The sequence below is a fragment of the Cygnus atratus genome, chromosome 3 (genome assembly GCF_013377495.2).
Source record: "Cygnus atratus isolate AKBS03 ecotype Queensland, Australia chromosome 3, CAtr_DNAZoo_HiC_assembly, whole genome shotgun sequence".
Classification (NCBI taxonomy): domain Eukaryota; kingdom Metazoa; phylum Chordata; class Aves; order Anseriformes; family Anatidae; genus Cygnus; species Cygnus atratus.
In genome coordinates, this window is record NC_066364.1 from 57852657 (window position 1) to 58408500 (window position 555844).

Here is a 555844-nt window from a genome sequence, read left to right on the forward strand (position 1 = left end):
GAACAAGACTGCACCCAGCACCGACTCCTGAGGAACATCACTAGTCACAGGGCTCCAGCCAGACTCTGCGCCGCCAATCACCACCCTCTGAGCTCGACCAGTCAGCCAGTTCTTAAGAGACCTTACTGTCCACTCGTATATCCCACGTTTTCTCAGCTTTGCTAGCAGGATGTCATGGGAGACAGTATCAAAAGCCTTGCTAAAGTCAAGGTAGGTGACATCCACTGCTCTCCCCCCATCTACCCAGCTGGTGATGCCATCGTAGAAGGCAACGAGGTTGGTCAAGCACAATTTCCCCTTGGTGAATCCATGCTGACTACTCCTCATAAACTTCTTCTCTTCCAATTGCTCGGAGATGGCATGCAGAACAAGCTGTTCCAACACCTTTCCAGGGACAGAGGTGACACTGACTGGCCCCTAGTTTCCCGGATCCTCCTTCTAGCCTTCTTGAAGAGAAGTCTTCTTGGAGTCCGTCAGCAGCCCACATACCCAGCTTCTCAAAGGCCTGTCCAAGATCAAAATACCCAAAGCCTTGGTCTAGACACCACCCCCTCAGCCGGTCATTTAGTCCTGTTCTCCTCCTTCATTCTGGGCCCCGGTCATCCATCGGGAGGATAGAGGACACTACCTGCACCCCCAATCCCTTCAACATCCTTCCCAGGGATGCGAAGTCCTTTTTAATATTACTCATTTTCCTTGTTGCAGCTTCCCGGGACCCAGCCTGAATGATGATAATAGGATAGTAGTCCTCTGGTTTGATGAGCTTTGGCAGAGCCTTCCTAACATCTCTGACATGTGCTCCAGGAAGACAACACACCTCTCTGGAGAGGTTATTGGGGCAGAAAATGGGAGCCCTGGTGCCCCCCAGCAAGGAGTCCCCGATCATTAAGACTCTGCCCTTTTTTTTTTGTGGCACTGGTTTGGATGCAGTGCCCCATCCGGCCCCAGAAGAGGGGGACTATGCTTGGTACTTCCCTCGACCTTGACATGCTTCTCAGGGCCTGGGTTCCAACTACTGACCAGACCCTCATCCTTTTCCTGCCCAAGAGCCTCGAATCTATTACCCAGGGACACCGTGGGGGTTGGTGGTACCATGGCTGTTGGAGGCAGATGCCTCCTTCTGCTTCGAAGAGACACGAGGGTCCAGCCCCTTTCCTCTTGTGGGTGGTCAAGCCCTCTGTCCTGCAGGTGAGCAGCTGGATCAGCTACTACCCCTTGCAGGGATTTACGAGGGGGCTGCTGGGCCTCAATAGGGGCAGGCTGACACCTCCTATCTGTCTCCCTCAGAGACTCCCAGGAGCACCTCAGGCTGCCAATTTCTCGCTGCAGCCCAGCCGTCTGCTCAAGTAGCTCCTTGAGCAGTGCACACCTGCACCCACGACAGCCCTCTCTTCCCTCAGGACCCAGGGGGGCCTCCAGATTCCAGAACTCCCCACAGTCTCCAGTCTGGACTGTGACTTCACCCCCCAGGGGATCCACCTGGGTGCCCACATGAGCCCAGAGAGGCCGTATCCCCTCAGTTTGGATTGCCACCTCGGCCAGGCTGCTGTGACAGGTGCCCATCATGGTGAATTGTAAGTTGTAATAGGCAGAGTTCCCAAAGGAGAGGAGAGGAAGAGAAAGGGAGGTGGGAAGGGGAAGAGAGCATCCTCCCTGCGCTCCTCCCTGCCCCGCCTGAACTGCCTGTGCAAACCACCAAGCAGGTCATGTCCTATTGTGCGTCCTGTTCGCGGCGCTCCCTAAGGACTGCCTTTATACCATCAGGGGTTGGTTGGCTGCTGTCACCCCTGGCTCCGCCCGCACCCCGTCAGCGCCTGCGGTGGCACAAGCACAGCTCCTGCCTGCTCGGGGGCGGGCTGGGGCTGCGACTCTGACTGAATGGCTCTGTGCCGCGTTATTGGGAGGCGGGGTGTAGGGGTTGGCTCTGTCCACCTCTCTGCCAGGAGCCCTTGCTGCCGTCGATCCGCACAAGGTCCTCACTAAAATGGCCAACATGAGTTGGCAGTGCACACTTGCAGCCCAGAGGCCAACTGCATCCTGGGCTGCATCAAAAGGAGTGTCCAGGAGGTTGAGGGAGGGGATTGTCCCCCTCTACTATGCTCTGGTGAGGCCCCACTTGTAGTACTGCATCCAGGTGTGGAGCCCCCAACACAAGAAGGATGTGGACCTGTTAGAACGGTTCCAGAGAAGGGGCATGAAAATGATCATGGGCTGGAGCACCTCTCCTACAAAGAAAGGCTGAGAGAGCTGGGGCTGTTCAGCCTAAAGAAGAGAAGGCTCTGGAGTGACCTCATTGCAACCTTTCAGTACTTGAAGGGGACTTATAAAAGAAGATGGAGAGCGACTCTTTGTTCAATCAGATAATGACAGGACAAGGGGGAATGATAAAATTAAGATTTTAAAGATTTTAAACTAAAATTAAGATTTTGATTAGAGGTTAGGAGGAAATTGTTCACTCAGATGGTGGTGAAGCACTGGAATAAGTTGCTCAGAAAGGTTGTGGATGTCCCATCTTTGGAGGTGTTCAAGACCAGGTTAGGTGAGGTCCTGAGCAACCTGATCTAGTGGGTGGAGTCCCTGCTTATGACAGGGGGGTTGGAACTAGATGGTCTTTAAGGTTCCTTTCAACCCAAGACATTCTGTGATTCTATGATAAGTATCCAGATTTCCATATTTTTTGCTCCAGATATAGGGATGAAAACTCAAGTCAGTCAAGAAACTTCTACTCTGAAATTACTTTTACAATCCCAGTTTAAAGACTGTGGATGAGATCTGGGGGGGGGTGGGGGGTGGTGTGCTTCTTTATTGAATGAAAAGTTATGCTACAACTTAAATAAAGTTCACTTTTAGCTACATATACAAACATGTAATTGGACAAAAATGTAACCTTCACTACTCCTTTACAATATTCTCCAGGTTTTCCTAGTGAAAAAAAAAAGTATACTAATTAACTTGACATCAAAATAGTTAAAAGCATACCTAATGCCGATCTCTGCAGTGAGGAACACTTTAAAGATCTCTTGCTTAGCCCTTTATGTTTGAGAGTAAATAAGCTGAGAAAAACTCAATAGCAGTCTAAGGGATTCAGGAGTTCCTTCCTTTTTTCCTTCCTTCCATGCTTCCTTCCTTTTCTTTTTGATATTTTGCTTTCTAGTTATTTACAAGCTTTTCTATTCCAAGCCAAAATTGTTATCAAGTTCATGACAGTATGTCAGAGTTCAAAAGTCTTGATCCAGAAAAATGCTGAAGATTTTTCCTTGCCATATCAAACTGCAATACCGCCTGCTCAGTAAGACATAATCATTTTGTAAGTTTAACAATGTAATTGCTCTCATTGGTTTTAATACTTCATAATCATTTCAGTTGTCCCCATGAATACTCAGGTGATGAAAGACATTTGTCTAAATGCTTTGCTAGATTAGCACCTGCTCTGATTCCTTGAAGTCACTGAGAGGAGCGTGTTGCCTCTTGGATAGTCTGTACAGTTATCCTTCCATGAACGTAGGGCTTAGTTCATGAACTTTGTTTTTGTAAAATGTAGCAATATTCATAACACATCTTTCCTTCATAAAGGAAGTCATTGAGATTCTGGGAGATGAAAAATAAGCTTTGTTTAGCAATGTATCAGGAAGTGAAGAACGCACAAAACTTAAGCAGAGCAGCTGCAAATTCAGATTTTTGCAGCAAAAGAAACATGGCCTTCAAATCTACAGGAGATCATCAGGAACTCTTCACATCTTACCTGACAATGATCTAATGCCACCAATGTACTTATAAATACATCAGTTTTGCTATCTATATGAAGAAATGTTTGGTGTACATTTTATTTTTTTTTAAATCTAATTGTACTAGTGTTATTATTTCTGGAAAACTATTTCAAAAGCAAATCAAAGTGTTTATCAAACAAATTCCTGTAGATAAAATCTTTCAATTAAAAAAGAGGGAAATTTAATGCCTATATTTCTGAGGATATAAATTGGTAATAGTCTAGTGAACCGATCCTTGCTCTTAGATTAGTACATCAGCTTGCTTTTGCTGGTCTTTGAGTGTGATGTCATTGAGAAGAGGAATATCACCTAAGCAACCCTATAACGCTAAAAAGCTTATAGTTGAAATGTGTAGAAGGAAACAGATGGGGCACTATCTGGAAATTTTATTTGTCAGATATCACCCATCTGTTTCTCTCTCTGTCTGCATGTTTTGCAGTAATTTTCATTTTTTAGGATGGCAAGTCAGTATAATTCTACAGAATTGGTTTAATCTTCTGTGTTATTATTATTATTTAATTTTTATTTTTTACAATTCATTAATGACTGGCAGGAAAACATAAAACCCACACTGATGATTCAGCCAAACAAACCTCTGTTTGATGAGAGGCAAAGTTATACTTCAGGGCAAAATTAGTAGATATTAACTCTTTTTATTAATCATTTCTAACAATTCTGGCAGTTTCTCACATGCAACAGACCTCCCAAATAAATGAATGATAGGGACTATCTTTAAATGCATTCTAAAACTGAAAAGATTATGTGTCATTATAGAGTAAGTTCTAGCGTTTCTTTTTGTAATGAGTAGCTATTAAAATCGGTCTTTTTTTTTTTTTTTGGTAGCTATCTGATTTTCTGAGAATAGAGCTGGAAAATGTTTTGCAACAGGTATCTTATTTATGGAGAGTATATAAAGGCTTAGGCAATAAAAGTTAATTATGGGCTGAGCAACCCTATTTGCTTTCTGCTTCACATTTCTAGCTAAACGTAAGCTAACATAAGATCACTGCCATTCTTCTCCAAATTGCTTCTTTCTCATAGGACAAAAATTAAAACAAATGCCACTTAAAATAGCGGCAGAGGCAGAAATGGCAATGGTTTAAAAGGAAGTTATTAGAAGTCAAGACAAGAAATGGGTGGCTCTTACAAATGGCACATGGAATCCAGTATCAGGTAAGACCATGACTCCTATCTGTTCCTTATGCCAATAACTGCAAAGTGTTAACAGATAAGCATTTAGCTTTGTAAAACTTCATCAAAAATAATGGCAGTAGGTGGGTTAGGTACATTATACTCATAGTCTGAGTAATTACAGGGATGGTGAGCAAGGCAAAATAGAGGGTTAGAAATACGACAGAACTGAAATATAAATGAGCTCCATTCTGATGCCATTGGTAGATCATCAAACTTAACAACTCTACTCTTGTCTCTTGTGGTCGTAGTCACTACAACTGTCATCCTTCTCTTCATATCCTTTCACGTCAAATTACCATATTTACCCTCCCTTTAATACTTAGGTCTAGGTCTACCTTATTCTCTCCCTGTTCTTTCAATTATTTTTGCTTTCTCCCTTTTGATTTTACAGGATTACATCCTGACCTGCAGCTATTTTGGATCTGTTAGCATATGTGGTGATTTTACCTTGCTGGGCAGCTGAACTCCACCACAACCACTTTGTCACTCCCTCTCCTCAGAAGAAGTGGGGGGAAGAAAGTATGCTGGAAAGAATAAAAAAAAGGCTCAAGGGTTGAGATAAGGATAATTTAATTAAAGGGAAAAGGAAGAAGGAAAGAAAACAATCTAAGGCTGCACTGAAGCATGGAGAGAGAGGAAAAAATATTCTCTACTTCCCGTCAATGAGCAATGTTTGGCCATGTCCCAGGAAGTAGGGCCTCAATATGCATAGCTGTTGTTTGGGAGGGCAGACATTTTCATAACGAGAGCCCTCCTCTCCTTCCCCTTTCCCCCGTTTTATTGCTGAGTGTGACACCACATGGCACAGAATATCCCCTTGGTTGGTTTAGGCCAGCTGCCCTGGTGATGCCCCCTCCCCACCTCTTGCCCACCTCCAGCCTGCTGGCTCCTGGGGGGTTTGGAGGGAGTCCTGATGCTGTGCCAGTATTGCTCAGCAGTAGACAAAACACTGGTGTAATACCAATGCTGTTCTAGCTACAAGTGCAGAGCACAGCACTGTATGGGCTGCTGCAGGGAAAGTTAACTCCATCCCAGCCAGACCCAGTACAGCATATTAGCCTGTAAACTGACAATACTCAATGACCCTAGCAACAAAGTCTCAGGAGAATGCTTCTCCATCAGTGCTGGATTCCTCCTTATTCCTCCTTATGTCACCTTTGATCTTGAATTTAATTCCCTATTTTGATCTTGATTCTTGGTCCCGTATCTCAGTTCTTCAGCCTTGACACTTGTCTTTTGCCAGCCCCTTCCCTAGTACCTGTTTTGGGTGAGCTGAGCCCTGGCATAGGGATATCTCTGGTTTCTCCTGACTTTGGGCTCAACCACTGACCATCTCTCACCTTGCCCTTAAAATTGGTTAAATATTTTATTGTTGTGAGTCACACATTTCAGCTCCTCCTAAGTGCTGTATTTGCTTCTTCTCTCTATCTTTACACTTCTTTTTCATATTCATTTGCTTTACCCTCTGATTACAGTCCTCTTAGGAACATAGGACAGGGTTGCACAGGTCGTCAAATCCATTCATCTGTCTTTTGCAGGCAAGTTTGTCATGGAACTACTTTCATAAATCTGCTGAGCTCTACCTTCAAATCAATTAAATTTTGTCCTCTTGCTCTCCTGGCAGAAGACTGTTTCCACACATATTAATTAGAAACTATCTTAGAATCATAGAATCATTAAAGCTGGAAAAGACCTCCAAGATCACCTGGTCCAACCATCACCCTACCAATGTCACCCACTAAACCTTGTCCCTAACCACCACATCCAACCTTTCCTTAAACACCCCCAGGGATGGTGATTCCACCACCTCCCTAGGCAACCTGTTTCAATGCCTGACTACTCTTTCTGAGAAGAAATTTCTCCTAATTTCCAGCCTAAACCTCCCCTGGCAAAACTTGAGGCCATTCCCTCCAGTCCTACCACTAGCTATCTGCGAGAAGAGGCTTACCCCCAGCTCCCCACACCTTCCTTTCAGGCAGTTGTAGAGAGCAATAAGGTCTCCCCTGAGCCTCCTCTTCTCCAGACTAAACAACTCCAGTTCCCTCAGCCGCTCCTCACAGGACTTGTGTTCCAGGCCCTTCACCAGCTTCGTAGCTCTTCTCTGGACATGTTCCAGGGCCTCGATGTCCTTCGTGTAGTGAGGGGCCCAAAACTGAACACAGTACTCGAGGTGCAGCCTCACCAGAGCAGAGTACATGGGGATGCTCAGCTCCCTGGTGATCTTCCAGTTTTCCAGCTTATACTCATCTATATCTTGCTTACACTCATTTCCTTTTGTGACAATTCCATCCATTAACATCTCTGATATACTTAAAACTGTCTCACTTCTTTCAGTCTTCATTTTACTAGGTTAAACAAATCAAGGCTTTCTAATATCTATATCTGAGTTAAGTTCTCCATTCCCCAGAGGCTTCTGTTCTGTTTAAGTCTGAATTCATTTTTCTTGAACATGGGTGTTCATAATTCCCTGTGATATCCTAGGTGGGATGTAACAGTACAACGGTATTAATTTTCATATCTTCACTGGAAATATTTTATCTTATCCTAGGTCTTATGTATCCTAGGCACTAGCTGATTTCATAGCTCTATCATTCTTGTCACTCAAAAATGTTTTGTGAGTAATCACCCAGGAGTTTCACCTGGCTAGATTCTCTATTGTTAATTCTCATAGGAAATGGTTATTGTTAGTCTTTAGGTGTATGACCCTGGATCTTGTATTATTTAGGATCGGTACCTTCTAATTTTCTGTTACTTCAGTAATCAAGAACAAAAATTGTATACATGTATGGTCATGCCCAATCTTAGTTTATCAGCAAAACTCATTTAAAAAAACTCTAAATTTTGTGCAAAGATCAAAAAGATACCAAGTGACATTTGTCCCCAGATAAACCATTACCTGATTTGACTGACATCCTTCTTGAAAGGATGTTCTCACCTCACCCAGCAGTTCTCACCTCAACAAGTGCTAGAGCTGACAGCTTCATATCAGTCTCCATTTTGCCCAGCTAGTCATGATGCTGGGCGTACCAGCAGGCCCTGCAGCCTCTTCTCCCCACTTCTACGGGTTTGGCTGCCTGTGTTCAGAGTGCAGGCATGTGACCTTGTGTCTGGCCATAGCGACAGAGCTGTGTGAGGAAGAGCTGGGAGAAACCTTGCTGGTGCCTCCCTGCTTTGCGTGGGTGCTGCATTTAAATTCAGACCCTTGCCCTTGGTCTCTGCCTGCACTCTGCCTTTCCACCTCAGTGACCCAGACCCTGATTTGCAGAGCTAGCTTTCTGGCTTGACCTCAGATCTGTCTCCTCACTTTGAACCAGTCCAGAGCTGTGGCCTCTTGGCTGATCCTATTTATCATCAACACACCTGCTCTGCTTTCATTCATGTGCTGTGGGACCAAGCCCCACTGAAGAGACCACTACCCTGCCTGCCTCAATGTTGTCTTCACCTTCTTACTCGTTTCCATTTTTGGAGCAGCCTCTTCTCACTGCTTCTTGACAGAGCTTGGCATTTCACAGTATGAAATTATTTCCTGTGGTTCAGATGTGAAAATTGTAGTTGATTTAATAAGCCAGGAGGTTATCCTGGCATATCTTGCCTCTCTGCGTCCCCAAACTATTAAAGTTTATGGCTCTGGTGTACAGTTACAGAGGTGTCAGTGCTGGCTCTGAGTGGTGATTAGGTACCAGGGTATGACAGCAGTGCAGCTGAACTGGCAGTGGGTCCTTACAACGCCAGCTCACATTAAAGACCACACAGGCTCAACAGCAGGAAAAGCCGATTTGAAGAAAAGGTCAGGTAAATAACATATGTTGGGTTTAATATTGGTGTAATATTGATATTTTGGGAAGTAGAGACCTCTACAACCAATCTGCTGTTGATCTTAATAGTTCATGAGTCATAGAGATATTTTGCAGAGACTTAAAAAGAGGAAAACATGCTGAGGCAGACACTGAAAAAGTGCTAGCTTTTGTTTTCAAGAGTAACAGCAACCTGAGAAGCTGCACTGACAACAATGAATTTGAGTCATCTCTGGATATGAATTAAAAGGGTGACAGGATCTGAGTGGCATTTGAACATATAGACAAAAGTATAACCCATTGCAACCCCTGTAAGTGATGAATCCATATCTGAGTCTACTACCTAAGATCTGAGGAGACCTTTACATAAAGCAGAAGACAATCTTGCCTTCAGGTCTCACTTGCAGTTTCCACAGTCTGCTTCTGGAGTGTTGTCTCAAACTCATCCCTCGTGTTTGCAGCCCTCGAAGCCCTGGGAGGGATTTCTCCAGCTAGGGATTTTGTGACTCATGCTAGTCTGGCTGGTACACAGCAGCTGCCACCATGTTTGGCCTAGTGCCATCATCAGTTCTATGCAACTGATAGATGTGCATCTAGAGTCAAACTGGTGTAGACTTGGTCAAATCCCTACCAATAAAACTGACACTGAATTCTCCAAGTTGCAGGCATATAGTTGGGGTGAAGTGGTTTTAATAAAGTAACTTATAACTTATTCCTCTCACATATGTACACAATCCTTCACAGTCAAAGTATTTGTATGAAGAGCATTACATAGGGAGAAGCAGCCACGGGAGATTAAGGACAGTTACCTCTGGTATGGAAACACTTGATGGACTAAACAGAGGCAGTGAGAAAACTGTGGATAGTGCCATAAAAAACATCTCTCTTTCTGTCCCTCACGTCTCACTGTATACTTCTACAACAAAGCAAATAGTTTTTGAGATGAAAACCATCAAGATGAATCTTGAACTTGGGTTTCTCTGTAAGAAGTGCAGAAGGTCACTACACCATCTCTTGGCAAGAAGAACAGAGTATTTTTCATTTGCTTGTGAGTGACAAATGGCTGAGCATATAACAGCATTATTGTTGCTGCATTTTCTTGGGAGAGGAGGCACAGCAGCTTCTAGACTGCCGCGGAAGTGATGGGTGTCCTTTAACAACAGTACAGGCACCAGAACCCAGGCTATTTGGGGTGAAACCTCAAAAGCGAGCCGTTGCAGTGAAGAGAAAGAACAAGTCTACTCAGTGCGGGATGACAGGGGAAGAAACAAACAGGCTGTGTTGCTGGATGCAACAGTCTATTGTACGCAAAATGCTGTGTTCCCTTGAATTTGGGTTTGGAGTAACAAGAGAAATTCACCAACAGAAAAGGCTGTGGTTTGGGAGCTGAAATAGACAATATAACAAATTCAGAAGTCTTTTTCTGCACACCAGACATATCTATAATGTTGCTTAATGTTGACTTCAGCAAGTAAAGATGCGTTTGTGTGCATACATATTGAAGTACTTATGTCGGGAAATACATACAATTGCGAAACACAAAGAATGTTCAGTTTGAAGTGCTGTGCTGGATGGTCTGTGAAGGCACAGGGGTGACTGTGCAAGCCAGAATCAGCCTTATTTTTGTGCCTTCTGCAGTTCAACCAAGTTCTATTTTTCTACCAATCACCACTATTATGCACTTCTTCAATATGCTTATATGCAGGTTCCAAGTCTTGCCGTACACTTCCTTCAATTTTTCAGAATCTAAAGCAGATTTTTTTTTAGCATTTTTTTTCTATTCAGAAAACTATGCAATAGATTTTAATCAGCATTTTAACGCAACATTAATTTTTCCTTTATGCATTACTATGGATTTAATTTTCTGTCACGCATGTAGCAATGACAGTATTACTTCAAGACACAAGTGCCATAATACTTCAAGACAGTTGGGGAAATGTATTTGGCTGAGTTGCAGTTCTAGTTTTCCAATTTTTTTTAAAAAAAATATTTTCACCGTACAGGCATTTTCCTATCTTTTAAGTAACTTGCTAAACGTTCTGTTTTTCAGAAAGTGGACTGGGGACACGGGACTGACGAGCGTCTTTTCACGCCCCCTCAGAGCCGTGACAGGAGGGTGGGCGCCGGGGCTGCGGGCGGCACCGGGAGCGGCCGTTAACAGCGGTTTAACGGCTCCGCGCGCGCTCAGCGCCTAAGCGTCCCCCGAGGCACGGCTCTGGGCGAAGGCCGTGGCGGGGCCGCGGAGCCTCCGGGGCGCGCAGAGCCGGGAGCTACGGCCGAGGGAGGGGGCAAGGGGCCGCCGCGGAGCCGCGTCCCGTCGCGGCGGGGCGGAGAGCGGAGGGGCGGGGTGAGGGGAGCAGGGGTGTGTCCTGCTCCCGGCCCGGGGCAGCGGGGGTCCCTGCCTCTGCCGGGCGGCGGCGGCTCACTCGGCTCGCTGTCCCGCGGCGGGACGAGGCGGCAGCATCTGGACTGTTCGGGAGCGATGGCACGGCAAAGTTTGCTGCTGCCGCCGCTGCTGCTGCTCCTCGCTGCGCTCGGCAGCCGAGGCCAGCCGCCGCCGCCGCCGCCGCAAAGAGGTACAGGGGAGCGGGGAGTGAGGCGAGAGAGAGCGGGAGCCCCGGCCGCGGGTCGTGAGGCGGGCGCGGCGTGTGGCGAGCAGCCCCCAGCCCGCAGGGCTCCTGAGGCGCGGGGCCCGAGGGCTGCTGGTGGCGGGGCAGGAGGGGGCAGCCCTCCGCGGGCTCGGCCCCGCCACCTCACGGCCGCGGCGGGGCAGCAGGTGCGTGAGGGGCGCCGAGCCGCCCTGGGCGCCCCCCAAGCGCCGCTCGGGCACGGCGGTGCCGCCCTGTGCCCAGCCCTCCTCGCCTCGTGCCCGCCTCAGGGAAGGTGCTGAGTGAAACACCTGCGGGCTGCTCGGGCTGCCTTTAGGTCCGGCGGCGATTTGGTGCGCTCACAGAGCGTGTCAAAAGGTGTTAAAAGCTAACCACGAGTGGAGTGGGAGCTGGGTCCGTTCTGTCCTGCGTTGGCAGTCAGTCTCTTACACATACAAACATCGCCCGTTGCACAGTGGTTAGGTGTGTTGACGCTAAGTTTTCTTTATTTATTTTTTTTTTGCTTGCTTTTTTAGTTATTGGTCTGTGAATGATCAAAAAAGGTGTAGAGGTACGGGAGAAGTGAATGTCATCGAATTTACCAGTTCTCGCAGGAAACTCTTAAAAACGCTCTTCAGCTTGCAGTATCCCTTCTACTGCCTGCATTTGCTGCCCTTTACATTTTTAGCCCTGCTAAATAGAATTCAGTAAGGAGATACCATGGGTGTGTTAAAATAAAACTGATTAAGGTCACTGGAATAGTGGCTACTTTCTAGTTGCCCTTGATGCCATGCTGTAAGCTGAACCCACTGGATTATGAATTTTTGGTCAGTTTAGGGTTTACTCTACTTCTCTACTTTGAAAATATGATGCAGTGTCAGTTAAGAGAAAAAAATGTCTCAAGCTGCTGACTTCTTAATTCTAATTTTACTTTGACAGGATAAATGACATTTAATCAAGTATCTCTGTAGAGCAACCCAGGGATAAAATCCCTCCCAGATTTAGGCTGTGGTTGGTTGGATGATGAATTATTGGCAAACACTGAAGACTGAAATTTTAAAAGTAAAGCATTTAAGATATAGTAACTCATGCATTTTTCATATTTTTTTTTTTCCCTTCTGGCTAATTCATTTTTTCAGACAGAAAAATACTGATTTGGCATTTCTTTTAATATTCTCTCTCTCTCTCTCCCTCTCACACACACACACACTTTTGGAGAAGATGCTTTTCTAATGCAACTCTTTTTGTTTGTTTGTTGGTTTTGTTTTTGTTGTTTTAACCCATGCAGTGAAGGGGTATGATCATTATTTTCCTTTTAAGTGAGAAGTGGGTGTCTTGGGCTTTCATCTGCTGTACCACTGGTGTTATAACTGAGTTCTGGTAATCCAGTGAGGAACTCTGGGACTTTTATTGGAATGTTACTGCGATGATGGGACTTTTTAAATCTCACAGTTGAATTCAAGTGCTGGCCTGTCAATTTTTTAAAACATTTACTGTCTTGTAAATTTCTTTCTAAGATCTGTTAGAGCTGCTAGGAGGTGCTAGCACTATGTAGATACCACTGTCCTGCCCAGACAAAGACATACTGAACTCCTTTGTAATGCAGAAAGTTCGAAAAATGTGTCCTCACTGAGTCCTGGGGGAGATGTTACATGTACAAGAGTGTTACTAGACCCTTGGTTTATGCCTTTAGGCTTACAGCTTTTGTTTTTCCAGTTTATAGTTATTTGGTAATATCCGTAACACTGGATGGTGTTACTCTACAATTATTAGCACCACTCAGATCTGTGGAGAAAATTACGTAACAGAGCTGCAATGCTTTGAAAAACAGTGTTTGAGACATCACAATGAATTCCCATGTTGTTTTTTAGAACAGAACAAGAACATTTTGCACCTCAAACATGAGAACAATCTGTAATTTTTTTTTTTTTTAAAGTTGGTAGGAGATTTATTGTGGTCAGAAACCTGGAGTTAATTTTAAGTTTTTTTTTTTGTTTCAGCTACAGATGTTAGTCATTCTTCTTTTGTATGAACACTAAGTAGTCATGTAGAATTTCTCATAAAATGGCAGTATCAGAACCAGGAGGGCATGTGCATTCCGTCACAGTGTTTCTTAAAGGTATGCGTAACTTAGAGTTACGGCAAACTTATTGAAGCACTATATAATGTTCCTTTTAAAACTTAAACCTTGGTTCATCCTCTTTCCCATGGAATGTGAGAGAAACAAAATAGTAAGTGTTTAAAAAGGAGTACCAAATCTGCTTTGGATCTTGAAGAATCCATCCTTTTATTAAAAGAGCTATCATGGGAGAGAACTGAAACTATGTATCTGTGAAAGGTGAGATTGGTAGGGAGGGGGCTAAATAACCCATACACTGCAGGGTAACTTGATCTGTGGTCTCAGCTGCTGAGAGCAATGGATATAGCACATGACGTGCAGGTGTTCCTTCACATCTCAAAAATCTGAATGTAAGATGTGAAATTTCTCCCTTGAAAGGGAAACGAGGGGTGAACATCAACATTATGTTAGCAGAATATCACTGGTGCCAAGCAATGAATCGTGGCTGATTGGCTTGTAGGTGTAGATTTTATAAATGATTTTTCAGGGTGTAGTTCAAAATAGCAATATAGTACATTATATGTATACCCAATATAGTACATCATATGTATATGCTACTAAATATTTTTCATGTAAACTTTTGGTGATCTGGAAATTAGATTTTATTTATTTATTTATTAATGCATGTATACCAGACAGATCTTGGTTGGTTCTAGAAACTCCACTAGGAGTACTGACTGCCACCTTGTCAATAAGACTTAACTGGCCCCAAATCTTGGTGCACTGCTGCCCTAAAAATACGTTGTGATTATTTGTAACTTTTTACTTTGAAATTGTTTTCCATACTGTTTCCTTACAATTTAATAACCAGTTGAGAAAGTGAAAGCAGAGTATATTAATATGGGGTTTAGATTTAGAATGTGAGAAAGGAAAACGCAGTAATAAAAATTCCAACTAAGATATTGGAAACAGGTAGAATTGTCCATTCTGACTAGAAACATAAATTTGTGTGTGTGTATTTTGTTAACATGCTTTAACCTGAAATAATCACAGGCAAACTGGCAGAGGTAGGTCTTCTACAAGAATCTGTGAATTTCTCCAGGCAACAAACAAAACCATAATATGTACTTTATGTTAAAAATCCTTATTATTCATTTTTGCTCTTACAACTTTTTTTTTGCAGGCATCTTTCTTACTAGGTTTGAAGTACAAAGGTCAGAATGGTGGTTCTTTAACCTGTTCCAAAAACCCCCTTTAAAATAATACAGCGAACAATCATTTTTAATTAATTCAAGCTGGAGGAAGAAATTCACCCACGTATGTTCTACTTTCTTATCCAGCTACTTGGACTGACAGTTTTTGGAGATTATTGTAATTTGGAGTAAGAGGCCGCAATGAAATCCCTGGTGTAGGGATTTTTTTTTTCTTTTGGTTTGTCTGTCTTTCCTGAAGTCTATACTCATTATATTTGTAGGTCAGGAACGGTAATAGGATGCAAATACATACAAACGTGAAACTGATTATCTCCTTTTCTTTCCCCACTTTCTTCTTAGACAGTAAGCCTCTGGTTATTGGATATTTTTTCTTTCTGAATGAGAGCTCTGTCTACAATATCTGAGAGTTCTTATGTCCCACACTAACAATAATATGGGAAACCATCTTGCTTACAGATGTAAACTACAGACTAAAATATTTGCTGAACTTTATACTGAATCCATCCATGTCTTTGAAATAGGAAAGGGATTTCCTTGATGCCTGCCAGTAAAACTAGTTCATGAGTGGGCTCCTGCTGATGACTACATGTTATTTTCTTGTACCAGCTACTGTGGTTGATGGCCAGTTCCTGGTTCCTCCTTCACTGCAGTTTTAATATTATCCTTAATCCAAAAGTATAGATAAGAGACAGAATGAAGAAAACGACAATGATGTTTGGACCATTGACTTGTGTACCATGGGTAAAGTAGAGATTAGACCTTTCTTCTTTTTTTATTTTTAGGATTTATTTTTATTAGAAAAATGACAGGATTTACAGAAAAAGTAGCTTGAATTATTGTGATTTTTGTCCTGAGGAATAACTAAAATCTCTGAGGATTGTTGAAAAAAGAAACAAAACGAAACAAATAGTTGTTACTGCCCCTAATTTTTTCGGCAGTTTGGTCTCTGTTAGTCTCTATTTGGTCTCTGTAGCATCACAAGGGTTTTCCTAAGGCCGTGCTCCCTGCCAGATTCCTCTAGCAGACATTATATTTGAATCAGACCTTGTAATAACATTAGACTCTAAAGCAGCTGTAGCAGTATTATGCCAAGGAACTCTTGTGAAACCTCAGGAAGAATGATGAACATTCCCGCAGAGTGGATTATCCAAATACCATTACAACGCCTTGTTCTGTCCCAGCCGACATGTACTTCTACTTCTTTCATAATTCTTGGATTTAAGGTGTAATAAAAAAGAAAATCACCAAATAGTGAACAAAGTATGATTTTTTAAAAATATTTTTATAGCTATATCAGTTTTTATGGCAAATGGGTATATCTTGTAATTCGTCGCTTATCTCAATGAGTGGGGGCAGTGTTTGAGGTCAGTTAGAAAGAAAAAGAAGAATTCTTCATCAGGAGAGTTAAGAGAATAGTTCTAACCATATTGTATTTTTCCCACTGCTATGGGAAAAGGAAGCAAAGCTGGGGGCTGGTAGTTGAACTGAGAGGTGCAAGAAAAAGAAATCAAAATCACTGCTTTTCTGCACATTTCTGGTGAGAGTGAGAGGTGATTTAGGATTTATTTGCTTATCTACAGATACACCAGGCCCTCAGATGAACCCTGAGTAAGAATTTTAGATGGCACTTTCACTTGGGCTGTCTTTAGGTTTTGCTGGAAGATGCTTAACACAGCACTGCATTCTTCTCTTCATGCCAGCTGCTCAATGGTCTGGCATCCTGTTGCACAGAAGTACCTGGACAATTTCTGTTATAGGGAAATGCATCATACTTTAACTTACCTGGAGTGTGTTCTTCACTACTATACAATTTGTTGAATAACTTCTAGGCTGGGAGAAGAAATGGATGAATAGCATTATTTATTCATATCACTGTGCTTCTAAATACATATAATAAAATACTGAGGTTGCAGTGATAACTGTTTTGTGCATTTTCTAAACCTGGCTACAGTATTAGGGAATACAAGTAATCTGGATTCCTCTGAAAGCCAGAGAGCTCTACAAAATAAGAAGAAATCCATGCTTGGTAAAGAATGTGAAGTAACACAAATAAAACATACACGACTTTTGAATTTGGTATTGGAAAACACCAGAATGTGCATTTGTGCAAATCTCAGAGCTGGTGATTTGAGTGTGATTCATTTGTGCATCTGATTTAGTTGTATGAATTATGCATACGTTTTTTGTAGTGGCAAAAAAAAGATGATTGCAGCGTGTCAAAAATACACCAATAGTGAATAAAATAATTCCCATATACAGTCCATGGCATAAAATGAAATATGTTGCTCATTGCCTCTTGACATTGGCATAATTGGACAAAGATTTCTAATAATTATTCCTTTTCAAAGAAGAATGAGTCCTCACACAAAAAGGTTTTCTTTACCATGTAAAGAAAAAAAACACAAACGTGTGCACACACATTCATTTAATTGAAAAAATACATTTGTAATATGCACACTGAATTCTGCTTTTAAGCATAGCATCTTTCTACAGCTGGGCACAGCCTTCTAAATGAATTGCATTTTACTAAGGCTGTGTGTTATGTGGTCTTAGGGGCTGTGTAAGTTGGATCAGCTTCTCCCTCCCTGTCAGTTTTGGTATGGTTATATAGTAAATATGGCAAATATTTTCTAAATTCAGAGTAGGTGGGAAGCTTTTATATGCATACCCTATAATCATTGATTATGCATGCAGCTGCAGTTTCCTCCCCCAGCTGCATCTTTGACGTGGAGAATAAGGTGGTCATTTGCCAGCAAAATTAAAAGTTAAACACTTGTACTGGCTTTGTAGCTTATAGTTAACTAGAGGAGAAAATGCACTGAGCCTGCTTGCTGCATTGGTAGGAGTTATTTAATAGTGACTTTGGAGCTCACAGTTTAATTGGTGAAAATTTTTGTTGCATAGAAAAGTGATGAAAGAGCAATAATAATAATAACAATCAAGAGCTTGAGTCACTTCCTGAGGAAATTGGATGCTATCTCGGAAGAAAAAGGTGGAACTGAAGTTGCTATAGAGTCATGTGTCTGTTCATAGAAGATAGCCTTATCCTTTGGTCAGTGTTGTTTCTTCCCTTGTTTCTCTTCCTGTTGTCCTTCTCAGATGATAATATCTAAAGGGATCAATGGATGCAGCTGTGTTCTAATATAGTGGTTCTTCATGTTACTAACACATCTGTGGCTATTTGTACAGTAATTTGCTTCTATTTAAAATACCTGTTTTTCCTAACATACCTGTTTAAAGCTTCAGGGGTTCAGAGGTGGTGACAGGTTCTTATGCAACTGTTTCACTGGCTTTATCTCCACCTGTTGTCCTTCATCTTGATTAAGTCTGGTAATATAACTCAAAACAGCAAAATTAGAGGTATGCCACTAAGAGAGAGATCAGTGTTTGATTTAGTATGTTATTTTTGATAGACGGTGAAACTGCATGTATAGTTCTTTTCACAGTGTTTCTATGCTTTTCATTACCTATACCAAATCTGTTTTAGGAGAGAGGGTGGCCTTTTCTTTCAAGAGTCATTTTTGGCTTTTAATTTGAACACATACCTTGCTGATATATATGCAGCTGATACGTAAGTGCTCATCTTAAAAACATTGCTTGAGAAACAGAATGAGGATCTTTTTGAGGGGAAAAGTTTGGAGAGAGAGGACTATTTATGTCTGTCTGTAAGAATGAAAATAAAAATAGCTAGGTATTCTGTGAGATGACTGCTAACAGACCAGGCTTTCTGCTTCAGAAATTAAACTTTGCTGGTATTAAGCCTTCTCATTGTATTCCAGGTTCTTTAGGATTAAAATAGAAGCACCATATATTCAGAAGTTGATATGGTGCTGGACCACATGTAGAAAGTGGTTCAGGAATAAAATAGTGGTGATGAGCAAGCTAATGAAAGATGTAATGTAACTTCTGATTGTGATTAGCTTTATAGAGGACACAGATTATTAATGCCAAAAGGTTTTTGATCTATGCAGATACGGGACAGGAATGCTGATTTATTGAGGTGTAAACTCCCAGTATAGGATTTGTTGTTCACATGAATGTGGTTGTGGAGTCAGCTTAGGTATAGAGTTAGCTTGGTTAAGGCTGATGAGTGATATCAGTTCAGTAGCTCTAGGGGAATTTGGCATTTATGAAAAGATGTAAAGAACTTGGTGTGAAAGTGCTGATAGAGTAATGACGTTATATTTCAACCTATTTTTGAAATCAGCCTCCTTAGTGGGAAAATGGAAGCTGGCAAATATGGTTCTAATACTTAAAAAGGTCTCAAATGGTGATCTTGTAGCTATAATTTTAGAACTGAACACATTCATAGACACAAGAAAGAATAGAATTAGTGAATACATGGATAAATATGTTGTGATGGAGAGAGTCAAACTGTTTTTTTAAGGAAGAAATTGTATATTACATGGGTAAGTGTTCAAAGGATTTGTGTTAGACATACTAATAAGCGCTATGCTGTCATTATAGTATGTATACTTGGGCTTTCAAAAAAGCATTTGAGAATATCCCTGAGAATATTTTAAGTTGTAGAGAAATCAAGTGAAATGGGGGAACAATGAATGGAATTGGGGGAAAATGAGTGTGTATTAAAGGATCAAAAATGGAAAAGGAATTAGAGATGGGTGTGTAGCAGAACACCTTGAAACTGCCCAGTGCTTTCTGGACATGTCCAGGAAGCTGAGGTAATGCTGTATGGTGGTGCTTGCTGAGAAAGGTGAGGGGACAGTGGAATGAAAACAGGCCCTGCATGGGCTGAGATGTTCCTGCTCCTTTCCTTTCATTCTGCTCCCAGATCCTGTTGAGTTTTTCTCTCCTTATGATCTGGAAGGTAAGAAGGCTATGAGGGAATAATACTGACACAAATATAATGTTGATTAGAATCAGTGAGACATTTATCAAGGCTAAGCAGTTCCAGCTTTCTCAGTCTCAACTTGTAGGACAAATGCTCCAAGCCAATAATCTTGTTTAGGACCCTTTGCTGGACTGGCTCCAAAATGTCCCTACCTTGTACTCAGCATTTGTGTACTTGAACACAGTACTCAAGAGGTGCTCTCACCAGTGCTGAGCAGAACCTGCGTCAGCCTGCTGGTACCGTTCCTCATAATGCTGGCAAGAATGATGCTGGTCTTCTTTGCTATGAGGGTGCATTGCTGACTCTTGCTCCGTTTGTTAGCCATCGGGACCTTATCTGCAAAGTTGTTTTCCAACCAGTTGGCTCAGCCTGTACTGTTTCCCAAAATATGAAAATTAAGATGCTTCTGATGAAGTGGCAACTTAAGCATACACTGACCCTGATTTCTTGAAGACAGCCTGCATAAATGGCAGGGAATTATTGCTGTGTATATCTGTTCCTGCTTTTCCTTGGGCAGTGAACGCTAGCAACAGAGAGGATACTAGGCTAGATGGACCTTGTTCAAACCTATTACGGTAACTTCTATGTTTTTTTTATTTGTAGTTTAGACTAAAGTTAGCATATTGCTGACATAGGTAGAAGACCTGTGGGAATGGTGTTAGGACCCGCGGGAATGGTGTCAAGATGCGACAGGGGAGGTTCAGGCTGGATATCTGGAAGAGGTTCTTCACTGAGAGGGTTGTCTCACACTGGAACAGGCTCCCCATGGACGTAGTCACGGCACCAAGCCTGTCGCAGTTTAAGAAGTGTTTGGACTGTGCACTTAGTCACATGGTGTGAATTTTTGGGTAGACCTGTGTGGAGCCAGGAGTTGGACTCAATGATCCTTATGGGTCCCTTCCAATTTGGGATATTCTCTGGTTCTAAGACTGAAGGACAGCTTTTTAAAGATTTTGACGAAGTATGTGCCTGGATGGGATGGAATTAATATTAAATTGAACTGATAGAGATGAACAATGGTGATAATGGAAGCTGTTCAGTAACTCGTTATAATACTAGTAGTGGTCTGCAGAACCTGTTCCCTTCAGTTAACATAAGAAGATGCAATATGCAGGTAAAGAGGATGCAGCCAGTTTCTTATGGCTCAGCTATTAAAGATCCAGTAATTAATAAATATTCTGCTTTATGTAACTGTTAGCTGCTATGAGTACTCAGGAATTCCAGTTCTACAGAAGATCATTTATATACCATCACTTTCCAGGAGAATCTCTTCATCTCTGTGTAAGATGGGATAACTTGTAGGCAGTCTTCTTCAAAGGTGATGAAGCTCCAATGTAGAGACTGCTTTTTATCTCCTACCTCAGTTCTGTGCATCTGTGAAACAAACCAGTGGCTCATTTTTTCATGCAAGAAATTCTCATTTGTCTCATTTTCCCTTCATTTTAGTTTTAAATATTTTCATAAGACTTTTGTCTGGAAATGTGAAAAATCATAGCACAGAAAATTCTACTGCACAAACACTTTCAGTAAGTTAGGAAAAGTAAGGCTGAAATGGCTTTGACATCAGTTGTTGCCTTAGCTTACTGGTAAATGCAAAGTAAAGACAACTGCTACTATGACACACATAATGTGGACATTACCTATTACCCCTCTCCATCAGTTATTACCAATCTGTATTTGTGTTTATATATTGCTGTTAAGAAAACAGGCAGTTTTCTTCCCAGTAACTGTTCCTCAGGTCATCAGCTGTGTGCAAAAGAAGCTGAATGGCCTGAGTAGCATATGCCTATGATTACTTGGCATACCCCCAACGTCGAATGTGACTTGAGCATTTATACTGCTCAGGTGCATGCCTTTGAATGTGGAGTGTGTAGGGCACTGTTCTAGACTCTTCTTGTCCCACAAAGTAGAGCTATTTCTAGGAATTAGAGTAGATTTTTGCAACACAGTATGAAAATATTTCCAATTAATTAAAAATACACTGATGAGTTAATCCATTAATTGACACAAGTACCTCTGTAAAAAAAAAAAAAGTTCCCAAATGAGTCACCATTAAGACATCTAGAATGAGTTGAAATTGCTCAATCTGCTTCACAAATTTGAGTAATTACTACATTTCATGTTAAGAAGTCATTATCTTCTACAGAACAGACCTTTAAATCATTTCTAGATTTAGTGTAAAAATGTAGTATCTGTCTACAGTATGATAAAGCCTGGGCAATTGTTTTCTAGAAGTGAAACAATTTATTTATTCTATGCTAAACCAAAACCACAGAGAGTCCAAGGAAATAATTTTCCCTCATTCACTAACTGGCTTTCATTTATGGCTGTTAGTTGAAATATCTGAGTAAAATACCTGATACCATGTGATGTGTACTCAGCTTAGTGAGAAAGTTAGGTTTGTTTGAAGTTACAGCAAAATTCTTACTGCCTTCCTCGAGGCAAGAATTTAATTCCTGGTCTTTATGAAAGGAGTATACAAGCCAGTACACAACATTTTGTTCTGTCTTAATGTTCTGCTGAACATATGTGTGTAAGCCATTTATTTCTATTATGACTGGAAGAACAAGAGGACCCAGAGGGTCCCAGAGCTGTCAGAATGAATAGCTAAGCTGAAGCATTAGCTGTAGTTGAAAACTAGTGACTGAGTCCCAAGGGAGAGTGATTAAGAAGTGTTCTTTCCTGTTTAAATGAGACTTTGTTTCTATCTTTGTGTCAGCTCCCTTGACTTCATAGTGTACCTAAACAGTGAACAAAGACAATTAGATTTTAGGATAAACTTATTGTCAAAATGGCATGAGAGGGGAGGCTCTTTAAAAGGACACACACAGATCCATAGTGATCTTTGTTAGGAATTAAATGTTTCCGTGTCCAAGCTGAAATCTTTTCACTGTATCTGCTGGGTAGAAGAAACAGCTCTTCTGAATCTGTGAGAATCAAAGCAATGAATAGCATGTCATCAGATGGTATTTCCAGAATCCCACTCTTGTGTTTCATGAACGTTCATCACTCCTACACATCTGCTTTTGAGTATATGTGTGTTTTATGAAGCACTTGACCAATGGTAGTTTCAAACAGGCATTTAATTCTTTATGTATATTTGTTGTAATTTTTACCAGTGCAATAAAACTTCAGTAATGGATTCAGCCTTTATTGAATAAAGTGTCTTAAGAAATAAGCTCAAAGCTCAAAAGTGGTTTTTTTTTTTTTTTTTTTGTTTTTTTTTCTAGGAGTATTTTGTTCCATTTTTATTAACAAAGCTTATTGTGTGGCAACTTATTTTTGATTTTAAGCTGGATTTAATGTGTAAGAGTAAACAGATTTTAAAATATGATGCTTCTCAGTGTTAGTTTCCACTAGGGAATATAATTAGCATGAAAGAAAATGAATGTATTTGTTTTGAAGAATCTACTCCTTTTTTAAGCAAACACACATTTTTTTTCTTCTTGAATATCTTTGCAGCTTTTATTCTAAAACAAACTGAAGTTTTTAACTGGTTGTTGTTAGTGGATGTTATATCTTACTCAATTTTTTTCTCTATCTTCTTATCTCAATTTTTGTCCCCAGTGTGCTGTACCATACAGTTGGAGGATTTTGGTTTCATCACAATATATGTTCCTCTGCCAACATACATAATACAACATAGATAATGTTTAGAATTACTGTATATGACTAAGCTGCATTACAATTCCAACTGAAGTAATTTTCTAGGACTTTGAGACTTTGGGAACAGTTTTGAGATAATCAGTAATTTAAATGTTAGACTATGGATATATCTGAGCTACAGACCAGGTAGTTTAAAGCAGACAGATTGGCTGCTAGACGTGGCCTAGTTGTGGCAAAATAGACTGATGGACTCTGAGCAGAAACAGGTAGGGAGATTTTAGTGATTCTGCCATACGTTGCTGTTTTAAGTAGTATTTTAAAGAACATTCTTGATTAGAGACGGGGAGGGTGTTTCCCACCCTTACAAGAAGCCTATTGTGTTCCAGTATTGTTGTTACTCTTGCATCCCCTTTCTCTGTGGAATGTATCTGCACAGCTTTTATTAACAGAAATATCTGTCTAGAGTAGATGTGTACTTGGAAGGTAAGCTTTCTTTCCAAATTCATAGCTGAAGCTTGTGCTCTAATATTTAGGTAAGTGCATCATGCTTCTGATATAATGGGTCTATAATGGAATACATAATTATTTTTGTAATTCTGTTAACGTTATTAAATCTAGTAGGTTCAATACTTATGCTCACATACCCAGTACCCTGAGCTGGTGGAAAGGGATGGGGAGCAGGATGTGGCCCTCACAATCCACGAGGAAATGGTTGGCGACCTGCTACAGCACTTAGATGTACGCAAGTCAATGGGGCCAGATGGGATCCACCCGAGGGTACTGCAAGAACTGGCGGAAGAGCTGGCCAAGCCGCTTTCCATCACTTATTGGGAGTCCTGGCTATCGGGGGAGGTCCCAGTCGACTGGCGGCTAGCAAACGTGACGCCCATCTACAAGAAGGGCCGCAAGGTTGACCCGGGAAACTATAGGCCTGTTAGTTTGACCTCAGTGCCAGGGAAGCTCATGGAGCAGATTATCTTGAGTGTCATCACGCAGCACTTGCAGGGCAAGCAGGCGATTAGGCCCAGTCAGCATGGGTTTATGAAAGGCAGGTCCTGCTTGACGAACCTGATCTCCTTCTATGACAAAATGACACGCTTGGTGGATGAAGGAAAGGCTGTGGATGTGGTCTACCTTGACTTCAGTAAGGCTTTTGACACCATTTCCCACAGCATTCTCCTCAAGAAACTGGCTGCTCGTGGCTTGGACTGGCATACACTTTGTTGGGTTAAAAACTGGCTGGGTAGCCGGGCCCAAAGAGTTGTGGTGAATGGAGTTAAATCCATCTGGAGGCCGGTCACTAGTGGAGTCCCCCAGGGCTCAGTACTGGGGCCAGTCCACTTTAATATCTTTATCGATGATCTGGATGAGGGGATCGAGTGCACCCTCAGTAAGTTTGCAGATGACACCAAGTTAGGCGTGTGTGTCGATCTGCTCGAGGGCAGGAAGGCTCTGCAGGAGGATCTGGATAGGCTGGAGAGATGGGCTGAGGCCAACTGTATGAAGTTCAACAAGGCCAAGTGCTGGGTCCTGCACATGGGGCGCAACAACCCCAAGCAGTGCTACAGGCTGGGAGAGGAGTGGTTGGAAAGCTGCCTGGCAGAGAAGGACCTGGGAGTATTGGTTGATAGGCAGCTGAATATGAGCCAGCAGTGTGCTCAGGTGGCCAAGAAGGCCAACAGCATCCTGGCTTGCATAAGAAACAGTGTGGCCAGCAGGGCTAGGGAAGTGATTGTCCCCCTGTACTCGGCTCTGGTGAGGCCGCACCTCGAGTATTGTGTTCAGTTTTGGGCCCCTCGCTACAAGAAGGACATGGACGTGCTCGAGAGAGTCCAGAGAAGGGCAACGAAGCTGGTGAGGGGTCTGGAGAACAAGTCTTACGAGGAGCGGCTGAGGGAGCTGGGGTTGTTCAGCCTGGAGAAGAGGAGGCTCAGGGGAGACCTCATCGCTCTCTATAGGTACCTTAAAGGAGGCTGTAGCGAGGTAGGGGTTGGTCTATTCTCTCACGTGCCTGGTGACAGGACGAGGGGGAATGGGCTCAAGTTGCGCCAGGGGAGGTTTAGGTTGGATCTTAGGAAGAACTTCTTTACTGAAAGGGTTGTTAGGCATTGGAATGGGCTGCTCAGGGAAGTGGTTGAGTCACCATCCCTGGAGGTCTTTAAGAGATGTTTAGATGTAGAGCTTAGTGATATGGTTTAGTGGAGGACTTGTTAGTGTTAGGTCAGAGGTTGGACTCGGTGATCTTGGAGGTCTCTTCCAACCCAGATGATTCTGTGATACTAACTTATTTGTGGGTCTGGCAGCTTACTGAAGGGAAAAGATGCGGTGCACACACCTTGGAATAGTTTGCTCATCATTCAGTCTTGAGCCTGAGAAAAAAGATTCAGGGGGATTTCAATAGGCCCAGCAACAGCAGTGCTGTGTCTTGGAGCTGTGTTGTTGGATTGTGAACCGACTTCCTTCTTCCTCAGAAAAAGGGATGGTCTTTACTTTTTTCCGAAGGAACGGGTGCTCTTCTCCACAATATGCTTTTAAAAAATAGCAATATTTCTGAAGATAAGTGCGCTCTGGATGGTCTATTGTTACATTGAATTATTTGAAATGTGTGATACAGTGTTGTTTGTTCTCTTTGAAATCTGTGATTGATCTGCTTGAATCATACTCACTTTGAAACTATACATTTTTTTACACAGGTATTTAGATCAATTAATGGATTAATTCGTCAGTGTATTTTCAGTTAATTGGAAATACTCTGTAGAGATATGTGTATTTCAAAGATATTGTTATTTCAATCTTTGTGAATGTGAGTGAGTAGCCCCCCCCGTATGTATCAGTTGATTTAGAAAACATAAACATGACAAGTATGTGTTTTTAAAATGTGTTATTTGTATTAAGGTGATCCTCAGTGGTGTGGAGAGGAGGGTGAAGCTGGATGTAGTAAATGCTTTGTAAATTGTTAGAGATACTGTCCTTTATTTAACCTGCTACACTTTCAGTGTTATTTTACAAATGCTTACGTGCTCAGTATGGGATTTTTGAAAAACATCCACTTATTGTTATTAGCTGAACGATTTGTTTTTGCAGAGTCAGACCCTAGAAGGACAAGTAATATATGAAGGATGTAGAAGCTTAGTGACCTCCTAAATCAGATCAAAATACATCTTTTTGTTTTTGCTAATAAACTACTGCAAACTTGGTATTTGAACAACATAAGCAGGAAGTTATACATTTAAATAAAGGTTAAAAAATAATGTCCTAGATTTGCATCTGGATTTTGTTACTAGTCTCAAGATGCTACCCAGAGCAACAGCATGCAGCATGGGAAATCTGATAATGTTGTGAATCTTTCAACATTATGCATTCTAATCTGAGCATGGTTTCCTGTAGTATTGCTGATATGCCAGATAAAACAAGCCTGGGTCCAAAATCAACCTCTGTTATAAATGGATGCTCTTTGTTATCCATATTTGTGCTGTAATATGTGATTAACTGTTTCCTATCAGAAAAGTAGGAACATTATTTCGATTTTGCTTCTAAATGATAAGCAACTGCAACCTCCATGACTGTTTAGTTCAAATGAAGTTAAATAATATCGTAAATAAATAATATCATTTTATGCTACATTTAAGTGTAGTAGTACTTTTATTCAAAGCATCATCTTCAGGGTAACAAACCTTTTTCATGTTTCTTCAATGGAAGTAAAACTTTCCACCATGGTGATGAAATTACTGTGATTTGACCTCCTCAAAATAAGCATTTTTTTTCTCATTTTGTTGAAATGATGTACAACAAATTACATTGTCTGTAAAATTAAACTCCAACAGCAAAATTTGGTATGCACAAATAAAATAATTTATTTTGCTGTCTCTTTTTCTGAGTGCTGAATAGAATTTGTGAATAAAAATGTCAAGGTCTGGTCCCTTCCCATCCATTTGTTTGTTTATTTATTTATTTATTTTGCCTGGGCAGTCTTCCATCAGAGGGCTACAGTGCGAGTTCCAAAACCAACATTTCAGTATTAAACTACGAGAGAGCTTTGGTGCCTTTCAGCTCTAAAATATAGAGAGTTACACAGTAGTCCCCTATCTTACAAGATGGTCAAATTTTTTAAAGGATCAAGAAAGTTTTAGAGGAATGATGCTCTCTCTTATGCTATCTTAACATTTTATGTCTTTGTTAGCTCAATAAGGTATTTCAGTAGCATAACCAGGAGAGGAAAAAAAAAAGGAAAAAAAAACCAAAACTATCACAGAAACTCAGGCCATTGAGACATAAAGTGTTGGGGAAGTATCTACGCCAGCTAACGCTATGATTGTAGTTTGATCAGGACAATACTCTTTCTATTAAATGTTAATATAGTTACTTTCTTTCATACAACATTTCAGAGTAGGAGTATGAGGTACTCTCTGATTTGTCTTCTGAAGGAGACTTGCTCTTGTCTAAAGAGAGAGATTAACTTCTACCAATTTAAGTATTCCACTTTCTCATTTGATGCCCTGGTACTGTTAGAAAAAAAAAAAAGGCAGGTGAAGTGGAAAAAATTAATACAAGTGAAAGAAGGATTATGTATTTAGTAATTGAGACCTGTACTGTGTAGATAGAAGGACAAGGAAATATAAGTGAGAATATTGTTGTTGAAGTTACAATATACCTCTTATGCTGAACATCTGGACTAGGTTACTCTTCATGGCTGAAAAGCCATGCTTCCTTTTGCTCTCTCTGGGCCAACTGAATATTCAAGAATTCACAGGAGAACAGGTTCAGTAGAAAAATAAAAATACCTACTCTCTCTCTCTGTCCTTCACCACTAGTTTGAAATGTGGGCCAGTGTCCTAATAGACGGAAACCATGCATTTAAATCTTTTTAGACAAATCTGGATAAAGTTTCTGTACTGAGGCCATTCAGTTTGTTTGAGCAATACATTTCTGAAGCCTTATTTGATGTGGAAGAGTGGAGAAATTTACAAATCACGTACCACATGGTAAAGGTGACAGTAAATGAAATCTTAGAAAATGAGCATTACTTGTAGTATTGCTAAGACTGAAGCTGAAATAACCAGAACTGAAACAACTCAGAAACTAAGATATATATATTTTTTTAAGTTCAATTTTTTTTAATTTTTTTTTTTTTAGCATTACCATATCGTAGTACAACTGGATGGAGATATTTTCCCCATATTTTCCTACTATTTATGTAGACAATGAAAGTTTATATGAAAAAGCGATATAAATAAAGTTTTCAGTGGCAAAACTTAGAATAGAAACCAACTAACAATGCCTTCTCTAGCCACTTTATTACACAACTATACTCACATAGAGATGTTTTTAATTTGCTGTATAGCTCAGTGTTTATGAAAAGAAATTACAGCTGTAAAATATTGCTTGCAGCTGTAGTTATTGTGCAGTGATATTAGTTAAAGATTGCTATTATGGAAGGAGGAGGAAGCATATTTCTAGTTCTCATTTTGAAATGTATGGAGGTTGAATTCAGGAAATAGGTATGATGTTGACTTTTATTTTTAATCCCAAGGGGAGATAAGAGCAGGAAAACCTTGTTCTCCTCATGGTGGAACAGTGTCAAATGATAGTTTTCATCCTCCAATAATTTAATTTCATTTAATCTAGATTATGCAGACAGTTCTGCATACACATACAAAAATTTCAGATTTGTAAAATATTCCAAATACTATCAGGGAAGAAAGGATGAGAACATGGCAGCTTTGAAACACTGACAGCCACGTGCCTGGGGACTCAGGAAGTCAGAAGCAGATGATTTTCAAACTTTGCTATGGGAAGACTGTTACTTTTTCCTGACTACTTTAATTTTTATATTTCTGAAAAATAAATTAGCCCCAGAAATCTGAATCATATTTGGAGTTTTGCTTTTTTATTTATAAGGCAAAGAGAGTACCTAGTGCCAAGGTAGAGATGTCTTAATTCATTGTGATTTTCTGTTATTATTACTAAACAAACCAGCCTGGATATAAACCGAGTCTACTAGAACATTAGACAACTTTTGGTGGCTATTCTATTATTTTTTTTTATTTTTTTTTTATTTTGAGGCAGGAGGAAATGAGGGAATTTTAGATCTCATAGATTCTTCTGAAAGACTTTGTGATTTATAGCAAGGAGTAAGTTATGGCATACGTCATGAAGTCTTCTGGGGAAAAGTGGGAAAAGGTACAATTCTTTTCTCAAATCTCCAAGGGCACAGGATATGATCAGAATTTTTGGAAGCATGATTTTATATTGTAAAATGGAAATGTTGCGTACAGAAAGACAAAAAAAAAGATTGCATCTGTGTAGCATGACAAAGCCTGATTCTTGTTCTGAAAGGAGCAGCTGTGGTCTCCATTACCTTCAGAGAATAGGTGTGGTTCATGCTCACTACCTCACCAGATCTGAGTAGATTTATTTGAAAGGAATTTGGCTACCTTGCCACTGAACTTCAATAAACAAAAGAAAATGCATGCGCTTTCCTTTGAGATTTCCTTGTACTTTCTTTCTAGAGCTGAGACAACAGAAGATTCTTTGCCTTAATAGCATAAGACTAGAAAAACAACTATTACTGGAAAGTCTGCTTGTCCTTTTGAAAACTGCAATTATGCAATTTTCAATTTTTTCTTGTAACTTAGACATCAATGCGTATGACCTCCATGCAATGGTCATGACTGCTGTGGAGGTTTTTTCAGAACATATGGCCAATGGACTAGCACAATTTAATGCCCTTTCAGCATGGTAAATTTTTTGGCGTGCAGTTTTAAGGAAAGGCCTTGAGAACTGCAGAAGGCAGGATTTGTAAAGCCTTTCCTTAAAATCTCTGTGGCATGTGGAACACACAAAAACATATCTGATGAACATAGGTTTCAATGAACATTTTTCAGTAATGTCATTAATATTGGATAAACTCCAGATACTTGTTTCTTTAAAACATTTTATTAGAATTTAATCATTTTTAATTGGGTGAAAGCCAAATTAAAGAGGTGATTTTTCTTTTAAATTTTATTATTATTTTAAAATCCAGATACTAGTGGGCACAATGAGCAATTCTGGACACTTGACTTACTATTTGTACTCCAAAGAGTTTAGATGTTATTTCAAGATTTGGGAAATCTTGAAACTGACTTTCTGGACCCAATTTCCTGATATGGAGTCTTTTCCTGAATGAGGGAATCCTTATAACATACACATAACATATGAATTTAGTTAGACTTAGAATTTTGAAGCAGGTATGGTTTTCTTTTGCAGCAAAGAAAGCATCAGACTTAGGTGCAACAGTAATGGTCTTGGAAACCTCTGGGCACGGCTCCACTAATGCTGTTTTGGTGCTTGGCACGTAAGAAAAAACAGGTGAAGATGGTCTATGTATCTGTGTGTGGTACTTGTACTGGGAATCACAAACTCAAGAGAATTTTATCTTTAGTCCTTTGGCTTGTGTTTTAATTTCTAAAGAGCTATGTAGATTTCGGCCCTGCAACTTGTTTTCTTAAATGAAAACGTGAAAATGAAATGCTGCTTAAATCTTTTTGTATTGCTGTAATTTTTATTTCCCCCCACCCCCCCACACCCACCCCATGGTGCAGTTTGATCTAAGTTAGTCTTTGATATTGTAGTACATCACCCTCATACTTAAGATGAGTAACATAAGGCCTATGAGAATAGATGAGATCATCTGTTAGACCAGCTAGTGTACTTAGGGAAAAATGAATGAGCTTTCTGAGTGCATGAGTCCTCCTTCAGATATAAAGAAGGTATCTAAATAATACCTCTATCTCATTTGAAAACACAGAAAAATGTTGCATCTGCACCTTGTAACAGTAGAACTTGTTTGGAACCTCAGCAATTACTTATGAGGTGACATTTTGTGATCTACTAATAGCCACCTTCCCTTGGTACAGAACTCTGTTCAGGAAAACATGAGAAATGACTTGCAAGTTGGGGAAGTGCAACTTATAGGGGTGGCAGGATCTTTAAACAGATAAATGGGTGTACTTCGGGGGAGAAGTAAAAATTGCACTAACATGAACTTCAGAAATCTTCTTAAAGGCTTTTGAATAATGATAACAGGTATATTACAGACAGAAGTTACCTTTAGTGCGTGCTATAGATCTGTCCAGGCATTTAAGTAGGAAGTATATATAATTATTTTCCCTCTGGGTGCTATTGCTATATGTACTATCCTGTATGTCCCATATATTTTGTCTCTGTCTAAGGTACTTTGAAAAGCTCTCTTTTAAATATAAGACACTCAACTCAATATTCCTGGTGGTATTAAAAAAGCAAGATAACTGCCTGTTTGTCTGTGGCCTCTGCAAAGACATATATTCATGAAGTCAAAAATACTCATGCTTTAAAACTCATATAGTAGTCTAGGCTAGACTTTGTCAGGGAGAATGTTCTGCTACCAGTACCGTTACTTAAACTGCCTTTCTGGGAATATGGAATGACTGCAATTACAGTCAATAATATATTGAACATTATAGCTGAAGTAAAATAAAGTTAAGCCACATTTGACAAAGTTAACAAGTAAATATAATACAGATAACTCTTTCCTTCCCTCCTATATTTGAGTAGTGATAAGTGCAGACATGCTGTGAAAGTGCTGGTAAAGTGTATTTCTCTGCAGGTCAGCTCAGTGGTACTCCTATATGAAAGATACCCAGGCTGTAGTTCTGATATATGGCAGCTCCGGCTTAAACTAAACATGTTCATTTGTAACATAATGCATACACAAGGAGTCTTCCTAGCAGTGGATTCAGTGTTCAATATATTGCGTTAAAAGCTGTAATGTTTTATGCAAACAGATTATTTTTACGTGTGTATATACATAGAAATAAATATTTATATAATTATGTAATAATCTCTATATACTCTGTATAGCTTGAGCATAATATATCTATTAATCACTGTATTCAAGGGACAGTAGGGATGTTTTATGTATTAAAGAAACTAAATTAAGATTGAAAATATATTAGTTGAAGCTTAATCTATTTCTTGAGCTATTCTTGTTAGTGTCAAGTAGTCAGAGAATTACCAGTGGTGTATATTAAGTAGTAGTGACATTAGAATATTCTAAATTTTAAATTCTAAATATTCTGTCAATTGCTTGCCAGTATTATATAGCATGTAGAGGTAGTGGGAAAAAAAAAAAAAAAAAAGAACTGGCAGTTAAAGGCTGAAATCCAAGAGCTTTGATTCTGTACCTGTCTGGCTACAAAGTGCATTGAGGCTATGTTGCTCAATCAATACCTAGCACCAAGGTAACTAGCCCAATCAGGTATGTTTCAAATGTCATACATTTTTCAGTTCTATTTACAGTGCAATTTGGAATGCTGGTTGCTTTGACAAGCAACTGGGAGCTTTCCTACCTCTGTCAAGGTGCCATTTCGCTGCTTTGCAGTATCAAAACAGTAATTCTTTGACTACCTAAATCCCATTCATGCTTCACACAATCATTTAATAAAATTAAGATGGAGGAGCTTTTTTATCAGGATGTGTATCTTTGGTGGTATCCTAGAATCTTTTTATCTACGTGAGAAAATAAATTCTGACCTATTTTGTGTTTGTTGGAAAGAAAATGGAGTCAGCAGAAGGTGTCCTACCCTTCAGTCATGAGAGAAACAGAAACACAAATGCTGTGTGGCCCTACTCGCTGTACTCTTTACTGAATAAATGAATATGTAATAGTGATTGTGTTTAAAATTTTGTGAACTCCTACAGAAACAGGAGTTGGCTTTATTTGAGTGCTGATTTGAGTGGCTTTATTTGAGTGGAAGAAGATGATGGGCACAGACAGAGCTGAAAAGTAGTTGTTTTCTGAGGAGTATGGTCAGGATGAATGGAAGGATTCAGACAACCTTTACACAGGCATGTTCACAGACATTTAACATTCTGTTTCTGCCATTTGGGCCTGTGGTTTGCTCTGTCATGCTCCTAGTGGATAGACCTGTGTGGTGCTAGGAGTTGGACTTGATGATCCTTATGAGTCCCTTCCAATTCGGGATATTCTATGTTTCTATAATTCTACTGGCATATACTCTTACTATGTAGAAGCAAAATCTCCACTTCTTGCTGGCACTGCACACTGTCCTCATGATGTCTCAATAAAACAATGTTCTATACCTGCAGAAGACAATTACTATTTGCTTTCAAGATATTTGAGCAGCGCACAGTTTTCACCGATAGATCAGTTCTTAGCTTTTCTGCTCTGGTCTAAAAATAAGTATATATTTTAGTCTTTATCTTGAATGGCTTTAACCAGATTTCTAATTTTGAGATTTGTGACTTGAGCCTGCTTTACTTCTTAAAGTCCCATTGCCTAGCAGTACATACTACTAACTTTGGAACAATATCTTTATTTTCTAATGTTGTTGTCTTGCTATGATATGTTTTACTTAATACATACATTATACTTCACATGTTCATGTATGAAGTTCAATACTGCTGACATTCTCAAAGCCGCAGCGTGCACATGTTCAGTGTTAGATTGTGCCTTTGGAGTAAGGGTACAGGAGGTACAGCTACTCGGAAACACAGTTCCATTCAAGTTACCAGGTTGCTCAAGGACATGATACTACCTTTGTTTTTCTCCCAAAGCTGGCTGTGCATTTGGCCACCTCTGCTCTCTTCTGAAACCTGTGAAGAAGTATATGCTTATTTTGAGGTCCTGGTCAATGTATCACAGCTGATACCCCATGTAACCATCTATCTACCATCTGATCTATAATTTCATACCTTTTAGATGAAAATATGATGTATGTAGTTTCTTAATTTTAACTGTTATGAGTAATACAACTTTTCCATATATTTCTACAAGAACTTCATGATGTCACTTCTTTTTAAGTACGGTAGTGTATTTGCTGTTGGAGGGAGAAGGTTTCTAACAGTTGTCTAGTGTTCTACAAGGTGGGTCGGACAGATCTTTTCTGTTACTGTAATTGCAGTTTGTCACATGTCTTGTAGATGATGTAACATGCTATTGTGCTTAAATTTGCAAGTGGAAGGATTAAAATTGCACCAAACAAATTGAATGTTTTACTAAAGGACCTCGTCTCTCCATTTTCCTCATCACCTGACTTCACCTTGACTCAACATTACTAGCATACATATGCAAGAAGCATGAAGTATTATTCATTTTAGGACGCGTTTTTTATTCTGTGTTCACCAACTCCACAGAAGCTGCTATGAATTATTGAATATATATGTAGGACTGTGCCATAGCTGTGTAAATGAGATATTACGAACTGTGGTTCTGCTTATCCAGTAAAATTTATAGGCACAAATGAAGCATTTCACATTCATTTCAAATGATTTGTTCATGGCATTTGCTTATCATAGTCAGCACCCTTGTTGTGAAAGAACCTTCTAGTTTTAAGTGTCCTAACATGTTAATTGCTTTGCTTTGTGCAATTACTGAATGGTCTGCTGGTGTTTAGAAAAGTTTTGTAAAAAAATCATTATTATTTAGGTGATGAAATATTTAAGGAAAGAGATGGAAGATTACAAAACAATATCATCATATTCTCATATCTTCTTGCTTCCCATACTGTATTTTTTTATACATTATATATTTCATATACATTAATTACCATTATATATTTCTTATACGTAATATATTTCATTTACTTATTCTTTAATGAAAGACATAGGGATGGTCACTTAACTGTCCTTAAGGCCTGCCACAGGATGTTAAGACTCTCTTTGGACTACTCTTTGGTTTGCATTCCACCATTGCATCCAATAGCACTTCATGTGCTTTTGCAGAGAGGCTACAGAATTTTCCCATCCTGTTCATCCTGTTATGCTTGATAAGCATAGCACTTTTCAGGAAAGAAAAAACCCTTGGGTTTCCATTCCATTGGAACTGCAGAATTGGACTGCAGAATATAAAAGGCGGCCACCAAAACCATACCAACATTTTTCAATGTGAGTTGCTGCTGTTGTGCTGGTCCTGTGCATTTGTCAAGAGCTCACAGCTCAACTGTCAAATGAAATCTCTTGTTAGAGCACATCCTATACAGACCATGAATCCTATACAGACCATGAAGGTATTCCGTATCTTCTGTATAACACAGCCTATATATATATAGTTATATATATGTAACTATATTGCAAAACAAACAGAGAATGTAAAATAAATCTTAGATCATCAAACATCTAATTCTTGTGAAAGTACTCAACAGTAGTGGCAATTACAAGAATGTTGACAAACTGTTGGCAAAGATGTCAGATATTTCTGCAACTGATGAAGCATAGAAAGCTAGTTGCTCAAGTACTGCAAGCAAGTTGGAAAGATTTGCCTACTACCATATGCCTTTAGTATTTACTAAATATTATTATAACTTATATTATTGTTGGTCTGCAACTGAAAAGCAGGAATCAATTTCCAAGCAGGAGAAAATGCATAAATGAAAATCTTATTATCAGAATCCATCCAGTTATTTGGGTAAGAGAAAAAAAAGTATTATTTAAGATCAGTGTATTGAAAAGAGAAAGTAGAACCAATATTGGCTGAATTCTGCCTAGATATATCAAGGAAGATTATACTGACAAAAATTATCTTGAATTTGTCCAAATTTAACAAATAATTTGTATTTCTTTCCAGCTTTGTTAAAACACTCTTTTTCACACAATTGCTTAGTGTGATCCAGACTAATGTAAACTTTACAGGTTTTAATGTGCATTTCAAAGATCCTGGTCACTTACTGTTAACATATGCATAGTTCCTATGATGGACATTTCATTTTGATCCTTGGATTTTTGACAGTGCATATGACATTTGCCTCTTATTTACTATATTTTATGTGTACTGAAAAGAATCAAATCTGTGTTTAAAGGCTCTTCATATCTAAATTCTAATTGCTTTTATATATTCATAAATGACTAGAAAGGATGTGGTTATTTTTAACTACCTAATAGGAATGTATAGAAACTTTAATGTTTGTTGTTAAAATATGTACTGTGATGTTCAGGTTCAGAGCTGACAAAGAGACTGAAGTACCAAAAGGAATGTATTCTCAGTATTTTTTGAGTCAACAAACTTATTTTTGGTTGGCTTCCAATTTGTAATGAAAACTTACATTTTGGAATAAGACACAAGTAATAGAAATGTTGCTGAACTTAATTCAAGCTTTCGAGTATACCAGTACAGTTTTCAGATTAAATGAATTGAGCATGACAAATATCTCTGTGTCAGTATTTTGATTAGCTTTTACCCTTACTTCATCCTAATGTATTAGCGTGAGTGAAATCTCTTCCATTGTCTGGTTCAGGAAGTTGAAAGTTCAGGAAGGTGAAAGACATCAAAAAAAAATAAATACATTGGGAGAAAGGGTACAAAGCACCTTATCACCATGCACTTACATGTGGGACAGTGGTTAATACCTTGCACAGACATTTAGGAAATAGGACTTTCTTCCTTGTCTTGTCTTTGACTTTGTGTTGCTCTTCAAATAAGTCATTTTGCTTTCATTTGTCAGCATTTGTAAAATGGAAATAATGTTCTACATGTGGTTTCCTTTAGGATAGTCAAAAGCTGAAGTGTTAAGTGAGTAATTTTCCTATAACCCATAAGAACTGAAAAGGAAAAAAGCAGTAAAATCCAGGTTCAGAAGCAGAATCTGAGTTATGTTCTGCAGTACTCTGTTACTGTTTGCCGTGAGGCCAAAATTCTTGTGTAGTGGGATGGCGGTAGGTACATCCAAGCTCCTATTTGTGAACTAAAAGCTTTAGGGTGGAGCTGAAAGGCCTTTTACACAACCCTGCTTCTATAATTGGGTATTATAGGCTTATACAGTAGGAACGAAGACTGAAGTATGTGCAGCCCTAATAGCCATCAAGTGTATTGTACAACTGAGAATTCTAACATACCCTAGATTTCTCTTTGTTAGCAGGCATAGTTGTAGGTGTTAAAAAAGGGCCTTCTTAAGTCTTAAATAACATCATATTTGTAAGAAGTTTTGAAAGCACAGGACTGATAATCACTAACTCAGATGGTATCTGTGCAAGTAGGCAGTTATTATGTGATGTAAATTTAACAAGCCAAAAAATGCTGTAGGGAAATAGGATAATCTCTGTGGACTTCTTCTATTGGTAGGACTATGATTTATTTTTTTGGAGATTCTAGATAGATTAATATTTTTCTAAAATGACTTGCAATACGGAAAAAAATCCTGGAATATAAAGAATCATGGAAAAAAAATTGAAACTCATAGATGCGCATATTGAAGCCATCCCAAAATTTGGAGATAATTTGAACAAGTATTTGGAGACAGAGAACAGTGATAAGAAAAGGAGTATTGAAAGGAGACAGAAACTTTAATAATGAAGGATTTCAATACATCTTTGACTACAAAACATTAATATTGAAATAGGAGTCGGGAGAACTATTCCTCATTGATTTAGTGTGGAGTTTTCCTGCGTCTTTCTGGAATACCTAGTGATCATTGTGTTAAACCTCCTGTATTACATGAAACATGAGTTTGATGCAATAAAGCAATTCCTGCATTCCTAAAATCATATTAAAAGGAGATCAGGTAGCAGAAAGAAGAAAACAACAAGAGCAAAGTGTTGAAGTAGCTCGAAGCTCATAAGCTTTTGCCCCATACACACCTGTTGTATAAAAGATGTTTCTTCTGTTAGAGTAGTCTAAAATCCCTCAATAGGCTTGAGGCATGATGGGAGACAGCAAATCCCTACCGCCATAATTTGCTTTGATCATATAATTTACTTAAAAAAATAACAACATTCATTTTGTTCTAAAAAGGTTTTTCTCTTCTGGTTTATGTGCTGTTTGTTGTCAATAAACCTTGGAGACAGGAAAGCCTATTTGATACCAAATGTCTTCAGTGAATATTTAATAATGACTTTTTTTTTTTTTTTTTTTCATTTCTCTAAGTGTTACTTTGCTTCTCTCAAAAAAACCAAACCCTTAAAATGCCCCTTATAAAAGGTTTTGGTCTGCTGAGATAGAAACCAAAAATCCCTCCAGTTATCTAAAGAAGATGAGCTCGAGAAACAGGTTCCCTTAAGTTCCCCTGTTGTCACGACCTAATCATCATCTGACTGCTAAGCTGAAGACATAAATTCTTATTGTTACTCAGTATTTAGCCTGTTTGACTGAATGTTACGAAATGTTAAATGAGCTTATGTTATCCTATGCCTTGTACAGCATCAGATGAGTTGAAACTGTCTTTTTTTGTTACACAACTCCACAGGCCAACTTTTACTGCCATACCTTACTGAATTTAATTTTGAATAATATTATTCAATCAAATTCAATCCATTCAGTTAATGACTCCTCAGAATCACTAAATGTGTGGTTACTTAGCCATTAAGTAGCATAAAATAAATTTTTACAATAGAGCAAGATAGTGAATTTTCACTTGCCTCTGTGTGTATATATCATGTGAGTTACTTATTTTCTATTTTTGTAATGAGTTTCAACAAATGGGTCAACATTAAAAAACGACAACAACAACAACAACAAAAACGTTCTGACAAATCTTCTAATCTTGTTAAGATATAAAGATCTTGGGGGATCTGGAGCGTATTTTCATTGCGAGTTTAAAAAAAAAAAAATTCCTGGTGGGGAGCTGCTGTAACGCAGGAGCGACTGAATGTGTTCGGAGAGGTGGAACAGATGCTGAGCAGCTGCTGTCTAGCCGCAGCGAGGATGATAGCAATGCAGACAAGTCTTGAGGATACATAAACATGTATATAAATAAATGTGCATGTGTGCACATACACATAGGCATACACATGCAACTTAACTCACAGTTCTAGGGTTCTTTCCCAATTGCTGTGTAGACATAGGAATTGTGATTCTACCTTTACACAGGGGACTTCAAAAGCCTAAATGAGAATGTTTTCAGTCACTTAGAAATCTTTCGAGGCAATGCTTAAGACTGGATGTACTGTGTTGTTTAGCACATTTATTCTTCCACTAGGCATGCCAAGGAGGGAAGGATTTTTTTCCTGTTTATAAAATGGAAACAGAGTTTTCCTTGTGGCATCACTACCTTGAAGTACAAAGTTAATATTGCTCTGAACCAATTCACATCTACCCACAAAAATCTGTAGTTTGAATTAAGAGGTGTGCTTTAAACTTGAGCAAGTCATCTGCTTGCAAGTTATCGGCTGAAGTTCAAGTTCTTCTTACCCTGTCTAATAATGCAGTGAAAATACATCTACAAGCCTGAATAAGCACACGAGCATTGATTGCTAATGAAATCAATTCACTTGATTTATAAATAGAATAATTTATTTATAAACTGGAAGCCTTTTGCTCAAGATTGGCCTAGCATGTGGTTGTGTACCTTAAGGCTTTAAATTATTAAATTAAACTAAATTATTTTTGCAACATAACTCATTTAAAAATAATTTTTGTAAAGCAGACTTCTTTTATTTACCCCACTTCAAATTCTTGATGGGCAGTCAGATTGTATGTACTTCTTATTGTTTATAGTTGGATAGAAGTGTGGAAGCCCTAAGAAGGCAACTCAGAAGTTGAAAAGCTTTCTTATTCATGCTAATTTTCCTTATGTTTTCTACCTTTTTTTATATTTACAAAGTTACTTTGAGTGGGCTGTTATGTGAACTATGGCATTCTTTCAGGCTTTCTTTCTTTGTAGGGAAATTTTATGCATAAAGCCTTACTTTTCATGCTCTCTCTGAGTTTAAAAACTTGTCGACTGACCAGTATAGTAATATATTCTAATTACTCAAAAATAAAGAAAATACAGTAAAGAAGAAACATATTTGAAGCAGTGGCATATTGTCAGTAATAAGCATAGAAGACATCAGAGGCTTAATTTGAAAATAAAACCTGTGCTTTGGAATGACACTTTTTCCTCATTGTCACTGTGAAGAATGGCTGTCATTTTCGCTGTTAGAAAATAAAGGCATCAGTGAATATTAAAGTAATATCAGCACTTAATGTAATACACAGTTAAGCGTAGACATGAAGACATGAAAATTAGTTTGTGATTGTGCATGCTTAAATTACACTTTGGGGTTCTTGTGTATTGCATATCATTTGAAAAAAAATTGTAAACTATGTGGTAATTCTTTCTGTCCAAGGGAAGAAAACAACTTAGGGGCTTTGAGGATAAATAATGCCTCTGGTAAGAGTCAGCAGTACTGACCTCGCTGCAAAGATGTTCTGCTCAATCCAGTTCCGCAAGAAAATAAAAAGAACAAAATCTTAAAAATGAACTTGATGTATGGAAAACTATCTCAACAAATACAATATTTACATTTCTTACCAGATTGCATAGCTACATTATGTTTTCTTGAAGATTTTCTATTTTGGCAATTAAGTTGGTGACGGTTTATTTAGATTTTTGTTTTGCACTGGGTTAATTGCATTAGATATGTTTAAGTTTTGCAAAAGCCAGACATGTCAGACACCAAACTCTGGCGATGACAGTGAATTTCTGTTAAATACAGAGGAAAATTTAATATTGGATCTTTGCTTTTTCTTCATGAGGGTAGTGTTGACTCTTTCCACCCTGATGGCCCATTAACTGGCCTTTAGCCAAGGGTCACGAATTCTCAGATAGGCAAAATAGCTTATAGCTATACAAGTATTGTATACAAGGTGTCAGTAGGATTTTACGCTGATAGTAATGCGTCATATGCATCCTAGTTGTGCTGTGGGATCCTAGGGTATTCTCTGACTCAGAGAATTCAGAAAGGTGCAGTATATTCTCCTCTGTTTATCTTTCTTGTGAACATATGTCTGTTACTGGTCCTGCCTTCAATATTTTCACACTGCTGCCTTATAAAAGGCAGTAGATTAGGAACAGTCATTGGAAGTACTGCTTCATTGCTTCCTTGCAGCTCTGCACAGTGTGTAGCTTTACACATAGAAGATCTGGATAGCTAGACATTTGATCAAAGTGTAAAGGGCAGTCTGGAACTTGTATCTGAAGATGCACTAGTTGACCCTACTGTCTTTTTTCTGTATGAATCAAACTGTTGTAATGTTAAATCTCTTTATAATAATACTACAGAACTATGAATGTAACTATAGAAATAGAAATCAACCTTCAAAACTTAAGACAAACAAGTGAGAACCACAATGTGCACAGGCTAATCCTGGCTAATAATGCTTAGGTAAAGTGTTGTGTCATGAAAACCAAGATGTAGACATCACAGATATGATTCTTGGAACCTTTCAAATAAGTACTGTTCTTTTTCGTCTGGGGTGGGTATGGGGTGGGTATTGTGTTTGGAAGCGATTCTGTTAAGATTGGCAGTTTTGATGTTTGACATTTTTTTTGGGGAGGGGAGAGGGATGTGTTTTTTTATTGATATATTTATAAATACATTTGCAAACTGCACATACTACCAGGTTTCTGCCCAAACAGCTGATTCTGTGCTTTCCTGTCACTGGGATGCTCCTGAGAACACCTGTAATAAAAACAATCCATTTTGGAGGACTGAATATCAGCCATATTTTTGCAACTTTTTAATCACATTGAAAACACTTCTGTGTTTTTTAGAGTGACTGTTGCTGTGAAGAATTTCAAGCATTGTGAAAAGAGATTGTATCATTGAGCCTATCATTATCAAGTTTTAATATGGTGGATTCAATCTGATTCTTAGAACAAGATGTAAGGGAAAATCTTAAGTTACAGAAGACCCTACATACTGAGCAGTAGTTGATTAAAAAAACAAAACAAACAAACAAACAAAACTAGTTTTTACTGGGGGTATCATTAATTCTAAAGAGTTAAAGAGAATGTGAGTTGTCTTCTCATGTTCAAATATTTTGATGTTGTCACTATGGTATATCTGACAATGTACATGCAATAGCTTTTTCTATTTCCTGTACTTTTTAGGATTTTTTTCTTGCCTTTATACTTCACAGAAACTCTCCTACCAGATACTGCCGTATTTAAAAACAACGATACACACACACAAAAACACCACCACCAAAAAAAAAATCTTGTTTACCTTAAATGTTTCAGGTAACTTTATACCTAAACAGTTAAAACAGTTTTCCCTCTCTGCAGTAGAAGTTGGGGGTAAATATGGAGAAGATTGGTTTCAGTTCAGGCAGATACTACTCTATTGGGTTCAGATAGCTGACAATACAGGTAAGGTCTTCAGAAATGCAGTGATGTTCAAAGTAGTAACTCTGTGGTAACTAGTTACAAAGTAGTTCATTCAACTGGATAAAGCCACACTGTGATTTTCAGTTGAGTAAAGCCACACTGTGATTTGAGAGGGAAGGATCAACATAATTCCAGACTGTTCTGCTAAAAAGTAGTAGTAACTACAATTTTGGACCTGTCTAAAATACATAATCTAAACATGGGGCAGGTCAATGCTTCTCTGGCTGGTCATTCTCAAATGTGACTTTTTTATTGGCTAATGAGAAATATCACATTGAAAATGGATGATAAATGAGTGGGCAGCATTTTAATATACTCTTTTTTTTTTTTACTGATTTCATTTTAAGGATAGAAATCTACTTATTCTTAATTTCCATTGTCACAGTTACACTCTTGCAGCTGCTACTCAGTGACCACATTTTGCTGGTAAACTTGGAAGTGGCAGCATAAGATATTCAGCATGAAGTGGTTAGGGATGCCTTTTATGGCTAATTGAGTCCAAGTATTAGCTTCATTCAGAAAGAGCTGTGTGCCTTTAGAGGTTAGAAGGAAATTTTTCACTCAGAGTTTGGTGAGGCACTGGAACAGGTTGCCCAGAGAGGTTGTGGATGCCCCATCCCTGGAGGTGTTCAAGACCAGGTTAGATGAGGCCCTGAGCAGCCTGATCTAGTGGGTGGCATCTCTGCCTATGGCAGGGGAGTTGGAACTAGATAATCTTTGAGGTCTCTTCCAACCCAGGCCATTCTATGATTCTATGATTCTATGATTCGATTCTATGATTCTATGATTTACAATACAGAAGTTGTATTATAGGACCACTTCAGAGTATTACATTGTTTTGGGGTTACTTTTGGTTTTGTTTAAGAATGTATAGTAATGCTTCCACCCAATATTTAAAGTAGGGGGAAAGATAAAGAGACTGAGATAAATGAGGGGCAAACATTCAACAGATGAGACTTTAAATATTTGTCTCTGCCCTAATGTTGTCCCTTCTCAGTTTCCCCCTTGTAAAATACCTTATTACCTCATGCTTACATTCTCCTATTATGTATTTATTTTTTCATAGATTCAGAATCCAATCTAAAAAAATCTTCCAAACCCATCGTGTCATGAAATCATCTCTCATTGCATTCAAACTACTGATGCCAGAATCATGTCCTCATTGTCTTAGAATCTGAAATAAGCTAGACTTTTGCTTATTCTGTGTAGCATTGCTTTACAAATGTGTATTACACAATAAATATTTCTAATAGAAAACAAACAAACAAACGCACACAAACAACACCACATTTCCCAATATCAGTGTCACAAGTGTGAAATAAATAATTTTCATGCATTCAGAATTTACCCTTGTGAATGGGTATGGGAAGAAAATGTTGAACAAATCAATGCAGTGTGAATGATTGGGTATTAAATGGAAAACAAACAAACAAGAAAACTTATTAGATACCTGAAAAAGATCCAAACAGAAAAGATACTGATAATGTTTTTTTAAAGTATAGTTAAGAGAAATGAAAATGGCAATATATATATATATTAAAAAAAATACAGTAAATAAAATGAAGAAGATATCTAGTACGAATTTATGAGTTAGATATCTGAAAGATAAATACTCTGCAGAGGAAAAACGATATGTTGGGATTGTGAATAAAGACAATAATAATTATTTCATATAGAAAAACTACAGAATCCTTGTAATGGTGGGGATTTTTTATTATTTAAGGATAGGAATCAATGAAGCCTTTTTAAGAACATCACTCTACTAGAAAAACTTTAAAGTCTGAAAAAGGACACCAGCATTTAAAAGTGGAAGTAAGAGGTTGCAGACAGTGGTAGGCTGATTAGAATTACCCTAATGCAAAGAAAAATCCTACAGAGGACTGATAACTGGAGGCAATCAAAGTGCATGATACTTTTGGAATTAGTTAACAAGAAATTAACTAACAAGAAATCTAATACTGAGAAATAGTCTCATGAAACAACTTTAATATACTTTGTTAGGTTATGCATTTCAGCAAAGTTGACATATTTTGTTCTCTAAATTATTAATTTACTTTGATCACTTTAACCTCATTAAAATTAGTATTCTGCAAAGACCAATGCACCCCAGATTTAATAACTGATATCCCAGAGAAATTGTAAACAGAAAAATCAGGTAATGGGGTTGTAACTATTTAGGGCCACAGGATCGTTTCTTGTCCTGAGGCTGTTTATGATTATTATAACATATCTGCAAGGAAACCTGAAATTGCTGCTAGTAAATATTATAGGTGTCATAAACATTGGTTAAGCAACTATCAAAATAAACAAAATTAGAGGGAGTTTTACAGCACAATATAGATTGCATGCTAGCCTAATTTCACTTGAGATTCATGAATAAATGGTATAAATCATACATACATAAACATCACACATACCCATTCAGAAAACTGAATTTTTGAGATGTTGTCCTTTGGCAAAGAATTTAAGTGTTGTGTGTAGCCTATTGTCCATAATGCAAATTGGTAGCAACAAGAGCAACAGTTATTTGGCAGTACTTGAAAGAAAAATCAAATAAGGAATAAGCAGCTGCTACTACACTGGTATTAGAACATTTTTAATGAAAACAATAGTCTTAACTCTATTGATCACATATTCAAAAGGTTTGTGACCAAAATTGTGTGAATAATTGATGACTTTCATTTTTTTTATTTTTTATTTTTTCCTCACAGAATTGTAGAATGGTTTGGTTTCTATCATCTAGTTCCAAACTCACTGCCGTGGGCAGGGACACCTTCCACTAGACCAAGTTGCTCAAAGCCCCATCCAGCCTGGCCTTGAACACTTCCAGGGATGGGGCATCCACAACTTCTCTGGGCTAGCTGTTCCAGTACCTCACCACCCTCTGAGTGAAGAATTTCCTCATAAAATCTAATCTAAATCTCCCCTCTTTCAGTTTAAAGCCATTACTCCTTATCCTGTCACTACACTTCCTGACAAAGAGTCCCTCCCCAGCTTTCCTGTAGGCCCCGTTTAGGTAGTGGAAGGCCTCTCTCTATAAGGTCTCCCCAGAACCTTCTCCTCTCCAAGCTGACCAACCCCAGCTCCCTCAGCTTGTCTTCATAGGAGAGTTGTTCCAGCCCTCTGGTCATCTTCGTGGTCTTCCTCTGGACTTGTTCTATTTCTTTCATGTCCTCCTTGTGCTGGGGGCCCCAGAGCTGAATGCAATACTCCAGGTGGGGTCTCACAAGAGAAGAGCAGAGGGAAGAATCACCTCCCTAAGCCTGCAGGCCTTGCTCTGTTAATGCGTTCCTGAATGCAGTTGGCCTGCTGGGTGCAAGCTAATATTGCTGGCTCATGTCAAGCTTTTCATCTACCAGAACGCTGGAGTCCTCAGAGTGGCTTTCAATCCATTCTCAACCCAGCCTGTGTTTGTGCTTGGGATTGCCCCGACCCAGGTGCAGGGCCTTGCACTTGGCCTTGCTGAACCTCATGAGGTTCGCACAGACCCACTTCTTAAGTCTGTCCAGGCCCCTCTAGATGGCATCCCTTCCCTCCAGCATGTCGACTGCACCACACAGCTTGGTGTCATCAGCAAACTAGCTGAGGGTGCACTTGATCCCACTGTCCATGTCACCAACAAAGATGTTAAACGGCACTGGTCCCAGAACGTACCCCTGAGGAATACAACTTGTTATTGATCTTTCTTGGAAACATCTTCCTAGCCTAGCTAATGTGATACAGGCATCTTCTTGTGAAGATCTGTAGAGTAGGTGCTGCATGTGACCACTCCAGATGAAAACAGCTTCTCTGTGCCTCAAAGTATAGGACTCTTTGCATTACTCTGTCAGTTTTAACGTTGACTACAGAAATTAAGGCAAAATAGATTAGTTCTGAGAAGAGAACCAAGACATAATTCTGAGCTTGTTTGCATTTTTTTTTGTAGTAAACAATTCTTTCTCATTCTTTCTTTATGAGACTCATCTTAAGTGTTTTTTTACTCTGTATTATATAGATTATATAGATTATCTTGATTTACTTATGAAAAATATCACAATGTCCATTCCTTTTTTTTTTTTTTGTGAAAACATTTTAAAGAAAATCTTGTAATAGTATTGTTGGAACAGAATTTGGAAGGAATGAACAATTCTACCTTTTTTTTTTTTTTTTCAAATTTCTTAAGAAAAAAACAGAATTGAATAAATTTCAAATCATAAAAATTTCAGCCAGTTTTGGTTCATGAAATTATTATATGAATTTAGGATTTGTTTTTTCTCAGTCAAGCATGTTAAGATTTGAAAGTGCTATCTTTAGAGAAACCTTAATGCTTTTGAAAGTCTCTGATGCTTTATTTTTTTCCCCAAATAAGCTGTCAAAATAATTTAAAATGAGTCGTATTTGCTTCCCATGAAATTTTTACAACATAAAATTCCAGTAAGAGTGATGATCATGATTGGTGAATAATAGGGGCCTAAGGAAGCTGAATTAAGCTGGTCTCTCTGCTGTAGAGATCTGTTATGAGTATGTTTCTATGGGATTTGACCTGCTGCTTGTCCTGTTGCAAAATAATCCTATTGTGACAAAAGAAGTTCTTGTAAGCAGGAGTCTAAGTTGAATTGACTCAAACTTAGAGTTTTTAAACAAATACTAGTTATTCGTATTGCCACTGAAAGATGGTGAATCTGTCATTCAGCTGTTTAGCATTTTAAAATGAATTATTTATTATTCTGACATCTCTGTTCTTTCTCTGATACACAGGAAAATTGCTGGTGAAAAGCAAGTGTATTTATGCAAATAGAAACTTGAGTTAGACTGACTCAGTGGGATACGTATTCTTTAACAATAGCATGTTGTGTGTTTTTATTTTTGCTGTAAGACAATTATATATATATATATTTTTTTTCCTGAATTCCTTTGTTTATGTTCAGCAAGGCAGATAGTTACAGGAGGGTTTTCTATAAAATGCTTGGTGCACTATACTAGACATAGAGATATTTCTATGGTTTTTCTATGTTCTTAAGTATTTTTTTAACCTCTAGAGAAACTGCAGTATTTTTCAGTGTGGCTTCTTCATTTATCCCCTTTGATTTTTTGGACTATTTGTCCAAGTTCAAGTGAGAGATATGCTACTTAATTAAAATACTTCCGAAACTATTTATGGCTTTGGAGTGTGAGTACGCATTTACTGTGAGAATGAACTGGCACTGCCTTTACTCCCAAATGTTCCCTGGAAAACTGTCCCTTCTTTTGGTTATGGCTCAGAGTACTTGTATCTTCCCAACTTCTTTTCCTCAGTTGTTTACTGTGGTTATACGGATATTGTTGAAACTATACATGGATTTTTCTCGCTCCTTTAATCTCACTCTTGCTAGCTAATTGATGCAGAAGTGGATTGTTTAATTAGTTTTTGATTGATTGCATAATTTGGCTGTTGGTTGTTTCACATGTAAAAGGTGGAAGTGTCATTCACATAATCACTATTTAAACTCACTTCCCTGTCTGGCTCAGACTTCTTAAGTTGTTTTTTGTAAGCCAAAATGTTAGCATATTTTGTAAGTCACAACTAAAGGAACAATAATCATATATGCATCAAGTAATGTTACAGAAATCATCTCTTTCTCAGTGATTGTTGAAATCCAAACACAATGCATAAATGCCATAAAGAACAAAATTACTATTTTATATATGCATGGAATTGCCTTGTTAGTTGCAATGTGAAATTTGGGAAACATTACAAAAGTGTAGAGCATCATATTGAGAGAATAGCTGCTGATCCTCTCAGACTAGACTTGGAACTGAAAAGCAGGAATTTTCCAAAAATCTATTATATGGAAAGAATGGGGAAGAAGAGTTCTGGTTTAAGCTTGATTGCACAGTACAAGGAATATAGGGCAGATAGGAAGTTGCCCCAAATGACGTGACACGCTTTGCACAAACAATGTTTCCCCATTCATGTAAGTCTGACTTCCGCTGAAGTGAAGCCAAGCTTTCACCCCTTACCAATATGTTGGTAATCTGCTAATTATATTTTAGGAGCCTGGAGAAATCCTGTGTTAAAAGAGACAAAACTTTCTCCTTGGCCTTTTATCTGAACTCGTAAAAAGTATTCTTATGTTAGAATGGTTACATTAAAATACCTTTTATTGAATATATTTTAGTGAAGGTTCAGATAGCGAGATGCCTAGAATATACAAATATATCCAGTTTCTCTATCCAAAGTCTCAAAATGTTAAGTATTGAATATTGCAGAATCCAAATGAATTATGAAATTATTGTCTTTAGATGAGATAGTTATAGTTTGCAAGGGAAGGTAAATTACTTATCAGTTTAGAAGATCATACTTTGTCATTTGTTCAAGGCTGTCCAAGGCTATGATTCACTGGATATTAAAGGCTAAAACTGCTTAATCTTGAGTATTTGATGTTCACTCTGTCAACTGGATAGGATTTTCAAGGAGATACCAATAGAAGTCTTTTAATCTGCTGGTAGAACATATCAAGTAAATCAAATGATGATGACAATGACAATATAATATCTGCTCAAAACATTAGTAAAACAGCCAATTCATGTCACTTCCACAGCTCAGTAGACTCATAATACTTCCCAGTTTAATCCATGTATGTTTTCAATGTAGCTAGTTGTCTGCAAATTATTAACAGACATTGGCTTATATTCAAGAATAAAAATAACGTTAAATGACTGTATTTTTAATTGATGAAACATTCACTGAAATTCACTGTGAGGCACTGGAAAATTCATCATTAGGATGCTGAATATAGTGAGTTATGGAACAAACAGACCATAATCCACTGGGGTGTTTTAAATTTAATATTTTTTGCTTAGTTCAGGGTTACTAGATAATTGCCAAGTGATAGATGAATTTTTGTATGCAGATGAATATTTCTTTTTATATAAATAATCCCCATTGAAAATATTGAAGTCCACCCCCCGTCTAACATGCCAAGTCCCAGTTTTTACCAGAGTCACTAAATTGTACGTGATGCCTTATTTCAGTAAATAAACAAAAGTAAGTATAAATCTGAATCTTCAGAACACCCGCGTAAACCTAATCTGGCAAAGTCTTGCTATAAATTCCTTTTAGGTGTTTTTGAAGTGTTGAAGTTGAGTTTTCATGTACAAGATGACACATGACAGGTTTAAAATCATTAAGCTGGTAGACTCTGTAGTATTTATTTTAGTTTCACCGTTATTGACAGTAGCCCTCTTCCATCGAAAACAAAACCAAGAATAGAATGCAACTCTGCAAACTGGAGCATTTAAAAGATTGAAACTTCAGAATTAATATCTTCAGAAAAAGGCTGTGCATTAACCTCTTTTATCTGTTTTGCAATACAATCTTTAGTTTCTTGGGGACATCCAAGATATATATTTTTTAAATTTTATTTTAACAGGGTGTTATAGAAGTGTAAGATTTTTCCAGGCTTCTTTTAATCTTTAAATGTTGTCTTTTGTCTTACTGCTTTCCATTTATATCCTGTCCTGAACACAAAATGACTAATTTCCTTCTTAATATTTTTGTGTTCTAAGTATTTATTATAATTATATTGAACATTTAAATAGTTCTAAAGCATTAAGAAATTAAAACAAATGAGAATTGCCTGTGAAGTCAGGTAGAGGGATTACCTCTGTTTAGTATACAGTAAATGGAGTTACAAAGACGTTGTAAGTGAGATTTGCCCATTAACTCCTAGTGCTCACATAAGACTTTTGGAGCACATTTCCCCCCATACCCCCCCACCCCAAATACAGGAAACCACAGCTGGAATCTTTGGGAAATTTTGCTGCTGAACTGTAACAGCTCTCATTTCTGCTTGTTAAAACATGCACAAATGAAAAAGGACACAAAGTGAACACTGGTTATCATTTCAGTAAGATATCAAAGGCATATTCTTATAGTGGGTCTACTCTAAAGTCTGAAGATGTTAGTGCTATAGTTTGTGAAAGTTACTGTTAACACTGACGAAAAAAAAAAAAAAGTATCATAACCAAACTTGTTTTCAGTATCCAGAGAACTGTTCTGCCTTGCAGAAATTTTGACTAAAAATTTTAATACTTAACATAAAAAAAACAACACTTAATCTCATTCTCTGAGTTTAAGATTTAAGGTTTAATTAAACATTTTCTTAATTGATGTAGTAAGAAGGTTCGTGTGCTTTTGTTCTTTTACATATTTTCTCAAATCATTGTCTTGGCAAAATGGATAATGTAAAAAAACAACAAAACCTATTGCAAAATCCCCTTTCCTTTGTAGTAACCTTGTAGGTGTCTGAAGATTCCTCTTGGTCTGAGCTAAGATCCTCAGTTCTTTCACTCAATGTTACCTGCAGTTCTAATCATTTCTCTTGCTCCCTGAAACTTAGACCTTTTAAACAGTGCCAAAACTAAACTAATGCTCAGGTCTCATTTTGGACAGTCTTTTCAATCTTTCAAGTTTATACTGCTGTTTCTAACCTCCAGCTACTGAAAAGTTCAAATATTAACTATTGAGGCCTGAAAGCTGGACAGACTGTACTTCTGATTAGATGCCATGGAACAATAATCACCTTTTTTGTAACTACATTGCACAGCAGACTCATAATCTGAGGTCCATTGTAGCTATATGATTTCTACAGAGCTGCTAGTCAGTAATAGCTCCCCTCCCTGTGTTTGTGGAGCTGATTATTCCTGTGAAAGTTCTGAAATTCACTGGATTTCAAGCTCTGCTAGACTTCCCTAGCTGCTAGAACACTTCTAATCCTGTTTTCCAGACTGTGCCAATGCAATAACCATTCTCTTTGTTCTACTTGTATAATTAATGAACATGTTAAATACTATTGAATGTGGAACAGAATTTGTGCAATATTGCTTTTTGTATCCTTCTGTTTCCACAGTGAATACTCATTATCGGTCTGCAAGTTTTGTACTTACAGTAATTTCAGCTGGTAATCCGACCTAGCTTTTGCTTTCTGTAGGGAAAAATGAGAAATATATGTAGTTTATCATTCAGTCTAAAAAATGACTGGTGTTTCACTTCATTTTACCTTTCTTTTGTGCTGGGGTAGTTGACAGGCTTGGTATAAATAGCATTTGATTTAATTTTTACAATAATACTTTTGCTATGGCTGTCTGTAGGATATACTACTGAGTCAGTGGTACAGATGCCACTCAGTTCTTTCTCTGCCATTTGAAAGACTTACCGATGGATGAGTTGCATTTCTGAATGAGCTCCACTATCTCTTTAAAAATAAGTAAGTTTTAGAGCTAGCTCTTCTTTCCTATTCAACTTCCCTAAATATACTGTATAGCAAGAACCATCTTCTGACTCTTGTGTTATCTGTTGAGATGAAAGCAAGACTGGAACAAGAGTACCATGACTCCACAATATTCATAGCCTCTGCTTTTAAGGATTTGCAGAAGCGAATATGACAAACTTTAATAATAATAGCAACAACAACGACAACAACAACAACAACAACAACAATAATAATAATAATAATAATAATAATAAAAATAACAATACAGATTTGCTCTAGCAGTCTGTAACTGTGAGCAGTTTCAGCAGTGGGATTCTTGCTATGTTAGAACAAAAGACTGTTAGAAAGATCTCAATTCCTTGACTGAATGTTGTGGATTTGAATCAGAATGCAGAATTTGATTGTGACCAGAGGTTTTGTGTGTTATATTAAGTTCAGATTACTGTAATAGTTTTACTGATGGTGTTTTGGTGATCTATGTTCTTTGCTATAAAAGCAGGGTAGTTAAATTGGCAAAATGAACAAGGTATGCATGAATGGAAAGCTGGGAAAAGGAAAGTAGGAAAATATACTTTTTTATTTTTTTTTTCTCAGAAATTATCTTCTCTTACCTTAAAAGATGTGGAAAGATGTCTTTATTTCTGTCTGGTTTAGCTTTTGGTGATAGTAATAGAGCTGTTGAAAACACCAAGTTACACTTAATTTAAAAATCAATAAAACCAGATAAGACATTTGCCACTACATCAACTGAATGTTTAGTGGAAACAATCAACATTTTCAAAAGAGTAATTGATACAGTCAGTCTTATAGAAGTTTGCCCCATATGCAGTAATTTGAGTCTTTTTTTTGTGTGTGTGTGTGTGTGCCGTCGTGATTTTTCTCCATGATTTAATCTTCTGCGTTTAGAAAGAAATACATACAAACAGCTTGTACATTCCACATATCCTCCTTTTCCCTCAATGGCTCTTAGAGGTGAATTCTTCATAGTGACCTTTATTTAGAAGACAGTCAATTACAGTCCTAAGAGGAAAAAGGATAAAAACATCTATGTCTGTCCAGTGTAAGAATGTAAGAGAACATATACAGACTTAGTAATGGACAAACACTTCCCAAAAAGCTTTAGGGGTATTTGACTGCTGAGATATTACAAAGATTATTTATAATCTTGGGTATGAGAAACCGAGAACCTTAGAGTGTGATGAAAGACAAGAAGATTCTTTTCCTGAGAAAAATGTGATGCTTGCAAAGATGAAGCATGACTAAAAAAAGAATGCTGTTCTAACCTCCTAATATTTTGATAGCCTGTACTGGGTTCAGCAGGGGTTCATCCAGTTGACAAGGACATTGTTTGAAAAAGTAAATATTTGCAAAGATTGTTTAATAATATTGATAATTTAGGATGTTCTTAACTACAAGGCATAAAAGCAAATCTTTCCAAATGAAATTTTTGATCTCTAATGTGTGATTCTTATGCCAGGTGATGTTGTCAGCATAGTTTCCTTGATCAGGTAATTAGCAGCTCTCCTCTTCTTGTTTTGCTGGAGGCAAACAACAGGTCTGTTGTCCCAGTAACAGTATTATAAAAGCATGTTGGGGCAAGAAGTTTCTATTAGAATTAATATAGCTATCTTAGAGTTCAAGTGATTCTCAAGTCAGATGAGAGTGCCAAAGAATTAGATACACCATAGTGGAAGTAAGTCTTAGCATTTTTCTAATTAGTCCTAAACAATAACAGCTGTCTCTTTGGACGAGAATTATTCAGACTTTTTTTAAATAGTATTTTTAGTAGCTAGTTTTAATTTATCCAAGTGAACAAAACACTAAATATACATGTTTAAAAGCAGATGTGAAAGGCCGGTGATTACAATCCAATCCCACCACCACACTGCTTACTTTGTACTTAAAAATGTCCCTCAAAACTGATGCTTTTATTCACAGATACAGTTTGAGGCCCAGCATGAAATTTTAAAGAAAAAACACTAGAACTCTGCTTTCTGGGTCATAACGGCTGCTGTATTTGGTGCAGCCTGTTCCTACTTTGCAACTGGAGGAGCTGAACTTTTTTTTTTTTCCATTTTGTAAGCATAATGAATGGGTCAGATGTTATAAAATGACTCCCTTAGCCTGCTGGTACTTAAATCTCATATACATGTTGCTTTTTAATCCTTAAACCTTTGCTTTTCTTCATGCTCTAAAAACCCTCAGTCTTGGTATTATAGAGCAAGCCATACGTATACCTAAGATCCAGAAGTCAGGCATTCTTTCATTACTTTATATGCATTTCAGATAAACAGGAATTTGCAAGTCACCTCAGTGTGCACTTTCAGGAACTTTCTCAAGCCAAAATGCAATGGTGAGTGCCCTTTTATTTTACAGAAAGCACCTTACACAAAGGTTTTTCCACAGTGAAAGCCTCCAGCTGTTTTTATCATGTGTATGAAGAAAAGACTCATTAGACTTTGAGGAAAGAAAAAATGTGATTGTAGCTCTGGAGGGTGTGATGATAAAGGCTGTCCAGTGGAAAAGGGAAGAGTAGTTCACTGGTATGTGCTTGAGAACTGCTTTAAGTGTTTTACATGATTCGTAGCATAAAATGCTGAAAAAATCCTTGCACCATGGAGTCATCTCCCAGATAAGTGTCAAAGTGGCTTTAGAAAGAGACGGGAATTCCCTGTTCCACTTGTGAAAGTGGAGTTGTGAGTAGATTTTTAGGAGACAGCTGGAGACTCTAGATTTGAAGTGGGCAAGGGCACTTTGTGTTGTGCTACTGAAAACCTGCTTCCTCCTTTTTTCTCTCCTGTAAATTCTTTGAAATGTGGATTGTGACTTATTTTGTTTCTGTTTTGCCTAGTAACACATTGGTTGAAGACTTTTCAGATATTGCTCCAATTTCTGCAGTAACGTGATTTAGGTCGAATTTCATGATTGTATCCATGTGCAAACTTCATTTAAACATAGGCCTAAACACGACTGCTTTCAGTGGAACTTAAGCAAGCATTAAGTGTTCTTTGGATTTCAAGCCTTGTAAGTGCTTCCTGTATACTGATGGTAAACAACAGAAATAAAAAGCTAGCTGTGTAAGTGTGATAGGCCAAATATATTTGTATTGATATCAGTTGGGCTGCATCAGGTATTCATATGCAGTCTCACTGTCAACCATGGCTAAGTTTTTTTTTTTTTTTTTTTTTCCCTTATAGAGTCTGTTTGTAGAAAATAGTTAAATGAGTGTAATGAAAGACAGTACTGAAATATCTACAAGTTGTACCTGAGCCAGCGTCTGGCCATGTTCCTTCCTGTGCGTGGGCTTCTTCCTCTCATTCAGCTCCAGAAACAAAAATAACACATACAAAAGAAATTCTGATTTTTTTGATTCCAGGTGAACTGATGAATGCTGGCAGATGCTGACACTGTGGATACTGTTACTCTCTGTCCTCTTTTTGTCTAGTAAATTTGATTTAGAATCCTGTCATGCAGTGGTGTTTGAGTTAGTAATTTTTAATTGCTCATCTAAAGACATTAAAGGGTAAAACTGACATATTGTAGTTGAATTTACTCCCCTTAAGTCCCATAAAGCAGTCAAACCAAATTTATTTTTTCCAGTTCTTATATCCACAATTGCTTTTTTCTCAAGATAAAGATCTATACAGTAACTAATTACATATAACTATGTTTCTTTAAGCAATAAAAAAAGTTTATGCTATCATATTGCGGTTTTATACTAGGATTACAAGTAGCCTATAAGAACTAAGCACATAAATTCATATATTTTTCTTTATTTCCTCCATAGTCTCAGTCCTAAACTTAGTTTAAAGCTGACAGTTGCCTGCTTTTTTTTTTTTTAATGACATCAGTTGCTTTATTTTATTTTATTTTATTTTTTCCAGATACAGTTTTTAATTCTCATAATACATTGTATTTCTAGAAATAAGACTATGTCTATACAGGAAACAACTGATGTAATTAAAGATCCATTTTTAGACATACTTAGTTAAGCCACTCTATGTTTATATGTAATGTCGCTATATAGTCATACATGCAGCTTTCAGTAGTTTATTTTGGTCTATTTCATTTCCAAAAGGATTTTTACGGCTCATTTAAGGTCACAGGAGTAGTAAAAGGTCTTTGGTGTGAATGAAATGTAGACCCATTACACTGAGGCCTGTACTGTAAGCAATAGCTATTGAATTCCTGCCATAAGACCTGAGTGCCTTAGAAAACTTGGGAAGTTAAAAACTAGCCTTGAGACTCAATCATAGACTTCTGCATGTTTCTTTCAGTTTCATGGCTGCATGAATAAATAAAAATGTGCCATTAATTATGTATTAATATTTCCTGATTTACACTTCTGAAAAAGGTAAGCCAGTACTGTTACTCAGATAAGTTTTCCTTTCATTTGTGACAGACACCTTATAGAGCAGAAATACCAGATATCCCTAATAACATCACTTCAGCCATTGTTGGATTAACCTCATCTTTCCCTCTTCCTGCACTTTCTGTTTTCTTAGATACTGATTGATTCTGCTACTTTTAAGAGTTATTTACAATGTGAGTCTATCATCTCTATCTATTTGCTGGCAAATGCCAGTGACAAGAACTTACTGGTTCCTTTATTTTTCAGCAGAGAGTTTCAGCCAAAGCCTACTGAGAAACATGAGAAAGTTTTTGTTAGCTGTTATGGTCTTGGTATCATTCTGTGTTGTTGTATGTAACAACTAAATGTTAGTTTAAAGTAGAAATAACCAACCAGCTTAGTTACTGGCAGCAACATTATGAGCCAAGTCAGGACAACTGCACTACTGCCAATAACTGTGGTAGTGTATGCAGGGCTAGCTAGCTCTGTCCTGTGTGGCCTTGTGTCATGCAGGCATGCTATAAATTATGTTACACTTTGTTTTTATTTTTCCTTGATTCAAATTCAGAAGAGATGCTCTTCCCTTACTGCATAGGAAATCATAAGTTAAGGCTGCAGGCCCTACTGATGTATGCAAAGTGTTTTGTGACTTTGAGAATGTAAATTATATGAAGGGCAAGCTATTCATCCTCACAATTTCTTTCGGCCTTGGAGTATTTATAGAGGCTCTCTGTGGAGCTGCACTGTCAAGCATCCCCCAGCTGTGGAACAGGTTATGAATGGTTCTCTGAGGAGTATGTATACACACTGAAAACTCATTAATAGTCATACACAGTCCTAGAAGCAAGAAGATTATTCCTACAGCCTCACTTTATCCATAAAATCTTTGGGTTTGTTTCTTTAACTGTGGCATCTGCTGCTTTGGAGTATTTTTTGTTACTGCTCAAGGTTGGCTTAAAAAAGGGAGTAAGTGTCATGGTGCTCGCTACTTTAATGGCTAACAGGCATTCAGGGTCTGTCCTGTACTGGATACTCAGCTGGTTGCAAGACCTGCAGTACAGAATCTAAAAACACTTGAACGTGTGGAGAACAGAGCTGTAAATAGGAAACATGGAAGACTGAAATTTTAGATTTTATGGCAGGGAAAATGTTTGGTGCACAGAGTAAGAAATAGAGTATAATAAAAATACAAAATTATTATGTAGAGTCATAAAAATTTTTCTATCTACCTACATGTATGGATTTCTTTAGTTACAGAGGAGAAACTGAAAGAAACAGGGACTGACAGCAGACAGGAAAGCTGATGTAGATTAAAGCTGAGGTGGTGAAGTGGAAGACCAGATAGAGGAATTGGGAACAAGCAGGCAGGCTGCACAGAGCAGAGGGAATTCAGAGGTCCCTGCCAGAAGTGGACCCGTACCACTTCTGTTGAAGGAGCCTCTTGCTGGTTCTCTGCACAATGGCGCTGGGAAGGTGAGAGCTTCGTGCTGGAACACGTGCTGTAGAACAGGACGGCTGTTCTACAGAGTCTGAGCTGCGTGTTCTTGTTGGTTGATCATTTTTATTCGATACACAGTATTTCACTTAGAGACCACTAATGATAAATCTTTACTATTCTTTGTTCCATATCCATTGTAAATGCTTTGAATTGCACCCATAGATTCATAGTTCAAGGTATAAATCTATGAAACTGTTCATTGGCATCTCATGAGCTATAGATTTTTCAACTGCCAGATGACCTGATGAAGATTTTCTGTTCCCAAATTCAGGGTGTGTCTATGTTTACATTTTAGATTGATCAGTAGTGTGTTTTGAGTGCATATGCTGATCTTTCCCAGTTGCAGAGGTTTTGTTTGTATTTTAGAGTGCACAAACTGGATTCCTTTCAGGCTATTCTAAACAAAAAGATGTGACCCAGCATTCACTTCATGGGACCTGACTAGAGATACTCCAAAGTCCTTCCCAAACATGTCTATAGCATGGATAGTGGGTCCTTTGTAACAACTGTTTTGCTATTTGGGTCCCTTCCTACTCCACTGTGCTACTTGTTACAGCTGACATTTAGACACTTGGGGAAAAAAAAAAAAAGTACCAATACAAATGGAAAAGAAGCGTTGGGCTACCATATTGATTCCAGCCTGTTGACTTAAGTGTGGCCGATTTTAAATTACAGTTTAGGAACGGCTGTTTGGAATGTGAAGGATTTTATGTGTGAAATTGTTAGCATGGTTTTCTGAGTTAGACTTCATCCAGTTGTATTCATATAAAAAGCTACAGGAATATGAGAAGACTGGAAGAGTCCAGCTTATTCTTCTTTCACAGACACTTGACTTAGTGATAGTCAAGAAAATGAACAGAAGCTAAATGATAAAAAAAATAATAATAATTAAAAAAAAATCATCATGCTGTTAGGCAGGAAGACTATTTTTTTTTTCCAGAAAGAACACTGTATTCATTAATATTAATGGCCCTAGAGCATGTGCTAATTCTTTGCTTAAGTTATCTTAAATGCCATCTGCTCCTGTCACTTTTTTGGATGTTTGTCACCATCTGAGGAAACCTCTCACAAGACAAATTTCTATCAAACAGGAACTTCATTTTTTTTTTGTGCTCTTCTTTTATGACTGTGGTTCTTGTTAAGTTATTTAAAATATGACAATCTTAAAATACATTGCTTCTTTCTCTTCTGTAGAAGACAAACTAGGGATGATTTTGAAGCTTTTACTTAAAGGATGAGATTCTACTCTTCAAATAAGTATTGCAAATGTAGGGTCCTGAATATGACTTTTCCAGTAAGCCATCCTTAAGTCTGACTCCAAAGGCCTGAGTTGTGAAGTTTGCGGGTTTAGGGGTTATCTTTGCCAAAAAAAAAAAAAAAAAAAAAAGGTGTTCTGGCTATCTGTCCCTGTGTCTATCCATGGTGCTGTGTTTGTGAAAGACAGGACTTGCTATAAATTTACAACATATCAGTTTACAGTATTCAAGTTCTCTCTCTCAAAAAAAAAAAAAAAAAAAAGAAGTTGGGAGTGTGTGAATTAGTGAAACTGATGAAAGTAATTCCTTGCAAGCTAGGTTAGGAAGGCCTTTCCATCTTTCCATGTAGCAATGTGGGGAAACAAGTTAGAGATTCATCTAGCATCTGTTCCTGGTGCTACCCTCCCATCTTTAGATTTTATCATCTTGAAAAACTCTACTGTCACATAGAGAAATGACATGACACATAGAGACATGACATGACACAGTAGACATGACATGTCTACTGCCATGTGTGTCTGAGATGAGTTCTATAATGCAGTAAGATAAAAAAGCCTTGCCATTTTCATAATACATTTACATTAAATTTGAAGCTGTTGCATTCTTCTGACTTTCCCAATTTAATTAATAAATATGAGAGTGGTCTCATCATTTCAACCCGCTGTGCATACTCACAAGCTCTTTTTCATGCACTGAGAAGCAAGTGAAATCAGTGTGCAGTGTCACAAGGAAGTGAGATCCTTTTGATTCTTGCAAATCTGTATCATAAAAATTAAGCTGTGGGGTGTCTGATCCTCCTGAAGAATCTTCATGTAAGATGAAATGAAATAAGATCTGCAGATTACCAGAGGGAATGAGAACAAACAAACAACCAAATAAAAAACACAAAAAACACTAATAGGATTTCGCTAAAAGCAGAGATCACATGGGAGGTAGACTTGTTCAAAGAACACATTAGCTCTTTTCTTGTATGAGGAAGTAGCATTAGAAGGGTATATTCCAGCAAGCCTGACAGACAGCCTCTGGGGTCTCTCAAGGGTGACTAAAGTCATAAGATGTATTAGTCTTTGCTCTGTTACCAGTCTTGAAAAGTCATGTATTCTGTTCTGCTGCAGCCTGTTCTGCTACAGCCCTGGGGGAAGTAGTGATGCAAGAGAAAACCATTTTTATTTTTCTTTAGTTGTTACTGTTAACCTCTTGTAATGATGTACAGGCCTGTGCAGTGTGCGAGAAACTGCTTTTATGCTGCCATAGTGTTTCACTGCAGAATAATCAATATTATATCTCCGGATTCAAAGCCTGCCTGTAGCAAATCTGGTTGGAGGCAAGGCGCCCTAACAAAGCTTCAACCCTAGGTTTTAAGCTACAAAACCATTTGTTTAGGAGGAATTCTCTCTGCCACTGGAGTAGGCAAATTATTCCTGCTCTGCATGCTTCAAAACAGGGCATGTTGATTTGAGTTTTTACGCTTTCTCTCCTGCTGCTTATGTGGTGGCGTTTCTTCTCAGGGCTCAACTTTTCTCTGAGCTGTAGATTTTAGCAAGAAGCTCTCTTTCTTCAACTTTTTAATTGCCTTCTGTGCATCTGGCTTTTGATTCTCTGTGTTGTTTCTTTGTTTAGAGATGGCTTTTCCATTTTTTGGTACAAACCTTAGAGTATTGACAAGAAACAAAAATGCAAAACAACCTAACTCTCCTTACAGGTAGTACTTTGTAATTTTCTTGGGAAAAAAAAAAGAAAAAGTGAGCCATACAAGAAATTATGAACTCTAGTAATTAGTACCAGTACATAGTATGATTCATAATGTACATATTATGATGCATAAATGTGAATCAGTTAATATGACTTGATTTTCCATGTCACTACTTTTTTTTAATAACCACATTCTGTCATGCTCCATTCTCCAGGAGGAGGTAGCAGAAAACAGAGTAATTTGTTTTACTACTATATATCATAATGAATTAGTTTGGAAAAAAAATGAGGAAAATAATTTCAAACATTTTAGCCACAGCAAATATTTGTCTGGAAATTCTGTTGCAGCTGATGTTGTCTTAATAAACCACATACTGTACTGAATGCTTCTGTGTTTTCTTTCTGAAGCCAGCAAACTGAAGGAGTGTTGTTACACCAGAACGCCTGTAGTTTGGATGAGATTCTGCAATTGCTTGTTTCTTGACTTTGCCTTCCTGATTGGACCTTATCTCATGGGACAGTGGGTTGCATTTGATGAAACATAGGAAGCATATGTTTGTTGAGCTCTTCAATGTATCTGCTAAAGGCATTACACATGAGAAAAAAAAATAAAAAGCTTCTTTATAAGCTGTGCCAAAATAAGAGAAATAATCAGATTTCATGTAAACAGTGTTACGGCCATCTGCGGTATCACTCTCTGGTTATTGCTCATATGCTTTGTTTTAGACAGTCACTTCACTCTTTTTCTGTTGTAGAAAAACATTTTGCATTGCATCACCAATCATCTCTAAGGACTTTAAACCAAGTTTCCATACATCTGCAAGACCACAAAATTTCTGCTTCAGGGGTTTTAAGGAATTGTTTTTTTTAAGGCTCCAAGGATGCAAACATGAAACAGGAATTCAATTGTAAAGTATTTGGGAGGATTTTTTTTTTTTTTTTAATTAACATGAATGTAATATTAGTGGAAGGTTTTAAACGGATTGCTCTGGTATTTGATTGCTACTAACTAGATCTGATCCAAAGGCTGTTGTTGATTTAAAGGAGCTTTGGGATTAGGTTTCATGACAGCCATCCAGGTCATCTGCTCCCCTGATCTTCTGATCTCACCTAATGCAATATTTGGTTGCAATAATTATTTAAAAATTATTCATTTTTGAAAAATGAATTTTACTCATGTTTTCCAAATAGATTTGGCAATAATAATAGCATTTTAATTATTTGGTAAAACGGGGAACTTTTTTTCAAAGTACTGCAAAATGGATGGAATAACCAAATTCTTGTGTCAACAAGAATGAATTCTTAAGTTGTCACTTAACTAACTGCCCGGCTGCTTGCCAGACTGCATACTGCAGGTACCTTCAAAAGATACTGGGTCCATGACTGGTTTTGTCCACTTGCTCAGAAGGGAACAAAGATCTGAAAGCTGTGGCTAGAATCACACATCAATTTTTTAAATTCAAAAGCCATGGTAAATCTCAGTTCTTACGTTACTGTTAGTAAGCAATGTGAATAAATCCAGGTGTTGATAAAATAGGTTAGCCTAAGGTCAAAGCAGAAATGATTAGGATAATGTGGCTTTGAACTTGAGAAGCTGTGTTTGTACCTATCATTTGTTCATTTTTTCCTGCTCACTTTTTCATTTATCAGTCTGCAAGGGCAGTACTAAGTTCCCATAAGTGAAAGATAAAGACTAAGGTCTGCTTCATCTTAGTTTAGGTTGCTTTTTGTTTGCACTTTCTTTCATGTTGTCTTGAACAGCTGGCATTTTATTTTCATCTCATTTAACAATGCCAAAGACTAAATGTGTGTATTATTGATAAACAGTGTTGGCTTTGCCTGTGAGAAGCCATGCCACTGTGACACTGGTAAGGAAATGCATGTTGTAGCTAGTTGTAGTCTGAATTCTGTGGAGAGCACATTTTGTCCTGAAAGTAGAAAGAAAGAGTGTGGGTGGGGCTGGCATAGCTGTCTTCTCATTTTGGGTTCCTAATTTGTACTTTTTTTTTTCCCCCTGGGTTTTTAATGTCCAACAAAAGCAGCATGAAATCCTACATTTGTTTTCATGTACTTTCTGTAAAGAAAAGAATTTAATCAGTTTTCTGTACTATTCACATTCTAATTTAGAATGTCTGGTACTGGTACACATCATGCATTTTTAGTTTGATTAGGAGAACAATAAACTATTGCAGGGGAGCTAGAAATTGTATGTTTCTAGAGAGTGATTTGTCCCTCAGTGTAAAATTCTTTGTCTTTGCCAAAGCTTTACCATGTAATTTCAGGTCTTCTGATATTTTCAAGAAAAATCTGTATTTCAGTGGTAAGATTTTCAGTAACAGTGTCCTCTAACAAGATATAGTGAAACCATTATTATAACTTCTTGATTCTAACTGAACACAATTTTTTTGTGTTAAATTCAAATAACTTGTTTTAATTGTCATTGGTAATGTAGAGTTTATATTACTGAACAATACAGAGAATTTTCTTTTATGATGCTTGTTTAGTTAAATATTAGATTAGTAGAGTTCTGTTCTTATGTATTAAAACTTCTCATCTCGTTTAAGTATTCAGTGCTAGGGCAATGCAAGGAACGTTTGAATATTGAAGGTCATTTTGAATTCAATAAAATAAAAGTAAATAATGCTGTGACCTAATTCTAGTTTCGTTAATTACTAGAGGCCAGAGTCACATTTAGATACTCATGGCTGCTCACTGAAGTTGAGCATGCTGGTTGAACTCACATTTGAGCTATGGCCCTATAGCAGACCTTACATTTAATGCAAAAAGAGGCTAAACCTTTTGAAGCAGTCTAGGAGATAAATGTAAATTACTGTCTTGACACAACTCTCACAGAGTACAGAATCCCCCAAAAGGGGAAAAGGGAACTTAGTTTAGTTGGCAATGTCCATCTAATGCTTCCAGCATCATAAAGTGCTCCTCTAGAAAGAAAATGAGCAGCTAGGGCTCCAAATTAATTATTCACATACTAAAATAAAACAAACAGAAACCTTTTCACCTCTGCCAGAAGATAACTGTAATTTAAAGGGGTAGGAAGACCCCTTTTAAAGTCTTATTATTTATATCCGTGGTATAGGGAAGTACACAAAATGGTACAAAATTTGCTTTCAGTAGAGAAAACTTGTCTTGGGTTTGACCCCAGTATTTCCATGATTTGTACAGGAGGAAAGGAAAGGGAATATTTGCTGCATAAATCATCTTCAGAGGGGAAGAATGCTAGATACTTCACTGTGCACTAGAAATCTGCAAACATACACATAAATCTCCAATTTCATCATCTAGTGATATCATTTTTTCATTTCCCTGTCGACCATGTTTTTCCTCTTTCTTATGTTCTATAGAACTACAGGGCTTAGGTCCAAATAATAGTGCTTTTAGGATCTCCTGTTAAATCAGTAAAGAATCATTTTCAGCAATGCTCTTTTCTTTTTTTCTTTGCTCAGCAGGAAGAATTGCTTCATGGACTGAACATGGTTTTATTTCTTGTAACTATTTTCATTTTATACTCTTTGTCCAAAGGGAACCCATTCTGACATGAGAACCTTCCACCAGCACTTGGGAAGTAAGTGTTATGTTGTTAAAGCAGCAACTATGTGAGGAAATAACTGAACAGTTTTTTTTATTATTATTATTTTTTATTTGATGTCAATTAGAATGAAACAGGCTGTGTGGTAGGGGCAAAATATTTTAACCTCAAGCTATTAAATTCCATTTCCAAATTACACTGTAGTTTAATGTCATGAACCAGCCACCCACTGCAGACAACCATGTTTCAGATGAGTTTTCTGTTGTGTTCTACTTTTTCTGCAGGGCTAGCCAGCAGTGCCTATGTTACTGTTACAGAACATAAATTGCTTTCCTGAACTTTGGGAGTCACTTTAGTACATTTTGAAGCACTACAAGATTTTAAATGTAAAAGTATTAATATTTCACTGTTGTTAAGAAACTGTCTCACTTGCTCTTCTGTGTAGCATATTCTGCAAATTAATTACTTGGCAGGTCTGAAATACCTGTTTTTATTAGGCATTCAAAGACAGAATATCACATTTTATTCTTTTGAAGTAAATCACTATCCAGTAAGTATCTTACTGCTCATTTCTCCCTCACCACCCCAATTTGCTCATAACCTGTTTCATACCTTTTTGATTTAGGTCTGTTACTTGTGTATGTCCATGAATACAAAATGTATCCCTATGAATGGAGATAGGTCAGTTGCGTGTTCAGATTTTGAAAAAAATATATATATCTTTTTGGATTCTTTTCTCATGAACTCAGATATAAAATATAGATCAATCCAAACTGAGAGTACTGCTGCCAGATGGAATGCGTATAATCTCTCTCCAGCTTATGTAGTTTCATGGTCAGAACAAAACCCTTTCTTTTGAAAGTTATCATTTAAAGACATCTGGGATAGTGAGCAGATAATGGTCATCCTCTTGAATTTAAGTACACTTACACGTACTCAATATCCTTATTTATAGGTCTTCTTAAGCCTATGTGGATATTACTTTCCTTATCCTTTTATAACATTTCATTTTTGATTACTGAAATAAAACTAGCTTCTCAATAATTTCATAGAATCATAGAATCACAGAATGGTTTGGGTTGGAAGGGATCTTAAAGATCATCCAGTTCCAACCCCCCTGCCATGGGCAGGGACACCTGCCACTAGACCAGGTTGCCCAAAGCCCCATCCAGCCTGGCCTTGAACACCTCCAGGGATGGGGCATCCACAACTTCCCTGGGCAACGTGTTCCAGTACCTCACCACCCTCTGAGTGAAGAATTTCCTCTTAAAATCTAATCTAACGCTCCCCTCTTGAAGTTTAAAATCATTCACCTTTGGGTATTGAAAAGCTGCAGTGAGGTCTCCCTGGAGCCTTCTCTTCTCCAGGCTGAACATCCCCATCTCTCTCAACCTTTCTTCACAGGAGAAGTGCTCCAGCCCTCTGATCATCTTTGTGGCCCTCCTCTGGACCCATTCTAACAGGTCCACACCCTTCTTGTGTTGGGGGCCCCACACCTGGAAGCAGCACTCCAAGTGGAGCCTACAAGGGCAAAGTAGAGGGGGACAACCCTCTCCCTTGACCTGCTGGCCACTTCTCTGTCAATGCAGCCCTGGATGCAGTTGGCCTTCTGGGCTACAGGCATTGGCACTGCTGGCTCATGCCAATCTTTTCATCCACCAGAACCCCCGTCTTTCTCTGCAGGGGTGCTCTCAATGAGTTCTCCACCTGGTCTGTACTCCTGTCTGGGATTGTCCCAACCCACGTGCAGCAACTTGCACTTAGTCTAGTTGTACCTCATTAGGTTCACATGGGTCCACTTCTCAAGCTTGTCCAGGTCCCTGGACAATAGCATAAGATTTTCTTTGTATGCTTAGTAAGTAAATTCCTAGTAGTAGCTATGTCACTTGCAAAGTAATATCCTAGTGTAACTCTAATATCAAGCGACAATAAAACCTAGAAGCTGCATGAAAACTGAAGTTAGAAATTGATATCCTAAGAGGCCAGCTGAGAAACATTGTACTCCCAGGCATAGAATTAAATTGTCTTGTATTCTTAAAAGTGCATTGGATATAAGCAGTGGCAGAATCCTTCTTTTAGGTATAATCAAACAGCTCAAATTAATTAACCTTTATGTTCAAGGCTTTGTGTGCTGTATCATTTACATGTAAAGAGACTGCAGTTCTTGAGCAACAGGGCTCAGAAATGTGTTGCTTTGATCTGTCACAGGTGACTATAATGATCAAGGTTTTGGATAATATTAATAACATTTTGAGAGACTGTTTTTGAAGATTCCTTCCTCTAAAGGCAACTGGAGTTAGGAAAAACAGCTTCATCTATAGCTCGGGACTCTGTCCAATGCTAGATATCTCTCCGATAGTGTTTGAAGGCATGACATTTGGACGTAATTCCCAAGATAGACAAATGACACTGTATCATCTATAACTGATTTTTACAGCAGTAAACTGGCAACGTGAAGTAAGCCATGTTCAGAGTGAATTTTTAAAATGCATTTTAGCTGCATATCTGGAAACACATAACGGTACTTTGAAAACAACCTCTTAAAGCATGAAAAGGAGTTCCACTTTTCCAAAACCCCTTGGATTGAAACAGTGAGGTACTGGAAAGGCATGATTTCTAATATTGTTCAGGCTTAAGCAACTGCATTTAGGTAATGTTTTACCACTAGGTTACAGTCTGCTTTACCTTCTGACATACTGATTGTCCTCAAAGGTCCCAGAGTAATTTGTAATCTGAGATGACTACAAAACTTATCCTCTATTTTTTGGAATTGTATTAATGCAGAAGGTGGACTTCACCTTGAGAACTGACACCTGAGGTGAGGTATGTTGTTGTCTGTGAATGCACTGTGTGAACTTGCTGTAACCACTGGGCCTTGAAAGAAGTCCTGATCACCTCAAGGGGGACACTGGCAAATGACTCTTTCTGGAGCTTGTTGACTAAGCTTCTGCTTTAATGATTCTACACTAGCTGTTTTGTTTGTAGAAGCTGTGCTGCTTTGAAGGTAGTTCCCTGATATCTCCACTTACTGTGTGTTTTGTTCTCAAAGCAGATTTCTTTCTAAACATGAAATTCTTCCCTAAATAGAGCCCCTATTCCAGTCCCATTAAGATCTGAATTGATGAGGGGACCACACAATTAAAAGGTTCTCTAGCACATACACCTAATGTGCATGTGCTAACAAAAATGTCTTAAAATTGTTGAGGATTTCTACAGTATACTGAAGCAGGTATATGTGACTAAGTGCAACTCATACTTTTCTGACTAGCAGCCCTTAAATTTTTGTAAATCTTTCTTATTCTTCATTCACCTACCCATTGGTTTTTTTTTTTTTTTTTTTTTTTTTGGGTGGGGGGGGAGGGGGAGAACCTACCATACCTTCTGTTGTCATGCTGAACTTTGATCCCATTATTTTCTCTTCTATGATTACTTTGATTTCAGCCTCTTAAAAAATCAAGCAAAGTGCAAAACAATGACTGGAGAAAGAGACAGTGCTGATAAAAGTCTGCCATTGGAGGGCCAGAAGTTGCCCTAGTTGCTGAATAATCAGAATATCAAAATGTTGCTAAACTTTTGAATGCCATTGTGTGAGAAATTACTAGCGAACAATACTGAATAAAATTCAATGTGATGAAGATGGTGTACCTGAATAACTGCATATGGAGTGTTGCACAGCAGACATATACCAAGTAAGAAGAATTTTAAGAGATCTTTGGACAGAAACACCCTGCTGAGCTTGTTGCTTACTTGAAAGAACACATAGTGGGTTGTGAGATGTGTCTATAATGTGAGAGAATCTGAGCTCCAGAGAACCTGGAGCTTTCTGGCACTGCTCAGTGGTGTCTAGCCTTAGATCTCACAACAAACCACTGTGAAGGCAAATTCCAAGACATTTTCTGGCCCACCATCCATCCTGGCTGCTGGTCCCCCCCCCCCCCCCCGCCTTTTATGCCTACACTCCTTGATTCCAACTAGGTAAGCATACAAAGAAGCAGTATGTCTTTCAACTAGGGAGGGTGCTGATGAAATTAGGGCATTCAGCTGCTTACTGTGGAGGGGTTCATTTAGAATCCTGGTCTAACTCGAGGATCTCTTTTCCTCTGGCACCATGATTTGTGGAACATATCTTCCTTATAGTCACTAGCTACATCAAAAGCTGCTTGCTGAGTAGGTTACCGAATGAGACATGCTTGAGGCATACATGACAATGCAGTGCTCTCTCAGGTTGCTGGATTTTGCATGACACCCCTAACAATTCTGCCTGTATTCTTCATAGAAATGTAGGACCCTGAGGAATGCCATTTGCTCATCTGTGAAAGTTTATTTCAGAGTAGCTGCTGTGTTTCTGGAATGAAGTTTTTTACTGCACTGCTATCTAACCTTTGAGTTGTCAAACCTCCAACTGAAGAGATGGGTTGGGCAGCAGACAGCTTGCCATGGCTCAAAAGTAGAATGAACAGGAGGAGCAAACTTTTTTTTTTTTTTTTTTTGTATAAGTTGCCTTACAAACATAATGGTGACAATGGTGCAGTTGAGGGTGCATCCTGCTGCTGCTTTGAATGTTAGAAAAGAAGCTCCCTTTCGGTACCCATGTGAGGAAGGGGCCTAATGGAAATGCTACGGAGTGGCTAGAGGCCTTTCAGAGATAAAGGGTTCATTATTTCCAGCTGCTTAGCTGAACTCTGAGGCCATGAGAACAAGGACACTTGTATTTTAAGTAATCCAACATTTCCTAAAATACACAGATATCTCTTCCTCTCAGCAGGCAAGCACTGGGCTCCTGATTTACTCCCAGAATTATTTCAGGAAATATTCTTTAACATACTATGTATGTTCAGAAAGGCAAACAACTGGGAAAAATCCTGGCATCTCTGAAGTCAGTGGGAATTTGTTTTCAAAGGAGTCAAAGTTCATCAGGTTTGCAATCCTAAGGTAAGCAGGGAGCTGAGTTTAGGTATGTGTCTGAGTTTCCAACAATTATTTTAAAGGGCTTCTCTGAATTTGTTGAGAAGTCATAGTGGTTGTAAAAGGTGCTGCCCATCATCAAGAATTGTATTTTTGTTAGCGTAAATAACTGCAAGTGGAATTGCTGCCATTCTCTCCCCATTGCTTTTGAAATATTTTTTCCCTTTACATTCTTCCCTTTCTGTAGTGGCTCAGATTCCTATGATGCCACCAGATCTGTTTGGGCATTGAGTCACAAACATCTCATGATTTCTTTATTTTTGGTTTAAAATGATAGATGTGAGTTCTTATTATTTACCTCTTTTTTTAATTTCTTTTTTTTTCCTGATTCTTTTGTGCATACTGTTCATTTTTGATTATATTCTTTATACACATAAGAAACATATTTAAACCTCTCCTTGAAACTGAGGTACTTAACCATCTTTAAAAAATATAGTTTAGACACATCTCCCAAAAGCTGCAAGCCTCTCAGTACAATCTTCAGGGTTTAAGGACTTTATCTGTGGATTTGACATGACAATTTTTCATGATACAATTTCTGGCATTTTTTCTTTATTTAAAAAATCTAGAAAAAGCATAGGCATTTAGTTCAAACATTAAACAGAATAACATGTAGTTAGGCTATTAGGCTTGCCCTGACTGACTTGGTGTTTGTCAGTAAAGAAGAACTTTCTTGTGGCCTTGCTGAAGATAGATGTACCTTGAGTCAGATCAAAACAAAGTGAATGATCACCTTCCTCCTCTCAACATTCCAACAATTCATAATTCTTTTGAGATCTTCAAATAAAGTTTGATCTATGGCTTGCTGTTGATCTTAGAAGGTGTATGTTTATCATATGTTGAAAAAATATCATTGCCCAGAAATCTAATACTGCTGAAGATTGAACGTCTACATAATAGATGCAAATTTTATCCTATTTTACATTTCAAACAATGATAACAGCTATCATTACCAAACAAGAATAACTAGAAAAATTGATTCCCTTTTCTGGAGATGAAATGTATTTCTTGACTAAGGACTGTCTGGCAGTAATTACCAAATGTATTTGCAATTTAGGAGGTACTAGATGAAACACTTAACACTAGAAAATAATATCAAGATGACTAGGTTAGGGTAGCCATGCTCTGGTATTGACTACTTTCCTTATTTTTTTGTATAGACTGTATTGTTTGTTTATGTGAATATATGTATACACACATATATGAAAGGTTTTTTTTATAATATAAATTAGTTGAAGCATTTGTACAATTACCTGTCCATTTTGAAGAAATTGACTGATATGTTGCTCTACCACTGGCAATATCTTCTAATAATCTTTCAGAGGTGCAGGCTATTTTTGCCATTTAATGTGTTTGTATAATTTTTTATGCAGATATCTACTTTTCTTTAGAACTGTTTAGTGTTTTCCTTATCAGACCAATTTTTTTTTTTTTTTGGCTAAAACTTGGAAGTTGTTCTGTGGTGTGTGTGAGAGTACTTTGCATAATCTCTTAAAGAATGCAGGAAACAGAGCCCAAGAGAAGGAATGCATCTAACTAGCAATCTTCACCTTGAATATTACTAAGGTTTTCAAGTTTTTTTTTTTTTTTTTTTTTTTTTTATCATTCGCCTGGCTCGAGACTCTGTAATTTTATTTCCCTTATGACAAAATTGAACAGACTGTGATTTGCTTATAGATATATGCATCACTATCAGGGGACTACTTCATTTTATTGCTGATTATGAAACCATTTGCATCCCAAAAATGAAACATTACTGCTTCTTATGCTACCAGAAGTGCTGTTGAAACTAAATTTAAGTGGATGAAAGCTAACAAACCTGGAAGAAAACAATATCTTTCTTGTTTTTCTCTTTTTGAAAAGTACAGAGTAGTGTAAGACTGTAGAATTCACAACTGTGTGTGAAACCTAAAATTTCCAATATTTCACAAGATTAATCTTCATAAAAAAAATTGTACTGTGGAAAACTATATTTTATCTAAGAGCTATTCATAGTTTGAATTTTTAAATCCAGGAGTTGAGATAAAATAAAATACTTCTGACATTCTGGATGTGTTTTAGTATTGCAAAATATATGACACATTTTCTTATTCTGTCTTTGCATTTTATAGAACAGCAATGCTGACAGTAAAATGAAGATTGTTGATTCATTTAATAACTTTATTAATTCATTTAATTACTCTTCTGAAACGTTACACTGTAATAATGAAAACATGCCATCAAACTTGTGGAATTTTGCCACTGAATTGAAAGACCTACATTCAAGAATTAGTTGCTGATAGAAATTTACTTTATAGTGTGGCCAAAATTGTGTGACCTATTGCAGTGTGCAAAAACCACTTCATCCAAATAAACGCACTCAAATATACACAAGAAAAAATAATAGAACGTAGATAAATCTAGGCTGTTATGAAATAAGCAAGTCAGTAATAACAGGATGGAGTTCTGCTTTGAAAAGTATATATGAAACTTTTTTTTTTTTTTTTTTGAAAAAGAGTATTTACCTCAGCATTACAAATTAGAATATTTTTTGTATAACTTCTTCAATTTCTTCATAAATAGTGTATAGTATGATGTTGATACTGGCAACTCTGAAAGCTTTCAAAAATTGATGACTCATTTCAGAGGATGAACTGTAGTCATTCTCAGGCATGTGTTCCTCTGAAATGGAAGAAAATGGTATTTGGAAAGAACAGTGTGCTATCCATTTTATTTTTTTTTCATGAGAATTCAACAGGGACAAAAACAGAGACTCCTTGGTACAGCTATTTTTTGGGGATATATTATTGGGGAAATAATTGTGGAATCTGAGAAAATAGTTCTGTTCACCATTGATATCCATTGTTTACTTTCCATCTGCTGCAACTAAAGTAAAGGACATTACATGGGATGTTTGCTTTTCCTCTAGAGTATGAAGTAGGAACCCTGTGTTGTGCTTTGAGCATTTAGCAAATGACTGCAAAATAGAAGTTCTAAACATTGTATAATGTGATCAGTTTATGTATACAAATCTGTGTAGTTTTATGCTTGAATATCAGTAATCTACAGAGCATCTACTTCAGTTCTATCCATAAAATTTCTTTCTTTTTCTTTAATATGATCGGGTAAGATTGGCAGTGAAATTGGCTGTGATAATTAGTTGATATATATATATATATATATATATATATATATGTCATCTAGAGGATAAAATGATGGCATTTAAGTTTAATGTATAACAGTATGTGGGTTTTATTCACCTCTGAGCAGACAGTGAAGACATTGTCAGGTCTCGTGGAAAATTCTGAAGCTACTTAAAAGAACTTTTTTGGAAACTTTTGTCAGTAACCTGAACTTTTTTATAAAAGAGAAGAAAAATGTATAAGCATCAAGAAAGAATATGCAAGATGGTTGAAATTAAATTTGAATATGATTGCCCACCTAGTTTTCTTATTTCTTGCATTGTGTAAGGAACATCTGTGTCACCTGAAATGTTCATGTTTGTCTTACTGGCAAGTCATCTGTTATGGAGAAGCAGTTACAGCCTGCCACTGCTGTGATCAGACAAAAAAAAGTGGAGACTGCCCACTTACATTATCAAGGTTATTTTGGTTACTTATGACATATGATTTTGAAGACAGAAGACAAACTGGTTGATTATCTTCAAAGTTTCTGTAGAAGCGATCCCATATACTGTCAGTTTATTATGATCTAACTATTGCTATGTGTTCCCTGTATTACTGTGTTAGAGCTACCTTACCTTTTTAAATTGCATGTCTAGTCTGTTTTATATCCTTCCATCAGGTACTATGTCTCCCCTCCCCTGAAAAATTAGAAATTCCACAGATTTGATTGTTTTCCTTTTGGACTGCAGGATGCTGGACATATCTCAGTATTTACCTTCCATACACTTCCATATATGAGTTGGTTCTGATTGCAGTCTCTTTCCTTAATGAACCTCTGAATGAGGGATTAAATGTAGAAACATATGTTTTGTTAGTCTTTTTTTTTTTTATCTTTTAAATTATGAGAACTGACACGGAGCAACTGTTTATAAGGTTTCAAGACAGTCCGTTATGCCTAACTGAATTCTTCTAAATGTATTTTGCATACATAAGGGCATAAAGATCCATAAGGTCAGACCAGTGGTCCATCTAGCCCAGGCTTCTGTCACTGAAATTGGAATTAGGATGTCTTTCCCCCTGTGTTTGGGGTTGGCTATTTTTGCATTCCTCCAGCAGTTAAAATAATCAGATTAGAGATGGCAGAGGATACATTCCTGATGGTTACAACTCAATGTTTAAGAACAAAACAAAATAACAAATAAATAACAACAACAACAAAAAAAAACCACAACCCCCAAACAGTCCCCTTTCCCTTCCTTCTGCCACCCCCCTCAAAAAAGAAATAAAAACAAAAACAAAAAAAACTAATATCCCCTTTTACAAGCTGCTGAAATACAGACTAGTTAAGTTGACAGTGAGATGGATTGAAAACAGTTTGAAATTCCAGGCTCAAAAGACAAAGTCAAGCTGGAAGCCAGTCACTAGTGAAGGGTCAGTATTGAGGCCAATACTGGTCAACCTATTTGTTAGGGACCTGGATGGTGGACAGCGGGCACAAGCAGGAAGTTTGCAGGCAATACAAAATTGGGCAGAGTGACTGATACACTAGATGATTGTATTGTTGTCCAGAGGGATCTGGACAGGCTGGAAAAATAGGGTAACAAGAACCTAGTAAAGTTCAATGAAAAATCCTGGTGGACAGCAAGTTGCATATGTACCAGCAGTGTCCCTGTGACACAGAAGGCCAAATGGCATCCCAGGGTATGTTAGTGAAAGCACGGCAAGTATGTCAAAGAAGTGATCCATCTCTACTCAGCACTGGTGAGAGCACACCTGGAGTACTGTGTCCAGTTCTGGGTTCCCCAGTACAATAGAGACATGGACTTACTGGGTTTTAGTGGGCTTACAGGAAATTTCATTTAAACATAAGAAAACACTTTTTTCATGGTGAGGGTGATCAAACACTAGAATGAGTTCAGATTGTGTGCAGATTCTCAGCTGGGCACAGCCCTATTCAACCTGTTCTAGTTGACTGCTCTGTCCAAGGGAAGGATGGACTAGGCAATTTTAAGAGATCCCTTACAAACTTAATGATTTAATCATTCTGTGATTGATTTGCCTTCAGTAAAAGATTTGCCTGTCCAAATCTTGAGCAAGTATGGCATCTGCTTAGCTGGCAGATCTTGGCATGCTTGCCAATGTCAGTTATGTTTTATTTATTTATTTTAAACTAGGTAGATTCTAGAGAATTGTTGTGAAACAACTAAATCTTGCTCAAAAAAATGACTTATTTTGTACTGTTCTCATCATTTTTTTATTTTATTTTATTTTATTATTTTTTTTCTACTACATCATCTTTCTTCCCAGCCATCAAACTAAATAATCCCTACAGTAAATATTACATTAATTCTGGATAACTGTGTGCATTTTGTTTATTATTTGAAATGGATGGATGTTGGCCATGATATATCCTTCAACCCAAATGACAAAATTGTTTTCTGTGTGTAGTTTTTCATTGAGAAGCAATTACATATGCTAGAGTACTAGAGTACTGTGTTCAGCTCCGGGGGCCCCAGAACAAGAAAGACATGAAGTATTAGAAAGAGGAGGACCACAAAGATGATCAGAGGGCTGAAGCAACTCTCCTATGAGGACGGGCTGAGGGAGTTGGGGTTGCTCAGCCTGGAGAAGAGAAGGCTCCAGGGAGACCTTATAGAGATCTTCCAGTGCCTAAAGGGGGCCTGCAGGAAAGACTGGGAGGGACTCTTTGTCAGGGAGTGTAGTGATAGAACAAGGAATAATGGCTTTAAACTGAAAGAGGGGAGATTTAGATTAGATGTTAGAAGGAAATTCTTCACTCAGAGGGTGGTGAGGCACTGGCACAGGTTGCCCAGAGAAGCTGTGGATGCCCCATCCCTGGAAGTGTTCAGGCCAGGTGGGATGGGGCTTTGGGCAATCTGGTCTGGTGGGAGGTGTCCCTGCCCATGGCAGGGGGTTGGACAAGATGAACTATAAGGTCCCTTCCAGTCCAAACCATTCTATAATTCTACATATTTAAACAAATGTGCATGGAAGAGGTTCCATTCCAGTATGATGTAAAGCCAATTTGTATGTAGAAGTGCTACTTTGCAGCTTCATGCATTCTGCCTACCTAGTCTCTCAGATTTTTTTTTTTTTTAGAGTGAATCACACTTAGCTAGTCTTCTGGAAAATCTTGGACCTCTGGAAATAATATTTAAAATAAATATTCAAGCAACATTGGATATGGACTGCTTTGTTGTGTTGCAGTTTCACTGACTGTGGCTTTATTAGCATTAGTCATACACTTGTACCTCAATACAGTGAGGTTAGTCACTGCAATTAGTGTTAAGTTCCAAAAGGAGGGTATTCTCATAGGTGTATTTCAGTAGTATTTTCTCATCTAACTGTGACAAGAATTAGGCATCTCTGTAGTATGATTCAGCCTGCCTCTATTAGTTTCTTATGAGGTATCTCTTGAGAAGCTTCATATAATTCTATTAATGAAGCTTAACCAAAAAATACTGAATATATGTACAGATAAAGCTATCTCTTTGTATTCTTCCTTGCAAATTTAATTTTTGAAAAATGATTTATGCATAAAACAAATAATGAAATTTTGAAGACTGTGTCCCCTTAGATCACTGTCCATCTGGAGACAGGATGTTTTAATTAGGTTTGCTATGACAGATGTCATTTCAAAAATGGTTATCCCTCAATGGTAATCATGGTAGAGCTGAGAAATGATAAAAATATTTATATATTTTGCTTTTAGAATATTTGGAGAGTTTGTGTCTGTTATTATTTCAGTTGCTCAACTGTTGTCTGATGGAGAACATCCATAACTCACACATTTTTCAGTAGGTCATGCAAAATTCTAATAATCAAAAAGCAGGATGTCGATCAACAAGGCTGTTGGAATATCGAAGCAGTTGTTAGATAAAACATATTTATGTGATTCTTAGTTCACGATTCTAAAAAGAATCTTCTGCACATGAGAAAAAAGAGCAGAATAACTCAAAAACATTTTTAATAGTTAAATGAAGAAAGCAAGACAGAATGTACCATTGACTTTGCCTTAGAAAAAGATGGGATTAGCAAGTGAAATTCAGAGATGGAGTTAATTTGGATATGGCAGAACATGTAGCTCTTTCAGCTGAGTGTCTTGTCTGCTGCATCTGCCAAGGAAATGGATAGCAAGGAAAGATAGATTCTCTCAGGTGGAAAAGTTGGTTTCTGGTACCCTTGGACTATGCCTTTCATCAAAGTTATGCTCAAGATTTAAGGGGGAAGGGAGGAAGTGAAAGTTTGCTTGTGTTATTAGTTTGTTTAGATTTGCATATTTATAGTGCTGTCTTGACTAGGTCCTTGCAGAGTGCAAGCCTGACAAACTGAGCAATAAAGTCAGATTTCTAATAAGGTTGAAAGCCTCTGAGAGAAGGTATAGTGGGGAAGAGGGAACATGTAGTAAGGCTCTGTAGCACCTGCTAATTACTGTGACTCCATAATGTGTTACAAACTAGCACTACAGATTTTGGCCATTCCATGAAAACCTTTAGGATTTTAGAAAAGGTCTTCTATTACTTGCAACTATTAAATTCCTGACAATAAAATATTACTATTCCAATGTGTTATATTTGCAGGATTAAACTATCAGTTTAAATAAATGATGAGTTACATACTTCTGATTTCAGTTTCAGAAAAATATTTAACTTTAATAAATCTCTTTTTTTTCTCTCTTCTCAGAGAGAATTAGAGTAAGTTCACTTCAGTGAAGTTCAGAGAAAATAAATTTAACTACATCAGTCTTGCTTTATTAGAAATTTAGTATTGTGAACAGTGGGTTTGTTACACACTGAAACATTACTTACATAGGCTTTCATTTCTCAGCATGTCAGTGCAGTTCAAGGAAAGCCTTGAAGCACAGAGAGTTACTTAGGAAAAACGAATTCCAGTGGTAAATTAAAACTCATTTGTAGCTGGCTTCCAATTGCAAGTGAACATGCACAAGAACCTAATGAAACTCAAGACACCTTTTTCAAGAATGTTTTGTATGTTCTAAATTCATCTTACTGCCTATCAGTTGCATTCAGCCTTCAGAGGAAGACCTTTGCTGCAGCTTCCCTACAAATCTCATAAAATGTGTAGCTCTCACAATTATAATTATCGCAGGATATGGTTTCTTGATTAAAGTAAGGCTTTGTCTTCCACCTAAGTTTCTTCAGGATATTAAAAGTAATATTAAAAATGCTGTGGTTGATCAGCCTGCCTGATTGTAACAGCAAAGGAGACAAAATTGATTCCACTTTATGGCACTCAGTTTCAATGTTATTCAGCAGCACCTGTTGGCTGACACCTGTTCAGCATTATTACAGGTTTCTCAGTCATGAACAGGACAGCAACAACAGTAAATAAGTTTTAAACTGGTTACTGAGGAGGTTTATCTTAAAGATTTAAGTCTTCTTTTGTGGCTGAATATTTTTTAATGTTAAAGTAGAAAAGGCATACAACCACGGACTAAGCTATCTTGGTAAACATGTACAGTCTTTATACAAATACCAAAATCTGTAAAATTCTTTTCCTAGGCTGTATCACATGGGGATGAGGAAAAATCAGAATTCACCAAGAACAAATAGAAGAAATATTTTTTTGACCTTTAAGTTCTCAGCCCAGATGAAATGGAAAAGTATTGCTCTGTGTAATTCTTTGCCATATGTATGCTTCGGACATGTAAGGATTTTATTTAATCGAATCATATCTGTTTCAGATTTATTCTGTGTAATGAATTTTCAGAGGTTTGCAGAAGCTTGGAAACTAAGGACCATACCTATCTTTTCTATCCTGAATATGATCATTATTTCTAGAAGTTTACAAACTAAGATGAAACTTTCATGGTTCTGTTTTTGCTTTTGTACATTTGCTAGAACTGAGAAAGTAATACAGTTGAGTAAGAGATTGTTATGCTACTTTGCATAAAAAACAAACCCCTTGGCTGGAGAAAACCTCTGAAGACCTATATCATCCTTTGCTTTATTGGAGAAGTTAACACTCATAAGTTCATAAAGTGTGGAAGAAAAACAAGTCTAATGACTCAAGATAAAATTGTACCAGGCTTTCATTTTTATAAACTTTGGTATGAAGATGATATTTTGTAGCAGTATAAGTTCAGAAATGCCTATTTTGTTTTCTGTTAAACCACATCTGTTCTTGCTCATTTTATTTCATTATTGAATAGCTATTGTTCTGCCACTTAATAGTTCTCTTACTGGCCAAACCTACAAATCCTAAGGCATAGTAAGTCTCTTCCTTAAGAATAACTTTAGCTAACTACATTCTTCATTTCAAAGACAAGCTACTCACTAAATCTGTTACTTATTTAAAGGGCTTCACCCTTGCCACTTGCCTGAGGGAATGTCTGAAAGGACCTCAGATGTGGAAAACAATCTTTGAATTTTTATATATTTCAGTTGCCTTCCACTCCCATGCCCCTGTTGTATGTCTTCAAATTAATTATATCTTTTTGCTCCCATGGCTTAACCAACTTTCATATGATTAGTCTTTATCTGGTAGCTATTCTATATGTAAATGAGCAAAAGTTCCTTTGTGTTATGTCCAGTTCACCATTCAGTCTCTCAAAGCATTTTGTTTTACCACCTTCAAACAAAAAAAAAGTCTCACTAGGAATCAGGATAATGTTCTCCAGCTTTGAAAGCTCCAGTTTTAGGTGAATTCCTTTTTATGTGGTTGGATAGTATCAATATTATCAGAGAACCAGGGAAGCTGGATATATGTAAGTATTCAGGTAGAGGGGTTACAGACAGTCTGCACAGAGCATACCCTTTCTATTGGGAATCAGCAACTCTGTGTCAAACTGAAATTGCATCTTAATTTTAAGGGTGGTCTTTTCTCTCTCAATGCTTTCTTAACTCCTTCATGGATTAAATTCTGAGGTGGTAGTGTCAGCCACCCACCTTGGATAAATGACATGTCATTCCTGCTAACAGAAGTGTTCATCTGTAAACTGTAAGGCTTGTGGCATGGATGAGTTTCTGAAAAAAGTGTGCTAAAGTATAGATGAGTATGTGCCAGTGCTGTACCTGTGGACAGGCAGTTGAACTACAGTTCTGGTGGAACTGTTCTGGAAGATACCCAAATGGAAAGTAGTTCCAAACCAGTAGTTTTCCAAGTTTGGGCACTTAAACCATCTAGAAATCTGGTAGTTACATTTTTTGACAGAAATTTGGTGAGTGACCAGCATTGGGTCTGTGACTTCATATACTCATAACTGTAATAATGTTCAATAAATAAATCGAGGGGTAAAACATAACCACCCTTAGTGTGTGGCTCCACAGGTGGCCTGACTGGGCCTGTAACAGTGTGCAGTTATGGAAAAAGGGGAACCTACCCCTTTCTCTGGCTTTCCCTCCAGAGTTTTCCCCAACTCTTGTGTGTGGTCATATAATGATTAGGTCACTCTCCTTATTGAATACTCCTTCCTCATGTGCATGTGTAACTAGCTTACTGTGCAGCCACATGGTTTCCATAGTTTACAAAAATATGGTGAAAATGTGTGGACACAGGCAGAAAAGGGAATCTGGTGTTTTCAGTGGCAGGACATGCTGAAGATACCCCTGATTTAAGGCATCTGGGAAACCGTGTGCAAACTTGAGCAGAAGCATGAAGCAAATAAAGTGCAAACTAAAAGATCATTAAGAAAGAAAGTTGCCTCTTTGCTTTTCCTTAGTTAGGTAAAACATAACAAATCTTGACATAAAGCTGCACATATTGTTCTTGGTGGATATAGCTTCATAAGGAGGGATAATCTTGGAAGCCAGGGAATAAAACAGTAATCCTAAAATGAAGTCACACCAAGCAAGGAAATATGTTATTTGAAACAAGACATTCTGAAGAATCACTTCAGCTTTGGTAAGTAATTACTTGAGCCGAATCTTGAACCATTCTGAGAAGAAACAGAAGAATTCACTGTCTTATTCTATATCCTTTCTGTTGAAAACAAAAAAGCATCTGATTAGGAGATTTGGATAAGAGGTATAAATTGACAGTTCCTCATGCAATCAAGCATTTATTTTAACAAATATTTATTAAAATATGCCATTAAAACAAGTTAATGCCAGGAGCTCTAAACTTTTATGTGAAGCTGGAAGGTTTTTGTTTGTTTTGTTTTTAAATTGAAGTGGTTTTGAATACTTCCTCTTTATGTCCTTTATCTTTCCATTTTCTCTCCTGGTTGTTGATCACAGAAATATTGGTGGGAAGGGACCTCTGGAATCTAACCTCCTGAGATTCAAAGTCATAAACAGACATGCAAACAATAAGTTTATTAGAATAGATTATTACTAGAAAATTACAATTTTAGTTGACTTTGCCTAGCCAAGTCTTAAAAAATGTCTAGGATGGAGATTACACAGCCTGTCTAGAAACCTGTTCCAGTGTTGTACTATGGCTTAGAAGAAGATTTTCCTGATCTCAAGTTTGAAGATCTTAAGTTAAAATTTGTGGCCATTGCCCTTTTCTATGTTCTTTGCAACTTAGTGTATTCATGATTCCTTGTTTACCTCATATTCTTGTCTTCCTGACATTTTCTGCTGAAGACTTCTTTCCTTTTTTTTTTTCTTATTTAAGGCAGGATCAAGCCCTTTAATTTTAATGCAAGCGTTGGTCTTTCACATCATTCAAACTGTAAGAAGTTCACATTTGATTCAGCCAAAGAAGTAAATGCTGGGATAGTTGCTGGTCTCAAACTGTTTTTCCTCAGTCCCTGCTTTGTTATTTGCTTGTATCTTTCTCTCGTCTGTTTACTGTAGCTGTTCTCTAACAAGTTCATCATTAGCATATATTAAATAATAATGCTCTTGTTCAGTAATGTTTTCTTGCTATTTTTGATGGGATGGGACTATTTCTCAGTGATTGCAGTGATCATTAGTGTATGGATAAATGAATTTATTAGTAACGTGTTAGTAATGTTAGGTATGTGTAACTCCAAAATCAGAATGAAAATTTATTTTCAGCGGCAGAGGCTAATAAAGTCTGGGCTGGGTTTGAATATGGTGTATTTACTAGCTATGCTAGTCTGTGCTGTTAGTAATAATCCTGTTTGTAAATTATGAGGTCATTTTTTCATGCTGAACTTTATCTGCATAATTTAATACATTTCATACTTGGTTTATTTCTGCCTTCATATTGAGTTACAGTTTAGGTTAAAAGTGGATGCTGCTGTGTTTTTTTTGTTGTTTTGTTTTTGTTGTTGTTGTTTTTGATGAAAAGGATCACCCTGTACTGAGAACTTCTGTCTCTCTTGCTCTTAACCTGCTACGTCATTAGGGGCTCTCCCTGTCTGATACGAGTCCTGTCTGTCATCCTTGGGTCATCCATCGTTGGACAAATGAAACCAGATACTCTTCAAATTCACTGTGTGACATTTCCACTCAAACAAAGTAACGCTGAAAGCACACTATGAAAGCATCTGTCATAAATAAAAGTGGAAATCTTTATTCTTAAATCAGATTCCTAACAGACTGAGAATGATTATGGGCTCAGATCTGCATGCTTTGTACAAATCTAACTTTAGTAGGATTGCTCATTAATAGGGAGAGTGTAATTTGATCAGGAATGAGTGAGTCACAGCAATATGATTGTTTCTGTGGCTGGTCTTAGGAAAATACAGCATAAAATAAGAAGATTAAATTTCTTTTGTGTTACCATGTCCACTGTGGATGCATTATCTAAATCCATTATCTAAAGTGGCATTAGAACAGTCCATTTTGTGGTACAAAGCCAGAACTGTGGCTTTGAAGAACTAATGAGGGAATTGCTTATTCTAGCAGGTAATGATGGGAAGTTTAGTAAATATTTTGCAGGTTGTAAATATTTTAGTAAATATTTTAGTAAATATTTTGCAGGTTGAAGAATGGGTTGGATAGGGAGGCTGGGGAAAAAAAAAAGTGTTTTGCTGATGACAGACTACTTTTATTCATGTTTATGTCCATCTGTGAGGTAATGGAATGACACTTCCATGGTACCCACCATCTTTGGCCATCACATTGCCATCAGCAGTCCTGTGGGCTCCCTGCGTGCCATCCTTCTCTGATGAACGTCAGTCTTAACTGAGTTGGTATTTAGCTATTCGTGTTCAATTCTCTGAGAGTGAGACTTTTACCTTTCTCCCAGTCACATGCTTTGCATCATATTCTCTCCTAACCATATTCTCTGGATGTTGGTATACAGCTACTCTGAATCTGGTTTCTTGGTAAATAGGCGGTAAATGTAACTTCTGGTGTTCTGATTGATATTCAAAGAGTATTCATCTGATTGATATTCTAAGAATATTCATTCTAAAGCAACACATGGCTATGTAGCTTCTGATCAATGTTTGAGTCAAACCAAGTAGAATTTCTGTCTTAGTTCCTGATTTGATGGTTTGTGTAAATAGGAACATCTTTGACTGAAACAGAGCTTGGGTCAAAAAGCAGATACTATGTTATAGAGGTAAATACGTGCTACCTTTCTCTGCTACTGAATTTTAATGATCAGAATTTTTGAAAAATGAACAGTAAGAAAAAACACCAAGGTATATTTGTCAGGTGTATATTTTATCTCTACATATTTTAGCTTATGACCTTGTCTCCTTTATTTATGTACATATATATATACAAACATACACACACACACACACACATATAACTAGGGCTAATGCTGATTTCAGCAAAGAGGAAAAAATATGGTGTTTGTGATAAATGTATGTGAATATATATCACAAATATACTATCATTTTTCCTTTTAAAATTTTGTGTAGCGTGCAAAACGCCAAATTTGAATCTAATTGCAGCTTGTTCCTAAAGATACTGGCAGGATAGTCGTAAGTTAAATAGCTTTTTTTAACAGGTTTGCAAGACAAGAAATGTAGTGGTATGCAAGAAATGTAGCCTTTTAAGTGTCCATGTAGAGGAGCCAGTTTCAGCCCTTAATCCTGCTTATTTTCCTGCTTGCTTGGGTTGCATCCACATATATTATTACTGGGAGGCTAGTTTTAAACTGCTCTTGTGAATGTCCTAGGATGTCTTTTCTGTGACAAGTATAACATAAATGGACACAACATAGTATTCTAATTACATATTGATGAAGCTTTTGAAATTCCCACTGTTTGTCTTAGTTCATTTTGAGTAGCTTCTGTACAGGTTCTGAAACTATTTACATCACAGTTGTTTTTCATGCCTCTCCATAATTTATGAACCAATATCCCTCCAATATATCTCAATTCCTTGGTCACCATTTTGAATTGTATTTCCATTCTTTACATTTCCATATACGTGAAATAAAGCTGCATCTAAGGAGAATGTCTTTAAGTAGAAGTTCATGGGATTTACCACTTAGCTGAAAAAAAAATCTCATTAGGAGGAAAAATATTACTTCTTTAGTTAGGTAAATTTGCAGGATTGTTTTACCCCAGCTGCAGAAATGCTTATGCCAGAGTAATATACAGAGCCATATACACAGTACGAGTAGTCAGAAGCAGCAAAAATTAAGACTGGAAAATAGGCAGAACAGTGATGACTTTAGCCGAGGCCATTACCAGATGGTTGACTAATTATGCCTTCAGTGTGCATTTCACAGAAGCAGAAAAAAACTTCTTTCAGAAGTAAACCAGCAAGAATGAAGATAGCAGTTAGACTAGGCAGTTCTGATCAAATGAAGAAATAAATGTATGTGTGTCTGACTTCTGAGTTCTGGTGGCTGGCACCAGAAGATTTTGATGCCAGAATGCAAAGCTTTCAGACCCAGACCTGGAACTTTACTAATTTAAAACAAGGCACCATTATGACATAACACCTAAATTCTTATCAATACCACCTAAATTTTGACCCATACTTACGTCTTAAATGTACCCTTCATGAGACTGTACCAAAATGAAAAATTGCCAAAAGCATTCTCTCCACCTTTCTATTTAAGTTGAATTCTGTTTCAATTGCATGGTCTTCAGGTTCCTGGTGCAACCATATGTCTTTTTGTACAGCAACTTTGAATTCCATGTAGTACTCATGATTAAAAGTCATTTACACATGTTAAGGTAGCTCCTCACAGAGAACATTGTTCCTCTGTTTAAGAGATGCTTAGGAATGGATGCTATCCCCTGCAAATTCTTGATGGATTTAAGTTAGAATGAAGAATTAAATAAGTTTCTGATACACAGTATTGCTACTTAACTATGGTAAATAGGCTTGGAGTCACTAGCGTTCTGTTCTGTTGATCTATCAGCACTTTGCTTCTAGTATCTGGTACATGGAGTCACAAAGTGTACTTGATCGACTGTTAAAAGTAGCTGATCCTTTCCCGATCATTTCACACAGCACGATAAGTTGTATGAAATATATATTATAAAACTGTGTATGTAGATTTAATTTGTCTCTTTTCACCCCCTAACACAGAGCCATTATGTCCCTGGCTCTTAGAGAAAGGTGGTGTGAACAATTGCTAAACTATGCAAGACGCTCGTATTGGGTTGATTGTTGTCTTAATTTAGCACAGTTTTTACTGAAATTTTCTAGTCATTTTTTTCTACATCCAGCACTGTGATATCCAAGTGTCTTCTAAACATGAACTGTTGGTGTGGGAATTTCCTTGCAAAGGGAATTCAAGTGAATTATAAAATACCCAATACATCTATTTGTGAATCTCAAAATCCTTTACAAAGGGAGTTGGAATCAGTATCATCTTTTTTGTGGTGATAATTCTGGGGACACAGAGAAAGGGTTTATTATGCTTAAAGAGAAAATTAAAGACCTTGGCAAATTTCAGTCATTAGGTTTAAAAGAATACTTAATGAGAAGTGTCTTAGGATGTTCTACTCTTACTCACTTAAATGTGTGCTTTCTCTCTCTCCTAATATATGTAGTGTTTGTAAAGTAAGAGGTTCTTTTTGACCTCCCTGTATTTCCTCTGTCAAAAAAAGAAAGGTGCTCTTTTGGTCTATTTATTAGAAGTACTAAGAGACCTCTTTACATACTGCCTCATCAGGAAAAAAGTATATATGTAAATATGTTTTTTGTTTTTTTCGCTTGAAGAGTTTTTTTGAACTTCATTTCCATATTGTTTATAAGGCAGGGCAGGTATTATCTCCATTTTACAGATGTGGAAAGAGATTTAATGTGGGGTCTTGCAATAAATGAGTGATGGAATTGGAAGCAGAACTTTGATATTTTGCTTTCCAGACATGAATGTGATTGATTCATCTGTGTGTAGTTTTTTGGCACAGGAATTTTTAAAAGCTATTTCCATTTCTTTTAACTTACACCCCACAAAAGAACCAGAAACTGAGGGAAGAAAATCCCATTCTTCATGGAACGCCACATGAAAGAAATTCTGGATTTGTTTTGTTTTTATTTACAAGAAAGAAACTCCAATAGAAAAAGAAAAAAAAAAGTCATGTGCTTAAAAGCAGGCTTATAGTAAAAAATAATAATAATAATTGTGGAAGAAATATGTATCGCTTTTGCAGTTTTGTTAGCACCTTGGATTATCTACATGATGTAAATTGATTTGTTCAAATTAAAATCAATAGAACACTTAACTTGCATGAACCATCCTCAAGCACTCAGATTCCATGCCCCCAAAGCCTCTTTCTCTAAGTACTGGCAATTCTGTAAGAAAATCCTTACTTTATATGTCTTCATATTTCCCTACTTCCATAAATTCCATTTACAAACACTTCCTCCCTTCTTCTTCTATGAATGAGGGCATTCCTTTTATTCAGTAAATGGATATTCTACTTCACACTGTTATGCCTGCATTATTTCAGTATCTTGTTCATGGGAAGGCTTTTTGGTCATGTGGATGTGTCAAGTTTTAGAATAAAGACAACTGAGAGCATAGTAGGTGGTAGCATTAAAGAACAAACAAACAACAACAACAAAAAAAAAAACACCACCAAAAAAAAGTAAATACTGACACTGGAAAAATTGAATAGTTGAGAATAATTCCCATACTGGTCTGTAGCCTGTTATGAACTGAACAGAAACTTACAGAAATTGCTCTTGAGAACTAGATGTCAGATGAAAATGTTCTTCAAAAAGTCCGTTCCCGGTTTACTCTCCATTATATCACAGAGTGAGTCTATCACTAGAAACTGTTCTGGTCATAGAAACTCAGTAGGAATGGCAGCTGAGGGAAGTGGGGAAGAGGGTTTCTGTGTGTAGGACCTGAGCCTCATGTGCGTGGAATTATGATGTAGGTACAGGCAGTAATAGATTATACACCTGGTGTTAAGATTTTAAAAACATACTGCAAGGATCTTGTACAGTTGATGACTTCTTCAGTAATGCCACTTAGATGCTATTGTATCTATAGCCTCATGGATTTAATTATCAAAAATCAGAACCTTTAAGACAAATTGTGAGGGCATGTCACGTACACTGTCAGTACTGCAAATGTGTGTGTTTAACAGTATAACATGAGGACTCTGAAGCTCTTAGAAGTAAATAATATGAGCAAATTTACTCAGCTTTTTTTTTTTTTTTTTTTTTTTTTTGAGCAAGGAATCTTTTATCTTTATAATTACCCTAAGTAACAAACATCTGTGTTTGGTTGGTTTGTTTTTGAACTAGTGCCTTTCAGTTGTCTTTGATTACAAAATTCGTCACCTGGAGTGACTACAAGTTTAGCTCAGGTGTCGTAAGCTCATGGGGCTGGTAGATAGTCCAGTCTGAGATGCAAACAGCATGTACATATAACCACTATGACAGCAGTTTTTGCTTGAGCCAGTCCATCTCAGTCATACCTGTTGCTTCCAGTATCCAGATCTCTGTAAAGATGATGATACTAGTGACAAAGTAATACTGCCTCCATTTAGGAGGGAGTGCGTCCAACAGGAGCACTCGTCTCTTCAGTCCTACCTTGCCAGACAAAGATGGAAAGTCACGAAACTGCTGACTGAGCAGATTCTGTGGGAGTACAGAGTATATGATCCAGGAAAAGGCAATGTGAAAATTACAGTCATTGCAAAGCAAGGACGAATGATGTTTCGTGGAATAATTACAATGTACATTACTTCTCTTGCAATTGAAAGCAACTGTTTTTATGAATATTTAGCACTCCCTCCTCCACTCCCCTGTAAAAAAAAAAAAAAAAAAAAGCAGAATCAATATAATGGCATAATGGCTTGGGATCACTTAGTGCTTGGACAACATCACAGGAAAGGGCAGACTGATGCTTGAATGTAAAACCAGCTAGAGGAAACTTGAAATGAGAGGTTCAAGTTCTTATTGTAGGACTGTCTTGGGAGTTTTGCCTCTCTGAAAAAGCTGTGATATTTATCCTGCGGTTTATTCTTTTTCCGTTTCCTTCAGATGAGACCATAAATACTCAAATCTAGGCTGTATATAGAGATTATAATCCTGTGTGCCACAGTAAAAGATTGCTTGTTCTCTCTGTCCCACTTGCTTGAGATCAACTGAGTGATATAAATAGTCAATAGAATCCAATTAAAACAGAGAAGGGTTAAAACACAGACTAAAAGAGCAGAAATTAAAACAATCAAACAAAACAAAAATAATAAAACAACAACAAACAACAGCAAAACAAAACCAACCAAAAGAAAAAAAAAGAAAAAAACTCTGGCGATGAAATATTAATATATTAGATGTTTTAGCCAAGCCTCGGAGCAAGATAGATCAAGTATGAACACCCCACAAAAATCAACAGAAAATGAAATTTTGCTACATGACTGCAGGGGTACTTTTCTTTGATCTCAACTGTATTGACAGCACAATTGAAGCATCATTTAAGAAAGGATAAAGCCTGGCAATATCATTTTACAGAGAGAAAATACTACCATGGAAAACCTGTCTGCCCACCTATATGCACTATGTCACTGAAATATTGAATATACGCAGGTGAGCAGAAGTCTGTGAGGAATGTTTGTAAGTAATTCTAATTTGAGTTGAGTAATTGGCTGAAGATGACCCTAGGTGTTCTTTTATAATATGAAAAATTAATTGAGATATGTATTTTTGTTATCTTTCCAATAACTGGATAACTTTGTTGATTCTCATGAAAGAAAATTTCCTCTGTAACAGACTATTAAACTGATCTCCACTGTCTTATGAATTTAATAATTGTCTGCCATTTTAGCTTTAATTGTTTTTTCAATAACTGGATAAACAATGTGCAAATAACGACACTTTCAAGAAGAGCTATAAGATTTATAGGATAGAAAATATGGCATTGCTCCTTACTCTGATACAGAATCTGTATGCTTCCTTCTGGTATGCTGACAGCTACCTAAGATCTGTAGTAAATTTCAAATGGCTTTGCTTTGAACCTAGTCTAGCAACAGCTGAATACATGACAAAAATGCCACATTAACTGTTCATATATATATGTAGAAGAAAAACATACTGTTCTATGCCAGCTACACTGACTGGAATTGTCTACAGCCCACAGGTAATTGGATTTTTGCTTATATGAAAAAGCCACACACTAGACAAATGTAAGGATGAGTGTTTCAAATTTACAAACAAAAAATTCAGACATAAACTACATTAAAAAGGTTATTTCATGCCCAATTTTTAACAGATTCCCTGCTTAATACAAACATGGAAAATTCACATTTAAGTGTAAAGTAAGTTTATATTTATAGTATTAATTCTTCCTTTTAACAACACCAAAATCATTGGTGAAAAATCATTGTGAAAAAGGTCCTGTATTGAAAAGGTATTCAAACATGAATCTTTCAGAGAGATTTAATTTGTATATTCTTTGTGGAATCATCCTTCAACTTCCTCCTTCAACTTCTTTGTGTAACACACCAAAGAAAGCAAGGACTAATGAATAGTTATGCTTAGCGTTATATTGCATGAAGTTTTAAATACCATTTTCTTATGTACTTGAAACCTTAAAATCTGTATTATTAGGATATTGTACAAGAAAGAAGAGGCTTGACACTGATTGCTAACTTTTTTGGGAATTTCAGTCTGGGAATTTATAGCATTGTCTCTGAAAATTCAGCACTATAATTTAAAAAGAGGATATACTGTATTTGTGCATAACAAAAGCTAAGATGTGCTTGTAGATGCAACTCCACACCTTACTTTCAAAATGATAAATTTTTTTCGAAAAAATTCGAAAAAACTAATTAAAGAAATAACTAATTATTTCTCTAGCAGAATGTACAAACAAAACTGTAAAATGAAAACTTTAAAGTGGGGAGAGATGTCTTTAGGCTGTTTGTTCATTGCTTTTTCCACAGTGGCCATTGCACAGCTGGAAGCATTTTCATCAGAAAATTACCGTGAAGAAAATTCTGTCTATTCCACTGTCCCTGTAGAAATTTTACTAGTCCTACCTTGAATAATAATAATAATAATAATTATTATTATTATTTTGACTTGGGAGTGATGGCTTCTGTTGCCCTTACAGAATGAAACCTTTTTTTTTTTTTTCCTGCCCCATCACCTGCCCATTTCACATATCAAAATCCCCCAAATTCTGCATTCATTGCCGCCTATCTGCAAATTCCATTTCCTGCCTATCTTAGGCCTCAGTACCTGTTCCTTTTCCTTCATTCGTTTCAATTTTTCACTGATCAAGGCATCATTCTCTTAAACTGTATGTCTCTTCATAACTGGGCTCCATGGTATGGATACTCAATGTATTGCTGTTACCTGGAAAGCATTAATAAGTGCCTTCAACAGACCTGTTGTTTGTAGATTTACAGATGTTTACAGGTAGTTAAGTCTGTCACTCTTCTAAGCCTTGTAGCTCTGCTTTTTTTTATGTGCCCCTCTTTCCCTTTCTCTTTGCCAAGCAATAAATGACTTAGAGAACACTAAAGTTTTAGATTTAGTTTTTAATGTATTTACAGATATGCCCATTTATTGCTTTTTTTTTTCTTTTTAATGGATGCTAATTGACTATGTTTTGTCAATTATACTGCTAGAAGTCTCGTTGAATAATGTGGATCTGTGTGCTTCAGTGGACAGTTTATGTAGAATTAAAAAGTGCAGAAAATAAGGTCTCCAAGAACTGAGCAGTCTGTCACCTAGAATGACTGAAAGCAACTCGTGTTTATCAGAAAAACCTGCAGAAAAAGCTGTTGCTATACACAAAGTGGGAGGGACCGCCCCCCCCCCCCCCTTTTTCTTTTTTTGGTCATTTTCCTAATTTTCAGAACAGTGAGACCAGACAAAGGAAACACCTAGAGATGTAGATTTGCTTGAAACTTCTGAAAAGCACACCATTAGTTCTGCATCTGAAAGTCTGTTGCTAAAACTTTTAGCAAGGTTATTAAAATAAAGATCATACTAGTGAGAGTAGTGTATCTGGGGCTAGTTAAAATCCTATGGGAAGACCTGAAAGATTTCTTTCCTTGATGTGTCATCCCATGCATTTTTAAAACATCATGCAAGGGTTTGTCTTTATGTGGTTCTGATTGATTTTAATGGGATGTAAAGATGTGACGTGACAACTCTGAGTTCACTTTTATAAAGAAAGAAAGGAGGCTTTCCACTAATGCAGATAGGTACAGCTTTACCAGAGAAGTATTAACAGATATTGATATAGCTTGATTTTCATGAATGATTAAATAAATATGTGTAGAGATGTGTAGACAAATGTCTTTGGAAGTCACAGGCAAGAAGTACATACCAGGTTGCACATTTTGTCACTAACTCTAAACCATGGTCTGTAGCCACTGGTTTGCTAACAACTGTCTGCTCAGACCTAATTTTGTCTTCCTATTCAGTCACAGTTTAAGTTAGGGGACAAAATATATGTAAGGGAGTGAATTTATTAGGCTTTTTTTTTTTTCTTCTGATGGAATGTTATGGCTTTGAAATATTCTTTCTCTCAAAATATATGTTAAAATATACTGAAATCATGCAGATACACTATTCTTTTCATGATACAGAGGAAGAATTTTAGACAGTGTGGTACTACTGTGACTACAGATACTCCGTCTAGTATGTTTGTATATGTGTACATCTTATATAAATTATAAATATATAAATACACTATTACAGTATTATCAATAAAAGCATTTTGAGCCCTTTTGTAACAAAGTCTATGGGAAATGAGTGTACTTAACGTGCAACAACTATTTCCATATACCAGAATAAAAGTACACAGTAAAATTGACGCAGAATGTTCGAAATATTCTTTTCATGGTCTTATATGTAACTGAAGAGTTTCTTGACTCAATGTGTAGGAAATACCAATCTGTATTACTGCACAATACAGGTTAAATACAACTTAATTTTGTAGTCTGTTACGAATTTTTTGCAATATTTCTCAGTTATTCTGCCAATTTGTGTCTCAGAATACTGACTGTACGGAATTGAAATTAAGACAAACTGTTCTATTCAATGGAAAATGGAGAGTCTGTGTAAAATCACAGAATTGTAGGGGTTGGAAGGGACCGTAATGAGATCATTGGGTCCAACCCCCCTGCCAAAACAGGTTCCCTAGAGCGGTTTCCCAGGTAGGTGTCCAGACAGGCCTTGAATATCTCCAGAGAAGGAGATTCCACAACCTCCCTGGGCAGTCTGTTCCAGTACTCCGTCACCCTCACCATGAAGAAGTTCTTTTGCATATTGCTGCAGAACTTCCTGTGATCCATTTTTTGGATCACAGGTAAAAATACATTTAACGTGCAGTCTTCAGTAGTGCAATCAGTGAATGCCTAGATCTTGCTAATTTTGTGCTTTACATGCATTGAAATTGAATGGATCAAAGGTTTAAGGACTTACAGTATTACGGGAGGAGACAAACTTAGCTATTTTGACCAGGTCTTTTGCCTGTGTTTAAATAACACGTACCTGTGAAATGGTATATGTAAATGGTACATGTAGTTGAAATGTTGGTTTTATGACCAGCATGGATTTACTGAGGAGAAATCATGTTTAGCCAACCTGATAGCCTTCTACAATGAGGTGACTGGCCTGGTGGATGAGGGGAGACCAGTGGCTGTTGTTTATCTTAACCTTATTAAGGCTTTTGATGCTGTCTCCATAACATCCTCATAGAAAAGTTAATGAAATACAGTTTAGAAAAGTGGACAGCAAGGTGGATTGAAAACTGAATGTCCAAACGCAGACGGTTGTGATCAATGTCACAAAGTCCCTCTTGAGGGCTAGTCACTGACAATGTACCCCAGGGGTCAACACTGAGTCCAGTGCTGTTTACTCTTCTTGTTAATGACCTGGATGATGGGTCAGAGTTTGCAGCAAGTTTGCAGGCAATAGAAAATTGGACGGAGTGGTTGACGCACCAGATGGTTTTGCTGCCATTCTGAGGAACCTGGACAGGCTGGAGGAATGGGCTAACAAGAACCTCATGAAGTTCAACAAAGGAAATTGCAAAGTCCTGTGCTTGGTGAGGAACAGCCCCGTGCGCCAGTAGAGGCTGGGGCTGAATGGCTGCAAAGAAGCTTTGCAAAGAAGGACCTTGGGGTCCTGGTGGTCAACCAGTTGACCATGAGCCAACAAGGTGCTCTGTTGGCAAAGAAACTAATTGTGTTCTGGGTTGTGTTAGGTGGAGCATCCCCAGCAGGTTGAGGGAGATGGTCCTTCCCCATCTGCTCATCAGCAGTGATAGTACATCTGAAGAGCTGTGTCCACACCTGGAGTGCTGTATCTAGTTCTGGGCTGTACATGGATATTTTGGAGCAAAACAACAGTTTTGCTAGGTTAATTGTTGGACGGTTGGAATTGATAATCTTTTAAATTTTTAGGTCTTTTTAAACATAAATGAATCTATGATTCTATGAAAAACAGTGAATGACCATGAAAATAAGGACTTGGACCATTTGTTCTATGAATAGAGGCTGAGAGTGCTGGGATAGCTTATCCTTGAAAAGGCTCAGGTTTTTAGCCATATCATGCAATTTTAGAAAGTTGTAAACTGATGTGCTTTCTAAGAACAGAAGACACATGACTGGAAATAATTCCTGTTTGTAGTAGATGAATGTTATATCTCAGAGGTCCTTTTATTTTTTCTTGTTAGTTGTGCTTGGCTGACCAGAACCCAACTGCTGCTTTACAGAAGTTCTAACAAAGGTCATATGGCTGATAAATACAAGTATTTAACTGTGAAGACTGTTTCTTGCTTCTTCATGCATAATGCACTCCTATTACAGATAAGGAATTTGTACAACTAGGATTTTGCATTTTTAAATTTGTGACAGAATACAGACATATATTTGAAAATCAGTGAGTGCTTGACTCAGAATGAGAATGTAAATACCTTTGAAAATGGGATGCCCATTAGATCTCTGTGCTTTTGATTCAGTGGGAGTTCTGCCTTGGATGTCAGGGAGACAGGATTTCATCTTCACCAGTATTTTTACAGTTCTGTTTTGCTACACAGCCTTCTGTGACAGCTGTAGGAAAAAAAAAAATCATTACAAAGCTAGAAAATTGCTTATATATCTTACACAATATAAGATAGGTGAAAGCCGATAGCATGTTTTTTTTACTCTGTTTTGAGTCTTTTTTGTTTTGCTATCAAAGCCAGCAATTGTGTAAGCTGTGGAAAGGCAACATAATATTGCTGTGTAATCAATGTACCCTTTTTCAGATGCCTCTGTTAGGACTATAGTTAATTTTGTTATCAAGCTTCGTTAGGTATTATACTGTCTTTTATGTTGAAGTTAAATATGCAGGAGGTTATGTGTAATGTTACTGAGTATGAAGAGAGAAAATTATCTGAAAGTAAAAGCAAGCCACTTCTACCACTGAACATCCAAACTACATTTCCACTTCCTTTTGAAGCAAAAACGGATGACTGTGTAATAATACTATAATGTACAATGGCTTAGGGCAACAGACATAAATGAGGACCAAAGTAGTTGTTTTCTGATTTTGTTTTCTTCTGGACAAATGGGCTTTAGTGTAATTTTTCTTCAGTCTGTGAGCTCTGTTGTGTCTGGAGAGCTATTTTGTCAAATTGGACTTATTTTCCAGTTGTATAAAACTCTTCATCTACATTGTGGATAGAGTGCATTAAGTTATTCCCCGTGGTGCACAGCTGGAAACTATTCTTTGCTGCAACGTTTTGTTTTGTTTTGTCCCAGTTTTTTCTCCCCACTGTGTTCCCACACAGTAGCATAGCTTCGTGCTGCAACAGACAAGTATCTCTTTTTCCAGTGACACTTCTTAGAACATCAGAAATTGACATATTCTCTTTTGTCTTTTTAGTACAAATTCAGTGCCAAACAGCTCTGCTTGATTGCATGAACATTTCAAAGTACAGACTAGGAAGATTGGCTTGAAAAGTTAGACATACTTAAGCAGGCTGTTTTATTTGCTTCTTTGAAGAGACTAGGGATATTTTGAGAAGACTGGAGGAAATACACACTGCCAAATATTGGTCTGTTTAGAAGAGAGGAGTATGCAGGTCTTAAAAGAGCTTTCTTTGAAGGCAAAAAATATTTCTTCAGTTCTAATGCTTTAATAAGACACAAAGAAATCCCAAAGCTGGTAAAACCATGTTTGTCTTCTATCTTGGATTTTTTTTTAATACTATTAAGAAACAATACTTTTTTTTTTTTTTTCCAAATTAGCATTTTGCTTATGTGTCCACACACTGCTATTATTTATATCAATTTTTATCTCAGTAAAGTGGAGCACCGATCCTATCACTGAGTAACCACAATCTAAATATTAAATAATACTGAATGCAAAAATTCACATCAACCATTATCTGTCAAGAAGAAACGTTATAGACCCTTCTTTCAGTGTCTAATTGCAATGGTCTTTCTTCTTCCAATTTTCTTCTCTTTCTCAGTCTCTCCCACTCAAGCAGTTCCTTCTGTCATCTCCATTCAGAGGTGTCTATAAATGTTATCTGCTATCTGCTGTTACTAATTGATGGTTCCTTGTTTCTAACTCAGTGTGGCTGTCACTTCCTCTATGCAGTAGCATAAGCCTAACAGAGGTTATAATCTTGGTCTTGATTCTTCCCTGGTGATTCTTGCTTTCATTCTATTGCCACAGTGTCCTTCTAGTAAGATGTATCCCACCAGATGTTCTGTAGACACAGGATGCTGATGAGATTGAAATGGGATTTTCAATTCTCCATGGGTTATGTGAAGGGAAGAAAATAAAATTATGTCAGAACTAGTAAATGGTAGGAAATGTAATGTACAAAGCAATTATTTTGTTTACATTTACATCTAGTTTCAGTACCTCTCCTTTGCTGTAGCTGCTTCTTGACTACTTTTAAAAGTAGGTTATTCCAGTGACTATCCCCACTTCATAATGAACCTGTAATCACTGTTCGGCAGCTGGAGATATAGTTAATATATTTGATTTCCCACTAGAATCCTTCCATCCCCTCTCAGCAAGGGAAATCAACTAGGTCTTGCAGTGTGCTCTGAAGGTCAATCAAATTGGGGTCAATCTATCTGGGAGGAGAGTGAGGGTGAGAGTGAGGTTGAATTCAAAAGCTGACAGGTTTTATGAAAATGTCTTGTACCTGCTACTTGTGTATCTTGTGTGCTTCTGCTGATCTCAACTACTGCAATAAAGCATGTGGAAAATCTGACAGTTTCTCAAAGAAGTAGGTAATAAGGCATGACAAAATAGGGCAGGGTGCCAGGCATCAGATTGGTGTTTTTTATTCCACTGATACTCATTGAACTTTTATGAGCCTGGACATTGGTGAGGAATGTGAAAAGTACATAAAAGAAAATGTGAAGCTGGGCTGTTGTTTTCCTGTATGTTGTGGGATCAGGAAAACATAAGACAATGAATCAGGTAATACTGTTCTGCAGAAAACGTCAAGGAAATCAACAGTCTCAGAGAATGTTCTGAGAATCGGTAGGATAAGTAGCTATTAATGAGACCTCTATGAATGCAAGGTAATAATGGGAAATAGTATAGAGGATTATGGTTGGTGTAAAAAATGAATATTGGCAAAAATATTATGGTTTCATTAGCAAAACCAAGGTTACAGTTTATATTCCAATTTGAGTGGACCTTGATGTGGGGCTATATGTGCCACAACCCTTAGTAAGAAACAGCTACAGGTACATATTGGAACAGCAATGTTGACTCTGTTCAGTCTTGGAAGCTGGAAAAGTTTAGGAAAAGTTGCTTAGGAAAAAACATGAAAGAAAAGACGAGTATAGTGATGCCTCCATGGGTAAAAGCCTACAACAGCCAGTGATTTAGGGATATTCAGATCTGACAGTTGCATACCAAGCCCTTCAGGTTTAGCAGTCCCACAGGAACCTTGTTTTATGTATAATTCCAATTGTTTTTTAACCCACTCCTACTTCTGGAGTAAAACATTTTATAGTAAAGTATTCTAGAATTTAATTTCTATTATACCGAAAAGAAGTTCCATAAATAAACAGATAAAAAATCCCAATCAATGAAGAAAACTTTTTTATGGTAAGATGAGTCATCAGCCCCAATGTGTGGTACAACTAACTAAACTTACCTTGTTCACTTCCATTCTAAACCCATTTATGATTTTATATACAGCTATATAATTTTATACATCTCCCATTAAGATCTTTTCCCAGCAGAAGGCTTGCAGACTATGTATTTCCACATTAAAAAGTCAATCTACAGGTGAGATCTCGTCACACCTTTCTTTACTTTTTAGTTCTGCCATGTCCTTTTGGAGATGACACTTGAGAAATTTTGTACAGTTACTAAGTTGTCATTATGGATGGATTCATGCAATAATGTAATGACTTTTTTTCTATTCCTTCAGCTAATATTTTCATTGAAATATGCATAATAACTCTTTCAGGGGTGGTAATAGCTGGTGCAGAGCCTATCATATTTTACCCCAGTGTATTAATTTCCATTCCTCACTTTCATCTGCCATTTTATTGCCTAGACAGACTATACTGTGAAATTTTTCTGCAACTCTTTGTAGTTTGTCCTTAGTTTGATTATTGTGAAAACTTCTATCATAAAATGTCACCTTTCTTATTATCTTCTTTTAAAAATTACTTTTTATTTTTAATTTTTAAAATCACTTTTTAATTAAAATTACTTTTTAATCTTCTTTTTAAAATTACTTGTTTGACTGTTGAACAGAATAGGATTCAGCAAAGATCACCGTGGTTTTCCAGTGTTATTTCCCATTTTCTTTTTCTTTGTTTACATAATTATGTCTTGAGTTATCCTCGTATGTCATGATAGCTTAGTTCCTTTAACGGCCTTTGCAGAATCTTGTCAAAGTGAATTTAATCTAAATATGTTGAATTTGGTGCATCACTCATATGTTTATGCTTGCCAATTTCTACAAAGAGCTCTGGTATTGATAAAGGATGAATTGTGTGGTTTCTGTTAAAAATAAATAAATTACCACTGGACTCAGTGTATCATACTGATCCAGGCATCCACTATTTTTGTCTTTAAAACAGATATTCAGATCTGCTTTGATCCAGGAAGCTTTTCAAAAACTAACATTATTAGTTAGTGCTTTGGTACCAAGCCCTACTTAAGTCGTACAGCGGCAAGGCAAAAGTTGATTTCATTGGAGTTTGTAGGTGAAAATCACCTACCTATTACCGCTGATTTACTGCTGTTCAGTTTACCTTTTTTAAAATTTATTTTTTCCTAAAAGTGTTTCTGTTGACATCATGTGCTAGACTTATCATCAGTAATTCTGTAAGAATTGAGCAGGTTTCTTTTTGGTTGCAAATTTTTTTGATTACCCTTGCATGGTACACCATTTTAAAGAACTTGTTTAGTTTTTGTGTTATTTGCCTTTTATAGATAATCATCTGTCAACACTAAACAAGCTGTCTATCAGGCTTCTATCCGTAGAAGCTCAATGGAATATGTTGCAGGCTTTAAGACCTAGGTGTAAAGCAGAAAGATAGAAAGATGGCTATACCTATTTCATAGGTTGGAATCTGAGACAGTGTGCTTCTCTTCATGAAACAGACATCTGTTGAAAACCAGAAATTGAGCCCAAGCTTTTAAAGCCAAAGCCTAATTACAAGCCAATCTTTTCTCTCTCTTTTCTTGCAATTGCTAGAATTTCAGTATTTAAAGGTAGAAAGGTAGATTCCCCCCCCCCCTTTTTTTTTTTTTTTTTTTTTTTTGCCAGTAACACAAAGGAGAGAAAAGATTGATGTAGCTAGCAGTTGAAAGGAGTGGAATTTCTCTGCTTACACTTGAGCTACACAAAATAGAGATAATGTGCTTCTGACTCAGATGTATTTTACCCAGTCTTTGCACTGGAGCAAGTGATTACTAAATGTTTTTGGCAATAAAGGAAGAAGATCTTTCTGTAATTATAGTAGATCATATTTTGCAAATATTTCATAGCAGGATGGCTGTAGAACTCAAGGTAATATTGACGACTAAATAAAATTTATAATTTAGTGAGCAATTGACTTTTAAGATGCACAAAACTAGTACACCACTTTTAAAATATTTCTTCTGTATGATTGTCATCACAAAAAATAAGGCAAAGCTGTCTAAAAATTAAAATGGGTTGTCATGAGCTCTCTTGACTACTTTCACTTACTATGGTTATGGTTGGATAGATGTGAATTTTAAAAAAGATAGTGTATATTAGCATCATGAACATTCACATTTTTTATTTCAAATTCAAATGGCCTAATTAAAGGATTCAGGACAACAAATGCTTTCATCTTCTGTGTTGCTAGAATCTCATGAATGTTTTGCAAAAAAGTGTTATATTAATTGCTGGAAAGCAATATGAAAAGCATTGCTTCCTCCATTCCATCAGGCTTGCCCATCAAATGGTATTTAAAAGCAGAGCCTTATTTTGGGCTATGCAAAGCACTGTCCCAGAATTAGTGCAGAGCTTAGCATCACTTCACTGACTGGCAGAAAGCATTTGCTTCAGCCACAGCTATAGTATGCATTCCTCTAAACATCTAAGAAAATTTACGGACTGGCACAGAAGGAAAATGATACAGGAAGCAACTGATAGGTCACACAGTCCTTCCCTAATTGTAGAATTGTAGAATAGAGTAGAATTTCTGTTGTCCCAGTTCTAGTTTTGCTTCTGCCTCTTCTGAGTAGGCTCATGTGACTGACAGTCATGACTTCATCCTGAGCTGCGTAGTAAGGGAGTCACAAGGGTCTTACATTCCTGTACCAAATAGGTCGCAGTAAAACTAGATCAGTCATTAAAGCAGATTGGGATTTTCTCTGAAGAATCAATAAATAAATCCTACTGTGTGTGATGTTCATTGGAAATTGCCAAATCTATAATTTGCAATTCAAAAAATAAACAGTGTGTCAGAGGAATGCCCCCTTTAGGTAAATGTGGCCATTTTACAATAGCTAATAATTACATAAATGTGATCTGAGATCTGATGTATGGCATCTCGTGGTAGGAAATGCAAGTTTAAAGGGAAGAGAATGTGAATTCCACCTACCACTCAAGGGAAAATGAATTATTTCTCCCATTCCAAAACGTCAACCTGATGCAGAAAATTTCCCTTCAGCTCCCTCAAGGAATGCTGTAGGCCTGAACATGAATGCTCTTAATGCTTCTTGGAAGCACAGACTATTTGAAAAAAGTTCAAATAGGTAGTTGTTAATTGTGACTTTTAACTTGTTAAAATTATGGTGCCAGGGAGTTCATCAATACCAAACCATAAGCGCTGGCTGAGGGGCGGGAGGACTTTGTGCATCTCCTGCTCCCTGCCTGCCAGATCCATTCCTGTGAGCCTGCAGGAAGTGGAACGCCGCACACTCAACACGGTCTCTTCGGTGAAACATCTAATGCTCGTTTAGGTGCCTGTGTTTGCACTGATTATGGACAAGGATGTATGGTATGGGATGTATGCCCTAAGTTACACTGCACATAAAAGAGGCTACCTGAGAATGAATTTTTATTCTAACCGATGAGCTTCTTAAGTACTCTATATTTTCTATGTCTCTTAAATTAGGATTGAGTTAAAATTTAGAATATTGATATCATTTGTGTATAGACACACAATGTGTATATTGTTATAACTCTGTGAATCTGGAGGCTTTTTGCATGTTCTTTTTCAGCTGTTACACTATTTTTGAAGGAATATTTTTCCTGATTTTATGTACTGCAATTCATTTCATGTAGTATTCTTGAGTCCTTTTAGCAGGCTCCCTTTTGAGGAAATAAGCTACTCGGCTCCAAACGAAATGCCAGATTCTGTGTTAAGACTAAATGATTACCGTCTTTTACACTATTAACTTTACACAGTCTAAAAAGAGAATAATGCGGCTGTAAGTCAACATAGGAGGTTCCACAGCTATTAACAATTCATGTACTGTGCTAATGCTTACACTGTTTTTTACCATGTGCCCCCATTGTAGAATACAGCAAATATCACTGATTGCATTGAATAAAAATGCAAGAACAACTGTATAGATTCTCAAATGTGATGAAAATGGGCTGTAATCTGTACAGAAGAAAGCTACAAAAATCAATAAAATCTCAACTATTGATTGACTATACAAATTACACAGGTTAGTAATTAATTGGTTGCCTTGAACAAGTGGTGTGTTTGATATGGTTCTAAAGCGAGCGTGAGAGTCACTAACTCATAGTGTCAGAGGACAGCTGTACCATGACCATGCAAGCTTGGTAATTAAATGCCACACAGGTTAATTGCAGACAGGAGACTGGAGTTAAAGGACTGAAAGGAATCACTTGAATAGTGTTCTCTATAGAGGAAAAAGAAAGTCTTTTTAAAGGGATCTTTATCAATGTACAATTGCAAATTCAGTTTTGATTAAAGTCTTATTTTAAAGCTATAATAATAATACAAAAGGTTTATAAACTGAATGGATTACAGAAGAGTGCATTTGGGGCCAGTGAAAATTGCCACCATATAATTCTGAAAACGATCCCAATCCATACCTTAGAATTTTGTTGTTGTTGTTTTGGTTTAACCTCCAGCCATGACAAATTATGCTTTTAAGGATACAAAACACTGATTTTCATGTGAACGTATACATTCAACCCATCAAATCAGTATGTCTCCATGGATCGATTTTATCATGGCTCAAAGATTTTGATCAGTATTTATTGGGAGGGAGAGTAAGCCACCTTAACGATGGTTCTTCATATGGGTTATAATTTTTATAGCTTACTGCTACATGAAAGTCAGTTCAGCAGAGCAGTCAGACGTGTTTAAGTGCCGTGGTGAATGAGAATTATAATATATCACACAGCAAGAGCACCTGAGAAAAATAACAACAGCACTGTCGTAGAAGATATAACGTTGTATACATTATCCACTTCTTGAGGAAAGGGGAAGAGGAAGCAAACCATGCATGGCAGATGTTGTTCATGTTGCTGCAAGAATTACTCAGTTCCTCTGATGGCAAGGGTGACTGAGAGGTCCTAAGCGGAACAGTAAGACAGTGTAACACAAATGATGCAGTCTGTGAAGGAGAAGCTTCTCCATGGGAATGTAAGCAGAAAGGAAGAGTAATAGGGAGTTTTCATGGGTATTTGCGTACAATGATTCAAAGCCCAATTGGGTAGGCAGTCAAAATAATGGTTTGATTATGAAAAGAACAATTTGATGATCCTTTTTATGTTTCCATACCGTATTTTCTCCTCTGACATTCTGCTGCTCAAGATATAACCAGAGGGTACCAATATGAATTTTAGAAGGGAATGAGGAGGAAATCACCAGTATAATGGCTTTATTGTAAATTCTGGATTCAAAGCCAAAGTTGGTGGTGCTTTTCTGTGCTTCATTACTTCCATAGTTGTTGAAAAGAAAGCCTTTTGCTTAGATGCCATAACAGATGTTATGTTCATTTGTGATTGTATTACTAAATTCACCTTGCTTTTGCCTCTGTTGCTTTTGTTTATGATTTTATTTTATTTTGTTTCCAGGATTGTTTCCTGCAGTGCTGAACCTGGCTACTAATGCTCTCATCACAACCAATGCTACCTGTGGAGAAAAGGGTCGGGAAATGTACTGCAAGCTTGTTGAACATGTTCCTGGACAGCCTGCAAGGAACCCTCAGTGCCGTATTTGCGATCAAAGGAGCAGGGTTCCACATCGTACGTGCACCATTTTCATTTTGTTCCTTTAAAATGATTTTTTTCCTAGTGGTTGTAGATACTCAGCAGACAAAGATGTATGTCAGTGGCCTGATTACTATGAAATGTCTACCTCTTTCTTTTTAAATTAGGTTACCCATCTCTTCCTTTAGTATTTCAAAATCTGTATCTGTTACATAGACTTAGCTAACTGAAGCTTTAATTGACAGAGTGTAAGTGGAGAACCGAAGTTCAGATTTAGGAAAACTAAGTGTCTACAGCTGTTGTTGGCTTCTCTTCGTATATGCTGACCATGAATGAAAAACAGATTACTCTTACCTGTATACTTACATATAGAATTTGAACATTTCAGCCAGCCTAAGCAACATCTGAAATTTCAGTTTAGGGCTAACTAACTGTTGTGGTTTAATCTGGCCGGCAGCTAAGCACCACACATTTGCTCCCCATCCCCCTCTCCAGTGGGACGGGGGAGAGAATTGGAAAAAAGTAAAAGCTTGTGGGTTGAGATAAAGACAGTTTATTAGGACAGAAAAGAAAGGAAAATAATAATGATAATAGTACTGCTAATAATAACGTGTATAAAACAAGTGATACACAGTACAATCGCTCACCACCTGCTGAGTGATGCCCAGCCTATCCCCAAGCAGCCAGTATCCCCCACCCTGGCCAGCCACCCCATATTAATTGCTCTGCGTGACTCCATATGATATGGAATACCCCTTTGGCCAGTTTGGGTCAGCCGTCCTGGTTCTAACCCCTCCCAGCTCCTTGTGCACCTCCAACCTGCCCACTGGCAGGACAGTGTAAGTCAAGGATTTTTCAGCTTCTCAGTGTAAGAACTGCTCTGCAACAATTAAAACATCAGCGTGTTACCAACATTATTCTCATCCTAAATCCAAAACACAGCACCATACCAGCTACTAGGAGGAAAATTAACTCTACCCTAGCCGAAACCAGGACACTAACCCATTTATTGTGTTTTGGGATTTATTTTTTTTTTAATTATGTTGTAGTTAATTCAGCTTGACTGAGCCAGCAAAAAGGAGATTAGACAATGAAACTGCTTGGTTTAATTGCTTAAGTTTTAATATTAAAATTGATCTGCACAAACATTGTTGTTTTTCTTAAGACTGCCAGCAAGCAAAATCAGTTTTCACATATAAACTTAATAACATCAGGTTCAGAGATGTGTGTTTCTTACCAGTTATGAATCATTTGGAAGATTAGAAATAAGAGAACTTCTGTCTTGATTGTACAAGTTTAATTTCATATGAGCTTGCAATGAAAGACATTCATAGAATTAGCCTGGTCAGATTTTTCTGGGTATATCAACACTGCAGATGATAGAGGATGTAGAGACTCTTGATACAGCTTTTAATGGAATAGATGCAATGTTAGAAGAAGCATACAGAAGCATGAAGTTTCCTGAAGACAATATATATTTTTTTCCAATTGTTTACCTCTAAAACTTAGATTAGACATATTTATATCTTATGACAAAGCATACTTAAGCATGTGGTTAAAGCCACGGGAAATAAATAAATAATAATAATAATTTATCTACTAACTTGCTAACTCTACACAGGATGAGCAACCTGTGGTATAGCTTTCCAGAAAGAAGCCTCTCCTTAGAAACTTCCTTCCTGGGCCACCCTTCCTAGAATTATTTTACCAATTACACAGTCTTTTCCTAATAGCTAATCTGCATCTTCCCTGCAGAAATTCAAGGATGTTATGTTTTTCCTAACCTCAGCCAACACAGGGAATGGATTACTTCCATTTTCTTTGCAAAAGTCTTTTTACTTACTTGAGGGTTGCTATTATTGCTCTGTCTAGTTTTTTACACTAATCTATTCCTTTTCTGTCTTTCTCCGTATAGGTTGTATGATCTAGAACTCTATGTAAACTGCAGTTCTCAGTTCTCTCTAGAGGTTTTCATCTATATTAAAATTCACCTGAGCTCTTACCAGTACTGCAGAGAGATTCAGGTTTCCTTCAGAATAAGCAGATTATATTGCTGTTTACACATCTAATTTAGATATATCCCCGTTTAAATTGTGTGATACCACTGAGAGATATTTAGCTAGTTGGCCATTGTAATCCCCAGATGCTTTCTCACTAAATGACTACCTATCCACTTGCTCCCTATCTTGTATTTACAAAGCTAATTATAATTGCCCCATTATAGATTACTTCAATTGTCTGAACACAGTTGCAACTTACTTTTTTCCCCCAAGGTCATTTTTCAAGTTTTGATGGCTTCTTTAATTGTAGTAAATGCTGTCTTCTCAGGAAAGATCATGCATTTGTATTGTAGCAATGTAAGCATTCAAATGATTTTACATTATAGTAGTGGGTCTCATTCAGAAGATTAAATTTTTTTTGGCTGCATTTAGACTGCCAGAAACACTGTGTGATATATTCTGTCCTTTCTTTACAGGAGAGCATTTAGACATGCATGTACATAATACAATTATTGTTTTTTTTTTTTATCAACTTTAACTCCAATAAATAAATAAATAAATAAAACAGAGCTGTATTGCGTTGTCTCCATGTTCCACCTATAATAGTAGATAGATGCATGTATGTTTATACAGCCCTCTTTATTGTTGCCATTTATATGTATAAACACCTCATCTGAATGATTTGTATCCATGTTTTCCCTTGCTCCTACCCTCTTCTAAATTTGAGAGACTGCTTGGCTTCAGAATGACTGGCCTATTGTTGCCAACCTCATCTCTTTTTAAGGTTTTTAAATGTTCATTTGGCAGAAGGAAGTGCTTTATTTAAACAAAGTTAGCTCATTAATGGGAGAACCATGTAATGTAACCAGACTTTAAATGATCCCCCTGGAATGTGTGAGTCTGGAGTGCCTCCCCTTAATTACTGCAGTAGGAAATGAACACAGATTCCCTGGTTAATCACATGTGAGCCCAAATTAAAGAAGAGAGTTTGATGGGTTCAGTCTGTAAGTTCCCCCCATCCTTGTCATCCATTAGAGAGACTGGTGCTTGAACTGCATTTGCAATCCAGTCCATTTTGCAAATACTGTATAATTTTCCCTTCCTTTTTAAAAAGGTAAAAAAAGCCAACAATTAATCAGTTTTCAAATTAATTATGATTAAACGTTCATAATGGTGATTACAGTTAACTGTTGATTCATCTCCCAACTGTCCTTCTCATGATTTATCTTTATATCAATTTCACCTGAAGAGACTTGCATCAAAATTCCCAATTAGACAGTTTCTGACACGATCACTGAGGAGCTCTGAGTTTGATTTACAAATGACTTTTTGCTAGCACTCATTTAAAGCCAAAGTTTGTGAAGATGATCAGAGATCTGAGAATTGACAACATGTAAGGCTTGTGTGTTATTTTATTTTTCTTTTTTTCTTCAATAGAAAGATAATGCTGCTAACAGTGTCACTTGTAGTGTGTATCCTAGCTGGCAGATGTTGATGCTCAGTAATGCCACTGAATAATTTGATTTTTAAATTAAATTTTTCACATTTTCAGTTTTGCAGGCTTATACCTTCTCTTACTCCCACAAAGCCCTTTAATTGTATCTTTAAATATGTTCAGACATTCTGGCTTTCCTTAATGAGCTAGTGCTCCTGTCCTCCACAGGTGGTTGATATAGCAAGAAAACAGAGACACAAAGACTGTCTATCTTACTGGTTTATTTAAATAATAATTAGAATAACAAGGAAATTAATCAATTCATGAATTAATTCTTTGGAATACTAGGATGAGCTAGTAATGAAACATATTCTAGTTTTATATCCAGAAAGCCTGCCAGTTTAGAAAGCTATCCATAATGAGAGGGGTAAGATTTCTCTGACCTCGTTATGTTCTTGCTGACAGAATGCACATAGAAAAAACCAACTGTATTTGAATTACCTTTGGGTTATTTTCACCATAATGTACAGACTTGCTCTAGGTAATTAAGGACTTCAAAATGCATCAGGTAGACCCTCATATCTTTTAAAACTGAGATTTTGGTATTCTCCAGTTCATACGGGAGACAGTCATGAATTGGCCATAAAAAGTAACCTAGAAAGTTGAGTGCTATTTTTCTCAGTCAAAGTAACATTAAAATACTGTGTAATTAAATTTCATTGGATTAGAAGATCTTGAAATCTAACAATAATTTCATTCTGTAAATATTCTTTTATCCCAATTATTTTGGATTTATTTGTGACACTACAACAGAGTAAACGTGGGCATGAAAAGTAATGCATCTTGGACTTAGACACGAATAGTTTATATGTTAAAAGTGAGCTATCTTCGTACATGTGTTTGTGAGTCAGACAATTTTCATGTTGAGAAATATATTCTGTAATAATTCGTGAATCATCTTCTCTGTAACAATTTCTGAATTATTTCCTGAATTATTGCCATGTGCTTAGGAATGCAAGTACCAGAATTACTGTGATCTCTGCTTTCCCTGCACACCAGACCTCAGGATTCTGATTTGTTGTTTCTATTGCAACATTTAATGACTTTGCAGTACTTAAAACTTTGAAAGATTGCAGGAAGTGTTCACACCATCTGACTTAGATGCCTACATTTTCTGTAGACTCAGGAGAGCCTCCAGTTGTATTTATTTAGGTACTCTGAGTAACCTCGTTGCAAGACTAACTTGGGGCTAATATTAGATGAATATTCTAGTAATGATAAGCCTAAGACTGCTCCAAGAGCAAAAGAAAGAAAAGATTTCCTGTTTTTTCTTTTAATGTTCTACCTTGTTAGTTCTATAGTTGTATTCAAATCTAGAATTTAGCTCTAAAACCATTTATATCTCTGAATTACTCTTAAATACATTTACATATTTCTGTTGCTCTAACAGAACGACATCCGATAACAAATGCAATTGATGGCAAGAACACTTGGTGGCAAAGCCCTAGTATCCAGAATGGAATTGAATATCATTATGTGACCATTACGTTGGACCTCCAACAGGTAGATGACTTCTGTTTGTTTTTATAAGGGCTTTCTTTCTTGCACAGTATCTCACCTGGATTATTTTCCTCTTTGCTTTATGTTGCTTTTATATTATGAAGACACTCTTGGCTTCTCTTGTAATTTTTTTGGTCATTTTTATGGGTAATGCTGACAGACCTGTTCATTTTAACGTAGCGTACTAAATTAAAAACAATTTTCATATGTTTTTATGAAGTCACATTTAAAATTATATTAAATATAGCCTTTTTTAAAAAAAACATAGCTTCTGGTTTGGCTCTGTGAAGTCAATTAAAAGAATGTTCCATGTACTCATAAATAAAAGTTTATGTTTAGACTAATATTGTTTATTGTATCAATAATACAGTTTTATTCACTGCAACAATATTTCAGCTGTGTTAGTGATACATGCTCAGGTAGTGGATTATTTTGAGGGACAGCCCGGAGAGTAAAAGGAGGAGTTTGGCTAAAGTGGTCTTTAAATAAATTGCCTTTTGTTACTGAAACTGTGCTTGACAGCTGTAGCCATACAGAATGAATTTATCTGATGCTTACAGAAATGCTACATAAATTCCAGGCATGTAAGAAAGCGGATATGAGGGCTGATGGTAAATTATTTTATTTTCATTATGCAATGATAAATAAAGAACAATTACCTGGTACCGAAGCTATTCATCATGTTATTAAACTTGACCATTTTGGCATTCAATTAACTAGATAACAAAGTAATCTTTTTGTTGTTGTTTGTTTGTTTGTTAACCCTTAGTCTTCTCTGGTCTCATTCGAGTTGTAAACAAATATAGGCCAGCCACAGACAAAGGAAACACACTCAGTTTCCAGCTGTTTAGAAAAAAGGGGAGGCCCTTTCTCTGATTCCAGTTCCCAGCTCTCCCTTCCTCTCTGATCTCTTCAATGAGATTGGTTTTCTGTTTTGGTCTACTGTTAGTATTTTATCAGCTTCACTTGGAACCTGCCTATCCTTATCTCCCTTCTTTTTCATTCACCTTTACGTAAAGAGAGTAATAGTAATCACTGGAAAGGCTTGCATAAAGCATAGCTTGATAGAAAGAGTGAAGCCAAAGGTATTGCATGGAGCCATCAGCAGGCATGCATACGTAAAAATTTTTTTTGAAGAGATCATAGTCTTAACTTAGTCCAGAACTCAGAACTTCAGTAAGGCTTAATGAAGAGTACAATACTTGATTTCTAGTTTTTGCCATTTATTACTTGAAAACAAACTATCACCCTGATATCTGATGGTGCAAATTCTTTTAAGTACTTTGTATTTGTGACAATGAAGTACTTGAAAGCCTCTTTACTGCTTCACACCTGGAAAAGCCTTTGAATCTTGGAAGAATTATTTGCATTTTGGCTTTGGAGTTATTATTTGTTTTGCCAAAAATAATAATAACAACAAAAAAAATCCTACATCTGTGTCCTTGGCCTTGTATCTGCAAAAGTATTTAATGTGCATTTCTGTTTCAATCAACAGAGCTGAACTCCTTTAGAGAAGTTTAAGTTCCTGTGCAAGGAACTTAATCAAGGAATTATCAAGTTATTTTTAAAATGTCTTTTAAAGTTTCAGAGTTTGGTTTGCCTGTACAAGGAGATTGTGCCTCTTGTTGGTTCTGATCTATTAATGTGATAGGACCCGAGGGAATGGCTTGAAGCTGCGACATGGGAGGTTCAGGCTGGATATCAGGAAAAGGTTCTTCACCGAGAAGTTAGTCAGGCACTGGAACAGGCTCCCCAGGGCAGTGGTCATGGCACCGAGCCTGATGGAGTTCAAGAAGTGTTTGGACAATGCTCTCAGACACATGATATTATTATTATTTTTTGGGTGGTCCTTCAGGGACCTAGGAGGTGGACTCGATGATCCTTGTGTGTCCCTTCCAACGCAGATATTCTATGATTATATATAAGCAGCTCTTGAGCATTAGGACTGAATTAGCACTCTAGTGATCTTTACTTGTATAGTTGCTTCGGCCAGGTTTGCTAAACTAGAACTTTACTTTTTTTTTTTTTTTTTTTCCCTGTTGTGTCAGTATTCAGCTTGTTATAATAAATTTATAAAACAAACAAAAAAAAAGTGTGCAGTTCCTAAAACTTTTTTTTAATTTTTATTGTATACTCAAAACTAGCTACTGCAGGGTCGGTGACTCCACTGAGAAAAAGTACAGATTGTTCTAATGTATTTAAAAGGCTTCTTTGTATGCGATTTCACCAGTGGTCTGAGAATACTGCACCATGTTGTGTGGGTTTGTTTTGATGGGTGGGTGTGGGGGTGGTGTTTTGGTTTTGCATGGTTTTTAAGTGAGACAAGGCTCATGCATGTTGTCCATTACTCCTTTCCCCTCTCCCCCTTATTCTCTTGCTTATTGTTCCAAGAAAGCTTGGTGGGGCCTTTCACAGGACTAATGGTGATCCCTTGTCTTAAACCCATTCAGTTGCACTGGCTGAAATGTGAGATAGCATGTCAGAGTATGGGTATGTCAGAGAGGTGGGATATGACCCTGTGCTACTGATACTATCTGACTAACTCTAAATGATGTGAGGAGCATACGCGGAGTTAGGAAGGCACGCTTGCTCACCATCTTACATGAACAGAGCAACAACTTTGTTCTGCAAAATGTAGTATGTTGTACTATGCTTGGCTTTTGGAATTTTCCTTAAGAAATGAGAGTTTTTTTGGGGTTTTGAGGAATATTAGGAGTTTTTATTTTCTTGTTTGGATCTTTTGTAAAACAACACTGTAGGCTTTATTAAAGTAGTCAGTAAAATATGAAATTTCCCTTCCAGCTAACGTCATGGATAGTAGCCATTGTGAATGGCTGAAGGTCACCAGGTATCTTTGAGACTTCACTTAAAAGAAATTCTGTTCTTTATTTTTGCCTTATGTGAGATTCAGTAATTGCTATGTTTGTGTTGATAAATTCTTGCTTTAAGTGCAAAAATGCTTGACTTCTTTTTGTAGGATAGAAATAACAAATGACAAACCTACAAGTAACGGACTGTAAATTGCAGGAATGCATTAGTGTGTATGTTATTACTAGTAATTATGATAGTACATGAAATGCTTTCAGCAAGTCTTAATTTCATGAAAAAATGAGGAAAATAATTACAATTTTTTCACTTATATAATGCTTGACCTTTGGGGGCAGCTGCATATGTATATTTTTACTTTATTGTGCAGTACAGACATGTAAAAAATGGTGTATACTAGTTAAGAATAATTAATAAGGATATTTTACTTCATACAGTTTAACTTTAGAAGGAGTCAAAATATTTTTAGTTAGCTTGGGAAAAATGCAGTTGTTCATTTATTTGCTTTCTCCCAACAGTTGAGGTGTAACAGAGTATTTATAAAAAAGCTTTCATATGTAATGGAGGCCAGGCTTCTAATTCACTAAGGTACCTTTGAAATTTGTACTCCATTTATATTATAAAAATACATGTTGAAAATTGAGACTGTTTTGTTCTCAGCATCTTTGCTAATTTGCTCTTAACCCTTCAGTTTTCCAGACTTCTTAGCCATTTTGACAATCTTATCTATTTCACAAGAATATTCTGGAACATAATTCATAGCTGTACATCTGAAATTATTTTTACAGTGCTATTTACCCAGAAAGTGGATAGCGATCAAAATATGAGTGTAGATTTATTTAGGAGTCATTCAGACAAATTTAAATGGAGGTTAAAATTGAGAAGTTGAGCTACTCAGGTTATTGCAACTGCAGAGCTGAGTTTTGGCAGGGTAGGTTCATCAGCACACTAGGTTTTTTCATCTGTGAAGCGCTCACATACACACAGAGAATGTGTTCTGCATCTTTGCTGGCTGTGTAGGGTCTGTGAATTTGGCCTTAAGAGTGATGGGTTCAAGTGCAACAAAATTAACTCAAGTCCAGTGAGTGCAATGTTTCACAGGACAGAAAATAATTCTTCTCTTATAAAGAAGCTCCTTCTGTTGACGAGCTGTGCTCTTTCAAGAAGTAGAGAAAAAGGGAGGTTGCAAAACAGAAATGGCTGGATTTCCAGGGCAAATATATTCCCTGTATTCATGCTATCTGAAATCCTCATTTGGTTCAATGATTTCAGTGATGTGGAAGAGTAGTAGAATATCTTTAAAGAAAATTGGCAAATACACAGGGAAACCAACTGGAAGTTTGAGGTGAGGTGGTCAGCCCATCTGTTTCCAATTTCTACATACATCAGGACACTTTCATTAACAAATACCCTGCTGTTGTGGGGAACTAGGACGTTGGCAATATCCTTGGTATTGCTAAGATGTTTATGCCAGGAGCATACTTATATGGGTTTTGATTTTCTGACTAGACACTTTACATGTTTATTTTAATGGTGCAGGAATATTTTATGTGACTTGTAGATGTCAATGAACTCTGGGTGAGTGGACACAGAGTTAATGCTCTGGTGGTAACTGTTGGATTTAATAAGTATATCTTAATTGTCTGAGATTGTAGGGGAATAGTTCAGTGTACAGGAAATCCTTTCTAGGCATATATTTCTAAATAAAAACAAAGTAGTTGACACTCCTCAGAGCCTCATAAGATCTGGTAGAGCAGCAAGAATCACTGAATAAGCTATATAGTTGCTTTCTCTATAAAGAGACCACAGTTCATCAGTTTTCGTTTCTTTAAGCACTGATAGTGTCCCACTCTTTCAACTCTGCTTTTCAGCTTCTCCTTCCATGGGAAGGGAGCAAGGATTCTAAGGAATTCTGTTCTGCCTCCATGTAGAAATCACTGCAGTCCTACTTGCCTTTTCTTCTGAAATGTATTCCACCAGTTTTTAGAATATAAGTTTGGACTTTACTGTTTGAGTGGCACATGTTATACTTTGGAAAGTGGCGTTCCTGGAACTAGATAGAGAACTGAATAACTGGAAGTAGAAGTGTGCTTGACCTTCTCAGAAGCACTTTGAGAAGCATTTATGAAAAGTGGACAGCAATATTCTGTAAGTGCTAAGCTCATTGTTTTGTAATTCTGTGTTGTCCAAATTATATTTGGACAGAGGGTTTAGATTTGTTTTTGAATGATTTCTTTGTTATTCGATTCACTTCAGTATCCATGAGTAGAAATATACATACATGTGCAGACAAGCATATATTGTCTATCCTGAAAAAGGATAATATTAGGAAGAGGAAAAGAATTGCAAAACTGAGGGGTTCCTTGTGCTTTCTCTACACAGGACTGTACAACTAAGTTCTGTAGCAAAAGACACAAATGAGAGAACTAGGAAACTATGACAAGATGAATAGAGAGATTCAGGCTTGGACAGGAAAGTAACAGGATAGTAAGTAAGTACATCTGCTGCTATGCTGAGGACTGCCATACATAGTGTGACCTATAATTTGAACATTTGGTTTATATTTGAAACCAACCGAGAGAAAAATATGAATATTGATACTTTAAGTGTTCCTGCATTAGTAAACAGTGTGTCACAGGGAAAAAGAGGGAAGTAGACCTGGGAGAGGACTTGTGTTTATTTGGGGCTGGTGGCACAGATAACTTGCCAAGAAATTTACTTTAGGCTATCTCTATTCTGTATCATGGTCTGAATGTCCATTAGAGCAGCTAAAATGAATTGGGTGTGTTTCTAAGCATATTCTACTGGTTTAGTTTTTTTTTTCCTGAAAAGGATACTGTTTGTGAGCTCTAAGATTCATTCATGATGGGAACCAAAGCATACTAACTGGGAGAAGTTGGGAGATTCACCTCAAAAGCACCTGCTTATCTGATCTAGAAAGCTAGTGTGAACGTACCATTCTAAGCTCTGTGTCTGAACAGAGTCCATAGTTTACACTCAGCCTATCAGATACTATGCACACCAAAATGGTGGTGTTCCCATATGTTTTAATGCAATATTGCTAACCTTTGCTAGGGTAGGGGAAAAATATGAGAGAGGAGAAAGCTTCTGTGAAGACACCTTACTTGTGGGACTTTGCTTGTCACTTGCTCCTTAGCTTTGCTAGTGTGACTGCTGTGTTGATAGCTGTTTGAAGGAAATGTTACCTTCATCTGTCAGTTCCCTTGATGCACAACATTAGCCAGATCTCTTGGGGGAGCACAGCTCTATTTCAGAGTTCATCACTGTCACACAGCAGCAGAGATCACGTGTTTGTTTGCCAGGGATGACTTGAGGCAAACATGACAAGCACTGTCTTGCAGAACTGTGTTGAAGATGTTGCCCAGATATATGACCAGAATGAGGCAGGTTATCTGTTTCTAGTATCTTTAATTTAAAGAATAGCTGTTTTTGAAAGCTTATATGAGTGAGTAAATTCTTATTTCCATCACCACTTCTGTACTTGCTTTTTGCCATCCTTTTAGTGTTTGGCTGAAGGTGTTACAAAATGATGGCTGTAGCAGGGATTGGCTTGGAGTTGTTGTGTAATGTCAAATATAATGCCACCTTCTCTGACTAGCTATTTCTTTGTCTTTCTAGTAAATGACATTGACACTTAATTTGCAAATGATACAGTTCCCAGAATTTGCTTTTTCAAAGCCTTGGACAGGCAAAGACTATGAATTTACTTAGTCTGCATCCCCATCCAATTAATTTATTTCTTGAGGAAGAAATAGAAGAAGTTTTGAGCCTTGACTATTTACAATTTGGGGCATGATTTTGGATTCTGGAACCATTTCCTGGCTGTCTGGCTTCAAAAGACTGTTGGAATTCTTTGCGTAGCACTCACTCTATACATCACTGCACAATTAGATCTAGTTAAACTCATCCTTTAGTGATTGTCTGAAGTCACTTTTTCAGCCACAGTGAAGTACAAGGCACACTAGATGATAAAGTATTTCACAACAGCATTGCTTCTTTTAATATTAGTTAAAAATAATAGTAATAATAAAAAAAAATCTATAATAGTCCACATGACAGTGGCTAAGGAATCAGAATGTGTAGTGCAATGCAGCAAGGGTAAAGTAGCCTTTACACACTATCTGCAAAGTGGTATATGAAATATGTATATCACTATGATATCTTTGTTTTTCTCTGCTCTGTAATATCAAATATATTTTTGGGAGGTGAGGGATTACAACTAGCTTTCTATGAAGAACTTCTGATATCAAATATCAGAATAGCTAAAGGAATAAACAGAAGGTTAATGACCTTTCAATATATAAAGGGGACTTAGAAGAAAGATGGAGAAAAGCTTTTTACAAGGGCAGTAGTGACAGGAAAGGGGACAATGGTTTTAAACTGGAAGAGAGTAGACTTTTATATTAGATATAATGAAGAAATGGTGAGACACTGGAACAAGTTGCCCTGAGAAGCTGTGATGTCTATCATTGGAAGTGTCCAAAGTCAGGTTGGATGGGGCTTTAAGCAACCTGTTCTAGTGGAAGGTGTCCCTGCCCTTGGCAGGGGAACTGGTCAAGATGATCTTTAAGAGTTCCTTCCTGACTAAACCATTCTGTGATTTTTACGACAATGCCTAGTCTTGGGATACAAGAAACAGATTAGTAAAACTACGTACCAGTTGGTCTTCCCATGCTAAACTCGTATACATGTCCAAAGATTTTGCTTAGGTTTTTGGTTACTATTCTCTCTTTCTCTTTCACTACAGTTATATGCTTTAAATGTCTGAAACACTTTCAAGAAAGCTTCTGTAAAGGTGAACCATATGGCTTCTCTTCATCTCCAAACCAAAGCCTAATATGGTTTCTCAGTTTAAACTGAGATGTCTCACCAGCAAATGCCAGTCTGTTTTGTCCATCTTCTCAAATCTTTGTCTAAAGAGAAAAGTGTGAATAGAAGCAAAGCCTGTTCAGTCAGTGATACTGCATTTTCATGTGGTTGCTGTTTCTCCCTCCCCAGCCTTCCCCAAACAGTCCCGTGGTCTGGCACTAGCAGTTGTGCTGCCACATACTGAACCAGATCAGTACCTTGATACTGAAAACTAGCATTGTCTTATTTTGGGGGGGAGTTAGGTTTCTGCCAGGTTCTGTTAGGGTTGGGGGGGGTTGGTGTGGAACAAGCTCGTGTCTCTGGAGGCGGTGGGAAAGCAGTCCCACCCCTTGCAAGAGCAAGAGCAGCTGGCAGTCTCTGGCTTCAGCTGATGGTAAAGATTTAAAGTATATAATACTGATCTATGAGCTTTGGGGCAATAAACTACAGTCCATATCTGCAAAATGGAGTTGTCAACCTGCATATCTGGCGTTGTTTTTGCTTGCATATTAATCATTCTATTTTAAAGTAATGTAAACACTTAAGAATACAAAGCATTTAATTACATGCTCCTCCTCCCCCCGCCCCCAAAAAAAAGTTGTTCCCTGGTTCAGTTATACCTAAGGGATAATGGATTGTTAAAGTGAAAGCCCTAAAAGGTGCAGCTAAAACCATGAAAACAAGAATGTAAAATGGCATTTTATATTCTGAATGAAAATGTAAATGGCAAATGAAAATAAATAATGGCATCTGTTCTATATTACTGAAGTCCCCAGCTAATTTTTGCACATGTACCTGGATGTTAGTTAAAAATGATTTTTTTTTTTTAAGTTTCTTTTCTCTTGTCTGAACGTAAATCTCAACGTTTCAGTAATTCTTTTCATTCTTTAGTTTCAGAGTTCACTGGTAATGCAAGAATCAGGTATCAATAGGATGAAAGAAAGCATACTTTGCCCTTCAGGTATTCTTTTTAATCAAAGCAAAACTAATGTATTTGAAGTTAGTTTATAATGAAATGTTTTGTAAAAAGCAAAAAGCCGGCCAACCAAAAACAACAGAAAACAAACAACACACAAATACACCAGTGATGAACATACTTAGAGAACATAATCATAAACAAACAGACCTGTAGTAAATATTTTGACATCACAGTGAACATTTTTTAGAATTATCTGGTTTAGACAGGTTAGCAAGTATACTTTCTGTTATGTAGTTTCCCACCTGGCTTTTTGGGAATCAGAGAATATGCTTGAAGAGAGTACACGCTCTGTATGACACTGGTGACAGATGTCATCGAGGCTTCAGTTATTGTCTCAGAATCAAGTTTTTACACATTCATATAACTCAACACAAAAGTCTAAAGAAAAATGAGGGACCTTTATCCATAGGTATCAAGAGTGCACACCTATGCCAACCATCACTGCAATACTACCAGCTGCATTAAGCTTTTAGATGTTCTGATAAACAAGTGTTTGTAAAGTTACTCAAGCTGACTTTTCTGCAGTGTTAAAAAAGAGGGGTTTTTTATTTTTTATTTTTTATTATTCCTGAGAAGTAAAGTAATACGTGCAGGGAGTATTCTTCAATGTTTTCTGAAATGCTAGGAAGCCATTTTAGTCCTGAAAGATCAGCTCTAATACCCACCATATATAGTGCTGCTAGCTAGGCTGAGTTGTTGTATTAACAATAAATCTCCGCAGGATTACTTTGCCCAATTTTTTTATGCTCCTCACTAAATCAGACTGTAACTTTATTGCTTTGTGGTTAGTCAGAAAGATTTCTAAGTAAGCAGTTCCTTTCAGCTTCACATCATAATACACTCTGACAAAGATTAAAAAAAGGTTCAAGAATTTATAGTTTTTCTTTTTGAAGTTACTTGCCTCACATTTTTCCTGGATGACTACAGTAAATATGCATACCATTTTTTCTTCTTTAACTCTGGTTGTTATCAGGAGAGCCATTCACCTTTCCATCCGTTGGGCAAATAGTTTCAGGATATAGGTCCTAATTACCTTTGAATCCTGAGTGGCACATGACATGAATGTGAGGTTTTGTACTACTGGCAATTCTGGTGCTAAAGAAGGTCACACAGTCTGGGAGACTGGTGGCAGGATAAATAATGGGTTCATAGGAGGCTCAGTCTCTAACAGATTTTGCTATATTTACTGAAGATATATGTCATCAGTGAATAGTTTATAATGAATTAAAAGCTGCATTATAAAAAAAAAGAGTTTTGCAGCTGATAGTGGTGGTCATGAAATAGTGCTGCTGTTTGTCATAGTTTCATAGCCTTTTATCATTAAATTATTAAAATGTAAGGTGTGTGCTACAAGATGGACAACAAGATTCTTTATTGCACCTGATGAGAACTGTGGTAATAAAAGAACTGCTCAATATGTATCAAGATAGATTGTTAATTGACTAATTGTTAATTGACTAATTTGTTTTTGACAATATTTTGTGTATGTGAGTTAAGATTTAGGGGGGTAGGAGCAGCTCCTAATAGCAAGACACTATTTTGTCATACAAATGCTGGGTAGCACTTTGCAGCTTTGTGCCAATATTGATGCAATGATTTGATGAAATCATTGCATCAAGCATCAATGATTTGATGCTTGTTTTCAATTTCCATTTGTTTTAGCTAGCGGGTTTTAAAAGTGTATTTGTTCAGATATCAGCATAGAGCAGAGGGTAAAATACTGCTACTTTTAATAATGTGAACAGTAGGTCAGGGCTTGGTCGAGAGCATTGAATTTGACTTGCCAACAGGTTTTCATCATACATGCGTGCAATAGTCTTGATTTGTTGGTTGGTCTAAAATTACTCTAGGAAAAATTCATAATGGTAATAAAGCAAACATTTAAACAGGTCTTGGGGCTGCATAATCATCCCTTGTTCACTGAATAATGAATAATAATATATGTATGTATATGTTCCTTTCACCATGTAAAATATATATATATATATTTATATTTTTATATATATATATATATATATATATATATGGCATAATTATTCTCTTTCTCCGCTATGTGAAGTCCATGCTGTGCATGCTCTGTGGAAGGCTCGCATATCAGTGATGTAGTTTAGACAGAGAAGGCAGTCATTTATGTATTTGTTTGATTTTGGACTAATGTGGACTAAATGACTGGACAAACTTAGAAGTGTATATATTGGATCTCTTCAATTACAAAGCATGGCAAAACAGAGACTTAGTCTGATCTTGCATATAACTTAACGCTTAATGGTGAAGACAAACTGTTCTCTTTGTTGTGAGTCCTAAAGTATTGTTTTCTAATTATTCATAAGGAAATTCTGATTGTAAAAGGGGGCTATGAGATGGAAACAAAATTGGTCATCTCAGAATTCACCCTGCACATTCCATATATTGCCCTGCTGTGCCACACAGCAACATGTCCATATTTAAAGCAGTCCTCAGGTTAATTAGAACAACAACAACAACAACAAAAATAGAATCACAGAATTGTAGGGGTTGGAAGGGACCTCGAAAGATCATCTGGTCCAACCCCCCTGCCAAAGCAGGTTCCTTAGAGCAGGCTGCCCAGGTAGGCGTCCAGATGGGCCTCGAATATTTCCAGAGAAGGAGACTCCACAACCTCCCTGGGCAGCCTGTTCCAGTGCTCCGTCACCCTCACCGTGAAGAAGTTCTTTCGCATGTTGGTGTGGAACTTCCTGTGCTCCATTTTGTGGCCATTACCCCTTGTCCTGTCCCCACAAACCACTGAAAAGAGGTTGGCCAAATCCCTCTGTCTCCCACACCTCAGGTATTTATACACATTGATGAGATCCCCTCTCAGTCTTCTTTTCTCCAGGCTGAACAGACGCAGGTCTCTCAGCCTTTCCTCATAGAGCAGATGCTCCAGGCCCTGTATCATCTTTGTGGACTTCTGCTGGACTCTTTCCAGGAGATCCCTGTCTTTTTTGTACCGGGGAGCCCAGAACTGGACACAGTACTCCAGGTGAGGCCTGACCAGGGCAGAGTAGAGGGGGAGGATCGCCTCCATTGACCTGCTGGCCACACTCCTTTTAATGCACGCCAGGATCTTGTTGGCATTCTTGGCCACCATGGCACACTGCTGGCTCATGGCCAACCTGTCATCCACAAGCACCCCCAGGTCCTTCTCCTCATAACTCCTCTCCAGCAAGTCATCCCCCAGCCTGTACTGATACATGCGGTTGTTCCTTCCCAGGTTCAGTACTCTACACTTGCTCTTGTTGAACCTCATTTGGTTTCTTCCTGCCCAGCTCTCCAGCCTGTCCAGGTCTTGCTGAATGGCAGCACAGCCTTCTGGCGTGTTGGCCACTCCTCCCAGCTTTGTGTCATCGGGGTACTTGCTGAGGGCAGACGCTATTCCCTCATCAAGGTTGTCGATGAAGATGTTGAACAAGACTGCACCCAGCACCAACCCCTGAGGAACATCACTAGTCACAGGTCTCCAGCCAGACTCTGTGCCGCCGATCACCACCCTCTGGGCTTGGCCAGTCAGCTAGTTCTTAACCCACCTAACTGTCCACTCCTCTATCCCACACATTCTCAGCTTTGCTAGCAGGATGTCGTGGGAGACAGTATCAAAATAGAAGTATGAAGAACTAAAAACAAAAATGAAAACTGAACATGCACAAACTTTGATCTGGGCATCAGAGCTAGCATCTCATTTCTTTTCAATTTACTTCTTTCCTTGTGTAAGTTTTTGAAATTTTTTGAGTTTACTGACATGAGGCAGGTTAAAAATACTGCCAGAATTTATTTTTAAACCTTTTTAACTGCTTCTGTGTTTAGTTAAAAAATGAACTACGGTATCTAAAAAGAAAATGAGGAATATAAAGAATCAAAAAGCTGAAAATATTTTCTGAAATGTCTCTATTTTTGGTTTCATAGTTTAAGTCACTACCTTATTTATGTTCTCTTTGTTCGTATTTTTAATATTTCAGGACTGAAATGGAGAAAAGATTGTGCGGTGTTCAGGGAGTGGATATAAATTAGTATATTCCTATTTCACACTTGGATTAATGATCTTACCTCAAAGAGCTCATAATCAAAATTCTAGGCCTAAAGATGATGCCTGTTACCATATAGTAGTAGCACGTTCTTTTCCAGAGTGATCTCAAATCACCATCTTGCTACAGTTTCAGCAAGGAAGTGTTAAAGGTTTAATTGTCAATAATGCAGAAGTTGTCCCCTGCTAATGGTACAGCAGTTTCAGATGTGTCTTTGCAGACCGCTCCTCGAGGTGGGTAACAGATAGACATCATCTCACTAAAAACTATTTACTAGTATACTTTTTAGCTCTGTGCAGAAAAGTACAGAAGCCATAACATTGAAAGATATCTTTTATTTCACATTAATAAAACTAGTTCTGCATGAGCTTGCTGCTGGTTGTACAAAAAGGAAATCTGAGAAATTTCATAAGATAATTAAGGCTTCTCTAGGAAAAGCATATTATTTTGTGCTATTCCTGTATCTAAGTAGTTTTATCTATACTGAAATTAATATTATCATTACGGAAATAAAATATAGAGATTTCATATGTCTGTAATAGGTGAGGAGATTGAGAATAAATTTTAGCTGTTTAGATTTCAAGGTTTCTTCATTGCTGCGCTTTGAAATGGAGACTAAAAATTGTCTGTAATAGATCTTTGTTTCTCAGGCTAGAGGAATACATAGGTTACTTTGAAATGCAGCTGGTAAGGGAACACTGCATGAAAATGAGAACACTATTTACCCTGGATACTCAGTATGGTGCTGAACCCAGACTAAGTAACAGCTCCTGGATCAATGAAAAAACTTTTTTTTTTTTTTTGAATTTTTGGTGTGTTAGCACCAAAACAGAAGAATTGTCTTTTCTATTCTGTTGTCTAGGTTTGAAGAAAAAAGTGTGAATACTGGCATTTCCATCAAGTTTTCTTTCTTCACCATGCTCTCTCTCCATTGAAATAGATTATTTCTTTATTTCATTAGCCCTATGAAATAAAGAGGAAAGGAAGTGCTTCTTGCTATTATTTGAAAGTGCTATGAAAAGAAATTACTGACTTTAGCCTTCAGTTCTGATGTATATTAGCCAATGATGAGAAGGAAATACGGTCAACAGGAAGAAGCTGTTTATCAGGCCTTCACAAACAGGTGAAGAGTGGTTAATGGAGAAAACCAACAGAGAAAATTACAAAGAAAAAAGCTGGCATTGCCAGAAACTTTACAGGCACTGACTCCTGTTTGGCTTAATGTATCTTAGATATTCAACAGCTGGACAACTTGAAAGCTTTACAGTTTGAAATTTTATACAGTGCACTGTTTTAATAGAAATTTTTATTTTTAAAAAAATAGACATGTTATAATCATCTTTTACTTATGAGCAAAAGTTGAGGTATTAATAACAGATTTATTTTTCTCAAGGAGAAGAACGCATTTTTTTAAAGGAGCCTGAGACTCTCTAGCAGTTACGTAAAGTGGAGGGAGAAAGCCAAGATTGGAGATAAGTGGAGATATTTTTAAACTGTTTTTTAAAATGCACATTGAAGGTTACAGTTTTGCAGGTACTAACTGAATGAAACTGAGTCTATTTTTGTCTAATTAGAAAAGATACGCATTTATAACTGAAGCTTGGTTTGCTTTGGAGACACACACCTTTAGGGCTTCTCAAGGTGTGCCATGGTGAAATCTTTCTCAGTTTTTCCCCACAAAGTGCTGTGGTCATTCTGGTTTTGCATGACATTCTTAGCTATATATATATATATATATTTTTTTTTTTTTTCTGGGGCAGATGATGCTCTGATAGCTAGAATCGTTTGCAACACCATGGAGGGGGGGAACACAAAAAAAAAACCACCACTCTATGTTGGAATCGTGTGTGCATCTTTCAACCCAAATTCCCCATCTGGTAGTAACATTTCTGTTGGAAGCAGATCAGATGAACAGGAGAGGCACTGTCATTAGAAGGCAAACTGCAGCATGGCAGGGAGCTGTTCAGCTCTCTAAATTGGTATTAGCTGAACCCTGCTAAGCATCTCCCCCCTCCTCCGCCTCCCCTCAACATTTTCAATTACAGAATTTCTAACTGTGAGCAGAATGTTTGAAACCTGTGTAACTGTCTCTCAGGACAGTGATAAAAAGAGACGCAGGCTAGATGGTTGTTTGATGAATCTGGAGAGCCACTCCATCTCTAAATTGGGGTTTCTCTTAGAGTTGGATGCTAGACTAAAATGAGAAGGTTAGTTAGTTATAAATAGCCAATCATTTGAATATTCTTGCATCAAAACTGTATACTCTTATTAAAAAAGAAATACAAAAATCCAAACAATAATCTGTAGCAACATATGTGAACTGAAATATGACTGAACACATAGAATCATAACATACTGATACTGGCCTTTTAAAACAAAAATGAAAAATAGTGCAGATGTGATATTTAATTTGAGATGCCTAATGTCCTGTCTGTGTAAATGTGATGCCTGATTCCTGGTCATGCTAAGTACTAGAACGTAATGGACTAGGTAGCCTGATGGATGCAAGGATGCTGTGGTTCTGTGTACCCACTCAAAAGAGAGAGGCCACCCAAATGGAAGATGCTTTGAAACAGGATTTAAAGAGAAAATAGGACTGGCTGCAGAGACTGTGGTCTGGACAAACATGCTGACTGGACAACTATTTATGTCAACTGTTGTTTTTTTGTTTTTGTTTTCATCTACTTTCTTCTTCTATCTTGCACTTATTCCTCCCTTTCTCTACAAACCATCCCATAATAAGTTATACACAGTCCAAAAATATTCTTTCCTGTTCATCTCCTAATGAGCTGTACCACCCTGTAGCCAATAACCCCTGCTAGTCTGCAAGGTGTTCTGAAATAGCAGTTCTAGTTGACTCATCTGGATGGATTTCACACTGGACTGATAGGTGTTTGCCACAGTTTATAACAAAACATGAGGAAACAAACCCTTTCCAAACTCCTCAATAAAGAATACCATGTTTACTTGGCCACTGAAATGGAATAATATACAACCACATAATTGTGGTAAAGAAGTAGGTATGCAACTTACACCAGATTTGCTGATTGGAAGCCTCCTTTAGAGCTATTACATTGCTCTGTTTGGAAAATGAAATGGAAATATTGAAAATCTCTTATAAAATTTTGTGGTACTCAATTTTTTTCTCTCTGATGTTCTGACTTACATGAAAGATAGATTTATTTTTTAAATAGTAGTGCATGTGGGAGTCAGGCACAATGAGATTTCCTGCTTTGCTAGCTAACCCTTTGCAGATTAATGATTCACTTCAGCTCTATCTGAATAATATTAGTGTAGCGAATTATCCTGTGTAGTAGGACGCACTTTTCTATGTCTTATGAGGCATACAGAAGATTCAGTGCTATAACTTAAACTGTACTTCACAACACGTGCTTTGCAGATCTCACTAGTGAGACAATTACTACTGAAAATGAGACCCAGGACTCATTTTGTTTCTCATCTCAAGGATTATGTTGTCTATAATTTGAGAATAGCTCAAAGGACTATTTAGACTATTTTCCTCCCAATCCCATAATTACACTATGGTCACATGAGCAGAGTAAGTACAAAAAAGGCACTAGCTGTACTTTGGCAGTTGTGTTAATGGACTATTACATGCCACCAGGCAGCTTGGTATTACTCCGTTATGACATTTGTATCAGCAAACTTTGATCTCCAGGTTATGTTCTATTGGACTTGTACTTTGACAGATGTGCTCTAGGGTTGTACAGTTGTTACATCATTTGACAGGTGTCATCTCATTGATGCTATTTTAAAAAGTAAAGTAGATGTGCTCCATGAATTACCCTGTAGAAATAGAAGATCAGTGCTACTATTTAGTAGGAAACTTGGTTCCATAAAGCAGAGCAGTTTTACTTTTTTTTTTTTTTTAATTATGAAAACAAATACAGCAAAGCTCAGTGATACATTAGACTTTACTGGTATTAGTATTCTTACGCCACTAAGCTCTAGCTTGATATAATAGCCAAAACATGATTTGCTAAGCAGCTCCACAATAAAGGAAGGGTCACTCTGGTACCTGAAGACAATTTTCCAGTTGTTTGGAAAAGGGACGTGTCAATATTTCATCCATGACATAGCCTTGCTTTAAAAGCCATCATTTGTTGCCATCTTAAGTGCACATATTATATTTTTTAAACACTTTATATTTTAAGTGTGTCTTAAAATATAAATCTGCTGTATGATTGGCTTTTCTGATGGAAATAGCTGCTTCCTTTCCTTAGCTTCAGTTTTACCTCAGTAACATCTATATGTTACTTGGTTTAAAAATAATAATAATACTGTGTCACTAATGTACGTCATTCTGCAATTGTGAATGTATTGGTTGTGGCTTGCGTTCCAGCAAGCCTGTAAACAGCAATAAGCCTTGATAAATCAATTGAAAGGGCAGGTGAAATGGAACATAATGAGCACTGATTGCATGCTTGCATTCTGTTTATCGTGATATTTGATGTGTCTCTGTCCTGTAAAGCTTATTTATGGCCAGTGTGCTGAGTCATGTGATTTAAACAAGAATGTTTTATAGAATAGTTTCAGTAGGATGTGATTACCTTTCAATGGCTTAAACCTGTGTTTTTTCTTAATAGCAATGAAGTTTGGCAACTTGTAAACATTGCAGAAAGTATATGTGTATAAATACACAAACAGAAACAAAATCATTTATTCAGATTGAAAATACTTGAACATAAGCTTTGCAAATGTCTGGTGGAAACTGCAGCTTAACAATCACTTATTAAGTTATGTGAAATTTAGAGTGCTTTTTAATTCTATTTGGAAAGTCTGTCCTGGCCTAATGCCAGGAGGTTCGGGCTGGGTGTTAGCAAAAGGTTCTTCACTGAGAGGACTGTTGGGCACTGGAACAGGCTTCCCAGGGATGTGGTCACAGCACTAAGCTGTGAGAAAATGCACTCAGACACATGGTCTGATTTTCAGGTGGTCCTGTGTGGGACCAGGATTTGGACTCGATGATCCCTGTGGTCCCTTCCAACTCAGGATATTCTGTGATTCTAAGGTAACAAATCCTTTTTTTTTTTCAGAAAAGTTAATGGAGAGTTTATTTCTATATTTGAAGAATTTTGATGGAATCTGAGGCCATAGTGCATTTATAGGGAAAAAAAATTCGAACATTATCATATTTCCCCTTCTTAGTTTGGTAGGTATTAAGAAATTGGAATAAGTTTTAAATCACATATTTATAGGTATTTTAACAATTTGGCTATTTTTTTTTTCTTTCAGATTTTCCAGATTGCATATGTTATTGTGAAAGCAGCTAACTCACCTCGACCTGGGAACTGGATATTAGAGCGTTCTCTGGATGGTGTAGACTATCAGCCATGGCAGTATTATGCTATCACAGACAGTGAGTGCCTGACACGTTACAACATTCATCCACGTCCTGGAACTCCATCCTATATAAAAGATGATGAAGTTATATGCACTTCTTATTATTCCAAGATCCATCCTCTGGAGAATGGAGAGGTAAGATCAGATGTCACTCCATACAGAGTAAAAAGGAAGAAAAAAATATTTTGCTTAATTAGCAAATATGAGTCTTGAGTAGACAGAGTGTGTTGGCATGCTTGAAAAATGTGGAGGTGGCGTATTTGCAATTGTTAAAAAAAAAAAAAAAAAGTTATTTTATGTGGTTCTTTATAAATGCATGATATACTCTCTAATAAGCATATTCTACAAAGTAAACAAAGAGAAGAGTTATTAGGTAGAACTAGGTGCTAGTACTTATACAACTTCAGATGCTTGAAATATGTTCCAGTGTCACTTGTGAGCAAAAGTGAAAATACTGGGAAAAATCATGGACCCAGTGAAGTTGTTAGAAGGTTTTTCTTCGTGTTGCCATTTCAGTCCATGTGTATAAGTTAGGATGTTAAATGGTAATAATTTTATTCAGAGTTTATTGTATTTAAAAGTTTGTAACTGACCCTCTGCCCTTGTCTATACCTATTCATTCTTCTATTGTCAGAGGTGTCTATTTCATTGTGAGTCCAGACACATGAATCATGAACCAGTCACTAGTTTTAACTGACGGCATAGGAAATATGTGGTGGAGGGGAGAATGAGGAACTCTGGTTGTAAGGACTCTTACCAGGTAAATGTAATAAATATACCTGAAAATGCAGACTTTTTGACCTCTTAAAATGAAGAGAGGGAAATCTATATGTACCAAATTCCAGCTGTATATTTCTTCGCAGTTTTATTTTTCCGACACTTGCTCTGCACATGAGTTGGTAATTCAAGGAAATGACATGCATGTGTACTAGATCTGAAGCATGTATTTATTTACAGATTCTTTCATGTCTAATGATATTCTGTGAAATTTTATCCTCAATATTTATTCTTTTGCTGAATGTTCCATTTTTTTAATAGTTTATTTCCAAGTAAAGAAGTACAAACTTATTCTCTTTTGTTCTTCTACATGGAAAGCAACATTCAGATGCAAAACTGCTAATGCATATTATTCTTGAGTACCAGATGTGGATATGTGTACTTTATTTACATTCACAGGCAATTTGTAATGCCAGGTGCAAAAGCAGGAAAAGAAAGTTTCAGTGTAAATATCCTCCTGATATACTATAAAAAAAAAAAAAGTAAGCTTGGATCTACAGTATGCTTGTATAGATTGTCAGACATGAAATCACTTGCACGTCTATGAAAAGTCGTCTCAAATACTTGGTGTGTATGCGTAATTGTATCACTTGAATGGGTATTTGTTCTTGTAGAATCTAGCAGTAGCAGATAAAGTGATATTGTCAGAAATCGTGCATGCGTAAGTGCTATGTTTTCAAAATGTCTCCAACTGGATGCTTTTTGAGGGGGGAGCAGAACACAAGTGAGCAGTTTATTGCACACACCAAAATTTCATAGTTTCTTTAGGAGAATATTTCTGCAATGAAAATACAATGCCAAAGTAATTATTCCAATGTTTCAATTGATTTACATTGTTCAATTTCTTGGATTATCTGATTTTCTTACAGACTGATATTGATTCCAGTAGTCTGCTGCCCTCTTGGTTAAACCAATGTCTCCTTGTGTTCTTCACTGGCTGAGTTAAAAAGCTATTCAGCATCTCTGTATATAGCCTTGACTGAAACATTGACTTAAGTCCCGTTGACTTGAGTGGAACTTAATTCCTATCTTAAGTGGGAAATTAATCATTTTTAACGTGGTCCAATGTGCTGGAGTTGGTGTTCTGCCCCGAACATAGTAAAAATGGCGAGCATCTGATAAACAATTTCTTTAAACAGGAAGATCTGGAAGAAGGGAAGAATTCATCTGTTCAATTCCACTCAGAAGAGTGGAGTACTCTATGAATACTCTATGAAAAGTGTATGATTTAAGCGTCCCTAATTTAATCTTACCTTGCACAGGTAGTTATTAGTCTGAGATTTGGCCCTAAGGCAGAAAAAGATAGAACATTTTCAAATTAAAAGACTAAAGCTTAAGTTTTATAGCAACTGGAAGAGTATCATTCCAAACAAGTTAATCAGCTTGCATTTTAACTTTTTTTTTTTGTAAATTAAACAGTAATTTAATCTGAGTAGCTATAGACAGCCTTATAAAATACACTTTAACACAGAATAATTCTTTTTCATGTTTAATCAAACATTTAGTATGAAAAATAATGTAGTTCATACCAATATCAGATTTACTTGCAATTTTTTTGAAGGTGATATTTGCTTGGCTCCTGGTCTTTCAGTGGAACTACATTTGCATATCACTTATTTTTGTCCCAGTGTAGGACTGCTGTTCTACCCATCAGACTTATAAGATTTGTAAGACTGACAGAATTATGAAATATACATTAAGTACCTTTTCTTTCTTTTCCTTCAAAAACATTGAGCTGTTTAGGCACACAATTCTGGTGTATACTCAGGAAACCTGGTGAAGTGCAGAAGTTGCTTAGGTAAACAAACCGGTTCCAAAGCCAAATCTATGTTTACGCTAGTGTCTTAAGTTAGAAAAAAACAGAATATGTCCATTTTATGTGCACTTTCAATAGTGATTTACTAAATCACTGACATTTTAGTCAGTGATTGATTAGAGTATTTCCAGAAATGTTTATTTTAAGCGAAATAATTTGGGCATTTAGTAATGTCAGCATTTACATGACAAATATTCACTTGTCCAATAGCATAAATAAACAACAAGAACAAAACAACAACAACAACAACAAAAAAACATGATTTATCTTCAGGTCAGTCTAAGCAACACAAGTTTACTTCTCTGTCACACGGATAAATAATCTGTAGACCAAGAGCTATTTGCATAGAATGATTTTATAGAATATTTTCATGAATTAAGAGAAAATTGTGTGATGAAAGCTTCTGAATGGTGAGCACAGCTGAGGCATTCTGAAATAGGGAAATTTCTCCCAGAAGTGTAGACTCAATTGCAGAGATTGTTGAGATTGTATCTACACTGTTTAAAATCAGTGATACCTTAAAAAAAAAAAAAAGAAAAAAACAAAAAAAAAAACAGGGAGATCCATGTGTCTGTATATCATACCAGCAAAGAAGGTTTTTAGTGTATGTTTCTGATACACCATCAATAACTGTAAATGCTGAAGTTTTCCAAAATAGATTTTTAATATGAAAATGCAAGTTCTACTATCTCTCTGTTCCCAAGTCAGAAATGAACTGAAAGTGTTCAGTTATATTAATGAATTGCTCATTATCTTTTTAAAGCGAGACACATCAATTCAGTAAAAGATCTATTTATTTATTTATTTTTAATGCCGAGAGTTTTTTATATAAGGGGTAATAGCTGGTGGGATGGGGCTGCTATTTTCAGGAATAGAAGAATGCCCATTTTGTGACATTTTCATCTTTACATGAATACCATATAGGGGAGGTATTTGTTTTATTTCCTCAGGTGATCGTTAGGTTGAGAACTAAAAATTAGTGGGTTACCATAGCGATTTTTGCTTCATTTCCTTGACACAGAAGCCTCTGATGTTTACATCTAATTCATACCTTTTTATTGAAATATTTCTTATTCCGCTAGACTACAATTTGTGTCAAAGCTTCTGTATCTTGTTGAATAGATGGTTTTAAGGCTCTGGACACAAACTTTCAATGTCTTTTTTGTCTTATTTGTTTTTTTCTGTGAGGTATATGGAGATTTCTTTTAGTAAATGCTTTTTTTTTGTTTGTTTTTGAATTAGCATGTGTTGTAAGTGTTTTGATGCATGGGAATCTTCCATCTTGCTTGTGGATGTTTCAAAGCTGGACCCTCTGAAGACTTTAAGTGCTCTAGTTGATCAATATAATATTAGGAAAATATACATTTTTTTTCATAGAAAATGAAACATTCTGCCAGATCTATAGTTTGGTAGGTAATCAAATAGGAGTTAAAAATTAAAAAAAAAAAAAAAAAAAAAAGCTTTCTTCAGGCATATGTAGCTTTTGAATACTTTGTATAGGTTAGAAGAAAATATTTAAATCTAAAATAATTTTGTTTCTGTAGTATAAAGTAATTCTTTGTGCAAGCAGACAACAGCAGAAAGTTTAAATCCAGTGAAGACAGAGGGAAAAGGGTTTAATTTATCTGATACAGAAGCAGGTGCCTTTATTAAGAAGTCAAGAAGAAAAATCTCTAATCTTCTGGAAAACATTGAATTTCTCAATAATAAGGTTTTCTGAAAGTGTAAAAGCCAAGAAGAGAATGTGAATTTAATTTTCTCCTTAAAAAAATTGGAATAGCCAACTGACTAGTCCATATGAGTGTCATCATGTGAAGAAGTGCTGTCAGAAGTTTGTTTTTCAATAATTATAGTCATTATAGTTGCACAGTAGTTATGTGAACTTACAAGGAGAAGTCCTTCCCTTTCTGTGGGTAGAATGTCAAAGGACATTTCTGTAGCTGGGTAGAGTTTAGGTTAAATGGAAGTTACAAATACTGAGCATGATCTGCCAGTTTGGTAAGCAGATTTAATATGAAAAGGAGGAATTAAGAGAGTAGAAGCTGAATTGGTTGTAAATGAGGAATACTTTTTTTCCTTTTCTTTTTTTTTTTTTCAAAAGACTGCATATAATTGTGTGGGTGAAGCTGATGGAAAAATCTTTAAGCAGGACCACGTATATAATACTGCTGTCTTTTTCAATCTGTGTTGCCCTTTGCCAGAATGATCAGATATAAGGTGTTCTCCTGAAGTTCTTGGGCAGGGTAGTATTACTATGTAATTTCTACTTCCTTATGTAGTCTGCACTTGCTGTTAATCCTCTTGTAGAGACTAGTTGAACCGGACAACAATGTTGAAACCCTTACTACACATTTTTGACCCCCACCCAAGAAGGTTTGCGCTTGTCTCTGTTCTGTTAAAGATCACAGGAGATGTAGATTACCAAAACACTAATTTTATCATTGTTTTTCAAGCAGGAACCCTATTGCTGGGTTTAAAAAATAATTGTGCTTATAGCAGATATGTATGCCTCTTGACAGAAAGGGAAAAATTCCTACAGCCAAAACATTTTTATTATTCAACTCTGAGCATGAATTTCTAACTTGATGTAGCTTGACATATGCACAATTGCATTTGACTTTTGTCCCTAAAACTGATACGTGACTCGCTTTTATTTAGTGCCTAGCAATTAATTCCACGTTCTGGTATCTGCTGTACAAAGAATCACCTCCTATTGTTTTGTTTTAGTTTAGTTCCCACTGGTTTCTTCTGAAGAGGCCCAATTTTTCTACTGGAAGAACAGTCTTGTGAACTTCTGAGCAGTCAATCTATATTTACTTTCCTAATAAATTTTTTTAATTTTACAGATTTCTGTCATGTTTTTACTTAAATAATCTCTTTTTCAAGCTGAAGTGTCCTATCATAATCTGTTGTTCTTCATATGGAAGGTATTCCATAAACTTCTTCATCTTCTTGTCCTGTTCTGAACTTTCTACAGTAAGATTATGTTGACTTTGAGATGAGGAGACAGAATTTGAGGTGTGGGCAAACCACGGATTTATAGTGGTCTAATTATGTTTTCTCCTTATGTTTTCCTGTAAACTTGCTTTTGACTTCTTGTTTTGGATTGCAGCTGAGCATTGTTGCTCACTGAAGTCTAATGTTTTCTCTAGGAAAAAAAATAAACTCTATATAAACTGTCTACCACTTCTGCCTCACTGGCTGCCTTCCCATCTTCATGTGTTAAAATTTGTATGTTGTTTCCTTTCTCATAGTGATCTTTCCATCCTTATTTATTTTACCTCTTCACGATCACATGTTCATAAGTACTTCCCCTCTTTTTTTTTTGTTTAAAATCAATATTGTTTTCAATTTACTTCTTTACCTTATAATATTCTCTAGCAGTTACTCTTTTCTCACCTTTCCTACAGTTCTTAATGGACTAAGATGCCAAACCAGTGAACGCAGTGCGGGTATTTGTATAGATAGATATAAGCATATTGTGCTAGCTAGACCAGTTGAATGGACTGTGTTTTACCTCAAATGTGTTTAATATCTTTAGCATGATTCTGCTGCCAGAGAAATGGCAGGTATTAAAATGAACTGTGTCTTCTGTAAGAATATGGTGCTCATGTAGCTTTTGTGCAGGCCTTTTGTTAAGTTTGCTAAGACTTCCAAAGCATAAAACCTTAACCTTGTTCTGTCAAAGAATTCAGCCCAAAGAAAGGCCATGTTTTTACTGTGGGAGTGGTAGTACTAACAGCTCATCTTAATAAACTTCCTAAGTGACAATTTCAGACAAGGATTCCTGAGCAGAGAGAATACTAGGTAGTGGATTTGGTTCAGCTTCCTCAGTTTTTTTTCTTTTTTCTTTTTTAAATAACCATAAGTAGTGTTAAATGTAAAGTATTTGGCAGTATTTTCAGAAAGGTATTAACACTAATACATCATGCTTATAAGAGATTTCTGGGATGCCTAACTATTGATTAGTAGAACTGCATAGTATTATTTCCCTATTCAGGAAGGTTCAAAATTAGAGACCAAAAGACGTTGGCAAGTGTTTTCTACGTCAACAACAGAGTGTAAGGTTCTCTCTTTTTAGCAAGGAAGCTCTTCCTGCCTACTATATTGCCATAGCCAGCAGTAAGAATAAAGCAGAAGACTAATGGGGGACACAGGGGGGAAGTTATGGTGGGAGTTCAGTAACCTGCTTCCTTCTTTCTCCACAAATGAATTTTCTTGTCACCATTATTATAGTGGTGAGAATGATATTGCAATCAAGATGATACTTGTGTTGCTCCTTCAAACACTTAACATCCTTCTTTTGTGATGGTAGCAATGTAAATGTAAGGTCAAAATTTTAAATCTGCTTCTGTAGTTAATAAAGACTACGTGTACTCATTCATTAGTTTTTATGTTCTTCAGTCAAGTGGAATTTCACAGTGTGTACTAAACACATAAAGAGGATAAATAGAAACAAGAACCTTAGTAATAGTCTTCTGTTATTTTGTTCACTTGCCATACTTACTACTTGATTGCTGCTCCTCTGCCCCTTTTTATATACCTCTCTGTGGTGCATGTCTTAGCTCACTTTAACCTTCCCCCATGCCCTGGTAATTAGTGTCCTCTGGGCTAGTGTCAGACCAGCGATGCTGGGAGCGTTGAACTCTGCTACTCCCCAGTATTTTCTTGCTAGTTTTCTCCTCTTTATACCACATTGCTTGTCCCATTCACTATAGTCTCATTAATTCACAGAGAAGGAAGGGAAGAAAAAGTGACTTGCAAATGAACTTCTAAGTGCAATTCTCCCTGTGGCCAGATTTAATCCTTTCTCGCTAGGAGTCTGAGACTGTCAACACTAAGAGGGCAGAGGGTCAGAATTTTTGGAAGTATGCTAGACTGAAATGTATTCAGTTGTAGACTGAAAATGTTGTGATTACTTTTTTTTCCCCTAATAAACAATTATATGATGCTACAGTAATTCAAAAAAATTTTGCACATTTGTGGATAGCAGTATTGATGCTGCCTTTATAATTGCTGTTTTTAATTTGACCTTCTCAGCACCCTAATCTGAATTCAGCATCTTGTCTTTATTGTGGAATAACAATCTAGATTATGAATTGACTGTTCCCATTGAATTACAGTGGAAGGGTTTTTTGTTTTGTTTTTAAATAGGATGAGATGTAGAACAGACACCCATATGGTAAAAAAAAATAAAATATAATAATAATAAAAAAAATAGCAGAAATCAAAAGAAAGCTTCAGCTGGTAAAGATTGTATCAGATACTATCCTTGCATGCAAGAACGTGCTGTGCTTTGCAGGTTTTTAGCAGACTGAGTCAGGCTATCTACCCAGTTGGCATTGCTTCATTTTGTAAAAAATAATCTATGGGGCTTTCTCTGGAACTGTCCCCATTAGCGTATGATCATTCTCATCTTCTTCCTTTTATGTCTTACATACACAATTAGTATTTTTTAATGATTGGTAATGGGGACAGACAACAGAATCCTTAGATTACAGGTGCTTCTTATTAAAGATCTTTTCACTTAAGTCAATAACCTTTGGATCAGTTTTCTTGGTGAAGGCTGTCTGATTTAATTCAGTTCCACCACTTCACTCATTAAACGCTTACTGCTTAATGTTTTGGATCACATCATACTTTGTTCCCCCCTGTTGGCCTTCATTTATAGTTTGTTTGCTTCCCTGCCACACACACACCTTCTAGCTACAGCAGATTCAGGAAGACTTATGGTCGAGCTGTGGATTTGGATATCACCTTGTTGTGTATGATTAGTCTCACAGAAATATGTTACATTAGTACGATGTGAGTCTCCTTTTTTTGAGTGCTATGAAAGTATAACTAAGCCTAAAAAGTTATTAATGGAATAACTAGAATATGGATTTTCTTCAAGGACTCTGGCATATAAAATTTCAGTTTTCAAAAATGGAAATTAGAACAATCATGAAAGAAACAGTTTACAAAAGAGAGAAGACAGTTTTGAGGTTTAACCAGAGATCCACATCTAGTACATTTTATTGCTTTTTGTTTTTTTGTGTGCATGCCTTTCTTTGTTTGATTGAGTAAAATTAAACATGAGCAGCTCATCCAAGGGGGGAAAAAAAAAGATATTTAACAAATGATTTCAAAACAAATGGGGAAATTTTACATAGTCCATTTACACAATGCTATGTTGCCTCACTAATGTAAAACTATTGATTAACACTTCCTGATTTTCTAACTTACTTTCATAGATATGTGACAGGAAAGAACAGATTAGGCATTTGTCATACATGTGCAATACTACTGGATTTTTTTTGGAAAACATTTAGAATTTGATTTAAGACAAATTTAAATGATTTTATTATGCATGATGAAAACAGTGTTTGTTCAAATATTCTACACCTAATCTTGCAAGTCAGTAATTTAATTACATTATAGCAGTATTTGCTATTAATGTTTACCTGAGAAAAGGAAAAGTAGTAAATATTTTAGATTGATAGTTGCTACTGAACTTGAATTTCTGATATTTAGTATTATAGAAAACAGAGTGGATATAAAATGTATAATGTACTTTTAAATTGTGCACCAGAGAGGAAACAAATGTTGAAGCTATTTATAAGTAGCACAGCAATCTGTCATTATTTTAAAAACAGGAGGAAGGATATTTACTGGTGCATCTCTGTTGGCCAAGTTGGAATAAAAATTTCTTTTGTGTTGTTAGTCAGACAGTCCACTTTCCTACCTTGGCATGTCTTCTGTCCCTGAGCAGAAGCTGACATCATAGCTTCCATGATTTCTGGAAAAATAGAAAAACTGATTAATCATATGAATCATAAAACTTAAAAAGCAATAAAGTGACAGTATGCAAAGTACATACTCTACACAACAGTCTTTCAAATTGATTAGATGATTTACCTTTTTTGTTCTTTAGCATCCTTCACTTATTGATTGCAATTCTTACTGAATTGAGATGACAGTTACTCATCTTTACACAGATCTATGCTAGTTTCGCCATATTATGCCAGGAGAACTGGTGTCTGTACATGTAGTTTTCTAATTCAGCACACCATTTTAGTGTTACATAGGGAAGTGGTATGTGTAAGTCATGGTATTTGATTGTAATGACCCAAACATGCCTTCTTTTGGGGCCTAATAGCTGATTTTTGGACAGTAGTAGATTTCATTCCAGTAGAGAAACACTGTGTACTTGGTAACTCAGTGAATTTTTTTTTCCTCCTATTGTGCTTGATGGGGGAAATGAAGATCCTCAGCAGATGGTTATCTTGGGGGTGGGGGAACTTGTACTTGAAGACCTTGCCCACACAGCTGAAATACTTAATAGAAATTTTTGCTTACATGAAATACGATGTGTAATCACTTTCCACTAAGAGGTAAAACCCCAATCGTTTATTTACTTTGGCTATTGCAATTTGTGTAGGATTACTCCTGATATGAGGAAAATACAGCACCACTTTCTGAGTGGTTTTTGTTTGTTAGTTTTGAGTAATTGCTACCAGTCATGAATAATTACTGGGAGGAAGAATAGCTTAATTCTCATTTTAAATCAGTTTGGTGGCCAAAGGCATAGAAGGGCTTACAGACTTGGTAAAGATGATAAGCAGCTGAAAGATGCAGAAATGAGACAGAAGAAGCAGTAAAAGTTATAAGGTAATTTAAAGCCAGGGACTGGGAGAAATTTAGTGAGTGTCTTTGATTCAAATAATAAAACCTTTATTATCAAAAAAAGTGTATGATTTTAAAAAAGATTCATTAAATTCATTAAAATCCATGTAGACTACATGGAGAAGTAATTTTGATCAATAAAATATCACCGAAATACAGACATACAAATAGGTCAGCCTAAGGCCAAACATAGGTATGCTTTAATGTGAGCGCTAAGGAGGTTATGTAAAAGAAAATCAAAACCAAACAGTATAGTTCACCCAGAGTTTTCATTTTAAATGGAGGTATCACAATAAATTGATAGAAGGGAAATTAGTAACTGAGACGCTGTAATATCAGTGTACAAATGCTTTGAATACCGTCCAGAAGCTAGATAAGAAGGATGGGGAAAGCACAGAGCCAATTTGGGTGAGTAGACAAATTGTATCAGAATCGACACTGTGTCTGACAGAACTGATATTTCAAGTTTAAATAAAAAAGTTAGGACTGCACTACCACATAACCAAGGCTAAGGAGGCTGTGAAGGCAAACATGAAGGCAAACATAAACACTTATGTTGGCTTCCCATAGGCAGGTAAACTGTCACAATGGAGTAGAAGCTGATTTTTGAGTGATCTTTAATGTTCCTACAAGAAGCAGTCTATTTAGAGTAGTTATAATAAAGGAAATAACTCAAAATTTTGTGAGAAGAGTGCAAGGTAGGCTGGTTCAAAATGCTGTTATTTAAAGACTGTTCTGTGAAATGGCAATAGTATTCTCACAATTTCCTCCTAAAATATTTGCAAATACAGTCAATACATCTCTAAAGATGGAATTGTATTTTATATGTTTCTTCTTAAACAATTAAGAGTTTATGCATGATACTTATCCAGAAAAAAATCCTAGATTATGCAAAGAAGGTGGCAGGATAAAATACCCGAGTATGTAATAGGCATTACAAAGCAAGAAACATCATATACAAGATCTTGTTCTAGCAAGGAAAGTAAGATTTTTGCAAATTAACCTAAATTCACAGTGATGCATACAAAATTGAAAGAGAAGCAAAACACTGCCACCCCATACCAAGAAAATGACTGTGTTAAGTGCCTAACGAACAAGATGAGAAGCTTTTTCAAGTTCATCAAAATATTAAAGCTGAGAGGCAACTGAGGTATAATAGGAGTGTCAAGGACAGGAAGTCTATTGCAGGTGAAAGCATTGGAATGGGTTGCCCAGGGAGACGGTGGAGTCACCATCCCTGGGGGTGTTTAAGGGAAGGTTGGATGTGGTACTTAGAGACATGGTTTAGTGGGTGACATTGGTGGTAGGGGAATGGTTGGACCAGATAACCTTGGAGGTCTTTTCCAACCTTTATGATTCTATGAATTCTGTGCCTTGAACTCCCTAAAGAGGAACTTAAAGAAGTAGTCACAGTAGAGTGTCTCTTTGTTTTAGAAAATGTTGGACGGGCTTCTGAAGGAAGAACAGTTTTAAAAACAAGTAATGAAGTCAATACTACTAAATCACCAAGTCTAGACAGTTTTTTGGTCAAAGATACAAAAGGAAAGTACCAAAGGTGCTAAATGAATTAATAATTACTGGTGTGGTCAGCCTTGCTTTACCTCCATAGCAGAGAAATGGTAAGGTGGAACCAGATTTTCAAAAGTGTTCCAGAGTGCATCTGAAAAGTGCAGATTATGTCTTATTTCTGTGCCAGGTAAACTAACAGAAGCATAAAGGATAAAAATTAGCAGGCACATGGATAAATGCGACATGGAGAGAAGTCAACATTGTTGCTTGGAGCAACCAATCAGAAAACATAGAACTCACTTCCAAATCTATCGAAGTTCTTGAAATAAATAACAGGTATGTAGGTAAGAGTGATTTTGTCAGCATACTCTTCCAAGACCGATGACCAGTCCAGTGGCTGTTGACAAGGCCATTTATCAAAACTGTAAAGAAATCATAAGCTAGGACAGAGTAATCTCTTACTGATTGCTTATCACTTAAAAGATGGGAAGCAAAGGTGTAAATGTTCACCTGGAAAAAGGTAACAGTGCAGTCAGTCTATTCATAAATAATCTGAAAGGGATCTAATCAGGTGAACAAGGTTTTCAGATATATAATTATAGGAATAATTACATTTTAATTTGACTGCAGAGAGCTGTTGCAGGATCTGGATGATTGGGATTAATATCAAGTAAAATGCAGTATTGATAAATGCAAAGTGTTGTGTACGTAAGAACAAATAACTTGCGTGTACACACTGAGGGGTTTTCTGTTAGTTACCACCACTTAGAAAAGAGATCTTTGGTGAAACATTCTCCAGTTGTCTTCATAATCCAAATAAAACATTGTGTTTCAAGAAGAAAATCACCCTGTGCAAAACAGAAAAATTTGTAACAGCATTCTACACATCCTATTCTGTGTGCTCATTTTGTGAATACTGTGATTCCCATTTCGCCACTCTTAAAAAAAATAAAAATAAAAAAAATCTAGTAAAACAAGAAAAAGTACAGAAAAAAAGATCAGAATAGTGGAACATGTTTTTATGTGAGAAGTTATTAAATCAGCAATGATACTTTAGACATGAAATGGTCAGAAACCTTTTCAGAAGAAACAATGCACCAGTTTTTGCACAGAATGTACTAAGCCATGGAGTCAAGAGTGCCCGAAGTATAAATAGGATCAAAATCTGTTAAACAGTTTTATGGGAATTAAGTTCATTAAGCAGTCTTAAAAATTCAGTTACAAGCTGCAGTTTAAGAGGTGTTAAGGCTGCAGGTTGTCAAAATATAAGAAAGGTATACGACAAGCAAACAGGCTTAAAGTAGAATTATTTTCCAAAGCATCCCTACTGGCTGCTATTAGAGACAGAAAATTGACTAGTCGTGTATTTGGTATAACGTTTTCTGGTTGTTTTAGTGTTTTGGGTCTGGTGTTGGTGTGGCAACAAGTGGCTAAGTGGGGAAAGGAATGGTGAAAACCCAATGTGATTTAAAAAAAAAAAAAAGCTACCTTATTATACATCGTTGTTTTTCAGATTTCATTTACTGAAAATATAAATAATAGAGTTTGACAACTTTAGTTTCTGTATCAAAAGTAAGCAATAGTATTTTTGTAACTTTACAACAATTACCCATAGGAGCAAAGAAAAAAAAAAGAAATTGTTTTCATGTACACAATCCATCTCTTGTATTTCACAGAAGATTCATGATATTCCCGGCCTTTTCTATTCATTCTCTGCTATCTGCTACTTAGGAATATGTATTTCTTTTCTCCTGATTTTTCTTACATTAGCTCCTGTAAAATATTTCCAAGTTTGAAAAGATCGGGTTCAAAGTTGGAGAGGGATCAAAGTTTCTTATTCTACACGTGAATGTCAGATTTCTTCTTTCTTTTTAAAACATTATAAATGTTTTTAAAGGCAGTGAATGATTACCGTTCAAAGGGATCCCATCTGGTTTTCGAAAGTATTCATCAGTGTGTGTTCCAAATGATATGACACAGGTTTTGGTACAATTTAGACTCCAACACGGTAGAGTAGTTGTAATGGACTTTACAATGTATGGGTCTGTAATGCAAAAATCCAAAAGAGTTTTGTTTAAATTTCTCCAATTCAAAAGTATTCAGAGTTGCAGTTTGAAACAAGAATGCTGGAGTAATATAAAGCATATTACTGAAGTTTATTTAATGATAACATTCGGGAGCAGATGTACTTGTTTACTGTTTTTAACAGCATTATTTTTGTACCCTGAAACCCTTGCCCTTCATTCAGGAACAGATTAAATCCTCACATTCTCACTCTTACATCAGTGGTTGTGTTTGGCAGCCCTTTGCAACTGCTTACATCTGGACAAGTTTCTGTGGATTTTCTTCTGGCTATAATTTGTCTGTAGTTCCACAATACACTCCACAGTACACCTAATTCAGGAAAGATTCTAGTGGAAAGTGCCATGAGTTTTTATGACAACCATATAATGAATAAGGGAAATCATAATATCTTGGTAGGAAAGTTTTGTTGTTGTTTTTGTTTTTTTTATTGTTTGTTTTGGCATAGTTAGCCCTTCAGTTACCTTTTTGGGTCAGTGTACTTTTTATCAAAATCTTCAGGAAAACATAATTTTCCTGTTCTAGTCATTTATTTAGAACTACTTGTATCACTCATAATCATTGTTCAAAAAGAACTGTATTGCTTTCAAAATAGTAATGGAAAAATGGCCTCTTAAGATAATGTACTCTTCAATCTTTTTTTTTTTTTTAATATGTGTTTGACAGACCTCTATATTTTATCCTTTAAGCAGAAAGGTGGTAGTGGTTAATTCAGTGCTATCAGTGTGTGTCACTTCTGCTTGATCAGAATCTGAACTAACATAATTTTCAGAATTGCACTGTACCTGCAGTAGCCATTGGCATCAGCCACTGAGGTGTAGCATGGCTTCTTTTCTTATTTTGTTCCTAGTCTGCCTGCATAACAGCAACTAGGTTAGGCAGTAGCTCTGTGATGCTGACAAAATGCAAAATGGAATGACACTGGTCATAACGCGTTTTCAGCTATCAGAGGTCAGATCATTGTTGTGTATGGTGAAACTTAAAACAGCTATCGTTTGTTGATTTAAAATCATGTCACCTGTGGCAATGTGTTAAAGAACCTATAACAAAATGCCAATCTACCTGGTCATAGATAACTTAAAAATACTGGTTCAGTATTTTTCGTCTTTGAGAATGTTCCTGAAGAGCCAAGCCTTTATGTTTTTCTGCAGCTATCTTGTTAGTTATTAATAAGCATACAATACCTCTTTACTGTATTAAGAGATGGAGTTTCATTTACAAGTACACTTTGAAAAGCCAGTAACACATTGCTGTGTTAAAGTACATTATTCCTGGCCTCGCATTGTGTTGCCTGAATCCCTTATGGACTGTGGTATGTCTAGCTGTTGCTGAAACTATAGCATGGTGTAGTGTTTCCACTTAGTTAAGACAGTAAGAAAAGAAAATAAAAACTGGAAATGACAAATATACTCTAAGGGTAATCAAATTGCTTATTATTCTGTGATTTATTAATAACTATTGTTCTGACAATGAGCAGTCTGTTGAAAAGTATGCAAGATGATGTCTTTGACAAATTATTTCTTGTCCAAAAATGACAAGCCTGAGAATTACAGAAACTGTACAAAAGTAGTGGCTAGAATAAGCAATATAAGTTTCAGGTGAAATTGGATACAGGAAAATGACAAAAGCTAGTTAATCAGAACTGAAGAGATGAAGCCTTATTTAGCCTAAGCTGTAGGGTATAGTTGTCAATGACACAATAGTATTTGCTAAACAGTTCGTTAAGCTGACATTTGCCTGTATTCTTTGGGGGAATGAGTTAGTTGAGATAGAGTCTGACATGCATAGCCCTTGACATTTTAATGCATGCTTAAGCACTGCATTTCAAGCAGCTCTTGTACTCATTAGCTAGGCACGGAATGGAGTTGTGCTTTCACTTACTAAACTATTAATTTATTAAGATTGTGAGATATTTATTAGAACTACAACAAACCTTGCCAAATACATTATTTTCTCATATACAATTATCATATATATATTTATGAAGAAAAATTGGATGATGAGTTTATACTTACATATGATGTATATACTTGCTGCTACTATTCTAGTTTTGAAACCATCTCTAATGATAAGCTAGTGCTTGCACTAAGAAAACTCACAGAATTTTTATCTTTAGTGTTTAGATATAAGATGTCAAGAGATTAATTAATCAACAGTAATATTAAATCTACTGCAAATGACCTATTTGCAACAGATAATTAAAACCAGTATTAGGTAGGAAAATTCTGAGAGCTACTGAATCACCTGTGGAAAAAATGATGTTCAGTATTGTCCATCTTCATATTAATGTGCTTGCATAACTTGAGAATGTAAATCTTAGAGTACCATACTCATTAAATAATTTTAAGACTGACATATCTGTCTTCTCCACTGCTGATTATCATGTAGCAAGTCTTTTTTATGCAGGACAGAAGCTTTTCTCTCCTTTATGCTGCTGTCTGAGATATTTTAGTGAGAAATTGACCTTTTTGGAAAATGTTTTAGGTTCAGAGCACTGCCTTACACAGAAAATTAGACTTGAAGCCCATAATCTTGATATGATGGCCAAAATAAGCCACTGAGTACTTAAAGTGAGTTCTTTATCTCTTCTAGCCAAAAATCATCATGAAGTACTGGTGTTCCTGCTCCATCTCTGTGACAAATGGCACTAAGTAGCCTTCATGTATTATGAGAGAATTATGTCTTCTAGTTTATTGAACATTCAGTATATCAATATGCATCAGTGGAAAGCATACTGGTTAGTGATGTGGTTTTGTTGAAAGGAAAGTGAGAATAACTCTGAGCCACATAGCCAAACAGCTGGGGTTTTTTATATCCTACAAACAGCTTGAGACTGACTGCATTCAAATTGCTTGGCAAAATAACCAACTTCAAATACCAAAGTTCTAAGTGAAAAAATATATCACTTGGATTCATGCATGTATATTTTAAATATGAATGAGAACATTGTGCACACTTAAAATTCTTAAAAACTTCATTTGTTGAAGTGTGTTAATCTTAAGTAATTTAGCTGATTATAAATTTTCATGCAAAGCAACGGCATTTTTACTGTTACATTAAATTAAACAACAGAGGCAACTAACATGATTCCCATGTTTGCACATCAGTTCATGCAGAAAGGTGTATAGATAGATGGCAGTGCAGAAACAGTGTGTGTGTGCTCAGCTATGTCAGTAATACACTACTGGGCACAATCCCCAGCACTGACTGGAGCATCTACCCCAGCACATCAGAGGCCTTGACTCAGACTGAGTTCCAGGGGGAGGATGCAGCTCTTCACTTCTGGGTCTGCAAAAAGTTTCTGGGGCCTCTTGCTGATGTTTGGACAGAAAGAGATTGTGTCCTTGTCTGCAGAAAGTTTGCTCTGGTTAGGGATTTGTGTCACCAAGCAAAAGAACCGCAGGAGGATGTCAGCAGACTGCACAATATCAGTGGTGACTGGAAAGATATTAACTGACTTTTCTCTGGGACTCTGCAGCCTGAACCCACAACTGTAGCAGAAGAGGGGCAGGTAGAATCTTTTTGCTTGTTGGTTCAGAAATGGAGACTCCCATGGTGGTGAAGACCGGAAACTAGTGACTTCTGACTCCAAGAGGAAAGCTGCTTTCCTGCCTGCAGATGTGCTACCACAGAATAGGTTCAGTGGGTGGTAGAAGATTAAAGGGCTGTGAGTTCCGTTCAATGCAGCATCTGAGTCAGCTGAGCCTAAATCACCCAGCAGCAGGAAGCGGTGGATGACAACAGTGGGAAACAAGCTCCTCCATGGAAAGGAGGCTGCAACCTGGCAGTGTGACTTATCATCGAGGGAGGTTTGCTCTTTGTCAAGGACTCAGCTCCAGGCTGTTCTGAAGAGATTGCTGAGGCTTGTCCAGGCCTCAGAATATTACCCCATTGTTTTTCTATGCAGGCACAAATGATATTGCCGGGGAGACTGTGTGACTCTGGCAGAAAGAGTCAGGAGCTTGAGGGGCCAGGTGGTTTTCTCCTTATTCCTGCCATTGAGGGAGAAGAGCATGAGGAGGACCCACAAATCCTGTGGGTCAACAACTGACTATACCACTGGCATCAACAACATTGATAGCCAGGCAGGGGAGGAAAGCTTTAAACTAGGAACAGCAAAGGAGGTAAACGACAACACACAGTACTGAAGAAGTCAACATGGATTTGTCAGTGACACAGACAGTGAGATTGAATGCACCTTCAACAAGCCTGCTGATGACACCAAGCTGAGTGATGTGGTTGACATACTGAAGTTCAACAAGGCCAAGTGCAAGGTCCTGCACCTGGGCTGGGGCAATCCCAAGCACAAATACAGGTTGGGTAATGAGTGGATAGAGAGCAGCTCTGTGGAGAAGGATGTCGGGGTACTGGTGGATGAAAAGCACTTAGAGCCCAGAAAGCCAACCATATCCTGTGCTGCATGACAAAAAAGTGTAGCTAGTAGGTTAAGGGAAGTGAGTCTCTCCCTCTCCTCCACTCTCATGAGACCCCACCTGGAGTACTGTGTTAAGCTGAGGGGCCTGCAGGATGAAAAAGATACGGTCCTTTTAGAGCAGGTCCAGAGGAGAGCCATGAACGTGATCAGAGGGCTGTTAGTCTTCTCCTATGGAGAAAGGCTTCTCAGCCTAGAGACGATATGGCTCTGGGAAGAACTTATAGAGGCCTTCCAGCACCTAAAGGGGGCCTACAGGAAAGCTGGGGAGTGACTCTTTGTCAGGGAGTGTGGTGGCAGGACAATGAGTAATGGCTATAAACTAAAAGAGGGTAGATTTAGATGAGGTATAAGGAAGAAATTCTTCACTATGAGAGTGGCAAGGCACTGGCACAGGCTGCCTAGAGAAGCTGTGGAAGCCCCATCCCTGGAAGTGTTCAAGGCCAGGCTGGATGGGGCTTTGAGCAACCTGGTCTGGTGGGAGGTGTCCCCCACGGCAGAGGGGTTGGAACTGGGTGGTCTTTAAGGTCTTTTTCCACCCAAACCATTCTGTGATTGTACAACAGCGTAGAACACACACACACACACGCATGCACACACACACAGGCTGGCAAGCAAAGTGTGCTGGCTGATATGGACAACAGAGACCTTGAAAACAACAAAACCGATCTGAAAGGGGTCCAACTCATGTATACATACAAATAAGGAACTGCTCAAAGGCTTGCATCATGAAGCTATTGTGCCCTTTCTGGGCAATCAGCGTGACAGGGGCCTAACAAAAGTACCTGTTCACTAATGCATGCAGCAAGGGGAGCAGACGTGAAGAATTAGTGGTCTGTGGGGAGCTGCAAACCTACAAGCTTACCAGAGAGATGGGGTGGCATAATAGTTCGCTGAAGTGCTGCAGTGGAGGAGTATAGACTTTAGAAAGGACAGAAAGGAAAAGTGGGAGGTTTCTCTCTATGTTAGAGAGCAGCTGGAGTGCATGGATTTCTGATTAGGGACAGGTAATGAGCCAGTTGAGTACTTATGTGTTAGGATTAGAAGACAGATCAATGTAGGTGATGTTTTGAGTGTAGCTACCATAGGTACAGACTACTTATTCAGGGAGAAATCTGTGAGGCCTTCTTCAGGCAAGTGGAAGAAGGCTCGCATTCACAGGCCCAGGTCCTCGTTGGGGAATTGAACCACACTGATAACCGGTAGAGGGAGACAGCACAAACCATCCAGGATTTTTCCGAAATGTATTGATGACAATACTATTAACACAAGTGTTTGAAGAGCTAACTAAGAGATATACTCTGTCTATACCTCTTGCTTTCAGAAAAGTAAGAACTGGTTGGGAATGTGAAAGCAGGATGCAGTTTTGGCTGCATTGATCACAAGCTGGTCAAATTCAGGATACAGAGAGGAGCCAACAAAGCCAAAACAGGTTCACTCTCAATTTTAGGAGAGTGGCCTTTGGTCTGTTCAGGCAGCTGCTTGCAATAATCCCATGGAATGAGTCATTCCCCACTAGGCCTATTACTGTTTAATCTCTTTGTTAATGATTTGGATGATGGGTCAGAGTGCACCCTCAGCAAGTTTGCAAGCAATAGAAAATTGGACAGAGTGGCTGATGCACCAGATGGTTTTGCTGGCATTCTGAGGTACCTGGACAGGCTGGAGGAATGGGCTAACAAGAACCTCATGAAGTTCAACAAAGGAAATTGCAAAGTCCTGTGCTTGGTGAGGAACAGCCCCGTGCGCCAGTAGAGGCTGGGGCCAGATGGTTGCAAAGCAGCTGTGCAAAGAAGGACCTCGGGGTCCTGGCGGACAACAAGTTAACCATGAGCTAGCAATGTGCTCTGTTGGCAAAGACGACTAATTGTGTTCTGGGTTGTGTTAGTTGGAGCATCCCCAGCAGGTTGAGGGAGATGGTCCTTCCCCTTCTGCTCATCGGTGGTGACAGCACACCTGGAGTTTTATGTTCTGTTTGGGACTTCCATATACAAGAGAGACGTGGACATTTTGGAGCAAGTCCAGCATATAGCTGGGAGGAAGATTAAGAATTTGGAGCATTTGTCCTACAAATAGAGACTGAGAGAACTGGGATTATTTTGCTTTGAGATAAGAATTCTAGTCACATCGTTGAATGGTCCAAGTCACCTGTCTGGAACATACTGCAAGTTCTCTCAGATATCTTTGTTACAGAAGTTAGGACTAGATCCGTCAAAGTTTAGCACCGGGATCTGTAAAAGTGTCCATGCCCAGCAGCTGAGAAGAACTATTGGCTGTGCTAATTAATACCACCTTGAAGGGTGTTAGAAAGAGGCATTGCTACTAGTGCTGAGAAGGAAAGAGTAAGACAGATTGTAAAGATGAGATTCTCTGAAGTATTCTCAGCATCACGTTAAAGGCTAAGTAGCTAGATAATTTGGGAGCATTTCAACTGAGAAACATAGGAAGAAGTTTGGTATAGACTGGTGTATCACAATATCTGCTTTTAATTGAATATATCAACACAACGGGCATGCCAGAAACAAGAAGTTGCTTACAAATGACCAAGTGGCTTGTAGAAGATGGGCACTATGGATTAAAGAATAATATAGAATAAAATTAGAAAGTCAGCAGAAATAAAATGGTGTATGAGATCTCTTTTAAATAAAATTCAGTACCTAAATTGGGACACCGTATCAGCAACTGCCAAAACTGAAGTGTGGAATTGTGTGGGTCTTACCAAAGGAAGGCTGAAGTTGTAACACAAGTCTTCTGAAACCTTTTGGCAGGCTGTGTAGTTGTCAGGATAGAATGTAAAGTGAAAGAGTGATTCTTGAACACCTGACCTCTCTTGGTGCGGATAGTAAAGGAATCCATGATTTACTGCACAACAACGCACAGACCCCAGTTAGGAGGATAACTGCTGTACAATTATTATGTAAAAATAATCAGAAAATTCTTAAAATGTCACGTTCCATGGGAAGAAAATCTGCAAAAGTACAATTTAAAAATAGAAAAGATGGTCAAACAGCTAAAAAAATTTCCAGGCAGCCTAGTTTGCTTGAAGATAGCATCATGCACACTCAGAACATATGCATGCTACATTTAAGAATGGTTCCAAAAATCCTACAGCATGTTTGAACCATAAACTATGGAAAGATAAAAGATCTTAAAAGTAAACTAGCATCATCTCTGAATGAAAGTCATGTATTTTCTTCCAATCAAGGAAAATACGTAGGAAAAAAAGCTCCAGCAAATGAAACGTTAAACCACAGTAAAGATGCAAAATAAATAAATAAATAAATAAATAAATTTTGAGTGACTGAATATGAAGTTGAAATAAACCTTTTTTCAAATACATCAGATTCAAGAAGTCTGTCAGAACTGATGGGCTGAAAGATGATCAAAGAGCATTCAAGGAAGATCAGGTCATTGCAGAAACGCTAAATTAATTATTTGAATCAGTTTTTGCTACAGAAACTGTCAGGAGAGTTTCTGTATTGGAACCATTATTTACAGGAGAGGAATTTTAGAACTAGCAAACTAAATTGTTAACTGAAGAAGTGCAGAAATAATTGATAAATTGAATAGTGAAAGAAACTCAGGGCTAAAATAAGTGAATTGCAACAGTAATTGTTTAATTTCTCAATTATAATCAGGCTCAATAGCTGAAGAGTTTGGGGTGTCATATTAAACAGGAATTTTTTTTTAGTAACCTTGCTTAGGAATCCAAGGAAACTACAGATCTGGAAGCTTGATGCTAGTGCCAAGCTAATTAATAATTAACAAATCTGATAAAGAATAGAGCTGGTAGAAAGATATACTTGTTTGTTACAATTGAAAAACTAGGAATTAAGTGAATTTAGTTCGGAGACAGGTTTAAAACAAGCAGAAGATGATTTTTTTTACCCCTACAACAAGTAAATTAGAGAAAATCCTTATTACACGATGGACGTAGCTTCTAAAAAGTGAACTGAATTTAAGTTGAGACTGAGTTCATGGAAATTTCTTGAGGGTTACCAAATGTGTGGAAATTATATATGGCTCAGGCAGTCCACGGGGAAGTGTTAGGTATGTTTGCCTTTGTTCTATCCTTAATAGGCTCCAGTAGTTTTGGCTATTGTATGACACAGGCTACTGTGCTAGATAGGTCTTTTGGTTCTGACACAGTACATAGATTTTAATTCACTGAGGTATTTTGAATATCTATAGCAGTGTCTGTGCTGTTCAACATACTCATGGGCAATTTGGAAAATCAGAAAACTATAATAGCAGTATTTGCTGGTAACTCAACATTTAAGATAATTTGTTGTATGATACTAAAAGAAAAATACGAAATTTAGTGTTGATAAAATAAAGGTAGTGTAAAAAAAAAAGAATTGTACATGAATGCCGATGGGTTAATGTTGGACTAAATTCTCCTCAGAGTACAGAACTTATAGTCATTCTCAACAGTTCTCCAAAAACCTTATCATACTGAGGCTTAAAAATGAAAAGAAATTGACTATTCACAATTTCTTCAAATATAAAACTAGAACACTCTCACAGAAATGATTCATGATCTGCATTCCAGGTTTAAAAGGAAAAAAAAAATAATATCACCACCAAAAATACAGGTTCTTTCTGTTTATAAAGAAATAAATTTCCTCCTATAGTGACAAATGTCTGTAGTGGTAAAAAATATAATGGTGGAAAAAGGGAGTAGACTAATACTAGAGAAAAATGCAATTGGTTGACATTAAATTCTATGACTCAGATTTTGTGTGTAATATAAGAAGCATTTAGGCTGTTCAGTCAAAGGAAGTGAAGATGGTGTAGCAGAAAGATCACTCTCTAAATGCCCTCTTTCTTATATCGCTTCCTAACAGGTTTCTACTAGCGTTGTTTGGAGACAGGACATTGAATTTGGTAATCTTTGGTGTTATAAAATGGCTTTTCTGGTTTTCCATTTAACTGGGGTATATATTTTTTTCAATAACTGTTAGAAAATTTGGTTCCAAACCAAATCCAGAAGATAGATAACTTGATAACTAAAATAACTTTGATATGTTTTTATATATTAAAAAGATATAATTTTGAGTCTGATCCTGTTTAACATCTTCATTAATGATTTGGATGATACGACAGAGTGTACCCTCAGCAAGCTTGCAGATGACATAAAACTGGGGGGAGTGGATGATATGCCAGAGGGTTGTGCTGGCGTATGGGGACGACCTCATCAAGCTGCATAAATGGGCTCATAGGAATTTCATGAATTTCAACAAGGTCCTGCGTCTCAGGAGGAACAATTCCAGCTGTTTTCCATACTGGAAAGGGATCTGGGAGTCCTGGTGGACACCAAGTTGAGCATGAGCCAGCAATGTGTCCTTGCTGCAAAGGCTGATAGTATCCTAGGCTGCATTAGGCAAAGTGTTACCAGCAGGTCAAGGGAGGTGGCCCTCCCCCTCCACTCAGCCCTGGTAAGTCCACACCTGGATCACTGGCTCTGGTTCTGGGCTCCCATATGCAAGAGAGATATGGACATCCTGGAGAGAATGAAGGGCTATAAAGATGATGAAGGGGCTGGAGCACCTATAAAGGCTGAGAGGGCTGGGACACTTAGCTTAGAGAAGAGAAAGGTCAGGGGGTATCTTATCAATGTATATAAATACCTGAAGGGAGGGTGCAAAGAGGATGATGCCAGGCTCCTTTCAGTGGTGTCCAGTGAGAATAGACACAATCTAAAACACAGGAGATGCCATCTGAATATCGGGAAACACTTCTTTACTGTGAGGGTGACTAATCACTGGCACAGGTTGCCCAGAGAGGCTTGTGGAGACCTGGTCCTGGACAACATGCTTTAGTTCTGTTTGTTGGCTAGTTGATAAATCAGATGCTGTTCAAAATGATTTTACAAAATGAGAGTATGGCTTCTATTATGGTAACTTTTAGATGTTTTGGAAGGGAATGTGCAATTTTCCCAAAGATCCAATTTGTTGGAGTTTAATCTTGGAAGATTTCCTGGTTGGGGAAGAATTTTCCTGGGTTGAAATCTATGTTGCTTTTATTTAGAATTCAAAACAGTTATTATCTCAATTTTGGAATTAGTAAATAAAAGCTGTTCATAAAATCTGAGCAAAATTTGAGATTGTTCCCCCATGGGGACTTGGATTATCCAAATTAGCAGCCCAGTGGGTAGATTAAAGTATTAATACTTTCCTGGTAGACTCTGGCTGTAGAATTCCTGTGTGCAGCACATGTACATTTAGGGCAGGACATTTCTGCCTTAGCTGCCTGTATGAAAATGAGACTAGTCTCTTCAGGACTCAGAGCTATATATGAAGTATTATGATGAGCCTGAATGACATAACCATAGACAGTTATTGAGGACTTTGTTCACTGGAACATTTTTCAGATCTAATTCAAAAACATTTCGAGAATAAGGGACATGTCATTTTCTTGACTGCAAACTTGCTATTGTGCAAACAGCATCTTACAAATAGGTGCAGGATTGTTCTGGGAGGTAACGAAAGAAAGTAAGCTCTTGAAAAACTAAGTGATGTCTCATGGTGAAAGAGTCATACTCTTTAAAAAGAAAGAAAAAAAGTTGCTTAAAATTTAGACTATTTCTGATTAATGACAGATGTTTCCAAAGTACTCTTGGTTTCTTCCTGCCTCTCTTTTCAAGGAGTCGGAACAACTTAGCTGGACACTCTTAGTTGATTCTAAGTGTTTCTAGGGAGAAATTAATGATTTCATCACAGATGTTGAGAGGAGGAGAAACAGAGTAATTAATTTTGCCTGTGTAAACATTTCCCTTTGGATTTATTTTGGTAAAACTATCCAGTTTTAATTTCCTAATCTCAGTGCTATTTTGGTGTATACTTTTGAACATGTGCCACATTTCATGCAGGATATAGCTGCATTTTTTAGTAATTATGACAAATTATTTGTTGTTTTAACATGAAATTGTGAAACATTTAAACACAAGCTTGAAAGACAATATAAATGAAAGTTTTTTTCTTTGTTAGTTTCACCTTGCCAAATAGATTGATCCATGGCACCTTGTAAAAAGGGGGTGTCTGTTTTGAAAAATATGCTTTTTTTTTTTTTCTAAATAAGTAAATATTTTAATTCTGTAAAACTATTACTCCAAGATTTTTTCCCTAACAGTGCCTTAAGACTAAATTAGTTCTCTCTCTCTCTCTCTTTTAAAAATATAAATCAAAATATACGACTGCTATTTGTCAACTGTGTCATTTGGGGTCATGTGTCTGTGATTCATATTCTTAACTCTCTCTTGGTACTTACTTAGAACATTACATGGGCTTTCACCTGCATATTTCTCCATCCCCCCATCAAAAAAGCTTACTTTTCTCTCTATTTGGACAAGATAGGCAGACTGGCATGCTGCTTAAAGCCATGGTGCTGTTGCCATTACAGGGTGAGAAAGGGAATATTTTCAGCACTACTTTGGGTATACCTCTTCTTTTTCTCTGGCTAGAAATATCAAAGTTCAGTCTTTAGTATTCTACTGTTTTATACCATAGCCCAAATTTGTATCAAACAAACTGTAAGAAAGAAATTTGTTGGATCCTGTTTAAGGAAGGGAGTGATGATATAGAAAAAAAAATGGGAGAGGAGGGAAGATTTCCTTGCCCACAGATTAATGTTATGCAGAGAAGTTTTAGGCATCTGTTCTTACTAAATTCTGGTTCTTTAGGAAAGATCTAATAATTTCCACTGGCCCTCTTGCCACGATCTCCATGCTTCTTTTGAAGTTTACTTTCCACGCATGTTCACCTCTCTTTTCACTGGGGACCTGAGCAGTTGGCTGTCTTGCTCACCATGTGCTTTTGTCCAGCTTGTAGCCAGACATTTCTCATTCAGGAGCTCCTCCTTACTTCCTGTTAGGGTTTTAGTATAATATTTGTTTGTACCCTGTCTTTTTGATAATGTTTTATTCTGTTTGCCTCCTTTAATTTAATTACTTGTAGTCAGGAGCGAAATCAAGTCAGAGCTTGAAGTGAGAGCGCTGTTATGATCTCAGGAGGAGGCAGCAATATCACTTCTTCCTGGAGATAACCTGGCAGAAGCCTAGAGGTGCTGATTCATATTCAGGCAGGATGTGACTGATAGTTGCTCCTGGCAGAGTGCCTCAGAGTGATTTTGTGTACCTGTGGATACAATGGAACAGGATGCTGGATGTGATGAGGTTTAGCGTTACCCTGTTGGTAGTGAAAATAAGTGAGTTAATAGTATCACATAGCCAGTGCAAGACCACAGCTGTTCAATAAGCCTTCTATCCAGTCCCGCAAAAAATCCAGGAAAGGAAGAGCTACTGCTTTGCAGGGAGCAGTAGATTTGCTGTTTCTTTCCTCAGTGTGAGGTAGCCACTGCTGAGTGAGTGCCAGCTGGCATTCTGAATGCAGCTGTTTGCTTAATACAGTGGCAATGTGATCATGTTCAATGATAGAAAATGGCTGGGTAGCCTGACCTTTCACTCGGAGCACTGAGGTAAGGTGCACGACATATTCATCACAAAGAATAAATAATTCTCTTATTCATTCTAATGTTCTGCATATTTGGCTCAACATCAGAACATCTTTCAGTATGCTGGCCTATAATAAAAATGCCCCAATTAAAATTTAACACTTCAAAATACAGGAAAATTAATGGTTTCTTTCCTCCCTCCCCCTAGGTGCTCATTAACAATATTTGCTATACCTGACATTTTTCTTCTCATAGGCCTTTTCCAAGAACACTTCTGTAGCAGCCCATCTGTTTTATTTTGTTGATTAACAGCTAGTGTGTGTTGTGCCGTGGTCAGTTAGAAAGGGTTCATCCTGGCAGGAGGGGAAGAAATTGCCTGATTTTGTTGCCTTGCCCTGGGTGCTGCGATCAGAGTCACAGAGCACACTTATCCAAATTTCTAGTGTTTACAATAGGACAGGCAGAGAAAGGGGGGACAATCTTTACTGAAACCACAGTGTAAGCAGAGATTGGTAGGATCTTTGGAAAAACAAATATTGAACAGAGTTTTCAGAGATGATAAAGGCTTTTCTTAGGGACTAGGTGACAACTGTTGCAACCCAGACAATTACGTCGATTTGCTGAGAACAAGATTCAAAGGAAATGATGAATTGTGTAAATGGGAAAGGGGAGACGCTAATGAATGCTTATTTTATCTCATCCAGCTGTTGTAGTTTTCAGTATTTCAAAAGTTACCCTGTCTTTAGAAAACACCTAGTTCTAGTCTTTTGATAACAACTTCTCTAAGGTGTGCAAACTGATCCCTGTTGAATTCTGAGTCCCATTCCAAATATCTGTTCCTTTAACTCCAAATTTTGGAGCCCTTCAGTTGTTCAATACCTGAAAATATTTATTTCAGGCTAGAAGAGGAGGAATGATTTGCCGGCGGCGTGGACATTATAGTAGGGCTTTGTTGTTTTGTGCAGGTTTTTCTACATTTTTTCTGTAGTTGATGAATTTCCTTTGCTCAAAAGGGATCAGTGGGTAGTTGGAAAACTTTTTTTGTAGGGAGATCTGCATTGTAAAGGATGAAGGTATTTTACATTTTCAAATGCATTCACACAGTACCTTTAATGATTTCTGTTGGCATAATCATGGCAGCATCGCTGTAATCTAATTCCTTATTGCTTTAATAATTCTGTCTTCAGATTCACACTTCTCTAATCAATGGACGGCCTAGTGCTGATGATCCTTCACGTGCTTTACTGGAGTTCACCTCTGCTCGTTTTATTCGCCTGAGATTTCAGAGGATACGGACACTAAATGCTGATTTAATGATGTTCGCACACAAAGATCCCAATGAAATTGATCCCATTGTTACAAGGAGGGTAAGTTCTGGCAAGACAGTAGAAATGCATGTGTAGAAGTTCTCTTAGAAATGCTGTACTTACCTATGCTTGGCATAGGAAATCTTGGAAGATGATGAGTAGCTGTTTGTTATCTGTCAAAGTCCTGGTCATAAGTAGCAGAGTCCCTCCTCTTCACAACATTTTGTTATCTTCTCTATAGCAAAAGTCACAGTTTTACATTTTCTGCTTAATGGTGTTATTAACATACAGAACATGTTTATTAACATAAGCATAGAGCTCCTTTTAGTGTAAATATTCTGATATGGGTAATTGGCAAATGTCTTCTCTTAGATAATGTCCTTTTGCCTCCTCTGCTGTTCAATCCTTTGCTGCCTTTAACATTCCTTGAACACTTTCTTTGAGTGTTATTTCTAGTAATGGTACTATTAGTCACAGTAGTGCCTGAATACAACACTTTTAGCATTGTTATATGACTGTTGATAACAGTAAAATTTTAGATCCCATTTTAGCTTAAAAGAATAGATGCAGCACTCAAACTCACACTATACCCATCTTCTCCACTGTTACTTGTGCGTGCACAACCCTGACCTCTGTTTTTCCACAATCCGTACTTTCTTCCTATGCCATACCTCTCTGTCTACCTGCTGCTCAAATGCTGCATGTTATTTTTGTTGTTGCTGTTGTTTTCTCTGACTTTTCTGAGGCATTCTTAAAAGCTGTTGTACAGGATGCATACCTTTCCACATTTTTCCTTTCTGCTCACTTCCTTTTTCTGTTAATCTTATTTTTCTTTTGGAGAATTAAGTACCACTATAGTAAGTCCTCATATAAAGGAGGATTACTGCTATTCTTGGCTTTAATTATTTTCATTTATCAGCAGTGGATAGCTGTAAAGAAGAAAATTTGCTTCTTCTGTTCCACTTTTCTAGTTTTCATTCCTTCCTCCAGATATATAGGGTGCTGGCTATTTCTGAAAGTTTGGAATTTGGCATTCTGTTTTGTACTGTAAACCTAGAAATGCTTCCAGTTGAGAACAGTTATTGCACACCTCACTAATCATGGAAATCACGTTTACGTGAGAGTACACATTTAATAATCTGATTCTAAGTGAGCAGAATCACAAAAATGGATCTAGTTAAGATTCCAGTTCACATATTAAACATTACCATGTACTCATTAAAACCTAGTGCAGAATGATCCATAGATTTCTCAAACCAAGAAAGAAAAAGTGCTTCTTTATGGCAAGTCTCCATGAGGCCTTTTAGAGACATTTTCAAAGGAACAAGGATCAATTGAAACTTGCCATCCTTTTCTGGCTTTTCCTATAGAATACAGTAGACAAGCCACTATTCCACAAAATAGGAAACAAAAGGTAGCCATAAATGATACCTTTTCTGTATAGTAAAATGTTAATCATGAGTTATGTGAATTTCTGCTTTGTTTGATATATTTGTTAATGATCTGAAAAAGAGGTTGAACAGAGGAAAGCAAAATTTGAAAATAACATATGTTTGTTTTGATTGCAAATTGTTAAGATGTTACTGGACCCTCACCAAAACAGATGAAAGTGGACAAGATGGCATACAAGACTCACTTTACAAAGATGTGATAATATATGATTATAAATGCCTTTCCGTCCTCCTTCCTTGTTAGGGGTATTAATCTCCACCAAAGAAAATCAGAAAGTCAAATGTAAGAGCAACAGGTCAAACGTTATTTAAATTTTAGTAAAGAAAAATCTTCCATAGTCATTCAGAAGGCCAGTAATGAAAAGCAGTTCTTTTCACAGCCCAGAGAATGCTCAAATATTACTCAGCTAAGGTAAACAAAGGTGTTCTTGTCTGAGCTTTTATTCTCGTCTTTCTCTCCTCCCCATCATCATGCCTCTTCCTTTTCATGTCTTCTGAAGGGAGAAAATTCTACAGCATTTGACTTTTCATTATCCAGTGTGCATATAGCCTTTTCCTGTGCTTATATTTGGTGTGTGCTGTGTATAAATTGACATGGCTCTTGTGACTTCAAACAAATGGAACTGTGCCAATTTATACCCGTTCATTCACTAAGCCTGAATCTGTTGATCAAGACATAGCTTGGATTACACTGTATACTATATTTGTGATAGATCAAAAAAGAAATAGAAGAGGACCTGACAGTTTTGTCAACAGAAATGAATTCTGTATTTTGGCACCTGCATTTCACAATCCACTTAGCAATTCAATTTCTGTTTTGTCTTACAGTATTACTATTCTATAAAAGACATCTCGGTTGGTGGCATGTGCATATGTTCAGGCCATGCAAAGGCTTGTCCACTTGATCCAGTGACCAATGTATGTATTTTTCTTTTCTTGCTTTTTTTTTTTTTCTTTTTTTTTCTTTAATGTGCCTTATTCATAAGGTGGAACACGAGAAAAAATCTTAATATTCCTCAGAGTTCTGTTAATTTATGTCTTTCACCTACAAGAACAGCAGTGCTAGGATGTAATAGTGCTGGCAACCAGAAGAATAAACATTCATGCAATGTCAGCAGAGGCTTTCTCTGAAATGCAAAAATAGGTTTCAGATAATTCAGACCGTATTCAAAGTTTCCTAGGAAAAACAGAAATTTGGGTAATGTTATGTAGCTGTGGAGGCGAGCACTAAGAGTCAGTTTTTATTATTCTTTTTTGGTATTAATCAAGGTGTTTCCTAAATAGCCTTCAAGTATTAATTGATACTTGCAAACAAATGATGGCTCTAGAATGGTGCATTTACTATGCGTGAAATATTAATTGAGTGATCAATCAAGCTAGTCTAGAAAATCATGAACCATTTATAATTTATTCCATACATGTAGCTTTCTTTTTACACCATTTATAGACTCATAGCCAATATAATTGAAATACAGAAATATAATTTGTTATTGATGGTCCAAATCTATACATATGCATGCACACATCATCGCTAATACAGAATTTGCAATCTACTAATATTACTGATGTGCCACACTGCGGGATCTCTTCATATGCTATTCACTCAAGTAGAAGTTTTGTACTATACAACAAAAAAATCTTTTTTGATTGATGACATTAACCAATTGCATAGGAACTGATTTTAAAAAAAGAAAGAAATCTTACAAAGAATACATTTACAGTTCTAAGCAATTTCTGTGGATCCTTGTAAAAATTTTACAAATTCCTTGCTTTAATTCTTCGAGGCCTTTTCTGTAATGATTTACATAGCAAGTGATGTACTGTTGTTTCAGACAGTCTTAGTTATCAAACATCGGCATTGTCTCATTGCCATGTGTTAGAACTGGGCCTACCTCAGAAAATAAATGCTATGAGATGAAGGCAGACTTCAGTTCAGGTAGTTTGGCTACTAGATAAAAACACATTTTGACAAGTGCGGTGTTTTGTTTTGCAGGTGACAAATATATGTTGTCTAACTAGTATAAAAATACAATAAGTGAAACGACTGAAGCCTTAGGAGATTTGGGGTATTTGGTTTAGCTCTCCAGGGATACTCTTTAGACTGAGCCATACTAAAACAGGGGGGCTTTGGCTTGTAAAACATTGTGACTCTAATTGTTATCACAATTAATCTTTCCTCTACCAGTGAAAAGAATAAACTTGCTTGAATTTACTGCCTTGCTGTTCTGAAGCACTCCTTAACTTGACCGTGTTTTGTAAAATTCATGCTTTGTGTGGTAAGCCATAGAAATTTCTCCAGGTTAGCTTGCTGCATCGACCTTGAGTGGGCTCACAAGGACCACAGAGAATCCCCTCTAGTGAAAGACTATTGGGAAGGCAATTAGTGTTCTTAATTTCCCCAACCTACATTTTCTTTCTTTCCCATGCTTCTTCTGTGGCTCAGAGAATTTATGTGTGCCTACAGCAATATTTTCATGCTGGGACTAAGGCAATCCTCTGAGGAACCAAAATGCCACTAAAAGGGTGGTGGTCCTGCTCTCATCTCCTGTTAGTTTAAAAACTCCTCCTGCTTCCCTCACATACAATTTAGTTGTGCAGTTAGAAGGTTACAAGATGAGTTGACTCCTCCAGTAAAAAAGATAAAGCGAAAAGAAAAGATGACTATTTTTATGGGATCAGCCAACAGAATTGATTTCACCCTGCAGCTGTAGATTGCTGCATCTAAGGGAAGGGTAGCAATGGGCTCACCCCTTCTAGCATAAGCTAGCTATCAGGTCAGTTTTCCTGTAATGTGAAGCTGTATCTGAGGGCTATTAGCACTTTGGCTTATTTGCTGTGTTAGTGAACTTTCATTCTTCCCTACTCCTTGCTTCAGTCAGTTGGAAGTAGATTCTCCTATGTTCTTAGATTCTCCTAAGATTCTGTGGCCAAATTCTTTCGTGCCATGGCTGCTTTCTTAAAATTGAACTATTAAGGTTAAACACACACTTCTGTCTCTCACTAGGTGGACGCAGGATACATAAATGAGTAAAAATGAGTAAACAGGAATTACAGAGTGTAGTCATTCTTATTGCTAATGTTTTCATAATTTGAATTGGAATGCAGATTATGTACATGGGCAGATTCTTCAAATCATCACATTTTGTAAATATTTGTTTTTCTTTTAAATTAGAAATCCATCTGTCAGTGTGAGCACAACACGTGTGGAGAGACATGTGATCGGTGTTGTCCTGGTTTCAATCAGAAACCTTGGCATGCTGGGACTTTCCTGGTTAAGCATGAATGTGAACGTAAGTTGAAAGCAGGACAGAAGAGGATTACTGTAGCTGCTGGTGAAAACTGAAATCGAGTCCTAAATGATTTTGCGATTTATTTTTTTTTTCTTACCACATTTGTTTATGAATCAGTTCTTGTTTGCTTATTTAGGCTGTCTGACTCAAAAAAGTCAATAGAAAACTTACGTGTAGAATTGTAGTTTTATTGAACTCAGAATATTTCAGTGTAACATGCTGTTTTTGGTGTAGTATGTTTAAAAAAGTTTGTTTTGACTTCCTTTTTTAATGGTTATTTTTATGTTGCTTTTGTTTTGATAAAATAACAGGACTGAATTCTGATACAAATATATATTTTTTTTACTTTTTTGTTATATTAAACTTTAACAGCATGATTTTTTGTGTGTGTGTGTAAACAGGCACTTTTATATAGTTTAATGTGCAGCCTAAATGAAACAAAATATTTTACATGATCAAAATGGGATTTGAGTTTCTTATATTCTTAGTGAAAAAAAAAAAAAGAAAAAAAAAAACACAGATATATCCAGTTTTCCAGCATGCAATGAAAACATACCTTGAAATATCACCATCCCTACAGTGTGGGAATTTCATTTTCAGATTTACTGTAGTAAGGATAGTTACAATTGAATGTTAACACCTTACTTCCAAAGGTCATATATCACTTATATTTCCAAACATAATAAAATATAGGGCTTCATTAGATGTGTTTATTCTTTTCTGCAGCTATATTCTTACCAGGAGTGGTTAAAAATTAATTAAATATAAAGAAGATATCCCCATATTAAAAGTAATAAGTGCATATTTGTGTCCTGAAAAGTCTGTTTGCAGAGGTCTTTTTTTCAGTGGAGACTGTCTGCACTGGAATGCACTCTGGAATCAAACCAGTAAATATTTATTTTCATGTTTCATTTTTAAGGGACATTTATTATGCCCTGTTAAACCCTTAGTGAATTGTTGTACCACGGGATCTGGTTCAAATGTCAGGAGAATGACTCCCTACAATGCTGATGAGCTTTGAATTTCTCTTTATATGGAAATTAAAAATTGAATTTTCACAGCTACAGATTATAAAATTAACTCTCCCACATGTGGACCTACAGTCTAAGAGCTCAGATCTGAACTTCTCAAATAGTTTTAAAACTAGGTATCTCTTTTGTTCTGACCCAGTTCTTATATGCGTATGTGAAAAACAAGTGCTTTTAGAATACCTTTTAGCTTTCAAGGAAATTATTTTAATTTAATGCACAATTCTGCTATTTTTCTTATGGTTCCTCTTGCGTTTTAAATTTCCTGTTTCATGAGCCGTATGTGTGTGCTACCAAAAGGTTTCTGGACTATCAATTTAAACAGAAGAAAATAAAACAGAAAGAACCTAATTAGACTATACATGTCCACTTCCATACTATCTGAGACAAAATATCAAGAAAAAAAATCAATCTACAGAACTCCAGGCTGCATTTGTTACTAGACTTTTTGTAGCTGAAGTAGGGAATTAACGCTTGAATGTGTTATCTGTTGTATTGCACACACTACAAATGACAGAATGTTGAAAGATTGTTTTTAATACATTAGTAACAGCCAGAAAATCTTTGCTAATACAGTTCTTTCTCTTTTAGCATGCAACTGTCATGGGAAGACTGAGGAATGTTACTATGATCAGAATGTGGCAGACAAAAATCAGAGTTTGAATGTTCATGGAGAATACATTGGGGGTGGAGTGTGTGTTAATTGTACAAGCCACACTGATGGCATAAACTGTGAAACCTGCGTTGATGGTTACTTCAGACCTGAAGGGGTAAATGCATGTTCTGTTGTCACTTCACTGTAATTCTTTGTGTTCAAGCCATCACATCAGCTTGGAGAGTTAAGTTATTAAAAAGAGATGACATAGTTTGGACTGCCATTTTATGTAGGTTAACTTCTAATTCTGACAGTGTAGTAGTTGCTTTTCACAGCTGGAAATCTGTAAAGTTAATGTTCACAGAAATACGAAACTGAATTGTGTTGATATGAAGGAATGTACTTGAGGTCGGGGCCTCCAGCTAATATTTCAGTTTAAATTAAAGGAGGATGTGGTCTTGTAAACAGAACTTTTGCCTCAGTAATGAATTCCAAGATGTATTATCAAAGATCAAAGAAATATTGTGATATATGATATTGGAGAAAGAGGGTCTATACATTTTATTTTTTAAATGTAATAAATAACCACTGCAATTCTATAGTGTCCCATGAATGCCTTTCATTTTTAGTGCAATAGATTTTTTTATTTTTTTTTTTTTTGTATTTCAGCATATAAGGCTGTATTTTCATCTAAAATAAAGCTGTCAGAAGATCCACATTATGTTAAGTCGTACTGCCAATATGGGCTATGCCTGTGCTTTAAATAGCTACGCTATTAGTATGTGCTTAAATTCCTGATATTTTGTCTGTGTAGTTTCAGTTGAGTAAATCATGGCCTTAGTCTGATTGCTTTTCAGTCCTCAAACACAGAAAACATCAGCAAATCACAATAATTACATTCTTCCAGATACACTGTTTTTTTAGCCTTAGAGCTTGTAGAAGAGGAGTGCTGATCTCTTCAACAACAGGGAACTTGATTTTTTCATCTGAATCAGGTTACCATCCAACTAATAGGGATTATATCTCTATATTTGTAAAATGTATGTAGAGTATATAGATATAAATAGTTTATGCAGGACTTCTAGTTTATATCCCCAGTGTTGTGTTAGACTAAGTTTTTTTGTTTGTTTGTTTGTTTGTTTTTTGTCTGAGATAACCTTTTCAAGAATGAAAGGAAATTGTTCCATTGTCTAGTGTTCACTTTTCCTCACTTACCCTTTTTGTCCAGTTACTAACTAAATTCAGTTAGTTATTTGAAGGACATTGACCAGAAAAACTGAACTGTTTACCAATGTTACTTTAGATAGTGACTGTTTAAAATCTACTTGATTACAATTATTGCTTTTAATGATACAAGGGTCCATTATTATCAATTTACCTGTTCACTCCTTTTAGTTGAAAACCCAATTATATCGAAATTACTTACATGTTTCAAACAGATATCTAAAATGGAACATTAATGTCTAGACTGCATGAGCTGAGTTAGGCAACCATCCATTTTTGTTATAGTACAAACTTTAAAGGTAAGACTTTGTTTAGTAATATCTCTGTTTTTATAGGTATTGCCAGATAGCCCAGATCCATGCCAGCCGTGTTCCTGTGATCCAAATGGGTCTTTACATGAAAACTGTGTCAAAGATGAGAAACATGCAGAAGGAGGTAAGATCCCTAAAAGATAATGATATAAACCTGGTCATAATAATGATATAAATCAGCAGTGGTCAAAGAAAAGCTGAATTTTATTTGTCTTTCCCTGTGCTATCTCTTAAAGAAAAATTAAAAAATCACAGGAGATGTTTTTTAAGTTTACTCATGCAAACAATGATCCACCGGCATACTTAGGATAATTTTCTTTAGATTTTATATTCCCAAATTTTCTGAGGCTTCCTTCATATTCATGGCTTGTAAACATGAGTACATTTGGGAGAGTTTTTTCCATGGAATATTAGAGAATTTTGGCTTTAAAGAGCTTTATTCTTTTACAGCAGAGATTAAAGCTAGTACAATCATAATCTCTTCATCTCTTTTCTTTGCCATACATATTTGCATCTGAAACCTAGAAAAAATCTGCTTGAAAGGTGTCATATTTATGTGCCATCTATATTATTTATGTGGGATTACAAGCTCTTTACCATAACCCTGAAAAAAGCTATCTGCAAATAGATAATAATTTTCTTTCTTGTGCTTTGGAAACAATGGATTGCAGTACGGTTCTGGTCCTTTTGCTGACCAGCCTCTGAAAATATTGTAGGAAGACAATAAAACTGAAGGTCAGTTCTTAAGAGGTGTTTTTACTGGGCTAATTACATTAATATCTGTTGAAGAGATATAGTAGCAATCTTTTTCTTGAAATAGAGATCAATGAAAACTATACTATAACAACTACATACTGACTATATCAGTTCATAGAACTAAAGTTTCTAGATACAATGATGCTGCCTGATTACTGTCACAGTGGTATATTGTGCAAGGGTGACCATGACAAGCTGCCAGTTGCCCACGTAGCTGCTCTGTTACTCCCCCTCCTCAAGAGGATGGGGTCAAAAATAAGACGAAAAATCTCATGTGTCAAGATAAAGACAGGAAGATCGCTTACCAATTACTGTCACAGACTTGACTTGGGGAAAATTAATTTTATTTATTGCCAATTTTAATAGGTTTGGGTAGTGAGGAACAAAGATAAAAAAATATAACAGCTCCACGTCCCAGGCTCACCCACACTCCTTCATTCCCAGCTCCTCTGCCTCCTTTTAGTGAGTCTTTAGTAAGTGTTCCCCGAGCTGTCCACCCATGGCTGCTGAGCCTGGCCATGCCCGGCAGTGGGGCTGTTGGAGTGGGCTGGGACTGGTTGTGTCTGGCATGGGGCAGCCCCAGCCCCACCTCACAGAGGCGCTGCAGCCCCCCCACTCCCAAAGCCTTGCCGCCTGCACCCCATACAGTTTGTCACACAGATGGACAGGAAAGACCGTGGAAGCAGATGAGAGATGCATCCCAAAGGTAGAAAAGCACAGCAAGACCATGTGATGTCTCTGTCAAACCTGTGGGAGAGAGTGGAGAGGTTACAGATGTCAGGCTTTACACAACAAAGAAAACTCTTATACTGTTAAATAGGACAACTTTTATTCAAACATTTTCCACTACAGACATTCAGTGCTTTTGTAAAATACTGAGACTACGATTTTGAAATGGAAGGAGGATTAATTCAAAGAAATGCAGTGTCCCATCTGTGTGTTAAACAAGCCTGTCTGGTCTCTGGGTTCCTGTCTGTTACCGCTACAGCCTTTCTTTTCACACCTTCAGTCCTGACCACGGTAAGGGTCATTCTGCAGGGGCCTGACAGCTGAAAAACAGTTAATAGACAGGCATTCAGCCTGTCATTTAATGAGAATAGGGAAGCAAAAAGATAATGATGCTTTTTCATCTTGTTTGGTTGTCAGTAACAGTGTCATTAGGAGCTTTCATAATGTCCTATTCTGGCCTCTGAGCAATGAACAGATCTAAACCCCCTCATAGTTTCTTTGTACATCTGCTTACACTTTCTAAATCTGACTGGCTTGCTGATGGGTGGTACTACCAAATTCCAAGCAAGATCCATGCAAATTTATTACATTCAGCACATCTTACCCAGAATTTTGTGGTACTCTACTTTAACTCCTTATTTCATGTATCTCTTTTTGCCTTTTCAATCGTCTCATCTTGTTGCTGGCAAATTCTTCTCTTGCCTCTTGCTTTTCCTAGATGTCTCTAGGAAGGGAATCAAGCTCCTGTTTGGACCCCTTCTTTCCTTTCTAGCTTTTTCTCTATTGTTTTCACCCATCTAATCTAAAGATAGTTAACTGTGTCTTTCTAATAAATCAAGGAATGTTTCATGCCATCATCTTGAAGGTAACGTATCCAGAATTTGATTCTCTCCCTCTAATTTTCCTCCTTTCACCTTTATTAGCAAGCAGCCAGTCCTGGTCATCTAGTTCCAGGCATTCAAACAAGTTTCGTATCTCAGCAGTTTTTCCAATCTCGAGTATCAGAGAGTTATTATTATTATTATTATTTTTTTCAAAATTAAAACTCTCGTCTTTTTTCAATCCTGACTGTAAAGAAGTTCTCCTGATCTTCCTGACGCTCAGTTCATTTGGCTAAAAATGGTTAGGGGCCTGTTGCTTTTAAGCACGTTAGAGTATTCTCTAATACTAACAAATTTATGCGCAATACCCTGATAAAATTCTTTTTACTCTGTATACTCCTCACCCTCGGCCACAGTTGGGTTTGAAGCACCAGGGAGCCTTTATAAAAGAAAGGCTGGAAAGCATAATCCGTCTGAGGAAATCTATCTATTCAGCTATGAACCAGAATGAATACACACTGGGCTGGTTGAATACATCTCAGAGTTTGCTGGCTGGTTGTTTAAGGAGAAACTGTTTGCTTGGTGTAAGATGGAAATATATTTCTTAGAAGTTTGGTAAGCAACCCAGTCTGGAACATTAAAATGCCTAAACTAAAATGGAAATATGGTAATCATCAGGGATATAAAGTCGTTGTGAACAGTTCTCAATGAAAATAAAGATGAAAGCTGCACATTCTCTACGTGTTTCAATACTATAGGTATGTAACAATTAAAATGGAGCTCTGTAACAAGTACCATACATAGATGAAATGCAACAAGAGGATTTAAAAGGCTACATCTGTAGTCATCATCAGGTTTGGGTAGATAAGAGAAGGGCATAAAGGAATCACTTTATAATTGACCAAGCATTGTTTCTGGAGAAAAAGAAATATTTCTATATTTTAAGCATCTATAATTTCCATTTTGCTTAGCTTAATATAACTTTGTCCTCACATATTTTACCAATCATTCTAAAATTAAAGATTATTATTCTAAATTGTATTGTATATTTTTGGTTTTGAGTCCCGAAGAATGCTTTTCAAATGTTCTTTCATAGCAACATTATACGGTATTTTCATGAGTAATGTGGAAAAATGTTAGAGCCAGAAACAATGAGTCAATGGTATGTTTACAAATTATGGTATTGATAAAATAAACTGATGAAAACATTGCCAGGTTTTGTAACTGACAGGCAAGAATGCACTGAATTTTAAAACAAACTTGTCCACCCATGTTCAGTCCATCATAATAATAGGTAAAATTGACCACTGCTGACGCTGTCATCACTTGCAGTTGTCCATTCAAAAGTGCAGATGGAGTCTATACATTCTGAACTACTCTAGACTCCAGTAATTAGGCTTTCTCAGTAAATCAATACTCTTGTTTTAAGATGTAGTGGCTGTATTTTAACAAATAGCTATTTTAATTGTCTTTTAAGTACCTGTAAGATCTGTGAAGTTTGGAAACTTGCAGATTTCCATAATTTAGATGCTATCATGCACTGAAGTTTTTCCCTGCTACCTCTTTATGTATAATATAATCCCAATGATTGGTCTTTATTTTAGCTGAAAAACTTTCTCAGACATTGTAAGATAAGTAAGGTTCAGACATTTTGATCTTTATTCAGCCTCCATAGTGCTTTGCTTAGCAAGCAGTCCCACTGACTTCCATGAGATTATTTCTGGAGTATGTACGCTGTGGAACAGGGCTGAGAATGCCAAGGCCAGACTTTGGATTGCAAGTTTTTTCAAGGATCTGATGCATGCTTTTGCATGAATTTATTTTTGTATAGACTGGTAGGCTGTGAGGAAACTGATTGATAAAGCTTGTATTTCAAGATGACTCATCCTCTAGGATGAACTTTTAAAGCCTCTGTACACTTAAAGATAGGACAGAAAATGATAATATTCCAGTAGAAAATGGAGAAGAACAGCTTCAACAAATAAAACCCTATTCAAACAAGGCCTATGAAGAAAAAAGACCTAAAGCATAAGATGTACTTCTACTGAAATGTTAGTTCTTTACAACAACAACAACCACAAAAGAAAGACCTGAAACACCTGCCCTAAATCAGAGTGTAATTACCCTGTCGACATAATGAGCACTACAGAGGCTTGGTAAAAGATAAACAGGGAGACACTGACAGGAATTTGCATGCTACGTAGAAATGAGAGCCTAGATCCTGCCAGCATGATAGTGTTGTAAATTAAAGAAAGCACTGAGCCAAATAAGAAATATGGACTTAGCATGTCACATAAGAGCTAGAAGAATATATGATTGCTAGTAGTCTCCACAGTTTCCTCTCTCTCTCTGTTGTGGCATGTGAAGTCTCTTAATAGACGGATATCAACTATAGGTACATACTGCATAAGAAAGGGGGCTGGTGACAATGGAGTTTCCAATCCTGGTCTCTCTGCCAGTTGCAGAGAAAGAGAAGAGAAGAAAGGAAGGTTCTTGATGGGGCACTGAAAAAAAAGTGACTAGATGAGAGGGTCACTCAGAAATTTGGAAAGCAGCTGGGCCATAGGCATCAAAACCCACGGAGCACATGGTTTAGTAAATAACAGACTTCATGTACTGAAGTTCCATATATAATTAGTATAGATCAAGAAGGTGACAGTTAATATGATGCACTACAGGAGATCGAAGAGGTGACAATGTTAGAGAAGACAGACTGAATTTTATCACTGTACAGATTAACAAATAATATAATTTTAAACTCCTATAGGTGACTGCTTCTTCAAAAATCTAGTTAGAGAAACTGTAAAAAGAGAACCAACTCTGTATTTATGCATGAGTTTTAAAACTTGGTTCTTGAAGAGCCTTCAAATTCAACATTCTTGGAGGAGTGAAAAGGCCTCCCTAAAGAACAAATTAATTAAAACAAGGAATCTTTTAGAAAGAAAATCAAAATAAACAATCCAAAGAATCTTAGCCTTAGCCTTACCCTGGCAAGCCTGCCTGTTAGACACTCAGAGAAGACGCATTCTTCTAATTCTAAATGATTCAAGCGACATAACTAAGCTAGAAAAAAATATATCTATTTAAATGCTAAAAAGAATCTCCCTGAACAAAAATAAAATAAAAATTATCCAATGGGATAATAGTAAAGGACGTAAATTGTGACAAATTCTGTAAGGTCATGCACTTAGTCACATGTTAAAATATTAGGAATAATTTGCTAAATGCTTAAATGTTGCTAAGAAGTACTTCAGATAAATTGGAATCTAAAAGACTGCTAGACACTGAAATTCAGTAGTAGTTAAATATGATTAAGGTATAATCAATTTATAACTGGAGATCTCAAGAAAGAAAAGGACATAGATGAATTCTTTGTATCAGTGAATAGAAGAGCTCAGGGAACTTCCCACTTGAGCATCTTTGTTCATGGGGACAAGTTGGAAGAAATGTCTCAGAAGTGTCAGTTTTAGAGCAAGCTGATAAATGAATAATAATAAAAATTCATCAGGCATATATGATATTTATCCATGGCTTCGGGGTATAATTAAAAATGAAGTTCTGAAGCATTATATATAGTTTATAGTACTTTCTAAAATCCAAGTTAATATTATATAAATATGAACTGTTTATCTAGTTACTAAAAGAAAGGTGGAGGGTTCCAGGAAACTAAAATTCAGAGGTCTGGTTTCTGTATCAAACAAATCAGTAGAACTAAAATAAAGGATTTATATGATTAACGACCTGTGGCTAAAATGGGCTAAACTCCAGAGCAGTTTTTTTTTTTTTTTTTTTTTTTTTTTTTTGTAGAAGACAGTGTGCCTTATTAGTCTGTTTGAAGGAGTCAATGAACATGGGACCTAAGTCTATTTTGATTAATACTGGATTTTGATGTTCAAAAAGTTTTCACAAAGACCTTCACCAAAGACTGTGATAGAAGGTGTAATAGAATGAGGAAGAGAGGTTCTGTCATGGATGAGTACTTGGTTAAGAAAATAAATGGACCATTTTCACAGTGATGATCAATATGAAGTGCTGAGAATATTCATATTTAACCTGGAAAAGGGATGAGTAGGAAGGTGACAAAGTTTGCAAGTACAAAATCTTTTAGCACAGAAAAATGAAAGAACTGCAAAATATTCAGAAAGATCTCAAGATAGTCAGTGGATGGGCAATAAAATAACTGATAAAATTCTGTAGCAATTAAATGAAAAGCAGAACAGAGAAAAAAAATAGTTCTACTTATACATTGATTGTAGTGATTTCTGAATTAGGCATTAGCAGTTGCAAAACAGCTCTTAACAATTACCTTGGACTGTGCCCTGGATGTATCATCTCAGTGCTGACTTAGCAGTAGTAGGAGATCAACACAGCCTTAGGAAACAACTGATGTTTTAAAAAGAAAACTGAAAAAATTGCCATATGATTTATAAGTCCACACTATATCCTGCCTTTCCCTTAAATAATTTGTTAGAACTGGAAATGGTGCAGGGAAGGACAATAGGGATTTTCAGCTATACAAAGCAGTTTCTTTGTAAAGAGATATTATATAGGCTTAGCAGTTTTTGGCATATGAAATAAAATTGTCAAGTGGGATATGGTAAAGATACATTGATATCACAGATTACATGGAGAATGAGTAGGGAATGGTTACTTGCTGTTTTCTGTTATATGACATTTAAAGGGCAATAAATACAGATTTAGCATACATCAGTGTTTTATTTCACACTACACATGGCTAAATGCACAAGTTACTGCTAGAGAGCTTTATGGATTCTGGAAGTAAAAACATATTCAAAGTCAATTAGGCAATTTAATAGAAGAGAAGTTTTTCCAGGGATTGTTAGATGCAAGAGTTTAGGGATAAGTTTCAGCTTAAAAGATCTCTAATATTGAGATTTCTGGAAGCTCAGAATTCAAATAACTATGCACTTTTTCTGTTCTTATTTGCTTTATTCTGGCTGCTCTCAGACAGGATAATGAGTTAAGTAAATATATGGTTGATCCAGTGTCAATGCCTTTATGTTACACCTATGGAAGATGTTGCTTTGAGCACTCTAACACATATATTTGATAACAATAATGATAAATTAAATGTTTCTCATGCATTTTCCCTCTTCCTGTAGATATGTTGCCTGGTTTCTGTCACTGCAAGATTGGCTTTGCAGGAGAACACTGCGATAGATGTGCCTTGGGTTATGTAGGATATCCTGACTGCCAGCCCTGCAACTGCTCACTGAAAGGCAGTATGAATGTTGACCCTTGTGTAGGTCTCTGCATCTGTAAGGTATGGATGTTTAATTCTTCTGAGCTATAAGAAGATATTAATGATACTGAAAGACTGCAATCACTGGTGTTCTATCATACAGTGGTGTTCCACTATCCTACCTAGCTATGTTAATGTCTGTGGCAGTCACTTCTCACAGAACACTTGTTCTTGGTCCTGTGAAGTCTTAGATTGTCCTGTGTACTCTTAGTACTCTCTGTAATTGAAATAGGTATCTAGTAGTGTGCTGCCTGTCATATAAGTCTGCAAGAAAGGGACACTTAAGAAGCTTGTGAATTATTTGTTTTCAAGTCTCGCTCCTCACTACTCAGAAATGGTATGTTTAAAGTATTGTGGGCTCTAAAGATAATCTGTAATATGATCTCAAAAAAGAAAATCCATTGAACTGATGGTGTATTAAGACAACAAAAAAGTTGCATTTTAAGTGTTGTCATTAGGGATTTAATCCTCTCTTCTTGCTAAGTTCCATACTAAGGGCATTCTTTCTTGCCTTGGGATGGTTGCTTAGAAATCTCTAGAATATTTAGGTTTTGTTTGTTTGTTTTTTAAATCATCCTTTCTATACAATGAATTTCTTAATTTATGGAAAGGTTTAAGAGTGGTTTTCTCTGTGTTCCTTTACTCACCTCCAGCAAATTATATATTGATATTATATCAAAAGAAAACACTTCTAAAAACACATGCATCTACTTCTTACAAAATACTGTGATACAAGTAAAGCTTTAGAAATGGTGGTCTGTAAGGAATTGTTTAGTAAGTCAGCACGCATATGCCCAAAGGACAATTTACTGTGCAGTGGGTCAGTTTTTGTGTGTCATACTTGTGGGAGCTTCCTTCCAGCTTTTAAGTAACAGAATTAGACAGAAATGTGAATTTAAAAATACTTACATTATGTCCCTAAGTACAAAAATGTACAAGAAATACTTCACTCCTTCAGCTCATGCTGCATACACTCATTAAGCTCTGGTGTGACAGCTGAATAGCACTGAAATCTAATCAGAGAATTAACCTTACCCTCACTTTATGTAACAGTCACATGCTTTCTGTCAAAAATAAAATCTAGCCATATCAGAGTTCTAATTTCTTGGCTATCAAGTCTATAAGATCAGAGTTTATTATATTCTGACTTGAAAGAGTGGTGAAGATGTCATATGCTAAATACAAGATAACTACTGCTGAATGGTTCTTACTATTATGACATTATTTTTGTAATACCAAACAAACAGGGAATAGAGATACTGTTCCTATCCCAGGGAGTCCACGCTTCTGGTGACCTCCTTCCTGGTCATCCTTTGTCTCCTTTCCATTTCTCTAACCCTTTTCAAGTGCATATGGGGGAAAAATGATACCCACTGCAGATAGCTGAGGTACTGATACATACCCATTTATTTTCACTAGCAATCTTCAAATTCAAATCAAAGCAGATTATGGTCAAAGGGACCCTGAAATCACCAGATTAGATATGCTCCATAAGAAGAATAAAGTGGGATGTCTGGACAAGTTAAGAGCAGGTCTGAGGAAAAATGCTTCCCTTCTTTTAATTACGTCTTTCAATTACATACAATGAGCTCTGAAATTTACTAAAGATAGTTTTCTTGTTAAGGAAATTGACTGCTGAAAAAGCTCTTAGGATGAGCACCAAAATGTTACCAAGTGGTCACGAGGTTGTTATCTTTGCCACATTAGCCAGAGGAAACTGAAGTCTAAAAAGGTGAGGCACAGGTAGAAATGCCTGCTTTACACTGATTGAGGCAGAAAGCTTCCTGAAGGTGTATGGTCAAAGTCTCATTTCTGTTAATTTAAAACTGGACTTAACAAAGTATTAAGATACAAATTAGTATGTAGAAAGATTGCTTCTTTGGCTGAAGGGTAGGTTAGATATCTTTTCCAACTTTGAGTTTTATGTGTCTATTATTCAGCAAATTTGCCATCTACTCAAAAGAATTATGCAGGTTTTACGCACTGAAAAGCTGTCCTACTCTGCTTGTGACTGCAGAGTAGGACAGATTTTCATTTAAACAAAAACTTTTGCTTTGCAGCTCTCTCTCTTCTTTTTATTTATTTATTTATTTATTTATTTTCACCTTCCCAATGTGTACACACCAAGCACTTCAGCAAGGTCTGAAACTTTTAGGACCAGAGTTCTTGATTGTTGTTTCTAGAATTGTGTAAGAGCATTTGTATGCCCGCAAGCTCCCAGATGTTATCCCACGGTTACTTTTCACATGAAGCATGAATAGCTGGGTGATTTTATCATACCTATGACAATAATATGCATTGATTAACCCTAAGATTGTTGGTGAAAATGTAACAAATACCATCATTGAAATTAATGAGGCGTCAAAGGTAAAAGTTACTTACTGACGGCCTTGAGTTGTACTAAAAAGATTTTTGGTTTGTTGAACAGACTGTATATGATATTGAAAGGAAGAATAGAAACAACACAGCGATAGAGATAGAGCAAAGATATTTTGTTATATGCGTTTTTAATGTGTAAGTAGTGGTGAAAACCTATTTATATTTTTGTTTGATCTCCTTCTTTGTCTTTACCCTTTCCCCATTATTGACCTTCTTAATCCATCTTTCTCCCCATAGCTTTGCCTTATCTTCTCCATCTTTGCTACATCTTAGCCAGAAGGCTATCAAATGGCTTTTGATAAACTTATTTCTGAGCAGTATATTTCAAGCAAGCTTAGACTACACAGTGTGGGCAGGATTTTCATAATGTTTTCGTTCTCTGTCGACTTGGAGCCCATAGTTTTGTCCTGTGTGCATACTGTAGAGCACTATTTCCAGGATTAGATAAACTGTATATAACACTTTTGAAAAGGAAAGAATTTTCTGGCCTTTCTTGGCAAAAAAATATAAATATATATATATATATTGAATATCTAAGCACATGCCATAGCACGAACCTTTTGCAACATACTTCTAGCTAGCTTTATCTTTGTGTATAGGACAAACTGATTAATTGGGCAAGGTAGCAGGACTTTCTTCATGTTAGCTTTCTAAGAAAAAATGTAATTGCTAAATGCTAAGTTTAGAATATTTCATGTACGTTTAGTGCCTGCTTTCCACATGGAAGAGTTTGCAGATCTGGCTGTTTGGCTGGCAAACATATGTGGTTATGAAAGGAGAAAATGCAGCCCTTTTCACACTTGGATTTAGCCTGGATTCAGCTCTAAGCAATAGACCACTGAAAAACGGATATGTTGAATGACTTCTACAACTAATACTGTGTACCTGTAGTTTGTGTTGATTGTGAATGCTGATTTTATCAGCCATATGTACAAACTAAGGTTGGCATGTGTCCCATACTTTCTTCCCTTTTCACTCCTTTAAGCATGCAAGAGATAAACTTTATTATTCCCTGAAATCAAGTGCATGTATTCATGCAGAAGAAGAATTAAAAATCTTACAGTGTCCAAATTCTGTGTTCTGTTATTTATGTGCAGGTGTAGTAACTTATTGTATAAAGGATATAGTTCTAATATTTACAAATAAGAACAGTGTTTCCTATAAATGTCTTTTTAGTCCTGCATCAAAGCAAAAAAGAGTATAAAGCTGGTTATCTCAGGTTCTCATCTGTGACAACTAAAGTAAGTAATATATTCTAACGTGCATTTTCAGGAACATGTTGAAGGAGAAAACTGTGATCGTTGCAAACCAGGTTTCTTCAATCTGCAGCAAAATAATCCCAAAGGCTGTGAGGAATGTTTCTGCTCTGGGAAAACAAATGTCTGCACAGACTCTCACTTCACCTACAGAAGTGTAAGAAAAATCCTACCATATCAGTATATGCCATTGGTTTTGTGTTTTTGTATATTCTCACTGTCCATTGTCAACAGAGTGCATCTTACTATAAAATCATGTGCGTTTTTTTGTGCCCCATACATCTTGTCATTTATCGAAAAGAAAAGGCTTATAAATTACATTTGCTTCATTGTGAAAAAATTCTGGAAGAAGTGCAGTTGAATAGTGAAAATTTCAAAATAAGTTATAAATGTCACAAATGAAGCCATGTGCATAAACACAGTCCAGGCGTATGCAAACATAATCAGTACTTAGTTAAACGCAATATATACATAGGGCAACCACTTTTACAGGTCATTATTAGATTTCTAGACCTGAAATAATTAAGAATTTTGAAACATCAGATGTACAACAAACAGCTTACGTAAGGAGAAGGGATGCCTTACTGGGGGCATTTTGAGTGAACTTCTTTTGCATACTGCATCCCTAGGAAAATATGTGGAAGTGAGAAGAACCTACTGTTCTTATTTGTACTGTAGAAAAATGTCTCTAGCATGCAAATATACTGTAAACTTTATATTAGTTCTCAAAGCTTAGACACTGATTCTACTATAATAGTTGTATGCTACATATTCATGTCCGTAGATCTAGTTTGGGAAATATGTTCCAGGTCTGGTAGCTCCCAGTCTCAGCGGCATTGTATGCTGGAAATCTGAGTAAAATCATGTGCCTGGTGTGCTCATTTACATGCCAGCATCTGGAAAAAATTCCAGCCCACAGCTGAGCTATTTTATTGTTCTGGTTGTATCCAGGCTCCGGAAGCCATTCTTGTATGAACAGTATGCACTTCCCTGCTGATTCAAAAACTTAAGTTCTGGTGCTTTCAGCTTTGCTTTGGCTTTCTAAAAAAGTGTATATTTAAACTTGAAAGTTTTAGGGCTTTATAATAAAAAATTCTTATGAATTAAGTAGTCTACTACAATCAGAAAATGCGCATCCATTTGTCACCTCATCTTCTGTGACTGGTATTATTTATTGTAAACTTGTAAAATATTCGGAGGAATTATGCATAAGATTGTAAGATAGAATTTCCTCCTCTCTCTGGATGATGCAAAACAGTGAAAGCAAATACTTGCATACAATACATACTTCAGACAAACTGCTCGGGAGTTATAACTCCCAATTGCAAACAATAAGGTAATTTTTTATTGTTATTACCCTTATAATTCCTTAGCTTTTGAACTGCTATTAATCATATAAAACAGTCAATTTTTTAAAAATGGAAGAATGAGAGGTTTTGACTATTGAAATGACTGATGTCTTGATTCTGACTGTAATGTGTTTTGTTTTGTTTTATTTTCTGTCATCATAGATAGAAGACATGAATGGTTGGTATCTAGCTGGCTTACCGGGTCTCATCAGAGTTACTCCCAAACAAAAGAATAGTGGTGGACGTCAGCAGCTCAGCATCAGCAACGTGGCTGCACGTAAAGTACTGCCACAGACATATTACTGGAGTGCACCCAGTTCTTATTTGGGCAACAAAGTAAGTGCAGATGGTGCTTGCCTAAATGCTAATTTGATTTATTGAGAGAGAAAAGAAGTAAGGCTTTGAAGGGAATTGATGGAAGATTAAGTTAGATAGCTATTTGACCAGCAAAAGTGCAAGTAGATAGGAATGAGGCATATGGAGTGTCCTTGTGAGGCAACAAATATATGCAGAGAAAATTAACTAAGTATCTTTGACCTTGAGCCCTTTTTTGGCTTCTGCTGTCGGGTATTAGAGTAGCCTGTAGAGTCTGCAGCATTGTTTTTTGAATGAATTAGCTGGTGTGCAGTTCAGCTTGTCCTTGTCCTGTTCTCTTCCCACCTTGTCCTCAGCTTTGAAAACCCATTCCCTCATCTGCTTTTCATAGATGCAAGTTGTGTATCAGATGTTGTGGGGGTGTGTTACAAAACTTTAATGTTTGGCAAGAAGCTTGTGTGGGGAGCTGTCTGCCCTAGAACTTGGAAAATGCTGTTGTGAGCTCTATGCCAGTTCAAATGCATATAATTATCCAAGTCTACACGCGTGTATGTGTGCACATACACACATATTCATGCCTTGCAGGTTTAAGGCAAATATTTGCTTTCTAAAGTCTTGGGTGCCTTTGTGGTCTGCCTTCTGGGCTTCTCACCATTAAGACTTCTTTCATAGATCATACCTTCAGGCAAATCTCTCTCTCTCTCTCTCCTCTCTCTCTCTTTTTTTTTTTTTTTTTTTTTGGCCGGAGTGTAAAACTGAGGACTGAACGAGTCCTAAACATTAAGAAAGCTAAACAGCTTTCCATTTTCCATAATCCCAATTATGATAAAATGTTATCTGAAATGCTAACCCTAACACATGAGCATATTTTCCACTGTAGTCTCTTAGAGCTTGTCAACTTCTTATTTATTTATTTTCTTCCTGCTGGCTGAAAATCAACATGACAGAAGGTAAGTGAGCATGTGGAAACTAAATAGCATTATTCCAAAGAATTGGGCATCCTGTTCATGGCTATAAATTGTTAAAGATAGCCAGGCTCATTTAGTTGGACAAGGGAGAGTTTTTTTCTACAGTTTTCCATACCTGGTGAACTTACCCTGTGATATGAATTGATACTTTTACAGACAGAATTTCATCCTGCTTCTATTCAAAGAGCAAAATAATAAGAAGAATGTGCACAAATCATTTGAATGTGGAAGCTATTTTTTCAGTGTAATTTGGAGGTCCTTTGTGGTTACTGTCAGACATCTCTGTATGAATGAAACAATTTGCCTTAATAACTGAGCTATATAAATTTTTGATACTACAGTAATACTGAAAGCACTCACAAATTACCACAGTACATCTTAACTGTCATGTTGCATCATGTAAATTATAGTCATAATGACATGCTTAGCCCATATGATTTATGCTATGGGGATGGAATATTGCAAGTCCTTATTTGTAAACTCAATAAAATATTTCTCTGAACAGCTGAAACCAAATAAAACCAAACAGCTGAAACTGGATAAAAACACCCTTTCCTCAGACTGATTGCTAGCTGTGTGGTAGTATAATAATTGGTATCTCAGAGCAGCCAATCATCGTAAGTTTTTTTTTGTTTTTTTTTTTTTTTGTCTTAGGGAAATTGGAGAATGATTTAGGAAATCTTACATCAAGATGTAAACTTCTATTGTAATTCATAAGCCTTGTGTCACAGAAAATTGTTTCATTTTTATTGTTAAAATTACTATTTTTAAATAGTATTCCCAAAATAGAATTGAGTTACAAAAGGTAGCAACCATCCTGCATTTCCCGGTTTTTAAATATAGCTGAAAAACCTTATTTAAAAGGTTTCTTTTAATATAAAGTTGGCATGTTGTGCTTAAGCCTCCACAATGTTGATTGCCATATGTGTGCTATCTGCTTGTTTTACATCCATCTCCAAATGCTTCTTCTGGATAAAAAAAAAAAAAAAGAAAGTGTTATAAGTGGGATGCTCCTTAGTGTGCAACCTTCAGCTTTCTTTTTTTGTGTTTCTAAATCTGGATGACATTAGACTGTGTGATACTGGTCTTTGACTGTGTCTCTAAGGAGAGATTATAAATAACAGGAGGCTATAGATGATACAGTATTCTTGTTTATGTCAAAGGGAGAATAAGCAAATTATTTTAACATCACTGTATCCTTTCACTCTTCTAAACATACATGCCACTAAAAAAGCTTAAACTTTTTTGGACAAATACAGATTTTTTTTTTTTTTTAAGCCAGCTATTTTACATCTGACTATATAATATCTGTTTGAACTGAAAACTTGAAAACTGTTTTTGATGCAGAATGCAGTTTGAGAGTAATCTGGAGGAATTTTGTTTCTAGAAATTGGTGGATAATTTTGGAGAACAGATTTAAAATGTCTAGCATCAAGGTTTAGTAGGTATCAAAAAATAGTTTATCTTCTTGCCTGTCTACCTTATCATACCCTACTGAACTAAGGATTAGAGCAATCAGGAGAATTTGTGGTCCATTCAAGCTTCTAGTTACTGAAAAATTCTATCATCTCTAATTAAATTGTTTGGTATTTGAAAAAATGAATTGTTTTTGTCAGAAGTTTCTTAATTTATTTTGACAACGAACCTGTAAGTGTGTATTAAATTTGTGTCCATGCTAGAATATTTCTATAAATTGGTCTGAAAGTGTTACAAGTTAGAGTCTGATGCTGTTTGATCAGAGCACTGAGAGTATAAAATTAATGAAAAATGAAGTACTAAACTCAGTAGGGTGATTTCAAGCACCTGTTTCTTTAAAGTCAGTATTGAAGGGCTAGGCATCCATGATGTTTCAGAAGTCTTGCAATATGTATATGCTCTGCCTCATTTCCTTTGATATCTCTGCAAAAACAATTTGATAATTTCTATGCTGAGAAGCCACCTACAAGTAACCACCATAAAGCACAATATGGAACATATAATGCCCCTTGCTGTCCCCTGCCCCCCAAAACATGAGGGATAGCTGAGACCACTTCAGATTGCATAAGGAGGCATCCATCTTTGGTTAGAGGAAGTCTCTCCGCTTTGTTTTCTGCCTGCTGCTGCAAATATGTTACTTTCTTATCTAAGGCCCAACTTTAACCATGAAGGTGGAGAATATACCCTGCCTCTTTTAGGTGGTTAGGGCAGTGCTCTCAGACAGCAGGTAGAGGTTAGTTCAGCCTTTAGGCAGAAGACATCCTAGAATCCAGGTCTCTGAACATTAAATCTGAACACCCAGTAGCCATACAAGAAGGACATAGATAATGCATACTCTAACATCTCTGTCTGTGTTTTGAGCAGCTGCTGCCAATACTCAGATTGCAAACAACATGATAGAAGCTGTAAAACACCTCTGCTCCAAAACACCATTTGCAGGTCCTACCAAGATTGAGCAGTTTCTTGCATCAAATATAATTTTACAGGAGTCATATGGACTAATTATACAGCATGATCCCATTCAGTGTGAATAAAGTTAACTTAATTTGGTCCTTCATGAAATCACAGTATACTGAAAGTCAAAGCAAAAGAAGATTGAAGCTTGAAAAGTCTGTTATCATGGAAAAATTCTAAAACATTGCGTTTCTCAAATCCATATTCTTTTAAGCAGCCATATGGTGAAAATATTGTTCCTTCTCTGACCTCTAGTGAAAACCCAGACAGCAGCTGAAAGTTTTGTGTAGTCTGGGCATGGAGAACAGTAAGGGGATTTGTTCCACTTAACCCTGCCACTTCATTTATTTTGCCTGTTGTTTTTTGTTGTTGTTGTTGTTTCTTTCATAATTAGCTGTGTAACCTGACTTACAAAAGTCAATGTTTCTTTGATTCCAGAAATGAAGACACTGTAATAAGCCTGTAGCCAATATGTACAAATTTCAAAAATCTATCAGCCTTTAAAGGTACTTTGCTGTGGAAAGCTAAAGACTGGAATGGAGTGAGCAGCACTTTTTTTTGTAACATATTATCTATTGCAGACTGCCCAGAATACCTCATAGAATTAAATATTGAATTATAAAATAACCATAAACCAGGTCCTTGTGGCTTTTCTGTTTATTTCCTTCCATTTGTTTTCATTTCTTAGGCAATTCTGGTGCAAAAAGCAGAATAATGCAAAGAAAATTGCAGTCTAGAGCTCCCGGGGGGGAGGAAGGAGTTGAAACCCAAAACATAAAGAAGCATAAATAATACAATAATCAGCTGGAACAGAAATGCCAGGATCAATTGGCCTAAATTATTAATGTATCTAAACCAAAAAAGCTTCATCTAGTATTGTCATGGTTTTAGATATCAAGACTTTGTAGTTCATAGGACATGATTGAGTTAGGAAGGTCCCCAAATCTTTTTCTTTCTCCTACTGCCTGCTCCAAAAAGGTGAAAAATCTAACTTAACACCTTTCAGTGTAAGTGGATAAGATGCAAAATAAATTCTTGGTGGAAGCTACTTTTTTCTACCATCATTTTGGTTTTAAATTCATTGGCCTCTCAGGAAAAACATGACTGACCTAGCCCACATAATTTCAACAGACAGCTGTGTCTTAAGCTGAGCCAGCACTGATTTTATTATTTTATTTTTAATTTTATTTTTTTAATTATTTTTTGAGTATATATCTATATGACTTTTATTGTCAGGAAATTGAGGTAGTGAAATTTAAGTTGTCTGGTGTGTTCTGCCATTGTGTGCCTTTAAAAGACATTTCTTTCTTTCACATCATTACATAGAGAATTTAAGCCCTCAGGTGGAAGGTTTGATTAGCTAGTGTAGATGGGTTGCCCAAGCCCGAGTCTGTCATTTTGTAACATAATGTCAGTGCTTGAAGGAGCTGCTGATTGTCTGAGGGATTTTTCCACAGTGATGGAAGTCCAGCACTTCTTGATGAAGTTGTATAATTTATACCCTCTGCGCAGAAATGAGTTTCGGCCCCAGATTTGACTGTGTAACAACATCTAATCTGGGGAAAGTAAGGAGGGGATGGAGTAAGGAATGTGACTGTGTCATGAATGACTTATAAAAAACAATTTTATGCAGTCATTTATTGATTCTTAACATCTTGTAAGTTTGAGCAAAGTGAAATAGTTGTTATATGCATGTTATCCGTATATGTGAAAAAATATGGATAAATATCAGCAGCAAATAATATTCCAAAATTCTCTATTTGGTGTAACATCACTGAAGTTATTCACATTTGCTGCAGGTCCTCAGACTTTTTTAAGTTGTGTCCTCAGCCAACACACGGCAAAAAATTAAGATGATTCATTTGAATCTAAAGAAAAATAGATCTTGTAAAAAAAGCCAAGTTAATATCTTTTGGCTTTCACATTTGAATGCATTTTTTCTAGAAAAAAAAAGAAAGAAAGAAAAAGCTTATTTAGTTTATTGATATATTTTATTTTTCTAACAATCATAACCTAATATAAATAATGCATTTTATTTTACATCACAAGCTAAATTGCCTTGACTGAAATTAAGTCACCATGGTAATCAGATTCAGCCAATGGTATGAAGGGATCTTCAACTTACTCCAAGTGTGCTGCTTAGTTTATTAGCACTTACTTCACTATAGCTTCTGAAAAGTGAGATAAAAGCCAAATTCAGATACGGAAGGATGAGACAAACATAATCGGAATACAAGTGAAGAGCAAAACATTTTAAAGGTCTCAACCACAGATGACTGATTCTTCCTTTACGTTTACTTAATTTGTACCAAGTAGTTTTGTTTAGATTCTCCAGCTGTGCTGAAATATTCTCTCGGCATGGCAACAAGAAATGAGATAATGGTACATCTATACATTCTGTCATAGCTAGCCAGAATTTGTCTGATTCCCAGTACAAAGTTAAACAATATCAGGACTATCCTAATTGGTGTTCAGCTACCCATGACACACCAAAAACAACACCAACCCACCAAGACATAAGTAAATTTTGCAAACTTTGTTTCTCCTTAATTCTTTCTAATGGTGTTTGGATAGCCCCTTGGGACAGTTCAAATACAGCTATTATTGTGATTGCAATAAAAACTAAGGATGCCTAGTAGACTACTACATCCTCTTTGTGCCTTTGAAGTGAGTTGGAAAAGGACCCTGAAACTCTGAATCTGGTTGGCTGAGTCCATTGACTGCAGTATTTCAGGTATCCCATGGTACATTTAATTTCTTTGTGCTAAAATCATCTTATACTACTGTAGAGAAAAGAGAAAATTTATTGTTGGTGAAATTATTTCATAAATCTCAAGTGTCCTTTGCATTACCTGCTTGCCCAAGTCTGCCTTGAAGGCAAGGGTTTTAATCAATAGTGGCAGTTGAAAAATGGAGAAACAAGCAAGAAATAAAATAGTTTCACAAAAGAAAGGATGTAAACACTAGAGAAAGAATACTGAGAGGCATTAGGAAATAGAGAAGACAGTAAACTGCTTGCTAGATTGAAAAGTCTTACTCTTCTTATCTCTGATCCCAAATACTAAAATACTGATGGATCTAACAAAGCAGAAGAAAAAGTCTGTGACTTCAAAAGAACTAATGTGTGTTGATTTGTAGTGAGTGCTAATCAACACACAAAGAAACATGGTGACAATGGTTCAACATGCTTTTTCTAAGCTATAGGTAGCTAAATTGAATAGTTGTTACTGAAGACTGCAAAGGACAACTGAATTTTATAGAAGGGGAGTATATACAGTAATCTTTGTACCTCTTTGTACTTCTGCATACATACCTCTTGTATGCATTTACATGCGAAAAACATCTTCAGCAAATAAGGTTTTGCTTTGTAAAAAGATATTTGAAGTTATTTGCTGACCACAGGTTACCTGGAAGTAAGTAGTTTAATGGAGTTTTGCTCAGCTCAACTGGTTATATTAATCAGAATTTATAGTCCAGAAATCCAGCTGATACTGAGTTGCGCAGGAGTGTGATGAAGGGATCTAAGTCCATCAGCAAAAGGCTATACGTAAGAGCTACTGAAAGGTCATTCTCTACATATAAGAATGACAAACAGGGTAAAAATTAAAACTTGAAATAGAATGTAATTGAAATTGTTGAGTTTACCAATCATTAGTAAAACTTCATGATACTGCTGAGCTTTATTTTTGTAATTTTGTGGTGTTCTACTTTTTCCCACCTTTACAAGGCAGGAGGTAGAAGGGCAAAAGTACTAATATTTTCTGCTGCTACTTGAGAGAAACAAACATCTATATAAACTATTCATATTACCTTCAGTCTGTGCTATATAGTTTATAAAGTCTGTCATGCTCAGTAGTCTTGCATCTGACAATCTCAGAATCTTCTTCACATATAGAATCTCCAAAAGATAGATAAGTTCCATTATTTCTATTTTACATATAGTAATTAGCACTGCTTTATCTCATCTATTTTCAAGCCAATAGTTTTGGTGCCTACATTTGATTAATTTTGCCTTGTGTCATTTAGGACTTTTAAGAGCAATTCAGTGTAGCATAGGTGCTCAAATCCAAGAGCCTACTCACCTGTGTACGGATGCAATTAAGACGTGAATTTATGTGACACATATTTATCTCACTGTATGTAGCATCTTGTGATATTTTAATCAGTTTATAGGTCTGGTAGATCTAATTCAACTAACTAAATTTGTTAATGGCATTTTACATCCATTACCCTTAGCAAAAAAAAAAAGTTGTATACTTGTAGAACAAAATGTTGTTCTATTGTATCTTTTCAAATTTGATTGAGAGTAATTAAAGGCAAGAGTCACTTGTTTTTAAAACACAAAACACCATCACTAATCCAGGGTGTAGAAGAAAGGAGAGTGGTTTATCAGCAGTTGAAAATGGTACAAATTCAATTAAGATGTCATTAGAAAAAGGAAACTGAAACTGACATCAAAGTGTATAACAAAAAGCTGCTTTTCCTTTTATTCTGCATGTGTTTATAGGAAGAAATAACCAGTTCCTCAACTAGTTATAATAAAAAAATGAGTAATTTTGTAAATTCTGTATATTCTTGACTTCATAAATTCATAAATGATTGGTGAGTGGTAGGCCCAGTATGCTGCAAGTCTCTTATAAACTCTAATTTTCAGAGGGTGATATTCCATACTCACCAAATTTCCACTTAATCAACTAAAAATTAAGTATCAAAATCCTAATTTTTGTATGTTACAGCTTAATAGTAAAACAACAGAGAAGGGCAGACTACACTACTCTTCAGATAGCTTGATATTAACATCTGATTTTTACATCTGTACTGGGTCTGTCTGGGTTGGAGTTAGCTTTCTTCATAGCAGCCTGTATGGTGCTGTGCTTGCATTTGTGCCTAAAGCAGTGTTGATGAAACACCAGTCTTTTGGCTCTTGCTGACCAGAGCTTACACAGCATCAGGGCTTTCTCTCCAGTCTCCAAGATAGTAGGCTGGGGGTGGGAAAGAGATTGAGAGAAGACACAGCCAAGACAGCTGACCCAAAATGGCCAAAGGGTTATTCCCTAACCATATCATGTTGTGCTCAGCAGGAAAACATTAGGAAAAGGAGGAAGGAGTCATGATTTTGACTACGGCATTTGTCTTCCCTAATAACTATTACATGTGCTGTGGCCCTGCTTTCCAGGAATCTGCCTGGCAAAGGGAAGTAGTGAATAAATCCCTTTTTCTTTGCTTTGCTTTCATGTGCAGCTTTTGCTTTTCCTGTTAAACTGTATTTGTCTTGATCCACGAGTCTTTTCACCTTCCATTTTCTCCCCATAACAGGGGAAAAGGGAGTGAGCAAGAGGTAGGGTGAATATTTGGCTGTTGTCCGGGCTAACCGCCACGCCACCATTGGAACTGATGGTAGAAATAGAACCTGAAAGCATTCAACAAAAGAAGATTTCAGTATGGTTGCAATATGCTTACAAAAATTGAAAAATCAAATGGGAACCAGAACTGACAAGAATGTAGCACAATAGTGATCATAAGGTTGAATTATCATTTTAGTTTTGACTTGTTTTTTCGTAGATTCATTATTCTAAATATTTTAATATTGTAAGTCACTCTTGGTTTGATCTAGTATCTGAACAGAGTATGAAGCATCCTTTAAATCATGTAGGTCCTGGGTCTTATGTACACAATTCCATCTGTCTCATCTATCCTACCGTTACCTGACTGCTGAAGATTCCTGAATGGAACCATACTGCGTCATTAAATCTCTAGAAAGCAAAAGGAGCTCCATTCCTTTACACTCCTATTAGGCTTATGTACTGTAAACTGATCTTTAGCAGAAGAGAATGATGAGAACAAAGATTTTATTTTCCAAAACCAGACTCTAGCTAACAACAATAAATTTATTTTGAAAACAAACCTCCGTGGAAATTCAGTAAGTTTCCAGAAGAGAGGGTTGCCTTAACTACAGAATGAATTTGCCTTTGTCTTCCTGGACTCAAGAGACAAAAGGGTTAAGATCAGGTATTTGGCATATTGAAGGGATAATCATGTGCTAGAACCCCAGTCTGAACTGTGATGAATTATTAAACAAGTGGTTTGTTGGGTGATTGAATATTACCTGCAAAGCACCCCTCACCTCCTTGAGGCACATCCACAGCTAACTGAATTGAGCCAATTAGACTGACTGTCTCTTCAATGAGTTGTGACCTATCAATGGTAATAGCTTATTATGATGATAAATGAACCCATCTCTCAAACTGAAGCCTGAGTACACACTTCAGCAGTTTCCCTGAATCACAGGGCCATTACCTCTCAACTTCAGATTGACAGGAGCGTCAGCAACGAGAGCAGATAGCATGCATGAGTAGACACATGAGTAGATGATTGTTTTACCCAAATGAATATATTTACAGTTATTTTTGGTGAAGTTGCTTTGTTTGTTTGTTTGTTTTAATGGATCTGTCTGAACATTCCATATTTTGCTAGAAGTACCTTAAATTTCTCACAATATGTGCAGTACCTATCCTGTCTCCTGAGATGGCTGGATGAATTTCTGATTGGTATCTACATGCCTTTTCAGTCTCAGAGGCACTCTGTATTGTAATACAGGAGAATACTTTTTTCTAATTGAAGTGTTTGTTTTGTTTGTTTAGCCCTCTCAGTCCTATCAATTTATTTTCCAGAAGTAATTTTCTCAGAATAATAAGCAAGGTAGAGAAACTGTAGCACTATCGATACTTTTCATGAATTTATTATAAGGTTTTGAAACCTTTAAGTATCAAGTATCATGAAATATTTAGAACACTTATGGACCATTTTTTTGTTTGGTTTAACTCTTTTTGGGAACAGGAAATTTTTCCACAATGAAGACAGTTGTTTTAACAACTTTTCCTATATCAGTTTTCCTTTATTTATTTATTTTTTGTTTGATTGTTTTATAGTCAAGGACTTCAGTGTATTTTATTAATTAAAAATAACAGTGCCAGTGGTACATACCTTCAGTTTAACATCCTGAAATGAGATTTTGGTTATAACTCAATTTTTTAAGTTAAATTGCCAAAAATAAATTCTTTTATAGATTCCTATACTATATTTCAGTTATCCACAGGATAGCTACACTCTCCTCTGAAATAGTGGCCTGGAGTGAGTCCTCCCTTGAATGAAGGCTTTAAGCTACACAGCTATCCAGTAAGCACAGCAATCCTATCTATATGCATGCCTCCCTAACATACTGTATAATTTACATCAGAAAGTCTCCTGCAGTGTCCTGAAAAGCCATGTCTTATTGCAGTGCATATTTAAATGCACATCTAATATGGCAAAACTTCAGTTTGTTCTAAGTTTGCTTTGCCATGAATTGGAAAGCATGTTTGCACCAATATTAATGCATATTAATACTGTGAATAGTAGTACATAGTTTTGTATTAGTATTCTATCTTCCATGCTGCAGAAAGCCATACTATAGTATTTAATTTACATTTATTTTATTTTTTTCAGATCGGATTTTCAAAGTAAAAGTGTTCAAAGTTATATTATAGAGGAACTTGTTATTCTTACATGTTTTAAATAAAATGAAACAGTACGGAGCTATATATATATCTAGTCATTTTAAATGTTTACCAAGTTAAAAGAGATGAAAAACAGAAAAGTAAAACGAAGAACAAAATGAGTAGATCATTATCCTATTGTCATTAGCTATGGAAATAAGATTTCCTAACTTATTAAACCTAGGTGGTCTAAATGAATAAAACTGGTGGACTGAAACTGCTTTTTTAAATGTACAAAGTACATTTGTAACAACATATGCCTTTACATCTAATCAAATAAATAGTTATGTTGTTTGGTCAGCTGTGTCTTATTATTTAAATTTTTGAGTTAATTCTGTTTAGTCTACAGTGATGAAAAGTCCTTTTGAGAAAGATCTTTCCACATTTTTATTGCTGAAGTTCATGTGATGTCATGTGCAATCCAGTAAATGATTCCTGTCTTTCATAGATGACATGTTAGTACAGTTCAGGTATATAGACAAAAATCCAGTTTTGTCATTTTCCTGTGTCTTTTTTTTAATGTCAAATATATAATACATATATATATTTGAATACAAATAGCTTTATATATTGTTTGATCTATCCAACAAAAATATGAATGTATGACACAAAGCATGCAAGAGAATAAAACTAGCCACATGGGATTAAAAACACTTAGAAACTTTCTAATACAAGGCCAATCAAGTCAAACTTCAGCAAACTTCAAACTTTTATATTAAAGCTAGCTGAGAATTCCTCATTAAAAAAACTCACTTGGATTTTTTCTACCAAACATTTTCAAATTTTCTATTAGAAAAATTGCAGTGAGATACTTTGTTTCATATTTTGGCCAGTGACATTGCCAAATCAAACCTGAGCCTGTCTGGCATTAATGGAGATTTTCTGAGCTTCTGCAGTGTACCTTTGAGGATTTGTCACTCATATTTCTTCTCTTTCTTCATTACTGAAGACAGACTAGTGGTAGTAGAAAAGTTTTAACATTTGGTAACAAATACAGCAACTCAAAATCTATTATTCCAACCATTCCAACCATCAAGTAGGTGACGTTATCAGTAAATCATCACCATGCCTTCCCAGAACTTCATGAAATAAAACATCCCTCTGCCTGCAAAATTCAAGGAAATAAATAGTAGCCAAAAGATCTGAGACAGTCAGAAGAGCTCTCCAAGACTCAGTGTATCTCCTGACTGTCCCTCAATTCCAAATTAAATAGCACTACATCCACTGTTTAGTGGCGGTCTCATCAAACTGAAACCTTTATTAAAATGTGATAAAACATACTTGCTAATACAAATCACAGAGTTGCAAATCTAATGGTTTTATGAAAGTTGCAGATAAAAATAAAATTACTTAAGAAAAACATTTCCAAATTTTCAATGCAAGCTTTTGTTAAAAATATTCAAAAAATCTGATAAAGTTCATATACTTTATCTAAATTAATGAAATCAGCAGTTTTCCCCTAAAGTTATATTTGTTTATTAATATTTTGACTGGTTCTCATATACTTTAAGACTACTGTTTGTATACTTGGCTCATGGCCATTGAGAGTATTGCTCTAGGCAAATATGAAAAACTTAGCCTTAGCTACTTCTCCCATAAATCATTATTTAGCTTCTTTGTCTACCTTCTTTCCTATACCATGAACTGTTTTCTATATTTGATTTTGAGAAATAAGATTATTCTTGTCTGTAGATGTGCTGTATAGCATATTAACTTTGTTCTGATCACATATTTTGTATTTCAAAACATTTTGCTTTCCTCTCTCAAGTTTTTTACATCATAGTCCTTTCAAGCTGTCTTTCAGTATTTTGGGCGGTTAAATGCTGCAGGTTCCATTTAGAAAACGGTTTTTCTATGGATATATGAAATGTGCTACCACAAGTGAATCTCATTGTTCCACGGATGTATCTAAAAGTAAAAATTTCTAGAACATGTATAAAAAAGTACTTTTCTGTTTTCTTCCAAAGATTCCTAATGCTTTTAACAAAGGAAAACTTATTTAAATTGTTGTGTAGATTTCCTGTATGTATTTTGCATATTTCATTTTTATGTCCATTTAAACAGATTTCTGCATAAAAGATATGCAGAACAAACACATAACTATGTTCTGTTGTTTTTCTTATGCTTGAAACAGAGGATTTTGATCTGACCTAATATGGTCCTTCTGACACTTTTACTGAACAAGTACAGTTTCATATTCAAATGCCAAAATCTTCAGAGATCTGAAAAGCCATCTATCAGTTTCTCTATTTAGTACCCAAGGTTGTTTTGTGATGCTCAGGGGTATAGGGAAGATCCAGTAGAAATAAGTGTATAGTGACTAAAGTCAACCATGTCTTTGAAAATGAGTTCCAGAGTATCTTGCCTGGTAGAAGTGGGCTGTTTTCTAGTGTGCTCAGGTTTCATAATCACTGAAGCATCGATGTTACTGCTGCAGCATTTCATAAAGCACTGAAAGCACTAGTTATTTACCGAAATGCGTTCACTTTGCCTAAGAATATGGTGAATTTAAGCTTCTATTACAAAGCAGGATTTATTGTGCTCTAGGCAGGTAGTGACTGCCACTTTAAAATAAGTGGATGCTAATTAATGCTTGAATACAGCAAATATTATATTGGATAATGTGGACACAAATCCACATTGTTAATGAAAAAAGATCCATCATAATGAGTATTACTGTCTATGCTGAATTATGATAAAATTCTTATGGAAGGATAAATGACATCCATTGTAAAACCTAATAGATATCATTATGGTCAGTGTTAAAACAATGAATACCAAATGAATGAGTAATAAGAAGGATATTAAAGCTAAATTTTATTCATTAGGTGTATTGGTAAAAATATGTAGTCTTTATCACAGATTTATATACACATCTTGTAGGTATACAAGTTGACTGTGTGCACTTTGGGCAGTCTGGGACCAACAGGAAAATTTGAACGCTGCAGCAGAAAGTTATTAACTGTTGCACTAGAAGGCCATTCATATGGTTTTATGTAAAACATAGAAAGTTCAAAGAAAGTAGTCTGAATACTGCCCCAAAGGCCATAAATCTTGTCGTCTTTTCTTTTGTATACAAAGCGACTTAATAGAAATCCCAGCAATATGAGAGTGGCAATTAAGCAACCATTTTATTGTTAGTGTGCTTTAGTATCCTGAGTGTGTGAACAAAAGCGTGAATACCCAGAGACTTGAGCTGCCCAGAGAAGTACATCTGCTTGGGATAGCATTCAACATCTTGTTAAGAGTGGAGATAAAAGCACTCAGGAAGCTGTTTCCAGTTATGGTTAAATGGTGTGTTCAGTGAGCTCCTCAAAGTTCCCAAGATTCTTACAGTTGTCCATAGGGCTAATTTGCCATTTTAAGCTTTCCAAAGGCTTGTAATAGGTTCTCTTTATTAATTAATTAATTTATTTATTCCTCGTTAGTTTTTGTGCCAGATCTCCACAGGAAAATTCACATAGCTACATGCTTTAGAGACAATTATGTAGTTAATGACCAGCCTAAAAATATCACATGTTCCCACTGAGTTCTTGATTTTAGGGAGGAGAAAGGGAAAGAGTGGAGTTCATGAGAGAATTGTATCTAGGAAAAGTGTGGATGCATGCTTGCATATCACCTACTTATGATTTGGACTGCTAGGAAGGATATGAAGTGATTAATTCTGTTAGAGAGTATAGGTCATTTTTATGGGGGATTTTTTTGTGTAACTGAAGCAAAAATTCTCCCTTTTAATCTCAATATCTATCAGGTATACCAACATATATTAGGGTACTCTCTTACAGGTCTTTGGTCTGGATCTATATTAGGTCATCTATTCTTTGGATCTGCATCAGGTATTCTACAATGGCTCTGGGGAAGAACTTTCTTTCATCTGCAGTACTGAGAGCTTTGCATATGAAACAGGAGCACAATGTCTAAAAAAGCAGTAAACTGCAAACGAGATTCACACTGCAGATCTGAGAAGAGAAATTTGTCCTGAGAGGGAGATCATAGATTCAGGTACAAAACTACTCTTGCCAAGTAGTTTTATTTTTTTCTTCAGGGAAAACAGAGAGAGATGTGGTAATATATTACCTTCTGAGTGTGTTTCTATTATTATGATCAGAAAGCACTGCAGGAAGAGTTTATACTTCCAGTTCTTGGCATAGAATAATAAACCTTAAGTATATTCTTGAGGAAAAGACAAAGTTTGAGAAGATAATAGTATCTATACTGTATCAGAAGAAAGTCCATCCACCCCAGTAGGCTGTTTAATCACAGTGGTCAACAGGAAATGCCAAGGAGTATATAATAAGAAGCAGGCAAGGACATGGTGATAATTGATCACATACTTTCCTAACCTCAATTTGTAGCCTGGGTACCTCTGAATTGATGGTGGTGGTTTTATATTTAAAGATCTTCAGCCATCCTTACCACACATTCAAACCTTTATCACACGAAAATCTAGCAATAAATGAGGGACTGGTCTGGGGCAAAGTCTGGTTCCACGGCATCTCTCTGTGCACTGCCTTCTACCATTGTTGTTTGATTTTGAATTGTCCCTGAAAAATGTTTCATATAGGAAAATCCAGGAGAACAAAATGTTTTCTCTCTAGCCTCAGTAACATTATTAAATTTTTTTTTGTTTGTTTTTTTAACATAGTGACAACATAGTTTTTTTTGTAATAGGTTTTAGTGCTGCTTTACTCTGTCCATCTACACAGGCAAGTCAGATAAATTGTCTGGAGGCAAAATCACCTGTAAAGAAATGCAATTATTTTCCATGGCTTCAAAGCACAAACTATTGTATTTGCTTCTCATCCTTTTTTTTTTTTCCTGCAACTTTGCTCTTGATTATATTTGATGCCAATCAGAAAGAAGGAAAACATTTTGAGATTATATGATAGGAAAATCCTTTTAAATGTTTCTTTTGGAGGGATGACTATAATCCTCTGCTAATTAGTTAAAACAGTTATGTTAGTAATGATTAGAATCTGTATGTCGTAGGAGTTAATGTATTTTGTGATTTTGCTGCTGTAAAAACTCTAAGAAATTTTAAACCTCTCTGATTCGGGTTAGTATCAAGATAAACAAAAGAACAACAAACATATTGTTATTGCTCCTCTAGTTTGTGTGATCATATCACATGCTAACTTTTTGTGCTGGAGTATATAATAAGCAGTGAGCCCTGGAAAGTGATCTGAGCCAGCACTGATACTACTAAATAAGACTGAAGAAGGAGAAGTAATAAATCAGATCAAGTAGGATCATAGGAGGATACAGAAAAGAAGAATTACCATAACTACTGCCTAAAGCATATTCTGGCTTTTCTTGAGTGGCCCCATGCAACAGAAATAGTGGTCAAAAAATATCTTTTTGAGCTTGTGTTGTCTGACTTTTATTGTAGAAATGAGGTGAATACTGCATTCTCCAAAACCTGCTTTTTGCTGACCAAGAACTTGAGTTTTGTATGACAGTTAATTGTATAAAAGTATATGTGATAATGCACTCTTCATTGTTATTTATCAGCTCCTCAGATGTGGTAGTGTTGTCTGTGCTCCTTTAAAGAAGCATGACATTTTGCACACTATCAACATCAGTTATGAGGCAAGGAAGATGTACATTGTTTCCTAATTTCTTGTCTTAAACCTTAAACAACTTTCTGGGGCCTGTAAGAATGAAGCAGTGCATGCACCATACATGCAACAGAGCTGAGATTTTTGTTCTCAACTGTATACTTGTTCTGCAGCTACTCTGCATCGTTACTGTCTTCTGCATTCTGGTAGACACCACAGATTACAGATGGCTGATATTCAGTTGATGAACATAATTCTATTCAAGCTACTGTGTATAGCAGGGTCCAGACTAAAGCATGTAAATGTCTAACCATTCATTCAATGTTGAAATGTTGCTAGTTGTATCTTGTTTTGCATGTCTGTTATTTATTAAGCATTTTATATATTAAAATACTGAAAACTTTAAAACAACCCCCTCCATAGTAGAAATGACTACTAGAGCACTATGACTAGATATAAAGTCCTTTCAAATATGTTCAAAGGGAATTGTGGAGTTCAAGTACATTGTTTTATGACTTTGGGAGGCAAGTAAGAGAATAATTGTACTGTGCAAAGATACAAGACTCAGCACCATAGCAAGTTAATCACTTCAGAGTTCCTCCTGCTTCCCAAAAGTGAGCTGCATTAGGAGATTAGTGCTATAAAAACAATCTGACCTGAGAGATTCTTGTGCTGTAGGGACTGAGGATTAGGTGCAGCTCCAACAGTCAATTCACTTAATAACTTCTTGTGTCTGAAGTTACGTTATCCACTTTTCTATCTTTTATAGAATCCAGCTAAGCTAGATCAATATCCTGAGGAAATGTGACTTTCTATTTTAGGATGACATTTTCTTACTTGGCAGGATATTATCTTCATACAACATGTGTACAATATGGTACTAATTTATGTTAGTCTGGGAAAAGTTGCTTAAATCTTGCACAGCGTATTTGGTCTTGTAACTATTAATTTAGACATTTTAAAATGTTCTTAAAATATCAAACACTTCCTCATTTTACTGTAAAATAATTCTGAACAGAGTAGGTACGTAGGAAAACGCAGGGTCTAGAGTTGTTGCTGTACTGAAGTAAAAGCCTAATGTTATTTTTGTCATGAGTTACTCATTCCAGCAGGTTGAAACTGGAGTAATAAAACAGTGCTTAGGCCAAAACTGAACACACAGACTTCTGTATTCAACCATAAAATGGCATTTGAATGAATTGGGTTTTGAATACGCAGATTACCAATGATGAAGACTGTTTGCAAATTACTTTTTGGGCTACACTGCCAGAAGTATTGTTCACATGGTGTTATGGTTTAACCTGGCAGGCAGCTGAGCACCACACAGCCATGCACTCATCCCTTAACCTCCACCTAGTGGAATGAGTGAGAAAATTAGGGAAAAAAAAAAAAAGAGGTAAAGAGGTTAAACTTGTGGCTTGAGATAAAGTTTAATAGGACAGAAAAGGAAGGGAAAATTATTATTATTATTAATAATAATAATAAAGGAATATACAAAACAACTGATGCACAATGCAATTGCTCACCACCTGCCGACTGATGCTCAGCCAGACCCTGAGCAGTGCCCTGCCCCGGCCAACCTCCCGGTTTTATTGTTCCACACAGCGCCACACGATGTGGGACATCCCTTCGGGCAGCCTGGGCCAGCTGTCCTGGCCGTGTCCCCTCCCAGCTCCTGGGGCACCCCCAGCCTCCTCGCTGGCCAGGCAGCAACAGGAGCAGGAGAGGCCTCGGCTCTGTGCGAGCACTGCTCTGCAGCAACTGAAACATCCCTCTAGTATCAGCACTGTGCTCTACCTAAATCCAAAACCCAGCACCACAGCAGCTACTAGGAAGAAAACTAACTCTAACCCAGCAGAAACCAGGACACATGGGTACTTTAAGGGTACATCTGCATTAGTAAACTAAGCATTGCCAGGACCTATTCTCTACTGTTGAGGCCATTCACATGGACATACTGTTAACACACTACACTATTGAATTAGTAGCAGCTATTTAAAGAAATGACAGTATAGAGTAATTAATAAAATTATTACATTACTTTACTTAACTCTCTCATCCTCCAGAAGAGAATTGTCCCATCCAAACAATCATCTGAGGATGGCTACTGGCCCGTACTGCCTCCTAGACTATTCCTGGGAGAATTTAGGAGGGTGCCAGGACCTGTTTTAATAATTTTAAAGTATGGCATTTGAGCTCCACTGTTCACACCCATGCTCTATCACTGTTTAATTTTCTTTTGTGGATGTTGCTGAAGAGTGTCAAGCCATTTACAGCTCATCAGTATGTTTTGTAGAATCTCATACCACTGAGAATTCTCAGCTGTGAATATTTCAGACTACCAAATACTTAAATCCTGCTTGAATTAAGCTATTGTTAATAATTCTGCATAAAAAATATATATATATCTGCTATTCAAGTAGCATATTCTAGTATTTTCTTTTCTTTTGGGTTTCTCTCAATGTATTGTTTTCTCACACAGAAAACTACTCTCAAGATTAGTCTCTTTCGCATTGACACCTAGAGACTCCTTTTAGTATTATTTCTACTTTCCTAAATACAGACCTCAATGCTAATACTTAGAACTTCTCCAGAGTTAAGCAGAACAGCAGTTGAGCTTAGAAAAACTCCAAACCACATTAATTGGCAAGATGAAAATCACTAGAGAAAACAGTTTTAAGCGGTTTAAATAGTTCTGATTCGCTTGCTTACCATGCAGTTTATCAAATGAACTTCCTAAATGGGAAATGCAGAAACCTTGCCATATAATTAGTTCTATTCTGGTGTGTTAATTTCACAAGTCAGTCTTGATGGTTCAGCCAGAGGAGAGAGACAAGTTCCCCAAAAGAACAATTCATAACAGTAACTCACTAATGCTGTACACGAACTTAGGTATACTATCTTTTCCTCCACTGACAGTAGAGGGGCCCTAATAGTATCAGCTCTCTGAAGCTAATTAGGCAAAATTAACTGGGGTAAGGATCCCTACAATTCCCACTTTAACTTGAAAGTGTTCTGTTTTGAGTTATATTCCAAAATGCTGACAAAAGGTAGATAAAAGCGACCAAAACCCTATCCTATTCATGAGAAGGGTTTTTTTTTTCTTTTTTTTTTTTTTTTCTAATTTCTATTGAAAATTTCTTTGACAATCTGCATTGGGTACTGTACCTATAAAGTAAACTTAAGCATAAAAAGTCTTGTTGTGCACTGGTATTAAATTCATTTATGACTGAAACTTGTACAAACATGTCAGATGTCCTGTGTAATAACACCAAGATCTCCCAGTCGGTTTAGACATTTCACAAAAATAATCACTTGTTATTTTTCTCAATTTACTCATGAAACTAAGGTACAGCGTCCCGTGTGTAACACTGCTATAAAAAGGCTATAGTTGATATAATTGGTAAGTAATGGTTTACATTACTGAAATGTTTATAGGTGGAAAATTATAAAACATCAGCTTTCTAAACTATAAACTTTAAAGCAAAACGTAAAATGTATATACGTTGATAGAATCATCTCATGATTGCAAAGTATATTTCTCCATCCAGTCCTGACTCTATTTTGTCCCTGTGGCAAATACAATAATTGCCTGTGTGGAAAAATTACTATTAATAAATATTTTTATACTTTATCTTTCCCCATATGTATTTTAGCTTTCCCCAATAGGTAAAGCAGCTGGGAGCAAGTCAACATCACATGACCAGTCAGTTCTCTGTAGCTCCTCAGTGGTCCAAAGTAGTCCTCATGAAATAATTGCCCTAACTATGCTGCTATCAGCAACGTAAATGTTCCAAGCTAATTTTAAGTGTTTTAATTAATAACTGAATTCCCAGCGTCTGTGATCTAGACTGCTTCCAGTCTTCAAGTTAACCCAAGCATCTCTGCATCCAATAACCCATTATTTTTTGTATAATTTTGCACCAACTGGATGCCATACATCAATTAAAAAACAAACAAAAATCACACTGAAATAATTTACATAATAGACAAAAGTAATACAGAGGGACAATGTATGGAAATGGGGAGATAACTCTTAAAGGAGAAAGTGTGTTGAGAAGCAGTTTTAATTAAATGGAGAGAAATAAGAACCCTGCAAAAATACAAGGTCATCCTGTGCCTAGATAGATTTCCAGGAAAACATAGTTGCTTAATGTCTGTGAGAATTAATTTAAATTAAAGTGCTGAAAATGACATAAATATTTGTGCCACCCAAGAGAGTATGAGAATAACACCAGGTCATGTCAGAACCCCTACAATGTCCTGGGGACCTGTCCTTGCTGAGCAGAAACTCCTGTTTTCTTAGAAAACAGCAAATAATATTGCACCATAGAGCCATCTGTGGTACTTACTATGGTAAGTGACCAAACTAACAGTCAGTCATAGACCCACTTAATTTATCGAGCTCAAATATATGTTGCACAGTGATTTTCTCACAGTCTTTTCCCTCTTGCAGCAGCTAGATTTTTAATCTGAAAAAGGACAGTCATAATTTACACTGCAAGTAGTTCATGTGTACTAGAATTAGGCAGCATTAATTGTAAGGGTGAGTAGATACAACCACAAAAGAACATCAGGGATTCTAGCACTACAGGAATCATTCTCAAGAATAAGTGAACAATCAATAGTCGAGCCATGAAATAAAAAAGATGGGGCAAAGGATAATAAGAATTTGCTTGGATCGACTTATGATAAAACTTTTTTTTTTTTCACCCAGCTAAAATGAAAAAAATGAAAAGCTGAAGGATTTCATTACAGGTCAAAGGTTTCATTTGGCATGGAGCAGATTTATTTGGTTTGCAGGCATTTCTTAAAATTAAGAAAATTAACAGCACAGCTGTGGAAGACTGGTAAATTCTCTGTTTGATCAGTGTAGCCTCTGAAATACTTTTCAGGTGAAATCAGGCAAACTTCCTCAGAGTTTCTGAGTACTTTCACGACAAACAAAATATCATTTTTAAAGTGAAAATCACTTCATCATTAAAATCCATTTCATGGTGGCGATGATCTGTTTTTTATTTATTCCTTCTCCTTCCTTCTTTTGAGGAATAATGGGGAAGTTTTTAAAAACCTCCTTTAATCACCTTATTAAATTGACAACTTTTTCTTTTTCCTCTTGCATTCCCACAAAAAGAAGTTTGAAGTTCTTTGCTGTTGCAGAGGATGCAAAACTGGTTAAGAGCAGAGTGGTCAAAATGGTGTACTAGAACACTTTACATACCAGCAGTCCCACATCTTCATTCCAGCCTTATCCCAATTAAGTGCATAAATCTATTAACATAGATATTCATTTGAATTTTTGTTTGGATTTAGGAGTTGGGCTGGATGATATCCAGAGGTCCCTTCCAACCTCAACCATTCTGTGACTATGGTATCCTATTATTAGATTCAGACCCATAAGCAGTTAAGCAATGCTAATTACTTAAAAAATTAAGTAACTAAAAATTAAAATTATTAACATCAGAAAAAAAAATAAAATTTATTACACCTTACTGTATGTTGTAGAGTTGTAGGTGAGTTTATTTGAAAAACACTGTATTGAAAATAATTACATTCTGCTGGTGTTTTTTAATCTCAACTATTTCTGTTACTCTTTAATGTAGTACAGTGCCATGACCTATTCCAGAGTTCAATTATCATATTAGAAATGCTACATACCAGTTAGTATCATTAGTACCTCGGTTCACAGTAGTTAAATGGCAGTACAAAGATCCACGGGAACTAAATACAATGAGAAACAGTATGTATCACATCTTGCATATGGATTATAGAAACTAGTTTTTCTTTAAAGAGTTGAGTAGCTGACACACTGGAAGTGAAGAGTTCTGTTGGTTTCAATACCTTAAATTTACTGTTCGTTTTAATCAATTCAGTCAGTAGGTAAATAAACTGTTCTAACTGGATAAGCATAATGCACTGTGTTATTATGGTAAACTGTTTAAAATACTTGAAGTAGCTGCAAGTTACAGTCTTTTCAGACCCTCAGTCTGATCACGCCAGAATCAATTTTACTCTAAAAGCAAAATCTTATATTGAAAACTCTTGAGCAAATCACATTGGACAGAACTCAACTTTTCCTGTTCACCCTATTGAGATCAGTCTTCCATAATTCTTGCCTATTTGATTGAATCTTCATTTCTAATGAATATGTTGTTATATTGTATATTTTGGCCTTTTCTAATTGTATCTTCTGTGATGCATTCCTGAAGTGCTAGGCATCCTTAGACACCATAGCTTCAAGTAAGCTATTGAAATTCAGCTCCCTGCATTGGCCTCAGTGAGACTTAAGATCTATTGATGATCATTTATTGCAGGCTGGAATGCTGAAGAAATTATTGGATCTGAATTTTTCATTACAAACTAAATGCAGGATTTTAAAAACTGCAGGCTGCAATCTTACCATTTTACTGACAACAGAATTAGACCAACCCTGTTCCCATTTGACTATTTCAAAATGGAACTCCTACATATAGCAAATGACAGGTCCTGATGCTTCTTTTTAGAGCACAATTGTTTGTGCAAATGGCTATGCACCTGATATTACACTTTACTATGGGAAAAAAAAAATCTACATCTAAGCTAAGATCTTTCAGAATCATGTTGAGAATGCACTGGAATTCCATACATAGGACTATGAAAATTGATGGTCATCTCCCCAGATATATATATATATATTTTTTTTCCTATTATTATCTTTGTTAATGGTATACAAACAGGTACATAAGGTTTTGTGTTCAAAGTTTATTACAAGAACATGACAGTGACAAAGACAATGAAATGCACAAGTGTGTGTGTATACAAATTGTTTGTTATGCATGTCACACAAGGGCTGCATGCCCTTTTGTAAGGTTGTTCCCCAAGCACAGCAAACTTACATTTTATAAGAAAAACCTGATGCCCTGCATGTGTGTGTTTGTGCAGATTTAGTACACAGCAATTTACTCCCCGTTGTTTCATGTTCCATTCTTTCCTTTACCTAATATAAGTTGTTTAAATGTTTTGTTTTGAACTTTAGCAACCTGCTTTCTGTTCTACATTCAGATTTTAACTAATGAAAGATATTGACTACAAAATTCTTAACAGACTTAAATGGGTACAGCACAATACACATCTGTGAAAGTTACTGGAAAGAGCAATTTTTTCAAGTGTGAAGTAATAGCAGCTCTTGCTAGCTGGCCTTGGACACTCCTTCACTCTTCAGAGATTGTTAGCATTATCTTTAGCTCTTTGTAAGGAAGATATCAAGTTGTCACTTCGCAGTACAGGAAAGACAGAATTCTCCCTGTTTGCAGAAATTCTCAGAAATCAATTAAGTTCATGGAGCTATGGCAGTTTCTATCAGCAGGAGATCCATTCTGAAATATCTACGAAAAAGTAAGAGAAGCTGTAGTTGGAGGAAAGGTCTATCTAGCCTAGGAAGTGGTCTCCAGCAGTGGCCAATACTGGATGCATATGGAATAGTATCAGCAAGCAAGCACACATCAATGTTGTCCAAGCATTTACAGCAATTTGCAGAAATTTCCTAAGCTAGAGAATAGCTTTATTACAGTCTTGGGTAGGAGAATGAAATGCTAAATGGATTGGAAAATACACAGCATTAGATAAAAACTGTCTTATGTTCTTAATCTGTAATTGGTAGTTAATATAAGAGGTCATGAAATAATACAGATGGTCAAGTACAAGCAGGTGGGAGGAGACAGATGACGAAAAAGGATTCATACATCAGTAAAGGAGGAGATGATGCCTCAGGGCTGAAAGACATGTTGGATCTAATCTCTGTCCATTCTACCTTCCAAAGAACTGCAGGTGTAAGACATTTTACTGTCAGCAGTGCAGAGGGGAATTAGTCCTATGAACAAGTAAAGTTTAGGGGGTCTGGAACACATCACAGTCAAAACAAGGACTTACTGCTTGTAGGTAGATGCTGTGGCAAATAAAACAGCTCTCTGATTACGTGATTAACTTTTACATTAGTATTATTTAAATATAGATTAACATTCGTGAAAGAGTTTATGGTGTGTTCTTATGTGACTAGAAACTTGTATAACTTTGTGTAGGTCACAGTCCTCATCTAACACATTTTAAACAGCACTAAGTTAAGCTCAACATTTTAAATCATTTTTCTTCTAATGCTATTGTGAAGTAATAGCTCTTTTATCCACATTTTATCTTCCAGCTGTAAAGTTAATCGTTGCTTCAGACTACACCATTTGCATTAAATCTAAGGCAGTGTGAAACCCTGCTAAATATTAAATAGTTTGAGATTGAAGCAGAAAATTTACATTGTTAGTCAAGACTTGTTTTATTAGTACCTAGCAGCCTAGCTTACATTAGGAGTGAGCAGAAAATATACATTGGCAACAGAAACAAGGAAGGCAGGAACACATTCAATTAAAGGGAATTTATGTAGGTATATAATTCACATTAATCATACTTAGATGACCGTGTATTTATATATTATATATGAATTACGTACAATGATGTTGACTTATTGTGAGGTTTGTTACATCCATTGTGACAATTGTTATATCAAAAATTCAAAAGATATTGAAGGAAAGTCAAAGATGGTCTCTTGGCTAAAACATAAAGTGAAGTTGGGGTTTTCCAACCTATCTGTTCAAATGCAGGCTGATAATTTTATGAAAAACTGTTGAAATAATGTATATAGTAGCAAATAATAAGAATTCCTAGATTTTGTTTGATGCAAAATTCATATACTAGTATTTAGCATTAAAGATCTTGGAGCATGTAATGAAGTTCTATACTGAGACTTTACTACTTTAGGCTGCAAAATAGCAGTTATTCTTCAAACAGTGCCTTGCAACACCAAAAGTCAGAATGATTTCATCATTCTTCTGGTCTCCAATGCACAAGTGAGAAAATATGTATCTTGCTAAAATATCTTGCTAAAAACTGAATTTAATTGAGAGAAATAGATGGTTTTCTTAAACTGATTGCTATGCTTTTTATGAATAATACTTCATTATTTTAATATTACAGCTGTTATGCATTTTATATGTTTATTCTGAAATTAGAGTAGGCAATGCTCTCTTATTTAGCGAGTTACATATGAGAATTTTTACTTGCATCAAGGGTGATATTTTCTCAGAGATTTTGAAGGACCTAATTTTAAGGTCTGTGCATCTTCTCTGTAGAGGAAACATGGTTATGCTCACTGAATGCATAAACCCCCCCACACACACACACATATACACACTCAAATAAACACTTGTTCTTCCCTTCTCTCGGGTGAGATTGCTGTCAAACGTTGTTGTAATGTTCTACATTTGATCTTTTCTCCCTACAAAAACACTGTTGCAGTTCCAACATTATACAGGATCTTTGGTCTTCATTAAAGGATATTGATGTGTCTGGGATGTTTTTTCAACAGGAGACAGCCCATAAAGAGTTGTATTTATGTAATGGCAAGTATACATTAGCAAAATTCTATGGACTGAAGTAAAAGTCTTAAATACATAACAGGCTGTTGCTATACGGAGGTGAGAAATGATTTCTAGTTCATGTTCAAGATGAATAGAGCAAAAAAGAGTGAGGTGAAATAATGGCAACAAGGGTAAAGGTTATACATTAAAGAAACTTTTTACCAACAAAAGTGAATCATTCAGATAGAGGAAGTTATTACAGCTTAATCACAGATGTGTTTGAGAACATCTCTAGTGGTGCATATTCCTGTAAGTATTAATATATTCCCTAGAAAGTTATTGAGCTTTCAGTATCATACGTTTTGTTGTTGTTGTTGTTTTTCTATTAGTGAAAGGCTTGACTGTACCAAATCAGCACAAGTTCACACAAGAAATGAACTGCAGGATTGTTACTACTTTCGAAATACTGTTATGAGAGAAAAGGAATACAACATATATGTCAAGCTAAGAATTTATAGTTAGTCCTGATAGTGTTTTAATAAAGGTCTAAATTATCTAGTTAATACAGGAAAGCATCATTAATAATACAATTAAAATCATTGTAAGAGAAAGCTTGCTTTCTGATATCTACCTGAGGCCTTTGGCGGACCCATGCTGGAGCAATCTGTCCCTGATGTACCTGTCCTGATGTTCCTGTACCTCTTGGAGGGAACCCATGCTGGAACAGTTCTTGACGAACTGCAGCCTGTGGGAAGGACCCACATTAGAGCAGTTCTTGAAGGACTGAATCCCAATATGACAGACCCTATGCTGGAGCAAGGGAAAAGCGCAAGGAAGGAGCAGCAGAGATGAAGCGTTAGGAACTGACCGCAAGCCCAATTTTCCCTGCACCACTTGTGGGAGGAGGTAGGAGATTCATAAATGAAGCAGTGATGTTGAGCCTGGGAAGAAGGGGGTGGGAGGGAGAGGGAAGGTGTTTTTAGTTTAGTTTTTGTTTCTCACTATTCTAGTGAATTTCTAATTGGCAGTAAGTTAAATTAATCTTCCCCAGGTTGAATTTATTTAGCCTGTGAAGGTAACTGGTGAGTGATCTCCTTGTCTTTATCTTGACCCGGTAACTTTTTCTTCTTATATCCCCACCCTTACCTGCTGAGGAGGGGCAGTAAGAGACCAGCTGGCAGTCAGCCAAGGTTAACCTACCACAGATTCACAAACGTAGAGATTACCTTCAGTCCCACTATTCTCATTGTTAACATTTATAGCACCAACCTTTTGAGATTGAGCAATATATCCAGATTCATTTTGGTGGAATTACTTCATCCTTCATTGTCAACACTTAAGCTGATCATCTTTAGTTAAGCTTGTCTATCTGAACATCATTAAATATGAAATGGAAAAAGTGTTCCTGCTTTTAGGTAGGATGAAGAAAATAACTGCAGACCAACACTGATTTTTTTTTTCTTTCTTTTAGTGGTCTGTTTAGACACCAGCATCTCTCTCCTTAGCTTGGTTGCTCTTTGAGGATCCCCATGTAGATTGTTTTCATTTAATTCTGTTAATGGTCTTTTCTGCATGCTAATAATACTTTTATCCAGTAAGATCTGATTTTGAGTCAGGGCATTATCTGAAAAATGACAAATGACTTCGTTCTTTTACTCACAATGAGTGAAGTTAGAAATGCATATTTTCAAAAAGGTGCTGACCAAAAAGGAAGCATCCTATCATCAAAAGTGTGAAATATTCACACCTAAAATAACAGCAGCCAGGTATAGTAAGTATACCCAGTGCCATATTACTATAAGGCAAGGAATTTCTTTTTAAAAAGTCTTCATAAAACTGAAAGAGTAAGAAATGTGTTGGCATTCATAGGCAAAGCAAATTGAAGAGGTCTGTTATAGCTAGTAAGGTCAAGTTTATCTTCTGGAAAGGTTCAAAGTTACAGTGTTGACTTAGATGAGTAATGTGAATATGCAAAAGACAAATTTTCAGTAGAAGAAAAATCACATCTTTTTTTTCATTGCTGTGTGTGGATTCTTACTCTATATTCATCTTGTACATACATTATGATCATGTTGGATAAGTTTTTAGATAACTAGACTTTGTGAATTTATTCTCATCTAAGCTGTGAGGGTTGTATTACTTTTTAGATGCCCCTGATATTTTCAGAAGATTAAAATAGAGTGAGTGTATATAGGACAATGTTATCACATAGTTTTCATGCTCAATTTGTTGTGCAATGTATTCTGTAGCCAAAGGAAAAGAAAGATCTGACATTTTGTAAGGAGAATTTGTGAAGAGAATAGGATGCTTTTGTTGAAATATGTGACTGTCACTTAAATCCACATAGCACCTTCTGTAAGAGTATTTGCAAAATATCCACATCATTAAGTGTAGGAAATCAACAGGCCTGAGAACATTTAATCTCAGCAGGAGTTTTCCCTACCTGCGTGAATTAAAATTCATGTTATATTAATCACACTCTCTATGTTAACATACCTAATGGAATTAACATACCTCATAGAATTATAGTGTTTTTTTGATGAATACTTCGACTGAGACTTGGTGTATGAATTCTGTGGAGCTTATGTCAATATAAGAATGATGTTGATTCTTTCAGCATACTTAACCAGTGGGCAGTGTATTTGTCCTTTTTATGGACAGTCATTAATTCATTCAAAGAAAATTTTCTCCATCATTCTGCCTTTACAGCAAGGGTAACTCACAAAAATAAGTTTGTTTTTTTTTTTTTTCTCTCCAATGTAAGACAGTACATAAATTAAAATTATTCGAAAAGAAGTTGCTTCAGTTCTGTAAATGGAAGGTACTGCACTTGTAGAAACTGGAAAGAAGTGGCAACCTGTATTGTCTTCTTGTAAAATAATGTAAATTTTCTGATCAGGGTAATTTAGGGATAACAGACATTTGTTACGTTTTTCCTTCTTTAAGGAAATAAGAACATAACTAAAGTAATGTTAAAAATAATGCACATGAATGCGAAAAGTTCATAGAGCTTACAATGACTAAAGGATTTATTTTTTGTCAGCTCCTATTAAGGCAAACTGAAGTTGAAAGAACAAATACTCTTCTGGAGGTCTCATAAAGCTATGCCATCTCTCCTTTCTCACATTTAGGCATCAATTCACTTGTCTACTGTCTTTCTATTCTCTCTCCAGTCTTATTAGCTTGATTGCTCACCCTCCCTCCAGACTTCTAAGAATAAATAGTTTTCTTCATAGAAGATGTTATATAAGAAATAGAAATACTTTGAAATTTTAGAAAAAAATAAATTTTACCTGCAAAGATTTTCAGAGAGGACCTTTTCCTTAAGATTTTTTTTTTAAACAAATGTTTTTTCTTAGATTTTTTAATAACACCATTTTGTTGTTTCCAAAAATGAGTGTACATCAATATTTGTTTTCTCTGTGTGTATATGCATTATATATATAGTATATGTGTATAGAAAACATTGTGTCAATGCAGTGTTAGTATATATGAATGCATTGCCTCAGGATAGAATCATCTGTGGATTACCGTGATGGTGATAACAAGTGTACAATTACTTTGTTGAATGAAATAAATAATGAATGACAGATTCTAACTACACTGAATATTTTTTCAATTTTGTTTTAAAGCCTGTTTAGTAATGAAATGCTGTCTGCACTGTTCAAAGAAATATTTCCTCCTAGAGTAAAACAGTATTAAAATTCACAGTTTTCATGTAATACTTTATATATATATTAGTTATTATTAATTAGCATGCATTAAGATTTCATAGACTTATAGAATGATTTAGTTGGAAAGGACCTTAAAGACCACCCAGTTCCAACCCCACTGCCACAGGCAGGGACACCTCCCACCAGACCAGGTTGCTCAAAGCCCCATCCAGCCTGGCTTTGAACACCTCCAGGGATGGGGCATCCACAGCTTCTCTGGGCAACCTGTGCCAGGGCCTCACCACCCTCTGAGTGAAGAATTTCTTCCTTATATCCCATCTAAATCTACTCTATTCTAGTTTACAGCCATTACTCCTTGTTCTGCCACCACACTCCCTGACAAAGAGTCCCTCCTGAGCTTTCCTGTAGGCCCCCTTTAAGTACTGGAAGGTCACTGTAAGTTCTCCCCAGAGCCTTCTCTTATCCAGGATCAAAAAAACCCAGCCCCTTGATCATCTTCATGGCGCTCCTCTGGAATCATTCTATTTCTTTCATGTCCTTCTTGTACTGGGGCCTCAGAGCTGGACGCAGTGCTGCAGGTGTGATCTCACTAGACCAGAGCAGAGGGGAGAATCACCTCCCTCAACCTGCTGGCCACTCTTCTTTTGGCGCATCCCAGGACATGGTTGGCTTTCTGGGCTGCTGGCACACCTTGCTGGCTCATGTTGAGCGTCTCATCAACCAACACCCCCAGGTCCTTCTCCTCAGGAGGGCCACTCTCAATCCATTTTGCACCCAGCCTGTATTTATGCTTGGGATTGCCCCGGCCCAGGTGTAGGACCTTACACTTGGCCTCGTTGAACTTCATGAGGTTCGCACAGGTCCAACTCTCAAGCCTGTCCAGGTTCAACTATCATGAGACACAAATTTCTTGCTCTAAAACAAAACATAGATATTTTTCAAATATTTTAAAATGATAGTTTGTCATGAATAAGCTTAGTGGAAGAAAGTCTGCAAAACTAACAAGCCAGGAAAGTGGCAATGAATTTAATCATGAGAAAGCTTTGGCTCCAGAGGCAAAGTAATTCAAAACATGGTTTATTCTGACTGAAAATAGAACATATTCAGGAAAAATCACAGGAGTTCTGATTCACTGCTTTGTTTTCCCCTGCCTCAAAAAATCAAATCGAAATACATGGAGGTGTTTTCTTTTTTGTTTTTTTCTTTTATGATTAGGGTCAGTGAATTATAGTGCACAGAGACGTGTTTATCCAGATCTATATCTTTGTTTAATACTCAACTGTTTATTTTTACTGCTTTTATTTTGATTTGTGATCCTTAGAGGTCTCCATGATATGCAGTGAAATTCTAAATAAGAATGTTTTATTGTTGTGTTTATTATATCAAATGATAAACCACCTCTGAAGAGCAGAGAATTGGGCTTTGCAGATCCCCACATCTTTGTTAGAAAGGAAAGAATTTTCTTCAAAATATTGACATATTTACATGCCATTTCATTCAAAATCTCCCACTTTAAAAGTTAAAAACGCTGACAGTTATTAAAAATAGTATATCCCTTCTGTCAGAATAATTTTGCAAAACATATACTGCAGTTGCACAACTCATGCTTGAAACATTATGATATGTTTCAATTTCCTAAAGTACCCCAAAGTGCTAGTTATGTCATACATTGCTTTGAATTACTTGTGCAGCCATCATTGTGGTACAATATTGTCCTTATAATGTTGCAAAACAGTTAAGTAGAGGGAGGTAGGAAAATTACTTTTGGTAAGTAAGCTGGCTAGAAATTAAGGGGTTTTTCATTTTCTGTTGTGGTCGAGTTTAGAATAACATTCCTGAGCTATTTTCCTTAGAGCTTTAGAACCACAGAAAGAAAAGAAAGCTTAAGACCAAGAATACTTAGAGTCTAACAGTGAATTGTACTAACAAAGAAGTAGTATTTAAATATTCCTTGTTGCTATTTATGTAGTTTAATCTTTTTCAGTAGCAAGTTAATATTTTGGGAAGCATTCATGGGTTTGGATTTTAAGATCATCATGCAGTGGAAAGTCCTCAACCATATTGGATGCAAATATTGATTACCCCTAAATGCAATAGCAAGACTAAGGAAATATTTTTACTGAGGGCAGCTTTTAATTTGGATTTGAACAGTTGCTCTTGTTTTATACTCCTGCATTTTTGTTTTTAATAATCCTTGAATGCTGGGATTTTGTTGCCATAGAAATATGCGCTTTCTTTAGTTTTGCAAAATTATGCAAATTCTTGTTCTTGTTAAAATATTCATGAAGGAGTACAGCCAGAGATGGGAGGGTAAGGGTCGGTCCTTGCGTCTCATTGGAATTGAGCATTGACATAAATGTTCTTGTTAGTATTTCATTTTAGTATTACAGGAAGGCATTTATGGATGTGTCTACTGTAATTACGGTTTGTCCCTTTGGAAGCAAAGACCATGAAACTGGGAGATGAACATTTAATCAGTAAAATTAAGAATTACTTTCAGTTATGAGGCTGTTGACAGCTACAAGACCAGCAGTAAACAGTTTTTATTTAGAAACATTTGATGAGGATATGTTATTTAGAAACATGTCTCAGAGTTGATCAAATTGTAAGCTTGATTTTGTTATCACTAGTAGTCTGAAACATCTACACATTAAAAGAATAAGCAGGAATTTTGTCCATCCCTATACCTTTAAACCACTGTGCCCCTGCTAAATTAGTGCTTATGAAGATTACAGTAGCTGTTGTAAAACTGCTGGTGTGTGGTTTAGTTTTTTGTTTGTTTGATTGATTTTTTTTTCTCTGCAGCTTAACTGTATTCATATTCAGACAGGGCAAAATGTTTTCAATTTTAATGAAGTAGTCTTTACATTTAAAAAAAAAATAGCCCTTTATGATTGGTGTCTGGGATATTACACTGCAGTGTCACAGCTTCAGGCATATTTTTGCTGAATTGGGAGACTTCCAAAGACTGAGTATTGCCACCATGGTAATAGCACGGGCAGTAAATGTGCATGAATTATAGTTACCACATCACTACTGGAAGGATATATACCTTACTGTATATTTTTGAATCCTCAATATAGTGATTGGAAAGTATCAATCATTGAAGGACATTTAGAATTTGGTCATTTGTGAAGCAAAGGAGGAAGAAAGTAAGTAACCGTACTAAGGTTATATACCATGATTACTATGGTTAAGTAACCATAGCAAAATAACCATATATTCCAAATTTTGTGAAGGCACCGTCACCTGACTTAGGGAAGCTCTCAAGAGCTCTCAGCATTCCTGCCCTGACAGCTGTTTTAAATCCAAATCCAGTTCTCTGCTCTGAATTTTTAATTTATTTTATTCTTTTTAAGTGTCACTCCCTGTACCCATGAACTCTTGCAGAGCAAAGAGTAGCGTGGACTCTTATTATTGGCAAAATGGATTTTAGACTTCAGGAATGGTTGGCCAGTCTGTTCTGTTTCCCTTCTCCAGGGACAGGAAATGACAGCTGGGAATGATGGTAAAGATTTGAGAATTCATAGGGCAAATGCCTGTATTCATAAGCGCATTTCAGGAAACTGTATATAATCTGATAGTACATTTTTTTAAACCAGTCCATCATTTGTGGTTCCATCATTTTTTTCAGTGCTAATTTCAGAAAGAGCAACTATTCGGTACAAGTAGAAGTGGCAGCATAGGGCTCACAGGAGAGCTGCTATCCTGCAGTCTTCCTTAGTCTTCCTTAGGAACTGAGATTTATTTGAATTTTCCTTTCAGAGTTGCATGATATCACTGAATGTTTTGATATTCTGTACTAAACAAAATGAATTGTTTAATATTATTTAGATGTCTATTTTTTCTTTTCTTCCAAATAATACAATCTCGTTCATCTAAGGAGTAAGGGAACCAGGGTTATTACATGGTAATGCTAATAATCTCAGTAAAAGTGAGACTGGGCTGAGTTTATAGGTACAATTTAGAAAAACCACAAATAAGAGGCTTCTTATTGAATTCCTTAATATTTTCCACTGAAACTATTATTATTATTATTACTACTGTTATTATTGCTATTACCATTATTATTACTATCATTATAGCTGATACATTGAATTAAATAATTGTGTGTGATTTTAATTGAGCTACTTTGCATGTGACAAACTATTCAAAATATGAAGGGCCTGGAAATAAGCATGAGATTGTTATTCTCAGGATGGCAGGAGTCATCAACCACTTTACAAAAAGTGTGCAATGCTCATTCTAGAGCAAGAAGCAAAGTGCAAGAGTACCATTAAATCAAAAAGCTTTAGATTTTCTGATTATACTTGATATATTAGTATTCTAGCAAAAGTAAGGGATACTTGCAAGGGATGATTGAGGAGATACTTATTGTAATATACTGCCTTTCCCTTTTGATGTTCTATATCTATGTATGTTTCAGTTGTTTTTGAATCTGAATGCATGGTATTTGTCTGATAGAGTACAGGGACTTGATCAGATGCAGTATATAGAAAGAATTTGCTATAGCTGATACTGATATGTTCTAGAAAGGATCAGAACTGCTCGAATATTGATATAAAATATACTGAAGGGACATGGTCAAGATACATATGAAATACGATTTCGCAGAATTTGGTTGCTACCTGTCTGTCGTCAGTTGTACTTGCTCTGTGGATAGATGTTATTTGTCTCTTAATCAGCAACCTTTCACTTAGGGGAAAAAAAAAAAAAGCCACATATTTGATGGTCCTTCTATTTTCATTGCTGGGAATCTTTAAAATAGAATCATAGAATCATGAAGGTTGGAAAAGACCTTAGAGATCATCTGGTCCAAACATTACTCTACTACCAATGTCACCCACTAAACCATGTCCCTAAGAACCAGATCCAACCTTTCCTTAAACACCCCCAGGGACGGTGACTCCACCACTTCTCTGGGCAACCCATTCCAATGCCTAATATTCAGATTTACTGAATGGAAGAACTTCCCCCAGCCCCCCTGCTCCTGCGTGGTCTCCTCTCCACGGGCTGCAGCTCTGGCCCGGGGCCTGCTCCTGCGGGGGCTTTCCATGGGCCACAGCCTCCTCCAGGCCATATCCACCTGCTCCACCGGGGGCTCCTCCACGGGCTGCAGCGTGGAGATCTGCTCCATGTGGGACCCATGGGCTGCAGGGGGACAGCCTGCTCCACCAGGGGCCTCTCCACAGGCCGCAGGGGAACTGCTGCTCTGTCACCTGGAGGATCTCCTGCCCTTCTTTTGCACTGACCTTGTTGTCTTCAAGGCTGTTTCTCAGTCCTCCCTCTCCTAGCTGATGTTGTGAAGCAGTTTTTTTTTCTTTCTTAAATCTGCCTTCACAGAGGCCCAACCAATGTTACTCACTGGCTTGGCTCTGGCAAGCGGCTGGTCCCTTTGGAGCCACCTGAAACTGGCCCTTATCTAACATGGGGCAGCTTCTGGATTCTTCTCACAGAGGCCACACCTGCAGCCCTCTGCTACCAAAACCTTGACATGTAAACCCACTACACGCTCCCAGCTTCAAGAAGACCAGGAAGGGGGACCTGGGGAACTATAGGCCGGTTAGCCGTACCTCGATCCCTGGGAAGGTGAGGGAGCAGCTAATTCTGGAAAACATTTTCATACACATGAAGGAGAAGAAAATCATCAGGAGTGGTCAGAAATGATTCACCAAGGGGAAGTCATGTCTGACCAACTTGATAAGATTCTATAATGAAATCACCAATCTGATAGATGAGGGGGGAGCAGTGAATATTGTCTTCCTGGACTTCGACAAGGCCTTTGTCATTGTCCCCTGTAGGATCCTCACAGAGAAGCTGTTGAGATATGGGCTAGATGAGGTGGATCCAAAACTGGCTGAACGGCTGGACCCAGAGGGTACTGATCAGTAGAGAAAAGCCTACCTGGAGGCCTGTAACAAGTGGAGTACCCCAGGGTCTTGTTTAACTTAATTAACAATCTGGATGATGGGATAGAGTGCACCCTCAATAAATACACGGATGACATGAAACTGTGGGGAGTGGCTGGCTCAACAGAGGGCCGAGCAGACAACCGGAGGGACCTTAAGAGGCTGGAGAGGTGGTCTGACAAAAGTCTCATGAAATTCAACAAGGAAGTGCAAAGTCCTGCACCTGGGCAAGAACAGTCTCAATCACCAGTACACGCAGGGAGCCACCCAGCTGGAAAGCAGCTCTGCAGAGAAGGACTTAGGAGTCCTGGTGGACTGCAAGTTGAACATGAGTCAGCAATGTGTCCTTGCTGCTAAGAAAGCTAATGGCATTCTTGGTTGCATTACGCAAAGTTTCATCAGCAGAGCAAGGGACGTGATCCTTCCCCCTTTACTTGGCATTGATGAAACCAAACCTGGAGTACTGTGTCCAGTTCTGGGTCCTTCATTACAAGAGAGATCTAGACATACTAGAAAAAGTCCAATGGAAGGCTACCAAGATAATTAAGAAACTGGAGCACCTATCCTATGAGAGAGCTGGGCCTGTTCAACCTGGAGAAGAGGTGGCTGAGAGGGACTCTAACCAATGTGTGTAGATACCTGAAGGAATGATGCAATGAAGACAGAGCCATGCTCTTTTCAGTGGTGCCCTGTACCAGGACAAGAGGCAATGGGCACAAAGTGTATGGAACACAGGAGGTACTGTCTAAACATCAGGAAGCACTTCTTTACTGTGTGGGTAATGTGCACTGGCAAAGGTTGCCCCGAGAAGCTGTGGAGTCTCTTCCTTGGAGATCTTCAAAAGCTGCCTGGACATGGTCCTGGACACCCTGCTCTGGGTGGCCCTGATTGAGCAAGGGTGTTGGACCCGGTGACCTCCAGAGGTCCCTTCCAACCTTAACCATTCTGTGACAAACAAAGGAAATAGAAAAAAAAAAAAGAGGCTATATCATAACATTTTTGATAGGATTCCAGAAGAGAATAAGTTGAAAATCTTCTTTTATTGTAAGAGTGTGTCTTTGTTATCAGTAGTCTGTTTCAAGAAATTGGAGGTGGCAGTGAATGGCTTGAAATGCTTGGTTTCCCCTTTGAATGGTTCAGTGTGGTAGAAAAACACTTATGGAAAGCCACTGAACCAAGCAATATAGCAGTCAGGTTACTTTATGTAAGCTTATTTCTTCCTTGTTCAGTTAATTTTTCTAAGGCAGTATTCTGAATAAATGAATTTAACTAGAATGTAGCATCAATTTATACAATTTATATAGAAGAATTTTGAGTATACTTAAGCATTGAAACTGTATGATTTTGGACTAGCTGTCATATTTCATGCAGTAGGTGTTACAGTAACTCCCCAGAGAGAACTGGGGGAAAGAGCCCATTCTTTCAGTGCAAAAATTTAAGTTCACCATGAAAAAAAGAAAAGTGGCTTTTCTTTTTTTTAAGCTAGCCAGAACTGTACTGTCATTCAAATGGAACATGATTATTCTGCTCCCTTTTTTATCTGAAATATTACTAAAGGCTCAGAATATTTCTGACGGCTCAGAAGAGCCTTTATATCCTATATAAATTCAAGTCTGTCTAAGAGAGGAGAGTCTATTTAATCTCTAATTGGAACTTGAGTAGAACTAAAACATGCAATCTTTACTGAGAGCTATTACTAAATGAATAAAAGTTTGATGTTTTCTTGGTGGTGATTCTGTTGGAACTCCTTTCTAGTCGCTGCCTTCCCTCACTCTACAACCAGCATGAAAACCAGATCAACAAACCCCAATTAAAAATCATAAATTTGCAGCCAAGACTTGTTCCTAAAGAAGATAATAATCTAGATGAGAGATGGATTAACAATGGAATATTCCTTTAAACATAAGTGAATTAAGTTAGGAAAAGCAGCCTTTTGACCATTCCCTGCTGCAGTTAGTGGGCTGCTTAGAAGAACACGTATACACAGAGCCATCTGTTAAGATGGTAAATTGTTAGTTCACCACCTTGTCAAATCATATCATAACTACACAGGTGCCAATCAGTTTTGTACTAAATTGGCTACAAAAAATAAACTGGGAGCAACCTTCTTTCCTTCATGTAGTTAGACCTGATGTTTGGGCGGCAAATATCTCTATATTTGCTGAAATCTGTGTCATAAAATAAATGTGTACCTAGAGAGTTTGTGAAGGTGAAAGAGTCCAAATAAACTTCAACATTTTATTGCTGCTGTATAGCATGGAAATCCAAGAAGGCTAGCAGGGAATGTTAAACTGTATGTAATGTGATTTCATTACCTTCAAGCACTGCATCTAGTGGTAGATATTGCCACCAGAAATATCACAGAGCCACAATAAAACTGAACCTGTGTGTAGTTTCTCATAACCAGGACAGCAAGCAAAAGAACATTCATTGGTACATCAGAAAACATTTTTTTTTGTCTGCTTTGAGTAGATTTTCTAGAATAAAAAAATATCACCTCTTAGAACCATGATTTACTATCAGCAGCTTGCTGTGAGTCTCCTTGGTTTTGTATTCAGTTGTATGTGTTTTAGCATTCTCCACCTGAAATGTTCTGCCCATTCATGTTTGCAAACCTTTTTTTCTTTTTTTTTTCTCTCTTTTTTTTTTTTCTTTTCTGGTAACACTTCTTCACTTGGTATAGTCCTAATGTATATCTAGACAATAATATAATAGTAAGCAGAGTTTGTGTTTCCAAAAGCATGTCACCTTTCTATAGCTGTATTACAGCTATATTGGTCTAATAAAAATATTAACTCTCCATGTAACGCTTGTCTCTCTGGTAGGAAGTGTCAGTGACTATATTTCTGATGGGAACATTAACAGTAAAGATGGAAAAGATTGTCCAACTTCTTGATATTTGCTGGTGTCTTTTATTTCATTCATTTCTGAAGTCTGGTGTTGTGTGAGTACTGGTCTAAATCTAGTTTAATGCAGTAATCTATGTTTGGTTTTGAAGGCTTCACGTTCCCTTGGATTAGGCCAGAGATCAAAGCCTCTCTGAGCTAAATACAAATTTAACTACTGAACATATGAGCAAGGTGCATGCATGTTATTTCAATAATACACTTACCGTGTAATAATTTATTCATTTCTGAAATGTATTTTATGTCTTTACATTATTTTTTAACTATAAATATGAACTGAGATGATTTGAAAGTCCTCCATTGGTGTTTCACTGGATGTTAAAACTTTCTGATGTTTTGAATGTAATGTTCACGGTCTGATATTGCCTCAATGGTGTCCTGGAATGCATCTCCTCTAGTGTCAGTGTCAAGTTCTGCAGTCTGTTTGAAGATGGAATTTTAATAGTTTCCTACTTAAAAACTGGATATAATTCCAGTTATATATATCCTCAAAACAACAGGCACTGCAGACTAGTAGCGATGGTACTTTTGGTCTCTTTGAGATATACAACCAGTAGGGATTTTAAGAGGTTGTGTTCTTTTAGATATCTAATTCCATTCTTATATCGTGGAATATTTTTTCCTTCTTCCCTTTCTGAGGGAAACCCATTTTTTCTTTCAGTGTCATCATCTGATGAAACTTGAATGTAGTTTCCATATATGTCAGTTGCATATTTTATACGGGTCCTTTGTAGTTCCTCTGAAAATGGTGTTTGTTTGTTTGTTTGTTTTCCATCTAGCTAGCCAGATTATCTTAGTTAATGCTCTATTCTTTGTAGTTAGTTATTTAGTTGTAGTTGCACCATTCTTTATCATTTGAATCTGGCGAGCCTAAATACCTTTTATTAAACAAGGCTGTTTGACTACAGGAGAGCATCATAGAATGGTTTGGGTTGGAAGGGACCTTAAAGACCACCCAGTTCCAACCCCCTGTCATGGGCAGGGACACCTCCCACTAGACCAGGTTGCCCAAAGCCCCATCCAGCCTGGCTTTGAACACTTCCAGGGATGGGGCATCCACAGCTTCTCTGGGCAACCTGTTACCAGTGCCTCACAACCCTCATAGTGAAGAATTTATTCCTTCTATCCCACCTAAATCTATCATTTTTTAGTTTACAACCATTACACCTTTCCCTGTCACTACACTCCCTGAAAAAGGGTCCTTTTCCAGCACTCCTGTAGGCCACCTTTATGTACTGGAAGGTCGCTATAAGGTCTTCCCGGAGCCTTCTCTTCTCCATGCTGAACAACCCTAACTCCCTCAGCCTGTTTTCATAGGAGAGGTGCTCTGGTCCTCTGATAATCTTTGTGGCAGTTTTTATAACATCAGTATTTAAAAATAAAATGTTTCTCAGAAAAAAAAATAATAAAAGTGATCTCACAACCTTTGGTACTGAGGAAAAGGTTTGGATGTCTAACTCATTAAGACTCTGATGCATTTAAAAGTGATTTTATTGTGACAGGCATAACATCAATGCGTTGTTCACACAAGGTAGTAGGGTGCTTCTTCCTGCCCTCCAACTTTCTTCCTGTTGAACATGAGCATTTGTTCCCAGGAGAGGAGCCTTCTCTCCTTCTTCAGAGCGTTTTGGCTGGCCCAGAATGCAGCTATCAGAATATCATACCCAGTCTTCTCTGCTCTCTGGTTGTATTCTTTAAGAGCATATAAAGCAAACGTACATGTACAGTTAACTGAAAAAAAAAATAAAAAAATAAACAAACAAATAAATAAATAAAATATCTACCAGAAACTTGATGGATTAGAATTAAGATAACTGTGATTTCTCTCTCCTGTATTTGTATTTCTTGAGGAGTTTGCAACGCTCCTTAAACACATAGATTCTGCCTACTGAGCTGGGAGAAATATTTGATATATACATGTACAAACAGGTTGGAGTGACAAAGGAAATTCTGTGGAACTTCCTTAACATCTTTAGTCAGCTATTCTGGTTTCAACAATACATGCCTTTGTCACCAGCAAGGCAAAGTTTTATGCTGTGTTCTCTTTGGTATTGATATGGCCTCAGATGACCGTCCTCGAGGCAGAACTCAGAATTGTCAGGTGATACAGAGAACAACAGTCTCCCATGAAAATGAAGTGATCTCACAGGTGCTTCAATTTCCATATTGCCTTTGTAGTCAAATCAGTGAAAAGTATTTTTGCACTAGATGAAACATAACTGTTTATGGAGCATGTGGATTGACATCTGACTTTAGCCTGTGACTGAATCATAGAATCAATTAAGTTGGAGAAGACCTCAAAGATCATCTATTCCAACATTTAACCTAGCACTGCCAAGTCCACTATTAAACCATGTCACTGGGCACCACATCTACACATTTTTGGAATACTTCCAGGGATGGCAACTCAACCACTTCCCTGGGCAGCTCGTTCCAATGCCTCACAACCATTTCACAGAAGAATTTTTTCCTAATATTTAACCTAAACGTCCCGTGGCACAACTTAAAGCCATTTCCTCTCGTCTTATCACTTGGTGCTTGGGAGGAGAGACCAACACCCATCCCGCTATAGCCTCCTTTAAGGTAATTGTAGACAGCGATAAGGTCTCCCCTGAGCTAAACAACTTCAGCTCCCTCAGCTGCTCCTCATAAGACTTGTGTTCCAGGCCCTTCACCAGCTTTGTTGACCTTCTTTGGACAACCTTGTATTTCAAATACACAGAGGAAGGAAATGACCCTTATAAACAATTTCAGAAGGCAGTGTTTTCTGCTTTGTGTAAGTTAGGTTTTTTTCTTATCCACCTTGGTATTGTACAGTACATAAGGTAAATATATGTTCTGAACTACCAGAAACTCTCTTCTTTAAGTGCCATTTTGGGACCTTGACTTTACTGTATGATCCTATTTGTGTTATGCAAATCCTGTCAGTTTAAGCTGTGAAATTCAGACTGCTAGGGCTAGCAGAGACCTCAAGAGACTTCCCAGTCATATTCCAGCTACTAGGTGTCATACCTAGAGTATCTCTGACACGTTTGTAAAAGGCCATTTTATTTTTCCAGTCTTTTACATTCTGGTATACTGTTTTCCTATACTTTCTTAGCTTTTTCTTTTCCAGACAGGTCAAACACCTTTCATCTAGCATTTCCTATTGGTCATATTTTCTAAGTTCTTGCTTTCTCTAAACTATTGTCTATTTGTCTACCCCTTTCTAGCAGTTTTTGCCCAATGTTTATATTGTTGACTGTTTTCTGTCTGCATTTATTATAAACCACAGTCTCTCCTCTCCTCTCCTCTCCTCTCCTCTCCTCTCCTCTCCTCTCCTCTCCTCTCCTCTCCTCTCCTCTCCTCTCCTCTCCTCTCCTCTCCTCTCCTCTCCTCTCCTCTCCTCTCCTCTCCTCTCCTCTCCTCTCCTCCCGTCCCCTCCCCTCCCCTACCCTCCCCTACCCTCCACTACCCTCCGCTCCACTCTTCAACCTAGCAAATCCGTGTTGTATTTTTCAGTTAATAAGGTGACGGTTATGTAGTTGGGAAAAAGTAAATCTGTCTTGGTACATATTCTTGTAGGTTTCCTGAAACCAGACTATGTTTCATTCCTTGTATTTTTCACTTTCTTGAATTCTTGTAGTTAGTCTGAACTTGAAACAGAAGTGATAAAATTCTGCAAAAAGGTATTCTATTAAAATGTTTGTCTAACATCAAAAGCAATTCCAAATACTTCTTGCAGTATTTCAAATAATTTTTCTACCATCCTTTTAGAGCTATAAACCAGTTTTTATGCCTTGACCACAGGCAAACCAAAAAATGCTGTAAAAGTTGTGTCTAAGGAGTGTCATTCTGAAGGCAGAATGTAGCTGCTTAGTCCTAACGGGTTTGGATATTATGCAGATAAACATCCTGCTTTTGGATTATGAATTAGAGTGAATTTTCTGATTTTAAGCTGGTTTTACAGCCTTGGATGCAGTTCATGGATTTCTCTGCCTTAATGGAAAATTCAAAATTAGTTGATTTCCATTCCTTAAATACTGGGACATATATATATATATTTTCTCCTTAAGTTAGAAATGTCACAATATAACACATTACTAAGTTGATGACTTTCACTGCTTTCTGTTACTGTGTGCCAGCCATCTAGTATGATGAACAAGAGACAGCACAGTATGTCCTTGGGAATAATCAGATTATGCTCTTCACAGAAGCCTCATGAGTTTGCTTTGTGGTCAGCAGTATGCCCTGGAAGGGCAGAAGGATCCCTGTGATTTTAATAGTCTCTGAGAGGAGGCTGACATTGCACTGAAGTATGAGACAGATGCATTTAAAAAGCAAAACATAGTTCTTGCAACCTCTGATTTACTTATACTATTTCCAAACAATAAACAAAAAAGCCTGGTTTTGTACTGAACACTGTCATTCCAGTCTGCAGTTTTTGATTTGCATCCTAAAACCGATTTACATTTTTCAATTTTTCATGGCAAAGCTATAGTGTCAATGCCCTGGCTTTTGGTGCTAAAGAACATAGGAAAAAAAACATTGGTATGACTTGAAATAGTCTGGTTAATGGCCTCTTGCTCTGAAAGCTGAATCAAACTGAAAGGAAGGACTGGAACATTCTTTTTAAGTAAATTTATCTGACTCCATTAGGGAAAATTCTTACTTTCTTTTAGGTTGCAGTTCATTCTAAGAAAAACATCACCCGTCTTTTTTTCTTTTTTTGGTAGTTTAGCCCAACAACAATATTGAAGTTATTGAATCTTTTTAAGGTTGCTCAGGTTGCTGATGTAGCGCCTCAGCCTAAATGAGAACCATATAGCTGAATTGCACTGAAAAACTAATGTCAGTATCAAGTGGAAATTTGCATAGATTTCAGGGCTGTTTCTGATTACTTTGTTAGTCTGTGTGTCTGGGGAATTTACAGCCTTCAGTAGGCACAGATGAAAACTGACTGAGCATGATTTCTAGACACTTGAACAAGAAGGGAATGGTCCATAGGACTGTAATCCCCAGGTATCTGCATACGGTTTTGCAACACTAAATGTCTATTTCCTGGAAATGCTGTCACCGGAGGAAATTGCCCCTGAACGGTTAAAACCTTTTAAAATTTACTTAATTGCATTTTTCCTGTCTTTTTTTTTTTTTTTTTTTCTCCACAGGTGACAGCTGCTGGAGGACTTCTGAAATTTACAGTCTCCTATGACTTCACAAAACAAGAAGAGAGAGCTCAATTGATGGTCCAATCTGATGTCATCATAGAGGTAAAGTGATTATATTTTCAGCCACCAAAAAAAAATAAAAATAAAAATAAATTTAAAAAAAGGAAGAAAATTGACTGCTTCTTCAGATGTTCAATGTGAAGCCTGGTTGAGAACACAAAACTGTAGGGTGCACGTATCTTCAGCTAATTTTTAGTATCAGAAAATCATCGTGGTTCAGAGAACTAAAATCTCCTTCATCTAAAGGACCATCCAACAATATTGCAATAGCTTATAAAACAATATCCTTTGTGGTTGGCTGAGTTAATCCTTTCCTATTCTTTCAGCACACCTGTTCTGTGCTGCTCAGGGTTGTATGAATTTGCATTGACTTTCTACTTTATCAGGCAAGCCCATTTCAGTTTATGAAAGATGAATATTATTCCCAATATTTATTATTCTTTTAAAATATATTGTTTGATAAATCCTGTACCCCAGCTGGCTGCAGTAATAGAGATTTTTTTCTAACATTTTTTTTCGTATGTAAATCTCTCTCTTATGGCTCTGTCTAGGGACGTGACTTGAGAATCAGCACTCCAAAAGAGGGGATTCACCTGCAGCCTTCTGAAGTGCACACTGAAGAAATTGTGCTGAAACCAGAATCTTTCTTTGTGCATGGCACTGATGTGCCAGTCAGCAGGAGGGAGTTCATGACTATCCTTGCAAACGTGAAGAGGATCCTCATAAGAGCCACATACAGCTATGGGATGAATGCCATCTACAGGTAAATGTGGGAAACGTGTCAATTTGTTACAGGCAGCTTCTCAAAACACGTTTCCTCTCTTCAGAGAACCAAGTTGATGTAATTTAAAACAGCCTTTAATTTATTATCATGAAATTAATAACATTTATTTACATGTTCAAGCAGATATTATTTTTTTTTTCATTTTGGATAGGGAGGAGGCGAGGAGGCAACAGGAAGAATAAGTCTAGCAAAAGAATGAAATCAGATGGACTGTTAAGACATGAATGACAGACAGTTCCATAAATATGATTATTTTGTGAAAACTGTAATTCCCATATATATGGTAAATTATATAATGCAGTGATGACATGTTCAGTTAAGAAATTATATATTGCTTATATTTTGTTTTCCCAATTTAATGAACATACAGTGCCACATTAACAGTGAACCAGAGAATATTCCAAGTCTCTAAACTGACAAAACAGCTAGAGGGGAGTTTTCTCCTTTTTAACGAGTACCACACACAGAACTGACTAATCCCAAAGTCTTTCCCTTTGTTTATGTCAGATTGCTGCTTGGACTGCTTAGAACCATGATTTCACATGAACTCTTCTGAGCCCTTTGATAAAATGAAAGATGTTATATGAGATGACGCAGTTCTATCTTAGTGGCTACAGCATGGTTGAATCTATAAAGCTCATATTACATTTAAAGTTCTCACAAGTGCACAAGCAAATTCTCCAGGTAGACTAAAAAACAGCCTCTGTCATGATACTGTGTAATTGCACTCTTATCTATACATTAATAGCTAAGTGGCATAAATAATGGTTGAATGGTTGTGGGTGGTTTTTTTTGTTGTTGGTGGTGGTGGCAGTGGGTGTTTATTTATTTATTTATTTATTTATTTATTATGTGCAACAGAATTGATTACATAGTGGCTTTCTACTCACAAGTCATGAAACCTGAAATGTTCTCTAATATAGACATCACTTGATTCAGTGGTGTGAGCCAATTTGGAATGGAGGGAGTTCATAGCACTTTAGTGATTATTTGTTGAAAGTATACTTACCATTTTTGCTACTGTGAAATTTCTTAAGCAATCCAACAATCGTTTCAATACTTAGGTAATTAAAATACAACCTAAACTGAAAGACAGTTTTTCTTAACAGCACGCAGTTTTCTGATTTGAACTTTGTCAGCGTATATTTTTTTCACTGCAAAAAGAATACGTTTCTTCGAATCTCCTTCTCTTTCTGTGGTTTATTATTGTGCATTACATCTCTGTAAATAAATTTGTGAATCATGGGTATCTTGAATTTGAGCCAAACTGATTCCTAATTTGCTCATTTGGTCATCAGCCCAAACTCTTGCCTTGTATCCATATCGCAGAACTTTCCCACCCTGGTGTTCAAGGACAGTCGAACAGGTTCATACTCAGCCTTTGGAATGTGTTATAGGTAACCTTCCAAAAGCATGTCTTGGAAATATTCTTCATATGATGAGCTCCAGGACTTACATATAATTTATGCTTTGCAGGTTAGTGGCGACGATCTTCTAGATGTAGTGACATTACGGTTAGGAATGCTGGTCCCTTAAAGACAATGATTTAAAAAGGGGTTGGAGAAAGTACTGAAGAAGAATTTTGAGTACCTTGTTTATTAGAAGTGGTTTTACATTATTGATAATCTCTAGCAGTCCCCAGTCCGATGGTTTTTTTTATCAGAGAAGAATGCAATGGTAACTGTATTACATTGATTACCATCAGCATAACCAGAAGATTCTGAAAACAGTTTGCTCTAAACACATTTTATTGATTGCTCTCAGGGTGTGTTCATTGCAGTTAAGTGGGACAAAAGATAGGGCATGAAATTCTAGTCACAATGAAATGAATTGGATTTTTCACCTTTGATTTCACTGGAGGAATCCAATCAGGGTGGGATTTACTGGGAGGAGTTAAACCGTAGAACAGTGCATGCTCTAAGTCACATAATATAGCATCAACAGCACCTACTGTCATCCAGCACAATTTAGGATTTGTTTTTGTAGGCATATTACTGATCTTCAGGGTATGTCCCAGCACTGATTTCTTTATTGTCTGTTTGATTTTAACTCATGCTAAAACATACTAGGCAAAAAGATATGCTGATAACTCTAAGATCATGAAAAACAACTGTTTTCTCACTATTCTGTCGCCTTAGTACTGCAGGCTTTGGGATTACTGTCCAGACTCTATGAAGAGAAAATTCTTTGCGATATTTTAGGCTCATTAATGACTACTGTTGATGGGCTTCAAAGGAAGACATTTTTGCCAAAGAAATAAGGTAGAACTAAACTTCAGTAGATAAGATGATATGAACAGTTTTTTTCCCTTTTTTTTTTTTTTAAACAGGTATGTCTGGTGGACAGATGGATATTCCTCTGAGAGGATAAAGAAGGTCTGGCAGAGAGACAGAAATATTACAGGGTTGTTAGATCCTTCAGGGATGACAATTTCCTCCTCAAATCATCAGCAGAACTATGCAATATACTAATTTGAGATTGCTTTATTTAGCAACCTGTTCATTTACATACTGAAAGTTTTCAAAATGTATAATGAAGCATCCATATATCTGTAAGGATTTCCGAGGGTGTTGTTATAATCTGTACTTAGAATAAGCACTGCTGTTATAATTCTGTACCAGAATGGAGTCACCGTAAGACTAAGCAACTTTCTTGCAGTTCTGTAGGAACAAAACTGAGAATTCAATGGGGTTTTCTCAAGTTAGCAAGAGCTTTAACTTAAAGATTATCCTTTTCATCCTTGTTTAGTTTAACACACTAAAAACATTAGCTAAATAGTAGCATTTTCAAATAGTTATTAAACAATATTAGTGCAGTAGTGGTGAGTTAGACTTCAACATGTTTAGAGAACATTTTGTGGGTCATTTTAAGCTTAGAATGTTGTTATCATTCTATGGCATAATTAGGCAGCTTCCTCAAATGGGCAGGCTTTCATTTAAATGATCAAGTAGGATAAAAAATGTGAACACAGAAATGTAGCAATCAATTTGAACGTGATTACAGTTTCTGGATTTAAATTGAGAAATCCTGCTCAAACTTGACAGATTTTCCAAACTGTTGCAATTGAGTCCATCTGTGGTAGAAGCAACAGGCCAGGAAAAGATAGATCTCTTGTATTGTGTTGTTTAATGTAATATTGTTAGTTTGTGCTTCAAAGAAAGCTTAGTAGCACTGTTTCTTTAGGTTTAATATGCAAAGTGGCCAATAATGTTAAATATTGTAGATGTTCTGATGGCCATTGGGAATTATGGTGGAAGTGGTCCCAAAGACAATGGGTTGTTTGCAGCTGTGTGTAGAATTGGTGCTAGATGCAAGCAGCAAGAGGGAAGGAAAGGCAGAGGGTTTACCTTCATATACAGAATTGGCTTCAAGACAAATGAGCAATGATTGGGTCAGTACTTCATGTGCCTTATGTAGCTAATGTGATTCAGATGCCTGGCATAGCAGACAGTAAACTATGCTGATACCGCCTGGAACGTCCCCTTCCCTTTTAATCTTGTTTGTTTTTAGAAGTCAACGGTTGCCTGCTGACAGTAACAGTCAGCTTAAATATTTGGTCTTGATGTCGAATCTCAAATTGTTCATGCATCTCCAGGATCTAGTGCCCCATTACTGCCAGCATTATGTATTTTAATGAATGCAGAATGGCATCGAGAAATCGAAATTGCAACATCAAAATGGGAGAAAAAAAAATCACTGCAGCTTTCTTCAATGAGTAACTGTTAATGCTAAAAGCTGTTGAACACATTAAAATCCCATTTAGTGAATAGCAGAACCTAATGAAAATTGGAACAATTCAGTGAATACAAATGTGGGATAATACTGGTTGGATTGTTTCTGTGTGTAAATGCTTCTCTTTGTTCCAAGATCCGTTACTTAGCTGAGAGGGACTAGTAGCTGTAGTTCAAAGGACAGGTAAAACTTGGCCTTTTACTGGCTGTTTGGTTCTTCATTTACATATTTTTCTCCTTAAATTATTAGTGTTTTTTTTTCTTTTAAAATCACCATTGATATCTAATATCCTAGAGATGTGTTAACTTATTGTAAGGAAAGCTCACCAGGACAATTGAAAAATAAGCATGCAGCAATGGAGTGAAGGAGAAATACTGAAAAGTGAGAGAGATCTTACTGAAGATCTGGATAGGAACAGGCATTATTCTCTCAAAATAGTTTCAAGAGCCTTTTACAGAGGTTCTATTATTAACAGGTTAGATTCAAGTTTCAAACTGCATAATCTTCAATGGTAGTCCCTCCAAAGCCCAGTTGTATACCCAGTCGTGGCAAGTAGGAAGATATCCTGTCTTAACCTTTTTTGCCCCCACTACAGTAACAACGAAATATTATTCTTGGATGTTTTCTTAGCCAAGGTTGTTCAAATAATTTTAAGCTTTTTTTGGCATCCAAAAGATTAATGCCTTAGTATGGAGAAAAATAGTTTTACATTTTTCAAAGAAAATGGATTAGTTTTTAACAAAATGCATGTCATGATAGAAAGGTATTTTCTGCAGAAAGAGACTTCAGAAGAAGCTTTTCAGGAAGCTCTAGTAATCAAACATTCCATGAAGAGTGGTTAGTGAAAATGTCAAATGATTGTCATAATCCCCTAATGTTCCTTCTGAATTCTTATACGAATTAAATCTTCAAAACGGATTTGTTTCCTCAGATGTTGAGTTAGTTGAGGTAAACTACATCTGGCTTGCATATTACAGTATCACAGAATGTCTGGGGTTTGAAGGGACCTCTGGAGATATCTGGTCCAATCCCCCTGCCAAGCAGGATCACCCAGAGCACGTTGCGCAAGATGGCATCCAGGCAGGTTTTCAGTATCTCCAGAGAAGGAGACTCCACAACCTCTCTGGGCAACCTGTGCCAGTGCTCTGTCACCCTCACAGTAAAGAAGTGCTTCCTCATATTCAGCTGGAACTTCCTGTGCTTCAGTTTGTGCCTGTTGCCTCTTGTACCGTTGCTGGGCACCACTGGAAAGAGTCTGGCCCCATCCTTCTGACACCCTCCCTTCAGATATTTATACACATTGATGAGATCCCCTCTCAGCCTTCTCCTGTCCATGCTGAACAGGCCCAGCTCTCTCAGCCTCTTCTTGTGTGACAGATGCTCCTGTCCCCTCATCATCTTAGTAGCCCTCCACTGGACTCGCTCCGGTAGATCCATGCCCCTCTTGCACTGGGGAGCCCAGAACTGGACACAATACTCCAGGTGTGGACAGAGGGGGAGGATCACCTCACTCAACCTGCTGGCAACACTCTTCCTAATGCACCCCAGGATACCGTTGGCCTTCTTGGCCACAAGGGCACGCTGCTGGCTCATAGCTCACTCATTGCTGACTCATATTACCTGTAAGCTTATCATTATTTTTTTTTGTCTCTAATAATACTTCAATTTTTGTTTGGTTATAATAAATTTCATGTTTACTTTTTGTCTAAACAAGGGGAGAGAATTCTAGAATTTCTTTTTTAGAGCAAGATTTATTTTTTTTAAAACTTTTTGGCTTGCTTTTCCCATCTTCCTTTCCCTAAAGTTATATGATGGAAGTTACAAGTTTTAGGACTAATTGCTACTACCATAAGTACTGGTGATATCCTTGTAAGGCTGTAAAAATTTGAAGATAAATAATTTTCCTTTTTGTCCTCTGATTCTTGGTGGTGTATTAAGCAGAAATTTTTCCATCCGTCTCTTCTCTGTCATTGGGAAAACTAATATATATGGTAGAAGGTTTTCTTCCATGTACATAACACTTAGACCCTTATGGACAGAGATGAAATCTTTTTACAGAGGCCAGCTCTCCAGAATAAAAATATCTGATAACCAAAGATAAGTGATGTAATATTTTAGAAAGCAGGAGTAGTGGTTTATAAATTTTGAACACATTGCTTGGTGTCAAGTTCTCTCTATATACAGCTGTAATGCAAGTTGGAACATGCGGCTTGCTGGACGGGAATAGCCTTCCTTCTCCTGATACAGTGCTGTGAGAAACTTTTATCTATTTTTATCAATGTATGTCTGACCATAGTCTCCCTCACATGATGGACAAAAATAGTAACAAGCCTACAGACGTAGTTCAGGAAGAAATAGATGACTATGAAAACCTCCTTATTTTTAAACAGAAAAAAAGCAAGCAAGCTAAACAATGTCAGTATACACTGTTGCATACAGCTACACATATATTTCTGCCTAATTCTCTGTGTTAACAATTTAATTTCTGTTACATCCAGACTAGATGGTGTTAGCATTGAAGCTGCTGATCACTCTTCAGCTGGGAGAAAGGTGGCATCTGCAGTGGAGTTATGTGACTGTCCCCCAGGGTATGATGGTACCTCATGTGAGGTGAGTATCATGATGCAGACTAGATCAATTGTGTTAAACTGTGATAATTATGAGCAACCAGTATTGCTGTGTTTATAGAAAGTAATAAGAGAACTGTCCATTCCTGTTATAAATTTGGTATAGCTTGTCTAGTTACCTTTATTTCTAGGTAGTAGTTCATTACATTTGATAATATTTGGAATCTGGAGTTTTACACCTCTGTGGTTATGAAAAGAATATATTTCTCTTAACAAAAGGAGTGCGAACACTATTCGCATTTCAGCAAATTCAGCTGAATCAATTGGACTTCAGCCAATTGATTCTCCTAAAATTAGGAGAATGGCAGTTATGTGTTCTGTGCACAACAAAGTTGGAACAAATTACCTGAGGTAACGCGGTTGAGTTGCCTCATTTTTTTCCCAGGAATTTGGAGTCTTTGAGGATTATGTGTGTGTTCCCATGAGGATTGTTTCCCATTACTTTGGTCCCATTACAGATAATAACATATACACATACTCGGAAAATGCACACTTTCCCACAGATACATTAGCTGGCACACAGTATGTTCATACAAGTACACGTAAGATTAACTAGCTCATATGTGAATAGCTTGGATAATCTTCAAAAGATCTGCCTTTGAGGAAATAGCTTCAAACACCAAGATGCTCTGCTTCACAAAACTACAAACGGTATGCCATTTACACAGGCACTCTAGGCATTTGCTTGTCAACTCTCTTTTTCTTTAAAATCTTCAATGCTTATATGTGATATTTAGGGCCTAGAGTGTAGTTTTATGCCAAATGCATTTGCTTCTTGCTGGGGCTAGATAAACTAATCTAGAAAGAAGACCGGAAGCAATTAATGGATATTCCTAACACTTCCAAAGTGGTACAGACAGGAAAAAAATAAGAGAATATTGCCTACTGTGGCTGAGAAATCAATTTGAAGTCTAACGATTGTCTGTTTAGTTATTTGAGATAATAAGCTGGACACAGTCATTGTGCTTCACACTTTTTTTTGGACTTGTCCGTTTTTCACCTCAGTTAAGACTTAGCTGTGATTTGCAAGAAAACAAATGAAAGGCTCTGTCTGCAGATGTTTCAGTATCTACTTTTGCTGTAGAAGCTGTAGGGCATGGGTAGAATTCCTGACCTCGTGTTGCTGAAATTCTCTGTCTGACATTGTGTTGGACTTGATGATCTTAAGATTTAGTTTTCCAAACTAAATGATTCTATGATTTTGTGATTTCATGCTAAGCCTTCTGTCCAATTCAAAACAGTTCCTAAAATGTAATACATGTTTAAGATCATATACCCAAATAGAAAGAACATATGTAGTTGCAACTTCAGAATCTCTGCGGTGGTGAGTATGGACACTCTTCAGTGCCTGCCCTGACTGCTTGCTATTGCAGACCTATTGAACTAAACAAATTGTATTCCCTACCTCCCTAGGTTGGGTTTCTTCCCAAAAATGAAGACCAAAAAGATGTGATAGACTTTTGCCTAAGCACACTTACTGAATTTCAGAGCACTTTTGAACAGTTCAGAAATGCCATTTGACAAAGCTGTCCTATTTTAGGATAGCAAGACAGTTAAAATTTTTCATTTCCATGCCTTTATTCACTGAATTAATTTCTCGTGAGTCTTTTGTAGCTGAGGTTCAACATATGATATATGTGCAACAGTTATGCTTGATAGATGAAAATGTGGAAATATTTTTGTGTTCTGAGTAGATGGCTTGCTTTTTATAACAAGGACAAGCAAAAAAAAAAAGGCAAAGTTTTAGATTTGCAGGGAAACTAGCAGCTGAGAATATGCAATGATAAAATGAAGATGTGGGATTATTTAGAATACTGTATTTTTTTTCTTCTGAACACTGTTGTCCTTTTCCACCACTTTGGTTGTTCCAGTTTCAGCCTAGCACAGTTTTATTTTTATTGATTTTATGCAGGTTTTCATTTTCATCTTCTCTTCTTAAAATGTAATGTATGTCTTTGTTTCCTGTTATAATATTGTGGTATCTGGCATAGTTGCTGCAGCACTAAAGACAACCATTATTTCCTTATTTTCTTGATATGAATGTTTTGGCACAATCAGTCTTCAAAAAACAACCAATACCGTTTAAAATATGCTGTCTCTTCTGATATTGTTCCATTGCACAATTTTTGAACTCATTTTCTACAAGATTCTGTTCAAATAAATTTGTTATGTTTTTGCTAGTATGTCTGAGAACTGTACATATAATTACATGAGCTTAGGTAAAGCAGATAAAATTTTAAATTTCAAATACTGGTGGAACTCATTTGTGGTATTTACTTTGTTCTACTCCTGTGAATCTTCTGACCTTTACTTGTCAAAATCTTTATGTCTAATTGCTCCTCTCTACTAGATTTATTCCCTTTCTATCAACTCTTTTACTTTCCCTATGGAAGAAATTTTGTTTAACTTGCACCACTATGATGGTCAGAATGGTTAGATGATCAGACAAGTCAGAACTTTCGTGATTTTTAAATGTGACGTCATTTCTTTTCTTAAGATCTCAATCTGTAAACTTTTATTTTAGGTCTGTTTTAAGTTTTTTTGTTGACATTCCATGTCTAAGCCATTTAGAATTAGAGACTTCTGGAGTCCTATCTGGTGCAATATTATGTTTATCTGTGCATGAGATCATTCTTTGCAGAATCACTGAAAAAGATTACGGTAGATTTATAAAGAAACAGGGAGTTGCATCTCATGTCACAGAAGAAAAAAACAGAGCATTTTCTGCTAACCTGTTTTTCTTTTCTGGATTTTATAACTCTGAATTTTAAGTTTTAGAATTTATGTTTTGCTAGGAATGTGACCAAGAATGAAAAAAAAGGGGGGGATGGGGTGGGAACAAAAAGGAAAATGAAAGGAAAATATTCTTTTTAAAAGTCTTTTCAATTAATCTACAAATTACTTACACATTTTGTAGTAATTAGACAAAAATGGATATTGTCTGTATTTTTATAAATGAGAATCTCCTTGTTTCCTCTTGGAGAGAGTGGTGAAGGGGAAGGGATTTTCTTTATTAGCTGATATTTTCAGTATTCTATCACTGCAAAGCTACTTTCTCTAGTATTAACTAGGTGCTTCTGAAGGTCAACACTATATCATGCACTTTTTTCCATTATGCAAAATCCTTGTATCACATGAGTAGTCTTATTGAGGAAAAATAGTTTGCAAAAACTATAAAGCCATTTGTGATATATATAGTAAGGAAGACTGCTACCTGACATCGTATTAGGAAGAAATGGAATAGCTGAATTTTCACTGATAAATCACCATTGTATGATGTCTCCTTTCATATGAAAAAATTATCAATGGATTTGATACTGATTTGAATTTAACATTAAAAAAAATAAAAAATAAAAATAAAGCACACCTTCTTAAAGGGAAATGATTGTACTTTATATTTAAGAAACACAATTTGTAAATAAAAGGGTAGCTTTGTTTTTAGCCTGTGCTTTATTTCAGTGTAGCTTTTTATTAGACTCCAAACAGAAAAGACTAAATGGTGTTTTAATTGCTCTTTGCAGCTGAGCTGCTCAGAAAAGTTTTTTTTGTTGTTTTGGGGTTTTCTTCCCTCCTTCTCTCTCCTTCAATATTTTGCCTTCTGGCTTTTGTTTTCAGTCTGTACCTCTTGCTTTGATGCTGTCATATTTCAGTTCTTCATTCCTCTGCTTTATTTTACCATTTCAGAAGAATAATCAAGTTAAGGTTTCCTCTAATCTCACACCTACAAATAATGCTACGGTCAGTGCAAAGCCACAGCACCAGGAAGAACAGATTTCTAGAGAAATGTTGGTGTTTTTTATTCATTTGACAAGCATGTATTTTTGTGCGCATGTATCAAATACAACTATATTTTACAAAATCCCATTCTTTTCTCCATTCAAACAAGTTGTTTAACTGTTTACCTGGTGTGTTATCTCCCTTGCAGTATTGTTGGCCTCGACACAGGCGTGTGAATGGCACAATTTTTGGTGGAGTCTGTGCACCATGTACATGCTTTGGTCATGCAGAAATGTGTGATGATATCACAGGGGAATGCCTGGTAAGTGTCACTATAAGGGAAACCTAATGAACATGATCAACATAATTTCAGTATGGAAGTGCAATTGAATTAGCCACCTCTGAGACCTGGAATAGTTGAGGAGAAAAAAACAGATCTTAATGTTGAACTGTTGCTGAACTTAAGGATCCCCTTATGCCAAGATATCGTTTCTTCTACAATTAAACAAAATACAGTTTTTTATTTACATAGGATTTGTGTTTTGAAATAGAATCAATAGTATATGGCATGTAGAAAACAACAAATGTGTCCATATTCTTCCATGCAAGAATTTTCTCCCCCTCCTGTCTTCTGCAGTGTTTTACACTACATTTTATAGAATGTAGCAGATAACTTAGTAAATTCTTTTCTAGTATGATATGGAGATATTGTTTATGGCTTCCTTCATCTAAATTCCTAGTAACCGTGAAGAAATACTTAATAAATTATTAAAACATATTTAAAATAATATATAATAAATTATAAAATAATATATTATAAATTATAAAATATATTAAAAATAAATTATAAAAATATATTAAAAATAATAAAATAAAATAATAAAAGTATATGATTTGGGTAAATCAACTTATTTTTCTTATAGGATATGAGATTTTATTAGGAGTTACCTAATAATTCAGCAATTAAATCTGTGATATTATCCACAGCAAATATACCAGTACACCACTATTTCCAGCCCATTCAGTAGCCTTTTGGAATTGGGGAATTATGCTGAACAGACTGTTCTGATTAACTCAAGGGCATTTTAGTTTTACATTGTCTGATATGGCATGAAGCTTGAAACAACACTTCTCATTTCATTAATCTTGCAGAAACACAATTTGAGCTCTTGCCAGTTTAGTGGGATATCATACTCTCATTTCCCCACAGAATTTCAAGCAGACTTGGTATTCTGCATGTTTCTAAATGTTCCCTTTTATTTCCTTAAGAAAAAGCAGCTGGGAAATGTCCAAAATGAAAATTCAGGCTTTTTTCAATGTAATTTGGCATTTAGAATTATTGCTGGTCTTCCTGTTTTCCCCATACAAGATGTTTAATTGCATTGCTGTACAAAACAAGACATCTTTAATGTCTGGATCAGTGAATTCTTCAAATTGCTTTTTCATGAATAGAAGCTAAAAATGATTCTCAATTTAATTATACTGTAAGCCTTAAAGAAGTACCTAGGACAAAAAATGTGTATGACATGACAGTCATGTTTTGATCCTTCACTTATATGCAATGAAAATATTTACCATCACTAGGGTAATAGGGATTTGTGTTTCTTGACAAAGATAGAATTTATTACATTAATGTAATTACTGTAGCCTCCAGCTCTGATGTCTATAACATCAGTGTGGGATAAAATCAGTTAACAGAAAAGAAAGGAGAGGGAGAATCCTGTTTAAGACATATTGTAACTGTTGACTGTTTTGCTTAGTGGTGCATAGTCAGATGGAATTCTGAGGTCGCTTGCTTCTGTGCCTTCAAGTTTTAGCCCTTACACAAGTTCTCTCTCTATTTTTCTCTCTAACACCAGCCCGGATGTGAAAGAAGGCTGTAGAGTTGCATACTGTGGTGCTTTTGCACTTTTCAGCTGCTGTTAACTACTACTGACTGAGATAGCAGAGCTCCCCCTTTCGATGTTTCGAAGAGTGCTGGTGCATTCACAACAGCACTGAGATGGAAGTGGAAAATAACCTGCTGAAAATGTACTTTAATCTATGTGTGTTATCAAGCATTCTGTATTTCTTATGTTCTGCCTGAGCTTATACTAGATCATCCTGTAAAGAATAGGAGCACAGGGAGCTTAAAACTAGTTCTGGGTTTTCTTGCAGCTTACTTTGAAAACACTGTAAATGAAGTTAGATTGGTTAGTATCCATGCAGGCTATTAAATGCTGCTATTCAATTTGGATCATAAGCCTTTTGAAGTGAAAAAGAGAGAAGTCTGAATGCTGAAAAAGAGAAATGTTTCACATCAAAGGCATTCTTTCTATTGAGGTTTACACAGCCTTTTGGCCTCCTTATTATTATTCATGGTGTTTTTCCAGTAATACAACAGACAATTTAGGCACCTAATTTACTGATATGATACTTTTTTACTCTTCCTTAGCTTTGAAATGTAGTTGAAAAGCAGCTGAAATATGTTTTTGACTCATGATAAAAGCTCAAATCATCTGCTTCGACATAGGTCTGTATAAAAAGCTTATTTTAATGCCTATCTTGCAGTAACCTGCAAAGCCCTTTGATCCCCACAGCAGCCATATAGAGAGATGCATGATATATCATTCTCGTTACCATTGTGATAATACATAACTGCTTTGGTACATAGGGCAAGTTCTAGCATACAGAAATACTCTTTTGTAATTTTACATGCACAAATTTATGGCAGCTATAGGAGGCTGGTTAAATCTAATCCTTGTGAACAGCAAAAACATTTCAACATTTCATTCATGGCAACATGTTACTTTCCCACTAGTAAGCCCAGAAAAAACTGATCTTTCCTCCCCTTAAAGAGGTGCTGAAATTGCTAAGAGGGCAGTCCCAGTTGCATCCATTTTGTATTTTCTTTCTTTGTGTATAAACAGCATGTAGCATGTAGATGGAGGCCCGTGTCAGAGGTATTTGACATGTTGCGCTTTTGACAGTTTTCATCACAGGAGCGACATTTTCATTTACACAGTAACATAATGATGGATCCTCAGCTAAATGCAGTACAGGCTATACCACAGGTGAAAATATAAAGCCTGTGCATTGCTCTTGATTGCATTTGTAACAACAGAAAAGGGAATTGGTCATGAAATCTAGACATCACAGTGGCTTGAAAATGCTAGAAGAACACGTTCATGCTCTCAAAGAGAGACTAAAATTTTCTGGTCTACATGACTAGGAAATATACCAAAATAGGCACATAGGCATATGTTTTCATTTTCTTTAACTAGTATCTTCCCTGATATCCATGATAGATATAACCTGAGATAGGGCAGCAACATGCCAAAGCCCTGTGTTGGACTCTGTCATACTCATTGATTAAAGTTCTAATTTTATCACTAGCCTTCTATTCAGAATGTTTCTCTCTATATTCATACTTTCATATGCAGACCCAGGTAAGCAGAGGAGGTTTTCAGTGAATGTAGGGTTCCCTGACACTGGGTGCACAGATGTCCACTTGGTTTCTTCCAAACTGGGAGAGCCAGCTCAATAGGAAGTGGTGAAAAATGCACTCCAGGACACCAGTAATAAAATCTTTAGGCAAGAAGGTCTGATCCATGCATAAGTTTTTTAAAGAAAATAAAATTCACAGTCTGGTTTATTCTAAGTTTGTCTAAGTGAAGTTTGTTGGTATTTGGATATGAAATAGGTCCAGAAAAATTATGCATTCAAAGTAATTTGAGATCTAGTCACTGTAATTTGATGACATAAACATATGAGAATAAACTAGTTCTTGGTCATAAAAATCTAAGGGTCTATAGAACAGAGCATTGATTTTACCAAAACCAATGAATCAATGTGTTAGAACCAACTGTATTTCTAAGGGAACATGTATATAATGTACTGGGCAAGTTAAGGACAGTTGATCATAATCTTCTTTACAGCCAGTCTCATGACACACAGAAAAATATGAATGTTCATACAAACATGAAATTAAGACTTCACAGGCTTAAGCACCTTTTAAGGAAATAATCTCAGTGTAATTAGATATTACTCAAACTGGATCATGCTTAAAACCACGGCTGTATATTTTGCATGTTTCAAATTGAGATTCAACCAATTGATATCAAGAAAACAAATTTTTCATGAGTATTGATAATGTCTTCAGAAGGGCTAATAATTCAACTATTTCAGTACTTAAAGTGATCTAGAAATTTGGCAAATGAACATAAAATTTAATGCATCACTGAAAGGAACAGGCAAAGTATGCCACATCCATGTACTATATAATTCTTGTTCTTTGTCCAGTAAAATTGAGACTGGCTCAGGCAGAAAAGTAGGACCACACAAGATTGTTATTTCTCAGCCCAACTCTAACATATACACAGTACAACATATGCGCAGATTTTGGCACTATATGAGTGTTTTGTTCCTTTTTTATATTTTTTTTAATTTAGAGTTACAGTTAAGAAATAAGTAGATATAGAGAACTGGATTAAGGAGAATTAGTACATGGAAATGTACTAGAGTTATATTTTTAGAAAATTATTCAAAGAGAAGGTCAGCTCTTTGCAATGTGAATTGTTTTCTCAGAAAATGGGTTTTTGTTGTGTGTTTGTGTATTTTTTTTTAACTTAAAAAAGAAGCAGCTGCAAATACCAATCTGTAAGCTTTAAAATAGCATGTTAGCTCCCCTCACTTTAATAGCATCTTTGACATAAATGTTTTTCAAGAATATGAACTGCATAAAGATATTTCTGAGGGCATTTAAATCTAAACTTAACACAAAAGAAGAATCCATTATTTTTCAGGAAAAGTACAAATAATTTGACATAATGCTTTAAAAAAGTTGAATTGTAAAGGATTTTTCTTTTGTAACATTGAAATTATTTTTGTCACATCTTTTAAAAGCGTACCTTAATGTTCCTAGTTCCTTTTTAAGTATGGCCTGTAGATTCTTTTTGAATATTCGCACTTGAAGTAACAATCAAGTAGACTTAAATGACCTAATGAAGTAGAATTTAGCCCAGCTGAAGGTACTAAAGCCATAATTTTGTTTGACTAGGGGGTCTCAATAGTTGGTATTAACAGACAATCTACCAAATATGTGAAAATTTAATATGGTGACTAATGCTTTCATTTCAAAGATATGTTGATTGTATACACACAAGCAATAAGAATGCACCCTTTAGAAGTAAACAGCATTTCTGGAGACAGATACTTCTGACTCCAGTGTGCTTATGACTGAAAATGGTATTGGGCTTATTCAGCTGCTCAAATGTATGGCACCAGCTCTGCAGAGCACAATGCAAAGAACTTCATTGTAATCCTGGAAAATCCGGCAGAAAGAATAAATAAATAAATAAACCAGTGTTCCTTAGGGCAGTGCCATTATTTATCCTTTATTGAGGATATGTTATGTATTTCAGGTGGTAATGCTGTTAAATGTCAATCAGTACCATATACATGACTTACTGTAAACTATAAAAACATTTTGAAGAGTACTTTAAAATTGCTTTAATAAGATCATGAGTTTGGAAATATTTACATGTTAACAAAAGTCAAGAATGCTAAAGGAGCATCTTAGGGAAATATTTAGGGTGAAACAGAAATTCTACAATTGATCTGGAGCCTTAAGCATTATCTAAATCAGGTCAGAACATTCCCCATTAAATAAAAATCTATCTCATGGCTTTCATGTTGGCCTTTTTGAGTTGTCACGTGCCTTTTCAATCTATACCCAAGCACATCAAGATGTAATTTAACAGTCAAAAACGTTTCTGCTTCTTTCTGTTTTCATGCTTCGTAAGGGCTGCACTTGGCCATCTTGTAGCAAATAACATTCAAAGTAATAATCCAGTGTGCTAAAATGTGGAGAGAAGAAAAAAAAAAAAAAACCTAAGCCAGAGAACTAATTTACTGAGCCTGTGATGTGTTCTGCCAAATTATTTAGGATTTTTAATCCTATGTGGTGAAGAAGAATAGTAGAAGGGATAATTTTTCTTTAAAATTTACGAAGCAGCTGTTGTTAGAAGTCAGCATGGGAAGCCTATTCTCAGAGGACCACTTCCCATTCTGCCAAAAAAAAAAAAATCATTTAATGATGATCATGATCACGTCAAAGGCTATATACAGAAATAGAGACCTACTGCTGCCACTTTTAGGCATTGGATGTTTCATATCTCTCTCAAACTGTCTTGTATTATGAAGGCCAATCACATGCAGGAAAAGCTACTGATGAGTAAGGCCCTATATACAGTATACTTGTCCTTGTTTCTACCATAAAATAGAGTCTGGACTGTTTGCTAGCAAACAAGTATTAATTAAACAGTTAAGGCTTTACTACTCTTCACATTTAGAATATTTAGTATGCTACTCAAATATATTTAATATGCTGCTAGCCATATACCTTTTAAAATGAGTTAATGCACTTAAATGTGAAACATAATAATCTATTTTTTATAAAGCATATCGTCTAAGCTGTAATTCTGAGATCAGCATCTGAAAACTGTTTGTCAAAAAAAATTAGGCTGTTGCAAGACTGCAATACTGAACCTGTTTTGTGATTCTCTAAATGCTGCTTTTATTTAAGCAAGCTAAAACAATACTTGGCAGTTGCATGTTGGAACATTTCTTTATGTTTTACAGAAAACTTATCTAAGAGAGCATAAATACCTAATGTGTGTAAAGCACTAATTGTTATAGCTAGTCTCTAGAACTGGTTCTCAACTAACAACAGAAAATCAGAATGTACCTTGCAGATTTCTTACAATCGAGTTGAGAAGATAGGTTAGATAAATGACCTTCAAGGTCTTTGTCTAATTGTGAATGTTCTCTAATTGTGAATTTGTACTTTTCATCTTCTATTCAGGACTGCAAACACAACACAGGTGGTTCGTATTGTGATAGATGTCTTCCTGGTTTCTATGGTGATCCTACTAAAGGGACAGCTGAAGACTGTCAGCTGTGTGCTTGCCCACTAAATATACCCTCTAACAAGTAAGATATATATTTATCATATATTACACTATTTCACTTACTAAATTGTATACATTTTAAATTTATACTATTTTATGTACATTACAGGTTGTTTGTGTTTTGACCAAAAAATATATTCTGCAATATAAGCTTTTATTCTCATTTTACAATTGTATAGAGTGTTCAGTTTTGCTTGGAGGCAAAGAATGAGACTAAAGTTAGACAAGAGCAGGCTAGGAAGAACAATCTAAAATTCTGGATAACTGCCTTTTCCTTTGAATGAAAAATGAGTGTTTGATTTTCTGTCCTCCTTTACAAAGTATTTTTTTCTAGTTTTAAAGTTAAATTTGCAGATTTGATATAAGATTTCTTTTTTTTTACATAATTGATTTAAAAATCACTTTGTGTTTATCAGATAAGACTGTTATTTTTTCTGCTTATAATTTTTCTTTTCTTCTAGTCAACATTCAGTGATAATGTTGACTGATAAAGCCAATCACATCCTAGGCTGCATCAAAGTGTGGTTGATGGAGGTGATTCTTCCCCTCTGCTCTGCTCTTGAGAGTCCCCACCTGGAATACTGTATTCAGCTCTGGGTCCCCCAGCACAAGAAAGACATGGAAGTATTAGAACAAGTCCAGAGGAAGGCTACAAGGTGATCAAAGGGCTAGAGGACCTCTCCTGTGAAGACAGGCTGAGGGAGTTGGGGTTGTTCAGCCTAGAGAACAGAAAGCTACAGGGAGACCTCATAGCAGCCTTCCAGTGCCTAAAGGGGGGGGCCTACCGGAAAGCTGGGGAGGGGCTCTTTGTCAGGGAGTGTAGGGATAGGACAAGGAGTAATGATTTCAAACTTAAAGAGAGTAGGTTTAGATGGGATATAAGGAATAAATTCTTCACTGTGAGAGTGGTGAGGCACTGGCACAGTTTGCCCGGAGAAGCTGTGGATGCCCCATCCCTGGAAGCATTCAAGGCCAGGCTGGATGGGGCTTTGAGCAACCTGGTCTGGTGGGAGGTGTCCCTGCCCACGGCAGGGGGGTTGGAAATGGACGGTCTTTAAGGTCCCTTCCAACTCAAACCGTTCTGTGGTTCTGTTATAATGTTGATTCATTTGTAGCCTGGATTCAGCCTTAGATTTTGGTAGTCACAATATTTTCTCAACTTATCTGAGAATAATCACTATAGATTTGTTTTATTAAGTAAAAATAATAGTGAAATATGAATCAAAACTCTAAGAAGAAATTTCCTTCATTACAAAAATTTGTGCTTCTTACTGCTTATAGTTTTGTGAGAAATATCATACCAAGTGTCTTGAATGTTTTTAAACTAGTTTTGTCCCACTCAGTATCTGGAAAATAACAATATCAAAATCATTTGATGCAGTGTAATTAAGGAAAACTGTTCTGGATCTTCTCTGGCTTTTCTTTTCTTTTCCATTACACAAAAATTTGAAATTATGTGTGGCCATTTGATTTAGGCCATTTGGTTTTATGCCATCTAGCATGGCTTTATGGTATCCAGCCCTGGTGCAAGTAGAATATAACCAGACTACACAGAAGAGCTGGAACACTTCATATAATTCCACAGGAAGATCAGGAACTGTTAAGTATGCTTCTGACATGTTTGAAATTGTAACACTTGCTAAGTGCCAACTGTAAATTGGTTGTGGCTTCCTTTTGAAAAAAAAATAGTAATAATAATCATTTTTAGTCCACATGTGTTTCAGAAGGATTGTATGATTGTGCTGAAAGATAATAGTCTATGCACAGAGGCTGCCCCACCCCAAGCACTTCACAAACACTTTAAAAGTTTAAGTGGTCATAAGAGCTGATGTATCCACCTGATCACTTTTTTTTTTCTTCCCTTCAGCCCTGCATCTTTTATTTCACCCTATGCTTCACCCTATACTTCTGAGACAGAAGTCAGATTCTGCCAGTGAAACCCAGTGTTTCAGAGCTTTTCTTAAAGTTTACAGGAAAAAATGTGTGGCTACCACACCCCACAGAGACAGGGCTCTGTGAGATGCAAGTAAAGAAGAGAGCATCATCTGAATGGCAGCATGCCAGCCAGAGGCACAGCTGAACCAATTTTTAATCTTCAGTAGCTCGGGCTAACTCTATTGCATACAATTGCATTGTGTCATGTTAAAATTTTACTGATCAGGGAAGGAATAATCTGACCACTTATGGGCAGGAGTTTTAGGGGTGTGTAAGATGGGATCCCTACAGCTGGTTTTATTAGATCTTCTTCGGTTTATGTCTGTTGCTCAGGCATGGCTCCTCTGACGTCCTCGTTGCTTTCACATTTTAGAATTTCCTTGCATAGTTAGTTAATTCTCTCCCTATTGTTTGATAATGCTGTACTGAAAAAGCAGGAGAAACAATATCACATTTATATCTTGTACAGATGTGCAACAAATCAAGTCAAATAGATTGAATTCAGGTTTTTATTGGTAAAATGCCTGGAGACCTCTGTTATGTATTCATCAGAGTTGTCTGCTTTCTTTTCCTTTTTGAAACTGAACTAGAGAGTTCCCTCTTTAATATTTAGATTTCTTGAAAAGCACAGGTACAAAACAAACAGTATATAAATGTTCTTGAACTGTGAAACTGTGGGATTCCTGAACTCTGCAGAGTTTAGCCCTGTATTAGAACTGTACAATAGCTTCATATTTCTAAGATGGATACAGTGGCTTCTTATTTCTGGAATGGACAACAGCAAATCTGTGAACAACATCCACAGGCTTTGTAGAACTCTTACTATAAAGCTTAAGCAATTGTGACTTTACAGTTATAGAATTTGCTTTTTTTTTTCCTCCTCATAAACAAATTTATTAAATACTTAAAATGTTCTCTGAAGACTGTTAAAATAGTCCTTTTTCCACCTTACTGTTATAAGGCAGCGTGCTTGGTGTGCTAGGAATAATATAAGTAAACAACACAAATTATTTCACATGAAAAATCAATAAATTTCCACCAAGCTCATATCACTGTGCAGATATAGTATATGTCATGCTATTTCTTAACAACCTATCAAGTTATTAATTTCTGTATTAAATACTTACAAATTTATATCTGCCCATAGATTCTAACTCATGTGTTATTTAATTCCTAACATGGAATGACAGGGCATCTGTAGAACTTTATACTTAACAATAGACATCTGGTGCACAGAGAATATTGTCTGTAAAATGAACCTCTGACATATATAAATAAGCTAGTGCTGTCTTTTATAACAATATCTTATACCTTCATGAAGTTTGTAGTGGTTCCATTCACTTTATTCACAGCACCTATCAGTGTCTTTTTCTCTGCAGTGCTACCACATAAGGTGGAGGAGAACTGTTCTATCCATTTTACAAATGTGGTGGTGATTGTGTTGTTCTATAGTTTACTTAAGCTGATTTAACTGCTGCTTATTCCCTCTCTTGTTTTCTAATGGCAGCAGGTTCCATATATACAATCACTGAAGCCAATCATGAAACTGCATTCAAAAGTATAGCAGTGATAAGTGGCTTGCCATATATCAGAAAGCAACTCTGGGCAAAATCAGGAAACTAAAATTAAATTTTCTAAGCTTGTTTTCTAGATCCTGGGCTATATTTTCTTCTTTTCGCATATATCTTCATGTCTGTACTTATATGATGCAAGTGAGAACAATATCCATATTATAATTGGCGTATTTAATGCACACTTGATTTCTTCTCCCTTCTCATTAATTCATCGCTCTTACAAACTGTTCTAACATTTCCAATTTTTATGGCGTTTCAAATAATGTGATTTTTTTCATAGAAATTATTGGGCATACTACTATATAATTCTTCCTACCAAATATAGGTATCTGGGATAATTACTATTTTTTTTGAAGTGGCTATAAATTTAATATGTGTAATGAAGACCCTGACAGGAATGTTATATCACTGGAAATGGGAGATAGAATATATCTCACTCAGCCCAGGAAGGGAATGAGTAAAATTGTGGTGTGTGAACTAGGAAATTCGGTTGCTCTCAGAATGTTAATATTTCATTGGAGAATTAACTAAATATCACTAACATAATTGTTCCAAAAAGGTGGTTACTATAACATAAATGTAAGCCTTTAGGAAGCTGTCTCCCAACATAGACCCATCATATATATACACCCATGCTGCCTATTAACACCTGTCCTGTGTCCTAACTGGTATTCCTATTGTTACTTTAGGTAAAACTATGAAAAGAGCAATGATGAATCAAGAGGGACTAAGATTTTTTTGAAACTTGTTTTAACAGAAAAATACACACTGCTTGTTTATTACTAGTGAGTAATGAGTATTTATTAGTAGGAAGTAATGAGATTCTAAATCAGGAAGATAAATTCTCCTTTTTTCACCTTGCTATCACGTATTTTCTCTATAGTATGCGAATGGGAATTTCTCAGTATATTAATGTTTAGTGTTCAGATGTGGATTGACAATAGGAACATAACCCTTAAAATGCGGAAATTCTGGTATTAATCATCATTGCTTAGTGATAATAAGTACTTAGTTATTATTATCTATGCCATTTATGTAGTTGATTTCAGAGCTCTCAATGGATCTGCAGAACAGCCAGTCTTGTGCAAAGCTATAATGAGCTGTGATACCATCTCCATGAAATTTTCCCATGTAGTTCTTATGAAAGAGCAAGGTTGGGACTGGCAAGCAGGGTCCTATTTGAAAAGTCAGGTGCTGCTGATTAAATTAATGGATAATGTCTACCTTGGTTTAAAATTGCTTTCATTTCTATATAAAAATAGAATGAACACTTATTATTTTTTCAATTGGCTCTTCAGACATTCCTGAATCTGTTCTTAATTGAAAATAACACAAATATAACCCATATGGGAAAGAGGATAATCCCAATACCTTACTATGTTTACTGGACGTGACCTGCCCACATTTTTCTTATTGATTTCTTATCTCTATGGGATAGCTTGCCTTATGAGAGATTGGGGTATTTATAAATGGAACTATTCTATAATAGAAGCAGAAGAAAGTGTAACTGAGGTCAGATCATAGGATGGATGACTCCTGAGTAGCAGAATCCAGTCACCAGCAGGTAATCACGTTACATGATCCTAATTAAGCTCTTCTGGCCTCCCCATGTCTATTATTTTCCAGAATCTTTCATTGTATATCCTGATTTAAATTATTCAGGGTCAGATGATGTCTATTCGTTAGTATTGTAGCATGATCTTTTACCCTGAATATAACTTCTTACTGATGTCTTTGTTAGAGCAATTATATTCCTTCCCGATTACTATTTTCCTAGGTTACAAAAGATAATTTTAGTGTTTTCTTTTCAGATAGGTGCTTTGTTTTCCTCTTCTGAATAGTCACTCCACTACGCACCTGCTCCCTTTCTTTTCTTTTTCTATTTGGTTGACCAGAATTGATTGCCATTATTTAAATGAAGCCCTGTAAAGGTGCTCATATTTGTCTGTCTTTAATGATAACTTCAGAATGATAGAAGAGCAGGTTGCCTCTTCTGTGCAGTGTCTTTTGAAGTGTCAGGAGGTTTCCTCACAGAACTGTGTTAAGGGAAAAGGATTGTAGAAAGCAAAATGCTAAAAAGCAAAGGAGCACAGTTTGGAGTTAAACAAGGTCACAGAGAGGCGGTGCTTGCAAATGCCTATGTTATCCCTATTTATAAAATAATAATAATAATTTAAATATATATTATATATAAATAAGTAGAGCACAGCAAAGAGGAAAAGCTCTCTACTCTGCAGGATATTTGTAAGCTTCAGTGTGCTGGTCTGGCCTGGTGCATCAGGTCATTGGCACTGGATTTACTCAGACGAACTCGCTGGGAAGCTGTGCCAGATATTTCCCTTTTTGCTCCTCCCCTTTCTTGTTCACTGGGTTCCTTTCCCAGTCCCTTATACACAAAGTTAACTGAGCTTTCAAATCAGTTGTCCTTCAGAAAGATTTATTTCGGGCATAGATTGTTTTGCCAGGCCCTCAGGGGCACAAACAAACAGCTGTACATTCCTGCCTTTTTAATGGTATCCAGACCACTCGGTGGCAGGCTCAAGTCCCATAATAACAGGCTATTGGGATGCTGCCATCCGTTACTCTATATTCAGTGTTGCAGAAATAGCAGAGTCATTCCAAATTTTATTTGCTGGAGTCAAACTTAAGCCCCATGTACTAGACCGGAATCACTTTTCCTGGGCACTGTTTTGCAAATTAACGATCTCTGAAGTGGTACGAGAACTATGCTGCTGACAATCTTTTCTTTATGTTTCTTCCTTGTCCCTCTTCTTGCCCAATATCAACAATACAGCTTTAGCCCGACATGCCATTTTGACCGAAGCCATGGATTAATATGCGATGAGTGCCCAGTTGGGTACATGGGACCACGCTGTGAAAGGTAAGTAAGCATGATGCTTTGAGTTGTAAGAGATCTGAAACAAAAGTGTTTATTACATGGAACAGTTGCTTTCTTTTTGCTACCTCCCCTTCTTGTCCCCATTCCTGTCTTCTGAATCTCACTGAAGTAATTCCTGTTCATCTTCCTCTGACATAGCATCCATGTATTTACATGCTTCTATAGTTTTTATCCTTGTTTCCATCCTTTCCATGAAAAAAGTGCTTTTTTTATTGCTTTATGGTAAAGTGCAAAGCTTCAAAGAAGCATTTGCTGAGAAGTATGAATCCTTTTCTAAAATTATTCTTCTAGCTGTTCTGTAAGCCTTTTGAGATTTTTATAATTATTTTGTCTCTTTTTGTCATTTGAATGATTAGAGTGTGGTGAATCAAGTATTCAATAAATTATTGTTGCCTCTTTTTGAAAAGTTAATATGCAACCAAAATACAATCCTGGTAATAAGTTATTTGTTGGTTTTAATTATTTATAAAAGAATATTTTACTTTTTTGTTGCTTTGGTTTCCTGTTGCAGCCTTTATTTAGCAAATGCAACAAGTTAGGTGTTAGGGACAACAAAGGACCTCTTTTTGTCAAATGCATAGAAAAGCTCAATATATATTTCATACACTTTCTTATTACCTATACAAAAAGGCAAATTAAAAATATATATATATACATTCACGTGTAGTCTTCCTTTGGCTATGACAGGTCTGAGTGACATGTTAGTAGTGAGAGAGAAAGTTCTCTCCCTTGATAGCCCCATCTTCCTTCTTGTATCCTGTTATTCTGAAAGAATCACACACAGAATTTAAGTGAAACAGCAGAGTGGAAGTGCTAATGCTAAGCTCCTGGGAACCCCCTTCCACAAGGAGGTGAGACTACATAGGCAAGAGATATTGTCACTGTCTGCATGCCCTTCCCTCCCTTCAGATTCCATGTGGATAGAACAGCTTTAAAGAGCAGTTAGCATGCCAGGGGACCTCTGATAGTTGTTTGGAGGTCGTGATGAATCAGCACTGGCTTTGGCTCTGTGATCCTAGTCCCTTGTGACTCTGCGAATGACACCTTCTTAAGAGGGACTGGGGGAGCCAGATAACTGTCTAGCACCTGGCTAGATAGTTGTAGGGCATGAAAACACGGCATTTCTGTATCTTAGTGGTCTTCTGTCATTTGGCACTTCCACAAGCTGCTTGCATCATTTTCCAACATAAACCCTAGAAAGGTAAGGCCTCCAAATGAAGACTTACAGTACTCAGGCTGAGATGGGGAAAAGTAGGAATGAACCAAAAGAAAGAGCCAACCAGGAAAGCAGAAACCTGGTCGTATGCTGTGAATCACCCTCTAGTCCTGTCTTTCCAAATTACATTTACAACTACTTCCTTTTAAATCCCCTATTGTGCTATATCTGTCCTAAAGTGAGAGTGCAGGCTGTCACCTGTTTCCACCCATCATCACTGAGTCTGCTCCTGCTGAGTACTATTTCTGCCTGTCTTTTCCCATCTGTCTTGGAAGTCATCACCCTTCTTTCAGCTAGTGGGCTGTGAAGTTAATGACGGCAGGAATAAATCACATCAAGAGCACTTTGGTGGCAGTTTGTCAATGCAGGGTCATTGACAGCTTCCATTAGCAACAAGTGCTATTTTTGAGTGGAGCACAGGCTGTAGATGCAATAGGAGAAAATCTGAATAAGTGGCAGGCTTCGATTTTTAGCCTGATTTCCTAAGGAAATGAAGCTAGTGTGATCTTTTTGTGCATGTCTGTCTGGTTGCCCACAGAAACATTTGAACTTGTAGGTCAATTTCAATCAAATTTGACAGAAGGGTAGGAGGTCTCAATGATAATAAATGTTCCTGAAAGTTTTGTGAGAAGAAGTGGCTGAATAGAGGTTAATAAATCAGGACATGTCATAGCTAAGGGAGAGAAAGAATACTGTGTGAACTCACACCTGATTAAACAGGAGAGAGAGGAAGAGTATTAAATGTCCTGCTCATAAGAAAACTTTCACAGGGCAAGGAAAAAGCACTGCTGTAGCCTGAGGGATTGCTCACTGCTGAACAGCAACATCCTGCTGCAAATAATCAGACCTTACTCTTGTAACCACAGGATATAAATACATTGGAAATTAAGCCATTAATTCCAATGCTCGCAGAACTATTTGCTTTCAGTTGTAACAAGTTGCTTGGAAATGCCCACTGCTGTCAATAATAAAGAACAGAAGAAAGCATGCTGCCTTTTGCTATTAATAGTGATTGTATAATTGCTAAAAGTGTTTACATGGAATTCTCGTTCATTTTAGCAACTGCAAAGTGACAACTGATCTGAGCCACATGATTCTTTAACTGGACAGTCCTAAATTATCATGAAGTGCAAAGTGTCATATAAGTGAATATATGCATTACTATACTTACTTTGCTTCCAAAATCATCCTTCACTCCTTAGGGAGATAAGATTTTATTATTATTCTTTTAACACTTGAGTTGTAAAATGTCAAAAAAAATTGCTGCTTCTGTCACTTGGACTTCTCAGAAAAATGTTGCCAAAATTGCTCAAAGTTCTGAGGGGTCTGGCTCCTGACAGACTCTACAAAAATAATTGAAGATATAAACTGGGGAGGGGGGGTGGTACCAGCTATCTTTAAGTGTAGAGAAAGCCTGGCTTCTCTATTTCTTCCTTTTCCCCAAGAAATGAGATTTATGTTCTCATAAAAAGTGGGCTCACTGCCCACTTTCACAGTGGGTATGGGGTAGGATAGACAGTCTCCTAACTCTGTGCAGAAGGTGTATGAGCGTCAAAAACGTGATTTGATCCCATCGTATTTACAGGATTTTGCAGTGCATTTGCCAACTATGTAGCCTTGATACAAACAAGAATCCAGAGCTTTAGGGGAATGAAACAAAATGGGTGAATCTAACTTCTCCTTTAGTACTCCTTCATTTACGAATATGGTTTGAGCAACCTTTTCCTCCTAGAAGGGCATATATAGTCTGTGTAACTGAAGTGGGAAGAATGAGTTGGTTTGCATCCTTCCTCCCCTCCCCACTGTTCCACAGATCTAGCACAAAGTGCTACCAGGCACAGTCTCTTGTGAGTCCCTTGGCTTCAGTCTTGTGCTGCTTCTAGCTAATGTAATTTTTTCCTTAGTGCTAGAAATACAAGCCAGTATTGCAGTGCTGATAGGAAAAAAAAATCAAACATTCAGGAGATTTTATAAACCAAATGTGTTGTGCAGGATTGTTTACAGGTTGCAAAGCTAGGCACTCTGACATTAGAAAAGGCAAGATATATTTATGGGTGGTCATACAACAGTAACATCTGAGTTAAGATTTTTAACTGCACATTCACACGCTATTTCTCTGCAGGGCTTTTCCCCAGTTTCATACGGAGGTTGGATGCACATAAGTTTCAAAGCAACTGTAAAAATAGTATTTCCAGACTTTCAAGTGTTTGTATTTGCAGCCTAAATTAACTCAGTCTCAACTATGCTGTTTTTTTTTTTTTTGTTTTGTTTTTTCCAAATAAACATAAAGAAATGTATACAATAAGCCTGTGCTTGTGTGCATATACATACCGCCACATGGTCTGCTGTGAAGAAAATTAACTCCATCCCATCCAGAACCAGTACGCATACATTCACATACATGTATATAGTAGCCCTGTATTTGGCACCAGTTATGCCAAATAAAAACAGTCACAGGACACATCTGCATTTGAGGCTGAAGGTGAACATAGAGAGGGAAAGAGAGAAAAATACAGAAACATTCTTGAATGTCTTTATTCCCTGTTTTTAATCCTATTTCTGTTTGGTTTTGTTTTGCTTTGCTTTGTATTTTTTCACCTCAGGAGTGTTCTGTTGTACTTTGTGATCGTTTATAAGATAAGTGTTTTCTCTATTGCATAAAAGTAATTTTCCATGCCACATAAATTTTTGTCTTTTCAATATGGACCTTCCCAAACATATAATGCTTTGAGTCTGGGCAGAGTAGCTGAAGTAGAAATGTCCTTAAGGGAAAAAAGGTGAAAATAGTGAAAGTGGATTTTTTAACCTTCACCTCCAGTTTCAGGAGAAATGGGAGAAAAAGTGGATGAATTTACACATAGATATGTGCATACAGTGTTCTGTTAAAGTTTAACTGGTTTGCCCCTACTTTCAAGATCTGATCATCTTGAATCTGGATTCAAGAAATAAGTATGTGTTTAAATAGAACGTATGTGATGGCAGTGGGTTTTGCTAATTTTAATTAGCAAAGTCTAAACTGATGAGAAAAAAAAAAAAAGTTATCAAGGTCCCCTGCTATTAATAGAGTGGAATGATTAGCAGTGCATTTCTCACAAACCCCTGGAGAATTTTTTCTGTGAACTACTTGGTAAGTTTCTGTGAATGCTATCAGATACAGAAGTAACCCCTAAATGAAAGGGAAAGAGGAAAATGAATAGACATCAAGTGAAGTTAAATAGATTAGTAGTACCAAAAGATAAAGATTTATGCAAAATTTGCAAGCGGTGAGAAAGATCTCAGCAAAACACAGGTGAACTTTACACCTTATCTAACTTAAAATAACATTCTGCATCAATTATCCAGTTATTTTTAGGCTTTGCTAAATCATGGCTATTAATTGTTACATATATTGAGAGATTCACAGCCTTTGTAATTGAGACGTCATCTCTGGAAAAAAAAAGTCAAGTTGTCTTTGGCAAAAGTGAGTCTAAAATCAGTCTTTTATTATTGCTGAGATATTCTCCATCCAGGGAAGAAATATCTATTTCTTAGCTGGGAATACAAGGCGTGCAATATGTGGCTACATTCATGACAGGTTCTGAAAATAAAATGCATGAATTATTCTAATGACAAGATTTTGATGTACTGTTGTTGTGGGGAGGAAGTTGTGATAGATGGCTATGCCAAAGGAGTGAAGCACAGTGGGCTAGATTGTGAAAATTGTATTCATGTAATTGAGTGCTTATATGCACCCAAACCACTGAATTATTTGTATAACCTATTCATCTGTGGTCAGCATTTTGGATATTTTTAGAGAACAGAAAGAATCCTACCTTGAATAGCATCTTGCTACAAAAAAATGTTCAGCTAGATCTAGCTATAAATTCCTTACTAGTCTCTCAGCCTTTTTTATAATTTTTGCTAACGATATTGAGTAATATTTAATGAATGTTCAAGCTCTTTTTTGGGGGATCCAATTGGAAGTTTCATGAGATATTCTGGATGCAAGGAAAAGGATTAACTTGATAAGCATAAAGGGAAGAGAGTGAAAGCATTGTGGAGCTCTGTGTTTCCATTTTAGGATGCTACCCAAAATCCTTTCTCAACCCTACCACCCAGTACTATTACAAAGCAGAGGAGATATCTGTGTACATTAAAGCTGAGTTTGAACTTACTTAATATAGTAGGAAACATTAATTTACATGTAGTTTATGTACTTTGTCTTCTTTACGCTAATTGAAGTTCATCTGAGATGAACATGAATAACTTCATTAGCTGGAACTGAGTATTTTTTCTTTTTCTTCACTGTCTACAAGTTGCTCTTACTGTGAAGTGTGAGCACATGTAATAGAAAGCGAAAGCAGACCAGAATATAAATAGGAAATAGGCTGTGAGATGAGTAGAAATTTGCTCTAAATACACACTCATGTTCAGTCAGATTCACTAACCTGTTTTATATGGTACTCACAGAAAATTGCTGGTAGGCAAGGTGGAAAAGAAGGTGATATTTCTAAACATCTCTGTTAAAATATGAAAGGTATAGGACACACCATCATAGCTCCTATGATAATAAAGAATCTTTTTGCTACCTGCCTATGCAATTAGCAGTTGTAAAGTAATCCATTAATTAAATGACCATGCAGTAGATTAAGGGAAGGCTTAGGGGAGCGTCTTGTTAGATAAATAATGTTATGTCTGTATCATTTTCTAACCTATTTTCCTATACCAAATGAGTTTTTAAAGGGGAGGGAGAAAATCATTGAGTTTGCTGGTAAATGCACACAGAACATCTAGGCGTAATGTGCTGAAATACAAAGCCTATCTAACATGGACCTGAATTCCTCTAGAGCGCCAATAGACAGATTTCTTATTATGCTTTGTCTTGTCTTCAGTGTCAGTGACAAGATTTTTCTCCCACTGAAATCTAATTACTAGCAGAACTGGGAGGATTTCAGCTGGTACTGTATCTACAGTGTTGTTAAGAAGGAGAAGGAGGGAGAGAAAAAAAGACACTTAAGAAATATTTGAAGGAAGATCAAATAATTTTTAGTGATTAGTGAGGCAACAAAATTAAATATTTCTAATGAGAGGATTACTTAACGGTCCTAACTTGTGATGTCTTTTACCTTAGGTGTGCAGAAGGCTATTTTGGACAACCTCTAGTACCAGGGGGATCATGCCGACCATGCCAGTGTAATGACAACCTTGACTTCTCTGTTCCTGGCAGCTGTGACAGCTTGTCTGGTGCTTGCCTGATATGTAAGCCAGGTACAACAGGCCAATATTGTGAGAGGTGTGCTGATGGATATTTTGGCAATGCTCTTGATGCAAGGAACTGTCAACGTAAGTCATGAACTTTTACTGTTTCTGACAGAATTGATCTATTCTATATCTGTGTTCCTGAGAGGAAGAATGCACCTCTGTATGCGTGCACAGGAGAAATGATATGGTATACTTACACCTCTAATAATACTGCTTTACCTGCATCTGCATTTGGAAAGGGAGATTTCAAAATAAATAGAAGGAAGAACCTATTACAAAGCTTCCTGCTGTAGTTGAAGCAATAATGAAGCAGACATGGAACAAACCTAGGAGAACGGAGCGCTGCATGGATGCAAAAGGTTATACTAAATGTCAAATCTACAAAAATAAATACAAATAAATAGAAATGCTCTAAGTCAGCAAAATCTCGTTAACTAGTGAGATTGGTGCTGAAAGGAGGAGGGAAAGATAGGAGGGAAGGGAGGAGGGAAGGATATTTCAGTTACTGTAGGGTCCAAATCTGGCAAAACTTGGGACTTCCTTCCCACCCGCATGACATCAGTAAGTGTTAGAAGCTGCTGCCTCTTAGAGGACACGATTCTCCCCTCTCCTGCAAGGCTGAGTCTACTAGGTCCTGTTGAATTTTCTAAGGTGCTGTGGAGAAGGATTCCTGGCACTGCAACAAGCTACCATTTCTCAGTGAAGTGGTACCATGTTGTTAAAGTATAAGCCCCGGCTCCAGAGTCAGCTTTCCACACTGTGATCACAAGAAATCATGGAGCACATGTAGGAGCAGGAGGTTTTGCTTCTGTAGGAGGCAGTATCTCCCACTGAGTCCTAGCTGGCAAAATTCAGAACACAGCTATTAAGCAGAACAAGTGCTTTTAGCTTAAAAACATCCACATATGCTTCCACCTCATTCTGAGGAATGGAATAAAACAGATTATAAGATCTCCTGAAAGAGCAGAGTATTTTATTTCACTGTCACTAGGTTTTAATTCTCTTCTTTCATTGGAATAAATGCAGAGCCACTCTATTGAGTACAAAGGTTTAATATCAGGATAAAATTATGCCAGTAAAGATCAGCAATAAGCACTGTCTTATTGCTGTGTGTGTAGGAACTCAGGGACTACTTCTTGCAGGGTATGTTGCAAGCACAGAAGTCTGATCCACTGGCATCCATCTCCAAGATTTGCTCTACTAGTGGGTCGCAGTTTGATACTCAGAATACAAGGTAACATTGGACCACCTAAGACTAGATGGGAGTCACAGAGATGCAGAACATAGCCAGGTTTCTCAGCTAAGGCTAATAAGCACTGATATAGGTAAAATGGTAGGCGGCCATGGATACACATACCTGTGTAAATGCTTTCTGTAGCTATATAATACAGTGTTGGATAAAAGTTGGACAATCTCTGCATTAGTTAATAATTTATGACGAATTGTGTCATATAAGTTAGGGTGTTAAGTGCGTAATGTGATTTAAAAAACAGTGCATTTCAAAAATCATAGTTTCCAGTAGCTTGTCACCATTCCTGAGGCATCGACAGGACTGTTACTTTGAACATTTCTACAGCAGCGGCAGCTGCATGGGAGAGATGTAATATGAGGAGAGTTCAGAAAGCATACAATTAAAAATAAAAAGTATTAAAAATAAATACATATTTAATGTAGAATTACAGGCTTTGCTTTTGTTGTTAGTATCACTGACAAAGAGAGCCCTATAATGTATTCATAGCCTTGTGCTCACAGTTACCTTGCATTCATCTACTCTGTGCCTTTCATGTGGGTTTTCTTTTTTTGCATATGATTTTCTTATTTCCTTTGCCAACTTTCATGAAGTTTGCCCTGCAGCTACAATATCAGAGGGACTGTGCCTTTACTTTGTTGTTTTCAATTTCATTCCTTATTAAAAAGCCAAATCCAAGAGTATTGCAAAGCATGAATTTTGCTCTCAAATTATTGTTTGAAATGTTCCTTGCTCTTTCTCAGTACAGTGCCATCATCATGTGCATTAACCATTTCAAATGACAGTACAACTTTATATCACCATAGCATTTCTGAATTTCTTGGTGTATCTGTACAAAATAATAAATCTAAGAGCACGGAGCAAATGTCCTAGGCTTATTTGATTTGATTCTTGTAGGTTGTTTTTTTGGTGTGAAACAGCACAGTGTGCTGAAGCAAATAGCTAGAGGTTGTGCTGATGGTAGTAGAGCTAGGTGACATGAGATAAATTAAAGGAAATATCCAAGTGTGTTTATGTGCCAGTGCATAGGTACAACTATGGAGGGGAATAAGTGTGTAGGTTGATTATAAATACAGACTCATAAATATTTATACAAATCAAGAGAGAATAAGACGGGTCTTAACCAGTGTCATTTTGGGAGAGAGTAAGACAAATTTCTTTGTATTGTATTATAAGAATATATAACAATTATATTAAGAATATATGATATGTCATTTGGAGTAATATATAATATTAAACTCAGTTTATAAAAACAGTATGTTTTATTATTCTTGTGATTTCATATTCCTGATAAGTGAAAAGGTTCAAAATAGAAAGGCTTAGGTTTTTGAGGTCTGTATGAAAAGGTTGGTGAATTACTAGCTGTTAATTTGCATTGATAATCGTGTTTTTGTGTGTTTGGGCTTACACATCATCTTTCACTGTTGACCATTGTAATTAGGAAGATACTCTAAATGTGTATATGTAATAGTCATTGCTGTGCACAGTTCGGATTATCAGTAGTTTTAAAACATAAATATTATGGTAGTTGGTAAGGAATAGGGCTGCATGCAGGATGAAAGAGGTGAACATCGCTACCAGGCTGAGAAGAGAGCCCAAAATATTTCTATTTATTTCTTTTTAGTTTATTGTATGTTTGTCTTTGTTATTATATTGTTGTTATGTGCTCTCAAAGATATGAGATATCTTTTTGAAAATATTTGAGAAATAAGGTCGTGAACAGACTGGCAAGTCATAAAGTCACCTTCATTCAAAAGAAGTAGCTTGTGCATAATACCTCAAAAGTGGGGGGAAAACCAGAAAAAAGATCCTTTCAATTCACAGTATAGTAAGTCCAATGAAGTTATGAGGAATATCCTCTTGTAATAGTCTCTATATAGAAAAAAAACAACTGCTTTGTCTCTAGTGGCACCTTGTGACATGCAAGTATGTGACCACCATGTGTTAACTGTTGAGGCTCTCAAGTGTTTCTTAAAATGAAGTTGTCAGGTTAAGAAAAAGACCAACACATGTCAGGGCACTGCAAGAAGGGAAATCTGGATTGCAGCCTGTTTCACAAAGTAGATCAGTAATAAATATAGAGATGTGGATTCATTCCCCTCTGGGGAAAAAAAGGACACACAGGAACTAGTTCCTGCTAATGGAATTGGTGCCTGTATAGTCAGAGTTGCTATGACACACGGTCGTGTCCCTCCTTTCCGTATTGTGAGTGCTGAAGGGATTTTTCTAATCTCTGCATGCCAAAAGAATTGTGTTCAAAGGGCATAAAGGGTGATAGAAAGCTTCCCAAATATTTCTCTTCTCCCAAAACATGAGCATTTAGGAGCCAAAAGCAGTGTTGTTTTTTTGTTTGTTTGTTTTTGTTTGTTTTTGTTTTGTTTTGTTTTTTCTTTTCCCCCTTAACAAACAGCAGTTCCTTCTCACTGCTGTTTTAAATCCTTAGACAAGTTCTATGACAAGTTAGGCTGGTCAGTTGGGTTACATTTCCTCTGCAAGCTCTGATGCTGTTGCAGGGGCAGAGGTACTGGTCAGGTATTGGAGCAGGTAACGCTCAGGTCTCTTTTTCAGCTGTACTCCAGGGTCCTGCCTGTGACAGAGAGCCCGGGGTTTGAGTGAGGATGTTACTGCTCCATAACCAGGCACCTGGAGGCAACCTTCTTCTCATTCCTTCTCTTCCTACCCAGCACATGGACATGGGCTGAACTCCCGTGCAGCAGGACCAGCCGATGCAGCAGTAACACTCCCATCTACCATAGCTAAATCCCATACAGACCCTGTGGAAGAGTCCATGCCCCTTTTTTCCTCAGTGCCACCCTGCCCATTGCAAGTTTTGGGACAGTGACCTGGCTGTCCTAAGACTGAGAGCACCCCTTGTTCCCCATCACCCCATTTGCCCTGAAATTTAGTGTGTAAAGGCAAAGTTGTTACTCTTCTGAAACCTTTTTACTTCTTCATTACACACTCAGTAATGTTCTCTGAACATCCTCTTTTGATCTGATAGGTGCATAGAAAACAGGTTGTTTTATGAAGTCAAAGCAAAAATTCTCAGGGCAATAATTTGGAGCACAATTCTACGCTACTGTGAGTAGGTAAACGTTTATTGTCATAGTATGAGAGTGAAGCCTTCCTGCTTTCCTCAGACCTGCTTTCTTGGGTTCCTCAGGGTGGCAAAAGCTGCATGGTAGACGTTTGGCTATTAGTTAGCTTCAGTAGCATATGTGTTCCGGAAATACATTAACAGCTCCTCCTTATTTGTCTGTAGCCTGCCACTGCCACATCAATGGATCCATCTCGGAGATCTGTGACTCCAAGACAGGCCAGTGCGAGTGTAAAGCCAACGTGATTGGTCGCCGGTGTGATGTGTGCAAGGTGAGTGATGAGGAGTGATGTTTTGTTTAAGTTTGCTTCCCTGCTTGGCATAACCAAGTACAGTCTGGTTTTGGATTCCTTTTCTTTTTTGTTGATTTTTTTAAGGATAAGAACTGATAGGAATTGTTCTTACGTACAGAGAAATAAAAAAAAAGATAAAATGGCTGTTTTTAAAACGTTTTTCAAAGCTTTTTAAGAACAAAACACAGAACAAAAGTAAATCTCCTTTTGTATGCAATGAATATATTTTAAGCCTCACTATACATATAAGTACATTTTTATGTATGGTATGTACATTTCATATTTTGAATGTTCAATATAAATAAATTAGTTAAAAGTATTGCAGCTCTGGGGAAAAATCTCTCCATGAAAAAAGTTGCAAAATATCTGATAGCATCTGGTATTCAAAAAAGCAGAAAGCTCGTTTACTCCTGCTGTGAATATTATGCTTTTACTTTTTTCTTTTTTCTCAGGGGTTCTTTTTGTATTGTCCAAATACTGCATATTTTTTGGTGAAAATGCCTTTTGCCTTGATGTTGTTTTGCTGTCACATAAATCACTGCAAAAAGAAAAATGTTTTTCATGAACTTTCACGGAGAGATTTCTTTAGGTTGCTAAGGAATATTTTATAAGTGCCTGTATGATTCTCTGTTTCAGTGTGAGGACTCATGGATTAGGCCCTGCCCTCAGAACACCCTATGCACATATTTATGTGCATATTTAAAGCACATATATTTGTACATATACACAATATTTGTGTAAAAACCACAAGGATAATTTTCACCCTTTAAGCTGCATAATTTTTGACGTGGTTTCCCAGGGGAGAACATTCTCTTCTGGCATCTGTTTTGATACCAAATCATTGGTATCAATGGAATTTGCCACACATAGTATAACGTACATATACAATATATCAAACTTGTTAATATAATATTGGCTGTTGCTTGGAATTAATCTTTGTTTACTATTGCCTTTATTCCTGTACTCTTTTATTTGGTGTAGTTTCATTGCCTGCACTTTCTAACAGTGTTTACTTTCCATTCTTAAAGCCCAGCTACTTCTGGGCCCCAGAAAAGCTGTTTTGTATACCCTGTGCCTGCAGTGCATTAGGATCCATGTCACTGCAATGTGATATGTCAGGAAGATGTATCTGCAAATCAGGATTCATGGGCAAACGCTGTGAAATCAGCAGACAGGTGCCTAAATTGAAAGAAAATGCACGAAGCAGTCAGCAGATCCGAGTCCCCCCTCGCAGATGGGGCTTCAGCAGTGCCAGTGGGTGCCCACGGGGTGCTTACCGGCCTGCTACTCCGGTAATCAGAAACTGTGTGCATTGCATGGGCTGAAACCTCATATTTGCTTGTGGTGTGGTGTTTGTTTGTTTGTTTGTTTGTTTTCTCCCTTTAAATAAATGTGCTACAATACATTAACTTATCAAGGAACACACAGGCACAGAAAACAGGCTGCCGTTCAGGGTACTTTCCCACATCCAGGGTTTGGCATAGTGTAGATAGCAATATAGGCCAAAGTCAAATACCAGAATGAGTCCAAAAGCAGCACAATCAACAATAGTATGCATAAAATGTATGGGTGATGTACATACATGAGTGAAATCAGTGGGATATTCATGGCCTTCAGTAGAGCAAAACTTCCTCCTCTAATGATTCAAGAACCAAAGTTACAAGTTCATGAGAAGAATCAGCCCCAGAGGCAAAGAGTTAAGATCTAGCCTTGAAATATCAAACATGACACGTTTAAAGTTCTCACTTGTGAATATGGACAGTTTGAGACATTTTTTATTTTTAACCAGGCCAAGTGCACATTACTTGAATACAATTCCCAAAATAATAGAAGTATTCATTGTTTATCACTTATCATTATTGCTTATCACATACCAGTAAAGAAACTCTTTTACATCCTAACATGATGTAGTTATGATGCAACTGCTTCTAACTGAGCAGTGTTTTAAGTATGTGTTTTTTTTTTTTTTTGTTTGTTTGTTTGTTTTTCTTTTTTCTCCCCTGCTACCAAAGACATCTTGTTTGAAAAGTACCTGGCAGTGTTTTGTCTTCCTCAGTCAGGCTCCAGGATTCATGCCTTCTTTGCTTGTATGGATTCCTTTGGAGAATGTGAGCTTTTACTTATTTAACATAAATTACATAACTGTATTGCCCACACAAATACTCAACATACGCTGGTGCAGGGACACAATATAATACAATACTCAGAAAATGTATTGTGTTTCTTTGTTGTCATCCAGGATCTTATCCATTGTTCAGTAGATGTGATTCTCAGAGTTTCTGTGTATAAACAAGCTTTGCTGAGGGCTCAATGTGGAGACTTATCTTGGGGGTCTGCATGACTGATCAAAATGTTTTTCACTGTGCAGAGCTCATCACAGAATACAACCCAGCATGCTAGTGATCTTTTCTTCCTTCATGCAGAGTGGAGTGCTAGTGTATTGGACTGTTTTTCTGTTTTTCACCCTTATAAACAGAATTTATTAGATCCTATCAAACTTTCTATTGAGAGCTGAGCTGCATGCTGTGCATTGTTTGCTTCACTGTATTAATCTGATTGTCTGTCCTGAGGTTTTTGCATATTCGCAGTTCTGAGATTTTCTTTGTGTGTAGAAGAAATCTTTAGAGATAGTCTGTATATTTAATTGAACATTGGAGTTTAATTACAGGAGTTTGAGTATTCCTTTCTCTCTGATATGCTGTATTTTGTCATGCCGAAGCATGTAATTGGCAAAACATTTCATTATAGAACTTGGAAATGAAATCAGGGTTATTCCTTATTATGTGTATAATCAAGCATTTGCTTAGTTTCATATGAGTCTTCAGGCCAAATTCTGGCTGTATGTGGTATGTGTGGTCCTGTATTCTGATGCATGTCGGTCAATTCTCTATGGGAATGTGGAACCTCAATATTAATCTCAGAGCTCAGGTTTGAGAACTTTTATGTGGAAACCTGCTGAATTCTCTGGGATTTCACCTATACAGGAAATTGCGTGTTCAACTGTGGAAGCAAATCCATGTAAAATGTAAGTCTGTACAGTGCAAACTTGAAAAAATTGTACAGATCTAGACTAGGTAAAAACCAAATAGCACATGTCTGGGTCACACAGTAGTACATGGTAAAGGTATTTATCTTCCACTTCAGTCCATTCATATTCATTAGCATTGATTTAATTTATTTTTTAATATCTCATTTTTAACATTTTACTTTCCTAGCAAACTTTCTGATAGATTTTTGCTATTGAATGTTTTAATATCAAATTCAGGTTAAGCTAGTAACAGGATTTAGATTTCAGTATTCTCTGAGAATCATCATTGTGAGGAAAAAAAAAAGTAGAAAACTAATCCCATTTCAAATCACACTAGCTCAAGACTGAATTCAAAAATAAATAAGTAAATATCAAGTACAGTGTGCTCTTAGGGGCCTCTGTAATAACCATACAGTCTGTAGGTTAGAAGCTTCATGAGGAAGTCCATACTGCAGTATATACATAAAGATGTCTTCCCTTCTTTACAAGTATACTTTTCTGCATTCCGCTATTGGAGTTAACAGGGAAGTTTATTACTATAATTGATGACATCTGCTGTGGTTCTGGAGGAACTTTATGATACTGAATGCAAGAAAAAAAAAAAAGTCAAAGAATGAAAATAGTAAGAAGAGAAAAAGAGGGTCATTATCCCAGTCTTACGCTTACGCCAAAGACAGTTTTTGTCTCAAAAATAAGCAATTCCCATTACTTGCTTGTAATGCAAACAAATGCATTCTATCCACATTCTTCTGAAGTTATTCCTAAGAATTATTCAGAAGAAACACCCTCGAGTTACAGAATACTGTATATGGCCGTTGCCTATGGTCAAAGGAGATAGAGAGTCTCTGAACAAGTAGAGTTTGGTTGAATCAATGTCAATTCATAGCTAAGAATTTGAATTCATTCTCCTAGAAATCAACTCTACCTAACATAATCTTACAAGCCAAACACCAATGTATGGCTCCATCATTTCATTTAGGTTAAGTGAAAAGTATCTGAAAGCCAGTCTGAAGACTATACATAGACACCTTCTCATTGAAATTGTATTTAAGGAAACAGCCTCATAGGAGGTGTGTTGCCTATGGAACGTTCATTATAACATTAGGTAACATTCTGAAGTTTTTATTCTTTTTCATCTGCGTAGGGCATATAGTGCCCTTACCCCCTGTTTTACTCCTATAATTCTATTTGTTAAGAGTAGCGTTTCAGTGTTCAAGAGGAAAAAATCACCCTGGTCTCCGTACACCCTCAGCTTTTCCTCTTTTCTCCTGGTAATCCTTCTATGTACTAATTGCTCTTCCTTTCTCGGTGGCAGCCTGAAACATTTGGCTTACAGTCTTCAAGGGGATGTGTTCCCTGCAACTGCAACTCATTTGGTTCCAAGTCCTTTGACTGCAATGGAGATGGGCAGTGTTATTGCCAGCCAGGAGTGACAGGGAAGAAGTGTGACCGCTGTGCTCATGGATTTTACAACTTCGAAGAAGGAGGCTGTACTCGTATGTAAACTCTTTTTGGCCAATTGCAGATTTATTTATTTATTTATCTATTTCTTTTCTTACTAAGTTGACCAGTTTTGGATTACTTAACAAATTTCCTGGCAGGTAGGCGTTTTCATAGACAGCCTTGTAAATCAGTCAATTGGCAAGGAGTGTGATTGGCAAAAAGAAAAGATCGAAGCTATTCCTGCTATTTTAAGGTCAGTTTATGGCTAATCTGTTACAGACACCTATGTTTAGAAGGAATAGGGGTGTCTTTTTCTCCAAGAACTTTCTGCCCAAAAAGTTCCTCTAATTTAGTTATGGCAAGGATATCATAGAAGGCTGATTAAGGTGCTTGCAAACCCACGTCAGCCTGAAGGGATGTGAATAGAGGTCTTTTCCAACTTGAATGATTCTATGATTCTAGTTTTATCCCAAACTTTTTCACTGTCCTTACAAGGTTGATCCTTTTTTATTAAATTTCTGTACAGTAATATTTAGGGTATTGCTTACTTGTGTACTTTTTGTGTACAACAAGATTTTCAGATAATAACCTTTACTACGTCCATTGTGTAAGCACGGGAGAAGTGTGCTCTTCCAGATGCTGAAATTCTAGCCTCAGACATTAAATATTTCCAGCCACTTCTTTACATTTGTGTTTGTTCCTTTGGAAATAAGGTCAAACACTGAAACAAACACTTTCTGTCCTTAAAGCAATACAGACTGCTAGATCAAAAAGAATCTAACCCATAGGTCTCCTCACAGAGAAATACTTAATCTTTGCTGTATTTCTAATGTCTCATAGACTTGTTTAGGTCTCATCACAGGAATTGTAGATATTTATCTAGGGAAGCTGGCTGCTGGGATGACAGAGTGGTGGTGATGGCCCCACAATGCATTCCTTGCTGATGGCTGAGTGCTGAAAAGCCAAGGACATTGCTGCTGTCATTCTTCAGGCCAAAGCAGAGGTGTTCTTTCCAGAACCAGTAATCACCACCCCCAGTACCCTAGTCCTCCTCGTTTTCCTTCAGGAAAGCAGCAGAAGCAGCAAGCCTAGCTCTCTGCCTTTTCTTACGACCTTTTTTTATGGAAGAAACTTCTAGGTCTTGAGACCCGCATCTATGCAGCAACATTCAATTTCAGCTGTAAAGCTGATAAACCTTGAGCCATGCTGGTTTACAGATCAGAACTAAAAACATTACTCTATGGTATTGTCTGCCATGAGAGGGACGGGCTAAGAAAATGTTTACCATGTTGTAAAGTTCAACATGGTACCATGGAAAAGGGAAGGGTTGGTTCACAGGCTCGCTGAGGCACTAAAAGAACTTGAAATAAATTGCAAATGATATCTGCAGTCCTAAGCATCTTAGCACATAAATGGAGAGGGAGGAAAAAAAAAACACACAACTATAGATGATCTTAATGATTACTCTCTTATTCTAATATTTCACAGTTTAAAAGCACATCACTATTGTGAAATATTACAGAATGTTAATTTCATACAGTTGGGGAAGGGAGATAAGAGGGCAATTAACAAGATCTCACATTAAGATTTTAACTGCTCGTTTAGCAAACATGAAAAGACCAAGTTTAAGGAACGGTGATGACATGGGAAAGTAGTGTAAATCCAAATAATATTTTAAATAAAAATGTATCTGCCTGTGGTCATCAAGTATTCTAAATAACCTCAACAGCTAAATATGCTAAAGAAAATTAGATTTTTAGAAATTCCAAAGTAACTATAACAGATGGAGAGGAATTCTGTTTTCAAAATGCTGTTTATTCCTCACTTATTTATAGTAGGCCTTTTATGTATTCCTTCAAATGACAAAAAAAAAAAAAAAGGAATTAAATTATGAATCACAGAGAAAATGAGAAATTTAATGGAAGTATATCAAATCATGCTAAGAAGAAACTGCACAAAAATGAATACTAGAGTGACAGTTAAGTATCGAATAAAATATTATACCTCTTTTATCTAGCTTTTATCCAAAAGAAATATAAGTTGATTTTTGTGCAATAAAAATCATAGTTTAAAACAAAACAAAAATTTTAAGAATCATCAGTTAGTGTTGACATTCTGGCAGTAAAGATACAAGAGAAATTCCTATTTCACTGTTGCTTGCAGCAAATGTTTTGTATTTTTTTCCATAATATTTTCTTTTAATGATGATAAAAAAAAACAAAAACTATTGCTGTATCACGCCCTGCCCCCCTCCACCCCCCTATACCTTTTGAACCAATTTTGGCTAAGAACTGAAAGTCCTTACAGGTCACATCCAAAAGCCTCAGTCTCCCAATGAGAGATGTATTCCTGTAACATCTGCAAGCCACATTGTGTCAAAAGCTTCTATGTAACATGTTTTCCAATCTTGTTCTGGCAAGACTGAGGCAAAACTTTACATCTTCTTTGCATTAGTTACCTCATTTTGGAAACATTGGTGGGGAAAAATGAAGATCAGTTCTTGTTTGAAATATAGATGTATTGGTTTCATCTTTGCACCTCTCTCATTATCTGCCTTTACTTTAAAATAGAATAGAATAGTTCAGTTGGAAGGGATCTACAAAGATCATCTGGTCTGACCACTCCAGGGCTAACCAAAAGTTAAAGCATGTTATTGAGGGCATTATCCAAATGTCTCTTGAACACTGACGTCATGGGTCAACACTGATGCATGGGGCATCAAACTATTTCGTACCACAAAAGCGATGAACACAAATGCAGCCCTCAGCAGTGGAGCATTATATTCCGCTGTCCTGTAACCATACTAAGGGACAGATTAGTTCTCAGAGAGTGATAAGTTGCTTATGATGCTCTTGGTCTGATCTCAGAGGTAATGTTGAGGGTGGGTATGCAAATAAATACGCACCAGTTCTGCTCCTCAAAACAACTTGGTGTCTTATGCTCCATAACTAGTCACTTGTATACTTTGAATCTGCATTTGTCACCAATGAATTGTTCACTTAATAAATGCTTTAATATCAAAGGCCACTTTTGGAACCACTTCCAAACCCAAATTGTTTTAATTGAATAAAATCTACAAAAAATTCCAGTTTCCTTTGAAGACATTGTTGTCCCCCTGACAGAGCTGTAGCACGTTCATGGTGCTTAGAAAAAGAATCCTTGATTTTATCATACATCCCACTGATTTATTTCTGCTTGTGTACAGCCTTTTCCTAACTCTGTGCTTGAGTATGAAAGCTGTATTTAAATCTGTGGGGAACAGTTGTTACACAGATGTGAGAGGCAGAGACCAGAGAATGTATAAACAGAGAGCATGAGGACAGGGCATGTGCTCATTATTCAGTTGTTTTCTGGTTACTGGGAGAAAGTACCCTGTCTACTTCCAGTGTTCCCGGTTCCATTTCACATTTTAATACATTGCTCACACAATCTGCCTCTTCCTCCAAATCCCTCTCTCACAAACTTGTTGCAGAAAGAAAATGAATCAAGCTAAAGAGTTTCTCTAAGACCCAAATGATTAGGACAATCAGAACAGAACAAGTTTGGCTGCAATGAATCTTAATTCAGAGGTGCCCATGTACTGCAGGAAGTGTTGGTGGGAAGAGGATACAGGATGATGTAGTCCAAAAAAAAGGAATAAGCTGCAAAAAAGAAACTGACACCACTTTTCTCCCCTATACGAAAAATCTGTTTGCAGCAGCAAAAATTTCAGGAAGTGGGCTCAGAGTGGTGCGAGAGGTGGCATGACATGCAGGTTCCTTGTGCAGAGGGCCCAGAGGCAGTCAGGTTGCCTCTTTCACAAGACAGCATGGCCTGGAAATCACAGAATCACAGAATTCTAGGGGTTGGAAGGGACCTCAAGAGATCATTGGGTCCAACCAGCAGTGCTCAGGTGGCTATGTCATGGGAGTGCACAATGTCGGATGGCTCCACAGTTCTGCAGTCAGGGCCTTTCTTTTTCATACGCTGTTCTCTTTGTAGTTCCTTCAAACTCAGTTAGCTCAGCTGCACTGCTTCTGGTTTTAGTTTCTCTGGGTTTACCCTGCCTTTCCTGCCTGTCTATCTCTGCAGATAACTGGGAGTTCACTGTACAGTACAGGCTGTGGTGGAATGATCCTAACCATGTTACAGCCTGTTTTCCAGATGTCACATAAAGGGGTGACTTTCACTCTGCTCTATTTTTTTTCTGTCTCCCATGAAGCCTGCGACTGTTCACATTTTGGTAATAACTGCGATCCTGTCAGTGGCCGCTGTATCTGCCCTCCCAATACCATTGGAGAGATGTGTGACAAGTGCGCGCCAAATCACTGGGGCCACGACATTGTCCGTGGTTGCAAGGTGAGTGGATCTCTATTTTCTCTCTGTGTGTCACCTCTTTCCCATTGGGTTAATACAGTAGTTTGTAGCTGGGACACAGTTTTAGGTTTGTACATCATTGTTTGTCTCTGTATTGCAAGTTCTGGTGTCAGTCAGACTATGGTGTGAGTGTCAGTGATCTTTTGCTGAGTGCAACAGACTCCCTCTTTCAGGTATGCAGCCTGTAACACCAAACACCTTGTTTGTACTGTACTGCTGTCATGCTGAGTCTGTGTCCTGCTCGAGCCTGATTTCTGCTGTTATAGCTGTGTTTAACATGACTGAGGGGATTACCAAAATATTATACAATGCAGAGACGTATAGCTTCAGGTAACTGACAGTGTCTTCACAGAATAAATTTACTTTTGCCCTAGTTGTGATGTCAGTGGGAATTTATACTTGAATTTTACTTGGGAAGGGCTTCAACTTGTGCATAAGAGACAGTGAAGAGAGAAGAAAAAAAAACAGCAACTTTAGCTGTAAAATGTGTTTTCTTCCTATTTCTTTAAAAGGAAAATAAGCCTTTTCATTAGCCTGTAAATCCTTCTTACTCCAGTGTTCGACTGAGTTTTGAAAAAGTCTGAAGGGGTAGGAAGAAGGGACAAGAAATAGGAAAACAATTATAGTGTGTCAAAGAGGCCATGAAAGCTATTGATAACATCGTACTCCTGAGTTAAGGGGAACAGTATTCAGTTAAGGTTGAAAACTAGTGACAATGAATGCTGTGTTAAGTTCAAATGCCTTCTCTCTGCCTTTCTTATTGATGACGAGGTATTTATAGTACTGCTGCAATTACTCCAAAAAACCGTCTTGTCTGAACACGGCTATTAATGCACTTTCTTAAAAGCCTGTTTGTCATGTAGCTCAGGTTGCAAATTAATTATCAAGAACATTTTCTTTTCTATATGTATAGAAAACTCCTCTTGTGAAACCTCTGCTGTGCCGCTGTGATATAGACTCTTGGCTTCTGAAGCCAGCCTAATGAGGTTGAAGACCTCTGTTTGAGCTCTGGAGTATATTCTCCGATCGTCTTTTATGTGAGCACATTAGTATGGCAGTTCCATGGCACCATCTAAATTAATAATGATCTATCAGCCCACATCTCTTTCAGTGTGTTGCAGCTAATTTCTGCAAAGTGAGATGTGAATCTCCTGCTCACACTCTTTGTAGAAGATTTCCAGAGCTGTTGTAAATCAGGAGGATAGAGAGCTTTACATAAAACTGCTTGCTTGCAAAACACACATAACAACTGATTGTAATTTAGGTTTTGATATTGCACGCTGAGTTATTTCAGTGTATGGTGAACAATTTGCTTTCTAAGCTTTATGTTCAAATGTATCTTGTAGAATAAGGTTCTTTCTGTCACAAGGTTTTATTTCTTAGGTTAGGTAGTTGTCTGGCAGTCTAACATTTAACCAGTAGTTAAACAGTTTCTCTTGCATTCAGTAAAAATTGAATTTGAATGTTTCCTGCATATAATCACCTTCTTTATAAATGGTCTTTTCAGAGCAGAAAAAACATGCTGTAAGTATTCATATAACAAACAGTTTTTCTTAGAAAATGAATCTACATTTCCCTTCTCTCTTTTTCAGCTTTGTGTCCTTAATTTTAGCAAGTCTATCCATGTCAGTTACTGTGGTAACCTGTACTGCTGGCACCAAGTTTGCTACTGCAAGCTGAACTTATTCATATGAAATTCTTGTCACGCCAGTGATCACAGTGAATGTCCTGTGCTAACTTTGTAGTACAGTCACAGTAATAGCACTGAGGGATTCTTCTGTTCTTCAGGAGCCTGCAGCTTTCTCAGCTACTTGCTTCTGTACTGAATATCTAGATCCCTTGGCAAATTATCTATTTCTCTGCTTACCTGCCTGTGAAACTCTTGTTCTGTGAGCAAGTTTACTTCCCAGTACACCGGAAGACTAAATATCCGTATCCCATACCATGCAAATTGCTATCATCTAAGAGTCCTGCTTGACAGTTATCTAGCTGTCTAGGTAACTATCAAAAGATAGTTAGTTACCTGCCTGATGGATTAGTAAAAATCATTGCACTAGATTCCACCAGGACCCCTGCCCCTGAGCAATTCCAGTTTTAGTAAAGTGATCTGAACATGCCCTGCATAGGACTTGCATAGAAAGAACTTTTTAGAGGGCACTTAAAATTGTTAAGTTAACTTTGTCTGCAGAGTTGTCCTTGATCCTGTTGGATTTATTTCATTTCACTTCACTGCCTGATTTATCAGTCATAAGTAAAATGTGTTCAAAAAGAAAACAGTGTTATAAATGTTTTAAGTATAATTTTTAGTGTTTTTAGTGTAATTGCTAGACCCTTGTTGAATAAAGATAGATGCCTAGCCTTATAATTGATAAATTACCTTTGGACAGTGGAAGTTCATTGTTGTGTAAAAACTCTACTTGTCAGTACTGTATTGTGGGTGTTGTTTTTTTGTTGTTGTTGTTGCATGCTTTTTGTTTTGTTGTTGTTGTTTGTTTTTCAGAGCAAACCTGCAATTTTCTCCTTGTTTCTCTTTTCAGTCCTGTGACTGCAGCCCCGTTGGAGCCCTAAGTTCTCAGTGTGACGTAAATACAGGCTGTTGCTTCTGCCGCCCGGAATTCTCAGGGGATAAATGCACTGAGTGCAGGTTGGGTTACTGGAATTATCCACAATGTATTGCTTGTCAGTGTGTCCAGTCAGGGACTGATCCACAGACCTGTGAGACAGAGTTGGGGAAGTGCTCATGCGTTGATCATACTGGCCAATGCAGCTGCAAGGTAGGACATTGAAGGTTGTAAGCTGATCTTATTGATGCTGAGAAATTCACTCCAAAATTCCTTGGCATTTGTACTTGGCTACAATGCCTGCAAACAAACCTAGTTGTTTGTCGTAGTGCATTTGCTAATTGTTGTGGGAGGAGTCTAACATAAAGACTTAAGTGCTCATCAGTTGCTTTTTTCACACACTGACACTTGCCAGGATAGCATCCTCTTAGGCTCTCCACTGCCTTTATATTGCTTCCTGGTCCTACAGAACTGTTGCCAATTTAAAACATTCAATACAATTCTTGTTCAGACGTTTGGCAAATTAAATGCAAACACATCAGTAATAACAATATTCCACAGAGCTAGTTCTTTATAGTACGTTGTCTTAGAGGGAGTCAACACTGATCAGTAAAATGAGTAGAATTCACTTCAATAGTATCTGTTCTTCTGAGTAGACTGCATACAATTCGAGATCACTAAAGTGGTGACTTCAGTAAGACTTTTGAAATCATCATCCACACCCTTCTTATTTGGAATTGTTCTTAGAAGAACCGTACACTTAGGTGGGTTGAAAATTGTCTGGATTACTGGGCTTAAACGATGGTTTGAATCCACTTGGTAACCGCCAAGCAGAGTACCCTAGGGCCAATGTCTTCATCATTGACCCAGGTGATGGGACAGGATTCACCATCAGCAGATTTGAGGATATTGCTGATTTGAAGGAAGTAGACATTGACATACTGAACAGTAGAACTGCAATCCGTAGAGGTAGTTGTAGAGAGTGATATGGTCTCCCCTGAGCTTCCTTTTCTCTAGGGTAAACAACCCCAACTCAGCCACTCCCCATAAGACTTGTGTTCCAGGCCCTTCACCAGTTTTGTTGCCCTTCTCTGGACACGTCTTTTTTGTAGTGAGGGGCCCAAAACTGAACACAGTATTCGAGGTACAGCCTCACCAGAGCCAAGTACAGGGGGAAAGGCAAACTGCATACTGAGCTGATTGGGGAAGAGATTGGCCAGCAGATGAAGGCAAGTCTTTATCCTCCTCTACTCAGAGCTGATAAGACTGCAATTGGAAATGGCAGCTTTAAGTTTTGACACAAGAATGCTGAGAAGGGCTAAAATGAAACTTAAAGCAGATGATCTCTAAATATATACTGAGGGAGCTGGACTCTTCTTGTCTGCAAATAAATAAATAGACAAAAGAAGCTGAGGAAAAATGCAATAGCAGCCTACAACAACTTTAAAGTGTTGCTGCAAACATGATGGATTTGAGTCCTTTTTTATAGCAGCAAAAGCATGACAGCTGCATATGGCAGCTTGGGAATTTTGGATTGGATATTGGGGAAAAAATCACTAGGAGGGTCATGCAGCATTGAAACACATTATTCAGACAGGTTGTAAAATTCCCATTCTTGGAGGTTTTCAAACATTTGCTAGTGGTTAGCCTGATCTAGCATTGATCCTCCTCAGGGAGGAGGTTTTTAAAAATGACCTTAAGAGATTCCTTTTGTGATTTTAATTTGTTCTTCTTCAAGGATTGCCCTGGCACAAAGAGCTAGTAAAATGGAAAGATGAATTTTAATGATGTAATTGCCAGGTAATTCTTTTGTTAATTGCACACCAGTCACTTCATTCTGAGTTTAAAGCATAGGCTCAACTGTAGAACCAATTAGGTTGGAAGGGACCTATGGAGATCATCAAGGTCAGACCCTTGTTTGAAAGAGACTGCTGAGGCATTATTTCCAAGGATGGAGATTCTACAACCTCTGTGCAAACTGCTTGACCACCCTCCCATTTCTCTGGTGTATTTGAACAGAACATACCATGTTCTGTTTCCCAAATCCCGATTCATTTGATGATTGGACCATAAGAAGTCTGAAGTGGGTGAATTGTTGGCAAAGGCAGTCTGAGAAAAAGTTGTTTCTCAGACTAATGAGCAGTGCTATCTGTCCTATGTCATCCACTGAAAGGGAAAAAGAAGTGTCTCAATTATTTCAGCTTCTCCTTGTATGTGACGTGCTCCAGCCCCCCTAACCATCTTGGTGGCCCTTTTCTGGGTTAGGTCCAGTTTGTCAGTGTCTTTCTTGTAGGTCTTGCAAGCACTAAATAGAAATAATGGAGTTTTATGTCATTTTTAAATAGAAATGTTTCATTTTTGATTCTTTTAAGGCAGAATATAGCTCAATGTTTCTGTGAATGCAAATTAATAATATATATTTAGCTGATGTTTAATGATGAGAAATCGCAATTGATATGAAACAATGCAAAAGCAAATAAAAGTCACAATTTATGACAGAAAAATGAGCAAATACTACTGTATTAACTCAACAGATTTTTGTTTGGTTGCCTTTTTTTTTTTTCAGAGGTTAAATCTAGGGTTAACATTTTGACTAACTTTTCTGAAAGAGTCATATATTGAAGATGCAAAATCTTTATAAAAGGGTAATCATTGCTACTTAAATCTGCTGTTATAGCTGGAAAAAAATGTGCTTTCAAAGGCTTGGGAGCTCCTTTTGTCAGTCCTGACAAAAAGCATCAAAATCTAAGCTAAATACAGTGTAAGCGTATTTGCTCATCATTACATGTGGAGAAGAGGGTTAAAAATGGTGAATCCTCAGGGGCAGTGTTGGTTTCCTTTATAAGTTTGGAAAGTTGATTTTGTTGTTTAGATTGGCTTCCTGGTATTACTGTCGAGAGGGAAAAAAAAAAAAACAACCAGTGCTTTTATATTGGTAATTTTTTTAAAATACCGTGTTCTTGGTATGAAAACAATTTTAAAGTGCCATGAATAAATTAACATGTATCTAGCCCTATCTGGTATAGCTTTTTATTTGGACTAATTGAAAAATGAAAATAAAAGCACTGACATTACAACAGTGAAACATTTCAGCCTTGTTAATACAGTTCAATGATGTGGAAAACAATCAGATGGAGAGGAGAAAGATTTTCTCCACAATATTTCCATTAAAGTATGTTTCTCAGCAAGAACATTTAGTACTGTACTTTGAATATTTTAATTTGTCAAAACTAATTCCTATTAAAGAAAAGGTTTGATTAACCCTGGCAGTTTCAGAAAGACATATTTTTTTCTTATCATATAAATCAGTTATTGAGCTTGCCATATCCAAAGTGCCATTTGATGTTTCCATGCTTGCAATAGTCATTAAGGAGCCAGCATCCATTGCTCAGAGTTACTCAGTGGAAACAAATGCAAATGTCTCTGTTATATTAATTTATATGTTTGCATACACACGTGACAGAAAGCTGAAAAGCTCCTTGAATATTTCCTTACACTTATGATTTAATTTTGCACCATTATTAATGCTGTTCAATTTTATTTTTCTTATTATTGCCTCTAAATAAGGCTTGTTCCTCATTCCCTTCCCCCCTCCCATTTTTTATTTTTATTTTTTTAATGTTCTTTCTATTCCAGGTTAACGTGGAAGGTGTCCAGTGTGACAGGTGCAAGTCTGGCACATTTGGTCTCTCTGCCAGAAACCCACTTGGCTGCAGCAGTTGCTATTGCTTTGGCCTGACTACACAGTGCAGTGAGGCAAGGGGGCTGATCCGTGTGTGGGTGAGTAGGGAACTGCTGAGCCATGTAATGCGATAATGTTGCTTCCTGCTGGCATCTTTTAGTCAGGCACTGAGAGGTAGCTAGAAAATCGCCAAACATTTAAGCAGTCATTTTCGTCTTTGTACTTTGAGAATTGGAGAGAGTAGTATGTTCCATTAGACGAACCGGGTCAAAGAATTAAAAGTAATTAAGTAGATGAGAAAACTAGTGATAGGATAGCAGATGTCAAGCCAAAGTAAAGCTATTAAACCCAGGAAAGGGTAAGTTAGTTGTTTGGAGAAATTATGCATTCTAGTGCATTGTAACACAATCCCTGGTATATGATACACAGTTTACCCAGGTGTATTCAAGGGTCATAAGTACTTGTCCAGCATAGATTTTCCATAGTTCAACTAAGCAATTTATTTTCATTGCTTTTTTAAAAAATACTATTATTTTTAAAAGAGCTTACTGAATATGCTGCTGTTTAAATCTGGGAACGGGAGGGTGTAGACCATCAGAGCAAAGAGCTCTCAACCCTTGTGTGGAAAAGGACCTTGAGACCTATGCCAGACTGTCAAGTAAGACAGACTGAATGTCTCCGTTTACCTATACAGTAAGCACAAAACACACATTGAGACCACTGCTCTTCATTGCTGCTGTGCCAGCTCCTAGTTGCATTCAAACAAAAAAATGACTTGTTCAGTCATTGCATATAGTCTGTCATATCTACATGTCAACTGTAGAGGGAATGTCTGCCTAGCGCAAATCAGCCAATACCCTGACTTGTTTCATGCGCAAGCATCAATTGGATAACAATACCTTAGGGTGAATATCAAGGAGCAATCTCTTGCTAAAGGGTTCATATCTCTCGGTTGAAAGGCACCCATTCTTCTCATCATCGTTCAAGCCAATAGCACATCTTTCCTTTCCCACTGGATGAAGCAATATATAATGATCTGGCCCAGTTTTTTCTCACTATTTAAGTTTTGCCAATCATATGCTGGTAAGATGGAGAGGAAAGGCTGTAAAGAGCTATTAAGTTATAAAATTTAGTCAAGTTTCATGACAGCAACAGTTCTAGAAAATTGTGCTTTGATCTTTGTGGCAGCACAATGCAAAAAGATAATTTAAACCTCCTGATTATTTTGTGTGTCTCAGGTTCTCAGTATTTACTCTCATATTTATGCTCACATCTAAATGAGTCTATGTACACATCTCATCTGGTTTTTGGAACTCTGATCTATTCCAGAAACGATTCAAAATTGTAAATTGGGTGCCAGTGAATTCTTCCACCTGCTAGTGGCTATTTCAAATGCTCTCAGGTGCCTCAAATGCCATTAGACATAATTAGACAAGTGAATGTTGTGCTATATGACATTAAGGGAAAGGCTTTTCTGAAATTCAAATTTGTTGACCACTTTCTTGATGTCTAAAATACAGTTATGGTAGGAACTCAGGAAACCTCACTTAGGGATGGCAATTGCTGGGAATGCTTCAATGCCTGGTCAGTCCATAGAAGCTGATGTAAATGGAAATACCAAAATGCTTAAAGTACAGCACAGAGCTTGGGTGATTCCTGACTACCTGATCCCTATCTCATGAACAGTCTGTTGATGGGATGACTATAAGGGATAAGATTCTGAATTAGTTTTCTTCCCTTTCCTCACTCTTTAGGAGACAGCACTTTTGATACCATCCCTTTCTGTGATACTTTTATCTGCACAGAATTACTAAGACACTTATTACAGTTTTTGATCAAAATTAATGATTTCTGTATCATGCTATTGTGACTCAACAAGTCAAAAAAAACCTTACAAATATCTACATAGCATCCTTATGTTTTTTATTAGATATGAATTTAGTTGCATAAAGCCTGAGTCCTCACTGTCTGCATTAATCATAGAACACTTAGCTGGACTATTGCATAAAAGTACAAAGGGATCAGACGCTGCGTTCTGCAAAACCTAGTGATGTATGTTAAGTGTTGGTGAGAAGTATGCTTCATTGTAATGTATGTTTCTCACACTGAACAAAGGAGGCCCAAGACTGAAATAGCACTATGAAAATCACATTAATAAAATTAATTGGATCAGTCACTAATAAAACTATTTCAAACAGTACTAGTACATTCTTTGTTAACATGAGGACAGGATGCAAAAGGCTTGAGGGAGAAAGTCATTATTAACACCCTTTCTCCATTTCTGAAGGAGTAATGAGACTTGACAAATGGCTCATGATGTGAAATGAAATTCCTTAGCAATATTTTTTTAAGAGTTAAAATTTAAAGACTAACACTGATATTCTTTCATGGGGAAAAACAGTCTTGATTTTCTTCTTGATTCTTTTGAACATGCATAGGTGACCTTGAAGCCAGAGCAAATGATTCTGCCACTGGTGGATGAAAACCTTCAGCACAGCACTCTTTCAGGGATTGCATTCCAGCCTCCTGAAATAGTAGCAAATATAGAGCAGGTGATGCAAGTTCTCCGTTCAGAACCTGTTTACTGGAGACTTCCAGAGCAGTTTGAAGGACGAAAGGTAAACATTAGATTCCACTGAATACTGACATGGTTTTACATATTACTATACTATACATTTGTGTTTCACAATACCTTTTTTTCCCTTCCACTGGGCACAGTAGAAAGTACTTGTCTCCATTACCATGGAAATCTGTAAGTCTGTAACGAACACTATTTTAAAATAGGTATTCACATGTACTATTTTCTACAGGATAGATTTTCTCATAAAAACCTTAATTAAAAAAATAAGCTTCATTAACTAATATAACTCTCTTGTAACTTTTTGTTTCTTTCTATTTTAAGATAAAATGCCAGATCTTTGTAAGTCATGGGAGAGAAAATGACTGAAATAAACCTTCTTTTGAAGGTTATTATTATGCATCTCTATATTTATGTTTTATTTTGTACTTTTTATACTTCTTGGTTTGCCTTAGGAGTGTTTAGATATTCCTTTTTCTAAATACAAAATTCTGGGAGCACTAAGACAGACAAAAAGAAATAGCTAACACTTGTTTTTTTTGTTGTTGTTTAGTACAATGTGAGGTACAATGACAAATTGATGATGGGTATTTTTGAACACAGCCCTTATTCCCAGATAGTTCCCCAAGCACGTACTGCTATTTTATACTACACATGCATTCGTCAGATTGTGTACAGGTGCAGAGTGTATCTATCTTCTATGTATACCCAGGAATTTATTTTTAGCTAACTGAAAATGAGATTTCTTTTTGTACTTTGTGTTTTGCTTTGTTAGCTGACTGCTTATGGAGGGAAACTGAAATATGCAATCTACTTTGAAGCACGAGAAGAAACAGGTTTTACTACTTATTACCCCCAAGTGATCATCAGAGGTGGCCCTCCCACCCATACAAGAATTATTGTCCGGCATATGGCAGCCCCTCTGATTGGGCAGCTGACAAGGCATGAGATAGAGATGACAGAGGTAATGCTTCTGTGTTTTTTTTTTCCATAACATAAGCAACTGGTTCTTTTTAATACTGTTAATAATTATAGAATTATCTGTGTTTGTATCTGTCTTTCAGCATGAATGGGAATATTATGGTGATGATCAAAGAGGAAGAAACACTGTGCCCTGGGAATATTATCATGATAACCCAGGAGTCAATAAGACGGTGTCCCAGGCAGATTTCACCTGGAAACATTATGCAGATGACTCAAGACCAAATAGAGCTGTATCCCGGGAAGACTTCCTGAATGTGCTATATGATGTTCATTACATTCTTATTAAGGCTACTCATGGCAATATCATGAGGCAGAGCAGGTAACTGTTTTCATGCAATGGTCTGAAATAGTGCAGTGGTCACAGATAAAGTGATAGAGCTTCCCAACAGAATTTTTATTCAAAACTTAAGCAGTTACTAGATGAACAGGAGTTAGCATTCAGCGTAGCAGAAGATGGTGGAGAGGGGGATTTTATTTGATAGAAAATATTAGGCATAGTATACATAATAGGCATAGTACACATAATAGGCAAATGAAAACTTTATTTTCAGGATTCTTGAAGAGAAAATGCATGTAAGTAGACATCTTGAAACAATTCCAAAGTATTGTTATAAATATTCACTTTTTGAAAAGATGCTGTAATTAAATGTAAATGTTAGCATATGAAGTTTTTTTTTTTCTTGCAAGTTGGAACTGAAATAAATAGTCAAAGAGGAACAGAGTGTGCCTTTAATGAAATGGTACTTAATCAAATATATTAGGAGCAGGTAAACTCAATATTTTCTCCTCAGTTTAATCATTAGTAAGTCAGATGATGAAATAAAGAGAATGCTTACTAAATTTGAAGTGAACGTGAAATTAGGAAGCAATATAAACATCAGATAACAATATAAGAGGCATAATACAAAAATCTGGCTGCAGTCTAAAGGTTAACTATAAGTGTTTATACTTAGAAAGGAGTAGTCAATTGAACAAAATATGTGAACAAGGAACAACTGCTAAATTACCTATTCTTCAAAGAAGGTCTGTTGTTTACAGCATATTGTCAGATGTACATGATTCTGTAATAATATGCTTATTGAGAAATGCAAATATTCTACCTGATGTATAAACAGGAACATTCTGCAAAGTGCAAAGAATTAATCTTTTAATTACAGCCACCACTAGAAAAGTCTAAGCATCCGGCTTTGAAAAAATGATTAAAGCATTTAGAGGAGAACAGTGAACATCATCAGAGGTCAGAAATGTGGCCTATGAGAGAAGATGTAAAGAACCACATTTATTCAGAAATTAGAATCTGCCTTAAGATGTATAAAATGTTGTCACAAAGAGAAAGAAAAGAATCAGTTCTCTGTTGCCATGGTGGGTGAGTTAAAAAAAGAAATGAGCTTGAACTTCATCTGGAAAGATTTTACATTAGACATGAGAGAAAACTTTCTGGGGGTAAAGAAGTTCCGGAATAGGTTGTATAAACTATTCCTAAAAGTTTTTGATAATAAAATCACAATGGCCTTTGCAAGAAAAAAATAATAATAATAATAGCAAGGACACAGGAATAATTGGAGATAAACTCCAAAGGTCTCCAGAGGTCCTTTTTATAATTCTATCATGAAAGTGATAGGCTAAAATTATTTCTATATTTCTACGTTACAAGCATATTTGTAATAACATGCACTTTGACATTTATGAGAGTGAATAGTAGGGACATGTATAATGCAGCTTTGTATGACGACAAACATAAAGAAGTGTATATACATCCATCTTGCACTGGGTCAATACTAAGTATTAACAACAGATGCCATAAATGTTTTGCATTGATCTCATTTATTTTTGGCATAGTCCTTTTAGGATATTGTATTACAAGTACAAGGAATTCTTATGGAAAGAGGTATGTAAGTAACTCCAATGTGACATGGAAAATTTGAGAAGCATTATCCATGTTTTGGGTCTGTTTCTGCACACCCTTCCCTTTGAGTACTACAGGTCCTAATTCAGCTGTGGAAGAAGAAGCTGAATGCTATCCCGGCTCAAGCACTGTAATCAAAGTTACTAAAATGAAATTCCATTTTCATGATTTTGTTCTGAGATGTATATAATCATCGTATCATGTCTGATCTACACCTGCATTGTAATACACCACCAGTTTATCAAGCCTACCTAGTAATGAGGCATTTAACGGAACAGAATGACTTCTGTTTCAGAGCAGGTCTGCAGGGTGGCACTTAGAGAACTAAAATGTATTTTTACAGCATCACATTTCACAACATAACATTTTATATAGCAGCAGAACTTAGTGAAGAGTTCAGCTGTTCTCTCTGACAACTCTCCATCTGAAGTCATAACCTCACATATAATAATATGATTGATTTTGAGGTGGTTATGTTACAACAGATTTTTATGATTTCTGTCTAGTTACATAGGTAATACTCATCATATGGCATCTGAGACTATAAGTAGCAAATACGCATCTCTAGTGCATTATTATTTTTTTCAAGTTAGTACCTTGAATTATTTAAAAGGAAGTTTTGCTTAAGACCACAAAGTAAATTCCCCCAAAACGTTCATAAAGGTTAGTGGGATATTAGCTTGAATAAGAATTGCAGGCTTTTATTAAAATAGGCTGAGACTCTCTAAAGACAATATTTAAGCATGTGCTCAACTTTAAACATATGTTTGAATTAAATGACTTACAATAAAACATTTGTTTAAATAGTGTGTGTTATGCAAGTTTATAAACTGCTAAAATTTCTCTTTCTACCTGACTGTATGTAGTGGAAAAGTATAAGGCAAGGAAAACTGGGATGGCATTAAGAAAATACCATACACGAAGTCCTTTTAATTTTTTAAGTGTGTTGATAATGTCTTAATTTTAATTTCAGAGTTTAAAAGATGCAGATAAATGATAAACCATAGGAAAAGCATTTAAAAGTGAAGCAGTAGCAGGTGACAGAAAAATAAAAATAGCCTAGTTCTGGTGTTAGTTATATAGCTTAGTAGCAATGCTAATGTTTCGGGCTTTTTTTTCTTTCTTCAAAGCTGCAGCATTACTAGTGATTTAGAGATTTCTGCTCAGAATCCAAAGCCAAACATTTTTCTCCTATAGTGTCCATTTTGTTGCCCTCATTTTCACATTCACCACTCTAAATTGAAACATCTCTTTTATTAGATTTGTTTTGCTTTGCAGGCAACTGGGCTGTGATAATAAATTAGTTTCAATTGGAAGTATGCTTTCAATTTGACTGTGAATTATTTCAAAATCCTTGACACCGATCAGATAGCAGTTGCTAGACTGCTTCCTATTAGACATGTTCCAAGAATCAGCCAAGCCTGACCTTCCTTAAGTAACATTTTCACACAAGCAACATGTAGCTTTGTGGTCCCAGAGTATATTATTATGTAAATTCAGCTTTCTGACAGTAAATAGTTTTTCTGCAGCACACAGACTATTGTCTGAGCCTTGAAGTTGATGGGGAGGCACGTTTCATTTTGTTTCTCTATTAAATGTACAGAGATTTCAATGTATGCTTGCATTGACACATCAGATCTAAATGTTTTTGCCCTCTTTATTTTCAGTTTTCTGTTTTGGTCTGGTTTTATTTATTTTTTTTTCAATTTCCCTGCTCCACTGAACCCCTTTCTTCAAGTGGTAAGAAGAGAGCACAGGGTTAACGTTACTAGATGATTGGGGGATTTTGCTTTGACACAAGGTGTTAAAAGGTATAGTTCTGGTCACCTACATTCAATCACAAAACTCCCCAGCAGTGAGCTTTTGCTTTTCCTATGGTCATCCTGACATCAGTGCCTATGGGCTGATGTGCAGAACAGTGCCACAGTAGCTCAGTAATCAAGTTTGGGGAGTAAATGAGCAGGCTATGAGCATGAACAGAAGATGAGCATTTCTGTGACTTTGTGGGCATTAACCCTATGCACAGACACTTGATGAAAAGATTGTAGCAGCATTATCTATGATTATTCAGCTAGCTATTCACGTATTCTTCAACATTTTCTCTTAGGTTGGCATTTTTTTGAAGCTTTAAAATTTTACACTATTCTAACCTCCTTATTTACCAAAAACTTGTAGGGGTTTCAGATCACAACATTCATTTAAACAAATTAACAAAACCCCAAAATAAATAAGTAAGCTAAAAGAGCAACACTGGGGTCAATTAGGATTAAGTGTATTTCATTAGAGCCCTGTATGGCAGGTCAGCATGCATGCTGGAAAGACAGGGAGTGGCTGCGGGGCAATGATATCGTTATTAAAGCAAATAAATATTTCAAAAGTTAGTGTTGGATGCTCTGCCATGAAATATAACCATTTCTGATAATGCTGGATGCCTTTGTGGTAGGATTTTTTGTTTGCTTTAAATTGTTTATGTATCTAGGTGATCCTAAGAAAAAATGGATATCTGGCTACAGCTCTTCCTGCAAAGAAAGGCAAACGAAATCCGCACTTTGAAGTCTGCTCTAGAGCTTGCTAGACTGGTTTAGTTGCAGGGGATAGATATTTTTAAATAGTTTCCTCATTAAAAGATCATGTAGTGAACAATTTTATTGCTGTACCTCTGAGTATCATAAATTGGAACTGCATTTAGTATGCAACTTCGATTTCTTAATGAGTCCCTCTGAATGAAGAATCAGATTTGAGCTGTTGTTAATAGTTTCACTGAAAAGAGATTAAAAAAAAAAAAGTAGAATCAATTAGAAAAGTTATTTAATTGATTGTCTGGAAATGGACAATGAGGCTGGAGGTGCTGATAGCTTTGCTATTTCCTTAGGAAGAGCAAAAATAGTGTTTTCTCTCCTGTAGATGAAGAAGCCTACAGACAGCTAAATAAGTCCATGTTCCACCATGCTAGCTGACTATGAAGTAACTGGTTTTGAGTTAGTGCTTCATTACTCTTATTAGAGATATTTACTCCTCCACTCTTTCTGTTTTTTTTTGTTTGTTTGTTTGTTTTGTTTTTCAGGATTTCTGAGATCTCAATGGAAGTTGCTGAAGGTGGCACTGTGTCAGGAATGGCTCCTCAGGCTTACTTGATGGAGCAATGTGTCTGCCCACAGGGTTATTCTGGTTTGTCTTGTGAGGTACAGTAGTAAACTTCCAGTAAAAGTCTTTATGCTTTTTGTTTTCCATTGATTAGTAAGATGTGATAAGCAATTAGAGAATATATGCATCATTTTATCATGACCATGATTCACGGCGTCTGTGGAGAAAAACAAAACAAGAAGCTTTTATGTCCAATAATAATAAATTCTATAAATTATTGATTCCTGTAAGTAAACTACAAATTAACATTGGTAATAATGAATAATTAAAGGTTACATACTACTTATTTATAAAAATTTAATGATCTGTCAATTGAATGAGATTCAGAAAATAAAGTATAACTATAAACTTGGAAACAAAAAAATATATAAATAAAAGATTGTTATTAAAATTGTGGAACCAAGCAATAAAAACATACCCATGCAGAATTTTGAAATTCCTTTTTATAAAGGTTTCCAGATTTTTCAGTTCGCCTTGCCTGTTATTTCAATTCCCATGTAAAGTTTTTTTAAGGCTTTATGATTGATTGAAATATTTTATTTTGAAAAATAAACAAACAGCATTTCAATTTGATTTCTTAATTTTTGTACTATAACGAATAACTCAAATAGCAAAAGAAATAAATAAAAAGAAAAGTGATTGCAAAACAAAAACCTGAAATAGTGCATTCTGAGCAGCTGGTCAAAAAGGTCATAATTTAGAACCTGTAATTTCATCATATTTATCTTTCTCCTTGAAAGTGTTACAGTCACATTCCTTTGTGGGCCAACACTAATAAGATTAAAAGATGCCCACTTTGTTCTTATTTTGCATGCTGCTTAAGTGCCCAAAACAGCAAATACCTTAAGACTGGAGATGAGATCCATGCTGTCACGTCTGCACTTCATGAAATAAGCTTCATGGAAAAGTTTTCAAAGCTTTAGCCAATGTCTACTGCTCATGTTCAAACTGTCAGTTTTCTGAAAGCTTGTGATTTGTCCAAGTGTATCTATGAAAATACATAGGACCACTGTGACCTGGCAGACACCCTTTCACTTTACTCCCCTCAATTATTATTCTTCCAGTGCTTTTATGAGGTTTCCATAACAAGATCTTGCTCAATCCATACACATTCTTTTAAGAAGGAGCAGAAATTCTGGAACGTGGTCCAAGTAGTGCGTTTTGCTTTATTCTTAGAAGTAGTCAAACCACTGTCTCCTAAAAGAAAATAAAATAGATCTGATACTAATAAAAACTTTTGTCCTGAACAGTTGAAGTTTGGTAAATATCTAAGTCATTGAACACTGGGAAAAAATTGTTGGTCAACTGAGTGAACTTGGTGCTTCTTGTACATGTGCTGTATTTATTTTTTACTTATCTAAATATTTTCATGCTGAAAATTGCATGTTTCAAAAATTCCCAAGTTTTATAGAAAATCATCTGGCTTGTGTGCTTTGTAAAATGTCTTATAATAGGTACCATAGAAAGAGTTTAAGATGTGTAAACCTGTGACTGCAGAATAGAAGTTAATTAATGTTTATGACTGTGTGTGCTCCTGATGATGGGCCTTGCAGTTGCTGTGTGTGCAAAACAGCATGTTTACGTTATTTAAGCAGTACCAGAAATTCCAAATGCTTTTGTTGCTAGGTGGAGGTAGCAGGGAGCAACACCTTGAGTATTCTCAGTCAAAATCCCTCAGCCATCCTGACTGAACAGGATCTTGTAAAGGGTTCCCCAAAGCCAGCAACAGCAGAAAATTTGGAGTGAAGAAATCAAGGGAAAATGCATTGTTACATTTCAGATGTTGTGCAGAACTGTTTTAAGCAGCAAATGAGGCAACAGGAACAGTGAGTTCATAGGAAATGTGTGAAAGGAAATTAATGAAGGCATTTTCTTTGCATGCTTTTTGGGTAAGAGCATATACCTGAATGTATGTAAATATACATATATGAGAAAATAATGTTTCAGCAGTTTCTCAGAAGTACAGTTGTTTGGTTTAAATTACTGTAACAAACTACATTTTCCAAGGAAAATATATGATAATGTAATTAGAACTTTATTTTAATTCACACCAGGGGCTAGAATAAGTGTCTCAGTTGCAACGTTCGTACTTCATGCTTAATTGTGTAATCTTCACATGCTCATAGCTTAGTTTATTTTTAGTGTGCTTAGTGAAGGTTGTGGTGTGTTCTGTGAAGGTTTACCTAATTTCAACAGGAAAAAAAATACCTGATATCCAGACATCTATAAGCAAATGCTAACGTAAATAGATAACGTATCTATTTCATGGTTTGTCCTGTAATGTCTGTAATTTCATTGTGAGGACATTTATATCCTTTTTCTTTTAATCTGGAAGCAGGCTGAAAAAACAGTGGTAAGAGTTTCCCTGATGGCTACTTCTGAAACACCTCCAAACTAGTAATGAAAAAGTCTACTACTTCATCTTTTGTCTATGTCCTGTTTCATCTCAGAAATGCTTAGATCAAAATAGGTGACAAGAATGTCAATTGCGTATCAGAAAAAAAAAATTAGAGTTGTTTGAGGATGTACCATATATTTATACCCTGATCCTTGAGTCACTCAGAACTTGTCAATCTGTGCTACGTACCATTTTATATTTGGACAACAGCTCCTTTGGGAATGGAGAGGGGAGAAAAATTAAGAAATTATAGTAAGAAACAAAATTACTTTCATATATGAGATTATTTATCTAAATTGGAATTCTCACAAACCATGAAAAAGCAGATAGACAGTTTTTATGCTTCAGGGATCTTAATGTAGTCTAAGTCAAAATAAAGGGAAAAAGCAGAAGTAAGTTAGATTACTTTCCATATGATTCTAAAGAAAATAATTGTGTTTATGCTCTTTCCATAACTTACTCCTGGATGTTTTGGCAGTGATTATAAAACTGTCAGAGAGGTATTGTATGAATAGAATCTAGCATGTCAGGCAGTGCTTGACTGGAGAATCCAGCTTTTGATAATAAAAAGTTACTTACTCCAGATTCTTTTTTGTTTATTTTGCATCCCTTTTACTGCTTTGTGAAAAGGTGTACTACTCACACTGTCCAAAAAGCACAAAATTAGGTCAAGAGTAGGAAATGACCACATCAGACAGCTTTCACAGGCTCCTAGCACCACTAGGTGGTGGGGTTTATATATGGGATAAGTGACTTGTCTGTCTTATCCCTAATGGTCTGAACTATCAAAATGGTCCTGTTTCTATTTTTATGCTGCTGTAGCTGTGTGCTTTCTGGGAAATATGTAGACACTTTGATACATTTGCATAATAAGCCTGAAATAAAGATCAAATGCTGGATTTTGCATGTGTCAACTTTGCTGGTAATTTTGGGGTTGCTCTTAGAATTTTACTGCCAAACTTGGGTAGGGGGCACTCAGTGATAGATAAATATGATTTGGAGCTAATAGTCTCTAGACATGGAAAACCTTTAATATTTTGAATTCTCTACTTTTATAGACTTTATATTATATAGCTATAAATAATGCAGCCATGCAGCCATTTTTTTGATTATTGTCATTCGGCTTTTGCTTGTTATCCATCAGGCAGTATGTAGGCAGATATTAGCTTGTCAAACCTGAAAAACTCACCAAGGGTGAAGAAAACAGAATCATCGTGCTTGCTCTCCACAGTCCATGCAAAAAATTTATGTTGAAAACAAACCTTATTCTTAAGAAATGAAAGGAAGGATGTTTGATGCACAGTGAGAACAGTGAGGTGTTCGGCGTTTGAATGAAAGGTCTCAAGCTGTAATATGAAAAGCCTGGTACCAATGGAGTGCTTCAGGGATTTTTCAGCAATGTTTCCAATTAGGGCTGGCTCTTGTTATCTGTAAAGTGCTGTATATTGTTTGTAACACAGCTGGAAGCCTGTCAGGTTCTTTTCACAACTTGTAAAAACTGGTGATTGGAAAGATGAGCTTGCAATGCTTCCTATACCCAGTCCACTCTGTAATGATCTGTTTTCTTCTGCATCTTTTTTATTGCAGTCATGCTCTCCAGGATTTTATAGGCTTCCAACCTCACATGCAGGAAGGACACCTGGTCAGTCCTTAGGTGCCTGTGTTGTGTGCCAATGTCATGGACATAGTACTATGTGTGACCCTGAAACATCAGTTTGTCAGGTATTACATTTCTGAATTTGTGCACTAGGTTAAACTTAATGTAAAATTCATAAGCTGTGTAGCTGGACCAAATTTAAATAAAGGATGTTATTTAAATCCAATTTTACATAAATTGCTCTAAAAGTTACTGGACCAAAAGAAGCAAACTGTCTACCCTTAAAGTTTTCCATTCTGATTTTCTGGGGTTAAGATTATGCAGTAATTTTTTGCCTCTGAATTACTATTTGTATAAAAAGAAAAATTAAAACCTGCAAACTAAAGGTACATGTGTCTTGCAATAAACATAATGCTGCTCTTAAGGGCAGGAATACACTAGACCTGATACAGTAAGACTGAATTTTAATCAATTATTTCCGCTGCTTTGGTGTCTGGAACAGAGAAGAGAAGAAGGGATGAATGGGTTAAAAAATTCCTTAGGATTCATCTTGCTAGCTACAGGCCTTCATTCTTTCACTGTGTAAGCCCATATGTAACACAGCATGCCTTTGATAGATGCGTAAAGCAAGCAGTCCCACTGCGAATCGTATCAGGGAGAAAAAAATTATGAATCTCAATTCATTTGAATCCCTAAGGTTGGGAACAAAATGTTGTCTGCTTTCTTGTAATTATCAAATACAGCTTTCATTCTGGCTCCTTCCTCTGCAGGATTGTCAGCACAATACTGCTGGTCCCCACTGTGAGAGATGTGCGTTGGGATTTTACGGCATTGTCCGAGGCTCTCCGGAGGACTGTCAGCCTTGTGCTTGTCCCCTGTCCATTTCCAGCAACAAGTAAGCAAGAAAACTCACAACAAAGAGTTTACCTTTCCAGCAAACAACAATTTAATTTTGGACTTACTATGTCCTCTTTCAGATGGCTAGAGGAGGACTGTATCACACAGAGTCATACTAAAAAGTTTTGTATCTACTTCTGCTAATTGATCTTCCTTTAAAAGTCAGAAATTGCTCCCTTGCTAATTTGTGATGAATAAATTAATAAGTGGTAGAAAATGCAATACTCAACAGATAATGAATATGTGTTATAAAGGTATTCTCACAAATGAAGCTAGAGAAGAACTCAAATACAATATGGCCACGAGGGAGCTGTAAAAAGTCTTATGCTCATATATTATGTTGGTATAAATGTATTACAGTGCCTTTCTTGCTCCACTGTGGAATTTATTGATTCCTTATTTAATGTTACATGAGTTTTAGGCAATTTGTGAAAGATAGAATAATTTAAAAGCAATATAGTTATTGCAGCATAAATTTTGTTGGTTGCTTTATGCTAATGAGCCTTGCTATGATGTCTCTGCATGTGTTCCCAACAGATGATACTTTAGCACTTGAGATTTGTTTGTGGTTTTGCTGGGAAGTTCTAAATGGTATTTGGAATCATACCATAGTAGTGCTCTAAAAAGGGTTGTGTTTCAGGATTGTTCTCTCGAAAGGTTGGAAGTGTTCCTTAAAATCATTTTGTCTGTGTTTTGTCTGACCTTTAGGATGTTATAGGGAGTATTTCAGCCAGTATATCTAAGAGGTTTTTTTCTTCTCTCTTCTTCATTTTATCATTTTGAAGTGGTTTTTGAAGGACAGCATTCCTTTTGCAAACAACAGTAACTAAATACTTTGTGATCTTTTATCCAAAGCAAGTGTTTTTAAGAGAACTTCCAAACCTCATAAATACCAAGCTGAGAACAGCCAAAACAATTATAAAAAGAGATAAAAGAAGTATCCTTTATCTCAGAAAATTAGAAGGTGGTCTAAAATGGGCAGATTTAGATTAGACATAAGGAAGAAATTCTTTATTCTGAGGGTAGGGAGGCCGTGGCACAGGTTGCCCAGAGAAGCTGTGGATGCCCCATCCCTGGGGGTGTTCAAGGCCATTCTGGATGGAGCTTTGGGCTACCTGGTCTAGAGGAAGGTGTCTCTGCCCATGGCAGGGGGGTTGGAACTAGATGGTCTTTTAAGGTCCCTTCCAACCCAAACCATATTATGATGCTGTAATACTATGACTACAGATTTTTCTGTTGTGTTTGTGGTTTTTTTTTGTTTGTTTGTTTGTTTTTCACAAGCATGTTTTCTGCTATGGCTTAGTTATTCATTCTATTTACTGATGTCAACAAAGGACATTCAAATTGCTAAGAATAAGATCAACCAAGCTTCTCAGCTTTGCAGATTAGCCAATACACAGGAAAACATTTTGTTACTAACTAGCAGCAGGAAGTGCTGAAAATACCTCTTTTTTTTAATTTTTTTTTTTTTTTTTATTTTCTGGAATTTAAGAACCTTTGGTTGCCCAGAAATGCAGATGGCAGATTGGAAAATGAGGAGGACTGTCCACCTGGGTGATTATGGCACTCAGCTACAAGAATTTAGATTTATTCTCAAATTTGTGCTCCAGAAATCACTTCATTGTTTTGTCTAAAAGCTAACTTAAAACACAAGAAATTGGTGTTTCTGGAATGCTCTACAGTTGAGAAATGTGTGGACTCCAAGCAGTGTGTGTGTCCTGGGTGAGCACTCAAACTGCTGAGCTGCCTCAGGAAGGGAGAAGAGTAAGCAAAGCACCTGCTCCACAGTCTGCATGAGAGTTTATGTTGCCAGGGCCTTTTATATCATGCTCTTGTAAAGAGGCTTTTTTGTTTAAAAGCCCTTGTAGGAGATGGATGAATAACACCTATTCTGAGCTTAGTAGATACACTTAATCATGGGATAGTCATCCAGTTTCTTTGCACTTGTCAAGAAAAGATACAGATCTGAGCATGTCCAGAAACAGAACTGCTAATTTTTTTAGGGCTTGATTCAGATGTCTCTAGACATGAGGGATGGGCTTACTACCCCTGTAGCTGTAGCCATCAACAATTTATGTGCCTGTAGAGCCAGTGAAGAGAGAAAACTATGCAACTCACCTATAACAGCAGGAAACCACCATTGCAGAGGGGGAAGAGGGGGAAGAGGAGAAGTGTTTTGGATGTGTATACCTGTCTGTACATCTCCATATTTCCATCTCTGATAGAAGATTCCTGAACAGCTGGCTTAGACTACATGCCTAACTAGGTGGGATAGGTCCATTCCATAAAGCTATATTATTAGGTGGAAAATGAAAGTGTCACATGTTGGATTTGTGGAAAATGAAGGTATCACACGTTGGATTTGTGTGCGCTGTGCAGCTTAGTGAAAACTCTTTAAGATCCTACTAAGGAAAAAAAAATCAAACTACATGTAAGTATTGTATGGTACTTGAATAATCATAACCTGCATGAAATGCAGATAGCTAATGAGCCATCTCATTAGCTTCTTATGTCATGACTGACATGATAATATATATGAATGTGTGGTGCAGTTATTTTTATTTATTATCTTTTTCAGAACTCCATTAAGGTTTTAAGTTTTATATACCGTTTTATATTTCTGTACAGTCGGCAGTCAGCTTCATACATGCTGAGCTGAAAAAAAAAATCAGAGGTAATGAGTTGTTTCCGGGGGTGTGAATCTATTGTAATGGAGCTGAAAATTTGTTGGATAATGAATTTGTGAGTAGTAGATCAATTTGTTTACATTTTTTGCAAAGGTATAATTTTATTACTCATTCAATCACTATCGATTTAATGTATTATAAGCAAGCTAGAGTAGGATGCTGACTGTACTGTGCCAGGAAGGAGTTTGGGCTCACCACTAGCTACCTCTGTGCTTTTCTAGATCTTATTCCACAAATATCTGAGTGATTTTTATGGTATTCATATTCAGTTGTGTTTCTTTTCACCTCCTAGCACTTTTTTTGTTGTTGTTATAACAGTTTGTGCAGGCACTTTATGCGCTAATAAAGCATGCTACTTTCCACTGTTCCCATAGGTACACACTGCACTCACCAGTTATTCTTGTATGTCATGACTTAATAGAAATAATACACTCTCATCCTTGATTAAAATATGATCACTTCCTGATCATGAATATAGCTTTTAGGTTTTTTAGTCTGTAGGCAAGTATTTTCTCTTCCTTTTATTCAAAGTAATATTAAATCAAACTGGAAGGACTGGATGTCTGCTAGTTCAGTTTCTTAATCACGTCTCTCACATCATTTCCATTACTTCCTTTTCTTGATCACTTTAAATGAGAGCACCATTCAGTCACACAGGCCTACAAGATGGGCATTGTTGACTTGCTCGTCTCATTGGATCCTACTGTCATTGGCTCTACCCTTCCAGCATTTGTCTAAATTCTACCAGTACCACAGCAAGGTGATTGCAGAATTCTTGATTTAAAAAAAAAAAAAAGTCTCCCACAGGTGTTTATGAGCAGATAAGAAACTGCTGCCATTTGCTTTGAAGTGTAGAGCTTACCATGTACCCCTCTGCCCAGCTGACTAGACTGATGATGCAATAGAACACAAAAAGCTATTTTTTATTTTTTTATTATTATTATTATTTGCTTTTGTTTTAGTTTCAGCCCTTCTTGTGTTGTGGAAGGACCTACTGATTACCGGTGTACTGAATGCCCACGTGGATATGAAGGCCAGTATTGTGAAAGGTAGGATAAACGAAAAAGGAGGGAAGAGAAAGGGGGGCAACACATGAAGCAGAGCAATGTTCCTCAATGCTATACATGTATGTTTACTAATATTTAAATACTTTCCTTTGGATAAGTTATTTACTTTCTATATGTGGTTCAAAGTCAGCCACAATAGGCCATTCCTACACACACCTGCTGTAAATTAATAGTCAGTGTTATTTATACCACTAATCTTGTCTAAGTTGTATTTTCTGTTTGGTTTTGTTTTGTTTATCCCTGGGTCACAGAATATGAAACAAAAAAAAAACATTACATTTACTTAAAATTAGATACCATACTTATAGTGTGACTTGATGTCATTCTTACCCTATATTCAAGTGATTATTATGTCCCCATGGGCATTGACTGTGAAAAACATTTACACGGAAACATATTAATAACAAAACTGCAAATTAATATTCCAGAATATAACTGTTGTCCCATCCATAGCAAGACTGGGATTAAGATGATCTCAATCAGCAAGTGACTACTAAGACTTCACTTCTAATGCAAAATACAAGTGGCTAGTGGTAAGGAAAAAAAAAAAAAGAAAAGAAGAAAAAAAAGGTCTTTTAAGCAAACATAGGTAATGTAGGAAGTCTTGTGTCAGTGTAACGGAAGTTTAACTGAAATCACTTTTGCATACTCTGTCTGGACTGTTCCATGTCCTGGTTATGAGATTATGCCCATTATCATTTTGCTGGAGAGTTTGCAACATTTTCTCCATCTATACATGCATACTGAGTTGTAAGGCACCACAGTTTTTTTTCAGTGGTTCATAAATGGATATTCCTATACTTTTTGTTTACAGTCTTGCCATTCATTACAGTACACCGTACTTCTCTGTTGGCCAAACCTGTTTTTTATTTGCAATGTCTAGATGTTCTCCTGGCTACACGGGAAACCCACAAACTCTAGGAGGCTCCTGCCAAGAATGTGAGTGTGATCGATATGGTTCCCTGCCTGTTCCCTGTGACCCTGTCACCGGACAGTGCGCTTGCAAGCCTGGATTCACAGGGTGGAAGTGTGACGCCTGTGAACACCGGCATGCGCATGATGGCATGAAATGCATTTGTACGTATACTAATGTAATATTGGAGAATTTCTCTTTGTTTGTCATATTTCAAAAATTCAAACCTGCTTTTGCAGCGGTCAGTTGTGGTGTGGTTTCCTTTGAAAATACTTGCTGAGTTTCTGACTACTTTGGCATTATGGTCCATTTTTTTCACAAGCCTTGAGATGTTTGGAAAACTCTCAATACTTTTTTTTTTTTTACATGTTTACTGAAAATTGACAACAAAACTTTGAAGGATTTTTTTTTGGGGTGTGGGCTGTTGAAGTTTGTAGTCTTCCTAAAGGTTGGCACTGCTGTTGTGACAGATTAAATATTTGATATTAGTGATTTATTATTTTTTTTAACTAGCAGTTGCAATGCTTTTAGTCGTGAATCACATAGAGAAACTGAAAAGTTTTTACGAAGGTTTGCTTGGTCATGTTGGTTCAACAACCATTTATATTTATATTAATTTATAATATGTAAAGAATTACAGTACAATTTATCCAGGAACAAAGACCATCTTTTCTTTAAAAAAGAAAACTAACAGCCAATTCATCCTAAAATATCAGGTTGTATTTTACAGTACTAGTATCTTTGTCCTACCTGCAGTTTTGTTATGTAGTGAGTGTCTTGTCTTTTATTATTGTTTGGAATTATTATTTTTTTTTCCATTAGATAGTATAGTGTTTGTTTTGAGCCCACAATCTCATTTCCTGTGATATTATATACTTATGTCTTATTAAATATATCAGGTAGCAAAACCTTTCTAGAACACTTAGTAAATCCTAATGGAAATATAAGGTGCTTTCCTTTCCACTCCTCTCCTCCATCTCCTCAACCTGAGTAGGAAGTAATTTGTGATTGCTTTTTTTTATTTTTTTTTTCCCCTCAAGGCCATCATTGTGCACTTTAAAATAGAATATAGATAAAGATCCAGTAAGCTCACAGTATACTATACTTTTATTCTGTGCATCTTTGAACATATTGACAGGGAACAATTAACTAGTTTTAATGTTTTATCTGATTTTTATCTGCTATAGGATTTCAATTGAAGTTTTTTTTTTTCCGTTTTATTGGGGTTTTGGCCTGTGAGAGGTGCCTGTAACATCAAGGCATATACATACCATAAAAGCAGCTTTTTTTTCCTTTTTTTCTCCACAGAATGCAGTCAGTCTTTACCTAAATACCCAGAGATCTGAGAGGTCTACATTTCTCTTAATATTAAAATCAACTAGTACAGCTCAGCTCAAGCAAATTGCAAACAATTTACAAATTGGAAAAACAGAAGAAAAAAAACAACCAAAAAAAAAAAGTGCTAAAAAATAGCTGAAGGTATCATGTCACTCAAGAGTTAAATGTGTGGCTTTTTTGAGTGGATGAGCAGGAAGACAGGAAGACTTAGAGTCTGGGGCTACAGAGTGCAGAGCATGTTTTCACTTCACTTAATGGTTGTGATCAGCTCTCCCATAGTGATTGGGTCTGAGCAGAACTAGGCTTCTAAATGGGACTACCGAATTTAGTGCTCTCACATTAGTCCCAATTCAGAGGTACAACTCTTCTTTGAAAATGAATAGAGATTACTGGGAATATCTACATAAACACTTTTCCATATTATTAATAATATAGAAAACATCAGTTCATTGATGAAAAGCCTAGAGTACTTAAGGAAAAAAACTTTTAGTGTCCTTCAGTGTGAGGCAGTTTAGGACTTAATACTGAACTGTCATATATCTTAAACTCTATTTCAAACTACAGCAAAATGAATGAAAATAGAGTAAGTAGCTACTTTTCTGAAATAACTACACTTTCCAATTCCATTTCATGGCTTATGTGTCAAGAAGTGTAATCATGAGTTAAGTCTATAGCTGTCACAGCTACAAAATTTTAAGAGAAGGAATGTGTTTTCTGCAGTGGTATCTAAATGAAAATTACTTAACTTTTTCAGCATCCTGAATATCTGTTAGAGTAATGCCAGGACTAGCAAATGCTTTCAGCCTTAGGCACTCCTCAGTTTGTGTTTTATTGGTTGTTGACCTTAACAGCATTCTTAAAACAGTCTTTGGGATATCCAGGATTGCGGAGTTCTTCATTGTACAAAACAGCTTAAGTGCAAGCTTTCATTTGTAGTGGTTTTCCAGTTTGTTAATCAGACTGTTTCATTGTGTGGATAATACAGTTAAAAATCTCACTATGAATGGGAAAAGCTGTGTGCAGGCAAATCCAATTTTCCACCTTAGTGCTTTAAAAGCTGTGTCCTGTTATAATTTCAGATTTAACTGCAACATAATCATGTGGTGGTGTTAAAATGTATCTGTACTACTTGTAGAAGTCTTTTTACTTCAACTAGATAATTGATTTTCATCTGAAAAACAATCCTTTGGTGGTTCTTTTTGTTTGTTGTGTTTGTTTGTTTTTGCATATGGATATTTCATGTCCTTGCTAAAAGTAACAATGCAAATGAAGAGATTTCTATCTGTCAGTCACAAAAATTAGGACCACCTATAGGAACAGATGGGAGGTACCATAAATCTTTCCTATATTACGGGAACTAGGCTGTTACTGTTGACGCTATGTCAATAACATCCCAGTTATGAATTGCAAAAACTTCCTAAATATTTCAGTAGATCATTTATGCCTATTTGCTCTCATTTTATGATTTTTCTGCTGTTTAAATGTTCCTCGACCCCATATTATTCTAAATCTGCCTTTGCTAATGCAGGGCAATAGCCCTGACACTGCCTGATCAATAAACCATTTAGCTTTGGAGTCTGTAGTGGGCACATGGACTGTGCCAGACGAGGGGAGTGTGGCAAGAACAAGCTTTGTGGGAATTTGCCCGTGGTTAACACTGCCTAGTGTTAGGCTAGTTACAAACTTCAGCATACAGCTGTTTTTTATTTATCTGATAGAAAAATATTGCTGCAGCTCCTAATGTGCTTTAATAGTCATTGTGCTATCAGAGAGCCATTAGAAACAGAGAATCACAGAATGGTTTGGGTAGGAAGGGACCTTAAAGACCATCAAGTTCCAACCCCCCTGCCATGGGCAGGGACACCTCCCACCAGACCAGGTTGCCCAAAGCCCCATCCAGCCTGGCCTTGAACATTTCCAGGATGGGGCATCCACAGCTACTCTGGGCAACCTGTTCCAGGGCTTCATCACATCTTTTGAGGAAACCCTGAAATTTTCCTTCATTACTTGCATAACATTTCTTTGTTCCAATCTGAATTTAATGCAGCTGAAGATTTGGTCTTTTATAAAACATATTTTTACTTTTGTGTACCAACTACTTCCAAAATACTCAGTAAATTATTTTCTGACTAGCTTCAGTTGTAATGAAACCTTAATGGTAATAATAATAGTGATTAAGTAATTTAATGTGCAGAAAATTAATGCCATATGTAGAATCCTGTTTGCATTCCATATTTCAAATGAACTGTAAGCATGTATCTACTTTTTCTAATTTGCAGAGTTTCATTTCAAATACTGGTGCGATTGCTTTGTAGCTGTCAGAAGTGTGAAGAGCCCCAAGTTAGGTAGCAAAATGGTCTAGCTTAATGAAAATAAATACAAATACAATCATCAATTTTTGAATAAATATAGTTGTAAGTCATATAAAACAGAGTGTGGTTAAGCTATATAATGTTATGTTTAATATTTAGGAAAGTGAAAACTGATTTTTGAATATTTAGCATAGAACAAGCATTTGAATAATGAATTTTTGGCAAATTCTATCAAAGGTCACACTACACAGAATTATATAAAAGCTAAGGAATGCATATTTAAATCCAATTAGAGGGAGAATTTATGCACAATATTATAATCTATTATTGTTTAAATATAACATTTAAATTCCCATATATCCCTTATCATAAGTATTCTAAAGGTTTTAGAGCAAAAATTTGCAGTGAAAAGACATAAAAAGACTCAGAGAAGCCAGCATGTTCATTAAAATCTTCTATTTTTGATATAGCTGAAAATCTGTATTACTAAGTTCTTACTGGTTTTTCTTAACTTGTCATTTTTCAGTTGCTTAGTACATGCCATTTTTCAGTGCTGTTTTATTACAGTTATATTTTAGAAAACTACAGGTAGAATGGAAAGATAATATATCTTTTAAAAGCCACTGTACAAAGGGGAAGAATTGTTTACTGCTAAATAACAATGGAAAGATAATTATAGGTGAATGGCACAGGCAGAATTTACTGTCCATTATATTCTTAGAACAAAACAGTGTTGTTTTCTCTTGTGTGCAATTAGAGGATAGAAAGTGATATCCAAAAGGGAGACTTCATTTTAAGAGGTTATGCAAGGGTTTGAGTGGTCTGCTATGCATCATAAAAATCCTAAATTTTTGCATTAGTATTGTTAATAACCGGATTATTTCTCCAGCTAAAGTAACCAGATCATCATGTACTCATAATATTGTGCTGATGAAGTCTTCCTTGTAATTTTTGGTCTAAAGTAATCCACTTCTTAGGCCTGGTTTCTCTTCTGTATTGAAACAGTCAGTAGCCAATAGGAAAATCAGTAATGGTTGCAAACTGATTTTAATAATACTGGCAACATCCTTGCTTCATTTCAAATATGACAGAAGTTCTCCCAAATCTTCTCTAACACTTACAGATTTTGATTTTTATCTGTAAGTATAAATGAATTGTCTTCTAAATGATTGGTGTCACCTTATGCATCGCTGTCATATTTACTGTAATAAATATACCTCAGTGTTCATTCTGATGCAAGTTATCAACAGGCAGTTGCTGACTGCCCTACGCTCAACCACAGAATTGAAGACATTAGTTTTCTTACTTAAGCCCAACAGTTCCAATCTAGAACGCAGATGAGTTGTATGATGAGCAGGGTGTATGTATGATACCTCAGTTCATCTACATACCTAGCATGTTCAGGGAGGCTGAGATCACTGATCCATGTTTTGCATATGCATACCAGAATTATGTAAACAAGCCAAAGCACCCAGTGCTTTTTCCTTACCCTTTCCAGAGAGCTTTGACCTTAGCCAGACAAAGTGGAAAGGAGCTACAAAGGCGGTTGGATCAAACCTGTAGCAGTTGTGCATTTTCTTATATTAGTACTTCTCTGGTGTGTTTTTTTGTTATACCCTGTGACATTCCACTTCACTTCAGTTGTAGAGTTTGTAGTACATAAAACAGAGGACCATAGATTGCAGTGTTGTCAGAACAATGACTGTGCTTGCTACTGTGCAGTGTTCAGGGGAAAAAAAATCATAGTGAGAACTTCAAGGCTTTATTGTTAAACATATGGAAAGTCAGTACTCACCTTCTGAATGCTTTCAGGGCACCAGTCATAACTACAATGGGGACTTACAAAAAACTTTGGCTTCAATATTTTGAGCTCAGTTGCAACACAAAGCAGAACCGTTCCTCAGATGCTTCTGTCATAAATATCCTTGGGGTCAAGCAAAAAAAAAATTTAAAATAAAAAAAAAAATGTAAAGCAGTCAGTTTGGTTCTGCTGTATGAAATTAAAGAGGAACAGGAATCAATCATGACCTAGAGAGATCAAGCAGTTATTTCATTGTTAGGAATTTTTCTTTAATTCAGTCTTGTGAAAAAAATGGACCTTCAGTCATGCTGCAGTCAACAAACTTATATCTTTAAAAACTTTAATCTTCATTATAAGGAGAATAAGGAGAAAATTACACAGCCAGACCCAGATGGATGGGATTCTTTTTATACCAAGTCTCAGACACTTTAGTACTTCAAGTAGACTGGTACTTGCAAGGAGAGGGAGTTTTTCCCAGCTGCACCCAGGAAAAAGAGAGAGCTTCTAGTCACTGGTCCTCACAGAATCAAGATTTTCCCTCTAAAATAGGCAATAGCTACATGATCTCAGTCCTCCCAAATTCAACATTAGGCAGTGATGCTGTCTTTGTCAGAGGCACATCTTGAAGAATCTGTGAAAAGAAATATGTCCTAGCTCCCACACAGTCCTCAATTCAGTAGGAGCTAGGAGCTTCTTATTTCAAGCCTTCACAGAGTGTTCTGGAAAGGATAATGTGTGTAAAACCAGATCTATGAAGCATTGGCCTAGCTTCTGCTCTGTTGTGTGTCTAACAGGATCTGTGAGCCCACATGGCACAGAAGTAAGGCTTAAACTTCCCATTACATTCACTGTCCAACTGTTCCTCTGTCTGCGTGAGCTCAGTAAAGGACTGACACCCTTACTTGACATGGAAGCTGATAAGTTATTGATTGTTCTCTCCCCACCCCCCCTTTTTATTTTTTTAATTTGGTGTTTTATTCTTCTTGTTTTGTTTCGTTTTCATTTAGTTTTGGTTTTGATACGTGAGTTCCTGTTGAGTTTGGACCCACATCCCAATGTCTTTTGCCCTTCTCAAGCACTATATAAACCTAACTAGTACTGGTATATATCAGAACCGGCAAATGTGGCTTTATAAACAACAAAAGTATGAAATAAACCTGAGGCAGTACTTTACACCCTGATCTGGATCTGATTTTGCCTAGATTTTGGAGTGGAGGTACATTGATCATGCAACCCCCCTGAAACCAGCAGCAATTTCAACGAAGCTAAAACTTTTAACTGCCTACTAGGGTTCTGTTTTGGGGGGCTGCTGTGTGTTAACCCCAGTAGGCACCTAAGCTCTACCCAGCAGCTCACCCACTTCCCCCCCCCCCCCCAGTGTGATAGGGAAGAGAATTGGATGGGTAAAAGCAAGAAAATCCATGGGCTGAGACAGTTTAATAGGTTAGTTTAATAGGCCAAGCAAAACCGCTTGTGCAAGCAGAGCAAAATGAGGAATCCATTCACTACTTCTCATCAGCATGCAGGTGTTCAGCCATTCCCAGGAAAGCCGGGCTTCATTATACATGACTGTTACTTGGGAAGACAAACATCATAATTCCAAATGTCTCCCCCTTCTTCCTTCTTTCCTTCAGCTTTTATTGCTGAGCACAATGACACCTGATAAGAAATAACCAGTTGGGGTCAGCTGTTCTGCCTGTGTTTTCCTCCCCACTTCTTGCCCACCCCTAGCCTCCTTGCTGGGGGGCAGTGAGAAAAACAGAGAAGGACTTAATGCTGTGCAAGCACTGCTCAGCAGCAGTTAAAACATGGGCATATTGTCAACACTGTTTTGGTCACAAATCCAAAATGCACCACCATGAGATGCCACAGAGAATACTGCCACTCTGTCCCAGCCAAAAATGAGTACAGGGATGGAAGGAAGGTTTTTTATTATTTAGTTTTAGACTGGTGCCAAAATGGAAAAAAAATAGGTTAATGGCCAAAAGCTTAATGAGACTAATGAGTATTCAGCGCTTGTGATGCAACAGGAAACAGTAATAATGAAGCGTCAATAACTATCGTAAGTTCAACCTCACATCAGAGATTTCAGGGTTTTCCTTACATCCCAGAATCATATAATGGTTTTGGTAGGAAGGGACCTTAAAGACCATCAAGTTCCACCCGCCGCCATGGGCAGGGACACCTCCCACCAGACCAGGCTGCCCAAAGCCTCATCCAACCTGGCCTTGAACACTTCCAGGGATGGGGCATCCACAGCTTCTCTGGGCAACCTGTGCAAGTGCCTCACCACCCTCTGAAGAATTTCCTCCTAATGTCTAACCTAAATCTACCCTCTTTTAGTTTAAAGCCATTATGCCTTGTCCTATCACTACACTCTCTGACAAAGAGCCCTCCGTAGTTTTTCTGCAGGCCCCCTTTAGGTACTGGAAGGCCACTGCAAGGTTTCCCCAGAGTCTTCTCCAGGCTGAACAACCTCAGCTCCCTCAGCCTGTCTTCCTAGGAGAGGTGCTCCAGCCCTCTGATCATCTTCATGGCCCTCCTCTGGAATTATTCTAATATGTCCATGTCCTTCTTGTGCTGGGGGCCCCAGAACTGAACACAGTACTCCAGGTGAGGTCTTACAAGAGCAGAGCAGAGGGGGAGAATCACCTCACTGGACATGCTTCTTTTGGTGCAGCCAAAAAGAACGCAGGTACAGTTGACTTTCTGGGCTGCAAGCAGACATAAAAATTACCTAGTCATTATGCAGATGCAGTGTGTATCTTATGCATTTTAACAGTAATAAATGTATTAAAGAAAAATCCTGTTAGATAACCACCCAACTGGAGGAACATATTGTGGCTCAGTCCCTTGATTACTTTATTGTACATTATCTTCTCCTTGTAAGATGGAATAAGTCCATAAAATTGCAGTGCCTCTTAGTATTTGATCGATTATTTCTTTAAATAAAATTTCTTTAGCGTGCAAACTTTGGAGATGCTTCTCACAAGAGGTAAGACAGAATCCTTTACAGGGCTTCCTGTGCATGGGAAAGTGTGGTGAAAATGGAAAACGCAATAATATCAATTAGTTGCTTGCTGCAATGTTGTAATATTGACTGCATGATTTGCCTCTTACATGCTTGCAGTGTTGTAATGATCTAAATTTAGTGCTGCATTACTTAATATTAGACACAAATTTATCCTGACAGTTTTATAGATAAAAATCACAGAAAAATTTAGTCTCATAAAATATAATCATGCTCTTGAATTATTTGCCATAGCTCCAGTTCATTTCAGACTGTGTACTGGTGTAGCTTAGTCCTGTCTCGTATACTCAGCTGTGGTCCTTGCTTGATATAGCTCCTCTCTTCTACCTGTTTATTTATACTGAATGTTCACAGCACACTTACCAGTTGTTTACTCATTGAGAATACTTCATGTCTTCATAAGCTTTCTTTTTTATTTTATTTATTGGTGTGAATTGAGTTTGTCTTTAACACATAACAATTTTTTAGCATTTCATTACCAACTGCTTGGACAATTTTTAGGATAAATAGATTTACCTTGTTTTATAAGTGAAAAGCAATGTATCAGAATTATTAAAAAAAAAAAAAAAAGGCAAAAAAACTCTTCAGCTCAAAGATCACTTTTTTGCATCCTGCAAAGTGGTTATCAGGTTACCTACCTTCTTGGCCAGCTACAGAAGAGATGTTTATTTAATAAAGCATTCAGTTTGCTATAAAATTTGCATTTCCTTTGGTTCTCTAGAACTTCTAAAAACAAACAAGAGCTGGGGTGGCATTTAGTTTATTTATTTATTTATTTCCTATAGAAACATAAAATGGAACGTATCATGCCCTGACTACAGAGAAGTTCCAGTTCAGATTATGTAACAAAATACTGAGAAATAGGAGGAAGAAGTCTGCAAATAGAAGCAATGAAGGTGCAAAAGGAAGCCTTAAAATAACAGTATCTAGTGTTCTGCACCCACTTTTTACTGCACTAATCCAGCATATATCTTGTCTCCTTTTCAATCATCACATGAGTTTCATGGTGTATTAAACTAGTATTCTTTATTCTTCCTTCCTCTGCATTTGACTCAAATTTTCACTACATTGAACAGCCAAACTACAGAATAAGCAACAGATGATTGACTGAAAACTTTAAAGAATAGAAAAGATTTAATTTACATGAACAATAGACTTCAGAAAAAAAAATGTAATCCCCTGTTGAAAATTACTTACCATCTTCTGCAAATAAATACATGTTGTTCAGTGTTTTTTTAGCCACTGAGCTGCCTAGGAGCATTGCTGAGAGAAATAATTACATACTTGTAAAATTTTAGGTACAACCTTCCATGTCTCTTAACATCATCACCAGAGAATTTGTTGTTTCACAGTTTGCTCCACCTCCTGAGATGTTGTTTTGCTTTGCCAGTCATATGTAGCATCTTTATGCATGGAAACAGAAAGTCATTCCCACAACTCCTTTCTAAAGGATGAAGAATTTTCCTCTCTGTAGCATAAACTGTACAAGACTTTAAGTTATGAGAATATCTTGTGATAGTTAATAGAAACCGGGGGGGGGGGGGGGGGGGGGGGGTGCAAACACCTTTTGGCATACGTAGCACACACCAGTATTTTTCATGCTAAAGAGTATTTTCAAGGAAGGAAACATACCTGAAAAACTTATAAGCTGGTTAGTGAAAGGAGGTAGGGAAAAACATTTCTTAAAAGAAAACTATCAGTATTTTTGCCTCGACTCTTTCTACTGTCTGCATTACAAGTTAAGCACGCTTGGCCATGCTGTTATTGACTGTAAAGTATGCAAATTGTAAGATTTCTAGAGTTCTTATGTTCAAATCCATAAATGTACTGTAGATTTTGAAGTGCTCCTAGATTTTCCAAATTACCTGTCCACCTTTCTCAGACTTCCTCCAAACTGCTTGTCTAATGTAGGATTTTATACAGGCTAGTCTGTAATGGGCAACATTAATTTTTTCTTTTTATGAGGTAAGCCTACCGGTTTTGCTCTTTTTGTTTTATATTATACTGTCCCATTACCAAGTCCCAAGCAATAACATCTTTCCTGTTCCCCAGCTGCTGTGCTTACTTCCTATCACACTGTGCTTTTGGGGTAAATTATCTGAAATGAGCATTACCTTTCAAAGAATTGTAGGTTATGCCATAAAATATTTCTAACACAAACATATATCTTAAACGTTTATCAGAAATAAATCAACTTTGCTGTTCTTCCCCCAGCTTGTGATGATGAATGTACAGGACTCCTTCTCAGTGACCTGGATCAGCTAAACCAGATGATCATGAGTGTTAACCTGAGTGGTCCACTGCCTGCTCCGTATAAATTGTTGCATGGTTTTGAGAACACGACACAGGAATTAAAGGTAGATATACATAAGCATACAAAGATCATGTATTCACATACAATCATGCTCCAGTATAACTGTATTTGTCTGTCCAAAAATACAGCCGTAAGTAGGTTCAGAGAAGAAGAATTTAAGATTTAATTATTTCAAACTTGCTTTAATTAGTAAATAGTTATTACAATTATTTATTTTGGCTTATTTTAATACATAAATCTTGTAGCAATAATTTGTTTGAGTACATGTATGTAAGGAATTATGCTGTAGGCACATAAAAAGTGATGCTTCATACAAATAAAATATTGTTCATGCTAGTTGTCCAGAAAGCAGATACACATTTTATACGTGTTATGTTGCCTACCATACTTTTGGCTTTCCACTAACATATGTAAAGCTGTCAAGAGTCCTGAGGAAAATACATTGGATGGATGTGACAAAAGGGTCAATGACAAAAGGGAGTTGCATACAGTAACGAAAAGGAATTTTTTCCTGTTTCTTCTCTACAATATTTGGAAGCACTGAGATACAGATTTTTACTTTCACTCCCCTCTTCCCCCAACAGCATTTGCTTTCACCTCAGCGTGCTCCAGAGAGACTTCTTCAGCTAGCACAGGAAAATCTGGATACCTTGGTGACAGAAATGGATGAACTACTGACAAGAGTAAGTCTGTGATCACGTTGGGTTCTATGGGCTTGGTTAAAGCTGTATAATGACAGAAATACCCTGAATATGAATTAAACATGAATGAATAGATGAATTATAAGATGCTTCTCAGTTTCAGTATTTGAAATGGCACCAAGTCCTCTAATAACCTATTTTTGTGGGCCAATACATTGAGATATGTTTTCTGTAAAACTTTATAATGTAGGTGAGAGCTCATACAGAGAGGGCACCCAAGAATGAGCTTATTTGGAAAATCTGAGACTAAAGGTAATAGAGGTCTTGATACAGCATTTATTAGCTTTCTCTTAACATCAGCTACAGATAATATTACAAACCCAACAGCAACCAAGCCATATGATTACCACACAGTTGCTCACATGACTGGAGTCCTTCTTTGACTGGCTAAGGCTTTTGGAAACCAGGCCGCCTGATTCCCTTCTTTTTCTTCTGAATGTTAGTATGGTTAGTATGGTTAGCAAGGCTATCTGCTTTCTGCATCAACAACATCATCTCCTCATACTCTGTTTCAAATCTTCTGAGTCTGACTGTCTCAAGATAGTTCTCATTCTGTTTCTCTTGCAGGATGGTCTTTCACAATACAGGTAAACTAGCTTCACTCAGTTACTTATTGCCCAGCCAACTCAAGCCCATTGTAGGAATAGTTTTTAGTGTTTGGAGTTGTTTTCCATTTTTAGGTTATCTTCTGTGCTGGCTGGTTTCTTCAGGAGCTGTAGAGGAAATGGTAGCCTAGGTTGAAGCACTAATTTTAAGGAAATTTTATAGCAAGCCTGGGAATGTCTCTGTTTTAACAAATAACTTGTTATTAAGAGTCAGTGAATGAAGTAATTGAAATGAGAACAATATTTAAAGGGAGAATTCAAATCTTGCAGAAGGTGTGTGTGTTTATTGTGCATTCTATATTTCATTTATGAAGAAAGTGAGGGTTTTTTGGATTTCAATTGATGTACGATTTACTCTTTTTATTATGAGTTTTATTTCAGTATAGACCTTTTTTTGGTCAGAAAGACATTGTCTAAGAAAATAATATAAATTGTGCCACCTAGTGGAGAAAAAGTAGGAAAATGGACCAGCCACGATAAAAATACAGCTGTCCCAAAGGCATTAATATAACAGACTAGCAAAACTCATGTTCATGACTAGGTGCTTCCCTGCACTGAAATAATGAAACAAGCAAAACAATGATTGCTGTAGGGATGATACATACACCTGAGAGAATTTACCTACCCCCCCTATAGTTTTAGCATCCTGTCTTAAAATTGTTCATGCCTTGCAGAACCAAAATTCTCAAAGAAATTGGTTTGTTTGTGTGCATTATATTCAATTTTGAAGAATTCCATGAAACCTTGAGTGGATAAGAAAGCATCTGTATTGTATGTACATATGCATGCTCACATGTGTATGTATGTATATATACCTCCACACACATGCATACCTTCATGTGTATGTATGTAAGCGTAAAGAAAGATTGCTAAGTCTAGGCAGGTTTTTAACTCATGAGAGCCCTACAAGCAGGGAAAATTATATGCCTTGTATTAAGATTTTTCAATCTTAAACTAATAATTTTTTCCTTTGCAAAGTTGTTCTTTTTAATATCCTTTTCCAATTACCACTTACACCTGCCCAATACAACCAAAATTAAATAAATTTCAATCCCTCATGCAGATTACCTAAAATATGTTGCAAATTCTGAATTTCTGTGGACTAGTCTTGAAAGGGAAAACATTGAGAATGTGATCTTAGGGAGTTTAGTGTGGTAGACAGATTAACACCACTTCCATTTCTGCAGTTTTCCCTTGTTGCAGCGAGTAAGTTGGCTTATGATTTCAATTTTTTCTTATGGAGAATAGTTAATTGGATTGGACATTGGTTTTTATTTTGAGGACTATCAAATGGTGCTAAGTCCTACCCTTCTCTTTCTATATTTGTAAATAGGATCAATGTACCAAAAAGAAGAGTGGTTCCTGATGTAGCACATTGAAGTCTCATTTTTATATGAAGATTCAGCTAAATACCACATAACAGCTAGTAGTTCCTGCACATGGTATGACTATAACTAGCAAACTTTCTGCACAAATCTAATTTGCAGGCTCACTAGACTTTTCCAAGTGAAACCAGTAGTGATAAGGATAAAGGTTGATGAAGATTAGTGACGACACTTTTTTCCATGAAGAAAAATTTCTACACATTTTAAGACAAAATGTAGAAGACAACAGTATTTTCTTACTACAAAACTTTTCAACCAGTCATCTCTTCCATTGGTGCAGCTCTCCTTTTTCTTTTATTTTTCCCCATCGTATTCTTTGTTTCATTCACTGCCAAATTGTACTACACATTCTCTACAAGAAGATCCTCTTCTCTTGCTCTTGCACTGATTACATTCTTACATACTTGCATATTCATTTCTACATCTACCACCTGAGGTAGACTTCAGACTGCTCACATCCTATCAGTTCACTACTTTAGTCAAATACACCTTCTCCCTTCTAATGGGGTACATTCAGAGACTTCAGGAAAGTCAGGGATCAGAATCACTTCCTTTTAATTGAAATACCTCTTTTGACTATGTAAACTTCTTCATTTCTCCCATACCATTGAATTTCTTGAGCTCATAAATTTGTGGAAGTAGCTGGCAATAGTTTGAAGCATTTGGAAGGTGATCCAAGACCTACTATCTATACAGTGAGGTCTGAGTTTGCCCTCCTTCTGTGGTCTGCAGCTCTGTGGTTTCAACTAGTTGTTTTACCAGATTTCCATGCTGGAGATCTCCTTTATGCCAGCAGGTCTCACTCGTGTCCATACTTCTCAAAAATTCATTCCAAACCCTTGCTCTGGACTCAGTCTGCCTGACTTTTATTCCTCCCCCAGAAAAAGATTGTTGTGCCTCTTTAAACTGAAACTGTTAGCAGTAGCTGAAGTCTGACTTTATGGAAATAACGAACTGTAGTAAACTGAATATGTAGCAAATGAGTAGGACTTTATTAACAAATGGAAACATTTAACTATCCATAGAATGGCTAGGTACAATGTGAAAGATACTTGCCATTTAATTTGGTTTATGGAGTTAATGCTAGACCAGAAAATGAAGTGAAAGGTTATTTTTCAGCAAAGCAAATTATGGCAAAATACAGAAAGCAGACAGTAGGATTGGATGGGATTTAAGTATAAAGAGAACTGTCACAGAGAGAAAATGGAAATGGTTTGATGGCGGATTAATGTGTATGAAAATTTAGTGCCTGCCATTCAGTCATAAATATTGAAAGCTTAAAGTGGCCAATTGGAATTAATATGAATGTGGAAAAAGTAATCAAAAATGAGAAAAGTCTGTGTAAGTTATAGAACACCATTTGTAGTAAAGGACTTAGAAATATTGTAGAATATAATAAAAGTGAATGGGAATATTCTAAGAAAATATAAGACAAAGAATAAAAGGCTCATTGTGGAGGACAGGACAATAAATAATAAGGTAGTTCTCAATTACATGAAGAATGAAATGACATCAGAGATGCCAAGCTGGATTAGAACAGTGGTCCATCAAGACCATTCCGTATTTTTGCCTTTTTCCTATCCCAATTGCCTTTACAACTAAGTATGACAATATTTCAGCTCTGTATCCAGACAGGTAAAGGAGTTTTGTAAATCTTAGCAGAAGTAACCAATAACATGATTAAAGCTGTATAAATATGAAAAGCCTTGTTTTTCAACTGATACAGGGATAAAAATACAACCATCTCCCCCCAGGCTAATATAGGTTGCTAGTTCTTCCTCTGTCATTCTATTTACCTCAAGCATTTTCATATAAATTATTCGCACGGTAACCACTCTGAAGTAGACCAAAATTGTAAGTGGTATGATAATGCCAGGGATTTCGTTTCACGAACCCAGCTGTCCTGATGTATCTTGAGGGCTTCCATGTAGAAGCTAATCAGGCAATTTGTTAAATGTGATACTATCTCTCTTTGACTATTAATGAAATAGATTTCTGGTAACAGAAAATGGTCTGTACAGCTCAAGTGAGAGAAGCTCATTTTGAATTATTGACCTCCTAGCCATTTCCCAGAGACTGGAAAGGTCATAATGCTCTGCTTATAGGTATTTCTTTGGAATGCAATCTGGACAGTCAGAACCCTGGTGGATTGTTGTTGCTCATGCTGGTGGTTTGTTTTGTTGTATTTTTTTGGTTTGTTTGTTTTACTTTTTTTTTTCTTTATGATACAGCTTGACAAGCTGTGTTGCTTAAAGTGGCTTCTGCATAATAAAAAATGATTTGGTAAATAGGAATCTTGAGAGCTAAGTAGAAAGTATTAAGATGATTCCTCTCCTCAACATGTTTTCCATTATGCAGCAGATGTCTGTTCATCTTGCTTCATGCTGCTTCTGTGATTCAATAAAATTATAAAGCCTTTAGTTACACAAAGCTAAAATTTTACTGAGCACCCCAATATGTTATAAACAAACCACTTCAAGCGTTCAAGCTGAACAAATCTATTTCACTTTTTTTCCCCCTCTCTTTCTTGGTTTCATTAATGTATAGATTTTAAATTGTTCATGCTTGTTGGCATGAGTTGTCTCTTTGAGAGCACCTTAGGAGAAGAAGCAAAGAGGTCATGATATCTGCTGCACTTTGTCAATCGTAAAATGCACAATTGTGAAATTACAGAAAGTATCCACTGAAGAGTCTATTAAAAGGTTCTGAACAATGTTTCTTAAAGCAAATTCAGTGAATTTCATCCTGTCTCTCTTTGTGTGCTGTTGCATACAACTAGAGTTTCTAAGAACCTAAAATAAAGCCTTCCAATTTCCTTTAGAAGGAAAAGGTAATAAAATTTAATTGTGTATTTGAACAGAACGTGTCATTTCTCATGCATCTGATCAATAATTCATTGATTGTCTTTTGCCTGAGGAAAGTTTTGAGCATAAATTCAGCCAGTGCATAGAGCTCTATATATTGCATAGAGCAGCCTTGTCCTGTTTATTAATTATACTTTCCTGAATTTGGTTCACTAGGCTACCAAGGTGACAGCAGATGGTGAGCAAACGAGGCAGGATGCTGAGAGGACTAATGACAGAGCAAAATCTCTTGGACAGTTCGTGAAAGGCATTCTCCAAGCTGCTGAAGGTACTGGAAAAAGAAAAATGTGCCAATTGTTTCTCAGGAAAACTGAACGATGGTGGGGAAGAGGGCCTGAAACACAGTGAGGAAGAGAGTTTGTCCACTGAGAAATGTCACGTGATTGAAATGGTGCATTAAGAAACAACAGTTTCTTATAAACACAGACAAGCAGAATATTGAGTATGTTCCTTCAGGATTTTGTCAGTTATTTGGGGAAAAACTATTAGAATAAAGTGAATAACAGGGCTTAGCTTTTGTTTATTTTCAAAGTTAAAAACAAAGGTAAAAAGCTTGATGTAATTAAAAACAAAGGTAAAAAGCTTGATGTAATTTTAGCACAATTCCTCAAAATGACTTCAAAGATACATTACTATCTGCCATTAATGAACATCTTCTGCCTGGAAATTAATTGTAAGTTACTCCTATCCCCACCTAAGCAGTGGCATAGAGCCAACTCTCTTCCACAAGGTGATTCTCTGCACTTACAAAAAACAGTAAAGACTTATGAGCAAAAGTATTGTAGATGGCTTTGAGAAGTAGAACCTAAATACTGGATGACCTATTAAATTAGATAATGGTGGAAAAATATGAAAATGATTGGCAATCACAGTCTTTTTTTTTTCTTTTTTTTTTTTTTTTTGAAAAATACTGATCTGTTCTTTCTTCAAAACTCTCAATACAGTACTAACTTCAGTAAAGATATGCTTCTAAATATCCATTTGGTTGAAAGGGGAAGCTTCCAATTCTAAGTACTATAAATTACATTTTATATTGCCTCTCATGTAACACATCCCAGTACATGCCCTGTAATTGAATCAACCAGCAGTTTAAGGTATTCCTATAATGTACAACTTTGACATGAAATAAATGTCAGAAAAGTGACATGAAAAAGTAAGCAAGTTTTCAACAAGGTTTTTAAACAAAATACCAGGTTCTTCATATTTCAGTACAGAGCTGAATTTGAGAAGTCGATGATGAATTCAGGATGACAATGGCTAAACTTGTTTTTTGCTGCACAGAGTTTTTGTCCAGTGTTTATAACCCATACAGAAGTTTCCTGAAGCAGGTTTAGCAATAGGAAGTATAGAGTTAGAAGATGTTGAGGGGTGAAACAAATGTATGCACTTAGAAGCAGACAAAGACTTTAAAATCAATGTGTTTGCCTAGTGGCCAAGTCAATATTTTAAGGATAGATTAAATATAGGATTTGATATAGGATTTGAGCATAAGGACTGAAAGATACCTCCTGGGTTGCTGCATCCACTCCCTGGCTATCATAAACTTTCTAATATGCATCTTCAAGTAGTTCCCACATATTCACCCTCTGAACAGAAGACAGTTTCAGAACTCTTGATAACTACAAACCTTCTAAAAACCTTCTATCTAAAAATATTCATGTTTAGTTTATCATCATGTGTTCTTCTGCCTTATTCTTTGGTGCAAATAGTTTTTTCTCTTCCTAGTGCTTCTCCTCCTTCCTCCACCCGCAACTATATTCATCGACAGGAATTGTATTCTCCTGGTCTATTTTTTTATCCTTGTTTTCAAAGAGTCTTAAGTCTTTTCTCATACAGCAGTTCTCCCACATTTCCTGCTCACCTTCGCAGAATATCTCAGTTCAAAATTAGGTTCATCTTTCCTTAGCACGGGTAACCAGCATTGAAATGAGGTTCCTACAGTGTTTTTCACTTTAATGGCAGTGAGACCTGCCTATTTCAGCTGACACTCCAGGATAGTGTTTCCTTTTTTATGACAGCTGGGTGCCATTAGAGACTCATAACAGTGTTTTTCTCATTCATACCTTCTATCCAGCTGGCAGAGCCTTAGTTTACAGCTGAAATTTCTGTTGTTATTTATTTACTTTTTTACTTTCTTCCTTTTTTTTTTTTTTTGGTTGGGGGTGGGGGGGGAGAGGATCATTACTGAAAATATTCAACTGGATTTGCTATTAAACCATCTATTCTGACATGTGCTACCTTTTGGTGGAGGGAGAAGCAAAGTCAACATTAATTTATTCCACGTCCTCTTTCCAATTGCTTCCAAAACAAGTTGTCAGGCATTTGTGGAGTTGCCCTTTCTTCAAAACAGGCACTACACTTGCTGGCCTTGGTCGAGCATACCATTACTGAATTTGCAATGTCACGCGCCAGATCTTTCATGTTTCTAGAATGGCAGTTCTCAGGCCATTCCAGCCTGAGTTGTTTTAAATGTTCTTCCTCTGGTAGTGATAATTTCTGTATCTTTACTGCCATCCTCAGTATTCTTCCTGTTCAAGATCATCATTCTTCAAAAACTGAGGATAAACTTTTGCTTTATTTTGGAGCCATTTCTAGATTATTTTAAAATTATTTTAAAACTTGTTTATGAGATGAGGAGGATGGAGGGGAAGGATAAAGCTCTGTATAAATTTTCCTGAAACTCATAAAAGCTGAAATAACATGTCCATTTTCTCTTTTGAGGTAAATATTCAGGGAAGCTAAATTACGCTTTATTTATTCCAGATTTTAAAAAGTGAATATATGTCTATTCCTGGTCAGAGGTAACTCAGTAATGATATGTATCATAATGCATTACAAGCAAGCCATGATCCTTTTAACTGAACTATAGTCTTGTTTCAGTCCTCAGTACCCCATACACAACCACTCTTAAAGATTCAAGTCCCAGTTCTCACCAGCAAACTGAAAACATTTAATTAAAGTTTTCTTCTTCATCATTTGCTCTAAACCTACACAATGTGTCGATGAAATAGTCATTTATTTGATTTTTGGAAGACAGTTTATGATTTCTTCAATTAAGGACTTAAGATATTCAGAAGTACACATGCAACCAGGAACTGTTATTTCAGAGAAATTAGTTACTGGGAAGCCCATTGCCTATGGAAAGGCAGCAGTACTTTTTAAAATTGCAAATGTAACTGATTATCATAAATCACTACTTGCTTCTGAAAGTCTATATTCTAATATCTTATAGTGTGCTATGGTAGAAAGATTTTAGTTGGTCCTTGAATATGATACCATGTGTACAGTTTTATCAGTTATGAATAATTTAGGTATTCTAAACACATATCTTACATTGTATCCTCATGTATTCCAGCCCTCCGACTCTTTTTGTTCATTTCTGTGAATCTGCTTCTAAACACAAGCTCTCTATCTGTGAGTGTCTTTCATTCCCCTTCTCTCCCTCTCTTTACCAAATTTCCCAATCATTTATTCTTCCTAGGAATGCTAAATCTGAATGCTACAAATGAAATATTTTGAAGTACTTCAAAAGTAATTTAAAATCTAATTTTCACTGCTTGTACTGCTTTCTCTTTATTTCTGTGAGCAATATCCCTATTATTTTCTGTTGTTTCAAAGGTTCAGTGCAAATTCTTTTTTTCAGGGGAAGGAAAAGGGGAGCAATATATTTTATACTGGATATAAAGACTTCTTCATTGTAATTATTGTGCTTAAGAGTGAGCTACAGTAAAGGTTTTGATGAGACATACAACATTTTTTCATTTGTTACTGATCATAGGATTAACCATCCTTTATATTTCACAGCAGGAATAACCAGTGCAAATTGCATTTGACTTGCTGATAGAGTTGACATGCAGATACTTAAAGGTTCTCTATTCTTTTTGCTTCCTAACCCACTACATATATATTTTTTGCCCCCTTGCAGCTGTAAGTGAAGATGCTATAAGACTGAATGAGACACTCAGAACCCCAGACAAAACCTTGGAGAAGAGTCTCCCAGAACTGCAGAGCGAGGCCGAAAGAATGGTCACAGAACTGAGAAGTAGAAACCTACATTTGCAAGAAAGAATAGCTCAAGATGAGTTAAAGTGAGTAGAGAAAGTCTTCAGCCTCCTGGTGATAATATCTGACTCTTACAATTGTCATCCATTCCAACCAGGTTTTCAAACTGGGTCTTACAGATATGTGAAGAAAAACAGTCTAATATTTCACATCTATTAGTTTAGCATTAGCATTTTTGGAAATGCTTACATGCATGGAAACCAGTCCCTAGGAAATTACTTCTCTGCTCCACAGGTACCAGTAATGTTTCTAATCAAATTCTAAGCAATTTTTCTCAGTTTGTATTTAGCTTCTACTTCAGACCTGGTAAAGGATTTTAGTACCAAGAGGAAGTTTGTTATTTTTTCTGGAAAAAAATAATAATAATTGTTCTAATAAAAATATAGTCTGTTTGCAAAGTTTGTGCAGTACCACAGACATTCAAAAGGATGTATTGTACCATACACAGAATAGTATAGATCGGGATATTCCAGCTTCGTGACAAGGTTCAGAAGCCCAGCATTTGGTTATTTAGGTATCTTTAAATATAAAAAATATATATGTTTATATAATTATTGCCAGCTCTTCATAAAGCACTTTGCAAAATGCTGAAAACTTATCTAATCTAGAAAAATACTTGGCTTGAAGTTAAAATTCTGGTAGTCTGTTCTGCATCAGTTAGACCAGGTATATTCGCAGAGCTAGGCATTGCTTAGCAGGCCATCCAAATGAATGTGGTCCACTGAAGTTGTGAAGAGTGTCTCAGAAAACTGGGATAAAAATGTCCAGGACTGAAAACGTTAATTATCAGGTACATATATGTTGTAGGGGAGTCATAAATAGAATACAATTTTAGTTAAGTATTCCAATCTGTATAAAATCAGATTTTCACTGCCAATCTTACACTTTGTAAAATGGATCTTTTTCTGAAAATCCTACCAGTACAGTATTTCTGCCACACTTCCGATAGTTCCACTTTCTGTTCTCTTGAGAAGGGATAAACTAAAAATGTGTTATTCACCAATGTTTTATCGCTTTTACTTCTGCTTCCGCTGAGCCTCTTATATTCCTTCTCTACAGAAATAAATTAGGAACAAGTAGGGCTGAGAAAATTTAGCCAACACTTTGAAAGTGATGCCTGCAATTTTAAGGCAGGATGGGGGGGAACCCTTTCAAGTAAGGCAATTTTAGTCCTAGAATGCTACAACCAACATGAAACTGTCAGGCTAGCTTAAAATCAGTCCAATAGCTAGAGAAGGAAATGCAGTGAGGTTTTTTGAGAGAGAGACATTCTCTCCCTCTAACCATTCTTCCTGAAGTACGCAAAGTGAGTATTTTCATTTCCTGGTAAAGGAATACATTTTATACTAAGAAATACATGAATATACTTACTGACTTAAAGTTGCATGGCAGTATCATAGGGATAGGATTACCTCTTTATAGGCAGTTGTTGAGATCCAAGGAATTTTGATAGTGAACTTTCAGGGCAAGTAGGAAAGATCACTAGATAATGTTTTCTGAAACCCTTTTAAAAAGTACTGCCTCATAAAGAAAAATTACTTAATACTGCTTAAATAATGTAGCAAGATAGGATGTGTTCTTTAAGGAAAAAAATTATAAAGAAATGTAATCATTCTTAAAAACGTGTGTGCAGGTGTGTACATGCATGCCTGTGTGTTGACATTCACGTACTGTTTGCAGACTCAACTAATTATTTTATTTATTTATTTATTTCTACAAGTCTCTTGATTACTTTGAAGTAGTTAATCATCTTTACTCTTTGTTGAGATGTAAGTTGGCAGTGATTGTATTCTGCTAATTTTCAGGATTTGGTCCATGCTAAATAAGGAAACAAATGAAGTAAAGGGTTCTTGCTTTCAGAGATGGCAAAACTCCTCTTCTGTCTCCAGCTTTTTCCCTCATTTGTTTTCTTTCAAGCTTTCCAAATCAAGTCTGTAAGCTGATTGCCTTATGAATAAGTAATTAGTAAATCCATATTAGTAAATAATTTCTCTGTAAAGAGAGCATGTTAAAAATACACCAGTTTCTGTCCTAACCCCCTTATTTTTCGTATTTCTGAAATAAATATTTCAATAGCTTATAATATTCCTACACATCTTCTCAGACAAAACTGAGTTGCTATGGAGGGATTCTACCATTGTATTTAATGTGCTATATAGTGGTTTTTTTGATGTGTATGATTTCATCTTCCCTGAATTTGTCTGATGGCTTTTGAGCTACTGTAAACTTCTATTATCCACAGTTTCCTGTAACAATGAGTTGCATAACTCAACCACATACTGCTTTTAACAGCTGCCTCCTGTATTTTGACCTTTTTTCCAGATATTTTCAATTTCGTGTCTGGAGAGTCATTGGACAGTTGACTGCATTATCCATGCTACTCATGATTTTATAGTCCTCTATCATAGGCCATTTCTTCTCTGGATAGAACAATTCTAACACATTTAGTTTCTCTTATATATACTTTTTTTTTTTTTGATTTCTAATATTTCTTGTGTTCCCTTGTACTGATTATTTAAAGGATCCAGACTGTATAGCATTCTAGATGTTAGGCCGGACTTGTGATTATTTCTTCTAACACTTCAAAGTTTGGTTCTTTTTCTAGGAAGGTATCAAGTGAAAGTAGCATAGATTGAATGTAAAAAAGAGTATTTCAGGAAATTGGTACAGTCCCATCAAACAGAAATTCTAGTACACAAAACAAGGAAATGCATGGAGCAGATTCATTGCTTTGAACTTAGAAAGAGCAGAGGGAAAAATGCACATCAGGTCGATATGGAAGTGTTAACCTATCTAACTCAAAACAACTCATTGGTTAATGGTTAGATAAACAGATTGGTCTGTGCTATGAGGCAAGGTCATAAAAAGAAAATCCATCTGTCTCGTATTGTTTCTCCAGTACTGCAGTCATAAGGGTGTCAAAATTTGTTAGGTGTTTAATATAGTAGCTACTGATAGAAAGAATAATGGAGAAGGTATGGAAAAAAATCTGAATTCCTTTCTACATCTCTCCTGTGACAGGGTGTCAATATTGGGATTTAATTTTTGATTAAATGTTTCCTTCTTAGATGTTTCAAATTCACAGTGTGATTAATTTTTTTCATCAAATCCAAAGACAGGGCAGATGGAGAAAAAAAAAATCCATCTCATAAAATCCCAGACCTAAGGTAATAATTTGGCTTTCCTTGGCTCCAGTTAAGGTCCTTCATCTAAATTAGGTCCAGTGACAGGATATCTTTTCCACCTTTTATTTGTTTGTGTTTGTGGTGGTGTTTGTGTGTGTGTGTATGTATTTATTTGTGTGTTTATTTATAGGATGTTGCTTATCTTAATCTGTAATAAATAGAAGTGTGATAGATTTCTTATATAGGTAATTAGCTATCCTACAAATTCCTATATACTTAGGATTTAAGTATATTTAAGTGCCTTTAAAAAAGGCACAAAAAAAGTACCTTTTTTTTTTTTGCTGTCTGTCATATCATTGCATTAGCAGTGGTGTTGCATTATGCGAAATTGATTCAATGACATGATATCATGAAGCAGAGAAGTGTCACGGCATGAAGACTCCAGTACTCCTGCCCTTTAAAACTGGATGCAGCAACTCTCTGGTGATTAAGAAATCTTGTTTCCCTTGCCAAAAACAAGCACTTGTGAACTTTCTATTTCTATGCTGCCAAAGTCCACTAAAAATATCCGAGAATTTATTTTAGGTAAGCAAAATATTTTGGCTACGGAAAGTCATAAATCCAAGGATCCTGGGCGTTGTTCATGTCATAGGAAGGTATTTATGATTTTTGACCACAGAGCAGTTTGTCTGCACCAAGACAGCTTGAAATCAGGCATACCTATCTTCTCCCCCCTCTGTTCAAGGTGCTACAACACTTTGTGTCACGTGCTGTATTAATGTGTACGAAAAATCTTTTTGACAAGTTGAAATGTTTCAGAAAAACTTGCTTTACTATCAAATGTCAAGAATGTCAGCTTACCAAAAAAAAATTAAAAAAAAATACCTAAGTGGGATTTTAACAGCTCTTTAAGAAAAGACCTAAGTGTAATCATTGTTCTGTTTTATTAAGCATTTGTTCTCTTGAAAGTTACTTTGCTATTTAATTTAAAGTCCATTTCATTTGCATGATATTAAGAATATTCTCATGGGTGTAGAGAATATGATCTCAATTACCTTCATGGGTGGTGATATATTGCAGGAATGCAGAAGATCTTTTGAATAAAGTGAAGAAATTATTTGGAGAACCCAGTGAGAAAAACGAAGATCTCAAAAATGAAGTCCAGGACAAGCTAGCAAACTACCACACCAAAGTTGATGATGCACGAGATCTGCTAAGAGAAGCTATGAGTAAAATTAGAGAGGCTAATCATTTATCTGCAGTCAACCAAAAAAACATGACCATGGTAGAGGTGAGTGCTGACAAGTTGTATCCTTGATTAACTTAAAAAGTTTGAAACTTTGCACGAACACCTTGTAACTATTAAATCTTGAAACAAAAAATAAAAGCAAAACAAAAATATTATTCAAATAGAACTAAATCTGAGATAATTAAAAGCAAATGTTTTCCTCAGAATGAGAACATGCATTGGCTTTTAAAAGGAGAATTACTTCACAGCTTTCTTTACCAAAGTACTACTGACTGCTTTTAAACATTAAGTGGAGTGTGCCATTGGATTCATTATTCTGGGGGAGGTTAAATTCATCCCAGTATCAGTAGTTATGCAAAATTCAAATCCTGTGCTCAAGATTTAAATAAAGTTCAGTTAAAATCTTTGTCATGTATTTGCTCCTGGAAAACATGCACTTTGATCTCTCTCTCCAACCCCTGGGAAGAAGACCGAAGGGGATATGTGGATATTACAGAGTAATAAATCAAACTCTATCCTCTGTAGTTAGTAGTTGTTATTAATGATCTCCCTCATAGCAGAGGGGTCTGCTTTTGATTTAATTTAAAGTGCATAGACTCGAAGAGCACATTATACTGTACATTAACAAGCATTTAACCAAGATATAAAGAGTAGAGACAACTTAATGAAGATAAATGTTTCTACCCTGTTTATATCTTGATGAGTTTTCACCTCATGTACGATGATGAGGTTAGAGTTCCAAGACCTCAGTCTTAGCAGAGATTTGTGGGCTTGACTGAATTAAGGGAATACAGTGCTGTAAGGAAGTTAGGTGATCTCTGTTCTCTGCATTTCCTTCCCAAAGGTGGATGGAGAAATGTTGGAGAAATTACCTGCTATCTCAGTTTTTTAAATATTTTTTCCATCACAGTATGAAAGTGCCTGAAGGCATCCTCTCCAGTGGTCTTGCCCACTTGAGCAGGTTTTGATTTTGAGCAGGTTTATTGCTTTATTTTAACCCCTGTTTTGACCAAGAGGCCATCACAGCACCATGACTAGAATGCCATGGTCTCCTATCAGACTAATCTGTAATACTAAATGAATCTCGTACAGGAAATCACCAGTTACTTATTTGACATCCATTCTTTTTACACAATACGCAGTATTTTTACCAGATGGAAAATCAAGAATCCTTAGGTTGTTCTGAACCATTGTCTTTTCTTTTACATTCATTAATTAGTGAAATGCCAGTGGATGTGGATTTCAAAGCTGCAGAATATTTTAATAAATTTTGCCTTCATGGCCAGCGTAGGTAATTGTCAAAATGAGAAACTTGCCCATCTGGGTAAGGATTAGGATTTCTAACTTCTTTCTGATTCATTTTGCCATAATACTACAGTCAATTGCCTCTGAAAACCTACCATGTGAGAGGAGAGATACAAAGCTGGGGACAGGAGGAGAAAGAAAGATATTTTAAATATGTTCTATTGCTGTAACTGTCTTTCCTCAGAAAGTTCTGAGAAGTCTGACCTTTGTGGCATGGTGAGAAAATGCAGTCTGTATTGGGATGTCAGTATTTGAACTGGCATCACCTTCCTATTAAACAACTCATATTTTTATTTTTGTGAACACATCCTGTAGAAAAAGAAGCAAGCTGTAGAAGATGGCAGGCAATATGTTGAAAAGAGTCTGCAGGAAGGGAATGACATCCTTAATGAAGCCAACAACCTTACGAATGAAATCAGCTTAGCTGTAGAGGTGAGTGTTTTATCATCCTTATATGAGAATTAGTACAATAAAGCATCATTATGGAAACAAAATAGCTAATTAAAGTAACACCTGATTTTTCTTTTTATTAATCAATGTTAGAATATTTGAATTGGAAGGAATAATTTTCCTATTGCTGTATGACAGAAAAGCTAAGCTAGTATATAAAAATGATTAAGTTTGAGATTTAAATGATTCATTGGATTGTACAAAGAGTTAGCTCATCATTTTTCATGGACTCTACCTCCTTTTATATATGGTATTGTGATTGTGGTACTGACTTTGTTATTAGAATTGCAGATGCAGCAAACCTGTTCATAGTCTCATGGTGACTCTGTGATCTAGATGTAGATTTATCTGCACAAAAACTGTGTGCATATCAGAAGGAAATTTCAGAAATAATTTGTTGCCTGTGGCAACAATTTTAAGTCTAGATAGATCAGGGAGATGAGAGGATTGCATTCTCATTTTACATAAAATTTTTGAAAATTCTGCCTTCAGAGTTTTATCAATGGAGTTTGCCACTAAGGCTGGAAAAAAAAAAAAAAAAGAAAAAAAAAAGAAATATGATTGGTTCTGGAAATATTTCTATCTTGCACTGCAAATTGATACAATGAATGGAAAAAAAGCCATGTGGAGAAATGGGAAGGGAAACATTCTGAGACAACTTATTGGGACAGGAATGGCAGGTCTCCCAGAAGTATAGTTCTTACTCAGGTATTTTAATATTCAAAAGTATATATGGGTCACTCAAAGGGTCATGAAACATGAACTTCTGTCCTTGGTTAGTTATTACTGGGGGTATGACCACAAATTGTTATAACTAGGTATGCATCTACATTTAGGAAACAAATCCAAATTAGAGTTATTAAGTATTTAAACTGTGCAGTTTCTTAACTGTGAAATAACTCAGGAGAGGCAAGTGGCTGTGGTATATTGTTTTATCGCCCTCTGCTCTCCAGTCCAACCATTCCTGTATTCTTTCCATATTAGTTCCCTGAAGTGTTAATGCATGGGTAAGTTATGAGATAATATCTCACAAGGAAAATATGTAAAGGGTTACAGAGTGCTTGCATTCAGCTGCTTAAAGGTCTTTCTTATGTCATTTTATGTCAGTATGTAGAAGGTGTTGCAGATAAGATACAGTCAATGTCCGATCAGCTGAAGGATAAAATAGATGACTTATCACAAGAAATTCATGACAAAATGCTTCCAGAAAAGGTGTTGCAAGCTGAGAACCATGCAGCCCAGCTGAATGAATCATCTGCAGTACTGGATGGGTAAGACAGCCATTCATTGGTAATGATAAAAACACGAAGCAGGTTTGTAAAGCTACTTGACAGAAATTGAAGGGCATTCTTTTCAGACTTTGACATCTGTCATTGAGGATATACAAATATACAATGTTCTATATGAGTATGCAAGTATACAGTTTAGTGAGAAAAGCCGAATTTATGTCTGATAAAAGTCTGGGGTTTAGATATGTCAAAATGAGACAGCAGCTTGAGATAAATCCCCCAAAACCAACAGGTAGGGGAAGATTTTCCTTTGTTTGACATTATCATTTGTTTGGTCAAGCTCAGAGTGGAAGGGACAGTGTAATGCCAGCTGTGGTAGTTTCACACTGATGGCTAGCTAAGCTCTGCTACACCACTCTCTCACCTCCCCTCCTCAAAGGAACAGCAGGAGAAAAAGCGATGAAAACAGACTCAAGGGTTGAGATAAGGACAGGGAAATCACTCGCCAATTACCATCACAGGCAAAACTCAGTGTAGGGAGATTAATGTAATCTGTTGATAATGGACTTAGAGCAATGAGAAGAAAAAGCAAAATAAAAACACCTTTCACCTATCCGCCCTTTTCTACCTCCTCCCCACTGAGTGGTGCAGGGAAATGGGGAATGGGAGTTGCAGTCTGTCCATAATGTTTTGTCTCTGCAACTCCTTCACAGTCAGTTTCTTCCCCTCCTCCTGCATGGGGTCACTCCCACAGAATGTAGTCCTTCCTGAACTGATCTTATGGGGCTTCCCACAGTCTGGTTCCTCAAGAACTGCTCGTCCCATATGGGTGGCAGCTCCCGCCAGATCACCTGCTCCTGCATGGGCTTCTCCACTGGCTGCAGCATAGAGAACTGCTCTACTGTGGGATCCATGGGCTGCAGGGGGACAGCCTGCTCCACCAGGGGCCTCTCCACAGGCTGAAGGGGAACTGCTGCTCCCTGCCTGGAGCAACTCCTGCCCTCCTGTTGCACTAACCTTGGAGTCTGCAGGGCTGTTTCTCCCACATTTTCTCACTCCTCTCTCCCAGCTGCTGTTGTGCAGCAGTTTTTTTCCCCTCCTTAAATCTGTTCTCCCAGAGGCCCAACCAGCATCACTCCCTGGCTCGGCTCTCGCCAGCAGTGGGTCCCTTTTGGAGCCGTCTGGAGCTGGCTCTGATCTTACATGGGGCAGCTGCTGGGCTCTGCTCACAGAGGCCACCCATGCAGCACCTCCACTACCAGAACCTTGCCATGCAAGCCTAGTACACTACCATCTATTGTTCTATATAGATGTTATTTCTACAAGTGTTTTTGAAAGCACAAAATATACAATAGCAGAGATGCATGTTGGTTTTCGTTATCATTACATAGGTTAAATTGCCAGCCTTAAAACTGTACAGTTGCAGGAACTAGCATGAAGGAAGGAACTGACCCCCACCAACACACAATGTATTACTGGAAAATTTGGGTGCATTGTTATTTAGAGTGTGGTAGTTGATCTGTTACTATTTGAAAAGTGTCACATGAACTGATGTGGTAGGCAAAGTACTAGAGAAAGACAGATCCCTATGGGTGCAACTGTGTGAATACTAAAAGACAGAACAAAACACACCATTTGTTTTGAAAAGTATAAATTGCTGAAGAAGAGTAGTCTCCTTGGTGGTACCCTAGTGCACAAATTTGTCCTTCTTAGTCAAAGAATTAAATGCTCAGAAACGGATGAATTTGAGCAAATAATGGTCAATTGAACAGAAAGTTCTTCAGATGCATTATGTCATTCAGATTCTATCCTGAGCCATAATCGTGCATCAGGCAATACCTGGTTCTGCTCTACAGAGGACCATGTGAAAATGACATTAAGGTTGACATAGTCATTACATAGCTCCAATATGATACTGGGCTACTAAAATCTCCATATGATACTTGCACAAGAGAAGTTTGGGCTTTGAGAGTCATGTTCAGTCTTCCTTCTCAGCTAAGTCCATGTATTCATTTAAAAAAAAAAAAAAAAAGGGAAAAAATGTGTGTCTGTGTTTCTCTTGTAAGCTGTTTCATATATCTTATGATGCTTATATACTGTAGTGCCCTCAGATATACTCTTGATTTACACAGCTTGACTTACCATATGTTTATTGCTAGTGTTGATGTGAAAAAAAAATGAATTGAACTTTCTCTTACAGGGCCCATTATGTGTTTTCATAAATATTGGTTAAAAAGAAGCAGTATGTTTTTATTTTTAAGGTGACCATTTTGGCAGGAGACACTTGTCATAGTGCTAATTTGTGTACTGTCAGAAATCCACCATGCTAACAGACTGTAATCCATCTAGTGGTTTCACAACACTGCCCCAAAATGAATAGGTGTCATAGGCAAAAATATTTAAACCTAAGTTCAGAAACTTTGGTTTCCATTCACAACTTTCACATTTCTTCATATGAGTTAGAATTGCAGTGCCCTTTGTTTATATGACCACAGCCCTCCCCATAGAAGAATGACACCTTATAACTTGTCATGAATATTATTTCCTGGAAAGACCCCTGGAAAAGGTTGTTTTGATTTGGGAGGGGGAGGGGATTTTGTTGTTGTTGTTTTTCTGCATTTAAAAAAGCAAGTAATAAATAGAAAGTGTAATTTGCAACACTAACACAAATAGATCATGGATAATCTGCATCCTGGACCTGTCCTCAGTATAGTTTCAGAGTTTTATTTTCTCAGAAGCACTGCATGAATAAAAAGCTGAGGATTTTGTGTTTTGTTATTGTTGTTGTTTTAAGATTGACAGTTTGGTCTGTTGTTGTTGCTTACACCCTTTAAAGATACCTGAGACTTTAATATCCCAAAGACTTGTGAGCAGATACTTAACACATTTTTTCTTGCCAGCATCTGTAATTTTGAGGAAAAGGCACAGAATTATCTCTGATAAAGTGTCTGATACTTGCAAAATTATTGGCTTCACATATAGTGTAGTCACAGTACTCTAGATACTCAGTCTAATTTATGTTTTGAGGAGTACATAAAATAATGATATTTGTAGTTTCCTGAGTAAAAAGGATTTAAAGGGTACTGCTTCTAGAAGAAAGCAGCTTTTGTAAATGGAATATGGACTGACTGATCATGACACATACCAGTTTTGTTGTGCACCTCCGGGTTTAAAGACTAGTGTCACATCTAACTACAGCAGATCTAAATCCAAATACGAAATACAATCCAAGCCTATCCAAATACATAGATAGTTGGCATGGAGGAACTAAGGAAAGAAGTAGATAAAATGTAAAGAGTACTTTGCCTCTTTAATAAAATGTTGACAAGACAAATTTTGAGGTAGGGGTTTTTAACTGTGTTAAATAGACTTTTTAGGGGTGTGTATATGTGCTTCTGTCTTAACATAGGCCTTAGGTGGCTTAGGGTAGTGTTTAAAGCCATGTTTACTGTGGTGTAGCAGTATCATTTATACTTCTATCTGATCCAGACATCACCTTCAGTTTCTCAATATACACAATAAATAATACAGAATCAATAACATTTCAAATTATATCTAAAAGCAAATTATTAAAAATTAAAATTTCTAGTGTGGTCAGATACATAATCTCAAAGGAGAAAGAAATACCAAAGTCCTATGTCATCCTGCATCAGGATAAAGTTGTTTAGTTCATGCACTGACATTAAAGTCACACTATACAGGAATATGCAGTCTCTCTCTATCTATCTTAGGAATTCAAAAATATATCTATCCTCACAGCTGGCACTTGGGTATCTTTCAGCTAATACTAAATTTGCTGAAAAATATCATTTCATCTTACAAGAGAGATTGAGGGAGAGCTCTTTCTCTCAAATCACCCCCTAAGGCTTCAGATAGCATACTGATTGATGGTGAGGGTGTTCTCTTGAGAGTTAGAACATGGAACAGTTCATGAATTTAACCTAGGGGAAAAAAAAATATATATATATATATATTTATCCTATATACAGATAGGTATTAGGACAGGCTTTTCTTCCTTATGCCTAATTGCCTGCTGATGAGTAAACGTCACTGGTATGTGGAAAATTCAGTTTAATTCCCTCCTAACCAGAGGGTATATGAACCATGTTTCTAAGCAGTACTTTAGCTACTAGCTAGATAGCTATTGTGGGCTGCACATTTATCTAACAGAGTATCAAAAAAACTTACTCTAACCTAGTGAGCTCCATCTGTAGTTGAGGAAGGAGATAGATAAATATCTGTCTCTTTTTCTCTGTCAATAAATCTATCTCCTCCTTTCCATCACTAAAAAGTATTTTTTTTTAAATGTTAACAGCAAAAGGAGGACCAGAGAAAACATTACTTGGAAGAGGATGGTCACCACACAAACAGGGACATAAATGAAGCAGAGGCATTTAATGCCTTCTTTGCCTCTGTCTTCAACACCAATGATGGGCTCTGGGACCCCAGGTGTCCTGACTTGGAGGACCATGACTGTGATAATGATAAACTCCCAACCAACCCCGAACGGGTGTGGAACTTGCTGCTCCAGCTGGAAGCACATAAGTCTATGGGGCCTGATGGGATTCATTACAGGGTACTCAGAGAGCTGGCTGATGTTATTGTGAGACCTCTCTCATTTTTTTTTCAAAGGTCTTGGGAATCTGGAGAGGTCTTAGTTGACTGGAAGCTGGCAAACATTGTTCCAATTTTCAAGAAAGGCAAGAAAGAACACCATGATAATTACAGGCCTGTCAGTCTCACTTGAGTGCCTGGTAAAATTATGGACAAAATTATTCTGGGAATTATTGAAAAACACCTGAGGGACAAAGCGGTCATTAGTCATAGCCAACATGGGTTCATGAAGGGAAGGTCCTACTTAAACTTAATTTCCTTTTATGACAAGGTCACCCATCTAGTTGACCATGGAAAGCCAGTTGATGTGATTTTTTTGGATTTCAGTAAAGCTTTCAATACTGTTTCTCGCAGTATACTTCTGGACAAAATGTCCAGCATACAGCTAGATAAAAAACATAATACCATGGGTGAACAATTGGCTGATGGGTTTGCTCAAAAGGTTATGGTAAATGGGATTACATCCAGTTGGTGGCCAGTCACTAGTAGGGTTCCACAGGGCTCCATGTTAGGGCCAGTTCTCTTTAATGGTTTTATAAATTACTTGGATGTTGGACTAAAAAGTGTTTTGAGGAATTTTGCCGTTGATACAAAACTGGGAGGAGCTGACTCCATGAGAGTAGAGAGGCCTTGAAGAGCGATCTTGACAAATCAGAGAGCTGGGCAATCACCAGCCATATGAAGGTTAGCTAGAGTAAATGTCAGATTCTGCACCCAGGAAGGGGCAACCCTGGCCATACATACAGACTAGGGGTCAAAAGGCTGGAGAGCAGCCCCGCAGAAAGGGATATGAGGATTTTGGCCAATGTCAAGCTAAATCTGAGTCCCCAGTGCTCCTGGGCAGCCAGGAGCGTCAACTGTATCCTGGGGTGCCTCAGGCACAGCGCTGCTGGCCAACTGAAGAAAGTGATTGTCCTGCTCTGTTCAGTGCTGACATGGCCTCACCTTGAGTACTGTGTGCAGTTTTGGACGCCACAGTATATATAAAAACAAACAGACAAACAAAAACTATTAGAGAGCGTCCAAAAGAGGGCTACAAAGATGGTGTAGGGTATATGGGTGAAGATGTATAAGAAACAGATGAGGTCCCTTGGTTTGTTCAGCCCAGAGCAGATCAGGCTGAGGGGAGGCCTCATGGCAGCCTGCAGCTCCCTCAGGAGAGGAGTGGAGGGGTGGGCACTGAGCTCTGCTCTCTGGTGACCGGACACAAGGGAACAGCATGGAGCTGTGAAAGGGGAGGTTCAGGTTGGATATTAGTAAAAGGTTCTTCGATGGAAGAAGATGCTGGGCACTGGAACAGGCTCCCCAGGGAAGTGGTCAGGGCACCGAGCCTGCTGGAGTTCAAGAAGCGTTTGGACAAAGCTCTCAGACATAAGGTCTGATTTTGGGGTGGTCCTGTGTGGAGCCAGGAGTTAGACTTAATGATCCTTGTGGGTCCTTTCCAACTCAGGATATGCTATGATTGTATGATTCTATGGTTCTAGACTCTTCCAGTAATGATGCACCTGTAGCTCAGTCATGTGGCAGCCCAAAGGAAATCTGTCTCCCTCTGTTAACTACATATGGAGTCCAAGGAATATACCCTTTGTCCTCTTTGTCTTTCGTTTTGCATTTTGTAGAAATCATTAAATACTCATTGAAGCAAAGATTGGAACCCAGCTGTCCCGATTCTCCAGAGAATAGATTAGTTATGAGGTTAGAGAATTAATTTCTGTTTCTTCCACACATTCTGTCTCAATGACTAAGTATTTTGTACAAGCTGAAACAGGTCCAGCAGGACTAACCCCTGCCTCCCTGACATTACCATACACATTAATGTCCAGAGCAATTCCCTGAGAGGCAAAAATCCAAGTTGAAATCCATTCTTGTCCAGTTCAAGCAGTGAAGTGGACCCATTTACCCTTTTTCAGGGAAAGTACCATAGGCATTAAGCTATAACGTGTTCTGAGAGAGATGTCTTCAAGTTAATTCTGTATGTACAATACTTCTTTGTAGAAAATATTTGAATATGTCACATGCAGAGAGTGCAAGAAAAGCGATTTCTCTAGCCTGGTGTCTAAAAATTCCCCTGAAAGTCAGTTAGCTGAGCTCTAATCCCTGCGCCAAGAATATTATTTGTTTATAATTATCTTTTAATTCAATTAAAATTATTAGAATGGAACATTTCATATAAATGGAACACTCCATTCAATATGAAGTATTATTGGTTATCTTTTTCATTTTGGTAAGCAAAATGAAAAATGAACATTTAGGATTGTTTTAGATAGTAAGATTTCTGTGTTTGGAAGCCAGACCAAGAAATGGGTGGTTCACACAGACTGCTCTAAAACATCCCTGTGATGATGTTCCCCATGTTCAGACAGTTCAAACTTCAATGAATAGCCTGACTCATCACATGACCTATAAACCTACATTATGTATATGTTATCTATTATAGTGTATAATCTACTGTATGGTAGATAATAGTAGATAGTAGATTTATATTTATGTTATATATAAATATTTAGATTTATAGATAGATACAGATTTATGTAGATTTACAGATTTATATTTATATTAAAGAGTGTATAATATCTACTATGTATGTATATCTACTATTGTGTGTGTATATCTGTATCTATGTAATGTATGTATATAATATCTACTATTTATTAAGCACTGCACTGTCTTATCTCAGTGTCTGATCCATTTTTATTTCACATAACCTCCTTGTTAGCAAATGTTATTTTTTTGTCTTTTTGCACAGATGAAATATGAATTCTATTAAACATATGATGCCAGAACTCCTGAATTTTCAAGTGTAGCATTGCTCTCTACAGCAATGTCTTAAAAATAACCTTAGAAATAAGGGCTGTTGGGTTTGAAGAAGTAGTCTACTATATTCCGTTGAGCTCTGATAGCAGGTTTAATGGTGTGTTTACTTTTCCCATTCCAACAGAATCCTTGCTGAAGCCAAAAACATCTCTTTCAATGCCACACTTGCTTTCAATGCTTATACTAACATCAAGGATAACACAGATGAAGCTGAAAAAGTTGCCAAGGAAGCCAAGGCTCTTGCAAATGAAGCTATGCAAGCGGTAAGAAAAATAAGTAAATTTGGAAGGAGGCTTAGATTTTCTGTGGAGCTGTGCTGTGCTTTATCCTAGATCCATGTCTTCCATCTTATGACTTTAGAGAACCCTGCCACCACAGATCCTTGATCAGAACAATATGCCCCTGCCAGAGCTATGTGTACCTTGACTACATCTCCATTTGTCCCTAATTCCTGTTTCTTTGATCTTTTTCCATTTTTGTATACAATTCTTCCTCCTTCTGCTGTCTACCTTTCAATTTCAGCCTATGGCTCAAGCCAACAGCTGCTGCGGAAAAGCTTTTAGTCATTAGTGTAGGTCATTCAATACTCATTAAAGCTAGGTTATATTTTTAAAATGTTTTGCATGCATCTAAAGAACTACATTCCTTAATTAACTCTTCATCCTCCAGTTCTAAGAAAATGCTCGCAGGCAGTTCTCTGCACATAAGATGAACTGTGAGCATTTAGCAGAAATCTAGAAATGGAGAGACATAGAAATGGTGCAGAAAGTTTTGTTAATAACATACGTGCAGTTTTTTACATGAACTCTGCCCATTTTCACAGAGAAATCAGTATGAGGTATTACATGCAAATTTTCAGAGAAAACGGAGAGAACTTTTAAAAATAGGATTCTAAGCTAAAGCCAGCTCTGCTGCCTGAGTCATAATGAGGAGCTCGGCTCCATAGACCAGAAAACATTCTAAGCATAGTCAGAATTGTTTTTATACCTAATTTTGAAGGAGTTAATGGCTAGTTTGTGGAAGCTGGTCAGAGAGCAACTGACATGCACTTCACAGGCACACAAAAAATCACCAAGGAAATTACAGTATTATATAAAATAGGCAGACCTTATGTTTGATACAGAAACATATAGGTGAACAGAAGCAACTTGCAGTTAGAGCACTTGCATGTGCATAAAAGTAGCTCGCAGAGAGCTACTTCGGTCAAATGGATTGCAAGAACAGTAAAAGCAACAACATGCTGGAAAAGTCTGTATTTTGGAGAGGGATAAATTGATTTAGTTGTTGCACAAATATTTCAATATTTTTAGACGGTTTAGATTGGTAACTTCTGTTTCAAATAACACTAATTGCTGTATTTCTCTCTTGATGGAAAAAAAAGTCACCTCACATATTAGTGTATGCTGGTTCTCTGTTAATAGTTATTTGTTTCTCTAGAACTGCTAATTACTCTGCGGAAGTAAATAAGGAGCTCTGGATTATTTTTTCTGCACATTTAGATTTAATACAGATATCTATCCTTTGTTTCTTTTGTGATTCACAGTGAGTGAAGCAGGCAGCTGTTGTAAGGATTCAGTAGGGGAAAAAAAAGATACATACAGCAGTCAAGAAACAAAGCAAGCAGTTACAGTATGACTACAAAAGAGTATAAATCAGATAGTGAACTGGCGGATTATACCATGGGGTGAAAGTGGATAGACAGTTTGAAAGGGATAGAGGTGAAGAGATGAACAATATTATGCAAGTGAGTAGCAAGGAGAGACTAAGATACTATTCGGGTGGGGTTTTAAGCATCTCCTCTCTATACATTCGTTAGAGGAAGCCTGTTTATATTCTTTGCTGTGTATGTGTAACAGGGATAATAGGGGTCTAGTTGATAAAGAGGAAAATTGAGAGAGCTACTGCCTTTTAAACATAATTGGCTAAATATAGAGATTATCAGTGTTTTACCATCATGCTGCTGCAGAGCAAGGTAGACTTTATGCAGTATTTGGTAAATAATCATGTTAGGATTTTGGGCCAAATTGAAAAAATTGTGAAGTTCAGTCATTGTTTAACTATTCTATTCTATTCTATTCTATTTATTTATTTATTTAATGGAAAGAGCTAGATATTTGCTCATCCTAGCTGAAAAGCTTAACTGCTAAAATCAGTAAATCAGAAAGAGGCTCCTCTTTCTGCAGGCCCTTATATAATATATCCTCTTTCTTGTAGCTGAGCTTTAGCAGGACCGGAGTGCCCCCATGCTGTCATGCAGCTCCATGGTTCAAGCACTAGCCTAGAAGGTATTTGTGGATTTGAGCCCCCTCAGACTAAGCAAGTCCTAGAAACTGTTCCCTCCTTCTCAAGTAGGTACTCTTTGGGCCAATGTATAGAAGATAGAAATCATCTCTTTCCTCTCCTTCTGGAAGATGGAGCCATATTCTTTTCTTTCTGAGAGTACCTGTGGGTGCCAATCTTCTGTAAAGGACTCTGATCTCCAGAAGCTAGCAGATAACAGAGGAGAGATCTGAAGTTCACATGCATCACTGAACCTAGCCTTTCCTAGCAAATGATAGTGTTGGGTCTGTGGAGGGAAGGTTTTCCAACAGCAGCAAGCTGGTGCATAAACTAGAAATGGTAGGTACTGGGCTGAGTTTTAGATTCCACCCTGCAAGTGATTGAAGTAAACAATCTATGGGAGCCTCAGTGATATCTCAGAATTTGGGGTTATTTTTGTTTTTAACAGGAAGATTAGTTTGTTTTTAAATTAAGCTAATGTTGCTAAAAGCAAGAACAAAAAAAAAATGCTTAAAATCTATCGTGATTACAGGAAGCCTGATAAATGACTGGGAAAAAATGTATTAAAAATATGACAGAAAAATTCCTCCTGAGCTTTTTATGATGGATTTGCTCTCCCCTTTAAAAGAAAAATAAATTTATCACAGATGAGAAATCTCTAGCATTCAGGCAGCTTCAATATCCCATTACTTAGCCAAGACAGTAACTGACTGAAGAGCAGAGTCATGTTAACAGACCCAGCTTGTGTCTCACAGATCAGATCTATAGTTTTAAAACGTCTTGAAAAAGTATTTTTCTTCTTAGTCTTTTTTAGACTAGTAACTGGAATCACAGGTGAGATGTTAGGTGTTTAGGGTCCTGCTTGCTTCTTTTCTTCTTACTCCCTTTGTAGTGGCACCTAACATAACTATTGGGGTGCCATTACACTCAATTCCTTATATGATAACAGCATAACACTGCCTAGCTACTGTCATGAGGATGTCCTGAGGTGCAATTCACACATAATATCTTGGTACTTCAGAATTCTCAGCTTCCCCAAGACTTCTCGTTCTTTCTCCAAGGCTTGTGAAAATGAGAGTAGCCTTAGCTCTCACAGAGGTGAAGACATCTCAGAATATAAATGTATGTGAAAAGAAAATCCTTTATTTAAAAAATAAGGCAGAACTGTTTTAAGTGTACAGGTGAATTTAAGTATGTGATCCTCAAAACTGTCCCAGTGGATTTGCATATGTGCTTGGAGCTGTACCTCTTCAAGTGACCAAAACTGCTGACACGTCAGCAGGTTTAGGCACCATAATGCCTACTTCATGCCTACATCCATTCATGAAACCTCAGAAAAAAATCCCTCCTGCAAAAATCCCTACTGCAAAAGCCCCAGCAATTCTTTGTCTGATATGTGTTCAGACCATGCACAGCATGTGCTGATGGGGGAGTCTTCACAGAATGCTGTGGCTATGGCTAATCTTATTCAAACTTGCAGCCTGTAGCCTTATCCCTGTCAATGTGCGTTCAGTGATTTGCACAGTCATCCCTGGGAGATCTGGAGGGATCTTCTTCATCCCAAAATAGTTCTATAACCCGCCAGGCTATGTGCTGAACTGAAATCTTCCTTCTGCTCCTGCAGAAGGCAGGTCATTTGGCAAGAACAGAGTTCAAGATTCACTGAAGTACCAGAAAAAGGAAGACAGCGAGGATATTTCTTCCTGAATTCATTCCTTACCCATAATTATTGCTAATTATTGATTCATAGAGCTTTTCAGTAATTTGATAGATGTTTTTCTTTTGGTGCTAAACCTTGTTAAAATTATTGCTAACCCAAGGAAAGGAAGAAACAGACCATTAAGGGTGATGTATGGTTTCAGTGGCAGCATTTTGTATAATGTTATTATAACAGCACTTATGCCTCTAACCCAAAATTGAGATAGCATTGTTTGAATACATAACGAGATCCCACTCCTGCCACAAGATGCCACAAGCAGTCAAGCTGCACAAAGTTTGTATAGGGCAGGGGGTGTGGAGGGAAGCACAGAGTGAGGAAGTTACTGTCCACAGGATATGTACACTCTGGAACAGATAGAATTAGAACTTAGATTCCTGAGACACTGTGGTTTTCCAATTTGTCTTGAACCACAATCATTTTTTTACTTTTTTTTTTTCATTTTTACAGCAGGTGTACCAATTTAGAAAACAATATAAAAATCCCTTAGCTGTCAGTCTTATTAAATCATAAAAGGATTCATCATGACCCAGGCTTGCCGCAAGCTGGGCATAAACTTCACCTCACACTGCCAGAAAATGTTTGCTTTTTTCATTATTGACTTCATCATAACTCAACATTCCATGAGCCGGAAGAAAAGCTAGAAAAAAAAAAGTATGTTTTGCATTTGATTTTTTTGACTAATCCTCCCTTTCAGAATTATTTGAAAATTAATATAAAATAAAGATTTTAATCAGTACAAGTGTATTTGTCTCTGAAGGGCCTTTTTAGTATTAACTTTATGCTGAAATCTGTTTCTGACTAATTGCCAGCCCGGACCTATTTATTGTCCCTGATTTGATGAACTTCTTGTTTTCGCATTGCAAATCTGGCCTTCCAATGTATTTCTGTTGAATTTAAACTGCTTTAACAGCCAGTCAACCATGCCTAGTAATTTAATAATAACAACAATTTTTTGAAGTCCGTGGTCACATGGACCTGGGTTTTGATGCTAACGGGAAAAAGAATATATAGTAGTATTATCTGATTTGACAGGTGCATCTGCTACAAAATCTGGCAAACCATTCTTCCTTCAGAAGCAATCTTTTGCTTAACTGGAAAGTCTTTTTTGTTGTTTGCTTTTTTCTTTTTCTTTTTCTAGGGTTATATGTGTTTTTCTATTATTGGTGCTACTTATATTAAGTGATAAAATCTATTTAAAAAAAAAGGTTTTGTTGTTTTGTTGATCTTTCAAATATATTTTCTGTTGATATGGGGAATAATTTATAGTAGGAACAGCTTAATAGTTCAAGTGTGCTTGGTAGTCATACAGGCCATACTTCATAAAATCACTTAGCCCATGATGAAAGCTGAGAATAAATTTAGATCCCATGACTACAAGGAAGTAGTATGGTAGATGTATCCCAGTGACATGGCCACACATGCCATGAGATATACCTTTACAAAAAAACTTTATTCTGAGCTTTGTGAGTATCCAAAGTGTTCTTTAAGATTTTTAAATGGAAAAGAAGTAGACAAGTCCCATACGTGGTTCTCAACGTGTCATCAAAAAACAACAAAGATTCAGCAGTATGCACAGTATCACCTCTGGGCTTGCTCATTATATAAATAATGAATAGTAATAATAACTGTGTCATTTAATTGACACACATTTTGAGTATATGTATCTGCCCTGGAAAATGAAAAGTAGCTGCTGCTTAATTACATACTAGTTACGAGGCTATGACCCATGACTAGAACGTTATCTGGCTGTCAAGAGTATTCTCACAGAAATGTACTCAGTATGATGTGTGACCTGAGTTCACTCTTACAAACTGAACAGTAAGTGGTTCAGAACCTAGAGCATTTTCTACCAACTGAAAATACTAATCTAATTTAGAAAAATCATACTACCAATTGATCAGTCTCTGCACTGGAGAGATGTTTTTTCAAAGCAAAGATCTTTAAACAGTATGATATGTAGAAAAATGGTTATTTAGTAATAAAACTCTTTCAGATTAACTGCAGTTTGCCCTTCTTTTTCAACTCTATTTCCTTTATAGCATCTTTACTATACTGACCTAGCAATTACAGTTCTTGTATTTAACCATGAAGAGAGCTCTGTTCTCTGTTTGAGAATATGGAACATCAGATCCAGTCTGGCTTCTAAAGGTATTGTAGCTGCTCTTAGGGAGAAATACTGTAGCTGGAGGAAGAAACACGTTTTAAGTTGAAAGATCTGTTTGTTCTGGACAAAGTTCTGTTCCTAGAGCAGATCTCTTTCTGTAATGATATAAACATTTTCTCTTCTTATTGTAGTCATCACTGGTATTCCAAAGGAGAACTGGCTTCCTCTAAAAACAAAAGAAAATAAATTAGAGGAAATTATTTTTTAGTCTTTTGGAAACCAGTGTAATGACAATGGGATATGATTCAGAGCACACTGATGTTCATTTGAATTTAAAACGTTCACTTAGATTGTTTTCCTGTATCTTTTATGACTTAAGACTTTCCTGTATCTGTGACACTGTTTGTTTGTCTGCAGACATCTGGTCCTCAAGGATCATTGAAGGATGATGCCAAGAGCTCTCTTCAGAAAAGCTTCAGGGTCCTTAATGATGCCAAGAGGCTAGAAAATGATGTTAGAGGTATGTACACTATGTGGCATTCAGGTCCATTAAATACTAGAAAAACTTTGAGACTGTTTTACTTCCAGTATGACTAAGCCATGTCAGAAGAAAAAAAAATATTTATAGTTCAGTATCTGTTTTTAAATTGAACAATGTATCAATGAAAAATATTCTGTTTTGGGTCCAGGCATAATGCAGGGATGCTTGTCCTCTTCTGGGATAGGAAGGCCGGAAAAGCTAGAAGCTTAGTCTTCTCTTGATGATTACAGTAAGGGTGAGAGTAAGTGGGAATGAGAGAGGGATGAAAATACAAGTTTTGATTTAGTAAATGCTCTAGCAGAAAATTAGTACAAAATCCAGCACAGCATTACATTTTTATTCCTGTTAATACAGAATTAGGGTTTACAATACCAATCAGAGATAGCACATCTCTTCAGGATGCTTAAGGGGTTGTGACAGAAAAGGGAAGTGTGGGGATCCAGGATGAAGATGTTTGCCAAATAGGGTAATGGGAGGGAATTGCTAAGTATTTTCTTCAAAAACAAAACTAAAATATATCTCTGGAGAAAAGAGATGAGTTTTCACACACACACAAAAAAAATATTTCTTCATTCCTAAGGTTTAAGTATGTGGCTAAATGCAGCTCAAATGATAAAGTTTGTAGATCTCAAACCAAGTACTTCAATTTGGTGTGAAATAAAACATTTTTATTTTTCTGCACTTTCTGCAGAAATTTCTGTTTGGTGAGACATAATAATTGATAATTCAGATAAGACTGTTTATAATGTACCTGAGTATTTTCTCCTCAATAAATGAGAGTATTATCGTTGAATGCCACAGTGTGAGAAAGTAGGGCAGTAGTCAGGATGAACACAACAAGGTGCTTCATGCACACATGAATGCACAGCTGCAGAAATGCAGGATGAGGAGCAATTTTCTGTGTAGCAGCTCCATAGAATGAGACCGAAGACAATAATGGATCACATGCTGGTTCGCAGTGGATGTCAGGTAGATGTCACAGGGGAATGCATGAACAGGTGAATGGCTTTCCAAAACACATGAAACAATTTGTCCACGGAGTGGAAGGGTTACTAGTGCCTTAGCGAAATTACTGTCTGCAGTGCTAGGTGCTGAACTTCATGAAGGTTGAGGTCATTTGCAGATAGTCTTGCAAACATCATGAAGACTAAGTGGAAGTGTAGGGGAGGAGAGAGAAGGAGAAAGATTGAAACAATTTAAAATTGTAGACTGAAAAAGAGACAAATGAGTAGGGACTTAATATTCTTCAGTTATGCCAAGGTTTCTCCACATAAGATTGTACTAACATATCTTAAATTGCACTGTTACAGATCACATATTAGGAAAATCTTTCTTGTAATTAAAATGTAGAAGTACTGGAATTGATTGCCTGAGGGAGATCTGACCTTTGAAAATCTTTGAAAACAGCTTAGACAAACATCAGTGAAGAATGACTGTTAGTCAGAAGGAGAAAAATGATCTTTGGGCAGCCTATGATTCAATGATCTTTTGAGCTCTTGCACAATCTTGCAAACAAAAGCAGTTTGTATCTTGCATCTTTATCTAGACAGATTGTTTTATAAGTCTTCTAAGAAAATACTTATTGCTGTGCTAATGAAGCATCTGTTTAAAAGTAATCTTCAATTCTTTCTCCACAGAAGTCGTAGAAAGGAGCTGAAAAATTTTTCATATTTCAGTATTTCAACTGAACCTGAAGGGAAATAAGCATCATACGCTTTGAAATAGGCCAGCATTCTGAGTTTCACACACCTGCCTTTGTGAAAAATGTTAAACATTGCTGTTTGAATACCTTGTTTTTACATATACAAGAGAAAATGACTTAAGTCTTTATGCCACTGGTGTATTAAAGTGTTAGAGGAATATCAATTAACCAAGTCATCCATACATCTACTTTTGAAGGTCATTCATACAAATATGGATTTTTTTTTATTAATCTAGATAGAATATGTTCAAATTGATAACTTCATGGTTTATTCCAATTTAGTACACTGTTATCCCATCTGTTATGCTTAACATGTCTCTTGTGTTTATACATATATGTATATATTTCAAAAAGCTTGTTTTCAGTCAGTGTAGCTTTTAAAAAATCTTTTCATACTATATATATTGTAGTGTAATCTGATTCAGTTGGCTGAAGTCATTGTGCTATAACAGGGTTAACGGGGTTAATGTATTAACCACAAGGACAGGTATAACACTTTCTCACTTAAATGGGAAAACAGATCTAGGAGTTGGAAGAAATAAAGAGGACAAGATGAAAACAACTATGATATAATATTTCTTGCTCATCATAGGATTTGAAAATTAATCAGTTTTGTTTGTTTATTTCATGCATCAGAACTAGAAAAATCACACACAGTAAATATTCCAGGTTGAGATTTAATCTGCCTGTCACAGAGATGATGCCTGAAGCTTCCATGTCATGCTAAAGTAGTTAAAAATATTTTTTATTAGAAATAAGACAGATTTTTATAATAGAGCCCAGTCTTTCGGGTTTTAACATATAAAATTTTCATTGGCCTCCTGGGAGATGCATTACAAAAACCATACAGCATGAAGAATGAGATTCACATAACACAGAGTCATTGTTTGACTATTACTACACTCTTATTTATTTTTGGCAGCTCTAGGATTTCAACTTGCAGACTAGTTAACAAGTCATCATAATGTTTAACAAGGTCATAAGACAAAATTTTTAATATGGTCATTAATTACATGTCAATATCATACACAGTTTGAAAGTTAAAAACATTTTTTTCCTCGGAGCTGCTACAAGAAAATGATAAGTACTGACAGTTTCTAGTAAATCTTGGATGTATATTAAGCTTCGTCTTTATTGTGACTTTACTGCCAGATTCAGTACCAATTCAGGGCCAGAGGACCATGTTTCAGTAAATATGCCACAGAAAATCATTAAACTGCTAGGTGAGACCAGTGAGCAAATTTAAGTAATATGGCTGAAGCAGAAAGAATAGGGATGCTGTTTGTGAAGAAAGCAAACTTCACCATCTTTCCATGGCTGGAAATGCCAAAAAGGCAGCACTGCCTTTGTACACTGCAGTGGAGTCCATAGCTTTCTGTGCTCCATAGGTGGTTACTTCAGAGTTATCATGTGCTCTATAGAACACAGGGACCTGTTTTCCAGGACAAAGTCAAAGACTTTGAATATATATCAATGCTATGTGCTCACAGGGCTATTCAATTTAACCCTGGAAAAAAGAAGAAAAAAAAAATATTACAACCTCAATAAGACATGACATGACATGACTTCAGAGATTTTTGAAAAAGTATGTTATTCTCCAATTTTAGTCCAGTGAGAATTTCAGTTGATGTCCATTTCATAATTCAGAAGTGAAGGTCTAAGCATTCTAAAGATTCATAAAGCAATCCTCATGCAAGCAGAGAAGCAGAGAGCAGTGCTTGTAAGCTAAGTATTAAATCTTTGTCTGTGGTCTTGCCCCATACTGAAGGTTAATGAGATGGAGTTTTCCTAATGTTCTCTGATATGACTTAGATATAATTTGCTCCATACAGACAAACATTCTAAACTTTCACAGTATGCCTTTTTGTATCTGAGAAAACATGGCCATGCTCCACAGCTTGAACCACAGAGATCAGTTAGTGTAGTGCCCAAAATGCAGATACATAGGAATAAAATGCAAAAAAAGATTATTTTTTTTCCCCACTTTGCGTTTTCTCCAAAGTGATGGTGTAACTAGTATTATGAACATAATCTCTTCTGGATGACTTGATGTTTCCAGGTTGGAAAGTGAGATTTGAGTGTAAAACTAATAGAAAGATATTTTCTACAGTTCTTACAAAGCCACCCTATTCAGAGCCTCTACTGAAAGTGAAGGATGGATGATGGGCACTCTATAAAGATCTGCTAGACAGAAGTGATCATTAGTCTGAAATTTCGCTGCCTGCACTACAGGTAGTACATTAGTTAAAGTAATGAAAATCCATAAGCCACTCAAGTAATATATACTCCAGAAATCCAGGCTGGGCTATGATAGAGGTGGGAGTGTTTTCTTGCTACATTATGACATTTCTGTGATTTGTGGCCAATTACACTAGTTATAAAACGGCTGTTAATCACAAAAATGTTTTATATTACTACCAAAAACTGCTGAAACAGTCCTTACAAAGCAAAGCTTCCGAGAGAAGCTATTAAAATGGAGATTTAATTCTTTCTTTCTCTGTGGGGCTAGGCGTTAGAAGGAATAACCCTGGTGGGAGAAGCAAAATCTGTGTGTAGTGCTCTGGCTAAGAAGGAGTTTTGAAATTTTGGCTACAAATGAGTGAATGCTGCTGCCTGCCAGCTTCATTCTCTCTGTGCCTTGAGGGATTTTTAGTTTGCCAGGAGAAATTTTTCTTCATTATAATTTTGAATTTACTGTTTTAAAAATATATTTGCCCAGTGCAGATTTGAGACAATATACAGGCTTTGTCAAAAATGATAAATGAAAAGGAAAAATAAGATATATAAAAAAAAAGCTTCAGCTGGAGACTGGTGTCAGGTGGCTACTGAAATTCAGCTCATGTCATTTCTTCTGCTTAAGAATTGAAAAGTTGAGGGGGTCTTGTCCTGCCTGACAACAAGTGAATATTTTTAGCCAAAATATTTTGTAGCTGATAGGCACAGCTATATCCCTTGTTTGTGTATTTTCCTCTGGTTTGCATTGTTGCTGCCCTGGCATGTTGCATTCAGCAAATTATTGCATAATATTAATGTAAATGCTAATGCTGAAAACAGTCTTTTTAAAAAGTTAAACATCATTGGCTGCATTTCTGCAGTTACATTTTTCCCTGTTTGTTCATAAGTCTTGCTTGGTTTTGAGATAAAAATTTAGCTTGTGGCCCATCACCCTCTTTACAGGATGAGACTGAGGGGAGCAAAAATGCTATTTGCAGGAAGCAAAACAAGCATTATAGAAAGGTAGATGTGCAACTGCCAGTAAATTTGTGCAATATCCAATCAATAAAAACAGCTGCATGTATTGCTCCTCAGGAGATTTCAACCTTTATTCTGTTTTGGGGGGCATGCATTGGGTAGCGTGTCTTTATGATACCTTTTTGGACAGTCCCATGGAAAACTGCATTAGGCCAAACTCTCAGAAGATGCCTGTTTCTGCTAGTATTGCAGTGGTGACAAGTAATCAGTAATTAACCATTGCCATATATGTATGCGTTCTTCAGAGATTTGTTAAAACTTGTCTCTTGTAAAAATAGATCACTGCATACAAGTGATAAGTAACTCATTTCTTAACAAAACATATGAATGTAGGGATTTTTTTTGACTCACTTTAGTTTATTCACTCAGAGGGAAAATGGGTAATGCTTATTCTGTAATGTAGTGTTTTATCAAAGAAATAGAAACAGAAATTGAAAATCAGATTAACCAAACCAGAAAACATATGGGTTCATACCTGCAAACTCAGTCAAGATCCTCCTTACACTTTAGGGTTTAGTTTTAGTGATGCATGAATGGTTTTGTAGATTTGAACAAAATACTGTATGTTGATTGGCATCCTGTGCCATCTCCATGCAGAGCTAATTAAGTGGAAACAGGAATGAGACAAATTTCTCAGGATATTTTTCAACATACACTTTAATGTGAATTGACAGTGCCTGGTATCTTTCAGTGCAGATCCACTAACGGCTTCCAAGTCAGATAAACTCTGTATTTTGGAAAAATTTAGAATGTAGCTACTCATATTTTACCTAGCCTCTATGATTAACTGGATGATCTCAGGCCTTCTTATAGCTTTAGGATTTTTCATAAATGCTAATAATTAAAGGACAGGGAAAACCTGAAATGAAGTCTGTTCAGTTTGTGATTCATAGTCAAAATTAGCTCGGTGCTTAATGAAGAGACTGTCTGGGTTATAGCGTGGGAATTTTCTTCAAAATAAAGCTTCGTGTTATGATCACGGTGCAAAATGAACAATTTTCTTGAAAAGCTCCTTAAGGACACTTATTTATGGCTTTATTATTTTAATATTTAAAAAAAATACAGTGAAAATACATTTGAGAAACTAAAAGAAAAAATATTAAACACGGAGTCTCAGTATTCAAATTCAGGAGTTCTAGGGAAACTTCACTTATTAAAATCCATAAAAATTGCTGCTATGGTTACAAAGCTGAAAACAGAAGTCTGGAAACATGATTCTTCAGAAATATAACCAAGGGATAATTAGTGTAACGGATCTGGCAGAGTAAAGAGGAGAAAAAGAGATAATTTAAATTAATTTAATGCAAAAAAGTTACTATACCACCACCAGAAATGAACAAAATATGTCAGGAATATTAATACACTTTATAAACACTTACATTCCAAAAAGGCAACAGAGACACCAAGGAAATATCAGGCAGACTATAATTTCAAAATTAAATGGAAGAAATTAAAACATTTTTGTCAGTATTATTACTTAATGATAAATGAACTCAGGTAAAACCACAGAGCATTTAAGACCAGACTCTCATATGTTCACCCTAGTTTAACATCACTTTATGAGTGGCCTCATTCATCTGCGGATTCAAAACCTGTTATTTAAAACAGCAGTATTTTTGAGGGAAAATATGATCTTATAATTTATATAAGATTCTTCCCAACTTTATTCTAGCATTAACTGTGCCTTTCACGCTTCATACCAGTGTCCTGTTCCTCTGTGGGACGTTTTGCAAGAATGGAATCTTACCTCCAGGCACTCCTGCAGTATTGCTCTGGTTTAAATACAGTGAATAGATTTCTTTCTGAATGACATTTCAAAGGGTCTAACAACAAAAATATGATTCTCATTTAAATTCCATCCACTGTTTCAGTCTTGCAATAGTCTTTGAAAATGTAGTTAATCATTTCTTGAAGGTAATATGCAGTTAGTTTGATTTTTCTAATTTCGAGATGCTTTTTTGCATGTCTAATTTTATGAAACCTTTCTCTTTTAAAATCTGTAGGACCTGAACCACTGTTACTCATTTTAACAGAATAATTCTGTTTACCCTCTCACAGAAGGGTTACAATTCTGATGCTGTTGGAGATGCTGAAGTACCAATATGTCTAATTATTGTCCCTTGTGAAAAAGAGATACTTTATATTTTTCACAAGTATGTGACTTATTCATGGAGAAATGTCTTCTCCAGTATGTTTTCCTACTTCAGTATCTACTTGGATACATATCCAAAAACCATGTGTTTAATTTCAATAACCTGTCACATATCTGAAGATCACTGTCATACTTTGTATCTTAAACTACTTTTCTACAAATTATTCCCCTCCTTCTATCAAGCACAGCGATGTTGAATTTGTTTCCCAACAGGGCATACCTTTAAGTTAATAAATTAGCAGCTGTCTGTTCCAAAGAACTCCACACTTATATGAAGAAATGATGAAAAATGCCCGCTAAGATAGTTTTTTAAGCATTACCTAGCATTTTCTGTGCCAAACTTTGTTTGTTTATTTATTTATTTATTTATTTATTTTTACTAGTGTCCATTTAAATAACTGTAAAGCTTAGCTGGAATCTCGCTTTTGAGAGTTTGAAAAATTACTGCTAATGCTGGTTACTTTAAAAAAAAAATCTTTAATTTTTATTCCAAAAAAGGTGAAGAACAGAAACTTATCTGCAAAAGATGACATCAGTCTGTAACAGTCTGTAATGTACTGAATATGATACAACTATTTTTATTTACTTTTAGGACTATACCCAAAAAATAAAATCTATGTTTATTTCATAATAATTTGTGTTGTCTCCTCATATTGATGATAGGGTGATATCGTGTGTTTTCCTCAGATGTTACATCAACAGTGGTTATCTTTGAGAAAATCCATGAGAGCTATAGTTTGACCATTCTAATTGCAGCAGTAAGATGACCTGATCAGTCATGCCTCTCTCCACACAGTGTTCAAATCATTTGTCCTAGGCAACCCCTTTAAGATGAAAATTTGAGTAGTAGTTTAATCTAGGAATCAAAGCTATGACTAAACTTCACTCTTGAGTCTATCAGTGGGTCACTGTGTGAATTTGAGTAAATCATTCCATCTATGATGATCATTTTTTCTTTCTATGATTATCATTTTTATTTCTTTGATTATCATTTTTTCTTTTTTTCTGTATTTTTTCTTTTTTTTTCCTGTAAATCTCTTATATCAAAACCTTTGATATAGAACAGTAAAATGTACTAAAGCATTTAGATACTGCAGAAGTAGGCAACCTAAAGAAACCAAAAAGATTATCATTGAACCCTACAACCAGATTTACTGGACTTCCTTATTTACACTATTAAATTTCTTAATGATAAATGGCTTGCTTATTATTGTTGTTATAGAAAAGGGAGATAACCTGGACAGCATGCAGAACAGACTGAAAGATTCTGATGAGAAGAATTCCATTCTTCTGAAAGCTTTGAATGAAACCTTTGGAAAACTGTCAGCCATTCCTAATGGTAAGCTGGAAAAGTAATGCAACACTTAACATGTCCTGCTCTGTTGTTAGGTGTATAAACACCTATCATCTGTCTGATTGATCTTTTTCTGGTCTACATTGTGTCCGCTTTGATCACTGGCTGCTGTAATAAGACAAAAATAAGCTATGTTAGAGAGAACTGGTCTGAAAACAGATACCTTGTATGAGTTTGTATTTTGGCACAGTAAACAGTACGAAGGTTCTGCAATTTGCAAAAGATTTGTTTCAGAACGAATTATAATTCAGAAGTTACAATACATTCTGAGACAAATAGTCTTTTCTTTAAACCTGAAAAGTCTGTTTATGAAACTTGTGAATAAAGAACCATCATGCTTCTTATAGCAACCTAAGAAAAATAAAGACCTACTGACAATAGAAAAAGCAGGATGAAATTTGCTCTTTTTGTCTTACCTCTCTGCCACAGTCATTGATTTATGCTGCAGTATCCTTTCTGGTCAATTTGGCATTGTGTATCTTAGAACTGGAACAGGCTTTCCTCAATAAAACCAAAAGTACTAAGCATACTTATAATTCGGTATAAGTCCCCCTGCCCTCCCCTCCAATCTTTAATATTGATTAAAATCCCAAAGTGCTGGGATGTTAGCTACTTAGTGTTGTGATTGCAAGAGACAGTGAGCTACAACATAGTTTCATTACAATAGACAGTGATAAACAGAATGTTCGTTTTTAGAAAAAAGAAATGTTTTATCAAAGTAATTTGCTATGACTTTTCTCTCTAAGGAGCACTGCATTGCAATAAACTGAAGAAAAGTCTCTGAAGAAAATCTTTATTCTCTCTCATATGTGAAGGTCTGGAAAGTCCAGACTACAAGTAAAAACTTGTCTTGAGAAATAATTTACTATTCATCTTGCACACTTTTGTGACTTCAAGATTCCAGACAACTGGAAAGTTTATTTTTAGATGTAGCGATCCTTGAAATCAGGCATTCACAAGAATTTGCTTTAATATGTCATACTCATCTTATGCCACTTCCTGGGTTTTGACCACATGTATTGGCCTGTCTGTTTTTCTTCTTGTGCACAGATAGATGTCTCAGTCAAACAAAATGGACCTTGGAGACCAGTGGGCCTTAGGAGACAGAATAGTAAATATGAAACATGTAAAAGATACATGAAATATGCAACCATTAGCAATGTAATAAACTCTTGTCAGATTAGAGTTACAAGGTGCTTGCTCTTGGGACAAGGACACTCTCATACACAAGTAGATGTGTCTTAAGAATGAAATTCAGAGCAAATAAAAGATATGGATACAGAAGTGCAGTAAATTAGTCATCCAATGGCAAAATAACCAATGAGGACAGGAGAGAAAATGACCCTGTCATATATCTCATTCTTCAAGGATTCACAAAAGTAGAGAGCAATTTAAACTAATAATTCTTGTCCATACTATAGTAATACTCAAATAAAATAGCCAAATAAAAACAGAAAGATTCAAAATGGAATGGAGGGATAGATTACCTTAGGACAAGGACCTACATATGGAGGGATAGGCATACTTTTAAAGTGTGGTTGAAAATAAATATAATTTGTATGACCAATAGAGGGAAGTAACACAGTAAGTCCAACTTTCTTTCTGCCAGAAAGGTGCATGACCTGTAATAATGGCCTCAGAAAGAGATACTTAGATATGATGAAAATAGAAAGTGTAAAAAGGCAATCAGAGCAATCTGTTCTTTCACTTGTCAGTACTGATGATGATAATGGCTTATTAAAGGTTCAGATATATTTTCAAGGTGCTGTTGTGTTCTGGGAGCTTTTCAAAGCTAAAACTTCAGAAATAAGAGTGGAGTTGTTTGGAGCACAGGTATAATATACCCTTGCTCAAGAAAGTAAAAACGGTCATGTAATTCTCCAGGGTTCAGGATAAACCTACCAATTCTCTACAGCCTGAAGAAGCATTGTATTCTCCCTAGGCCACAGGCTTGATTGTGTCACATAGTTCACAGAAGGTGAAGGACCTACCTGAAAAAATGGTTGGAAATCTATACTGTTAATCCCCTGAAATGGCGATAATATCTGTGTTTCCCATGTCTTCCTACAATTGTTGAATCAGAAATATGCAATCTTCTTCAAGCAAATCTTGGGATAAACTATCCCTTATCAACTGTCTCTTAGCCAGAATAGGATAGTAAATACATCCTCCTGTGTTTTCCCCACTACTGCAGTGCAATCTGTTAACCCCACTGACCACAAAAGGAAGCCCCAGTCAGTATGATAAGTGGCACTATTGCTACGTGATCATTTCAGAGGTGTCCAAATTTCTGAGCTGCACTCAAAAATTCTCATATGACTGAGGGACACAAGGACATGTTGGAGAACACAACGGGAAAGCAATTCCAAGAACAGTTTCATGGTTTTGTGGGAAGCAGGTAGAAAAACATGTTCCTACAGGTCCTACAACTCCACTGTGGAGTTTTTTCTCTTCTTCAGAAGCATTTGTTGTCTTGAAAAACAGGGCATCTACAATCTACATGTGCAATTAATAATGTCTTACTACATGTGAAGTAGGATCTCCTAAAGAGTAAAGAACTACACAACACAAGTTAAGATTGTAGAATTTTGGCCCAAGTTATTCTTGAGACATATGAAGAAAACTTCTGTACTCTGGACAGTCATTTCATTATCCTTTTCTACCTACAGATACAGCTATAAAGGTACAGGCAGCTAAAGACAAAGCAAGACAAGCCAACGATACGGCAAATGATGTCCTGGCCCAGATTAAAGACCTCAACCAGAATCTGCTTGGCTTGAGAAACAATTACAGTAAACTTGCAGATGACGTGGCAAAAACAAATGCTGTTGTGAAGGATCCTATCAAGAATAGTAAGATCTTTTTTGGTTTGGTTTGGTTTGGTTTGGTTTGTTGGCAGATTTTTTTTTCAATTTGTGTCATGCCAAAATGAAACAGAGACACTCAATAACTTCACTCCCATAGTGTTACTACAATATATTGGGATAAAAGGAAGCTCTATAGTTTCTATATTCTGGGTTTAACATTTAAGAATAACTTTTAAATCTTAGAGACTGCTGCTGGTAGTTGCAGAAAAAAGCTAGCATCAGCAGGATGAACATGTAGTGGATAGATTTGTTCCACAGACTGCTCTTTAAACTATTTAGGTAGGTGAATAATTAAAGAATCTGCCTTTGACTGACAATTTACCACTTGATTCATGTAAAATTCCCTGCACTAACCCAGCCGTCAGTCAATCAGATAACCACTTCTGGGAGAAATGCATGACTTCTGTCATATAAGTTACTATTTTGGTAGAGCACTGAAGACGCTTAAGAAAGATAAAAAAGAGATTATAAGTATGTTTTTTTTTAGGGCTCTTTTTTTTGTTGTTAGTGAAGCCTGTTATCAGAAGTGACAATTGCTTTAGCGTTTTCACTTTGGATATGATGGATAACGTTGAATTCTAAATTACAATGTATTTTATGGTAGATTATTAGAACATATCATATAGGAGTGTACCGAGCCGACAACAAAACCTGAATACCTTTACAAAATTGCTGAAGGACTAACTTCTCAGCTACTCTCTGCTCTCCAGGTTTTGGTCAGCTTGGCAAAGCTAGGCACTTAAAAACATCCGGTTTAGGAGGATTGTCAGTGTCATTCTATAGTCATATATCTTCTTGAAGTTCTAGCTGTGCCAGTGAAAGTTAATCCCAATGGTTGTTTGTCACTGTCTTCCTATTGGAAGTTCCTGATCCCTCATCAACTGAAATATGTGTGAACTCCATCAGGCAGAGAGATCCCTAGTAGTTTACACAATAAGAAAAATGGTTATCGATTGAAATAGTGTGGTTATATTATGGCAGGTTAGAAATCAATCTACAAGGTAATGACATCTGGCTTGGTAGTGATAAACAACTGGGAAGCGGCCTAAAAGCACCAATTTCTTGGCACTTGGATCTAGAATCCTGTCCCTTAATTTACATTTGTGTTTAGATCTTCAGAACATCTTCTTATGTTGTATTCTGTTTTTTCTCTGTTCTTTGTCCCCTTGTCTTGCCTACAGGAATCAGTACGTATGTTCTCTTTCTTGCGTTTTTTTATTGTGCTTTTTCCAGTAGATGATGTTTCACTGCTTGCCACCAAACCTTCTGCATGGTGCTCCACATTTCTCATTCATCAAAATAATCAAGTAGTTATTTTTTGAAGGCTCTGAGATAAAGTGGCTTGGTAATTAGTCTCACTTATGAAACCTTAAGAAACATCTTGAAGGTTTGGTATCAGCATCTGGGTTAGTATTCAGAAACTAGATACACAGACTGTCATGCTTTATCTAAGCAATATCCAACTTTTTTATAATTATAATTATTTTCCTTCAACCTACATTCTTTTGGTAAAATCTGATTTGTGCCTTTCACAGTCATCCACACAATCCCATACCCTCATGCTAAACAAGTGCTGCAATCCTTACATCTTCAGAAGAACTGTCAGAGAGAGGACATGGTTCACTAGTTGTATGTTGAAAGGCAAAAAAGTCATTTGAAGCTTAAAGAAAAAGAGAGAAAAAAAAATCTCCTTGTAAAACCATTAAGTTCACTTGAAGAAAAATATATATATATTTGCAGTTTAGTGCCACATTTTTTATCTGCTTTCAATACGCATACAGAATTTTAAGCTTCTGATCAGAATTAAAACATCTTGTAGTTGTTGCCATTGTAGTTAATTTATGAATTAACTTCAAGTTAATTCAAGAATTAACTATAGTCCTCTAGCCCTTTTGCAGAAGTTACTAATGGAAACTAACAAGTTTTCATTAATCTAGCATATTTCTTCAAAGCTACAGTTAGAAAAAGCAAGTAAATACTTAGTGCATAACTGTATTATGCTATAGCAAATATTGTCCATTAGTGTCATCCTGACCTGAGGCATAGTTACTGCTTCAAAATCCTGCTTTAACATCTGTATTTGCTACTATTGCTAATTTATCTTAATTCTAAATATTCTTAAATGGTCTTATTTTGTTCAGGTGGCTTCCTAGTCAGTGTATATCTCACAGTAGCATGTAATATTGCCTGAGTATGTGTGCAGAATTTTCTTGATTTTTTTTTTTTACTGCAATTTATAATTATTGTCTGGCATCACTTTAAAATTCTGCCTTGTTCTTTCTTATGAAGTTGCTGATGCAGATTCCAGCATAAAAAACCTAGAAAAAGAAGCAGATCGCTTACTAGATAAACTCAAGCCAATCAAAGAACTTCAGGATAACTTAGGGAAAAACATTTCTCAGATAAAAGAGCTGATAAACCAAGCTCGGAAGCAAGCTAATTCGGTAAGCCCTTTTTCTCCATGAGATTACCTTTTGAGTTTTGTTATTTGTTTATTTTTGATTTTTCTCTTTCTTTTCCATGAGCTGAATCCTTTCTAATTCTAAAAATGTGTAGAAAAAGCAAGGAATGGAATATAATTTCTCAAATAAGCAGAGAATATTCCAATAATTTTCACTCTGTGTCTTCTTTCTTCATTTAAAATGCACCCTAGTTAAACAGATGACATCTATAGGAATGATTATGGAAAAGTTATTATTTAAGAAGTACTGTGGGTGATAGTACAGCAGGAGAATCACCCATCATTGTTTGTTGTGAAAACAAAAATATTTGTTGTTTTGCCTCGAAACTGATATTAAGCCCCTATTTGCATTTCATAGAACTTATATTACCTGAGAATGTGGAGTTCTGCTAAATCAAACTTGGGTTAAGAGTGTTTTTCTAGTTTGGCTATCGAGTGTGGTATCCATCTCCCTGATTCAGTAATACTCCAAACTTGACGATCAACTGGTTAATAGCAGGTTATTCAGCTTGTGACACAATGTAACAAGGGGAAAAGAAGAGTTCTTGAAGATGGTACATAGGAAACTTCCTGAAAAAGAGATTAGAAAACAAAATCCTACAGGAGCCCAGGAGGGAAGTGTATAGCATATACTCAATGAGATTTGCTCACAATATAAAGATAGGTTACAGTGATGAAATTGTTTTCTTCTTATGTTTGTCTTCTGTCTGAAGGTTTCAAAATAATTACTTGCTCAGCATTTCTGAGTTAAAAAAGTAACATGTTTGGACATAGAATGGATCTCCGTTTTGACAAAGTTTGCCGTAAGCAAAAGTCACCTTTTTACCAAGTCTACCATTATTTACATCTACTCTAATACATAAACATGTCTAGCTGGAATTGAAATACCATTGGACTGTCATTATGTCTATGTTGGCAATATGAAAGCATGTGAATACACTGTTTTTATCTGTGCTCAGAGCCTGAGGAAAGTAGCATATATGTCCAAATGTGTATGTCACCTGAGCTGTGGAAATTAAACCTGGTAAAGAATACCAACTTCATCAGGGGCTATGATGTAACAGCAATAGACATAACTGTTGGTTTAAAAAAACCTGTAGGAGTATTAAATTAGCATAATCAAAGATATTGCAAGGAAAAAATAGATCTTCCTGCCTACCCCAAAACAGTGTGCAATTCCTTCAGGAGCACTGCATATTTTCCTGGCATTGTATTCTAGTTATAGACTATCTCCACTGTCAGAATTGCTCTGCTGCTTGTGTTAGACCAGTGAATCTTCTAGCTATTTTAATCCATACAGTTCGTCCTTTCACACCTGAATGCCAGAAAGAGCTTTTATTGCCTTTTAATCAAAATATAAGAAACAATCCCCAAAAGAAAATTCCATTTCTACCTCCTGTATATATCCAAGCAACTCCCTGCTACATACAACATAGAAATGGTAAAGAAGAAAAAAAATATATATATATAGTTATTTAGAAGCCTCTTAAGTTACTTCTGGAATAATAAGCAGTTAACTGAATTATTTCTGCTCTGCCTTTTTTTGAAGATCAAAGTGTCCGTGTCTTCTGGAGGCAATTGTATTCGCACATACAGACCAGAAATAAAGAAGGGAACATACAACACTGTCATTGTCAATGTGAAGACTGTAGTTGCTGACAATCTGCTTTTTTACCTTGGAAGTGCCAAGTTTGTAAGTGTGTCTCCTGCTTTTCATGTCAGCGTTGCTCAATCAAATCAGATTACTGACAAACACAGAAGATGAAAAAGGCTTATTTTTTCCTCCTCAAAGCTTCAAAGCAATAGTTGAGGGCCTATGATAAACCAGACATTTACTGTGTTTAGTATTAACATAAGGACTTCTAAAATACAATCAGCAAATATTTTTTATATTTGTAATTAGATATGAAATCTGAGACTTCTGCCTGAACTGCATTAGAACTTTAAAATTCACAGTGCAACCAGAGTAAACTTTGGGTTGGTTGTAGGTTTTCCCTTGGGAAAGAAGTAGCTAATCATCTTGCATCTGTCAAAGCTCAAATTTATTGTAATTTTCAGTCACGTCTACAACTGCAAGCATAAAGATGATGAATGATTCCGTTTCCCATGAGCACTCTAGAATAATCAATAATAATTCTGTAAATGGGAAAAATATTCTAACATTTTGAACTGTACATTTTACTTGCCTAATACAAAATGAAGAGGCTAGATGGTATCATATATTAGCCTAGAATCCTGACATGTTTCTGCCATCCAATGGATGTTTTACAAATAATGTTTGTCTTAGTTAAATCCTTCTCTTAGTGTCTACAATATTAACATTTCTGTATGCTTAGCAGCAATTTTCTGCATATCACTAACAGAAATCATTTGCCATCTTTGACTTATTTGAACCAAGGAAAGCAGGGAAAAAACAATCCCATTCTTAGTCACTGTGAGAGTTATTTTTCATACTTTATTATATACGGGTTTCTGATGCTCCATTGTGATGCCGTCTGAAATGGGAAGAGTTCTGGAGAGCTTCCTTTAATCAGAGTATGAGATTGCTTCTATTTTCATATTTTCCATGTAGACTGACTTCTTGGCCATAGAGATGCGCAAAGGCAAGGTGAGCTTCCTGTGGGATGTGGGATCTGGTGTTGGACGGGTAGAGTATCCAGATCTGACCATTGATGATGGGTTTTGGTACCGGATTGAAGCCTCTAGGCAAGTATATATTTCACTTCCAAGGTTTGGTTCCTAAAGAAAAAATGGCTAAATTAAGCAAGTTCTGTTTCCAATCCACTCTCCTTGGGTTCACATGTCTCAGGTTTATGGAAGTATTTACTATGTCTGAAACATCTAATTTTAAAAAAAGATGTCATAAATACGAGAAATGGTAGGCTGGTTTAGTGAAAACTTTTGAACCTACACCCAATAGTACCAAAAGTGAATACACTACAATTGCTATTGAAATATGAATTGTTCTGTATCAAGAATTTATTTTCATCATGTATTTCCCCTCTAATATCAACAATCTATGACTGCTTCTATTCCCTTCTTTTTACCTATCACTCTATCAATTCTCTTCTTCAGTTAGCATCCTTTAAAAATCAGTACAGGTACTGTACTCAACTCAGACAAACTCAAACTGTACAAAACTCAAACAGATAACTACTATTCATTCCACCTTCAATTTCAAAGAGCAGCACAATTTCTGAATGTCAGGTCTTGATATAATACTGTAAATGAGTGGTCTGTCATACATCAGCGTCTTGATCCTTACTCAAAATGCCATTTCCATAGGTAGAATGTCTCTTCAAACTGGAGGTATTTTAAAAGATACAGCTTATGAAAAAATCAGGGATAAAATATTCTGGAAACTATACTTTGTACTTCTGTGAGATCAGTTGTTGAATGCTTTTGAGCTTTAGAAATATGAAATCGTAGAATGGTTTGGGTTGGTAGGGACCTTAAAGACCATCAAGTTCCAACCCCCTGCCCCCACCAGACCAGGTTGCCCAAAACCCCATCCATCCTGGCCTTGAATACTTCCAGGGATGTGACACCCACAGCTTCTCTGGGCAACCTGTTCCGGGGCTTCACCACCCTCTGAGTGATGAATTTCTTCCTTATATCTAATCTAAACCTACTCTCTTTTAGTTTAAAGCCATTATGCATTGTCCTGTCGCTACACTCCCTGACAAAGAGTCCCTCCCCAGCTTTCATGTAGGCCCCCTTTAGGTACTGGAAGGCCACTATAAGGTCTTCCAAGTCTTCTCTTCTCCGGGCTGATTTTGAACTCCAAATCCCTCAACCTGTCTTCATAGGAGCGGTGCTCTAGACCTTTGATCATCTTCATGATGATCAAATATAGATACATTCATATTCAAATTTCACATTACTTACTTGAATCCTGTATTTTCCATTTATATAGATCAGATATTACATGAGGTATAGTATTTACAGTATAAGGATTAGATAACTGTATTCTTTATCCTCTACTTCTGAACAGATCTTAATAATTCAGGTGACATCATCTATATTGCAATCTGATGTGAAGCTAATTCTTGTTGTATCCATACATGTTAATTTCATGTCGTATTAAACATAGAAGTGGTAGTGCAGTCAGACAATGAGAGAAAGAAAGAAAATCACTCTAATTCCAGTTACATCCATAGCTCTGAGAGGAGGAAATGGCATCCAATTTAAATAATTTAGTGAAATCATAGAAATCAGACATTCAGAGCAGATAAATAAATAAAATTATGGTGCTTGCTCTTGAAGCTGGCTTAGTGAAGCCTTACTGCTTGGAAAACGCAAACTGTGGTACAATAGGAATTGTTGCAATCTTTGGCATTTCATATTATGCGTACTGAAGAAGGTTCATGACACAGTAATGCCAAACTTCCATTTACAAGAAGGCTGCTTCAGCAGAATATGGAGCCAGGTCATGGTATGAAAATTCACACATCCAACAAATGCACATTGCCTATTAAACTGCTTATTCTGGATATATAGGGTGTGCATGCCATTACTTTTAAACAAACTGCTGGATCAGCAATTTGGAACAATTACAGCTGCACAAATCTGAAGTACAGAGCTTCATTCAGGAGAATTACATTGCAGAGTCATTAGTTGGATTCGTGGGATCAAGACAAAAGAATTCAGGACTGATTTTACATTCTTAAGGCAGACTTCATAAATAACGTACCTTACTGAAGATTTTCCAACTTTGAATGTTTTAGTCCATTTGATAACTCTCCTTGGACTTCCTTCATAAGCTGTAGGATTGTTTTACTTATCTCATTCACTCACCTTTTTTCTCTAAATTTCTGCTCAGTTGCAGCTACAGATTTTTTTTCAGCAACCTGTAAGCTGCCAGAACAGCCAGAGCAGGGCATCCACTTAGCAGGGGGACACAAAATGAAATTTTGGCCTTGCTGAATTTTGCGTTGGATTTCAGTGGCAACATGCATTGACACATGTTAATAATGATATTGTAGGTTTAAAGGTTTTTACAGCAGTTTTTAACCAAGGATCCCAAAAGGCCATGTGAAGATGTGGTAGCACAGAGGTCATGAAATTCTCAAAATCATTCAGTATATTGAGTAAAGTCTAAATATGAAACAGCTGACTGTTGAATAATGATCAGGGATATTCAGTTCTTTTAACTTCTGGGCCAAAATTTCCCATCTGTTAAGACCAATTTAATAATTACTGCATCTGTTTTTCTCGGAGGCTTTTAATTTTTCTCACCTTTTTATTTAAAGTATACTAATACTTTGCTTGTTATTGTATATGCAGAGGTTATCATGGAAATCCTTTAAATTTTATTTGTATGGAATTAAAGTAAAATTTATTTATTCCATTAGTGTAGCATATGGTTATGGAATAAGCAATTCCCTATACTTTGGTACAGGAACTTAACTATCACAGAGTTACCTCCCTGTTACAGAGGCAAATCTTACCAAGAATTACTATCAATCGAAGTGTCAATTAATGAAGGAAAATATGGCATAAACAGTTTGCAACAAAAAGATTTGAGACAAGCTTGCAACATGCAAACTGTCAGTTTTGTGGAACCATCAAATACATGCTAGAGTATTTTTGAGGCGCTCTAGATCAGTGAAACAATGTCACGACTTCAGCAGGCTTCAATTAGGAGCAGAATCTGATTAGCTGTGATTTTAATCAAGTGCACTATAAGTATTATCATTGTTAATGACAGAGTTTAAGCAGCACCATTCCTTTAAGGATGAAAGACAGTTGAATCAGAAGTTCATAGTAAACACATCCAGCCCAGCTCAGCAAGAATTCAGTCGTAAACTACTGTAGTAAATCTAAGTCATACTTTCTAGTAAAGGTTTTCTTTGCTCTCAAGGGATCAAGGAGCGGAGATTTCTTCATGGTATTCTGTAATCTAATGTTGATGACTTGCAAAAGTCATCTCATTTGCATCATGCATCTCGTAATGAGCATATCCTGCATGCATGCTAATGTAAAAATTTTTCAGATGATCAGCCACTCAGCACTGGTACATCTTTAATCCACCAGTTTTGCAAGAACTGACTCTCACTAGAACAGTATTTTCTAACCTGATAACTTGTTGTGCATTGGACACCAATGTCGTTTTGCTGTGAAGGTAGCCAAGTTCTTTCTTCAAGCTCAGTTGTCCTCCCTAAATAATAGAGAATTATTTATGGAAGAGACTCTGTCATTAGTCTTTCAATCTGTTTGAAGATTAAAGACACCCATGCTATTTGTGACATATTAGGCACCCTAAAAAGTGTCAATTTGCTCAGTGACTTCTGTGTTATTGCACTTGGATGCTTTTAAACTAGTTTCACTGAATCATAATTTCAGCACAATAGAGATTGAAAGTGCTAATGACTTTCAGAGAACATCAAACATAAGCAGTTCAGTAAAAGTCTCTAGTAACTGTTAGTCTTTCAACAATTACTACATTGAGAACTGTATTTTGAAGTCCTTTAGAGGGCTTCACATCAGTAAACCTTCTGGAAAAAATAAAATCAAAATTCAGAATTTCTGTTGCATAAAAAGCTATCTACTTAGCATTCAGTTGATTTAGGAATAAAAGGTAAAATATTGTCATTAAAAGGAGTTTGCAACAACAACAAATCATTTAGAAGAATGTGGATTGCTTTAGCCCACTACTTTAAAATGACTGGGAGTAACTCTGTGTTCACATACCCCAGATGTCATTTAGGAGATTCCCTGAGAATCCCATCTATGTTGTTTCCAGGGTTGCCAGATCAAGCTAGAAGTGATTGAAAAGCTCCTGTATTTCTCTGCAAATGTGTGGTTTTCACATTGAAAGCCTTGATATCCCTGTCTCCAGGGCAGACAAGATGGCATAGATTCAAAAAGATATTTCCCATTGAATGGAAATCCTCAGAATAATTTGCAACCCTGCTTCACAATTGAGGAGAAATTTATCATGACTGACACATGACTGTCAGACTGTCACAACTAAACTAAAACCTTTTCTTTTCTTTTTTTTTTTTTTTATTTGAATTACTTATTTCCAGTGATGTGATATTTCATAAGACAACTCTCAATTTCTTCTGGTTTTTGGGTGATAGGTTCTGATCCAAAGGAATTTCTGAAGAAGTTGTTTGTTTGTTTGTTTGTCATAAAATATATAGTTTTCCATTTTACCATTCTTTCGAGCTCTGATCCAGCGTACTTTCTAAGTGCAAAGATTATGTAAGTACAGGATAACAATGTCATCTTTTAGCTTATTCACTAGCCTAAGTTATGCATTTTTCCATTAATTGTGATTTCTTCAAGTAAAGCTTCATTTAAGAGAAATGACAGTTTTTCATGGAAGTTATGCTTTTAACTTTTAGTTTACTTGTTGCTTTAATGCCCCAAGCCAATCTTTTTTTTTCTAATTAGACAAAAAAAGAATTTTGCATCTTTACATGCAGTAAAGTTCAGGAGTTTAGAAATCTAAAGTTTTTTGTTTGTTTGTTTGTTTGTTTGTTTTACTTTCTAGCTGTGACTTATTATCTTTATAGGGTAGGTGTGTAACTTTTTAATCTAGAAAAGCTACATATGGAATTTTTTGGTGAATTTTATCAGCTTTATTTAATCTGCTTTCTTTCTTTCTTTCCCTAGAAACAAAATATAGACAAAATCATAGATATAAAATCTGTTTTATGAGAAAAATCTGTAGTGTTTTTTGTTGTGTTTTGTTTGTTTGTTTGTTTTAGCTTGAGAACAGGTAGTGTTTAATTTTTAGCGTATAAATAAGTAGCCAACAAAATACAGCAGGTCATCTAAAAAAAGTATAGTCACTCTTCACAGGTATACACGCATTGTAAACTGATATGGAAAAAAAAATAAAGAAAATAAGCTTTATTTAAAAGTGTATTTCTGTATTAATTATCAAGCATATACGTTTAAAAAGTTCTCTGTAATGATGAATCTTTCAGTGCTGATTAGAGTTACAAGATTAGGCATCTGTGTTAGGAATTTCCAAAGTAACTTGGCAATAGTCATGTGAAATCTGATGTCCTATTAAAAATGAGATAAAGCAGCCATTTCCAAAGTTTCCGTCCATATATCCACAGTACATGGTCTCCCTCTGCCTACCTCATCTCCCAGCCACTCCTCCACTACATTAATGAACATACTAGGTACTTCATCTGCACATGATAGGATTTGTCTCACACTCCTTGCTTATTTCTACAATCATATGATGGCCTGATAAGAAATTATGTGAGCTGGTTGTGTTCCAGCTGTCTGAGAGGAACCAATAATTTGTGGCGTGTCCATAAATGCCTAATAGTTTCCTTCAGAATAAAAGCTACTATCCATACCTATAAGATAGTAAAATATTACGGAAGTTAACTGCAAGGGATTCAAAATTATTCAAAGTCTTTCAAAGTTTTCTTTCAAATACCTTTCAATGTACCTGAATCATCTCTCTCCACGTTCTGTTCCTTCTGTTGTAAAACTCCAGCAGTCAATTCTTTCCATGCCACTATAATAACATAACGACCTAAGGAGTAGAAAAAGAACTGCTGCAGATACTATTAGCAAATGGTAAATCCCTTTATTGTTATTGTTATCATCAATATTTGATGTGGTTTGTAGAGGACAATACCAACCACTGGGGTTTGTGCCCGTTTGATAAGCAAAGAGCTCCACGTAGAAAGTGCAAACTCTGTGCATCACAGTGAAGCCAACTGAAGTACTTTGTCACTTGATCATTCATTTTATTGCAAAAATAGTCTAATAAATCTTACAAAATTCAAAAATTTAATTTGGATCCTTGCCTACCTCATTTGTTATGTCAAGAAACAATTACTGAGGTCTAATTTCATCACAACATTGGAGAAAGAAAGAAAAAAAAAAAAGGTTTCTTGTTTTAATTAATGAAAGTTCCACTTCATCTGTATATTGAATTTTTTGCATAAGGGGGATAGAAGTAAAGAAAAAAAAAAAAAAGAAAAAAGAAAGCTGTTTTTAACTTACAAAGACAAAAGAGTCTGCTCACTTATATCAAAATTAAACATATAGAGATGTGTATTACTGATTTGTATTCAAAGATGCCATCCAAAAGAAACTGTTTGTTGTATTTGGTTTAACTATTGACTCCGTGTGTCTTATTTATTTTGTTCAAATGTCTAGGACTGGGAAAAATGGCACTATATCAGTGCGAGCTCTGGATGGTCCCAAAGCCAGCATTGTGCCAGCCACATTCAGTGCTGTCTCTCCACCTGGATATACCATTCTGGATGTAGATGCTAATGCTATGCTGTTTGTTGGAGGCTTAACTGGAAAAATAAAGGTAATGTATTGTATTAGTGTATTAAATGATTATTTATGTGGACACTTTCCATTATTTCTTACAGTAAAAATAGTAAGCTTTAGTGTGTTGGAGTCATTGTAGGAAGTGCTTTAGTAGCACATGTGCTCTTGAAAGATTATTAGGGTTTGCCTAGAGATGTAGGTGTGAAGACCTGAAGTTTCTCTGCCCATCCTGTAACTTCTGATCAGAAGCTGGGTGGCTGGCTGCAGTGGTCCATTATTTGTTTAGCCCAAACAACTAATTCCCACTGAGTAGCTGGATGCTTTGCCTTTGCATTGCTGCCCCAACAGGCTTTTGGTGTCATAGTGACAGGAAATCATTTCTGTTTCCTTACGTTCCTGGTCTCCTAACAATGCATATAACAATATATATTCCTTTGCATTCAGTATTTTTTTCATGTACCTTCAGTATTGCTTCCTCCTTTGCAGTCTACTTTTGGTGGTTTTGCTTTATTTTCTTCATTTTTGTTCCTGTTTTTCTGCTGTACAACCTTTCTTTTAAACTGCTACCTGCATCTGATCCCTGATCTGTTTTCTCTTCCTTTTGCCCATTTATTTTTCTGGTGACTGCTTGTACACTGCTTAACTTAATGGGAATGAATATAAGATTTATGCCAAATAAAATGAATGAAAATCTTTTGGTAAAAATGTTCTCCAATAAGTAGCAATTAACATATATGTTCCAGTGAAATTATTTACAGAACAGTTTGGTTCCTAATCAATATTTTGAGTTTTTTAATGTTGAACATCTTAACATTACCAAAAAAATAATTTAACAGAAAAAAAAAAAAAAAAGATAACATTCAAACATTCCCAATCGGTGAACTTAAGGAACTTTTTTTGAACTAAGTTTTTACATGTCCTTGAATATTGAAGTAGCACAATATTTTATGGTTCAACTTTCTATATTTCAGAAATTTCAACTTTCTAGATTGTTCTGGTCTGGGAATATGTGTATAGATGTTCCCGTTCAAATGGGAAACAGAGAACTAGAACTATTTGGCTGCACATACCACTTTTCAAGACAGAGAGAAAATAAGAGGATACAAGAGAAATAGAAAATGTAGATTCTTCTTACTTGAAATCAGTGTCTTGTAGTCAGCTTTATCTTAAAAGATAGCCATACATTTTGGAGCACAGTCATTTTCAAACTTGAACAAATTCATAGCTCATTATGTATTAGAAAGAGCAAACTTTCTGTCATCTTTTCCTATGTTCTCCTTGGAGCCTGGTTTGCTCTCTACCTTCCAGCTTTCTATCTACAACTAAAGGTGTTTGCTTTATTCTGTGAGCCATAAACAAGAACCCTTGAAACATATTTCTACAAATTACTGAATCATCAGTTGCTAAAAGCAGCTCTATACTGCAGAGATCAGCAACCCTTACAAATGAGAATGGCCTCACTGGCTCTCTGTTCTCTGTACCTCTGATCTGCTTTTTCAAAGGCAATGGAAATAAAGCAGGAAGAGGTGGTTGATCTCCCACACCTAATGATTCTTCTCAGCTTTCTTACATTCTTGGTTATAATTTTTTTATGTTCAATAAATGATAGTTTCTACTGCTGTTTTCACCAGTAACAAATTTAATTACATTGGCATTATGTATCATTTCTTACTTGCCATAATAACTCAGTGGAATAAACACTCCACTGAGCAGAATTGGGACTGTTCATTGCTTGCAGTGTTTTGTATAGCTGTAATGACCAAAGACTCAAATGCACACAAGTCCATGGAGTCTATGAGGATGTTTATGCCTACCCAGCTGTCAGAGTCTGACTGCTAGCTCAGGAGGATAGACTGTATCGATCAGGTAACAATCATAAATGCCAGAATTATGATTTTAAAAAATAATTTCATTGTTCCACATTTAGAAAAAAACTTGAGACTTTGGTTAATAAATTATTTAAATTTCATTGAATCAGTTGAGACTGTAGAAAATAAGTGGTCGAGTGGTTTTTGGCCTGTTATCTTTGGGTGATCCACTGGAGGAGTCATGAAACTTCAACCTCAAATGCCAACCCAAACTCAAGTCTTATTTGAATGCTATTTTAGATTTCACTCATGAGTTAGCAGGACACAAGTGGGGCAAGTACTGAAGCATAATAGCACCATTTATATATGCACAGGTCTAGAACATCAAAATTCCAGAGATTTGACATGAATTCTACTTTGAAAAAAAATCTTATGTTTCCTTTAAGAATTGAGAGAATCAGAGATGTTACAGTAATACAGCAACTGCTGTTCTGTTTCATGGCATAAAGTAGTCTTATGCCTAGTCCAAACTTCCGAAGCAAATCTGTCACATTAGGCTAATAAAAAATGTATGTTTTACTTGAAGTCATCTCTACGTTTAAGTTTTATAAATATTTTATTGTTACATAAAGTGCTCTTAGTATTGCAGCCTCATGGTAGAAGAAGTGCGGCAAAGGTGTAAAGAGTGATCGTATCTATTATTTGAGTAACCAGGCCCCAAAGCTGACACCTACCACTCCAACAAAATATCAAACCCCCTGACAAAGGTCATCTTACTTAATTTAGGTTGGGTTTCAAAGTATTTAACATTATATATGATGACTATTATTTCAGTTTTATTATTTAATATTATTAGTATTTATTTGGAGTTTTATTTATTATTTAAATACTAACATTATTTGAATAGCACTCAGTCAACAAGAATTACTTAATGATGAAGCTTCATGAAGCTGTATTTAAGAAAAAGTTAGAAATATAAAAATAGCAAAGAATCTCTAGAGGGAAAAGGGTTCAAGGGCTCTTCATGAATCTTGTTAAACAAAAGGGCTCGGGATGTAGTAATGTAGTAGTAATGTCTGAACCCTTTACTGAATGCTTTTCTTTCTTGCTTTAGTTAGATACAGTGAGGCACAGGTGGATACTGAGCACACTTCAGCATGTAAGATGGTTCTAGGATCAAGAGTGAGGTGCAGTATTGAACCAGAACAGAAACTATGGATGCAGCAGAAAATCAGATGCCAAATGAATAAAAAAATATATAATAACATTCTTTTTTTTTTTTGAATGCTTGTCATCATATGGTAGATTTGTCAAGTTCGCAAAATGAAGTGTTAAACTAAGAATCTTTTCTAAAACTGTGAATGTTTTGGGCATTTGTCAAGGTCACTGATATTTTTTAAATCTTTTCATATTATTGGGTTTTGGGCTGCATGATGAGATAGGCATTAGATTTGTCCTTAGAGTTTCAGCTACATCCCTTTTTGCAAGTTTTTTTGTAATGTATTCAGAAAGAATGCTCATTTTCAGTTTTTAAAAACATCTTTCATTTGACTTGAGTAGTTAGAAGACTATGATGCATGGATGTCATGATTTTCTCAGAAGTGACATTAAGTTCATACTTGTTACTAATTAAAACCTTCCCAATTACGCTGGGAAATATCAACAGCACATTAAGTCTTTTGCGTCATACTTCTGCTTGTATTTTCAAGTTGCGCTTCTCCATATTCTCTTGCAAGATCTTAATATTCATAATTGCCATGTGGAAAACAGCAGGTGCTCATCTATCTCAAATAGCTAAATATATAGATTTTCAATCAGTTCATATTGATGAAGTGAAATTTAAATGAAACCAGGTGTTTTTAGAAAGATCTTTCTTAGGTGAGTACTCTGTGTACTGCCATGTAGTACCATACTACCATCAAACAAGCATTGTCCCCCATGTGTGTGACCCAAGCTTGATGAGTTTTGATGTGTTAAAACTTTTAATCACTTTGCCATCTGCACTTTTTTCAGCATCCAAAATTCAGCATGACCTTTACAGGTGTAGCCAGCTGAGTTCACATTCGGTCTTTTAGCTTGGATGGTCTGCTGAATTTCAAGGCTTTTGAGAAGTATGATAGGAACGTTTTGCTAATTGTACTGTGGGCAAGATTCCTCATAGCTCTTTACTTGATGTCTTAAACAAAAACACAGATAGACCTCAAAAAGATTCTACTGTGGGACTACTGCAAGCAGACAGCTCTCCAAATGGCCAGAAGATGGTGATGTAGAAGCCAGGGCAGCTTCTCATTCTCCAGGAATCATTCTGCATAAGCCTTCCCCTGGGTCTCAAATAAATGGACTTTTCCATTCTGACTGATACAAAATTTACCTCACATTTTAGCTGTTCAATTGTTCTATAGCATTAAATAGATTAAATATTACTCTTAATATTTAAAATAATAAGAAGCATCTTCTGGTATTTGTGACTTTCATACTAGTTATGCTTTTAGACACGGTAGGTTGTTTCATTGAGTTCGAAAGATGTTTGTGTTTTCTGTTACAGAAGTCAGATGCTGTAAGAGTCACCACTTTCACTGGCTGCATGGGTGAGACCTTTCTAGACAGCAAACCCATAGGACTGTGGAATTTCAGGGATATAGAGGGAGACTGCAAAGGGTGTGCTGTCAGGTAGGTAATGCACTGACTGCTTCTTATGCTCCTTTGTGAACCTGTCCGTGGGGATGCTACAGTCTGTTGTAAGCAGTAGGAAATTCTGCAGCAGCCATCAAGTTGCAATGGACAGCTATGAGCTGTACACTAAGCTGAGAGTTGTAGGAAATACAAAGTTAGATTGCAATTATATCAAGCAGTGAAGCAATGGATTTGAGTTGTAATGTGGTCAGTGTCTTAACAGAATTCAGATGGTGTAATAGTGCTGTGATGCAAAGACTCCACCTAACCAGTGGCCGGGATTAGTCAAAACATGAGAGAGTGTGAGATCTACAGTAGGACAGAGTCTGGCATATGGATAGGATTTTGCAGCAGTGGTGTGTGTGCCTGCACATCATGCAGCACAGGGCAGGGTCAGACGCCTCAGAGTGGCATTCACAGCCACCACTGTGAGTGAGTAGAGACACCAAAGGGGAAAGCTGTTTCTTTTCTCAAAAGAGAAACAGATATCCTGTTCTGTCAGTGGCCTGTGGTTCCAGGCAAGGTAGGTAAATGACCCATCTGGACGGGACCAGGAGTCACATATATATAGGCTCAGAACTCTTTTCAGGAATTTTTGCAACAAAATAAGTTACTTCCTTTCCGGTGTGTCCTTGTCCTTGAAGAGTTGCGACCCATCTTCTTTCCCACTTTCCACTGAGCTAATCTCAAACATGTTCCTGTGCCATATCTCATCGTCAAAAGCCAACTGGTGAGGAACCCCATCCAGAGGCACCACCTGATACTATGGCATAGTTCTGGGACTTGTTTTGTAAAGAAGAGTGATTCTGCATCTCTCACATCCTGGTTCATGGCTTTCACAGTAACCAATTGCATGGAAGCATCATTGTCCTCTTAGATACTCTTGTTTTTTAGTGAATTTGGCAGTGTCAGTATATCATATAGAGCTCATGCTGTGTTAAGTAAAATAGCTGTAGACTCAGTCAGAGAGGTTAAGAGTAGACTAGTTTTCAAACAAGCAGCCTAGTTTGAAAACCTGCTAAGTCTTAGTTCTTTAGAAATGATGGAAAATCCAGTTGTGAACAGAAACAAATTTGGGAATAACAAATGTAGGCCCTTGATGCTTAGGTCAAAACTTAAGGATCATGATGATGGATATATGCATTTCAGTTCTAAGCAAGTCATAGTGGAGGTACCTGAACCTGGAGGTACCTGTGGATCTCTGCCTAAACTTAATTTTCTCATTCATTAGTGATAATGTAGATCTACTAGTTTGGAGCTGGGTGAGTGGGAGAAAGATTGATAAAAAGAATACTAGACTTAAAATTCATGAAAAACTGTATTAAAAGCTCCCTTTTACCTTAACCCAATGTTCCAGTATCAGAAAGAGTCCAGTTCTCCAGCAGAATCCATTTGCAAAAACTTACTATTAAATGTAGCTATGTAGGGCAAGAGAGCTACATTCAACATCATTGTATGTGTGTTAAGTTAAATGAAAAACATGCCCGTAGCCAGTATTCCACATGTATATCCCTTGTTCAACTATAATTATGTTTCTGATTAACTGAAAGATTACTGTCTTGCAGCTGTCTGATCTGTGTGACAGAGATGAACAAGAGTCCATCATAAAAAAATATATTAAACAATCTCAGAGCCTCATCTTTTCTGCTCTTTCATGACAAGAATGCCAAAAGCCTGTGGAGGGACTGATGCTTCTCCTCTTGCGGTGTTTGTAGCTTGTGGGTAAACAAAGAATCACGATTTCCAGGGTTTTCACTCTGGGGCCCTCCAGAAGTTGTAGAGATACTAGCAGTAACAAAACCAGGACTTATTACATAAATGCTATTTTATACTGAAGATTGCAAAATGACTTGTTATAGACCACAAGATATGTACAACAGGCCCAGAAGTGCTTTCTTGTTGGACAGTTAGTATCTGAGCTGACCTTACAACCCCACTTGTCAGAATGTGGGTTTGATATAGAATCAAACCAAGTTCAGGAAGACTCCCGAAAGACATCTCCTTGCCCCTTGCTCCTTCCCACTTCCCTTTCCCCCTCTCCCCCACACTTCTTTTTTTCTCTTTAACCTCACATGGCAAAAGAAACTTGTTGAAATTGCCCCTTTTCAGCCCACAGGTGGCAGATGGTGAAGGGACAGTGCAGTTCGATGGCGACAGCTATGCAGTGGTGAGCCGCCCGATTCGCTGGAACCCTAATATTTCCACAGTCATGTTCAAATTCAGGACCTTCTCGTCCAATGCCTTGCTGATGTATCTTGCTACTGAGGACTTGGTAAGAACAAACAATTAACCTCCACACTCCTTACAGATTTCATGCCATCTTTACAATGGCTTAGAAATTAGAAGACATAGAAATTGAATCTAGCACTGTCCTGGTATGATGCTGTTTGATATCCAAGTGAAGACAGACAGTGTTACAGTGTGCAAGCTGGCTGCCTAGGGTTAACAGACTTGTGAGCACATCCAGTTGTTAGATCCCAGCTTTTCTGAAATTATTAATGATTAATACATTTATCTCAAATGTTTACCTGTACAGACACTGCCAGTTATGGTTATACTTTTATAGTTTAAAATATCATAAGAGGAAGCAGGGAGAAGGAGAATATGGAAAGAGACAACTCTTAGATGGAAGTCCTACTAATCTATGGAAAAAGTTTGTTTATAATGTGAGTGGTATTAAAGGGGAACCAAATGGTGCAACAGTATGTGATGGTGATGACATTTTTTATGAGATTTACAAATTGTGCCTTTTACTGCTAAAAGAGAGACTAGAAACATTAGTTATAAAGGTACTCAGGATTTTAATTTGTATGCATTATCAAATGTGTGTGGATAATGGGAGAAGTTATAAAAACATCCAGCTGGATTCTCATGTGAATTGGGAGTAACTCAGTTTCAGTATCTCTGATCTAGACTGATTTGTAAGTCTGACTGGGAACAGTGTCCTTTTCTTATCCTTCTTTCCTTATTCTTTTCATATGGGCCAGTATTTATGAACACCAGTCCTCAGTGATGTCTGGAAGAATTATTGAGCTCTCATTGTTTTACAGAAAATCTGTCTATGTAAATAAGTCTTATTTCAGATTCCTGTGTTTTGGGAAGATCATCAGAATTTCTGGAATTATCGAGGAGGGTGTTGCCTTATTTCCTCTGACCAGCTTTACTAAAAGATAACATTTTATTACTATAGTGAAGTACTTATGTCATTTTTATAATTAATTTTATAGTTGAGTATTGAAAGTATAATATAATTATTTAAGATAATTTATATAATTATTTTGTATGATTATTATTAATTTAGGTAGTTTTTCTATTTAAAAATTGTTTAGTTGAACTCAAGGGAAAACACTGGGATCTGGAAGGCAGTGGGTCCCTGATGTAATTTATTTTTTAAAATATGGTCCCACAATATGAAAACATTGAGGATGCTCTTTCTAGTGATACACGGATAAATATGTAAAAGCATGTAAGCATCAAAAATACAGTGTTTGTTAAATTTTGCTCTTTTCTCCTTAACATAAATTTGTGTTCATATACATAACATTATTCTCAGTTTTGCACAAATATTCAGCACATAGTAAAGTATTGCCATTCCCTCTAGATCTGAACACAGGTACAACTAGCTGTGAGCAGAATGACTACAAAACTTCTAAAACCAAAATTTCTCTGATGCACTCATGTTCTAGTTCCACCATTATTTACTTAATGCCTTTCATGCTATCCAGTTCCCTGGCTATTTGTTTTACTCTTTGTATCCTGCCAGATCTTCTGTAGATGCTGAGGTGTATACCATTGCTCCAGTCAGCCATCTTCAGTTACTGATTAACTATTGGTATCAGTGATTGATGAGAAAAAGAATTCATAGATCTGTATGGCTCCATCAGTACAGATTACTCTTGGGAAACCCTTGGTAAACAGGCCCATTTTAACATCCTTACTATTGTTTTCTATCTTGTATGTCTAACCGTAGCTGAGATATATAGTAAATATACTATCTGTAGTACAGACATATAGTCAAAACTGAGTATTAGTTTCAAGTAATTATAATGCATAGAATCATAGAATCATAGAATATCCCAAGTTGGAAGGGACCCATAAGGATCATTGAGTCCAACTCCTGACACCACACAGGTCTGCCCAAAATTTTAGACCATGTGCCTAAGTGCACAGTCCAAATGCTTCTTGAACTCTGACAGTCTTGGTGCCGTGACTACGTCTCTGGGAAGCCTCTTCCAGTGTGCGACCACCCTCTCGGTGAAGAACCTCTTCCTGATGTCTAGCCTAAACCTCCCCTGCCTCAGCTTGACGCCATTCCCGCGGGTCCTATCACTGGTGATTAAGGAGAATAGGTTGGCGCCTGCCCTTCCACTCCTCCTTATGAGGAAGCTGTAGGCTGCAATGAGGTCTCCCCTCAGCCTGCTCTTTTCCAGGCTGAACAGGCCAAGTGACCTCAGCCGCTCCTCATACCATACGTCTTCCCCTCTAGGCCCTTCACCATCTTCATAGCCCTCCTGGGGACACTCTCCAACAGTTTTACATCCTTTTTGTACTGTGGTGCCCAGAACTGCATACAGTACTCGAGGTGAGGCCACACCAGCACAGAGTAGAGTGGGACAATCATTTCCCTTTCTGTCTTCAATCTAAGAAATTAAAAGTGCAGACATCCCAGCAAAACTCTATCTGAGTTAGTAAAACTTCAATTAAATTAACAATCCAAAGGGGAAGGAGAGAGGGAAAATAGAACTTGCAGCAGTCTGCTTGCAGCAGACTTTCATACAGTACAATCCTAGGCAGTAAACACTAAATTGGATTTTTTTAAAAGCTTGCAAAAAGTTGTCTATTGTGACTCAGAAAATAAAGTGTTTACGTAATGTTATATGCCTCTTACCAAAATGAACAAGAATCATAATTTGCATATTTAATCCCTTTCATTAACAGAAGGATTTCATGAGTGTAGAACTCAGTGATGGGCGTATAAAAGTCAGCTATGATCTGGGTTCAGGAACAGCTTCTGTTACCAGCAACCAAAATCATAATGATGGCAGATGGAAATCTTTCACCCTGTCAAGAATTCAGAAGCAAGGTGAGTTCCTGTGGTGTTAATGCCATGAGCTTCCCAGTTACCTATTTCATACAGAACCATCTAATTATGGGGAAAACAATGTACAAAATTGGTGAAATTATGAAATTCTAGTGGTTTAGGAACTTCTTTTACTTAGGTTACAGGTGTGTTGGGCTGCATCTGAGTGATTACAGTGTCAAACAGGACTTTTATGATAACCTTTTGAAACAGGTAGCTTATTTTTCATGCATAATTCTGCTTTACAGCTGTGTAAATTGTGTTCTAAAAAGCTCCTGAGTGTGAAAATAAAGAAGCTTTTTCATTAGTTCCCTGATGTTGTTCAAAATAATAAAACAAACCTGCGTGATTTTTGTTAGGACAGCAATAGCTTTTTTGCTGTACAGTCCTTTCATACTCAGCATATCCCAAAATTCTTTTAAAAGCAATGCATTAAATACTGATAGTACAGTATCTCAGCAGACAAGCACAGCAGCCATTTACAACAGACTTCTGTGGCACACTGTGCCTTTATGTGCTAAAGTCTCTGTGCCTTCTGAATCTTCTGAGTCACCAAGAGCCCCTTAAATATGCTTTTCCTCCTCTGACCTCTTCAGTGCCAGCTCTCCACCTGACCTTCGCATCTCAAATACAGACTCACTCTTGTCATTTAGATGAAGTGGACTTGAGAGCTGGGCAACTGGTCAGAACAACTCGAAGCTCTCACCTCTAGATTTGCTGCACCTTATTTATATAATTCACATAATGTCACATAATTGTAATTTCTTCATACCATTCAAACACAATATGTGTTTTTATAGAAGATACAGGTATAGAAAATTAAAGCAAAGAAGTCTATCCTCCACTCAATTCTCTTTCACTCCTGAAAAATGAATAGTTTGGTTTCGGGTTTTTTACATTCCTTCTCTCTTTAAAGGACGTTTATTTATTCAGCTGCTTCTACAGGGGACTCACCTGTATATTAGAAGTAATTTCTTGCATTTAACTGTCTGGGGGGAAGAAAAGGAAGGAAGCAAGGAAGGAAGGAATGAAGAAGGAAAGAAGCAAGGAATAAAGGAAAGAACTCTCTTTGCATTTCTGAGGAATAATGTTCCCTTCTTCCTTGGGGGCTACGCAGCACTTTTCAGTGTGTCATGTCTCTGTCAATGAACCTTAAATTCTGTATTAATCCACAGACTGAAAACATGGATGGAACAAGTATTTAAATAGGATGGTTTTATATAGTTCATCAGTGAATCCAGATTGAGATTAGACATGACAGCAATTGACTACTTTGGGCTGAAAATTGTTTAGAGTGACTGATTGCCAATCTCTTAGGCACATCATGATAATCCTTAACAAACTTTTACTCTGAAGAAAACCTGCTCAAGTGTCAACCTTTGGACTGAAATCACAAATTAAATATAAAATGATCTGTTCTGTCTTGAGTTTGTCCTGAAATGTTAGCTCCAAATTACATTGACACAGAGAACATACCAAATTAAAACTGGCTTAGAGAATATATAAAAGCATACAGAATTGCTCTATCTCTTCAAAAAAGTGTGGGTCTCCCTATGTCCATAACTAACAGTTTGGAAACCCAGTGTTTTCACTGAAAAAACAAACAAACAAAAAACAAACTCCTTGCCTCTCCCTTCATCTGGGAATCTTCCAAATATTTTCTCTTTGGTTTCTTACATTGACATAATTGTTTGTGTCTGATTTTTGAAACTAATCTCAAATTTCTTCCAGCTAACATATCAATTGTAGACATAGACACCAATGAAGAAGAGACCATAGCAACAACTTCTACAGGCAGCCACTCTGGGCTCAACTTAAAAGGACATGAGAAAATATATTTTGGTGGATTGCCAACCCTTAGAAACCTAAGGTAACATGGCTCAAACCACTTTTTTTTTTTTTTTTTTTTTTTTTTAACCTTTGGGAAAGGAAGGTAAATGAAGTATAATCTTATTGTCTGTATCCATTTATTGAACTCATTTGCAGTAAGTGAATGGTAGATTCCCAATGTAGTCTACATTACCACACCAGACCAAAACTTCACTTGTACATTTCAATGTTGGTCACAGTTCACGTTATACAAATACAAGATAAACTGTTGTAATGGTGCTGTACAGCTTTCTGATGCTGTTCAGAGCCATGATGTAGCTGGCTTTCTCTTTTTAAGTCTATTTTCTTAAATGATGAATAGAATTTATGACTCTAATCATACAGAAACACCTCCATACCTCCACAAAATTAATCACAAGTGTTTTACTTGTGCATGAGTAGGAAAAACTGAACTACAAACTATGCCTTGTGGGATTACTGTTAAATGGGCATGCATGTCTTCATAATCCGGCTCACTATAGTTTCAATACATCTAAAAATACGGTGTTTAGAAATCACTTAAAATTATTTGTAGATGTGAATTCCTAGACAAATTAAATTCCTAGACAAATTAAATTCCCCTTGATATATGTAATATAATTGGAATGAAATATGTCAACCTTTTCACTTCGGAAGCCTGACCCTGAATTTCTTACTCCATTAAAGTTCCTGTTATATATTTGTAAAACATTGCATATGATTATTGATAAACTTAAATTTTAATATAATAAAGTAACTGGATAACAGACTCTTGAATTTAGTGTGTGTATTACATGGTTTTAAATAGACCAAAAAGTTTACTTAAGGCTTAAATGAATATTCAGCAGTTTTGCAATTACAAGAACAAGAGAATTCTGTGCTACAATGAACAGATGAGCAACACAGAAACAAGCCCATTAATCTATGTCAGCTTTACCTAGATGGCATAATGACAGCCTTAAAGTTGTCTTGTGTGCAAGGAACTGGTGTGATTAGTCCACAGGCTGTTCAGTAACTGAAGGAACGGACACATTTGTTAATTTATTAGGTTAATAACTGACCTCTGGTGTCAAATCATCCAGCAATAAAAAGATCTAAGCTATTTTCCTCTTGAAATTTAGCACTATGTTGTGTAATTGTGAAATCACACCAGCACATTATAAAATATCTAGAGCAATTATATTTCAACAAATCCTTTGTGGTCGCTCAGAAAACCAGTGTACAGCAGCTACCTGGACCTCTGGTAACCATTTTGGCTACAGCTGTAGGCAAATCAGTCATTGGTGCAAAATGAATTTTAAGGTAAATTAGAGTCAAAAATAGTGAAAAGCGGATTAAAGCAAAGCTGAGCTACTGCAAACAATAGATGCTGAGGTCCCTGACTTTGTAATTATCAGGTTGTGTCAGTTCTGCAAAATTCTTTTACATGATTTGCTTTTTACTCATGACCAAGTACAGCAACAAATTATAAAAGCTTTCTGATGTACTACATTTTAAAGTATTTGTTTTCAGAGTAATCCGATTAATTATGATAGCCTAGTAGTGTGTATAGAAACTCACCATCCATTATGTGTTTATATATCTGCTTCACAGTGAAATATTTTGAACCTTGTTAATAAGTATCATTTGCTATAATTAATGTAATTTTGATTTTTTTTCTTTCTCTCTCATCCTAGTATGAAAGCAAGGTAAAGATAATCAGATTACTTGCATGACTTGCATGTGTCTAGTAAGTGCAGCTTGAAAGCACAAGCGGCAATGCAGAAGCAGCGTGTGGGTAGTATTTATACCAGCTGTTATGCTAAGGCTGTTAATTCAGCGAGTTGCTCCTGCTGCAACAAGCAAAGCTGCTTCCAAGTGCTTAACGCTGTCATTTTACATGCTGTGCCCACACCTACACAATCAACTTTTATTTTCTTCACACAGCTGCTTAATTCAGCTGTGTTTGTATATTACCCTGGAGTGCATTCCAAGCAAAGCTACAACAAGCTGTATTTCCAAGTTTGGTTAAGATCTCTAGTCTGTAAGAACGGCATAGTCCAGGGTCAGGCAAGGAGCAATGCACTCCAAGGCTGTGAATTAATTCCTGAGATGGGTATGAAAGCTAGGTGCAGACTTTGGTGAAATTTGCCACTTATAAGTTTAAGAACTGGGGAGAAGACGGGGGATGTCACTTATTTGTTACAGTGTTTTCAGTTTGCAGCTATTTGCTTCCAGTTTTGCTTTGAGCTCTCAGATATGAACTGAACTTGACTCTGTTTTGCAGCTTAATTCACAGGTTGAGTTTTAAAAATGTAACTTCCCCACCATGATCCAAGAGACCCACTCTTTTAAAAACAACTAAAGACAACTAGATTATTTCTTCTTTCCATCCTCCACTCTTTTCTCATGTTGACTTGAAATCGATCCTATTTTGGAGAAGAAAAAAAAAAGCCCAATAATTTTCTAAGATCTGAATGAACTTGGAAAGTTCATTAAGAAAACATCAAGCGTTAAATGTTTACAGGGCCTTAGGGTTCATATGAGTTAGGAACTCTAAGATAGCAGCAACTGCCTGTAACCAGAGAGCATGAGGACAGTCTGTAATTGAAAAGGACAAGAGGGCGCAGGAATATGAAGGGGTTATGGACGACAATGACAGGAGTGTATGGGCACTGTTGACAGGGACACGACAAAAGGGTTCTGCTGCTGGTAAATGAGTCTCTAAAAGAGCTGGGGAAGAGCTAGGAAAATCAAAAATGAAAGATGATCGCAACTAGGTGATTGTAAATAAAACAGAATAAGGAGAATTTTAGTAAGCCAGATGGTTCCTTTAAGTTACATACAGGATGCAAATTTGCCAGAGAATACATTGCGCTTGCTAGGATGGCTATAATGCAAAGAATGGCTTTCGGTACCAAAATATGCAGCTAAACAGTATCTAAGCAAAATGGTTTTATTTTGTAATTAACATTCTTAAAAAGCTTTTCTTTCCTTGCAGGGAGTTGAGTGGTAGGTTTTTGGTGGTTTTTTTTGTTTGTTTGTTTCTGTCCCATCCACCTCCCCCCTCGCGGTTTTAACTCCTTATATATTTTCCAAATTCATTTTTCTTTCTTTGAGCTGCTCACATTATTCAGACATTCTACTAAACTGCCTACACTCATGGGTGACTGTAATATTGTGAACGAATTAACTAGTGCTTTTCTTTTGGGATTTAGTTTTCGTGGTATGAATGGCAACATTTTTTTCTGAATTGCCTTTATAAGGCTTTTCTCCTTGCAAACCTGGTTCAGATCTTACCAGCAATTACAGCCTCTCTCTGGTGTTGCCAGGCTTGGAATATGCAAATTATATTTTTACATTCAAGTATCTTTAGTGTAACTTTCAGGGGGTTTCTCCCTTCTTCAGGCTTCCAGCTGATGAGTCAAAACCTGGAACTTTGCAATTCTACTATGGTATTTCAAGTCTTGAATGGGTAGTTGGGTTCTATAACAAACTCAAGTGTTTTGTTTTCTTTAACCACCCAAGAAAGTCAAGTGTATTACTATGCTTAAAATAAACATGCAGCTGTTTTCATAGGAAATATACTGGAAATATAAAATATAAAGAAATCAAATGTTAGTCCATGTGACCATAAAGGATTCCCAAAGCACTGAAAATATCAAGTGATTTTTTTTTCAATCTTTGGCAAATACTTCATAAATATTTATATTCTGCAAAAGTTCCTTTTTCATTAAGATCTAGCATGCATAAAGATAAATGAAACATCTGTCTTCCAGTCAAGGCTTTTCGTTATTGTTATGATTTTCCAGTTTGCATCTTTCTTCTTTGCCTAAAGAATACATACTTATTTCATAGCTCACTGTCACCAAACGTGACAACACTCCTTTACCAAAAAAAAATAAAAAAAAAAAAGTCTATTGCCAAAAGGAGATGAATCTCCTGTTACACCTTTGTTGAGTGATGAGTGCATTATGTACTGATAGGTGGCAGAAGGCAAGATGTATTCATTTGTGTATATGTATGTGTTTAAAAATAAAAATCAAGCATCTGTGCATCTCAAAGTGCATGTGTTTGCATTTAGCTGCCTGTGCGCTTGCTAAAGTCTGGTTTTGAAACTAAATTGTACTTTTGAATTTTTTTAGGCCTGAAGTGAACTTAAAGAAATATACAGGTTGCCTCAAAGAGATTGAAATTTCAAGGACACCGTATAATATTTTGAGTAGTCCTGATTTTGTTGGTTTAACTAAAGGATGCACATTGGAGGTTAGTCTGACTTTAATATATTTTGGTCTTAAAGGGCATAAATGTTTTCTGGTTTATGGCAGAACATTTTTAATGTATAATGTGTATTCAGAAAAAATACAGAGATCTAACCTGAACATCAGAACTATTTAAGAGAAAGAAAGGTTAATTAGTCTGATCAGAAAGTAGATCAGTTTTCCAGATCCTGACTTCTTGGACAGTATCCCTAGACAGTTGTGATATAACTGTCTCAAAAAAATAGGATTTTCTACAATGTTTATTAGCTTTGTTTCAGCTGACTGAAATGGGAGTTATTGACATTAATGAGGATAGAATTAGGCACTGACAATATTGCAAAAACCTTTAAAAAATGATGCATACAAAATTCAAGGATTTAAAGGTGTTTTTAGACGATGCTTATTACAAAATCATTCTCTACAGAATGAGTGACTTTGAAAGCCATGGAGAGCCTCGGGGTAACTGAAACAAAGTCACATTTAGGGTAGGAAATGTAGAACGCTTATTGCTACAAGATACCACTGAAGTTGTAGGGACATTTCTTACTGATCACTCAGAATGTACAATATTGGTGTTATTATTTTAACTTTGAATACTGCTCAAGTCCAATTATTTTCAACTGTTGCTGCTTCTAATTAACAGTCTTCTGGTTCATATAAAAGTTGTAGAATCCTGATTCAAAATTTGGGAAAGAATATAGTAATTTTCCATGGAAACAAAGAGTCTTATATAAAAAAATTATTTCAGGTGACAGTAGTCTCCTGATTAATACTTTTTATTTCTTCCCTGGAAACATATGCTGTTTAAGATAATTTTGCAAGAATATATGTGTTCTAGAGCTGCATATCAGATAACAGTACAGTAAATCTAAATTATTTGCTGTTTACTCGATGCTCTCCAAAACACTACTAATTTCCTTTGAACAGTAACTGGAACTTGGCCAGCATAAACTAAAGACAAGTAACCACTTTTGCTGTATTCATCAATTCTACCTTCATCAGAACAAAAAGAATACAATAATAGGACTCTTGGATAAGGTGTAGACTAAATGGATATGCCATGAGATGGTCATTTTTAATCTTTTAGGTTTGTGGTAAAGCTAAACTGCAAACAACCAGATTGCTCAAATTCTTTTAAATCTTAGTAATTTGAGTTCAGAAAAAAAAAAAAAAATCTTTAGAAGTTCCTATTTATTTCCATTGATTGTAGATTCTTTCCTGAATGGGAGAGAAGGATTGTCGTATTCATTTTCTTCTGATGCTGTGAACCTTAGAAAGAACTTTTTTTTTTAGGATTTTTTTTTTTTAAACTCTTGAGTTTTCTGAGTTTGAAATCTAATTGGATTAAACATTTTGTTGGTGAATTAAATAAAGTATTCTCATTAAAACAAGATATGTAGGATAATTAAAAATAAGTGAAGTAAAAGCATTAAAAATAACATTAAAAAAAAAAAAAAAGGCTGGATATAATAAGCTATGTAAATGCCCTGGGATTTCAGAGAAAGTTAAACATCAACAATTTTATCTGTCATAGTCTTTTATCTCTATATCTGAAAACAGTTTTATTGTACTGAACAAAATGGTTAGTTATTTTAGAAAAATCATTTTTTTTCTATAGAGTGGTCTTCCTATGATGGAAGAGTGCAAGAACTGGCAGAAATTACACAAAGTCTTCATGAATATGCACAAATTTTTGCTTTGATGAAATACTCTACTCTTTAAACTGTGCTTATAGCTACAAATGTCCAAAGAGTTGGGCCATGAGCAAGGAGTGCTTCATTTGCGAGCCTGAGTCATCAAGAAAGCAATGGTGCTTAGTGAAGCAATAATAATGAGGCAGTAATGACTCATTAATAGAAAGTATTTTCTAGGCAAGTTTGAAAAATAGTAGAATCTAGTTTGTGTTGCCAACAATTGTACTGATTTAAAAGCAAAATCTCACTGTAGTAACTCTATGGAAAACATTCATATTTAAAAAAAAAAAAAACTGCGCAGATAGTTTTAATATGGGAGGATATTCTGAAATTGGACTGGAACTTTGTATTCCTGTAACAAAGAATTCCAGAAATATCCTAATGCACCAGATATAAACAGGTAAACTCATGTTTGCACGACACTTTGAAAAGTAAATTGCTTAATGTTTATTATTACTTTCCATCTCTCACAGTTGTTATATTTACATGGTTTATTATCTTAGTTAATGAAGCTGTGTGTTCATGCTCTGCTTTTAATCCTACTCATGCACTTTCCTGTCCTCTCCTTTCTGCAGAACATTTATACAGTTAGCTTCCCCAAACCTGGCTTTGTGGAACTGCAGCCTGTCTCCTTTGACTTGGGCATAGAAATCAATCTCTCCTTCAGCACAAAGAATGAGTCTGGGATCATCTTGTTTGGTACAAGTGGCACAGTTGTCCCCCCGAGGAGAAAACGCAGGTACACTAGGAGGAAAGCTCCCCCTTCGAGGAGAAAGCGCAGACAGACTGGACAGGTACGAAAAACCTAGCAAAAGATAAAGGAAACCCACGACTTTACCAATTTTATTTTCCACTCAGTTTTGTTCCAAGGCACTGTCATGTTTATTCTTAAGTTAAAATTCAGTGACTGGGAATAACTTATGCTAATATTATCCTTTATCTGATGGAAAACCTGATAGGGGCTCAGAATTCCATTTTTTTTATTATTTTATTGAAGCAACTGTTTTCTCTTAAGGAATCATATTTGAACATCCATTGCTTGCTGCTAAACAATGTATTGTTTTTCTATGATATAGATGTTTCATGTTGTTCTTCTTTTTCTTTTTTTTTTTTTTTTTTAATCAAACTTAAATGTTTGAGAATGTTAGTCCTTATTCTGAAGACTACTTCTGCACTCTTTGTGCCTGGAAACACCTCGTTCCTGTTCACATAGACTCAAATGAGGACCACTCAGTTTTCCTTGAGACAATGGGGAAAAAATAAGAAAAAAAAAAGCTAAGAGCAATGCAAGATAAGCTCCTTGTTGTGGGATTTATGATTTAAGAGTGCTCCGACCTCTCCTCCTCTCCCTTTCTGAAGAAGAGGATAGAGACAATTTATTCAGAGAAAATACCTGCAGAGTTAGAAATTATTCAAGTCTTGAATAATTGAAAACTTAATAGGTAGATATACTACAACAAAGATAAGCAAAAAAAATGTTTGCTGCTTTCTTTTGGGAAGTGATATTTCGTTGTTCTCCTTCACACCTATTTTGGGACAAAGCCCTTGGTGACCTCAAGCAACACACTCCAGGAACAGCACATTATAATGGCTCGCCCACATCACATTGACTTCAGGGTAGGGGCACCTTTGTCATTACTTAGCTCTTCAGGTCACACAAGTGAGCATAACACTCATTGCTATAGTAACTGTAGGTTAGATCTTGATATCTGCTACAACATGATATTGGTTGCTAGAGTAACTACAAGCATGATTTGCCAGCCCTCCAAATGCAGAACTCACCCTGAGACCAAAGCTATTCAGGGCTTGATAGATTTAAGACCAGGTCTTGGAACAGCAAAAATCAGAAGAATTTTAGGTTAGAAGTCTCTTTGCTTCCCTGCAAATAGGTATGCAGAGTCAAGTTTTTTGTTGAGTCTTTCCAGCATGACTTTATTTCACCCATTCTTCATTATAAAAATACTATAGAGCCTGAATGTGGCAAAAGCAGCAGAACTGCAACTATCAGTGAACAATATAAAAGTCAGTGTAAGAAAATAAAACGTATATACTAATGTAAAAACAAGTGAAATTGTTTCTTTCCAAATGTACCTTACTTTCATGTAGCAATGTATATGTTGCAGGCATACTATGCAGTGTTCCTGAACAGAGGTCGACTGGAAGTACATATCTCCACTGGAACACGGGATCCACACAGAATCACCATCAAACCAGAAGCTGGAGAGTTTCATGATGGCAGAGCACACTCTGTGAGGATAGAAAGAGCTAAAGGGTAACACATAACCTGGAGGTGCTACAGAACATGCAGTACAGTACAGTACAATTCAACAAAACGAATGCACCAATGTCATTAGCAATCCACTCAAATGCTTCCACTGAGGCAAAGAATGTGCCTCCTTATCCAAAAATTTTCAGAAGTCAGTTCCTGCCAGTGCTTACTATTCTGCACAGCAATGTATATGTGCTTTCATAGGTTACCAGCCTGTTTCTCCAAAGACCTGCATTTGTCTGAATTGGCGTTTTTAACCTTCTGATGCTTGGCAAATAAATTTTATTAATCTAATCTGTACATCAGAAATGCTGCTGTGGTGCAGTAAATCACGTTTTGGAAATGTGTAGAGAAAGGCCATTTTCAGAAAAATAGCAGCAACAGCACAGCAGTCTGTAACTGTTTTGAGATGCCATGTGCTGGTGGATGTACAGTGTTGCCTGGATAAAATGGTAAAACAGTGAAGGTGCACAGTCCCAGGTAATCAACAGTCTTTCTTACAGCTGGAAAGCCATTGCACACCTTCTCAGACCATGTTGTTTTAACAGAATTTCACTTAGTTTCCTTTACTTTTTCTCAGCTATCATAAGAAATGCTCATTACCCCTTCATCATTGAGGAAGTGATTAGAAACAGCACTACTGTAGTAGTCAGTATTATTTATGGCCTGAAATCACCCTTGTTCCAAGCAGGGTTTGTGGGCATTTACTGTACAAATATTCAGTGGATTAGTGCACTATGTACAATGCTGTTCTGTCTTGCTTTGTTAAATAGAAATTAGAAAGAAAATGTGACATCCAGCATGTTACAAAATGTGGTAGATTAATTGAACAGGCTTATCCAAGCATGCTGAATACTAGGCTTTACTCTTTATGCCCCATCACACTGAAGCCTCCTTGTCCAACAACTCCTGTCTGTCTATTCCCCAGGTGCCCTCCTGTGTTCTCTATAACCTGCTTTGCTTTGCTTTGTCCTTTGTCAGTAGAATTTTCTGTCTCAATTTCTGTTGTATCATTTTAAAAAATCTTGTAAATAATGCCTTCAGAAAGTCTTTCTCCCTAGCTTTGATGTCTAGTTGGAGGTAAAACTGCGAATTCTTTGGGAGAAAGAATTATTTTGGAAATGGATGACTGCATTATGCAAAACATCATGGGCTGCTGTGACAGAAAACAATTATCCAGTAATTATAATAAGCTCTAAAGAACAAAGAAAGTTCTTTTCATCAGTGCTATAGCAAGTTCAGTAGCTTGACCCATGAAAGTACAAGACACAATTGCTGTACAATGCCATCCAGTGATGATGCTTGTTAGATGCACCCCCCATTTTTTCAAAGTAGCTCTGTTACAAAACAAATTGTCTGAACTTTGCAGTTCCTGTATGTTAAATGGAAGGGAAAGGATATAAATTAAGACTAACCCCCTCCTCTGTTCATCATGAACTCAAGCTTTATTTGATTAAATATGAGGGATGTCATCTGAAAACTCTTCAGACAGCTAATTGTCCATATAATTATAAACTATTTGCTTTCTCTTCCACAGTAATTATAGGATACTGTTTGAGGACTAATGCACATCATTGTGTGGTTCTGCTTGGTGCCAAAATGTTTACTATGGTAATGGCTAAAGATGAGATGAAATGTATGAGTGCTGATAAAGAAGTTGACAATCAGTACCAGTGGATAACATGCAGCAGCACAAAGGATAACTCGAGTCTTGACAGGCTAATTTTCCTACGTTTGCTCTGAAGGCAGTGAAGAGAAGTATCTTCTTTGGGATACTTCACAGAACATAAATTAGTCTGTTGCTCTGAACTGACCCCAGAGAAATCTCTCTCTTTCTGTTTCCACTGCTGAGGGATCTAGGGGAAATCCTAGAGATTCTCCTCAAAGACAGGGCTTTTAATACCCACTTCCTGCAACCCTCCAAAAAATGAACCACTTTCTTACTCTACGGATTTCTAGATCAAATGAATGCATCCATATTTATCAGGAAATTGGAAAATTTGCATGCAGTATGTCAGTTATTTAATTTAGGTGCTTAAATGCCTATCCAGTTCTGTCTCAGACTTGTCTGAAAAAAAAAAAAAAGCATTTCATGTATGAAAATAGGCCCCTTTTCAATGAACATTTCCAATACTTGGTTTCTGTCTAACATTTGTATTTTTTTAAGGGAGAATATAAGAGTTCAGTATCATTTTGCAGTAGAAAAAAAAGTGAGGTTATCTACCAAAACCTGATTTTTTTGCTATGACTTAGGGATAAAGACTACTTCTGAAAAATCAAGCTACTTACTTATAGATACACAACCTGGATTTAGATATCTAATTTTAGTCAAAGGTGCTTGAATAGTTAGGTCCTGGTATTTATTTTCTCTTGACCACAACTGTAACATATTTGAAATTAAAACTGCACTTGATAGATCATATCAAAGTTTATAGATACAGATGCATCTTCTTTGTGGTCTTGATTCTCTCCTGGCTAAACTCTATTAAATACAGTCAAACAACATAAAGAAATTATGCCCAGTAGCATTCTACAATCACCTTCAAAAATATGAAGTTCTCATCCATCCTTTGCGACTCAGCTCACCTTGAGCTGGATTTGCTCAAAAGTTAAAGATTTTCTGTTTCATCCTTCGATTGTAAGTTATTTCAAAGGCAGCAGTTAATTTTTTTACCTCATTGTTATACCTCATTTTGTATGTTAGCCATCAAAATTATCTATTGTCCCTCAGTTCCACAGACCTTACATTAACACTGCTTTCCTAGTATACACAATGTATGGCTTGGAAAAGTATTTTTTCACTTTCTGGCCCCTTTACAAGGTTTCCTTGTAAATGTGGTACAAACCTGCAACATTTGCATTTCAGTAGCTTTGACAGGAAAGAGCACTCAGCTTTTCTCTCATATTTGAATTCTGGCCTTTACCAGAACAATATTTGCCATCACCATACTTACACCTTTCCTGTTTGCTCTTTTATTCATTTCTTGGATTGGCTTGATCAGCCAGTACGGCTGTGCTTCTGAGGCCTGCTGGAAGTATATTTTACCTCCTTCTGTGGTAGGCCCTTAACAGTGTCTTCTGTGGGAGAGCTTTGTATCTTTTAACTTGTAACATATGCCTTACCCATGAGACTAAATTATAGCACTTGCATCAGAGTGTGATGAACAATTCTTCTGCTCTGCCATTACCCCCAGGGAAAGAAAAAAAAAAAAAAAGAAAAGAAACACATCACTAGATCTTTTAAAAAGTGTACAGTATCTGCAGTTGATTCCTGCAATCAGAGCAGTCTGCAGCATTGCTTGTCCACCTGCAAGAAGATAATAACTTGTACAAACCAGGAAACAAGGAGCCAAACAAAATGCGACCCCATGCTGTTCCTATCCTGCTGAGGACTATATTTATAATGCAATACAGCAGACTTGGCTCCCACCATGTCAGTGCTACACTACAAACCACTTCTTCCTGTTCAACCAAAGACTGATATTATTGCCTCTCCACAGCACAATTTTGCTGAGCTCTGTTACAGAACCACCAAGGAAGATCAGCAGTAGCTGAAAACCTTCCAGGGGTTAACATTCAGTTAATGTGAGCAGCTAATTACATAATTTGGGTTCACTCAGTGTTATAGCTGGCACAGGAGTAAATGGGGCCTGCAAAATGGTGATTTTAATACAAGCAATAGCTGGAGTAAAATATCTATTTTTTGCTTTTAAATGTTTTTCACAGGATGTTTACTGTTCAAGTAGATGAAGACAAAGGCCAGACTCAGAGATTGCCAACAGACCAGCCCATCTCTGTTAGGAAACTCTTTGTGGGGGGCATTTCTTCTCAGTTTCAGATTGCACCTCTCAGAACCATACCAGCATTCGAGGGCTGTATATGGAATCTCGTCATCAATGCCGCGTAAGTCTCACAAATGACAATAAATGTCTGGTTAAAAAGGTCTGGTTAACTGCCTTGGCTGTCAAAAGAAACTTCATTTTTGCAATGAATCATAATAACAGCAAGCCCTAAAACATATTCTATTTTCTTAATACGACCTTGCTTTCTTGTCTGCAACATGCACTCCATAGGACATGCAATTAATTAGGTGTTTTACAGACAAGACAACATCCGTCTATTTAACCATAAAATAGACCAGAGAAATCAACAGAAACACTGTGGTAAGGCTCGCCTCAGTGATAGGTATGTATGGGGTACTATTTTAAATAACACTGATCTCCAAGATTAACCAAATTCTGAGAACCACCGTGGAAATTAATTTGCTTTGTGGAAAGTGCCTTCCGCAGTAATTTGGAAGGAACATTTAAGTAGAAAGAAAAGGTACAGTGAATAAAGTAAAATCACTATAGAAAATATTCACATAAATCTTTCTTTCACATAACTCAAGAACTTAAATTGGGATCTCATCACCCCACACTCCATCACTGTACAGCAGAGAGAGAAGGACAGCCCCACAATGTGATTCAGCCTACCTAGACAAGCAAAGCTTGCCAATGAGGGTGCCTGTCTCTCTACACTGACTGTAGGAAGGAAAGCCAACTGCAACTATCACTTCTAATTTAAGTGTCTCACTTCAGTACCTAAAACAGATGGGATAAATCCTGGCTGTTGTGTCATTTGAAGTGAAATTACTTAGCTGTTTTGTTAAAATGGGTGGTAAAGAAGCAGAAAAACTAATGACAAACCTTGATTTCTTTGTGTGTTCTCAGCCCCATGGACTTTGCTCAATCCGTGTCCTTTGAAAATGCAGATATTGGCCAATGTCCCTCTCTAGAACCAGAGGTTAGGCCACCTGAGGATGAAGATAAACCAATCCACTCAACAGTCCTGATCCAACCTGAGCCAGATGGGGAGAAAGAAAAACCAGGAACGCCTCCTGATAAAACCTCCCCACCTCCTCCAACACCATCTCTAGCTTCAGCACTTGTAAGTACAGATCACTTCACTCAGGTAAAGCTTGAAAAGTTTCTCTTACATGGCAAAAATTAAAAACCAGCCACCAAGAATAATGAAGTTTGTTTTTTGTTTTTTGTTTTTTTTTTTCACAAAAGTAGCAACAATTCAGCATGATATTGTAAAGAGAACACTTTGTTGCAGGTCAGTAAAACCTGTGGATAATAGAAAACTGGTTGATTGCACTTGCTTGGATTATCACAACATTATTTTAAAGAATGATGTAGAATTCCCTTTGGCTTGCATGCTTATCCCTAAATCCTCATACTTCGGGATGTAAGCCTACCAATACCTGGTCAGGGTTGCAAAGGAAATTTTCCTGTAGGAAATCCCAATCATTACAATATTTCTTGTGCTGTTCTTTGAAGCACATGCTAACCGCTAACTCAGTGACAGGATAAAGAAATAGGTAGACCAGAGGTGTTTGATATGACAATTCCTCTATTGCTATTTCATAAATTTTGTCAGGAGACTTAATAACCAAAACCCCAGTCAGTGCTGAACTGAGCTCAATGGTAATTGCCAGAAATTTTAAATTGCTAGACAGCAGCAAGCAGTCATATACAATGACATTTAAGAAGGAATTTCTATCACACATGTAGCAGTTTTACAAGTTGATGCAACATGTTACTGCCCAGAAAAGATATAAACTTAGATATCTAAATATTAAACTGGATAATATATCCACTGGAGTATACTCTTTGGAGAAAAATCCTCTGCATTTTGTTACCTCTGTATACAAACCATGGCTTTATACACTATGTAGTTCGGTATGGATGAGATTTCCAAACAGCGTGAAAGGACTGCACATTTCACGGTTAGGAGCTTATTTACAGTACCATAATTTACAGTACTATGAGATTGTTTTGACAAGCTGACAAATCCAACATTTAATTTCCATTTTTATATATATCAGATACATCAGAGTCAGTGAATTGGACAGTTTCTTCCCAATGGGCTTCCCAAGATCTTTTAACCATTTGGGGATGAGCTTCCACACTGGATGAAAAGTCAGGATTAAGCAGGGATGTTATCCAGTCTGTCAGCTAGGGAGAAAAGAACATGAATTCACTTCATCAGTCATTCCTTGTTACCTGACTCATTTTCAGAATTCATATCTGGTTTTCCTTGAAAATAGGCAGGATGTCTAGCAATGTTTTCCTACCAACATAATGGTACAAAAATTAGGACAAAAATCTCTACTCATTAAGATTAATTTATATTTGAGATTCATGGCCACCTTCACTGGCCAGATACGTGTGGAAGAACAGCTTGTCAGGCACTACTGAAGTCTCCAAAGCCCGTACAACCACCTGTGTACCTGGAAATGGGAACTAAGTGGTCAAGATAAGCAAGCTCCATCTTAGTTATTACCTAGCTCTTAGCCCCAGAATAGTATGTATTGGACATTCATGCTTTAGGGCAGCATTTTTGATTAATTCCCACAAGGTGGAGTAGTTGTAACTTTCTGTTTAGAGTTAAAAGTAAGCAAATATTCAGCATAGTAAGGCTATCATACAAAGATAAAGAACCATGCAACAAGGTGAAAAGGATTAGCCACTCTTAATGGTCACTGTTATGAAAGAGCACAGTCAAACTAGCAGATATTGCCCCTTGATCGAGCATTATTTAAAAAAAAAAAAAAAAAAGAAAAGAAAAGGAAGAAGAAAAGGAAGAAGAACCTGTGATCACAGAATCATAGAACAACTTAACAACTTGGATTGGAAGAGTCCTTAAAGATCATCCAGTTCCAACCCTGCTGCCATGGGCAGGGATGCCGCCCACTAGATCAGGTTGCCCAGGAGTATCACTTATAACACTTACCTAGTATCTAGTTCAGGGAATTGCTGTAGGGTGACTGGCATCCCGGCACTGTTCTCTGCAGGGGTCCTCATGTTTTGTGTATTCAGGGGATGTCTATCCCTCACTGTGAGTTATCAATCTCCTTCCCGCACTCTAGAGGTACAAGTAGAAATATTTGCTGGGGAACACTTAACTCTGAGCAACATCCCCATCTCTCCCACTTCCCAAGCAGAATGTTGAACACAGACACCTCTCTAACTCTGTAATTTACAACCAAACAGATGAACCAGGCAGTGTAAAAAGAAACAAGGAAGAATAAGAAAGCAAGTCAGAAAACGAGAAGAATATTTTCTATTTATTAATACCAGAAACTAGTCTCGTTATAACTAGGTGAGTTTTGTATAACATATTGAGAGCTGTGATAACTTGAAACAGGTGTTCAAAATAAAAATCTAAATAAAATACCATTATTCCACTTTCTTGTTCAGAAAAATGAAACAGTTTTAGTATTTAAAGACCTGTTTTTTTTTTTGTTTGTTTGTTTTTTTTTTTATAAGGCAAGCTTGTGGACCATTTTTACATTTATCTAAGTTCTCCAAAGTATTTTTCTGGGGAATGTTAAAACAAAATAATTAATTGTTGTTTAATAATGAGATAATGACAGTTATGCAGAAGCCCATTGAACAAAGACTGTATATGGAAAATATACAGCAACAAGTCATTTCTATGTAAGAAGCCTAAATAAGGTATCTGTTTTATTTAAGTCCTTTTAGGAGCTCTTTTAGATCTCCACTATGCATCTCCATGGAGAGGGGGAGGGGGAGTTTAATTCCAAATGGAAAAAAAAAATCCTCTACTAGAGGCGAGACAAGATCTAGAAGTACAACAGTTGGGAAATGCACTGGTCACCAGTCTGCTGCTGCTGCTTGCTATGAGTGCTAAAATGTTTCTCAACTGAGACCAGTGCTTCGGTAACTGCTGCTTCTGCTTCATGTTATTCACTACTTCTCAGGACTCGCTTGCCACTGAAATGAAGAGCGCCAGCATTACGTCTGCATTTGACCCCATGATGGTATCTTCCAACATTTTTCCAAGCATTACTTCATTGCTTTGTTAACACTATTTGAGGAGCTGTGGGTACTGTTTCAGTTGTGCTACCTTTTTTCCTACTTTTTCTGTGATTGCTAATACAGCATTGTTTTTCGAGAATGTGTGACACAGTCCACCAGTGGGCTTTTCTGTTCTTCATTTCCACTGTGATTCACACTTAGCTTCTTGACTTACCAGTCAAGTCCCTGTCACCTGAAAAGACTGAAGTAAAGTGCAGCTGAAGTCTTGAGACTCTCAGGTAATATGGGAGATTATTAAGCAGACGCATTTAAATGTAGTACACCTTAAAGCCATTACAGAAAAAAACAAAGCCAGGATATTTTAATATGGATTGATAATCCATGCTTAGTTGACAGTTTTATGAAGGCTGTTAAGATGGCTGTCCTTAGCTGAAGTGAAAGCAGAAATAGGCTTGCGAATAAAACCTGGAATTTTTTTAAGCACGCCCTATTAAATGATGAATGCTGGCTTTTACTGATCAGTATTTATCCATAATTAATCAGTGTATGCTTGCTATGATTCCAACCATTGCAGATGTGTCTGGCACGTTCCCCACATCTTGCACATCCTTACAGTTCTGCTGGGATGCAGAAAAACTGCAGTGTTCTCTGGGAATCAGCTGCAGTGTCAGGGCCAGACATTTCTCTAACAAGCCAATCTAGCAGGCAATTTAATGTCAGAATGTGTCCTCTAACCATGCAATATGCCACAGGAAAGTAGGTGCTAGTTAATTTTTCAGTTCTTTCCTGTCATTCCAGCACCAGTAGTTAATCCTGATCTCAAAATTTTAGCAAGTCCGACTGTTACAGAATATATATATATAGTGTGTATATATAATGTATATAGTATAATAGCGAGAGAGAATTATTACTATCATAGTTGTGCAGTTGCATGATAAACTTGTAAATATTAAAATAACTAAATAACTAAAAACTTCACCCAGCATTAGGAGAATAAGGTTTATTTTTCTATTTGATGATCACTGGAAGACTGTTAGCACACATTCATAACTTTGTTTGGTCCTGCTGAATTTTCCATGTTTTTTTTCTGTCATTGCACATTGGTGTGTACTTGTCGTAATGCATGATGTTCTGCTCTGTCATGTTCCATACAGAGCATTATTGGGGAAAATTAATTTTAGAAGTTCTCTTCATTGTTGTGAAGGTCTTTGTGACGTGTGAAAGCAAAAAATATAACACTACTGAAAACCTGAGTGAGAGGGAAAAAGAAATTTCCTCTTTGTATTTGAAATCTTAGTGGCTGATGAGTCATTCATGACATTTTCAAAATGTTTCACAGAAAGAGCTCTTTGTCTGCAAAGCAACTCACCTTGTGCTTTGCAGGTCCCTGCTGAGTCAGGGCTCAAATAACAGATTGTCACCAACCCAAAATGATATCAGCTACAGTGCTTAAAAACAGAGCTTACAGCTATGAAAGTTGTTTTTTTTTTCCCTGTAGTATTGTTGTCCTAGTAGTGTTGTGTTAGACCCTCTGAGCAGTTTCTTCACAATACTCTCAGTGGGAGGCAAAAGCTAGACATGAGTAGGAGCTGGTAATTACCATGGTGTCCCATTGCTCCAGGCACCCACATACAAGAGCTTTTGGGCTAGAGATTAGAAGACCTGGTCAGATTAAAAAGGAAAAAATATACTGGGCAGAAGATATTTTACCTGTCATTGTTGTATCACTCTAAGTTTAATAAAAGTGAAGCAGACAGGGAGGGGTTTCTTCATTTACGCCCTGGGTAAAGTATCTGCATTAGAGAGCTCAGGGAGTTTGACAGTTGTTACCTCTATAGGTCAGTCTGCTTTTTTTATTGTTGGTGTGGGTCTTTTAACAGCAACAGAGAAAACAACAGCATATTAAACAAATAATACAATTGTAAAAAATATAAAGAAGTAAAATGAAGACTCACTGACAGGTGCAAGGTCTGAAACTATTTTTATCTCATTTTTAAGTTGACTAGTTTTCAAGTCAACAGCATAGCATCCCCTTCAAGTTTAAGTCTTGCTTCATTCCTGTAAGAGAGCATCCTACAGTGTAAAACTCAGTTATGCGAGCAAGGAGGACACTAGAAATCACTTAAGAATCTTGTAAATGTCCACTGATTGCATGAAAGCAGCAATGCTCGTATATTACTTGTATTTGCTTTTACAACCAGCTTAATGAGCTCTGCTTTTAAAGCAAGTTCCTGTCATACTGCTTTATAACTTCAGCTTGTGGGATGAAACATCAGCATGCCAGAAAACTGCAGGGCCAGTGTCTAGACTAGGAGAAATAGTCTGATTCCTGAACAGCTGGAGGACTTCCAGCAGGTACACAGCTGAGATACAAAATACGAAGTTTGTATGAGCACTGTATATTTTGCAGGATTCCTGTGCTGCTGACACAGAACCAGCCATTTTGGAAGATGGCAAGCAATTTGGTCTTTCAAGGAACAGCCACATTGCCGTCGCATTTGATGACACCAAAGTGAAAAACAGGTACATTGTTTTATTTCAGTAATGAGCTTTCATGGAATAATATCAAAATAAAATTCAAAAGCTTCTCCCACAGTTATGGACATAATCTGAAAAAGATCGTGTCCCATGGCTAATTCATTTCATTACACAAACATAGATAGTGTTAAAGCATGAAATCTAGGCAATGAAGTGTCCACCCAAGTAACCGTCACAAAAACAGTTTACCTCTTTTTTTTTTTTTTTTTTTTTTTTTGTAAAGGTTTGTGCACATGCAGAACCTAACGAACCTAGACTGACTTAAAGAAAAACAAACAGAAGAATGTAATTAGGTCATCCAACAGAGTTCATAGGTTGCTTTTTGGAAGGAAGTTTCTAGGTTCAGCAACTTGACAATTTATGGTAATAAGCCAACCTTTTTTCTTCCCTCTCTTGCAGTAGTTAAGATTGGGCATGCACAGCAAACATGTGAAATGACATTGCCCTCTCGAAGTATAATTATACATACATATCCACACTGACATGCAAAGGAATTCCCAGAGCTTCTTCTAAGAAGGATGTTTTTTTTTTTTTCAATGGGTTTGCGAGGTTGTAACTTGTTAATTGCTCATTTTTGCTGTGAAGGCACATGATCATTAACAAATGTGCTATGCCACACCAGTAAGCAGTTTTGCTGCCTTACTAATTTACAGGTCCATCAGCTTCACGCTCAGTTGTTACCTACACAGATGCTGTACTGTATATTTTCATTTATGCTAATTTTACAAAACTAGGAAAACAATTAAAAGAAAAATATAATCCTATGGTCCTCGCATGTGCTCTTTTCAAATAAGAATCCAGGTCTGTCTGCTTTCATGCAATGATTTTTCATGTTCATATAATCAACTGCTTTCAGGTACTAACTTTGCAGCTCAGCTAGGGCTAGGCTAGTGATCTGCTGCCAGTACAACCTTTGCATTCTGATAATCTAAATCATTTCCCAGGGTCCATTTCCAAGGTTCTTTGATGTAAGAAGGAAAGACTCACAAAAGCAATAAATGCATCCTGCGTGGGGTGGGGCCTCATCCTCACTGTCAGCTGTCCTACCTGTGTCAGTGCACGCATGGGGCTGGTAGCTTCAGAAGGGGAGGCTGATTGTAGGGGAGGTTTTCAGCATTACCAATCAGTCAGAGAGGTCAGTGGTTTTCACAAGAGAGCAGACTTCCTCAGACACACCCCCATATTTTGCTGGGAGAAATCAAAATTAGCATTTAATATTCCAACTGTAAAGTCTTCCCTCTGCATCTTTATAACTTTGGTAACCTGTCTTCAGGCAATACAACTCATTAGAAACTAAACATTTGCTGACTGTCACTACAGCTGTCTCTTATTTGTGAGCATTGTGTGTGTGGAAGATGGATGACACCTCTGGAATTTTACAAATGTTGGGATTTTCTAGCAACAACAGCTGCAGCTGAGAATTGTATCTCCAAATACTTTGCCAAAGTTGCACTTCTGTATTTCCACAGTAACAGGACTAATGAACACTCACATTTCAGGGATCAGATGTGTATGAAATGCAATGTATGCATGACCAAATTATTTTTCTTAACTCTGATGGACAAGTAAAATAGGCCACTAACTGTAAAGTTTTGTTAGAGGAATGCAAAAAGGTAAAGTGGATAATTTTATCTACTGATAATTTGTCTACTCTGAATATCTTTTCTTTTGCATCCATTTTCTTGCTTGTTTGATTTTCAGACTTACAATTGAATTTGAAATCCGGACAATGGCTGACTCTGGCTTGCTGTTTTATATGGCCCGCATCAACCATGCTGATTTTGCTACTGTTCAGATAAAGAATGGACTGCCTTACTTCAGCTATGATCTGGGGAGTGGAGACACCAACACAATGATTTCCAGCAAAATAAATGATGGCCAGTGGCACAAGGTATAATAGTCTCTAACGCTAAATTACTTTCTGTAATGCTAAGAGAGAGCTTTGTTTTGCCTTAAGATATTTGCAGAAATATAGTTTGTACAAGCTAACCTTTCAACTAGACATTTCTGTAGTCTGCAAAATTTGTGCTTTGAGGTGCAATGTTAAGTACACAGTATGTATTCTAACAAAATAAGTTGTTGTTGAACTTCGAATTTTCTCCTTCAAGAAGCATGTATTTCTGGACATATTTAGAATATGTTCCATGTATGGTAAGGAATTGCAGAAAATGTTCCTTTTTGCCTAATAGGACTCTAGTGAGTATCACCTTGTTGTGTTTGAATACATCTTTAAAGCCAGTTGTTTATATGTTAATAATGTCACTGTTCAGCCATAATGCTAAGAACAATGGAAAAAAATTAACATTTAAGTAATTTTTTCTTGCATTATTAATTCATTTCATTACGGATTAAATATGATACTAATGGATGTATTTGGCTTATGTGACTTCACAAGATGAAGCATTTTTCAATATATGCAATGCCTGTGGCTTTTGGATGGTAAGGAAAGGAACAATATCACAGCCATGATGTTCAGTATTTACTGGGCCAAGAACAACAAACACGTAGTATATTCATTAGGTGAAATAAAAGCTTGAAGGCACCAATAATGAAAAATAAAAACACGTAACTATGTATTCAAGGTATATGCTATAAGAGACATTACATTTTGGATAGATATTTGGATAGTCACCGTCCACATCTCTATCACCAAACAAGAATAAGTCTAATTGCACTTTCCATTATGCTCTTAACACTCCCTCTTGTTAGTCATCCTTGGTCTCTCTCTGCTTCATTTCCAGCTGTTCCACAGGAATTTAATTTTCACTCTATTATTATTATTATTATTATCATCCAGGAACATTCTGATGCTACCAATTGTTCTAAATGCAAAGTGGTTCATAATGGGAAAAAAATAAAGCTATAGAACATTAAAATAATGTAGAACATTATTTTATCTATTTTACTTAATGTCTGGGAACAGTAAACTAGTGTGCCTTTATGACAGACCCTCTATAAATACAGAACAAAGATGCGTTTTACTCTTTTAGCCCTGTTTTCTCTATATTCTAACTAGAGCATGTAGTTTTCAACGCAAGGTTATGCTCCTCGAGCGTGCAACTTGGCACTGTGTGAGAGATGGACCCTTGTAGATCCCATTTTTACAGGAAAGAATGGAGACAAAATCTAAATTCACAGCTCCCGAAAAGCAAAAGAAAATCCATTTTGGCATGGGTGGAAGGAAGGCAACCTCTTTTATTAAAGACCACACTTTTTGTTTCTAAGAAAGCGGGAGCTTTACTTAAAATAACCCTTTTGGTGAGAACCGTTTCTCCACTTGAAATGGTTTAGGTTGAAATGTTTCCTTCAGGCCTACAGAAGCTATGGCACTGATAAAACCCTCCTTCCAGGCTTCATTATTGTGCTACTTCATGTTGCTGCTATCTCTTTAAGTCCTCTGTAAGACTGTCCATTCCCATTTCCTTTCTCACTCACCAAATCCTCCTCCTGCTCAGGGTGTAACTATCCATCTCAGATTCATAGTTGTGTAGAAACACCAGGTTCAGTCCCTTGCCACCTGGGCACCCCTCGTCAGTATTCAGTTATTCCTCTTGCATGACAGATGTGCTGCTACATTGAAGCAGAAACAGCCACGTTAAAGAAAAGCCAAAGAAAAATAGTTTGTTTCTGCTCCTCCTCTGAGCTAACTTCTGTTCTGTTTAGCAATCTGCTGTGATAATGTGTGCTACATTTTACCTTTTATCCCTTTTTTATACAGATACATTATTATACTGATTTGTAGAGACCTCAGTATAATCTTTGGACAGAAATTGGCCTACATTTGTTAGGGTAGATTTTCATCAACTGTGCAGCAATTGCACGTCCTCCATGTGATTCACAGTCCATTTGTCTGAACAGAAGCCTTACAAACATAGCTGGTATTATATTTACCCTAGCCTGAACTATAATCTGAGGCACATCCAAACTAGTGGAATAATAAACTCAATAATGTGTGCAAATGTTCTGTAATAAAGGTTTGCAACAGGTGACACTAACATTCAGCACGTACTGTTACCAGTACTTAACATTACTATCTGATTCTAAGAAAAAGAATATTACAGTGTGCCTATGATAGTAATAATTTCTCTTTCGAAAGGAACCCCGTGTCCTTTCAATAGTTCTGGTAAGTAATAGTCATGATGCCTCCTGACCCAAATCTAATTAAAAGGCAGACATATGTTTGCACAAAACTTTGCACACGAACTCTGTTCCATGGACACTAGCCATAACTGCTAGCCAAGTACTTCTGATTACCACTACTTTCTCACTTATTGTTATAAATTTTAGACTGTAAGGCTTGTTACAATATGTAAAACACTTTGTTTTCAGGAAACTGTCTGTAATTGTATTACATTTGCATTTCCTTTTAGATAAAAATCATTCGAACCAAGCAAGAAGGAAACCTCATAGTAGATGGCGTTTCAAACAGTACTGTTAGCCCCAAAAAGGCTGATATATTGGATGTTGTAGGGATGCTGTATGTTGGAGGATTACCCATTAACTACACAACTAGAAGAATTGGTCCGGTAAGCAAGTTTAACTAAGTTATTATACACTCCTTAAGTATGTCTTGATTGGTACTGTTATCTTCCCAGATTTGTTTTGCTTTTTCCCTAGACTGCTCTTGAATATTGATAAAATGGATCTTACTGAAGGTATACTAACTCCTTTCAGTGGGAGGATCTGACTCAGAACCCAGTTAATGTAAAGAACTAGGAATAGCAAACAGCTATTGTTACCGAAAAGTAGAAATATCCATATACTTGCATCCACTTGGATCACTACACAGCCAGAGCATAAGTTCCTGAATATCGCTTGCCTTTTCTCTAGGCTGTAATCCATCTTGCAGTGAGAGGTAATAAACAGGGAAAGCATCTCCTAAGAGAAGCAGTAGAAGCCAAAACTACCCCTCAGTACTCAGTAGTACTGCTGCTTACTGTAGTAATTGGGTTTGTGCTGTTATTGCTAGCTTAGGAGAGAAAGTATTTGAAGACCATGAAAACTCTGTTGTCCTCAAATGTGCATATTTATCACTGTTTCAGCCTAAATGCCCAGCTTTCATGCTGACGTGAAAGATATCTTGGCAAACAGAAGTTAATATCATTTTGGCCTAGAAACTCTAGGATTAAATAGGAACACTGTATTCCCTCACCCAGACCATATGGATTTATCTAACCAGATCTGAGGCACTGAAAAACAAAAGCATACATAGCTACCCAAAAATATAATTCCTAAAGCTATCCAATTATGTTCTTTGAAATACAACTGCAATTTATGAATACTAATCTGAAGAGAAAGGTAACACTAAATCCTTACCTGTTGCTCATGTCAGAAGTAATAGAGGGAACCCAAGCAGATAAATGGCTCAGTCTGGCAATAACAGTCATGTCAGATTCTGACAGTCTTAAGTGCTTTAGGATTTAATGAAGCTGTGACTTCAAATGTCATTCACAGAAGGTAAAAATCAGTGCTTGCCTTTCAATCATTCCCAGTAAAATACATCTCATGATGTATTAATAGAATATTCTGTTGTAGGCTTCATGCAAAGACTCTGAAGTGAAGTTGAAAGCATGTATTATCTTAGTCCGGGCTTTCTGCTAAACAGACATCAACCTCTTTAGACACTAGTCTAGTATGCAGTGGTAGGTGGGCTGGCTTCCTATCAGAAGACTGATACCTACTTGTTTGACATCAACAGATGTCACATTTTAGGCATGCCAAACTCTACTTTCAGCAAAATAATTTATATAGCCTGTTAGCATACTAAAGTATAACCAAGTTTGCTTTTCTATTGGGAAACTGAAATTTTGAAGTTAGAGAATGTTATCAAGTTGTCTACAAATCCTGCATTTCTATGATTGAATTTCACAGTGAAGATGGTAAGAATTGTTTTGTGGTATGGGGTTTTTTTGGTAACATAATGTTGATTTGGAGATGATTTTCACTTAGAAAAAGGTGTCTCTGAAAAATCTGACAGAAAAGCAATACATAAAGATATACAAAGAATATACTCAGCTCGGAGCTGAATATATTCACTGATATTTCTAAAGTTTCCATGAAAACTTTGTACAGGTTTGTTTAGTAGTAATAATATATATATACCACACTACATGCAGCTTTGATTTACAAGGAAAGGGATGTTTTTTTTTAAGAGGTGATTTTAGAAAGTCTTTCAAATTGCTAGTCAGGATATTATTAGAGAACGTTGTGTGCAGAATCAAAACTTCCGTCTGCAGGTGTTCCTTTCTTCTTTCTGTATTTATACATATTTTTTTCACTGTACTATATGAACTGATTTTTATTTTGCTCTTTTGTATTGCATTGCTTATGAATATGTCTTCTTTTTCTTCCTTAAAGTGCATATTTATCATTTTCCTCTCTCCCACTGTTATCAGGGATAAACTTTCCTGACACTAAGTTAGGCCTCTATATAAAGCTGAGAACCAAAAAGCAGCATCTTCATACCTTGGAAAGGAGAACTCTAGGGTAGTTCATAGAGGGGAAGATGCCAATGGCTTCCAGAGGTCCCACTGGGATGGGACCTGGGCAACCCCTCACTCCTGACCCCAGGCAGGATCTCACTCATATCATCAGCTTCAGCGTGCTCATGCCACCCACCCGCGATCACAAAAAGGTGCTCTCTGTGCAGAAGCCAAGCTGGCACTGCAGTTTGCTACCCAGCACTGAAGCACGCATACACCTGAGCACATCCCCTGCCTCCACCCAGCTCTCTGGTCACTGGTGTGGCCATTGTCAGGATGGTCGCTGGCCCTATAGAAGATTATATGAGAAAATATGTATGGCCAACAACTTTTATGTAGAGGCACAGTTCATTTCATTAAGTGCCTAAATCCATTAGCTCAGTCTTACCATGTACACCCACAGTAAAGTGATTAAAAGGAGGAGAAAAAAAGCCCTCATAAAATTACCAGCAGCCCAGAGAACTATATCCAGTATCTTTGTCTACTTGCAAACCCCATAACCTAGTCAATTAAAAAGGTAAAGTATAAGCCATTAAATTCCTGCACTGCTGATGTAATTTGCTATGTTTCATTATGCAGTGTATTATTTTATGTCCCCCATTAAACCAAATAGATGTGACTCAGATCACATCTCTGAAAAGTAATGTAATTCCTCCTCAGCGTGATTGAGATTAGATGCCAATTATAATCAGATATTAAGGATTAGCGACATAAAATTAAAGTATTATTCAGCTCCATAAAACCAGCAAAGAAAAGGTACTTTTTAGTGACAAAATGTAGGCCTTTATTCTAAGCATTTCAGTTTGCTTTGCAAAGTTATACATTTTGTTTGAAATACGGAATGCAGGTCACCTATAGCATTGATGGCTGCATCAGAGGTTTTAAAATGACAGAATCACCTGTTGACCTGGATAACCCAACTTCAAGCTTCAACGTTGGAAAGTGCTTTGTCACTGCCCAGAAAGGAACGTACTTCGATGGAACAGGCTTTGCCAAAACAGGTAGCAAACAGCAATTTTCCTGATAGGCAAAGAACAAAGAAAGAGGAGATACTGTTTTCAAAAATGTCCAGTGCTACCTAACTCCTGTTGACTGGAGGCAAAGTGAGACCAGAACATGAAAATCCCACTTACAATTTTTAATTATCTTGCCTAGGGATGGAATATATGACTTTCTAGCAAGGTCTCACACAAAGTGCAGCCACCATAACTGTTTCTTACATGATTTCAAATGAAATGGAGTGCATTAATAATGCTAAGTTATACAAGGTAACTACCTTGCATTACTGGCAATGCACTGTGTGATTATTAGGAATAATGTAATTAAGTACCTTTCTTCATTTTATTACACTTTCCCTTTTCTCTCCAAGTTGGTGCATACAGAGTGGGAACAGATCTGCTAGTGGAATTTGAATTCCGCACAACACAGATGAATGGTGTGCTCCTAGGAGTAAGCAGCCAGAAAATGGATGGGCTTGGCATCGAATTAGTGGATGGAAAAGTAAGCAGAAAGCAGTTTTAACTCTTTGTAAATATTCTTTTTAAAAAGCATCCTTTCAAAGACTTTTTGAATGCAAACTTAATACTCCAATCTCAAGATATATCAGTCAGTATCAGGACTTGCCACTTTCCATACATCCAGAGGTTCTTACACTTTTACAAACATATTCTAAAAGATTCTGTAACACTTGACTTTCCCAAAAGTGCAACATCCATACTTAAATTTGAACAGGAAACATTTTGAGGAATGCCTTCATCATTAATAACACTAGTTTCCTATGTGTATCTTTTATTTCAGTCTGGTAAACCAGTCAGTATTCTATTATTATGAGGAGCTGTTTAGAGAGTGTGTAGAAAGGGGACTCAAAAACTAAGACAAAAATGAAAAAAAAACAAACTATACAACAGGTTTGCACATTTCCATTCATTTAATATGAGTGACATGATGCAGACCCTCCCTGAGACTATGCAGAAGGACAGCAATTGACACAGAATGTTATTAAATCAGAGCTTTAGAGTGTGCAGTCTGTGTGTGCTGATTTTAAATACACAAACATATAAAGAAAAGAACTGTGTAACTGTTTTGAGAAATATCTCACTTTGATGTCATGCTTTTCAGGTGATGTTTCATGTTGACAATGGTGCAGGCCGATTCTCTGCTATCTATGAGCCTGATGCACCAAACAGATTGTGTGATGGGCAGTGGCACAAGGTTGTTGCAAACAAGATCAAACACCGTTTAGAGCTGACTGTAGATGACACACAAGTGGATGGTAACAGTCCAAACAGAGCCTCGACCTCAGCAGACACTAACGACCCTGTCTTTGTCGGAGGATATCCTGGTAAGCATTAAGGCACAAGTAATGCTTTACTTATGCTCTAGAAATGCTGCCTTGGTAACATCGTAAATGCAATTAGGACCAGTATGCTAAAGTTGGTGGATAAGAATACCTAAGTTTGTATCACTTGGCATGGATGCTTGTTTCTGCATCCAGCTGCATTTCAGAATTAGAATTTCTGCAGCACTACGGGATTCTCACCAGTCCCCCTTGCCCAGTGTCAAATGGAGATGCTGTCACAGAGGAGCAGGCAAACCTGCTGCTGCTCACAATGCACACAGCCTCCCTGTTAAAACTTTCTTTTTTAATAATCATTAGTAACAGTATTTGGCAACTTAAATTTACTGAAAGAATGCATACATACCCTTGAGGAGGCAAGGCACTGTGTGTAAATGAGCATGTAAAATATGAGGAGTTGAGGAATGTGGACAACAGCTTGCACGGAGGTGAGAGAACACCTTTTCCTGATGAATGTTTTCACGATAGAGTCTAGTGACCCTACAGTAACTAAGAAAAAAGAAACTGATCAAAATTTCCTACTCAGTAGTCTGGAAGTCCTTGAAATATCTTGTTTCTAGCAGAGGTAATTGAACAGGATCCAGAACTGGGCTGAGCTCTGCAGCTAGCTTCATCTTTCATTATGCTGACAGTGAATGCTAGTTGATCTGTTCAGAGGAAATCAACAGGCTTGTCTAATAGCAGTTTGCTTTCTGAAAACACAGATAAAGTGTTTGCAAACTGTCAATTCTGTTGTATTTACAATAAAGTTTCCCTCCAGTTGGCAAACAAAAGAACTAAGTTTGCAATGTGTGTCTGTTCTAGAACAAATTGAGATCAATAGGGGAAGACTCCTCTTAAGTAAATTCCAACATGATTTTAGGAGATAGTGCCAGAGACTGAGCAAGGATGTCAATTACTGGCTATCCATAGAAACCATTACTCATCTACTACCACTCTTCCCTATACAAGGATGCACAGGTTGCTTGAACTAGTGGAAACACATCCTATGTGAAACACTGCAATGCTATGGCCAGCCAGTCTGTACCAGCATAAAGTATTTCTGTAACCCTTAGTTGTATCAATCACATAGATATGTACTGGAGTGCATCCCTGTAGGCACTTTTTCACTTGGAAGAAGAGAGACAAGTTCAGCCATGAATTTCAAGCAATTGAGATAAAGATTTTCAGTGTTCCAGTCAAACCAACCCTCACTTCTATCACTGTCCATTCACAGTAGGATAGTTCCCTCCTTTGTTCACAACAGGTCTCTCTGCAGCCCTAATGATGTAGCAGTATTAAACGCCATCCAGCCAGGGTGATAGCAAAGTCTTGTGGCTTTTTTTTTTTTTATCTCCATTGGTTGGAAACAGAAGTGACAAGAGTGCTGAGGTGCTAACGGGCTGACTTCTCACCCCTTCCATCAGAGTGGTTCCAAAGAATGTTTATCAATATGATAAAGAGCACTTTATATACATAATTTATACATATACATAATATATATATATAGTACATTGTATATAAAGAGTAAGCAAGAAGAAGGAAAGAAAAGGAAAGGAAGAGTGTTTGAAAACTTCTTTATATGACAGCTGAAGCACATGGTTGAGGAAATGACTTTCTCAAGATACTAGGGCTAATGAAAATGGCATCACTTTTGGCCTTTTTTTTTTTTATCCCTTTTTCTCTGTTATGTTGTGGATAAATACCTTAGAAGTTGGCAGGATGAGCATGTATGTATCATACACCACTTGTAGGTAACAAACTGTCATTTGGCCATTTTGTTTCATTTACCTATTTTCCTGATTTATATAGTTTACAATGGCAGTTTAAACGTCCTCAGATTCTGCCACTGTCATGCTAGGACAGGAAAAGGAAAGAAGACTGGATTGTTACTACTACATTAAGGATTTATCATATTCACTCATAATGTTTGTCACTTTTTGAGAATATTAGATTACATAGAGCAAATAAAACATTAAATTTATATATATATCACTGGGGACATTTGTTCTTTGGCAGGACTGTTGTAGAACAAACTGAAGTATCAACTCAAACTTATCTAATTCCTTTTGCCTTTTTTTCCCTCCCTCAGATGGTGTGACCCAGTTTGGGCTGACCACTAATATCCGTTTTAAAGGATGTATTCGCTTTCTGAAGCTCACCAAGGGTACTGCTAAAGCTCAAGAGATTAACTTTAGCAAAGCTTTGGAGCTGAAGGGTGTTCAACCAGTATCATGCCCTGCAAACTAACTGTCATTAAGCTGATACGGATCTGTTTGTATAAGCACTTCAGACTAAAAACAAAACAAAAACCTATATATACACTGCATTCATAATAAAATGTCTTTATGCAATATTTGGGTAGTGTTTGTGGTATATTCAAATGGCTATTTCAAGGTACCTCCCAAACAGATTGCCAGAAGTAATCTTCTCCCTGCCTTTCATTAAGGGTGTAAAGCAATATTTTTTCCTATCTTTTTCATTGTAGCTTGAAATGGAAGTGTTTCAGCATAATTCTGCTTAGTGAGACCATGCAGGATGTTCCTTTGCTGTGGAACTTACATTCCTTTTCTGGTCTTAATACAGTGCACTTGCATACATACACACCTCTGTCCTTCATTTAAAAAAAAAAAAAAAAAAAAAGACATGAACTTACATCCAAAAAGCTTGCTTTGGTCACTCCCAAGAGAGTCATTAGAAATTTTCTGTGATCATAATATTTCCAATGAAAATTTCACTGAGAAAATGCTAAGTTTTTTGTATTCTATGTGGCTGCTGTCATGCTATGGCCTTGGAATTAAGTGCAGGGAAGGAAAATGTTTCTGCTTAGTTGGTTTATATGGCCTTATTACAGAAAAGCATTACACTTAAAATTTCTGCTGTGTTATTTGAACAGCACTGAGTTTTAACAGAGGCTATGAAGTAGAAGAATCCTCGAGATTCCTAGCATGGTACATGTTGCTAATCTTTACTGTCATCTATTTAATCAAGCCCTTAATGTAAAAGCAGCTTCCAAAGTTAGACTCTAATGCTCAATGCCGTCCATTTGTGAGGTATTCTGAAAGCAGCAGTCATCCCAGATCTCCCTTAGAGAACTTAGCGAATAGCAGTTTAAACATCAATAAGAAGAAAAAAAAGTTGCTTTCCTGATTCTCACTAAAATGCCAAATCCTGGTGATTTTCCACTGTATGTTTTAGAGGACTATGAAATCATCACTGAAGTGTGGATTATCTTTTCTATGGGTTGTTTCAAATTGTCAAACTTTACTTTTGCAAAAGTTGTGCTTGGACATGCAGAGAATACACTGTACAAATGTAAAAACTACCTACAGAAAAGACTGCTACAGCAGAAGAAAAACCTAGCAGTTTATGCTCAGCAGTAAAACAGCACAACCATGCAATTAAAAGGAAAGTGATTTTTTTTTTCCCCCACGGTGAGCTTGAATATACTTTTTCAGAATTTCTGACATGCCTGGAAAAAGGATGCATAAGATATTTGCAAAATTGTGCTGCCAGAGAGCAGTCCTGCAGGGGTACTTTGTATTTTACAAACAACCTCTTTGGCATTCAATTTTTTCTCTAAACTGCCACAGGAGAAAACTTTAAACTGTGAAAGTACATTAAAGAGATGGTAATAAATGTGTTCATTGCCACTCCAATGATTTGGGGATTCTAACATTCATCAGATACACCTGAAAAAAAAAGCATCTAACTCTTGGGAAGCCCTGAAGTAATTGACTTCAGTAAGTATTTCTAGTTTTCACTTGCAGCTGGTCCTTTAATATTAACAAACAGTTAATGGTTGTGCAACTTTAATGCACGTTTGATGTGTTCATTAAAGCATGCATTTGTCTCTCAAAACGCGTAATTATGGGAAATGTATTGTATTACTATAACTTCTACCCTTTCCTATCACGACTAACAAACACACCATAAAACATTCACGTGTTTATTTTATTATTTTTAATGTTCCTTGCATTTTACCTGCTCTCAACCATATAATATTTCAGAATAGCTTGAAAAGCTTAAGAAAAATAGGTGATAACATTTCAAAAAGTTGAATAGTTCCGAAATTCTTGTCAAATATGAATAAATGAAGCTCCAAGATTTACTTGTGGAAGGTATTATTGGGATGAATTTCACACAAAGCCTTGACAAGCCAAGCCCTTTGGCCCATCACACACACACACATTTGCTAGTTTAGAGACACATTTCCCCAGACGCTAGCTTCTATTCAGCATGTTGGATTCTTTTTAACATAAGCTTGCTTGCAAAGTATTATACATTTTTGAGACTTGAGGCCACAAGGGAAATTCAGACAACTGAGACTAGAATGCCAGGAATTAATTCCACATCCTTCCTTAGAGGCAAGGAACTGCCACTGGTCTGCTCAGCCCTACATCTGCAATGGTCTTTCACATACAGATGGCTTTGCCTTAGAAACAAATACTGGAGTTTCTGCATTAAAGAAATGGGGGGAAAAAAGTGTTTATGTTCTGTGCTCTATTGAGTTATTTCTCCCTTGCATGGCCTGGGAGGAATGTGTGGGACAGAGCAAAAACAATGAAACAACGAACATTATTACTTTTCTTAAACTTTTGTGTGGAAAGAAGCAACCAGCTGCTGTTCTTGGCTAAAAGAAATAACTTCAGTAGGCTGAAACAACAGCTACTTTAGCAAATGAACAAGTTAAAAGCAAATTGTAAAACTGCCTAATTTTTTTTTTCATAGATCATTGAGTGGGTGCATCAAATACTGCTAGAAAAGCTTTTTGCCTCTGAAGATTCAGTAGAGTATCTGGGAATGATCCCAGCTACCTATTACTACCTTTTGCTATACAACGGACTCATAGATTGGTAGGTTCCCAATAGAGACTGAAAATGCCTGAAAATAGAAGATTTTGAGCCTCAGAGCTATATTCAAACTGCTACAGAGACTACATCAGTGTTGAATGTGCCAAAAGCAGTCATATCTTCCCAGTTTAGGACTGTAATCTAACATACATCTATAAAACACAAGTCTTTAAAACCTTATTTTGGTGTTTTTTTTTTTTTGCATTTGGAAGTTTTTACTTTTTTTTTTGGGGGGGGCATGCATTAAATAGTTTTCAGTGCTAAAGTTCAAAACTAGAAAAAAATTCACACAGCTGATTTTAAAGTTGTATTTAAGATTAATCTTTTTGAGTGTGGTCACCTTGAGGCTTTTATGACAAAGATTCACTCTGAATGGGACAAATGCTTGTTCATCTCTAGCTTTAGCAAAACTGCTATGTATGAAAAAAGTTGTGCTTTCAATTTCAAATATACCCAATTTTCAACTTAAATGCTTTGTAAAGAGCAATATACTTATGCTTTCTACCTCATCATACTTTCTTCTCTTCATAGTGAAGTTCATGAAGAGCAAACTGTTTTGTTGTCATAGTATTGTTCTTTAAAGTGCACAAGAAAAACTTAAAATACTTAAAAATCCAAAGTATTTTTCATTTGTTTTAACATAGAAAATCTGAGGGATGCCAATTCCAGCTTTCCCTTGATCAGACCAACAAGAAAAAGTGTATGCCACACATTTCACGAGAACTTATCTACTGAAGGACCTACAGAAGATCACCATCCCCACATACACAACAGTTTTTAATCCTTTAAAGAAGACTTTGCTGTTTTCATCTGTCTAAGGGTTTATGAAAACCTATAAAACTCTTCTGAAAATATTCTATGCAATGAAAAAGGTTATTTTCAGAAAATTTAATGAGGTGCTATAGCTGGACCACTGGATTTTTTTAGTCTAATACTTTTTTTTTTTAAACCGCATTTTCCAGTATCAAAACCCTAGCAGTTCTTCAGTCAACCATCAAGTCTTACAGTATGCATATGAGCTGAACTTCTGGTGTAAGTATGTAAGAAACGTCACCTTTACTGTCTCATGCTTCATAAATAGACGCAAAACTATCCAGAACTTTCTATAGAATTTCTTAAATATACTGCTGATGTGTCACACAAACCCCAAATTATTCAGTCTATATATTCCATGCTGTTATTCTTCATACTCAAGAGTATAAATAATTTTTTCAAGTAGCTGAAATCCCAGATGATTCCTGACATTATGCATCTATTTTAACTCCAAAAATCAAACTTCTCCCATTTCAAGTTTAGTGGTCAATGTAGCATAAAATGACAGCACTTCAGAAACTTAAGTATCTAGTTTAAGCAAAGGAATAAAATTCTAGGGAGGAAAAAAAAAAAAAAAAACACTACATCAATCAGCTCTCCTCTCTCATACCTCTCATGCTCCCACTGGGACCAACATCACAACCTGTAGTTCAAATCTAATACGGTCTCACAATTTTCACTTGGCTACAGAGTTATTTATTCTGAGGAGAACTGCATAAAACTTTCTTAATACTAGAGTCGCTTCTTTTTTCCCTTGTTTTTAGAAGGGATGTTTGAGTACAAAATTAAACCTGTGCTTTCTGCTTGCCGTTTAGTATTTAAGACTTACTCTGTAATAATGATAATGAAAGTAGATGTCTGGCATTTGAAAGACTAACTTTTATGATGTATAGCATTGCAAAATATTCCACAAAGCTGAATAATCTGCTGTGACATCTCCCCTTTTAATCATAATTTATTTTGACAACTTTGGTACTTCTAGTTGGCACAAGCAAGGAAGGATGACTGGCAGCTGAGGCCCTGGAGTCATAAATTTCCTGTGGTTTCCTTCATTAGGATTCTGTGCTACCGTGTAACATGAATTTGATTTAACAGCCAAAGGCCTCATTCGTTCAGGAGTTTCATGTTAGTAGGAAGAGCTGGCCATGCGCATGCCCAGGCTTCTGCATGGAGGGACCACAGGGCATGGAGTGATGCAGGCCTTGATGTCCCTCAAGGGCACAAAGAGGTGGAATAAATGAGGGCCTCTCCTCCACAGCTTTGAATGACTTGGGGTTAGAGTCTTCTTAGGCACTGAGATGCCTGGAAGTGAAGGCAGGCCTAAGACAACACAGACTGATGGCCCTACAGTGATGCCAGTGTTTGTATCAGTTTACCCCACCTCTGGATTCAACAAGGATCTGAATGCTACAAGTTGTCTCTAATATTTCTTACTCACCATTTGTTCAAGCAACCCCTCTATTTCCTTCTTCTTTTAAAAACTTTATATTAAACTGGCTTGAGGGAAAGTTATCACCCCTCTTTTTTCCTTGACTTTTTAGTTCTCTGCAAGGCAGAGAAAGATGTCCTACAGCTGAGGTGGGAGTCAATCGTCAGCTGAAAGGAAATATTGCTGCTCAGAAACAGATGCCATGTCAGCATTTTGCTACTGATGTCAGACCCATTTTTTACTTCAAAAGGCCAAAGGAACTAACTCCAGTAAGACACAACAGGTTCTTATTTATCACCATATCAGCACATGCCATTTCCAGAGCTCCGCTAGCTCTGGGGCCTGCGAGCCCCAGAGCTGAGGCTGTGAGGCCTGCAAGCTGAGGCTGATCTGCTCCTTCCACTCAGCCAGCAGGGCTGCATGCCCAGAGCACGCCACAACCAGCAAACAGCAAACCATGGTCACTCCAGGGGCAGCAGACCAACCCGCTTGCACTCTGGGTGTTTTGCTTCATTTCATGTCACTGGTGAAAGCTTTCTGCCCAACAGGACTTGGTGGCCCTGCCACAATCTGCTATGGCACCCAGTATTAGTGTTACGCCTGACTAAACACAGCAGAACCCCAGTTTAGAGAAAGACTTCCAAATCCAAGTAATATCAAACATTTCCATCCGTACAGAAATATCTGACCAAACAACTCACCTAAAATTCTCTAAATAGGTTCCTCAAGAAATTTCTGAGCTTCCCACAACGAAACGAACTCCCATCTCAGCAAACCTGAGGTGCTAGAACAGCCGCTTACGTCTGTCACAGAACTGCAGCATCTTAAGAAATTAACCTTTCATACATATTCACTCAAGCACACTTCTTGCTGCTAATGGCTGTATTATTGCTACTGTTCAGTCCATTTTGATAATCTGAGCAATTTTTTCTCATTAAACTACAAATAATTTAACAATGGGGGTGAATTTGGCTGGAATAGCTGATCAAACTAGTTGAGAATTCACCGATACTGAGGCAAGTAAAAAAACATATATAAAAAAAATCAACGTGGCTTCTGACTGCTGTTACAAGTCTGCTGTTTTGTAGAAAATCTCAAAGTAAAAAGGCCAGGGTATGGATAATACTACAGTGCACCTTTTCCAGGCCACAGTCAGCTAGACAGAAGGGCCAGACAGAAAATCCTCAGATGAAGGTGATATATGAGAACTACTTGCTACAAGGGGTGGGCCTAAATGAGAAAACCCACTTCTCACCTACTGAAGGGAAAGATTACAACATGCAAAACACTGAATTTGGATCTAGATAGGAGATTATACATTCATACAGCTGTGTGGACAGTTCTGAGAGGGAAATAAGAAGGTCAGGAATGCCATTATAGCAGGGCAGAGAAAAGGGTTGCTACAGCTGGGAGTACTTCAGCTGCAAATCTGCACCAGAGCCAGATGCAAAGTGGCTCACAGTGGTTTGTTTCTGGCTTTTCTCATGTAGATGACAGAAAGAAAAAATGTACTATAAAATCTGCTCAAAGTGTCTGTATATTCTCACTGTGTTGCTCACACCTCCTGAAGATTACAATTGTTCAACAACAAGATAATGCTTATGGGTATACTTTGTTTTTACAAGTGTGTAGGGTTTGGTTTTTGTGGTGTTTTTCTTTTCTTTTTCTTTTTTTTCCCCAGATTATGATGGGCCAGAAAATTCACCACTGCTTTTCTCTTTTATATAAATAAACATTTATATATATAAGTGCCTGTCACCATATTGATAAACCACTCTGATGGCAGGGGTAAGAACAGGAGTTGGCCTGTTAGTACCTCAGTACCTCAGCACTTCTGTTTCCAGCCAATTCAAAAAAAAAAAGAAAAAAAAAAAAAGCCACAGAACTGGGTTGCTTGGCGTCCATCCTACAGAGGGACCACCGAGAGGAACAGAACCCTGCATCCAGACATTACACTTCGAAATACAAACTAAAGGCAACAGTGCTGCCTTCCAGCTACATTTAAAGATTGCGCAGTCATTATTGACTAAAATCCAACAGAGCCACCTCAAACCTTGTCAGGCAGGGTTCAAAGAGGTACAGTGAGCCGAACGTGCATCTGTCTCAATGCTCTAAGAACAAGTTTGCAAGGTGCTAATATATTCAGTGCAAGACTAAGGTAAGCACAGCCACAACGATCACACCTTTGCATACGTTGTCCAGCAGGTATGTCATTTTATTCTTTTACATATTTTCATATACTTAACCAAGGTACCCATGTGCTCTCAAATACCAGCAAGTATTGGCACACTGTATTTTTAAAGTGTCTAAGGTATTTTTCCATAAAAGACATCAGATGTTGCTGCTGCTTAGGAATTATTAAAAGTACTAGAGCAGAGGGAGAATTAAGTTTACCACTTAACTGCCTAGTCCATGGACCATTTTCTGTCCACCTCTCCACTGAAACATTTTTGAAATTAAAAAAAAAAAATCCTTGGGGAAAAAAATCACAACCTCCTCGCTAATTAATTTACATTTGTTTTTTATATCTTTACTGGCATTTCTCTTTTCTGTGGTGATTTTGATTGAAAAGAGGTTGTTCCTCTTTTACTTTGTGGCGTGTGTGACATCTTTGTTACATGCTGTTCTGTGCTATATAAGAATATACAATTTTGACTGCTACTTATTATTTTGCCCTGGTAATCTATAATTAGTCACCTTAGTGATGACATGTTTCTTTCTTCATAGCAATACTCCTTTTACTAATTTTTAAAATTATTAACTACAAAACAAAAACGTATTTGTCTATCTGCATTTTTCTACCACTTCATATATAGCTTATTTGGGGCAAGCAAGAAAACAAAGTAAGCCTTTTCCCTACAGTCTGGAAAGGGGGATGGATAGGCTTAGCTCTAGACCTAGAAACAGTCCTGTGGTAGAGAAAAACACTAACAACTGGGGGGGGGGGGGGGGGGGGGGGGGCGGTAAGGAATAAAAGCAAGAGCTTGAAGAAGCCAAGGTTTCTGCTTTGATAGCAGCTGTCCCTATGAAACATCAGTGCCCACAGCCCTACTTGGTACATGTTGCAGCGGGCAAAGATCAGGGAGCAGGGGAGAGGAGCTGGACAGTTCGTAAGCTTTCAGTGATTTTTCACTCACCCTTTCTAAGTGTAGTTACTCCAGCTTTATGTAGGTTTCTCTCTTGTGAGCCGGTTCAAGATGTTACAAGAGCACTTCAGTTCTGTTGCTGGTCAAATGCAAGCACACCTCAAGGTAAGGGCAATTTTACAATCCTGATTCATTTATCAAACCTGACAAGTACTGCACATTATGATTTCCATGTGACGGTTTGACTGTAAATTTACCCTCTGCAAGATCCTTTTATATGCATTCAAACTAATTTACCTCTTGCTGATCGAGTCCTACCTACCTCGTAATTTGCTTAAATGCAGAGCCTAAATTGACTAAATCAAATGCATTTGCGCAAACTCAATAAACAGAGCCATTACCCACTGAAATAAGCAAGTCTCCTAAGAGCGTCAAATGCTTCATTACAGTGGAAGAGTTGGCTCAGGAGCCCCACACCACTCCAGCTAATGACCATGTTTCTCTCTTCATTTCATTAGCCAGTCTGAGGCCTCCAATACTTTTTTTCTAGAAACGGAAGTGCAAGAAGCGTACATAGCTTTATCAAGTACGGCAACCAAAGCAGCTAAAGCTCATTTTCCAGTGTAATGAAAAGGAACCAGTGGAGAAAGATACATTTAAATATCCCTGCTAATGCATGCATTAGCTAAACCATAGTCATTCTTAAAGATCTCAGCCACATAGCACACTGCCTTCATTTGTGGAGGAGGTCATAAAATTATTGCAGCTCTGTGTCAGTACATGATTTTTATAGCAATGCAAAATACAGCTGAGTCACCTGGCTGTGCGTCTGGCACAGCACCTCAAAAGGCACTTTGGTTTGCCATTGCAAAGTAACCCCTCAGAAACAAACACCCTGCCTTCAGCCACAAGTGCATTCTGCCCCTTAATGAACGATGCTCAAAACAGGATCCACCTGACAAGGATGAAAATTTCTGTCACTTGCACCACAATCTACCACAAATACTTATTAGTGTAAATTGATTTTCATGGTTTTGTAATTTAAACATCATTGTACCATTAGCAACGGAAGCCAATATTTAATTAAAAAAAAATGTGTGGAAAACTGTGTGGATTCAAAAGTATTTTGAATTGAAAGTAAACTTCATGCTTATTGATAATAATATCTGAATAACACTTGCATTACACCACACATACCAATAGTTTTTCTAATACAGGGAAGGAAAATGCAGGGCAGTGCTGCTCCACTAGCTAGAATTCATTATGAGGGTACATCTGCAAACCCTGATGCAAAGGGGGGGTTTAAGCACAGCTATGTTCATTGTCAAAGTTTCAAACTATAAACTGTATTTCATCTATCTAGACGTGAAGGAGGGAAAAAAAAAAAAAAGAAAAAAAAAAAAGCTTTTACCAAAACTAGTAACAAAATGCAAACATTTTTTGCTGATATGTATAAAATAAAATAAACTCAAATATATAACTAGAGCTGAAAGTCTTAAACTACCAGGCTAATTTTGGGAACAGCCACATTTTTAATGCAAACGATTAATAAATGTGGAATTTATGAAATGCTTATCTTTAAAATGCTTTAGAAATATATTTTTCTATTAATAACCAAAAGTAGTAATCTGGGCTTGCTGCAATAGTATGCTATTGCAAACCCATAAAATCCAGGAAATTAAGTCATCCGACACATTAACTACACCATTCCTCTTCAGCTGTTTCTCCTTTGCCACTTCTGCCTTTAGTTCCCTATATGCTAATCTCCATCAAAAATTAGTAAGACACTGTTATGATTTCTAATATAGCATGCTAAAGAATTATGTACAGATCTACCAAAAACAGATTTTCCTTGTTCATGCCTGAGTAGCTCTGGTGTACCTTGATGTACATGGGTCCTGAACAGTGATAGCACTAATAAAGGAGGAGATCTTGTGACTGAGAATTGTTTACTGCATGGGGTGTTGATGCTCCCTAGCTCAGGTGTAAAGAATATGAAAGGCCTATAAATTATCAGTGCTTTGCAACAACTATTAATTTTTTAATATTTCTATTAAGGATTAATTGTGGTTGATGCTAAATGAGAGGAACTGCAGGTTTGTAGGATGATGCCAGCTGAGAACCTTGCAGCACAAGCTTAGAAACAACATCAGCAAGGCAATGCTTTTTATAAAGGTTGGTGTGCATGATCAATGTGTTGTGCCTCACTTAACTGAGATTATTTTTTTTAATGGAAAAGGACATTGAAAAGGAAGGCAGGTGAGGGAAAAGAGTGTAAAGACTGCAGCACCACTGGGTGACAGCATAAAAAACTAATATATATATATATATATTTCTTTAAACAGTGGCCACTGAGAGACTTCTGCCTGCTGTATTGAAATTTAAGATATCTAAAACACTACAATTAGGATCTTGAACGCATCTTTTTGTTTAATTTGCTTTTTAAGATTGCAGTTAAGATTTGCTATGTCTTGCCTGCCCCAAAAATGTGACATGAATCCAGATGTAACAGCTCAGGCTGCTCAGCAAGGTTCTCAACTGGTAAACAAGGGAGAACAGGATTTCTAAATACTGTGAATAGAATTAAATTCCTGGGTCTGAGTCCTGGTTTTGTGTTTTTGTTGTTTTGTTTTGTTTTCTCTTGTTGTTTTGCTTTGCAGTTGGTGTTTTTTTCAGACTTCTTAGAAAATGTACTTCTTTTCTATGCTGAGCATTAGCTTTAATTTTTATAGTCTTTATATACAAACTATAGCACAGTACATAGCATAGTAGAATTTACCCACTGGTATAGGTCCAGGATTAGTCACATCTTTCACAGCCCTCAGTCTAAGACTCAGTTCTGAATTTATACCAGCTACAATTAGGCTTGCTTGGGCACTCAGGGAAATTTATGTATCCATTTGGTGTATCCTGAGAAAATCAGTGAGGCAAATAACTAGTAAAGATATACAGCAAGTCGCAGTGGTGTCACTGCTTTAGTTCCAGCACAGGAGTTGCATCAAAACCCAGGTGCAGCTGGTCCATTGTTTCAGTAAAACTGATTGCAGCCGTCAGCATCCCTCTGCCCAAACCCAGCTCATCTGGAACATGAGGTGTGCCACAGGTCTATAAAACAAAAATGTGCTGCAGTGGCCTAATTCCTTTATTTTCCCTGCAAGGGTGTATTAGATCACACAGCACTTTCTTTGCTGTGTACTGATACACTGCCAAGTTAAAAATTGCTAACAGAGCGTACACTCTGGCTGTGATACACACAAACAGCAGCAAATGGTGTAGAAAGGTCTCCATGTGGCCTATAGGTTGCTGTTTGGACTTGATGATCTTAAGGGGCTTTTCCAACCTAAATGATCCAAGGACTGTACAGAGACTCAGCTGTGGTCCCGTACACACACAGCATCCATGTCACCTGTTCCTGCTGCTAGCAGTCCTGAATTAGAGGCAGCCCAGGTGTATCTCCAGAAATCGCAGTCTCCTTGAAGAGATGGCACAGACAGATATTCCCAGGGGATGGTCAGTTCGGGAGCAGTTTTGTACCATTTTTTCTTTCTGGACTGCTGCCAACGCTGCCAATGGCACACAGCTGTCAGTCACCCAGGCTCTTCAAGCATGTGGACAGCTCGTAGAAATCTAGCCTTACGTTACACGGAGATGATATATAATCTCATATTCCTCTCCCTCACTGTGGCATGACAGCTGGCAAGCAAGTATCTCTAAAGAAGGTCCATGGACATAGCAAACCCTTTTATGCTTGCACAGTACAGAGTGATGTTGGTTTAAAAAGCAAGATTAATTCAACCCAGTTCCATCCCTCCACTTCCTCATGCTCCTTCCCTCAAAACGGACTTCCTTCACCATGGGAATGAACAAGAACTTATTTTTAAAATGTGTGTTGTCTTCATTTTTTCACAGCAGATTAGACATGCACATATTGTCAGTCTGTCTCTTGCTGATCTGGTTATAATTAGTGCAATTTCAAACTAAAAAACAGAATTCATCACTCACCGCCTTATCTTGAAGCCTATTTAATGGGACAAGTGCATGGAAGAGACAGCCATTGTAGCAACATAGATAAAATTACTCTCCTCATGGACCAGAGAGCAACTGCATGATTCTCAGGAACCAGTGGTTGGTTTGTTGTTGTTGTTGTTTTTCTAGTTGGCTTCTCCCACTTCAAGGGAGATAACAGCTTACACCATGCTAAAATGACTCTTTTTGCTCTGCCCATTGAGACATTCTATTTCTTCCTCAGTTTCTGACTTTCCAGTTTCCTGTCCTCCCCTTGTCCTTTTTGTGCCTGCCCCAACAACATTTGCCATGTTGTCTGCAAACCTAACCTGAGTAAGCTGACAGAGAACTACTGGTCCCTTCAAGGCAACTGAGAAATTAGAGGAAGCACTGCAGAATCAGAATCTGCAAACATATTTGAGGTAATTCACTCTGAGCAATACTCCAGTCAGCATTTTATTACTACATTTCTAAACTGCTTCCTTGCAGTTCACTATCAGACACTCTATACAATCCCTCTACTTTAAGAAATTGTTTAAAGTAATGCCAGCTGACAAAGATGTAATTATTGTATGTACAGTACATGTTAAGTTTGTCGTGGTGCTGCTTTCTCAGGAGGCTTCAGAAGCCAGACCAGCATGGAGCTGTGCAGCCGGGCTTCCTGCTCAGTATCCCTGTTTTTCCTTTTCCCCTGACAGCTATTGCTAGCTGGTTTTCTTCTTGGTATTAGAAGATGGTATTAGAACTCTTCATATACTTGTAAAATGGGATTAACACATTAGCACAGCTGCAGATAGGGTTATTTGTCTCACTTCAGCATTGTAGCATAAACATGCACAAGAGCTTCTATGGAAGTAAGATTTATTACAAAGTTCTCTATGGATCCATAACCATGGAGACTACCACGATAGTATCAACTACATTGACAAGAAGAGGGAAGCAATTTGAATGCTGCAGAGCCTCCTCAATGGCTTTGACTTAGAGTATATTGTTTAATTTTACTTACAGTAATTTAAAATTATTATTAATATTTTTAATCTTTTCAATTCAACTTAATATCATATCAAAAACATCCACCACTGAACCCCCTTCTCTAAATCTTTTGCATTCATTTCTAAGCAGATTAATGTCTGGGAATCTTTGCAGAATGAAGTTTTGGATCTCAACATGCATCTCAGTTCTTTTTCGTGAACAGAAACTCAACCCTGCCTAAAGTGCAATTGCAGCACTTGCAGAACAAGTTACTTATAGAGCAATGTCATTAAATATGTCATCCTCTCTATTATGGCTTCTTGATCCAGCCTAATGATGAAGATCGGGAAAGTGTTACTAATATGCAACAAAGCACTATACAGTGCACATTTCATAAATCCTCCTTCTTTCATGTGTATAAATGCTATTGACTGTGGAAGAACAGACTGATGACATTATTAAAAGATATTTTTGTTACTGGAGAACATGAATAATTTTCCCTTCAAAGACATCCTGACATATATAACACTAGTTCACTTCTGAGGCTCGGGCAAGCCAAGAAGGCCAAAAAATCCTGGCTTGTATCAGAAATAGCATGGCCAGCAGGACCAGGGAAGTGATTGTCCATCCCCCTGTACTCAGCTCTGGTGAAGCTGCACCTCGAGTACTGTGTTCAGCTTTGGGCCCCTCAGTACAAGAAGGACACCGAGGCCTTGGAACGTGTCCAGAGAAGGGCTACGAAGCTGGTGAAGGGCCTGGAGCACAAGTCCTGTGAGGAGCAGCTGAGGGAACTGGGGTTGTTTAGTCTGGGGAAGAGGAGGCTCAGGGGAGACCTTATTGCTCTCTGCAACTACCTGAAAGGAGGTTGTAGCAGGGTGGGTGTCGGTCTCTTCTCCCAAGCAACAAGCGATAGGACAAGAGGAAATGACCTCAAGTTGTGCCAGGGGAGGTTTAGGTTGGATACAAGGAAAAATTTCTTCACTGAAAGGGTTGTGAGGCATTGGAACAGGCTGTCCAGGGAAGTGATTGAGTCACCATCCCTAGCTATTTAAAAGACGTGCAGAGTGGTGCTTAGGGACATGGTTTAGTGGTAGGCTTGACAAGTGGTAGCTTGGTCAATAGTTGGACTTGATGATCTTAGAGGTCTTTTCAAAACTAAATGACTATGTGATTCTAAGCATAATGTTTCCCCTAAACCACAAGTCCTACAATACTGGCCAGTAGTTGCTGTCCCCATGTCTACTGTAACCTTGATAGTCTGGTAGTTCTCAATGCCTCCACTGACTGGGTCTCTGCATCTTCTTTGAGGAACGTGGCCCAGGAGCCCTACAAGGACTGTGATTGTACCTAGATCATGTTGCTCTCAGGAGCCTATGAGCTCAGCTTGGCTCTCATCTTTCCTCTGTCACCACTGTCCAGTAGAGCTCATAATTTCTACCCACCTCTTCACTTCTTGGGCTGTGATACTTCAGTGGCCCATTAGGACATGGGAATTGCTGCTTCCAGTCAGACCCCATCTACTCCAAGCATTCAGAAAGCAGCCACAGACATACTGGTGCTATATTAGGTTCAAGGACCCTTCAGTAGGCTGACAGGGGAATAATGGATCCGGAGGATGACTCAGTTCAGGCATATCTCTGACAAGCACAGAATGACTTATGAACATGCAGAAGGAGCTCTCTTCTGAAGCTTCATCAGCTCAGCATGTAGCAGCCTCTCCCACAGACTGGCCTCGCCTCACACTTTTTCCTAAGTAAAGAAAATCCTGTACTGAAGGTCTCTGTCTCCCAGAGGAAAAAAAAAAAATCCTGTTGGGGTATACAAATAATCCAAAAGAGTTTATGAAATCACAAGAAAACCTTCACCCATCTCTCCCAGCTGTTGTCATTACTCCCAGTGCTTTTATCCCAGAAGACCCCTTCTCAACAGAACAAATTACACGAGCCTCAAGCTCCTACAAGTCTCTTTGAATAGGCTATCTTGTTCAGCTTGCAGCAAACAAGATCCTACATCATGCTGCTGTCACTTCCAGCTGAAGAATGTAGCATTCAGTCCAAACCACATAACAAGCCAGTTGAAATTTCCCTTTGCTTGCTGCAACATCAGCACCTTGTTATTTATATAAATATTCAATTTCAGATTTTGATAGATATTGATTTGACATTGTTCACTTTCACCGAGCATTCCCCTCTGCCCATGTTGTAAAACAAGGAACAGGGATGCTTCCAGTTTCATTTTGTATTACATTTCACAGAATACATCTTTTTCTAAATTTTTGCTGCCTACAAAACTGAGAAGTAATCTCATTTCCTACAGAGCTGAGCAAAGAGAATAAGAAACTCATTCTGCCATGCAGGCTATTCAAAGTGCACGCATCTGAACTGCGGGATAGGACTGATGTCTGATCAATACAGGTGGTTGGTTTGTCGTTGTTTTTTTAATTTGCTTTTAATAGTTTTTGTTAGAATGTAAAATCCAAGCATCAAACTATAGCTTTAGCGATAAAGGCACAGACCTTTTGAAAGGGTAACCACTTAAAACTGTGCTCATCTGTCTTTGAAAATTGCTTTCCCAGTTAGTTCTCTTCAGTTCCCTAAAATATTTCTAGTATAATATGAAAAGGAAGTACTTTCCACATGCCAACTTTAGAAGCAAATGAATACAAAGCCCAGTTTTTCTTATGGATAATTTGTAGCAAATTATGTCAAATTACTGAAAATGGAATTAAAAAGAAAAAAAAGTGCTAGCTGATATAAGTTCAGTTGCTACAAAGAATTAACTACCTGCTAACCAGTATCTCACTGTTTAAGTATCATATTGTTTAATGATCACGTGGGATCATGCTCTTAGGAAAAAAAGGAAAAAAAAAATAGTAAGTTCATATGAAAGCCTGGCCCATAAAAGTTAGAACTGACCCATCTGTTCCTTAATAAACTTCAGTGAGACACCAGAGACAGGCTGAATTCTGCTTACTTCATGTTTTCTGTTCTTCTGTTATAAGACGGTTCAACTTGTTCTGTAGGGTCGTGTGTTGTTTTTTTTTTTTTTTTTTTTTCTCCAAAGGTAGCTAGGTAAACTCTGAGGACAGTCTGAAGGGGAAGAGCAAAAAGCTCTTCCTGGGGGAAGGGACACAAAGAAATGCTATATTAAGGTAAATTTGCAGGGACTTCTACTTTAGGAACAAATGTAGTAGTTTTCTCCAAACTTGCCATCAAATTGCCCTCTGTCTTCTGAAATTTCTGCCCATTCCTGAGCTAAATCATTTTTTATACACTAACCATAAGTAAGGGTAAAGGTGGGGCTCCATATTGAAGACGTGGCTGTTGCCATAACTTCCGAGATTAATGTTCTGTACCTGATACTAAGAATTCCAGCTTCTTTGTTCTCCCACCCCCTCACCAGAGACTAGACAGCAGGTGCATCGATGAGGACCAATTACACTAACTGAAGCCAAAAGCAGATAAAAGTCATCCTGAAACATGCTCAGCCAAGGCATTCCTGACACTGTAAATACTTAAAAGTGATACAAAAGGTCAGAGGAGAAATACATTAATAACTTAAGAAAAGATCATTTGTACTTATGCTATTTCATTCAGAAATGAACTGCATTTGTGAGAAGTGTGACACATGAAAAAGGATTTAAGAAAGACTGGGTAATTACAGAGGTTGTTTAACTTTTCTAAGCAGGTCTTTGATGAGAATGAAGAGAGATATCTTAAGGGTACAGGGCTGCTGGTGGCTTGCAGTCACTGTAAGCCTGAATATATGGAGTGCCTGCAGAAACCTAGCTGCTGGGTTACAAATATAAAGCAGGCACAGCTGCCCTTCTTCAGGTCCACGTGGCACAGCTGCCTTCAAGGTCACGGGGATGCTGAAACAGCACAGATGTACTGGAAAGCAACAAAAAGGGGTGGAAGAAGAAGAAGGAGAAAAAAACATGAGTTGGGAAAGAAAATAGACTTTCTGAACTGCAAGGACAAAAAAGAAGTCGATTAGGATTCAAACAATATAAGAAGGGGAAACCTTGCGTTCCATCAAGATTTTTTTTTTTAGTAGTAATTAATAATCAAATTGTCAGAAAGCAGAGGAACTGTGCTGGAGCAAACCCTTGATGAGGAAGCCAACAATCCAACAAGCCTGTTTCTGAAATGCCACTCAGAGGTACCCCATCAAAACAGACGGCCTTCACAGGGACAGTTTCAGTGCAGTGCTGACCTTCCAGAGGCACTCTCTTTTTAAAAAGCAGGGAGAAAGTAGATTTGCACTTCACTTTTGTTCATTTTGGTTCTTCAGCGAGCTCTCAGGGCCATAGGGTCAGGGGTGCTGGCAAGTGTTTCTGTGCTTTCAAATGAGACCTGGAGCCCTGAAGGAGAGCTGAGGACTGGCAGTGCAAGGAGTGAGTGGTTTGAAACTTTCGCAGCCTCTTCCGATGCAGCCTGTTAAGGAGACAAAAACCTCAGTCTCAAGAGGCACTGTAAGTGTTTCACACAACATTAAGCACAGAAATGACAAAGCCCTATTTAGAAAGCACAATTCCTCCTGCCTTGGTACACCAAAGCACAACTTGACATAAACTGTCATGCTGCTAAGGTGCCAGGGTCCCAGCCACTTTTTTTTAAGTGAATCCCATGAGAGAACTGCTGTGCTTTTGTGAACCGGGACCTGCTCCAGCACGGAGTCCAACAGAAACTGGCTGCAAAATGTAAAAGAAAAATATTTAAAAGGTAAAGAAAAGCAGAGTTGCCCATGGGTGGGAATCACATCCTTTGAGTAGCACACTACAGGGAAGGTGCTACAGGGGAACAGAAAGGTCTTACAGCTGCACTGATGACTCTGAAGCAAAATTTACATTTATATATATTTAAGACAGCATTCAAAGACAAACTGCACAGGGATCTGGACACTCTTGAATTCCTTCTACCGTGTACAAAATGCTACAATAGTGCAAAGGAGCAGACCAACAATGCTAATCCTACAAAATATGTCCATAATTATGGTAGAAGCTTCAAAATACAGGTCTTGACACTGCAATAGGGAAAAGATGAGCAGTCTAGGCACAGTGATTCCCCAAGGGTCTCAAGACAACCATGAAGCTTGCCACCAGGGCACTCCAACAGTGTCAGCACCTGCAACATCCCCATCTCAACTTGTGTGAGAAGCAGAGGTTCACATTAGCAGCAGCTTGTGTGCCACAACAGCTCCATGCCTATCCAGGTGCTAGAAACCAACAGAGTCCACCTGAACTGCTCAAATTTTTCCTTAGCTGAATAGTAATAAAAATACATGAAGTTACCATCTCTGTGGTGGAGCTGATGTAGCAAGAAGTCTCATGGTGCGAGATCAAGTTAATGAATACAGAAGTCATTCCCTAAATGGGGTCAGGACAGTGGTCCTTGTTCTTAGGAGAAGGGCAGACGATACTGTGAACTATCGCTGAAACTGTTCATATCTGTGACTTTTGAGACTAAATGGACTAAAGAGTTAAAAACCTCATAAGCTGTGAATAAAGATATGAGTGGAGGGGATCTGTTTTATGGTCTATACCTTTACAAACAAAAAGTAGACTAGGTAGGAAGTTAAAGACTACACCACCAGTGGTAGCATTCTCTGAAATGCTCCTTACATTGCAATGTTACAGAAGTGGTACAGAAGGTCCCATGGCATCTGAGGAAGTTTCTGGAACAGAAGGAAGAGAGGAAAAACTGTACAAGAAAAATATTCTTCACCTAAGCCCATACAGAATCATGTTGCTACCACTTTCAAGGTTACAGGAAAATTTTAAATCAAAGGCAGATGTAGAAGAGTATACTGTTCAGAGTGACATCACCTACAGAAAAGCTCCACAATTTCAGATAAAGGCAAGTGACAGAGTGGAGCAAAAGAGTGCCATTTAACAGGAGGGAGAGAGGGAGGGAAGCAGGACCAGAAGTCTTTAAATAAATATATATATATATATATATTTTTATACACACAGACACCTGGATTTGATTAAGAATATTACTACGATGGGGTTATCAAAAACCGGAGTGGGGAGGGAAGGGGGCAGAGGGAGGACTAATATGCTGCAGAACGTAATAATCATAGATACAAATTCCATACACAAGGGAGAGATGTGGACTTACAGAGAAATAACAGATACCCTATGGACTCAAATCCTAAGCAGAGAAAGGAAGAACATGGTGTTATGACCCAGCCATGAGCATACCACTGACTGTCACATACTGGAAGAGGCTTAGAGGTCAGAGAAACCGCAATTAAAATTAAAATTAAGAAAATTAACACTAGCTACTTACCAGCACTAGATGGTCTTCACCCACAAATTAACAAGAATTCAAGTATGACACAGCTGAATTGCTAGCTGTAGTAAACCATTCCTGAAGAGTGCAGTTCTGTAAGGTCATGACTTTTGAACCCATTGGAGAGTTTTTGAGGAAGTCCATAAGCATATGGATAAGAAAGATCCACCCCCCCCCCAAAAAAAAAAAAAAACAGTCAACAAAAGTCTTAATTAAGAAATTAAGTTGCTGGAAGGGTGGGAGAATATTGGAAGAAAAGGTTCTCACATGAATAAACAGCTGTTTAACAAGAAAGAAAAGGTACGAACACATGGTTTCATTGCAGGCAGGTGTAGTGCTCAGGTTCATGCCCTTCAACACAGCCACAACCGATCTGGAGGTGGGAGTGAATCAGCAAAGCGATAAAGGTGGTTGCTGATACTGAATTACTGAAAGTTTTAAATAAACAAACTGCAGAGAGCTCCAGATGGACCTCTTGACACTGGTGACCTCAGGACTGACTGGTGAAAAAGTGACAGATGAAATTCAGCATTGATAAGTTTTGCAATTAATATGAAAAAAAGTCTTCAACAGCATACACAGTGATTGACTTTTAACCGTCCACCAGCAGACAGGAAAGATCACTGATTTAATACAAATAGTAATGAAAATGTCAACTCAGTGATTAAAAATACACAAACACACATACACACACACACAAATAAAAAAACAGAAGTCATTAAGGTACAGAGAACAACAGAATTGCTATCCCACCATATAGACCATTGCACGTTTGCACATTCACCTTCTGAAAACCTGCAACTGGAAAGTACCTTTCTGATTTCCCCTAACTTGAAAGGACAGAGCAGAACAAGAAAAGGTTCAAACTAGAGCAGTGAAGATGACCAAACTTCTGGAATGGTTTCTGCACACAGGACCATGAAAAGAGCTGCAATTCTGACCAGAGAAAGACCATCAAGAAGGCCTATGAAACCGTAAGAGACATGACAAAGGTGAGCATGTAGGACTGTTCACTGTGTGAGGAAGTCCCTTCCAAAGGGACAACACACAGTTAACTGAAAAACTCATTCCCATAGGATGTGGTGAATGCCATCACTTTGCAGGGGTTCAAAAGCAATTAAACACGCTTTTTGCATATTGCTAATGGGCTTTATAAAAATTGTGAGAGCTAAAATTAGTTAAAAGTAAAAGTAGAGATAAATGAAAAATAGCCACTCTAATCAGTATTGCCCACACTCAGCATTTATGAAGGGAATCTTTAGGATATTATTTTGCAAGATTAAGGACATCTCACCTGTACAATGACTTGTGAGACAGCACACAATAAACAGACATGGGACATCACCAGTCCTGTCTTCATCAGCACATCAAAATATGCTTTTTAGAATTCAGGCTACGCCATTGCTACAGGTGTCTTGGAGGAAAAATCATTTTTTTTCCTAGCCTTACCAACAGCATTTTGGACTTGCTTAGCAAGTCTTTCTCTATTAAGCTGATACCTCTTACAATGATCCAAGCAGATTTAAGCAACTTAGAAATTCTTAGGAAAAATGAAGAGCACATAACATCCACATTGTGATTTACAGAAAAATACTTCTAATTATACTCAGTTTTCACTATTCCCAGCAACAGCCTTCAAAGAGAAAAAAAAAAAAAAAAATTTAAAAAGAAGGAAACAAACAAACAAACAAAGCACACACACCATCTGCAGGAGAACATTTCCTCACTCCAGGCTGACTGGGGCATGGGTGTTCTCTGCTTTCAGCTCTTCCTAGAAGACATCTGATGAAGCATTTCTGCATGGATGACAGTAACATTTGGTCTACAGAATTGATTGTCAACTTGGAAGGAACTGGAATAATCAAGAATCCTCTTCTGAAGTACACTATTTCATATTCACACAGTGGCCCATCACTGTTATCTTAACAATACTTTCAACAATAAGATTTTTTTAATGAGATACAGCTTATTTGAAGATCAAGCATTTTAAACAAAACACAACATCCCTGATGGATGTCACTTGGCTGCATCCCAAGATTTTACAGTCAGAGAAGCAAAATGCTGTACTGAGTAAGTATGAGACTGCACAGAAAAAAAGGAGCCAGACTGGAAGACTGAGATAGGCAACTCTCAGCTCTGTCTTTCATGGATGTGCAGCTCCCCACAATGAGAGCCTCAATGCCATTTCACCTACTCAGGCTGCAGTTCCTGCTGGGAAAAAAAAAGAAAAAAAATCCTCTGTTCATGCAGACTTAAGCAGATTCATGAATACGGATGGTTTCTGGCAGAGGATGAGCATCCAGAGTAAGAGTTTGGGAGCTCACCTGCCTTATAAATTATACAACAAAATGTGGAAGCATACAAGAATATTATTAAGGCAATTATATTAGGTTACATATACTAAGTTTCAGACTAATCCAAAATCATAAGGCAAGACTTTAATTATCTCTTCTTGGATTATGGGAAAAAAGTGAATAAGCAAGAAACTGTTTTCCAGGTGCTAATCTAATGCAGCCCAAGGCTTGGACCCTCAATCAGATTCTTGAGCTTTTCTGTACAACTGTGTTCCCTCATTTATTCTGGGTCACTTGGAGCAAGGCATACATTTGCACACTGACAACCAGCAAAGGCTAGTCCAGTAACTCACGTAAGCTTGTGAGATTCTTCTGCGCACTTCAGTCCTTGCAGTTTCACCATGTCCAGACAATTGGACACTGCAGTTGTACATCACTGAGGCATCACTTCAGATAAATGAGTTACATACATTGTGACTATCTGCAGGTATGAGGAAAACATTAAATTACATACATCAGTTCAGGAAGTCAAAGGGCTGCCAGTACGGATGACAGGAAGCACGGCACAAAAGCAGACAGGAACACACGTGTGACCACTGGTAGAGAGCACATCTCTATATGGTATTTTAACCGAGCACTATATTGTATTTTAAACTCTCACCTTCCCCAACAGGTATTGATTCACTACTATTTATGTTGCCAAAGAGACGACTAGAGGTTATCAGAGGTGTGTAACCAGTGTTGCAGCTCCTGGCATTCTCAGCACGTACCCAGCAGAGGTGTGCACGCAAGCACCAGCCCTGGGCTGCCACGTGCTGCTCCCACACCGTGGGGAACACCGAGCAGAGGCAGTGGAGCTACGGACAGTCACAGACACACCAGGGGATGAACACGTGGCTGGCCATGCCCTATCCAACGGGGAGGTACGGGCATTCATCCGCCGTGGCCCCAGCTCTTCGCTCGCTATCCAAGCACTGCAGTGAATTAGGATGGATGGCAAACACACCTTAATGTAACCACATAGTAGCTTCTCTGCTCTGAAAACCCAGGGAATCCCATGGGAAAGAAACCCACAGCTGGCTTACCTGCAGGACCTGATCCGGTGGCTAAACACACAAGCACAGGAGCTGAGCCAACTGAAGCAGAAACTAGACATTTTTGAGAGCAATGTGTTACAGAGGTACAATGGTAAGACATAGTAAAATACACAGACTTTGGCTCTTAGCATGAATGAATGCTGTTTATTGGTCTTACGGAGACTGTAAAAGAATCGGATCCTTTCAATTATCCCAAAAGTGAGCAATCAGGGAGCGGTAACATCTGTAGGGATTTTGAACCAGCACCTCTGCACGATTCAGAACAACTTGAAAGGCAAGTTGTGTTCCTGCTACTGCTTGTGAAGGCTACCATTTCATAATGGCCTGTTTCAGATCAGATCTATGTCCAGGATGAAGGTAACTCCCAAGAGACCTACAAGAAGGGGGAGCAGATCCACCACCACCCACCTCCCAGGTAACTGCATTAACTGCGGGCACAGCTCAGCAGGAAGGGTGCGCATTTAGGTGCTGAGCCCAAAGGGGATGAGCCACGCTAATCAGAAGCTATGGAGAAGCTGCACCACAAAAGCCAGCCCACGAGAACAGCTGCAGCACAAGCAGCAATTACTCGCATCAAGTCAGCGAGGAAGCCTCCTAAGACAGAAAGCAAGGCAGGAGAGGGCTTTCACGAGCATGGCCAACGCTAACTGCCTCTGGGCTCCTTCCACGGTCAGAGCACACGCACATCCTCTCTCCCGCCTCTGTTCCAGTGCTTAAATAAAGGTTGAATTTATGCTGTCATCCTTCCTTTGATAAAAGGACTTGTCCTGCCTCTGTCTTCCTTCCAGTTGCCTCGTTTTATGAAGCTTGTAGAAACTTAATTATTTTTGAGACATTCCTTCCCCACCCCCCACACTCCCTTTGCCAAAAATGATTGAAGTCTGCCAGCAGATTCAAAAGTAATTAGGGGAAGACACACACAGGCAGCAAGATTACCCCAGACACCTTTCCTCTGGAAACCAGGCTAAAAACCACAGTATTGTATTTATTAAAACAGTCCCCTGAAGTCACATTCGTGATTGCTGAAGTCCCATTATTGGCGATACAGCAGATTTTTAAGACAGTTTTTGGAGGATTATATTCGGTTTCTACAAATCAGATTGATTTTGCCCCTTCTGGCTGCAGGCAAGCTATTTATGAACAGTTTTCCCAACTGCTAAATGGAGATGAGAAGTACTTACCTGTCTCAGATGCAGTCTGTGTGCAAACACAAATAATGGTTTGAAGATCTTATAAGCATTGCTCTACATAAAAAATAATTATAGTAAACATTGCTATAAAATTAGTGCAATACACGTTTCATTCTTTTTGCGCGGCTGCAACCTTTCAGAAATAGAAGTACAACAGAGATCTAATCCTTAGATATATTTAGGTGCATTAGAGGAAATCACTCAGCAAATCTCTCACCAAGTTAGCTTTCTGCTGCAATTTAACTCTTAAATGCTTACTAAATGGGTATATTTTATTGAAGGCTTTCCAGAAACACCGGGCAGATGGCATCGGTGGGGACCACCGAGACCCCCCGCTCCAGCAGGGCCGCCCCGAGCAGGGCACCCAGGTGGCCTCCAGAGGTCTTGGAGGAGGGGAGCCCAGAGGCCACGGAGGTGGCAGGCAGCTGGGGGCCGGTGGCTCTTAATTCTTGGGTGCTGAAGGATAGAGAGACAGAGGTTTCAGTGGGCTCCCAGCAGGCAGCTGGTCCCTTGCCTCGCAAGGCGCTACCTCAGGGTGCTGGGCAGCCTGCACGGCCTGCTGTGGCCTTCACCCCAGGGCTGCGAGGCTGCTGTTAACATACCGAGCAGCGTCTCTCTTCACACACAAAACTACACCTGCAAAGATGTAAACTGTGAAACTGTGAAACTGTAACTGCCGCTTGGTGTCGTTTGTGTTTTGCATGCTAACATAATAAATGAGAAGAGAATTCAGAAGAAAAAAAAACATATTTAATTATAAAAGAGCTTTTTAAATTAAAAAAAGATAATGGCACCAAACCAGAAACAAAGTTATTTAAAAGATCGTAGCCAGCGGGCGGTTGTAATTTTATGCTGAAACTGTACAGCTGTTCTATCCTCTGCACTTTGCTCCTGCTTAAAATAACATCTAGCACTGCAGTACCAAGCAATCTTTTACAGAACTATAAAGAACACACATCATTTTTGTATTACATGACAAAACATACTCTATTTATTACATTAGATTCATAAATATTTACCTAAGTATTTCACCATTTCTCTGTCCCTTACGTTTAAAGAACAGCGAGTGTATTTTGTTCTATTGACAAAAATGATTTGTCTCATGGGGTTTGCCCATAATGGCACAGTGCAACAGCACGTAGGGGTACCTGACGAGATGGAGCAGCGGGGGCAGTACAGCCACATTAGAACAATTTCCGATTTCATTCATCCTGCATTTGAGAATCCTTCCCTACGTGCTCTCCCTATCAAGACAGCTGTCAAAAAACAATAAATACTTACACCCCCCAAATTGTTCGTATGCTGTGGATAACTAATCAGTAGGTGCCTAATTTTTTTTATGACCTTTCAGAGTTTTCTTTCACTGCTTGTACAGAAAATGGAGAGTTCCAGTGGTTACTTTGGGAACAACACAGGGCCCATATCCAAAGCTCAGCAGAAAGGCCCTTGATTCCTTTAATCAGCTTTGATCAAGAAAAAAAAAAAAATCTAATCCAGTCCTTGATTGTATGTAGAATATTCCTTAAGAGGTCAATATAATCGTGTGTGCATCGAAAGAAAATACTTAGTTCCTAAGCTATAATTTCACAGTAGTTATTTCAGGTAGTCAGCACACAGGTATGAGCACTTAAGCACTGGTGAGCTAGTTTTCAAATAAATTGTAAAGCGGTACACAGGTTAGTGAGCCCAAAGCATTGCTGTGGGACCTGGGCTCTGAAGCTACAGTCCACAGTTCTTCATGCTGCAGTAAGCCATGTCAGTCTATAATTCATTATCAGCGAATTCCACAGAGAGCTTTCAGTCCTTCCCTTGCAAAGAGAAGGATTTGCAATAGTTCATCGTTGGACTATTAATTTTTAAGTGGTTTAGACAGTATCAGTCAAGGAAATCAGGACTTGATTTCTAGCCTCATCTACGACAGCCCAGATGGTAGATAACATCCAAAAAGCCTATGTAAACTCCACAGTAGACCTTTACACAGATTTTGAGTGAAAGGTTTGGTGGTTTGCTAGCTATGAAACTGAGGCTACAGTTTCTCTCCACAGCTATTTTATTTGTTTTATTAATCCTGAAAGTTTTTATTTTGCTAGTAATCGGCAGGTTTTGGCAGTTCACAAAATGCTCTGCATTCTATCAGATGTCCTAAAAACCTGGAACCAGTTTATGCAACATGTCTGCATATCACTGCTGAAAAACCTAGAGGTCTTTCTAGTAGATGACAATATTCCAGCAAGGACACTGCCAAGAGTGGTAAGCTTCAAAATTACTCACCTTGTCATATGGTCCTATTAAAAAAATAGTATCAAGAATACAATCAACCAGAATAAGAATAAAAAACATTTAAAATATCTAGCAAAAAAAGCTGCATAGAAAGCATTTTCACAGTTGTTGTTTCTTGTGTTTTTTTTTTTTCTAAATAGTTTTTTTTTTCACCTAGAAAGTGAAAAAAATAGGATTTCCAAAGACAAAGTATATTGCATTGCAGGTTTTTCCTGTGAATTTCACACTTACTTGGGAAACAGTTTTAAATATTTTTAATACTGTACCATTCAGAAGTGCTGATCAGGATTTGGTTCTCCAGTGTAATAACACTGCAAAAACCTACATGAACACACACTTCTACACAGATTGTAGATCTCTAATATAAAGAGGTTAAGCATCTGTTTGAAAAATAAATTCTTCTGAAACAAAGCCTACCAGATGGGAGTATCATCAAGGTAGATTAGTGCCATTAAAATATTTAACTGACTTATTCTCATAACAAACGAGTGGGAAAACTGTGTTATCTCTGATATTTTTCTGTAAGTAAAAGTGAAAATTTACTGGTAATCACTGTTGGGTTTCCACCACCTTTTTTTTTCCACAAGGTAGGTTTCTATTAATACATATAATACAGTTGAATGTTGAAAGGATAAACTATCCCTTTAAAACATTCAGCATTAAAAGTCCACAGGTTGTTCTTTTGCCATTTGTTGTGAGCTTAACTCTGCTTAGATTTTATAACCCACTCAGCATTTGGGTTGAGCTGGTATAGGTCCTTCATGTAGGTATCATCATCAAGGCAACGTTCCCCTAGGAAAAAAAAAAAAAAAAAAAAAAAGATAGATGTGTGGTTACATTAGTATTAACAACAACACCAGGAAATTATTTTCAAAGTTGAGGCTTTGATCCATTTAGTTTTTTAAGCTGTCTCTGTGGTACTTAACAATGGATGACACAGCTAAAGCCTGGAAGTGATCTTATCCTTCCCATGTCTAGGGGAAGAAGTGGAGCAGAGATGTAGGGAGGAGGGAGGGAAGGAGAGCAGGGGCTGTCATTGGGGAAGCTGTAGGAAATTCAGCTTTGTGACACTGGGTCCAATTCTTCATGCAGACCAAGCGCATGGGAGCTCCCCTATGTGAAGGTTTTAAAAAAGGAAAGCAGGGTCCTGGTTCTCTTGTGGTTAATTCAAATTTGCATGGAAGCCCATTAAAATTTTAGGTTATTCTCCCTTTCTGAAATAGAAAGTTTGAGCAAGGTTTGTCCTTGCTAAGAAGGCGTTACTCCCCATCCTGCTCCTCTTGGTTAGCAATTCTGGATAGCACTTGCAATGGTTACTATCAAAGGAGGGAAAAGCAGTACAATGGTTTTGGTGCACTACAAGCAATTAATTTATGTCGAGTAGCTATGATGAAAACACCATATGCTGATCCATCAAGATCTGCTTACTCCTCCCATTCCCCCCCAGGCAAAGTATCATCTCATGCATTTGCAGATGTGCATCACAGCTCCTCTCCTACTCCACCGTCCAAGCGGTTGGCGTAAATGGCTTGCAGTCTCTTTAATGTGCCAGCCAGACGTTTTTGAAATATGTTCTCCTAAAGCAGGAGGCAAGCAGAGGTGCTACGCTGCAGCCAGGTCTGCCTGCCAGCTGTCTGGACTCCCTGCTCAGAGCAGGCAAGCCGGCAAGACTCCCTGCTTGAGTAGGCTCCCTCTGCTCCCTCTCCATCCCCTCTCAATGCCAGGCGGCAGCCTGTCCTCCCTCTGGCATTTTTATCCCAGCCTGTGTGCCATGTACCACCCATGCTCCTGGACCAGACTCCCAGTGGGAGCATAGGGACAGTGAGTTATCGTTTCTGTATTCAGTCCTGGTCACAAAGCAATAGCAGAAGTTCTGAGCAGTGCCTGGAAGCCCTACAGTGTACTGGGTACTCAAAAAAAAAAAAAAAGTCCAGAGACTTCATCAGCCCCATCTGTTAGGGGAAAGGAGGATGGTAGCATTGCTCATGTTGCAATTATGAGTGAAAGCACAGGAGTGTATTACGAGCCTGTCAAGTCTTCTCCCATTTCGGCTCCCTGTGCGTAAGTCAGTCCCATTGGGCAGAAGGAAAGAAATGGAAGATCAGGACAGCTGGTTTTACCTGTACAGCATGTAAAAATCAGGGAGTTTCTCTTATTTCAGCTGAGAATATTAATAAAGACTAGTATTTGTAAGATGTGATCAAAGTTAAAATTGTCTGTTAACGAGTCATTCAAACCAAGGAAGCATCTAAATTTTCTAACCTACTCCATAAAAAAAAAAAAAAAAAAAAATCTACAACTGGCCATATATTTGCCCCAAGAGACGGATAGTTTCCGTCACATGTTTAAAGTGATACTAGCTTGTTCCAGTTTCACAGGAGTTCTGTTGCAAAAACTTTTTCTAAAATGGTAACACCTCTATATAATAAAAAAGACAGTCCCCCTCCTTTAAAACAGTTGTATATCTGGGATCACAAGCTGCTTTAACAGGCATGGCAAATGTGTGTACATACTGGATATGCAAGAGAACAGATAATATGTTCATCTGGCATCCACATATCTTAGTAACTTATTTTTTGACTTCAGACTTAGTAAAAACCCTAAAACATATCTTCTGTAGGGAAAGTAGGAAAGTGTTATTTTTAATTTACATTTAAATTTTTCAGTTTAGAAAAATTGATTTAAAGTAGTGGATAGATAAAAGGGAAGAATGCTAAAAACAGCAATTATATACAGGATTTTAAATTGCAGAGTACAGAAGTACTGGGTATTCATGGAATTTTAAAGCTTCAAATAGTTTAAAAGGCCATGCTTCAAAAGGAAAAAGCAAATGTAAGATGTTCAATACAATACAGAAGTCCAGTACAGAAGTGTTTTCTAGTTTTTTGGTTTGTTTTCTCAATATATGAAAAATACTGTGATTGGGAACTGATTCCTAGTTTAAAAGTACTTTTGCATTCATCAAAGAAAATTTTAGATCTGCATCCAAAATCATCCTTTGGACTTAACCTTGCTGATCTGCTATTTGCTTTAATCAATGGTTACACAGAGCAGGATAGACTAACCGTCTTTCATCACTAGGTCACTTTTCTGTTTCAGTGGTTATTTCCCTGTAGGAACCTGCAAGCAAAACTCTAATGCAAAGCATGAAGGGCTGTAAGTTCATTTATTATGCCTCAATACAAAGAGATGAAGAAGATGAACTTCAAGCACCTTTCTATTCAACCTTTTTATGCTTCTTCATTGTACATACGTACCAGGAACACCTGTAACAGCAGCCGTCTTCCTCTAGGAGAGATAATAATGTACTACTAATATGATGATCATATCACCTTTTCTGCTTCCTTCTCCCCAAGGTTAACTTTCTGTCTCAGTGTCAGGGAGAATTAGGGATGTGAATAAATGCAATCACTCAATGAAAGTGCATGGACAAAGCGCCAAGCAATCCTATTATAGCAAGAGAAGTTGTTCAGAAGCCATCCTTACCAATATTTCCTCCTATTTCATAAAGAAAGACCTCTTCTTTCTTGAGTGTTTGAACATTTCCACTGTCAGGAACAGAAAACACTGATTAACTGTATTGCAAAAGAGCATGTACACTAACCACTGAGACACGTCTGGGAGAAGTTATGCTAATTAAGATTAGCAGTGGACCAGTTGTAAACCCTTTGTGTTTATACTCATTTACTGATACAGTAAGTGAACAAGAATACCCTTGCATGCCAGTGCAAATGAATAGTCCTGCAAGTGAGCAATAAACTACAGAAAAGGTATAACAAGATAGGCATGAAGAAACTGTGGATTTTTGAAAAGCATTCCATTGTTATTAGCAAGCAGCCTGATATTTACCCTCTAATTTTTCTTTCACTGCTGCTGCAAAAATAAGTACTCCCCTTACACAGTTCACATTTCTGAAAAAGCCAAGTGGTTGGGTAGGGGAAACCACATTCTTGCTGTTTATAATTTTGCTGCAGCTAAAAGCAATAAAAAAACAGACAGTGGAAGAATAAAGTCCCCAAATTATCAAGAGATTTTATTTTTCTCACTGCTTAACTGTAATAATATATGCTATGGTGCAGCCAGAAAATAACTTTCTGTCAAAAGTTTAAGCCCCTGTAAACATCATTTAGGAAAAAGTGGCTTCTTGATCTCAACCAGAGCATCATGTTATTCCTTTAGCATGAATAGTTATATATGATGCACGTGTGTTAATTTTTTTAAGTCTATTCTGATTTCTTATTATGCCCATATATATATATATGGGCATATATATATATATATATATAAAGTAGATGTAAAAGCTTGATTAAAACTTCTCTCTTTCTAAATGGATTTGGATGACTTAAATGTAGCTTTCCTTTTAAATCAATGCACAAGCAACATTTTCACATATTTATATTCCAAAACCTATAATACAGTTATATATGAATGGATTTTTAATTAAATGCTTTCTTTCTCTTTTTCTCATTTCTTTCTTTGACTTCTCTTCTTGGAGATCCTTCCTTCTTCCCAGAAAGTTACAAACGTATTCCTGACCCATCAGACTAAATAGCAGTTAATTTTCTACTAACAGCACTCATGCATTCCTGAAGGCTTCATGAGCTTTAGTGGTATTAGAAACACTAGGTTAATTCCTCGCGCATTTATTCTAACAGGATAAATTTGACCTTAAGATTCATGAACTCATTTGGATTCAAACTGTTTTAAAACTTTTTTCTTGATAGAAAATATGAAAATCCACTTTTCCTGACAAGTTAAGAAAATAAAAATGTGTTTGTACCTTTTCTGGCTGAGAAACCTGGCTACTATATCACTGGCTTTCAGTTCTTCTGTCAGCTGTATTGCCATGGAAACTTTCGAAAGATGAGGCGCTTGCACCCGTATCACTCCCTGAGGAACATCAGCCTGTAAAGCAATAATGGTGTTGGAACAAAGCTGCTAGCAGCTGGCTTTGATGAGTTTCTCAAAATACAGTATGGAATAAGTAACAGTACAGTGCTCTGTAAGTGCACTCCACTACTGTCTACTGCACTTCGCTGCAGAAATATGAGAACTACACAGAAATTCAGTAAATTACACCAGAACTTCAAATCTCTTTTTAACAGCAGGAAGAATTTTAGAACAAAAGAACAGTAGTATTTAATTATTTTTCAAAGATGTTAATAACAATAACAATTACCACTCTATTAAGAACACTCTAGGGTATGATAAGAAGCACATGAGATTGATATGGAAGATGCTTGCTGTAGGCATGAATGCCAGGCAACTCCTCCATACCACCGCTATGAAAACTTCCAGAAGAAACCTTTCCCTTTTCATTTAAATTGATCTTCATGGAGGAAAAGAAAAAAAAATCGCAAAGTATTCATGGGTCATTCTACTTTAAATGATTCCTCTTTTCAGGAAGTATAATTTCCTTTTAAAACAGGTATTCACTACAGCAGCTTTCTATCTCTATTTTTTTTATTCTCCAGAATATATTCAGCTAGCCAACCTGCAGGTCTGACTACAGAATGGATTTGTATTTTATTTCAACTCAAAAATAGCTGATGATGAATATCAATCATATTACTTACAGAGAAAGAGGGCTCCAAAGGATGTTTTTTTCTGTTCAACTTACAGTACATGCAATTGAAGTTACAGAAGGCATAATTTATTGTGAATAAGGTCCTAATTTCTGTTCCTGAAAATCTTAAGGTAATTTTTCTATCCGCATTACATTACCATTTACCAGAATGTATTCATTTTGATAGGAAAATAAATGTAAGACTATCAGTAGCCAAGGTTGATTATGACAGTTCATTCTCTTCTTTTTTTTCCCCACTGTTTACTGCAATTTTAAGGCTGAACATTTATTCTTCCAAAATCAATGAACAAATCTGGGCACCTAGGAATCTAGAACAGTTTCTCTGAAACCATCTGAGCTAAACTAATAGAGAACAAGTATAAATGTGATCAGAATCAGAAGCACAGCTTCACAGCACAGCTTGAGAAAGGCTCATTAATATACATAGGTGATGTGCCATGGTAAGTAATTTTAACCAGACAATCCTTCTATATCTGGTCCTTTTACTATCAATTTTAAAAATAATAGACAGAATAACTATTTATGTCTAAATCATTAAGAATTACCAAACTGAGAATTTCATAATAAACATGCAATCAAAGATTCATAAGGCTGCAACTGATCTCAAAGAGCAATTCCCTATATCTATCTTTAAGGCCTCCACCTATGAAAATAATGGCTGTAGCTATTCACTAGAAAGCTAACTCCTGTTTAAACATCTTTTATCATTTTTCAAACTGTTGGGATCATACTTCCTGGCAAAAGGAAAGGAAACTTTCAAGGATGCAAAGGTTATTTAATAACTGGTCTTTCATCAAATTCAGCACAGTAAATTTTTTTCATTTTAGTACACAATTCTGTGTTAGTTTGTCTCAGTTCATTTTATGGAGACTTTTCAAACTTCAGCTGGATAAGTCTTTTTCTCTGTACAGCAGGCATATAGTAAGTATTTTAAAAAGCCTGCCTTGAGTGTATGAGAGACGGAACAAGAAATATCTAGAGAGCTGTAGCATTACGGTCACAGATCAAACAGAATAATTACTTTGTTTATTCAAACAGAATCATTATCAGCTCAGCTAATGAATGCATTTTGCCACTTTTACTACCTGCTTTTACAGAAGAACGCATGCGCAGCTGCACTGTATGTTCCTGGTGCCCAGCTATAGAAAGAACAGACACTAAGCATCCTCTAGCCCATTCATCACGCAAGTTGGTGCGACAGAAAAAGTGACCACAACCACCTAGGAGCTGACTTGCAGAAGGAATGTTCTCTGCATGGCATAGTTTAAAACATTCAAGATAGCATTTTTGGGGAAAGCTTGATCTATGTTTCACAAAAGAGCCACAGGTGCTTGGCTGTTGGATCTGGGGTGGGTCTCTTGTGGTCCATTTTGCATGATACACTTAGATATTCATCAGGCTAGACAAAGACAGGAATGAAGTGACTGCACAGATGATGGAATAGAACATATACCTATGAAATGTGCAAATGATACCAAGCAGGAATGGGGCACAAATGTTACGTAGAACAAATCTGGAATTCCAAATGAACTTGCTAAAGTCTGAAAGAACAGTGGCCAACAAATTCAGCAAAAGTTTATACCACGAAAATTCAAACATTATACAAACAAAATGGCTAAACGACTCATTGGTTATTCTAACTTGTATTAGAGAAGTCCAGTAGCATTGCATTGTGCCACTAACACGACTGCTATTTTGGAACAATAGTGACAGGAATATAGTGACAGACGGTATAAATCTGGCTATGCTAGTAGTTAAGTACCTAGTCCCGAGAGCATCTTTCCTTGCCTGGCCTAGGGCACTACGCACACCAACAGCAACATAAAGACTTGCTCCCTAACACAAATATGGACCGTAGAGCTGTATGTGTAGGTGCTCTGAAAAGCAATCAGCCTTCATGAGCCCCATTAACTGCTCTTAGCGCTGTACAGAGATTTTGCCCCAAATCTGCTCCCCTTGCACAGTAATTTTTGTTTAACCTCTGTCTTAAAAAGGGAAATGTGATTGAGTGAAAGGCCTCATCAGAGATAAGATGAAATTTTATCCTTTACACAGATTACCAAGTGAACTGACTGTCATTGAGAATGCCGATACTGTGATATTTCTGAACATTATGTAAGTGACACAAGCTCTGGCTATCTATGTTTAACTACATGCGGTACCATAGCATGTGGTAGAAAACAGCAACTTTCACTTAGTTTTTATTCAGCTGCAAGCAGGATGATTAAATTTTAAAAGTTACAAACAGCTTTCTCTGGAGCGGTGATCCACCACAAGTTTAAGTACTTCACTTGCCAACTAATAGTGGAGTTCAGTTCACAAACTGCACAGTTAAATCTCCTCAATTTCAAATTAAGTCGATTCAAATTGAAAATTGAAAAAAAAAGAAGTGTGTTTTGTTTTGTTTTCTTAAAGAACTGAGTTAATTTTAGCTATATGGAAAAACGTATAAAAGTCATTACAATGAAGCCATATCATATTTGGGAATATGATTTTAAGAGTACTTGTTTGCAGGCACCCAAGTTACGGAATGCTTTGAATAAGAATGAAGGATTTCAGAAAAAATCTACCATTTAGTTTTGCAGGGAATCCCCAGAGATTTCTAGGGCTTAAAGAAAATTCTTTAAAAGCAACTTTACATTTATGTTTGGGGATGAAGTTTGGGTAAGTATTGCATGACATTCCAGTCTTAGCTCTCTAGTGGATTAAAAAGGCATATTTTACTACCAAAATCAACAGCACTGAATTATAAAAAATCCTCTGAGGATTGCAAAAGCACTTGCCTATTTCAGTGTATTTGCTGTTATTTCCATGTTGAACAGGGGATGGCAGCATTTCTTTAAGTGTCAGCTCATGTTAATTCAACTGAATTGTATTCAAAGAATCCTCTTTTTATTAGACAGCATAAAACAAATGTCAATATTTAATTAGCTTTATTTTAAAATTGTAGATAATAGCAGATTCTGTGTATAGATTCCTTCAAATATATTCAAATAAATATGAAAGTATGGCTAGGTATCACCCAAGGAATTAATTCATTTTGGACATTTAACGATGTGTCAAATACTGCATACAAAAGGAACCTCATTTAGGTATAGACAGGATGTAGGTATATGGTTCTAGCAGATGTCGGCTGCAAATAGGGATCCATCTTTTTGCAGATTCAACAAAAAAAAGAAAGAAAAAAGAAACGGTATACTTATAGAATCAAACCAGGCAGATATGGCAGATATTATAATATATTCACCGTATTCTATTTTTTATCTTAATATGATGTTAACAAACTGTGCTTTTAGCAGAATATGACAACCTTTTATTTATTTATTTATTTTTTAATAAGAGTTTGCCATGCACATGCTTGATAAGAGAAAGATTCTGACCAATGCATTTTTACAAGCTACCACAAGATGTCTCTAATTCACCGGAATCTTCAATATGATCTCAACCCATAAAACGGTACTTTCATAGCAACTTAATCCAGTAAGTATTCAGTATGTTATGGGGTCACATATATTTGATGCTATCTGTACATGTATTTAAAATATTGGAAAAATGTATTTCAAATGCATTATAATTTAGATGCTATTCTGTATAGTCTAATAAGCTTTATCACTTGTAATTATTAACTTCATTAAAATTGTAAATAAAAAGCAATTTCAAAATGCATGAGACATATTTTTGAAAAGTCAGCGGGAGGAGCTCAATTAAAATACTTCTAAAGTAAAGGAAAATAATGACACTATATTGCCAAGGAACTTTTTTTGGCCTTTTTAAGAGTTATGAAGAGTGCTACATGCCTTGACATCACTAGCAGTAGTCACTTACTGAACTAAAGGCTGTATTCACAGGGATAAGTTGGGAGTGGACACTTGGACAATAGCTAATTAAGAAGCAGTTTATCAGTTTTCACATTTGTTTTGTCTTTTGTTGTTGGTAATGGTTTTGTCTGGTTTTGCTTGTTGGTTTTATTTTGGGGGGATAGAGGGAGGGGAGAAGGGGAGAGCTACTGTGCATGCTATAGCATGCTTCACGTTACCAGGAATACTTAAATTCATTGAGACAGAGCTCAGTGGTGTGGGAGCTCCTATAGGCATGAGAATTAAATACTAGCTTAGTTTCCAAACACTGTTAAATAAGAAATACTGCAACCTAGTAGAGAGTTTGTGTTTTGTTCTCTCTACAAATACTGACCTAACCTACTACTGTTTCAGATGCCCGAATTGAAATGATCTATGGGATATCATTTTTCAAAATAGAAATATTTTGAAAAATAGGGAGAAAAAATAAACAGCCCAACCTTCCAAATGTGTCATTCTGGTAACCCATAACTATAAAACCCATAAAGTAACCTGCTATTTATTGAAACTCTCTGATAAATAAATGCAGATATCCTCTCAGCTATGGCCACTTTTTCACTAGAGATGGTAATCTTATTAATATAGTATTTCAGATATATGTTTCCTTACATCGTTAGGGACCTTGTCCTGTTTCTCATGCTTTTCGCGGTCATAAGCCATCTTTTTCAGCAGTTTCTTCATAGCTTTGTCTTTTTTCTCCTTCTTTTGGCTTTCGGCATTTTGTTTTCTCACTTGGTTAACAAGAAACTTGGGAATCTAGATGAATATAGATAGTAAGTATGAATATATACATCACTTCCATAAATAACTTATCAAACATTGTAAATTTACAGATTGTTAAGTAGAACTGGAAAAAAATATCTATTTCCAGTAGAAATTAGATTCAAATAATATGAAGTTTTGAAACAATTTAAAAAAACGCTACATTTGTGATATTATATTCGATTCAGTAAGCTCTCAGAGGAAGAGAGTTGGAATCATACAGTGTTTTTACTCTCCTCAGCAAAAAAAAATAAAAAAATTACTCAGCACATTTTACATTGTCTGTGCCATGGCGGTAGTAACTATTCCACATTTGCAGCAAAAGTCAAGATTGTTTAAAGTTCCTGATGGACAGCAAAGCTTGAAGTTCTCCAGTCTGTCTAAGTGAGAGCTTTGCTTGAGAACCATGACACAAGTTCATGTTTTTATCAAAGCATGTTTTATATAATACAAAGTCTGGCCCAAAAGAGAAATGGACTAAAACACCATGTGTGCTATGAATATCTCTAAGCAGAAAAGAATAAATTCCTTGTAACAATGCCTACCAATAGGCCAAATACAAGGATTCCCCAAGGACTTATTTTTGAGTTCACTTATGGTACATACTAAATACTAAAACTCTGACCGTCAGACCTTAACTCCAACACAATATGTAAATATGATTCTGTTTCACTCCTATCTTGCTACCTATAAGCAAGGCCCCAGCTGGATGGGGCTCATCTTTCTTTAAATCATGGAAATAAGTTCACTTTACTTCTTTGTTCAGATGCCTTGTTTGTGAAATTTATGTATTTTTTCCCCCCTTAGGAATACACTTACTGTCCAGAGGAGTTTTTGGTGTTGAATCATAAAGCGCATGACATTTGCTGTTCCAGCAGCCATAACAAACTCGCTTTGTTCAATAGTCTTTGAGCCAAACCCATGAAATGTGAAAAGGTTTGGGGCCATCACCATTGCAACATTGTTTAGCGTCATTTTATTTTTGTCTCGATGATCAATTACCCTTTGGAGGAATTCAAGCAGTACCTGAAATTACAGCAGAACTTAAAGCTCAACTTTGCACAAGAAAAAGTTAGAGTGAAACATGATGCTACATATTCTTGGAAAAATCTATTTATACCTAATAAAACTACATTAAAGCAATTAGAATAAGAATTGTGGATATGTTCCTTCACAAGACTGCAATGCAAGTTTTCTTTAAGTAATGAAGTAAATAATTCTTGTTAATTTTGTGGATAACATTTTTCAAAAACATTCAAGCGACTTTGAAGTTCTGTAGAGTAAGACACTTCTTATGTAGGTGCGTAAGTATCATCACACAGATACTTTTGAAAACACTACTATTGGCTTTTCTTAAATAGAAAGTGAACACAATAATGCCAGCTGTCATGGAAACATGGAATAGCTAGTTCTGTAAGGTACACAACTCATGAGTAAACCACACTGCATTGTGAATGAGAGGTAGCCAGTTACAAACCATCAGTCTTCAATTAAGTCGGTTCCAGATATTTGTAACTCAAGTCAGGAACCCTCCTGAGTGCTTCCACACAGCAAATAACTCAAAAAGGAAGCTATGTTTAAACAATAAGAACTAATAGGTTTTTTTTGGCTATAGTAGAAGATACTCTGCATTCCATACAAATCCTGCAAATTCATTTTTCATTGTAGCAAAATAGTAAGCATATTCTGAAAAAGATGGCTGGCTTTGCTACAAAAGGACAAGCCCAAGTTGGATGTTTCCAAGAGTGATGTACTGCATGTATCAATAGGAAGTGTAAATTTCTTGCTTATTGGGTTGAAGCACACAGCACGGGCAAAAGTGAAGAATGAAACAAAAGAGCTAAACCCATTTCATAAAAGCAAATGTTCATCCATAGTATTATAATACTTTTTTTTTTCATTGCAAATAATAACTGCTGCTGCTAAAATAAGGAAAAAAACTTGTAAGAGAAAAAGTCATTCACTGTGAGATGATTATTGCAATCCGGAAAAATTTCAAATCATACTTTTAAAGTCATTTGGGAGGAATTAGGGTCCTAAGTCATTTATATATTTTTTTTTAGTTCTGAGAAATAAATTTTAAAAAAAAGAATCATTAATTCCAGCATTAACTTTGAACTAAAAAGAAGGGTGCTAAAAGACAACATTGTTTGTAAAAATGGGTTCACAGAAACAGACAAAAGTGCAGGAAAAAAGCATTAGCAATTCTAACCTTCAGAGTGTCTCTGTTTGCTTCAGGTAGAAGGATAACCAAAAGATTCAAAGCTTGCAGCTGTTGTTTCTTCGTTGGAAGATCTGCCAGTGAAGCACATGAACCTCAGTATTTTAAAATTGTCATTTGTCCTCTTCAAACACCATGATTTTAAAGTGGAAACCTCTTGTAAAATGCTGAACGCATACATATGGCTTGTTGTGATAGTATGACAAAGGACTGGCAGATCCTTCTTTTCTAATAGTCATTTCCAAATGGTCTCGTATGATTCAGTTGCTGTATGACTCAACAATCTTCTGGCAGTCCTTTTTCGACGCCTTGTGATTCTTAATTTTGCAACATTATGAAGTAAAACTAGTCAGCTAATGGTTCCTCCCTTTTTAATCCTGTGCCCCAGCATACAACAGGGTATATTCAAAACTGCTGTCACAGTTTGTCTGACTGTCTAAACAGTTGCACCGTCTCCCAGGTCACCCCTGCAGAAGGAATACCACAGGTTGCTGAGTAAGGCAGGTCTCCAGTAACATGAGCAGCAGTAGCTGCAGTGGCAAACCAGTGGGGATAAAGACAATAGCAGACAAGCTTAACACATATCTGCAGCAGTAAATGTCATACTAAACGTGGCAAGCTTTAAGTAAAGAAAAGTGCCATCGGTTCTGCCATCTACCCAACTGCTAGGTGGTGAGTCATTCAGCCAAGATGCTGGATGAGTGCATCCCTCAATTTCTCTGCGTCCTAGGAAAGTTCCCACATCCTACCAGCATGGAGCAGTGGAAAGCCCCAGCTCTCTCTGGTTTCTTATTGTGACAAACTTCCTCCTGTCATGCCTTAGGGAAAGTGCTCTGGCAAGTCTTCTCAGCAGATTCCTAACAATCAAGCCATACATAACGCAGGTGAAGAAGGGGGTACCTACACCTGACATAGTTTTATTACACTATTTCAAAGCTCAACAGGGCTGTTTTTGTGTATTCTAATGGGATTCCAACTGAACTGCTATTTCAAATACATTTCTTCCAAAGCTATTTGGGAGATACAGCCAAAAAAAAGTTCATCTATGAAACAAAAACCAGCTTGCTGACTACTTTCTACCATAGTAATAAAGTAGGGATATGAATAAATTAGTGGCAAATTATATAGTCATTTAAAACATACAAGCAGTGACAACAGTGTGCCTATGTGCTTAGAAAGACATACAATAAAAGTGAGGATTAAATTTAGTTCCAAAACCCCATGCCACAATGCTCAAAAAGCAATAAGAACCAACCTTTTCTTTGGAAATTAAGTTAAAATACAATTGCAAAACAATTAAAATTCATTACTTAAATCATGGTTTTCCATCTGTTTACCTAAATAACGTTTTACTTTTAGTTCTTTAAATTATTTAAATTAACAAAGTTGTTTAAATTAAGTTATTTAAAGTCTAACCACACTAATTAAATACTCTCTTGAAAAATCCTGTTTACTGTCACAAAGATGGCCCTTTTTCCTCTAACACCTTAATCTTACTGTATGCACACAATGGGCAGACAATTTAAACAATAGTAGGCTATGAAGTGTTATGTCTGTTTTATATCATATCCTTTGGCTCCGTGTATGTTGCACCCTGTTACCTAAGTATTTTCTGGATAAGTAAAACCACATAAGCCTTCAGACAGCTCAGGAGTGGCAAGCAGAAACCATCCTGGCTCCAATCAGTATCTGCTAAGTGGAACAACCTTGAGGAGCTGTTAGCTGCCAGCATCACTTGAAAACATTCTGGCCTGCTTTAATTTGCTGCTCATTGCTGCAAAATCAACACCACTATGTAACAGGCTTAAGCTCCAGCTCCTATGCACACCAACTGAATGGCCTGCGACCTTGAAAGGAGCTCTCAGACTGGAGAGTGAAACAGCCAACAGTTAAGACTGACTGCCTGTCCATGGGAATTCCCTGAAAATACCCTTAGAAATGAGCCATCATTCAGCCTACCAAAAGACAGGAATAGATTTGTCTCAAACCAACACTCCTGTGTTGGCTGGGGAGTTGACGTCTGTGGATCCTCACTCCACAAAGCTGCTTTCTTTCTATTACAACCAGTATGTTTACTGTCTTGGTGACCAGTTGGCAAGGAGGACATTTTCACAGGAACTTACTGATCTCAAGGGATCAGGGATGACCAGCAGTTCTGACAATTCTGGTCTAACTTTTCCTGTTGTAAATGGATAAAATATCCTCCATGACTACGTTAAACAGAATAAACTACCATTTGTTGGATTTTCTGCAGAACTATTGTATCTTTGCTATTGTTTTCTTTTGAAACAAATATCGTTTATAAACTGATACCATCTTAAATAATTTTCTTATAACTCATCTATAATAGTTCTAAAGACTATTAGAAGCATATCAGAAAATGACTGTGCTTTTTTATTTTATGTGTAAACTACTGAAGTAGATGTTTCATGAAAAATGGTATTTGTACATTAGCAAAAATGTACCCATCTTTTTGATGAGAAGTCCTATTTGTTCTTTTTTGGTTTCACAGAATATTAATGAAAATGCTGCTATGGCAAAGAAGCACTTCTCGGCACTGGTATCACTTCTTTGCAACTGAGACAGAAAGGACACTACTCACTCTGTACATCTTGGAAAGCTTTGAGATATTCCACAGTGAGGAGTGGCTGAGGCAGTTCACGGATGAAGAGTTTTAAAAGACTTGCTGCATCATGTTGCTTTACATTTTCCCAATTGAAAGTCCCTTCATAAAATTTTGCTTCCAGTTCTTGGCAAAGACTCTGAAAGGTAGTAGACACAGAGAGCACCGATAACATTCGTCTGCTGTAAGTTATACATTATACACATGGCAATATTTTCCTTACTTTGGAAGGGGAAAAAAAAAAGGGAATATCTGAAATATCACTTAACTCCAGCTGCCACCGATCTTTTGCTACAAAAAGATAAATTGGAGATCAGAAGCACTGAATGCAAACAAGTAGTAATAGGCAGCAGACTGCCAAACTATACAGGAAGAAATCCCATGGGCCTGCCTCGGGGCCATATGGAATATAAGAACCAGATACCATATTCATTCATGTAAGAGTTACGGCTTCTCCTCCTCCCCAGAAACATTAAGATGTGGCTGTCATACTCAACTATCCTGAAACTACATACCAAAGGATACTGATTTAATGTATGCATGACCATCTTCTTAGATAAATATGGCAATTATGCACACTGACACGCAGTTTCTTATCAAAACATATATTAAGGTGGGGCTGGTTCTCTTTTTAAAGTAAAGGGAAAAGATTAGGGTGACAGGATAGCTGGATGTCTTGCCATCTGTAGGGAACTCCATGCCTTTGGACCCATAGACCTTTGTCTAGTACTGGATGTCAAGTTCTCCATGGAAGGAGACTGCAAAATATGCTGTTAAGAAGCAGAATAAACAGCACTGATAGTCTCAATGACGCCTTGTAAACCCTGCCCTCGTGACAGTGCTACAACTGAGCTTCTAGAGATGTTAAGCATGGGAACACGGCAATGACTGAGCTGTTCTTAGTCCCCACATAAGCATCAGTCCCGTTGCACGCACTTCATTTGTTTCCCAGTCTGGCAGAGCAGGAATCGGCCTTGGAATCCCTGTCCCAGTGAGGCCAGTGGCCCTGCAGGCACCTCTCAGCAAGCATCTCCCTTCTTAGTGCCTAAGTTCTTCCAGACAGAGAACAAGACACTTACTTGTTTTGCAAAGAATGTGAGACAAAGTGAGGGAAAATGCTATGGAAGAATGTGGCCTTAATTATTTATCTGGACAAGAAGGGCACATTGGATAGAGAGTACTAGATACATTTTTAAGATACTGTTCTCACTGAATTTAACTTTGAATGGAAAATGGATCTATTTCCTAAGAAAATGTGGACACTGAGACTGACGTGAAAATTGGATGTTCTCAACTGTCTTCAGGGAAGATCTTCTGTCTCCAGGGATTACATAGGAGGTTCAAGAGTACTAAGATACTAACTCTGATGTCTAAAGTCAAGTGGGTATCATTTCCTTCCCATCAACAAAAGCAAGCTTTAGAAATGAAGATGAAAATTTTCCCTCTGAGCCTCTCCAGCTCTTCCACCCACATTTAGACTAAATCACCATGGCTAATGTAGAATTAAACTACTAGATGAAATGAATTGTTTTATCGGAGAGGCAAGAGCAGAAATGTTAACTATGCATCCTAATGGACCAACTCTAAGGTTTTACAGTAAATGTATTCAACTATAGGGTATTGTAAATATGCAATATATTTTCTTAATTAGAACTCTAAAATCTATAGAGTAAGATAGTGATTTTTTTTCTTCATATTATCTGCACCATTTTGTGAAGATACATAAGAAGGAATATTTTTTTGTACAGGAGAAAAATGTTTAGTAAAATTAGAGAGAACATTGGTCCTTCAGTATGCCAAATTCTTTGTTTTCCTATAAAGTTTTCCATTTAAATAAGTAAAAGAATGTAACACCTTTACTAACAAAACAATTACTTAATTCAAAGAAGCAAATTCTGCAAATAAATAAGCAAAAAAATAATGAAAGTCAAATAGTTAATGATCCTCTGCCTGGGAAATTGTATTAAACTGATAAAGATCAAAGAATAAATAAATAAACAAAATCTTTCCAAAATCATTCCAGTATGCAGAACTGATGAAGAGTGGAAAATAAAGAATGAAGGAAACTTGTAAAAAAAAACCTCATAGTTACTGGTAAATAAACAAAGCCAGTTTCCATAATATTCCCTTCTTTTCAGTTGTTTCTAATGAACCAGCTGCTGGACAAAGTTTGACATGACAGAGGCTGGCAGATGTCTTCAGACAGCTGAATCCACTTAAATTATCCTTTCTATTTAGCATTTAAAACCAGTGCAGACCATCTTTTTAACACATTGACTCTTGGTGTGAATCATACTGTGTATTTAGTTTCCTGCATTAAGGCAAATACTGGGGAAGAGCCTGTGTGTAATTGGCACTCACTCTGCAAAGTGTCAGTGTGAACGGACGTGCCTAACAAGATTGCGCTTAGAGAGCTGAGCAGTTATATTGCTGTTCATAAAAATAAATCTGAGGGGTTCTTCAGTGCATGTTGGCTGCCTTGCCCTGTAACACGGGTTAAGTCTAGCTATTAAAGCAGGCTCACAATGCCAGAAAAAAGCTTTCTCCTGGGGTTGAAAGACTGTGTATGAACTGTTCAGATGATTAAGCTAGTTCAGGGAAAAAGCAAGAGGCTGGAAAGCTTGTGCCAAGAATTAATGAGATTTTGGCACAACTGAATTTGAAACATAGCCTTGACTCTGCTTCCAACTTGAACTCTCCCCAAAACTACACTGGATCAAACCATCAGCTTCCTGGCTAATATAACCCAGTTTTCTTTCTGAAGAGATTTTGCTTTCTGTTTTTGAAGATTTTAATAAGAACCTGGCATTAAAATATATTTTCATGACTAAATAAAATCACTGAGTGCAGATAAGCTTTTGAAGGTGCTGAGAATCCATGCAATGCTTTACCTTTACTCTTGTTGCAACTCCTGGTATTCGAAGAAGTCCTTCTGTTTCCAGAGTTGTCTCTTCTATCTGGGAAATCAACTGTCAAACACAAACCAAACTGCATAAATGAAGATGTCAATTAAAAATTACTCATAGATAGTTCTAATATATGGGAATCTTTATGTACTCATGTGTGTGTGTGTACAAACATATATTACATGTAGGCACACAAACACAGTTTAGAAATGGATTAGAGTTGTTGTAGATGTAGAATAAAACCTTTAATATGGCTCTCGGCTCATGCATTTTGTGAACACAATTAAAGAGTTTGTCTATTTAATTAAAAAAGAAAACTGTATTGTCTACAGACCTCCTTCAGAGACTGAAGCAGTTTTTTTCCAAAACTACTCAGGCTTCAAAAATAAATCCCAACTACTACCCCTGTTAAAATGTTGATTCAAAATAATTACGGTAAAATTAGAGATACAGTACTAACTTTCTCACACATACTCTTCTTTACAACTTTAACAGAGAAGATCTAAGTACTTTTACTTAGTACTAAGATCTAAGTATGCTGGAACACACCAGTAATCACTCATAATGCTCATAAATTGGAGAGCAATTGCAACAAAAAGCAAGCTCAATTCATTTAAGTCAAAACATGCAAAACATCACATTTACTAAATTAGTAAATAAAGCTGCAAATGAAAGTTAAAATAACTTTGACTGGAGAAAGCTTTGCTACAGGGAGCAAATAAATTCAGGACAAAATGTTATTTGATTGTCATTTGCAGGTATGGAACAAGTTGACTTGTTTGTGCCTATTTACCTTTTGAAAAATCAGCGGGATCTTGGTGCCTGGCACCTTCTTCTGATCCTGTTCCAGTAAAACTGACAGTGGGACACCAAACAAGCCAGAGTCTGAAGAAGAAAGCAAAAGAAACTGAGATATTATCCTTATCTGTTCCAACACATGAGGTAGTGGCATAAAACTGTATTTTTGAATTGATAATCCTATTCATTCAGAGCTATTGACCTTTTGTTCAAAGTGTTTAAATGTCTTTGACAATCAAGTTATTACACAAAACATTGTGGCTAAAGTGACTCATTCATCTCTTCCTTCAACCATAAATTAGGATTCTTCTGTTTGGACTTCAAAGTACCATCCATATATTCTGCAGTACAGTGAAGTAAATTGCATACATGAACCATCTGCATGGTTCTGGTTTGTAGAATGGTTGTAATGATGAACATGGAATGCAGATCTTCACCATTCAGTGCAAGTTATTATAGTCAAGATGCAAAAGGCATGAGTAAAATATCAAAAAATTTGGCTGGTAAAATTAAACATGTAGTTATTACCTAGAGTTACTCTCAATACCTCCCTACAACCGTTTCAAAGAAGCACTTTTCAACCCTTCAAGTGTTGTGGTTTTTTTTTCAACATCTTGTTGAAATTGTTTTTCCAGTTGTTGAAAAGCAAAAGTACCGTTAAATCTGGGTTGGAAAATGGCCTTTACAAGGTGCTAAGGTAGCACAAATAAAAAATAAAATGAAACCTAGTCTCAGTTAATCTAGCCTTGATGCAAAACTAGCCTTAGTCTTGAAATAAATGGGACACCCATTTGATTATGGCCCAGCTGAATAGAAGAGAATGACTTCAGAAACACTGCTATACCAGCAACTACTAACCCAAAGTCGGTTGCCAAAGAACTCTGTCACAAGTACTGATAACTGCTGCATGTGCCATTTTTCCAAAACGGCATATAACATTACATGTACCTAAAAGCTCCTGCGTGGTATGATGCCATGCCAATATTGAACACAGAACAGCTGTAATTACTAAAAAGATGTCAGCCCTTGAGGGAATGTGACATATATATCTAAGAAACATAATCTGAAGTGCCAAATCAGGGAGTTCTTGTATCTCTAGCAGAATAAAAAGTCTACCAATACAGTATGTAGGCTCATACATAGACCAAATAGCCATACCCAATAGTTTTTATCATCTTGACAATCCTGTCGATACAGTTTCTATTGAGATGAAGTTGGAGAGCAAACTGTAGGAGGCCAATGAAAAGGCCAAGTTGGCAACAGCACAGCATTCCACAGAAGAATCATGTTTTCATCATCTTTATGTACACAAGCACAAAAGGGAACAGCCAATATATCCACCCTTGTACGAATCAATTAGCCAAACACTTCCTGAATGAAGAGGATGGGGACAGGTAGAGCAACAAGGCACTTAAAACATTACACTGCAAAAGCAGATTTGTAGGGGAGGAAGGCTGACATGTCACTGTCTTTTTCCTACACATTTTGGTAAGTCTAGCCTATCTTTTTAATTTGGGGAAAAACAGAGTTTTTAACCAATTCAGTACTCTTCATGACTGCCTGTCATTTAGATAATAATGCTATGAGTAAAACTCAATAAACAGTAAGATTTGGCAAGAAGAATTAATTAAAACTAAGACCCAAAATATAAGAAAATGTTTTGTCTCTTCCCTGTGTATTACTAATAGTACAAGCACTTCTGCGAGAAGGAAATACATTTAAGGGAACAATGTCTCATAGATGTGTCTGCATGTCGTTTGCATTTAAGAAATTATTTTCTACTACTGTAAAGCCCATACAGTATTCTGAAGAATCTATTGTACCTTGCTGCATAGCGCTCAGCCTCCTCAGTTGCTTTCAATTATTTAAACTGAGCTATTGCACTGTCACGTTCACTGAACCTTGAGAACAGGGTTTTGGCCAAAGCATGCTTGTGATTAACCAATAACACATTTCAAGCTCATGTAAAACATTTAGCAGAAGCCAGGAATACAGAAAACAAACAAAACACTGAAAATCTCTAGCATCTTTAAATTGGTTTCTAGCATCTAGCATCTAGTTTCTAGCATCTTTAAATTGGTGTATTAAGTTCCCAAGAAAAACACTGTGATTGTATCTATGCTTTATAGGCTTGTAGAACAAAATGACATGTTGCAACTGCCTCAAAATCCTCTGCAAAAGACCCAAACTTCCACTTGGTATGATGCCACTCAGAGCAAAAACTGCATTCTGGCCTTAGTAAACATCGGATGGGCATGGCTATGTGATACAGGGAAGTCTGTACCATACGTAACAGGAAAGCAGGTGACAAAGGCTCCCAGCATTTCTAGCCAAGGACAAGGAAAACAAGAAGGTTGGAGTGGCACAGTATCTGGCTTCATGAGAGCAGGAGAAGAATACCCACAAAGAACAAAACATATACTCTCCCAGCAAATATATGATCATACTAATTTCTGTGAAGCAATTCCTCCTGTATACCATGCTACTGAGAGCAAGGCCCCCCTTCCTCTCTCCTTGTTTATCTGCTCTGTATCTGGCCTCAGTTTTAACTTTATATAGAGAGCACAGTCCCCTAGCTAGAGTGACTTTGTGCATGAACTTGCCTAAAATGTGCCTTGAGTCAAGGTGTATAATTAAATGCTGTTCAGTATCTATGTTACTATTTATATATTAATATAAATTTTCTCCAGGAAAGTCATAAATAACCAGATACCTTTGTTTCACTGGATTAAAACAGACCAATTTGTTTCAGAATATGAAACTCTTACTCACCTTTGGTTTTGATTTTTGCAGCTTTTTGCTGCTTGAATTCTGTCCCAAGTATGTCATAGAGAGCAGTCAATTCAATCAGTGCTAAAGAATAGACTTTCTTCATGTCCTGAGGGGCAAGGTCACCAATCTTTGTGGTACCCGTTTTGTCCTTTGGCAGTCTGAAATTCTAAAAGCAGAGATTTGTAGCACAGTGAATAATCCAAGTCATAACAAATTATTTGGCTCTAAGGCTGTGCTGCCTTCAGGGCCCAACCTTTTCATTGTGAAGCCTACTGCTACTAACTGTGTCATGTAAGAATCCCACAAATAGCTTGCAAAGCAGACAATTGTAGAGTCATAGGAGGATTTAGGTTCCTAGTAACTTCTGGAGTTCATCTAATCCAACTACTCACTCAAGCAAGGCTAAATTCAAAGTCTGATCAGCTTGCTCAAAGTGTTGTCCAACTGAATTCTGAAAACCTCCAATAACAGAAATTCCGCAGACACCGTGGGCACCCATTTCAGTGCTTAACACACCCATGGGGACTTTTTCATTGCAGAACAGAATTTCTCTTCTTGCAGCTTATACCCATTGCCTCTTGTCATTTCACTGGGCTCCTCCAACAAGAGTTTGGCTTTGTCTTGCTTGTAAACTCCACCTACCCACCTTCTGCATCCTTTTGCAATTTATAGCAGTGGAAATAGCCATCCACGCACAATCCTATGCATGTACAATTGGGATAGAAATCCCCCTGCACGTATTCACAAAAAATAACACATTTGACTGCCATATGAATAAGAATAAAGGGCTTCCCTAATTAGGGAAGGGGGAACGTAATAATGGAGCATTTCTATTGCAATAAATACTCAGAAGCAGTAGTCAGACACCATTATAAATAAATGAGTTCATACCGGGCGGGGGGGGGGGGGGGGGGGGGGGGTAGCTGAGGGAGAACTGGAGGGAGAGAGAAAATGAGAGGGAAAGGAAGAGACCGAGCTCTATGAGCTAGGAAGCTCATAGAAGCTTTTTTAACTCCATCTTTCACCAGCAGCCTTCTAAGTAAGACAACTGCTTGTGCCTGACATTAGCAGATGCATGACTCAAAGCAGGAACATTGATAAGCCTTCCTCTCCATTTGGAAAGAACAAATATTGTACTCCAGAATGATTTTCTCATCCTGTACAGACCCAGTGATAGCACAGATGAATTGGTGGCTATGGTACATGGCTACAATGGTACATACTTAAACTGTACATAAACATAATTTACAAATTGTAGATATGTAGTCAGCCTCCTCCCTTGAGGTTTCATTGATTTGCACAAATATAAAAGTTTAAAAATAGCTGCCAATGATGAAGATGCAACAGACACAAATTGTAGATTTAAATGGGTAACTCCCTTCCTTTTCCTATCATATTGCTGCTCCTTTCCACCCAGAGAAGTTGTGGATGCCCCATCCCTAGAATTGTTAAAGGCCAGGTCAGATGGGCCTTTAGCAACTTGGTCTAGTGGGAGGTGTCCCTGCCCATGGCAGAGGGCTTGGAACTGGATGATCTTTAAGGTCCCTTCCAGCCCAAACCATTCTGTGAGTCTATGATTATATGTAGTCCATGACTGTATGTAGTACACACACACACACACATATATGTATACAGAAGTAAACTAGACTGTAGCTCTCACTTCCTTGTTATAAGCTGCATTACAGAAACGTGACTCAAACACTTCAGAACCTATTTCTAAATAGCCGTTAGTGTCTGGTTTATAATGTTTAAACTAGGATACAAGGGGTAATTACTACTCAAAGAACTGCATATGTCTTTATCTAAATTAAGTGTTTAAAGAACTGTGAAACATTATTACTTCAGTGACTACATTTACTCAGATATGTTTGGATACGCTGTGAGCCAAAAGAGATGGTTTTTGCAGGAGTCACCAGTTTACAGGTCACATGTAACTTCATGCTCATGAACTGTTAGGCAAAGAGAGGTCCATAAAGAGATGCCTGAAGATCACTGACAGAACACCTTGGAGGATCTTCCCTAGTATCCATTTTGATTCTTTCTGAATTAGCCTTTTGTTTGAGGTGGGAAGCAAAACAGCACGAAGTAATCCTTAGCTTCCCGCCACTTCACTTTAGACTTCTATAGACCATTCTGCTCTTCATTTTCATCCCTCACCTATCTGCATTGGATAACTACACAAGTTTTCCACAAGCATCCACTAATCCTTTTCAGAAGATGACAGATATTACTACTACAGAGATAAAGCATCTCACCTCAGATAACAGGTAAAGGGTCTGTAAACGAATGAACTAAGGACACAGTTTGTGTACAACTAAGCCACTATTCCAGCTTAATATTACGAGTCAGTTATTGTGTACACAAAGTGGGTTTTCCTAGAACAACAATGACATAAATAGGCATAAAAGTTGTAATTTCCATGTTATTGAGAATACTGTTCCCAAAAATGAGTTATCTTGAGAAGGTTTATCCCCATAGAGCTCCGTCCAACAATATTCTTTTAAACCTAATTCACCCAGTATCAGATAAATACCATCCAACCAATACCACCCAACTAGTGAAAACAAACAATGAGAGCAATAAATAGGAAACATGTACCAGGGGAAGAGTGTCACCACCTCCACCTTTGCACATTTTGCCTACTGAGCTGTCTTTGGTATTAGCTGCCTGTTCTGCAAAGGGTATCTCCAAATTGATGTCAGTTTCTGAAAATGGCATGTCTTGAGGTGGGGTCTTCTGCTCATTAGTTCCAACACTGAACTTAGGACCTGAAAACAAAGTAGAAAAAAAAATAATCAACAGCAGCAGGGTTGAGCATCACTCATTGCATGAGTAAGCATTTTAAAACATGGAAATTAATCCTGTGCAAGGGATAAACTTTCTAGTTACAAATATACTGACTTCCGCATTTTTTTCCAGCTGAAAATTTGGCTTCTTACAAGGTTCCATCTCTTATAGTTTTTTTTCTAGAATAATTCTGCCAAAGCATGGAGTGTTCTCGTATTTTTCTATTATGAAAAGATTAAGAAATCTACCTCAAATAAACAGCAGATTACCAGGATCTTCCAGAGCCAAATGGCTCTGGCATCAGAAGTTTCTTGCCATCGCTTTCCATCCTCAAACACTGCAATATCATGCAAACAAAACAGCTTATTTTTTTTTCTGCTGTCACAATTTCAGAAGCAAAAACACCACGTTTATTCTACAATCCAAAATGTTAACATCACAAAATCACAGAATGTTTGAGGCGGGAAAGGAACCTCTGGAGGTCATCTGGTCCAAACCCCTACTCAAGCATAGTCACCTATAGCCACTTGCCCAGGACCATCTTTTGAAGATCTCCAAGGAGGGAGACTCCACAGCCTCTCTGGTCAACCTGTGCCATTGCTGATATTTAGACAGAACCTCCTGTGTTCCAGTTTGTGCCTGCTGCCTCTTGGCTGTGGGCAGCACTCAAAAGAGCATGGCTCTGTCCTCTTTGTACCCTCACTTCAATTATTCATAAACGTTGATAAAATCCCACTGAGCCTTCTCCTCTTGAGGCTAAACAGTCCCAGCTCTCTCAGCCTTTCCTCATAGGAGAGGCGCTTCAGACCTTTCATCATCTTCATGGTCCTTCATTGGACTCTCTCCAGTATGCCCATGTCCCTCTTGTACTGGGGAGCCCAAAACTGGACACAATCCTCCAGGTGTGGCCTCGCCAGTGCTGAACAGAAGAGGTAAAAGATAACCTCCCTTGACCTGCTGGCAACACTCCTCCTAATGCAGCCCAGGATACCGTTAGTCTTCTTTGACACGAGAGCAAATTACTGGCTCATGTTTCAACTTGGTGTCCACCAGGACCCTCAGGTCCCTTTCTGCTGAGCTGCTTTCCTGCTTGGTGGCACCCAGCATGGTGCCTGGCGTTGTTCCTCCCCAGTTGCTGGACTTTGCATTTCCCCTTACTGAACTTCACAAGGTTCCGGTCAGACCATTTCTCCAGCCTGTCAAGACCCCTCCACACGGCAGTACGTTCCTCTAGTGTAACAGCCACTCCCCCCAGTTTTGTGTCATCTGCAAACTTGCTAAGGGTACACTCTTCCCATCATTCAGATTATTACTGAAGATGTTACGTGGGACTGGAGTATTAACCCCTGGAGTCAACTTACTCCTGCTATTGACTGACTCCCAACTAGATTTTGTGCCACTGCCCACCACCTGTTCTGCAAACAGATCCCTGGGCCTAGCCATTCAGCCAGCTTCCAATCCACCTCAATGCCTGCTTAACCAGCCCATGCATCTGCGAGTAACGTCTGGGAATAGTGCGCACTACACAGATCACGTTGTTGTCCTGACATTCCTGTCCTCACCTCAGTCTGAAGAGTCTAGGTTCCTCAAATCTGTCTTGACATGCTTCATGATACAGGGAAGGACTCAGTACAGAACAAGCACCTTACTTCTCTTTCTTTGTTCTTTATACACCAGTTAAACAATAGACAATTCGGAATATTTTTTGCTTAAAAAAAAAATGAAAAAAAGAAAAACAGGAGAAAAAATCTGGAGAGGCAGTTCTGCTTTTAGAAAAAGAAGTGTACTTTGACACACGAAATCAACCATAGATTTTCAGTCCAAAGTTAAAAGATACTGGGATAGAAGCAAAAAGGAAATTATACTGTAAATAATTTAATACACAGCACCAAAGATAATGTAGCCAGATAAAGATTCTGATCTCTTCAGCATTCCTTGTGATGTACTATTTCTTAATGGATACAGCCAGGACTAGGTTATTCCTACAAGACTTTCCAAATACCTTGATGTATTTGTGTTTGAATTCAAATTTCCTAAAACCAGAGCAAATATAAGCAAATTAATACTGCTCATTTCAATGGGACCATGATTCTGCCACTAACTCCTACCCACAGGAGACTGCAGTCTATTCAAAGACAACATGCAATAAGCACAGAAAAACTGGGAGGAAAACAGACATGAGTTGAGAAGAACCATCAGCAGTGTATATTCTTCTGTATATGAATATGGTGTAACATAACAGACTAATTTCTTTACATCACCGTGGGAAATTTTTGCATGTCCTGGAATAACCATGCTAAACAAGGCCAGAAAATCTCCCAGAGAATAGTTACAGCTGCAGCAACATTTGACCTTGAAGCAGGAGAAAGGCTGTGCTTGGGCTGATTAAGGGAGAAGGTATCAGGGAAGTGCTGCCCTACACTGATACTTCCAGGGGCCTGATAAAAAGCTGAGCTGCAAACATACAACCCAAATAACATATAAAGCGTTAATTTAACACAAAAAAAAAAATATAGCAACTTGATTTTTTCTTCTGAACTGTATCTCTGTCTAATTGAAAGACAACACATAAGACAAGACTAGTCACTGCTGTGCTTCAGTGAATCCTGAAAGTTACCTCCATCTGCTACGGAAAAACTCAGGGGTTCTGATAGAAAGGCAAATGGCCAAAGCCACCAATAGCCACTACCTGGCAGGGCACAATGTTTAATGCAGCCACTCCCACTTCAATTTAATTGATCTGGAGCTAAGACAATTCCAGAAAGAAGAGAGATGGATTTGAGTTAAGGTGTTTGACTCTACTTACAGCCAAGCAATATTATAAGAAATAGAATAAAACACTTCTGAAATGAACCTGTTGTGGATTTCCAGTTTGTCTTTTCACAGTGGCATCTGCTCACTCTCAATAGACCCTGAAAGACTCCTGAGGCATACACTGCAGATTAAGCTGATCCTGAAACTAGAGCCGCTGCTTTCAGCAAATAGATACATGAGACCTCAGGAACCAAACATATCCAAGGTCAAACTCTTCTCTGGCTTCGATTTCTGGCCTCCATGTCCGTATGCCTACATATATCATGTAAGCTGTTTAATGCAGCTGTACCGAAGGAAAACAGTTCACTGTCACCCCAAGACATCTACCAAGCTATTGTTGCATGTACATGACCTACATACTTCCTACCAGCATGGGACAGATCTGATGTTAACAAACAATAAAGTGGTAGCTCCTATTTCAGATCTCTGGTCATACTAGGCACTGTCTAAAGCAGATGTCTTGGTAATGGTGTGTACATTTTAGAAGTCTGACTGCTTCTGTTGCAGGGAGTTTCCTCTTTATTGTACAGCCTTGTTCCCGTTGTTGTGCATTTATTAACTAGGAAGCAGCTGTACGAGGAAGCAGCTTCAGTGTTCTGTCAACCTGCCAACTGCATGCAGCATTTCATGAGAAATGCAAATGTGATACAGAAAACATAAATATTGTCTATGAGGATGTGGTGGCCATATTTTAAATTAGCCCTATACTCTTTCCCCGGTTCAAAGCGCTATTTTAAAGATCCCATACAATGAAGGGAATTCTTCAGGAGTGGGCTGGGGAGTTGGGTTTGGGGTTTCTTTTTAATGGGACATGAAAACATTAGAAGTGTCAACCTTGTTATTTCCTTGTTTTGCTAGAGAATGCTAGAGTATAGAGTAGCCATACTATACTATACTAAGCTATACTCATAAAGCTCATATACTCATAAAGCTATACTCATAGATCTTAATTGATAATTGGAAATGTAGAATGGCTGGGTTTTTTTAACTGACAAAACATCTACTTATAATGCTAATTTATAGCTGACTTTTAAGTAGAGAATATATGTTTGTAATCTTTTCACTAGCACTTTATCACTCCAGCCATATATTCTTTATCATGTAAAATGAAAAGCAGAAACAAACTCAGTTAAAAAAATACAACCACATTTCAGTCTTTTTTCCTATCAAGAAGCAAGTATTACAGCTCTTTTCCCTCATGTTACACCTACTACGTTAAATTCTTTCATCCATTTGCCACATCATTAAGCTTTGAGCTTGCCCTTATACACAGGTTTTATCTAACATTCTTCCCTTGCCGCTAACCCACTGCGTTTAGGAGGACAACTAGAGTCCCACAGTAAACTGACTTTTGCTGTTCCCCTATTTAAGCTAATGAGTATTTAGCTTTACATCTGTTTATTCTTTGCTTTTTATTTCTTGAGATGTTTCAGCCACATGGATATTTATTCCTTTTCACAAGCATCCAAAGAGAATTGTATTTTTTCTTTTGTAGCTGTTGAACATATTGCTAGCTTTTCATGATTTCAGTGAGTGTTATGGATTGTTAAAATGATAACATATTTTGTCAGCTTAATACACAATTCTAGATTTTCTTTTTTTTTTCTTGCAGATATTTCCTGTACCTACAGGAAACAAAGAAACATCAGAGCTAATAAGTAAGGGTCCTTCCAAAAAAACTCAAATATGCAGCTATTAACAGAAGAAACATAGGAACTTATTAAATCATTGCGTTTGATCAGGATCAGACAGAAGAGAATGAAAACATAATGGTTTTGTAGTATCCTCCGAGTCTGCTTACATTATTCAGACAAGAAAAAAGGTGTGTCAGACAGGCAAGAAAGGAGGAATGAGCACAGGTTCACACAACTCATGTACGCTCATTCTGTCAGAAGCACTTGAGAATGCCGCATTCAAGTACTAAATTAGAAGCAGAGTCATCACCTTTGGAGAAGGGCCAAAGAGCCTTCATTCACTCCAACAGTTTTAAGAAATCCAACAAAATCTCCATTTAAGCTCTGAAATTTCTTATGTCTGAGATGGTGTTCACATTTTTCAGGTGAAACTGAAAAATTTTCTTTGAAACTGAAAAATTTTCTATTTCTTTGTTAAAGAGGGTTTCCATTTTAATATAACGCATTTGGATTTATATTTCATAAGTATTTAGCATCTCTGAAATATCAAGCACTGTTTACTTTTTGCCTTAAATTCATTCACTGTTTGTATAACACTAATTAGCCCATCATTCTGGAGGAAAGATCACAGCACAGCAGTGAAACAGGTGCAGCGCTTTTAACGCTACTAAACTTGGATGTTTTTTTCTTCCTGCTCTAATCTTGGGAGCAGAGCCCACTTTAGCACGTTGACAGGAGCAGAAGTTTATCAGGATGGAAGAAGGCTGCATTTGCCATCCACATCACAATCTGTGCTGTGGAGAGTTAGCATATGGGATTTGCCTTTCAGAATTTCCCATTTCTGCAGGGTTCATCAGGGCCACTGGAAAAAAAGAACCAGATGTGATAAAAACTCGGTAATAATTGCTTGGTAGTTTTCCAGCTCTGAGTCCTACAGTGCAGTTTATTGACACAAGCACCAGGCATCTCTTCCTTCCCTTCTGCTGAACCAGCAGCCTGGCAGTCTTCCCAGGTTTTTTTTTTTTTTTGCAGTTCTTATTCCAGTGAGGTTTGCTGAGAGTGAGGAAGGGAAGGATTAACAACACTTCTGGAAACGCACAGTTTTAGTGATATTCAGAACTGTTTTATATTCATCTCTCCCAATTCAACTTCTAAGCATATCCTGTATTGTTTGTTACTGTTTTTTTAAGTTTAATCCTAAAGCAATTATTTTTTTCCAGAAAACTACAGGTCAGTATTCTAAAAGTGGAGCACGAGTTTATTTGGTGGCTTAATTACAGATAAGTAACTTGTGTTAGGTAACTTGATCTACCTGCCTGCCTATTTAAGGAGACTGCAGGGTCCCGTATGATACCTACATGCTATCCAGTCTCCCAGAAGAAAAAAAAAAAAAAAAAGACATATAAACAATGCAGAAAAGCAATTAAGTATCTTAAAGCTTAAATGGCTGCCAGCTAATGTGTTGATTACAGCAAAACGTATGATGGTAGAGCAATATAGTGCTATCCCAGCTCAAAGATGTGGGTAAGATACAGGGCAACATGTTTTTGTTTTTTGTATTGGCACTGAAGAACAGCACAAAGCTTTGTCAAAAGTCTTTCATCAAAATTCATACCCTCAAAACAGAAACTATGGATTCAGCCAAGGACTTCTGTTATGCTCTGTCCTACATGGCAGTGCGAGGGAGGGGGAAGTTCTGCGGGTCTTCCATGGGTACTGCACTACTCATGCATAATCACATGCTGTTGAACCAGCCCAGTCCTACACAGACAGAATGCTAATTCCTTTACATTTTCCTTAAAAAGGTAAACAGCTTTTTTCTTCTGTTTTTCCTTCATTTTGAGCTGCAGACATATAGCCAGTTCTCGCCTTTATTGTGTATTTATAGTCCATTTGTTTTTGCTCTCTTGTATGCACTGATGAGCTTATGTATAATAGTGCTTCATTTCCTGTACTGTACAGTAGAGATAATTCAGAAGGGATAAATTAAGGATCAGGAAAGACCTAAGCATAAGCTATGGGAGGAGAATTCTCCCAGATGACTTCATTATAAGATGATCACTGGTAAAAAACAAGGTTTCCCAGATGGCTCAAGACACAACCTACAGCCACACTTAAAAACTTTACAAGTGCACAACAACACAGGCTAGACCAGGTTTTCTCATACGAATTTAATTTTACTTTGCTGAAAATTTACTTGAAATACGGACCTACGTAGTAGTTTGTGAAACTGAAAGAGTACGAACAGAAGAGGAAAAAAATCCACAAGATTTCTGTCTGGCATTACCTTTTGTTTCATCCTGTGTTCCACTTCTGTTTTCAGTTGTTCTTACAGCTGAGGGTTCATTTTCATCACAGACCTAAGAAAGGAACAATAAATATAAATATGCATGCCTATAAAGACCAAATATGTGGTTGTAGAAACTCCTTTGACTCTGTGCAGGATTAAGATACATACTCCTGCAATCCAAGAATATGCAGAAGCACATCTGTGTGTTTCAGTTGAAATCCTTTTGACAAAGTCTAAGGGATTTCAGTCTAAGATCTGAAATCTAGGTAATTAAGACAGCGGTAATTAAGTCCATTCCCCCTCTTCCTAAAATTATAAGTGGGTATAAGACTTAATTTTCCAGTGTTGCAAGGGATAAGAACATGTAGTCTTTGACCTGAAGCCATAGTTTGCTGGAAAGGCAATATGACTGCTCAGAAAATTATTACTGTTCCACGTATAAGTAGAAATAGACTGGGAAACACACAAATAAGCAGACTGGGAAACTGTCAAGGTACCAAAAGTCTAGCTTCTCTTTGGCAGGAATATGGCAGGAAACAGCAGAAACATCACAATACTGCCTATTGTTTTACCTTTCCTCCTGCCTTCCCCCAGGTGAAGGGAGGTTGCAGGATTTTCAGAGACTATTATTAAACTGGAATGACTTCATACAGCTGTAGATGGCTTCAGTCCTTTTTTGTTACAGAAAAAGCTTTTTAATGATGGGAGAGTGATAAAGTTCTGAAACAAGTTACCTAGGGAGGTTGTACAAAGTATCTCACTACAGGCTTTCTGTGACAGGTTAGATAAATAAGGACAAGCAAGGATTTCATAATAATTACCTTGCTTTGAAGAAAGGAATGCAGCATAGGTTTGAGGGCCTAGATTTACATTATTTTATTGCAGTCAGGAAGAGAAGTTTAGAAGGATTTTTTATTTTATTTTTTACTTATTTCTATATTTAATCAATATCCTGACCTATTGTGTACATCTTACATGGCTACGATCATCTGTTTGCATTACTTCTCTTTGATATCATCAATATCAAAACATGCAGCTTAAAAGAAAAAGAAGTCTACAGAACACTGTAACATATGATTCTGAGACATTACAATATGTAGTTTAAAAAGGAACATGAGTATTTCTTGTACTTGGCTGAAATAACATACTTGAAAGGGAAATTATACTGCTTTAAGCTATATGATGTTTTACCTAAATTGCTCTTCTATTTGATCTTGTAATTTTTAGGTGTAGTCAATTCTAAAACAAATCCTGGAAATCTTGTATGGAGTTACTATCTCTTCTGTAACCACATGCAAAGCAGAACAGCAAAAGGGAAGTTTTGCCTCCAGAATACACATTTGAGCTTACAAACATCCCCCGCTACATTTCACCTTTGCTGAATTTGAAAGGAGCTGCCCAAGGAGAGGAAGCAGTTGGGGGAGGGTGGAAATTAACTCCTCTCAGAATCCACCATGCTTCCCCTGCCACTGTGATGCATGCTACATGGCAGCAGCAGGAGAAAGAATGAGAGATGGGGCTGGGATCTGGTAAACTAGCGGTGTACTGCCATCCAGCCCATTTCTCCTCGCAGCTGAAGATCCAGTTGCTTTGAGGGGAGTAGAGAGAACAGACATGCTTCTCTGCAGAAGAGGAATTCTAATTATAGTCTCTGTTTCCCTCCTTCCCCTTTCCTGCATGAGGAGCTCCTCTGTTCATTAAACCACAAGGGGAAATGAGTCTCTTCAGGACCTGTCAGAGCAACTCACCACTTGCAGTTTAATGACATAGAGGGGCCCTGGGAGTTAGTATAGGGGTCTAGCCCCCAAAATAATAAGCATAAATGCCTAGCCAAAGAAAAAAAAAAAAAAGATGAGGTTAGGCTGATGTCACTTTATTTCCTCTTTTTAAAAAAAAAGAAAAAAAAGAAAAAAAGAAAAAAACAAGCAAACAAGTACACCAGTAAATACAAGCCATATTGTCCCCTATGTGGCAGACCTCTCAGAATGACTGTAGGCATTACCACCTGAAGTGTAGGCTTCTGTTTGTTCTTTGGGTGATTGTTGTCATGATTTTTGTGCCTTGGTTAAAACTAAATCCAAGCAGTTTCGTGACCACAGAGTTTTTGTTTTATCTATCCCCTTTGAGTAACAAAAGACCAACATACATACTCATTTCTACGTACTAACATTGCTTAATGCAATGTCAACTCTGGACCAATGCTATTCCCATAATTGCAGTAAGAATTTCCCTTGGAAACTGGTAAAAAGTTACACACAAATCTTCTGGAAATAGCCCTTTTGTGTCTCTGTCTCCCTCTCCTCTCCTCCCACCCCTACCTGTCCCTGTCTCCTCTCTGTCAGCATCGAAGAAATGACAGCCAGGAACTTACTTTTTCCTTTGGGTCGCTTTGTAGCCTGAAGATATCTCTGACATCGGGAATCTGGTGGTGTTTGTTCTTTTTCCTCAAGGTTTGTGTGACAGTCTCTACTCGCTTTTCTACTGCTGCCTTCTGGGTTCGGGTCAATGTGGACAGGAACACCATGCTTTCTTGGGAATCACCCGTGCTCTCACCAAACAGATTGGACAGACCTGCTTCCTTCAGCCATTCTTCTTCTAGTTCTCCCTCTGAGCCAGGCAAAGAGAAAACAGCGTAAATGTTGGCTTTCCAGTATTGTTAAGCACAGTAGATTATGATGACGTGATATAGCTACTGCAGTTCACAGGGAAAGGTCCACAGGAATACACAATATAGGACAATTCTTTACACTATCATGACCTGGAAAAAAGCTGTTGTTTGTAAAGTGCTTCAAAAGGGTTAACATATCATATCAAGGCCTTTAAAATGGTTAATCCAATACAGATTGCCATGGGACAATTTTTATCATAACTGATAGCACTTCTATTAAATCATATACCATTTTACAAATGTTACCTAGATACAAATGTGTATGGGAAAGCCTGAAAGCCTCTGATCATTGCTGCTTCATTGATTTTTAGGTCAAACCTCAATCTTTTTAGCTCCTTTACTGACATGGTTCTGCCCAGTTTTCTCAATACATTAATCCTACAGCTCTCCACTAGCTCAATTTAATGAAGGACAAACCAGGTTACAGGAGTCACCTTAATGCTATTTTTTAATCAGTTCTTACGACATGGTCTCCAGACTGCTGACAGCCCATAAAATGATTGTTGCTTTAGTCTTACAGTTGGTAAGGCATCCTTCCTTGACAGATCACTGCACATGAAGGAGGAGAAAGCCACTAAATACTGTCACCTATGGCAAAACTTCCACTTCTGAAATCAGTATGTCTCTAATGATACTTTTTTTAAAAAAAATATTGACATTAAGTTCTGTCAGTAGCAGTCTAGTTTGTGCTGAATGCCAATAACCCTCTCAAACTTTCAAGCAACATTTCAACGTATAAGCTATCTAAAACTGCTCCTAAGCAGTCCTGTCAACTTCACTATTGACTGCAGTTTCACTATTGACTGCAGTTTCCCTCAGTGCCCAGTCCAAGGGGGCATATGAGTATTAACAGTGTTCAGAAAACAGATACAAAATTTTAAGTATGAATTTTGCAATGGCTGTGCCACCAAATCCTGACTCTCTAACAAAACTCTTGCAGATTTTGGTATTAGGGCTAAGAAAGGAGGTCTATGCCTATTCTCCAGAGCAGACCTGAGCAAGGCATACCTTGTCTCTCCCCTGCCTTGTCTTTGCATGGCTGTGTCTCAAGTGAGCCCCCTGCCTGGCCAGCCCGTGGGCCAGATGCAGTGTCTCACACATTCAGGAGCACTCATTCAAATGAGGTGCTGCACATAAAGCAAGGTGTGCAGCACAGCAACATCTGTTCAAGCTCATCAACTCAGCTGAGCTGAGTTTGGCTTCATGCTTGGGCTTCATGCCTGGGCTTCGTGCCAGCACTGCCAGATTCAGCAGCTGGAGCTGGAGGTAACTAGGGGAAGAAGGCTATATACAAGCAAAAAGGAAACACTGGGTTTTGGAGTGCAGAGCCTGAAGGCACATCAGCATCACTGAGCTGGAGTAAGAAAAGAGACTCATATACTGTAGAACAAGCTCTGCTGGGGCCATACCAAAATGCCAAGCTCACCATTTTAATTTATTGAGTCTGTGGGCCTCTTGTAAGAATCAGAGGGGCAGATACTGCAGCGTTAAAAAAGAATCTTTTTGAGAGAAAAGTGGGATTAAGGATGTTACTTCTCTTCTGTCTGATATGACAAGAAAAATAAGGAAATTGCCCAACTTATTCTAAGATCATGCCCTCAGGAATGATGCTTCGGAGACACAAAAACAATACAACTGAACATCCAAGACAGTTAAAAGTTTAGAAGTTACTCACTAAACTTAAACAGTTAATCATTGGCTTGTGTTCTCAAGCCTGAGGTTTCAATCCACAAGAGCTACAATAACAAACAACTTACACAAAGTAAACTGCAAAATAAGCTTTATGATTACAGGCACCTTTCTCATTTTCTGCAAATACTGTTTAAAGTAAAACCAGTCTTTTACTTATTTCTGATACAGTTCTCTTTCAGTGCACTGTCTATTTCTGGTGTTATATATCAGAGGCAACTAAATATTCAACAGTGCATGTTTAACAGAGCCCCTTTTTTTCATCTAAATGTGTTTGGTAGGTGTCATCTCTTGAAATAACACTTAAAGAAAATCCCTATATCAGCACACTGGTAATCATTCACAACAATATTTTTCATTACCATCTGGCTCTTTCACTACAAGTGCTTCTCGTTCCTCATGATTATTTCTTCTGGTTTCATGGATGTTTTCAACTTCCTTCCAATAGTCATCCAAAGACAGTTCATCCAAGGAGTCCTGGGAACCTGAGCGGTCAAATGACGCTCCATCCGGGATCTTCTTGGAATTGTCATGGTTCATTGTATACTGGCCAGAACGGCGGCTATTAACATAAAACCGAAAGCAATTCTTTGTTAGTATTTTAAAATACAGGATATATTAATACCTCTGAAGGCAGTTAGTGACGAACTATGTCAAAGTATCAAAGCAAGCTACTGTCAACAAGCAAACCAAGATATTTAAAATTACTTTCAATATCTAGAATATATTTTTAATTTAACATTTCTGCTATACATATCCCCCAGTCTGGAATGGCACAGGAGTCTGTTTAAAGAAGAAATAACAATTCCAAGTTCTGGTAATCCTACTTACATCAAATCTCTAATTCAACTTGCAACAGTCAGTTCCACTGACTTCGTGGTATGTATTTTCCCAGCACAACTGGTCATGAAGAATTTTTGAAAAGCACTTTTCTTCACGAATAAGTTCTTATAGCTTGACAATACCCCTAGGTTTTGCTTTGCTTTCCTACTTCTATTGTCTTTTTTTTTTTTCGTGTTTAGTCTGCTATCTATGACCTTAATTATAAGCGTGAAAGGACAAAGTTGAACTACTAAAGTTATGGTTTGTGAACTGGTGAGTCTAAATGTCTGATCAAGGTCACTCTTTCTTTCTTTCTATCTTGCTTCCCCTTTGACTGAAAGTCTACCATTTTTATAGTTTGATGTTACCAGTTTTCAGTACACCCTGCAAAATGTACCTTCAAAAAGCAAACTTTCATCTTAAGTACAGCTACCATTAGAAAAAAGAAACCAACAAGCTGAAACCTCTAGGTCTAATCTTGACCCCATTAAGCCATGGCCAAAATTACCAGGGGTCCAGCAAAGAACTCATCTTAAAAAGTGCAAAGATTGTTATGACGTAACCGAAGCTGCAGGTCATCCCTACAGTCAGATATACCAAAACAGAAGCCACAAACTGATTCATAGTATCATAAAGAACATGTGGATTACAGGACTAGCAACCTCACCTAACTTCAAAATTGGTCCTACTCTGAGTGGAGGCAGACTGGACCAGATGACCTCCAGCAGTCCTTTCTAAACTAAGGTACTACACTACTATGCCAGTATATCCAAATTTTTCCTTGTATTAAAAAATACTAAGTCCTTAACACTTCAGGAACAGCTTCAGATGTATTTCATGCGTGAATTCGTCTCCGTATTTAAAAAAAAAAGCAGGGTTATGTTTGGGGTTAAGTAATAAATATCTGTTATCCCAAGAGAAAAACACAGCAAAGATCAAGCTTTGTACATTTATTGCAATGTAAACCCAGTAAAGTAAGAAGCCCTACCTTCCCATTTGGGTGACTTTGCAAGTTTATCTAGAATTAAAACAAAAGCACCTAGTCCCTACGCTTTATCTTGGGACAACTGACCCTTTTTAGTTACCCCTAAGTTAAAAAAACATACCTTTCTCTCTGAAGATAAGCCCCTTGTATGTCCAGCTCACAGATCCTTTCACACCATATGTGCTTGATTCTCTGATAAGAAATACTAACTATATGGACTTTGCCTTTAAAGGTAAAGAGCCTTATGGAACCACTATCAGCTTCCACCCGCCCTGCCTCTCTGCTCCAGATACAAGTTAATAAATGACAATGAATTACGAAGATAATATGCACCCCAACACCATTCTGGATCCTGTCCTTACACGAATGCCCAAGAAAAAATATATAAAGGACCATTAGGCTTGTGCCCCAATGGCAATAACAACGCCTTGCAGTGCGTGCTGCCCGGTAAGTACAATTTCTCCGTGCAGCTAACTTGGTCCTTAACCCTTTCCTTACAGACATGTCCTGTTTCTGATCTGGGCTGCTTGTGAATCCAACAGCAATTATGTAAAATGATGGGCATGGAGCTACGTCAGAAGCATCCTCAGAAGCCAGAGCAGGGGCACTGCAGCCGCTCGGAAAGCTGGCTGGGCTTTCAGGCATGGTTCAGGCCTCCTGCCTCAGACAGCCAAAGGTGCTGGATCCTTCCCAGGAGCAGACTCTGTACACTTGAACTGCTGAGAAAGGGAGGTCAGATTGCAGCTTATCATCTCACTCCGGTCAACCATTCAAAGCTGCTTGGCAGGTTTTTGGTGGCCTTTCACCTTTGGAACAACCTGCTCTGGCTGACCCACCTCTGCTGAAATTTAACCACCGCTGAGCACCATGCAAAAGGGAAAGTCAACAGACAGGATATGGTAAAAGCATGCACTTTTGGGGGACTCTGCCAATTTGAGGTGAGATCATCTGCAGCAGGCTGCTGCTCTAGGCCACACATCCACGGAAATGCTCATCCTGTCCTTCCAGAAAAGAAAGCTCCTTAGCTTCCCCAGATTAAATCACACCTCAGAGAAGAGAAGACTGTGCCCTGAAATGCACAGCTGGCATCTTGCACAAAGACTCAAGGCCATCTTCAGGGTCCTGTGAGAATTTGCTGCACATCAAAAACACTCCCTTAATCCTCAGAGACTGCACCCTCCAATGACAGCTCCCAGGTTTGCTCTAGCTGAACAAACGTAGGCTCCTTTTCTTCTAAGGCTCTCCACAGCCCGACCTCTCCATCTCCCGTTGATGAATCAAGCACAGCACCTCCCAGCTTTGCACAGGCCATAATGCCGCCCGGCACTGTGAAAGCCATCACCAAGAAGCACGTGAGCAACCAGGAAAACCTCCCGAGAAATGCCTGCACAGAAACGTCACTGCTCTGCTACGAATCTCTCCTCCACCTTCCATTTTGCTTTCAGGCCTACTAAAGCTATTGGGCCAGAGGCGGCAGCGCTTGGGCTGTTCAGGAGCTGAGGCCACAGATCGTCACGCTGCTCACACCCTCCTCACTCCTCCTTTTTATTGCCTGATCTGACGCTATCAACCTGCTAGCTCCAATTTCTGTTTAGATGGCAAACCCTTTTAAAGCCATCTTCTTGTTCTGCATGTCTCCACACCCACAATTAACATTTCTACGGGCCAGGACATAAATAGGCTCACGTTGCGAAAGACAATTGCTAAAACTTCAGCTGATAAAGTAGGTCAGATCTTCATACACTTCCGCTTGGTTCCAGTTTCTTTGCATGTCCTTCAAGAGAAGGATGCCGGTGAAGCAGTGTTTGGTGCGTAATCTGCACGGCAGTGGTGCCAGGCATCCTCGTCCCTGCCTGTCCTATAACCTCTGGGCAAAATAAGGCACAACCAAGAGAAAGAGCCATTGAGAATAATGAGCACAACCTTGATATCATACGGTTGGCATAAAGGAAAAAGACACACACACACACACAAAAAAGGCACGATAAAGGTTGTCAATTAAGATTTTCATTTTTACATGTCTATTGACAAGACCAAAACATGGGACTTCCAATGATACCTTCCAATAAATTCAATCCTTTTTTCAAAAATATGCTTAGCAAGCACTAGTTGCATATCCAAAAATAAAAACACATAGGTGGGAACAAGTTACATTCAAGAAAAAAAGAGAAGGGGAAAAGCAATCAGTCTTAGTAATAAGATTCTAAAGAACCTAGAAGAGAGACACGTTTAAAAAAAAAATATTTCATCCCACATTCACAGCAAGATTCATAAAATATCAAGCTTGAAAAATTATCAGTGGGAAATAAATGCAGTCCATTAAAAAAAAAATTCAGCTATTACTGTGGTTGCAGGAAATATGTCACTTCTCCAGTATGTCCTGAGGCTTTCAGTTGTTCAGCTTTTCTGTTTAAAATTTGAAGAACACTGCTGCTTTTCACAAGTACTTTCAAGGAAATCTCTTTTCTTCCCCCCAGAAAATGTAAACCTCTGCTAATAAACACAGTCACTTAAAATAATTTTCAAACATATTTAGCATTCCAGATTACTAACTGGTAAGCTCACTCTCCAACAGGTTTTCCCCAGAAAACACTTGTTTCCATTAAGGTCTTAGCTAACAACACAATCAAACTCCATTAAAATCTTATTAACATCTATTTCTAATTACTACTAAATAGTTCACCCTCCAGATAGCTTTACAGGGCGTAGTATAATACTTTCATTTCTAAATTATACAGTAAACTCTGACCTCTGAAACTCAGACACATGCCTTTTGCAGTCATTAAGATTTTTGCCTACCTATCTCAGTACAAAACTGAGCCCCCAAGTAGAAAACCCGTTCTTCAATATAATTAAACATTCCTTTATTGCAGTCTCTTACCAGAGTTATCTTCTTATCCCACCCACCAGAGATGCATTTATTTATTAGGAACATCAAGGATGCGAGACGAAGCACTCCAGCTCTTCCAGAGGGGAGCCATTAAAAACAATTCTTGTAATGAACACCACTCGTTATACACTTTGTAAAATTATGAGGACACAACTTATATGGAAAGGAACCAGATTTGGATTATTTCACTAAGCACTGAGAAGCCTCATGTTGTGGCAAGTACTTAACGGAGAAGAACTGTATGTAAATATTTTCTTAGGCCTTTCCTTTTGTGACCAACTGCTTCCTTTCTCAGCATGCAAGAAAATGTGACCCTTCACATTATTCACTGTTTTACACAGTTTAAAAAAATGTTCTTCAGGTTCTGTCAGCCTGGGTTTTATTTCATCAATAGCCACTTTATACTGCAGTTGTCTTTCTTCCCCATGAAAATCTTTCCTATGAAATCTTAACCTCCCTGTCTGTTCCATTGCCTGTTTAGCAGTTCATACCTGATACCTATCACAGGTAAACCACAACAGCTGGAGAGTAATCAGTTAGTAAGGTGCACTTTCACTGGTCTTACTGATAAATTCGGCTCATGGAAAGCTAATTTCACCTTTACTTCCATTCTTCTCCCTTAAGGAATATGGATTATGTTGTATTTTAAAACAGTGAGTGGTGAGGAAAAGATAGCTTTGTCATTTCTGTAGTGCTAGCCACTAATTTTGGAACCGAATATGATCTTTCTTTCTGCATCACTATGCAAGTATAGTAATTGTATGGTATCCCTATATACTATATATATATGGATGTATATGCATGTATTAGATGTGTAAATACACTAAAAGGTAGACATGCTAAATGCAAGGATGTTTGTAGTCAGAAAAACTAGGGAATACACTGGTGAACCAAACAGAATAGCTTAACAGTTTTGAAAGAGAAGTAGAGTTCCTCTGACAGTATTACTACGGGAGAGCTCACTGACTACAGTAAAGGACAAAATCCAGCTTCTACATGCTGTGTGAATATAAAGCAAAAAGATTCCAGTCCCTATAATCAGTAATCTTCTTCCTGAAAAAAAAGAAGCAAGAACGGATGAAATGCAAGTGAAAGGGAGGAGTGGGAAACACCTTTTCTAAACATAAATCAGGAATTTCTATACAGAGATCTTTTTTTCTACCCTTTTCACAAATTTTTGAATTAAAATATTCAGGCCTCATTCATTCCTGAATAAAAATTGTCACAACTATAGAAGTGCCACAGCTGGAACAGGCGAAGAGACCACCTGATTAATTACTGGGTTTGACCTCAGTTAGGATTCGGCTTTTGGGGGTTAAACAAACATGGTCCTTTTACACAGCAGCCTAACAAAGCCTATGGGAGTCTTAATATTGTCTTCAAACAGGTTCTAAATTGAAGGTCCATTTAATGTTTTACCAGACTAAAAGTTTCACAAATGTTTGCTAGTATTAGTTAACTTTCGTCACTGAGAACAATGAAAAGAAAAAAAAAGCATTGCACTAGCAAGCAATATAATTACTTGTCAGACTGGATTATTACATCTACTAAAACTGTACACTGAAAATACAATCTTCATATTCTTGACCTTAAAAGCTTCTTTAAGTAATCCTGGCCATAAACCATTGCTACAGGGGTTCTTGTACACGCACGATGTTGAGCACCGCAGCCACTTTAAACATACTCTGTCACCCCAATAAAATAGCACTTTGCTGACTACAGCTATACGTCAGCAGCAACTTCTGAAATGCCCAAGCAAATGGAGTCATCGCTTCCAAAGCCAGCGTCCACTTGGCCATTTCCATAAAAGCTGGTAATAGCAGTATTGTAGCCATGCTTCAGCTGATACTGGGGGTCACTGGCACTGAGCATCATACAAACGCATGGTTAGAGTTAACAACCTGATAAACAAGATACACAAAGGCTGTGAGAAAGGAAAAGAGGGGTGGGTACTTGGCCTGAAGAGCTGAAGCATGCTATTCAAATTCATAGTGCAAATAAGTGACACAAACAAGAATAATACTCGGATCTCTGGAGTCTTTCCCCATGGACCAGTGAGCTTTAAAGATTGAGATCTGACCCATAGCGAGCTGCAGGGCAGATAAAAGGAAGCACTTTTGTTGTGTGTTTGTGATAGACTCCAGCACCATGTCTATAAATAGAGCAGCTCTCTCAAAACAGAGTTATCTTGTTGATATAGGAGTTACAAAGTTAAGAGTGATTCTCATAAGTAATTTTTAGTTTGTACAAAGGCTAACTAGATTTAAACAACCAATAAAAAAAAAGGCAACTTTTGGGTACTGTGACCCATTTTGGTAACTAATTACTGAGCAAATCACATGCATGGCATGCTGTGCTCTTAAATATAAATACAGGACTTCCCAAGTCCTTTGCAAACTGAATGAACAATGAAAAAGATAAGGAGAGGGAAACAACGTGGTCTCCTGTCCAACTTTTCATCCTGAGAGCTGCACTACAGAAGCAAGGGACTAAGAAAAGCTCCCCCATCCCTCTCCTCCTTTCAAGAAGCCAAGTAGCACCACAGGGAGCAAAGACTTCCCATCTGAATTAACCAGGAAAGCCCTAATCTAGTGGTTGCAGCAGTTGCCTGGCTGGAGCATCCCTTTCCCTGGGACGTCTGCCTGGGAAGTGACCTACAGACCTTCCCACAGCCACAGCACCTAGCAGAGGCATTCTCATCTTTCACGGTTTCTAGACAAAGCTAGACAAAGAACCCAAGTGACAGTAAGGGCCTTGATTCCAATAACATTTTAAATCAAGAATATTTATTACTGAATCACTCATTCTAATTGGTTTCTACCTGATCTTTAAGAAATTTAAAGCAACCCCTCAGCAATACCTTTAAGGCAACTCCTCAGCAATACCTAACGAGACCCAAGTCTGGACATTGATATCCAATCCAAAGATATTTCTCACGCCTTTTAAAGTGCTTCATAACTTTTAGAAGGCATTACAGCAACTTCAGCCTGAGCTTGAATTTCTGCTTTTTCTTCTAGCTCTTAGATCTTGCCATTTGGTGCAACAACTGCATCCTTTTCTTTCTAGCTTTTCTAACACTTGCTCTTTCTACAACTGACTGCAAACTCTCCTGCAACTCGGTATTTTCAAAAAAGTCATAAAGGACGCAAAAAAAAAAAAAAACAGTAACAAACCAACATAACTTCCAGTATTTTCAGTGAATTGACACTCAGCACTCCTTTTCCCACAACTTAAGACTTTTCTTATAGCTACTTGATGACCTTATGGGAAATTCTGAATGTCAATTGTTACCAAACTTGCACAAATCCCCCTGAAGCTCCAAAGAAAAGCTAGAGAAGTAGGAAGTGAGGCAAAGTCCTGTGCTCCTTCCAGGGAGTACAAAGTCATTTCAAAACGGGTGTAAAACTTTCTAAGTGAGCACAGAAAGGGCTGAGCAAGGAGAATCAGGTCTCTTAGGATTTCTTGTAATACCTTCAGCTACTGCTAATACCTGAAAAAAAAAAAAAGCACACTACTAAAGCTGTCATTTTAAACACCTCCATGAATAACAAATGCCAAAGTTAGGGCTGCCAGACTACGGACCTAAAAAGTATATACTTATACAGATACACTATACTGCTTCTTTACATATCCTCATTACTACACTATATATCCTATACTGCTTCCAGATATATCCTCATTATTATTTAAGAAAGATTTTACCTTATTGAGCATGACCTTTCCCTCTCCTTTCACAACCCCAACCTGTCACTGCAGAAAACAGGAAGGAAACTGTAGCAATAATTAGAATACTGCACTTATTATTGTGGCAACTATTAGAATATTACATTTATTTTAGAATATTACATTTATTATTCTAATCCACTACACCAGAGATAGGAGATTGCAGATACTATGCCAAAAAATAATCTGCCCGAACTATATGCGACGTTTCTTAGCTAAGAAGATTAAAATATTTCGTGACATTTCCTTTAATAGGACATCTTGTTCCTACAGAGCCACTTAGACTCCATCTATATTCTACTTATGATTAGGTAAATTATAATTATGGTAAACTGATATACATACACACGTTATCTAAAATGGTATATAGATCACTGGCCCCTGTGTATGTATACATGAAATAATTTATTATCAAAAAAGGTGTTACAACTGTAACATATATACTTTTAGAACATTTGCCAAAAAAGAAGTTGTTTGATTTGCCATTCCAGATTCTTTAGTGATAAACGTGATCTTGTTCCACCACCCAAAAAAGGAGAATTACAATTCTGGATTGAAAACCGCAGCCATGAAGCCAGTCCCCCACAAAATGACAAAACTAGTTGCATTTCCCTGTTTTTTGGTGACTGTTGTATTTCAGTGTCTGTGCTGCTAAACAGTCTCTCAATCTTTTAGCTTTTATTCTGCGACCATAAAATAAAGACACCTGCTTATTTCTTCTAGTGAAAAGTAAGTCTCATGGTACTCAGTTTTAGAAATAAATCATTTATTAACAGACTTGCAATATTATCACTATTAGCTAAACTAAGGAAGTAGTATCAGAAGAAATTTTTGGTTTTAGTTCTGCTTTGACAAAATGAGGTAGCCTGTGTTGTCCCAGGTTCTGCCACCCTACTCCTTTTAATTCTCACTCTACTTAAATGAAGACTCCCAAAGGCTTTGAAAATGTTTTTGTTTTTTTAATTTTTATTTTTTTTGCCTATACACAGAAATTTCTAGTTCAGAAGCATATATTTTAGAGAGAAATATAGCAGTCAGTTCCTGAAAGTGTCAAATCCACCAGTGGGGAAAACAAGGGGATGAGGAAAGCTGGATGACCTGTACAAGTAAAGTCACACCACTGCCCCACTTCAGAAGCACCTCAGCAGCTCGTGCACACTTTCAGAGGGGCTGGAAGTCATTATATTACCAAAGGAAAAGAGAAGTCAGTTTCCAAACTGACTCAGTATATTTCCATTCCATACAGTTCTGTTTAAAACTCTAGTTGCAAACAAGACACAGTGTACATAGCTGGGAAAACAAGGGAAAGAACAGTCCCACTTGAATCTCCTCTGTCATATTTTTGGCTCTGTCCCTTGGTGAGTTATCTGTCTTTCTCATTCCTTTTAAATGACTTCCACATCACCTGTCTCCATATGGGCATTTTTGTTTTCCTCTGCAGTTTTAATTCTTTTATTCTCTATAATTAATATCAATCATGAAAATACATCAAAATATGTTCTCTACAACTCTCATGCTGCTTATTGGAAAAAATATTCAAATACATCGTATACATTTTTAAAGTACACTTTTTGTGTAATCTTCTAAGAGAACCACTGGAACTAATTTCCCAAAGAAGAGACTAAAAGCTGTGTGAGATTACTTCAGGCTCTACAAATATCAAAGAGCATAAAATAAGAAGTGAAATAGATACAGTATTTGTAATTCCATTATTGAGAAGCACAGAGGGGGAAGATTTAAATAATTTATTTCTCTTTTCACAGTGGAAAAAAAACATAAGCATGTCAACAAAGCCTGATTTAAGCTATCCTGGCAAATTCCAGGGCCATCTACTTAAGAACAGCTACAGCCATGAAATGATATTGGAGGCACTTTTGTGCCTTTAAAAGCAATTAGCTCTCTAAAAGCATTAGCTCTTACCATGTTAAAAGACCTATTAATTAGACCTATAACCCTGTTAGTTACTAATATAAGGCCTACAGCACAATTCAGTCGTTTTGTTTATGCTTGAAGGAAGTTGGCACACATTCCCAGTCAATTTATTACAACATAATCCTTACATTCAGTATAAACTGTAAACGGATTTGCATGAGCGTTCCCAAACAGCAGGCGAGAAAATCCATGCAGGAGTCTCCAGACATTTCATAAGGAAACTGTTCTCATTACCCAAACAAGCCACCAGCAAGGACCCGCTAAGACAAAGCGGGTAAGTGTACAAAAGCTGGAAGAGACTGCCTGCAGAAATAACCACTGATGAGGTGAGATACGGGTCTGTCCAGAAACAAGCCCAGTGCCAGCGAGGCCAAGAAGCACCCGTAAAGGCAAGAGGACAGGGGAGAGAGAGGCCTCAAGGGCACCACCAAGGACACGCAGTGTGGGCTAGGTCAGGTTCAAGGATCAGGAAGAAGGCGTTTGCAACCCAGCCTCCTAGGCCAAAGGACATCAGCTTCAAAAGTGGTCACTGTGGTTTCACCTGCTCTTGGAGGAGCGAACACACAAAAAAGCTGTGTAGGTACGTCGCTGCACATGAGGCAAATGTGCTTTGTGAAAGGAACAACTCTACTGGGTGCCACACAGAAAGTGCCACAGCAAAGGCAGAGGGCAACGCAGATTGCCCTGATCCAGCTGTGTCCTTCACACGGCCCCTTCCCAAAGACCCACCACACAGCAGAAACACCCACTCAGCAGAAGAGGCTGAGAAAAGCACACACACACAATTTTTACATTTTGTGTTAGAAGGTAACTGCTAAAAAGCCAGGACTCTCCAGAACCTTTGCAACTTCTCCTTTCCTACCAAATGCCTTTTTCTAAGCAGATTCCCAGGGAATACCTGCTCCAGGGATGTAGCAGCTCAGTTGTGGGCAGCCCTCTCTGTCACATGCACTAATGAGCACTTCCAAAGGCATGGTGTCCTATGACCCAACAGGAACCCCACTAAAGAAAAAAAAAATACATTAATGCATTTCCCCCCCTCATATTGCTGGTAGCCTCTAAATGTCAGTAGACAAATAGGGAAGCAGAAAGCTTCTCAGAAGCACCGATTCTGTCCTTCCCTCCCCCCTTTGCTACCATCTCTGTTTTCCAAATATTGGCAGAAAAAGCATAAAAATGCATATTTTTCCAACCAAGCTCTCAGCACAGCTTTAATGGTCTTGTATGAAAAAAAAAAATCCATCCCTTCACTTAAGTATACAGATGTACAGCTACCAATTTGAATATGCAAATGTTTTCATGTGCAGGTTTGGAAACTAGCAGGAGCCATGTCACAAAAGCCTGGTCTGTAATTTCAGAGCTCCGGCTGCTCAGTTGTTTCACTCCCACAGCTCAGAAAAAACTTTCCATGCGCAGTGGAAATGTCCTCTAATCCAGAATGGAGGTGACACCGAAGAAGGAACAACAGGTTTTCTGATGTCAAGTTCGTGAGGAGCAATGGGGAGTAATTACCCAGAGTAATTAATGTTTTCTCATAGTTTGGGTCTCCCTCACTAGGATGTCACCAGCCGCTTAATGACTGCCACAGCCTTCACAACTGTGCTTTCTGTTAACAAGGTCTGGGCATTAGGATTTGAATACAATGACCGAACTTTCAACAGCAAGGTCTGAAAAGAGGCTTTGTTTTGTTCCATGAGAGGGGACAGGCAAAGAGAACGCGATAGAAAATAAACGATAGGGGCAAAAACAGAGAAGAAACAAATGCTGGAAATTAAGAAAAAGTAAACAGAAAACATGCAGAGTAAATAGCCAATTATTTAATAGGACCAACTACTCAAAATGAAAAACAAACCCTACAAAACAATCCCATATGTATTCTGTTATTAGTTGATCCAGAATTTTACACATATAACCCTTGTTTTTCCTGTTTCCTCTAAAAGCATTACATTTTGTCTTACTCTTAAATCTGATTTTTTTTTTTTTTTTTTTGGAACAAGCAGACTCTTCCATGTGGGTACATGGGCAGCAAGTTCATCAAAACTTAACACACTCGTGGAAGACGTCATCAGAAGGCAAGAGGGAATGTTCAAAACTGGTCAGAAGGAGAAGGCTGATAGTTACAGCATGCAAAGGCTGTTGGCTCAGCAGCTGAAAAAAATATGCTACTTTGTAAAATAAGGAGAAAATATTTTAAGAATTATAGAGACTAAAGAACAAAAGAGCTCTTATCAACTTCAGTTTAAACTACATTCATCACTTGCAGCCAAGGACTGCAAGAATTCTGGGATTTTAGTATTAACTACTGCTATTAAGTTTAAAAAAAAACTATTTTTTTAGCTTTATAAATAAAAGACAATTCTTAATAGAAGTTATTTAGGAAAATTGTTTGTTTTCCTTCGTAACCAACACTTTCTTTACCAGCATCTTACAAACATGAAAGATAACACTCTCAAAGTCACCATGTATGTGGTACATATATGTGGTTTTTCCGCTGATAACATTCTCCGTGATTACCGTTCTATTTTGGATGATGGCAATTAGTTATATAAAGCAATGCTGTAACAAAGTATCAATCAGTCCTTTCAAAATGATTGCATCACTAATATTAGCCGTAACTCTTCCCCTAGATGCCCAAACAAAACACTTGAGTGCAGGGACAACTGCCAGAAAAAAATGCAAGTGAAAAGTGATGTTGTACTCTTTTAACTGTCCCCATGTAGCTAGAGGTTAAATCCCTGACTTCAACTTTAGACATACTCCTTTGTGTAAACAGGGTAAAAATAACACTTATTTGTAACACTAGGAAGCTATGATTATCAACCCCCATAATAATCAGGGAAAATGAAATACAGTGCTTTTACTGTTTGAGTAATAGAACTCAAATTAGGTGCAATCTGTATGCCAGTGTTTCTATAAACTCCCATTTTCTTTTGCCATATGTACATACGGTGTGTACAAAAGAACAAGAAAATGTTATGTACTCAAGTACTACATTCCATAATTTTTCATTAGAGGACCAAGCTCCCAACGCTAGACATCTGTACTTCACGTTACCAGACACATCTACAAATAAATACCAGATGTTTTTATACCAAATCACATGTGCGTAGAAAAAAAAAATGCTGTGTGCAATATTAAGTCACTTGAAAATTCCATTCTAATTAATTTGAAAGCATCATATTTTGACAGTGGCCCAAGCTTGCAATTCAGAGGAAAGGGAAAGGACGAAAGACAGCTAGCCTGAGTGGACTTGATCTGGGTGCACAGAGCAGTGACATTTCTAGACAGGGAATCCCTGATCTGAGGCAACACTGAGCAGAAGCTGCAGGGCACCCTGCAAGTCCGGTCCTGGCTCCAAACCTGCACTGCCCGACAGCTCTGTCCTGTCCCCACCCCTCACACCACCTTGCCATGTCGGGAAGGATGCCGGTGGCATTCTGGCTCTGAAGTGCTCCCTGATGTTCCCTAAGCACTAGGGGTGCACCCCGCATCACAGTGGAACCAGCTCATCCCAACAGCACTGGGGAGGCAGTGAAAGAAGCAAACATCTCAGAGCCTGAGCTGGGTGACAAGTACATCCTTCGAGTTCAGACAAGGTGACACAGTTCAGCACCTTCCTACAAGGCATACTAAATTAAAAACATTCTTAATGGTTGTTTTTGTTTGTTTGTTTGTTTTCATGGAAAATGCATTCTTGCAATCTTGTTTTTTTTGGATACAGGAAATACTTGGATACAAGAAATATATAAGTACCCAACTGTGTCTCAAAAGATAAAGAACACTTCCCTCAGCAAAATAAGGCACATGGGCAAAGTCTTATTATATACTTACAAAGACTGTACAAGTACCAATAGGTTAACACAAAAATGGAAGCATATACTTGTTAGCATCAAAGGGGTTTAAAACCTACAGTGTAAGTCAACAGAGCAACGGCAAGGGAGCTATAAATCTCATTCAGAAGTAAACCAGTTAGAATGATTTGTACAATGCCCTCTAAAAATAAATGACCTTTTTTTTTTTTTTAACAAGTATATACAATATTGTCTTAAATGAGGTAATACACTGAAGCTGTCTCTTCCACAGAGTGCCCCAGGTAATGCTCTTCAGCTGCAATTCCTTCTCTGTTCGCACTGTCTTCACACCAGAGCAACCTTGGATTGTCCCAGGGCAGATATGCCCAAGGGCAACACCTCCAGGCCACCCCGCCCTTTACAGTAACTTCCAAGACTCAAACACCACCTTCTGAGCACCCTTCTTGGAGTGCCACAAATCCACATCTTGAAAAATCACATGCCAGACCCTGCAATGTGCCAGATCCCTCCATACTCATAGGCAGAGCTCGTCAAAGACAGCACAACAGGAAGGCAGCCAGCCTGTCACGCACCCAGGGTTATTCAGGGGAGATAGAAGGGTATCATTGTTTACTAGGAGAGACAACATGGGAGAGGTCCAGCCACCAGGTCTGGCAGAGGACTGTATGACAATATTTAGCAGAGTCAGCTAGGTGCAAAACTCAAGCATGCCACCTGCTCAGTGCAAGTCACCACCCTCCCCAGCCACAGCAGAGAATATTTCTTTATTCAGAAATAGTGACAGGTCCACATCCACAGTAAGAGCATCAGCATGACCTCAGCACAGCACCTCCATCGGCAGCTAGGCTTTCTTCTGCTGGAGTTCACCAACAGACATCCAAGGCAATGCTGTGACCCTTTGAGCAGCTAAGCCACCTCTCACACAAAATCCAATGCCACTGCTTTTTCCTTTGTATTACTCATTCAGGTTGACACAGCAGAACACTTGCATTTCCTAGCTGCACAAAGGACTTAGTCTGGCCCTCGTCATTAGTTTTTCTGGACAGTCACATCTGTCTAGCAGTTACCCACATGCGAGTCTGCCACAGTTGGATATGCCAGCCACCGTGGCTTTGTTCCAAGCTATGAAGCCAGAGAAACTTGGGCAGGAAGACCTTGGTATATCCTGCAGAAGGAACATGCAAGACATTTTGGTCGTATCTCCTTAACTTTAATAATTTCCTCAGTATTATGTGGAGCCCACTCAGACAGATGATGACCAGGCAGAGTCCCACTTACCCTGCAACACCAACTTGGTGACAACCATGCAGAGCAAGTGCTTCTGAGAAAGGAAAACGTGGGGCATGAGGGATCCTTGGTAAAGGAAAGAAGACAAAGTAACACCTTCTTCCGTTGTAAGGGTCACAGGCCTCCTCCTTAGGACACTAGATGGATGTAGATGCCCTTTCAGAAGCTTAGGACAACTGGTTGTTCCATGGCCCCTCAGTGCAGCAGTACTCTCCCACCCTTCTCAGATGGCAACCTGAGATGCAGACTGAGATGGCAACTGGATGCAGACTGGGCAGCACACGGAGCTCAGACAGCAGTGGACTTCATGAGGTAAAGTTGCCAAGCTACTGACTGACAGACCACCCTGGTGGACAACTGTTGATGAGAGATACAATAAACTTTGGGAGGAAGGCCTGAGACACATGTTCTGTACCTCCCAGAGCTAATGAGGCCAGCCACCAGGCAGCTTTCACACCAATAAATGAACATCTTACTCTTGATCCAGAGGACGAAAAGACTCTCTGGGAGTTGCTAGCAATGGGCCTGCTTCATCAAATTTGGCAGAGGCAGTGCCAATTTCTTCCTTCAGCAATCCAGCCATGTCCTGAATATGCCTGAGAGAAACTCCCCTGGACTGGTTCAGCACCAAGCAATGTAACCTAATTTCTGGGACAGACACTGGCCACACCAGTGCACGTATGTATCTGCCTGTCCCCTCCTTCAGAGGAGGCACCAGCCCCTTCTCCCACACAAGCTGCAGCTGGCAACCACATGCTGGTAGGTAAAATCCACCACGCAGCTGTTGAAGGACAGCAGCAAGCAGGGCCTTACAGCACCTCACTCAGTACGCAATGAAGGCTGAAAGGTGCTTGCTAGAGGCACTTGGGGACCTGCTGTGCAGATGCAGACAAAGCATTTTCACCACTTGCATGGCCGTTGGGGGTTCACTGAGGCCAAAGACCACACTCAATAGCATGCCTCTGGTGAAATGGTATCTTCATATTGAATTCTAAATACCAGCTGAAGAATCCCTGCTTTATGCTTTCACAGTCACAGAAGAATAGCCAATTGTACCCCAGAAGCTCAGGGGTCCCACCACGAAATGCAGAAGCTGAGGAGATCCTTTTCTAGTGCTGAAAAGGCTATACAAGGGCCGGATGGATTCCATATCATCTTAAATGGTATGGAACTTCATTTAAAAGTGACTTAATTTTAAAAATGCTATTGACCGAATTCTGTCTGCAGAGTTTTTTAAACCTTCTTTATAGCTCAGCTGTCCCTTCACTGAAAAGATCTTTTGATTCACTGGTGGATTTCTCCCCGTTTATTCATGCTGCTGCAGCCCACTCCTTACATTGTTCATTATCTCTCATGAAAGTCCCATGCACACGCACTGTGAGAAGCCACCACAGATACAGGGAGGACGTGAAAAGCCACCATCAACACAGGGAGGAAAACAGAATGATCACTTTGCATCCAAGTAACACTCAGGTATTTCTAAGGCAATGCCTGCAGCAGGAAGATGGTTCAGCTTGCTACAGAACGGGAAGCTTGGAGAAGACCTCTGTTGCTAACAGAAATACAGTGCTTCACATAAAGCACACTAAGCCTCAATTAAGGCACAATCCATTTGCCCGTGCTGCTATAAACTCCTATTTTGTTTTGCCGTATGTATATGCAGTGTGTACGGAAGAACAAAAGCAATGTTATGTACTCTCGACTACTACCACCTGTGATTGTACACAGATGCAGATGTGCTCCAGCAATTACATAAACGTGTTGTGTATGGTAAAAATACTTTACACATTACATGCATTATTGCAAGTTATTTCCTTGTTTAAAGTACTACCAATGGCTTCTGGTGACAGCAGCAGCTTGAAATGGGACAAAGGATTGTCTCCAGCTAGCTCAGAACAAGCCACAGAATCAAAACACAATAGTTGAAGATAAAAATAGAAGCTTTAAAGGATTACAGTTTCCTCATTGACTACTATAAGCTGCAGAAGTGTTGCTCCTACTTTGAAAAGCATCTGAAGCTTTTAGAGTATGCTTCACTAACAGTTTTGTTTTTCTACCTTATGTCAAAAAATCTTACTTCATACTAATATTTTGACTCAGATAAATTTCATCAGTCTTCAGAAGAATCTTAATATAACTTAAACTACTGGTGAGTACAAATTCCTAAAAACAAATGGAAAATAATTCAGTTACAAAGAACGTATCAGCATAAATGTTTCTTTGAATTCAAAAATGGAGAATGCTTCTAGGAAATAAAATGAAGGATAAGAAACATGTTCAGCTATCCCAGGGTCCTATAAAAGTAAGATAACTTCAACTTCAAATATAAACAGATATTAGTTTCTCATGCCCACAGTGTGGTTGTACAATGGAATAACTTGAATAACTCACCTAGGAAGCTTTGGATGAAAGTGATAGGTGAATAGGCTTTATAATTGGACCAACGGTGTGTAAAATGAAAAACTGCCCAGTTACTTCTCATTTCTAGACTTCCAGCTTCCCAAATATTCTTATGAACAGGTTTGGTTTGTGGCTTTTTTTTTTTTTTTTTTGCCTTTTTTTCCCCAAAGATCTGACAATATTATGGGGTATCTAGTGGACACCAGAAAACTTTTTCAGTTTTAATAGCTTTTAAGCAGCTGTCCACTGTTTTGAACAAAACATATTAGCATATTCAGATGCAACCTTGATTCTTCTGTTTAATAAGAACAGTACTCCTACTAGTGATTTGTGCAATATAAGCTACTTGGAGAAATATCCTCTAAGCAGTTGAAACTTTATTGGATCAAAGTCGAATTACAAGTTTATTGGAAAATACCTATGTGAGAATACTCAGAGGGTGAGAAAGAAATAGGGTTCAAAAAGCTCCAAGAGAGTAACATAAGAAAGCATGGTACAAAAGGCACCAGTCTTTTGTCCAGAATCAGAGGCTGTGCACCTGTGTCAATATCACACCACACACAGGGGAAAAAAAGAAACAGAAAAACAAAAGACCAACCTGGGCTGAATGAAAGGTCTCCCAGTTTAGGCTCAAACCACATGAATACAAACAGCTATGCGTCTTTGGGGATGGAGGCAACATACCTATCAACTGGGCAGGCTCACGCTGGTGCTCAGCTAAGGTCTGGGCACATTGTGATGGCCACGTGCCCCCAGCACATCCTGATGATCTGCCCACTCCTGGGGGCCTGGCGTTCATAGGACACGGAACACCCCCATGCTGAAAGGCAGCCAAGAGCTGGGCTCCAGGCTCCTGTGAAACTCTAGGTACAGGCTTAGATTATAATACACCATTTGAAAGGTTTGAAAAGACTGTCACATAAAGTTGCTTATGCTGAGTTAGTCTTTGTTGTCTCATCCCACACTGTCCCCTGCTCTGTTTCTCACTGGCATGGCCCTGTGCAGATGTGCTGACCCACAGTCTGGCTCCAGCTGCATTTTTCAGACTAACTGCTAGCTGCTAACTCTCACCTGCTAATTAACAATGTATCTTAGCAGCTTCTTCGAAAGTATATAACAGAAACTGAAGTTGTGCCTTTCAGAGGTTAAATATATACATACATTTAAATTGAAACTTAACAGAAATTGTAACAGCCTATATTGAGGTCTGTGTTTAGTGAAATCTGCGTCAAATAATTCTGCAAACGAACAGTGACTGAAAATGTCTAAGAGAACGTGTCCCTCACACTCCTTAAGAGAAGATGACTAAACTTTAACAATCACTTCAAAAGCGATTTTGGGGCCAAGAAAGGCCCCAAAACCAAAAGACTGTGACAGCATTGCACACATTTTACTACCATATGTCTTCATAAGCTGTTTTCTGATCTGAAGTACAAAGTGCCAAATACCAGCTTTCACAGCATGAAGCTCATAAAGTTTCCCATAAACTTTCATGAGCAGCTTCTACTTACACACAGAGAAAAAATATCATGGTTTATTTTGTGCTTGTATGCACTACCCATCGTAAGAAATTCACACAAATATGTATTTTTCTAAGCTTGAACCTCAAAGAAGAACAAGTACCACAGTGCGAATATCCTTCTCCAAAAGAAGAAGGCAGGAAGAATTTGGGTCACTGGACAGATGCTTGAACATTTTAATTAGTACATAATATTTTTACTGACATTTGTAATAATGTCTTATTATTTAAAGCCTTAGTCTCTTTTACCCTTAAACTAGAAAATATTACAGTGATGAAAAGTTGGGTTGTGTTTCTTATAGGAAAGCCTATAAGTAATTCTGATTATTCTTATTTACGATACTGCTTCGATGTACTTACTGTGTGCACTATGAAACTAAAGCGATCTTACTGGTGCAAAGTTCAGAGCAAAGAAAGGTGTGTTTAAACAAGGCATCAATCAGCAAGCTTTCACAAGCTTATCAACTAACAACCAACTGTAATTCAGAAGTTGCGATTTAATTTACCTCATTACGGCGTGTGAGAATCAAAGCTGGGCTTTTGTTTCTTTTTTGGGAAGCACACCGCACTATGCAATTAGTACGTGATGAGGGGAAGGCAAGCGCTCTGCAGCTCCACAGTAAGGGCGTGGGTGCTCCACAGTATTCCCCACTAGGGAACACCACTGGATCCCAAGGATCTCTCCTCGTGCTGCAACGTGCCTTTTGCAGGCAGAGGACATGCACACTACTGAATCACCGAATGGCATGAGTCAGGGCAAAATTAGCCAGAGGTTAAGTTTACACCAGCTTTAGAGTGGCTGCTAAAGGACAAAATGTACCTGAACTGACTAAAAACCTGCCAGTATAAAGCTAAGCCACCAAATTATCTTTTTAATAAATCTGAACCAATAGATTTAAATTATATCCCATCAACCTCTTACAAGATATGGCCATAGCCAGTACTAGGACTCATAAAAATGAGTTCTCTTGTCAAATCACAGCCCCGTAATGATCACATTAAGCTGACACAGATGTAGGCTGCTGCCAGAGGGTTCTGTCAAATCCTTCCTTTTCTGGGGGTTTCTATAACTTCCCTTGTGTCAGCGCTGTCACTGATGCAGTCACTTGCTGAATCAGGTTAAGAAACCAATCTGTCTGAAAACAACTCTTGTGAAAAACACTGCTTTCAGATGGATATTTTTTTTCTTGATCCAGCTCAGCCTAGTTCGATCAGACCAGAAATGTCAATGCCAGGGCAAAAAAAAAAAAAAAAAAAAAAAAATGTAGGTGAAAGGTGGAAGGAAACTCCATTTTCAGTGATGTCCCCACTCTTTTCAGGTCATCCCAGCCTAATTGGCCACAACCTGCACCACTGTCACTGCACATCAAAACTTCTGCTGGTTTGAACCCTCTGAGGCTTCTGAGATGAAAATAAGAAGTTTCAGTAAATAGCGTAGTATCTCCCTCCTGAGATATAACCCTTTCAACAGAACAAGAAGATATTCCTCAAGACTACTGGCACATAGGCTTCTCAGAAGATGACAGCTTAGCAGAACACAGCCACCCTCTGCAAACAGGAACGATGGGAATGACTTTTCCTACAAAAGCAATGCTGTTACTAGTGTTCCCTTACCTGGCTGTGGCAAAGGAAATCACAAGGTGAGGCTCCAGAAGCTACACTATGGATGTCATTAGACCTGTAATCCTCTTAGCAACTGCCAACAGAGAAAGCATTTTCCACTGGCCCACGGTAACCATAGCTCTGGTCTCTCACTGTGACTGCTAACTGAGTACTGGCTTTGTAGATGAGTATTCACCAGTACTTCCTTGCTGTTCAGCAGCTGAGGCTTTCGCTTACTGCACCAAGTTCCTTCCTTTGTATCTGGGATGACAGGCTCATGACCATGGCTACAACCGCAGTTGCTATATCACTCCTTGGGTGATACAAACACACAAGAACTTCCCGATCTGTTTGTCCAGTTACAATCTAGCTTTGCACTCTCTCAAACTAGTCACAAATCTCCCTGGTATCTCTTGATATAGTATACTCCTGGACCTTGATGTTGTATTTTACTAAAAGCAAAGAATTTCTCATAGAGGGAACATTTCGACAGTAGCCTTGAGTCCAGCCAACTATTGTTCTGATGATTACACAGCAATCAGCTAAAAATAATCAACTGATTAAAAATAATAAAAAACCAAACAATTTACTAAGTGCCATATCACTAAATGTTGACAAAACAATTCTCACACATCCTCTTAAGTATTCTCCTGGTTTTCAAACAGGAAGTAAAGTTAAAACATCTGACTTCCCTAAGTCCGAGTGAAAGCTGTCTGGGTGATTTAGGGACTGGTGAACAGGAAGAAGAGGTAGTCTGAGGAGTGGTAAATTGAGGATTTGTATTGATGCTAAGTCAAGCAAAACACACCAACTGTTCTGCTGCAGTTTGGCGCTGAGTATGCATGATGAGATATTTATTTACGTGCTGAAGACAGCATTACTCTTACCTTGTTGCTTTCTCACGTGTGAGATACCTTCAGTCATATTTCTAAGTATGCTAAAAACATTCACTTTTGTTCCTCCTCAAATACTTCACCCCAAACCGCTTTACTCTTCCAACAATAACACAGGCAACGCAAAGTAAATATTCCAATACATTTTTATGTATTTGTTGCCTTTTGGTCTAAGAAGCCTCCTTAGGAAGAAATGGTGTTGTTGGAAGAATACGGGTAAAGTCTCCAAAACTCTCCTGAAAGCATTTCAAGGCTAACGGGAGTGGGATGTTGTAGCAGGAGGGGCAGGGAACAGCCTGACATGACAAGGGTGAATAAGGAACAGGTGATCCTCGCGGGACAGTATCAGTAGGTATCTAACCTTTGCTGTGCTCACTTTTACTCTGTTGAAATACAAGACAGTTGGCACAAAACAATAACCAAAGAGTAAGTGCATAGCTTCAGCTTTCTCAGGAGGGCAGAAGGGTAACTTGCTCGTGTGCTCAACCCATTACACTGGTTGGGTTGTCACCAAAAACATATCCCAGAAGACGGTGTACTTTATAAAATAAATCAAATAATTTTTTTACACGCACAAACACTTTAAAAACAAAAACCCTAATTTTTCTTACTTGTTTGGCTAGAAATATTTAAATTCCCTGCCTGCACACAATTATTTTGACATCAGGATTCCAAGGCAGAGACAGGTTCACCGAAAAACAAGCAGCCCTCACAAAACAGCTCACTGTCACACTGGAAATGCTCAAAACTTACTAGTGTGGAATTTTTCTTCCCCTGGCCAAGTTCATTTACTGAGTTTGGAGTGACAGTCAGTGACCCATACATAACAGGAATCTGCAATGCCACTCACAGCGGGAACTTCTCTGTATCAGTTACTGTAATTACAGCCTCAGTTCAGTTGTAGCATTCTGATTCACAAAAGAAAAAAAATGAAGGCACACATTCAGTAAGTCTAGTAAAAAAGCATAACTATAGAGCTGGGTACTCGCATTGCAGACGTCTCTGAAGCCCGTATGAACAGCCTTTTAAAACCTTACCACTTTCAGCTCCAACCTCTCTGGTGGCAGCTATGAAATGAGTAAATTACTGGCAATAACAGTTTCAATCTTTTCAATAGAGAGCCAATAACAGCAGATGGGAAAAGCCATTAGTCCTATTCAAAATCAAATTCAACAATTCTGCTCTTCAAAGAAAAAGAAGAGATGCAAATAAGAAATATTCATTTGATGCCACATTTAGAGCTAAGGTTGAAGTTCAGATTTACAAGGCTCCTCTGGCACTTTGCTCATCAGAAGTTCAGCTGCTTTCTAACTTTACATAAAGACTACATGCTTATAACAGCACATCCAGTAATATCTTGTGTTATGCACTGTATGATCTAGATTTGTACACACTCAAGAAAGCTGTTAATTAAAATGTTCAAAAGGCTTTTATGCTTCACATTCCTTATCGGTATGTCATCTCATTCTCTGTATCTTATTAAAATAAAAAAGAAAGCCAGTATACGGCGAGCCCCGATTCTCCTCTGTTCTGCTACACAGCTCCACCGATTCAGCACAGTTATTCTCATTTGATAACTATCTAAGGGCCTGACCGAGAGTGGAACTGAACAGACTGTTTTCACAGATAGCAAAGGGCATTAAATCCAATCTAAATCCATGACATAGAATGATCCAGGTCAGTTAGTGAATTGAGCTTATCACAATAATACTGTTTTATAACACTGACAGACGTTAAATGGATATCTAAGTGCAGGACCAAGCGACCATGTCTGCATAATGAGGACTGCCCTGAAAAAGAAGGGCTTGAAAAATGCACAGAGGACATGAAACTTGAGGTGAGTTCCAACAGGATGCTTAGAAAAACAACCATGCCTGCAACTGGATGAGGTGCTAATTAGCATCATAGAAGTGATTTTACCTGTGTGGGTGACACTCATGAGACTGACACTGAATTGCTCCCTATAATTCAGGCTGGGAAGGCAAAATAGCGGGACGCATGTAAAGAAGGATGCTAAAAATTGAAGAAATTAAACAAAACATTCACCCAAAAAAATGTTTTTAGACCGAAGAAACAAAGATACTCAAAAATAATTACTTATTTAGTCTACAAAAATAAAAATGAGAAGCAGCTTGATGACGAATTAACAGGCAGCTGAAGGGCTTTTTACTCTACTGGAAGGACATAGCAAGAACCAAAGGCAGAAGCCAAATAAATTCAAAGAAGAAATTAGGTGCAAACTGGGGAAGGGGTAACTCGAGGGAGACAGGAATCTGGACGCAGGGAAGCAGGAAATGGTGGGCTACCACATCTTGCTGTCTGTAGATCAAGTTAGCGGGATTAATACACTGGTAACTAAGCAACACATTAAGGGTCTGCAGTACGCTACATATTTATACATGCATAAAGCACAAAAGACACAAAAGCGGTTTTAGACAAAGCAACTTAGAGCACTGTTGTCTATCAGCTCTATTTGAGTATGTCGGTAGGCACGGGACAACAAATGCTGTTCAAATTATCAGGCAAATTCAAGGCAGGAAAGGATTTTTCTAAGGTATTTGTACTCACATAGAGCCTGTAAACTTAGATAAAAACATTGCAATGATTTTGTAAAGTGAGATGAAGCGTGATAGATCTTTGCCTTGCATAAAAGGAAGCACCACATGGCAGGTACTGTGCTGGGGAATCCGTACTGGCATCACGGCAGACAGGTTACAGGCAGTAGGAACAACAAATGCTGTGATGATATAGAAAACCCCAAATCTGTGCTGTACTAACAGCTTGCAAAAGAAATTGCAAAAGGCTCTGCCACCACAAGCCCATTGTTATAATCAGCTTGTGAGTTTGTTGCTCACACACTGAGCATTACATGCATCTCTCACAGTGCTTTAGTCCTTCAGACTGGATTTCACTGGATTTCAATTCCAAGAGTGAGTCACTGGTGGGAAAAGAGAGGGAGAGGAATGAGAGCTTTTCTCTCTGAAGGAATGAGAACAGAAACTGGCCTTCAAAGAAGGCATGAATTCATATTCACTACTAGATTTCTTCTTGGCTTGAGATGCAAACTGTTAAATCTTCAGATTAAACTGAGCAAATACTTGAACAATGAAAGGCGATCAAACTGTGAGTGATTTAGACCAAAGCTGCCTGTAGAAAACACTAAGTATTTTATGCCCCTCACTTGTCACCCATCCCAACAGTCAACACAGATACTACAACCACTAAGTTAATAAAACCCGTATTTATGAAGACAAAAAATATTTTCTTTTATGCACACTTGCGCAGTAATCCACAATAATGGGCTCTGCTCCACAACAAAAACTAACTGTGACCTTCTCCTCCACTGCCACACACTTCCAATCTTCAGCTGACATCTCCCAGATTCACGTGGGTTCAGCAGTTAATAGGACAGTGAATCTCCAGCACCATGGGTGCTTGCTTGCAGGCATCATTTGGCAGAGACCTGAGGAGGTGGAATCTTCTGTTTTCCAGCAGCCAAGGGTTACAGCACTCTCTCCAGAACTGGTCTGGGTTTTAGTTCCATCTAAGGGAAACCAGGCTTGTAGTTCTCACTTTGCAAGCCACTGCTGGCAAACCAAATGCAAGATTTAAATACAGCAAATAAGTGAGGGTGTGCATAGGTACATGACCTGTGAGGAAAAAGAGCCATGTTCTAGTCTTTATGAGATGCTGGAGTCCTTCTTAAGAAGTCGCTAGCAACATGAAGATTCACAGGACCTTTGGGAGCATGTGATATTAAGAAGGCACTAGCTTGCAAAGCTTCAAAACTCAAACTGGTCTTCTGCAATAAGCTTAAGAAGTGCAATGAAGTGGCAGCAAAAGTGCACGTGCTGGCTGCTGATGAGAAAGCACGGTGACTCATTGGAGACATACAGGGAGACTGTGACTCACATGACAATTTGGTGCAGCCAGGGAGACAATACAGAAAGGCAGCCTCTGAGATAAGGCAAAGGTAAGGGAGACAAAAGCAAAGTCAACTTGCAGTGGCCATCACATTTAGAATCATTTATCTGTCACTCAGTTTGCATTTTAAGCTCAGCTCTTGAAAATGCTCTGCAGCAGAATTTTGTTTTCCTCACACACACGCATGCAGTTAGTTTTGCATCCATCTAGCTATCTGCAATTTTTTTATATCCTATTCCCCACCTATTTGATACTCCAGACCTGGCCTTCGCCTTATAATCACTTAAAAGATATTTTTAGCTGCATATATACATACGCACATTCACACACACATTCATTCTTGAACAGGAACAGTTCTGCAGAGGCCTGTCTGGATGAGACTGTTGTCTAAGGGTAAGCAAAAAGAGCCCTATGAAAAGTCTGTTGTTACCTGAAATGCCTGTGTGTGGCTGGCAAATATGACACAGGACCTGCAGCTCTTTCTGCTACAGAAGATGGGGTAAAATCCCCAGCAAGAAACCCAAGCGGCACTGGATGTCTACGCTTAGGTATGTCAATTTCACATTTCTCTCGTGCATGAACCTTACATGCTTATAAGGGGCCAAAGTGGCTGCTGAAACAGAGTCGTGGGCAAGTTACTTGATTCACTCTTATTTTCCACAGTCCATTTAACATCAAGCAGTTCCATGGGAAAAACAAGAAAAATGCCCGTGCATGGACATCATAAAAAAGGGAGATAACACAAAAACGCAGGCAGCAAGACAGCCAATAAAGCAACAGTGAATCTAGTGGGTTAAAGCTGAGAAGTGAAAAGCAAGCAGAAAACAAGCAGTATGGAGGGGAGAGCTATTAAAATTAAACTTGACTGAGTAAACTGCTGTTGTGATTTCTCTAAGGTAGTTCTTAGATAAATACTTAGGTATACCACAGAAGTCACCCATAATCAGTATCTAAAATATAAGAAGATATTCCTTTAGCTATTACTTTAATATAAGCTGTAAAATAAATTCTATGGCAAAGACGACTCTGATGCTGATTTAAACTTTGTCACTGACAAGACAACATTGCTAAATTGTCAAACTTGGAAGTAATCACATTGAAGCTGTTCTAGATTTTAGCCTGATGAACCAATAGCAGGGTAAGACTTTTTTACAGGAAGTATTTCACAGGCTCATTGTGCCTTTAAAGGGCCAGAAGAGAATGGTAAAGTAGCTCAATAATCCATTAGATCAGTACAATTCTGCAGTCCTATGAAGCAGGACTTCTTGTATGCCTGAAGAAAAACAAATGGTTAGGGACATAGTTTCCTAGCTGCCACTTTATCTGGAGCACGGCCAATGCATTGCTTTTTCCAGGATGCACCAGTGCCATGCTTCTCCAACAGTCAAAAAACAATGCAGTCTCCAATGTTCATTGTTTTGAATGTCCTCGAAAAAAAGAAAAAAACAAATCAACGTAGTTGACCATTACCCTTTCCAAAAGGGTTGCTTCATTACAATACAAACAGCTGGCACTGTATTACAGCAGCTTCCTAGTGCTCTGATTCCCATTGAAAATTACAGAGTTTTCGAGGCAGCAGAGGGGTACGTAGTGATACTGAAAGCTGTGACATGGAAAGAGAGAGGCAGCCTTCTGGATCTTAGCTGAGAGCTAAATGGCAAACATGCACGGTCTTTGAAGCTGTAATGCTGCCAGTGGCAGAGCTCAGGCAAACTAAATGTGGGAACCCCCTGTCCTACCCAGCTCTAACGTACACATTTCTAATGCTGTAATTAAGAAAAGAGACCACTTCTCACCTTTATTCCCTATACACACACATAGTTACAAGGAAGGGAGCACCTCAACAAAAACAGGGCCGCGGCTGTGCTGTTCAAGCACTCCGTAAGCGCATTGTTCAGTTCAGTTCTTGCCTTTGCCGTGAACTCTTGGCATGACATACCAAGGTGCATCGGTTATCTTTTGTCCAGGGTGACATCCAGCACTTCCTTCTATCTTTTTCTAATGAGATTATAATCAATTTGGTCTGACACGCTCTACTTGGGCACGCGTGTAAGTCACGTGCCAGTGCCGATACCGTCCCGGTTTCAGCCAGCTTCCCCGCGTTAGTAAAAGTCCCATGTTTATCAAAGGGACCTTTGTGGGCACTTCCAGCAAGGCCAGGCCAGACAGAGCGAAGACAAAACTCCTTCCCTCTCAGCAGTCTCTGCTTACTGCCAGGGCACACAGCCCGCGTTACACATAGCCTGCGGGGCACGCGGTGCAGCCGCCCTGCTCCCCTCCACCCCCTTTCGAGCTGTCAAAACCTTCAGCAAGTTTCCCTCGGCCTCACCTGCACTTCCTTCAGCGCACCCCGTTACAACAACAAACACCCACCACCACCACCACCACCACCACCACCGAGCACCGAGCCGCGCCGAGAGCCGGCTGGAGCCCCCCACGGCCGGATCCCGCGGGGCTGCCGGGGCACGGCTCCCCCGGGGCCGCTCCCCGCCGCCTCCCGCCCGGTGCCCGCAGCCCGACCGCCCGCAACCGGCCCCGAAGGCGCTTCCCCGGCCGCCCCACGAGTCCCCGCAGGCGCTCCCCGCGGGGCCGCCGCCGCCGCTCACCCGCCGGGGGCGCCGCCGCCGCCGCTGGGGTGGTAGGCGGTGAGCACCACGCCGCGGGAGCCCGGCAGCCAGCTCATGCTGCCATCCCCTCTGCCGGCGCCTCGGCGGAGCGGGGCGGCTCGGCAGGACTCGGCACAGCGGGGCAGGGCCGCCCACGGCAGCGCCTCCTGCGGCCGGCCGCCGCCGGGCCCCTCCTCCGCCACCACCGCCACCGCCACCGCCACCGCCACCGCCGGTGTTTTCATCGCACGCCATGGTTACCAAAATGGCGGTGCGCGGCGGGGTCAGGGCAGGACACCAGGCAGCCGGGCTCCCTCTCCCGCTGTCCCCTAGCCCCGCGTCCGAATCGCTTTTTTTTGCCATTAGGAAATGGACTGGCTTCAGTGCTGGCGTAACTATCGCGTTTCCTTCTCCCTTGTGCAGCTGCCCTGCTTGCAGTTAGGTGTCTGAAAAATTCAGCGCGGGGCTACGTGAGGTGCTCAGGAGCGCTTAGGACCCTCGAGGGCCCGATCTTCATGTATTTATACCATCTGCAGGGCGGTAATTTTGACCTGCAGTCACTGAAAAATCGCTCCCAGCAGAGAATCCAACAGGAAAAACTTCCCGTCGTGTCTGAGCGGGACTGGTGTGTCCTTCACGGCCCTCCACACACCTGGAGCTGTTGATTTTGTTCGTGGGTGATACCCAGACATAACCAAATTTTGTCATTGACTTAAGCAGATAACTTTATCCAGGTTTCTTCTTAAAAGGGTGGCCTTTTATGGGACACCGAAGGGGCTGTCCTTTATTTCTCTGAAAAGGGTAACATCCCCATGAAATGTTGGGAAGACTCTCAGCATGACAAGCACAGGAAAGTGCTGCAGAGTTCAACAGACAGAGGGGCCTTTTCACTTCTTCCACCACTGAAGGTCAGCTTTGCCTTGGTTTTAGGTGCATACAAAGAATTGAGGGTAGGGGTGAGTTTTAACAATGCCTGACTCTCCCAGGACTTCTGTACGATGTTTTATCTGTAGGCAGCTGGCCAAGGTGTTTTGACTAAAATGTTTTTGCACACAAATTGACAATTCTTCATCAAAATTTTCAAATTTAAACAAAAAATTATGAAAAACAGGGAGTAGTACTGATAAGCTTTTCACATATCCATTGCAATAAAGTAGAAGAGATCTATGAAATAAGTGGAAATTTTTCTTTTTATCCAGTTTTCTCAGGGCAGATCTACTGCACACACCAAAGGCTGTGCACGCTGCCCGACCTCCCCAGAGGTCCTTGGTTTCCAAAGCGTAAAAGCAAGAGCGCAGCCTCTGTGCTTGCTACTTCAGCAGTGTCTCAGTGGTCCAGCTGCGAACAGCTGAAGTAGCAGTATTCACCAAAAGCAGTGTGCTGGGTCAAGTTTCCTGTGTAACTTGCCAAAAAACAAGGATATGAAAACACTGTAAAACTTAAGAGTTGTGAAAAGATTTCCTTGTACTCTCAGTATACAGGTACAGCACTCAGTACATCTCTCAGGCTGTGTCAGAAAGGCAAAAACTGGGGCCTGATTTCTCACACGCAGACACAAGCAAGACCCATCTCTTTTCACTGCTCACGTTAGAAGCACATCAGCATGAGACGAGAAAGCACCCTATTAATATATGCCACTACACCTATTTACTGTTGCCTTTGGCTCTGTCTTTAAATGCATGTGTGGCTAATTGTTGAACGGCCTATGCAGAATACAAAATTATTTTGTTAAGGACCCAACCTTTTCCTTTTAAACTAAAACAAGAAAACTAAAAATGTAAATGAAATGAAATTGCCTTAGGACTTGGCAGTTTCTAAAATATTCAGCTAGCTGTTTGCATACCAAATACTCTAGTCAGTTGTAAAACTTCCTTTAAAGAATAGATTTAAAAAAAAAAAAAAAAGTAAAAATCTTTAAAGCATTCTGAGTTTAATGAGTGCTTGCCAAAACCCTATGCCCAAAAGAATGTATATTAGGTGCCATAAGATTAAAAATCTAAAGTATTTATCCTTTGATAAGCATCTTAAAACACATTATAATTAGGATACACCACACTTCTGCTGTAAAAAGAATGAAGAAGCACAATGTAGCCAGCATGGCATCAGAAGGAACTGGTAAAAAAAAAAAAGAAATTACTACAAATGGAAAATGGGGAGAAGGGTTGCATGCTGCCAAGTCCACAGGGGAGTAGTGGAGGCAGATAAAGAATGGCAAAACCCAGACTGAGTTTATAGTCATCAACTGGAGAATAAGCACACTTTTGTAAGTGTATCACAAGGAGGGTTGGAAAAGGACCTAGAAAGAAAGAAGTTCTATCAATAAGTGAGAATAGAGACTAAATTACTGATAACTCAGTAATCAGACTAAATAACTGATAACTCTGATAACTCAGAAATAACAGATAGCGATTCCCTTCTTTAAATCTGTCTTTAGTATGACATGCTTCAAATGTGCTGAGCATGCAACAGCTCCTGTGGATTTAAGAGCCTAACTCCAGGCACGCTTTTTTCTTTACTCTGGTTGACAGCTTGATAGGATCAAACTGTCCTGTTATGACAGCATAACTCCAGCACAGTTTAGTTTTCTTTGCTGAAATTATTCTGGAGGCAGCTAGATAATCTAGATCTACAGATGCATTATTGATGTAAACTGACAAGAATATCACCACTCTTCCACTGGTCTGTCCTCTGCCTAAACCAACTTATACTCAGTAATTATCAAGTTTGCCGTTAGTATTCTTCTTCTTAACAAGGTACAGGCATACTTATTTGAAAAGCAAGGTTGTTTGTTATCAGCTAGATAAGAAGGCAACATTTGAGGCATATAGCTTTATGTGGTAGAAAGAGATATAATTGAGAAAGGAGATTACAAATCAGGCTGTCTTACTGCTGAACCCAAGACTCCTTCAAAGAGTTCAAAATATTTAGATTAAGATGTCATGCAGTACCTTTACACTTAATATAATCAGTCACTGGGGCCAAGCAGTGCAGGACTCTCATGCTTAGTATTTTCTTCACAAACCAATTGCTAAAAAGAAAATGCCTCATCAGCACCATCCTTCATCACTGTTTTAAAAGGACTTAATATATATTTGTTCAACATCTGCTTTTCACTCTTCACTGCAAAGTGACTTTTTTTTCCTTTTTTAATTTTTTTTTTCAAATAAAAACGTCCAAAACTACACAGATTTATTTTTATTTTTATTTTTATTTTTATTTTTATTTCCAGGTGCTGGCTGATTTTTCACATTCCATGTTCCTGATGATGCAGCAATTATCAGCAGGTAAAAATGCAGTCTACTGAATTTTACTGAGTACTGCTTTTTACTGCTTTTACCGAGAAGCACTGGTTTGAAGAAATTATAACAGATAAGCTTAGAAGTTCCAATTCACAGACTGACTTCAACGGCCCAGCACGGATTTATTCCTGCTGAGCTCCAGAGATCCCCTTAGAAGCAATACCGTAGTGTTCAGACAACAAATGCAGAGCTGCAGTGAATGGACAACTGTAACTCAGGACTTGTAAAATACATTTGTAATGACCTAGTGCAGGAGAGTTTCATCCTTTCCCTAGCATTACCTACTGTAAAATTTGTTCAAAGAGATTTTCAACTGAGAAGAAAATGCCTCAGTCAGCTCACTCACCTAATTCACATTCTAATAAAGTGGCAGCATTTCCATTGTCCAAATTATGTTTCCAGGATTCCAGCTAACAGCCAGAAAAGGCATGAAGCAGAAAGTTGTTCATATATTGTAAGATGAAGTCTAACGCTTGCTAAGCTCCATACCCGACGTGGTGGTGCACTTCACTACACAAAGAACCGCACACTTAAACAGTGCTCTGCAGCTGTTAATGAGCAACGCGAGCAGCAATACAGGAAAGAATATTATATATAGGAAAGATATTCTTTCCCATTGTATATACGAAATGTATATTTCCTGTAGTACAGCAATGAATATTACACATGCAGGGTACGATTTCTGCTGCTTAACACTTGATGTCTATATCCATGCAAGTGATTTTAGGCTCCACTGAAAGTCCGTGAAAGAAATTCACTTTTAGTGGGTAAAATCATCTGACCTATGTCATCCATCCACTTTAGGACATGAAGATGAATCATGCTCTATAACTGTCTGTTTCCTTCAACAGGCTAGAATGATAAACTAGATGAGTAGGTCACATGCAGCTGTCCACGCCTATCAGATAAGCTACATCTTTAATGTTTTTATGTTGCCTGTGAACATACAGAAGACAATGTTCAGTTACAATGTGCAACATATGGCATCTAAAATGTGGAGTATTCAATACTTTGAAATGTACTAGTATGTAGGAGGTGTTTTAGACCAACTTAGCTACCCCCGAATATCAAAATGGGGATGAAGTCACACATGTACTTTTACACAGAAAGTAAATTTGCATACAGAAAGCTGATAACATCCTTGCTAGCCTGCACATCATGAATATTTGTGATGGTCTGATCCTTCAAACTAACGTGCATTCCACATTCAATTTTTCCATAGCATTCTTTATGGAAAAAATACGTCCAATACTATCAGAAGACAGTTCAGTATGAGGGAGAATTTTGTAAGCAACACAGAACTGACACGGAAGCAACCGCAAGGACACAACAGTGGGTATGAGAAACAAACCCCTCATGGCTTTCTGCAAGTGCTGGCCTTCTCCCTCACTGCCCTCCACACACAAATTTGAATAGCTGGCTTGTTCCAAACCTCAGCAAAAAGAAAAGAAGAAAAGAAGAGGGGGGGAAACTTCACACCTTCCTCGCTTTTCCTGCAAGTTGCTCTAAAATGTATCTGGTGCACTCTGGTGGCTGCTTTGGTAATTCTTAATGTGATGAATGCAAAAGGTGAAACAGTAATTACTGATGCCGTTTTTGAGATTATCCATATGAAGACTAATGAGCATATGAATTTATTCCAGTTTATTCAGTTTGATTTTTCTTGAACGCAACCCCTGGAGAAATTCAGGTCTCGCCCATCACAGCCCATCTGTTTACCTTATGAAAATCACAGGGAGTTTTGATTGCATGAGGTTCTCATCTCATCTGCTTTAATGTTTTCACTCATGGTCAGACAGCTGCTGAATTTTACCCAGAGGCATATCAGTTTCAGTAGTGGTAATTTATCCACATTTATTTGCTGTGTGACCTTGCACAATCCTCATACCCATGCTTGCCTCCCTTCTCCTGTCCATATAACGGGGCTAATAATACCTAACTATTTATGAAGGTTATTCACCATACGTTGAATTGCATTAAAAGGTACCAAAAGTGCAGTGTATTACTTCTTGTTGCTTTACTATTATGACTTTTTTTTTTTTTGGTGTGTGATTTAAAAGGGATAAAATGGCATGGGTTTCTGTATCCAGGAGCACAGAGAACAAATAATAAATCTTTTACACTTTGCAGTATCTCAACATGAGGTATAGGACTTTAGAGGAAAACTTAATACCACAACTGAAGTTCCACACCACTTTTGAAAAGTCATCATCAGTGTTGCAGGCTAAGGGTTTTTCACTGGTGATTCTGAAAGCCCCCTTTCTCTTGAGATAGTTTTGATACAATTTTAGTTGCTTAAACTTTCACTTCACATATGCCATTAATTCTGAAAAGACAGTGTATTTTCAGCATATGATGGCTTCAGTCTTTATTAATGCTCCCAAAGCGTCACTTAGATGTGGCACAGGTAGATACGTTCTCCAAGTGTACGAAAATAAAGACCAAAGAAAAACTCTGGTGCACGGTATCTATGTTTCTGATCAATCCTGTCTTAAGTACATACAAGGCAGCTCTATAACCCTCCCAAAAGTTTTTTCCTGTGTTCAACATGCTACATGCTTTCACTTCTCTGTCGGAGAGAATGCTTCTATCTTCCTGGCCATCTCTCTTGCATTTTTTTTTGCATCTGTTCCAGTGTGAATCAATCTTCCCTGAGCATGGGGGTCCTGAACTCTGTAGAGCAACTGGTATCTTGCACAATGTCACAAGCACTTTATTGTGGAAAACGTTAGCTTTTCCCATGGCTGTGTCACATTGGTGCTTACAGTCCTCCTATGACCAACTTGAACGTACATGCATATGATACAGTTGGAGCAGATTTGCTGACCAGTTTGCACATCAGAGCATACATGGGAAGGTCATTCCAAAACCTGTTAGGGATACATGCAGACTGGTGGGGGGCATTCAATTTTTTGTTGTGAGGTTGCTGTCATATGAAACCAGAAATCCCAGTTTTGTCTCTCCCCTTGGATAACACACCCAACATTAAAACCACTGGAGACATGGGAGCAGAGAAGGTTCCCATAACTCACAACACTACCTCTCTTATCCTTTAAATTAGGCATTTAACTGCTATATCCAGCATTTGGGTGTAACTGGACAGACAGAATGGCCAGCTCAAGTTTCATCAAGTGAAGTGAGGATGGGGGCAGCAAGTGCAGAGAACCTACTTGGAAACAACCATGCAATTTGCTGCTTTAAAAAGCAGGCTGTCTGTCACCCAGCTTCACAGCCTGTGCTAGCTATTCCCCCCGACTGCTTTAGATCAGGACTGAGTAGGGACTGGGATGTTTTTTTCACTCTACATCTGGCGAGGAAGTTGAAGGCATGCTCCCTCTTGCACACATCCTCTAAGTCAGCCTGATTTTTGACTCTGTGCTCTTCTCTTCATTAACCTTCTAATTTTGCTGCTGTCTGCAGATTTCATCACAGCGCAGAAACATCTGGTGGAGTAAAACATGCAGCAGCAATGACAAAGATTATTTTCTCGGTTTAGTCAGAAAAGCTCACGAACATTGTGACAAAATCCTAAACCAAGTAAGCCAGAGCTATCCAGAAATGTAGCTGCTAGGCTGGCAACAAGCGCTTCAGAACAATGAAAGAAACAATTGCCTGAGTCATCAGCTGTGTGAAAGAAAATGATTGCTCTGTAAAGGCTTTTAAACTGTAGCTTACCCAGTAAACTTCAAGTTAACCTAGAGCAAAGTATTTTTAGTTATTTCTTACAGATATGAAAAACAAAAATATTTATTTTGCATCATTCTCTTCCACCCCAAACATTCTTTTTTAAATGTTTTCCTCTCCCTTGTTTTACACAGTTGAATCAAATTCAGAGACCGTTCATATGGAATATTTCAAGCTGTCAATATTTGTATTATTTTGCTATTTTGAATTGAAACAGTCTTCTGAATCCAACATAAATTCACAAATGGTTTGCATCAACTCAGAACTGCATTTTCCAGGAATTTAGCTAAATTGCAAAAGAAGGCCACCACACTTCAACTATATATAAAGTCCTAACTACAGTTTGAGAAATACCACATTAATGGGGCAACATCTCTTAAAACTGTATCTGTACGTATCAGAGACAAATCAGAAGTGAGGAATTAAAGTCCCCATATTTTCACTTTTTTATCAGCTTACTAGGCTCATTTCTGTTATTCTGGAATTCTGTAAAAATCCTCAACACAACCAAATATTTAACTATGACTTTTGCACAAATTCGCTTTGCCAGCAATGCTTAGCACTTGTAATTTTGAATTAAATAATAGGATATTTGGAAGTGTTTTCCAACAGGTTTATTGCAACGAGGACTGACCAGATTTAGAACAAAGAAATTCGCAAACATAAACTGCAGGAATAAAATTGATCATTTGTTTATGATAGTACTCCTGATGCTTTTTATTTGCTCTTCATAACTATTCAAAATGTAACTCTCCTGAATAAAAACTACAAAGAAAACTAATGTGAACACTTGTGCAAGAACTTTTACAATAAATACTTGAGTGTTTGTTTGATTCTTTGTGATTGAAAACAGCCCATGAGAAAGATGAAAAAATACCAGTCATGCAGCAAGAAAAATAAACTCAAAGCAACATTATCGCTGTACCCATGCGTGCGTAGGTACAGCTATACTGCTATATGTACCTAGCAATAACTTCAAAGTTCAGAAGTATTTCTAGGCTGATGCATAGCCACACACACTACTCACAAGCAATTTTAAAGAAAGCATAAAATTCATAGCCTCTAAAGGCCTCTGTCCTCTAAGGGTTTATTTATGACAGTCACAAATGAATAAATTTAATAAATCATTCATTGTAGCTAATTTGCTCATCTCTGTCTGCAGGGAGATTGTGACAGACAGGTTTGCACTGCAAAGTCCAGAGCTGTAGAAATACAAGGCAAGAATAGAGTACCAGTGCTGTGTATTTTGGAAGCAATAGCTGATGTTACAGAAGGCTAAACTTGAAAGTTTGCCTACAGCAGAATATAATCTGTGTAGTTTCTGCAGGAAAAACATAACATTTACAGTTCAGTTGGAAGATATTCACAAGAAATGGTATTTATGTTACAACAGTCAGATTTACTTTGATTTAAATCAATATAGGATCTTGTTATTTAATAACGCACGTGATGTACAATACTGTTCGCCATATGTCCAGAAAAAAAAAAAAAAGAAAAAGAAACGGAAGCATCCTATAAATAAGCGTGCATTTAGGGAAACATTTTGTATACGTGCATGTGTAATACACATAACATACAAAACCGGTGAAGCCACCCGAAATGTCAGTCTATGAGGATGTAGCATGTATGGCTTCACTGGGGGCTTTGTCCACATAACCAGCACAAGGAAAAGCAGCCCTGGAGCAGCTCCGAGGCACACGGCTGTCACCAGAGCACAGGGCAAGGAAGGCTCCTCGTTGTCACTTAAAGATCAAGGGAAACAGTGCTCCTAACTTACATCAGGGGAAACGTTAATTTAGCCCAGACATAAAAAGCAGTTCCCAGGATCAGAGCCCACCATCCCTTATGCATTTTCAGGTATTTTTACTAAATACAAAATCAAGTTGCCAGAAGGCACTACGATCTGATCACTAGTATTTTCATCTCAGAATTTACATCAGTCCATCATGGTTTCTTGTCAGGGAACGGATTCTCTGAAAATATGAAATAATCATCAGGTTCTCTTTTCCAGCCTTCCTCAACCATAAAAGAAAGCTCTGTGTTAATTTACATGATGTGAATGTGTGTGTATGACAGACAGGGGCAAGGAACTGAGGAGCACATTTTGTGTTAACGAAAGGTGACGTTTTTGAAAGGGTGCATCTATTCCAGCCACAGCATCATCTCTTTATCAGTAAGTATGTGTATTAACAATCCCTGAAGAGTAAGCTGGCTACAAAAACTCTTTTATCTGTTTCCAAACTAATCTTTTACCATCTTTAAAACCACACTTTAAGAAGTAAGCACTTTCAGTAATATAGGGTGGGTATTTCACAAATTCTCACTGAAAAGATTCATCTTCTATGCGAGCGTGCATGGCAATGAAATTTGGCAGAATACATTACCTACAAAAGAGATATTTCTGATACCATCAGCTCTGCTGCTCTTGAGGGAATTTAGCACCTAATTCATTTAACGCTGTTCTGGAACATTTTGCAGAAGTGCACATGGGGATGGTCACCTGCAGAAGCTTTCCTCCAGTTGCCACCTGCTGGCTAACATCCAAAGGCTTCAACCACACACAGGTACCCCTGCTCCACCACAGTCTGCAATTTGCTCAGAATTGTAACTGTGGCATTAACAAGTATCATAAAAGTATCATTTATGTCAGCTCAGCAGGTTAGTGTAATCAGCTAGTACTCATCGTCACTACATTGTTTGTGCTTTGCTTCTGTCTGTGCTATCGCACATAATCTACATTTAGGAGGACAAGCTACAGGGTATTAAGGTGAAGGACAACTCAGAAACACGACAAAACCAGCACATGTGCCACATCCAAAGAAGCAAGGCTCAGATACTGTCCAAATGTTTTCTCTCACTCATTGACTGTATATTGGCATATATACATATAATGACCAGCACTTATTTCCATTTTTTGTAATTGCCTAATTGACATAACCAGAGAATTGTGATAGGTTCTTAGTAGAGACAGATATGGCAAATAGTGATAAATACATAGAAGATAAATTGATAAATGATATGATAAATGCCTATGTCATAAGACTAGAAACTAACAGATTTCCACAGCTGGGATCATTAGTGCTTATGAAGAAGGTAGCCTTACTTCATCAAAGCATGAAAAAGCTTTAGAAATGAGGTTAAAAATGACCGGAGAGTAGCATTTGTTTTTTTTGTAGCTAGAACATGTGAAGCAAAATGTTGACCCCAGCAGAGTTAGAGACTAAGCTTCTACTCCTTTTCCTGGGACTAAGATTTCAGCCCCGAGTTCCCATCCTGACACCACGCTGCCTCACGCTCCTCTTGGAGAGGATGCGGGAGAGAGAAGCAACGCAGCACTGCAGTGAAAGCACAGCTCTACTTCAGGACTTGCTACGTTTATCTGTGATCAGCTGCTGCAGGAGAGTCTCATCCTCTCCCTAGCATTACCTGCCGTGACGTTTGTTCAGGAAGATTTTTAACTGGCTCCTGCAAGGACTTCAGTGCCCTTTCTTTGCCACTAATGAAAGCAGTGCTGGGTGCAGCTGGAGTTGGCTGGTCCCCAGTCAGTGTGAGCTTGTGAATTCTCTTCTGAGGAATAAAGACATTACTAGGGTAAATTGCTTGCCCTCACTTTGAGTTTTGGATTCACAAAACATTTGTAATGTTTAAAGTGCTTTTTCCTTGTTTTTCTGCTCATTGGGGATAATTTTAGGACAAACAAGTATTTTCCAATTCTGCTTTTTATTTGTGCTTTTTGGTTAGATCAACGTTTGATTTATTTAAACTTCACTCTTTGTACTACGTAGGTCTTTTATGAAGCAGCAACATGATCAAATGCTTACATCTCTCTTTCCTTGGTTAAATAAATAGGAGGGAGGAAGGAACAGAAACCTGAGACTCCGTAAGGATACATTCACTTACAATTCTTCACCCCAGTACTTGCACTGAAATGACGAGATCACCAAGGGTTAGCTCATCTTCACGCTCAGAAAGAAATTTCCTGTTCATGCTTATCACAGCAGTACCCAGTTTTGGAGCGCTTCCCAAAAGAATTAGAAGAATTACTGAAAGGGGGCTTTCTCATTGTGTCTTGGTACAATTTAACTTTGCACTTCTACTCTTCCAGAATTGGTAAAGAAAAAAAGGGAAAAAAAAAAAAGGAAAAAAAAAAAAGAAAAAAAAAACAGTACCTGTAACTAATTTAATACTTGTTTGGGTATTTAGGTGGCTGTAGCAATCCAAATTGTTCTACTACATCTGCAGTAGGGCTTTTACTAAAACAGCTATTGTTAATAAAAATTCACATTTCTCACTGACATAGTTTGGTTTTCAAGAGTGCAGAAGCACAGAAATTACTCACAGAAATTAGAAAAATTAATCTTCAGCCATCAAACCCTCAGTTTTAGTTTTACCCAAGAATCAGCACAGAGATCACATGTCTATATGCTGTTTCTGGGGCTCCTGGCCAAGTTCCTTGCAAGTGTGTCTTCATGAATATAAAGTTAAGGGGAAAAAGCTGCATGCTTGCCAACATAATCCTTCTGCTTTTTCTTCTCCTGCTACTTTCTTCCCTTCAATTGCTTTGGGGCATCACTAAAAATACATAATTGCTATAAAAGATTATTGTTATTTATGAACAGATTTCAAGCTGAAGATTATTTCCTTTTCATAGCCCTAGTTTGAGAGCTATCTATTTGTGGAAACATCAAGTTCTACAATACCATCTATGCAAAGTGCATTTCATTACAGTAATCATAGGAAGACGCTTTCACAAGGAATCTGTGCAACATATAATGTGTGCTGTAATGTTATGCAGAAATATGTATTAGAGTATATAACCATAATAGTTATAAAAGTGTTAAGTGCTGCCTAAAGTACTTGTTACGAGGGTGAAAATGGAACTCTGCTTTTCCCCATGAAGCAAGTGCATCATTTATTAACAGCCAACAAGCTGTGAAATGGGAGTAACTTCGGGGCATTGTCATATCCCGCACCACGACCGCCAGACCGCCAGCCTCCGAGGACTTCAAACATCCTGCTTCAGTCCGTGGAACTCCATACATCCAGCTATGCAGTTCAGAATAGTGTAACTATTGAATCAACCTAATTTCTCGTTCATTTGGTTGCAGATAAGTACTTTACTGAAAAGCAAGGGTAATACTTTAAAACGAAGCTTTGTAACAATTGCCTTTGCACGTGTACTGTGTATTGTTCACATTTGGGGATGGAAAGTATAATGGTGTTGAAATAAAAGATCATGTAGTATTCCTAAAGAGCAACCTATATAGCATATACAAAAAGCATAAGAATATTGGGAATATACTTACAAATCTAGTAATGGCATTTAAAGTCTTTTAAGCCATAACAGTACATGGTGAACTCTTCTGGCATAATATAGGCTTACTGAAGTAAGCAATGCACATTGATAACAAAATAACTATTGCCTAAATCACACAGCCACACCACATTTGCAATTAAGAGGCCAATTGCCCCCAACACCTAAACAAAATATAATCGAAGCTGTGTTTAGTTAAACAATATCAATATTCAAACTATATTAAATACCATTTATAATTCAGGGGTCATACAGGTAACCCTAGCAATATTTCTGTCAGCTATTATAATTATAGTACAAACAAAAAACAAACAAACAAAAAAGCAGGGAAGGTAGTCTGCAAGTGAAGCCCGGGCCCTAAGCAAGATACAAACCTTGAAGTGAAAAAAAATAAAAAATCCCAATGGATTGTTCACTGTCTCTTCCCGTACAAGAACTAAGGGGAATTAACTATAGCTAAAATGAAAAAGCAGATTCAAAACAGACAGAAGGTGGTGGCATTTCCCACAAAGTGTCATTACGCTGTGGAATTGCTTGCCACAGGATGCTGTGGAGGCTAAAAGCTTACAGAGGTTTGAGGCAAGACCGGAGATGCTGACAGAAAAGAAATCCATTGAATATCACCAAATCTGTAGGAAAAACATCTGGCTCAGGAACTGCCTGGCAGTGTATGTTTGCAAGCTGGTGAAAACACCGTGAATGTCAGCCCTGCTTTAGAAGTCATGTACGGGCATCTTTTAAGTGTTGATAGGACACCATATATACAGACTTCTGGTCCAATCCAATAACGCAAATTTTGTGTTCAAATTGCTTGCAAAAGCAATTCTGGTTCCTTGCACCAATAAAAATAGTGTAAATGACACTTTTTGTAAGAATGACAAAAAGTTATGATTCAGTATATGGTACAGTAGCAAAAAGACAACAAAACAAAAAAAGCCCAAACCTTTATTATACTGCATTTTAAAAATTCACAATTTAACTTTTTTTTTTCTTTTTTTTTTTTTTTTAATAACACATCTTGTTAACTTGGTGAGTGAATTACTTAAAATTTCCTGAGGATACAACTTTCTCATTCGATTTAAAAGCACCACCACTGCAGGAAATCTGGATCACATTTAATCTGCTGTGGACACAATCAACTCTCAGGAACTCAGCGCTCAACCTGGGCCCTGTGATGCATAGCTCACCCTGCTCCCACGTTGCAAAGATGAAGCAATTCTTCAATTCTAGGCCTGTAGCTGAAGCATTTTAAGCACAGAATAACACTGACAGTGCACTTATCTGCAGAACACAGGCCCCTTTCTCAATTGCAAGCCAGGTTTTTAGCTCACAGGGGATGTTCAGTGTTATCTTTATTCAGTGAATTATGTATTAGCAAAGTAAACCTGTATTTAAATTTTAATGGAGCATTTTAGTCAGGCGAAACTGTTGTATTTACGCCCTGATTGGAAATGTAAATATCAAAAATGTCAATGGACAAACAAAAAGATGTCCTCTGCCCTCCAAATTTCTGAGTGATATTTTGAGTTAAACAATTACAACTCCCAAATACATTTTGCTAGGGCAAAATGTACAAATATTAAGAATACCCCTGAATTGAAGACTTTCTTAAAAAATTCTATTCTCGCTGTAAAATGTCAGTATATATTAACAGCTCCCATGTCCTTCAAAAAATCACATTCTCACACATACCCAGAGCTCATAACGCTGCCCACACTGATGTGCACAGACTGTCCCACTGACTGTTTAGTTCCAGTGGTATGTTTGAGACAGAAGGGACAGAACCTAAGCATGCACTTTAAATAAACTGTATTTCCTTCAGACTAAACTGAGATAGATGGTGCAAATAAAAGAAACCCTCCTGGGAATACTCACAAGAACTCAGCTGTTTAAAGACGACATTAAATACAGTTTACACGAGGCCTTCAATATAAGCACAGTATTATATATTTTGTTTCCTTCCATCTTATCCCTAAACATTTGATCACTTTTTATACATTCTGCAGTGTCATAAAAATGCCTGTAACATTTAATTTTATACACTAGGGCTTGTAATATTTTTATTTTGCCCCAACTACTCATATTTGCACACAGTCTCATTATCAGAAGCAGCTAGTACCAAAGAGCACTACAGAATCCAGTGATTTGCTACGCTAACAATCTTTGCATGAATGTTACCAGAGTGTGTCCAAAGAATCCTCTTAATTAGAAACTTGTTGTTGCACAAACTCCAGAGCGTGATTCTAGAAGTGAATGAGAAGTTCAGTCCCTGCCCATTCAGTTCATGGCATGTTCCAGCCACGGAGATCACTGTGTTCAAACACAAATAATTCTGCTTTTCACTCTGTGTATATGCTAGGAAGAGCAGACAGTGGAGTAAGACCACCTGTACTCTCAGTCATGCCGTTAGGAGTATCTCGTGTCCCAGGGAGCAGTTTTGCTTTCACTTCTCAGAACAGTCACTGGGCTGGTGGCAAGGGGATCCGGGGAGAGCTTGGCCATGAGCCCAGCTCCCCCAGCACGAGCTGGGAGTCCTGCTGCTGGACGTTAAGAAATGGCTTTGAGCATTTCTGCTGCCAGCAATAGGATTTTTTAAAATAATTGTCCAGAGCAGAGCATAAGAGTTCCCAAACTGACAGTGACGTAATCCTGCTCCCCGTCCCAGTGTATTAGAGAGTTGTATCCTCAGGACAATCTAGAGCATAAATACACAGCGCTGGGTTAACAGTGGATGCAAAACAGGTGCCCTTCATTGCCTGTGATTCTCTGTCGATATATCCATCCCTACTTTGAATTCACCTGAAATTACAATAAAGTATTTCATAGAATCCTTCACTTCTGAGTTTTTGCTCTGAAGAGATAAAAAATTATTTGCCTGACTTGAAATGTGGATTTTTTTCCCTCTCCTCTGTCCATGCCTGCACTTCATTGTGTTCCCAAGCAAAATTCAGAAAACATCTATAGAGAGGGACAGGATCTTCACACTAACTTCTCTCACCTCACAACCAACATTGATCACTCTTCTGTATATCACCTGCTCAAGAAGAGATTTTTTTTAAATATTATCTACTAAGAGTTCATTTATACATTACATTATAACATTACAAATGTTTCATCTTCTGATTTCAAGAAATAATTTATTTAGCTTTTTTTTTTAATCTTCAATACCAAATTTATTTGATATATATGAGCATACCAGCAGCTGTCAGTCAAATCAGTGTCAATCTATCCCACGATCCAGCAGTGTCCACACCAAGCTGTCACAAGTGCATTAAAGAACTTCAAGCTTCACCTACGTATTACAGCAATTTGAAGCTCAGGGAACACTCGAGGCAAATGCAGCCTAACGTCAGGAAGGCAGCAGCTAGCAGGAAATGTGGAGATGTCAGCCTGCAACCCAGGATCTTCCAGCTCCAGGAGCTTCAGAAGACCCTGCCAGCTTCCCCCTTGGCCTCCTGCCAAGAGTGGAAATTACAGTGTCATGCCACGCAACGCTTACTCTTCTTTTTTCTTCTTATGTGCGCCAAATGTCTGTTTTATTTCTCATGACAAGTTTGGGGTTCTGCTATCCTATTTGACACCCTCCAATCTATAGACATTTAAAAAAAATGGTGTAGAACAACATTGGTTCTTTGGATTCTTACTCTGCAGACAACAAAAATAAACACTACTATACTACATGTAATATGGGTATACATTAAAAAGGTTTTCATTGCTATAAATATGCATATTTAAGGAAACATAAAGTACAACTGGAACACACAACACTGAGATTGCAATGGCACGAGAAACAATCTACCAGAATTTTTCCATTAAAATAAACAGGAAACAGTTGTTGTCAGATGGCAGCATGATGCCGGCAGTCAAAAATGAGTGATTACAGAATTTAAGTCATCCTAATCCTAGTGCATAAGCATTAATAGAGGCTTTTCTTTCATCACAAATGAGTAATGTAGCTAACCTCTGACACTAGCCTGAACTTCTGACTTACCTAAGAAAGCTGTGTTCTGTTGCTAGCAGCGCAATAGATGAAGTAATGTTTCCATTAGCAAAAACATCATGCAGGATTTACAAATCTGATGTAAATCTTGAGATGAGTAGCAACACAAAGCCAAAAACATTTAAATGGTATCTCTGCATTGGCTCTAAAGACATCTTGAAAAAAAACATAACACCCCATACTGCACTTAAATCTATTATATACAGGTCAACAAGATTTCCTCTTTATCAAATTGAAATTGACCTTATACCCTGCCCAGTGAAAGAGTTCCACATAAATTGCCAAGGACACAGACTGCAAGGGGAGTTCAGCCTGTACAAGGGAGCTCACTGCATGCAAACGGCTCTTGCGTAGGAGCAGAAATGCAGTCCTGAAAGACTGTGAAAAGAAAGACACTCCAAACTGCCATTTACTCAAACACTCCTGTTCTGCTCTTTCCTCATTTCACGTCTTCTTCATCCCGTAACAATGAAGGTCTTTGCTGATCCCATCTGTAGCAAGTATATGTACATGTGCACACATTTCTATTTTTAAATGATTAGTCGTAAAAACAACTTCTTACACCATCACAATTATATTTTTAAAATATATATTTTAATGCACTATTATAATCTACATTTTGATGAGTGGCAATGTTATTATTACTGTTATGACAGAGGTCATCTTTACATTCTTTCAGTTTTGTTTCATCAGTTGTTACTGACCATATTGGGCATATCACATAGCAGATAACAGAGTGCCACTGTGACCCTGCAGGGAACAAAAGCTAAGGACAAATTTGCTGCTGCAGGTAACTCAAAGGATTATCACACAGCCCAATCCTTAAATTTTATTAGAAATTGATCCCCTAACTGAATTAACTATCCACAGCAGGTTTTTATCCAAATTAAGTTTACTTCTTAAGTTTGTCTAGAAGCAGATGGCAGTCTTTAAAGATTATTGGAGATATAAACCTTTCTATCTCATATATATAATTACAAATCAGTATCGGGTCTCTAATTTGTAGACAGCATGCACTTTTCTCTGGCTATGGAATCTTCTGTCATTACGCCCAGGTCTAATTGCATTTACTGTCATACTAGCAAAATGTAGCATTTATCTAAGAGGTTAATCTACTGCTAGTGTTGGCTACCAAATGTGGGACCATACGCTTTCCTACTATGAAGAGCAGAGGACCAAAACTGTTAAAGCAGAACTAGAATTTCCTGTAGGGCAAACGCACGGGAGACCAGTTCTCCTCCAGCACCCACCCTTTGCTCTAATCCCACACCGGTAAGATATAAGGGAGAAGGTCCCACAGATCACTTACGTGGCAAGGACTCAATTATAATCATCCGAGACAGACTGAAACTGGTTCTAAAACACATTTCTCCCCTAGCTGTCAGAATGTTACCACAACTGTAATCGTCTTTCTGCACATGCGTCTGCACATCTGATCAATTAGGATTATAACGCATGTCTGCTTGCAAGAGTCAATGGCCTTTCTGTTAGTGACAGGCTTAAAGACACTGCCTTCCTCACAGAGGAAATGGTAAGGACTATGAAGCACAACATAATGCACATTCCTTCAAATTGCAGTGGCAATTTGGTTCAAAATTCCTGTTTAGAAGGTGCCTAGTCTTCTTTCCACTGAACATTACTGGTGCAGTATACACTCTTTGTTCCTTTCTGCGTCCAAACGAAAGTATTATGACACAATGGCTGGGTGTCACCTCTTCTTGTGATCACTTGAATAAGCGTAAACTTCCAGCAAGGGTCCTGATTCTCAGCTGAAGTAATTCACTTTCAAGTGATCCATCACCCCGGCCATCAGATAAATAGATATCTTTCTCCTGCTTAGACTGGCTGTAAGTAAGAAACAAAGAGAATTTTTAATTCTGTGAATAACATTTGCCTGGATTTTAAGCTCATTTCTGTGAGGACATGAAGCATGAGGACCTCAATTCTTAAACCTGCTACATTTATTGAATGCCTATGACTACTTCCTTTTTGCTGGACATCTCTGAGTTGAGTTTGCCACCAAATGTCATTTTTGCCACTTGTTTTTCCTTGTATTCTATGTTTAGGCATAAATGCCCTGGGTGGGCATTTTTAATTAGCATGCATTGCTGTTCCCTCATTGCTTGTAGCTGCTACTCTCAGTGGGAAGAGTATTTTTTACAGCTGTTACTACATACTGTTTTTTGTTTGTTTGTTTGTTTTTACAAAGCCACCAACTTCTTGCCATAACGCTGCTTGACTTGTGTATCAGTAATTCCAGAAAATGACTCAGTCTCTAATTACTCCATCTGATAATTATTCAAGTTCCCACAGCTCAGTGGGAAACATAGCTAAGAGCTGTGATGGTTTGCTGACTTTCAGTAGGTAAAATGTACTTGCCTACATTATTTCTTTGGTGGATTTTCTAAAAATTTTCACTGTACTTCTAGCCTCTCATTTAAATCTCTGATCTCATTTTGATCTTCCTGCTACAGAGAGAAAAAAAATGGTCAAGTGATGCAACCCTTCCCTTCAAGCTGATGATTCCAACGGCTACATTGGCTTCGTTTTTTGGCTGGAGATTAGGAAGGTGGTTTTGAAAGTATAAAAGAGGAATAAAACTGATAAAAACTTGTATTTAATACATGATAGGAATCAAGTATCCAATTATTCTATTGACCACTGTTGCAGCAAATAAGAAATGGGATTATTTGGCTGTTCAATTACTCGTTGCAGTCAGTTTTGCTGATGAGCGGCTGCGCCTGAGAGGTTAAGTCAGCGAAGACAGGAGGAAATAAGTATTTGAGCAGGAAGAGCAAGGGAATAATGGTGTATGTGCGTCTAGCAGAGTTAGTATTGTTTTATTTCCTAACAGAATGAGGGAAATGATTACTCAGCTATCACAGATGTTCCCCTTGCTGGCAGGGTCCTGCTAAAGGGCAGAGCCTCCACCTCCAGACAGTAACAGCGTCCCTCTCCCTCCCTACTGCACCTGGCAAGCCTGCTGAAAAACTGTAGTGGTGAGTGTTTCCTGAGCTCTGTGAATCCTCCCACCTTTGTATAGTTTTTGGAGGTATCGCACAGAGATGAATGGGCAGAAATGAAATGCTAACAACAAATTGGTGATAGCCTTCTTTAGTCAAAGAGCTGTCCTACGAACAGATGAGAGTCACCACCATATCACCCATGTTTAATTGAGTGCAAACAGCTGGATGGGCACTCAATTTAGTTTCAAAATTTTTTGTCATCTGACATAAATTGGTTAGAAAGTGGTTTAAGCTACTTCAAAGTAGCTATTATCATATACCATCTTTTAGAGCCAAATGTGCTGATGAAAGAGGCTGACATCTTTGTAGAGCTGATAGATTTCAGTAATCATTTTTAGTCAATACGAGCTGAATTAACTACTTGAATACTGTGTCTTTTCTAACACAGAATTTTGCTGAGTGAACGCGTCTTTTCATCCTATGTCACTTTTAAACAAAAACAAGGTTTCGGGCTTACATATTGATGATGTTAAGACCTTGAGTTCTCTGTTTTACAGCCTCACCATGGGCTTCTCATATGTTCAGTATCCTCTAAGGAAAAAGAGGTGGCAGTTCCGTAAAGACAACTGACAAGCATCTTCAATTGAAAAAATAAATGGATTTATCTAAACATTATACTTGGTATGAGCAAAATACCTACAAGAAAAGGGGAAAGAGAACAAGAAAGCTGTGTCCTGGAGGTCGAAAAGCAGAGGAATAAAATGAGAACTGCCAAAAGTTGAGTCTTGACAGCTGACAGGTCCTGAAACTTAGCAGTTTAAATTAAAACAAATGTATATTGCTCTATGACAGTATAGAGAAAAAGAGAACTGACATTGCAGTGAAGTTGTTACACAGTAAGAATGGAATTGCAATAAAAAATAGTGTTGGCATGTCCACCCCAAAAGAAAGTAAACTTTCTGACTCAGATTTCCATAAAGGGAATGACAGCAAAAGCCAGACAACTGATGAAAATGTGGGTATAACACGAAATCACATTGAAGACAGAAGCAAAGCTTTAAGTCCTGGTTTCAGCTAGGATAGAGTTAATTTTCCTCCAAGTAGCTGGCAGGGTGCTATGTTTTGGATTAGGATGAGAAGAGTGCTGATAACATGCTGATGTTTTAATTGTTGTAGAGCAGTGCTTACACCAAGCCAAGGACTTTTCAGCTTCTTGCTCTGTCCTGCTAGCGGGCAGGCCGGGGGTGCAGCAGGAGCTGGGAAGGGACAGACCCAGGACAGCTGACCCCAACTGGCCAAAGGGGTATTCCATACCACATGGTGTCATGCTAAACAATATATAGGGGTGGCTGGCTGGGATGGCGGGGCCAGCTGCTTGGGGATAGGCTGGGCATCGGTCAGCGGGTGGTGAGCAATTGCATTGTGCATCACTTGTTTTGTACACATTATTAGTAGTAGTACTATTATCATTATTATTATTATTATTATTTTCCTGTCTTAATAAACTGTCTTTATCTCAACTCACAGGCTTCACTTTCCCGTTTCTCTCCCCCATCCCAGAAAGGGAGGGGGAAGGGTGAGCGAATGGCTGTGTGGTGCTTAGCTGCAGGCCGGGATAAACCACAACATTTGGTAAAGTGAATTCAGACAGAATAGATAATCTCTCACCATTAATAATGAAACAGTTCACCTATGAAATGGGGAATTCAGTAGCAAGTCATTAAAATATATATATATATCAGCTCAAGTGATGTCACATTAAGACAAGGGGATCTGGCCTCAAGTTGTGCCAAGGGAGGTTTAGGTTAGATATTAAGAGAAATTTTTGTACTGAAAGAGTCATGTGGCATTGGAATAGGCTGCCCAGGGAAGTAGTTGAGTCACCAGTCCTGGAGGGCTTCAAGAAACGTGTAGATTTAGAGCTTAGTAGCATGATTTAGTGGTGGACGTTAGTACTAGGTTAAAGGTTGGACTAGATGACTAGGCAAGGCAAGGGCAACGAAGCTTGTGAGGGGTCTGGAGAACAAGTCTTGCGAGGAGTGGCTGAGGGAGCTGGGATTGTTCAGCCTGGAGAAGAGGAGGCTCAGGGGCAACCTTATCGCTCTCTACAGGTACCTTAAAGGAGGCTGTAGTGAGGTGGGGACTAGTCTATTCTCCCATGTGCCTGGTGACAGGACGAGGGGGAATGGGCTAAAGTTGCGCCAGGGGAGTTTTAGGTTGGATCTTAGGAAGAACTTCTTTACTGAAAGGGTTGTTAGGCATTGGAATGGGCTGCTCAGGGAAGTGGTTGAGTCACCATCCCCGGAGGTCTTTAAAAAGATGTTTAGATGTAGAGCTTAGTGATATGGTTTAGTGGAGGATTTGTTAGTGTTAGGTCAGAGGTTGGACTAGGTGATCTTGGAGGTCTCTTCCAACCTAGATGATTCTGTAAGACTTGGAGGTCTTTTCCAAACGGGATGATTCTATGATTTTATTTTCTGAATTATATATATTATGCTGACACTCTTGGGTAGAGAAAAACTGTGGTCTTGGCAACGTTAGAGTTATTACTCAGAGTTCAGAGTGCAAGTCTCTTAAAGAACTTTGAATGAAATTATATTCTGAGATGAAGAGGGAAATGGAAAACTGTGATAAATAAAGCATAGCTTTACCAAGGTAAATAGAGAGTTTGGTAGTAAAATAGTTTTATTAAAAAGCTGGGATGCAACCAATGTAACCTTTATGGACTTCAGTATCGCATTTGTAATTGAACCACATAAGGAGCACAATTACATACACAGTTGCATAAATAAGAGATAGGGAGCGATGCAAGTTTATAAACTGGGGAAAGAATTAGCTGAAAAGAGATAGCATTACATTATATGGAAAAATGAATTGACAGGTTGGGGAAAGAGAAGGCTTCCTATTAAAATTTCTCAATGTTCCTTCTTACTAATCATCTTGTTATTTAACATTTTTGTTAATAACTTTGGCACAAAAAGAAAAATGTGAAATTTGCTGATAGCATGAAATTAGGAATATCAATTTCGAGAAAGTCCAGGCTATTGTACAGGAAAAATGGACGAATAAAAGGACTGGAAAAAATAAAAATGAGACACAAATGCATGTATTTAACAGACTAAATAACTAGATTTTATGCTATAAACCAGGGGACTCCTCAGTTTGAAATGAGAGATATTAATTGTTCATAAGACAGCCATGAGACACAGCACCATACAACAATACAAAAGGCATATGTAGTCCTACTATGTGTCAGGCTAGATAGCAAAGTGTTAATATCATCAAACACTGATGAGGCATTACTTAAAATTATAGTGTCACCTCTGATCACTCTTAATCAAGAAAGATGTATTCAAACATGGAACAATCACATGGGAAAGTAAAGAAACTACTCAGTATGAGCAACTAAGAAGCAAGGATAATATAGCTGTTATTGCTGCCTGTGAGTGCTCATAAATACAGAGACCTTGGATGAGATCTAAGTTAATGGATAATGTCAATACTAAAGAAACGCACAGAAACCTTCTATTGATAACTGTAGCTTGAAAGTTAGAAATCCATTCCTAAATATCTAGAAGAGCAAAGTTTCAGAACAGCCACCCAGAAGGGCAAAGAACTTAATCTTCTTAATCTAAAAAAGCTCAGTATGCTTATCAAATCAAATCAACTAGAGGTTGTAGCCTCTTTTTTTTTTTTTTTTTTTTTTTAAATAAACCACAAGGTAGGATCTAGGGAGCTCTAGGAAGTTCTTCCCAACTTTGCATCCTCTTGTGCTATGTTCCTACACTAGGGTGGAAGAAGCAACAGAGAGTAAGTACATCAGATAAAAAGCAAACAAACAAACAAAAATTTATATTAAAGATACTTCATGTTTGTAAAGGAAAATAAACTCAAGAACTTTAGAAATCAATAACGTCGCTTCAGGCATATGTGTCCTGATAGGCTGTGTTCATTTATAACTCCACAGAAGGAACAAAATTATGTACAAGTATCATACCTTTGATTTTATTTCTTTGTAGAAATCAAAGACCAGCCAGCAGTCCATGCAGACCATTTGCATGCTAGCACAAGGGCATAAGGAGCCATACAACGATCCCTAAGCTGCGTAACCTCACCTGAGGCACCCAGAACCCTATGTAGTCTTCACTGTCCATCAGGCATGGCCAAGCTGGTACCAAGTCCTCAGAAGAGAGAAGGCAAGGACACCCAGCTGGACTCAGGAATCCCAACAGTTTCCTGGGGTGCCCTAAGAGGGGCATGAAACTTCTGAAAAAGAAGTTCCATAGGGAAACATTTCGTCCAAGTATAGTCAACAGGAACGCCGAACCAAGAGGTCCAGACTATGTGTTTTTGTAGCAACAACAGCTTCAACCTCTAAGCAGGTGGAAGAGTCATGCTGGTTCCTCAGCCTCTCTGCTCCTTCCTCAAGCTAACCCCTCACAGCCACACAACAAGGTGCTGGAGCAGCAGTAGTGCCCCATCCAGAGTCCCAGAGCCCTTTGAGAAAAATTTCGCAGGCCTGCCAGAAACATTCCCCAGGCAGTGTTCAGTCCATTAGCCACATCTTGAACCATGCAGACCCCAGACCATGGATTTTTTTTTTCACTGCTGACACTGTTGAAGATAGTAGGTGAGACCTCTCTTGGTGAGCATAAAGACGTTGGAATCAGAGGGCTGGAAGAAAATGGGACTGACAGCACTACCAGAAGTATTATTTGCTGATCAACTTTTTAAAAATATAAAAATTGCACATATCAGGGGTCTCATGACCACTCTGAGAAAAATAATGGTTTATTTGTTGCTGTTTCAATTAACAATCTTGCTGCATTTCATGTGGCCACTTTCTGAGGTGGGTTATAAAAACAGGTAATTCGTCACAAATATTGCATTTCCAAAAAATCACTTCAAGTCTGGGGCTGTTCTTTTCTAACCATGTAGCTTAATTATTTCATTTTTTCTAAAATAGAAACTGTACCTAACATAAATATGTTTCAATTCAAATTTCTGCAATGCAATTTACTGTGGAAATATTATTGGTAGCATTGAATGTTCACTCCCCTGATGAATGTCTTACATTCACGGGTCTATGTCTTTGTCTTCAGCTTGTATTGCTTGGTGTTCTGCTCTGGAGCCGTTCTATCTGCCGCTGTCTCCTTTGTCTGTTGTTCTCAGGAATCACTGCTCATCTCATTTTTGTACAGTGCTCTGCTTTCACATGGTGTGTGATCTTTATTTATGTGGAGATAATTACGTAAAGCATATTTATATGAAAAACATCTCACCCTTGATCATAAGTTAGTATTTTTTACAATGATTTTCTTGGCGGATCCATTCCCATTCAGTGAGCCTCCTTTTGTCTGACTGAAGCCAATTAGAAGTTTATGGCTGAGCTGAATGGGAACGTTGCTGTTGACTTAAATGGGTACAGTCATCCTCTGTAAGTGCTAATTAGTCAAGGTAAGAGACCAAGTACTGCTAAACGATTTCTCCTAGCAAGTATGACTACTGTATTTCAGCGTATTTACTTCTGATTTTCAGAAAGGGCATTTTTCAGAATTGCTGTACAGTACCCAAGGGTGCAATATTTTTCCTGTAGCTTTGGGATCCTTTTTTTTGGCAATGATGTCAAATTAAAAGCTAAAAAAGATTCATATGATTCCCATATTTCTGCTAACTTTGCAAGTCCTGTAGCGATTTGAATTAATTATCCTTTTTTCAGTAAGTATTGAATTAAGGGCATAATTACAATTCCCAGAGGATCTGATTATAACAATTGTTTGGGCTGCTCGATGTACTATTTTATTGGTATAGTTTAATCTTGTCACAAGCTGTATTCTTCTCAACTTAGTAAGTACAGTCCTTCACACTCAAATATCTTTTTCTTATGACATTATTAGCACAACAGTTATTGACTTAACTGTGGTACAACCTTAAAATCCAATTCATGAACCAGGCCTCGTTGGTTAAGTATTTACACAGAATAAAAAGATGACAGCTGACCCAAGCACCTTATCATTTAACTGTATGCTGCACTCATGGGGAGACAATGCTGACGATAAGCATTTTTCCCTGCGCTCCAGCTGCCTATCAGTTCTTCACTCAGTAGAATAGTTAATTTTTCTATTTCCTTGCTGTTTTTTTTTTTTTTTTTTTTTTTTTTACTATTTCCATTCTCATGTAAATGAAAAAATATTATTTCATGGCTAACTAGAAGCCTACTAAGATGGTTTAATCAGAGCTCATAAACAATACTATTTAATGAATATACCATACAATCTCATATTTACGCACTCTCCTATTCCACTTTTTTTTGTGTTCGTAGTTATCCTGCTGGCCACTTGCCAATGGAAGCACAGAAAAGCCCACTATAATGCCAAATAGTTGCTGTTTGTGCCTGAATGGCAAGGATCTATCTGTCACGATCTGGTGTGGTGGATGGACAAAAGTATTATGCAGTTGTGCTAGAAGCAAGCGGCACTGTAAGCCTGCAGATGACAGAGTACCCTTCCCCTCTCTGCCCAGAGCAAAATTATGATCTCTCTCGCTGATGAGTATTGGTACCAGGGAACACCTTTTCCTCGTTCATGTCCTTCCAGCTACTGCCACTATTTGCTACTCCAGCGATACTCAGTGAAATATTTGTCCGCTTTTTAGCTGTGACAAATGAAAACTTGTCCTAACTCACATTTATTCAGCACTATAATATTCAGTTTCTTAGCATGGTGCATTTATTGAGACCCCTTTGCAGCAACATCTCCAACAGCTCCGCCTCTCCCATGAAAGCAAACAGGCTGGACTTTTAAACACCTAATTCTATTCACTTTGTTCGGTCAGTACTAAAACAACCAAATCGTGCCTTCAGCCACCCATTTGTTACATTTCCAGACATGCAAATTTTCAGGCATTCGCAGCTGATGCTCATTCAGCATGAGAAGAGCTTCCTATAAGTTTGGTAAACCTGTAAGTTTGGAAAACTTTGGTAAACTTTTGCATCCTTTCTCATGATACCTACAAAACACCCAACAGCAATGCGGCTGCTGATGGTTTAAGAAATTAATTGTATTGTTTCACTGCATCTCCCCTTCTGTCTGCATTAATTGCTGCTTCCTAATTCAGATTGTTTTTTTTTTTTGGTTATTATCTGATGGATATATAGCAACCAAAACCACGAAGCTCTGGTTCAAAAGCAGCAGCACCATGCTGCTAAAGAAGCAACCACTGCCCAGCGGGGAAAAGGGAGGCAGGGGAAGGAGCCGGCACAGGTTCCTCCTGCCCGAATAAATGCCTTCTGCATTTGCCCAAGTGACAAGCGCCAGGCGGGGACATCCCTGCCCGCACCACCTGCGCTTCTGTCTCAGCCCGAGCTCCCTCCTGCGACACTTTTCGCCTTCGGACCTCTTGCGAAGCCCTCGGGCACCTGCGCGGGCGAGGAAAACTCCGGCTCCCGCCCGCCACCCGGGAGGCGCAGGCTCGCAAGTGTGTCCCGTCCCGTCCCGTCCCGTCCCCCCCGCCCCCGGCCCGTACCTCAGGTGCAGGTAGTGCACCAGCTTCGTCACCACCGTCACCATCCCGCCGCCGGGCCGCCTCGCCCGCCGCCACCACCGCCCGGGGACGCTCCCCGGAGCTCCTGCCCGCTGCCCTCGGCCCGGCCCCACTCCGGGAGGCCGACCCGGCCCGGAGGCGGAGTCGCCGCCGCCATCTCCCGCCCCGCGGCCTGGCACGGGGCCGTGAGGATCAGCCTGTTCCACCCCCCTGCCATGGGCAGGGACACCACCCTCCAGAACAGGTTGCTCAAATCCATCCGACCTGGCCTTGAGCACCTCCAGGGATGGGGCATCCACAGCTCCTCTGGGCAACCTGTGCCAGGGCCTCCCTACCCTCTGAGTGAAGGATTTCCTCCTTATATCAAATCTCCCCTCTTTTAGTTTAAAGCCATTACCCCTTCTCCTAACACCATATTCTCGGACAAAGAGTCCCTCCCCAGCTTTCCTGTAGGCCCCTAAAAGTACTGGAAACATCACGTATAAATAATCTCTATATAAATCTCCATATAAAACACACATAGAATCTCTATAACTATTTGATTGGGATTATTGAGGGAATTCTGTGGTCTCTGTTCTTCTGGAGATCAGGTGGTCACAGAGCAGACGATCACAGTGGTAACTCCAGGTTTTCAAGTTATGAATATTAATTGCATCCTTTCTGCTGCACTCCAAATTGAGAATATCCCTTCAGCCTAATCCTGCCTTTCTCATGCATCCATCCTGGGCATTGAACCAGGCAAAAATCTCAAAAAATAAGTATATGAATGTAATTCAAAGATGGTCATAATGCACACAATAACTTGTAAAAGGGAAGGTCGCAAACAAAGATACACTTCATATTTTCTGTCTCAGAATGCTTGATTTATAATAATGACTTATTCTAATGAAGCACTTCATTTTGTTGATAATATTCAAATCACTGAAACTCTAGAAATAAAGGGAAGTCACAGTACGTAAAATGTTCCTAGTTCACCAGTATGTATTTTGGGACCATGGATAGCTTAGAAATAAGTAATGCCACAAAGATAAAACTCATACGTTTGATGAAAAATTAGAAGGTTTTTTCCTATAAGTAACAGTGTGGTCACTGTACCCTTCTGCAATAAGTTGGGTACTATAAATCGTATTTCATTTTTTTCAAGGAAGAACTGACTGGAAATCCCCATAGCCAGTAAGAATTTTAACTCAGTTTCTGGTTTGCTGTAGTCTCTAATCCTTTCCATCTGCACATTCTTGACAATATCAGACTCAAGAGAAAAGCGTGTGTAGTTTTTGTTGATGAATCAGAATACGGAGATTCTGTAAAGATAGAAGAGTTGAAGGAGCTAGTTAAAAATAGATCCTTTTTGTTGCACCACTGTATAAATACTGCTATTTAGAATATTTATAGCCCCTTCTACATAAAGCTTTATATGCTAGATCCTTGGGCTTGTTGTTTTCATTAGTGGCTATTTTCCTCAGTATACATTTTTTTCTGTACTTCCTGTATTTCTCAGCTCATGTCAGTTACAGCTCAAAAATACATGCACTTCACTTGCTAACTTGTCCTCATACCCTTCATGCTGCTGTACACCATTTACACCTCTGCTCCATCTGTGGGGGAGAGGTAGTTTCATCTCTAGTAGATGTAACATGGCTGGCTTCCTTTTGTTCTTAATGATCCCCTTTTCATCCGCATATTTGTTCTTAGCATTTGTTATTTCTCACCTTCTTAGCATTTGTTATTTCTCACCAGCATTCCTAAACTAATCTTTAGCTGCTAAGTCTACTCTTGTAGTTATTCTCATAATAAATCTGTGTGAAAAAAAAGAAATTCAAAAACCTGAAGTAGATGTAGTATAACAAATCCGTTAACATAATCCAAACTGTTTTTTCCCAAAATCTTATGAATTGTTTTACTAGATTAAAAATTCAATATTTTTTCTCTTTTTCCTGCAAACATTTAAAGTTTCCATGGAACAAAAATTCTGAAAAGTCTGCTTTGCAATTTCTAAGTGGATTTTAGATATCAAATGTTTAAAATAAAGTAAATAAATTTTACACCTTAGGGGTTTTGTGTCGTTTTTTTTGTTTGTTTGTTTGTTTGTTTTACTCCATTGCTTGAGGTTTTTTTTCTTTTTTTCTTTTCTTTTTTTTTTTTTTTTACATTATGTTCTGTTATAATTCAGTAGTCAACTGGATAACATACATGTTTCAATAAGTTTCTGCCAACAAATCTCAATTAAAAAAACCTTTCCTTGAAACTTTTAGATTTTGTGTACTCATTATCTTCTGGCAGAATGCTGCCCATCAGAAAGTTGTAAATAATTCTGGGAATCAGAAATTTAGCCCCATGCTAAGGATGAAAGCAGACCTTTTTAGAATAAGATATTTGGTCACACATAGTGGACAGCTGAGGCATAAGCTGCCAGAAAGGGGAAATTAATACCTAATCCTATTAGTTAATAGGTGGCTTTCTCTGAGCTGTATAATCATATGTTCTTTTTACAGTATTTAACTGATGTAATATAATTCTTTGTTTTCACATTCTTACATTTTTGGCTTGCAGACCTCTTTGTGGTGTGCACAAATCAGCAAACCTCGGCATATTGCTAGAGTCAGGGGTAGTGACTGGAAATAGAAGACCAGTGTAACAAGCATAATTAAGGGTAAAGAATTTGAGAAAGAGCTGCTGTCTTTTGAAGTCACAGCTTTGCCTGCAGAGGAAATCCTTGAGAAAGGATTCAAATAAGCTTCATGGAGTGAAGAGGTACAGTCTGTATAAATATATTCTCCATCAAAATGCACTTTGAGTATTGTCAGAAGAGTTCACTGACTCTAAAATGGATCATGTGATTAAGATTAAGTGTCAGGAGAATATAGGAGCTATCAGATGTCTTGAGCATATCATGTTCTAATACATAAAAGAATCCAGTTCCATCTAGAGAATTAAGCGTTCATAATTTAACACAATCTATAGGCAAAACTCCAGAGAAGAGGCAAAAAGAAGTTTCTGGTGACAAAGCTTGTATTTGGTAGCTTGAAATTATCTGCATTTGTGGGGCTTGTGTACTTTAGCAACATTATAAGCCCTAGGATTTGTGTGAGATTTAGTTCTGATAATTTTGAAATACACTTTTCTTTTTTCCCCCCAATGGAGAAAGCAGGCTTGAGAAAAGATACACAACACAAACTAATAACATTAGCACAGTTCTCACTCCAGCTTCAAAAAGAACAGTTAAGATTGCAATAAAATTATACGGCATTTGTACTGCTGTATGAGATACACAATCTAGTAAACGTATCAGCAGTTAAATGTCAGTTTCTTAATCTGTTCATCATTCAGTCTGTATCATGGACAATACTTATGCATACTTGATCATAGGCAATACTTAACATGAGTTTTATAATTTGCTTTCCTTAAGCAAGTAATTATGTATTTCAAATTTTAAAGTGAAATTATAGGAAGGTATATGCCTTCCTAAAATTCTCACCAAGTATCTATGTGTTTTAGTTAAGAATATGTGGAACATTTTTTCCTGTACTATTTCTGAACTATATGGTTATTTGTTGTTTGTCAGATATCATTTTCTGCCTTATTTACTTCCAAAATCAACCAGAATCAGTGTGAAAAGGATACTCTTACACTTAACTGTAACAGCCTTCATAGAAAAAGGCACTTTGTAGAAAAAAAAAAAAAGTGCAGTTTCAAGGTAGCAGCAAGACATCAATTTTCTGTGTTAGAAATTAACATAATGTTTTACATAATGATCCTCTTTGCTGATCATTAAAATAACATAGTTACCTCGGCAACTGGAACATTTTGCAAATGTTATCTAGTGATACATAACACATTCTAAAAATATATGCAACAAATAAAGTACGAAACATTATCATTTGGGAAGAATTATTTTTTCAATAAAAATACCTTCTAGTCTAAGCAGATTTTTGTGAGAATATTTCAGTTTAAGGCAACTTTGTTTTTCAGCTAAACTGATTTTATATGCTTGAAACCTGAAGATCTGTTGTTGCTTCATTTCAGGACAAAGGAAAACAATAGCTGGTTTTCAATTACAACCTGATGTTTTTTTTGTTTAAATGTATCATTGGTAAATGTTTAGAAAATAAAATTTATTCCTACATCAAGTGTTGCAAGCTTAAAAAGCTCCTTGAAAAATATGACACACCAAAAAGTCAACTAATGAATTAGATTTAGAGAGTTTATCACTTTAAATCTGAATGCATCCACTGCCTTTCCAGACCTCTCATTCTCTTCTTACTGGTACCCATGTGAGCCTCGCTGGCATAACTGAAATCTAATGTGACTGAAATGAACAGTCATTGACACTCTTGACCTCCTCTCTTTTTCAAGCAAAACTCATTTAACTGTGTTCACAATTGGTTTTGGCAGTCTTAAAACTAATTTTTGTGTAGAAATTATTTTCTGAAAAATTTTGCCCGGACCTAGTTACCAGCACATCTCCCATTAGAGAGAAAATTGCTCCCAGGTATGCAATTTGGTTCATATCCTCCAAAATCTTTTTTGCTCTCCCTGGGTGCTAAAGACACTACAACCTTTAAACACCCTCTTCCATGTGCCATTGCCCCTTGCTGGCTGCTCTTCTCTGTCTTGGGAGTGTACTAAGGAATACTTCCCACTTCCATAGAGTTTGCTATCATTTTCCAGCGAAGCAGTGTTGAAAATATTCCTCAGAATTCAGCTTAATTTTAAATGGTAAATACAAATTAATATAAATATAATTTACTTCTGAGTTTTCCCATGTAATTTGACTAATATCTATTTTTTTCTTCCATTTAACATCATCATGTGAGATATCAAATACATTGGTTTTTTGTCCTTTTTAAAGATGAATCTTTATGTGGACCCCTATCCCTTCTCAACCTTTATGAAGTAACTCAAAACACATTTTCAGTGTATTTTGAAAGCTGCTGATGTAGATGTTATTTCGGTGCAAAGGTGTCTGAAGACTGCTATGAAATTGGTAATTCGTAATGTATTTGAGCATTCTCCTTCAGCTGCTGAACATCTGGTGACAAGTTAGCTTTGAGAGAGCATCTGGGTACATTTAAGAGGTCCTTTGCTAGAGTATTGTTCCAGTGGAGATAATGGGATCTTTGCTATTGGAAGTGGCAGTGGACTACAATCACTTTGCAAATCCACAGCAAATAATCTCATAACAGGAACATATAGAACAGGAAAGGCCAGGCTGTGACTATCTTTGATTTAAGACAATGACAGCAAGAATTTGAGTGTACCTTTGCATAGTTCTTAAAAGCTCCAGCTTCAGTTACCATCCTTGTATTTGATTGCAACTGTTTTCTAGGGATAGATAGCCTTAAAAGATTGGGGTCTGGGCTTTTACTCAGGTTTTGGTTGCCCATAGTTTGTGTCCTAGTATTGCTTCCAGATCCCCAGTCCAGCATCCTATATGTTAGGATGACGTCCAGGCATATATCTTCCCCATTGTTTATCCTTGTTTGCAGAGTACACCTGTGTATATGAACTGGGAAACAACTGTAAGATGTTTATTTGGTCCCCTGAGCTGGAAAACAGATGGAGTAGGGTGCAAGTCCGTCTCAAAGCATGCTTGCCCTATGACATAGGTATAATTACCTAGGTGCATCTGAACAGGAAGGCACACCTCCTAAGGGATCCATGTTATTCATCCTGAACAGAGGAGAGTTGGGGCATGAGTCTGTGTCTTAAAATCATAGTCTCACACTAAAAGGTTTAAAGCCAATAATAAAGGTATTAATTACATCATCAAATTTTATAGCCATTCCTAAGACCTTTATCCTCTCTGACATCTAATGAGAGAGTGCCTGCTGTCTGGGGCTGTGATTAGCTCACAAAAAGGATAGATTAGAGTATTAGCCATTACTGAGCAGATGGATCATTACATAGGATCTTAAGCCAAGAAATAAATATTCTAAGTAAGTCACATTTGGAAGATAAAAAATATTCAAATAAAGCGTTAAATACCTGTGGAGATTAATGAGGATCCAACTTTTTGGTGTGACAACACACATACCAGAAGATGGAGTGAAGAATGTGTAAGGCATTCACATCTTTTCTCTGGTTAACAAAGCTCACTGAGTCGCAATGACTATTTCTATTCAGCAGTCTACGGGCCATAGGAATCCTGTGCATGAATATCCATTTTAGGAAACTGCAGTCAGGTGACTCATGTACCTATTGCTGTTTATCTAGTATTACTCAGACTGTTTCCTGTATTTATCGGTGTTGCAGTTGTTGGGATTTTTAGTACACAAATAATGAGTACTGTAGGTTTTTGCTTTCCTTGCATTTTTAATTTTGGATACAAAGAAGGTGGTTGATAAAGTGTTTTAGAGAGATAGAAAAATCATGGGCTTAGTCTGAAGAACTAGCTCGTTATTTACTTCACTGTGAAATTGTAAGTATTTAAATCTATGTTTTTAGGAAAATGCCAACTAAAATCATTACATTGTCTGTACTGTATAGTTTTATGTTTGGCTGTGTTTACAAGGTTGAGTCCATTTGTTGGTCCCAGAACAACTTCGCAAAGTGGTTTGCACTCTGACATTACATCAATGGCAGTGCTGTTAGAATAGGAATATAAACTGAGAGTCTCAAAAAAAAAATATTTCACTCACATTCTTTGTTACGAGCAAGACACCCTTTGAAAAAAAGAGTGAATACAGAGCCATTTAGGGAGAGGACTGAATTGAGGAGAACTATAATCTATCTCAGATGGTGGTTGGGAATGATGGAAAGGATTTTGTCTCTGAAAAGAAATCTTAAAATGACTTTAAGTATGGTGCTTTTAAGGTATGGCATTTCTGTACTGTTCCATTGGTTTCTATAGCTAATGTTTACATGTTCCAACTATCTTCCCTGCAAACTCTGCCTGGAATCTCAGAGTGGAAGTGGATAAATTCTCCCTCTGCATGCAATATTTTCTAGAATATTTGCACCCCCATGACACCTGTGCAAACTCATGACTACTAATCAGAAGGAGTTAAATAACCAAAGACTAAACCTATGTCAACTCAATTAGTCAATATTCCTGGGCCTGGTTGAGCCAGAGAACAGAGAATACTGAAAATCCTGGGGCAGGAACCACAGATTAAATCACAGATTATAGGGATATTTTTGGATGTGGAGACTACCTTTCCTAAAATAACGTAGGCACAAGCAAAAAACAGACTGTGACGTACATGTGACAGTTGTATTGTGAAATTCCAGTGTTCAGCCAAGTTCAGCCTGCAGGTTCATTCCAAGTTCAGCCTGCAGGTCTTTTTTCTTTCACTGATCTTGCCCATTTCAGTGTTCTCCTTTCCTGTTTTCATTATTCCTTTTCATACGTGGCTGTTGTATTTTGATGTCCCAGTTGCTTTTCTTGTAGTCTTTGGCAATTCTGTTGTGAAACACATAGAAAGCCCTTCTTTTCCTCCAGAGGATCTTCTTTCCCACCTGTCTTGACTGTTATGAATTAATCACATACAAATTGCTCATGTGGGTCACTTCTTTATTGTTGCAGAAATAGCCAGGTTTATTATATTCAAAAGTGCCATTTTGGTGTGTCAAATAAAAATCACACAGTATAGATAAGACCTCTGAAGCCTCCTAACCAAGTAATGTCCAAACAGATATAACTGATATTTCTTACAGGATGGAAATTTGTTTAATATGAACTTGGACTACACTTCAAACATTATTTGTAATATTTATGATTGATGCTCAATATAACAATAACAGAAAAAAAATAATAATGTATAATTCCAAAACTGTCTCATTGTTAGACTTTTGAAAGTAATAGAAAAATCTCATGATGTTTTTAATAGCTTGACTAAGGTTTTTAATCTTCAATAGAGTTTTTACTGTGATTGTTTCTCTACCACTGGCCTAGTTGTAAATGCTTTGGAGAAATTCTGGGGACAAAGCTCTCTTTATATAGTCTGAAGGTATTTTCTTGCTGGTGGATTAAGATTTTAAAGAGAAAACAAAAGTTAAAAATGTCTAGACTGGGCAACAGAACTATTGCAAGCTGCAGCAGGGCTGACACCCAAAGAGGAAAATCCTTCCAGTTTAAAAATAGAAACTTGTTCCATCTGTGGATTATCTTTAATCCACTAATGTTTGCACATGGTACCCTACCTACATGCACGAACTGCATATGGACTAGGACGGAGGTATGGATTGACATTGGACTACTTAATTCCCATCCATTTTTATAGTTCTAAACTGAAAAAAATCCAGAAGAAATGTGCAAATGTCTTTCAGACAGATAACTCCAGTCAGCTATGGGAACACTAATATTTATGGAGATAGAAATCCATCGAACTCAAAGTGGTCCATGGCTCAGTTCAGCCATCACTGCAGGTCGGTTAATCAACTCTCTGGAATTATCTCTGCTAACTTCAGTACACAGTGTATTATACTTCATTTGGTCTTAATGAACCACTTCTAAAGTCTAAGTCTTTTCAGTACTGTGTATTTACATGTCTGGTTTGTCTCTAAAATTACTTATGTATCTATCATTCACAAAAGACTATCCCATACTTTTGGGAGTCTGAAATGTGCTTCTCATTGTATGTGTACTTTCAATATTAAAATGTACATACAAATTATAAAACTTGCAATGTGTTTTAAATGTTTGATTAGATCTTGAGGGGACATATTCTTCAGAGGCATCATCTGCTGTGTAAGATTAAGGCAAATGCAACACTGTGCTCCTGTGCAAACGCCAATCCAGTCCTGCTCTTCCAAGCAAACTGCAGTTGAAATTCAATTATTAACGTTGTATTTAAGATGAATTTGCCTCCTAGCAATTTTGCTATTAAGATTTTATTATGGTTAAATAGATACAGCCACTACTGTGATTGGTTTGTTGTTCTTTTGATTACTACTATCCATAGACCAGTACTTCAGCGTGGGCCACATGCAGCTGTGGGATACATAAAAAAGTGACTGTAGGCAGCATTTGCCTTTCATCGTTCCAGCACAGTCACACCATAACTGGATCATTAGTGAAAGACAGAATGGCCTGAAGCTGTCACAGAAAACATTTGGCTGTAGCATTCCTGGAAGTCAGGGAATCAACTAAATATTGATGATTGTAAGTCTGCCTGTTTCTGTCTTGAGCACCTTCTAGGTGAGAGCTTTAAGATGGAAAGAGATATGCAGAGATATGCGCTCTTCAAGGAGTCTTCTTTGCTAGGGCTTTGCCAGTAAAGACTGCTTCATACTTAAAATGATGTATGCCAGCTAGGGTGACTTCAAAGTTCTGCACTTGTGAGAGGCCAGACTCCAGCCTGAGTTACAGTCAATATTTTATAAACTGCAACAGATAACAAGTGGTCTGAAAACATTAAATACAAATCAATTTTTTCTTTTAGGATTTTGCAAGAGTGCTGCATCATTGCTCTTATCCTCCTTGTGGTTTATTTGTTTTAAAATGGAAGCAGTGTGTCTAATTGCTTAACGGAAATTGTACATACAAAAGCTAAAAGTGATTATATACAATAGCTAAAAGTCATTACATTGACTTTGCAAACAAATGTAAGATACAAGAGTTCTGGTAAGCTAAATATTAGCCTTATGATTAGACAGTTTCTAGCTTCATTTTAATTATGTTGTTAAAGAAATCTTTGAAATTATATAAATATAAAAACAAGTTCTAAATTGCCTTTTCAAAAATCATCTAGAACTGGATAAATGAAGTTGTCTTTGAACAAGCAGTATGCCAAAATCTGTCCTCCACAGATCATGGAAATTACTCCAGATCCTGAAAGAAAAAGCATGACTGTTTTGTATTAATTTTTGCAGTGGAATACAAACATTATAATAAAACTTTAGTCAGCTTTTCTTATTTATTTATTTTTTAAATGGTCTGTTTACTTAAACATTTTGCCAAAGACTTTAACCACCCACATAGAGATCAGTCCCGGTAGTTGCTGATACAAAACCAGTTGCAGGACAAGGGATTTATTTGCCTGTCTCTGTCTTTTAGGAATTTACTACAGCTGTCGATCCATGTTATACTTCATAAAAGAAAGAAGAGCAGAAGCCAGTACTTTCTCCCTTAACTGTTTTCCAAGATAATATATACTAGTGCATGATTATATTTCTAATTTTACAGTAAATTAAACATTCTAAAATATAGATTTGCTATTCACTGTAAGGAAATGTGATGACTGAGATTTATCTCATCTGTCATAGTACCTGTACATAGTGTTTATAAAAACTGTTTCTCAAAGTGTTTATTTCTTTCCATTGATTATAAAGAGTACCAAGGAAGACTAGTTTGGCTAACTGTCTTTTTGACTCCTGAATTTGTTGAAATAGATAACTTGATTATTGAGGAATGAACATGGCTCATTTCAGCAATGTGAACATATCCGCTGTTTGGTAGGAAGAATAACATAAATTGTGTACATTCTGGTCTTAAAATAGGTGATATTTTAAGGCAAGTCAAGTGTTAGCTTAGTGCTACTTGCCTGTGTCCTTAAAAGAAGTGTAAATGGAAAGAATATATTTCTTCCTTAAATACTGACAATTCGCAAAGTATTGTGACAACAGACATTCAATAGAAAAAGAAATCATACTGTAAATGCAAATTTTCTAGGTTCTAGTGATTTGAACTTTAATTTTACCTAATGCCAGCCACCAGTGTAACATCAGAGGGAATTCAGACATAACTGAAATGAAAAGAAAAGGAGAAATGTAAGTTTTTAAACAGTAAGTATAAGGACATGCAAACATTGCATTACAGTATACGGTATCTGCCCAGTTATCTTTCAGAAATTACATGCTTTAGATTTATTGAAATTGCAAACTCTTATTGAGGTCCTAATCATTCAGATATTTGGTCATACTGTTGCACGAATGTGGGTGAACAATCCTACTGGAAGTTGTCTTTAAACATTAAAAGTGAGTGCTAAATTGAAGTTTTAGATTGTAAAATCTCTGAAAAAGAAATGGTTTGTTACTACTTAGCTGTACAAAGTTTAGCATAATGGACACACTGATCACCTAGTAGAGTGCTTCCATATTGCTGCAATGCAAATAGTTTAACCTGTCTAACGTTTTCAGTTTAATGGGTGATAACAGCATATTGAAGACAGGCTAGAACTGTGCACTGAGTCATCACAGTTACCTAGCTTTGCTATGTGTCATGCAGCTACCCTTGTCTCGTAAGATGACCAATATCCCTACCGTATGATCAATATGAGCCCATATGAGCCCCCAGAAGAGCCAGCAGGGCTGCTGAGGCACTGAAGGGAGCTAGGAGGCATGCTGCATGCTCTGGCAGCGCAGTTGAACTTTGGTTGGCCATTTGAAAGCAACAATAACAGTTCTGGTGTTGTTTGGAGATCAAAGTGCACCATATGATATAATGATAGAAGGTAGCTTAATACATAAAATATATAGAAAGCAGAATTTGTTGCAATTTTTGTAAATTCCTTGATTTAAATTAAAAAAATACATAAAGAATAATTGTAGCTTAAATTCTGTGAAATCAAATTCAGTAGATGAGAAATTATGATTAATTTTTTAAGATGAACTCTTTATTGGTCTCTGGCATAACTTGACATGGGAACCAAGGAATCCCTTCTTATATAAACTGTTAAAAGACAAATGAAGCATTGGAAAGTGGAAGATTAAGTATTATGTAGTAGAGTGGGAGTTCTAATTTGACAATGATATTTTTTCCTATTCCTAAATTCTAGAATACAAATATTAAGCTCATTGCTATAGGAGAAAAAAATCCCCATGTGGATGGGGTTAAAATGTATTTCTGAATCAGACATAGCAGCCTCCCGCTAACCAACATGAGAAGAGGGAGCAGGATACTAGGTACTGGCACAAAGTGGTGGTGAGGCTCATGTACAGCAGCCAGTTCTTTTCTCCTCATTTGCAAAAAGGGGAAGAGTTTCAGGAAAAAAATAAAAAAGAAGAAGAAAAGAAAGAAAAAATGCTTCAGTGGTAAAATGCATTAATTTCCTCAATGAAATTCAGTTCAAATTATCTAGCTTAAAAACTCTGAATCATCTTTGTTGAAGTAAGTCTCATTTTTACTCTGAATTAGTGCTAAGTTTTAATGAGTAACTCTTAAAATGTCAGAAATGGACAACTATTACTTTCTTGTTTAAAGGAACACACCTCCCAGAAATCGTGTCTAGGCTAGATATTTGACATTAACTGTCAGATTACAAGCTAAAACTCTAAAATTTTATAAGAAAATTGTTTTGTTTTGTTATTATTATTTTTTAATACTCCAGCAAATACAGAATCAAGTTTTAAATGTCAAGATTTAAATGCATGGATAAATCAAATGGATGGAAAGTACAGATGAATGTGTATACAGCTCCAAGGAAGAATGATAACATTAGTCCCATAGTACAGTGGGTGAGTCACGGTCAATTGGTCCTTCAGTCTGTGACACTAGGCATATATTTAGCAGCAAACCTACTTACCAACAGAGGTTATGATGATATGAATAACAGTAACTGTTACAGCATAATCCCAAACCCATTCTTCCACAAGCAGGGCAAATAGCAGGCCACAAATGAAGAAGGTTATTTCCAATGAGACTACAAGAACTGTAAATGAAAACAGGATGCTTACACCAAGCATAGTTTTGAAAGGCTTTTTTCTTGTATTCAAAGGTAATAGCATTAGGAAGTTAAAATCTCTGATACAATGCTATGCAAATTATTTCTGATTAGATCAAATATTACACTGATGTTTTCATTATAAAGTTCATTTCTAATTTTACCACAGACACCTGCATGGGTTGTATCCCAATTTCCATATAGACTTTCAAATGTTCCATATTTTGTGTAAAAAACATGAGGACGAACAGTGCTCTATGTGTTGCCTAGAAGAGAAATAGTGTGGAAATCCTTCTCAGAGACTGTCCGTCCAGGGTCTTTGTATATGGCACTAAATAGACATCGTTGATACTGACATAGGACAACTTTTTCTCTTCCAAAACAGAACTGTGTGGTTAAGGGGTTACATCCAGTATGAACCTTCACAGTTTTCTCCCTGTCCACTTGTTTGCATCATACACATGTATCAGTGCAACTTAAAGATGAGACATGCAAGGGGAAAGAGAGCAGAGAGCCTACGAAGTGAGCACAGGCCATCCATATGGATCTCATGGTGTATAAAACCAGAAGGACTGGCTTCTCAGTTTTGATAGCAAGGCTGACACAGCTGCCATACTACCACCACACCACGTACACCTGCCATCTCCGCTGTCTGGCTTTGTGTTATGTTAGACGACAAGAGAGGATTCCCCAGTCTGTCAATCTGTCCCCAGTGACAATAACTGAGTTATGTTGCTGAGACACTAATAAAGCAAGCTGACCAAGGAAGTCCGCCTCACAGGTGAGCTGTGTGGCCTGAAGAAACCACCTAGGCCGTCATGGAGCAGAGGAGCTAGGCCGGGCGTGGACGTGCTCCCGTTCCGCTGGGAGGTGCAGGCTTCCCCAAAGCCTCACTTGGCTTGCAGGCCACTTTCTTGCCAGTATGGGAGGTAGAACCAAGAGAAACCCCTGTGGGTGAGCCCTCACATCCTGCTGGGTGGCTACCTGAGCTAGTGGGGCTGAATGGAAAACGCCTGATGTCTCCTCCAGCTACAGCCCTTGGTGCTTGTGTAACGAACGGGCAATAACAGCACACTACTGATTCACAGGATTTTCAATCTGAAGGCTTTTCATTTTTCGTTTTAATGTCCCTAGGCAAATTGAACTCCCATTTTTAACTGAATTATTTTTTTCACTGTAGTAATGTAATAGCTAACATTACTGTAACTCGGAGTAGAGAGAATGTTATTATTTTTTGCTGTATTTAATTTATATATTTGGCAGCATTTTGTGCCTCTCAATTTTATTATTTTCTTTACACAGTCAATTAGTTCTTACTGTAATATGGATCTTTCATCCAGCAGTTTAAAAAATGTAAAAACACCAAGAAAAATATAAAACCACATGTGGTTAGGAAAACAGAAAATGCGCTTCAAAAATGTAATGTTTGTAATGCATAAATGCTTTCTTTAATTTATTAGATTTAATGTTAATAGTATTCATTTAAATTTTGCCAATAATTCTGTAATTTCAAAAGTAAAAACCATGTATACAGATATAATAAAAAACAGCATACACAGATAAAATACAGTGTAGACAGATGCTCTGTATACTTTTCCACAAAACTGGGCCAGTAACAATAGCTCAGTTCTGAGCTGAGACTTCCATTTTTATTTTGAGATTATCTTTTAAAGACATCATTCTGTTTTTAACAGGCATGAGTGAGACCCTTAAACAAACTAATTCTGCTTCGCAACACCATTCAGAGAGCTCAGGTGTGTCTCTGTGCCTTTAAACAGATCCTGCTAGGTTTTGCTACTCCATGTTACTTCATCAGGTGGACAAAAAGCAGGACTGAATATTACCAAGTTGCATGATGTACCAACTGTCTTTGGCACCTTATAAGCATGCTGCATCAAATTATCTGATACAATTCTGGAACAGAAAAATCATATTGAGATACAGTAATTACATTAGAGCCTTGAAAGGTAATTTTAATGGAATATGTTTTAAATTTTCTTTTTCCATTGCTACAAATGAGATGTTTTTTTCATCTGAAATCTGTATTGTCAATGTACAAATATACATAAATTTTTATCACTCTTTTTAACATGATCAACTGAACAATTTACTTTTGAGCAGTTCTAATTACAGGTGATGTCGTTTGCCTTTGTAAAATAGATTACAAGTCTGAGAAAAATTTCACCTGTGCATGTAATTTAAGAATGACAGTTTAGGAAAGTGAAATTATTTTGAAGGCTTCAAATGATACTGCAGGAATTTGTATTAGGATATATAAAGGTAAGTTTAGGGACTGAATTACAATCAAACTCTGAAATTTTAATGCCCAATATATTACTAAAAGGGCTCTAAAATATTGTCAATAAGGAAAATGAGTTTACATCCAGATATAATCTATTTTCTTGGCTGGGGAAAAAACAAAGAAACAAATTTAAATTACCTAAATAATGTGGGTTAAACCATGATGGATTTGTCTTAAAATCAAAAGGTGCCAAACCATCCAACATTTGAATCCTGTGGAAATAGAATCAATAAATTTAACCATAGATTTTCAATAATGCCTTAGTGATTGCATAACATATTATAGGTGCTTTTAAATAAGATTCCAAATGGAATATTCTACATTTCATTCATGTTATGGTCTTGCCCTTGCACACAGTTTTTGTGATCTCCTCTCCATCTTTTTATTTAAAATGCCTGACACTATACATGCTAGTCAATAGCTTCCTAAGGGAAAATAATTTATATTTCTTATTGACTATAAAATCTTGCCTTTTTAATTTTTCATGTCATCTTTTCTTTTAAGTTTATTTATTTACAAGTGCAAGGAAGTATATTAGAGCCAGCATTTTATATTTACTTTTGAGTATTATTTACTTCATGCATTTAAATGAAGGTTCAGGTATAACAGTTTAACTGAATTTGAAAAATGTGTTCACAGAATAATGGGCTTTATGCCTCCAGTCTGGATGCTTCCTCTACGGAGTCATGGTTCTACCCACTATATCCATCTGTAACATGTAGTCATAGTAAAGACATGGAAATCTTACTTGAATACTGCAAAGCCAATGGAAAGGACTACATAATACACGGTGTAGAAAACTGCCATGCATATCAACAGGTTCAACAGAACAACCTGAAAAGGGAAAAAGAGAATAAAACCTAATGCTATGTGTTTACATTAAGTACATAATTGTCAAAAATAATTCCAGATGTCTATCAATTTTAATAATTTAGAAAATGTAGTATTTAGAAATTTTTCTGTTGATGATTACAAAAAGGTTGTTAAGGGCTTTCTAGTAAACTTTAGCTCCTAATGTGTTGTTATAATGCACAGTTCTTTGTTTTAATTGTAAGTCTACTACTTAGCTACTGAATTTGTAAGAATTCAGGGAATGAGAAGCACATTTGAGAGTTTCAGATCATTCAGATGTGTAACTAGCCTAAATTTTAACTTAAAAGAAATGCCATCCTTGTAATTATGTTGAAACTATATAAAAATAAAATGTAGAAAATTGTAGAGGTGTGATTGTTATGTTTTCCAGCCTCTAGAAAGTATGTCATTCCAGTGTTTACATCCAAAGGTAGGGATGTAGGCAACTTTAATGAGTAACGAGGGATAGCTGTTAAACACCTTTCAAAACTCAATTATTTATGAATTTATTTTAAATAAACTCCAACTCCGAATTTTAAAAATGTACATAAAAATATGAGCTTCAGAAAGTACCACTATCTTATTATCAAGCATTGGGTCTTTAAAATAAGAAACATTATAAAAAGAATTATACAAAGAATTTGTGCTTCCTAAGCCATCATGGCATCGTTATTTCTTTCATTCCATTGAAGTGTCTTCACTTCTGACCTGAAGTTTCAGAAGTAATGCATCCAGAGCAAAAATTGTGATCCTTCACCTGATAATGTCCCTAAAATGCCTTCAGATCCTTTGTTTTCAAGTGAAGCATAATTCACATCTGTGCTCATCTAAGCTGGCTTCCTGAATTATGCAGGCCCTAGGAGTCATATTAATTCCTACAGGTGTAATGTAAAAATTATGTTTTGAAGTTTAATATACTTTGGTAATAACAATAGAGTCTTGCTAATGCATAACACTGGCATTTTTTTTTCTCTGATGATAAAATGACATTCCAGATGTTTATTTGTGCTTCTGTTGCTGGTGGGTTGTTTTTTTGTTTTTGTTTTTTTGTTTTTTTTTTTGGTTTGGTTTGCTTTGCTTTGGTTTGGTTGTTTGTTTTTTGTTGTTTGTTTGTTTTGTTTTGTTTTGTTTTCCCCTAGAAAAATAGCACATATAATGAACACATATAATGAATTAAAAACTTTCTTGCCCATTCTCCAGTTTGGCTACAAAATTGTTGAAACTAGCAATGTGTGTTTACCTGACTCGTGGTAAGATCTCCATCGATCTTCGACATATGAAGCATTGTAAGTTTTATTGAAAATGCAGTGTTGACTGTTATTCCAACAATACATTTTACATATAGATTTTGATCATCTAGCCTCAGCCATCTAGCCATCTAGCCTTTTGTGTTGTTTTACCTATTCCACTTGGAGTATGAATACTGTAGGAAATTTATCTTTGAATTGCTTCCTGTACTCTTAAGGGTGAGGAAACCACTGCAAAATGCTTCTTCCTATGTAAAGTTCTGTATCTGTTACAGCTTATCCTTTTCATCAGTATTTGTGGTTTTGCCTCATCTTCCATATGTGTTCCGTTTTTCCTCTATTACATTTTTTTAATCTTCCATTCTTTAACTGTATTCTTAAGCTTACATTTTGTTCACCTATTCACTTCATGTTTCTTTATTTGATGCTGCTAGCATGTCCTATTTCATACTATATTTTTAATGATCCTGTATATTCTCACTTTAACTGAACTTTCCCTTATTATGAAATTTGAAGACGTGATGAAATCCTGGTGCCTTGTCCCACAGTGGTACTCTTTTATTAGTTATTCTTTCACCTTTCCATATTCTTGAGGTTCAGCTAAACTTAACATGTAGTGATAAACCCTCTTTCATTGTACTTTGATTTTTTTGAGATATAGAGACAACAGTAGTATCATTTCTCTTTCTGGTAATCGTGTACTTGTTTAGTGAAAAACTGAACATGGACACTATTAACAGCAACACTCCACCCAGCAAAACTGTACTAATGACCCATAATAAGATCATTGTTGTCATTCTGATCTCTTACCTAGTCATTCTGGTGCCTCAGTTGCCAATAATTATTTTGCAGAAGCTAAATCTGTATTTCATTTCAGCTTTTAAGTGTCTCTCCATCATTTTCCACTTTACTTCAAAGTAAAAGCTGAGTGGCAGAAAATGCATTCTTAAGAATGCATTAGTTTGATTTGGATAGCATTTACTCAAGATGTCTGTACCCTGTGTTTGATGGCCTGTCCTACTTAAAGAATTCAAACTTACAGCTTCCACTTTCAAGAAAAAAGCTGTATCCCACTTCTGTGTGGATATATACTAGTATATTTCACAATGACTAACTAGACAAAGTAGTTTTTCCCCTTCAATAGAAATTACAGCCTTTGCAGTCTTAGTTCTGCAGTGGACGTTTTAATCATGGTCTAGATATTTAAAAAGAGAACACTGCCACAGAAAAATGGTGTTACGTAAAATACTTCTAGGCACATCAAAAAAATGTACCATTCTGGTCCAAAATTCCATTTAGGCCATATTCTGTACTTTACAACAGCCAAATGTGTAAACTGGGGGAAGTAGTATAAGGACATGGGAAGTACAAGTAATATTTATTTCCAAGGATAGATGTTTTAAAACATTAAAACCTTTTAAAACCAGAGATTGCATGCACATCACAGCATTTTGAAGACCTTGATGGGTCTTTCTTCCACTACTTTTTCAACTTTCTTTCATTTTCCAGAATACTTTCTGAAAAAAGTAGCACAATTTAATTCTGGGTGTTGTGAGAAAATACCTTGGGGGGGGGGGGGGGGGCAGGGGGGCTTTAAACCTACTGAATGATAGTTTTAATGACTAGCTGGTCAAATACCCTCTAGTTCTTATGTTATCAGAAATAGTGAATATTTTGTTCCCTACTTATATTTTCTGTGTTATCCCTAATTGTTTCTGTCTCTGTACTATTCTATGTGTCAGATACCTAAGGAGAAAAGCTCTCACCTACTTAAGTCCCTCCAGAAACAAAATCTATACTATATCAGTGATTGCCATTGTTGTCTTTGCACTTTTTCTAGTGCTATATTCTCTTTCTGAAAAGATGTAACTAGATCAACTTTCAACTTCCTCTTCTATTAACAGGTTTTAAATTTTGTCAAGGTACATCAAATGATTTAGTTTGAAAGTAGCCATGGCAGTTTTCATTGCCTGAGAGCAATGTTGTACTGCAATAATGATCTAAGGGGAATGTAATTACTATAGTGATTCCATTATTAAGTAAATACATTTGGACACATAAATATGGATCCTAAGCCTGCAAATTTATGTGTGTGCCATGCAAGATTTCCTGCTGAATTTCCCTAGAGATCAAATTTAACTCAATTCCAGAGATGGAATTGAGCTGATATCAAGTAAGTCTGAAAGTTCTTATGTTTTACCAAAATTCTTGTCCATGCTAATCAAAAATAAATTTAAAGTAGAAAAATGAAGACTACGATGAAAAATTGCAAATACAAATATTCATTCAGAAGTAAATTCTTGAAAAGTAACCCTGTATAAATTAAATAGACCGTAGTGAACTGTACATAATGTTACAGTGTATCAGAATGGCAAGCAGAGATTATGAATTAGGTATCGTAAAGCACTGTATCAAAGCAAAAGAAGCCAGTGTTTCTGTCTTTGATATGTGACACAATGGGACTGAATTTAAGAAAGGATAGGTAAGAACTAATAGGGTAATAGAAGTCCTTTTTTGAAAAAAAGTAAAAGAAATCATGTGTACAGTTTGGCTACAGGGAGTGAGGTAGGGAAAATAGTTGCATATTTATAACTAAAAATGAAAATGAATTATTTGGAGAAGTAAGATGAAAGAAATTAAAATCAAACCAAACATAAAGAAATTATAAGATGCAAAGTTTCACAAATCATTTCCATTTTGCAGTGTTTGAAAGAGACTTGCTCTTTTTATTTATTTGCTTTTGTTCAATAATTTTCATCAAAATTGGTTATTGAATAGTTCTATGCCCTCATCCTTGCTATGGATATTGAGGATAAAGTTGGAAAATGTTCTTGACAAGTGATTCACAAATAATAAAGACAAGAAAAAAAAAAAAAGAATATTTTTTGAAATCCTCATTTTTAAATAAAAGTCAGTTTTAAGGCAAGATTTCAGAGAAAAATGTAAAACATAGCCAACTTGGAAATGTAATTTTCATTTTGATTTAACTTGTTATATGTTGGTAAAAGCTGTTGAAAAAGGAGCACTTATTCAAGGAGGCAGGGACTCTGAAAAGAGCTATAGATGAACGTTAGCTCATCCTAACTCAGTTTTATGAGCTTCTCTTGCCATACTGTGACAGAAAACAAGCCCTCAAGGCTTTGGGATTTAAGCTGGGAGAATATGAAGAGAAATAAGGAAGAGGTATTACCCTTAAACACAGCACTTGGGAAGACAAAGTGACAACCAGTTTGGTGTCAACATTTTTAAAAAATATGTTAAAAAATGAAGAAGGTGCAGAGAAGAGCCACAAAAGAGAGATGGTGGCTAGAATTTTCTTTTTTTTTTTTTCCATTAGGACTACAACTCTAAAGAGGTCAATCTGTTTAGCTCTGAGGGCTGATTTGATTATGATGGATAAGTTCCTTTGCAGGCAGAAAATACCAGGTATTAGGGGCTCTTTAATCTATCAGAAAAAACACATGAAGTAAACAACTTCAAGTTATAGGTGGACAAATTCAAAAGATGCATGCAAGACATTTTCAACTGTAAAGGCAATTAGCCAATGGAACAAACTGCCTTTGGAAATAATGGATTCTTCAAAGCAAAACCAGGTGCCTCTCTGGATGAAGCTTCACCCAGACATCTCTACTGTTCACTTCTGGCCATAGGTCTTTGAATGGCTGTGTGGTAGATATATTTACAGAACCATCTGACACTTACAGAAGTATGGATACTGCAAGTTTACTAACCATTTATATTACTTTTATTTTGCTAGATATTGAAAAGTGAAAGTACATCACTGCATTTATCTCTCACAGTTGCAAGGAGGCAATATTCTATTTCTAATGCAATAGAAGAGAAACCCACCATGCCTATACAAACTGATATTTGACAATCTTATTCTATTTTTATTTCTCTACATCAAAAGAAAGCAAAACAAAAACTGAGAACATTTAATCTCTTGTCAACCAGTTTTATCTGAGGGTAAAATACAGCTCTCCTTTTTCCAGTATCTTTAATTTTATTGTAAATGACAATTGGCCAAATAAACTGTTTCATTCATTCTTTTGGATCATGGTGTACCCCATGGCCAGTTCATTGACTGCAACGTTACATGCAAGTTTAGTAGCCATGCTGTACCTCACTCCCTGAAAGTATCCCGAAACATTGGAAGTTGAATCTTGGGCACTTTTTTTGTTGGGAATCATTTTTATCCCATTTCTCAGAACAGACACACATTTCCTTGAATTCTCCTTTATCTGCCTCCTTTAAGCCTTATCTGCTCCAGATGCAAATTTGTACTGTAATAAAAGTGGTGAGACAGGACTGAAGGGAAAATAACAGAGCTGAAAGAAGGCTGTGAGCTGATGGCCTGTTGACCTCTAATTACAGTAGGTGAATTCCTGGCCTCTCTTGAAGTCAGAGACAAACTTGCATTGGCTTCAAAGGCTCAGGATTTTTCTCTTTGTACCCAGAATATTCTTAGTCCCTGTCTAATGTAGTGAGGTATTAGCTTGCTTTGCTCACTTGAGTACAGCTAAAGAAAGGCATGCAGCGCAGTGCTAAGAATATACTCTTAATTTAATAACACAAAAATAGAAATGCTTTGAAAATTTTCCATTTCTATCACATTCAACTTCTTTTCCTTTCCACTGAAATTTATATATATATAATTAAAACTCAAAATATATTTTATTTTTAAAATATTTTTTCCATTTCTAACCCCTCAAATATTTCAAAGTGGAAAACACGAGTTAAAAACTACAGGGTCATTTATTATATACTAAAACAATTTAAAGAAATAATATTAGGAATACCCTGGTGTCATTAAATTTCGGATTTTATTAGACAATTCCAAGAATTAGATCTCATAAATGCAGCTACAGCACACATTTTGAAATCCTTCTTGTAAGGTGTACTTTGCAGTACTTACTACCAGCCCAATAATAAGCTCTCCTGTTCTTTTTGCTTTTTAGGAAGCAAACATTGAATAATACTCTGTAAGAATGAAAGCAATTGCTTTTTCAAGACCTGCAGTAGCTACCTAATACTCTAAATACTACCCAGTGACATACAGCACTATACAAACTCAATTCCCTTTACCTTGGTTTCAGCAGTTTTGACCTTGAGAGCCATGGACACATGATGAGTGAGAGGAAGTGATGGTTGCTATATTCCTTATGTCAATATCAGTCAGAAGAAGCAGCTGTTTTTCACCCCAAAAAACATTCTTATAGGTGAATATAGGACAGAGTGAGGTAGGTTGATTGGATTAAACTGAATTGAGACAGAAGCCATCTGTGAGATAACTGTAAGCGGCTGAAGACCAAACAGAAAATCCTACTCACTCATTTAATGTTCATACTTTTGTACCTATGGTCAGCTAAAGCATATCTATAATACAAGTTGGCCATTTAGAAAAAAAATTCTGAATACTATTTTCTACTGTCTGTTTGGTTTTTTTTTTCAGCATTCATTTGATCACCATTCCTTAGGTTTATTATACCTTCCTACATTTAATTAGTTTTACAATTTCTAACATTAATTCTGTTGACTGTACATGTAGAACAGTACATTCTTCACGTTGTTCCTGTTAGCATTTTTATTCTGACTATCACTTTATTACATCATGTATAATTCACATTAAATTAGGTATAATTAGGTTAAGAAATGACAGACTTATGTTATGACTCTTCTCCTTTTCCTGAATCATTATTTTTTCCTTCAGTAGAATGAAATTTAGCATGCTCTAAATCAGATCCACCTTCTACTGAGCAGTTCCTTAATGGATTTGGATTTGGCTTTTTACAGACACATTATGATTCACTATGCTGCATTACATAGAAAAGGAGATAATATAAGGGAATACTTCTGAAACTGAATGAAGAATGATTTATTTATTTATTTATTTTGCTATCACCAACATAATCTGAGCAAGTTTCATTTTTTAATGTCTTTTTACTTGTACAAAATTAATGCTATCTGCTTTAAGATGTCATCTGTAGTCAGCAAACAAGAGCTTTTGCTCATGGATTCGATAGTTCCAGATTGTGAATACTGTCAGGGAAATTACAGGTAGTATCATGTGAAATTCCTTCCTGTGCAAAATGCTAGCACAAAAATCTGTGCATCAGTTAAATAGTATTTTGAGAGCTGAAGTGATGTCAAAGGAATAGAATGAAACAACCATAACAACAAAATTAATTTGCTTAAATTATTGCAATAGTCACAAGTAGCAAATTAATGAAGAGATATGTTAGCAATTTATATTAATCAAAAAATGTTTGAAAATGAACAAAAGGTTCCATTGAAAGAGCATCATGTCTATCCAAACAGATCAGCTGAAAACATCCATGACCTAAAATTTGCATACACTTTGCAATAACCATGAGTAGCAAGCTAATTGAAAAAGTAATGGATTACATTAATCTAAGACCATTATTAAATACAATATTTCACTGACTTGTTCACAAAGAGTCAATTTAATCAGACAAAGTTTGAAGATAGAACCAAAGTCACTGAGTTTGACTGAAATGTAATGGAAGCTATAGGCATGGATTTACTGAGGAGATTGAATGCTTCTTCCCGTTCCTATTGTGAAGCTGAACATTTTAAATACTCTGAGAGAGAGGATAGGATTTCTGTTGCAACCTTGCTTCCAAGCATGGAAACAACTGAATTGTGGTAACAACAAACCGCAGCAAATCAAAACTGGGAGTGGCAGAAACTGTGTAATCCAAAATACTGACTAGAAAGTCAGTAGTGAATGGCAATGGAAGAGATATTGTGTTGCTGTTAGCAAAATGTTAAGATAATGGAATAATCATTTTGTTGTTTTTTTTTTTCTTATCTTCTTTTTTACTAGGTCACCTATAGGAAATATGACAATTCCTATTCAGCACAGGGAGACAAAAGACAAGTTTTAACACAGGTTAAACTAAATGATCTATTTTGGTTTCAACTAGCCCTATTTTTATTTTTTTTTTAATTACAGACTGTTTTCTGAAGCATTGCAGTGCTGATTGTTATTCAGGATATGAGAAAAAATAGTACGGCATTAATTTTTAACCCCTGGAGTTTGTGCTGTTTTGTGTTATGGAAACACCCAGGAAACAGTTACTTCAGTAGCATGTTGAGAGCTTATCCTCACGTTTGAGAATCGTTAATAAACACTGTTATTTGGGATTTGGCTGTACCCATGTACTTCCTTCATATGAATATGGACTCAACTTAACATATAGTGATCAAAGCATAACTGCAGACAATTGCAGAACACAGAATAATTGCAGAGAGCTTTTGAAAGTGAAATTAAGTATACTTCTATAAGGCAATATCTCTTTCAAGTAACTGATAATGGCACTTCATATTACTCAGGCACTACCTACTTTCTATCTGTTACCCGGGGCAAAACAAAATATATTTTGTAATAATGAACTGTGAGAAAATTTATAAATGCTTAGTGCTTAGTTTGCTGTCTAAGCTCGTTATTTACATTTTTAAAAAAATGTTCCCATGTAAATCCACAATTTATAATGCAAATGTAATTGCAAAAAATAATTAACAAAAATTTGAATAAACATATCATACAGCAATATTGCATGAATATCTCTCATGGAAGTTAACAGGTGATTTATGTTGCTGTTATGCCGACTGTAGGCTCTACAACACACTGTGCCTTAAGATACATAGCCAGACCCAGAAACACAATTCTTAGGTAATTTGAAACAAGAAAAATCTTAGAATTGGGGAAATTACTGAAATCCAAAGTATGTTGATTCATTACCCTGCAATCCTAAAGAAAATGCAGAGATCAACCAAATGGATGCTGTCTACATTCTGTGGTGACAGATGACATCAAAACATGTGTACTCTGTCTCCATCTGCTGATGGGAGGAACTTTTCTTAAATTGTGTAGGAGGAAGATCTTTGGAAATAAAAACTGGCCACTGTCTTTATTCTTTTACTATAGTGACTGCAAGACTGTCAATGAAGTGAAGACAACTTGATGAAAATACACATTTTAAAACAAAAAAAAGCACTTACATTTATTGACTTACATTGTGTTACAACTATTGTAAATATAACTTCATTGTATCTTGAGAAAGACACAACCCATGCATAGGTTAATGTATTATACAGCCTTAATATGACAGCTTGGTTTCCAAGCTTGGAAGCAGAGAGAATTCTGTGAGTTCTAGGCTCTGCCTCTTTGAGGATCCAAACAATTAGGTTCTTTCCTTCTTTCACCTTGGCTGCAGGTAGATAAATTTTGAGGGATGGGAAATCTGAGAATTCAGTGGAAGTAGGAAGGTACTTCGGATGGACCAGTCTATTACTAGTTTCAAAGTTTGTCAGATTGCCTTTAACAATGCCCTCATTCCTGATAATATCATATAAATGAACTTTTAGCTTCTGAAAAGTTGTCTCCTTGCATTACAACGTAAAAGGTCACAAACTCTAAAATGTTCATTGTACTAAACGAATTGTTTAACTCAAAAATTGGTACAATTCTTTCTGATTTGCAAGCAGCAAATGAATTAAATTCTTTTTGAGATACTTAACCCCAATGAGCTACTTGTATCTATGGAGCTGGCTTAATTACAAAAACAGTAAGTGACATTTTTTGTTTTGTTAACTGACACTGCTGGTTTTGCAAACAAGTTCAGTATAGAACTTTAAAGTGTTGGCAAAGGAACCAATTTAATAGGCTCTATTTATTCAAACTAGAAATTAATTTTATTGTTTGTAAACGATGTGGGAGTAATAGAACCGAAAATGAAGTCTTTCATTTATCTAGAGAGACGTTCTCACATGATTGCAGCAATGTAAACTTTCTACCCTGGCCCTACTATATGTCTAAGAACGAAGTTTAATTGTCTGTATTAAAAAAAATCAATATTTAGCCTTTTTGCTGAGAAGCTTAATGTGTTTATTGCCACAAGCCCAACTTTGGAAGATATTCTGGCATCCCCACTAGTGTTAGTGGGAATTTCTGATGAGTATAGTGAAGCTCTGAAAAATCTCTTTAGTACTTAGGCCCATGGAAAATGGAGGAGAGGACTGAAAACTTGTTGTTGCTGTTAGAGGAACATGTATCATGCTGGATCAAACGTCCTGAGAGGGATGAGGCTTCCTTGCACACCTGCACTCGCTCTGGTTGTTGGCAGCATGGACACAAGGACCCTCTGACCCACGGTCTGACTCCAGCTGCTGGCACCACAGACGTGCACATGGCATGGTGTAGGCAGTCCCTCACCCAAGAGAGTTTGAAAGGAATTTAAGAAGAAAATGGGTCAGACCATGCTGATCAGGAGCAGGCCATGACTTGTCTGCATGCTGACTGGAAAAACATCCATTTGAGACTGGCCTTTTTTATCCCCTTCCCATCTATTTCCTCACATTTTTTCCTCCCCAGAACACCTAAATCCCTCCTTTTCAAGCCTTTAGTTCCTCCCCTGATCATTCTGTAATAAATCCTGCACAATGCCCAAATGCTCTTCCCCATAATGTGTCCTACCCCCTAGGCAGCAACCTTCTAAAAGGAGATCCGGAGAGCTGCTCCAGGCGGGTCATGATGGGCCTCACACCTAGACAGTGGGGCTGAGGGTCTCCTGGGAGAGCCCTGGGAGGTGTCCAGACAAGATGTTTGCTCCTGGGGAGTCAGTAGCTTGGGTTCCTGCCTGCCATTGTGTCCTTGTGCTCCTCTGGGCATGAGATGGGCCTGTGATGGGCCTGGTAGTAGCCCAGCATGGTTATGTGGGCTCCACCTCTGACATTGTCTCCCTGTGCTACTCTATGAGTATGCAGATGAGCCATTATCACACAGCCTTACAGCTAACAAACCTGTTTTTCCACCATTTGGAAAAGCCAAAACCTGTCTGATAGGACTCAATGGGTGATTTTGGAATGGTTGAACATTTTATGGGACTCCATTTTGTAACTGGGTGTGCTAGTTGGCATGGGCAGGAACCTCTCCAGCCACCATTTGATTTTATGTGCAATCCCATTTCCGTGCCCAAGAATGTTCCCGGTCATGCTTTGATTTACTGGGGTAGTTGTAACTATGGAGTCTATGAGAAATGACCTAATGGTCTCATTTTTGTTCACTGCAGGGCGGTGTTCCCAGCAGAGTAATGCATTGCACTAATTAACCATCTCTTTCTGGTGCTCTGAGGAGAGATACCAGAACTGATTGGGATTTGTCATTTGCAGAAGTTTATCTTCTGACTGAAGGGCTGGTTCAAGTACTGGCAAGGTAATAGAAATAAACGCAGTGACAATAGCCACCCTAAACGTGCTAATACACAGCTGGGGAAGGACTACTGGGTAAGAGCACTGAGACAGTTCAATGATCACCAGTTTCCCTTCGCTTTCCTAAGAGGGAATTTAAATTAACCTAACTCTGTTCTTTCACATCGTTCTTAAGTTTATGTAGTAAATCATTGTGCATGTATTTTGTCCTGTTCATGTAGTACACTTTTGCTGATTATCAGTATATGAAGAAAGTGACTGTTTAAAAAAAAAAAAAAAAAAAAAAGCAAGCCTGTGAGCCTGAGATGTCTCTGTATAAGAGTCTGGATAAAGTGCATATTTTCTTACTAGGTTGAAAAGTGCCACAAATTAATCATTATTGCTATTTGCAATCTTTAGTTTGAACTCATTGCTTTAGTGTGAGAAAATAGAGAAATTCTAAAACTGAATTGATGAAGAATAAACCACATACAGATATCCATCTACAAAAGTTTCTCATTCGTATTTATTTTTCTGCATTTATGGGTGCACTGCTTTTACCTAGAAAATAAAAATGCATGTTGTTGAAACAATCCTGTTTATTCACATTCTTGAGTTCAGCAGGTTTTGAATTTGTTGTGAAGATGGTGCTGGGGCGTTGCTGATTTTCAGACCTGTCATTTCTACAGAAAAGTTTCCTTCATTGACAAGTAAAAAGGTATTTTTCAACTTCTCACTCCAAAAGCAATTTGGAATCTTAAAGTCAAGCACCCTAATAAAACAGATTTGTTTCTGCTCTCAGTTACACCTGATGAACTCCATTATCTTCCGTTCTGCCCTAATTACATATATACAAACTCATTCACTTGACCTTGCTGACCCTGCCATTAGAACTTTAACTTTACTCTTGTAACCATGATTCATGGCCCATAACAGAATGCAAGTCACTTTATCCTAGGTAGGTTGGCAATTGGGACTAAAAGTATATTTTTGATGCATCAAGCATTTGTCTGTGATCACTGAATAGGAGGTTGAATACAGATGTATTTAGTAACTCAATGAAACATCTATATATATTTATATTTTTGACTACTGCAGTGTAAGCAGACATACCATTAAGCTCAGAAACCTGATAAATTCTCTCATCTAAACAATTTTTACTCAATTTTACTGCTCCTCTGACATTAGATCCAGCTGATATTGTCAGAAAACAACAACAAGGAACAAACAAGGAATTGTATTTATGACATATCCAAAATATATTTCAACAGCTCTTGAGCACAGCTCCAGTTTAATAGAATTCATTATTAAATGGTTTTCTGCCAGATAATAGCTAATGATATCCTAATATGAATTTCAGCAGCCTAAATCTTCTTTAAATCCAGTTTTTCGCATCAGATTGCTCAAGTTTTCAGTGTTCCGGGGTTTGCCCTGCCAATTCTGGATACGCTAAAATTGGAGGACCTGTGCTGCTCTCTGACCTTTTGCCACCCCTTGTTTCCTGTCACTCACTGTGGTTAGCTGCTCTTTGGCATGTGTTCTAGACTGGCAGATGTCAGTTGGCCCTCAGGTATTTCATCTCCATTGGTTCCGGTAGAATTTAGATATGCAGGACTCATACCTTTTTATTCTTTTTAAATTAGGTTTTGGGGACATTGTATTCTGACACTGGTTTGAATGGTTTTTACACTTACTATGAAATCTATGGAATCACTTGAGCAGGAGGAAGGGCAGAAGCCTTTCCACTTGGTATTTGAATCAGTGAGACATTTATCTGTAGAATAAGGTAACAGCATTTTTCCAAGTCAGGTACATTTGCTGACATGATGCATATGGTAATAATAGTAAAGCAATGAATAGTATAGTAACAAAGGTCATTTAAGTACTACAAGCAGATAAATGTCCAGTTATGCTTATGAATAGCCAAATTAGCACTAGAAGTAGGGAAAATAAAGCCACTTACATAAGTGCATAAGTGCTACCAGGCCATCCACCACTAAAAATACATCTTTTTTGCATTTCCTGTGCAGATTCTAGTAGCTGCTTTGGGTTAGGAGGTATGGAATGAGGCTGCTAGTAGTGACTATTCTTTCTATTAGTAACTCATAACCTTAATACAAACAATCTGACTTGGCTATGTCTTTGCTTTTCCCACATGAGCAGCTGCTGTTCCAGTTACTGAGACTACTCAGGTAGGGCTTGAGTTTTGCTATGTAAAAATTTTCAACAATAGTACATTTCTGGTATTCCCAGAGTGATGGACAGGAGGGGGAGATGTGTAAATTAAAAGGTGTCTGATTGTCAGTATTTTGTTTCATCTTCTTCTGTGTGTAGGTGATACATATCTAGCCACACTGCACAGAAAGTGTTACTGCAATTTTAAGCGTTTTTTTTCATTAGATAGCCAGCTTGAGTCAGAAATTTTTCCTATCTGAGTGTACAGTGCTGGGTAAACATATGCAGTTACTCTTTAAGGCTTTAAAATAATTTGCACCTAATAATACATGTTTTCATACACCTCAGATGATTTAACACACCCTGGTATTTAAAATAGCATATAAAGTACTGTGTTCAAAATATTTGCCACTAGATGGCAAACTGATTGTATGCAGACTTCCACACAAAGGGAACGTATCTGCTGTTTGCTAGGTGACCAGGTGAACGTATTGCATCAAATTTATCCTTTCACGATTCCCTTGAACCAGTGGAATTATACCAGAGAAAGAGACGGCTCTTTAACCTCAGGTACTGAAAGCGCCTACAGTAAGTAAATATCATATTTGCTTCGGTTTGCTTGTCTAAATCAAGTCTGTTATACTACATCTTTTAACTTTACATCACACAGCCAAAATGCAAGAGTTCAGGCCCATCCTTCTGTTTTAGGTACCAGCTATGTTCTATGATACTTAAGAGGTAGTGAGTGGCACATCCTGACAGCGACAAAAGAGACCCGACGATCAAAATCCCCTCTTACATGTACTCTGCCATACATGACACATGTGAATGCTCACATTTTACAAGGCCCAATCCTTCGACTGCCACAAATCTCTGATGTAGAGACTTTTACATCCATCAGTTCATGCACAGCCTCAGCTGGAGTCAGGACCTCTTATTATGTTATCCTTTCCTTTTTCCTCAAAATATTGCCATAATTAATGGCTTTTCTACACAGCAGCTGCACATTTCCATTCATGAGTGCTATTTGCAGTCACTTATAAAAACACAATAACCTGCTCAAGATCTTGTTTTTATCAGTTTCACACCAATGCTACTTTACTGTTGTTATCAATATGCAAAAAAATATTTTATGATCCCATATTAAATCTAATTGGCAGAGGCTTTATGTCTGGTAGTATACTTTTCTATTGTGTGTTGGTCTGACAGCACCAGCCAGAAACAATCAGAGATCTCTTTCAAAAGCAGGAGTTAGACAAAATCAATCTTGCTTACCATATTTTACTTTCTTACATTAGCTGACTTATATAAATATCACATCTCTACTTTGCCATTAACTGATGCTAGTATCCATCTTTTATTAGTTTCTATCTGGAATTGGAGTTTTCACAGGAGTTATAATCCACATTATTATCTGAATTAGCATGTTTGAGATTAAGCCATTCTTAAAGGCAAAGGATCAGCAGTTGTGCTGTCTTAAGGAAATAGGCTGGCAATTCTGACTCAAGATTTATTTTTAATACTAGTTTTGGCTTACTGGTACTATGCTATCACAAATAAAATTGGAGTTCTGACACTGATATAATTTCTATTGTTGTTGCAAACTGACAGTATTTAACAATATGCAGGGAGTTTAGGACACATGTCAGAATCTCAATCAAGATTCATTCTAAAAATATAGACTGAATAGGTGTGCATCTCCCTTTGGTTTTACTAAGTTTGCTTCTAGCGAACTGTGATGTTTGTCTCCACCCTTCGTGGACCTCAAAGATATTGTAGTCAATGCCCTTAGCGTGTTTGTTAAATAACAGCTATGCAGGAAAACAATCATTACAATTAGATCTCATGCATGGGGCCATTACTTATTCACCAGTAAGAATCAGTAAGGCATTTTTCTGCCTCACGTACAATTAGCAACATGCACTTTTCGTCTGAAGTACCAGAGGTCAACCATATCTGAACAGGGGACCTCACACAGAATGAATTCATGCTTTATCGACGTGCAGAGGATCTTGGATTTTAGATTCCTGCTTAATATTAGATTTGCAAAGTGCTTTAGAGGACTTTTCCTTCTTCTATAGCGTGAAGTGTGGTTCATCTTCTGAGATCACATCGCCTATGGAGCCTTCTGCTCTCACTGTGACCTGGGGAACAGGTGTCACAACCTTATGTGTCCTGTTTTATGGCTGCGGCTAAAGAATCTCTTACTCTTCTGGGCATTGAACCTTATTCATCTAACTTAAAATCTTAATTTTGAATGTAATACAGTAACAGATCTGGCTTAAACTTAATAGTTTCTATTATACAGGAGGTAAGACTACCACAGCTAATGGTTCCTTCTGGCTGTAGACTGTGAAAACAGATATCATACCTGCTGAAACTTGCAAGTTTACCTCATTAGAATGTCAAAAACAATGTTTTCAGATTTTTAGCCAAAATGCTGGACCATTGATCTGTATACACTGTTACAACATTTTCCTTGAAACCGTAGACTTTCTAGTAACTCTTCTATGGTTTCAAGGGGCTCTTTTAAATATAATGAAATGAATGATTAAAAAGTATTCAGTATCTTAGATTGTAATATTTCATGAACTTTTTTCAATGCAAGACATTGTCTTCTCAAAGGAAAATTGCTTAGAGAAAACACTTGCAATATTTTAGATACGTAATTCAAATTCCACAACACTCTCACAGCCTAGAAGGCTGAAGTAATTTTTCTGTAACGGATTGTTAACTCTTCCTATGACAAAGGAATGTTTTTGTTTTTGTTTTGAAGCAGTGTGCATAATTCCTCATCTATGATCAAAATAGCAAAAATCACTCCTTATTTTTGAGTGACTTTCTTAGAAGAGACAAAAATTGTCTCTGTTGTTTTAAAAGTTGTATTTAAAAAAAAAAAAAAAGGTTATCATGAGTTTGCTTGTTCTTCCCGTAGACTTTATTCGTGAAATTTAGGAGGCCTCAACCTTCCTGTGCATGTCAGTAGTCTTCAGTTACACAGGAGAATAATATTTCCTCTACTATAAATTTATTTGCATGTTTGGTTCATGCAGAGGTGAAATTAGACCTGCTAATGCAAGATGCCAAACTGCATAACTACATTTAAACTTTACTATCTCCAGTTCTGATGTTATTGAATTTGTTGGGTTTTTTTGTTGTTGTTGTTTGTTTGTTTGTTTGTTTTTTAATTACAACATCATGAATTGCAAACATCACTCCAAGATGAGGAGCATCTTGAGTTTGACTTCAGCTGAACCAAGTATTTTTATGTTTTCCCTTATGTAACGCTTTGCTTTCAGTCTTGTGGCCTGAGAAGTTGCAACCAAGGTGTTCTGCTGTTAGGTACTCAGATGAGTATGTAATACCTGAGTCACTAAAAGATATAAAGAATTCTTCTGAGCTTCATCCTCCCACACTACTACAAAATCTTTCTTTTCTACCTCAGGTTTCTGGCTCTATATCTTCCTACATTAGCTGTCATTTAATAAACTCTGCTTGGGTATGAAAGAATCACAGTCTGGATTTCCTGAGTTTTAAGATGAAATGAATGCAACACTTCAAGCTATTGTTCCACTGGAATTAATTTGTCTACATGATATTTTACTGTAACTCCAAACTGTTCTCTGGTTTCTAGCCAAAAGTGGAGGTTCTATTTTAGTTACAAAGCTTAACTACGTAGGTTTTTCTTCGGTAAATGCAAGCTACAATGGTTTTCTCATTCCAGAACTATTGGTTTTTTTTCTCCTTATGTATTTAATTCAAGAAACTAGTTGACTCCTTGTATGAGATGAATCACAGTCTAACCAAAAAAGTGCCAAAAGCCCTGTAGTATTGAACTAAATGTTCAAGTTGAAACAAACAAATCAGTGCAGTTTTGCATAACTAAGAGAATTGTTTATTGAGGTATTTGGCTTGAAATGAATTATGGAATAACCAAATTAAATTACTTTTCTCTATTTGGACACACATCTGGACCAAAGGAACAGTTCAAGGTGAGAATCACTGTCTGTTGTAGAATGGGAAAGTGATAGCTTAAAGTCAAAACTGGTTTGTAATATTCAGTGTCCAATTCAAGGTGCCAAGGACCTGACTTTTGAATTCATTATGTCTGAAGCGTTGTTCCAGTGGAATTCAAGTGCAGCTCTGACTAGCCAACACTATTTCAAACTAGATCTCAGATCTCTGGGTGGCTCTCTGGAAATATGCAATTAGTGACCACCTGGAAAAGTTAGATTAAAATTATTTTAATGTCATATGAGACCTCTGTCAGAGGTTCTATCTTTGCTTCTGCAAAGCATCATAATTTTCAGCATCTCCATTCAGGTAGCTCTCCTTCTGGCAATCCACTGCTTAATACCTTTCACACCTTCTGACTGCTAGAGCTGATGAAGCAGGAGTTTGGTAATTTCTTTCAGTTTATAACCTTGTGGAAACCCAGAGGAGATTTCTTATAATGGTGTTCATTGAGTAAGGCTGGGTTTCTGCAGAAGAATTAGTGTATCATCATGCCACAATAGTATATCATCATGCTTGTGCACAAGGATTCAAATTAAGGGTTCAAAAGCATTATCAGCTTTGGTATTTTCCATGTGCTACCTGCTTGCATTTAACCCTGCATTGCACCTTTAAAATCGTGGCTTAATGTTCTGTCTGACTCTTATTCCCAGTCTTCTTTATGCCTTATACATTTATGTCTTCTTACCTAACTGAATAATTCAGCTTCCACTGACCAGCTCCCAAACTTCTAATTAGCCCTCCTGCACTATCTAATCCCTGTTTTAGCTAGCGTTCCTTTTCAACCCTGTTCCCTGAAATCCTTGTCTATACTTCCTTTCTCTACACACACCTGTTTGTTCTGGTCTCTTTGCTCAGCTAATCTGAGTTCTCTTCCTTTGCCTACCTTGGTTGTTTGTCATCCTCTAAGCCTCTTCCACAGAAGCTCCCAGTCCCAATCTCCTGCCACACATGGCAAGTCACAGTCCCACTCTCTGCTCATCATACTCCTTCCATTTCTTTCTCCCCGTATATACTCACCAACTACTAAATTCTGTTTTTGTCCACACTACATTCAAATTAATCTCCTCTGCACTTTGTCAACAGAAAGGTCCCTGAGGGACACTGGAAACACATTTTGTGGTGCTTGGCTCTAATAATAGGAAGAATTATGTTTGTGCAGCCCTGAGTATGTCCATAGCAGACAGACTCTTCAGTTTTCAGATAAATCTCTAGCAAGTCTTTTCTGAACATTTGCAAAATGGAAATTTTCAAATGTGGATAGATTTTCAGAGGAGCAGCAGGAATATTTCTCTAGAACAAAGCTCCTCCATTCCTGTCAAACTTAGTGTTTTTTTACTTTAGAAAAGAAAAGAAAAATAAGGGGGAAAAAAAGAAAAAAAAAGAAAAAATGTAAAGAAAGAAAAGAAAGGAAAAGGAAAAAAAGGAAAAAAGGAAAAAAACGAAAAAAATGAAAGAAAATGAAAGAAAAGGAAAAAAGGGAAAAAAGACAAGAAAAGACAGAGAAGAAAAGAGAAGAAAAAAGAAAGAAAAAAGAGAAGAGAAAGAAGCAAAGTGAAGCGAAAGAAGAGAGAAGAGAAGAGAAGAGAAGAGAAGAGAAGAGAAGAGAAGAGAAGAGAAGAGAAGAGAAGAGAAGAGAAGAGAAGAGAAGAGAAGAGAAGAGAAGAGAAGAGAAGAGAAGAGAAAAGAGGAGAGGAGAGGAGAGGAGAGGAGAGGAGAGGAGAGGAGAGGAGAGGAGAGGAGAGGAGAGGAGAGGAGAGGAGAGGAGAGGAGAGGAGAGGAGAGGAGAGGAGAGGAGAGAAGAGAAGAGAAGAGGAGAGGAGAGGAGAGGAGAGGAGAGGAGAGGAGAGGAGAGGAGAGGAGAGGAGAGGAGAGGAGAGGAGAAGAGAAGAAGAAAAGAAAAGAAAAGAAAAGAAAAGAAAAGAAAAGAAAAGAAAAGAAAAGAAAAGAAAAGAAAAGAAAAGAAAAGAAAAGAAAAGAAAAGAAAAGAAAAGAAAAGAAAAAGAAAAGAGAAAAGAAAAGAAAAGAGAAAAGAAAAGAAAAGAGAAAAGAAAAAGAAAAGAAAAGAAAAGAAAAGAAAAGAAAAGAAAAGAAAAGAAAAGAAAAGAAAAGAAAAGAAAAGAAAAGGAAAGGAAAGGAAAGGAAAGGAAAGGAAAGGAAAGGAAAAGAAAAAAGAAAAGAAAAGAAAAGAAAAGAAAAGAAAAGAAAAGAAAAGAAAAGAAAAGAAAAGAAAAGAAAAGAAAAGAAGAAAAGAAAAGAAAAGAAAAGAAAAGAAAAGAAAAGAAAAGAAAAGAAAAGAAAAGAAAAGAAAAGAAAAGAAAAGAAAAGAAAAGAAAAGAAAAGAAGAAAAGAAAAGAAAAGAAAAGAAAAGAAAAGAAAAAAGAGAAAAGAAAAGAAATACAGCATTTTTAATATGGTCAACATAACACACTTTTTGTCTGGCCTTGTTCTCATACAGGCTTTTATCTGTAAATTGAAAAACAAACAAGAATATGATTAAACTAAGGAAACACATGTGGGAAGAAAATTTTCAGTCCAAAACACGTTTGGCAAAGTTATAAGTAATTAGAAGAAGGGTCGTGGAGTGAGAAATGTTGGGGACAGCTTCATGCAGATGGCAGTATCAGATCCAATCATAATACATACAGTTTCAAACACTGTGTACTGTCTCTAGTGGAATAGCTTCCAAGGTGCCAAATATTGAAGCAACTTCAAGCTTTGTGTTTATAATGATGAAGAATATTCAAACAAAAATGTATGCATAAAAATGTCCTTTCAAATATGTATTATCATCCTGACAGAATTACTAAAGTCTAAGGGCCACTTTTCCAGTGGTTTTTAAAATTACAAAGTGTGTAGAGTATATAGGAAAATTGTATTATATATTCTCATATAGATAGTACATAATGCATAATAATTATATTAGATAATGCATAATAATTATATTAGATAATGCATAATAATTACACGGTTATGCTCCTATATATTTTAATTTAGAATATTCCTCACTGACCCGGCTTCAGGCCCCTTAGTACTTACTCAGTTCCAGCAGGTTGAATTTGTGTGTGTGTGTGTGTATCCAGTCATCTTCTATACATAGGAATGAGAAGTTATCACATAGAAAAAATGGTATGTTTCCTCACCTTGAAGACTGGAATTGATAATTTATAAGCAAGACTCAGTATGACTTTTATTTAACTCAGTATACCTGAACAATATAATTAAAATTTTCAGAGTAGCTAATGACTCCCACATGCAGTGGTTATTGTTGTAAAACATCCCGTATGACTCCTTTGACACCTTTTTTTATGGTGCCACTGGTAGAGCTGGCTGGATGCTCCTCAGGAAGGGCTCACTCATCAAGGTCTCGAGTTCAGGAGCACCAAGAATTCCTGAAGCTTGGGTATACAGAGATTAATACTTTGGGGGGGGGGGGGGGGGGGGGGGGGGGAAGAGAGGAGGAGGAGGGGGTTGGTGTTTTGTTTTTTTTTTTCTTGCTGATAAAAGACCATGTGATTCATATCCTCACAGCCAACACAGCATGGGTTTGGCTTGCCAGAGGGGCAGGGCAGATGCCCTGTTCTGTCAGGAAGCAATGATTTTTGTCAACTGGTTTATCAAAAACTATTTTCATGTTGGTGACTCTGCTTGCTGGGCATAATTACTTAGCAGATGAACTGCAGTGCAAAAGCTATGTTCAGAAGTCAAAAAGGGAAATATTTGAATGAGTTCCTTATTTCCCCATCTCCAAGGAGCTATTTGTGGCCCACAGAGGCTTTTATATGTGGATGACAGAGACCTCTTCAATTTGCCATCCAAGTCTAGAGGTTCTCTTCAGTTATGTTGGGACTGGAGTGAATGGGGTGGGTGATCAGGGACAGGAGCTGTTGCTGGAGCTCAGGAAATCTCCCAGCTGTGCATTCCAGACACGGATGAGCCTCAGCTGCTCATACATGCTGCACAGTTGTGCAAAGTCACGGCGAGTTCACTTCCCTGGGCTGGTATATTGCTATATTGCACTGGGTGTGCTTTTAGGGATGACAAGCAAATGAACATTTGAGCTGACACAGAGCCCTGGAAGCTGAGAAAAGATAGGGTTGAGGAAATTAAATTTTTATTATGTGATCTGCAGCCTAATGTCTCTCCCATTAAATGTCCATCCTTAAAAAAAATAAAAAAATAAAAATAAAAAAATAAAAATTTACAAACACCTATTTGAGAATTTGATTAAGGTTTGAGCAACTCAGTTCCTCTCTTATGCAATTTGAAAACTGCACTTTGAAACAAAATTTCCCATGTTTTCCAGTTGCCAAGTATGGGATTAATTGCAGGTAAATTTTCAATTAGTATAGTGAATGGTATCCCCTGTTAAACTGAAACTGTCAATATAATTTACTTTCTTTATAGTTCAGTTTTGAAATGTTTCTTTTTAGAAAGTTATAAATTCAAAATTCACAAAGCCTTTGAGCCCAACAAGAAAGAAGTACATGAGTTCGGTGAATATGTACTGGTCATTGCAAGCCTTTCAACAGAGAGGGCTACACTCAGCAGTCTGATATAATATTGCTGTAGCTTTGTTCAGTTGCTTTAAGTCATGTGGCTTAATTTTGATCATATGTATCAGTCTTTACTAATTAAAAGTTGCCAAGTATGTATTAAAACACAATGAACATTTTTACTTTTTCTTAACATTCATAATATTAGAGGTGCTTGCACAGCCTCAGCTCACAGTGTATGAACACAAAATACACTAAACCCAAGAGGTTTGGGCTCCAGAAACAGATTATTTTTAGATGTGGGCAAAAGTTTCAAAATGGTCTAAAATGTTTTTGAGCCCAGTTCCCCCTGGGAATTAATTTCATTGATTTCTATAGGCTTTTGGTTGATCATTCACTGAGCTGGTTTAGAAGTACATTTTATCCTCTGATTTTTGATTTTACCTCATTTCAGACTAATATATAATGACCACACTGTTGCAATCTCACAAGAATATATAGAGAATAAAACAATTACACTGAGAGATTGGTACCCTCTTGTCTGTAGTGTGGCCCTTATTTCAAAACATCCAGGTGTTATCTGACACACTAAGCACTTGAAATACAGGTGTGATTTACTGGGATATATGGGCTATCTGATTAAGTGTGCTAGCTGGAGATATTACCAGTTAATGTGCAGATTTGATGTACTGCACATTCTACTTACCTTCTTCATCTACTGTAAATTTCTACTGTAGATTTGGTTTTGAATTCAGTCCATGTTGGAATAGAAGCAAGAAAAATTATTTTGATGGTTCTTCAATAACCAGTGCAATATGACCTTGTCGCCTTGATTAGTTTTCAGAGAACGGGGCTCTGCATCATGGAGAATGCTTAGTTTTAGCTGTCATTGACAGACTCAGTTGAGGTAGTTTTGAGTCCTTGTGCACTGAATTGGAGCCAACCTCAAGTGGCAACTGCAGCCTAAATTTGCCTCAAGTAGCTACTTTGCATCTGTGTTAAGGCAGAGTGGTTAAACAGTGTAAAAAAAAAAAAAAACAATTTTGCCCTTTCTATGCTGTATTTGATCTGTTATATTTCTAACTTGTTGGTCAAGCAACCAAATCTATGCATGCCTCTGCTTCAGAAACACCCCCCGTATACTATAAACTACTTAGAGCTAAAAGGTGGCAAATGTAAACTTTAGATGAAATGATTTTCATTTTAATGTCCTATTTGCAGTCATTCATTACTTACAGAAATATTTTAGGCTGAAATTTTGCATGCTTAGCCTCAGCCAACATTTATTTTTTCACCTATTAGAATATTAGGGAGAAAAAGACCCTGTTTTGAAAGAATTCTTGCCACATTAAAAATAATTAAATAAATAATTTTATCAACAATATAGCTAAGAATTTAAAATAGAAATTGGCATGGAAATATTCATTACTTCAGAGTACATCATGCTCTTATCGTGAGGGAAATTAATTCTGATTTAACTAAGCTTTAAGGAGTCATAAGTTGACTTTGAGCACCAGTAATGGTAGGTCTAGTTAAAGAAAGGTGTTCTTGTTGCACATATACTATTGGTTTGGGAACAGATTTCCTTGGTAAAACTAGTCCGTTTGTGTTGTGGAATATTAAATATTCACAGTTACCATGTTGTACTGCTGGCTTTTAGCTTTAAAGGGAACTACAACTTACATTATTTGGAATATATTGTGGCAGCTTGTGAATTTGCAAGCTGTGCAAAAGAGAGGTGGGGACAGCAGTTGTAAATACACATTGGTTTGAATTCCAGCTGAGCATCTACCTTGTCTGCAACGCACGTATGCATGCACCTATTGCTATAAGCATGTCTCAACATATTGGCTGTTACAGCAGGAGTAGCAGCATGTGCAATAAGTTTATATAATGTTTCCTAGCCTATTCAAATCTGCAGCTGCAGATTCCCTGATGTGTGCAGAACTGTGCTCACTAAAGCTCTGCTCTGATAGGTTGTAGTAATGTAGACAAAACTGTACAGTACTGTGGCCTATTTGAGAAATGAAAAAAATCATAATTTTGCTTAACAGTTTTTGTATGCAGCTACTTTTTCTCAGGCCATGTCATCCTACATCAATCTTCTGATACAGATGCAGAGTGTGTTACGCAGAACTGGATATCCATCTTCCCTGCAGAAGGACACTGCACCAGAAAGACAAAACTGTTCATGTTTACACTCACATGCATGTAAACCATCACATTGCAGACCTCCTTGGATGCCCGTTGTAGACCATATATGATACATTATATTTGTATAAGTCCACTTACGTAGGTGCTTTCTGCTTTCAGGAAATTATACAACAAATACCATTTTATTCTAATGTGATCTTGTTGTTATAGATGTGGGTCAGTCTATTTTTATGTGTGCTTATATAACTCAATTATTTGTTCCCAGCTGAAATTTGGCTTACATTCCACAGAGGAGAGCAACCCTGTTACTTGCAAAAAGATTAAGTGTTTTATTATAGATAAATATATTTATATATATACGTATATATATATATATATAACATGCAATTATAGCACTGTAATTTTAAACTCTTCTTGCTCATTTGGATATATTTAGGTAGTAACTCTTTTACATTGGATGGATGGTCAGAGCTACCACATCCTGGCAGGTGAAGTCAGAAATATTATGAATGTAAAGGGATCATCATCATGTTGTAGGAGACAGCTTTTGCCAATCATTTCTGGACTGAGAATTGTAATTCCAATATTTACATAGTAATGTTATACATATAGCTTAACTCACTTATTGGTTAATTATAAGCAATAAACTCCTAATATATATGTTTAAATCCCACCCTAAAGAATATCCTTCACTCCATTGACTTTCTAGAAAGCTTTAGCTCCAAGCCCAACAGGTAACAGAAGTGCCAGAACGTTATGCGTTACGTGTTAGCCATTGCACATAACCCCTAGGTGAGGTTTGTGCACTAACAGTATCCTTGCAGGTTAACACTGCTGTGATTACTTCTGTGAGTAAAGCAAAGAATACGCATGGAGCTTTCAGGATGATCAAATGTTTATGAAATTACTAGTTACATCCCTGCTTGCCCAGATGGGTGATGGGAGGGGAAGACATTTTCTCCTTCGAGCCAGAAAAGTCCATCACAGGTTTTTAGGCAACAATCTAAAAATTCTTCTGTGCTTTCTTGGATACTTGCAAATTTTTAAGTGTTTCTTGGAAATTTGCCGACACCCCTAAATGCAGTATTTATGCACTGCAAGCCTAGAAGTCTTTCATTTTTAACTTAATTTTACTAGTTTCAATACTTGGAAGTTAGGTAAAATAGGGTAGATATGCCTCGCAGTACAGTACTATAATTGTTATAATGATTATACGGTTCATGTTCATATGCCACAACATCCTCTTTCTAAAATTTAAGCCACAGAGGATTTTCAATTTGCAAAGATTTCCTTGGGGGTAGGAAGTCAGGAGGACTTAAGTATTCCGTGAAGCTTGCCTTTGAACACGTGCACATGAACTAGTTTAAATAAAAGCATCTTTTTGGAAGTTGCGTTCTTGAATGCTTGGTATACACATATATACATCAGTTCTGTTGTCATTGGATAGTGAAATCAAATCATTTTGTGGTAAACTGTGAATATAAACCAACATGAGCAGATTCGTCCATGAACACGCATCAGCCTGTACAGACTACTAACGTACGCAGTTCTGTACTCAAAGCAAAAAGAATATCCTGTCTGCTTTGTTGTGGTAGCCAGGAGACTGCATTCTCCATTAAAACATGTTTGTTGAACCTTGAAATCTAAGGTAGGCAGGTACTCCCTTCTCTTAATATTGTGCGTCATTATTTTTCTAAGAATACTCATCCACACTCCTCATTATTTTCTAGATAATAAATGAGATTTTGGCAGATTATTTTCCTAGCATGCAGGGTTAGAGCATAACATAAGAATCCAGAATCAAAACTCTATTTTACTTAAATGAGGCTATTATTTCCATTTACATACCTCAATCCACGGTAGCAAGTATATAGCAACAATGCCCGCTACTCCAGCCAAGCAACTGTAAGAGTCAGCTCTTCAGAGCCTGATGACTCAGGATTGGTGACAATGGAATATGAATTTCTCAGATTCTGAACAAACCATTTGTTGTCATGCACAGAAACAGGCCCTATTAATATTTGCTATTGCTTGTCAAAGAGTGGAATGCTATTGCTCCATATCCATGTGACATGACATCACTGGAAAAATGTTATAAAGACTGCACTTGTTGTTCTACATGGGAGGTTGGGTCTAGAAGCTAACAGGAGATGCTCTGCCTATTGCTCTGCTTGCAATCACATTTGGTAGGCCTACTGAATACCTGTTTTGTTACAATCCTAACTCTGAACACTCCAATAAGGAAGACCTCTTATTAATGTCCAGAAAGGCTTAATTCAATGTTTGCTAGAGCCTAGCTGCATTTCTGTTTTCCTTCTGCTGCCATTAACCATTGAGGCCAGGCTCTTGCATTAGCCACTTCAAGGTGAAATCTGTCTTTTTGGAGTAAACCCTGTGCATTACCTTACATGCATCACGTATGTATTTATTACCTGTTAAATGCCATCTGTCTTACATCATCATTAACTTTTTAGAACAAAGTATTTTATTTAACTGTTAGAACAACCTTTTAGATAAAAAGGACTGAAAGTAAAGGAAGACTGAGTCTACATGTATTCCTAGGGTCATCTGATCTTAGGGCTAGTAGATGCAAAATTCAGGATTCTTTCCTCTTCATCTCCTGCTGGATCTATTTCTGCTTTGCTAGGAACATCCACATGTGGTTGTGAGTCACTAAGTCTAACACATGCTACTCTAAAGAATGTTTTATTGCTCTCCAGAGAGAGCAAGTTAGAGCTAGCTTTCACCCTGCCATTGTGTCTCAAGGACCTCGGATAGGATGTCCTCCTTCTTTCCCTATGCTGGCAGGCTTTGCTGTCCAATCAGATTTACAGCATGAGCTATTGATTTACTTCCAGTTATTTTTCAGAAGCAATTATAGATCTAGAAACCAAATAAACCCTTCATTTGTTGCCTATTTCAACCCAATTGTTCTCTGTGTAAGGCAGCAATCCTTTCTCATTCAGCTTCTGTTCCTAAGAATGAGGTTTGTTCCTGTGCTGCCTCATCAGCTTTCCTTCTTTGTGCATATTTAAAAACACAGTCTTAGCTCTCGGATTGACTACCAGCTTTGGAATGGCAGGTCTTGAGTACCCAGCTTGAACAGACTTTCCAGCACAGTGCTCTGCTGAGAGGCTGTTTTAATCATAGGTACAGTTGAAGCCAAAGCCTTTTGCTAAAGGAAATGATAGTGGCCCTTATGTGCATTGTGTGCCCACTCTCCTTAGAAAAGAAGATGCAGGAACAGAACTCCATGTCAAAAAGAGCCCTGTGGTGGTTGCCTTCCTCTCCACCCATAAGCAAGACATTGCTCATTACTGCTCCTTGAAAATCTCACCATGAAACTCCCATTTTTAAAGACTGTAATTCTTGTGCTGTTCCAGCTGTGTCTAACACAGGTTCCTTCCCTTCTTTCCCTTTTTCCTTCTTTGCCCCCTCACATTCTGCCCCTTTCCACATTGTCGTACACTATGTTTTTTCTTTAGTACTCCATGCCCTTCCCTTTCCACAGGACTTTAATTTTTACAATTTTTATTTTTGGCCCATCATCCATTCCAGATGGCCCAGTCTCAGCTCTACCTTTGTACCCTTCCTCCTTACCCCTCTGGACTCTCCTGCCCTTCCCTGCTTCCTTCAACTGATTCAAGCTTTTGTCAGTTCTTCAAGCCCTAATGTGCAACCCTGCATGCCCAGGCTTCCATCTTCAGCCTTCTCCTGGCTCAAGAGTCCACATCAATATTCCCATTATAGGTCCAAATTTCCATTTGACCCAGTCTTACAAATAACCTTTTCTGCTTTTATATCTTGTTAGCCTGGTCCCATGCTTCCCAAAGTTTTCATAGGCAATATTGCCCTGGATTCACTTCTGCAGTCAGAATCCCATAGCTTCCATATCTGCCTTTGTATTTCCTGCAGGGTGAAGACTGCTTCTAGAAATCTCTGCAGTCTTGCAACTTCAGTGACATCCCTGGAACACCTACTTTGCAGTGCCTTGAAACTGCTACTCTCTAGAAACAAGCTCTCCAAGGCTGCATCTAGAGTGTGTCCAGGTGTGTAGTGGGCTGAAACCTGTACGGAGAACACTGCAGTTTCTTTCAAGAGCTCATACTCAGATTTCCTTCCCAGGAAAAAAAGAGTGTTGCGTGCCTAAGTCTCACTCTGGTACAGGGTTAGGATGTGGCCAGGGCACACACCTGGATTTGAAAGACAGGAAGTACTACTGGTTCTCCAGTTTAGTGTGGCATCTGAATAAACTTTGATAATTATTTTGGGACTAGTAGGAAAAAACAAACAAACAAAAACAAACAAATAAACAAACAAACAAAAACCACAGCTGCCTTTCAATCTTCCACAAGAAAGATTCTATTGATAATGGGTCAGTCTTCGTTTCTTCACATTTGTGGAGACACCAAGTCCCTAGAGAAGAAGAGAGCACTGTAATGTGGAACTGGAATCACCATGGATTGCAACTCACTTGTCTTTCTTTCTAGACTGGCATATACACCATCTCTCCTCACCCCCAGTTTCTCAAATCTCTACGCTTCTATCTTTCTGGCTTAAAATTTAACATAGTATCATACACAACATATTCTTTTTTGCTAGTGATTTCCCTCAAGCTATATCTCCTGTCCTCCTGGTTTGGCTTGGGGAAGGATCGTGTGGCCGACAGGTAATTGTCACAGGTCAGAAAGGTCACACAATGAGCTGCACAGGTTGCTAGAAGAAGGATGATAAAACATCACGTGCAGGCTACTTTTAAAAAATACAGCCATCTTTGAGGTGTCTTAGTCTGTATTCCAAAAATCAAGACACCAGAAGTGCTAAGTAATTTGGTATAATGTAAATACTGGCTCTCTTTTCCTCAGTTTAATTTTTGGTATTTGAAGAAGAGCCATTAGATTGCATGATGTTATCAACCCAACATGCAAACTGAATCGATAATGTACATTTTTTTCCTCTCACCACCTTAGATGGTATTCACAATTTGGGATTTGGAAGCTATGTATATGGATGCTCATGCACACGCTGTAAGAAAAATAATCGGTATTTGGCTACAGCACAAACACCTATTCAACGAGTTGCAAGAATACTCACAGAGAGACCAAATTTAGCTACTTCAAAATATGTCATTAAACATACTGCCAAAATCATATTAAACGCCATATTTACATATAGAAAATAAGTGTTCAAAATCCTCAGTCTTTGGAATACAGATGGAAGTCTAGTGTTCAATAAAATGGCAACAGAAATAATGCTTAAAGAGCATATTTAAATAATGTTCAATCTATTTTTACTCAATAAATTGTTATTGACAAAATAATGGGTTTAGTACACATCATGAGCTGCCAGAAAACGATTAGGGCAAGAATCGAAGAAGAGACAGTTAATGGAAGGAATCTGTATTAATTTCCCAGGTCCTTTTACTTTAATCAAACAGCTATCCATTTTAAACTACTTATCCAATAAAATAGCTTTGCTCTGGTTCAAATACCTGGTTTCGCTTCTGACCTCCAACATATATCCTTCAAGTTTTTTCATCTGTGTAGTCATTTTCTGGAAGGGACTATGACTTCTGCAAATTGATCAGATGGATTAGAATGTAACAGGGTTTTACAAATGCTGCGTCTCCCTGTAAGATTTTGAAAGAAAAAGGGACAAAATTTTTCAAGCATAAAAAAAATAGCTGTGGATAACTCAAAATGAGTGTTCTTTGCATAGATTAGTCAGAAATGCGTCTTGCTAACACTATCCACCTAAATCTCACTGTCATCTGGAGAAATAATCAGTACAGGTCGTGCGTCCTAAAGAGTGTTTTAAATAGTACCAAATTCTATCATTCTTTAGATGTCTTCTGCAGAACCCAGCTAATTTAAGGCTACAATAGAATAATCTAGTTGTTTGGCAACTATCTGAATAGAAACATTTCAATAACATTAGGAAATGATTTTCAGAAAAGCATTGAATGACTTCATTTACAGTTTATTCTTTGTTTCTAACCCATAAATTTCCTCAACTGCGAGTTCACTGTAGGGAAATAGGAATTTTCTCATCCTTTCCTTTTTTTTTTTTTTTTTTTTTTTTCTGGGTCCATGTTTTAGAAGAGTTTAAATGTATGTTATCACTAATTATTACAATTAGGTTAATACTGTTTTCTGTAATTAGTTTCTAATGAACATATGTTCATTGATGAAATCTGCAGCCTATATGCAATGCCATTTGAGGTGGATGGGCACAAGAAATGTTAATCATAAAATAACTATTATGTATTGCACTTAGGCACCAATCCTGCAAACACTTAGTCACAAGCTCCATTTTACTGCTGTGAGAAAAATAAACTTAGATAAATAGGAGCTCTCGGGATAGTATGCTGCAAGTCTAAGTAATGTCATGTTTAAATTATTTGAGCATGGGCATAGTTTAAGGAATGAGAGTGGTCAGATTTGATTCTTAAATATTTTAGCACAAGTTCTTAAGTAAATACTTCAGTGAATGGAAGCTGGGATTGGGAAGTCCTTGTGTCAGAGAAGGAACACCTCTGTCCTGAGTCCAGTGGGAGGCTGCCCCAGTCTTCGGTGTGCTACTGTAACACAGCCTGTATCCAAAATGGCAAAAAGGTTTCATTTGTTTGGGTGTAAACCACTTTTTGTTATTCTGACTTTGTAAGTGAGCATTTTTGTCATGTATTTATTTCTGCTGATACTGAATCCTAACATTTATTCCTGGTAATTTATTGTTACTACTCCCGATCTAGTAATTTGAGCCACAGCTGTCCCTGTAATTGTAAAGGAAGCGTGTGTAAAATCAAGGGAAAGTCTGGACGTCGATAATTACTGGGATTAACAGAAGTTATATTGAGACCCAAGGGCTGTTTTAAAAGTGATATAACTACTCACCAAACTATTAAAAATGTAAAATTCACTTTGCCACTTCTTGCCTTCAGGATAGAGCCATCTCACAGAGGTATTCTGTGGTGTAAATATATATATATATATATGATTGGTATAATTAGGATTGTATTCTGTGTTGGTTTAGGCTTTGCCTGAAAGTGTGTATGTATGTGTATATATGTATATATATATTTCAAGTATCATGCATACAACAGATTGCAATCCTTCTTCCTCCCTCTTCCCCAGCCTAGTTAGGCCTCGCGTAGGTCTATTTTGTTCAATGCTCTTTTGCATAACAGACCTCCTTCTAGGTGAAGGAAGTCCGCCCTAGCCGGTGCCATACAATAAGACGGGCCTCCAGCCTTCGGTGTTTTCCGAATAATGCCAAGTGACAGAAAATAGCCGCCGGAGACCGCTTTGCGCTGGGACCTCAGGGGAACGGACCGGTGGCGAGGACGTAGGCAGGTGGCACGCTTGGAAGCACTTTTCTTTGGTAAAGCGG

At 37.3% G+C, this 555844-nt stretch overlaps 3 protein-coding genes and 1 long non-coding RNA gene across 5 annotated transcripts; 2 read left to right on the top strand and 2 right to left on the bottom strand.

Moving 5' to 3' along the window:
* Positions 1-11190: 11190 nt before the first annotated feature.
* Positions 11191-391736, top strand: LAMA2 (laminin subunit alpha 2). The gene is made up of 66 exons (XM_050709562.1): positions 11191-11331; positions 101647-101817; positions 106667-106779; positions 124747-124989; positions 152774-152953; positions 155173-155262; positions 157517-157634; positions 159254-159432; positions 160817-160916; positions 168222-168382; positions 172013-172153; positions 173508-173681; positions 217171-217272; positions 217782-217993; positions 224245-224356; positions 228299-228412; positions 234935-235062; positions 241344-241430; positions 247775-247986; positions 252417-252523; positions 256888-257068; positions 261217-261353; positions 263909-264145; positions 267569-267712; positions 270053-270232; positions 270968-271156; positions 271356-271495; positions 276147-276264; positions 280212-280346; positions 280992-281116; positions 284768-284854; positions 285756-285949; positions 296482-296624; positions 297166-297264; positions 302293-302404; positions 306062-306224; positions 310404-310614; positions 312193-312309; positions 313435-313598; positions 321109-321247; positions 327506-327608; positions 335958-336074; positions 338759-338941; positions 340138-340143; positions 341246-341400; positions 342967-343110; positions 343990-344123; positions 350559-350718; positions 355035-355159; positions 357272-357434; positions 360101-360245; positions 361974-362112; positions 363767-363778; positions 366215-366335; positions 368601-368764; positions 368807-368819; positions 370149-370297; positions 374021-374197; positions 375007-375217; positions 380534-380646; positions 382363-382552; positions 385032-385187; positions 387991-388144; positions 388513-388643; positions 389262-389484; positions 391571-391736. The coding sequence occupies exons 1-66, from the start codon at positions 11238-11240 to the stop codon at positions 391726-391728; spliced, it is 9399 nt and encodes a 3132-aa protein (XP_050565519.1). The 5' UTR covers positions 11191-11237; the 3' UTR covers positions 391729-391736.
* A 24507-nt stretch (positions 391737-416243) lies between these two features.
* ARHGAP18 (Rho GTPase activating protein 18) lies at positions 416244-481766 on the bottom strand. Of its 2 annotated transcripts, XM_035538987.2 has the most exons (15): positions 481597-481766; positions 453564-453763; positions 451216-451451; positions 448842-448914; positions 441918-442087; positions 439320-439485; positions 436543-436634; positions 435735-435812; positions 432823-432982; positions 430212-430294; positions 428819-429025; positions 427847-427993; positions 422574-422698; positions 421280-421341; positions 416244-418585 (listed from the first exon to the last, which is right to left on the bottom strand). In XM_035538987.2, exons 1-15 carry the CDS (start codon positions 481671-481673, stop codon positions 418494-418496), a joined length of 1968 nt encoding a protein of 655 aa, XP_035394880.1. In that variant the 5' UTR covers positions 481674-481766; the 3' UTR covers positions 416244-418493. The 2 variants fall into 2 exon arrangements, with proteins under 2 accessions (XP_035394880.1, XP_050565990.1); XM_050710033.1 differs by lacking the exon at positions 428819-429025 and having other exon boundaries at positions 481597-481757.
* Positions 481767-483656: 1890 nt separating this feature from the next.
* Positions 483657-487061, top strand: LOC118244015 (uncharacterized). The gene is made up of 3 exons (XR_004777424.2): positions 483657-483711; positions 484826-484880; positions 486118-487061. It is a non-coding gene; the product is annotated as an uncharacterized LOC118244015 (long non-coding RNA).
* A 31017-nt stretch (positions 487062-518078) lies between these two features.
* TMEM244 (transmembrane protein 244) lies at positions 518079-530522 on the bottom strand. The gene is made up of 6 exons (XM_050710037.1): positions 530490-530522; positions 524054-524139; positions 523444-523517; positions 520866-520991; positions 519042-519086; positions 518079-518173 (listed from the first exon to the last, which is right to left on the bottom strand). The coding sequence occupies exons 1-6, from the start codon at positions 530520-530522 to the stop codon at positions 518079-518081; spliced, it is 459 nt and encodes a 152-aa protein (XP_050565994.1).
* Between the last annotated feature and the right edge of the window lie 25322 nt (positions 530523-555844).

Excerpts from the sequence above, each read along its gene's own strand:
- LAMA2 (XM_050709562.1), top strand. The coding sequence starts at position 11,238 with ATGGCACGGCAAAGTTTGCTGCTGCCGCCGCTGCTGCTGCTCCTCGCT. Across the intron at positions 357,435-360,100 it reads ATCTTGCTACTGAGGACTTG|AAGGATTTCATGAGTGTAGA; the intron begins GTAAGAACAAAC and ends TTTCATTAACAG. Across the intron at positions 360,246-361,973 it reads GTCAAGAATTCAGAAGCAAG|CTAACATATCAATTGTAGAC; the intron begins GTGAGTTCCTGT and ends AATTTCTTCCAG.
- ARHGAP18 (XM_035538987.2), bottom strand. The coding sequence starts at position 481,673 with ATGAGCTGGCTGCCGGGCTCCCGCGGCGTGGTGCTCACCGCCTACCAC. Across the intron at positions 430,295-432,822 it reads AGCTTTCCAAGATGTACAGA|ATCTTCCAACGAAGAAACAA; the intron begins GTGAGTAGTGTC and ends CTTCACTGGCAG. Across the intron at positions 421,342-422,573 it reads AGGTTTCTCAGCCAGAAAAG|TGGAAATGTTCAAACACTCA; the intron begins GTACAAACACAT and ends TGTTCCTGACAG.
- TMEM244 (XM_050710037.1), bottom strand. The coding sequence starts at position 530,522 with ATGGCTCTCAAGGTCAAAACTGCTGAAACCAAG. Across the intron at positions 524,140-530,489 it reads TCAAAACTGCTGAAACCAAG|GTTGTTCTGTTGAACCTGTT; the intron begins GTAAAGGGAATT and ends TTCCCTTTTCAG. Across the intron at positions 520,992-523,443 it reads GTTTAACCCACATTATTTAG|TTCTTGTAGTCTCATTGGAA; the intron begins GTAATTTAAATT and ends TTTCATTTACAG.